This window comes from Armigeres subalbatus, chromosome 2 (assembly GCF_024139115.2).
Source record: "Armigeres subalbatus isolate Guangzhou_Male chromosome 2, GZ_Asu_2, whole genome shotgun sequence".
In the NCBI taxonomy this organism is placed as follows: Eukaryota; Metazoa; Arthropoda; class Insecta; order Diptera; family Culicidae; genus Armigeres; species Armigeres subalbatus.
In genome coordinates, this window is record NC_085140.1 from 208,240,174 (window position 1) to 208,812,788 (window position 572,615).

At 39.6% G+C, this 572,615-nt stretch overlaps 16 protein-coding genes and 1 pseudogene across 27 annotated transcripts; 6 read left to right on the forward strand and 11 right to left on the reverse strand.

Annotated features, from left to right (window-relative positions):
* Window positions 1-60,058: 60,058 nt before the first annotated feature.
* LOC134211559 (BMP-binding endothelial regulator protein) lies at window positions 60,059-312,416 on the reverse strand. 9 transcript variants are annotated; one of them, XM_062688541.1, is made up of 8 exons: window positions 312,311-312,416; window positions 303,774-304,144; window positions 225,288-225,500; window positions 202,555-202,634; window positions 127,562-127,661; window positions 115,965-116,141; window positions 64,285-64,724; window positions 60,059-64,022 (listed from the first exon to the last, which is right to left on the reverse strand). In XM_062688541.1, the coding sequence occupies exons 3-8, from the start codon at window positions 225,382-225,384 to the stop codon at window positions 62,850-62,852; spliced, it is 2,067 nt and encodes a 688-aa protein (XP_062544525.1). In that variant the 5' UTR covers window positions 225,385-225,500; window positions 303,774-304,144; window positions 312,311-312,416; the 3' UTR covers window positions 60,059-62,849. The 9 variants fall into 9 exon arrangements, with proteins under 9 accessions (XP_062544525.1, XP_062544523.1, XP_062544522.1 ...); XM_062688539.1 differs by having other exon boundaries at window positions 312,207-312,416; XM_062688538.1 differs by having other exon boundaries at window positions 312,099-312,416.
* Window positions 312,417-332,968: 20,552 nt separating this feature from the next.
* Window positions 332,969-335,791, reverse strand: LOC134209523 (uncharacterized). The gene has a single exon (XM_062685504.1). It carries the CDS (start codon window positions 335,789-335,791, stop codon window positions 332,969-332,971), a length of 2,823 nt encoding a protein of 940 aa, XP_062541488.1.
* Window positions 335,792-336,609: 818 nt separating this feature from the next.
* On the reverse strand, window positions 336,610-337,287 carry LOC134209524 (uncharacterized). The gene has a single exon (XM_062685505.1). The coding sequence runs from the start codon at window positions 337,285-337,287 to the stop codon at window positions 336,610-336,612; it is 678 nt and encodes a 225-aa protein (XP_062541489.1).
* A 62,781-nt stretch (window positions 337,288-400,068) lies between these two features.
* Window positions 400,069-415,649, forward strand: LOC134215822 (protein PTHB1). The gene is made up of 8 exons (XM_062694933.1): window positions 400,069-400,432; window positions 400,495-400,592; window positions 404,158-404,533; window positions 404,596-404,729; window positions 404,792-405,680; window positions 405,738-405,918; window positions 414,878-415,053; window positions 415,111-415,649. The coding sequence occupies exons 1-8, from the start codon at window positions 400,134-400,136 to the stop codon at window positions 415,535-415,537; spliced, it is 2,580 nt and encodes an 859-aa protein (XP_062550917.1). The 5' UTR covers window positions 400,069-400,133; the 3' UTR covers window positions 415,538-415,649.
* Window positions 415,650-421,218: 5,569 nt separating this feature from the next.
* Window positions 421,219-422,454, forward strand: LOC134209525 (uncharacterized). The gene has a single exon (XM_062685506.1). The coding sequence runs from the start codon at window positions 421,219-421,221 to the stop codon at window positions 422,452-422,454; it is 1,236 nt and encodes a 411-aa protein (XP_062541490.1).
* A 1,808-nt stretch (window positions 422,455-424,262) lies between these two features.
* LOC134209526 (uncharacterized) lies at window positions 424,263-425,036 on the forward strand. Its single transcript, XM_062685507.1, has one exon. It carries the CDS (start codon window positions 424,263-424,265, stop codon window positions 425,034-425,036), a length of 774 nt encoding a protein of 257 aa, XP_062541491.1.
* Window positions 425,037-429,801: 4,765 nt separating this feature from the next.
* LOC134215823 (uncharacterized) lies at window positions 429,802-431,159 on the reverse strand. Its single transcript, XM_062694934.1, has 2 exons — window positions 430,311-431,159; window positions 429,802-430,229 (listed from the first exon to the last, which is right to left on the reverse strand). The coding sequence occupies exons 1-2, from the start codon at window positions 431,152-431,154 to the stop codon at window positions 429,976-429,978; spliced, it is 1,098 nt and encodes a 365-aa protein (XP_062550918.1). The 5' UTR covers window positions 431,155-431,159; the 3' UTR covers window positions 429,802-429,975.
* Window positions 431,160-431,735: 576 nt separating this feature from the next.
* On the reverse strand, window positions 431,736-435,354 carry LOC134209528 (uncharacterized). The gene is made up of 2 exons (XM_062685508.1): window positions 431,836-435,354; window positions 431,736-431,759 (listed from the first exon to the last, which is right to left on the reverse strand). The coding sequence occupies exons 1-2, from the start codon at window positions 435,352-435,354 to the stop codon at window positions 431,736-431,738; spliced, it is 3,543 nt and encodes a 1,180-aa protein (XP_062541492.1).
* A 1,816-nt stretch (window positions 435,355-437,170) lies between these two features.
* On the reverse strand, window positions 437,171-483,427 carry LOC134211560 (helicase domino). 3 transcript variants are annotated; one of them, XM_062688545.1, is made up of 18 exons: window positions 483,241-483,427; window positions 481,686-482,478; window positions 473,914-474,085; window positions 473,699-473,849; window positions 471,310-472,334; window positions 471,013-471,159; window positions 470,112-470,947; window positions 469,714-469,900; window positions 467,925-468,061; window positions 467,677-467,863; window positions 466,359-467,615; window positions 465,103-465,996; window positions 464,641-464,862; window positions 461,192-461,227; window positions 442,128-443,159; window positions 438,712-440,445; window positions 438,183-438,644; window positions 437,171-437,865 (listed from the first exon to the last, which is right to left on the reverse strand). In XM_062688545.1, exons 2-18 carry the CDS (start codon window positions 482,465-482,467, stop codon window positions 437,857-437,859), a joined length of 9,270 nt encoding a protein of 3,089 aa, XP_062544529.1. In that variant the 5' UTR covers window positions 482,468-482,478; window positions 483,241-483,427; the 3' UTR covers window positions 437,171-437,856. The 3 variants fall into 3 exon arrangements, with proteins under 3 accessions (XP_062544529.1, XP_062544527.1, XP_062544528.1); XM_062688543.1 differs by having other exon boundaries at window positions 437,171-438,644; XM_062688544.1 differs by having other exon boundaries at window positions 437,171-438,644; window positions 483,151-483,427.
* A 4,786-nt stretch (window positions 483,428-488,213) lies between these two features.
* Window positions 488,214-489,605, forward strand: LOC134211562 (DNA repair protein RAD51 homolog 4-like). Its single transcript, XM_062688546.1, has one exon. The coding sequence runs from the start codon at window positions 488,375-488,377 to the stop codon at window positions 489,368-489,370; it is 996 nt and encodes a 331-aa protein (XP_062544530.1). The 5' UTR covers window positions 488,214-488,374; the 3' UTR covers window positions 489,371-489,605.
* A 389-nt stretch (window positions 489,606-489,994) lies between these two features.
* LOC134211563 (uncharacterized) lies at window positions 489,995-491,867 on the reverse strand. The gene is made up of 3 exons (XM_062688548.1): window positions 491,598-491,867; window positions 491,385-491,523; window positions 489,995-490,983 (listed from the first exon to the last, which is right to left on the reverse strand). The coding sequence occupies exons 1-3, from the start codon at window positions 491,711-491,713 to the stop codon at window positions 490,669-490,671; spliced, it is 570 nt and encodes a 189-aa protein (XP_062544532.1). The 5' UTR covers window positions 491,714-491,867; the 3' UTR covers window positions 489,995-490,668.
* A 7,468-nt stretch (window positions 491,868-499,335) lies between these two features.
* LOC134209529 (uncharacterized) lies at window positions 499,336-500,403 on the reverse strand (annotated as a pseudogene).
* A 114-nt stretch (window positions 500,404-500,517) lies between these two features.
* LOC134209530 (uncharacterized) lies at window positions 500,518-501,693 on the reverse strand. Its single transcript, XM_062685509.1, has one exon. The coding sequence runs from the start codon at window positions 501,691-501,693 to the stop codon at window positions 500,518-500,520; it is 1,176 nt and encodes a 391-aa protein (XP_062541493.1).
* A 5,995-nt stretch (window positions 501,694-507,688) lies between these two features.
* Window positions 507,689-508,671, forward strand: LOC134211566 (protein SGT1 homolog). The gene is made up of 2 exons (XM_062688551.1): window positions 507,689-508,197; window positions 508,363-508,671. Exons 1-2 carry the CDS (start codon window positions 507,823-507,825, stop codon window positions 508,549-508,551), a joined length of 564 nt encoding a protein of 187 aa, XP_062544535.1. The 5' UTR covers window positions 507,689-507,822; the 3' UTR covers window positions 508,552-508,671.
* Window positions 508,672-508,826: 155 nt separating this feature from the next.
* Window positions 508,827-511,781, reverse strand: LOC134211564 (deoxyribonuclease TATDN1). Of its 2 annotated transcripts, XM_062688549.1 has the most exons (4): window positions 510,049-510,209; window positions 509,811-509,990; window positions 509,090-509,687; window positions 508,827-509,026 (listed from the first exon to the last, which is right to left on the reverse strand). In XM_062688549.1, the coding sequence occupies exons 1-4, from the start codon at window positions 510,095-510,097 to the stop codon at window positions 508,924-508,926; spliced, it is 930 nt and encodes a 309-aa protein (XP_062544533.1). In that variant the 5' UTR covers window positions 510,098-510,209; the 3' UTR covers window positions 508,827-508,923. The 2 variants fall into 2 exon arrangements, 1 of the variants encoding a protein (XP_062544533.1); XR_009979040.1 differs by lacking the exons at window positions 508,827-509,026; window positions 509,090-509,687 and having other exon boundaries at window positions 509,821-509,955; window positions 510,049-511,781.
* An 8,929-nt stretch (window positions 511,782-520,710) lies between these two features.
* On the reverse strand, window positions 520,711-522,734 carry LOC134209531 (uncharacterized). Its single transcript, XM_062685510.1, has 4 exons — window positions 521,935-522,734; window positions 521,713-521,828; window positions 520,870-521,667; window positions 520,711-520,784 (listed from the first exon to the last, which is right to left on the reverse strand). Exons 1-4 carry the CDS (start codon window positions 522,732-522,734, stop codon window positions 520,711-520,713), a joined length of 1,788 nt encoding a protein of 595 aa, XP_062541494.1.
* Window positions 522,735-528,913: 6,179 nt separating this feature from the next.
* On the forward strand, window positions 528,914-564,553 carry LOC134211565 (uncharacterized). The gene is made up of 5 exons (XM_062688550.1): window positions 528,914-529,707; window positions 546,222-546,349; window positions 546,423-546,710; window positions 546,778-546,901; window positions 563,857-564,553. The coding sequence occupies exons 1-5, from the start codon at window positions 529,665-529,667 to the stop codon at window positions 564,000-564,002; spliced, it is 729 nt and encodes a 242-aa protein (XP_062544534.1). The 5' UTR covers window positions 528,914-529,664; the 3' UTR covers window positions 564,003-564,553.
* The last annotated feature ends 8,062 nt before the right edge of the window (window positions 564,554-572,615 follow it).

Consider the following 572,615-nt stretch of genomic DNA (forward strand, 5'->3'; position numbering starts at 1 on the left):
TAACGCGTTTTACACGGTCATGGAATAGCTAATTTAGTTTTTCAAATAAGGATTCAGATTTTCAAGATTTAAGAAGGGTGATTCACCTATGACAGATGCTGTGTACAGTTTTTGTAGGTGTAACTGTAGCCCTTCAATATATAATTGTTTTCCAATCTGTCAAAAATTTGTGCATGTTTATGTTACGGTAAATTATTTGTTAAAATATTTTATATTAGCATTCAATATTTTAGGTTTCCCGCATTATTATAATCAGAATTTGGCGAAAACATGCAACATCTTACAGAGGCACGAAACTTTAACTTTCTGGCCAGGAACTGCTTACTTCCTTAAGGAAGTTGTTCCAAACCTGCTGGACTAGTCATGGCTAGGATGACCAATTTTTAGAAAGGCATACCATTTACCCAAATCGAGACAAAAAAGGAGGACATTTGGTAGGAAAAGGAGGACATAGAAACCAAGATATCTGTTTATTAGAATTTTGCACACTAAAAAATCAGAAGGGTTGTATACAAGACACGGCCACCCGATGTAAACTACGCAAAAACCTTTTGGTGCAATTATAATTCTAGTAGCATGTAAATATAAGGTTGTTAAGCGCTACGGACCCTATACATGCGAATAAAGGACGCATGATTGTGTTTCCGTTATTTGCGCCAATTTTCTATCGTCGCCAAGCGATTATGTTTTGTACTATGAGGAAAATTCGTCTCGGATTAACTTTCTTATGTATAAAATTTCGTTTAATATGCATGTTCAATTACTAAGAGCATCAAAAACCTAAGTCAGAATCTTGCGAGCCAATTTCACTTATCGCGGACAAAGACTAGATTGATAAATACGCTATCATTTTCAATACGAACCGATACTAACGCCAATCTGTTTTCTTCAATCACCATGTGACTAAATTTATTGTGCCGTCTCGCTCCGATGCGCGCCAAGTGATTATTGTTTGTACTTTGAAAAGTTCGCTCGGATTAATAAAAGGACCGATTAATTTTCAATACACATTTTAAATCGCTAACATCACCGAACAAACTCAGAACCTTGCGAGAAAGTTTTACAGGCCTTTAATTTGCTATAGTTACAATACAGCTCCTTAGCCTAGCGGTAAGACGCGCGACTACAAAGCAAAACCATGCTGAGGGTGGCTGGGTTCGATTCCCGGTGCCAGTCTAGACAATTTTCAGATTGGAAATTGTCTCGATTTCTCTGGGCATAAAAGTATTTTCGTGTTAGCCTCATGATATACGAATGCAGAAATGGTAACTTGGCTTAGGAAGCTCACAGTTAATAACTGTTTTACCTTCTTTCCAAATATAATTATGGTCCTGAAAAGAACCGATTTATTTTAAATTATGCGCCTCAGTAACAGCAACCACTTAACCGCGCGATCCGCGCCAGATCCGCCGACGATCACCTCCGATGCTGATTGGTACACGGACGTGAATGACGCGCTGCTGCTGGCGTGACCGCTACCGTAGCGAAAAAATTTCTGCTGCACACCACCACCTGCGACAGCCGTTGTCGCTGGGACCGCTTCTGAACGCCCCCTAGTCCACTCTCCGTGAAATCCAGAATGAAAATGACGCGAGCACTCTACGAACTGCTTCATCTCTTTGGCTACCGCTTCTCACCTCTTCTCATCGCTTCCACTATGCCAGGTATAAGCGATTTCCATACATTGCTCATTGAAGTAGCTTGCACGCAGACGCTTCGCTTCTCTCTCAACTCTTCTAATCGCCCCTCTTCTCTCCCAGTATGGCATCAGCCTTAGACGTAGTTTATGTCAAAACGACTGGTAAAATAATTTGTAAGTCGTGGCAAATACGAAATCACCTTCTTGACATCATGTCTCCTACTGGGAAATTGCCGATTCGCAGCTTGGTAATTATTAAACACTTTTACAATTATAAGCTGCGAGCACCATCTTTATATTGAGAAGATGTTGTTTAAAGAATCCTAAATATAATGTTTGAATGTAAAAAAAGAAGGAATCATCGAATACAATTCTGAACATTAAGAAAAGGAAATATGACTGAACATTACAGAAGATGGTCAGTAGACCTGCGAAGATTGTAACGTTGTTACAGAAAAACAAGGCCATAGTTTCATATATAAGGAAATCCTTTACTCCAAGTTATTTTAGACATTTACGGTGGGCATGCAAGTGTTATTTAAGTTTTCTATCATTGAACGAGTACCTCTAGTGGAGGGAGATGAAACCACTATTTTGAATTCTTTCGTATGGCAACATTCTCGCTTAAGGTTTCGGACCTAAGTAACATTTTTTTCATTAATTAATTTGAATACTGCAATCAATAGCTTTCATGTTGTTCCGTTGATTGAGCTATTCAAATTAATTCATGAAAAAAATGTTACTTAGGTCCTTTTGAAAAGTTAAGCGAGCATTCTTGTTTACTTTTCATCAAACGATAAAGTATCAGTTGAGTAACAACGGATGAACAAAAAACAAAAGGTTCAGGTTGGAATATCGCGTCGGATAATTTATACTTGGTCAAACTCGAGTCATCCTTTAATCGGCCAGGTGATAGTTGTGATACAGTGGAGAAATAATAGAGAAGAAAACCTATACCTTATTTTTGAAGATTATAAGAAAACAAAAGCTAGTTTATTATCAAACGCTCATTCAGGCCCTTGAGCGATAGTGTGGTTCCATAAAAAAACTAAATGAACTATTGTGAACATACACTACAAATCGGAGCTGAAAATTCAGTTCGAGTAATATTCCATCGCAGCCAAAGGACACCGTATTCCTTCAATTTGAAGCTGTCAGAGTGTAGGGGATAACGACTCGTCTAGTTATTCCTAGGGAAGGTTCCGAAGCTCGGCGGCTTGTAGGCCTGTCCTCGTCGTCGAGCCAACATCCGACCCTCGCGCACTCTAGGGCCAAACGAAGAAGGCTTCACTCCTCTCTACTGGCTGTGAAGGGAACTACGTGGGGGACAAACCAGCAGACACGCACGGTAGCTAAGCACGCCACGAGAATCGTTACAAGATGTTTCCTTCAAGGCAAGCGAATGAGAATGACATCATTAACTGTAAGACCACGATGTTCTCAAATGTTGTCTGGAGAAATACAAAAAAAGTTTAGATTGGTTTTAGATAGCTATTTCTGATTCATTTTGGAATAGACGTTAGGGGCCGTACACTTATTACGTAAGCATTTTTTTTTGAGTTTTTCGACCCCCCCTCCCCACATGTAAGATTTTTTCCAAACAATTTTTTTTATTTATATGGCGCGTAAGATATTGACCGACCCCCCCTCCCCCCATAAGTGCTTACGTAATATGTGTACGGCCCCTTATCACAAGATTTGAAGTATTCCAAAGATGGCAGAAATGGCGGCTGCTCTCTGCTTCACTTATTCTAGGGAACGTACCGTGCGCTGCGTTCAATATGCAATTTGCAGCAAATCATTCAAAATATTTTGAATATTTCTCTTCTTCTAGTCCATTTCTCACAATTCCGTTTCTTTCTATCGTTTCGATACCACTGTATTACTGTAATTCACGTATTACATGTTCGTTATACACAATGCTTTTCCTTAAACACTCAATGGAAAATGTACCATGTAGGAAAGCAAAAACACAAACGTGTCCAACTGTACACTTTAGTTGCGAATGGATCTCTGTGTATTTTTTATTAAACTAAAATTCCTTCAAGAATGGTTGTCAACATACAATTATTTTCTCAAAATATTCGAAAAGGCGGACATTCGATTTTCATTGAAAAAGTAGGACATTGCCTGCTTTAAGATATGGTCACTAGAGTGATTCAAATTTTGACTTTTTTGCTCCCCGATGCTTAAACGATTGCATTTGCCTTTTTATGAACCGACCTAAATTTTTAGCTAATTTGGATGTAAATTGAGTGAGCACGCGCGGTTTGAAGTTTGTATGAAAATTGCTATGAAAACAGTAACTTTCATGGAAAACCGTTCCCCAACGCTTCCCTTTAAGCTCTAACAACATATGAGTACATCGGCAACATAAGAAATTTTACAAGGAAACAGATCGTCTTTGTTGCGAAACGATTTGATGCTTGCAAGAAAAATTATTAAGGAAATACTGAATCGTGGGAAATTCAATTTAACACGTAAAAGAATAACATCAATATCAATAATGAGCATTTTTGTTTTCTTCATAACTTTGCTTCCAAACGAGAAATCGCTTCGCAACAACAACTGCCTTTCAGCTTGAGAAGTAATCTATGTAGGCAATGTGTTGATTATATTTAAGTAGTTCATGGGCCACCTCACGGAACGGTTTTCCACATGAGGGTCAGTTTTCACAGAAATTTCCATACAAACTTCAAATGACGTGTGCACTGTCAAATTACATCCAAAATTGCTAAAAATTTAGGAGGATTATTTAAATGGCAAATGCAATCGTTTAAGCATCGGGGGGCAAAAAAGTCAAAATTTGAATCACTCTAATGGTCACCCTAATCATGGCAGCACTTGGCGTGGAAATGGTGTTATGCACTTTGAGCCCCGGAAGGCTCATGGAAATGGTTGTTTTTTTTTTATTGCGCAGATTCCGCCTTATTAGACCCCTGCGCGCAAATTATTTGCGTGAATATTTTCCCCGTGTCACAATCAAAAATGAATTGACACTGTTTGCTGTTTGTTTAAGTAAACAAAAATGCGTGTGTCCGATAAATAACAACATAATAAAACAATTACAAAGATACTTTGAATGTATTGGTGTGCACGCTAAAAATTCAAAGCAAAACGAAGTTGCGCCAGAGTCTTAAAATTGATGCAACGGGCAATACAAGGAGGAATGCATTATGCACTGAAATGCGTGTGTGATCGAGTGAAAGCACTTAGCCCTCTAACGCTGTCAATTATTTTTTGTAATTATCAATTGTTCAGATTTCGATTAGTTTCTAATGATGATCAATGCAGGTTCAAATGTGGTTAAAAGATAATTTCTAGACCAACATTTGAAAAGGGTGTAACATTTATTCTTTCCTACTCTGTGCAGTGTTGGGAAATGTACATTAAAACACTCTGATTATGAGAATATTTACATTTTATCCAGTCAAATTTCATGCACCAAAAAAGCCGAAACAGTTTTTCAAAAAAATGTACGCGACATCGTGTCATTGTTTTGCCGATGAGGTAAACGGTTTGTTTGCTGCTACGTTAGCGGCGTGCCGGCGTGCGGTCAGCATTTGCATGAGATTGTTTGTTTCGGCTCGTGCGCTGCGCAGCCGTGGTTTTGATTTCTGGTTCTTGCATGGAAGAATGAATGATAAAAAGAAATGTCAACCATTCCGTCCCTGACTACAAACATTGCTATATGCATAGACAAAAAAACAGAAAGCATAAATTTTGGCTGTTACACCCTTTTCTAATGTTGGTCTAGATTTTCAAAATACTACACATTTATAAAACAGATTGAAAATTGAGCAATATTTTGTGCCTCCGTTTTTTTGCATGTATACCTTTGAAGAGTGAAATACTTCTAGCTTAGTATTCTTCCACAACTAACCTTATTCGATAGAAAGCTATAGTGGTGAATTCACTATAAAATATTTATCCAACTTTTTTCACGGAAAACAAAAATGGCCCTGAGTATTTAAAAATTGCAATAAGTTAGCATTGAATAAGAATTTTCAAATTCTTTCAACATAATTGCAATGGGAGTTCGACTGACCAACTGTAAAATTGAAATTTTTTTCAAGTGCTAAAACTATAAGGGGCCCACAAAAACTAGAATAACAAATTTAACTTTGAACCCTACGGAGATTAATACTGATGTACACCACAAACTTGACACTTACAATTTTTTGTTCAACCAAAACCAAACGAAAAACGATAACACTGACTTTCCCCTGAAGAAGACCCGAAGAGTGGTCGAAACGTTGGGATAAATTCAAAATTATCGTTTGATTACCAAGACTGCATAGCCGAAACGTAGCATAATCTTTCAACATATTTGAAAAACAAGAAAAAGATGAATGAATTCAAGAAATTATTTATTGGTTAAAAAACTCGATAAATAAAATTCCAAAAAAAAAATGCGAAAATGATGAAATCGCGAATTGAAAATTTTTACTGCCCGAAACGTGTTTAGATCGATTTTAGAAAGCAAAATAGTGATTATGAGCGAAAACAAAAATTTGAGTTGTAGAGCGTTTTGTGGGTGTTGTTCTGATACAAGGTTTCCAAATTGAATTCAATAAAGGGCGCACCGAATTGTGGTAAGCGCCGGAGACTGCGTTGATGTCTTATCGTAAGATGAATGATTCCCCTTGTCGCTGATTTACACATTTCGCATTATTCATTAAGATATGATGCTATTATTCTATTGTTCAATATATTCAATATTATACCCACCACATTGGTTACTCTCGGATTCGTAAGATCCGAAAGAGTCGATCCCTTTTCAGTTTTTGAATTTTGCATGAAAATCAAACGTTTTCCATATTCTGTTGTAGATCAACGCTCAAACACTTTTGGGAATTATTTTGCATAAAATCGCTCGGAGTTCTGAGGGTTTCAGTATTGCAGAGAATCATATAAAGACATATCATAAATATAATGGTTCAGTTAGGAAAGATTTCCGACACTAGTGGCAATTTTGTGTTAGACGAGCGTTTTAAAATTTACTGCAAGTATCGGAAGCTTAATGCCCTTAAACTGTGTTTAAATTAGCTCTTCATTGCCCCAGAAGAGTGCCCCGTGCATCCTCTCAAATTCCTTTGGAAACCTGGAAGTAAAATCTCAGGTACTTCTTCAAAAGGACGTATGTGACGTATGTAAACAAAGATTCAAACGTTGATTTCTCCGAACTGATAAATAGCTCTCCCACGCAAACAATCACCACAGACAGGTATTGGTTTGCGTGGAAGTGCCATCAGATTGAACCAATCGACGTATGGATCTTTGTTTACAAAATCACATACGTCCTTTTGAATAAGTACTTGAGAAATAAAGAGATATATTTCATGAGAAAATAGTTAATTCGTGGAAATATTGAACCGCTCAGAAGCTTTCAGGAACATTATTAAATTGCTAGTAAAACTATGACAGATTTATATTTTCATTGAAAATTTCGACAAATCCAGGTTGCTAAGATTTATCTATAAAAAAAATTATAGTGGAAGCAACATGTGTAAAGGGGGGTTATACAAAGCATTATGGCACCTTTGCGTAAAAAGTTGGATATATTTGATAGTTCTGTATCAAATCTATAAAATCTATCATGGAAATATATGTACATCTGAATTTAAAAAACAGCATTTACATTTCCATAACATGGTTTAATCAGAACTTGGAAATAATAATTGCGTGTAGAGTTTTCAAGTAAATGAGAAAAAAAATCACTTGTAATAAACAATGCCAACAAAAGCCGTCTATCGAGTTGAACAATGTTCTATCAAACAATATTAACCAAATATACGTATACATTGGTTCGATCGATATAACATCATTCAAAATAGAATTGAATGGAAACGATTAGTCAATACTACTTGCCACGAAGAAAATCTTCCATAAAGAGAAATCCCTCTTGGTTGTCTTTTCTCAGAATCAGCTAAATATAGTTCTGGGAGTTGCAGACCAGTCTTTGCGTGCCCAACCACATGAGGAACTTGTAATGAATGAAATTGCTTTCCTGATTATGCAGGGAGTTTGGTAGAAGTTTTTCTTACGAATGAATTGGTGGCTACAAAAGACCAAATTGGGTTTGACTACATTGTCTAATATTCTTTTCCGCTTTCGTCGGCAATTAAAACAGCTTAGTCTCGTGCGTAGAATTATAAAATGGCGAAGGTTGATAAGAAAACAAAAATAAAGGTACGTTTTCTCTCCATAGGCTCTAATAAGGAGGATTAAACCAAACCCTAGTACTGATGAGCTTGTAATGGTCGGCTAACAATCGCTTTTAGCTAACATCACTGCGATAATTCAGTGATGTGTTGAATAATTTATGCACCGGCTATGTTTGTGGCAGTTTTTGTTAAAGGAACTTCCTAAAATGTTATAAGGCTATCACCATGGGACTAGCATTCAGCATCTTCAATATAACACAATGGGTTTCCGGGTCTCCTACAAAAATCTCTTTTTTGGAGTGAGCATAATATAACACTTTGGTGTACGAGAAAGGCAAACATGTTTTGATAACATCTCTGCATCGCAATAGCCATTCTAGATCCATTTGAATCGGATCCCCTGTTGAATAGAAATTGTTGCTAGCAAATAAGAGAAAACGAATGCCTAAAAGGAAGAGGCACTTAAAATCTCCGGATCTTCAATTCAAATTTCGTTTCCAAAGTTACCAGAAGGCCCGCACTGAAAAATGTCCTACGAAACGTACAGCATTTCACTTATTTTGTCCCGTGAAATGCTGAAATACAGAAATGTCAATTCATGACGATACAAAGATGGAAAGCAACGCGTTTTCTTCTTCTTCTTCTTCTTATTGGCATTACATCCCCACACTGGGACAGAGCCGCCTCGCAGCTTAGTGTTCATTAAGCACTTCCACAGTTATTAACTGCGAGGTTTCTAAGCCAAGTTTACCATTTTTGCATTCGTATATCATGAGGCTAACACGATGATACTTTTATGCCCAGGGAAGTCGAGACAATTTCCAATCCGAAAATTGCCTAGACCGGGGCCGGGAATCGAACCCAGCACGGTTAAGGAGGGCCCGAATGATAAGCAAAAGTTTTTGTTCCCTTTCATTTTTTAAATTAAATTTTTTCCGCGTATCGCGTAACGCGTATCTAACGTATTTTCCCGAAGACTGATTCGATATCTTAACTACTTCGCGACGACTAAAATACGCACTGTACTTACATGCTCAATGGCTACTGCAAAGTGCAAACTACTTAAGATCGCGCCTGTTTCGACCGGAATTCTATATTTCTTTTCGTTTTAATTTTAAAAGTGTGTTATGTATTGCACTCTTAAAATATTAAATGAGCCAATCTGAAACTATGTGAATTACGTCATTTCAAAGATTTGAATAAGCTGATGGTTATGAAGTTTCAAGTATCCATCAAACCTTCCACAGAATCACCTTCAATTCAATTGTTCGTCACTCTGTCACCCGTCAGACCGATTTTTCCAAGCTAACATTTTGAAAAAACAATATGGTCAACTGACCCAGAAAACATAAGCTGAACATGAATTGCAAAATAGCATTTTTATTTAATGTGAATAACTCCATGTTAAAAAAAAACTTCAATTCAACAACCTTGTTGCCACAGCAGACAACGATGCACGAGTCTATCATCAGGTGCCCGTTTGCCATTTACTGTTGCTGCTATTGTTTGCGTTTTACACCCGGATTAACCTTTAAATCAGTCGATGATAAAAATTTATGTCCATCCAAGCCGCTGCAAGAGAAACAGAACGTGCTCCGGTGGTTATCGTTGGACCGTGGCCAATCTTGCTCACCTCGACCCACACGGCCAGCTGCCGAACGTCCTCCGGCTATAGGGACGTTTGCACGACGGAGCACGAAATAACGACCTGACTGATGAGGAGCACTTCCATTTCCGGGACAAAACAATATCGACCCACTGTGCACGGGAATTTGAACCCGGAGGATAGCCGGTGGAGTGAGAATTGCCGAAAACAGGTGGCATGCTTTCAACAACCGAGTGGAAGCGTTTCCAATGTCGAAGTAATTATCGAGATTATGTTCAGCAATGGCGCTAGTCATCCGTTTTCAGTTCGTTGTTGCTGGTGGAGAATAGGAGCTAGGTGAACTTGAAGGGTTATTTTAGGCCATATGCTGGCAGTGCACACAGCAAAAGGGATGGAGTTCATAGTGAAACTCCCAGTGTGTCCCAATTTTGGGGATATAAATTTTTCGTTGCCTTTTATGGGATAACGTTGTCATCGGCATTATGTTTACAATATTATTTATTACCATTGTGAGCTCGAGTATCCCGAAGGACTCGTTGATCACTATCATCTAACATTGTCTGATTGATTTAGTGCTTCGATGATACAAAGCCAAATGTGTCAGTGTAAGAGAATTTCTTGCTTTTAAACCTTGAATGTTATTTCAATAATGCAGCTTTGAAAGCAAAATATAGAATTGCTTTGAGGCTTTTGTTTTGTATCACCGTATCAAATGAACCGATGCCAGGGAAAGTGGTACACAAACTCATTTTGTCGATTTTGTATTTTTTACACCAACGGCTTCTGTTCGCAAAGATCTATTAAGGGAGTAACGAAAAGTGATTTTTGACTACCAAATCTTGAGATATGCACTTTTTAATTTCTGGTATTTATCACAATGGCAATTTTGTTGCCAGAAAAAGTGGTACATGTACAGTTCTACACACTAAAACCAGCTTATTGAAATGAAAATATGACAACATAGATGTTTCCGCAACAGATTTTAACCATATTTATAATTTCAAGTTGGCTTACTGCAGTTTGAAATAATTTTATAAATGTACTTGTACCACTTTTACTGGCAACGATTTTCGGTCTCTGTTGCATTTTGTTCCCATTAGTAGTAATAGGGGAAACTGGGGTAATATGTACCCCCGGGCGAAAGGACCCTTTGACATTTTTGAGAACAGTTTTTCGATAGTATTTACTACAGAGCTTGTAGTTCGGATCTCGAACTACCAACTCAGTGTTGAACATTCTTGAAAATATTCCTGGAACACCACTAAAAAAGCCAAAAGATCGTTTTGCCCTGGGGGTGCATATTACCCCAGTTTACCCTACATGTGCATTTTGTTCCAACAAACTTGAAATTTGTCAAGGAACTCTGAATATTTCTCATTACTACCATCAGTCATAACACGTTGGCAGTGTTGTCCTACACTCAAGGCAAAAAATTCTGCTCTTTGATTTTACTCCATCTAAACGATTTTATAGTCTCAACTAAGTAAGTTCAACTAATAGAAGGATATTTGGATTTTCTAAATGTCATGGCAAACTGTCAAAAAAATGCACCCCAGAGCCACAGGAGCGCGCGCGCTGAAAATACACTCCAGTGAAAACACTCCAGTGTAATTTCCGTGCGCGCGCTCCTGTGGCTCTGGAGTGCATTTTTTTGACAGTTTGCCATGACATTTAGAAAATTCAAATATCCTTCTATTAGTTGAACTTACTTAGTTGAGACTATAAAATCGTTTAGATGGAGTAAAATCAAAGAGCAGAATTTTTTGCCCTGAGTGTAGGACAACACTGCACGTTGGTACAGTAGAGTTGCAGAAAATTGCAAATTTGAATTTTGTTTTCAAAGCTTTTGGAAAAATGCGTCCCTTGTCAAATTTACTCAATGTCACATGTACCACTTTCGCTGGCACCGCTGCGCTGGCAATAATGTTTGAAATTTGTTCTAAAGCAATGGTGTAATCTAGTATCCGCTGATTAGATGAACCATAAATACAAATCGTCATCATTTGAGGAACCGGAAATGCAAAACACTGTGCACTAGATAATGCGATTGGCAGTGTTTTTAAACTTTTAATTGAATTTATTTGTCTCGACTAAACACATAGATTGTGTCTCCAGTTAGCCGCACGAGCAAAGGCTTATGATTGCCAATTCGGAGATGAAGAGTTCGATTCACGGTCCGGTCTCGGGTATAGTGTATCCATTGTACTTGCCAAGTTCTAGTTTGAAGTAGAAGAAAATGAAGAAGACTGCACATGCAGTCCTAAACCTGTTTGTGAACGAGACAGCAACTCAAGCTGATTGTATTTGCTCGATTGTAATAATTAACTTCATTCATATTCAAGAAGCAGCACGCTACAAGTTAATTTTTAGCAGCTGATGACCATTGTTGATCAAAGATAGAGAATGACACAATCTTGTGGGAATGTAGTGTCCAAAAATAAAATATAAAACAAGAAAAGGCAGTAGGCGGCGGAACTGCAGACCTCGCTGGTAAGCCTTTCCTCTTCACTTTATCGCCTATCGATTCGGCTCATTCGGCAACGGTCGATGATTTTTTCATCGGTTGCTTCCATTTATTCGGGGTAGCTTGTTTCGTTTTTATGTGTTCCTGATGAGCGCAGAACCCATCTCGAGAACTCGTCCATCCGTACGCGCTTCTGCGGTGCGTTCCGAAAGCGTGGAAGGAAATGTGAAAAATATTCATAAAACTTTCTCTGCACCACTTGCAAAGCGTTGCGTTGGTTGAATAGTGCGGTGGAGCTTGCGAAGGAAGGGGTGGTGCTTGGAGAGATTGAATTCTTGTGTTCTGTTCTGCGAGGTCGCACACAACGCCCAATGGGTGTGGGTTTGCTTTGCATTATTGTGTCTACAGAAGGTTAGCTGGGAAAGGTTATGTTGGGCGAGCATTAATGGTGCCACTTTTTATAGCAGCATAGTTTTAGTGGGGGGTTTCAGCTTTGTTGCGCTGAAACGCAGAACACGAGCAAGCTGGGAATGATGAATATAAAAGGAACGATGTTGTACCGAAGAGCACGAGCTTTTGAAACGAATTGTCATGGTAGCGAAACTTTATGCAAATCCTTCGCATTTCACAGCGAAAAAAGATTTGTTTTAAAAAACATCACTTCCAACATAAGAAGAAAACAATCTGAGCTAGTTTGGACTGGCCCAGATACTTAACACAGGTTCAGTGTCGCTCGATGGAAACAGGCAGGTAATTATCTTACTTATTTAGAGAAAATTATTAAGCTCTTTTAGTGGAACCTTCACTTGTCATAAAGCGAGTTTAGTACTATTTCATTTAATTACCACTTTACAGAGACGTATTTCGACCTCAACTGTAAGGCCGTCTTCAGTGTCTCGTACAAGTCGAGTCAAGTACGAGGCACTGAAGACGGCCGTCTTACAGTTGGGGTTTAAATACGTATCTGTGAAGATTACAACGGGGTGGAATTAAATGTAATAGTACTAAACTCGTCTTATGACAGGTTTATGCTGCTGTTTACGCATATATGAAAGCGTTTGAATACTGGCTGCGGCGGATAGGAAACAACACTGTTGGTCATATTTGAACATGATGCAGTAGCGTTCCGTACATGTTTTTCAATAGCTCTTTCGCCCATTAGGCATCACTGAGCTGATCATATCTTTCACTACAGTTCTAATTCGATTAGAACAGCGTCATGTTTATTTCCATTATTAACATGTAGGGGAAGAGGCCCCAAAACGCAGTTGCTCCGCTGTCGTAGTCAGGTTGTCCATCAAGAGTAGTCCGTATGTGTCCGTATGTACCATTGTTCGATTCTTTTTTAGATAAATATACATCTGAGGAAGGTCAAATGTCGCAGTTACTGGTTGACGGTCGAACGTCCCCCATAACACCATCCGCTAAACACGTTTTCCAGTGACTGGACGAAGGTTGGTGAGGGGGCTGGGAATCGAACCCATGACCGTCCGCTTTTAAGGCGAACGTGTAGTCAACTACGCTACGGGACCCCTAGCGTACCGTAACCAAAACTAAATACACTCGAGTTTTCAAAGGCACCCCATTCGAAACGGGAGCCACGCACAACTGTCATTTTTATTATTCCAGCTTTGCTGCGTCGCAGCATGTGTGGAATAAGAAAAAATGACAGTTGTGCGTAGCTTTCGCTTTGAATGGTGTGTTCTTGAAAACTCGAGTGCATTTAGTTTGGGGTCTCGTTGTTTCTCGAAAGTGCCAAACAGCCCACTTTGGTTGATATGGCACATTTTGTATAACATTGAAATATGGTTCAGAAAATGATGCAGTTCCCATCCCACGAAAAGTATGTATTTATTCGATTTTATTATTTATTATTTTATTTATTCATTAAGATTTGACGCTTAAGGGCAAAATTATTTTCACCATAGCGTATGATAACACAATGAAATAATAATCGATACGTGAAAATAAATTTTCCGCTTAGTTTGATATACATAATATCAAATTGCTATATTGAATTACATTGAATGTTTCATTCAACAATCTGATTGAACGTATTTTACTCGAGTATCTTATTAAATATAATATATGACTTTGTGTTGTTTGGGTAGGAAATATATTCTTATCTTACTTTTCTTGTAAATTGGTTTCTTTATTTAACGATAAACAGTGCTTACATCTTTTAAAGTTGTTTTTGACATATTATTCAATTGCTTTATTACAAATGTAAAGACGATTTATTTGACGCTATTATTTCCAACATATGTACCCAGATAAATTGTACTGCATATTTCAACAAGTAAGCCAATCTTCCATTTCCATCCATACGATGACGAAAAAGAACCCAAAAAAGCAGAAAATATAAGTTTACTGTACGCTAAATGTAGTGCTCAAGCAGCGCGGTACCACTTGCCTACATAAGCGAAGAGCCTCATAATTCAGAGGAAATCTATTTTCGAGACGTCATGTTTTCCTTCTCGGTGTATTTACATTAAATAAGCATTAGCGAAATGGTTTATTTTATTTCGTCGTTCCGTACACAGCTTCAGGCAAATTTCGACAGGCAAACGAGCGAAAATCGCATAAAATTGATAAGTCGAACGAGAGCGAACGGGGGGAACGGGCAAGCGTGTCAAGTAAGTGTCGTGCGATGAGTGCCACGTACGGATATAAAACGAAATCAAAGCGCGAATTAAATTCGAATAAATCTTTGATTGAGTGCCGGAAGAGAAAGCAAGAAACGACACACCGATGAGGCAAAATCAAACGAAAGTGAGTGAAAACATCAACCAACTAAAAAGCAATACAGAAGGAGAGTTTTGTTTATTATGTTCAATCTTGTCACGTGGAAAGTACATCCATACGGATAGGCACTTTCGAGTACAGATTAGAGTTATTTTATTACGAGATCGAAATTTGAGATAATTGAAGAGAATGTAGGGTAAGCAATCTTCACCTAAAATTGATTTAATCTTCCTTTGAAACTTGAATATGACAAAAATGTGAAAAATAAGGTGAAAGTATTAGAAGAAAAGATCATTATCAATATCACTCATTCGTAGGAATAAGAAAACCATAAATCGGATACATATCATGCATGTGAAACTTGAAATGTGATCAAATATTACTATTAAGGAACGAAGAGAAGTAGGATAATATCATCTTTGACTCGGTAAGTAGTCGTTCTCAACGATTGTACAACTTTCATCAACAAATGTGGTAGAATAAATATATCTGAAATACTCAGCAATCTCAATCTGCAGCAATCATTTCCCCGTTGTTCAAGTTGCTGTGAAACTAATCGCAATCAAAAGGAATAAGAATTGAAGTCAACCAAAGAATGATTATCATTATACAGTTGTTTGATAATAATAATACAATTATATTGTGCAGCCCTATGTTCTGTCAGGATGCATTCCAGTGGGAAGATTTGAATTTAAATTTTTTACACGTGATATCTTTGTCTCCCACTATGCAATCACAGAAAACTCGTTGATAACATTACAAAAAACTAATTTGTGAGCTTTCCCTAGTCTCTGTTTAGCACTATCTTCAACACACTCGCAGTTACAAAATGTCAGTAGTGTGCAAACATTCTATCTACGCAGTTATCTTCGGCCTCAGCCAAGTCAAGAAGTCCCACACCGCTGCTTAGGGAATACTGAACGATCGACACGTGTCGACTCCAACTAAAACTGATCACCGTTGCTAACACGACTGAGTCGTTTTTGTAAGTAAACATTACATCGGTTATCCACACGAAATAACACACTTCTAGGTGAATTACTTGAATAATAGGGATAGTTCTCATTTGGTAGGACTAATTATCTCTTGATTGGTTAGACAAATGACATTGCTATAGCTACTTATAAGTAGCTTATCTACGACTGAAGTGGATATGAACTCTCTACACTTCTGGCGATGCAAAGGGCTGACTGGAAAGATCTTCATCCTGAGGGATGTCCAGCTTTCGCTTTAACCTGTTTGCAGAGATGCATCTGAACACGAGAACGCGTGTTCGTGTTCAAAACGTTCTGAACACTGCACACTGTTCAAGAGCACTAACCTAACTTAGCAACTTGTATCCTAGAAAAACAAATTCAAGCGACGAAATGCTACACATTTTTCGGTAGGCAATGTAACACGTGGCCATCTAACGTATAGAAATCAAGCATGCTCGTATGTTTTTGCATAGTTCTAAATCTAAGGAATCTTAGTTACCATGATCGTTTTGCTTGCGTACCAACCCAGTGCACAGTGAACTGTGTTCAGAGTTCAAAACTAAGAAAACCAAGGCACGCTCTTGGCTCATGTTCTGTTCAGGATGCATCTCTGCCTGTTGCCATGTTAGATTTCGGTCAACTTCTTTTATTTCGCCGCCGTGAGCCTTTCAATCTTCCTCTGCTGCGATGTCCCGCTAGGTTCCAGTATAATGCTTGCTTACAGATTTCGTTTCCGCCTCTACGTAAGGTCTGGCCGACCCAACCACACTTTCAATCCCGAATTTCTGTTGCTATTGGCCTTTGGTGGCAACGACGACCACCAGGCACGAATTATGCACCACAGGCATCTATTGATGTGGTCTCCACTGATACACACCATGTTACGTTAGCTTATAACAAGCCGATAGTTTTTGACTATTGTATCTCTATACTACCCTTGACAGAGTGGATAGGGTTACGGATTTAGGAGCCACTCTGGATCAACACATGATATTGCAGCCGCACTATAACGACATCATCGCAAAAGCTAATCGGCAACTCGGATTCATTTTCAAACTATCTGAAGACTTCCGGGACCCTCATTGACTAAAGGTACTCATCGGTACTCATCTTTAGTTCGTTCTATATTTGAACTTTGTGCTGTAGTCTGGAGCCCTTGTGTGAATGAGTTCACTTATGTGCCGTTTTTTTTTCAGATATTTCTTATACACGCAAAATCAGCTATTGATTTTTTAATCCATGCGCCTATGTCGATCTTGATACTGCCGTCTGACGCCATTTGGCTACCAAGATTTCAACATACTCCACTTAGTAGTTGGGCACTATGAAACTGCAAGGGGTTGTCGTGAAGAGGTTGCCAGCGATTTGGTTTTGTTGACGTTGCCGAAGAGGAGCGCTCGGCAAGGTCGTTGAGCTTACTATGCATATCAGAGAATCGTTGAACAAGGAGTGCAACATCATCAGCTCATCCGAAGTTGTTTAGGTGGTCCATGGTTATAGGCTGCCATAATAGCCCGCGGTTTGGTTCACGGTCAATCGCCCTTCGATGAGAAGCAGTGTAGCGGTTATAAAATATATTCTTGACTCAAACCAGCTACGACCCGTATAGGATAGAACAAGACCCCATAGTTCAGCATTCTACACGAGAAGGCCTTGTACCGTGCCTCGATAAGATAGATTATTTTTCTCAGAGACCCCTTGCGTCTCAGGGCCTCCACATGGTCTCGTGATTGAGACGGTTGAAAGTTCGCAGTCAATAAATACTAAGTCAAGGGACTCTTGGAATTCGTTGACCTGATCCAGAAGGATACGGAGCGTGACAATATGGTCCACGCAGGATCTTCCGGGACAGAATCCGGCCTGCTACTCCCGAAGAGTCGCATCAATCTTCTCCTGAATCCGGGCTAGGTTAACTTTGCATAGAACTTTAAGAATGATACACAGCAACATAATGCCTCGCCAGTTATCGTATACAGTCAAATCACCCTTTTTGGGAAACTTCACTAAGATACCCTGCACCCAGTCGACCGGGAAAGTTGCGGTGTCCCAGATATTACGAAATAAACTATGCAGTTTGTTGAGCGAATGCCATGGGGTCAGCTTTGAGTAGCTCGGCTGATATGCGATCGACCCCTGAGGATTTGTTCGATTTCATGCTTTGGATGGCTGTTTGAATCTTTAGCAGTGTTGGAGCTTCGCTATTGATGCGTATTATACGTTGGATCATAGGCAGATCATGCCGAGGTGGTGGTGGCTTGGCTAGCACTTAGTTGTTCAAAGTACTCGAACCAGCGTTGGGTCGGTCAATAACTAAACATTCGCTTTTTCCACAGGCATGATTGCATTTATCTTCGCCCAACTTAAGCGTAGAGAAGGCGAATATCCCCCTTTGTCCAACTATCTCCGCCAGCCGAAGAATTCGCACAATGTGCAGGCGTATTTCGCCGATGAGGAGGTGAAGATCAGACGCGAGATCGGCACTATGTTTATTCCGTTCATCAAGAAGGCTCCGTTTCCATTTTCGACTGACGCAGATGTGGTCGATTAGATTTGTAATTACCACAGAATTCTGCGAACAGCTCTCCGTTTTCGTTCATTTCTCCGAGACCATGGCAAGTCCATAATGCGCTCATGGTTCGAGCGGTCGGATACGATCTTCGCAATGAAGACGCCCTGCAACATGGCCCACGCACCTGTGGATGTGCGCAATCTAACGATTGGGTGATGGTTCGCCCTCGTGCCTCTTATAGTCGTCGGCCTGAGGGTATGGCAACAATGTCTTCCTCGGTGGGGCTTTGGGGTCTAGGACGTTATGCATAAGTACAATAGGCATGAGAACATTAGGCATAATGGCTAATTGGAGGATAAGAGATGAGCCCTAAACTTTGTTGTGCTTACAAAAGCGTTCGTAAAGAGTTTTAGTCCCGACCAGACGATGGACCTCAGATGTTTTTGTTCTGGGGGGTGTGTTAAGAATCAGATCACAGGGAGGATGATGCACTTGTAGACACCAAGCTTATTTTTCAGGGATAATGATTACCATCGATTGATCACCGGGAACAGTATTTTCAGCAAAACATTACACTTCGTCACTGTTTTGTCAAACTGTTGTCTGGAAATAAGCTTGCTGTTTAGGATCAAGCCAAGCTAGTCGGCCTCATTGGCCTATTCCACTATCTTCCCCGCGTTGATAGAGATTTCCCAACTAGTGTGGTACCGTCATCTAGGTCTCGTTGGAGTTCTAGCGCTTTGATCGCTTTACCTTTGTAGACGAGATAGGTATCATCTGCGAACAGAGACAGCGTGATGCCTTCTGGAGGCTCTCGAATATCGGAGGTAAACAGGTTGAACAACAGGGGCCCGGGAATACAGTCCTTGGGGACACCTGCGATGATTTCGTGCGCATCTGAAATCGCTCCGCTGATTGAGACACGGAATGTCCTCGCCAACAGATAGTTGTGGATCATTTTCACCAGGTAGCTGGGAAGTTTGTTGCGATGTAGTTAGTTGACCAGATCATCATGTCAAACATTGGTGAATGCTCTTTGAACATTGAGTAATGCCATGGCGGAGATTTTGAAGACAAACTTGTTCCGCCTGATGACGTTGGTAACTCAAGTCAGTTCAACCGCGTAAAAACCAAACTGGTTTTCGACCAAAAAGAAGTCGTCAAGAGTCAGATGGATTTTGTATGTATACTCGCTAACAATTGCTCCATGTGGACTGATGACGTTCTATCCAAGATTGTGTGCGCTGGCGAAAGAACGATCTATTTCCACGGTCGTTTGGGAAAGCGTGAATCTTATAGAAGAAATTATTACTTCTGAGGAACAACATTCCGGCCTTGATATTTTTTGTCATGCCACTGAGACGTTGTAATACGTTGGTACTGCCTGCGAGTTATATTTTGTAGACGAATCATATCTTTGGTGAGTGTATCAAAGGTTAGGGTATTACTTAACTCACCGAAGTCCCAACTTTGGCTACCATCGGATAGTGGTCCAAGCTGAGTTCATGGTGGTCGAAAAATGTGGTCGTCGCATTAAGCTACGTTGAACGTGGTGATGCCACTCTAACGGCTTCGATGAGATTAAGCTTGAAGCTCGGCAGCAGGCGACGTTGATGCGTAAAGCGATCGCTAAAACCCAACCGCAAGTTGGCAGCTGCTCCAGCGTGAAGAGGAGTGCGAAATCCTTCGGAGGTAAAAGCCGCTTTTTCTGTTGCATCCAGGAGGAGGAGGTAGTGGCTTTTTAACTGATGGATAAACCACTTGACTGGCATGACTAGTGACTTCGGATGGAATTGAGGCTGCGGAAGTTGCCAATCTTTTCTGTGGTTGCAAATGGTGGAAGGACCAGAATCGGCCACCAGAGTGCGGAATTGCCCAAGCGGTGGAGAAGTGATTTGGTTTGGATGGTTTTTGATAGAGGCTTCCCAGTCCCCGGCGGGATTCGAACAAACTGGCAGTCACTCACTCACTCATGTATCCTGAGCACCCCTAGGGGTACATCGAGCCAACGTAAAAGATCTCCATCCTGGGCGACTGTGGCTGGGTGTTTTTTGTCGACTTCCTTTAGTTCCTTGTTGAAGCCTCGCCACCTCGAGCCCCTGGATCTGCCTCTGCTGCGATGTCCTGCTGGATTTCAGTCCAGCGCTTGCTGGCTGATTTCGTCTCTGCTCTTTCGTAATGTGTGGCCGACCCACCTCAATTTACGCTCTCGAATGGCATCGTCGATTGAGCTTAGCATTCGAGATCCAATTGTGAGGCCACCAGATCCGAATTATAAAACGTAGACATCAGTTGATAAATACTTGCAGTGTCTGCGTAATTTCTTTTGATACGCACCAAGTCTCACTGGCGTGTAACAACACAGATTTCACGTTTGAATTGAATATTCGAAATTTGGTGCGTTAACTAATCTGATTGAACCTCCATACATTTCGTAAACTCGCAAAAGCAGCCCTAGCCTTCTTGATCCGTACTCCTATGTCGATCTTGGTTCCACCGTCCAACGCTAACTGGCTGCCAAGATATTGAAAGTTTTCGACCTTCTCCACTGCTTGCCCGGCTACCGTAAAGTTGGAGGGGTTGTTTGTGTTTACATCCAACGATTTGGTCTTGTTGACGTTGATGGTGAAACCCGCCGTTGAGGAGTGTTCGGCCAGGTCGTTCAGCTTACTCTGCATATCAGAGTGCCGTTGCGCTCGTAGAGCAATATCATCAGCCAAATCGAAGTCGTTTAGATGCTCCATAATAATAGGCTGCCAGAGCAGCCCACGGTTTGGTACACGGTCAATTGCCCCCATGATCTCGTCGATTACGATGAGAAATAGTAGTAGAGATAGAATACATCCTTGCCTTACTCCAGCGACTACCCGGATGGGGTCAGACAAAGCTCCGTTATGTAGGACTCTGCACGTAAAAGCTTCGTACTACGCTTCGACGATTTTATCCGGAACTCCCTTGCGTCTAAGAGCGCCCCACAGATTTTCGTGGTTCAGACGATTGAATGCTTTTTCATAGTCAATGAATACCAGGTGGAGTACTCTTGGAATTCGTTGACTTGCTCCACAATGATTCGTAGCGTGACTATATGGTCCTCAAATGATCTTCATGGAGGGCGGAATTCCGCCTGCTGTCGTCGGAGAGTCGAATCTATTTTCTCCTGTATCCGATTTAGGATAACTTTGCACAGAACTTTGAGAACAATGCACAGTAACACGTCAATTGTCACACACAGCCACATCCTCTTTTTTGGGACCTTCACTAAGACGCCCTGCATTCAGTCAGCCGGAAAAGTTGCGGTTTCCCAGGTATTGCAGAATAGTTGATGCAACATTTGCGCAGATAGCACAGGGTTAGCTTTGAGCGACTCTACTGAAATGCGATCGACCACGCGAGCTTTGTTGGATTTCATGCTTTGGATGGCGGCTATGTCGATCATGGCTCATGCCGAGATGTTGATGGTTGGTCGGGCGTCGGGCTCCACTCAGGCGTCGTGCTTGTGAGATATCGTAGAGCAGGCGAATATCGCTAGTTGTTACAGATTTCTTCCCTTCGTCGGCCAGGGAGTCCACCCACGCTCGCTTGTCTCGTAGTGGCTCACAGCGGCGTTTAACTTCCTTCTCTAGAGCCGAATACCTTTGACGGGACTCATACTTGGCTGCTCTGGTTCTTGACCGCTCTATCACGGCATTTGTTTCTCTACGCTCCTCGACTTTTCACCAGGTTCCATCCGTAATCCCCTTTCTTCTGCTGAGTGGGCAGCTCACTCAGGTTTTTTTCGCTTGTTTCAAAAAAGGCATTCTTGATGGCCGCCACCTTCAGGAGCATCCGCTACCAGAGATCCAAGTTCTTCAACGAAAGATCTCTTCACAGCTGGATCTTCTAGTCGGTGCGTGTTGAATCGCCGTCCGAGTCTCTCCTCCCGCCGCTGAATCCGAGCAATGCGTAATCGGATCTCACCAATTAGATCTTCGCATTGCATTGAAGTCACCCATGTAGATCTTGATGTCACCTTTCGAAACTTTATCCATGTTAGTTCACTGTAGGAATTCTCCTTGTCCTGTAACTCGGCAACATCGGTCGGCGCATAACATTGGATTATCGTGAAGTTCCTTACCCGTATTCTGAATCTGGCAATGATTGTTCTCTCATTATTTGGTTCCCACTTGATGAGCGCCGCCTATGTATGGGCGCTAAGCAGGAAACCAACTCCACGGTGCCGGGTAACGTTGTTTCCTTGAATACCGAAATATAACAATACCTGTCTCGATGGTAGTTTGTGTTCTCCAAGTTTGTCCAACGGACTTCACTCAGTCCCAGGATACCGAGCTTCATGCACCGTGCCTCGCTGGCGAGTTGTGCCAGCTTACCTTGCTTAAAACATTCCATATTCCAATTCGTGTGCTTTGTCTCATTCCAAAAGTCGTCGCCGTTATATCAGGGGTGGCATTGTGCAGCTCAACTCGAAACGAGCAAATCATGCAAACTGTCATACGAAAGAGCTATCGAAAGCAGATGCGCAATAAGGCTCCAGTTCTCGACTTTCTTCGTTGGTTTCTCGAACGGTTTGTTAAATTTCGGGAGCAGTAGGTTGTTTGCCTAAGATCCATATCCACCGCGAAACATTTTCAAACAAGTTTCCCGGAGAAAGCTATTCTCCTCCATGATCTTCCATACCTCTATACTATCGTAATCCACCTTGCATTTGATAAACAGATGGTGCGTTGGGACCTCATACCTATCTGTTACCTGGTTATGCACCTATGCATGGCGTATTGTAGAGCTTCATAATCGTCGGTCTTGGGCGATGTTCCTCCAGGCTCCCCGAACGTTCAGGTCCCCAGGTCCGGTTCCACCGCGTGCAGCCAGCGTGTTCGTGGCCTTCCACTAAGTCGCCGGCCTCTATCTGGTTCTCTGTTGAATATTGTTTTCGCTATTCTTTCTTCCGAGCCCACTGAAGTCTGTCGAATTTTATGCGATTCACAATATTGTCTTCTTTGTACACTTGATACAGCTCATGATTCATGCATCTGTGCCACACACCATTTTCTAGTTTCCCTCCGACTATTGTACGCAGCACTTTTCGCTCGAAAACCCCGTAAGCTCTCCAGTCCGCCTCTTTTAACGTCCATGCTTCACGTCCATAAAGGGTCACTGGTAGAATCAGAGTTTTGTATAGAGCAAATTTCGTTTCCGTCTGCATGTTGCGAGACCTAAGCTGGTTACGTAATCCGTAGAATGCCCTATTCGTAATACGCCTTTTCACTTCAAGGGAAACGTCATTGTCACATGTCACAACCGTTCCAAGGTAAATAAATTCTCCAACGACTTCAAACACATCCCCATCAAGCACTACCTCAGTACCAACAGTACTAAGTCTTCCTCTATCTCTTCCTCCCACCATGTACTTTGTCTTGGTAGAATTAATGGTTAAGCCTATCCTCGTCGTCTCCCTCTTCAGTGGGACAAAGGCCACCACTACTGCTCTGCGATCGATTCCAATAAGGTCGATGTCGTCCGCAAACCCCAGGAGCAAATGTGACCGTGTGATGATAATGCCGTTCCTTTGCACGCCAGATCTCCTAATAGCGCCTTCGAGTGCAATGTTGAACAATAAATTCGAAAGTGCATTCCCCTGATTCAATCCGTCTAAGGTCACAAACGAGGTTGACACTTCGTCTGCAATCCGAATACTTGATTTCGAGCCATCCAGCGTTGCACGTATCAGTCTAATCAGTTTCGCCGGAAAACCATGTTCGGTTCGGACATTATCTGCCACAGCTCATCTCTTTTACTGAATCGTACGCTGCTTTGAAATCAATGAACAGATGGTGGGTCTGCAAGTTGTACTCCCGGAATTCATCAAGGATCATCCGTAGGCTAAACATCTGATCCGTCGTTGATCGGCCCTCACGAAAACCTGCCTGATATTCGAAAACCTGCCGACGAAGGACTCCTCAAGCGGTCTCAGTCTGTTAAATAGAATACGCGACAGGATTTTGTACGCCGAGTTCAGAAGGGTGATCCCTCTGTAATTGACACACTAGTCTGTGCCCTTTCTTATAGATTGGGCATATGAGGCCCTCATATTCGTGGCATTTTTGAAGGATTTGCCATACAGTAAAGATCTGGTCCGTTGTCGAGCGGCCACCAAAAATGCTGACTTGATAACTTCCCACGAACCCATTCATTATTGGTGACATATGGTGGAAGATGATCTGAGATATTAGTTTGTAGGCGGCGTTTGGCATGGTGATCGCTCGAAATTTCGAACACTACAACCTATCGTCCTGTCCTCTGATCTAAGATCCCTTACTTCCGGACCTATTTTGATGAGTTCGACGGCGGGTTTGAGGATAGATTTAATAATAATTAACCAATATTTATAATCTTCTTCATTTTATTATATTTATGGTACATTGGAAATGTAACAGCCTTGTATTCGTTTTGATGTTAAACTCGTCGTCCATCACGACGAAACAAACAAACCAGACAGAAACATCTGCTTTTCTCGCCGCATCCTTCGTGGCCATCAACTGTCTTCGGTTTTCTGCCGCTGGCTGACTGACCCTCTAGGGATCATTTGAGTCTTTTCGTACACTGAGAAAATTCTTCATATTGAATATATTTGTCGCAAACATTTTTTTTTGCAATTTGAGGACCCGAATATATGCAATTTGTATCCACACATAAATTCAATAGAGAGATGGCGAGTTCGATTCTCGGTCCGGTCTAGGATGTTTTCGGGTTGGAAATATTCTCTTCGACACCCTGAGCCTTGGGTATCCATTGTACTTGCCAGAAAAGCTTTCAATGAATTATTGGCAGTGGCTGATTTTCTACCCGCCGCTGTCACATCCAGGCGCTATAGTATATGCGCAAAATAGCCAGCAAGAGTTAACCGCCAGAAATTTGTATGGCGAAAGTCATCTAACGCGGGTTTTCTCAAAATAAGAAACTTTTCATGAAAAACTATTTGGTACCGGTTATGTAGTAAGGTGTCCGCTACTACGCCTACCAAATATATTTTCGATGAAGTTGCTTAATTTTGAGAAATCGAACCTTAGATGCCTTTCGCCATACTGATTTCAGAAAGTTAACTCCTAGTGTGCCGCTGTAAGCACGCTCAAAGCAGGCGATTAATTAATAACTGAGGAAATGCTTATAAAATAAGTTGAAAAGCAGGCCAAGTTCCAGTTGGAATGTAGAGCCATAGAAGAAGATGAAGATGATGATTTCCACTCGTCGAATAATGGATTCTCAGGAATTCCCCAACACGCAGCCGGGTTTTCTTAGACGGTGCACATTTTTTGGCGAATCTGCTTCTGCTACGATGCTATCTCAATTAATTTGTGACAGATATCAGACACTGCACTTTAGATTGCATCAGTAAATACTTCAACAGCTTTACCCAATTATGTACTTACAAGTATTGATTAGCTTTTAAATGAGTAAGTAATCCAAAAGCATTAAATATCGACTTTTGATGGCTCACTAAAAAAGAAAGCCGTTACCTTTTGTGTTTGGGTAAATGTTTTAAAATCTTTTTTTTTTTCAATATATGATGATTAAATTGTCTAACATTTTAAAATTACGGGTGTACTGAAATTATCGTGATTCGTAATCTGGAATGTGTACTTTTTTGTTCAGCGACAGCAAAACCACTGTATGATCATTCTCAAACAGATCACATGACTTCCTTGGAAGCTCAATCGTTGAAAACAGAATATTTATCAAATCATAGATACAAGCCAGAAATTGGAAAATGAACATATCATGACATACATATCAGCGCCAAGGAGAAAAAAGAAACGGCGTACGAAACTAACGAATAAGTCTTACATTTAAATGTTAAATGTACATATTGAGCCAGATTAGGTCACATCAGCCAAGTGGTTGGACGTGGCAAAGTAAGTAAACCAACTGTATATTTGCTTTCCAGAGTGTACGATGACGATTAGGCTTATACTTCAAAGTTTTAGAGAATCGTTGAGTTAGTTCCTTAAGATGTGGTTATGTTTTATATAAAAATTAATTAGTAATCGTGCAATGGTTGTTGTTATTACAAAGTTTAAAAACGTTCTGGATTTAAGTTTATGAAGATTGTTAATTTATTTTAAAGAACAAGAAAAAAAATGTTATGTTATCGCGTTGATTTTTAAAATTCTAAAAATATCAAAAATAATTGTAAACTAACATAATTGCAATCAGTTTTGCGTAGATTAGAATCTTAAGTTGAAAAACGCAGGTCCATCCAAGTGGTTACGCTAATATCATATAACACTATTAGATGATTTTGTACTCACTTTTTGATCAAACTAAACAAAAAACCCTGCTGCTATCAAACATATCATACCAAAACCAAATACTCTTTCGAAGAAAAAAACTACTATTTTTGATGTTGTACTTATTCCAAACAGTAAAAGGTAAATAGACTAGGCACATTAAAAAATCCAAAACTGCAATTTACTAGTCAGAATAAAAATCGAGAGAAACTCAAACATATCACGTTCTGTAATAACCGACAGAATTCAACAACTTCTAGTATTAACAAATCTAAAGAAAAAGTGATAAAGGTGATTCAAACACATATCAATCATACAAAACGAGATATAGCAAGAATGTTTTATACTATTTTTGATCGACGAATGGGTTCTTCATTAACTTTGTTTGGATTTCATTGAGTATGGTAGCGAATCTCGTGATAACCTGTCAGAAACTTTAGCGTAGTGAGGTATGTGTGGAGCTAAATAAATTAAAATTTTAACCGATCTCCGAGAACTAGCAGTGCGTAAGATTTTGTGTGACATAAGGACTTTTGGAAACTGAAAACTAAAATTAAAATCTGATCGACCGAGTCATCACATAAAGAAAACATTCAAGCGACGACTGTATACAGCTGTATATAGCATTAGGCATAGAATAAGGGACATAAACTGTAAGTGTTCGAGAACGCGGAAGTATTTATGGCGTTATTTTTCGACGTGGCAGAACAAGCTGAGAGATTTATCAGGATTATTTACTGTAAACTATTTAAATTTAAGATTAATCACGATAAGTGCGGGCGCATGCGTGTCGAAATCGGAATTTTAGCAACTTTAAGTCATCTTAGCGGTTAAGGTTAAGTGCGTGTAATTTCGATCATTCATTCATATTGAATAGAGAGAAGGGAATCTCATTGCATAAGAAAACAAACAGGAAGATTTTAGCGAACTAAAACGCGTTGCAGCAGCAAGCGAAGCCACAGAGAGATGATATTTGTGTTACGTTTTTAAACAATTTTATTAGGAGAAAACAATGTCGCTTGGAAGTCGAGCCCGAGATGTGCACCGTTCGATGAAAGATAAATGTTGAAAGATATCCGCAAATATTTGCAGCTTGCGTATCTTAGACTTAATTAACTGATGTCCTTTAGTGTTGCAAAATTTAGGTTAGTCATTCAGTTGGAAAAAAAAATCAGTTATTATTTGACATATAGAGTCTTTTTGTTAGATGAAAATGGGATTAATAACTATTTGTAATAATTCAGAAACCTTATACTAAAAGCTGCCACAAACTAAATGTGGTCATTCATCTTGATATCTTCCTTATTCAATCAATCGCAATGTAAATTTTACATGGCCCAAAAAACAAAAAAATGCAAGAAGTTATCTTTCATCGAACAGTGAAGTTGTGCGTAAAAAATATAGACCAAAAGGTAGTTGCAATGCATACACGCCCCGGAGACACAAAGCAACCCATTCAGTTAACAATTTTGTTCCCGAGAGCTATTTAGAGCAATTGACCCAATAATTAGTGATAGTCGCCAAAGAACAAAACAAAAAAACAAATACCGCAATTGATGCAAGCAAAGTTAATATAACCAAACAACGATCATTTTTTATACGTTGAGCGAGAGAGAGATGAGGAGCGCGATTTAATTCTAGTATTTAGAAATCGAGACGATCGGGTGTTCGCATATGATTTGTTAAAAAGGTTCAAGCTTTACTAAACTTACCCCCGGAATGCTTTTCTCGGATCCAGCAACAGTGTTGGGGATGCATGATTTCGTTCCAAATCTATTACTTGTTGATAATCTAGAAAAAGAATGCCAATTGTTAAGAATTACACAATTATATTCAAGGTTATCGCGATAGCTTTGGTACAGCTTGAGTTAAACCAAAGGACGATCGTTAACTTGCAATGGTACAGGAAAATTGAACTAAAAACAAGTTTCGCGCCAAAGTTTTAGTTGCACTGAAACCAATAGAACTGATAATTATATTTACAATAACTCGACATATTATTTACCATGGGTTAAGACTATAGCAAACTTTAGTCCATTATCTCTCTCTGTCCCAAAATAACAAGGTAAATGTGAAAAAAAGAACTCAAAATTATACTCCCAAATCTCTTCTCACAATCTAAATGGTTTGTAAAATTTTATCATTGTTATTGTGCAGTTCTCTGTCCCTTTTCATCGGAAATTCACTCCAAAAATTCGCATTGTTCCGTAGAAGACTAATTTTGGAAGGATCCAAAAACATCTAAATTGTCTGCTATATGTACTGTCAAGTAAATAGACGATCTACATGAACTCAATTTATCAAAGTATGAGAATGGAGAAAACATATCAAGAAACAAATCTAAATGAAGCAAAATCATATTTTAAAAATCTTTTATGACTTCAAATTTATCTATACATACGATTATGATGAGTTATTGTACCTCAAAGATTGGGAAAAGGAGGGTGAAGAAAACCAAAAGATGTTAAATAAAAAGTGAATGTATTTTAAAGCGCAAACAATGTTTCTATGTTTCTGCAAACCATATCACACACCATGCACCTCCACCATTCAGCTACAAAAGTTTAAAATTGATTGTCTGAAGAGCGATTGGAAGCTTTTGCTATAAAACACAATATTTCAGTCCAGCCGCATGATCCGATGATGTGCTTTGACGAGCTTTTGGTTCAGCCATCTGGTGGTGAGCATCAGAAATAATGTATAAGCTTTTATTTTGCATTGGGAAAAATAAACGCAGGACTTGCGTTTTGCTCTATAGCGGAAAGCTCATGGTAAGGCTTAGTTGGAAAAGGAAACGTATGGCAAGCACAAGGAATAAACTTTTTTAGGACATACGGAAACCTTAACTCAAAATGAATTTAGTCGCTGGTTTCATTAATATACCTAGATGCCAAAAACGAAGTTGGGGCTGGCACATTTAAATTTATCGAGATTAAACAGTTGTTAGGATCAATCAAAGTTTATGACAGCAAAATTAAATTTTTATGAAGAATTAGAAATTTTCCATAAAAAATTAAGAAATTGGCAATAAAGAAATCAAGATTTGAGCAAACAATAAATATAAAATTTGCACAACTAATACAAAATTTCCATAAACAATTGAGAATTTTCCACAAAACAAAAATAAATTAGTACTTTTAAAAGCACAAATCGCAGTTAGGGTATCTGTTCCATTATTAATAACATGCTCCTATATCAATAACATTCGCAAAACAGGCAATTCAGGCTCAATTTGTGTCGTGTTTTGTTGTTTTCCGACGTGCTCACTGCTGAAAAAAATCACAAAAATGAGAAACAAAACAAATAGCGCACCAATTCTTTGTTTTCGAATGGTATTGATTTGGGTACCTGGTATGAATTCAAGGAACAGTTCCCCTATAAAGAATGATTTTCCATAAAGAAATCAAAATGTTCCACGAAAAGAACATAAAATTTCTATAAATAAATCAATATCAATAATAAACAATCACAAAATTTTCCCAAAATAGTTTTTTTTTTCATGGAAAATAAAAAAATCCACATAATCTTCTATATCAGCGGTTCTCAACCTGGGGTACATGTACCCCTGGGGGTACCTCGGACAAAAGTGCGCAATGGCGGAAGTATTACAATAAATATTCAATCTTATTTATAAAGTATTGCAATTGGGTATTTTTTTTATTTAAAAACTTTGTGTGGTACATAATATGTATGGCGATTAGTAAATAAAAGCCAATCGAATCCTGCCCTTCACAACCAGCACAGTGTATGAAGGGCTGTGGGACAAAAGATCAACATGATAAAACATCGAATGAACAAATTTTAAAAATCTTCTACTTGATCGAAACGAAATAATTAATGATATGTTGAGCATGTTCTTCTGAACTAAAATCTAGAGTCTAGAGCAGGGCTGCCCAACGTACGGCCCGCGGGCAGAATGCGGCCCTTGGCTCCATTTTTTGTGGCTCGTGGCGTGTAAGAAAAAATACTTCATATGCGGCCCGAAAGCCTTTCTATCTGACTCGAAAAGCTCCTTCCGTAGGTTATTACTAATTATAAGAATTAAATCTGGGCCAGTTTTGCTGTTAATGAGATTTTAACAAAACTGTTGAGAGCTTTCCAAGACAGAGAATCATCTTTAGATTACAAAGGAATTAGCAGTCTTGATCTTAATAACGGTAACAACTACTTCAGGTATATACCTGAGGAAAGCTGTTAAAACCCGTATGAAGGAGCTTCAACTCTTCTTGGAAAACTTGAAGCCTAAACACATATGAGGCACCGGCGATGACGGGAAAGAACACAGGCGTTGTTACACTTGAAAATTAAAACAATTTGTTTTTTTGTTATACGGTTGTTAATAAGAAACAAAAGTTATTCTGTGATAAATCTTTGCACATTGCATTTTTTTACCAAAAAATTTCTATGTGCAAAAACTATCAATATTCGTGATGCAGCGACGCTAGTTATTAGAAAAATCAACTTTACCTATGCGAGGAAACTTAACCACCACTAATTCCAAATTATGTTGAGGGAAATGGAAGTGATTTGCTGTGATATTGTGAAGTTCGTTGGCTATCCTATGGTACCTAGCTTGAGAGATTTTATTCTCTTCGAAAGGAAATTACACCATTTTTACAAGATAAAGCAAATCCAATGCCCAAGCTGCATGATCCTGAATGAATGAATTACTGAGATTTATAGTAGATGTCACCAATGATCTCAATAACATGAACATAAAGCTGCAAATCAAGGATCAACACATCGAACCTTTATTATCGAAAACAATCGAAACCTACGAACAGAAATTTTCAAACCTATTCGCTTATTTTTGAGAACACAGTTCCACAACACCGTTCACTGGTTTGAATAACGTACTTAGAATGTTTCAAATGGAAATAATTGACCTCCAATGCAGCAACGTGCTCAAATCTAAATTTCAGAAAGACATATCTTTCGTAAGATATTTTCTCTCTCCAGAAATCATGTCTGTGTGAACAACTCTTATCAAGAATGAAAGCAGTAAAAAGTAATTGTTGATCTCCATTATCTCGCTTGCGAAAATCGATCACCGATTCGAAATCAATATGCGTCGAGTATTGGAAAGAAGCCAACAATTCCATATAAAAAGAGAAACAAAATAAGCACACATAAAAAAATGTTCAAACAAGATTTAATTCATGCTTAGTTTATCTTTTAGACAATTTTAACCATTCTGTAAAACTAAACGCCATTCGGGAAAAATATATTTTATTTTGGTCATTTTGAAAATGTATAAAAAATGTACCGAATATTGTCTGGCCCGCACGCAAGTGGCCATTTTGAAAATTGGCCCGTTGCTTGAAAAGGTTGGGCAGGCCTGGTCTAAGGGGAAGACTCGGATACAGGGTGACAAATGAAAATTTCCAAATTCGAGACCGTCACGAAATTAGGATAGATTTCAAACGCTAATAGCTCCTTTATCTTTCGATGGATTTTCGAGATTTTATTATCAATCGAATCGGAAACTCTCCAGAATTTTTTTATATTCATTGGAACTATTGATTATCAACGTAAAAACATTGAAAATTCCAATTCTTCACAAACCCAGTAAAATTTCAGAGTTTCGTTACGGCCGCCATCTGGTGCGGTGATTCGCACAAAAACTAGAACAAAAGAGCCAAAGCCAAGAAGCAAAAGAGTAATGTTTAAGAAAAAGTGCTTTAGGTGCTGGACATGTTCGTGTAAGCAACGCCCTTGCTAATAATTCTTTACAGCCTACACTGATGGACATAATTAAACGTGAAATTTTCATTGTAATCCCTCTAAATGCATGAACAGGTTTATGTTTGAAGGCAATCTTAGACTTACATTATAAAGCCAATTTTGATGTAAACTGCGTCTAATGCAACGTACACACCAGTCAAGCAGTTTGACGAACATTGACTCCACCCCAAGAAAACGCTTTGGTGCTGCTTTGTTTGAACGTGTGTGAAGTTGTTCGAATAACCATTTGACAGTTGGCGGCTCGTTTGGTAAAAAAAAATAAAAGGGTTTGATTTTGTTTTAAGTTGTCGGGGGCGGAGTCAAGGTTCCGAACATGTTCGAGCATTTGTAGTGAAGTTGCACAAACCCCCATATATTTTTTGATGGTTGGTGCTCAAGTTGGCGCTTCGATCGTTCGTGTGTGATATTGTTGGTTGAATAAATTGATTGTTTGTGCTGACAGCTAACCAACAGCTAAAACTTGATGGATGTTTAAATAAACGAGAGGTGGAGTCAATGTTGGTCAAACTGCTTGACCGTGCTTGACCAAATGTAGAAGGCTGGGATACAATTTGTACAATATTTCAAAATTGAGGACCGTCATGAAATCATGTAAGATTTTTAACGTTAATAGCGCCTTTATTTTTTAATGAGTTTTTAAGATTTATTTATCAATAGACTCGAAAACTCGCCACCAGTTTACAAGTTTTATTAAAATTGATTATCAACTTTAAACAAGGTTATCTTACCATTTGAGCAGCACCCCTTAAAATAACACTTCAAAGAATTTAATAGCTATTTATTAGGGTAATGTGACCAATAGTGGACCCCCAACCAATAGTGGACCCTCCAGCCATTTTTGCATTAATACAGCACAATGTCAACATGTTGCTATGAAATTCTATCGGGAGAACCTACCTTACAGTCCTATGATTTGATTACATGCATTGGAAATGCTATGGAAAGTAAAATTAGATGATTTTTTACAATTTTATAAAAAATAAACACCAGAGTGTCCATTATAGGAATATTTTACGGGGTCCATAATAGGGAAGAAGAACATCCCAAAACGGGACACGAAAATCAAATGAAGTGTCGACTATCCAGTATTTTGCGCTCGGTAATGGTGGCGTGAGTGCCATACCGTTTGACGTTCAAGAGGTAGAAAACATTGGAACTCATCTAGTTTGCCATGGATAAGAAAAAAAAATCAGAGAGCAACAAACGTCAACCACACGAACGAAAACACGGATTCCCGTTTGGATTTGATTTTAGCTGAATGACTTTTATAATTTACCTACATTTCTTTCCATTTCAGGCATAAAATAGGACAATCAAGAACCTCTTTATGAGCGACCCCCGATATTTCACCCGAGATTTTTTTTTCTCGAACCACCAGTGGGTTTGAATACTTCTCATTTTTGTGTTAATTCAATATTAGTCTCTTCTAACGGAATTTCGTATCTTATCGTAACGAAATGTTTTTGTTTTGTTATTTTAAATTCCTGCCTTCTATGGAATATAGGCATATTGTGCATAATTTGTACTACTCTATCTCTACGGGTTTCGAATAAAGTGTGAATTATCATACCTCACGTTTGAATTACACGGTCGTCACACGCGGGGAAGTCGAGAATTCTCGAGTTACCCGAGACTATAATAAACACAATATGTACACTGTATTCTATGTGAAAACCGGAATGATCGTCTTTTCGAAAGTGGATTGTAGTGTAAAATACCACTGCGCTATTCATCATCGTTCATATATTTGGAATCCTGTACATATAAAGGCAAGAACAGAGAGAAAGCAAATAATTGTAATTCTGTGAATTGTCTTCTTTTGAGACTTGAAGATGTACATAAGGATATTCTAATTATAGAGCTCTATCATAATAAGATGCAGGGGTAATCGCATGTCTAGAACCTCTCACTATTTTACCCACAATATGTATATATTTCATATGGGTCATTCATAAAGCGGTCCTTGATTGTCCTATTTATTGCCTGAAATGAAAAGAAATGTAGGTAATTATAAAAGTCATTTATCTAAAATCAAATCCATGCGGGAATCCTTGTTGTTATTCATGTTGGTTGATGTTTGTTGTTCTCTGATTTTTTTTATTATCCAGAGCAAACTAGATGAGTTCCAATGTTTTCTACCTTTTGAACGTCAAACTGTATGGCACTCACGCCGCCATTACCGAGCGCAAAATACTGGGGGTCTATTATAGGGCGAATTCAGTTAGACTTTAAAATGTTAAATTCAACGAATAACGTTGTGTATTTGGATGTTTAATGTATGTATCGTGAAGAGGGGATGCAGAGCTTGTTGTTAGATATCAAGCAGAATTAATATGATGAAAATTTCTACTCCTTATGACAAAACTTCGCTACTAGGGGGTACACTATTGGGCATTTTACTCTAGGCAATTACCTTTGAGATACATTATACTAATGACACACTGGTGGTATAAGTACCATGGTACAAGAATCTTGAAATGAGTACCATACCAATTATTGTCTTTATTAAAGATAGTCTTGGAATAATTTTCTTGTCCTCTTGTACCATGGTACAAGTACCACAGGTGTGTCCTTAATATTAACCACTCTAAGTCGAATAATAGTCGGAGAAAGGCATCATCACCACTGGGGAATGAATTTGGGTTTTTTTGAGTGAAATTTTTAAATTGTCGCATCCAATTATTTTCATATTTTGAGTTACGTCAATTTTGTTCGAAATCAGTAACATAAATAATGAAAGAATTGAAATGCGATCGAACATGATTTAGATGTGCAGAACAGTCTCAAGACTCGCTTTATTTTGTTCTGCTGTGTTCGGTCGAAATAGTAGTTTGTGCAACAAGTTGCAAAAAGATGATTTTTTCAGCACGAGTCGTACGTTTATCGAACGAGGCTTGCAGAGTTGGATAAATACTAGGAGTGCTGAAAAAATCGAGTTTTGCAACGAGCTTTTTTTGCAATGACGAAAAATAGACTTTAATATGACAAATCTGTACCAAAATTATACTTGTACTTGTCTAATTCCTTCCAGAGAATACACTATTTGAACACCCTGAATATTATGCAACCGTTGATATGGAAAAGTAGGCCGTTTGGCGTATAGCGAACTGTAAACCAGATATTATGATCTGGAATTGCAAAAAGTTAATTACAGTCGCCTTTCCACATCTCGATATTGAAGGGACCATCGAGATAAGTAAAGATCAAGGAATGGAAAGAGCGGACCGCATCGTGCTGTGCGGTTCTTTCTCTCTTTGCGGAAGGAAGTTTTTAATACTACCCGAAGCTATTTCTTAGCGCTATTTGTACCCACTGATCCCGTTACGATCTTTGCAAGGACCCGTGCCTTCGTTTTACGTTGGACCCGTTTGCGGAAGTAAAATTCCGACAAGCGGTGGTAATCCTGCAGGGACACCGTTCTGGGAAAAAACCTCTTAGAAGGTCACGTCTCCACGCTCAGAGCATTAATAAAAACAAGAGGAAGGGGGAGTCTCTGAATTCTCCACTTCCTTCAAAGAAACAAGGTTTCAAGACCATCCTGCCAAGGCGCGGAAAAATAGAAGGAAGCTGGAGACTTCAGATATTCCTTCTAACTCTAATATCGGAAATAATTCTTCTCCAATCGAACTGAGCAATCAGTTCGATTTGATTAATGATGAAATTGAGCAAATCGAATATACCTCTAGCCCAGGTGATTCGATTCATGCGAAAAAGCAAAGGATTCCGCCAATTGTGGTATCTGTTGCCGAGTTTTCTGGCTTCCGGAATGAGATTTTGAGTAACCTTCAGGGGATCAAGGTTTCATTTCAGATTGCTTGGAAGGGTGACTGCCGCGTTTTGCCGGGATCCTTTGACGATCGCAAACGTCTTCTTCAGTATTTAACTGAGAAACGCCATAAATTCTTCACATATGACGAAAAAACTGAGCGATTGTTCAAAGTCGTCTTGAAAGGTCTCCCCAGTGATGATAAATCACTGGATGAGATTAAAATTGAAATTTCTCAATTACTTGGATTTTCACCAGTCCAAGTAATTAAGATGAAAAAGAAATCCCACTCTAGTACTTCCCAGAGGGGCATTTCTCAAGAATTTTATTTAGTTCATTTTAACAAAAGTGAACTAAATAATATGAAAAGTTTGGAAAAGGCCTGTATTATGTCTCATGTCCGTGTTACATGGGAACATTTCCGCAGGCCTGGGGGAAATTTCCAAAACCCCACCCAGTGCCGTAAGTGCCAAAAGTGGGGTCATGGAACCAAACATTGTCACATGGATGCTAAATGCATGAATTGTGGTGGAACCTCTCACGCCAAGGACGCATGCCCTGTGAGAGAAGTTTCCAATAAATTTAAATGTGCAAATTGTGGGGGCAATCATAAATCCAATTTCTGGGAATGCCCTTCAAATTGTGGGGGCAATCATAAATCCAATTTCTGGGAATGCCCTTCACGCAAAAAAGTTTTGAATTCCTGTGCAAAAATTGAGGATCCCAGATTCGACGGGTAGAAATTTTTCAAACGCTCAAATTTCGAAACCAGTTACCGGTCTAGCAATTCATACCCACCACAATTCACAAACAAATTTTGCCGCTCGTCAACGGGTAGCAAGAACAAGTAGCAAGAAATTCCAATTTTTCGAATGTACCTACGTATGCAAACATCGCTGCTGGTAGACAAAATTTCTCTTCTCAAAATGAGGTTTATACCCATGTCCCAACGGAAAATAATGGTCATGTTGCCGATTCAGGTAGCATGACTGCTTCCGACTTTGATTTTTTAACTGAACAATTGCATCACATGATTGATGCAATGTTCAAAGCAAATACCATACCAGAAGCTGTTCAGGTTGGTATAAAGTACACACAAAAAATTGTTATCGGACTCCGTTTTAATGGATCTAAATAATTGTGTGAAAGTTCTAAATTGGAATGCCCGCTCTCTAAAGGGTAAGGAAGATGAATTATTCAACTTCCTAACAGTTCATAATGTGCATATTGCCATTATAACAGAAACTTATTTAAAGCCCGGACTCTCCATTAAAAGAGATCCAAATTATTTTATCTACAGAAATGATCGTCTTGACAGCGCCTGTGGTGGGGTCGCCATTGTCATTAATAGACGTATCAAACATAAATTATTTTCTTCGTTTGAAACCAAAGTTTTTGAAACCTTGGGAGTTTCTGTTGAAACAAATTTTGGACAATTTTCCTTCATTGCAGCCTATTTGCCTTTTCAATGCAATGGGCAGCAAAAGAATTTGTTGAAAGCTGATCTTCAAATTCTGACTCGCAACAAATCAAAATTCTTCGTAATTGGTGACTTCAATGCCAAACACCGTTCATGGAATAATGCTCAAAGCAATTCCAACGGCAACATTTTATTTGAAGATTGTTCTGCGGGATATTATACTATTCAATATCCCAACGGCCCAACTTGTTTTTCATCCACTCGAAATCCTTCGACAATTAATTTGGTTTTAACGGATTCAAGTCAACTGTGTGGCCAAATGGTAACTCATGCTGACTTTGACTCTGATCACCTTCCTGTGACATTTGAAATCTCACAAGAAGCCATTTATAATCCAATCAGCTCTACTTTCAATTATCATAGGGCTGATTGGGATTTATATAAAACGTATATCGATGGGAATTTTGATATTGATATTCCTCTCGATACCAAAAGTGATATTGATAATGCTCTCGTATCTTTGACAAATTTAATTGTCGAAGCCAGAGGCATTGCAATTCCTAAATGTGAAATTAAATTCAACTCCATTATTATTGACGACGATCTTCAGCTACTGATCCGTCTTAAAAATGTGAGGCGAACGCAATACCAAAGAACTCGCGATCCCGCGTTGAAAGTTATTTGGCGAAATTTGCAAAATGAAATTAAAAAACGTTTCGCTATTCTGAAAATACCAATTTTGAGAATAATGTCTCGAAGTTGGATCCCAGTTCGAAACACTTTTGGAAATTAACGAAATATCTTTTAAAAAAATCTCAAAAGCCAATTCCAGCGCTTAAAGAGGGAAATAAAATTTTATTAACAAATGGCGAAAAGGCTCAAAAACTTGCTCAGCAGTTCGAGAGTGCCCATAATTTTAGTCTAGGTCTCACTAGTCCAATTGAGGATCAGGTTACACGAAGCTTCGAAGCCATTCTCAACCAAGATAATGTTTTTGACCCTTCGTTGGGAACTAATTTGGATGAAGTGAGATCTATTACTAGAAAATTTAAAAATATGAAAGCCCCGGGTGATGATGGTATTTTCTACATACTTATCAAAAAACTGAGAGCTCTTTATCCTTTCTGGTTAATTTATTTAACAAATGTTTTCAATTGGCATACTTCCCAGATAAATGAAAAAACGCCAAAGTTGTTCCAATTTTGAAGCCGGACAAAAATCCAGCTGAGGCTTCTAGTTATCGCCCAATCAGTTTGCTTTTTTCAATAAGCAAACTGTTTGAAAAGATTATTTTAAATAGAATGATGGTTCATATTAATGACAATTCTATTTTTGCTGATGAGCAATTTGGTTTTCGCCATGGGCATTCAACCACTCATCAGTTATTAAGAGTTACGAACTTAATTCGGCTCAACAAATCTGAAGGATATTCGACTGGAGTTGCTCTTCTTGATATAGAGAAAGCATTTGACAGTGTTTGGCATGAAGGTTTAATTGTAAAATTGATGAATTTTAATTTTCCTCTGTACATTATTAAACTGATCCAAAATTATTTATCAGATCGCTCACTGCAGGTAAACTATCAGAATTCTAAATCTGATAGATTACCTGTAAGGGCTGGTGTCCCCAAGGCAGCATACTGGGGCCCATTTTGTATAACATTTTTACTTCTGACTTACCTGATTTACCACCAGGGTGTCAAAAATCTTTGTTTGCAGATGACACAGGTCTCTCAGCCAAAGGGCGTAGCCTTCGTGTCATTTGTAGTAGATTGCAAAAATGTTTGGATATTTTCTCCACTTACTTGCAAAAATGGAAAATTTCCCCGAATGCTTCCAAAACTCAGCTTATAATTTTCCCACATAAGCCGAGAGCTTCTTATTTGAAACCTTCTAGCAGACATATTGTCAGTATGAATGGTGTTCCAATTAATTGGTCTAGCGAAGCTAAATATTTAGGACTTCTGCTAGATCAAAAATTAGCTTTTAAAAATCACATTGAAGGCCTTCAAGCCAAATGTAACAAATATATTAAGTGTCTATATCCACTTATAAACAGAAAATCAAAACTTTGTCTTAAGAACAAACTTTTGATTTACAAACAAATTTTTAGACCTGCCATGTTGTATGCTGTGCCAATATGGACTAGTTGCTGCAATACCAGAAAGAAGGCACTTCAGAGGATTCAAAATAAAATACTGAAAATGATTCTGAAGTTGCCTCCGTGGTAGTTCATTGGTACGAACTTCATAGAATTTCTAATATTGAGACATTGCAACAAATGTCCAACAAAATAATTTCCAATTTTAGACAAAAATCGTTGCAATCTTCTATTGCAACGATTAACTCCTTGTACCCTTAGTATAAAATAGGTTAAGATTAGTTTAAGTTGAAAACATTGTTATTCCTACATGGTTCAATTCAACCAGAGGAAAAATTCTAACTGCCAGAGGCAATTGAAATGTATTAATAATAACTAAAACTATAACATAGCAAATAAGGATGATAGTGTTAAGAAAACACAGACACCTAGTCTAAGAGATGAATGCATGTATTAGATAATTAGCAAATAAAATTAGTTAAAAAAAAAAATGGAATGAAAAGAAAATTGAAATGGGTAGTAGATGGAAAAAAGCTCGTTGCTTTGAAAAACGAAAAAAAAAACAAATGTTATTTCTTGTGTTTGATGTGTTTATTATTGCCCCAAGGTTGTCTAGTAGCCTAGAAACTTGAATATATCGACATAGAGAGAGAGTGAATTCTGAACAAAACATGATCAGAACACATCGAGATAGAGATACTGAGATAGGGAGGTTATCGAGATGCAGAAAGCAAAAATGTATGTAGTTCGTTTGGGACATAGTGTGATATATCGAGATATAGAATATCGAGATGTAGAGTGTAGACGGTAATTGGTGCGCGATCGGTGCAGAACATACTCACAAAATACTGAATCGTGGGAAAATCAATTAAACACGTAAAAGAATTACATAAATATCAATAATGAGCAACAACCCGATCGCTTCGGAACAATAACTGTCTTACATACATATTAATTAGGAAATATTCTATAAAGTCTTCGGGTTTTCTATATTTATATAGTTAATGGCCCACGGCCCGCCTCACAAAACGATCTTACACATAAGGGGCGATTTCTATAGTAAAACTGCTCGTGCTCAGTCAAATTACAACCTGTTCAGTTAAAAATTTATGAGCTTCATTAAAATAGCAAATGTTATCGTTCGATAGGGGAGCGAAAAAGTCAAAATTTGAAGCACTCTAAACTCATGCTCAAACCAGTGACATAGGCAATCAAATAAATTATCTTATAATCTGTTTTACGTAGTTTACGTCGGGCGGTCGTATCTTGTATATAACCCTTCTGATTTTTACATCTATGGGGGTCCCGTAGCGTAGTTGACTACACGTTCGCCTTATAAGCGAATGGTCATGGGTTCGATTCCCAGCCCCTCCACCAAACCCTCGTAAGTCGCCGGATCCGCAGCCCATACTGTGGCGTTTTGGGGTACGCGCCTTACCGCCACGGCTGCCTGATGACGACTGACAAACTTGTTCTTCTCGGAGGCATTCCTCCAACGTTACCCGGATTAAAAATGGCAACCGAACAAAGCAACGATCATTGGATACACTACATGGACAAACGGACACAATAGACTCACGACAAAGATGAACTGGCAACGACAACAATAACGTATGATGGATATCTAAAAATAGATTATGTGTGGATTCCATATACAGCAGAATACCACAGTAGATCACTTCACAGTAGCGGTTAAGAACACAGAATGCCTACCAAATAAATATATGAATAAATTTTGTTGACGTAGAACTACGTCTGTCTTTTCTATATTGGGGTACACTTTGCGATTGCAAAAAGAATGAAAAACGTCACGAAAATATGATAGACGTCGATCGTTAATTTTCTTGGACCATTCGATCAAGGAAGAGTCAACGCTTCATACTTGATGTACACTGAAGTCGTTTGTTACGCGTTTATTTTTTACAGGAATCGTTTTTTACGCGATTTTTTTTTCACGCGAATTTCTGGATTTCCGCGGTTTATTCAGACATATTTTGGGATTTACGCGGTTTTTACGTTGTTTCAATTTACGCGGCCCATATCCTCCGCGTAAAAACCGACTCTAGTGTGTTACAATATCTGTGTATGACAATATTTACCATTAAAAACTTGCTAACAGTTTAGCACTCGGTTTCTGTGAATCAGTCAATCTCGTAAGTGCATTGCAAGCTTCTTCTTCCATAGCACTACATTCCAACTAGAACTTGGCCTGCTTTTCAACTTGGTAATCTATTAGCATTTCTTTAGTTATTAATTGAAAGTTTTTTATGTCTGCCATTGCAGGGCTTTTAGCTGGTGCAGTTTGTTTATGCTAACTTAAATGTGCGTTTTCCTTCGAAAGCTTGGGGGCGTTTGACGGTAGCTTCTTGCTTACGTCGTTGATGCCAGTAGAGGGGCTCGGAATCTTCTTCGCTGCTGCAGTGAATACGTTCTGGTAAACTTTCTTTGGCTCGGTTTTGCTGATTCGTAGGTTTCTGCCGGAGTAAACGCTAAGTCCGACGCAATTCACGTGAAGTAATAATAAGTATTATCAATAACGACATTGACAGCCCAGCTTTCGCAATGGGTTTTTCTGTAATGAGCCACCAGGGGTTTAGACTGACTTAGTGACGGGTAGTTAGCTAGGGTTGTGTTTTTCAAATTTTGTAATCGATTATCATTTAAATGTAAACCTAACTAATACCAATTCAATGTCAACAATGAAGTTCAATCGAATGTTTGGCATTGTGTGTTGGTGTTATGTGGGAAAATAACTTAAAAAGTAGCATTTTCCAATGCTTCGAATCGAGATACAATTATTGAACGATTCTTACTCTCTAGCGAGTATTTATCAATTGGTAATTTGGATATGTGAACGCTTGAGAGTGTTTTTCATCCTCGATTATTTGAAAATTTTATTTTTGTCTTCCTTTTCAAATGTTGGTCCAAAAATTATTTACATCACCAGTTTTCGTAATGCTCACTCAATCTCAGTAGCATAGGATAAACAACGAAAGCAGATACAGCTACGTAGTTCAATGTCACCTTTGCGTACAACCCGATTGGACTGCACCTTTGAGTTTTTTTGTACGCGCGTGTATAATTTAAAACCAATTCAATAAAAATTCGGCGTAAAATTAAATTTTGTTTCGTTTCGCAAAATTTCGAATTAAATGGACCTTGATTTCGTATCGTTTCGAAGTTTCGAATCGAAATCTATATTTCGTTTCGTTTCGAATCAACATAAACATTTAAAATTTCGTTTCGTTAGTAAAAAGTGTGTTATCGCATACCCTTACTATCAACACGCCCGAAGCCAACATTTTGCGCTCCCGCAGGTGCAGATTCGCTATACCAGTAAACAGATCAGTCACAAAGCATGAAAAAATAGTTTATTTTGGGATCATTCAAGAAATGTCAACTAATAGAATGACGATGACAGAAGTAAATAGTAAATCTATTAGGTTCCAAACCCGATGTTTCAAAAGGGAGATACAGAAGTAGAAGTAGTAGTTATTAGTAGAATAGATAGTTTTCAAGCAACAGTGGTAATAACAGGTACCGGAATAGAGGCGAATCTGAAAAACCTTCATCTGTTTTTTTATTTTTGTAAGAAAAAAGAAAACACAAGAATACTGCTATCGGTTGAGCAGGAAAAGTCCTTAAAGAGGAAGATATAGCGAGAAGATTCAGTTTCAGATATATCTGATATTTTGAAGCAGTTGAAAAAAGATCTTGATTCGGACACATGACGTTCTGTCATCTAACCAACAAACGAAACGTGTTACGTAGATGTCAATATTGAAGGGCAGCTATTGACAATGGAAGTGAACTTTGTGGACAACTTTGATTAAAAAGTACACTGGATGATGTACGTGCGTTACTATCTGTGGGATACACAAAGTGTCTCTTGATGTAAGATGAATGTTTAGTTGTGATTGGTGTTATAAGCGTAACGCGAACACTCTGTAAATGTTATTGGGAGCACTACATACACACTCCATCGACAAGTCAAGCAGGCAGCAGTTGACGTTTCTGCCTCTTTCTCTATCGGGAGGTCGTCCAGTGAGGTTGTGTGTCAGTAAAGCCTGTGGAGCGGTTCTTCCCTGTAGAATACTAGTTTCACATAATGGCGATCCTGCCAGTCTTTTCTTTGAAACCAAATCAAGGAAAAGATTAATTACCTGGCTGTTTTTGCTTTGCGGAAGAACCGCTCCATTTTCCATACCCAACAAACCAGTGTGTTTTGTACCATCGAAGTGAGTGAGTAGGTTGTCCAGAAAGGGTTTTCCAAAATGCAATCAAGGTTGCACTCCAACCAAAAATGTGTAGAATCCAACAGGTAAATTTATTGATATTGGCATTAATCAATTTTTACGATGTTGTTGTTTTGCCGACGGGCGGCTTCTGAGCCGCTGCGCAAATGTCTAATCGTAAAAGAAAGGGAAACAGTGCAGATTGGTTTGACGGGAAACAGGAAGCAGTGCAGATTGATTTGCAAGAGCAAATGGCGCACTGACGGATTCCCTGATCGTTGTTGGGTGTTTTGCTGTCGTGCGGCTTTTGAGCCGCTGCGCAAATGTCACAGCGGATAAGAAAGGGAAACAGTGCAGATTGTTTTGCTAGAGCAAATGGCGCACTGACGGATTCCCTGATCGCTGTTGGGTGTTTTGCTGTCGTGCGGCTTTTGAGCCGCTGCGCAAATGTCACAGCGGATAAGAAAGGGAAACAGTGAAGATTGTTTTGCTAGAGCAAATGGCGCACTGACGGATTCCCTGATCGATGTTGTTGTTTTGTCGACGTGCGACTTTTGAGCCGCTGCGCAAATGTCACATCGGATAAGAAAGGGAAGCAGTGCAGATTGTTTTGCTAGAAAAAATGGTGCACTGAAGGATTGTCGCCTGATCGTTGTTGGGTGTTTTGCTGTCGTGCGGCTTTTGAGCCGCTGCGCAAATATCACATCGGAAAAGAAAGGGAAGCAATGCAGATTGTTTTGCTAGAGCAAATGGCGCAATGACGAATTCCATGATCGTTGTTGGGTGTTTTACTGACGTGCGGTTTTTGAGCCGTTACGCAAATGTCACATCGGAAAAGAAAGGGAAGCAGTGCAGATTTTATGGCTAGAGCAAATGGCGCACTGACGGATTCCCTGATCGTTGTTGGGTGTTTTGCTGTAGTGCGGCTCTTGAGCCGCTGCGCAAATATCACATCGGATAACAGTGCAGATTGTTTTGCTAGAGCAAATGTCGCACTCACTGTCCAATGCCGTTGATTTGCTGACAAGCGGCTTTTAAATCGGCACATCGAAAAAGAAAGGGAATCAATGCTACATGTTATACTAGATAATTTTAAACACTCGCAAATTCCTTGGTCGATTGTGTTTTTGCTGATGTGCGACTTTCACGATGGCACAGGTTAAATGGTAAAAAGAACTAGTAAGAACTAGTAGCGATAACTGAATTAGCGACAGTTTTCTGTACACTTGAAAAGGGATTGGCACCCGGTCCGATGATTGTCGCCTGGTTCGATTATTTTCAAAATGAGCTGTGTGTATATGTAACTAAAAAATGACATGAATGATGAAATAACTGTTCAAAATCAATGCAAAAAAACTGGCGAATAGTTAATCCTTAAAGGCGCAAGGCATTATTTTTAGAAATCGAAAATATGTTTAACGTAAATAACCATTGAACCATTGGGGCCCTCCTTAGCCGTGCGGTAAGACGCGCGGCTACAAAGCAAGACCATGCTGAGGGTGGCTGGGTTCGATTCCCGGTACCGGTCTAGACAATTTTCGGATTGGAAATTGTCTCGACTTCCCTGGGCATAAAAGTATCGTCGTGCTAGCCTCATGATATACGAATGCAAAAATGGTAACCTGGCTTAGAAACCTCGCAGTCAATAACTGTGGAAGTGCTTAATGAACACTAAGCTGCGAGGCGGCTCTGTCCCAGTGAGGGGATGTAATGCCAATAAGAAGAAGAAGAAGAAGAAGAAGAACCATTGAAATCATTAACATTAACCGCATTTTCAGTTTGTTGGTTTTAAACAACATTGTGCATTTAAGGGTTAGGAATGCACACATATTGTGAGCGTGGTGCTGCAATATTTAACATTTGAAATGCAAAAGCATCCCAAGAAAAGCATGGTTTTAATTGTTAGTAGTTTAAAAACGAAAACAGTGTAGGATGCTCTGTTAAGACAGAGGCACACTATTTTTTCTATAAGTTTAGTATTGGTTCGTTAACGTGCCTTTTGTGAGTCGATTCCTAAATACCACATTTTGATAAAATCTATATTTTTTCTCGGAGTAAAGGGAGGATGTGGGATACACAAAGTGTCTCTTGATGTAAGATGAATGTTTAGTTGTGATTGGTGTTATAAGCGTAACGCGAGCACTCTGTAAATGTTATTGGGAGCACTGCATACACACTCCATCGACAAGTCAAGCAGGCAGCAGTTGACGTTTCTGCCTCTTTCTCTATCGGGAGGTCGTCCAGTGAGGTTGTGTGTCAGTAAAGCCTGTGGAGCGGTTCTTCCCTGTAGAATACTAGTTTCACACTATCCTAGACAAGTGAAATCTGTGATATGATGAGAAGAATATGTGATATTACTTCAAAACCAAACACAATTATTTCGCATCATAAATACTATTCGTTTTCTTTTATTTACTGCTCATCAATTAAATATTGTTTCAAAGATTTTGTTCTTTTATATCCGCATACATATTCATGTTCTTCTCACATCAAATACATCCATCGTATAAGAGTTATCCACTTATCGCTTCTTTTTGATTTCTCATTACCCTTCAAATTACAACATAGGAACAATGCAATCGCTTAAATATTATATCGTACAAGTTTTAACCGCTGCAATTAAGTATGTAATAATAGAGTTTCCTCGATTTGTGTTGATGTTTACCACTTGGTTCTTCCTTTCCATATGACAATTCACAATTATAACACAGATGATGCAGTTATTTTGAAATACCTTGACATTTCTCTTCGATTATTACAAATAGACCGTCGGAAAACAGTTTGCAAGTGTTTTCCACATTCATATATATTCTTACTTAGCTACAGTGTCCTATTTAAGATATAACATTGTTTTATATCAAGAGATCATTTTTCCGTTGCTCGAATCAACAATAAAACCACTTAGTAGAACGAAATTCAGTTATAAAAATAAGTTTCTGGTGGCCATTTCACAACATTTTTTGTTTAGATAATAAAGTTGAATTGTGCCCTATTTTCCGGAAGTACCGGAATCATATAAACAAAAACTAAATTTGGTAAGCAACTACTGGCAATTTACGTCGTTTGAGTTTTCTTTTTTCTACGTTGCATTCTTATGTTAAGCCTAATAGTTTTCTGAACCTGTCTAATTAATAGCTGTTTTGCCTATTGGGTTTCGCTTAGCAAGCGCACTGGTAATCTCCTGTTCAGGTTGATCTGATTCGTTGTCATACAGAATGAATGCATAATGGACTCGTCGAGTAAGAGCTCACTGGGATGACATGGGGAGTTTCGTATGGTGATTAGTGACAATTATTGTGCTATTTTGAGTCTTTGTATTCTGTTACTTGTTTGTGTTTTGTTCTATTTATTGTCCGAACGTTGAATGAGTTTTCCTTTTTCCTTGTTTAATCCACTCGGAAATTTTGCTATTCTAAATTTTTTAAATACATATATGATTGGTTGCATTAAAATTGAAATGGAATGTAAATGTTGCTTACGTGTTGAAAAATTTGCTAGAAAATAGAGCATCATGTTAGACTGGTTTTAAAATGCAAAGCGATTTAATGAGAGAACAGTGCCTGTTGTATTGAATCATGTAATACTTGTTGTAGTGTAATGACTGGGATTTGATGCAAAAAAGTTTAGTGTCAAATACATTTTTTGAGAGAGCTAGGGTTTTTATTCATAATTCGGTTTGTGGCAATCTTGGTTTGCTTCGTTTCCTAATGTATACCGTTCTGTTATGATGGTTATATGAGAAGTATTAGTTTCTACGTAATGTCTGAACTTGAAGGAAGTAAAATTTGTGCTATTTTACTTATATCTTAAAACTAACATAATACTTTTTGTATATGACTTCCACACTAGTGTAAGTGATTTTTGTTTTGTATTTAGAGAAGCTGCGTTCAGGAAACACTATCATTATTGATTGTATGCACTTGATTATGTTAATTAAACTGTGCATAAGCGCGTCAAAACGATTAGGCATAGTTGATTCCGTGTGATGCCGTCAATAACCCATAATAAAAACAAAAACTGTACATTGACTGTCTACGAAACGTTAATACGACCCTCATGAACAAAATCATGCATAATTTTCTTTGAAATCTTTCATCTGATTTAAAACATTGGATGAATTACTTTTTATTTGGATCTCCGCAATATATTGTCAAAAAGCAATGCAAACACTGAAATTGAAAATTTGATTCAGCGGCAATAGAATTGATTTGTAATGTTCAAGTTGCAATGCACACATTCAAGTGGCTTTCAGTTCCATAATTTGTTAGTTGGGTTGAGGTCGTTGCCCACCCAGTGAACACGACTGTACACATGTATTGCATTTCATAGTCAATTCAAATAAATATTATTTACCGTATTTAATTAATCCCTGCCACCTACGTCAATAAAGCAATGGTTTATTGTTGCTATTGTGGCAATGGTAGAAATATGCTGTGCATGTCTGATTATGCTCAACATTTCGGGGCTGTTAAAAAAGGAGAGTTATTTGAGTTAAAATATTAAATGTTTTCCATTTCAGTAAAGCTGGTGATTTCTTCGTCACTTCGACGGTGTGAATCAAAGAGCATAGAAATAGGCGGGCACAAATTAGAAACAATATATGATTACTACTCTTGCTCGTTATCTCGTTCGACATTCATCCTGTCGAAAACGAAGAAACTAAAACAGATGGACTTGTTTCAATTTTTTGTAATTTTTTACAGAAGTGAGTACCAAATAGAAACGATCAAATTGATGCTTTGTTTTTATCTTTTGTGTTTCGAGCACGAATTTAATTCTGTTAATGACGTGCTTAATAAATTAGGTAGCTGATGCAGTACTTTCGGCAATCCGAAGGTTAAACTTGAGGTTTGTATACATAATACAATGTTTCAGTTGTTTCTCTTCAAATATTCGTCAATATCTACCCCACGGTCCAGACTAAACAATCTGGTATCTGGTCTGGCTGCGTTGGATATCATCCGTCTGTTTCTAACCGGACCAGACGAGATTGTTTAGAAAATAATGTACTATCACTCGAACACCAGCTGTAAGTGAGCAAACTAGCGGGAAGCTACCCCACCTCGTCACAATCGCACACTGCAAAGCAGCACGAAAGAACCGATCAAAAACACCTGTTTATTGGACACGGCTTCGACTGAGTGATGCCGAACTTCACTAAACAGCCAAATCAGTCAAATGTTAACCTTTCAGGACTCGCACCGTTGTAAAAAGTGCAACACATTCGAAAACAAAGCACGCTTGTCATTCACAACAGTAGCGGGACCGCGTGAGTGATCCAGGACCATCCGAGTCCCTGAAGGTTAAACAGGTATTGCACTTGATTTCGCGAAACACGTGCCACCCAACGCCAATTAGCAGGGAATAAACATACACACCATGCATTGCGCGTCAGCTTCCTGAGTCATCATTGTTTATGAGGAGAATCGATTACCTACAGGCAAGTTTTCCGTACCGGGCGAGGTGTAAATAGACGAATTGGTTTGCTGCCAGGAATCGCCTCACTTGAACTCACCGCGCAGATGACGGTGCTTAACGCCACTAATGAGTGATCCGGTTCGAGCCAGAGTGATGCAACTGAAATTGAACTGTTTAAGGTAAACAGCCTGGACTGGGAGCCAGTTGGTAATTTTCGCCAGCTCCCGCATAAATTGTAGGTGTACAAAAAATACATTGTGCGAGAAACGAAGGCTTTATTTCCGTGTACGAATTAAAAATTCATCGTAATACAAGATCCTTCTGGTGGATCAAAATCCTTCACTGTTATGGGGTGTCTCTTTACTACATTACATACCTACCCTTTGTGACACCGCGTTCCTACTGTGTTGTCCGTAAAGTGTAAAAAAAGGCATGTTCCATTAATAAAAATCACTCAAAAGTTCTATTGGAAATTCGAATTTCCTTATGAATGCTTGGCGTTTTCGGTGGTAAACACTAAATGTTCTTCTATGGTTCATATTACTCACACCAGAACGTGTCCGTTTTACATCACCATGATCTATCTTCTTAAAAAAATATCACAAAAAATCTAATTTAGTGATGAACCATTAATTTAAAACATACACAATCTTTGAAGAGACTAAGTTTGAGATCTTCAAGGATCATTATTTGTTTTAGTTTAGTATTAATTTTGCCGATTTTTGTTTTAAAAGATTAAATATTGCACATCAAAAATTACATCACCATGGCATTTTAGCCATAGTTAACATTAAATCATGTAAGGCGAGTTTAGTACTCTCTAATTAATTTCACTACGTTTTGTTATCTTTGCAGATACGTATTTCGACAGCAACTGTGTCGTCTTCAGTGTCTCGTTCTTGACTCGACGACAAGCTTAAAATATTTTTTCTGATTAAATCACGAATAAACAGAATAGTTTCCATTATTTGAATGTAGTAAAATGTGGCGAACTCATAATTTAAAACATTTGTAACGATTTTACTAAATCGGGACCCCTGTTCGTTTTACCCCCACCTCCCCTAAATAGGCAAATCAAGATAAAATTTTCAAAACGACTTATCTGCTTTTGTAAACAAAGATTCAAATGTCGATTTGACGAATCTGATAGCACTTCGACGCAAACCAACGTCGCCAACAGGTAGCCGAAACCTATTGTAGCAGGTGCCTATTGTAAGTGTTGGTTTGCGTGGGAGTGTTATCAGATTCGTCAAATCGACGTTAGAATCTTTGTTTACAAAAACAGATAAGTTGTTTTGGAAATTTTGTCTTGAAATAAAAGTATTGCCAGCTTTCCAATATTAGTTTAAGGATTATTTGACCAAGGTGAATACATAATATATTTTATATAGGTGACTCAATATATAGGTGACAATTACTTCAACTTAGGGATCCTATATTAAGAGATGTGCGAATACTTTTCCAGACGATTTAGCAACGCTGTTACTTTCGTAAACAAACGCTGCCAGCACTTGCCGCAGTGAAAAATGTTTAGGCTTGCACATGACTTTACATTCGAAGACACTTTTTAATTATTTTGTCTATCCTCTAGCAGTGCATTTTCGCTAAAATTAAAGAGCAATACGAATGAACACGATATAAGGCATAAACTAGACTACTTTTACTCACGAAAGCAAAACAATTTGTTTATTCTATAAAACTTTTCATAAAATCTATTTCACCAAAATCGCAATACCTTTCGATCTGCAAATATAACGATGTTCATTTGGCTCAGATTTTGACAGTTCTCAATGCTCGATTGGCTCAAGATGGCCGCTTTCGCATATCTCTGAATGTAGGATCCCTACTTCAAACTCAGCCATCTTGGATTTTTGTATGGAATAAAAGCTTGTTTGTTTACGTTTTACACACTTAGCGTTTCACTCTCGCGTTGGTTAATCCCATCTACTAACGTAAAGAGGCTGCACTCATAACAAAGAGATGAAGTGTCAAAATTGGAACAGCGCATCCAACCGAGCACAAGGTTGTTAAAGGTAGGAGTATTGCGTCTCTTTGTTTTTAATCCAGGTTCGTTATACTAACGAAGTCATTCGACCTCACATATATAAAGATCTTGGATCTGACATGGTTTTCTAGGATTAGATTTGTTCAATATCAAACTAAAAATTCAATTCTAGCCGTGACGAACTTATATATAAAGATAAAAATCAAGTTGATAAATCAATAAAAAAAATCAATACTGAGTTAATCCAAAAACAATTTTTTTCGTCTGGACATATAATAAAACAAATCCTCCAAAATCTAAAGGCTAGTTTACCAGCCTTAAGGCTGATTCACAGTTCGGAAAACGATGTTGTGGGATTTGAATAAGTTTCCGTCAGCGTGTGATTATATCTAGACTAACATTTGAAAAGAGCGTCACAGCCAACATTTATTCCTTCTGATTCTTCGTCTACATATATGGCTTAACTAAATTTTGGTTGTTACGCCCTTTTCAAATGTTGGTCTAGATATATTATCGCCTCAGCGGGTCAATCGGTAAGCAGCAAACCATGACTCTTCCTTGTTGTTTTGAAAATAGAAAAGCGCGTCGGAACCAGTCGGGACGACCGCTTTAAAATGGATTGTGGTTTGAAAAACACAAAGCGCGTCTGGAAGACCACTGGAAAGTGGTTTGGAAAATCACAAAGCGCGTCGGGACGACCGCTGGAAAATGGATTGTGGTTTGGAAAACACAAAGCGCGTCTGGACGACCGCTGGAAAGTGGTTTGGAAAATCACAAAGCGCGTCTGTAAGACCGCTGGAAATGGATTGCGGTTTGATAAATCACAAAGCACGTCGGGACGACCGCTGGAAAATGCAATTGTGGTTTGGAAAATCACAAAGCGCGTCGAAAAGACCACTGGGAAATTGGTTGTGGTTTGGAAATTCATAAAGTCTAAGAGACTGACGAAAAAACTTTTGTCGATCTAGAAAATCCCAGGGTGCTGAGTCCTGGAGGCACAGATTTTGGTTAAAATAAATTTAGTTATGTACAATTAACAGACCACAAGTTAAGCTTATTCTTACGAAATCTGAGAGATATGGAGAACTACCATATGCCACAAAGTTGTTAAGTAGGCAAAATAGATTATCTTGAAGTTTGTTTTGGGATTCACTAACGTAGTTGGATCAGATATCCGAAATTCAAGAATCGAAAAAAATTAGTTTGGAGTTGTTGGCTAATAGTACTATTGAACATAAGTCTAAAATTTAGGTATGATACCTCTATCTGTTTTAAGTAAATATCATTTTCTATGCGTTTTCTCGGAAGTTTAACATCGACATGTCCTAGGACAGCTTGGTGGTGTTACTATATACGAGGCTGATAGTTGAATTAATGGGGCAGTATAAGTTACTTAGATAATTGCTGCAATTTATAATGCGTCTCGAGGGGTCAATAACACTAGGTATAGATTAACATTTAAACGATACATTCTATTACCTTGGAGCAGTCGTTAGCCTAGCGGTAAGACGCGCGGCTATAAAGCAAGACCATGCTGAGGGTGGCTGGTTTCTATTCCCGGTGCCGGTTCTACTATACTTTTTTACAGGAAAATCTTCTTAAAAGAAATTCAAAGAAATTCAACAAAAAAACCCGGTGGAGTTTTAATTAAAGACTTACTTGAAAATTCAGAGGAAACTTGTTACATATTTTCTCTAAATTATTTCTTGGATTCCTCCGGTAATTCTTCTAGAAATATCTTTGGACATTCTTCCAGGATTTTCTCTAAGAATTCCTTTATGAATTTCCCCAAAAAATGTTCCTGAAGTTCCTCCAGGAATTTTTCCGGAAGTTTCAAGGATTTCTTCGAAAAATCCTCCAGGAATTCCTTTGGAATTCCCTCCCTCGTCCAGAAATTCCTGCGAAAATGCTCCTCCAGGGATTCCTCTGGAAGTTCCTTCATGAAATTCATCGGAAGTTTATTCAGTAATTGCTCTCCAATAATACATTTGGAAGCATACACTGGATTTTTTTTTTGATATTCACTCAGGTTTTCGAAAATTTCTGCAGTAATATCTCAAGAAGTTCTTTCAAGAATTAATCCAGAACTTCCTCTAAGAATTCCTCCGAGAGTTTCTTCAGAAATTTCTAAAGGAATTCTACCGGAAATTCCTTCAGTAATTCTTCAGGAATATCCTTCAGGAATTCATCGGAAAAATCCTTAAGGTGTTCTTCCAAAAAAATCCTCCGGAGTTCATCCTGAAGTTTCTACAGGAATTCCTTCTCAAGTTTATCTAGGAATTCCTCCTGAAATTTCTCAAGACATTCCTCCTGAAATTCCCCCGGAAGCTCTTTCAGAAATTTCTCCGGAACATGAACGTCTAAGTTTGAAGATATTATTAGCATTTCCATCAGTTATTTGGTGAAGTCCACCTTTCATCACGTGTTAGCTCACTTCCAGACACATTCATAGTTGGCTCTGGACTGTCAATATTCGGTTGAACTGTTGGTTGAACCTTGGTAATTGACTATTTGAGTGCATTCTACAAATTGATAAATTAATTCAAATCTAAACACATTTTAAATGAGTAAAGTAATGTATCACTTAGAACTGAGAGCGAGGCTCATTATGTTTTTTTGACACATAGTAAGCACTCTCAGTGACAGTCGAATGAATGAGTCGATGGAGTAGTATGTCATTTTACGTTTCGAATAATCGTACCGAAGTAGCTACATGAAGTTGAATATTTTAAGCTCTGGCCCCTATGCTAGACTTGCTTATGACCTGACGATAGGCTCAGCTTACATAAATTCAATTGAATTTTTAATTCTGAATTCGAGTCTGTCGGTTCCCCGAAACTAACATTATGGTATAAGAATGATGAAAAATTGTATTAAAAACATGGTTTCAGCTCCGTAACGCTGCACGGCAGATGAGCCTTCCATATAAACGATAGATTAAAAAAAATCGATTCTTACGAGAATTTCTAATCGATTGGTAGATTAGAAAAAAATGAAACTCGGTTGAAAAATTAACGACTTATTACCCGACTAGAAGAGAATAACAAGAATTGAACACAATTTTAACTTATTGTGATGTTTATAACTTATTTTTATTGAATTTTGTTATTAGTTGCCATTATCAAATTTTGTAACAGTCATAATATGATTTAAAAGATGTCACTGAATCGTCCAGAAGTGGTCAATAAATTGGATTTAGCAGTCCCCAGTCATACAAATCACGTTGATACAATAAGTAAAGGTAACGGTTCTATTTTTTTTTTTTGAAAAATAGTTTTGTTCGGACAAAAACAAATATTTCTTATTGTTGGAGACCTATCACGACCTGTAAAAATGTCCAACTGCACAGAAAAGCTTCGCTTTCTACTTGCGAAGTAAATGCGAGCATTGCACATTGGGCCACGGAGCGGAGCTAGCCCGACAAAATACCTTGGAGCTTAGGGGATGCGTAATTTTGAGTTGGTGTCTTCGGAAGAGTGTCGTGTTTTGAAAAAATATGAAGGCCAGCGTCGAGCATTAGTTCAAATTTTCGCCGCATAGGTGGCGCTGCAATACAAACTTTTTTGTTTTACGGTTTAGAGCTTTGGTGTCTTCGGTAAAGTTGTAGAACGTGGAAAAATAATTGTAGTTGCCGAAGACACCTAAGCTGTATACCTTCTATTTGCAAAGATATAGTAAAATTGTAAAGTTTCATCTTTTTTTCGATTTTCTTGGACTATTTACGAAAAATGTAAAAAATAACATATTAAAACCTAGTAGTCTGTCACAGTCGATAGTGCTCATGCTTTATGCAAGAGTTTTCGATATTTCATCAAGTTGAAAGAGAAATATTAACCTGAATATTGAAACATATCATGTTTTTTTGGTATCAAATATATTAAATAGTTTTAAAGTTTAGTATAAAAGTAACATTAGTGGGTCAAAGCAAACAATTCATGGCTAACCAAGAAAACGAGTTTGCAAACACAATACACTTCAGTTGCCTTCTATTATTTTTCCCAGACTTCAACTTTCATTGGACAACGTGACATATGAAGGAAAAATAATAAAAATGACTAATCTACAAACAATTATGAAAACGCTTTTATTTGCTCACTTCAATAGTCTGATTCTGGGAAGAAATCTCTGGCCGTTTGAGGAAACTGTTTTCTCGACAATTGTTCGTATGGTGATACTGGATACTGATATACTATTTAATGTATGATATGAATAAACTGATTAAAATAACTTACCTTGAGCCATATCAATTATCGGATAAAAGCAACAAAGAAACACATTCGCTATAATGTTTAACAAGAAATGAAGATGAAATGTTTTGATTTTGAAATCTCACCTGCATAACCCTCGGTAAATATGTATACTAAGATCAACAGCATACGCTTTGCCTACTACGATTCCTAATCGATATGTTGTGGCAAAGATTTGCAGAACACGTTACCGTGCATCGATTATTAACTGAATTTATCGCAAACAAATATATATGACTAAAAATGTCAATCATATTATGCGTTTAGATTGCATTAACTCATTAAAATCGACCTTTATCCGATGATTTGTACTGTGTGTTACTCGATAAAAATATGGACTACTCTGATCGGTTCCTTTATCTTAATATGATAGTTTAATGTTTCGAATTCAATAACTTCCCTAACTCTATGATACTTGTATACCAAGTTATAGTAAAAACAACTCAAGCATGGACCATAACCATAATCAGTTGTGTAAATCAGTTAGTTCTGTCGCGATTAGTTTTTTTTTCAATTTTGGGTAAAATAGTTCGAGAAATATAAAAATCAATGAAATTTTACATTTTTAACTATATCTCAGCAATTTGAAGATATAGAGCTTAGGTGTCCTCGGCGACTACAGTTATTTTTTTACGTTCTACAACTTTGCCGAAGACACCAAAGCTCTAAAACGTAAAACAAAAAAGTTTGCATCGCAGCGCCACCTATGCGGCGAAAAATTGAGCTAATGCTCGACACTGAGCTTCATATTTTTTCAAAACACGACATTCTTTCGAAGACACCAACTCAAAATTACGCATCCCCTAAGCTTCAAGGTATTTTGTCGGGCTTGCTCCGCCCCGTGGCCCAGTGTGCATTGGAAGGTGTCCGGATTGCATTAGTTTATGATGCAAAAAAAAAATATATCTAGAAGACCACTTGCGTCGGTTTTGGCTTGAGAAGTAGAATATACTATGAAAGGGCATCACAGATTGCTTTGGCTTGAGGTGCAAGAAAAGAGTGTTTCGAAGACCAGATGCAAGATGTAGAATCCGATTATGAAACGAAAGTATCAGATGGTGAAGATGAAGAAAGTAAATTGAAGAGACATTTTTCATTGAATTGTTTATAATTCAGGAAAAAATGTAAGCTGATTCCGCTTTTAGAAATCAAATATTCTCCAATAAAACTACAAATAAAATACGTTTTTAGTTTGTAATGTTGAAAACACTACAATCTGATACAATACATCTGACCTGCAGGCAAAAATGCGCGTTATGAACTCCCCATGCGAAATTCCCATATAAATCTTAATTTTAGTTTTTCACGAATAACTCAACTTTACTAATATTTTTCTCATGAGGAAATATCATATAAACCCGTCGGAAACTATAACGAACACATCTGCTCATTGGCGTAAATAAAGGGGGGCTAGGGGGGGCTTAGCCCTCCCTAGAAAAAAATTAGCCCCCCCTAGGATTTGACAAATAGTTAGCAGTGATATCAGTTTTCAACATGTAGCATAGCGAATTATTGAAAAAGTTTGAAGACAAATGAGTTATCTCGCATATTCACCCTGTCATAATGAAATGAGTGGCAGACAAATGAGTTTTTTTCTCATTTCTGAGAAAGATTCCTGTGTGGCACTAAAATTGCACTTGGTGTTATTTATGTAAAGGCAATTGGCGAATAAAGGTTTCATGAAGAAGAAGAAGAAGAAGCCGAAAGATGATATTTGAAAAAAAATGCATGGAAGCAGACGGATATTTTTGCAAAATCCTCAAAAAATCTAGGAGCATTATATTTGAAAACGGTTGCAGTACGGGGTTGAACTTTTTTTATATTGTATAAAAACACATCATTTCGATTTTGAATTTTATTTTGTGATATTGCACTTTATACATAGTATAAGAAGAGTCCAACCCCGTACCGCTAATCGTTTTTAATTAAATTGCTCCTAGAATTTTTGAGAGTTTTAAAATAATTTCCGTATGCTCTACGGCGCATTTTTTTTAAATATCATCCTTCGACTTTTTCTTCTTCATGCAACCTTTTTTCGCCAATATCTAATTGATTTGAAAGCATCAAAGCAAGCTTGATATGAACAACAATGGAGAGCTACCAAAATATCAATCAAAGCAATCGTGTTAGCAGTCAAAGATATGTGGTCAACCATCACGGACTAGAGTAAAAGATTTTCAGCAGACCTCCGCTTGCCTAGCAGCATGATAATCTCCACAATTCCCATATGCATCCGAGAAGTATTCTCATCAGAATCCGAGAGGAATTCCCATCAGAATCCGAGAAGAATTCTCATTGGAGCTTCTGAAGAATTCCTTTCAGAATCATCGAATTATTCCATCCGGAATACAGAAGAACTCACACTGGATTCCTTTCGGTATCGTTGATACCCTTGGGAATCTGTGGCGGATACCCTTCAAAATTCCTAAAGGATTCTCTTCAGAATCTCTAGTTAATTGCCTCGGTATTCCTTCAGAGTCGTTCGAATATTTGTTTCGTTTGGAGATTTGCTTCGGAATTCCTTGACGATTTGTTTCAGAATACGTCGACGATTTTCTACAGAATCCCTAGAATATTTAATTCGAAGTCTCTCGACATTTTGCCTCGGAATCCCTTAATGAATTGCTTCGGAAACCATCGCCGATCGGAATCCCTCTGACGATTTGCTTTGAAATCCCTCGAGGAATAGCTTCGCAATCATTCGACGATTCGCTTCAGAATACATCGACGGTTTGCTTCGGAATTCTTCGAAGATTTAGTTTGGACTACCTCGACGATTTACTTCAGAATCCCTCGATGAATTGCTTCGGAATCATTCGATGATTTGCTTCGAAATCCCTCGACGATTTGCTTCAACATCCCTTCGCAATCGCTGGAGAATTCTTTACGGAATCCCTAGAGGATTAATTTACTGTCCCTCGACGATGTTCTTCTACATCCCTGAAACATTTGCTACGAAAACACTGAACATTCACGTTGGAATTCCTGGAGGATTTCAGACGGAATCTCTGAAACATTTCCGTTGAAGCTCCTGGAACATTTCCATCGGAATTCCTGGAATATTCGCGTCGGAATTCCTGGAGAACTCCAATCAGAATCTCATCGGGATCCCTGAAACGTTTGAATATGACAGCGATCCGTCACAGTGTGCGGGACCAAGCCGAGCGCTACAACACTTAGTCGCAATAGCAATAGCTATCAATTTGAGTCGTTGTAGTAATCATCGGCTGGTAAACAAATGCTCTTCGACACTGTGGGCTACAACAGAAAAAAACATGCCTCCTGAGCCGACGTTCTGATATTCATCACATTACCACTAAGATAGAATGAGGTTTTAAATTGTTTGAGCATTTTTGAAAAGAAGCTCAAAATAGAGTCAATAGATGAAGGGGCTATAGCCCCCCCTGGGCATCGGGGCTAGTTACGCCAATGCATCTGCTGAAGGAATGAAGAAAATCCCTCCAGCCGTTTTCGAGTTATGCGGATACGAACACAAACCATTTCATTTTTATTATATAGAAGATATGGTCTTGGTGGACTTCAAGTTAAATTGATTAATATTTTCATGATGACGTAAAGACATAGGAGAAGAGGCCCCAAAACGCCCCCCCGATGCAAAACGCCTTTTGTGGTTTCCCTCATATTTACCGTCATTAAGATGTCCGTAACAAAACTAGATCTAAAATTATGTAGGATAGGCGAAGAAAGTTTCAAAATAGTGCATGGGAAGGTCGGAAAAACCAAAAATTTCCACATTTTGAAGAAACATCTAACATTTTGGCGAGGCAAAACGCCCTAGTGGCAATAACCTACAAAGTACTTGCGTCTCCACGGACTATCCATAGTAGAATACTGATTCGCCGACGCGTGGTACTTTGTTCCCTAGAAGCTGCCAGCTAAAAGGCGTTTTGCCTCATGAGTTTTCCGGCAACAGAATATAACCACTTTTTTGAAATGTGAATATTATCAATATGATTGAGATTTTAGACAATTTTTGAATGGCATCAACTAGCTATCTTGTTTAACTGATGCATAATGTAAAAATACCTATGAATAGCGTTACAAATAAGACAATAGAGCAGTGTTTGCTTAGCTAGGGCATATTGCCCCCCCTTCCCCTACACCAAACATAAGGCACAGGTTTACCACACAAGTTCAATGCAAGAGACGCAGGCTCATGCCGAACAAAGAAAAATGTTCATGTTAAAACGATTATAACAATTCCGTAAGGCATATGCTGAATTCGACTGTCAATTTAGGAAAATCAAACAGATATGATGTAAGCTGAAAGTATTGGTGAACATTTTTTAAATAAACCCTAGAAATGAAAATTTTGTCCGTTAAATTTATTTTGTGAGTAAGAAAATTCTATCTGTAAACTATTGAATTTTCATGTAGAGAACTACAGGGTTACAGATTTTTTTTCAATTTCTTTTATTACGAGCAGAAGGGGAATGTGTGGTGTATATTGGTAGATAACGTTGAGCGTGAAAATTTTAGATGTTCACCCCTTTGTTAGTTGCCAGATGAATGCTTATGCATTCATACCACTCACATGCATCTCAGCATGCCTTGACTTCCAGCTTCCATCTCGATAATCCTTTCTCTAAAGACGAATGCACCTCGCAGACAACCGCTCCTGCAGGACGTATCTAAACAGTGTTGACGACGAGTGCGTTCCGTCAAAACAAGAAATTTTGTAAACCTCCAACAGAAAATATTTACTTGTCTACATCAGGAGATCTGTGAGTATAATTATTTGCGAAAAATGCACGTGTTTTCAATTGAGGTTTTGCAAAGCATTGTTCAATCGAAAACCACATGTTATCGTTGTTATCATACATATCTTCCAGGCTTTTTGGACATGAATTTAACTTTATATGTATTTGCCAGATAAACAGCAAGACCATGCTGAAGGTGGTTGGGTTCAATTCTCAGTCCACCCTAAGAAATTTTCAAGTTGGAAATTTTCCCAACTTACCTTGGCTTAAAAGTATCATCGTGTTAGCCTCATTGTACATACCAAAGCAAAAAAGGGTAACCTGGCAGTTAATAACTGTGGAAGTGCTGAATGAACACTAAGTTTTCAGGCGGCAATGACTCAGTGGGGGATATAATGCCAATATGAAGAAGAAGAAGATGTGTTTGTTCTACTGCCCTTTGTTCATTAGGATGAAATACTTATTAATGGGAATATTTAGAGTATGTATACTACCGCGAATCGCATATCTTTCCAATTTTTGCTGGGTTTCCTATTCATATGGGACAAAAATACGATTCACGACAGTATGTACATCGGAACAATAACGTGGTTATCAAATGGTTACACAATTGAGAAATGGTAAACATAATATCATTTCGGTTTGTGATCACAACCATGGTAATAACCCAATGAGTTCATGAGATTAAAATGAAAAACAATCTCACGCGACGGGGCAGCAGAAGACTCACGAGGACATGCTAAACTCATTCGCAATGCAACAGCAGAGTTTTCGGGTCAGGTAAAAAAACTTTTGTCAACCGAAGCTCAACGCAAATCGATTAAAAGAATTCTTGCTCATCTAGCAATGAGACAAGTCAGATAGAGAACAGAATCATTGGGAGAGTTTTTTGTGCCGGAGCAATATACCAACCCAAGCAACCAGAAGTTCAGATTTTACTTAAATTTACTCTTAACCGAACTAATTGGTTCACAATGGTTCACATCAAGTTCCAAGCATCCTTAACGGAACTTTAAAGTTCACTTAAAGTTCCGTTACATACAAAAAATTACTTAAAATGAGAGCTGATTAAGCCAAAATAGCCCTTCTTATCCGAACTTCTGGTTGCTTGGGAAGACGCTCGGAGGATATCAATTCTTTTTACAGATGTCAGAATGCTATCATCATGGGTAGCGTTCTAAAATTTTAGACACATAAAGGTTTGAGTATTAATGTTTAGATTTATATGATTTTAATATAAATCTTTGTAAAAATTTGTCTTTTACATGACACCCTCCGCCAATCTGAAGGTACTACACCCAACCAGCAGATAGCAAATTCTAAAACAGTTCGTCCATAAAACCTTGCAAAATTTGTATATAATTTTGCCACATACAAATTTGGGAGACTTTAGTACAATAATTATCTTCTATGTTGTCGTAATGGATGTTTTAAAGGCGGCTTATTGGGCCGTCGCGTCAGGTCTGATTAGCGTCCTACCTAACACCAGGACGTGGGCTACAAAACGCTTATTAGACCGGTAGTCCTCTAGGGACACGAGACCTGGACGATGCTCGTGGAGGACCAACGCGCATTTCGAGTTTTCGAAAGGTAAGTGCTGCGTACCATCTATGGTGGGGTGCAGATGGCGGAGTTGCATCAGCTGTTGGGAGAAGCATCCATCGTTCACACCGCGAAAATCGGAAGACTACGGTGGGCCGGGCACGTAGCCAGAATGTTGGACAGTAATCCAGAAAAATGATTCAAAATGGAACAAAAAGGCGAGGTGCACAGCGAGCAAGGTGGATCGATCAGGTGGTTTTATACAGAATTGTAAGATTTATTTATTTATCTGATATACAATCACGACGACATCGGCACTGCGATAACTAGGTGAAAAATAATTAGTTAGATGGTTTCTCAAGAAAGTTTCTGAGATATCTAAAATGTAAACAAATGGCATTTGCAAATAATTAAAATTGGTTTACCCATTTGAACAGGTGCAAGAGCACTTAATTAAAAAAGTGGAAAAAATTTTACTGTTCGATAGTGCTTCCTTTACGCTTCATACCTTCTTTCTGTAATTAAAACGTAATTTAATTTAACCTACCTGTTGTTCGGTGAAAAGTAAAATAAATACTGATGAAATTCGATGAAACCCTAACTAAAACTATCTGTACACAAAAGTAGGTCATATTTACCGCACTAGCAATTAAAAAACAAATGTACAAAAAAGTAAAACAAAACTAATCCTTTCAAACAGGATGAGATACGTTTCCCTAACAAGCTAAAACATATTTACAATCTCTAGTAGAGCAATACGCTAACGCGCTAATGAGTTTCGTTCGTAGCGACTGTTTCCGTACCCTGCTGCATTCTGTCGCTGATTTTGGCATTCTGGTGTCAGAAAATATCGTTAAATATTTCACAACGGTTCTCTAGGCTAAGTTACAATAGAAAGCAATAAGTTACAATCAGGGAGGATAATTAAATAAAAAATCCTACGTTTGAGTTCTAAATTAAAACATTCACCTATACACACATATCTCTCATTAATCACATTCACTCGATATCACTCTAATCTTACTAATTTTACTCTCGTTCATGGTACGATGTCTGATCCGAAATGCAACCCTATTTTTAGTTGCTCTAGAAAATTCGGAAGTCGATATCATTTTCGATTCAAATGGCTCTTTTTCGAATCATAAACAGATTCCTTAAACTTCATCGACTAACATTTAAAAAAACATCGACTTTCCTGTTTCAAGAACATGCATATTCAAGTTACATCCTAGCTTCGTCCCGTTGTCGTTCTTAAGTGGATCTAGGAATATAATGGCGGTGGCGCTCGTCGCGAGCTGGTTTCTAACACAGGCCTAGGTGGTGGCTGCAGTCGATGCTTTTTCCGATGGCTGGGCGGAGCATTCCCTACTGCATTTTTCTGTTGCCTTTGAATCGGTTGATGGTGTCGTTTCCTCGACGGCCCAACGGGTTGCTGCATCAACAGATGATGGTGATGAGATGCGAAAAAGTTGGTAGCATTGGGGTAGCAGTTCGTATCGCGCCTCCAGTTTGGTAACCGAATTCCCTGTCGTTCACATTCGTGGGCATACGCCGCTAAACTGTCACAGTAGCACTGCTTATGAGGACACTCACACATGTCAATCTTGCAGGATTCGAAGTAGTTTTCCGGATTCAGTTGAGAGTTACATTCGCCAAAGACGTCCGTTTTCAGTATCTTACAGAACGTGAAAAATTTCTTTGGCCTGCATTGGGAATTTTTCGCTGCAAGCTCCTTCTTTCTTGGTCGAGTGCATGCTTTCTCGCCACCAACCGCCCAAGACTGAGCAAATTTCCACACATTATCGGTCATGTTAACCCCAGCCCTGGAGAAAAGATCATCTCGGAAAACGTTGTTGTAGTTCCCACATAGACCGCATAGTTTGTTTTTGTACATAACAGGAACCTCTACCTGAATAAAATTATTTCCGTCCCAAGTCAATTTAATCCCAAGAACGGTGCTCACGATCACCTCCGTACCGTCATCACTTTTGACAACTTCTAATACCCCATCTAACTTATAAGGGGGATCCACCCTACTGCCATTGATTTTAACCCTCATTTTCTGCCCTAGATTCACTTTCAGATTCCCGAGCTTCAGCGTCACCGTTTTGGTCCAGGATGATGACTTGGTTAACCGCGCATCGTTGGTCACTCGTATCGAAAAGGTGTGATCCTTACAGTCGGCCGTCAACTGATACTTACACGACCCCTGGAAGCTGTAGAAATAGCCATCGAACGTTTTGTAGTGAGGATCGCCAAACACTGTGCACACCCCCGGACTTTCAACGCACTTCGAGCAGCATTCGTTTTTGAGTTTGATGACGGTTTCGTTGGGTTTGCACTTCGTTGGGGGGCATTGACTTCTCGCGCACCTAACCTCACCTGATCGGCACTCGCAGGATGTGCAAGCGTTCAGACTCCAAGTTTGGCCATTCTGAAATGGAAGAAAAGGTTCTTTTCTTGAGGAGGGGACTGAATTTCACATTACAAATGTTTTATAATTCGAAATATATTATAAATTGCTGCAAAGCATTAAAATGAATGACAAATATGATAAAAATTATGCAATCTATTCTGGCCTCACTCATGTCTTTTTTTCACCAAACTTAAAGATAAACGAAAAAGGCGCCATCATGGCTAGGTGATTTTTTTCTTTGACATCACAAACAATTCGGAAAACTATCCCATCAACCTACCTCATACACCTGGCCCTGGTGCGTACACGTAGACTTGAACTCCGCCGGTATTGGGCACGACGGGCAGCAATCATTCAGTCCTTGAACCTGATCCTCGACGGCGCACTCCAGCACTGGGCAGGTGTTTTTCTTGCAAAACGTCGTTCCGTTGCGGCAATCGCACAACGCACACTGATCGGCTTTGTACGAGGCTCCGTGGAAGTGAACCGCCTTGCCAATCACACAATGTTTCTGCAGGCCTAGTTTGAACTCCTCGCGACGCTCCATGCAGCGGGCGCAGCACTCCCCTGGGTTTCGAGTCTGCTTAGTGGCCGGACATTGCAGCACCGGGCAAGAGTTTTTCGTGCAGGTCAGTTTGCGCCCATCACAGGTGCACTTGACGCACGGGTCCTCACTCAGAGTTGCCTCGTTCGTTACCTTCTGCCCGTTCAGTTGGCATCCTGAAATTGTATGAGAAAACCGAGACAAGGATTCAGTACAACATTATTTGCTGTGAAAGCACAACACGTTGCGTGAGATGAATAATATTGAAACCCGATACTGATTGCCAATTGCTACAATGCAATGACATAAATACAAGGCAAACAAAATCAGGAATCATGGAGACATGACATCTCATATCAAGCTTCATTTGATATGATATTTTTAGATAGCACTGGAAACGAACAAAAACAAACACAAAATAACAAACATATTGCGAAAAGGGATGAACCAACAACTCATATGACAAAGACTAAGCTAAATTCGAGCACATATCTAATTTCAGGAATCGGAATCGAACGAAACCAACAAGGCAAGATTAATCACGAAGACAGTTCTTATTGTGGGTGTTTCAAATTGGTTTCGTGCCAAAAACGATAGATTCGTACACACGGACATTGTAGATGCGCTTTGTGTGCCATTTATTGCCGCAAAACACACTATTCCAGTTTTAAACAAGGCTTCATATATCCAGCTATGTATGATGGTAGAACAATGCGGCAACTGATTTGTTTTAAATCGGAACAGTGATTCGTGGGTGGTTTGAAGGATAACAGGACTGACCTCTAGTCGTAGGACAGCATCCAATCAATCATCTTGAAATGTTCGATCGATATTAGACAACTTTACGAAATTGTTGGCACCGACCCGCCGGTCGGCATCTGTGGTGGCCAAGGTTGGATTTAATTGGATTATTGTTGTGTGGCATATTGTTTTAATGCAAGAAAGTATGTTTTCTTAAAATTGAGTATTATAATAGGCTAAGATGGCTGAAGTCCATCTAGTACGAAAATGCATACAATTATTGATTTATCATTAAATTTGCAAATTTTTGTTCATTTTTCGTTAGACAAGTTAGTACCTCTTTGTGATCTGATATGTATTTTGACATCAACAATAAGGCCGTCTTCAGTGTCTCCCTCTTGACTCGACTGATGTTAGTTTTTAGATTTTTGTTGTAATTAATCAATGAATTAATGATCTTATCATATTAATATGTTTGATGCAGCGCCTCCAGACTGTTGAAATGACTAGAAATTGAACGGTTGAAAACCTTTCTCCTGCTCGGGAAGGACAAAAACTCTCATCGAAGCTGTGGACCCATCAGCCTTATCTAATCTTTGCCATTGCCACAATTTGCAACTCAAGTTGCAGTTCAATCAAATATGACTAAAAAAAATCCAATAAAACTGTTATACCTCTTTTTATTTTCCAAGTTTTCAAGTCGCAATAGCCACCAAACGGCGTATTTAAATTTTATCAAAAACTTTTTAGAACATGCAAAAAACGTAGAAATGAAAATGAAAAAGATATGCTGAAAAAACATTTTTTAAGGGATTGTCAGCATAAAAAGTAAAAAATCAATCTCATACGCACAACAAAATACAAGTAATGAACTTTAAATTTAAACCTGAATTGTAGAGTTGTAAGCGAATTTAAGGATTGTTTCATTAAAAACAATTTCCTACTATGCAAAGCAAAAACCAATCTCCCATCACAAGGAGTTGAGGAAGCAATGCACCATGCGTCTCCATATGACCAGAGCTAGCCAATCACCCTCATTCTTGTTTACGTTCGTATCGGATACGTTAGAACGTATCAACAGTTCGCATTCTCGTTTTCGTTCGAACCAATTCTAACCATTCGATTTTGACACGAAACGATTCATTACGATTCTGTTTCAACTTTTCCATGTCGGTTGAAATGGTTCAAATGGATGTTCCTGGCGACGAAATTTATCATAAAATTTCACTACCTAATTGCAACTTTACAGATACACATTATGACCTCAACAATAAGGGCGTTTTCAGAGTCATTTTGAGTGAATTTGAATGATGCGTTTGAATTTTTTGAATGATTTTTTTATGAACTTTTGAATGCTGCATAAATGAATTGAAATTTTGAATGCTGCAATGAATTTGTAAAGCAGCATAAATGATTAAACATTATTTTTTTTAGAAATTCCCGAGCGAATTTCTAAAGTAATACTTTAGCGATTTTCTCAGGAATTCCTAGAGTAACTTCTGGAGGAATTCCCGGAAGAACTTCCGACGAAATTCCTGGATGAACTTCCGGGGATATTATGTAGGACCTTCCGAAAAAAATCCTGAAGAATTTTCCAAATAAGTTCCTGAAGGAACTTCCGGAAAAAAATCCTGGTGGAACTTCAGGAGAAATCCCTCGAGGAATTTCGGGAGAAACTTCCGAAAGAATTCCTAAAAGATCTTCAAAAGGAATTCTTGGAAGAGCTACCGGAGGAATTTCGGTGGTGAAACTTCCGGAGGAATTAATTAGAAAACTACCGGAAGAATTCCTTTAGGAAATTTCCCGGACGAATTCCTGGAGGCACTTCTAATGGAACTCCTGGAGGATCTACCGATATAATTCCTGGAGGATTGTACGATGAAATTCCTGAAGAAACTTCCGATGGAATTTCTAGTATGAGTTGTGACTTCCAGAGGAATTGCTGGAGAAACTCTTGGACGAATTCCTGGAGGAGCTTTCAATGGAAGTTCTGCAGACATTTCTTGAGGAATTTCCGGAGGTATCCCTGGAGGATTTTTTAGAAGAATTCCTGGAGGAATTTTTCTTCCATGAGTTCCTCCTAAAATTTGTATACCCAACAAACAACGACAAGCTACAAACAAGCATCTAGGTTGAATTATTGTTTATTTGTGATCTTTGTAGCTGAATAAAATGGATGCTGAATAATTTGCTAGACAGATTTCATTTCAGTATTTAATCTAACTAATATTCGACATGGCATATTTATTTGTTTACTACCTTTATTTGAAGTCGAACTTACGTTTTCGTTTAATCACATTTCAGCACATTGGGGAAGTTTAACAATATACTGAACTAATGATTTTTAAAGTTCTCTGTGCGACTATGATGTGATGCTCTGAAAGGGTGGTCGAATTGAGTTTGAATAGTAAGTTAATAAGCAGGCATTAGACATCCTTCTTTACCTTTGTCCTTCTTAACCATTGGATTTCACATTTATCTGATTTATCGCACAGTGGGAAAAAACACGCTTTTTCAGTTTGAGAGAAAATCTGGATTCTAGATCTTTCAATTTATAGAAAAATAATAATTTATTTTCAAGACATGCTTTTCATTTTCGTGATTTATTAAACTGTCGGAGATTATAACGAACGAAACTGCTGGAGCAATAAAAAAAATCATGCATTCATGCGAAACTAAATTTACTAAAAGCCGGACATAACGCCGTTGAATAACATCGGAAAATTATTGAATCTTTGATGTGTGGAATCCCAATATTATCGCATGGATTTTGATCTTTATTGCTGCGAAATTGGAATAATCTTAGCATTTGACAATCATATCGCAACCGATTATCAAGAGATTCTGAGGAAGGCCGAATATACATTGATTTTATTTTCATAAATCCGTAAATAGCATTAGGGACGGATTTTATTTTACCGTTTATCGACATTATTTTTACGTATTTTTCCTAGTGTGCGATGGTTATGACTGGCTGATCGACTTATTGAATAAGAGTCCAATTATGATTCATATTCAGCAATAAGATTATTTATGTTATGCACTGAGTGAGCCATATATAACAAATCAAGGATGGCGCGGATGACAACGTTACCGGCGCATGATCAAATGACAGCAGTTCGAGACCCGATTTAGGAAAATTTTAAAATGATTACATATATGAAAATAGCAAATGCTTCAAAATACGTTCATTGGAGATCTTACTGATGTTGCCTTCTATGCGTTATTATTTTCGAAGAATTCATATGTAGCTGAATTGAGGCTTAGTAAAATGCTTATTAAAGGTTTAACGAATTAGTTAATAAAGTTGTTTTCCAAAATGAGATGTTGTAGTTGTATAACTTCGCCAAAATTGTGTGAACAAAGCTTGAACAGAAGTTGTGATAAGAAATAGTACAGACATTATTCAACATAGCGCTGAATTAAATCATCACACTGATGTTAGTTCAACTAGTGAATGTTTGTTAGGTAGGATTTACTCCAGGAATTTCTTTAGGAATTCATGTGAACATTCATCCAGGAATTTCCATGAATTCCTCCTAAAATTTGTATAGTATTTACTCCCGAAATTTCTTTAGAAATTTATGTGGACATTCATCCAGGAATTTCCCCGGAAATTCCTACAAAAACTCCTCCAGAAATTCCTCAGAAAATTCCTCCGGAAATTTATGTAGAAATTCCTTCGGAAATTTCTTCAGAAATTACTCCGGAAATACATCCAGAAATTCCTTCCGAAATTCTTCCGGGAATTCCTCAAGCAATTCCTCCAAGAACTCCTCCAGGAATTCTTTCGGACTTTCTTCAAAGAATTCTCCCGAGAATTCCTTAAGAAATTCCTCCTAAAATTTCTTCAGGAATTCGTCCTTGAGTTCCTCAAGCGATTCGTACTTGAGTTAGTACTGGAATTTCTCCTGAAGTTCCTTCAGGAAATTTTACTAGAGTTCCTCCTGGAAGCAAATCTGTGATTTTTTAACATAATTTTAAGTTCATCACTAATTAATGCAAGAAGTTCCTCCAGGAATTCCTCCGGAAGTTTTTCTTTTTTCTTCAGGAATTTCCCACGGAAGTTCCTTTAGGAATTCCTCCGGAAGTTCCTTCAGAAATTCCTTCGGAAAATCCTTCAGGAATTCCTCCGGTAGTTCCTTCAGGAACTCCTCCAGAAGCTCTTTCAGTAATGCCTTCGATTTCTCACGGAAGTTCCTTTGGGAATTCCTCCGAAAGTTCCTTCAGAAATTCCTTCGGAAGTTCCTTCAGGAATTCCTCCGGAAGTTTCTTCAGGAATTCCTCCGGAAGTTCCTTCAGTAATGCCTTCGAAAGTTCTTTCAGGATTTCCTCCGGAAGTTTTTAAAGAATTCCTCCAAAAATTCTTCAAGGAATTCCTCCAGTAGTTTCTCAAGGAATTCCTCCAGAAATTGCTCCGGATGTTCCTTCAGGAATTTCTCCGTATGTTCCTTCAGGAATTCCTCAGGATGTTGCTTCAGGAATTGTTCCGGAAGTTCCTTAAAAAATCCTCCGAAGGTGCATTCAGGAATTCCCCCGGAAGTTCTTTAAAATATTCCCTCGAAAGCTCTTTCAGAATATCCTTCAGGAGTTTCTCCAGAAATTCCTCAAGGCATTCCTCCGGATGTTCCCCAAGAAATTCCTCCGTAAGTTACTCAAGGAATTCTTCCGGAAGTTTTTCATGGGATTCCTCGGGAAGTTTTTCATGGGATTCCTCCAGAAGTTCTTCAGGGAATTGCTCCGGAAGTTCCTCAAGGAAATCCTCCGGAAGTTCCTCAAAGAAATCCTACGGAAGTTTCTCAAGGAATTCCTCCGGAGGTTCCTCAAGGAATTCCTCAGGAAGTTCCTCAAGGAATTCCTCCGGAAGTTCCTCAAGGAATTACTCCGGAAGTTCCTCAAAGAATTCCTCCGGAAGTTACTCAAGGAATTCCTCAATAGTTTGCTCCAGATGTTCCTTCAGGAATTCCTTCCGCATGTTCCTTCAGGAACCCCTCCGGATGCTCCTTCAGGAATTGCTCCGGAAGTTTGTTAAAAAATCCTCCGAAGGTCCATTCAGTTCCCTCAAGAAAATCTTCAGGGAATTCTTCCGGAAAGTCTTCCAGGAAATCCTTCGGAAGTTCCTCCGAAAGTTCTTTAAAAAAAATCCCCCAAAAGTTCCTCCAGGAATTCCTGGAAGTTCTTTAAAATATTATCCCGAAAGCTCTTTCCCCAAAGAATTCTTCCGGAAGTTCCTCAAGGAAATCCTCCGGAAGTTCCTCAAAGGAATCCTCCGGGAGTTACTCAAAGAAATCCTCCGGAAGTTCCTCCGGGAATTCTTTAAGGAATTCCTCCAGAAGTTCCTCAAGAAATTCATTCGGAAGTTCCTCAAGGAATTCCTTCGGAAGTTCCTCAAGAAATTCCTCCGGAAGTTCCACAAGAAATTCCTCCGGAAATTCCCCAAACATTTCCTCCGGAAGTTCCTAGAGGAATTCCTCCGGAAGTTGCTCAAGGAATTCCTCCGGAAGTTAATCAAGGAATTCCTCCGGAAGTTCCTCAAGGAATTCCACAGCCATGACATTAAAAAAATTATTTTCGTGCGCTTGAGTTGCCGAATAATAATAGAAGAATTTGTTCCCGCTATTTGTCAATAAATGGCTAGTAGTTAGTAAGTGTTAGTGGATTATAACTGATCCAAAACATGATGAACCAAGCACAAACATATGGGAAGCGACCCGCATTAACAATTTAGTGATTTTGTTTTCACGTTTTACAGTAAGGAAAGTGTAGGGGAGATACGTATGAAATGCGCCGTTTGGGTAAAATGCGCCACCACGTTTTCTTGATTATTAACCCAAATTGTGTTTCAAAATCATGAGCGGCTGAAGGCAAAAAACATTCGCAAGCTGCTACACAAAAAAAAAATTAGTTAAAAACTCGGTGTTTAAATTTTTAGAAATAAAATGTTTTTGGCTCTTTCCGATGCAATTTCGGTGTTAACGTCAACAATGCTTTTTCTTCATATACAAAACATATTCTCTCCTTTTTTAATTAGACCAAAATATTGACTACCTCAACGTATAAGACTGACACTAATCTTTTGCAAAAGAGTGTGACTATTTCAGTGAAAAATATTGGAATATTTAAATTATCATTTTTAGGTGGCGCATATTACATATATACGAAGGTGCTGTCCTAAGTGAAACAACATGCTTTGGAAGCTTTCAGTAGCGATTTTGCCATTTACGATCGTTCACGTGACGAAAGGCCAAAAACCTCAAAGGCCAAAAGACTCATGCTAAACACAATATGAGTTTGCTGTAGCATTGGGATCATAATATGAAGCCAAAAGACATTAAACGTCGTTTTTTTGTCAGTGAACAATGCCTTCAGTGTGAAAGGTTTTCTACACCATATCGTAATGGATGATGGAAAAATGGATTCATTACTCAAAAATGACTCAAAAATCATGAGGATTATGAGGAATGCCAGTCAAAAGAAAGTGATTCTACAGTATGACAACCCTCAGTATCACGTAGCCCTACATATATAGAAATGGTTGAACGGGAGGTTCTACCCCATCCGCCATGTTCCACAGATAGTGCACCTTCCGAATATAACTTGTTCCGTTCGATGACACATGATATGGATCATCAGCAGATCAAAGATGAATACCGTCATTGTAATCATTGCTCTACCAGAAAAGACGGGAAAAAAGCAGCGATGGCTAATACTTTAGTTGTGCACCTATTAAAATTTATAATATTGAATATGGTCTTCATGATTTTATTCATTTTAATTATGTAAAGCTTAATATCTATTGAAATTAAGAACAAAATTCCGCGGAATTCCATTTAATATCGTTAAAACGTTGTTTTTGCTGGCGAAATTTTTAGAATTTAACGTAACGAAACGAAATCAGGAAACCAAATTTCGTCCAGCTCCAATTTCGCGGAATTTCGTTTCGAATCGTCTGAAACGAAAGTTTTCGAAATACTGCATATCCTTTTTAATTTATTTCTTTACTACAGGAAATCGTAACATAAGGCTAAAAGCCTTTTAAATTTGTACCATAGACGATAGTGCATATCCTTAGTTTCGAGTGCGAGATTCATCGTATGCCTTAGGTATAAATGTTAAATGACCTTTAATGAGGCGTTGACACGATTTAGGGTACGCTGTCGAAATTCAGAGTATTAGATAAAACGCGATTGTTAGCTCGATCGGCCATTATATTCCAAAGTTATTAAAAAAACAATTCAAAGGTCCCCAATGAAAAAAAAAATCAAAATCGAAAAAAAAATCCGGAAATTGCTGCAATGCATTCAAATGACAGTAAATAGAGATAAATTGAAGGAAAAAGTAAAATTTATCCGCCTAAAGTGCGAATTTTACCTCTCTTATACGTTTTTATCATTTTTATAATGCACGAGAAGGCAACCACCAACGCTAGGTGGATTAATGTAGGTTTTTTTTCATATGATTTTAGATTAGCATGGTTCGAATTTCTCACTCATTCACGTTCCAACAGATTTCTCTCCGACACCGACACCTGCGATGGTGCAAAAATGTGTTATCCTTCTTCCCATGTTTCACAAAAAGCATATCCCGCTTAGTTTGTAAGTTTTTCTTTTAGCCTTCAATTAGTTCGTCTGGTGGTGTGGTTATGGTGGGTGCTCTGAACATTTTGAAATTGTTTTTGGTTCGAATCCCAGAATATCCCTAATCCCAAAAGAAATTTGTAAATATGCTTGTAAAAATTATCACCTATTATGTGAAAATATTTGCACTGTACTGTATTTGGATCAATCCTGGGTTTTTATTCATATGAGTGAGAGTTCCGAATCTTGTAGATTAGGTTATGTTAGTTAGCTAGGATTTTTTATCTATCAAAAAACAAATAAAAAAAGAAAAGAAAAGTAAAGTATGAACACGAACATATGAATGTGAGGCATTCAACACATTTTTTCTCAGCGCAAATAATAAAACAATCGTTGCACGCCGATGTAGATTAATTTATTAACAAAACGTGCCTATCTTTTTTTCTTTCTTTTGTTGACTTAAATTCTGTGTACAGCATTTTTTCGAGCAAATAAGTAATCATGCAAATTAGTACCTATATATAAGAAGCCAATGCTCGAATCAGAACTAAGTCCAGACCTTATATCATAATTCTTAAGTACAATTGACTCACGCATTCGCATTGATGTACGCAATACGCAACAAATGGAACAGTTCGATCAAAGGGAACTAGAAATATAATTTGTAGCATACATCCTGCCTGACAGACAACTCCATTATTACTTTTGATCTGAAACAACCAATCGAGCTGCATAGCTTGATTGAATTAATTTAAATTGCTTTGGCTCAATTCAATTCCAGTAGGAAGTGGGTCTGGACAATGTCAAAATCGATGCGAAGGTTACCGGCTAAATGTAGTTATTCATATTGTATGACTCGAGACTGTTTGTTCACGAGCCTCACTTGGCTTAGTATCAAGTAGAGTACGGACTCTTGATGGGGCGGCAATGTAGATGAGAGTATCGGTAACCCTACGCTTTGGGAACGCTTTTTTTTTTGCTATTTTTCATATATTCATTGCTCACTCTAAACGGCAATATAATGCTAATGAATTGAAGCAAATAAAGATGTAAATCATATTAGCCGCCCACAGCTGAAATTAGACAGACCAAGCCTATGAGCCGACTGCGTTTACGAGTGGTCTTCAGGCCCACGGCTGGAAGTTTGCGTATGAGCGGATCAATCGTCGTCGAAGGTTGACAAGAAACCTAAACCGTTTTTGTTGATTCACGTCGTCAGCTAGTTGTTGCCCTGTCGCTATTGGATGGATGTGAACTGTCATTGTACAAGGAAGTAATTTGTCTACGGTGGATTGATTAACGTAATACGGGAGCAGATTTGTTGCTGTATAGCAATTTTGCTTAACTTTCTTTCTTTTTGTTTTCTAACCTTACCGGTGTACTTCCACTTCTAATGACTGCGAATTTATTATTAATTATTTATGCATTAGAGTACCTTGTATGTAACACGACATACAAACACTTAATAGGGGTAAACTGTAGGGATCGCGTTTTAGGTCACCATGAACAGATAACGTGAGGCACAGCTAAAAATATGTTTGAACTTTATGGATCGTAACTGAGATGAGGTAAGGATGTATTAAATCAACAATACTGTTTTTCATCTCGATGGTCACCTTCAGCTGGCGTTCAGGTATGACGGTTATGTCTAGCCCTAGTTTGCAGAAATTCACTGGGTAGGACACATCGTACGTTACGATGGACTCCTATTCTGCAAACAAGCAACAGATTGAAACCCTGCAAGACGTCGCAACTGAAGCTTATAATGGCGTATAACAGCAATTGATGAGGCTTTGACAGATAAAAGCAATTGCAAAAGATAGACATCTTTCAAGTTGGCTCTTCCCATCATTTGGGCTGCGCAAATCCCGTTATGTAAGTTTCAATTAAACACCTGATAATACACAAACAAAAGTAGTCGAGAATGTTTTCTTAAACTACACCAAAATTATTCAAAAATCCAGTCGCTTTCGAGATGATCACACAGGTTCTTTTTTTTTAAATGTGTGCCTATTAAAGCATTAAGCCCATAATTAGACATTATAAAATGCAAAAAAATGTCTAATGTTTGCACGCGCCTGTCAAATTGGCTTCCATAAAATTAGTATACAACACCCAAACATTCCATTCTAATACTGACTCTCAAATATGCTCACATGTCGTTATGGGAGATCCTAAATAAATTAGAGAACCGCGCACATATCGATAAAGTCATATCGACTGTTAGTTTTAAATCTTTCATTTGATCACGAAAAGACCCATAAATACCATGTCTGCCAAAACCTTGGATCGCCGCCGTCGTGAAATGTCCGCAGGGGGAAGCCGTTCGATTATCATCGCTTGAATTATGTTATTCCGAGGCAACGTGACACAATGGGCCCGCTGCTAACGACAAAGGGGAGAGGAATTTTCTATCATTTAATTTGCTAATGATAAAGCAATAAATAACGCGGAATCTTGTTTTCAAGAAATAGATTGCTCTCCGGAGGGTTCCAACGCGTGCTGGAGCCATCGTCTAAGTATGCAAGCAATTCGGATGTCTACGTCTGGGAGTTCGCAGCGATAAAGGAAGGCGAGCCATGTGTTTTGGAGATTAATCGAACACCTATATCAGCATAAGTTACCTCATAAATTCACTCCACCTGTACCGCGCTACCTTGGAGCTTCTTTCTGGTGCGATCACTACTCTCCGAAACCGCCCAAATCTAAACAATGATGGATAAATTTCAGCTCATAAATTAAGCGCGATTCTGTTTTTTTTTTTCGTCGGATTCGTTGTTTCCGTTATCAATGCACCGCAGTTGGCAGCGGACATGGTCTGTCTCCTGGTTGGCTGATAATATTTTAACACTAACGAGTTGTGAAAATGATGCCATTGAAATATTTTAAGATAATCAACTGCTGCTGCCAACTTGGGTTGCTGTCCCACTTATTTTGATATATATTGATAATATTGGTCGTCAATGAAATATTTTCAGGCTGATAATAAACGATTCGGTTGCCAGCTATATTGCTAGACGTACAATACTTCTCGTGCTTCGAGATAAGGCTATTTTAAATAGGGTAAACTGGGGTAAAATGCACCCTCAAAGCAAAACTACATTTATGTATTTTTGGTGGTGTTTAAGATCTGTTTTCAAGAACGTTTACTCCAGGATTGGTTGTTTGAGATCCGAACTACATACGCTGTAGTAATAACTCTGGAAAAACTGTCGAAAATGGCATCAAAAATACAAAAAGGTCGTTTTGCCCTGGGAGTGCATATTACCCCAGTTTCCCCTATTACTTAACAAATTACGCCAAATTTGGGCCTCTCAACCGAATGATGGCTGTTTACAATCAACACTGCGAAACTATTGACTTAACAATGTCTCGGCATAACATTAGACAGTATTTTCAAAGAACAAACATTACAAATACAGCAATATAAAATCAAAATCAAAATTATACATCACTTTACTAAAAAAAACCTATTATTTAATTATACTATAGCATTACAAAAACAAACATGTATATGTATATGTACTAGTCTACGTTGGTTGACGAAATAAAATAAATAAATAAATAAAATGAGTTCTACTGCTTTTCAAGTAGTCAGAATAAAAAAGAATAAGAAAAGAAAAACCGTTTGGATTTTATGTAGAATGTTTTCCAAATTCGTGCAATTATTTTATATTTATCATTAATACTATTTCAAAAATAATTTGTTTTTAGAGGAAAAGGTTTAAATAGAACTTTACAAAATTAATCTCTTTGGGCTATCACATAAACATGTTCACCATCGTTGAAGTCTCTTATAAAAGCAATACAAGTAGAATCGGTAATAATATTCTTCTTCTTCTTAATGGATCTACATTCAAACTAGAACTTGACTGGCTTTTCAACTTAGATACCCACTTCGAATTATAAGGATCATAACCTTCATATGTTTATAACATATTTTAATATCTTCCGGTTATCTCCAGATATTTATCCCAAGTTATTTATTGAAGCACCACTGTATAACGACGGAGGAAGCAATGATATGTATAATGTGAACTAGAACGGAACGGAAGCTGTTTGTAGCGGTTAAGGCACCATAATTAATTATTTGGGCAATAGATTGCATACACTATTTTCTCAATGAATTGTAAAACAAGATGTTATAATTAATTTCAATTTAATTAGTCGTGACCAGAATGCTTCTTTACGATTTACTCCAAGAGCTTCAGGGAAGATCCATTAATTTTTTATTTTTTTTATTCTTTATTTAGGTGTTTTTTTTAATTCTAGATTAAGTTCAACACCAAGATCCATTAATCACGTAACGCTAAAATTGGGCCACTTCCCTTCCCCCTATGTCACACTTTTTGTATGGAACAGCAGAAAATTTTGTATGGATCGTGCAAACCCCCCTCCCCTCTAAGCGTTACGTAATTTGTGGACGCAAGCTTATTGCAAAATGATAAAACGAAATTAGTGCTGAAAATAGTAAGATTGTTATCAGTTTTCAAGATGTTGGTTTTCATAGCACTGTCAGGTAAATGCGATAGTGGAAATATATCCTACATTTGTGTAGGGAGTGAGTGCTAGTAAATGGACCCCGTGCGTATAATGGACTCCCTGAACAAAAAACAAAAGTTAACGCTAGAATCAACGATTTCCTTCAAATTTCCATTGGATAAAGTTGCTTTACATATCAGGGTAGTTGTTCCATGCATTTGTTTTGCTTGGGATACTAAAATTAAGTTATATTAACGAATTTGTAAAAGTAAATACGTTAGAGGGTCCATCACTACTAGCACACAAAGGGGGCCCATAATAGGCAACAGGAACATGTGGAAATGAAACATGTAAATCAAATGGAGGGGGTGGCAATGATAGGCAATCTTGCTACATTATTTTAAAATACTTATTTTAGTAGTAAAAATGAATGTTTTAGCATGTTTTATGTACGAAACGCATTGCTGATAACTGTTACTTGTCATCTGGTGCTACAGAATGGCAATATGTCATGAGTTTGACTCTAGCGAAGCGATTGAAGTAAATTTCCGTTCTTAATGGGTCCATTACTAGCACTCACTCCCTAGAATCCAAATGAGTATTACAATAAACATAATGCAATTTGTTTGGGGGTAGTATCATAATTAAAGATGCATTTTAAAATGTATTTTTTAGAGAAAAATGATATGAAAAAAATGAAAAAAAAAAAAAAAAATAGGGTGACCCATTACAAAAATGATTTTTTTTAAATTCTTTACTTGAAAAAACTTCCTCTGTAGCTCTTAAATTAGCTGATTTAGAGCAATTTACCTACTTAGGTTTGGGTGTCTCTAAAAACAGTATTTTTGATCTACTTTTTTTGTTTTCGATTTTTCGGAAAAGTCGTCTTCGGGTTTATCAATTTGTTTTAAAAAATATGAGATTAGTGGAATTGATAAAACTTGAGATAAAAAAATTGTATATCTCCAATTTTTTGACATAATAAAGAATATGAATTGCTCTTTCAAATGCCGTTTTAACAAATTGTTTTGGTCTGCCATGACCGGTAATCATCAAACTTAAGAGCTACAGAAAAAGATTTTTCAGCAATATATATATATATATATATATATATATATATATATATATATATATATAAATATTTATTTATTACTTGTCAGTATTCCGTGAAATAAAAAAAAACAAACATTTATTAAATTTATTTATAGGCAGGTCTAGAAATTGATAGTCGAGAAATTCTGCTACTTGCTTATGCCGTCGGAGGGGAAGGGTTCCAAGAAATGACATCCGGTGATATTGACGAACTCCTAGCTGACACTATTATTGACATTGATAATTGTTCAATAACGTGTCAATATGTTTGAGAAGAAGAAGATGACAATGATGATCCCGAAACGGAAATATGCTTCGAGCGGGTGCAAGAAGGTTTCGAAATGAGAGTCTAGCAGCATTTTTTGTGTAGTATGATTCTCACTTGGAAAGGGCCACAACATTCAAGAACGATTTGATGTTTTGCGTAGCTCGGTATAAAGAGGTGGTCAAAGAGCTTTCAAAGCGTACCAACAAAGTAACGATCAAACCTTCTTTGGATTCTGAAGATGATGAGCAATCTTTGCAAGTGTCTACACAGCCTACGTCTGATAATCATCAGAATATATCAACATCAGATTAGCTTAATGGCTCTGATCACGAAAAGGGAAAGTTTAACATTTAAACGCAATCGGTCACGTGTGATTTATGATTCCGAAGATGACGAGAATGTGGCCGAAAACTCATCATCGACCAAGCGATCACGTGTCTTCTTCGATGACAGCGAATAGCTAAGATGATTTTGAGAAAATATTAATAGGGACACGGCAGGTATTTCCGTCCATCGTCGTAGGGGCTAAAACCAACGAAAGCAACGTACATTTGCTAGAACTCCACTATAGCAGAACGTTTCTCCTGAGCCTATGATTTGGTACGTATGAGTTTTACAAAAAAGCATCTCTTTTATTGGTTTTCGAGACTATGACGAACAGACGAAAATACCTGCCGTGTCCCTACTTCACTTTCACCCTGTTCAATCGTTAACAGTTGAATTTCAATAACGATCAGATATGATAAGCTTTTAAATAATAGCTCCCATCATACATATTTTGAATTAATTGTTTTGTTTTTATTCAATTAAATAAAAAATAATTGTTTTCTTTTATTATTATATAATGTTGTATACTGGGTTTGTTATGATTTTATGAATTACCAATCTTCCTACCAAGAACGTTGCTACGAACACATTCTATCCCATACATCACTAAGTGCATATACCGCATTGAAAACAGTTCAATTGACCTTTGGTGACGCGTGTAGGCTTGAAGACCTTACTTCAGAAATTTCTAGGATGATTAACATCCTGGGCTGATAACACATTCTATTCTATGTGTCGTACCATATTTAAAGCAGTCTATTTTATTTTTGGTTACGCGTGTCGATTTAAAGCCCTTACTGTACGGATTTCTTTGATGACAAAGAACTTTGAACACAATCTATTCTATGAACCACACAGAGCATGTACCATATTTCAAACAGGCTGATAAATCTTTGGTTACGCATGTAGATCTAAAGACCTTACTGTGGAAGTTTTTTGGATGACCATGATTTGATTACAATCTATTCTGTGAGCCACAAAGAGCATGTACCATATTTTAAACAGGCTGAATGATCTTTGGTTACGCGTGTAGATCTAAAGGCCTTACTTCAAGAGTTTTTTGGATGACCAAGAAGTTATACTTTGAACACAATCTATTCTATGAGTCAAATAGAGCAAGTAACATTTTTGAAACAGGCCGCTAGATTTTTGGTTAGGCGTGTAGATTCAAAGACCTTATTTCATGGATCTCTTGGATTACCAAAAACTTATGCTATGATAACAATCTATTCTATGAGCCACAAATAGCATGTACCATTTTTGAAACAGGCCGCTAGATCTTTGGTAACGCTTGAAGATCTAAAGGCCTTATTTAATGGATCTCTTGGATGACCAAAAACTTATGCTATGATAACAATCTACTCTTTGAACCACACAGAGCATGTACCATATTTGAAACAGGCTGATGGATCTTTGTTTACGCGTGTATATCTCAAGGCCAAGGCCTTACTTCAGGAAATTTTTGGATGAGTTTGAGCATAGATCGGAACACATTCCTGGTTTCATATCACAAAGACCATGTACCATATCACGATCCATACTAGCGTACTATCACCTACGAACAACACCTAGCGCAAGATTTTTTTATGTAAGGTACACTGGGGGAAGTGGAAAAGGAAAAATCGATAGTGCATGTTTGAATTAGTGTAAAACCAGTTTAAATGATTTAAATGCGTTCAATCAAAATGGGCTATCAAAACAGTCAATTTTGCACCAACTGTGCGGTATTTCATACCATTTTTGTCGCTTGAAATTTATGGAAATAGATTTTAAAATTAGGAGTTGTTTTTCCACTTTCCCTAGTGGGATGGGGTAAGTGGAAAACCCATGTTGCATTGACCTTCAATAGTTATGAGTAGTTACATATAACTAAAATCAATACGATAATTACTCTGAGTATCTTTTGTGGAATAATTTCATTACCTTAACGGAATAGATCCTCAAGGAATTCTCGTAATAGCTAGGGGAGGGCTGGTTTTGCCTTCTCGGACACTAAGTGCACGTAAAGTCTATATGTTCGCCCCAAAGATGAACATTTTAAAGGAACAATGGGACTTACAGGGTTATAGACTAATCAACTTAGTTTAACGAATTGAGATGATGTCTGCATGTGCGTATTTGTATGTATGTGTGTTCGCATAAGCACGTACAAAATTATCAGCTATTCTTAAGCACTTGTCCTTAACCGATTTGTTCGCAAAAAATTGCATTCAACGGCGAAACTTGTTAGGAATAAAAATTAATGTGAATTATACAATATATTTAGCTATCAGTGCTATTTTTAACTTTCTTATATATTTTTTTCATATGGAAAACATGTGAAAGGCATCAGTACCGATAGGTGGATTAATCAGGCATTTTCTCATTTATATGAGTCCAATCACCACTGGAATCACCATGATAACAAAGAAGGAACATATTAAGATTCACAGCTATCGAAATAAACCCTGGAAGGAAGAAAAAAATTGCGTAATTAGAACATTATCCACTTCCCCCGCAGTGTTTGATACCTGGGATAAGTGTAAAATCTTTGAATTATTTGCTTTCTTGGTACAAACCACTACCAATTGAATGGGATTAGATTAATTGTATTGTAATGGTCACCTGTGATATAAATTCACTTGAAAAAAGAACAATTGGTGCAAATAAGAATTAATTTTATGTATGCAAATATCAATTTTTCGCGAAATCTAAAATTACAGTTCAAGCGTTAACCGTGTTAGTGTATGTGTTATACAAATTTCAACATAGTATTAGTGTGAGCATCAAAGTATAACATTGGATGATGCTATGATGCGGTAAAAACTGTAAAGTATGTACAATTCCAATTTTTCGATTCGATTTTTACACTTACCCCCTTTTTCCACTTCCCCCAGTGTACCTTATACAGGTTATCCGACTTGTCAATATCCCCAACTCAGCCATCTTGGATTTTTGTATGGAATTTATGCTCGTTTGTTTACGTTTTGCACTGAAAATGTATGTTTCCCCCCCGCGCTGGTTATTCCCATCTACTGACGAAGTCGGATAACCTGTACATGAAAAAAATCTTGACCTAGCGAACAAACAGGTAGAAGCCCCGTACATTATAACTACTAATTTCAAATTCGCTAAGTTTCCAGGAAGCACCAACACATGAAAATTTTTAAGGAGCAAGCCACAGTAAACGTGACGTACGATGCGACGCGACGCGACAGTGCAATTGTTGATAATGATTGATAATGATTGTTATTCTTGTTGATAATGATTGTTATTCTTTTACGTGGGTCGCGTCGCGTCGCATCGCTCGTCGCGTTTATTCTGGCTTGCCCCTAAGTCCCGCAATAGGTTTTTTTATGTAATTTTTTTAAATAGCCCGGTTTTTTTTACGTCGTTTTTTAATAACGCGGTTTTTTTTACGCGGTACAAGGAGCGACGTAAAAAAAAATTTAGTGTAATTCAGTGGCGTAGCCAGAAAATTGGTGTTGGTGGGGTTTTCTGAACATTTTTTTCTCGGAAAAAAAAAATTCTTCCCAAAACTTTATTTCTTGGGGGAGGGGGGGGGGGGTTTGCACCCAAAACCATCCCCGTGGCTACGCCACTGCACAGAGAAAAAAATAAATTGTGTTTCTGAAAACTTACTACTTTCATTTTAAAACTATTGCAATATTGGTGAATTTAAATAATGAAACTCCTAAAATGAGAAAAAAACTTTTAATTTAATAAATTATTTATAAATGAAACACTGTTATTTTAAGAGTTGAAGTTTTTCTTTTGAAAAATTTCGAATGAGCTTGTTACTTTTTTAAAATTTGGCAACGCTGTCTGTAAAAATGTTTGGCAACTGTCTGCGATCTGTCATTATTTTTGTGTGTTGTTATTGTTGTCGGCGGGAAAAAAAGCTACCTCTGAGAGCTCCGGAATGAGCTGATCAAATCAAATTACTAAGGTGGGTATTGTAAAATGCATTTCATTTATAGCATTTATCTATTGAATGATTCTTTTTACTACATTTTAGCATACGACACTTGATACCGTTCCCGTTGCCTGGAATCAATGTGAGAAATTCTGCCGATGTGCTGTCAGCATCACCCATCTTCGACTTCAACGAGTTTTTGATATACGCAAACACTGGATGAGATCGCCACCTCGATAATATGGACCATACTTTCATCAAGGAAATCTGTGGAATCCGCAACATTATTTACGATTTCGATTGCTCCGATTACAGCGGCGATATAAACGGAGATCGATATAAAAGCTTGTGAAAGATCACGAACAAAAGTGCCTTTGTTATCACTCACGCCCACAAGTGGGAGCACTTGCTGGATGAAGAGTCGGTGCGAGCTCTTCTGCTGGAATCGTCAATCAAAACGAACGTCGCCGAATACCAGGGGCAGGGTTGTAAATATTCGGCAGCACTGGATGAAGGTGATGTTTTTTTATTTCTTTTTTTTATTTTCTTCCTGCTTTGAAATCAACCTCACATTCCCGGAGAGGCAGAAAAGTAAACAACAGAACTCACATCACCCACTGCGCCGCGAAGATGAAATTTACCACAGCAAAATGTACACATTCACCCAGCAAATTGAAAAAAATCACCACGCGTTTAAATGGGCCACTCACAGTCATACGGTAAGGCGCGAACTGAGCAACATGTCAGAGCGACTTGTGAGTGGCTGAATGCGAAATTGAATGGTCGGTGTTGGAAATGATTATTCGGCTGCACCCAGTCGCACTCACCACGGCGGCGAGGAAGGCGACTGCAGATTATACTGAGATCCATGTTTTTCACTGCATTGACTGTGAAATATTTCTACCCTGACCAGGGGTTTTCACCGAAAGGATTTTACATCCTGACGATATTCCGTGCCGCTGGCGATATGGGAACTTCAAGGCTTCCAGTACGGTCGGTACGAAACCGCATCAGTGCCAATGGACGTGGCGGCGGTGGCAACTTTCGTATGTATGATAACTGGAACGGTGGTGAACCGCATCTCCACCAGCAACATTATCGGGGGAATGGTACGTCAGCGGTGTTGTAGGTGTAGCAACAAGATTTGGTTTCATACAAAAATTTGTAATTTGTTTATTTGCTTGTAAATATATATAATATTATGTGGATAAATATATTATAATATTAATATGAATGATAAATGAAATGGGAACGGGATAATCAATTCTGAAAACGTGTATTTTAATTCTGACATACTAGACTCAAATTGAAAGCGCCCACCAATTGTTGTTTTGAAAGCATAACTGTTGATTCTAAAGCAAAAACCACATTTAGTTTTGAAAGGAAAATGTCGTTTTGAAAAGTCGGCTCTTGTCAAAGTTCTTCTCGAAGTGACATTCTTGCACTTGTAGATTTAACAGTCTCATACTTTCTACTGAAAATCACTAACTAATTTTCTTAACTTTACCAACGTTTTATTAATTTTACCAACGATTTTTTTTTGTGTATGATGTAATTTAATTTAGTTTACTTTCAGATGTCTTGCACAATTTTAAAAGACCAGTTGCATGTACCCAGTGTTGTGAACTACTCAAGATCTCAAAACTCATGCACGAGTCAAATCTCACTGAATTTATTGATAAAAAAAATCGTTCACGATTTGACTCATCTAATTGATGATTGCTATGTGTTTTCCATCGAAAAATAGTGAGTTGATATTCTTCGTAAGTAAGCAATGAATGGAATCTCAACAAATTAAAAGCTGAAGTGATTTTTGGCAAAGAAGTGAAACAATGCGGTTTTATGAAACATTCGAATGCGACGCCTTCCTGCGGAAACGCAAGCGAGAAGGCTCTCTCATGATCCTTGATTGAGACATGAGTATGATTATTTATATTTCATTAATACACGTCGGACTCAACTCTCAAAAAATCATGCTCGATCCGAATTATCCATTTGAACCATTGCAGATTTGTGTGTGTTTTCCATTGTAAAGTGAGACGATTGAAATTTGAGATTGATTTAATTTACTTCTTCTTCTTCTTATTGGCATTGATTTAATTTAATTGATAATTAATAACCTACTTAAATTTCAAATTCCCACCCACGCCATGTGCAGAAACTCGACTGAAAAATGAGAAGTTCAACCGATAGATGGATTTCATTCAATCATGGTACGCTTCATAAAAGTATAGCGTATCCATCATTAAAATTGAAATACCGAAATTTGTGAGAGGAATGAGATATCCGTGAAAGAATAAATTTATGGACCCTAAATTTTTTTGATCAGGGCCCTTCGATGCCTCAAATTCAAATTGTTGACTAATTCGTTGGTTTAGTATTCTGTATTAACTTTATGGCCCGGCTGTCACTTCTTAAACTTAATTGAAATATCAACGAAAGATCAGATATCAAATGTTTACAAAACTGCTCCGAAACAAACACAGCACCGGTTATTAGCCGACGATACAAATTCATGTTCCATCTCACTGCTGGCTGGGAGTAGATTCCGATTACTATTCCACGCTGCGTGATACCAATTGGCTGTGCAGAAGACCCGGAATGTGAATTTATAATTCATGTGCTTTTAATAAGGTTGAACGACTGATTTTATTTGCTGTCGATAAAGAGCGTGAGCAGACCATAAACATCATCACCAGAGGGAGCTCCGCGGGACAGCCGTCATTCAGTCCCGGTACGGTTCCAAACAGCTAGTCCCAGTTGATAAAATGGTGATGACAATAAACCGGGATTGGAATTTTTGGCAGAAAAATATTTCGCTGGAAGATGCATACTGGACATGATTTCTTCTCATTGCTCAGAATGGGTTCCTTGATTTTAGGAGAGAGAAAATTTTAATAAGTGATTCCTGCTATAAAAATTCCAACCTGAAGGAGTCAGAAGACAAGGGTGTGTCTTTTGCCAAACTACGTCATATAAAGCTCCGCTCTCCATTTGCTACGATGTAGATTATGATGATGAAGGTGAATATTTTCTCTTTACAGTTCAAGCGATTCAGAAAGGCCGCAGTGTCAACTGTCACACTAGCAGCACACTTATTAGGGTGGGTTTTAAATACCAAATTTAATCAATCTATGATTTATTTAATCTTTATCACGGATTCATTTAAGTAACCATAAAATTCCACTCTAATGATATACCATGGAAAATTCTATAAAATGTTGAATACACTTCAAAACTTTAAAAAATGTGGTTTTCAATATATTTTTTGGCTTTGCTCACTTTTTGGGAGAAATAAATATTGGAAGTAAATCGTTGTAAGTTTGTCAATAAGGAATTCAACTCAGATATCAGTGTAATTTTGTAACGTAGCAATAGAACAGAACTTTAGATTTTGAACTATTTCGTAGAATTCTGGTGATGGGCCACCGCAATGTCAATGCTGGCTCGCGCAGCTCCTCTTACCGGTTTGTAAATAAACAAGCAAAGTTTAATGGCATCGATAAAAATCCAAATGTCCAAAGATCTTGAATGTCAGAGGTACACATTCTCTGCATCCAGAAAGCTGACGCCTTGTTGAAAGGATTAATTCCGACGGAGCAGCAACAGCGAGGAGGCTTTGACCGACTTTGCACTCGACGGGAGGACCATCAACGAGCGGCCAGCCAGCCAGCCGGCATCATGTGTGAAAATGGCAAGATTGTTTACGGTGTCATATTTAGTTTGTGTTGTGTGTTATGAATACAATCTATTCTATGCCGAGTCTACTGGTCAACAGTTCTGGCTCAGAACGACGACGATTAGACGAAGGCTTGTTTTCACATGTACTATGGACAAAGGAACGTGCCTAAATTGCGCCACGCTTTGGAAGGGGGGTGGGAGTGAGGTCGCCAAGCGTGACCATGCGCAGCCAAAAGAGAGGTGGCGGTAAATGGTTAATTTCGAAGTGACGTAAATAATGGATCTTCCCCAAGGGGATTATATTTTGCGCAATTCATTGACCTACGACAATAAGCTTCTGTAAGGGAAGGGTCATCAAACGAAAAGATTAACGATGGGTCGTTGTGCTCTGTTTTAGAAACATGAGCACAGATCAAGCTTTGCTAAACAAACACGGTTGTTGGTTTGTTGCTAAACAACAAACGATTTGTCGTAGTCTTCATATTTTCATCATAATTTTAAGAGCTGTTTACCATTGTTCAACGTTTTGTTAACACCTAAATTGATTGACTGCTTTATTTGCTCAATTATCCTTATTTTATTTTTATTCTTTTAATTTATCGGCAACTGAACCTTAGCCTAGCGGTAAAATGCGCGGCAACAAAACAAGACCATGCTAAACGAAATCACTGATTCGATTCAGATTTTGTAGGAAATTTTTAGTAACATTGTTTGTTTGAGGGTGAATATTGAATCACTATATTTGTAGTAGCATATATTTTTGCTTCTTTACAGCCATAGAAATGTAAATTTAAATTTATGTTGATGCACATAATTGAAGGATTAAAATAAACGCAAAATTAAACAAACGTGCTGTGATTTTGAATCGAGAAACTTAAAGCAGATTTTATCAATTGTTCAGTAGATCCAACTACACAGGCGCCGAGAGTTGTTGAAATTTACATGAAACCCAGATTAATCCACCTAGCGGTGATGATGCCTTTCTCGTGCGGTTAAAAAATAAGTATTTTGGGCATTACTTCTAAGCCCATCGTCCGTTTGGGCCAATTTTCAATAGGAAATAATGAGACAAGATTCTGCGTCTAATGCAACCTGTTGCGAGGAAATCGGTTCAGGGTAAGTGCATTAAAAGTGAGCTAGATTTTTTCACGCGCTTTTTTCTGAGAAAAAGTATTTTGGCCATAACTACCAAGCCCATTGTCCGATCCGTCCAATTTTCAATAGGAAACAATGGGGCAGTATACTGCGTCGAATGCAGCCTGTTGTGAGGGAATCCGTTTAGGGTAAGTGCATTAAAAATGAGCTAGACTTTTTCACGCGCTTTTTTATGAGAAAAAGTATTTTGGCCATAACTACCAAGCCCATTGTCCGATCCGTCCAATTTTCAATAGGAAACAATGGAGCAAGATACTGCGTCGAACGCAGCCTGTTGTGAGGGAATCCGTTTAGGGTAAGTGCATATAAAGTGAGCTAGACTTTTTTACGCGCTTTTTTATGAGGAAAAGTATTTTGGCCATAACTTCTAAGCCCATAGTCCGAATCGGCCAATTTTCAATAGGAAATAATGGGGCAGTATACTGCGTCGAATGCAACCTGTTGTGAGTAATTTGGTTGAGGGTAAGTGCAAAAACAGTGAGCTAAAATTTTTGCTCTTTTGGTGCCTTTACACACACACACACACACACACACACACGCACACACACACAGACATCACCTCAATTCGTCGAGCTGAGTCGATTGGTATACAACACTATGGGTCTCCGAGCCTTCTATAAAAAGTTTGTTTTTGGAGTGAACATATAGCCTTTACGTATACTTAGTATACGAGAAAGGCAAAAACAATGCAAGTGAATGCTAAAACAGTGTAATGTCAAACAATGTATCGAATAAACGTATGTACTTTATATCGCACTTTGACACTTTGTCATAATTCTTCGACCATCACCCATAGGTTTTAACAAGAATGGATAAAACTAGACTGCAGTGTGGTGGATCTCACTTGAGCGAAATGAACGACTTATCAGTTAATTTTGATACTAGTATTCAGAAACAACTTCGTCTCACTGTAGTTAAGCGAGTATGGTATGGTGTCAATTAAAGTTAACGGACTAATATTGTGATTCCTTATACTTTTTTCACAAACAATCCTGAGAGGAGGGGAAATGTGTTTACTATATGAGGCAAATATTCAATTGCTTCAAAATCATCGACGTAGGCCTAATACAAACCGCAACTGATAGCCACACTATAGCAATCAAAGTAATCGGGGTAAGGTCTACCACGGTTACATTGCCAGCTACAGGCAAATCCTGACCCAACGATTACCTTCCTCATTATCCAACTCCGTGGTACTTATGAGGGTGTCGCTAAGTCGGTGGCCTCTCGTTAAGTAAGTACTACATCAACACTTCCTTCCTCTCCCTAGTTACGGTGAAGATGGGCGTGGCCAGGAGCAGTAATCCTCATGCTTTTGTTAATTTTGTTTAAGACTGGAATCAAGGACCACTCCCCTTCTTGACTTCTGATAGCATTCTAGATAAGGATCTCAAAAGTAAAACATGAGTATCACTAGTGTCTAATCTACGAATTACACCGTAACAATGCTAATGCTAAAATGTGTCGACAAGCACATATAGTTAAGAATCTTAACAATCAGTGACATGAGATGTCCCAAATGGCTCCCGCTTGCCAACAGACAGAATACACTCCACAGAATCCAATGCTCAACTCTAAATTGATATCTGTGCTGCTGTACGCTAGCGAGACGTGGTGAGTATAAACATAGACTACGCAGAAGCTGCCAGTATTCGTCAACCGATGTCTACTGCTGAAGGTTGCGATTCCCTGTCCTGTCCAGGAAATTTTCGGGTAGAAAATCCCCTGAGCATAAACGTATTCTCGTGTTAGCCTCATGATACAGGACTGTGAAAATGGTAACATAGCTTAGAAACCTCGCAGTTATTAACTGTGGAAACCCTGGATGAACACTAAACTAGTGAATTTAAGGCTGTAATATGATAAATCTGTACCGAAAGTGTACAGTCCAATTTACTTCACATGATTATTTTTTGTCAATAAATGATGTTGTGGCAGAATACAGTCAGATTCAATGTTATCGTGCCACATAGCATAGCTCTACAAGCCGTGAAGCGATAGATGAACTTGTCTTTGGCAGATTTTGATTACGTAATGCAGAGAATGCACCATTTGAACACATTCCCAAGCTAATTCAGCAAAATGTAGTCATTTAGGGTCCCTCCTTAGCCATGCGGTAAGACGCACGGCTTCAAAGATAGACCATGCTGAGGGTGGCTGGGTGCGATTCCCGGTGCCGGTCTAGACAATTTTCGGATTGGAAATTGTCTGGACTTCCCTGGGCATAAAAGTATCATCGTGTTAGCCTCATGATATACGAATGCAAAAATGGTAACTTGGCTTAGAAACCTCGCAGTTAATCACTGTGGAAGTGCTTAATGAACGAACACTAAGCTGCGAGCCGGCTCTGTCCCAGTGTGGGGATGTGATGCCAATAAGGAGAAGAAAAAGAAGTTATTTAACATTTCGTTGGAATGAAAAAGTAGTTTTATCACTTTAAAGATGAACTGTCAACCAGGTTTTATAATCAGGAATGGCAAAAAATAGGTTAAGATTACTACTTTAAGTTACAGCTCGTGCGACAATTATATGTTGAAGTGGGCGTATAAATAAATAAATAAGCAGCGAAGTGGCAATTTCCCAATAGAGGTTGTAATGCTATTGAGAAAAAGAAGCAGATAACAGATTCGTCGAGTTTCAGCTACGTAAAGTCACTTTAACAGATTTTCGGCAACGATTTGCTGAGAGCTCTACTGTGCGAATCTAGGTGAATGTTCCCAAAATTGCTAATATCTCGGTAAAAAATTAGATTGTAGCTTAACATTGCATCCCGAGACCCTACTAGGCAACGATTTTTCAACGCCGTGAAGGCATTGAGTAGGTACAATATTTTACATCGCTTCCCATTATGTCCTGGAACAATCAGATGCCTCGACATATTTTTTGCGTGACTTCAAAGCGCCAAATCGCATCCTTTTGGGGGGTCTCACCGGTCGAAAGCTGTCCACCTTCTCGGAGTTGTTTTGAGAGAAAACAATAGGATTCCTTTTTTTCTGGAATTCCAGATAAAAAAGGCGATCATTCTAACCGTGTGCGGTCTTGCCGCCGGTGGGTCATCGCTTGTGAGCCCCATCTGGCTCCGATGGATGAATGGATTAGTGCTCTGTGCTGGGGGAAAAATGTTAAGTGAAAAGAATTTTATGCTGGGCCAGCGATAACTTCGTGTCGAGCGGAGAACATGCAATTAAGATATAAATAAAGAAAGAGTCTAAAGAATGAAGAAGAGATTAAAGGCAACAATAAGATAAAATTTGAAACAAAACGCTCTGGGAAGAGCGGATTTACCGACTTCTGAACCCGGAGGAGAGGATTGCAATAATCAGGGCCGCGTGTAGCTTTCCAGCCTTGTCTGACTGTCCAACGGGACAGGATCGGAGATTGATAGCAGAGAATGACCTGCACGAGCTTGGGAATTTTACTCACTGTCGGTGGTCCTGAACGATTGCTAATGTTTTGTTCTTTGTGCTGCAGCCCCCGGTTGGCGGTGGGCAATCGGCCAGCTACCGACGGTGAGCGTACACTTTTTCAGTTCGCATCGTATGCCGACATAACGACCGCGATCCAACGTTTGCGGTCTTGCATGTCTTTATTCACATTCATACTATTGTCTCGGAAAGTCAATAAAATAAAACCCAACAAGGCGTCTCCGGATCGGGATTCAGATAAATATAGTTTTCTTCTTTATCAAGGTTTGAAGTTTGGGTTAACCCTCTAAGACCCGGGACGAACGGATTTTTTTCAAATGGCTCGCATTCAGCACCTGATCGTCGGAATTCCTCGCGGTTTCGTTTGTGCTCAATGGGAATAGCTATATTTTTGCTCTAATACATTTTCAAATAAAAATTTTTGTTCAAGTCCGAGTTATTGCTAAAAATAAGTGTGCGCGGGGGTGTTTTTTCTATAATTCAAACATCTCTTAAATATTCTGGACGTGTTCATGCCCAAAATTTATCAAATCACCCATCAAACCAACCCAAAAAGATATTTGTTAAGATTTTTAGTCGATTCCGATGTTTTCACCATTTGAGTAGGGCAGGATTGACTGAATTCAGGGCCGCATTCAGGAGTTACAATGGTAGAGTATGGGCTAAAAATTCAATTACAATGAAATTTGCATGAGCATGCGGCTGCACAAATTTTACAAATCAGGAGTTTTATATATTTAATTTTCAATTAAAATTGACCTTCTGAAATTCTTATCAGGGCCGGATTTAGGGTCGAAACAGGGGTGACCAGGGCCATATCACCAATTGCAATGAAACTGGGCATGGGACTGCTCAAACTTCATGAAAACACATCAGGAGCTCAAAGAACTCTGTTTGAATTTGAAATTGACCTTCTGTAATTTTGACCAGGGCCGGCTTCAGGGGTCTAAATGGGGAGAGCAAGGGCCATATCACCAATTGCAATGAAACTGGGCATGCGACTGCTCAAACTTCATGAAAACACATCAGGAGCACAAATAACTCTGTTTGAATTTGAAATTGATCTTCTGAAATTTCAACCAGGGCCGGATTTAGGAGTGAAAATGGAAAGGGCAGAGGCCATATCACCAATTGCAATGAAACAGGGCATGCGATTGCTCAAACTTCATGAAAACACATCAGGAGCTCAAAGAACTCTGTTTGAATTTGAAATTGACCTTCTGAAATTTCAACCAGGGCCGGATTTAGGAGTGAAAATGGGGAGAGCAAGGGCCATATTCCCAATTGCAATGAAACTGGGCATGCGACTGCTCAAACTTCATGAAAACACATCAGGAGCACAAAGAACTCTGTTTGAATTTGAAATTGACCTTCTGAAATTTTGACCAGGGCCGGATTTAGGAGTGAAAATGGGGAGAGCAAGGGCCATATTCCCAATTGCAATGAAACTGGGCATGCGACTGCTCAAACTTCATGAAAACACATCAGGAGCACAAAGAACTCTGTTTGAATTTGAAATTGACCTTCTGAAATTTTGACCAGGGCCGGATTTAGGAGTGAAAATGGGGAGAGCAAGGGCCATATTCCCAATTGCAATGAAACTGGGCATGCGACTGCTCAAACTTCATGAAAACACATCAGGAGCACAAAGAACTCTGTTTGAATTTGAAATTGACCTTCTGAAATTTTGACCAGGGCCGGCTTCAGGGGTCCAAAAGGGAAGAGCAAGGGCCACGTCACCAAAAGCAATGAAACTGGGCATGCGACTGCTCAAACACCATGGAAACACATCAGGAGCTCAATGAAATCTGTTTCAAATGGAAATTGATCTTCTGAAATTTCAACCATGGCCGGATTTAGGAGCGAAAATGGGGAGGGCAGGGGCCATATCACCAATTGCAATGAAACAGGGCATGTGACTGCTCAAACTTCATGAAAACACATCAGGAGCTCAAAGAACTCTGTTTGAATTTGAAATTGACCTTCTGAAATTTCAACCAGGGCCGGATTTAGGAGTGAAAATGGGGAGAGCAAGGGCCATATTCCCAATTTCAATGAAACTGGGCATGCGACTGCTCAAACTTCATGAAATCACATCAGGAGCACAAAGAACTCTGTTTGAATTTGAAATTGACCTTCTGTAATTTTGACCAGGGCCGGCTTCAGGGGTCCAAATGGGGAGGGCAGGGGCCATATCACCAATTGCAATGAAACTGGGCAGTGGGCATGCGACTGCTCAAACTTCATGAAAACACATCAGGAGCACAAAGAACTCTGTTTGAATTTGAAATTGACTTTCTGAAATTTCAACCAGGGCCGGATTCAGGGGTGAAAACATGGAGAGCGGGCTGCTCAAACATCATGAAAACACATCAGGAGCTCAAAGTATTCTGATTGAACTTAAAACTGCTCTGATAAAAAATTTCAGGAATTTCTCAGGAAAATACTCCAGGAATTCCTCTAGAAGTTCCTCCGGGAATTCCTCCAGGAATTTCTCCGGAAGTTCCTCCAAGAATTCCTCAGGAAGTTCCTCCAGGAATTCCTCCGGAAGTTCCTCCAGGAATTCCCCCGGAAGTTCCTCCAGGAATTCCTCCGGAAGTTCCTCCAGGAATTCCTACGGAAGTGCCTCCAGCAATTCCTCCGGAAGTTCTTTCAGGAAATGCTCCGGAAAAATCTCCAAGAATTTCTGCCGAAGTTCCTACGGAAGTTCCTTCAGGAGTTCCTTTGGAAATTCCTCCAGCAATTCATTCGGAAATTCCTCCAGGAATTCATTCGGAAGTTCCTCCAGGAAATCCTATAGAAGTTCCTCCAGGAATTCATCCGGAAATTCTTCCAGGAAACCCTACGTGAGTTTCTCCAGGAATTTCTCCATGAATTCCTCCGGAAGTTCCTCCATGAATTCCTCCGGAAGTTCCTTCATAAATCCCTTGGGAAGTTCCGCCATGAATTCTTCCGGAAGTTCCTCCAGGAATTCATCCGGAAGTTCCTACAAGAATTTTCCTCGAAGTTCCTCCAGGAATTTCCCGGAAGTTCTTCGGAAGTTCCTCCATAAATTCTTCCGGAAGTTCCTCCATAAATACTTCCGAAAGTTCCTCCAGGAATTCTCCGGAAGTTCCTCCAGGAATTCCTCCGAAAGTTCCTCCGGAAGTTCCTCCAGGAGGTTCCTCCAGGAATTCCTCCGGAAGTTCCTCCAGGAATTCGTCCGGAAGTTCCTTCGGAAATTCCTCCAGAAATTTCTTCGGAAGTTCTTTCAAGAATTTTTCCAGAAGGTGCTCCAGGAAGTTCCACCAGGAATTCCTTCCTAAGAACCACCAGGAATTCTTCCGGAAGTTCCTCCAAGAAGTTCCTCCTGGAATTCCTCCGGAAGTTCCTCCAGGAATTCGTCCGGAAGTTCCACCAGGAATTCCTTCGGAAGTTCCACCAGGAATTCCTTCGGAAGTTCCACCAGGAATTCCTTCGGAAGTCAAAAATTCCTGGAGGATCTCTGAAAGTTCCGAAAGAATTCCTGAATTCACGAAGTAACTTCTGCAGAAATTCCTGCATGAACTTCTGGAGGAATTCCAGGAGAAACTTCCGAAGGAATTCCTGGTGGAACTTCCAGAAGAATTACTGGTAGAACTTCCGAAGGAATTCCTGGTGGAACTTAGGAAGGAATTCCTGGTGGAACTTCCGAAAGAATTCCTGGTGGAATTTCCGAAGGAATTCCTGGTGGAACTTAGGAAGGAATTCCTGGTGGAACTTCCTGGAGCACCTTCTGGAAAAATTCTTGAAAGAACTTCCGAAGAAATTCCTGGAGGAATTTCCGAAGGAATTCCTGAAGGAACTTCCGATGGAATTCCTGGAGGAACTTCCTATGGAATTCCTGGAGGAACTTCCAATGGAATTCCTGGAGGAACTCCCGGAGAAATTCCTGGTGGAACTTCCGGAGGAATTCCTGGAGGAACTTCCGGAGGAATTCCTGGAGCAACTTCCAGAGGAATTTCTGGAGGAACTTCCGGAGAAATTCCTGGAGGAACTTCCGGAGGAATCCCTGGAGGAACTTCCGGAGGAATTCCTGGAGGAGTTTCCGGAGGAATTCCTGGAGGAACCTCCTGGAGGAACTTCTGGAGGAATTCCTGGAGGAACTTCCGGAGAATTCCTGGAGGAACTTTCGGAAGTATTTATGGAGGAACTTCTGGAGGAATTTATGGAGGAACTTCCGGAGGAATTCTTGGAGAAACTTCCGAAGGAATTCCTGAAGCAACTTCCGGGAAATTCCTGGAGGAACTTCGAGGGAAATTCTTGTAGGAACATCCGGATGAATTCCTGGAGGAACTTCCGGAAGAATTCATGGCGGAACTTCCCGAGGGATTTATGAAGGAACTTCCGTAGGGTTTCCTGGAAGAACTTTCGGATGAATTCCTGGAGGAATTTCCGAATGAATTGTTGGAGGAATTTCCGAAGGAATTTCTGAAGGAACTTCCGGAGGAACTTCGGCAGAAATTTTTGGAGGATTTTCCGGAGGATTTTCTGAAAGATCTTCAGGAGGAATTCCTGGAGGAACTTCCGTAGGAATTCCCGGAGGAACTTCTATAAGATTTCCTAGAGGAACTTCCGAATGAATTCCTGGAGGAATTTCCGAATGAATTCCTGGAGGGATTTCCGATGGAATTTCTGAAGGAACTTCCGGAGGAACTTCGGCAGAAGTTCTTGGAGGATTTTCCGGAGCATTTTCTGAAAGAACTTCCGGAGGAATTGCTGGAGGAACTTCCGGAGGAATTCCTGGAGGAACTTCCGGAGGAATTCCTGGAGGAACTTCTGGAGGAATTCCTGTAGGAACTTCCGGAGGAATTCCTGGAGGAACTTCCGGAGAAATTCTTGGAGGAATTCCCGGAGGAACTTCTAGAGGAATTCCTGGAGTATTTTCCGGAGAAATTCCTGAAATTTGTATCAGAGCAGTTTCAAATTCAATCAGAATACATTGAGCTCCTGATGTGTTTTCATGATGTTTGAGCAGCCCGCTCTCCTGGTTGAAATTTTAGAAAGTCAATTTCAAATTCAAACAGAGTTCTTTGAGCTCCTGATGTGTTTTCATGAAGTTTGAGCAGTCGCATGCCCTGTTTCATTGCAATTGGGTGTATGGCCCCTGCCTTCCCCATTTTCACTCCTAAATCCGGCCCTGGTTGAAATTTCACAAGATCAATTTCCATTTGAAACAGATTTCTTTGAGATCCTGATGTGTTTCCATGGTGTTTGAGCAGTCGCATGCCCAGTTTCATTGCTTTTGGTGACATGGCCCTTGCTCTTCCCTTTTGGACCCCTGAAGCCGGCCCTGGTCAAAATTTCAGAAGGTCAATTTCAAATTCAAACAGAGTTCTTTGTGCTCCTGATGTGTTTTCATGAAGTTTGAGCAGTCGCATGCCCAGTTTCATTGCAATTGGGAATATGGCCCTTGCTCTCCCCATTTTCACTCCTAAATCCGGCCCTGGTTGAAATTTCAGAAGGTCAATTTCAAATTCAAACAGAGTTCTTTGAGCTCCTGATGTGTTTTCATGAAGTTTGAGCAGTCGCATGCCCTGTTTCATTGCAATTGGTGATATGGCCCCTGCCCTCCCCATTTTCACTCCTAAATCTGGCCCTGGTTGAAATTTCAGAAGATCAATTTCCATTTGAAACAGATTTCTTTGAGCTCCTGATGTATTTCCATGGTGTTTGAGCAGTCGCATGCCCAGTTCCATTGCTTTTGGTGATATGACCCTTGCTCTCCCCATTTGGACCCCTGAAGCCGGCTCCTGATTTGTAAAATTTGTGCAGCCGCATGCTCATGCAAATTTCATTGTAATTAAATTTTTAGCCCATACTCTACCATTGTAACCCCTGAATGCGGCCCTGAATTCAGTCAATCCTGCCCTACTCAAATGGTGAAAACATCGGAATCGACTAAAAATCTTTACAAATATCTTTTTGGGTTGGTTTGATGGGTGATTTGATAAATTTTGGGCATGAACACGTCCAGAATATTTAAGAGATGTTTGAATTATAGAAAAAACACCCCCGCGCATACTTATTTTTAGCAATAACTCGGACTTGAACAAAAAATTTTATTTGAAAATGTATTAGAGCAAAAATACAGCTATTCCCATTGAGCACAAACGAAACCGCGAGGATTTCCGACCATCAGGTGCTGAATGCGAGCCATTTGAAAAAAATCCGTTCGTCCCGGGTCTTAGAGGGTTAAATCAAGGATTGACTACTGTTCGTAGCCCATGCAAGACCATGCGCTTAGCGGTGGTCATAGTTCGACAAAAAAATCGTTCCGAATGTAAAGAGACAAGACTAACATGGCTTAAATCAAAATACATCTTTAAAACAAATTGCTTGCCTCCAAAACTATGCGCAATCACACTATATAAGGCAATCACGGCAAATTTACTTCTCTAATTGCGACAATATCGGAAACTTTAAGAAATCGTTATTATTTTTAGCATAATTCTAGAATTTATCACAATTCCTGAATACTTTTACTAATGCCAGAAAACAGACTTTTGTATGGAAATAATTACAAATCATTGAATAAGTTTAAGATATGTGAACGATGTGTATGTCCTTACGTAATAATTTAAACACCTCATAGATAATTGAATAACAAATAATACATTCAGATCAAATGGCAATTCGATCCACCATGGGAAGACTCCTGACCGACCAACAGTCTCGCTTATTACTACTCAATCATTTTCCCAAACGAATTAACAACTATAATGGTCGAATTATTTCGGACAATGAGAACAAGCCGGAGTGCCTTTTCTCTTAGTTTGAGGTCCGAAGAGGAAACAGTAATAAAATCATCAAATTTGATTATACCCCCGGACGATGACTGTGCGCATGTGCTGCCGGGTGGGGTGGGAAGGCTAGCCTGGTTCCTCGGATGGACGAAGTAAAAAAAATGAATCAAAGCTAAAGTACCGCGGGACCAACCGCCGACTCGGACGCGGGACTTCAACTTCTTAGCGGTGGCATGCTACAGGAAAAACAAATATGAGACCCCAAATAATAACGTGGTGCTTCGGTTGGGTGAAGGGCAGAACAAGAAAAAAAACGAAATCACTTACTATAATGATGAGTGTTTTGAAATTTCCCATTCAATCAACACAATGGCATCAAAAGAATCTGAGCGAGAAGAAAGGCTGAATGCGAGGATGATGAAGCTCTGAGCTGAAAATCATACATTCTACCGATGACCAGCAGTTATTTGGGAGCTTGGACCAGATGTGTTGTGTGATGCGAGCTGGCAGATGGGATTATAATCGTGAATCAACATGTTTCAAAGAATAATGCAAACCAATTAGGCACTGGAAGAGACAGGCTGATGACTGACTGCTGATGTCCACTTAAGGCGGTCTCTGCGGGCCTGATGAAGTGACCAAACCACTCTCAGGTGGAAGGGCCCGCGATATATTCGGTGATTCATGGCCCCCGCAAAAATTCCAAGTCCGGTACGCTCCCAACTTTGCCCGGATTAACATCAATAATGGCTTTATCCACTGAGGCGAAAGCAATGACACAAATTAGATGGTAAATAATCTGTAGTTTGGTTGGAGGGAAAAAGCAGCAAGTTCACTCACTTCTGAAATCAACGGCACTGACTTTTACAGAGCAGTGGGTTGTGTCATAAAACTAAATGGGGAATCAGAGGTGCATCGAACGTGTTTTCGTGTTTAATCCCAATTGATTAAAATGATATTATTTATTCCGGTAATCCTTGTTTATGCTAACGGAGTAAACTCAATTTGGTAAAATTATTTATAAAATCGTTGTTTTATGTGCTATTATTAAGCATTCACTGTTCAATTTAGACGTGCAATAACTATGTGACTGATTGAGTTGTTACTTAACTTCTCTTGACTTCTATGATTCAGTTCTTAAACAAGTCTACAACGATATAAATTTGAAAAATAAAAATATTTAAAATAGCTAACTTTACAGCTCATTTAATATTTAGAACTTAGGAGCTTCCCAAACCTTTGGGTATGCGACCCACCTAGCAAAATTCTATATGACTCGCGACCCACCTATGAAAAAATGCATTTTACCAAGCAATATTAAGCATAAATTGAATCAGAATGTCATCTGTTTCGGCTTCTTCCACATAAAAAATATTTACGTTACCTTACATGTACAAATGCAAAAAATGACGAACATGGTATTGTTTGTTAAAAAATTAGCGTTTTTATTTTAGTTTATTAAGGGACAGCTTTTAGGCATAAATGTTTAAATAAAATAGCATGGTGATGGATATTTAAAATAAAATGCGGTTTGAACTTGAAATAATGTTCCTGAAAAAAATTATCAAAAGGTTCGGCATTCGAGCTGCAATTAATATTTGTTCTGCGCGACCCACCAACAATCCGCTCGCGACCCCCTGGGGGATTGTACATAAAGATACTTTCTCTTTCATAGAATTTTAAAATAAATTGATTTTCACCCTTTTTTCCTCGCGTTTTTTAAGCGGATTCTTAGAAACCCCCGGGACACATGAAACCCGTGAATGTTTGATTTCCGATGAAGTCGTTTTTACGCACATTTTGGAATTTGAGATTTATGCAATTTTATATTGTTTTGAAATACGTGGTACGTAACATCCGCGTAAAATACGACTTCAGTGCATTGAAATTAGATTGATTTGCTGTTGTTCAAAAGATGCAGGTTTCTATCATAGCCGTAAATAAGAAAGGATGAAAATTCAAATGTCAGATGGTTATTATTTTGGTTTTAAAACAAAGTACATCGAAGTAATAAAACAGGTTGAAATCGGTAGATTTTCATAGAGAAAATTGCAATTCTAAGGTTCTGGTTCGAAATTTCACACAAGACACCATTTGAAGCAGGGATGCGGATGGTTTTTAGAGGACATTCGCAATTCTGGAACCAGAAACTAATTAAATGAAACTAAAATCTGGTATTAGGGGAAAAATAAGAAACTTTGTGTACATGACACAACCGCAAAGTATAATTTGGAAAACATAAGACCATCATTTTGATGAAAGTTTTGCCGTCGCCAAACGATTGTGTTTTGTACTTTGAAGAAAAATCGTATCTGTTCAACTTTATCTTGTATAAAATGGTGGCCCTATTTTTATACAATAATGTGCATTTCTAAACATCAAAAGCAACATAACCAAAGTCAGAATCTCGTGAGAAGATTCTATTCTGAATTTTCTAGCGGTTGTAATTTGAAAATAGTTTTCACAAATCAAATTTCTTCCAATGGTGGTTCTGAATAGAAACGATTTAGTTCCAATCACTAGCAACAACCACTTAACAGTTTTAATCTTGAAAATTGGGACTTGAAAGCTGCTTCCATTGATGACGGTCACCCTATGGTTCTGCAGACGCCATCATCATTGCGAAAAATGTCCTCCATTTTGTGAACGACTGCGCGACTGCTTCACTGTGACACCGCGACTGCTTCACTGCTACAGACGCCACTATAGCGAAAAAAAATCCCTGTAGCAACCCCTATCGCTATTGCCACGGCAGCGATTGCCGCTAGGGCCGATAACGGACGCGATCGTTTGCTCCCCGTAAAATCTCGAATAGAATAACGCTCGCATGAAACACGTAGGGACACGGCAGGTATTTCCGTTCATCGTCGTAGGGGCTTAAACCAACGAAAGCAACGTACATTTGCTAGAACTCCACTATAGCAGAACGTTTCTCCTGAGCTTACGATTTGGTACGTATGAGTTTTACAAAAAAGCGTCTCTTTTATTGGTTTTCGAGACTATGACGAAAATACCTGCCGTGTCCCTATTTTATGCACAAAGGAAATGAAGCAGTGAATCAAGAGGCCCGTAACTTACATCAATCTGATGTACATTGTACATGTTGGGGATGCACGAACGGGTTTGGTTGATTCTGGGTTTAGAAAAAATTGAAATTTACTACACCCAACCGGTGATTGTTAGATTTTCTAACAATTCTGTATAAGAACTTATCAAAACCTGTATAAGAACTGGGCATTTGCGAAAATGCTAGATTTTTATACAAATATTGTATGAAACCTTACAATTTTGCTAGCTTTTCTTACAATATTTGTTTGAGAGCTTACATTTTTTGTATAGGAATCAAACAATTTTGCATATGCCCAGTTCTTATACAGGTTTTGGTACGTTCTTTTATAGAATTGTTAAAAAATCTAACAGTCGCTGGTTGGGCGTATAGTTTCTCGTAAATAATCAAAAGTTTCAACGATAATAGCAAAATGGTGGAGAGTTTCTGAGTCGATTGATATTTAAATCTCTTAACTCTATCGAAAGGCGCTATTTACGTTTAAAATTCTTCATAATTTCGTGATGATTGCAAATTTTATATTCTGATCCAGTTTCTTATATCGATTTCTTGGAAATTCTAAATACTTCAAAAGTTACAAAAGATTTTTATTATTTGTCCACCATCACGGACTGTGGTTATCACAAGATCATTAATTCGTTTGGTTTTTGATCTTTCAGCCGACGGAAATGTGAGGGGGGTTCAAAATAAGAGCCATGTTTGGAATTTGAGAATATTGTATTGATGAATTCGGAATATTGTGTATATCTTCCAGGTAAACTTCCTTACAAACGTCTTATATAAAGCATTTCATCCAGAGAATGTTATCAGCAAGACCTGTAGAAATTTCGAATTCATGACAAAAGGTCGAAAGACAAAATGTCTAAAGCAGCGGTTCTCAACTTTTTTCTTGAGAGGTATCCCTTGAAGCTTATGCTTCCTCTGAGGTACCCCTATTTTATTTTCGCTGTAAATAAAAATAAGCGTATTTCATAAGATATGTTAAAAACAAACCACAAAACTAACAGGATATATGGCTCTCTAAAAAATTGTCTGAAGTTTTCGTTATTCCGTGAAACTTTTTAATTCATATTGACTTTATACGTCAAGCTTCCCACAAGACTTTTTGAGGCTTCCGAGCCTCTTGGAAGGAAGTTTCCAAGCCTACTGAAACTAGGATTACGACTTACGAGCCTTTTGTTAGGGAGTTTCCGAGTCTCCGATGGATCATTGAGGCTTCCGTGCGTCTTGAAAGGAGGCTTCCGAGCCTCTGGAAAGGAGGCTTCCGAGCCTCTTGAAAGGAGGCTTCCGAGCCTCTTGAAAGGAGGCTTCCGAGCCTCTTGAAAAAAGGCTTCCGAGCCTTTTGAAATGAGGCTTCCGAGCCAAGATGGGTGTATTCCAAAGGAATTTGTGAAATGCATTCAATTTCAAGCACAATTACTACATGTAGTGCATTCATCTCATTAATCAAAGTTAAAGAATAAGCCATTTTCAAAAAAGGAGTAATTACTTCGAAACAATGTTATCAATATCTAGATAGATCTGTTGGAAGTAAAAAAATATTGTTAATTTGAGAAATGAATAATTCGTTAATAAAGACATAATAATAATAAAAAAGAAATGAATAAAACTTGTATTGTGCGAGATTGATTCTCTCCGTTTCAGTTTCTTGTCTATTTAGACCTTGTATTCTTTTCGACTTTTAGTCTCTTTCGACCTTTTGTCCCGTTCGACGATTTGTCCATTCGAACTTTTGTCCTTTTGGACTATTTGTTCCTTCGCCCTTTAGTTTATAGACCTTTCATTTTTTGACCTTTTGTCCTGAACCCAGAAATTCCATCTCATGTTTCTTTTAAAAAAATGTTCAAAATGCTTTGTGGTAGAGCATCTGGCGGCTAGGCTAAGGTTCCATGGTTTCTATTGATTTCATATCAGAATTGGGCAAAACTTCATTCGGCTCAGTTGACATTTGACTTTGCTGGCGATTTCGGGGAAGCATATACTTAATGTTCTTCTTTCTGCTTTAATATCACAACTTTTTCAAACCTTAACCGATCGTAACAAACGTTTTATCACTGAAAGAAGAGAGCTTTCCAATAATTTTGTTGTAAAAACAATCAGAAACGGGCCACCAAAAGCGCTGTAGAAAACAAGAATGCTTGTGGAGGCCAACGCCGGTTAGGTCTGTTATAGTTCTGGCAGACACGTCATTGACAATGTTTTTGGATATTGTTATATTGTGAAAGCGCGGTAGGCAGCATTCTACTCCCTTAGTGAATTCGGGTGACACAGGCTCGAAACGGATGGCGGGCTAATGATCAGGCTGTTTTCCATCCCATAAGACCATGGCCAGTTATGCATATTGAGTAGAAGTAGGTTCAGACGAAACTATTTGATTCATGCTGATCTGGCTCTGAACACGCAAGTGACAACCATGAAATCATGAAGGAGACTTTTGCAGTAGAAGCCGCAAGGGCAACCAACTAATTTTATTGAAATTCATTGCAATTAATTTTGTCTCCCAATTCTAGTGTTACAAACGTCAAGCGCAACGGCAAACCGCTTTGCAAGGAGGGGTTTCATAAGGTTTCCATCCAATAGGGTGAAAGTGGAGTGAAGGTAATTTCTAGTGATCCCGACGCCTCCTCAACAGCGAAATTTGATAGCTAGGCTAGTAAACTTTTCAAGGCAGCAGATTGTTTGTTTTTTTTTTTCATAAGAAGTCCAGACTTTTTATTTCAAACAAGACGAGATGCCTGCAAAATCCTGGTTGAATATTTTGAGGGATGTAATACACTAAATAATTTGAAACACATTTTATATTTCTTTTGTGTCCCCGTTTGACATGAAGAAGTCGGCATTGTCATCGCCCCGCCCTGGGTTAGTCATGCGTTGATCACACATTACTTAGTTATAGACTCGATGCATCCCATCAAGATGAAATCTTGTTTTTTTTTTCTCCTATTCACTCAATGGAGTTTGACCGATGGAGTGCCAAGCTTCTTATTCACTTTGCAGTGAAAGTGGAATGGGTCCCCCATTGACCAATGAATTTAGTCCATGGACCAAAATGATCAACCCTTCATTCAAGGTCGACAAGTGATTGGTGGCTTCCGAAATTGATTAACTTTTAAAGTCAATATTTTTTTAACAGGACGTTTCTCTAATGCTAACTGCTGCGACCGACGATAACGTCGTATAAAAAAAGAAGATCAGAAGAAAAACAAATCGTTATCTCCTCGATGAGATCTTGATTATACGACTAATCTATAATTAACAGACATTCCTTGTATATTGATCGACACTCAGAAAGGGAAACGAGTCGAGATTAAATGTGCAACAATAACTTGACGAAGCTGTTTCCTCATGGATATTGGTCGACGAGGTATTATAATTATATACATAGATTTGTAAGATGAAAAAGCATATATAGGTACAAATATAAATCCATCTCGCAATTCTTGCTGTTTTACATTGATATTGAAGTCTTGGAATACGTTGTTCATATTCAATAAACAACATTTGACATTTATAAGAGGATTACACATTTATTTTCAGATAGTAAAACGAAGTTGGCTTTTACACAGTCAAAATGTAAATGAAACGATTTCAACTGAATCAAATTATTTATACTGCAATACGTTTAACTTGACACGGCATCCTGATTCATGCTGCGTAAAATACAACGAACAAACGATCACATATTAGCAAACTGATGAGCCAATTGATTTTTCATTCAAAAACTATTAGATAAAAATCATTTTTAATTAATTATTATCATATGACATTGTTATGAAACATGAATGACAATAACTTAATTATTATTCCCAACCTCAATATCTATCGTTCTAATGCGATTAGCGCATTTCCTATTAAACATGCCAAATGTCCATAAGATCGTCTAAATGAAATACATTATTAGTTGCTTTTCGCATCCCGCCAAATACATTTCGCTCAATTCATCAAAATCCACCATTCACTTTATTCCATTCACTGATTGATTACTGTCAAGAACCCGAGACCAATGATGAATAACTCATCGTGAAATTCAATAAATTTTCAAACGCACAAGCTGCTGCTGTGTCGAATTTCTATACCGCCTCAAATACGCTCCGACCGTTTCTCTCTGCTTGATGCACACACAATAATGATTCAGTATGGGCTCGGAACAACCAACGATACGGAGGGCGGTCTGTTATGAGATCCGGTTGGCAACAAAGAAAATCACCTGGGCCATCGCATCGGATCAGCTATTAAGGATAGATGCAGTAGCCATCCTCGCCGCGGTTTGGATCGCTTCAATCTCTCAACTTCAGAGAATGGCTCTGGAGCGCGGAAGGGCACTTAGTCAAACAAAACGTCGCCCGTCGTTGCCTCAATCACGAAACAGATCCCGGGATTTGTTCGACTGGCCTCCCGGGTTGACCGGCGCGCGCGGTTCGTTTGTGATCTTCTCTGCTTGTCCGCCAACAAAAATGTTCAGGTCCCGAAAGGGGAAGCAAATTATGTCTTGAAAGGTTGAGAACATAAAAATGTTAATAACTAAATGATGATGTAGAATATAATAATGCCCCGTCCACTGGTAATGATGGATGAACAAACAGAACGCATCATCAGGGATTGAGATTTTGAGATGGGTAACCTGACGGTCGGCGGTAGAGACCGTTGCGGGGTGCGTGCCCTGATGGAAGGCCCCACTCGCGCACAGGAGGAATTCAAAGCCGCCACACAGCGAAGGTCACTCGCCGTGTGTCGTATCCATCAGCGTCAGTGGTTGATGATGCTGATGTTTTTTTAACTTGGCGTTATCGATGGCTTCACGGGCGGTAGAAAATCCAAAACAAATAAAATTACACACGTCATGTGAAGCTCAACATCGTTTGACGGCAAATCGAGAATTTCGATGAGCTTCCATAGATAACGTGGATATGCTTATGGATGTTCGAGTTAGTTAACTAATTAGCATAATGCATATTTAAAATTAAGGCACATTTCTTCTCTTAGATAAAACTGAATGTTTGCATGTTTTTATGAACGCTGCAGCATAACTTCTGAATCCCTGGACCGATTTCAACAAAATTTGGAACACATAATCTCTATCCTAAGGAGATGTTTGTAGAGGGGATGTGTAGAAGCTTATTGTTGCGACGAGTCCGTCATTTGATGCGCCCAACAACGCGTTCTAGTGCGCGAAATTGGACGCAGTTACAGTGCGTTGGAACTAACTTGCCTGTGTTCACAGAAAGTGTCACCACACCCCGCTAGTTCCCCGATTGGACGCATTAGTAGTTCAGGCTTACGGAGAGCACAAATGGCGCGAAATCTACAAATGCTGGATGACGATGGTAGACTGAAAAGGAAAGAAGATGAAAAGGCTGCAGCTGGAGAAAATACTCGTTGAAAAGGCGATGAATGAGAAGCTGGAACGAGAAAAGGAGTACCATGCAAACTGTCATACGAAAGAGCTATCGAAAGGAGATACGCAATGAGGCCCTGGTTCGATCTCTAATGTGTAAAACCTAGAAATCTACCAGTGAAACGATCAAAGTCAGACGGATTAGTCGAGTCAAGTACGAGACACTGAAGACGACCTTACAGTTGAGGTCGATACACGTATCTGTCAAAGGTAAAATAAAGTAGTGGGATTAAATGGAATAGTGCAGACTCGTCTTGACAAGTAAATACATTCCACTAAAAGCTTAAAACGATTTTTATGTCAGACGGATTGTCAAGTCCAAAGGATTTTTTTTCTTTATTTTTGCGAAATTTGAAATGACGTCAGTTCTTCACTTGTCATGATATTGCCAGCGCTAAGGGAGCAACTGACAAGGGTGGGCGCTGAAAGCAGCGACCCTCAGATCCAACCTAGGAACCTTCCGCAAACAGAGAGTACAATACATAATAATAAACAAAAAAAATTAATAAAACGTTAAAAATTTGGTTGGTTCATAAAATTAAGCTGGTCGACAAAACAGGACATCAATCACGGTCTTAATCGGTGGAAGTCTCCATGGATAAACTTTGGCCGTGCGGACAACTGTGACTGTACGGATGTCCAAGGATCCAATTATTGAGTCACGCTGTTCTCCGGAGTTCAATCGCTGCAGCCAGATAGGAAACCCAACCTTAGCGCATAACATCGATCCATATAACAGATCGAAAAGGGGAAACTTTTCAGAACGAAGGACTTCCGCAAAAAACTGTCCGGATTCAGATCGCATTTGAAAACAATAGAGAAAAAAATCGCAGAAAACGTGTCTCACTCTGAGAGCGATAGCTTTCGTATTCCTGCTACACAGGATTTGGTCGGTTGGTATCAAGATGAGGAGACGATGTTAGAGAAGTTGGGGAGGAAACGCAGCCATGATAATTGTGGGGACTGTGGGGAGCGTGAGGACTTACAGCCCTGGAAAGACCTGGGAGGCTCGCACACCTCCGTGAATGGGACTTATACCCGAGTGTGGCTGCTCGGAAAGTTCAAGCTGGATCTAGATCTGGTGGTACAGGCTTCCATTTTTGAGGAATCAGATGAGGACAGACAGGTTAGCGGTATCGTCAACTAAGGCATCTCGTATGTTTGTCGGAAGCAGACCATCCTGGCTGACGATCTTTTTGATCCAGGCTTTAACGTCAGCCGTGGGAATCGATGTTGTGAAACGCCGACCTTGGTGATCGACTCCAGCCAGAATGTCCGCAGTGACGTTCCCTGGCAACCCACAGTGCCCGGGATTTCAGGCGAAAGTTGTCGACTTTTGATCGCTAGCGAGGATGGCCTGAATGCATGGGTGTTTCTGGTGGTCACTTCGTAGCGCAGCGATTTGTTTTAACTTTATTTAAGTGACTAGCGCAACGATGGCACAGGCACAGGCGGAATCAGTCAGAACTAGGACCGGTTTGTCGGAGGGGGTAGTAGCGGCAATCAACAGAGCTGCCGAGAAGACGATGCATTGTGCAGGAAGGCTGTTCGAGACCGTTAGGTTGCTCCCAGTAACGCCTAAGCCGAACCCTTTTCTCGAAAGGGAACCGTCATTATATCGATGCTCAAGGTCCCCAAACTCGGTGTTTAGCAACTCAGCGACGGATCTTCGAAGAGCTTCCGTGTTATCCCGTCTATAAAAACGCCTCGCAATAGAGCTGTTTATGTTGGCTGTAGAGGAGTGCCTGCTCCTCGTTCCATGCCCGTAGACCCTAGCCACCGGGGGACATTGACGCCGGCCATTGTGTGCATGATTCGATCCCCTTGAACAAGAAGAGGGTTCCTATGGTTCCTATGATGTAACGGAAACGTATGCGACGGCTTTTAGGAAAACAGCCGCTTGCACACGATGGCGAAATGGGAGGACGCAGGCAGCCTCAGTCCGGAAGCTATGCGGAGGTAATGGTTGAAGATTGGGAGAGTATGTTGACAAGCTCACAACGTGCTACACAAGTCAGTTCCATTCCGTACAGCAGTCTGCTGTCAGTGTTGTCAATCAGCGTTTAGCTGATACGATACCGAATCGTCCTGTTGTTCGCCCCTTGCGGTCTTGATAAAGTTTTAACAAGGTTGATCCTTTATTTGCAGCCGATTTTGACCGCTTGGAAATGAGGGACGAAGGTCAGTTCTCGGTCGATGCAGACCCCGAGGACATCGACGAGATTTCGGTTTGGGATCGGCTGCCCATTAATCTTGAGACTAGGGCCGGAGAAACAATGCCGTTCATTGCACACATGTCCGCAGACACTTTTTCCGGTCGACATGGTGAAGCCGATCGACGAGGACCATCGATTAACTCCACTAACCGCTACTTGGGTTTGGATACGCGTTCGCGCCGGAGTGTCTCCGACTACCACCACAAGCAGGATGTCGTCCGCGTAGACGAAGATGTAGATGTTCTTGGGACCATAGAAGACCCCATTTATGGCAACCAGAAACAGGGTTACTGCCAGAACAGATCCCAGTTTCCTATGGGAAGGTTCTTGAGGCGAAATTTACGATAAAGACCCGGAAGGACCCCGGCTGTGCTCGGAGGGCTTTCCTTCTGGCTTTATCAGCTCGACACGTGATGTCCGACCAACAACAAAGGGCTCTGCGTCCTGGCCGAGAACTGGTCTGGATATGGATAGACCAGCGGCGTCGAGAACGATCTTGGAGAAGTCAGGAAGCGCAAGCGGGGTAGTGTGCTCAACGCGCGTCGAATGCTGCTATCAAAGGACTCCCAGTCCAAAGGAAATCAGCAAAGTCATCGAAGTTGCAAGAAATACCCAGCATCAACAGAGATGGTAGCTCGCTAGTCTTTTCATCAGGGAATGTTCAGGAACGATATTGAAGTAAATCAACGCCGGTCAACATCAGTAATCCGCGACGACGCAAGCTAATCTTCATAAGCTACCGCTGGTGGACATCCAATTATTCTTTGAATTTCTTGACAAAACTATTCCGCCCAATTCCTATATCGCCCTGATTTCCAACACTTTGAATGCAAGTGCATTACCAAACCACGTTCCTAAGCTGATAGGTAATTCTCGATCTTATGCGCTGTGGCAATGTGAAACAAACGAGGTGCTGAGGAAGCATTTCAGTGCGCAACGACATTCAGAAAAGCTACTCCAATGCGATAAGAAGGTGCTCGTGTGGATTTGTCCGAAAACGACCTCGATGCTCACTGACGTGAGTTTTTCTCAGTGGAGAGCCTTGGAGTTTCCGGGGCTCCGAAATTTGAAGGAAGCGAGATTCAACAAGTACGCCATACTCTCGAAGAAACGACAGTTCAAACGAAAGATGGAAAGTATGAAACCGGGCTTCTTTGGTGGTTGAGATGTTATTTTAGTTTGACCGGCGACGAATCTGGTACCTACCATTGGACGGCGTTTCGCTAAATTCAAAGTTCCTTAAAGGTGCCAATCTGTTGACCTTGCAGCTGGCTGTTATATTTATGGACATGAAGCATTGACCTTAAAAGAGGCAGACCGGGAAGCTTTCGGGGTTTTCTAGCAAAAAGTGCTGCGTACAATAGTTGGAGGGCTGTATCAAGTATTTGTATATTTTTTAGAAGAAAATATTGTGAATCGTAGAAAATACGGCAGACTTCAGTTGGCTGGTCACTTAATGTGAATGTCGGAAGAACGAATAGCGAACACAATAGACACCAGATAAAGGACGACGACTTCGTGCAAGGTCACGAACACGCTGGCTGCACGCGGTGGAATCGAACCTGGGGACCCTAAACGTTCGGGGAATCTGAAGGAACATCGCGCAAGACCGACGATTATGGAGCTCTACAATACGCCAGGCATAGGTGTATCGACGCTGTAGCCAACCAGGTATCCAGGTAGGTAGATGCGTAAGACAATATTGGATGGCTATTCTATTCAGATCAAACACACGTACTTTCGAAGCGATTCGAGTACTGCTATGTCGTGGATCAAATCAGATTCCCGTCGATACAGAAGCTTTCGTTGTAGTCGTAGACGTAGACCTTTAGAGTTAACGAGATCTTGAACGTTTAAAAAAATAGATGAGTGGGTTGAGAACAAGAGTAAACGTCGCCGACGAAGCCTCAAAATGAAGAAAAGGTCCGAACTACAAACCTGATAGCTTATGGATGAGTGGTCCAGCTTTCCTGTATGGTGCGAAGAATGACTGGCTGAGAAACGAGTTCAAGGAAACCGATGGAAACGAAGAAGAACTCTGACCAGCGTAGATTTGTAGTCATTTCCTGACAGTTCCGCTAACTGTTATGTCGCAATTTTCCATATACGAGCGGATGCTGCGGAGCATAGCGTATGTCTGCATGAAACTGCTGCAACGAGGCAAATGAGCGTCCTAAAAATTAGCTCGGAGTCTCTGCCTCTGGTGGATCACCCAATCGGACTGTTACCCGGAGGAGTTGGCTCCGCTGAAACACAACGTGCTCTCCGGCGTCGGCGCCAGGGAACCAACAAGTACTTACTCGAAATAGTCCGTTAGTAAAGAGCAGGGAACTAGAGATCGAGCTCCGTAACATCAGTTGCGACGTTAGAAATACGTTCACGGACGCTAACACTGAATAGGTTCGAGTTTTGCAATACTACACCAAGCGCCTTTTGACTGACCTGTAATATCTTGCTCGTAGAAGGAAAAGAGAATTTTATTTATAACAATTCATGGGTACTTTTGTTGTTGGATATCCTCAGGTATAGGCTTGAGCAAGAAGAAGGGTTAAGGACAAAATTTCGAAAGCCAAAAAGTCGCAAGGACAAAAGGTCGAAAGGACAAAAGGTCGAAAGGACAAAAGGTTGAAAGGACAAATAGTAGAAAAGGACAAAAGGTCGAAAAGGACAAAAGGTCGAAAGAGACAAAAGGTCGGAAGGACAAAACGTCGAACGGGAAAAAAAGGAAGAAATAGACAAGAAACTGACAAGGAAAGAATCAATCTCGCACAATACCAGTTTTATTCATTTCTTAAATCAACAATCTCTAACAGAACTTTCTATATATTCATGATATTGTTTTATAGTAATTACTTCTTCTTTAAAAAAATACTCATTCTTTTCTTTCTTATTCTTCTGTGTATTATTTCTGCTTGAAGTTTAATGCATTTCACAAATTCCTTTTGAATACACCCAAATTATTATCAACTTGTACTTGATCGACCTTTTGTTTTTTGACCTTTTGTCATAGATTCGTTAGTATTGGTAGCTGACGGAAAGATTCGAAATCAGTGGATACGTGGCCGGGTAAACCGAACATTTTTTTGGTTTAGCGACAATAACATGGGTTCACTGGGGTGGAAAGCACGCCCACTCAATCACCGGCGCCAAATAGATAAGTTTATTTTTAAATTTGTTTGTTCATCAAAAATAGAAAAAAAATGTTGGCGTTGTATACAAGACACGACCGCTCGACGTAAACTACGTAAAACCAAATATAGTACACTAAACCAATTATTCCGCTATACATAGAAGAGAAGGAACTATCCAGCAGCATCTCCAACTCTGTGAGGGAGTAGGGACCTCACTGTCTAGCAGTTTGGCCACCCCATGTTCAACAATTGATAATATCCTAAAAGTAGGCAATTACCAAGGATTGGAACGCGTTGCATAGGAGATGCATAATGCATGAAAGAACTGAAATTTTAAATAGTTTAGCGATGATAATAAAAAGTTTCAATAGTACTGGCAAATTGGTGGAGAGTTTATGAATCGATTGATATATAAATCTTTAAAATCCATTGAAAGATAAAGGACCTATTAATGTTACAAATCTTACATGATTTCGTGACGGTCCCCAATTTTGAAATTTTCATTTTACACCCTGTATCCGAGTCTTCCCCTTAGACGTAGTTTACGTCAAAAATAAAACAAATATACATCTCGCGCTTAGTTTCATGGGGGCGTAACTGCATTGATCGATTCCTCTTAATCGATTTTATATTTTGGTAACAATCAACAAACAAATCGAAACATTCGAGTTTCAAAAGCTACAACCGTAATTATAGATTCTCATGCAAGATACAATCATCCTTTATCACACCAAAGCATTAAATCATCGACAAACACGTGCAATTCGGTACAATAATAAAAAGAAAACATCGACGAAGAGAAATCGATCTATACAGTTACGCCCCTATGAAACTAAGCGCGAGACATTATATAAATGAAAAAAAAAAAAACAAAGAGTTTGGACGCCTTATAAAAAGTATCATGAAAATTATTTTGATTCGGATAGATGAGTGCTACTCAATTGATCCCAGTGCAATTGAAATGCGATGCGACACAGAATAAATCGGGAGATAAAAAATTAATCGACTTTGAGGTTTAACTACACTGCATGGACGCAAAATTTACAAAAATGTCACCACGTGGCTTCTGAATGAGCTCCAATGCATTCTAAGGACTGTTTATTTTTCACTGCAAGCACCAACAAAAAAAAAGAACAATACCGTCTTGCTTCAGAACGGCATTCTCATCAGAAAAAAAGAAAAAGATCCGGCTGATTTCCGCGATAATTTTATATTTTTACGATGACGCGGTTCGTTTTTGCGATTGATACCATAAAAATGTCATATTATCATATATGATGTATTTATATACATAACCATCGGCCGCAGATAACACAGGAAAAAGCTCAATAGGCATCTTCTCGTATCGGCGATGTTCCTAAGAGAGCTTCCAACCTAATGCATGTATATTTGGCGCTGGTTTGCGGCCTCGGTGGTCGGTTAGTCAGAGCCGGCGACGACCATCATGACCAACTGAGAAGCGAAGCGACGAATGGAGCCTTCATCGGATCAATGGAAAGTGTCAAAATGATAATTCGTTAGCAGATTTGGAAGCTTTATAGTATTGAAATCTGTTATTCAAAGCGAGAGCGAGGCGGTCGGCTTCTTGGAGGTCCAGATTTCTGCGCATGTTTTCCCTTTCGGCCGTTGAATTATGTCGAGGTCGTTGGTGTGAGGCTGACCACCACAAATAGAATTGTTTTTTTTTCGATTAACTTATGAAATTGAATATGGAGATTGGTGAGATATTAGCGGTGTTTTTCAGGGGATGAATATCGTGACAAGCTTGACGGGATGCGCGCATTTGTGTCGATAAACATGATTATAAAAAATAGCTTAGCTTTGAAATTGGAAGTAATAGGTATTTTGTTTGGGATTTATGGTGCCAGTTGAATATTTTCATTTTAAGTTTAAATATTTACGAAGGTTGTTATACAACTTTAGGAATAGTGTATTTCCATGTCGAACGGAGTATGTAGATTTTCAAACATTGAACAACAATTCGTGCATATTCATAGTCGGGTTATCTTGAAACATCTTCTCGATTATTAAAACGAGACATTTGTACCGCTATCTACTTTGACTACTATTAAAGCACAAGAATTAAATTGAATTATGTGATTCAGAATTATCTTGAAGAAACACCAGGATACAAACAATTTTTGTGTATACCTTCTTCAATGTTTGATAAATTGCACAAATGTCCTAAAATTCAAATTAATGGAACATATAAATTAGCAAAACCATTTTTAATTGATATAGTCATCCACATTTTTTTCCATACATTTAATACCAAAGAGAAAAGTGCCAAATAGACCCCAACTTAGTTGAAATATGTTTTGAAGCAGTGGAATTTAATCATACAGAAAAGTAACACAGCTTTGATGTGCAAAGCAGTAACGCTCATAAATCGTTTATTAGTCTTTTCTAATAATTCTAAAAAAACAATAAATGTAACAACATGTGGTTTTCTTAATAAGGTAGTACCTTATTAATTGCAGAACTTTCTGATGGTGGTCTTTTTCATGGAATGCATGATAACATGAACGAATAATTACCAAAATCAATAGCCGCAAGCCACCAGTTCGCAAACATCGCCACTTTTGAGCACCGTCGTGTTTCGCGCACCGCATTGTGGTCTGTTTCTGACCACCCAACAAGCAGTAAATCAGAAAAATTATCAACATAAAAACACATGTGTATTAATGAGATACCGACCGATGAGCCCGCATGGTTCATCACCATGGTCGGTGGGAGCCACTAACGTCGGAGCTTTTGGATCAACAAGGTGCGAAAAACAGAAAGATGAACCCCGTCCGCGCATACAAGCGTTAGCCACATATTACAAATTTAATGGTTTGGTCCAACAGCACCAGCTCAAACGACTGTTGGCAAAACTATGAGTAAAAAGGACGGGCTAACGTCATCTTTGGAGGCACCGCTGTCTGGAAAGCCTTCGTAATCATCAGTGCGCGGCGACATCAATCTCCGCCAAACGAGCCAAGACCCTCTTCGCGTTCCATTACGGGTCGAACCCAACCAAATTATGTGATTATGCTCGAAAAATTTCTATATTTGCATCCGGGGAGGAGCCTCCAGCATTGAGGTCTCCTCCGTTGACCAGTAAAACAATTTCAGAAGTTCGGTAAAGGTTAATCGAATCGGGTTCACCTAATTTATGGCGCTGGTCGGAAGACAGTTTTATGATTTGGAATCGAGAAGAACGTCGTCGTCACACACACGTATTTGCACAATATAAATGGCCAAAATTAAATGTTTTTACTTTTATTTATTTATTTATTTGATGATTGTTCTGTATATAATTTCTTAGATTGGTAGGTATACTTTGAGAGTCTGGTATATCATACCAAATTTGAATGGGGACAAAGTTTGTATATTTGTGACAGATGTACTTCAATAAACAAGACAAACATTAACAGAGTGTAAGAGAGGTAGGGTGTGACAGTTCCGCAAGCCGTCTACAAAAAAATCTGTTACTGGATACTGTCTTTTTAGTTGAAACACTCGCGACCAAAAAAAGTCAGCAAATTCCGGAAATACCCCACTGTGTGTCATCGTCTGACACTTGAAGTGGAGAGACCCCGGATCTCCCACGTAGCCACCGGTGGATGCTGACGAAGATGTTGCTGTGTACCCTCCGAGAGCTTATGCCTAATATTGTTCCATAAATCATCGGTGAGGAACGAGATGAACACAACAAAACAGCACAGCGCCAGCGGCATTCTCACAAGAATTCCACCCGAAGAACTCGAGCATAACCATACACGAAAGCACAAAGAAGGATGAAAGATGATCATGTAATTATCGGACTTTTTCAATCGATATTCAACTGACATGACTGGCATGGGGAGACCAGCAACATTAGGATAACGTAAAGCGTGAGAGCGGGTGAAGTGGAGTTAGAAGAAAACAAGAGCACACGATCCGAAGTCCGAAGTGGATTCCCGCGTGCCCCTTCTCGGGAGATCTTCTTTTTATTGGAAGCTAATTTGATTATAATGAGTTGGTTAATCGATTCGTTAAAGAATCGATAATGCCTACTTAAATTTAGATGCTCGAGATTGGACTGGGCTAATCAAGATGAAGGTGGGTGGCCTGGGCTGAGCTGTAGAGTTGTCTGAATTGGAATGCAAGACGATGTTAAGAAAAAAAAAACATATTTTCCCGAGTTTGCGTGAGGAAACAAATTGCCTTACTCACCTAGACATATTGGACAGCACTGGCCATTCTTCAAAGGGAGCGGATCCGAGCAGGGGGTGTAGCATTTGATGTGCGACTGCGTTATCACACCGGAAACGCATTTATAGTGTTCGCATGGGTCATCGGGATTGGTCCACTCAGTGCCGCTTTCAATCATACGGCCTTCATATAAGCACCCTGAAAAAAATATAAGAGATTATTTTTTATGCTTCTCCATGCTTCACTTATGATCTGTTTGAAAAACAACAATATAAAATTTTTATTTCCTACAACAGTGTGTGATAGGGGAGAAGCCAGAAGTTTCCATTTCTATCTCAGCTCGTAAATTTCTTTGAACTAAGTTGATAAAAATTTCAACAGGTTCAAATGACTGTATTTTGAAAAAAAAAAATGGAAAACAAAAAATATTCCATACAGGTTGCAATCCTGCACCTGCTTACTAAAATGTTTTTTTTTAATTGTTGATTGTAATACATCATCCATCTCGTATAGAATAGCAAAGAATATTAAAATTACTTTAAAACAGTTCTTCAATCTACAGTCAACCCTGCACAAGCCGATATCGAAGGACCATCGTCTCATGGAAATATCGAGACGAGTAACAGGAATTATGTAAGAAGCTGTTCGAAAACATAGGAATCCTCAATATCCTTCGGAACATTTAACACGTTCTGCTACTGTTTTCAGTGAGCGCTTTTATCTGCAACGGCAACGTTTGTCATACTTTTGGTCGGCGACGGCTTGACGATTTTTTTTATTACGTTCGTAACGTAAAGTTTTTTTTCAGGATATTTTAAGACATTAACGGGAGAATCCTTTTAATATCCCCGGAAAAATCTAATGAGCTGTCCCAGGAGATTCTTCCAAGTTTTTCGAATTTTCAACAGGAAGTGTTCTAAAGTTTTCACGGGATTTTTTTTGAAATTTTCACGGGAAATTGTTTAGGAGTTTGCCTATGCCACCGGGCATGCATGCTTCGAATTAAACAGAATTTCCTTGTGATTTTTTTAAAGGTTCACAAAAACTGTTTCCCACGGAATTTCAACTGGATTTTTTACGGAATTCCTTTGGATTCCTACGTGAAATTCCATTTGTTGTCTATTAGTGGTTTTTCGGAAATTATACGAGAAAATTTTCAAGAGACGAAGGGTCGTTTGGTTGATAGTCATTTGACCGAATACCACATGGCCGAATAATACGTTAAGCCGAAAACTTTCTAGCTGATCGGATTATACGGCGAAAAACATCGACCCGTTCAACCAAACGCCACTTTCGGACAAATGAGCTGTCGGAGCAAACGTCTTTTTCAGCCAAATTATCAGTTCGGCCGTATGACCTTCACCCGTACGTCGCAAACCGTTTTCGACCTTATGTCAACTCGTCCGGCCAAGCAGCATTTTCGGTCAATCAATTTTTTTTCGTCAGCTCGGGCAAACAACACAATATGTTCATTTCGGCCAAATGGCCCTTTTCTATCAAACGATCATCTAGGCCTTTTTGGCTAAATGACCTATTCGATTAGACGACTTTTCAGTCAAACGACCTGATCGGCCGAACGACATTATCGGCCATAAGTCTATTTCTGCCAAATGATTTTATGCCAGTCGAGTTTCGGATTAACGCCATATTCGGCCAGACAACAAACGGCCCTTCCCCGTCAAAACATTTGATTTCAACATGAAATTCTGAGGATTTCAACAAGATAATTCTTCGAGATTCCCAAAAGAAATTCTTCATAATTTACCCGGAAATGTTCTGGGATTTGCATTATTAGGGGCGTTAGTCATCTAAGCGTATTTGCAAGCCATAGAGTGTGAGTTTGATTCCCGCCCTAGTAAGGAGAAAACATTTCGTTAAGCGGAAAACGCTCCACTTGTTCACTAGGTGCTGTGTGAATGTCCTGTCCGTTGTCTAATGCTAAGTGTTAAGTATTCAGTCTATGCGTTCTCTGGTCAAACATGGTGATCCTGTCTTTCTTTCTTTTAAATTCTACAAATAGATCTTTCTAATTTTGAAGGAAATTTACTCAGAATTTCAATGGTAGTGTCTTAGAGATTTCGAAGGATATTCTTCAGAATTTACATTACAAGTTTTAACGAAAAGCTTTTTCGATTTTTGAGCGAAAAAAAGTAAGGAATTTTCAAGAAAAATAGCCTTTTCACGAGAAATCCTCTGGAGTTTCAACGGGATTGCTATGAACTGTCGGCGGCGATGGCGCACACCTCTAACCATTGTGTGGTCCTGCGGGAAATCTGGAGGATCCCCAAAAATGAAAACCTCTAAATTTTATTGTTAAGCACCAAGATTTTTGTGATGCATTTGTTTTTTTGTATTATGAGTATGCACTTAATGTTGTGGATTATACATGCTGTGGCCATCCGAAAATTCCGGATATTACGGAAGACCATTTGGTAGCATAAGTCACAATGTCAATGCTGTACTCAAAGTGTACATACGAATGCTTAAAAAATATCGGTGCTTTGAATTGAAATTCATATGGTCATAAATTCATAAATTGGTCATTTTTATGAATGTTCTTGATTTCCGTTCCCTTAGGCTTTCACAAAATTCGTAACGCTGAATTTGATAATTCAGATACTCCATTGTCCCTCTCGCAACCATTTTTAATGGAAGGTTTAATTTTTTTGTACGGACCATAACGCTTGGTCTGACTTCCTCCATCCCCCTAAAGCGTTACGTAATTTGTGAACAGTCCTTAGGAAAGCGAGAAAGGTACTATCATTACTAGGTGTCTTGCACATATAGGATACGTTACGGGTACACACTGATAATACATATTTCTATTTTTGTAAGATGGGTAAAAATATTAATCCGGATAATCGAGCCATTTTCTCCGGATAATCGAGCCCCGGATAATCGAGCCTCCGGTTAATCGAGCCTCCGGATAATCGAGTCCGGCCTGTATTGGTAACCCAACTTGGCATTCTGAATAGCCTTATCTCCCAAAAATTATCCGAACCGATTTTTTTCATTGGCCGGCCATAGTTGAATTTGATACAATTAGTTCCAAGGTTGCTCTCAGGCCGTAACGAAAATACCTCCGGAGAACAGCGCATTTATAGAATTATTGAGAGTATCCTGATTAAGTCTCCGATTGGACAACCTGGCTAAGATCCTGGAACTGGAGCAACTTATTGTTCTCAACGATTACCTCACTGTGATTTCTGCATTTCGTCAAAATTCTTCATACAGCATTTTATTCCAAAACTATATTTTTAAGTGATTTGAATTGGATTCAGTGAGTATTGTTCTTAAGGACTGAGTTTCATAGTTTTTAATAATGAATAACGTCATCTTGAGCCAAAACACTGAATATTGACGTCTCTCCATACGTTTTAAAATGAAATCCATTGTTGGTATTTTAAATGTATTTTCATGCACATATTTGGAGCATATAAATAAACGCAACATTCAATCGATCTCATTGTACTTTGAGAGAGAGAGAGAAGACCATTTTCTTTTCCTCCCAGAGAATGTTTTCGCGCGATTTTGACGTTGGACAACGTCTTATCCGAAGGTACTGGGCGTCAAATCAGAATCTAAAATTGAGGACCGTCACGAAATCATGTAAGATTTTGAACGTTAATAGAGCCTTTATCTTTCGATGGATTTTCGAGATTTATATATCAATCGACTCGGAAACTCTCCAGCCATTTGTCAATTTCATTTGAACTTTTGATTATCTACGATAAACTATTTAAAATTTTAATTCTTGTCCTAATCAGTAAAAATATCAGAACCAACCAATCCCGTTCATGCATTCCCAACACGTACATCAGAATGATGTAAGTTACGGGCCCTGTGACCCACCGTTTCTTGTTCTCCAGGTATGATTCGCGCTCTCGCATCATTGCTTTACGATGATCCACGGTGAGTGGTCACGTAGAGTAGGAACGGGCAGAACCATGGCGTTGGTAGCGGTCCTAGCATCGATGGCAGTGGTTTTTGCATCTGTAACGCTTTAGCGGCAAACTATCGAGTGACTATCGTCGGCGTCAGCGGTACTCCAGGGTAAATTTCTTACATGGTTCTGGATCTGGTTTTGTAGCTGGATTGCTTTTTTTGGTTCTTTTAAGGACCACCATTTTATACAGTGATGTGAAGAATATTGTTCAATTATTATTGAATAATTGAAAATCAATCGGTTCTTTTAAGTATCACAATCAGTATTGCAAAAGGTCGTGATCGTCATAAGACGGAAAGCAATGCATCTTTTTCTACCTTGGTCGACCAAATGAAAGTATCATGGGTTCTTCGTTCTATTTCGCATGGAAAGCAGTCATAAAAGAATTTTGTGCTTTGTTTTAAAATTAAAATTTCTAAATTATTTTAATAGATATATGCAAAGAATATTGACAAGTCGATAAATTAATTATATTCCTTTAACCTTCCTAGTGCACCATTTCGACCCAAGCACAGCAAAAACACCGATGTAACTTTGTAACGCAACGAGAGAGAAATTTGAAAAATTCTGACTTTTCCCAACGTTTGGAAACTAAGATTCCCTGTGAAAATCAGCTTCCAGAGGCGCCACAAAAAAGTGACACATTGTGCATTGCGGTTCATTTGGACCCAAGATTTCATCACGATCATAAAAACTTAAATTTCAACCGATTTTCGATCTTTAGGCACCAAACGAAAGCTGTAAGTTCCAATATCAAGGTGATTCATCCAAATTGACCACTCTAGTCCCCGGGGAACCTGTACTAAAAAAGGTACTGTTTGAGCTTCTCTATTTGGCACCAAATTTTCGAGTTTCGTGTTCTGAAACATAAAATTGCTTGCAAATATGTGCTCTGATGATCTCAACTGTATTTGCTATATTGTATATGCCATTTCTGGGCAAATTTATCCCTAGACCGGTCATCGGAAAGCAATCTGGAAGATCCGGAACTTCCGCAAAATTGGCCAATTCTAAAAGTTAATCCCAGAGATTCGCGATTTTTTGATAACCATTCATTCTGGCAAATTGTGGGTGCAATCAATAGTTAAAGCCTTCTGTGACCCCCAAATGTCCCAGAAACGGTCCTCCGGAAGATCCGGAACATCCGTAAAATGGCCAATTCTAGAAGTAAATCCCAGAGCTCCGCGATTTTTTCATAACCATTCATTCTGGCAAATTGTGGCTCCAATCAACAGTTAAAGCCTTCTGTGACCTACAAATGTCCCAGAAATGGTCCTCCAGAAGTTCCGGAATATCCGTAAAATGGCCAATTCCAAAAGTTCATCCCAGCACTTCGCGATTTTTTGGTAACTATTCAATCTGGCAAATTGTGGTTGCAATCAATAGCTAAAGCCTTCTGTGACCTACAAATGTCTCAAAAGCGGTCCTTCGGAAGATCCGGAACATCCGTAAAATGGCCAATTCCAAAAGTTCATCCTAGAGCTCCGCGATTTTTTGAAAACCATTCATTCTGGCAAATTGTGGGTGCAATCAATAGTTAAAGTCTTCTGTGACTCCCAAATGTCCCAGAAACGGTCCTCCGGAAGATCCGGAACTTCCATAAAATGGCCAATTCTAAAAGTTCATCCCAGAGCTTCACGATTTTTTCGTAAGCATCCATTCTGACAAATTGTACGTGCAATCAATAGTAAATGTCTTCTGTGACCTCCAAATGCCCCAGAAATATTTTTTCGGAAGATCCGGAACATCCGTAAAATGGCCAATTTCAAAAGTTCATCCCAGAGCTTCACGATTTTTTCGTAAGCATCCATTCTGACAAATTGTACGTGCAATCAATAGTGAAAGTCTTCTGTGACCCCTAAATGTCCCAAAAACGGTCTTTCGATAGAACTGGAACATTCGTAAAAATGGCCAATTCTAAAAGAATCATGGAGGAGCTTCCGGATTCATAATTCCTTGAGAATTTCTGATGGAATTTCCAGAGGAACTTCCGGAAGAAGTTCGGGGGAGTTAAGAAAATTATTTTGAGCTTTTAGTGGAATGTCTTCACTTGTCATAAATGTATCTGTCAAGGTACAATTAAGTGGTGGAATTAAATGGGATTGTACAAACTCGTCTTCGGGGGAGTTCCCAGCTCCCCGAGGAATTACTTGATGAACTTATTTTGAGGAACTCTCAGAATTCTCAGAAGAACTTCTAGAGGAATGCCCTTAGGAACTTTTCGAGGGATTACTTGATGAACTTCCTAATGAATTACCGGAGGAACTTGTGGATGAAGTTCTTGAAGAACTTCCAGAGGAGCTTCCGGAGAAGATTCGGAGGAATTCAAGGAGGAACGCCGCCACGCCGCCGTCGTTGGCTAATGATGATCTGTTATTCTAACTGTTGGATTCGGGCTCTTTTACGGATGTTCCGGATTATACGAAGGAATTTTTATTATTGATAAGAAAATTATTTTGAGCTATCAGTGGAATGTCTTTACTTGTCATCAGACGAGTTTGTACAATTCCATTTAATTCCACCACTTGATTGTACCTTTGACAGATACGTATTTCGACCTTAACAATAAGGTTGTCTTCAGTGTCTCGTACTTGACTCGACTTTTATTATTGTCATTGCATATCACGGAAGATTTTCGCTATTGATTGCATACATAATTCACCCAGATGAATGAAAGCGAAAATTAGCAAAGCTGTGGGATGAACTTTTGAAATAGATTATTTTCATTGCTTTCCTGATCTCCCGGAGAACGGTTTTGTGGACATTCAGTCGTCATAGAAAATTCCAACTATCGATTGCACAATCACTTCCCCGCTATGGATGTCTTCGAAATAAAATGCGGAGCTCTGGGATAAACTTCTGGAACTAATAATTTTAGCCGATGTCCCAAATTTCCCGGAGAACTGGAGCCGTTAACAATGTTTTCTAAAAAATCGAATGTGATTCAGCGTTACTACGTGAATTCTAACAAAAATGCTCAGCTCTGGGAACAACTTTTAGGATTAACCTATTTTACCTACCCGAAAACATCCTAGAATGGGCCGAGAATCGAACTTTTTTTTCATCACATTACTGAAACGCTGCTAAATTCGGTTGTGGGCACCTTTATTGGTTCGGTTATGGGCACCTTCTTTTTATTGACAAATCGTTCAATATTACTGAGGTTATCAACAAACATATCAGCAAACTTATTTCAATGCCGATTTTATCCATTTTCTTCGAATTATTTAGATTATTGGAATAATAAATTTATTATTTTTGTTTTGTTTTTTTAGGCGTATCTAACCATTATATATGAACTTTTTGGAACTACGCGTTGACCGATTCGCACGAAACCAGTTGCATTCGACGGGATTTCCTTTAAAAATTGGACCTTTTAGACATTGCCTTCCCAAGTTGTTGACAAATTACCGTTTATTTTCATAGAGATGTATATAAATGAATGCAATATATGTAAATTGGTGGAAAAAAATAAATCCAACTACCTAAAGTGCTATTTTGGATCTTTCTTAAGCAGGGTTCGTACTTTTCGTTTCGATGAAACGAAAACATGCGATTTTCGGGTCGAAGGAGTATCGTTTTTCGGAGTTTGTAGTGAAAAACATCTTTCTGCCAGCCCTATTTTATCTAGATCAAATCTAGATGATAAGCGAAAATCGTGCCTACTTGATGAATTTCTTTTTTCGTTTCATCACTTTTACGCCTCACTCACTTTTCGCGAAAATTTTCGGTAAGCAATTATAAAAAAAACTATGACCGCAACGGGAATCGAACCTAAAAAAATGTCCAAAAAATGCCCATAGCCCATATCCCATAGCCATGCGGTCACTGTAGCCATACTACCACATCGACTGCATGTATGGATTAGGTTGTTTGTTCCATAAAGGCTACACTTTTTGCAATTGGTGATGGCACGAAAAGGAAGAAAGGAGGGAGAAAACGAGCAAATCAACTTTTCGCGTCACTGGCAGTGCACTATGGGGGATCCCCATACAAGCGAGCGGTCAAAAATAAAATTGGACTTTTAAAGTGATTTTCCACTTAGTTTTAGCTGTGTATGGTCGAAATAGCATGAATATACAATTTCCAACCCCCCTTTGGGGATCGTCTATGAATTACGTAATTATTTTTTCATAGGTTCGATTAACGTGACAAAGCAAACCTATTTGGGAAGTTGAAATTTCGTGCGTTTTCTTAAGGAGAAGGAAGGGGCTGTACAAAAACTAAGTTCAGCAATTTATGGACATTATGGCGGCGATCATGTTAAATGACATTAATTTCATGACATTCCGTGATATTTTTTGTTCTCACTCTCATGCCTCACAATTTGTATTTAGAACAATTTGTTTGACAAAGTACTAGGATCTGAAGGATCATAAAGCATTAAATGTTAATCAAATAATCAGAATTGAAAATAACTTTTGAAAAAGGGTATTAGCAAATTAGAAATCGCAATCCCATGACATTTTACGTGTACAAGTTATTCAAAAATGAGATTAATATATTCTCAAAAATGTGGACATTCATTGTGGAATGTAAGAATGCTCCATTCTTCCGAAAAGCAAAATTCTTTTAATTTAAATAACAACACTATTTGAATTACTTTTGATTTGTTTTCATGATTTCTACAAGTTATATACAGCATCATTCTTTTTCTGTGTCAAGGTTTAAGTCTTCAATGATATTTTCTTCAATTCCATCAACGATGGAAGATGAGATAAATTCATCTAAAGTATTAGAAGATAAAGAACTTTTGAAAATCTTCAAATATTACAAAATTACGCATGGCATAAGAATAACTAAGTGAAAAAAATTTTTCCAACGTCTCCTCGTTATCCAAATCGAGCTTAAAATGGATCTGATTCATGTAAGGCACGAAGGAAAATGTCAACATTTGCCTCTCTTGATCATTTTCTTGCATTATGAGTTCTAAATTTCTTCAACTGTTTATATTGACTTTCCGCTGGTTGTTCAGCCAGTGAACCTCAAAGTGTAGATGAGTGAATAAATATTTCCCTACCATTAGCCAGACATTCATGAACACTAGCAGGAATTTCATACGCTCCGTTCTAACTAAGATATTGTTCGTCTTTACTTTTGCAATAAACATGTCGGGAATTATTGATTCCAGGAGATTTATAAATATTTACATATTATGAAATCTCATATTTAGTTCTCCATCAGTAGCTAATGAATAGCTCAGAAAATTAGGTTTAGAGAATGACTCAAACCACTCAAGCCCCAAACGCATTTCAGCGGAATGGCGACGGAAACGGTAAAATTTGACAGGAAATATATGAGCGAACTGTTAAATCCTTCCGTTACCGTTGTGCTGCATTGCATTGGGGTTTTATTCATTTACTCCTTTGAAAAGTTAATTAAATGAGCTCAAATGGTTATAAATAAAGTCGAAGTTATTACCAATAAATGTATTTTGACCATACCCTTTGAGCGCATAGTTCAGTCTGACCCATTTTCAATAGGAAACGATGGGACTAGATTTCCCGTCGAATGAAACTTGTTGCGAGAAAATCGGACACAAATAAGTGTCTAAATGGCGATTGCGTTCTTTTGCGCACATACATACAGACGCGCATGCACACACATACAGACATCACCTCAATTCTTCGCGCTGAGTTAGTTGATATATACCACTAGGGGTCTCCGGGCCTTCTATCAAACATTCGTTTTTGGAATGAGCATTAACCTTGGAGTACGAGAGAGGCAAAACACGGTAAAAAACAAATGAAAAAAAATCAGAGTGACTTAACTCTGTTAATTGCAAATACTGGCAAGAAATTCTTTCGGGACATTTTAGTCGAAGCTTTGTCCTTGATGTGTATCATAAAAGAACCCGGGGATTCCTGAGGAAAAAAAGTTCTTCACTATCAAAGTTGAAAATAGCGTCGTTTTTGGAAAAAATATTGCTTCCGCATTTTTTCAATTTTTTTCACAGTGTAACCATTAGTTTTTGCACACCATTTAAAAGCTTATACAATAACCTTTGTAATGATGTATTAACATTGAAGAAAAACATTTAAAAATATTTCAATAAATAGTTGAAAATAAAATATTTTTAAGAAAATTTGCTAACTTTTTTACCCATTTCTGACTTTGCCACCTTATATCTTTGGAACTAGTGCACCTAGAGACTTCAAATTCAGAATTTCTCTTAATTAGAGTATTGACAATGGAGAGAAAATATTTTAAAATAATTCGGAAGACATGACATTTTCGATTAATGACCGCCCGAAATCCTATAGTGCAGTGAGGGAGAAATGGTTATCTCTCATCAAATCCTTTTTCTTTTCCCGCAAAACGATTTCTCGGTGAAAATTAGGGTGAGGGAGAATTCTTTGCTCGTGAGAATGAGTGAGAAATACGATCCCTGTTCTTAAGTGATTGATTCCGCTACCTTCTTCAATGCATGAGAAAAGCATCATCACTGCTAGGGGGATTAATCTAGGCTTAATATTGTTTCATGACAATTAAAACTAATAAAATACTCTTTTTCTTTGAAACTGGGTGGATTCCATTCGTTATTCTTCATTATTAGCCGGATTTTTAAGGGTGCCCTCAATCGAACCAAAAAACTGAAATGTCCCAAATGTTATTACCTGTGAAGTTTCTAAGCCATGTTACCTTTTCTGCATTTGTTTATCATGAGGCTATATCACGATGATAATTTTATGCCCAGGGAAGTCGAGACAATTTCCAGAACGAAAATTTCCTAGACCGGACCGAGAATCTAACCCAGCCACCTTCAGCATGGTCCTGCTTTGTAGCCACGCATCTTACCGCACGGCTAAGGAAGACCCTTACCATGCCCCAGGTAAGGAAACCTGTAAAATGCGAGCTGAAAATCAAATGCTTTATTTCGAACCGTTTAATGTTAATCATTTCTTCATTCATTTAATCATCTTACGCAAGATTTTCGAATTTTCACAACTTTACGTGAGTTGATAAGAGGAAGACGTGTGAAAAACGATCATGAAGCTATTTTCTCTGTATATAATTTTTGAACATATCGGGAAAGAATAATTGTAACTGGTAAGTGACTTTACACCCGCAAAAATATTCTCAAATCGATTGTTACTATAAATTGTTCCTTTTTTCAATCATCTCTCTATCAAAGATATCAAACTGATATGGTTATAAATTCGCAATATTATATCAGCAATGATCTAGGAATGGGATCACTGACGGTATGTAGGTCGGATAACAACACCGTTCTAAAAGATCTCGTTACCGTTATTAGATTTCTTGCCCTTAAATCATAAGGGTAAAAGATTTTCATCTCACATCCTAGACCTTTGAAGAAACAAAATATACTCAGTAGATCGAGGTTTGTTTTCACCACAGACAATCATACATCGCTACCCAATTTTTTAGTGTTGGATAAAATACATATATGTAATATTTGCTCCTACCATAAGCGTTGTGAATTCAAATATTTTAAATATTCTAATAAGGCTAAGCTAATAATGCCTGAAAGGCAAGCTGTCAGTTATAATTGCCAAATATTCTCCAGATTTTTATAAATTTCGCAGAATCTCATCAACATCATACAACATTTGAATATTTTTTTGGCTTTTGACAGGCAGATGTTTCCAATTCTGTAACATGATTTCGTTTTATTTCGTTTCATATTAATAAAATAAATTCAACTCACCTACGCATTTATCACAGCATCTCCCAGGAGCCTTCTTATTGTATAGATAGCAATCGTCAACCGCTGGACAGCTTTCTGGTTCACATTCCACGAATCCATTCTGAAAAGAATAAATATGCGTAATATGTAGTAAGACACTTGGGTCCAGATAATTTGAATTTAAAAATGCTATGAAGTTTGTGATCAAAATTTTTAAATTTAACAACTGAAAAATCTTTGTAATTTCCTACAACAGATGTGTTTATTCGCTTCGCATTCCTGTATCTAATTTTTCCTCTGATATCCACCGTAAAATTCATTCATAAAAATTCCAACAGATATCTTATCTATAACACACAGATTCATTCACACTGTACTACAGCGGCATCGCATTCATGTAACCGGAACCGCGCTGCTCTTATCAGCCGCCGTCGCCTAACGATGATGATGGGCGGCAGGCAGTATACGCGAACTGTTATCCGAGGAGATAAATCTCCACATCCATTGAGTTGTTCTACGGTCAAGTTTAGAGCGCGCTGCCACTACCGCACCCGCACCACTGCGACAGTAGCAACAGCGATTGAAGCATAAGCATAAAATTTTACTACCCCCCTCATTCGCTGTTAGTTTTACGATTGCCGAAAGGACATTTTATCGTTGGGAGTAGTAAACGTTAATTTTCGCAGCAACCATTCCAGTCCGAGGGATATATGCCGGCCGAGCGACGCTAAGTGATCGCATCCAATCAGCCTGCAGCAGTGGCCGGGGAGATCAGCGCACAATCAATATTCACAGCCAATGGCGAAAGCTTAATGGGACGTGATTGATTTTCGCAATTGCTTGCACTAAATTTTGATTTATTTCAGTGCACTTAAGTGCCGTTCGGAGATGGGGCATTGGTTCTTTCTTTTCCAGCAAATTGGTTGCGAAGTTTTAAATTATTCATAAACTACAATTTTGGTAATATAAAAATACAGTAAAAATACATCTGGTGATAATTGTGTTTGTCTTTTCAGTACAACTAGGCCCAATGAGTCGATAATATTTCCCACTTCGACAGCATAATTTTATTCGATCAAAATATTATTTAGAACTTTTTAGTGGAAAGCCTTCATTGCTCATAAGACGAGTTAGTACTGTTCCATTTCATTCCTTGATTGTAGTTTTACAGATACATATTATGACCTAAATAGTACGGCCGTCTTAAGTGTCTCGTACTTTTCTCTTTGTCGAGTTAAGTAAAGTTTGCTTAAATTGAGTCTTGCTTGTTTCGTTTTTATTCTTTTGAGGGCCGCCACGAATATCGGATTTGGCATAGTTGATGGGGCACATAATGTGGAATCCAGTTGTTTGACCACCGGGTCAGAGTTGTTAAAAGTAAACATCGGTTGATGAAAACTTGCAATTTCTACGTGATCTTTGCAGACACCCACCAAGTCTCACTGGCGTACAACAACATAGGTTTCACGTTATAGTTGCATCCATCCTTGCCTAACTCCAGCGGCTATCCGTATTAAAACTGACAGGAATCCATTGTACAGGACTCTACAGAACGTGGAAGATTCGTACTGTGCCTCGGTGAGACCGACGAATTTGTTCTAAACTCCCATGCATCTAGGGGCACGCCACAGATTTTTGTGATTCAGACGGTCGGAGGCTTTTTCGTGGTCAAGGAGGGACTCTTGGAGTTTGTTGTACTGCTCCAGGACGATGCGCAGCGTGATAATACAGTCCTCATATAATCTCCTGCATAGTCGTCGGAGAATCGTGTCTATCTTCTTCTGTATCCGAATTAGTAAAACTTTGCACAGAACTTTAGGAACAATGTACAGTAACATGATGTTCCGCCAGTTGTCGCACCCAGTCAGACTCCCTTTTTTGGAGCCTCCACTGAGATGGCTTGTATCCTGCCGACCGGAAAAGTCGTGGTATTCAAGATATTGCAGAACGGTTGATGCAGCATTTAGTCTGCATATCTGCTGATTAAGGTGGACCACTCTTGTAAGGAAAAATTAAATTTTTTTTTTCAAGACGTATACCCCTGAAAATAAAGTTTTTTGGTCCTAGAAGCAACTGTAAAAATTTCAGCCAGATTCATCAGGTCTAAGTGGATGCTCAACTTAAGTTTATATGGAAAAGATCGACTAAATGTATCGAAAAATACATACTTTTCACATTTTTACCTCTAGTCTAGGCGCTGTAGTCATTCAATTCCGCACATTAATGACATTTACACTCTTTACATCATCACAAAGAAGCTCCCAAAACCCTCGAGTGATTTTGTCAAAAAAAACCCAGATTAATCCACCTACAGTGAGATTTTGACCCTTCCTTAGTTATAAGGAAATTTTTTCCAGGCTTTAGTATTTAAAACGAGATAAAACTACTCAGCTTCCCACGGCGATTTACCGTGAAAGTAACAAAATAATTGCCTACCCAAAGGCGGATGTCATGGGTTGAGTGACAACTCAACGAATGATAACGTACTGTACTTCATGCTGCCTATCTATAAGGCGCTCGTCGGATTGAATAACTATTGTGACATGGTTAGTAACTATCGTAACGCTGGTTGCATATAATGTACTCGTAATTTCCAGAGACCTTCATATTAATTAATCCAGAACTAACTAAATCAGTCATTGATCTGAACGAAACTCAATAGCGTTCAATAATAACATATATTTCGCCTTATGGATGTCTAACTTGATAAAACTAAACTTGTTCAATACCTTAAAATGAGCTAGATTTTTATGGTAGTAAATTTCAGAATTTGCACACATACGCACACACGCACACACGCACACAAGTGATCTAATAGTGTCTCAAAACATGCTCAGATTTGCTATCTAGCTTCCACTGAAGAAATTTTTGAAATCCCTTTCAATTTTTATGTTTTTGCTTTTCTGAGAAGATTTTTTTGTACATGCTTCTATATGTTCCTCAATTAAAATCATTTGCTTCTTTGAAACAAATCAGAAAAATAGGCATAATTCCATATCATATCATTTGTTATAATTATATTTTCAATATCAAAGTTAATTTGTTTCAAATACCATACATTTTATTTAATAATTCACGAGATATCTTGATAGATTAATACGTAACACACCTGCGTAACGCATACAAAGTGAAATTATAGACACTTCCGAAGGAAGGGTCAAAAATGTGTACATTAAATGTCGGTTTTTCAGTTGTTCAAAGTACTCGAGCATACGTTTCTGGCTAATCAGCTGGATCGGTGAGTGACTGACATGTCGTGACTTTCAATAACATCCACGGATCTGTCCTTCATCCCCATCAGACGTCATTAGGTACCGTGGAGAAGGCTTTCCCCATAATATGCAGGAGAGTTCACTCATGCCTGCTTATCCGGTTTTTCGTATGACTTACTTCTCTAGAGCTGCATTCAGTTGGTGGGACTAAAATTTGGCTGCTCTGGTTCCTGCTTACTATATGGAGATAGAAATTTAGCCAGAAAAAGAGACGAATTCTCTTACATGTAAGAGATAACATAGCGCTGACATCGCTTCTAATTGACACGATTCGACTACACATTGATTGGATTCTAAGGCGGGTGACAAGGCTTGGGCGGTGAACAATCCGACTTGAATATGCAGCTGTCAATAAATCGTTCATTGAAGAACTTGTAACTCGGGCAGTGGACAGCGGGCAGTGGGCAGTGGACAATCCATCAAGAATGGTTTTATCAAAACCAGCGAAAACAGCTTGGATGAGCTGCACACTTAGCAAAAAGTTTTGGTTACTGATGCAACCCGACATTAGATTGAGGAACTTGGGGAAGCATTCATTTATTTAGTCTACATCTAAACAGATAACACTGAATCAACAATTTGACGCCACAATACACGGTTCGAGGCCGCATCTCTCCATCCTCGGATACGCCCCACACTCGCCAAGTCGTTCTGCACCTGGTCTGCCCATCTCGCTCGCTGCGCTCCACGTCGTCTCGTACCTGCCGGATCGGAGGCGAACACCATTTTTGCAGGGTTGCTGTCCGGCATTCTTGCAACATGCCCTGCCCATCGTACCCGTCCGGATTTAGCTACCTTCTGGATACTGGGTTCGCCGTAGAGCTGGGCGAGCTCGTGGTTCATTCTTCGCCGCCACACACCGTCTTCTTGCACACCGCCAAAGATGGTCCTAAGCACCCGTCTCTCGAATACTCCGAGTGCTTGCGGTCCTCCTCGAGCATTGTCCATGTTTCATGTCCGTAGAGGACAACCGGTCTTATAAGCGTCTTGTACATGACACATTTGGTGCGATGGCGAATCTTTTTCGACCGCAGTTTCTTCTGGAGCCCGTAATAGGCCCGACTTCCACAGATGATGCGCCTTCGTATTTCACGACTAACGTTGTTGTCAGCCGTTAGCAAGGATTCGAGGTAGACGAATTCCTCGACCACCTCGAAGGTATCCCCGTCTATCGTAACACTGCTTCCCAGGCGGGCCCTGCTTCACGTTTCAGGCGGGTGTACAGTTCTGCCACCTTTGCAAATGTTCGGCCGACAATGTCCATGTCATCCGCGAAGCAAATAAATTGACTGGATCTGTTGAAAATCGTACCCGGCTGTTACACCCGGCTCTCCGCATGACACCTTCTAGCGCATTGTTGAACAACAGGCACGAAAGTCCATCACCTTGTCTTAGTCCCCGACGCGATTCGAACGAACTGGAGTGTTCGCCCGAAATCTTTACACAGTTTTGCACACCATCCACCGTTGCTTTGATCAGTCTGGTAAGCTTCCCAGGGAAGCTGTTCTCGTCCATAATTTTCCATAGCTCTACGCGGTCTATACTGTCGTATGCCGCCTTGAAATCAACGAACAGATGGTGCGTTGGGACCTGGTATTCACGGCATTTTTGAAGGATTTGCCGTACAGTAAAGATCTGGTCCGTTGTCGAGCGGCCGTCAACGAAGCCGGCTTGATAACTTCCCACGAACTCGTTCACTAATGGTGACAGACGACGGAAGATGATCTGGGATATCACTTTGTAGGCGGCATTAAGGATGGTGATCGCTCGAAAGTTCTCACACTCCAGTTTGTCGCCTTTCTTGTAGATGGGGCATATAACCCCTTCCTTCCACTCCTCCGGTAGCTGTTCGGTTTCCCAGATTCTGACTATCAGTTTGTGCAGGCAAGTGGCCAGCTTTTCCGGGGGATCCAGGATTCTCTACCGAGGACGAATAGTAGGCATCGTTAAAAACGCAAGCATTTTTTCTCGCGTGTGACATTTTGTCTTGTTTAAATTTTGAAAATTGTTGGTGTACAAATATTAACTTCCGCGGGTAAGAATGGCCGAACCCCAATTTAACCTACACCCCCGAGGGAGACCATACGGTCCTGACGGCGTCCGTTAGCCGATCGTGCTTTCTTCGGGTCAATGACGTTCATCGCAATCGCTGACAATAGTGCTAAAGTCAAACATGATACCACTGGTCGGTGGGAAACATAACCAGTGTCGCCGGCATTGCTGGAGATCTTTCATATCAGGGGGGAAGGGGAATTTAATTTCTTTTTGCTCTTTTTTCGTTTCAGAGAGCGAGCAAAGGCGCTTAAGCCTAGGCTATTAGCCAGGGCAAGGCTAATACCTTCGCCCCATCCGAGGAAAATCATCGGCAAGGATAATGGAGTGACATAAATTTCTTAGCAAAGTCACTCCCAACGTATTTCCACAAATTTTCTATCATTTGCTTATAATGATACTCCTAAACCACATACCCTACCCATACCATCCTTACCAGATGCTTTATTGGTCTGTTGAATGGCATCCTTAACTTCCCTCAAGCTGGGGGCTGGTTGGCTTCCAACGTTCGCTGAACTGACGTAGTCATCTCCTCCGCTGTCTTGACTTTCACTGCCTGTACTCTCAGCGCCATTCAGATGTAGTGCTGCTTCCACCTTTCGATCACCACACGTTCGTCCGTCAAGATGCTCCCATCCTTATCCCGGCACATTTCGGCTCGCGGCACGAAGCCTTTGCGGGATGCGTTGAGCTTCTGATAGAACTTGCGTGTATCTTGAGAACGGTACAGCTATTCCATCTCCTCGCACTCCGCTTCTTCCAGGCGGCGTTTCTTCTCCTTCTCTTCTGTCTCCGCTTCCGTCTATAACGTTCCACGTTCTGCCGGATACCTTGCTGCAGCGCGACCGCCCGCGCGGATAGTTTTGGGCGCAGTTTAACCATCACCAGATAGTGGTCAGAGTCGATGTTAGCGCCACGATATGTCCTGACGTCGATAATGTCGGATAAGTGCCGTCCATCAATCAGAACGTGGTCGATTTGTGATTCTGTCTGCAGTGGTGATCTCCAGGTGTACCGATACGGGAGGCTGTGTTGGAAGTAGGTGCTGCGAATGGCCATATTCTTGGAGGCGGCGAAATCAATTAGTCGTAGGCCGACTTGGGGAAGCAAAGGCTGCGATATTACGGGAAGAACCAGAACAGTAAAATACGAGTTCCGTCATCGGTACTTATCTCTGTAAGGATGAGTCGGACGCTGCTGATTTTCGATTAGGCCACAGCAACTGGAGATTATTTGCGGTGTCTTACGAAATGCCACCTGGGTGTAGTGGACATATCAGTTACTCACTGACTTGGACATCTGAAATGTTGGTTCAAGTACTTCGTACGGTTTCTCCCAGTTTCAGCCAGTATTGTTTAAGAAGCAGCAATCCAATGCGTGAGGTCTAATCGGGCCCGGAGGTCGATCGGGCTGTAGTTGAAGGTCCTCAGGGCTGGCCCTATGCTGTTTGTGCAAATCTATTCTGCTATATATTGTCCCGCTTCGCATCATTCTGGAGCAGGTTAACAAGTTGGAAGTGTCCTTTTATTTGCCATTTATTGACTAGAATTTTCTGTTGTCTGAATCACGAAGATCTTTTGCCCTCTTGATCATTTTAAACCAGCTGTTGCTTCTCAGCATAATCAATAAGATCAGATCATGGTGGGTGCGATTGACAATGTACCATACCTTGCTCTGACAGTTTATTGCTGTGGAGGGAACATCTAGACGACTCCAATTTGACTAATGATGATGACGATGATACGCTATTTAAGAACAGCGACGCACTTTCATCCAGGTCGTGAATAAACAGAAGCAGGTTGTTGTGTATCAACGGGAATAGCCCCTCCAATTTTTCGGTAGCCGATCGGATGGGGGGGAGGGTAGATGGCAATGTCTTGACAACCATATATCGTCGGATGGTGAAATTGGGATCGACATGGCAGCCCGAGTCTAGATGGCTGATGGGACTGCCTTCGCGAGTATGCGAATTATTTGAAGATGCCGGATTGATCCACGCGCCAAAGATCCAATGTTCAACTCTATCGTGACAAAGTGACAAACACTGTTGAATTCTATCCTAAATGAATTTCAAACTAATCAAAATTAAGTTCAATGCGCTTAATTTGAACCGTTGGTGGGAAGGCCAATTTTGAGTTGGTATAACGATATAACGGGTGGCAACTAAAAAACTGGAATAAAAAGAATGGCTCGGGGAAAAACCTACAAAGAAGTACAGTTCAAACTGATATATGTTATACAAAGAGTTGTCCTTAGTTTTTTCAAACTTAGACTAATGAATATTAGCATATGGTCCGTGGATCGCCGTGTGGCGCAGCTTAGTCTTGCTGGTATGACATGACCGCTGTACGGATCTGCCACATCAATTTTCGGAATGCTGCTTCTGATCCTGCTTATAAGTTGATTCGTGTTTGAATACAATGATCGAAGAGTGCCGTGCTTGCGGGTGAATGTGGTTTCTTTTCGTCACGTCATTTTTTTATTGTTTTGGCTGGTCAATGAAATAAGTAGCCGGAGATTTGTGTGTCAGGATTTCCATGTATATTATTTTTATGTGCTTTTTGGAAATATGCATTGCGAGATTGTAATCTGGAAGAGAACTGTGCTGGAGAAAAAGGACGTCTCCTAGAAGCTGTTCCAACGGGGTCAACAATGTGTTACGCTCAAAATGAAAGCAGTTCGGTTTTCGTTTGATAAAGTTCGTCTATGGTTGAAGTTCGTTTTGACGCGTGTTTTTTTTTTATTCTGAGTGCAATTTGGAATTAACCACAGGTCAGATGCAGCGTTGATGACTGAGGATTGCGATGGAAAGTGAATTCACGTGTTGGCGCTTCTTCTATGGCACTACGAAGCCGATTTCCACATAGTTGCTGATGCTACAGATTTGGTAAGATTGTTTCAATTGGCACTCTAATCTCATAATCAATTGGACAATCCGGAAGTAGCATAAACAGGCGAGGCTTATTGTAAGCAAAGGTGACCTCGGACTGGTCATAAAATATCAGGCAGTCTGAAATGGGTCAGTGGAGCTGCAATTGAGCTAGCACTCACGGATTAAATCTGACTGCTTAAACAGAAAGCTTCCTTCCATAACATCACTGCCAGATGGGAAAGGGTTATTTGGCCGAATGCCACTAGGCCGAACAAACCAATAGGCCGAAACCCATCTGGCCGAAAGTCATTTGACCGAACGGGTCATTTGGCCGAAATGGCCATTCGGCCGAAAGCAGGGTTGTAAATATTATCATTTTTTTATTTTCTTCCTGCTTTGAAATCAACCTCACATTCTCGGAGAGGCAGAAAAATAATCAACAGAACTCACATCACCCACTGTGCCGCGAAGATGAAATTTACCACAGCAAAATGTACGCATTCACCCAGCAAATTGAAAAAAATCACCACGCGTTTAAATGGGCCACTCACAGTCATACGGTAAGAAGCGAACTGAGCAGCTTGTCAGAGCGACTTGTGAGTGGCTGAATGCGAAATTGAAAGGTCGGTGTTGGAAATGATTTTTCGGCTGCACTCAGTCGCACTCACCACAGCGGAGATGAAGGCGACTGCAGATTATACTGAGATCCATGTTTTTCACTGCATTGACTGTGAAATATTTCTACCCTGGCCGAAAGGGTCATTAGGCCGAAAGGGTCATTTGGCCGAAAGGGTCATTTGGCCGAAAGGATCATTTGGCCGAAAGGGTCATTTGAAATGTTTCTCATTCCTCATTTCTCACTTCTCACTATAAAAAATTAGTAGCGCGAAGTGAGTAGTGAGACGTCACACTTCTCACTCTTCATTTCTCACTTCTCACTGTAAAAAAGGAGTACTTGAAATCACTAGATAAAGTTTTCCTTCAAAACACTGCATGCGCTAGATTATGATAAAATATCAGATCATTTTCACTGGACAAACTTTTCTAAAAACCTTCAGTGTACGACGTCAGTTGACGTCGGATTTGTGACTTTGTTAGGTAAATAGTTTTAATTCATTAAATATACGTACTTTTTGATATTGCGAGTACTGGCAAACCAAAGAAGCTCATTAGACGTCGAATAAATCAAGGCTACAGCAACTCATGTAAGGTATTATGTGTTACATAACTGATTTTTCATATGCGCATACGTTGATCGGACAAAAAATTTGTCTGTCACAGTTTAAATAATGCTCATGGGAAAAGAAGTTCGGTGTTTTGTAAGTGATGATTACTCAACTGTAAAGCGTAGAAATGATTCAATGCTTTCTGTCATCCTAAAAAAGTCCTGACATTCCTACAAATATGTCTTGCTATGAGATGAAGAATTTCTTTGGTCTTTTATGCACACCTCATTTTCCAAGGTAATTATTTTATGATTTTTGTTAGGTTTCCCCGAATTTCTTGAACGTCTGCGAACATTTAACTGGCATGTACTTTTAGTGTATGAGAAAGCATAAAAAGAAAGGAAGAAGGAAAAGAAAACATTTAAAAGAACCGTACCAAACAAAACGAAACATGTACTAAGGGCGGATTCCAGTTCGAAGATAAATGCAAACATTCCTGCGACTTTCATATCCATTGTTGTCAATGGCCATCGGTTGCTATGGAAGACTTTACTATTGCAATTTCCCGTCCATGTAACATACTGCCCTGGCAGTTCCTTCCCGCAGTATGATTTTATTTCCAAAGTTCGCCATATATCTTCACAATGCGTTACAACGTGCACACAAACAACATAACGTAAGAGCAGAGCGGAAAAAAATCCAAATGACACTAAAAGCATCTGTCATTGTCGATGAAACATGGCAATAAACGAAGAGCTTTATAACTCGTGCACACAAGTTGATGATGTAAAGCCACAGTGGTTCTTAGAGATACGTCCCCGCGCCGGATTTGATCGGCTGCCAAGAGTTGTTTTCCCACGGAAGCTTTGGCCGGGTACGTACGTACACATCACCGGGCAGGATACAACTGCACCCCAGGATGCCGGTTGGATGCATTGCCGTACTGCAGCACACCAGGTTGGCTGGGTTTTTCCTTGTCACATCGGCATCATCGTTTACTGAGGATTTAGTGAAGCTGCAAAAATGTATTTTTAAAGGTTTGCTTCAAACAAATACAAACAATTTTCCTCGATATTTCCATTACCAACAGCACTTTGATTAACACTTTTTTTTAGATTCTATGTAAATTGTTCCAGAATTATATCATCGCATGTAGTAAACAGTTAGGTAAATTGCAATAAAATATAATTTTTTAAGGGAGACGTCGACTGGAATATTTGTTCTGGATTTTTTTGGCTTTCTCAGACTGACTGACTAAGACTGAGAAAGCCAGAAAAAATCCTGAATAAATTATAATCTATCAAATGATTTGCATCACTCGATGTTAACTGAAATCTATTTGAATGCCTTTGAATCCAAGGGGCTGAACATAAAATAGTTATATAATTTCTATGTTAATAAAAGTTGATATGATAATTCGCAATTTCTTGAGCTTCTACACAGTTTGTATAAATTAATGGAAAACTATGCAGCTTCTTTCTTGAAATCGAAACTAAGTTCATGTTCATGTACTTTGCTACAAACCCCTTCATTTTAGGTTCTTCGATAACATTCACTGTTCAACCGGAGTTGCAATCCAGTGTGCTTATGTTATTGCGTTCAGATATTCCTATATCGGCCACATGTGAAGCTAAGTTTTCAATTCGGTATACTCTAACGATGCGAAGAAACTGAATGTTGCCTAAAGCGTCGCAACAAACATTCAATTTACACGACACACGTTCAAGCGAGGAGGCGCCATCACAACGGAGCAAGTGATTTTCTGATCGTTTGGCGCCATCTTGGAAATCCGCATATCAGTGGATATAATGATTCGATACAGTGGAACAAATAACACACTCTTAGCTTGCTATGGCTAAATGATTGACATAGCACACAGCTTATAAAATATGTTAATTGATCAACGATCACGAAGAAGGGGAGGGGTAAAATTATAGACTACACTCACGTAACACCATTGCTAGGCGTAGCAATTTGCTCCTATATATTTAGTCGCGTCTATAGGCTCCGACTCTCAGCCTCAAGCACAATCCAAACGGAAGTAAGTCATTCGATGGTTTTGGTCCGCAAACGCAATATTTTTGCACCATTAGTTGATTCTCAAAGTGCTCCTGACTGGGAATAATCACCACCGATTGGAGAAACTATGGACATACGGCGTTCGCAACCGCCAGATTAAGTCTCATATCTTATTCCAAGGGCTGGGCAAAACGACTTGACATAAATCCTTTCAAAATGTTTTATAGTTTATATAGGGCCATTGAAGCCACCAGCAGCCATGGATGTCATATATTTTAATTTCCATTCAGACACTTTCGACTTTTCCTTCATGGGAAAATCCTTCCAACCATAAATATATTTAATATCAAGATAAATTTCCTTTGGGGAAATTCAGAATCACCCTGCCCCGCAACAGCCCAACGCATTCTATAATTGATTGTTGCCATGGCTTTGGAATGAGATAGAGCGTTCTTCTACGAATACAAAACTGTTACAAGTTTCTTCCTCATACAGTTGTCCACTTCCTAGGAATGGGGCTTTCTGTCGCATCCCCTAAACCGATGCTTAATGCAGTGCAACTTTCCAGCGAAGCTCCCGCATCATTCATCTCATCTCGCTGCCGTTTTACGCTTTCTCTGCAGTCATCCTCTTATAGTTTCGTCACAGGCCAGTAGCTTCCGACGAAGAGCACTTAGCTCTATCGTGTACAGCATTGGAGTAGAAGGAAAAAACCTCCATCGACGACATGGAATGCCACTCTCAGCTTCGGCTCGGCCACATGAATATATATGGAAAGGGATTGTAGTATGCAGCTGCGCCTGGGCAGATTCGGCCGAATATTGAAAATAAAAAGTTCTATCCAGCCAATGCGATGGGGTTTTCTTTGAGACCAGAACGACAAATGCTCCATTGAGCATTGACCTAAATAAAAGAGATGTATGATTTATTGGTTTTGCGGATGCCGCTACATGCAGCACTTGTACATTTTTAGTGATTGGTGTTTTAAGCTGAGTTGGTTTTTGGATAGGTTCGAAATTATGATTACAAAATCACGTTGACATTGTTTATTGCGAATAGGACTATATCTGCATTTCCTGTTAAGAGTTGGTCTGAGAAATCACGCTACGCTTGGTTAGTTATCAAAACGACAAATGCCTCGTGTTCACATGATAGAGATGCATGAAACAGTGAAATTAAAAGAATTTTGCGAGCTCCTCTATTAGATTAACAAGAATGAAAACAAAGATTTAAAAAAATATAGCAATGGGTAATGCATGAAGCGTAGCTACGAAGTGAACGTGGGACTTGAAAATCGCCATATCTTCGAGATTTCATGAAAAAAATTATCGAAAAAAGTGAATCCAAGTAGTAGGATCTCCCTTCATCCACATTTATCACGCATATTAATTTGCAATTTCGTCATTTATCTGCCCATCAACAAAACAGGTTCTTTTGTCTAACTCCTGTTGGTTTCTAGAGTTTGAATGTTTTTTATATGCGGAAATATTCAATTTCTCTTCCTAGCGTCATTTGTGTTTGGAGAGTCTATTTCCCGGCACTTTTCTTGTCCCGGGATTCGGAACAGAAAATGTCTCGGGATTTCGGGATCCGTTCCGGGATTTTTCCATAATATTAAAATAAATCCTAATTGAGATGCTACTCAAAAGCCAAAAATCTGAGACTGAAATCAAATCAGAAAATACATTCTTAACAGCAGTTTATTGCTGGCATTGAAATTGATCAATTTGTTCAAGCCTTAATCAGAGAGACGTAATGAAGTAACTCTAGGAGTTATTGTTACAATTGACACATTGTTACTACAACAGCTTAATAGATACTGCTCTTTAATGGTCTTTAATTGGAGGGAAATATCTAGCTTTATTATTATTTTTTATTTATTTGTATACTTTGAGGATTTTTTATTGCTTTTGAATGAAGTAAATCTAGATATGTAGAATTAAGAACGCTAAAAAATCCAGTTTGTTGTTCAGCGCGTAGACAACGAATTCCAGAATTTGTAAAACTCGAAAAGGACAACTCAATACCAAATTTTCAAAACGACTTATCTGCTTTTGTAACCAAAGATTCAAACGTCGATTAGTCGAATCTGATAGCACTTCCACGCAAAACAACAACATCAGTACGAAGGAGAAGGCTTCTGCTACCGGTTGATGGTGTGGTTAGCATGGGAGTGCTATTAGATTCGACAAATCGACGTTTAAATCTTAGTTTACAAAAGCAGAAAATTCGCTTTGAAAATTTTGTTTTGAACTGCTTTCGCAAAATGTTTAAGAACAAGCCTCCCGGTATCCAGATTTAAACCTACTCGCGTTCTCAAGTGAAACAGCACTAAAACCGGAAGAAACGAACAACTGTAATTTTTCTTATTTCAGCTTTACTGCGTCGCAGTATGCGTGAAATAATAAAAATGACAGTTGTGCGTTACTTCCGTATAGACCAATGCAAACTCTAACTTAACCTCACTTATTTTGACAGTTCACAGAGCTTGTTTACAAGGTGTTAGAAGAATAATCGATTAAGGGAAAATTAAATTTCATATTTTTAGTTTAAAAGTGCTGTGACTCTTATATTTCAGTGATATTCTTTGGATTCAGCATGAAATCAATCGCAGAAGACATCTACATGCGAATAAAATGACGAATTAATTTTATCGGGAGCTTCACCGGAGGCTAAGTCCTGGTGAAATAGCTCTGTGAACTGTCAACCTACGTCATCATGCACTGGTCAATTGAGTGATGTGCCCTTGAAACCCGTGCGAATTTGGTTTTTGATTTCGAGAGGTTTGTCCTTAAGCAAACATGAAAAGAGCTATTTGGTTTTTAAAGTGATTTGACGTTTTTAAACTTGTCCCGGGTAGCTCGGAATTTTCAGGATTTCAAAAAACATTTTTCGGAACCTATGAAAAATATCATGATTTTTTTCAATCTGTATTCCTAACAGTTAAGTAAAGTAACATTAGTGAGAATATTACACAACAGTTGTCTTCTATAATTTTTCCTAGATTTCAACTTTTATCGGACAACTTAAAAAACGTAAAAAAAACGATAAAAATGAGTACTCTACAAACTATTATATAAATGCGTTATATTTAGTTACTTCAGAAGTTCTAGAGAAACACTTCGACAATTTTTCGTACGGAGATTCTAGATGCTGGTGTACTAATTAATGAATAATATGTAAAGGGAGATCCCCTAGTGATGCACATCTAAGCCATTTAACGCAAAACTCCTAAACTATCGGGGTTCGTTTGACTGGCACACCGTAAATGCAAAATTTGATTGTTTATCATTCATACGAACCATATTTGAGCATTTGACAATGTTACTCGACGATGAATTTTGATTTTAAATTGTGGTGCAAATTTTTACGGATCATAAAAGTAAACCCTTAAGCCGGACACTTTTCCGGTATGCAGGCTTCGGAACTCTCACTCATATGAATAAAAACCTGCGATTAATCTATTAAGCGGAGTGTGATTTTTCATGGTCCCCCTGTGAGGAAATATTCTCACACAAAATTTTTATCCGGATAGAATGGCGGGTGATAAATTCGTGAGGGCCGGATCGCCACAATCGTTAATCCAAAAAAATTTCCCTCTCGTCGCCTCACCAGATAAATTTTACAAGTATATTGACAAAAATTTAGGACCTCAACGGTATTCGAACCCAAAACAACTTCAAAATGTTCAGAGCGCCCATTAAAACCACACCACCACATGAATTGATTGAAAGCGAGGGGAAAAACGTGGCACATCGACAGATTCAATCAGCTTGGAGAGGCAAAATAAGCAGCATTTGATTTTTGCGAAACATGGGAAGAAGGATAACAATTTTTCGCACCATCGCTTGTGCCGGAGTTTATCGCACTGTAATTTATCTGGATCAAATGCATGGTGGAGTGATCTGTTGTCGCGTGAGTTAGTGAGAAATCCGAACCCTGCCGGTATGCTTAAATATAATCAAATCCCTAATACTTTAGTAAATAAATCATTCAGAGTAGTAATATGATGTACTTGCAACGAGCTGTGGCCGTTAAAACGTATTTGTTAAGGTTATTGGGCTCTCCAGATAAATTGCATACAGTCGACCTAAAATTCCCACCTTTTTCAATGTACACCCTAATTTTCAATTTTCATTTTTCTATTTTTCAGTGACTTTTTGATACTTCAGCAAAAAAAAAACAATTAAATCAGTGTAAATTGAACAATACTGCTGATAAAAATTACTGTTTGCTCAACGGAAAAATGTTACTCTAAGACAGCTCTTATGATACAGAAATTGGTTTCAGACTGTATTCACATAAGATATCCAACTTATCATGATCGTTGTCCAACATATGACTAAGATTCTAAGGTTCTAATCGAGTTTGATATTGTTATGCCAACCTTCTAAAAATAGCTGAAACAGTAAAATTTTGGAATTTTTTTTTCAATCTCGAATTTTGATCAAAGCTTAACGATATCCCTATGCCGATGGTTTTCACGACCACTTCAATCTACAAACATTTGAGCTTACTAGATCTCGATAGCCTCCCTCTGTCGATAACTCTGTATCTCTGTTCTGGTCATATTTTGTCCAGGATTCTCTCTCCTTATTTCTATATTCAAATTTCTAGCCTACTAGACTATCTTTGGACAATAACAAACACATCAAAAACATGAGATGCCATTTTTTTGTCGTCGATGTAGTAGGTACCCATTTCATTTTTCCTTCCCATTCTTGATCTCTTCTTATCTCGATATTCAATATCGAGATGTAGAGAGGCGACTGTAGCTTCTTTTCGTACTACATAAGACGTTGGAAAAACTTCTAGAAGTGTCGGTTCGAGAAGTGTTCGGCATTGTGAGGTGTCTGGCGCTGGGGGATCACCCCCTATAATTTAAATATAATAACATACCTTGAGCAAGTGGAGCCATATCCGTTATAGAATGAAAACAAAAAACCAGATTAATCCACCAAGCGGTGATGGAGCCTTTCTCGTGTGTTATAAAAATAGTATTTTGGTCAAAGCTTTTGAGCCCTTTGAGTCCGATATGGCCAATTTTCAATAGGAAACAATGTAACAAGACTCTGCGTCGAATGGAACTTGTTGCGGGATTAAGGATTAGTGCCTGAAAAATGATTGAGAATTTTGTTTGTATAAAACTATATTTTGGCCATAGCTCCGAATCCCATAGTTCGATTCGACCAATTTTCAATACGAAACAATTTGACAGGATTCCGCGTCGAATGCAATCTCATAATTTAACCATATCCTACAATTTAAAGTTATGTATTCGGTAATTATTACAGTAATTTTTCCACGATCTACAACTTTGCCGAAGACACTCAAATCTCTAAAACTTAAAATTAAAAAAAAAAAACAATTGTATCACAGCGTCACCTATGCGGCAACAATTTGATCTCGACGCTGAGCTTCATATTTTTCTAAAACATGACACTCTTCCGAAGACACCAACTTAAAATAACGCACCCCTAGGCTCTAAAATATTTTGTCTGGCTAGCTCAGCCCCATGGTGCAGTGAGCAATGGTCAATCGTCAGTTTTGTCAGCAAATTTAAGTGGTCGATAATTACAAAAAATGATAAAAAGCAAATCACAACGACAGTCACATGGCAGGGGAAGGTGAGGAGACTTAATCCCATGGAAGACTTGATCCTCCTGTTTTACCGAGAACCAAAGTAGTTTTGTTCTAGCATATGTTTTAATATAGATCCTCTGAACAAATGATCGTTGTGTGGTGAGTTATATTTTGTATTGATTCTGTAGGACGATTTGTTTGTTTTAAAATTCTAAGATGCGCTGCCGAAAATAATTCAGAATTCGCAATCTGCATATTTTGGAGGAAAATATTTGAAAAATCAGGGAGCACCTTTCTACTTTTATCAAAGCAAGTTCTTGGAGAGGGATCTATTTCACCTACACCAACCCACTCATCCCCTTCCCCGCAAACCCAAATATTTTTGAATTGTATATTGTATTGCACTCCAAAAAATCAAAAAAACTCCTAAATTAATAACAACAACAATTTACAGATTTTCACACATCAGTGATAACTGAAAAAACAAAGTAGGTTGAAACGTAATAAAAAATCAAAAGTGAGTTTTTATTTCACCGAGAAAAAACAATTCAAGTTCGAAAGATCAAGTAAGCGGTGATCGAAACCTGTTGAAGAACATCAGTAAAGTTAAATTACATATTTCTTAGAGTGAAATCAGTAGTGATTCAGTTTGGTTGCAAATTTTCGAATACTATTCTAGTTTGAATATGAGATAAAATAGAACAAACTCACAGGCTTCCCCAGCAGTGTTCTATTCATGATTGATTTTTTTTCCATTACATGAAATGATTATGTTGCTGCTGAGGAAGGCGCGGTAAATGCAAAGTGGATTGATCCGTACATAAAATGACGCATTCATGCACCAAAACAATTGAAAAATATTTGAATCGTGATTCATTCGTGGTCCAAATCTTCAGAAAATAGAACTGAGCGGTATAACAGTTTTAAGCTTTTGAATATAGACTGTTATAAAAAATGAATCTTGAGCCACTGCTGGGAAAGTTCGTGATTCAGATTCATATTCAAACTGACAGCCACGAACGATTTGAATCACTGCTGATTTAACTCTTAGAGAGTCTATGCGAAAACCGCGAAAGTTTGTTCATGTTTGTCTGTGATACATCGCAAATAAGAAAAGGGAATCAAGTCTCCCCAGCCTCCTCTACTCCAGGCAATTTTCTCTTTAAAAAATAATGGAAACAGTAATCTCACAACATATGATTAATTCATGACAGGAAATGTTTATTTCACTATAAATCAGTACCATTGTCCATTAAAATTATGTGCTGTTTGCACTGAGCACGTGCCAAAATCCATGCAAACACTGTGGTATAAGATTCCCTGTGGCACGAGATTCCCGCACAACAATAAACAAATAATCTGGGGCCCGTTAAAAAGCCTCGGTAATTTTACGAACTGTCTTAGTTTTTTCGTTGCAAGAAATTTAAATAACAATGGTCACCAGTTCATTATTACTTAACAATGAACTAAATGTAACCTTACTTCGGAATTACACATGATTGAGCTAATAGGCCCTCGATCGAACAACCGAACTGTTGAACAATCCAAAGGTGTCCCGAGTTATTTACTGAAAATTGCACCCTTCTGCAAAATCATTAGCACCTAGAGGCGACCGTCGGTCGGCCGTCCTCGCCGTCGTCAGAGTCACCAGCAGCTTACTTTCAAACCGCGTCGGCGGCGTCGCAACTTGTCGCTGAATGTTTGTCTGTCTGGCTGGCTGGCTGGCTGGCTGGCTGGGATGAAGCCGGTTGAATTAAATTGTACAGGCACACACCGAACTGACATTTAGCCGGTGGATTTTACGCGGTAGCTACCCCTACCCCCCAGCGTGGCAGCCGATAGGCATTATTGTCGATGACAACGACCACCACCACGACCGACGTAATTCCAACGATCTCGACCAATTGCTGCTGGTTTTACGCTTTTTGCACTATGAAGGGTGCGATAATGGCTTGAAAATTTTGATAGATGAGTAGTAAAAATGATAAGAGAAATGGATTGATATTGCACTCAATTATCACCTAATATTCACAAAAAAAAAACAAATCTTACAATTATTGTATTATTACTTGACATATACTATTCTGCATGGTGTAAATACAAACAATGTGAGCTTATAATACAGGTACTGAATTAATAATACAAGATTGTAAGATTTCTACACAATGATTGTATTAAAATCTTCCGAAATTGTATATGCCGAAATGTTATACAATTCTGTAAGGTTCCTGTACAGAACTGTATTAAAATTTGCCATCCACTCGTTGCCAACTGACAATAGTCATTCTCGTCGTATGAAGAAAGTGAAAAAAATATAGTCTTCATCATAACAATGCACGACGCGACACCTATTCGGTTTCTTCGCGCCGCATGCTTACCACGAAGATAGTCGCGCAGCCAAAAGTTATGACGATTTCCATAGTCACTTCTTCACATAATTGATTGCACGTTTTTATAGACGGAGTGGTTGAAAACATAATGGCGTCTAAAATAAACAAATAGTACGAACTTTGGTAACATAAATGGCTCGAAAATATTTAACATGTTCATACGTTACTTCAAAATCATTATTACAAAGAATTAATAAAAATCTTCGTATGGCAGCTGCCGCTTGAAGAATAATGATATGAAGACTTCGTTCTTCGATGTCGTCATAACGATGTGGTTGCACGACGAAAGCTAAAGTCGTGCGCGTCATTGATGATGCTTCGAGTAGCAATGAAGACATAACACGTCGCTTCTGTGGCTTTTCTTGCTGCGACGATGACTATTGTATTGGGTATTTCTATGCTTAACTTTAGTGTGGCTCCAGCACTGATCTTTCGATAGAAGGTCATGAGATCCACAGTATTATATACAGGGCCGGCATAATAAATTATCCAACAGCTGTTTTTAATACAAAATAGTTATAACTATGAAGATCTAGATTTCAGTTGCCCGTGAATTAATTTTGCAGAAAATGTAATTAGAGTTCAGATATAACTTGAGTATGTACATTACCAAACAAAACGTTTTTTTCTCGCAAGAATTTTTTTTTAAATAACTTGAAAACTACAGCTTTTGGAGCAGAGGTACCTATAGCAAACTTTCTTGTTTTGCCAAAATATACAATTTTGCTGAAATGCAAACCCACCAAATTCGAAATACCTACTCAAAAAATATGGTTTTGCGAAAAAAAAAATATCGCTATATTTTTTCACCCCGTAAATCAAAATGGTTGAAACTAAGAAAAGGTTTTTTTTTCTGTGTCTTTATTAGGGAGACTTCGACTAAGAAAAGGTATATTGGGGAAAGTGGGAAAAGGTTATCGTATAGTTTTTTTTTTTCCAAGTTCGTTTATTTGGTAGGCTCAGGCGTGTATAACACTTTACGGAGCCATGGTTCTTTGTGATATATACAATCAATATCATTTTATTATACAGTTAATAAGAGAGGGGAAGGAGCCAGCGTACTCGTGGTGACTCGAGGTTAGTTTACAATGTTTAAGGATGGACGGGGCTTAGGATTTGGGATAAGGAAATTTCAGCTTCTCATCCGGGCATTTAGCGTCAGTGACGATGTGGCGTGTCGTCATGCTCGAGGAATGGTTCGACTGGGAGCATCTTCCGGATGGCAAGAGCTATGGAGTTCTACGGAACAAAAGGCAGAGACTAAACAAAAAAAAACTTTGAAGAAAGAAGAAAAAAAAACAAAATATTAAATTTTGATGTCAGAAGCACAAAGAAAACTATAAATGGCCTGCATATAGACAACATCACGATCTCCCAAAACACCTCGAACTTCCCTGAAGGGTTGTTTACCTCGGGACACATGGGTATCCAATAATTGCTTTCTGGAGGCGTCATTTTCCGAGCAGGACCAAACTACGTGATCGATGTCATCATAACCGGCTCCGCACCTACATAAGTTGCTATCGACAAGGTTTATTCTGTACAGATGTGCGTTTAGTGAATAGTGATTGGACATAAGTCTCGACATCACGCGAATAAAGCCTCGACTTAAGTCCTCACCTCTGAACCACGCTCGCCCAGAAACTTTTGGAACTATGGAAAATAGCCACCGTCCGAGTTCATTGTGTGTCCAATTCCTTTGCCAACTTTGAAGAGTACTCTGACGGACTAATGGGAAAAACTCGTTACTCGAGAGTTGTCTATCATAAACCTCACCTTCCTGTGCGCCCACCTTTGCCAGCGAGTCTGCCTTCTCAATGCCGTAGATTGAGCAGTGAGATGGGACCCAAACAAAGGTAATCTTGAATGATCTTTCGACCAAAACACGCATCTGCTCTCTTATGTTTGAAAGAAAGTAAGATGCGTGCTTAACAGGTTTCATCGACCGGAGTGCCTCGATAGAACTAAAACTATCCGAGAAGATGAAATAATGGTCTACGGGCTGATTGGAAATTATCCCCAAAGCGAAGTTAATTGCTGCCAGCTCAGCAACATAAACCGAACACGGTTCCTGAAGTTTTTGGAAGGTGGTTGAAGTTACATTGAAAACACCGAAGCCAGTGGATCCGTTGATGCGAGAACCATCAGGGAAATATCTGTTGTTGCAATTGACATGTTCATATTTTTCAGAAAAAAGTGAGGGAATAGATATTTGTCGAAGATGATCTGGTATTCCTTGAATAGCGTGTTTCATGGACAGATCGTATACAATTGAGGAACTGTCGTTGGTGAAGTCAACTCGAGGGGGATTATAATACGGAAGACAAAGATCTGACGATATGTAGTTGAGATAAACTCTCAGGAATCTTGAACGACAAGTTGGTTCAAGCATATTATCGAAGTTATCTAGAACAAGTGTGTTACTTGTTCCACATTTGATGAGGGAGTGAGAGCTCCCAGTAACGGTGCTTTAAAGGAGTGATTCCAGCAAGCACCTCCAGGCTCATGTTATGCGTTGAATGCATGCAGCCAAGGGCAATACGCAAACAACGATACTGAATTCGTTCCAATTTGATCAGGTGGCAATCAGCTGCTGAGAGGAAGCAGAAGGAGCCATACTCTAAAACAGAGAGAATAGTCGTTCTATAGAGTTTGATGAGGTCTTCCGGGTGAGCACCCCACCATGTTCCGGAGATAGAACATAGAAAATGGATCCTTTTCCGGCATTTTTGTATCAAATACTCAATGTGGAGTTTCCAGGTGCATTTGGAATCAAACACGACCCCAAGGTATTTAGAAGATAAAGATTGGTTGATGTCATCATTCAACAGCTTGAGTTTCAGTTGAGCAGGATACCGCTTCTTAGTAAACACAACCAACTGAGTTTTTTGCGGTGAAAACTCGGTCCCCAAATGTCTGGCCCAAACAGTCAGATTATCTAGGGTACTTTGCAATGGTCCCTGCAAGACAGCTGCACATGGACCTCTTAGAGAGACCACGGCATCATCTGCAAGTTGTCTGAGCGTGCATTGTCCTTCCAAACAATTGTCAATATCTTTAACATAGAAATTATAAAGCAAGGGACTTAAACACGAACACTGCGGAAGGCCCATGTAGCTATTTCTGGAAGTTGTCAGAGTGCCGAGTGTGAAGTTCATTTGTTTTTCTGACAACAAATTGTACAAGAAATTATTCAAAATAACGGGTAATCCACTACTGTGCAGATTGCCTGACAGTACTTCTATGGAAACTGAATCAAAAGCGCCCTTAATGTCCAAGAATACTGAAGCCAATTGCTCCTTGTGCGCAAAGGCCAGTTGTATATCTGAAGAAAGCAACGCTAGACAATCCTTTGTTCCTTTCCCTTTTCTAAATCCAAACTGAGTATTTGAAAGCAATGCATTTTCTTCGACCCAATGGTCGACTCTTGAAAGGATCATTTTCTCCAATAATTTTCTCATGCATGATAGCATGGCAATCGGTCGGTATGAATTGTGATTAGACGCTGGTTTTCCAGGCTTTTGAATAGCTATTACTTTGACCTGTCGCCATTCTGGTGGTACGATGTTGTACTCCATGAAACAGTTGTACAGGTCAAGTAATCGTCTTTTTGCGATATCTGGGAGGTTTTTAAGAAGATTGAATTTGATGTTATCGCATCCCGGAGCAGAGTTATTCGATGAAAGAAGAGACATAGAAAGTTCCAGCATTGAGAATGTTCCACCCAAAGAACCGGGATCAGTGACTGATTCTCGAAATAGCGGTTCTGCTGGTACGGAATCTGGACAGACCTTTTTTGCGAAGTTGAATATCCATCGATTGGAGTATTCTTCACTCTCGTTGGTGGAAATGCGGTTCCGCATGTTGCGGGCCGTTTTCCAAAGTGTTGTCATTGAGGTTTCTCGTGATAGTCCCTCGACAAAACGTCGCCAGTAGCTACGTTTTTTGCCTTGAGAAGATTTTTGAGCTTTCTTTCGAGCCTCAAATACTCTTCAAAAAGCTCGGACCTTCCGTGTTTACGGAAGGCCTTGAAGGCATCAGATTTCTCAGAATACAACTTAGTACATTCATCATCCCATCCAGGAGTGGCTGGTCTTCTTATGACAGATGTACTTGGAACGCGTCGTTTCTGAGCTTCTTGTGCGCTTTTTTGAATCAACTCAGTAAGGAATCGATATTCATCCAAAGGTGGAAGAGTATCAGTTGATTCAATACCAATTTTTACCGCCGATGCAAATTTTGGCCAGTCAATGTTTTTCGTGAGGTCGAAAGGAACATGAACTGGCTCAGATTGTTGATAGCTACTTTTAATTGTGGTAACTATCGGCATATGATCACTACCATGGGGATCTTGAATTATCTTCCACGTGCAATCTAATGATAGTGAATTTGAACATAAAGACAGATCAATACGGCTTTGTTGACCATTTGGTCCTATTCGAGTTACTTCACCAGTGTTCAAAATATTCAAATTGAAATCGTCACACAAATCATAGAAAATAGGCGCTCTATAATCGTCATACGTTTCGCCCCATCCAATACCATGTGCGTTCATATCACCCAATATCAATACTGGAGATGATAAGAGGGAGACTGCGCTCCAAAAATGTCGACGATTAATAGAGGCATTTGGAGGAATGTACACTGAAGCTATGCAAAGATCTTTATTCTTCACATTTACTTGGCATGCGACGATTTCTAAGCCGGGAACAGTCGGAATGGGAATTCTGTAGAAGGAGTAGCATTTTTGATCCCCAAAAGAACGCCACCATAATGATCATCCCGATCTTGGCGAATAATGTTAAAATCGTGGAAGTTGATTTCATCTTCAGAAGAAAGCCATGTTTCACAGAGTGCAAATATATCGCAATCGGAATTGCGAATCAAAAACTTGAACACGTCTAATTTATTTTTCAGACTGTGACAGTTCCACTGCAGCACAGTGATTGTATCTTCGGTGTTGGCCGTATTATCCATCGAAAGATACAATTTCTGCAAGAAGGGCCATGAAACAGTCAATTGCTTCAGATAACTTTCAACGGTTGGAATAAAGAGGTCAATGATTGGCCTCAATGAATTCGGAATATTGAACAAGTTCAAAAACGGTCCACAAGGTCCTTAAAGGAGATCAATCCTCGCTTGGACGGAATACTTTTACTAGAAGTGCGAATTTGTTTTTCTTTCGTTGATTCTCCTAGCCGGATGTTTCTTCGAAACATCGGATTTAGGCAATGGCAGGAATGTCTTACTGCAACTAGGATCAAAAGAAGCAGTAGGGACAGATTGCTTCAGGATTTTAAATAAACCCCATTACCTTCAGATTTTGGCAAGCTTTTATGGATGACTTTTGTTCTCTTACGGCGCGATCCCGGGGAAGACGGTTGCTTCCTCTTTTCGGGCACGTGAACCTCCGCAGAATCATCCATGTCGGCTGCGTCAGAGTCCAATTCGTCAATTGATATGGAATCATAATAATCACTTACACGAACGGTGGCTGAAATAGCAGTCGATGCAGTGGCTGTGGCGGATGTGTCTTGCGACCTAACCATTTCCACATACGACTGCTTGGAGCGCTGTACCAACGAGCGCTTCACTTTTTGGGTGCGCTTTTTGTACACCGGGCATTCTTGCAAACCATGAAGATCGTAGGGGACCATCCAGAAACCACGTGGTCATATTTTTGAAGATTTTCACCCCCCCCCTCCCCCCATGTGGTCTATCGTGGTCATTTGGCAGACCCCCCCTCCCCCCCCCTTTGACCACGTGGTTTTTTTTCAAGCACAAAAATTTAAAAAAAACCTATGTAACTAAAACATATGGTTAATCCGATCAATTTTGAAGATGGACAATTTCAACTGATTCAAAATCAAACTAAAACCCAGCATGGAAATTATAAATTTTCATTATTTCGAAGATTTTTATGATGTTATCATGTTGTAATGTGTATCAGGTATTAGGTTATCTAGAACTCGCATACCTTCGATGCATCAGGAGGATACCAAAAATGCGGACTCATGAATAGGTTATAAAAATTTCGAGAAAAATTTGTAATGGTTTAGAAATTTTACAAAATATCCCTATATTTTTTAATTTCTTTATTGGTGATTTTTTAAATACATAATTGCAATTTTTGCTTTTACAAGTGCTAATTTATTATTGTTTTGTGGAAAATTTTCAACTGTTTATGGAAATTTTGCATTATTTGCAGTAATTCTATATTTATTTAATACTCATACCCTGATTTCTTTATTGGCAATTTCCAATTCTATTATGGAAAATTTCTATTTTTCTCTGATAAATAATCTAGAGCTGGCTCATCTCTCAAAAATTCTTCATTGAAATTTTATTTTGATATTGCCTCGTGGAATCCAATGATGCCATACTAAACATATTTTCTCGGTCACTCTGATGTCTTTCGAATAATTTCCCAAGGAACTTCTATTCCATATCTCGAATATGCTTCAGTCAATGGTCTTTTCATAAGCGACTCATAAAAGAATGAATTTATTATAGATCAATTATCATTTTGGAGTTCGGATCATTCGATTTATCCAATTAACCAAATTATGAATGATGTATGATATAATATCCCATTAGGTCCATTGGGTTGATATGACAATTGTTATTTGTACAAGCTACTACACTGCCGTTCTACGCATAATTGTCCCATGTACATAGGAAATCCCAGCAAACATGGGACAAATATGCGTATGACGGCAGTACAGACTTTTTAGTTAAAAAAATTATGTTGAGCTTTTTAATGGAATGTCTTTACTTGTCATAAGACGAGTTTGTACCTTCCCATTTAATTCCACCACTTGATTGTACCTTGACAGATACGTATTTCGACCTCAACAGTAAGGTCGTCTTCAGTGTTTCGTACTTGACTCGACTTAGGTTATACAAAACTTTTAGGTTTTAAAAAACGTCCTGGAAGTCGTATTGTTTGAACTACTTAATCATCCAAGTCCGTGAACCCAGTGCTTCTAAGGCCCTACAAAAAAGGCATAGTCATTGTGCAGCTTGATGTTGACTCAAGATAATTTTGGGTACCTTGTCTCTTAGATCTCATGTTAATGGAAATTAGGATCATATGCTTCAGAAAAATATATTAAGCTCTTTTAGTGGAATGTATTAAGCCGTCTAAGACGAATTAAGTACTGTCCATTTAATGGTGGAATTAAATGGACAGTACTTAATTCGTCTTAGACGGCATCATATGCTTATTTCATCGGATTGGGTACATACCGATGATGAGGACATTACAAATGTCATGATTGATCACCCGAGAAGTCGTGGGCTGAACTTGAGAGCAATCACTGGCTTAACGTTCAGGATGACCCATCTTATCTGAGCGTTCAGAATGATTCAATCATTTCAACTTCATTTGCATGCTCTTAGAATCGAAATCTTCCCAAAGTTTCGGATAACTGAGTTTTCAGGGTCAGTCAAATTTGAGCTCCCATATTTTTTTCTGTAAAACCAATATCTAGATGAACAATTTTACTGAAGAAAATGGTGGTCTAGCTCTCTTTTGTGATTTAATAGACAATCTAAAACGCTGGGCATATATGACCCATCCGTCCTGAAAGGGTTGAGATTTGTTTTGGAATTCAATTTAAATCGTTTTTATAACACTATTTATTACCTAGATTGTTTTAGGAATTGGAGTGTTTTTTCTGGAACACTGCCACTTTTTTTCATATCGCCGGACTCTTCTTAGTTCTAAGACCCTTTTATGAATTTAAAAAGCATTTTATTTAGAATTTCATGTTGATTTTTTAAATGCAAACTTCTCTATGTCATAACCTTTTTCATACGCACTACTAGAATTTTGTGCATTATTGATCGAAAAATTTTAAAATGCATCTAAATGTTCAATTAGATTAAGGTGCATTATTAAATTTTTCGATCAATTAGCCTAATTATTCAATATCATAAGAACTAGGCTTCTTAATCCTAAATAATTGCCTACATGTATTGCTTGGATGAATTTTAAATTCCAAGATCTTCCTAATTTTCAAGAATAATTATTCTGGAGTTGCAAGGAAAACCCTTCAGAATAGTTAGAAGAAATTCTTCGGAGTCTCCACGGAAAAATCTTCAGTATTTCAACGATTTTTTTTCGAAATTCTGTGGAAAAGTTCCTAAAAAAGGTTCGGTATAAATTTTGAAGAACTAGAAGAATCCGTAGAAGGATCTTAAATGCATATTTACGATGAAAATTCCAATAAACATCAAATTCCGAAGAACTTCCGGTATAAATTAGAAAAAAAATCCAGCTTACTTTTTTTACAGAATATCTAAAGATTTTTTCAAAATCTTGGGCAAATTTAATGAATCTTCAAAGGAAATTCTTCTAAATTTCCAATGGAAATTTTTGTTTTTCAAAAATAATCTTAGAAATTTTCAGCAGTTTTTAATTTCCAAAAGAAATTATTTGGAATATACCAAAATATTTCGGATGGAAATTCCTAAGATTTTCAGTAGAAAATCGATGAAAAGTTCATCTAAAACACCAATAATGAATTTCCGAGGATATTTCGATGTTTTTACAAGTGGAAATAACGAAAAAAATTGCACCTTTGTAGAACTTGTGAAGGTTGTACTTTAGAAGCAATTCCAATAGGAATTCCTTAGAAAATTAAATCAAAATTTTAAAGATTTTCTGATGTGAAAATTCCTTAAAATTTTTAAATCATTTCTTGTGCTTTTTTGCATGGTAAAGATTTAAAGCAATGTTTAGCTGAACCTACAAAGAAATCAAAATGACTTTCCGAAGAAGAATGAATTTCCCATGAAATTTTGGAAGAAATTATGGTGCAAATTAAAAAAAACACGAACCTTGTGAATTCTAAAGATTTATTCTTTGAAAATCCAAAGAATTTTTTGAAAAAATCCATTAACTCTTCCGTGGAAATTCTAAATAATGCCTCGAATAATAAAATTCTTGGAAAATTTTGAAAAATGTGATAGAATTCACAAAGAGCGTAAAAAATTTCATTTCAAAATTCCAAATTTGAAAACAAAAATCCAAAAACAAAAAATCAACGGTAATATCAAAGTGTTTCATGTGGCATTGGCTATTTAATTTCTCATGAAAATTCAGAAGATTTTTTCTTGAAAAATTTAGAAGTCTTCTTCTTCTTCTATGGCTCCATATTCCAACTGGAATTTGGTCTGCTTTTCAACTTAGTTTATTCTTTTAGCATTTCCTCAGTTATAAATTGAAAGTTTTAAATGAATATTTTTTCATTTTTCTTCCCCCCCCCCCCCCCTCCCCCCCTATATGACCACGTGGTTTCTGGACGGCCCCTAGTATGTTGTGACTGAAAGCAGACGCGAAAATATTTGTCCCGTCAAATTTTTCAATTTTTCCTGGGAGCTGTAGAAGATTTTCAAGTTGACGCCTGAAGGATTGTTGCATTTTTCTGCCCAATTACTCGTGTGGAATTCTATTGTTTGCACCGAAGATTAAAATTTGGCTGAAACTATGGCTAGTGCGAGCATCAAAACAGGTTCCCTAAGAAAGCAGATCACCAATACCAAGAGGATACATGGCCAGCAGTTCAAGAATCGGGTGAACAATCTGCATCCAAAACGTTAACCGGCTAAAGTGAGGTATTCTACAGGAAAGTGTTGCCATCGAATTCCAGAGAGGACAAGGTATTTTTGTGGTATTTTTTACGAACGGACAAGTTATCAGAGGTATTCTGCGGTCCAGGTATGTTGGTTTTTGATTTGCTTACTGAACACAGATGTCTGCAATAAGTTTTTTCTTCATTTTGCTGTCAGAAACATACTTTCAGTAATCCTTCCCCATACATAGCTTTATTTATTCAATATTAACTATTACGCCCTTTTCATTTACACTATTAAATTGTGTATTTTTAATTATTATTATTATTAGAACAGTAAAGACAACAAGTACATACGGGGTGCATCGGTTTATCGCCACTGTCCTCTCGGTTATAGAGCAAATGCAAATCAATAGTGATTATGTTTCCAACACAGAACAACGACTTACAATAGCATCTAAGATCCAGGGCTGAACATCAGTTTATGTAGGTATATAGGTATATGTTAATGTGTATGCTTCTGCCTGTCGTATTGAGGCGGGTTTGCTTCTGCTACGACAATAGAGGCTTGTTTGCAGCCGTTTGATCATTTATTCATCCACTTGGAATTCATTTGTTGATCAAAATCATTATCATATCAGGGGGAAGGGGAATTTAATATCCTTTTGCTCTTTTTTCGTTTCAGAGAGCGAGCAAAGGCGCTTAAACCTAGGCTATTAGCCAGGGCAAGGCTAATACCTTCGCCCCATCCGAGGAAAATCATCGGCAAGGATAATGGAATGACATAAATTTCTTAGCAAAGTCACTCCCAACGTATTTCCACAAATTTTCTATCATTTGCTTATAATGATACTCCTAAACCACATACCCTACCCACCATCCAATTCCTTGACATCTATGAGGGCGTCGGTGAGTCGCTGGCCTCTCGTTAAGTAGATGTCATATCATCATTTCCTTTCCTTTCCTAGTAACGAAGAAGATGGGCGTGGCCGGCAATGATAGCTTTCATGTTTTATCATTTTGGACCCCCAATTGGATTTCCATTTAATCCCAAATAGAAATCCATAAGCAATTGGGGTAAGAAAGGTAAAGAATTTACATGACAACTATCAGTATGCAATCTACGAAATACTCCGTTACAACGCAACGCAACGCAACGCAACGCAACCGGGCATTCTTGCAAACCATGGGGAGGGTTCAAACCACAATAAGCACATTTTGTTGCTTGTTGCTGGCAGAACTCCTCCCGATGTCTTTCTGAGCATTTGCCACAACGTGGTTTGTTGTCACAAAACTCGGCAGTGTGACCAAGTTGTTTGCAGTTGGTACAATTAAATACCCTTGGCACAAAAAGACGCACCGGAAACAATATATTTTCTATATCGACATATTTTGGAAGCATCGAACCGGCGAATGTAACCCGAAGCGAGCCTGACTTGGAATAAACCTTTTTGCCATCTACCGTGGCTGCTGAATGCAATTCCTTGCAGTCCAGAATATCCACGGTAGATTGCAGGGCGTTCTTTAGGCGACCTTTCCCTGCAAGCACATCCTTGCAAGTCAAGCTCGCTGCGTTGATTACGCCTTCTATCTCGACCTCCCGCGTGGGCACATAAACTAAATATTCAACATTGTACGCCCTGTCGCCAGCAATTTCATTCGCCACCTGGTATGTAGGTGCGGTGATGCGTAGTTTGTTCCTGTTGATTTGGCTGAATTCAAGCTTCGTAAAACGACGCGTCAAATCTCGCTTATGCCCAGAAAATCTAGGCTCTTCACTTTCTGCCGAAAGTAAACAACCCAAGGCCCAGGCGAAGCCGCATGGTACAATCGTGTGCGCCCTGCATCTTTTGGAGGCCCATTGCCTTCCACAGTCTCTGTCTCCATTCTCACCCCGCAAGGTGGAAGGATGATTTTGCTTATGTTAACTTAAGACTAATAGCTAATCAGAAAAAAAAACTTAAAAAAACTAATTTTATTTATTCTATCAGTCCCACTCCGAATCAAGCAGATGGGAGAACAATAAAAACGTTTCTACTTATCTGCCCCTGCTGCTGTAGGTAGCAGCAGTAACAATAGCCTACTTCACTGGCGTCGCCAGAAGCAGCTACTTCACTCGCCAACAGCGATCGCCTTGGATCCGTAGGTAGGCACCACACAATAGACTCGCACTACCGAACACAATCCGCGATGAGACACAGCACACACGTCTGGCTCGTTCGAACTATCGGCACGGAATGAGTATCGTATAGTTAATGTTCAACAGGTAATAAAAGTCGAATATAATATTGAACATGTTCAAGTTTATGACACAACAAATCATCTATACAATCTTCATATGAAAAATACTTTTTGAATAAAAATATTAATTGTAAAACCCAAAAATCTGTTTGAATTTTTCACTTGCCCCACTTGTGGGGTATGTGTGAAAATAATTTTTGAAAAGGATTTTTCAGTACAAGAACACATTTACGGTTCACATATTTCATGCAGACGGTAATAATATTGAATATAGCAAAATTGTGACCTGTCGTGATGCTTATTGATATTTCATGGGCACCTGGAGTGCCTCCATTAAATGATTTTTATTTTTATTTATTTTTTTTTTTGGTTTTTTCAACTTATTTTTTTTTATAACTGTGTTTCCTTGAAATATTCATCAACCCTAAAATCATCAGGGATGTGCTTAATTAATAATCCAATATTGATTTCAGTAGAAGAGCCTACATAAACAATTGGCTAAATCATCTCAATTTTTACTAAATAAATCATTGTTGCTGATATATTAAAGCAGTGATTATTGTATTTATGTTCCATAAAAACTATGTTTTTACGAATTATTATTTAAACATGCTACCTAATACTTTGACATACTTTGAATTTTTGTTTCTCAATTTAGTATTCCTGTAATATTCAAAAGCCTCCGAATGAGTTGAAATTGTATTATTTGTTCATTCACGATCAAAAGATTTTTTTTGCAATTCCTGATCATAATACCTGGTTTACAGTTCCTTTTTGAGTGATAAAACGGCCTACTTTTCCATACCAACGGAGAGGGTGCTTTGATGATCATTATGCAACTCAAATGGGTTGCATAAATTGATTGTTCTCTGTAGATAAGTTTTTACCGTTTTGCTACAGACTTATCATGTTAGCCCATTTTTCGTCTTTACAAAGTTGAAAATCATCCTTTTGCAACTAGTTACACAAACTACTAATTTGTGTTTGAAAAAAAATAAAGAAATGCATTCAGAGACGAGAGTATTTCAAGTGGTAAAAATCAGACAGTCTTAAAATATTTTTGACGTTAGACGTCGAATCCGAATCCAAAATTGATTACCGTCACAGTGTAAGATTTTGAACGTTAATAGAGCCCTTATCTTTCGATGGATTTTGGAGATTTATATATCAAACGACTCGGAAACTCTTCAGCAAATTGTCAATTGCGTTGAAACTTTTGATTTTTTACGATAAACTATTATTGAAAATTTCAATTCTTGCCCTACTCAGAAAATATATCAGAATCAACCAGTCCCGTTCATGCATTCCCAACACGAACATCAGAGTGATGTAAGTTACGAGCCTTTTGACCCGCCGTTTCATTTTCTGTGGGAATAAAAAGATCCGTGTTTCGCGCTCGCGCGTCATTTCTGTGCGAGGCTCCACGGTGAGTGATCAAGAAGAGCGGACACGAGATCGGGCACGGAGAACGGACAGAACGTCCCAACATCGAAGGCAGTGATAACTGCATTTGTCGGCAAACTTTCGAATGGCTATCGTTGGTATCAGTGGCATTCCAGTTTAGGATCTGGTTTTACTGCAGTTCATTGGGAAGGCGCATTATTGGAAATAAATCGGTTTTTTTTCAGAACCTCAATTTTATAATAGAAAAGGTTTATCCGAAACTGGGGTCTCCACTAATCCAGAGATGACGAGTTCGATTCTCAGTCCGGTCTAGGATGTTTTCGGGTGGAAAACATTCTCTACTGCCTGGACATAGTGTATCCATTGTACTTGCCACACAAGCTACATACAGGGGTTAGACAAAAAGGTTGAGATAGGTAAAAATAAGTCGAAATTCAAATCAGCATAACTTTGCGTATAATAATCCGATTTTGATAAAACCAGGACCATTAGAAGCGGGCACTCTTCTAGTATACTGTTCTTCTGCAAAACCATAGATTGGTCCTTGGCCACCGGAGATGTTCCGGGTTTTCCGAGGGTATGTTCAAGATGCATTTTTTCCACTGCTTGTCATTTTATGTGACGTTTACTTTCGTCATATTTTATGATTTCTCCAAAAACTAGAACTAATATGCCGACCAACGGTGGCTGCAGATCGAGAATCTATTAAAACTACGCTGAGATATGGTCATTTCCGTAAAAACGGTTCCGTTAACATGGTGAAATGATAACAGATCGGAATAATGCAAATATGAGTATCTGACTTCATGGATTTGCAAGACGATGATTACAGAAACATTTCCAGAATGATAGTGTGCACTGCCACCCTTATAGCAGGTTCTATGGGCCTTCCAGGAGGGGCCGGTTTTGGCACCATCTGGAACCATGCATATATGGGTGTCAAAATTCAAGTTTTCCCAAGACGATGAATATAGGATCTTTATTAGAGATATATTTTGAGGACTGTGAGACTCTTTGTCCAATTTGTAACAGGTTCCGGAAGTTCTGCGAAAGTGACATTTGTTCAGGGTGTATGGCCAATCCCGCATCGTTTTCACGAAAATGGCCATATCTCTGCGTATGCCTATCGGATTTTCGATCTACAGCCAGCATTGGTCAGCATATTAGTTCTAGTTTCTGGGGAAAACATAAAACATGATGGCAGTAAACGTCATATAAAATGACAAGCAGCTGAAAAAATGCATTTTTAACATACCCTCGGAAAATCCGGAACACCACCGGTGGCCAAGGGCCAATTAGAGGTTTTGCATAGGGCCAGTATACTAGAAGAGTTTCCGCGTCCGATGGTCCCAGTTTGATCAAAATCGGATCATTCTACGCAAAGTTATGCTGATTTGAACTTCGACAATTTTTTGCCTATCTCAACCTTTTTGTCTAACCCCTGTACTCATGCAATGGTGAGCATATAGAAAAGCTTTTAATTAATACATGAGGAAATGCTAACAGAATACTAAGTTGAAAAGTAAACCAAGTTCCAGTAGGTTTGTAGAGCCATTGAAGAAGAAGAAGAAGAAGAAGAAAAATAAGAAGAAGAAGAAGAAGAAGAAGAAGAAGAAGAAGAAGAAGAAATAGAAGATCCGAAACAAATGTTCATCAAAGGGCAAATCATCATCGCTTGATAACAGCAGAAATTTGATTCGGCAGTTTTTTTCGGAATCGGAATCAGTTGCTGTTAGTGATTTAATATTTGTATTGAATATTGATCCTCAGAAAAACCACTAAGTATCCAATAATGCGTCTTTTGAATCCCTAACAACAACTACTAGATAGTTTGGATTTATAAGAAAATTGTGGTTTGAGAGCAGCTTTCACTGATGATTGCCAATCGATGGTACTTTAGACGCCACCGTTGCAGAAATGTACCGCGCTGCTGCCACGACCGCCACAGACGCCATCGTATCGAAACAAGTAACCGATAGTCAGAATGTTGCGAGAAAGTTTCACTTGAGAGCTGCGACGACACGACCACGCCGCCGATGGGAATAAAATGTCCTTCCTTTCCTATGCAGGGGCCGCTCTACGCTTTCCACGACGTCTCGAACGAAATGGCTCTTTGTTAAACGGTACGGGGCAGAGGGGCGGGGCTACAGGGCTTACTTCAAGAAAGATGCTGTCCCGCGGGCGATCCATTTTATTCGAGCTATCGCGGTGACCGGAGTGCAGTCCCAGCATCGGCGGAGTTTCTGAAGGCGATGGTGATAAACATCGGCGGCGTAAGGGTCATGTGACCATCGTCGTCAGTATCAGCAGCACTCAAATGAAATTCTCTCGCAACTTTCGGAAAATCGGTTGCCGGAAGGTTGAGCCGAGACGAGTTTTGTTCAAAAAAAGTTTCCATCGGTAGCAGAATCTGACGGAGAGGAGACGCTACAAAAATTAATTCGCATTGATGGCAGCAGTAGCAGTCAAGTGAAACCTTTTCCCAAGATTCTTATTTGGTTTAGCTGCTGTTTAAGATTAGGCAGACGCATTATTGAAAATAAATCGGTTCTTTTCAAGACCATTTCTTCACAAAAGAAAGCTGATCCGAGAAGAAATTTCTTCAATGTACAAAACACAATCGCTTAGCTACGGCAGAAACATCGCAACGTTGTCATTACGTTGTCCAACGTCAACCTTGTAGTCGTGTCTTGTATACAGCCCTTCTGATTTTTGTAAGATTTTTGTAGTTTTGGAAACCAACATAAAAAATATTCCTATTAATTGATAGGGGAAGAGGCCCCAAAACGCCCCCCCGATGCAAAACGCCTTTTGTGGTTTCCCTCATATATACCATCATTAATATGTCCGTAACAAAACTAGATCTAAAATTATGTAGGATAGGCGAAGAAAGTTTCAAAATAGCGCATGGGAAGGTCGGAAAAACCGAAAATTTCCACATTTTGAAGAAACATCTAACATTTCGGCGAGGCAAAACGCCCTAGTGGCAATAACCTACAAAGTACTTGCGTCTCCACGGACTATCCATACTAGAATGCTGATTCGTCGACGCGTGGTACTTTGTTCCCTAGGAGCCGCCAGCTGAAAGGCGTTTTGCCTCATGAGTTTTCCGGCAACAAAATATCATCACTTTTTTGAAATGTGAATATTATCAATATGATTGAGATTTTTGACAATTTTTGAATGGCATCAACTAGCTATCTTATTTAACTGATGCATAATGTAAAAATACCCATGAATAGCGTTACAAATAAGACAATAGAGCAGTAAACCGTCTAAGACGAATTAAGTACAGTCCATTTAATTCCACCAGTTAATTTTCGTTATCTTTGCAGATACGTATTTCGACCACAACTGTGTGGTCGTCTTCAGTGTCTTGTACTTGACTCGACTGAAGACACTGAAGACGACCACACAGTTGTGGTCGAAATACGTATCTGCAAAGATAACGAAAATTAACTGGTGGAATTAAATGGACTGTACTTAATTCGTCTTAGACGGTTTAATACATTCCACTAAACGAGCTTAATATATTTTTCTGAATAGAGCAGTGTTTGCTTAGCTAGGGCATATTGCCCCCCCTTCCCTTACGCAAAACAAATTGTGCAAAATATAAACTGCAAATATAAAAAATAAACAAAATATAAACGAAAATTGCCTAGACCGGCACCGGGAATCGAACCCAGTCACCCTCAGCATGGTCTTGTTTTGTAGCCGCGTGTCTTACCGCACAGCTAACGTGGGCCCATGCTTTATCATCGAAATAATTGCTTTTTTTCACTAACCTCATTTACCCACTTACCCGTCTGTACCTTATGGTAAATATATCTGAGCTGTGGTCAAATTTTCAGCAGAATCGGTTCACGGACAACCAAGATCTTGACCATTTTGTATGAAAAATCGCATCTGGGCACTTCCACATGCCGACCACTGTACCATTGACTTATCTCTACAAATTGATGTGGAGTCTAAATATATTAAGTATTTAGATTATCCGAATTGCTCGCAATATGTTGTATTAAACGGAATGGAGCAATTTAGCTATTGAAGGTTCCGGCGTTCCGGAGCTATTGACATTCTTCCCAGAGACCAAAGAAAAAAAATTCAAAATAGATTTTAAAAAATGAGAAATTATCACAATGCATCAAAATGAATATAAAATGTGAACCGATTAAAATATTAAGATCTATCTTCCTAAAGAGCCCTTTTAGCCTCTCTTTTTTGTTTCATTGCGTTTAATAACACACAAGTAAGGCACTACCATCGCTGGTTGGATTAATCTGGGTTTTTCTCTATAATCCGCTAATAGACAAACAACGTAATCGCCCGGCCCTGTGTGTATATGTCTGTTTGCTGAGAGATCGAATCAAGCAGCCCCCTTCTGCAGCATTCCCCTCGTGGGGGGGCACGAGAAAAGCGTGAAGCTATGCCTGTGTGTGCCCGTGAATAAAGATAATAATTCAAGCTCTTGCTGCGGTGGATAAACGGTATTAGGTCGTTTCCAGCCACATTTGTGCAGTAATTACTGACGCCTTAATTACGTTTCTTTATTCTATTTATATATCATTAGGAAAAACAAAACGAACCGCGCGATAACCCACTGCCACACTGCCGTGAAGAGAAAAAGGGTTCGCTAGCGCGATAGATCCGGATCGATGTGATGCTGAAAAAATGCGAATAATTATTGGTTAACTGGGGGGCAAATTGACTAATAAGTACGCCAAGCATCGTTTGTCGAAGATCATTGGTGACAATTACAACTATTGTAAGCACTAACAACAAACTTCATGATATCTTCAATCCAGTTTTCCTTTAAATTAAGTATGTGAGCACTTTATGACGCTCAATATTTTGATTTTGAAGTAAAGAAGTGTGTGGAAGAAACTTGTGTGTTTATTAACCTTCTGTCTGTGCTCAAAAAAACTTACGTTGTCTGTGATCTGGGGTCAAATTGACCCCAAATTGAAATTGCTATAACTTTTTTAATGTTTGGCCAATTTTGGATTTATGGGGCTGTTTCAAAAGATAATTTAATCATTTTTCAGGTCGTTACCAAAGATTGACTATTGGTGGGCGGATACATCGCGGGGAGGGGTTTTAGTGAACATAGGTATAAAACCAGTGATTTTTCATGATTATTTTACTTATATCCGAAAATCCTACCCATTTTAAACTGCACTTTTTTTAAAAAGATTATGCAGGAAGGCATGTGCTCTGGCATGAGGCGTTGATAAGTTTAGAACCCGGCCGCCAGGTGGTGGTATATTTGAATTCATTATTTTTGACTACTTAAGATATTCCGCAATATATATAATTCTCCTCAGTGTAAATATTCTTATCGCACAAATTCAAAAATTGGAAGACGTACTCATTATATTGAGCACCGCTTTGTAGTGCTAGACATCCTGAACAATGTTGCCGAATACAACTTGAGTTTAGGTATGAGGGATCTCAATCTAAAGCAATATTTCATATATGCAAGAATATTGCAAGTACGCTAGCGCCGCCTATTTGTAAATTTCCTAATTATTGTGACATGACAGTCCATTCCCACCAGACGAACATTATTAAAGACGTCATCTTTACAAATTTCAAATTTGTGCGATAAGAATATTTACAATGAGGAAAATTCCATATATCGGAATTACTTGAGTAGTCTAAATTAATGAATTCAAAATATACCGCCACCTAGCGACCAAGCTCTAAACTAATCAATGCCTCATATCAAAGCACACGCCTTCCTGCATAATCTTTTTGAAAAGGTGCAGTTCAAAATGGGTAGGATTTTCAGATATAAGTAAAATAAGCATGAAAAATCACTGTTTTGTACCCTTTTACGAAAACCCTCCTCGCAATGTACCCGCCCACCTATAGTCAATCTTTGGTAACGACCTGAAAGATGATTAAATTATCTTTCGAAACAGCCCCAAACAATCCAAAATTGGCCAAGCATAAAAAAGTTATAGCAATTTCAATTTGGGGTCAATTTGACCCCAGAGCACAGACAACGTAAGTTTTTGAAAAAAGTACTCTGTAGCGCATATTTTCAAGATTTTTAAGTGAATTTGCACATAGGAGTTAGATCTCGGCGAGTTTTACCAAACTACCAAAAATTAGGAGAATCGGTTGAAAACTAAAAAAATGGCAGCCACTCAAAGTGGCCTGGGGTCATATTGACCCCAGAGCACAGACAAAAGGTTAAATACTACTACTGTAATAGATGGGTAGGTATTTGATAAAAAAAATCTTTATAATAGATTGTCCATAATTTAAAATTCAACCGATTTTATAGACGCAAGAATACCATACGCATACGTCTCGGTTTACTAAATTACAAATAAATGTCAAATCTCGTACTTTTACACAGTACTCAGTACGGCGAAACACTTTTTTCTGGAAAGGCTCATGATCATGAAACATACGTAATGCATATTAAATGCATACGGGAAATTTATCTACCCATTGTGAACCACGAAGGAGCTATTTTTAGACAAATTTCTCTAAACCAGTTTTGTTCGTCTATCTCCTAGGGATACCTTTCGTACTTTCCTCTACCCATTTTCTACATTTCACGAAAAGATTGATGCTTGATGTTGGGGTTGAAGTGCAAGTTACGTTCCTACTCAGGAAAGGTGAAACAAGCGGCTGTTGCTATTTTGCTCGGCCTCGCGGTTTGATTCGATACAGCTCTCGGCCGGCGATGGTAATAATAATAACAAAACATCACAAAACGTCAGCAAGGCAGCAAGTCAGTGGCAGTGGAGACCCGCATAAATGATTGGCTTTTATGCTTGGCACTCACTCATTCACTTACTCACTGGCGAGGCATGTTTGCCTTGAGCTGCCTTCCGAGCCTAATGGATTTTCACGCGTATTGAACGCCACGCTATCGTTATCCGTCAATGCACGTGGACCAACACAACAAATGCATCGAACGAGAAGTCGATACTGGAATTACTCAGAACTGTGTTTGTTATGCTGAGTATGATTGTTTTAATACCATAAACTCATGTTCGATTACTACACGTACCTCGTTAATAATAGTCTATCAATATCTTATTGGTATATAATTTGGAGCATATAAATAAATAGGAAAATGTACTTTACTGCTGTTAGAAATAGATTTATATCCACTGAATTCTTTTCAACCAGCAATAAGAAATATTCTGCAAATCCAATTCCTTTCAAAAGAAGATCCATCATTAATCCACATTTTCATGAGACAAAATGTTATTCCGAAGCACTGAAATAACGCTGAATAGTTATCTTACTCTTCTACATTCTTGATAGGACGAGAAATAGTTTGAAACCCTGACAAGTTCTCAAATACCTGTTTATAAAGTTAAGCAGTTTAAAAAGGTCGTAATTTACGAACCTTTGTACCTTTCCCGGGTGAATACATTATTATCATCCTTGTTATCCTCGTGTCAAGTGGCTTCCAACATTATATTCGTTATGCACAATCACCTTGCCAAACACTATTCGTGAATGGAAAGGTGACTTCGGATCATGTCAGTCCTTACCTGCCACAGTGCCTCTACGCACACCTTCCTAACAATGATGGCACAAGTCTGTGGGAAAGGAAACCGAAGCAACAAATAGAGAGAAGACATCCAATATCGTAGAAAAGTCGACTTTTGGCGCCAGGGCTTAATGAAGTTGGAAAACGTTTTCGGGTCTGTTCCTGCCGGTTGCGACCAGCAGCAGCCTGCTGCACGCAAAGCCATCCAGGGCGGAAAAAGATTCATTGATGTTGTTTGCTGCTGGTTTATCGCTACCTGTGGAGGGTCCCATTCCTACGTGAGAATTGCCCCCGCTGGGAAGTAAGCGGGGCAGTTTGTTGATCTTGCCCGTTCATTTATTCCGTCCCTTGTTGGACGTTTCACTTTTGGAAATTCCTTTCTTCCCGAACGGATCCTTTTATTTTATGAAGTGGTTTTCAACCCAGTTTTTTTTAACGAACTGAAGAAATAAATTACGAAGGGATTCTTCCCTTTGAGATAACGTTTGTATTGAAAAAAAGAGACTTTTCTGGATTGATAGCATGTGTATAGTTTACACTCCGTTTGTTGGAGGTGATTGAGTTGGTTATTGAACAGCCATAAAAAAAACCTGTAGAATACTGTCATGCGATACAAGAAGAAATATAAACTGCAGAGGGATAAAATAGTCATGGGTAAGTATTTTGACAGGACAAACGATCATCTAAAAATGTATTTCAGACTGAACAATTAGAACGCGGCTTTGATAAATACACTAATCAACACTAGGGGAAAATGGGGAGTATTGATCCCTTGGGACACTTGATCCCTCCTTGTTTTACGGAGAAACAGAGTAGTTTTGTTCTAGCATGTTTTTTTTAGTAAAGCTCATCTAGACAAATAATCGTTTTGTGGAGAGTTATATTTTGGATTGAAAACCGTGATGATTCCACAGTACGGTTTGTTTGTTTTGACCCTCCCAAAGATTTTTTTAGTGGCTACGCAAAATTGAACAACTTCTCCTAACAATAACTAAATGATAAAAAAATTTCACAGCACAAAGCCATAAATATGCCAAATGATCTGTACTGGTCAAAATCTCAACATTCCATCAAAACTTTAGCATATTTGAAATTCAACTTGTTGCGTCAATATGGGGACACTTGATCCTCCATATACAAAAATTCGGAGAAAAAATTCAATAAATATCAATTTGTCCCATTGTCGAGTAGATTTGACAGATTTGATGGGGGGGTTCGAAAAAAAATATTGAAAAATCATAGAAAGGGGATCAAGTCTCCCCAAATTCTAAGATTGTATGCGCTGTCAAATTCCATATCAAAAATTAATATGCACAGCAAATCAGAAAATCAGCGTATTTTGGAGGAAAAATATTTAAGAAATCAGAGAGCTCCTTTTAACTTTTATAAAAGCAAGTTCTTGGAGAGGGATCGATTTCCCGAATACTTTTAAATTCGATTTTTGACAACGCTAAAAAAACTAGATTATGTATCAATAGCAACACAAATTTCCAGATTGTCAGACATCAGTAAAGTGAAATTATAAATTTCTTAGAGATTCTGTGCGAAAACCGAGTAAGTTTATTCATTTTTGGCTGTGATACATCGCAAATGAGAAAAGGGGATCAAGATTCAAGTCTCCTCTATTTATTAAGATAACTGCGTAGGTAAGACACATTAAATTTCAAACTGACAGATACAGGTCGAAATTAATAGGGGTTACTGGGATAACGTGCACCCCCGGTGCAAAACGGCCTTTTGGCATTTTTGGCGGAGTTCCTGGAATATTTTCAAGAATATTTACTACTGGATTGGTAGTTTAAGTTCCGAACATTTATCTGAAAGATTCCATTATTAGTGCATAAATAAACGAATTTCAACAGATTAATGACATCAGAATTGTCCAACAATAAAATAACGTTGAAAATTTGCATTTTAGTCTATTTAAGACCATCTTTGGAATTTGAATCAAAGTGTTCGGAATTTGAAACAATTTTTACTATGCTTGTTCGGCATTTGAGACAAAGTTTGACAGAATAAAATCAATGATGGAATGATGGCTACAATCAATAAAGTATGATTATTAAGCACTTATATGAAAGTTCTATTCTTGCACTACACAATGGAAACAATTGATCTATAAACATATTTTTATTCATGTGCCACCAAGACCTCCGAAGTGAAAAATGTGCTTAAGTGTTCGGAATATAGAATTTACTAGTTGACCCGGCAGACGTTGTCCTGCAAAGTAGGCGAAAATGCGCGTTCTGAACTGCATATGCGAAGTTCAGATACGATTCTTAATTTTAGGTTTTCAGGATTTACTCAACTTAACCCGTGATTTTCGCATGAGAAAATATCATATAAACCCGTCGGAAACAATAACGGACATATTTGCTGAAGGAATGGAGAAAATCCATCCAGCCGTTTTCGAGTTATGCGGATACGAACACAGACCATTTCATTTTTATTATATAGAAGATGTGTCAGATAATCTTCTTTTTATCACAGTAGCCCATTTGTTCATACTTAAGAACAATCAAACCAAAACAATACACTTTACATTCAAGGTACCAATCCATCTCTTTTTTCGAAATCCGGGCTACTATGGTTGAATCATGTTTATCACAATAGATGTATGAGATAACAGCGCCTCTAGCTACTTAATACTTCTGCTTCTACTGTTCAAACAGTCTCAGTCTGCAAGTTTCAGTGACTCAAGCTTTCAAATAATCGATAACAGTACCAGCCACTTCCATGTTGACAACAGAAAGATGAAAGAAATATTATTAGGTGTTTTTGCTGTTTGAAGACTGTCTCCAAAAAAACACAGGGACGAATATTAGTTAGTTGGTAGGCATCTTTGGGTCTGGATTCACTCTGATAAGTAATGCAATCGTGCAAGTTTTATCTACAAAATGATTCTAACGACGGGAAAGCAAAAACCAGCATAAGTTTTGCAATCGATTGATCGAGACTGTCGTACATCGTGATGGCTGAATCTTTGTCTTTGAATCAAATATCAATCGGAAAAAGTATTGATTGAATCGCTACCGAAGAATGTCAAGCCTCGAAAGTTCTGCTACGCTAATGGGAAAACAATGGAAATGTGTGTGATGGCAGCGGTTTAGAATATTCACTAGGTCGGAGTTTTTGACCTCCCAACGAAGATTTCGGATGATGAGCCGCTACTGGTTTTTAACCAATATGGATAGTTTCCTCTCAAATCTAGGCTTGGATTGCGTTTTATTGGAGTCATGGGAGTAAATATGGATGTTACGTCGTCGATGAGGCAGTCCCACAGTCGATTTTTGTCAGAAACCGAAATGCGAAAGTGTTCTACGATGGTTTAGAGGGCAAATGTTTTTCTGTGTCGAGCTCTTGCCCCACCAGGGAAAACAGAAACAAAACCAAGATAGCGGATACAGTACATAATTTATTGGAGATCATCGTCATACTGATGAGTAAGAGGCACAGGTGAGCATGAGCATGAGCATGATTGACCGCCCACGGTTGCTACTCCGTTATTGCCAGGTCAGCTGTAATTACACAGAGAACCAACAGATGAAGTTTGGGACTAACATCATCTTCAATGTGTAAGAACTGGTGACCCAAAAATAAGCAATACCAGCGCCGGCCGTGTCCGAATGCAGGTCAATTGAGGAATGGGTAGGAAAATGTTGACATGATACTCGCTTTGATAGAAGCCGACGAGTCATCTGCACTTCCACGAGAAATCACTGGGATGTTGGATATATGGGGTAGGTATTGTGGCAGGGTTCGTTTTGGTAAACGGTATGCCGTGTATAGCGTGTAGTTTGATCAATTCAAAACATATTCGAACGAACACTATTTTTTTTAATTACCAACCGCACTAAGCAGAACAAAATAGTCGATGACCAGCCGATCTCTCTGCTAACCGCACAAAGCAGAACAATATTTTCGATGACCGGCCGATCGTTCTGCTTACAGACGCGAACTGCATCTTCACTTTCTAATTAATTTACTCACCCGCACAAAGCAGAACAACATTTCGATGATCGGGCGATCGTTCTGCTAACCGCACAAAGCAGAACAAATTATGTCATGACCGGCCGATCGTTCTGCCTACTAAATAAATCACGACTGTACGTGACCTCTGAATGCTGAACATTTGTCTTTCAAGTAACAAACAAACATGATCTACTTTTTTCACTTAATTCCGACACAAAATTTGATACTCCTAAACAAACGTCTCTGAGGCATGTTTCCAAGTACAGCATTGCGATTAATAAAATCTATTCACATACCTATTGACCGCACAAGTAGATCAAAAGCTTCTGATTCTCGCGAACAATCTGCATATCTTAGCTTAGCTTAGACTGACTGTAACTGTAACCGGCCAAGTCCCTACAGTCAGTTGGGAAAGGAAGGGAAAGTAGTGTGTGGTAATTGTTGCTACTAGAGACCGAGAATACCTCTGCATCTACATAATTACCATGGGAAGGAAGTTTTGTTAGTTGGGTAGGGTATTCAGAGGTCGGGATGCACCATGGAAAGTGATGTGACCTATGCAACTTCTATTCTACTAATTAGCTCGGATATTTTGAATATTTGCATATAGTTACCTTGTTAAACTATTTATCCTTCGCGAGGATAAACAATCAATCGTTCAAAGTGATCGATTGTGTATTTGAGTTTTGATTCGAGCGCGCACAACTAAATTTCTTCAACGCGACGAAAGTAGAAAAAGAACGAGCATGGAATTGCAAATTAGGAGAAAATCGCGGTTGTTTAACCACATTTGTTATTATCGGAAAGCCAATGTCAATCAGCAACTCCTATTGAACCTCAACTTGAGGTTAAATAAGAATGTACAGCCAGACATATTTTGACAATTTACTTTTTTTTGTTTATTTATCATGTCGTTTATATGTTTTTGTGTGTGGGTTTGAAGTATGTTTTTTATCTAGTTTTTTTAAACATGTATACCCTTCATGGATTGTATTAATGCATTTGTAATTAATTGTCCAGAACAATGAGCACCATTTATTGCCGTTATAAAAGTAGAAATGTATTTGAATAAAAACAAAGCAACAGAAAGTTTCTATCACAATAGTAGTTAAACTAAGACTGTACTTTCGGCGAAATTTAACAGGTTCGGGGGTTTAGAGAAAGTAATTGAAATTTAATACGAGAAGTATTCAAGACATGACCCGAGCAGGAGCGACGACCTTGATAACAGAAATTGGTATGATCTAGCCCTGCATAAGAGGTAGAACACCAAAAAACAATACCAAAAACCCATATGCAGAATACCTGAGGCATAACATGCTTAGGTATTTAAATACCAAACGAATAATACTTGGTTATGCATTTGGTATTGGTATTTGTGCATACTAGCCTTTGGCATTATTCCCTCGGTATTCCACCTCCCATGCAGGGCCAGTTCACAACAGAGTATGGTATCAATAACAGAATTAGGTATTATTGAGCCAATTTCTCCTGCTCGGGGATTGCCACACCCTACAAATTTTAATCATTAAATGAATCAATTTACCGTATCAAAATCCACGTACTGCAAAACTGAATTCCGAAGTGTATTAATATTATACCTAATCGTTTACTATGCAAAAATAATCCCCAATAAAACTACGTTCAGATTTAAGAATTTGCACACATCAAAATTGTAGTAGAAAAATAAGTCCGTTTCTCCGAGGAGGTCCATCCTACATCTAACAGGACTGTAATATTTTTTGGTAGTATGTCTTGAAAATGGAATACAGTCGATAATATGAAGAATATGATAAGTGTAAAATTGTAATAAATGTAATGAATATAATATCTCAAATAGCTGTGCCATCAGCGTAAAGTTGTCAATTCAGAGATTCAGTTTGTAGTTTTATTTATGCAGTATGATAAAAAGAAGCGAGAAAATTTGTGAGAGCATCATCTTTACTGGAATTCAACTTCCGTCATTGCGAAAAAAATAAAATCAAACAAAATAAAAACAAGAAAAGAATACTCATCGGAATCCAAAATCGTAACACCGTAACAATTGAAATGTTAACTTCATCTGCAAGGGTTTTTGTGTATGCCGCATAAAGGGACGCTTTCTAAAACTTGAGCTGTCTAAGACCAGTCTAGCAGCACCCCCACTCAACCCCACCACGTTCTACTATCCATATAGACACGCATCTCGGCCACAACCGCCGTTGAGTCAAGTACGAGACACCGAAGACAGCCCCACAACTGAGGCCGAAACACGTATCCGCATAGCCAACAAAACGTAGCGGAATCAAATGAAAAAAACTAAACTCGTCAATCCGTTTTGTTTGAGTAAGAATTTGATTATCGGAGACATTTATCTGAAGGATAAACATTTTAAATAGCGTGCTTTGTCAAAATCTCTCTTAGGTAGCATTCCTTTTAATTCATAGATTTGGTTTCAAATACCTAGCTGCACCATGTGTTCCTGAATAAACAAAACAGTCAACGACGAAATACCAGCAAACGGCTCCACTCTTTGAGGAATGCCTGTTGCTACCCTAGTGTAACACTTCAACTGGACGTTAGCCCTCATTCTTGTGATGTATCTACAATGCGACGTATCGAGAGGTTACTGATGATCAAATCGGCACATTTTATTCGCGTACTGCTAAAAAACACCGTATGTAATAATTTGGGTGTATCAAGACGAGTATAAGCAGTTGTACAATGTGGCAGCAAACTTTAATTGAATTTTAATGACAATTTTCATTCCTTGGGATGTGCGGATCGCACCGTATGATGCGTTCAACGCGGCAGCGATATTTTGCTTTAGATCACGTTCACGTCATATTTCAACCGTGTTAATCACTAATTTGTGAATGTCACTCGTATCATACATAAAACATAATACACCTACCTTGCGGGGCAATACCTTTAGCCGGTTGGAGTCCCCATGGAGTCCCCTACAACTTACAATACATCTTCATCATCCTCACTGATGCAACTTTTCGTAATGAGATCCTCCTTGTTGATGGTTGCGTGATTACGATTGATGAAGCCGCATATCGAGACACTTATTCACGACTATCATCTGGAACCGTTCTTGAAAAACTTGATATGCCTGATGATCGAACTGTATTTGAATTTTCCTGGTCCTCATTTTCCTTGGCAATGGCACACATTTTTTCGAAGATTTCATCCAAATTAAAAAAAAAAAAAAAAAAAAATCCTGATGAGCAAGAGGCACAGGTGGAGCAAAAACTGGAAGGTTCGGAGAAACGGGAGCTCAAGATTGATGATTTCACCCGGCGGATCAACAGAATTCCAGGCTGCTCACAGCTGGTGAATGATTACAAAGACGTGATGAAAGAAAAGACACGGAAGATAGAACAATCGAATTCGGCACCGTAAAGTTTTCAGAAAACGTCTGAGGCTTAATAAACAAGTAAGTAAAAAAGCAGTGCGCTGAAAGGGAACCTGCCATGGACTGAACGTTCAAACCTTAGAAGTAAGCATATGTTATCCTAAAGCTACTGTGACTGACATGAACTGGGAACAACTTCCATTGTGATGGGCGAATATAGAGAAACGCGTGATCGAGTAGTTGACGATCAACGAGAAAATATGCAGATTGTGGATCAAAGTTCGTTTTTTCAATGCTCATAGCATACTTTCCAAAAACACTTCTTGCTCAACGGGCGGCGCTCTGATATGCAGAGCAAGCTCAACGATCTGGCCGAATGCTTTTGATCGGTCAGGTGTAAACCTTTAGTCGTTTAGTCGTTTACGTCAACAAAAACAAATAATTGTTGATGTTCACACGCGACCCCTTCCAGCTTACAGTAGGCGTAATCGGTGGAGAATGTTGATACCATATGATATCTTGGCTGCTAAATGACGTCAGACTGCGATACCAAGATCGACATAGGTTGCGGACTTGCGGATCAAGCAGGCTTGCCTTTGTGAGTTTAAGAAACATTCGGAAGCACAGGCAGATTAGCCAACGCACAAAAACCTGATTTTTTTTATTCAAACGTGAAATCTGTGCTGCTATACGCCAGTGACGCATGGTGGATATCAGCGGAGAACACTCGGCCGAAGGTCAAGGCAGCGAAGGAGATGACTATGACAATTCAATGGACAACGGAAATCAGTCAGCCCCCACTTTATTCCAATGATCAGACCCCACTTCGAAGGAAGGTGGGAATGCAATTCAACAACTCAGCAACAATTCTAGAGGGCTTTGAGAACAGGCTGTATGTGCTTAAACTCTCTTTCTTTAATAAATAGGCTAGATTTGCATTTTTAGCCACATTCACTTTAACACGCTATCGCTTTTATATATCTGCCAAGAAATCCGATGTAAACTATATTATAGTTTCGTAATAATCGGAAGAGAAAGGAATCAGAGACAAACATCTGGTATGTGAAACGAAGTCGACGAAACGATTGCCCGACTAAGAGTGTAGACAGATTGTGGAACGGCTGTAGCAAGAGACCCGGCAGAACGTGGAACGCTAAAGATTTGTATCCAGAAGGTTAAAAAAGCTGAAACGATACGAAGGGCAGGGCATGCTGAAAGAATGTCTGACAAGTCCCAGCAAAGATGGTGTTCGCTTCCGAACCGGCTGGTACAAGAAGACGGGGAACACAGGTGGGCGGACCCAGCTTAAAATTATTTGACGAGCGTTGGGCGCAACTGAAGATGGAGAGATGTGACCTTAAACCGTGTAGTGTGTAAGGATATGCGATAACACACTTTTTCCTAACGAAACGAAACGAAACGAAACGAAATTTAAAATGTCTATGTTGATTCGAAACGAAACGAAATATAGATTTACTTTCGAGTCTTCGAAACGATACGAAATCAGGGTCCATTTAATTCGAAATTTTTCGAAACGAAACGAAATTTTATTTTTTTTCCGCGGAATTTTTGTTAAATTGGTTTTATATTATGTACGGAGTTTCGATTTCACTTTTCAAAGTCAAATAACTGTTTTGCGATAAACAGAGTTATAATAAGAGAAGTAGTAGTATGTGATAAATCGCCTCATTCCCGTTTATATACCATTGCCAATAAGGCAATACCCCAGCATTTGTGCCGCTTTGAAAGCAATACATCGTGGAGCGTGTGCCCCCGAATCTGATCAATATTTCACCTGAATTTTCTTTAATTTTTTGTGAATTTTTTCATAGGATTAACTCATAGTTTCATTGACGCCAAAGGTCGTAATCGAGTAAAAACCAACCATGTATAAAAAGAACTGGGTGTAAACTACTCTGGATAAAAAAAAAGTTATTCACTTGCTTCGGACTTCAAAAGGGCCCTTGGAATCCACGACACGACTTTCCATCTTTGACAAAGTTATAGTGAACTGATTCATATCTGGTTACACACCAAAAAAATTTGACTTTTACTGGTAATGTAATCAATGAAACTAATGTAAATACAGATCATGTAATCGTTTTCTCAATGTAATTATGCGTCAAAAATCATGCACATAAACAGAGCATGAATTAAACCGTATAATAACATCACCTTTCCATTATTACTACATTCTATTGAAAACAATACTTTATTCACCCTGAAAATTAATTTATAAACCATTAAGTTTACATGATATTATGAGAACCGAAACTAAAGATGGCCACGGTTGCGACGATCACGGTAGAATGTAAACAAAACATTCATTTCCATCAAGGCGGCTGCAAATGCAGCGGGAAACCTTCGTTTTCGACCACCATCGTACTAAAGTGAAGTTTTTCATTACTACTACAAAGCAGCATCCATGATGCTGATGTATTTCATCGGTGTACTTTATAAGGCGTTTTCTTAAATCGATGGAAAAACTTCAAATTCTTGCACTTCATCCAGTCAGATATTTCCCCTTGACGATACGCATGCGTTTACTCAGAGCATGTAAATTTATATTACCTAGCCAGAATACGATCACGACGGGTTCGATAATGTATGATTAAATCACCAGAACTCAGAGCTTGTTACTCTTTGGGCAACTTTGGTTTCAAGAAGTGAAGATGGTAGAGTGGTATCAGAACGGGCTATCACTCTGCGGACCTTAGTTCGATTCTCATGTTAACCGTTTTTTTATTTATATAGCATAAAATAGAACATGTAAATTTAAAACAACACATAAATTTGAGATGATAAGTGATGCAAAGATAAAATAAAATGTAAATTTCTATCGTTTATCATGCTCCAATTATGTGCATTATATTTGATGTAAATGTACATGATTTGTTCGAACAGTGTACATTTACATTTATAATAGTTAAAGATACTTTTCGTTTTCTGTTAGATATTTCTAACAAAATACTGAGGATGCTTTATAGAAGAAAACTAAATACGTATTTGTCGACTCAGAACGGGGCTATGTAGTAAGCATCTCAAATAGCTATGCGAGCAAAGGCGTAGGATTGCCAATCAGGAGATGGCGAGCTCGATTCTCGGTCTGGTCAAAGATGTCTTGCCACACAAGATAAGTGTTGGTAAAATCATTCATGAAACTCAATCATTGAGCGCTCCCGCGCGAACTTATTCGTTTGTTACTTTATAGGAATGCATCACGTCTGAGTTTTTCATGCTAAAACGGCTCATATTACTCATTTCCCAAAAAAAATCATTTCGCTCCTAAAAGTGTTTAAAATCAATTTGGGCGCAATTTATTGTTTACACACGCAAAAGTATCCATATCTATGTGTTGAACGTTAATTTTCTGTTAATTTACGAAGGAGAACAAAAGAAAACCTACGATGATTCAAATGAATGATTCAACTCAGCCATGATTTATATAGGTGCTGAGTTGGATGCGGAAACTCACGTTTGATTTGAATCATTCTTGAGTTTTGAGATTTTGAGTTTTTCCCAACACTGCACAAGATACATTCGTTACGTTCTGGAGCCCTGGTCAAACGAGTAGTTCAAACTGGAGGGTAGATGATGGCTACACTCACAGCGATCACCTGGCGGTTCGCTACAGTATCTACTATACGACCAGCATTCAGCGGACGGAGGAAGGGGCGAGGCCTAGCCCTCGTATGTGGAAGACATCGTACTTCGACAACGAGGTGTTTAAAAAGCGCTCCGCCGCGAGCACAATACTCTCGGTCTGAGCGGCGAGCAGCTGGTAACAGTACTCTCGCGTGCATGCGATGCCACCATGCCTAGGAAAGTCCACCCTAGGAATGGGAGGCCACCGGCTTACTGGTGGACTCAAGCAATTGCGAACCTGCACCGCGCCTACCTACGGACACGGAGGCGGATGCAGCGAGCACACACAGAAGAGGAGCGTGTTGAACGACGGGTGACTTTCGTGGCTGCTAGAGCCGCTCTGAAGACTGAGATAAGATCAAGCAAAAAACCTGCTTCGAGGGCCTGTGTCAAAGTGCCAACGCGAATCCATGGGGTGACGCCTATAGGGTCGTAATGGCCAAGACACGTGGGGCGATGGCCCCTACAGAGCGGTCTCCAGAGATGCTGAGAGGATCATCGCGGGGCTTTTCCCACGTCATAACCCAAGTCCCTGGCCTAACTTTGTGGAGCTGCCAGAGGCCAGGGTGGCCGACGAGGGAAGAGTAACGGTGGCGGAACTTGCGGGGATTGCACAGTCCCTTAGTGTAGGTAGGGCGCCAGGACCGGATGGTATTCCGAACCTGGCCATCAAAGCGGCCATTGCTGAGGCTCCCGAGATGTTCAGATTTGTCATGCAGAGATTCATGGACGAGGGAGTCTTCCCTACAGCATTGAGAAGGCAGAGCTTGGTCCTATTGCCAAAAGCGGAAAAACCACCGGGGGATCCATCGGCATATAGACCAATATGCGAGGCATATAGACCAAGAGGAGTGGATGAGTTCCAGGAAGTTAGAACTGGCTCTTCACAAGACTGAGGTGGTTGTTGTTAACAACCGAAAGTCGGAGCAACGAGCGGTGATAAGGTCAGCCAACTGCGCGGTCAGCTCTGAACGCTCCACCAAACTCTTGGGGATAATGATCGACGATAAGCTCACCTTTGGTAGCCACGTTAATTACGCCTGCAAGCGTGGACTCGAGGAATGGCTAGTTCAGGCGCAAATAAGAGGTGGTCCAAGGGCTCGGAGTCGGCTTAATGGGTCCTACCGGCCCTGTGGTCAAACAAGTGGCCGCGCGAAGAACAACATGGTATCGTCACTTTCGCGGCGGCGGTCAACCGGGCGGGTTCCGAGCCCGAGGACGGAAAAGGGTCCTCGTCAAGGCTCGGGCAGGCGCAGGCACCACGTCGGTAAGTCCCTCTGTGTGTTGACGTATTGGCCATATCGCAGAGAGGTCAATTTGGGGTGCACGCGGCATCATCTTTCTTGATACCAGCCGTGCAGATGGAAGCAGGCGTGAAGTCGATCCTTGCCACCTTCCTAGGACATAGGGCGTGGTAAGGCCACCTGGAAAGCCGGCAACGCACTGGCACGATACCATGGTCTTCTTCTAAAAAAGCGAGTCACGATGTTTGGTGCTGCAAGTACATGCAGCCAACCTCGAGGGTGCGTTGTGCACTGGCCCCCCTTTGAAGCATTACTTTCTGGTTGTACCGAAGGGACGATGGGCTTGGCTGCAATGGAAACGGTTTAGCGAGTCGGGGATTTAGTCCTGCCTCTCTCGTTTGCTGATGGTCACTAACCCCGCACTCCCTGGACGTCCAACCCAGGATGTCTGTTGAGCAGATTCCCCCTCCATTGCTTAGGAAGTAAAAAACAAGATACCTACTCATGCAATGGTGGACATAGAAAAGTTTTCAATTAATAACTGAGGAAGTACTAATAGAATACTAAGTTGAAAAGCAGATCAAGTTCCAGTTGGGATGTAGAACCATTGAAGAAGAAGAAGTGAGCGTTAATAGAAAAAATTGTATAACAAAAGTTTTGAAAATAGCTTTATGGTTTAGTTCAGCGGCGCAGCCAAAATTTTTGATAATATAAAGTATGGTTTAAGTTTAAATTTGTTTCGAAATTCCGCGAAATTCCGTTAAATTTCGTTAGAAGCTGGTTTTTTCTAGCGAAATTTTTGTAATTTTACGAAACGAAACGAAATGAAGAAATCAGATTTCGCCATACTCAAATTCCGCGAAATTTCGCGGAATTTCGTTTCGAACCACCTGAAACGAAATTTTTCGAAATACCGCATATGCTTAGTAGTGTGGTGTCAAACTGTTGGTCCTTTACAGACACGAAACTTGGTTCAAGTTTGAGAAAGACTTGCAAGCACTTGGAGTATTCGAGTGTCACGTGCTTGCGTTGATTCGATATTATCTGATTTATTGTTAATTAAATAACTGAAATGAAAATTATTCTACAGTTTTTGCAGTGTGCAAGGAGTCGACTGTGATTGAGGTTATCTAGACAGTTCTCGGCTTTTACTCTTAATAGGATCATAAACGGATTTCCGTTCTAAACCTTCTTAGAACCAGGTTTAGGACGGATATCCGTTTATGATCTTATTAAGACTGAAAGCCGAGAAAAGTTTTTGCAGTAGAATGTCCAATTCTGTCATTACAACTTACAGATACGTAATTCCTCCTCAACAGTAGAGGCTGTAATATGTATCTTTAAATCGAATGGTGGAAATAACTACACTAGCTCGCATACAATAGGGTCACAGGTGTGACATTCACAGTAGTTGTTGATTTTGTGTCATAAAAATAAAAACAATGGAAACACAAATAGAAAAACTATTACATGGAACAATACAATATCTCTACTAATATTTTATAATAATAATGTTTCCAAATTCCATGAAGGAAGAAAACATATATAATTTTTAAATAAATAAAATCAAATTCAACCGTCTAAGACGAGTTAAGTACTCTCCATTTAATTCCACCAATTATGGTGGTATTGATTATAATTGGTGAAATTAATTGGAGAGTACTTAACTCGTCTTAGACGGTCAAATACATTCCACTAAAAGAGCTTAAAATATTTTTTCTGAAAATCAAATTACTCATCAAAGTTAAAAAAATCAAATCAAATTTGATTAATTTTCAGAACATGCTTATTAAAAGCATATTCTGAAAATAATTCAAATTTGAATTGATTGTGTTTAAACTCAAAATAGAGAGAGGCATCATCTACACAAAACATTAAATTTGTAGATCTGCAGAACGTGTATCAGGAACGTGAGAAACTTTTTTTTTAATTTTTAGTGAATATGGCAGGTTGATGGATCAGATCCAAATATGATAAAAGAAATGTTTTTTTATTCCACAAAAAAAGTTAAAGCCTTTGTTACATATGCCGCAGAAAAGCTTGTGCAAACGAGCTGATTTTCTGCTTTACAAGTGCATAGACGCGTCCCACTTTAATATGCCAACAGCAAAATATTTTTGACACGACATATGACTATTTAAATTTTTGACATTTCATGACACTTTTTTGTGCACTCAGGTATCTCCTGATCACGTCATTCGATGATAAAGTGGTGACCGGAGTAGTTCAGTTCTGCCGTGCAGTGATTAAAATAAATTAATTGAGTGTGAAAGTGATATAGTGCCGCATGAAAAAGATTTTCTTTGCGCGCCCATTAGTGCAGTGTAACGAAATAATCAAAAGACAAGTTTCGTCTGCTGGTTATTTTCGTTCAATTTTGGTTTTTACAGCCCCAGCCGCTGCTGGCGGCAGGTAACATTTTGAGCGTTTTTATTGTTTCTTTGTGTTTAGTGCTGTCTGCATGGTACCGTTTGTTTGCTGCGTAAGGCACAAGCGAGATGGTTGAGTGTAGTGAGTGTGGTATGGGGGTTCTGCCCAGTGATTTACCAATGAGTTGTTCTGGTTGTGGTTGCGCTAAAGTGTACCACTACAAGTGCACGTCCATAACCAAATCATTGGCGAAGCTGGTCACAGAGAACGTGAATGTTGTTTTCAAGTGTGATCATTGTTTGTCAAGCCAGTGTTGTGGCGAGCAGAATGTTTTGCTCTCGAATGTCCATAACCTCGAAGAAGAGATGAAGAAAATATCTTCGCTTTCCGATTCGATCAGTGGCATTCGAGATCACATTACTGCTCAGATGAACATCGCGTTGAAAGACGGGATGGATCAATTGGGGAAAAGGGTACAAAACGCCCTCGATGATGCAATTGGTGGATTTCGGGATTTAATTGGAAGTGAGTTGGAAAATATGAAAGGTTCATTTTTTCAATTTAATGCGAACAATAAATTAGCTGCAATTAATGTTATGCAAGGTTCATCAAGCTCGACTTCGGAGTCGACAAAAAATCCCAGAGGCAAGAAGCGTAAAGTTCAGGAATATGCCGACGAGGCATCTGATGATGTAATTGAAGAAAAAATTAGTTTCGCGGAGGTTTTGAAGAAAAACACTGGGAATAGAAACAAAAATAGTAAGATCAGAAAAGAAAGTACAACCAATAATGAAGTAAAGGTTGCTCGTAAGACTCGCCCTGTCATAGTGATTAAGCCGAAAGAGTCCAATCAGGATAGCGATGTTACTCGCAGCTTTTGAATTCTAAACTGGATCCTAAAACACACAAAATCAGTAACTTTAGGAACGGGAAAGACGGCTCTATAATTGCTGAGTGTGCAACAGGCTACAATATTGAAGTTGTGAAAATGACATTCAAAGCAAGTTGGGAGAAAGCTATAATGCTGTTGTTCCATCATCGGTGCCTAGATTGAAAGTGATGGGTATGAGTGATAAATTTTCTTCGGATGACTTCATTCAGATCTTGAAAGATCAGAATGAAGACATCGCTATTAATGATGTCAAGGTCGTTAGGATGTATGAAAATCCACGTTTCAAGTACAACAAGTACAACGTGATAATTGAAGTCGATAAAGAGACTCACAGTTGTTTGTTGACCGCGAAAACGGTAAATATAAGGTTTGATCGGTGCCTTGTAGTTCCGGAAATTAGTATCTTGAGATGTTTTCAATGTGGAGAATTTGGGCACATGAGCACGGATTGCAAAAATAGCACTGCGTGCTCCAAGTGCAGCGAAAGTCACAGAACGTCCGATTGCACGTCAACTGTATTGAAATGTATTAATTGTGTAAAAATAAATAAAGAACGTAAAACTAACTTGGACGTTAACCATGGTGCATTTAGTACTGATTGTAAAGTTTTCAAACGGTTATTTGATCGAAAAAAGCCTACGTTTCAATGAATAGCAACCAAGTTCCAGTAGCAATGTGAACCAATTCGATAGTTTGTACTTGAATATTGCTGGGTTATCCACAAACTACGTTGCTTTACGTAAGATTGTGGAAGATAAACGTCCATTTCTAGTATTCTTATCTGAAACGCATATTGTTGACATGGAAGCTTTTGATCAGTATAGTATTCCGGGATACAGTGTGGCTGCTTGCTTATCACATTCGAGACACACTGGCGGTGTTGCTATTTATGTCAAAGAATCAGTTCAGTTTCAGCTTCAATTAAACGAAGTCTGTGACGGAAACTGGTTCTTGGGCATTACAGTTGTTCGTGGCATGAAGACTGGTAATTATGCTGTTTTATACCATTCTCCCAGTTCAAGTGACCAGCGTTTTGTTGAAATTTTAGAGAACTGGTTGGAGATGTTCATTGACCCTAGTAAATTAAATAGACTCGCTGGTGATTTTAATATCAATTGGTGTGACATCCATGATTCGAATCATTTGAAACGATTAGCAGATTTTTTCAATTTAAAGCAAAAAGTTGTTGAACATACGCGTATTTCCCGGCACAGTAGGACATTAATTGACCATGTTTATTCTAACTTTGATTCTATTAGTATAGAAAAAAATTGTGAATTGAAAATAACCGATCATGAAACACTAGTGATTAACGTTGATGACAATAGTAGTAATTATAGTAATGTAATAAAATTAAAGTGCTGGAGGAAATATTCGAAACAAGCTGTTTCGGGCCTTGTCGAAAGAAGCGTGGATTTTCATTCAAATGCCGGTTCTTTAGATCAGAAATCAGCCGTTCTTACTGATGTTTTAAAAACCTGTACCAATCAATTAGTTAAACACAAGTATGTATCTTTAAATAACTCGAACAGCTGGTACAATTTAAATCTATTGCGTCTGAGGCGTAAAAGAGATAAATTGTACAAAAAGTTTTGTAGAAGTAATAGTGATAATCATTGGAATAGGTATCAGGTGGCGCGGAACAAATATTCGCAAACTTTGAAAAGCACACGTTGCGAATCCCTAGCAGCACATATGTTCCAACTATGTTACTGCAACTTATATGTGATCTGATTCAGTCACAATCAAGTTGCTTCAACCATTTTTGTCTGACTTGTGCTGCTCGGGATACATTCAGAGGAAAATTGATCAACATCAAAACAACAGCAAAGAGTTATGGAAAATTTTAAAATCTTTAATGAAACCTAGTTCTTGTAAACCGCGGTCCATAACCTTTAATGGCACATTAGAGCAATCAGAAGACGTAATTGCAGATAGTTTTAATAAATATTTCGTAGAAAGTGTTTCATCAATTAACCAATCTATCGCATTAGTTGATGAACCCGACGAAATAAAGCAGCCGATTAATGTTAATTGCAGATTTGAAGGCTTTCACCCAATAACAATGGAAGAACTTAGGGAAATTTGTTTTAATATGGGAAAAACGGCTGGAGTAGATAATGTAAACGCAAATGTTATACAAGATTGCTTTGAAGTCATCGGACACAACTTGCTGGACCTTATTAATGAATCATTGCAAACTGGGCACGTGCCACAAGTTTGGAAGGAATCTCTTGTGATTCCTATACACAAAGTTGCTGGAAAGATTAAAGCCGAAGAGTTTCGTCCCATCAACATGTTGCACACATTAGAGAAAATTTTAGAACTAGTTGTTAAAGGCCAGCTATTAACTTATTTGAATACCAATAGCTTGCTGATACCGGAACAATCGGGATATCGAGAAGGTCATTCTTGTGAAACCGCATTGAATTTGGTATTGGCAAAATGGAAAGAACAAATGGAGCGTAAAGATACGATTGTTGCTGTGTTTTGGATCTGAAACGCGCTTTTGAGACAATTTCTCGGCCCTTGTTGTTGAAAACAATCAAGCGCTTTGGAATTTCGGGTTCTGCATACAAATGGTTTGAAAGCTATTTGGCTGACAGAACTCAACGGACTGCCTTTAATGATTTTGTTTCGAGTCCCGTGGAGAACACTCTCGGCGTGCCACAGGGAAGTGTATTAGGGCCCATTTTATTTATTATGTACATCAATGACATGCGGCGAGTTTTACGATTTTGTGACATAAATCTGTTTGCTGATGATACCGTTATATTCATTGCAGCTAAGAATTTAGATGACGCCGTCCAACACTTGAATGAAGATTTACGTTCTCTAAGTAGATGGTTGAAATACAAACAGTTGAAATTAAATATTAGTAAAACCAAGTTCATGGTAATTTCACGGAATCGATTAAATGCAGACGTCTCTGTTGTAATGGATGATGATACGATTGATCGCGTGCGGGAAATTAAATATCTTGGCGTGATTATTGATGACAAGCTAAAATTTGGTACCCATATTGACAATGTCATCAAGAAAATTGCCAAGAAGTACGGAATATTATGCCGATTGAAAAAAAGATTTAACGATTGCTAGTAAAATATATTTGTATAAATCAATCATCTCCCCTCATCTCGACTTTTGCCCTTCCATCCTTTTTCTGGCTAGTGAAACACAAATATCGAGATTACAGCGTTTGCAAAATAAAATAATGCGCTTGATTTTGAGATGCAATAGGCTCACTCCCTTAATACTTTTGTTGGATGCCTTGCAGTGGCTGTCAGTGAAGCAAAGAATTGTATATTTAACTATGGTGTTCATTTTTAAAGTAATTAATGGTTTGCTGCCTCGATATTTGTGTGATCGAATTGAAAGAGGAAGTGACATACATAGGTATAATACAAGACACGCGGATGAAGTAAGAACGCCTTTCTTTTTACATGGTGCTTCACAAAATTCATTGTTTTTCAAGGGTATAAATGTATTCAATTCGATGCCTACACAGATCAAACGTGCAGCAACACTAACACAGTTTAAGAGACAATGTATTTCACACATCAAAGCTGCTGTTTGAACGGCTGCTCGACAAGTTTTTATAATTGACTAACTTTAAATCTTGACAAAGTTGTGACCAACGGATATTTAGGTGTAATCTGAATTATTTCTTATTTATTGAGGCATTAATTGACTACAACGATCGCCTCGATGATGATGATGGATTTTATATTGTTGACGTAATTTTAAATTGAATCTTTTTTTGTGTAGTCTACAAAAGTTTGAGCCTCGCGCGCGCAATACAGATATAAGTTGTTTATAATTTATTCCAATCATTGACATTTTTGAGCTGTTTGCGTGATGGATGAAAGTGAATTTTGAATGACTAGTAATGAGTGGAAATAGATGATTGGCCTTGGCTACCTGGTAGATTGTCTTTGTACGCGATAGAAGACGAACTTTTGATATCGACGGAGAGGTATCACAAGTTTAGGCGTTTTGTTGTCGAAAATCAAAATAAATGCTGAAAGATACTTCCGAGATGTAGAACGCGGTTTTGTTGATAAGACGTAAAGCGGTTCCTGGCGAAGCTTTTGAAATCTGTGCGAGAGGTATCACAAGTTTTGCATTTCTGTAGACCTCGAGGTATCACTACCATGTTTGCTAAGTGATGAATCAAAACTGCAGTTCATTTTTTTTTTAAATTTAGTTTTTTGCTGTATAGCGATGGACAGTATTAGAATTTATATCTGTAAAGTAATCGGATCGTTTTTTTTTGTTATTGGCAAATCTGATTAAATTGATCTTAATTAATTATCTAAAAGATAACTCGTCTAGCTCAAACCTTTGTAGGGGTATGTGGCGGGACCATCATCATCATCATCATCATCTCCGCTCAGTAATCTCCTGTAGAAAAATGGCACACAAAATAGGGGGAAATATCACATAATTCTTCTTTCGGAATGCATCTAAGAAGGAACCTTGTTTCGTTAATAGTCCAACTATGTTAAGATCGTGGCAAGATATGGACTGCTACTGGCCACACGCCTTTGGTCAGAGTTTTCTCAAGTATGTGCATGCACTTGTGTCCTCTACTTACTCTTCTTCATCATCAGGCATGATAGTTGAAGGGTACAGAGAAATATTTCTCATTTATAAAGATTCATTCACTTCAAATACCGTCATTCCACGCTTTGCCTAGCTACAACGAATAGTACAGGGCTAGACTGGTCCAATTACTCATTAGATACTTCGGTCGTTGTCTAGTCTACAAAAGTCAATTTTAAAATTTATTGACTTCACAAAATTAACTTTGAAGTAAAATATTATTAATTTTTCTTTAAAAAAAAGGATTGATCGTGTAATTCATGATATTGAGAGCTGAGGACTGCACCACTGTCTCTCAAGTGTTATACTATTTACATTAAACACGAAGTTGAGCCAGTCCATCTAGCAACATACTAGGGTGAGTCTCCTTGAATCAACAGACAATCTATTACCTCGAACGTAGCCTAATAAAAATTAATCTAATTGTGAGAAATATGTCAACACTAAATCCCGAAATTTCCGTCAATTTACCAACCACCCTAGTTACCAGAAAGCACTACTGGATCTCGGCATGTCACATGCTAGGCATTTACCGGCGGGCAGCGATTGGGATCCCCGCTGCTGCAAGTCTCCGCTCGAATATCTGGTTGGCATCAACGGCATTTACATACATTCGTGTATCCATCTGCCAGTCCCGTCATACCGTACGCCGTCTCTCACCTGACCGGGCCAACGACGCCGTGCTGCGATCGACCAAGTGTTGTTATACAATGAACAAGGTCGATAAAGGCCGTTCGTTCGTTCGGTCGGACGTTCGCGTACCACTTGTTTCGTATTTTTTTTTGCCTTCTTTATTCGAATGTTTTTGTATAGTCAAACTCTTACACTCCTCGCTGGACCACTACCCGGATAAAAGTGTACCATAGGCTCAACAGTGTAAACAATTGAATTACCATACGCTCTACGGTATACAATGGGATATATAGTTTCTTGATGGTTGTCCATATTGTATCAACACCGTGGATATAATACGTCAACATAGTTCTCTAATGTAACATTGCTTCCAATTGTTTTTAGAACATTTAGTGCATAAGTTTATAATCATTGATAACTTCTGAAAATTTTGTTCAAATTGTATATAAGCAATATAATAATATTTATCCCACTGCCGCAAATATGCATTATTTTTCTTAAAATTTCATTGTTGAACGGTAAAGTCGTCATAATTAAGAAATCCAATATCGTATTGTTTTACTATAAAAATACAATTCAATCTATTGTAATTTGAACGGTTTTCTTCGGATATTTCAACAATATATTTACGATACACTCTATTGTTTGACAAAAAAAAGTGTATGAAAAAATCTCAGATTTTGTATAGTTACGATACTTAACAACCCGTACGTTCTAATGCGAAAACTTCATTTACAATTTAATGAATGGTTCATAACAATGCATTCTAATGTATTTCTATTATTTCATATACAATAAAATCTATTGTAAATTTATTGTGTTTTATAGTGATGTTACAATAAATTGTATTGTTTTTCTATAATATTTTTTATTCGGGTATCTGGCGGTTGTTCCGCGCGAAAATAGTATGCCAACTTGCTTTCTCTTTTCCTTGCTCCCGTCGCCTTTTGAAGCCACAGTTTATCCAGATTTTTATGATTTTAGAGCTTGTGTACTATTAAAGTTTATGAGACACAAAGTGTTTCAATTAATAGTCATATTAATATTTTTTAAACATTTAGTTGTCCACGTTAAATATCGCACGCAGTGTTGTTTGATTTTGTACCCAACTTAAAACAATTTCGATCAAACAATTTGTATTTGATGATGCAATTTAACGGGTGGCAACTAAAAAATTGGAATAAAAAGAATGGCTCGGGATAAAAAATACAAAGAAGTACAGTTCAATCTGATATATGTTATACAAAGAGTTGTCCTTAGTCTTCAAACTTAGACTAATGAATATTGGCATATGGTCCGTGGTTCGCCATGCGGCACAGCTTAGTCTTGTTGGGATAGAAAAGTATTGAAGTCATTGCCGATTGACACCTCAGATTGATACACACTCATACTGCTAAAAAAAATAAGAATCCCATTATAAAAATATATCAAAAAAGTGTGAATGCATTTAAAACCTTTAAAGTGCCATCTCAATGCAATTCGTCGGAAAATGAATTTTAGATGTTTGTAACAAACAACTCGGGCATAAATTTATTGTGTATATTCACGGTTGCATATTTTATCAATGATAATGAACTTGCACAATGAATAAATATTAGAAAATGGCAACCATTTTCACAACCCATGTTTCATTGACGCAGATATTTCATTGATCAATAAAGGCTCCGCATTTTACGTCATCAAACGTTACCATCAATTACCATTAATGGTAAAAAGAGACTGAACACACAAATTTGAAACAAAAACAGCCAAAAGCCAACCATAACATTTTTCGACAATCGAATCATTGAGCCCAGACCATCGCGGATAAAGCAAAACAATCTCATCAGTCCGAAGCAGCAAGTATCAATTTATTATCATTTCATATCCATGAAAATCAGACCTAATAATAGTAGCTGACTGCTGAATCCGCACAAACAGCAGTAGAAGGTACGCCCACGACACGGCCATATAATTTCCCGCGTTTTTTGTTAGCAGCCTTAAATTGATGGATTCCAAAAACCATTCTGAAATTACTACGCAATAAAAAAGGACACAGACCAGCCGAACTATTGGTCCATCATCATTTGGGGGAGCCTGACGCTCTTGTTGATTGAGCAATCTGTTCTGATCAAGGACGGTCGCTACATGGAGACTAACGTTGTGATTGTTGCCATACAAACAACAGGTTACATTCAGAATGACGGACCATGAAAGGCTTTCAGACCCATTGACTATCCGCAGATAAGCATCTTCAATAGACGGACCAGGAAGGTTACAATGCTAGTCATCTCGTTCGTCATGACGGTCCGAGGTGAAGCCTAATGATATGATAGCAATTATGGATAATGCTTATTATTAACACTAGCAAATTACATCCACTGGCATTCGTGATGTTATCTTCGACAATCTTTTTATGACATTTAATCATGATTGCTGTCACCACCGGCCAACCAACTCTTCGCCGGAGGAAAAAAGACCATCGAAAACCGGAACTATCTCCGCCGCGTCTAGCTCGCCGTTCGGTTGTGTAGCCTGCCGTCGCAGCTGTCTGCTTTTCGCAATTCATCATGTTTTCTTGGTATCACTCATTTCACCCAACACTCTCGGAAAGGGGGGAAATGGCCTGGCGCCATCTAATATTTTCCTTCAGTCAACCGAGCAACGAATGTCCAACGAACAAGCCGAACAACCATCATCCATCCATCGGTCATTCCCTCAGCATTAACCGGCATTCTTCGGTCGAAGTGGCCGAAGGCGATGAAATCTATACCCTTGGACCTCGACACCGATTTGCCTTGAGTGGTTGGAATGGATATATACCTCATCATCAGACCTGAACCTGAATCTGATTAATTGCCGCCAGATTTGGCCCCTGCAGTTGATTTCGCTCCGGATATCAGTGCGGCCGGTCACATTAACACCTCGTAAGGCCAAGAGCAATAAATTCTTTCGTTTTTTAATTCATTTTGCGGTTATGTCGTATTTTGAGTTGATTGGTTTTAAAGTTGTAAAAATATGTGTACTGTATAATACTGCGCCACACTTCTACTACTCTTTAACCATCACCTATGAAATATTTTTCAACATGACAGTGAAATCAGTACACTGGTAATTATGATGCAGATCACGTGTAAGCAAGAAAAATGGATGGTGGTTTCCCTTCTCTAAAACATAGATGATTAATAATATTTTACGTAGCTGCCGAATAATAGGGGACAGTTCGACACTTCATCTCATAGCTCTTATGTTCATTCCATCAAAAACAAAGCAATGTAAAGGAATTTGTTTTGTTTTCTATTTTCCGTTTTTTTAAGCAGTGAGCAGAAAAACAAGAAGCGACAAGATTGGTGCTGTAATTCTTTGTTTTGCAATGAAATGAATCTATGTTCTATGTTCTAATCTATGGAAACAAAACATTTCCCCTATTTAATTTATAGCTTTTTATATGACAGAATATTGAAGCGTTCCTTAAAAGCTTCTTATAACTCGAAAATAATTGAGATCACTATCTCGTTACAGTTCACTTATATTCATTAAAGATTCAGTTCAGTGCAAACATCAGGACAAAAATATTCCTTATGATTGTTTGTTATAAGACATAAAACTGAGCTCATTTGTTGAAAACTATAAATCAGATGACGATTACGATGTTTACCTGTACTGCTTCTGGGTGGTTATATATCCCAGGTTGCATAACTTCATCAATTTATTCCACATCCATAGCACGTATTTTTTCATCCTTGATGGCTTGAATTCAACTTAAACATTTTTGAAGAGCTTAACACATACAACGGTCCTAAAAGGGTTAATACACTTCTACCGATCCTCTAATAAGACCTCACGAAGCACATCGATTGGGGCAAACACGCGGAGATCGATAGCAGCTCTTCCTTCGCGGGAAGAGTACCAGTGCACATCCCAGTTAATTCCTGTCCTGGAAGCGCTCTTCAAGTACAATTCAAGCTGACGCAAAAACTTCGTTTAGCAGGAAACTACACAGTTCGTGGTGAGATAACGAGTATACACAGCTTAAGAAGAATCCGCCGTGATTAGAGAATTTAGAAAACATGGATCGATTATGCTTCACAAACTCATAAGAAAGGTCAACAAAGAACTTTAGAAGAATAGATCGCGGGCCCTCCTTAGCCGTGCGGTAAGACGCGCGGCTACAAAGCAAGACCATGCTGAGGGTGGCTGGGTTCGATTCCCGGTGCCGGTCTAGGCAATTTTCGGATTGGAAATTGTCTCGGCTCTGTCCCAGTGTGGGGATGTAATGCCAGTAAGAAGAAGAAGAAGATCGCATGTTTTGCATCATTTTGTGTTTTTTGGCATAAATTAATACGCATTGCCATCACCCTTAAAAAAAATCGATTTTTTTTTCAAGGAGATAAAATAATGATTTTTCAATAAATCGGGTAATTCTAAGTTCCAAAAATGAACTGACTCGATGGGTCTCCGGGCCTTCTATCAAAAGTTGCTTTTTGGAGTAATCCTTTAGCCTTTCGGTACAACTTTGTTGTACGAGAAAGGCAAAAACAAGTCAAAGTGAAGAAACGCATTTTTTGTTGAAGGTTTGTCGCGCGAGACTTCGCTCTCTTTGGATCGTTGGAAGAAAAAGGCGAAAAGCATCATCTGTTAACGAAGATCGTGAAAGTTCATCGCGGTAGAGTAGACACTCGACTTTGCAAAGATAATAATGCTGTCCAATGAGCAGCTCGAAGTAGCTCGGAGTTATAGCCATCCCTTTCATGCTCATTTGTTGACAAAAAAGAACGAGCAGGACGGGAGCAACTTCGAGCTACTTAGAGCTGCTCATTGGACAGCACTAATTTGTTCAAATTCGATACCAGTGCAAGTGTCACGTGATACTTTTGATGGCAAGGAAGATATGTCGCTTACTCTTCTTTCATGTAACGAATCTTCTCCAGGAATTAGCATTAGCATTGTTACGGTGTAATTCGTACATTGGACACTAGTGATACTTATGTTTTACTTTTGAGATCCTAGAATGCTATCAGAAATCAAGAAGGGGAGTTGTCCTTGATTCCAGTCATAGAGAAAAATAACATAATCATGAGGATTACTACTCCTGGCCACGCCCATCTTCACCGTAACTAGGGAGAGGAAGGAAGTGTTGATGTGGTACATATTTAACGAGAGGCCATCGACTTAGCGACACCCTCATAAGTATCATGGAGTTGGATATTGGGGAAGGCATTCGTTGGGTAAGGATGTGCCTGTAGCTGGCAATGTAACCTTGGTAGATCTTACCCCGTCTTCTGGATGGGTTTTTTTTTTTTTTCTTCCTAAACAATGGAGGGGGAATCTGCTCAACAGACATCCTGGGTTGACCAGGAAGTGCTGGGTTAGGGGCCACCTCCAATGAGGGAGGCAGGACTGCATCCCCGACCAGCTAAACCGTTTCCATTGCCGCCAAGCCCATCGTCCCTTCGGTACAACCAGAAAGTAATGCTTCAAAGGCCAGTGCATAACGCACCCTCGAGGTTAGCTGCGTGTCCTTGCAGCATCGAACATCGTGACTCGCTTTTTTAGAAGAACACCATGGTATCGTGCCAGCGCATTGCCGGCTTTCCAGGTGGCCTTACCACGCCCTATGTCCTCGGAAGGTGGGCAGGGTCGTATTCGCGCCTGCTTCCCTCTGCACGACTGGTATCAAGAATGATGATGCCGCGTGCACCCCAAATTGACCTTTCTGCGATAGGGCCTATTCGCCAGCACACAGAGGGACTTGCCGACGCGGTGCCTACGCCTGCCCCAGCCTTGACGAGGACCCCTTTCCGTCCTCGGACTCGGAACCCGCCCGGTTGACCGACGCCGCGAAAGCGACGGTACCATGTTGTTTTTCACGCGGCCACTTGTTCGATAAAAGGATCGAGTTCGACCACAGGGCACCGGTATGACCCATGAAGCCGACTCCGAACCCTTGGACCACCTCTTATTTGCGCCTGAACTAGCCATCCCTCGAGTCCACGCGCCACCTTCTGTGTAGCTCCGAGACGATTTGGACGATAGCCGATAAAACGGCGTTCCAGCCAACTTCATCTTTACACATCCTCCGAACTAGGTTGTCCGGGGTAGTGTCCAGACCACATGTGGCAAGCATGTGGTCACGCATTGTGCGAAAACGCGGGCACACGAACAACACGTGTTCCGCCGTTTCCTCTAAACCAACGCACACCGGACACTCGGGCGAGGCCGAGTGTCCGAACCGGTGTAGGTACTGTCTGAAGCAACCATGGCCTGTAAGGACCTGGGTCAGGTGGAAAGTGATTTCCCCATGGCGCCTCTTGACCCACGTACCTATCTCCGGTATCAACCTATGTGTCCATCTACCCTTAGTGGAACTGCCCCACGCACGCTGCCATTTGACCATTGAGGCCAACCTGACAGTCCTGCGGATGCCTCTCGTGCCGCGCATTTCAAAGCACTCTATGTCTTCACCGATAACGATGTCAATAGGTATCATACCGGTGATGACGCAGAGTGCATCGTGCGACACGGTACGGTACGCGCTCGCAACTCTTAGGCACATGAGCCTATACGTACTTTCTAACTTCGTTCTGTAGCAGTTAATACGCAGGGCCGTGCCCCAAGCTGGCCCCCATACCTCAGTATGGACAGAGCAACGCTAGCCAGAAGCTTGCGCTTGCTGGCATAAACCGCAGAGCTATTGGACATCATCCGGGACAATGCCACTATAGCTGTGGAGGCACGCTTGCAGGCGTAATTGACGTGGCTACCAAAGGTGAGCTTATCGTCGATTATTACCCCCAAGAGTTCGATTGAGCGTTCAGAGGTGATCGTGCAGTTGCCTGCCCTTATCACCGCTTGCTGCTCCGACTTTCGGTTGTTAACAACAACCACATCAGTCTTGTGGTGAGCCAGTTCTAACTTCCTGGAACTCATCCACTCCTCCACAATTGCGATCGAGTGGGCTGCAGTCAACTCCACCTCTTCGATCGATTCGCCGTAGACCTCCAGCGTAATATCGTCAGCGAAGCCAACGATTACCACGCCCACCGGGAACTTCAACCTCAAGACACCGTCGTACATGACGTTCCATAACACCGGACCCAGGATGGAACCTTGCGGAACCCATGAGGGTATGTCAACGCACTTCCGACCCGCCTCCGTCTCGTATACCAGTACTCGATTCTGGAAGTAGCTTCCGAGAATCTTGTACAGGTACTCGGGAATTCCAAGACGCAGGAGCGCATCTGCAATAGCTGCCCAACTGGCACTATTGAAAGCATTCCTCACGTCGAGAGTCACTACTGCACAATAGCGAACTCCCTTCCTCTTACGCTGGATAGCTATCTCCGCGGATTTGGTAACCGACAAGATAGCGTCTACGGTCGACTTACCCTTTCGGAAGCCAAACTGGTTACTCGATAGACCATCCGCACCCTCCGTGCGTATCAACAACCTGTTGAGGATGATCTTCTCGAGCACCTTCCCCGCCATATCAAGCAGGCATATTGGTCTATATGCCGACGGATCCCCCGGTGGTTTTCCCGCCTTTGGCAATAGGACCAAGCTCTGCCTTTTCCATGCTTCAGGGAAGACTCACTCGTCCAGGCATCTCTGCATGACAGACCTGATCATCTCGGGAGCCTCGGCGGTGCGTTAAGACCATCACTCACATCATGTCTACTAAATACCTCGGCCAGAAACGAATGAACTTTATGGAACATGGGTTGCATTCCCCAAAGATGATATAGCGATGTATCGAACAATCATTCTATTGGTTCTCGAATATGGTACATGCTGCATCCAGTCCGCGGTTAAGACACACATTATGAAGTTTCGACGGTTTCAGTACCGCTGCCTCCGTATCGCGATAGATAGAATTCGACCCATACTATGAGTCTGGAAGTACTTGCGACAGTACTGCCTCTGACAGATCATTTCGCGGAATTTTTGCTCAGTTCCTCATTCGCTGTGAGAATCTCAATTCAAAGGTTATTGAAAACTACGAAAAGCTACACGAGCAAAACTATCAATCACGAATCATGAGTATTTATTAGGGTGGTTCAAAAAATCGATTTTGCTCCACAGTGCTCATCTGATTCTTTACCATGTTCTGAGTGTCCTCTGAAAATTTGAGCTCATTTGGATTAAAACTGATTTAGCACAAGTCGTTTTAAGTTTGCATGCAAATTAGTATGGGGATATTATTTTTTTCATTATACTGTTAATGGCGCTTCCCCATTAAGCGCAGGTTAAAAGAAAACCTACATAGCTAAAAGGAATACTCAACAGCTTTCACTCAACGAAAATCGCATGTTGATTAATCACCCCAATAATTAGTAATCGAATTTAATCTATACCGTGGTTTTCTGGAGCTAATTGCATAACTCATCAACAGGCAACATTGCTGCTCGTGGCGCGAAAGATAGCACACACAAATTCAGGCTACTATGTTGCACTGCACATTTCAGTGATGCCCTCAAAGAAGTTTAACGATCATGACTAAAGATTCGCAACCTGTCTTAAAATCGATTACTAATTATTGGGGTGATTAATCAACATGCGATTTTCGTTGGGTGAAAGCTGTTGAGTATTCCTTTTAGGTATGTAGGTTTTCTTTTAACCTGCGCTTAATGGGGGAACGTCATTAACAGTATAATGAAAAAATAAATTTCCCCATACTAATTTGCATGCAAACTTGAAACGGCTTGTGCTAAATCAATTTTAATCCAAATGAGCTCAAATTTTCAGAGGACACTCAGAACATGGTAAAGAATCAGATGAGCACTGTGGAGCAAAATCGATTTTTTGAACCACCCTAGTGTTTATGTTGGCAGAGCACTTGTAGAGGGAAAATAATTATTTAAACGTGTCATCAAAATCCCTACAGAGAGGTTTTTCCTGACCTACAAGCTAAACCTACAGCTTACGCTGAATAGAGTAAAGTTCATGATGAATACTCAAAGTTGAAGCCCATTAAACGTCTTTAGTTAATGAGGAACCGAAAAATTAATGCTGTGTGCACTGTCACACTAAGATGTTATGCAACGTTCAAGGCTGCTATGGTAAGCATCGTGTCTTACTTCCAAACGCTGATAAATCAGAGGCAGTAAAATCCATGGTGCACCAAAGAATCATCCGTGGTATTCCTAGTCGTTCCGGTAACCCTCACTAATTGAATTCGAAGGTCAGTCATCTTTATGCAGAGGTTCTTCCAATACATTATGGGTGAAAAGCGTGGCCATTAAACTGGAGTCGAAAGAAGCTATCATTAGATCGAACATGGACTTCGGTAATACTAAAAAATCATTTTGGTATTACCGCAATATTAATTTACCGGAGATTCAGGGATTACGATTTAAACACGTATGAACGATCAGCGGACCAGTAGCATTGATCAAAATAACTTTTCCGAATCCCGTGGAATCCGTTGAAGACAAGAGAACTCGTGCTATCACGGAGCTAATCACAAAAAGTAAACGGACTCGAATCGAAGCTGGCTCGTTGTGACGGACCGACGAGGTGTCTCTTCCAAACAGCTATTCGATAGCATACCGGCACATGCAGAACTTGGAGCAACGCTTCAGAAAGGAACCTGAGTTATAAGATAAGATAGCTTGTGCTTTACAATATGTGGTCCTTCGGGTTGCCTTCGGGGGAATCTGTGGTTTATCACCAAAACCAGTTAATAGACAGCCTTCATTTATGGTTCTTCACAGGAGATTCATAAACCTGAGTGATGGTTTAGGGCACCAATTGCGTGGCAATCGGTCAGCTAAATCATAGCTGTAAAAATAAAATCCACATAAAATGACTACGAATAATTTCTCGATGATCAGGTGAATTTTAAAAATATTATCTCAATCAAATATGTATATGCATTTATTTATTTCCATTTTTGTCAGATTTTATCAGAGTCTTTAACATAAATGCGGTCAGAGTCAACAAGGGTCTATTTTATATTTAAGATTCGTTTCTTGTTGGAAAATCATAAAGAAGAGCCAATTAAACTGAATCCGAAGGTCCTGGAATGGTTAAAGCCGCCACTGGTCCATTTCATGGAGCATTTAGCAAGTTCTTGAAGCGTTCAGAGCCTTTTTTCATAATTCTTTTGACCATAAGGGGCTGTCCATAAACCACGTAGACTCTTGAGGGGGGGGGAGGGGTTTCGAAAAAGTCTACGATAGTCTACGAAGGGGGACGGGGGGATATACCAAAAGTCTACGTAGACTTTTTTATTTTATTTTTTTGAAAACGATTTATACAGCAGCTTTGTGCGGAGTTCACTAGTTTAATTTTTTAGGATTATCCGGTTTTTTTTGCATGACTTTACAAAAATAATCTCTTGCATTTCTCCATAAAAATGTTATGAATTTCACTGAAGTAAAAGTCTGAACTACGGCTTAAGACAATCATGAATTTCACCAGGAAATTCTTCTCTGTTGAGCAGGAAAATTTTCCAAAGTATTCTATAAAAACTTTCGAAAGTTTTTCAAAATCTTCACTTGGATTTTATTGCAGATTCTATTAGAATTTCTTTTGATTTTCGGCAGGAACTTTTTTGCAAACTATGGAAATTATGTCGTACTTCAACGGACTTTTTTGAAATTTACATAGGAAGCATTTTGGAATATCCAAGAAAAAGTCTTTGGAATGCCCAAAAGATATTCTTTGGAACTTGTAAAGGGAATTCTCCGAAATTTCCGCGAGAAACCCTTCAGAATATTCACTGGAGATTTTCTGGGAAGTCCCCAATTTTTTTTTTCTTAATTTCGGAAATTCTTCGGATTTTTCGCGAGGAATTCTTTGGACATCAAAATTATTCGAAATGCCCGTGGAAAATTCTTCGTAAATTCCTTCGGCAGTTCTAATGCAAATTCTTTGGAATTATCGATGGAAAATTTTCCGAATTTCAAAATAAATTGTTAAAACCTACTACGAGAAATTGTTTCAATTTCCCACCAAAAACAGTTTGAGTTGCCACAAATAAAAATTGCAATTTTTGTAAAATTTCTAATTTTCATGGAAATTTTTTCGATTTTTTTACGAGAAGTTCACAAAAATTTCAACTAAAAATTCTTCATAACTTCCACCGAAAATTATTCAGAAAATTGTTTGCAATGCCCATAAGATTTATTTAAATTTCCTCAAGAAATGGCTCCAAATTTGCAAGAGAAATTACAAAAAACATCGTAGGAAACCATTCTAAATTTCCACGGGAAATATTTCAGAATGTCCGTTTAAACTTAAAATTACCTCGGGAAATAATTCTAAATTTTCACAGAAAATTACTCGTGGTTTTTTAACGGGGAAACTTTTGGAATTTAGAAGAAAAATCTTGGGATGTCAACAGATGATTATTCAGCGGGATATTGCATGAAATTTCCAAGAAAATCAACGGAATTATCACGAAGAGTTCATTGTAGTATTACCTGGGAGCTTTCAACCCTAGTAACATTTTGATTTTATGCTGGTTTTATAATACTCTTGATTTACTCCATGGTCTTCAAGAGCGTTATAAAATATAAAATATTACCGCCATCGGGGGTGACAATGGGTCTGGGGGGTGAGAATGGGTCATCGCTCTTACCAGCAGCCTGGAGGTCGGATTACAAAATCGTTTAAAAAGGTCTCTTATATTTTAGTCTTCTTGCCCTCTGATACATTCAATCTATTCTACAATCATTCTAAGTACTTGGAACAGTGATCCATTCTAACCCCCATTTGACCCATTGTCACCCCCAACGACGGTACTTGGGAAGGTTATCAAATGGGAAATTTTACGATTTTTTCTCGCAAAACTTATTGGAATGTAGACTTGACATTCTCGGAATTTCAACTCGAAATTTTTCGAAATTCTGAAAATTCTCCGGTTTTCACAATTTTGAACCGACGTTGAGAATTATAGGTCAGATGCGTGACAGATTTTATCAGTGGCGTGCCGATGCAAAAGTGTCGGCGATGGTGGCGCACACCTCTATGAAGAATTGAATTTAAAGGTAATTAAATTAATTGGCTTTGAGATTTGATTTCAGGAGTTATGGAGAGAGGATCAAATATGACTTCTTTTCAATTTGATTTCTGTTTTGTTGGATTTTGTTCAGTTTGATTTTGTTATGTTTGAAATTCGAGTTTTGTTGTAATGTTTACATGGAAATGGAATTGAATAGCTAAATTTATTAAAACGCGGTTTATTTCCATATTTTTCCAATCACATATGATGATTTGTAAAATTTGGAAAAGTCTAAGTAGACTTCATGGGGAGGGGGGAGGGGTTTCGGAAAAGTCTACGAAAGTCTACTAGGGGGGACGGGGGGGGTTTGAAAAATTGAAATTTCGGTCTACGTGGTTTGTGGACAGCCCCTAACACGAAAATGCTCCCTTCTAAAGGTTACCCTAAAGCAATCCGAAGATCCTGGTAACAGCCAGAGTCGTCGAATGGTTTTATTTTGTATTCATAATTCCTCGTCGAAAAAGTGGTCGAAAGATTGGTTTTGTCGCTAAAACTGAAATTGCAGAGTAATCAATGCTATTATAGATTGGGTTCCTGATCTAAACCATGATTTGTTTTCTAATCTAAAACTACGATAAAAGAATCGTCGAATGATAGGTTTCGACGTTAAAACGGAAATATCCCTTCCTACAGGATTCCATAAAGCAAACCGAAAGTCCTAAAAGCAATCAGAGTCATCAATAATTTTTTTTTTGTTGGGGCGTAGAACCACTGCGTCCATTGAGTTGAATTTTTGTGGTAGTCATCAATAATTAATATCGCTCCTGTTGGAAAACCATAACTGGTTTTGGCGCTAAATTATAAATGTCCCATTCTACAGGTTCCCCTGGGACAATCCAAAAGTCCTGGAAGCGGTCAGAATCAGATACAGATACAGAAGACAGCAGGACCAGTGCTTACAAAACTTTTTGTTTTGACAAGATAATCGACCATTTCGGTCAAACTTTCTATTCTGCCAATCGATTTTTTCGGCCAAAGAACCAGTTTGCCTTTCGGCTGGGTCGTTCAGATTGGCCGAATGACATTTTCGGCTGTATGCCTATTTCGGCCAAATGACATGTTCGGTCAGATGGATCTCGGCTAAATGATTTCTTCTAGTCGAATTCCATTTGACCGAGACGATTATTAGATCGAAAATGGTTCGTTCGAAAATGACATTTGGCCGAAAGTAACATAGGGTCGAAAAGGAAATGTGATCAAATTGGTCGTTTTCAGAAAATGTCATTTGTTGAACAGGTTATAGCCGACTAATTGACATCATCGGCCGAATGTTCCTTTCTGCCAAACGACCGTTTTGGCCAAATTACCAAATCGGCCAAACGACTATGTATAATTGATCTAAATAAGATCTAAATAATCATCTCAGCCAACTGGAATTCGACTAGAAGAAACCATTAGCCCGAGATTCTTCTGACCGAACATGTCATTTGGCCGAAATAGGCATACAGCCGAAAATGTCATTCGGCCAAACTGAACGACCCAGCCGAAAGGCAAACTGGTTCTTTGGTCGAAAAAATTATGGTCAAATGACATTTTTGACCAAATGGTTCTTTCTGCCAACCGACAATTTTGGCCAAATTACCAATTCAACCAAACGATTATTTCGGCAAAATGACATGTTCAGCCATATTGCATTTTGGACAAATGACATTTAGGCCAAATGTTTGACTTTCTGTCAATCGACCTATTCATCCAAACGACTTTTCGGCTAAACGAATCGTTCGGCCGAACAATAGTTTCGGCCAGATGGGTTTCGGCCTAATGGTTTGTTCGGTCAAATAACATATTCGGCAAAAAAATTCGTCCTTGTGGTCTTCGACCAAACGGCGTTCGGTCAAACGACCCTCCCTCGTTCAAAAATTTGATTTCATCGAGAAGTTCTTTAGAGTTTGCACAATAAGTTGTTCGAAATTTGAACTGTTTTTTATTTTTGTGAGAAATTCCTAGCAAACGGTTCAAGGCATATGAGCCCCTAAATAAAAATAAAAAGCTGTTTTTCACTGGAGTTTAAATTAAATATAATAAAATAAATCCACATTGCATTCTAGAAATCATAAACTCGGTCCTCTTTATATGCTTACCTAAAAAATATTACAAAAAGCAACTCAATTGCAATATTATCAAATGAATCGTTCTCGACAAGCGCTCAGCGCTTATTTCAGCATATTTAATCGGCCAAGCCTTTCCAAACTATGCTTTAACCGACACTAATAGATAATCATCCTTACCTTGCAGATGCATTTGTAGCACGCCGTCATGTCGATTTTGACCTCTTCACCTTCGTTCGCGCAAGGCTCTCTAATGCCGACTGTAAAGAGACGGGAACAACAACACAAAGTTAAAGGAAAATCTTGACGAGATGATGGTGATTATGATTATGTAGAGAATAAATGGCAACTAGGTACCACTTCTCGCAGTATACACACGATGGATGGCATTGCGAAAAAAAAAACAGTTGCGACTTCGGCGAAGGCTGACGAATATCTCGCGAGCGCACACAATGATGTCTATTCCGCCGACATAGCGCGGCGCTTGACTAACAGTTATCAATAGACTTCGACGATGAACAGAGCGTTTAGATCAAATCTATCTCCGTTCCACGAGCCACGAGCCAACCAGACAGATGGATAGACAGTTCGGATTGGTTTTCTTAGCGTTTTACCGAGATGGCTGACATGATTTTAAAAGGGAAAAAATATGACGGAGAAGGAAAAATGGCAACAACAACAAATACTCGGGGCTCATGTTTCATTTAAGTAGGACAGGGTCAAATGTATCATTATGGAGGGTTTTATTATTTATCTATAAAAAATATGCTTCTGGTCGATTTGCCTCGCGACAGTAGGGTATTGGCGCAGAGTTTGATTGGAGAGGAGGAGGTAGCTACAGGAAACAACAATGAGACACTTGTCTAGTGAGATACAGTGTTGTCCTGTTTTTAAACAGGTGAAATGATACATTTTCAATTTTCCCGCCATTCTAATATAATTTAATTTAGGCCGCCTCCTTACGTTTATCTAGGAAGAGATTGTAAGTTAGACATGCGATGTCACTTAAGTATGTAAGACAACAGTACAAAAAAATAGATTTTAGAAAATTTATTAATTGTTATAGACATGATTGAGCTCAAATGTGGCATCTTTATATTGTATGCCTATTTGGCTCGACAAAATTATATTATTTCGATGATTATTTCTCAAAACATCTCTTATAAATTTCAAGATTTTGCACATATAGCATATGTCAGTACATATAGCATATAGTCAGAATGTATGCGAATGCAGAATTTATATAAACACGTTTCTCAACTTCTGTGTAATAGTTCTGTAGCACCAACAATAATAATTCTTAGCTGCCCCAGAAACGAAAAGACACTGTTTCCAAAATGAGATTCATTCGAATCGAGGCAAGTCATTATGTTATTTTTTATTGGAGCTGTGACTTCGTGTATTTACAGATGAGAACACGCGCCGAAGACTAGGAAGCGATTCTAAGAAACTTGCCGTACCACCTACGGAATATATTGCACTGTGAATGACGTACGCCCAAAGAAGTCGTTCGCAATTGATTTCCTATAGAAGGAGACATCGAATCCCTCAATATTGAATCACAACAAGTCAAAAATTCAATTTCTATGGGCGGCATTAGTCACGCAGGCCAAAAATAAAGCATGTCAAAATAAATAAATCACTGATGTTTATTTTTAAATCCTGTTCCAGTGTATTTTTAGGCACATGATACACTTCACGCCCGAAACACCGGCCACAAATCCGTGTTCGTGCAGAAGAAAGCGGTTAGCGAATTTGGCAAAAGACTGCCTCCTCCACTGTGCGCACTCAGGCTCGATCGGTCGGATGCTATAACAAGAGAGCTATGACCCCACCGCGCTTTGATGACGACGGAGAACAAGTTGTAGCAGATCACTGACTTGCTGCAGCCGGCGCGGCCGCGGCAGCACTTCTGATACCGAGAATGGCGCACAGTTGAAATCTTAAACATTGTGCGTTTCCAAAGCTGTGTTTACGCTCCACAGTAGCACTTCTAGTACTTTTTAAGACAAAGTTGATTTTAAATGGGGCAGATGAAAAGAGGTGAGCTAAGGTCAGTAGGTTACGAATACAGTTTCCTCAGTATTCAGGAAAACGCATGTTGCGATGTTTGCGGATCTTGAAATCTGAGAGAAGAGAAGAGCGCTCCATGTGTGATTGCGATTTGTGCAAAGAATTATTTTCTGTAGATTACAGTTTATTTACTGTTTACTTATTTATCAAATTTGACAAATTTAGTTCGTTAGGTAATTAAACAGGAAGATTACAAAGCCATCAGACAACATAGATCGATTTGACATGGTGTAAACCACAAAGCAATAAAACATAAAGCGTTAATTAAATAAAAACTAATCCAGCTTCCTTTCCGGATGTTTGTTCTGGCAAGTTACCGGTTGATCTCTCTGGGTTCCCGACGCGGCCTGAGAATTACTTCATCCGCCAGCCGCCTAATCTTGGTTGCACGTATTTGGATGGAACAAACAAACGCAAGAACACAACGACACAGCACAGAAGGTGACAACTTCCCCCAGTCAGTAAGTGAAGTGATCGCGATGGGTGTTGCTTTTCTTTCAACGATCGCGACACGTTAAATTAACAATGAGAAATGTTGATGATGAAAATCTACACGCGAGGCTATCAACTAAATAAACCTTTCTGAAAGCTACGGCGAGGTGTGGAAGCATAACATTGCCCATCAGCATCTCCACGAATGCTTGTTGTTGCTGCATCGGTTTTGTTTATGGGAAAGTACATATCTCGGTGTCTGCATCTGCAGAGTCCTGAAAATCGAGATGTAGCGTAGAGATCTTGTGGGCGAGATACGGATTACGAACACGTTCTGCGCGATGTCTGCTAGCTGGCTTTGGATGGTCAGTATGTGGTGGGAATCCGTCCCTTCTCTTAATCCGAGTGGGCTCGATGGTGCGCATCTTATTTAGGTCTGGTGACGGAAAGTCCTAACAAAGTAAAGTGTCACGGTGTATGCAAGGCTCCTTCTTGTACAGTTGTCTTGTTTCTGTAGAATGTTACTTGAAATGTTTATCCGGCGAAGTACTCTCCCTTTGTCCTAGGGTTAGTTTACTAGGCAATCAAAGGGTGATTGATCAAATCACGATGGAAACCACTTCCTTCAAATATTCCTACGAAATTGATAAACTAGTCGTTTCACTGTTCGAGATTGAGGCGCCATTCATCAGTAGCTAGGTGAGAGGATGTCAATATTTGCAGTTTCCTTGACGAGTCTCTGCTTGCCTGTTACTCATTGTTCAAACAAAATATAACTTAGAAAGGGTTACGGATGGTATTCCCGGTACAGTCTCATTCCCGGCACAGGCTTAAAAGCCAAAGATAGAAAAAATGTTTTGCAAAAACTCCTCTTTAATCGTGTGTGCTTGCAAACTCGAGAATCTATGATATAATAAAGTAAATTCGAACTTTAAGATGCAATTACACGGCTTTAGAGGGGAGTGCTGAAGTGCAATAGTCTGCCGAAATCCTATTCACTTGTTCTGTACACACTTAAAATAAATCACAGATTTCTGTGAAATTGAAATTTCACAGAAATCTAAACAGCAGAACTGTTCGGTAAATAATTTTACAGATTTTCGGTGGTTTTGACAGTTGAACACAGGCAAAAATCACAGTGCATCGAAGAAATAATTACAGAACAATCCTGCTGTTGTGAATTCGGTAAATTTCACCTAAATTCACCGAAACCTGTGCAATGATTCGAGTGTGTATGTCAGAAGAGGATGGTGCAAAATACCTCCTTTAAGCTTTTTCGATGTTTTGACCTGGAAGTTTTAACCAACATAAATCAAAATATCAAAGCATTTCACGTTCAGACACAAAATTTACAAGACTATAGCTTCTTCTTCAATGGCTTTACATTCCAACTGGAACTTGACCTGATTTTCAGGTTAGTATTCTATCAGCATTTTCTCAGTTGTTAATTGAAAGCTTTTCTATGCCCGGCATTGTATGAGTATGTATCTTGTATTGCAAGGACAATGGATACACTATGTCCATGGAGCCGAGAATGTTACCAACTCGAAAACATCCTAGACCGGACCAAGAATCGAACTCGCTATCTCTGGATTGGCCTTTGCTCGCAAGGCTACTGGAGACCCCTAACTACAGGTGCCTATAATCTCCTACTCAAAACAACTAGGTTTTCGTGACTTTCTAACGCATTTAAAAAACTTTATTTTACTTATAAAGGCACCGACTTTTATTTGTAAATTACACAGCTTAACTGTTAGTCTGAATACCATTTGAAAAAAACGGTTAAAAATTATTGAAGACAAAAAACCAAAACAATTTATTGAACCGTGATTGAAGCAGCATAAATCAAATGAGTTATTTCGCCCGTCATTGCTAAGGTGGCAACCGGGTCCATAGTAGTCGTAGTAATCAACAAACGATGTTGCACGTTATGACGTCAAAATAAACATCGCATCACTCGACGATCTGCCAATGGATGCAAGTCATTCAAAGCAAAACAGTTTGGATATGAGTTGGTTGGGTCGTTCAGCGATAAGTGGCACAAAACGTAACTGATGAAGCTGTACTCTCATCGATACGGTCAATGTGAACTGAGTTATATGGTGCTTAGATTTGTACTCAATACTCAAGTATGTTGAGACTCAAATACAGCCATTTTGGGAGCATGAATATTATCAACCTGCGTTACGTCGTAAGAATCCTAGCATTGCGTTACCCTTGGCGATAGAAACATGTTCAGTAAAACGAGGCTTACTGTTGAGAACGATTCTAAGATCTTTGATCCATGTAACCCTCTAAAACGCTGTGTGATTTAGACAAAAAATGTAAATAACAGAATATAACAACGAGTGGATGTTATAGATTTGCATTGATTCAAATACATCTGTTTACTAATGATCTCACACCAATTTGAAACATATTCAATGTTAGTTTGCAGGGCACAACAGTCTGCAAGTGATTTTACGACACGGAAAATTTTCATATATTGCGTAAAATTTGGTTTTCCTAAGTTCTAGTTAGGAAAATTAAACCAGAAGAACGGATCTAGATGTCTGTTTTTCAATACTTCAAAAAGAGGGAATGACATATACATCCAGTATTTGAATTCAAAAGAGAATTACAAGGTCTCTCACTGATAGTCTCTGTATACATATACGATATGTAACATACGGCGAGGGACTTTTTTCGCAAGCTGCCATGATAAAGAACTGATTCGGGAGACTATACCTCATGATAAATTTCTTTTAAAAAGCTCCAAACGCGGGGAGCATTTCGTCTTGTTCTACACAGCTATTCGGTCCGCAACACAAAATGAGCGAAAATCATCACTTCTGTGTGGGGGCTGCCTATCCGATTCTGTTATCTTGCACTTATATACAAATTTGATAAATTTGTTATAATGGCTTGTTATGATTCGCAACAGTTTTTGCCATTCGTTTTATCGTTCTTCGTTATCTATTGAGTAAGCATATGCGGTATTTCGAAAAAAAAACATTTCAGGTGGTTCGAAACGAAATTCAGCGAAATTTCGCGGAATTAGAGTATGACAAAAACTGAATTCTTGATTTCGTTTCGTTTCGAAAAATTAAAGCCTGTCCACGTTAAATTTCGGACACCTCTCTTCCAATGCGATTTTTAACATTTTCACAAAGCACTGAGACGATCAATTTACATGACAAATAAATCTCTCCGCTTTATGTGTTGCTTTCAGCATGTTTTCATTCTCGTTCAAATTGATAAAATGGCTACAAATAAATTGAACATTATCTCAGTGTCCGAAATTTAACGTGGACAGGCTTTACAAAAATTTTATTGGAAAAAACAAGCTTTTAACAAAATTGTACGGAATTCCGCGGAATTTCGAAACAAATTCAAACTCAAACCATACTGCCCCGTACGGTCTTGTATTTTCAAAAATTTTGGCTGCGCCGCTGAACAAAATCATAAATCTGTTTTCAAAACTTAATGTTACACAAATTTTTCTTTTCTTTCTTTCTTGATTTAAAACACGATTTTCGTCTTCGAGTTTTCAAAATAACTTTGTTTACGATAAATATTTAGTAGCTTACCTAGGTGGTTTCAATTGAATTCTTCTTCTACTTCTATGGCTCTACATTCCAATTGGAACTTGCTTTTCAACTCAGTATTCTATTAGCATTTCCTCAGTTATTAATTGAAAGCTTTCTATGTCCGCCATTGCATCAGTATGTATATTGTGTAGCAAGTACAATGGATACACTATTCCCAGGGTGTCGAGAATGCCATCTCCGGATTTGCAATCGTACGCCTTTGCTCGCAAGGCTACTGGAGACCCCAATGACGATGCTATCCTTTTGAAAAACCGTGGCCTACTTATAAAAACATTTCTTGTCATAAGAAGTAAAGCCGATTGCAGACAACTTTGAGAACTTTTGGATCATTTTGTGCACTGGTGTGGACACAACTTTCTCCAACTAAGCGTTTCAAAATTTCCTGTTGTTTCTATTCACCGTTGTAAAATGCCTATAACTCACAACTACGCTATTGATGGGATATGATCTAGTGAGAGACTTTGAATTACTACTTGATATACGAATGGCATTTAAGATGTACTATTCGTCAATAGTTGATAAAGCTAATCGACAGCTTGGTTTCATTTTAACATTTGCAACGACTTCAACGATCCGCTCTGCTTACGCGCACTGTACTGCTCGCTGGATTGATCGATACAAGAATCTTGATTTAACAAATAAATAGACAAATAAATTCCAGCCGTTAATTTGACAACACAAACAAAAAAAAGACAAATAGACAAAAGAGCAATAAACGGCGAACGCATGGTTGTTTGTACGTCTTAGCGAGTAAGTTGAAAGAACCACGAATAAAGCGTTTAATTTCGGTAAACAATCATTTTTCGGCTTTTTTCGTAGACGTGATCGGCCGGCCGTGGCATAGCTTCCTTGGGCAGCCGAGAGGGGAATTCCTCCTTGACTGTTAGGACCTCCGGCCCGAGGATGATGACAAGGTCCTTGACGTATTAGGGGCCCCATACACGCTCCGACATGTTGTACAACTTTGACTGCGCCCCCAGGGAATTTGGTTCGGTCGGAGTAAAGTCGGACCGTCTGTTGGCAAGTTGTACTGTCCAACAGTTGTACAACTTGCCCACAGACGGTCCGACTTTACTCCGACCGAACCAAATTTCCTGGTGACGAGGTCAAAGTTGTACAACATGTCGGAGCGTGTATGGGGCCCCTTAGGCGCGGAAGCCTACGGCTTTGCGGGCCGAACCGTCTGCTGGACGGAAAAGCAATTGAAAACGAGGTTGATCATGTGAATATGTACATTATTTGGAAGATTTTGATTTTACAAATGTATTGGAGGTAACCACTTTCCCTTCGATGGGACTCGAATCCACGTCCCTCAGTACTCAGTGATGCTTTAACCAACTAACCTACGAAAGACCTCCGTCGGCCTTTTCGCAACTTATCACTCACAAGGATTTTTACTTTAAAGACATATTTTTCAATGAAATACAAATTGATTTGCGAATACTTATTCCAGTATTATTTTATAGCTGTCCGAAGTTTGAATCAAGTGAAAATACCGAAATAAGAATACGGTACTTGAACCGAACATTAAATCATGAAGAGGCCTCAATTTTCCTTTGATTGATATCATTTAAAAATTCAAAAACATCGTATTAGGCCGCCAATAATGATCTGCTAAGGAATTAGAAATAATTGTATCTCATTAGAGCCTTTAGTGTCCGAAATATAAATTTACTCAGTTCAAAGAGGCCGAAATTGAACAACGGCTACCCTGATATACAAAAAAAATCCACTTTAATTTCCCGGTTTTTGACGTAGGACTACGTCTGTCTTTTCTATATTGGGGTACACTTTACGATTGCGAAAATCGGGGACCGTAACGAAAATATGATAGACTTTAAACTTTAATATCTCAGCCGTTTCTCGATGGATTTTCAATTTTTTTGGACCATTCGATCAAGGATGAGTCAACGCTTCCTTGTATTCATATGAAAATACTATTTTTTAACTTTTAATTATCGATAATTGATAAAATGTTTAGCGATAGGTAAACTAACCAATCACGTACATGCATCACTAACACAGACATCAAAAATCAATCACTTGCAGGTTTGGATCTAATCCTCAGTTTGAACAAGATGTCACGCACAGCGGACGCACCAAAGTGATCGCAGCGGAGCGGACACAGCATAACGGAGGCGCTGGTAATATTTTCAACGGAAATCTATCGCATTGGTGGTGGTGCTCGATGTGTTGCTGCAGATCACTCAACCTCAACAAACCAGCATTTCGTATGAAGACAGGGTTGACCATAAAAATAGCACTGTGGCGATCCCCCACCGACAGTGCCGTTGCTGAAAATTTATTACAAATTGTGGTGTCAGTTGGAAAGGAGCATTGGGAAAATAAAATTGGTTCTTCTCAGGACCAACATTTTATGGAAAGAAAGAGTTAATTGCGAAAATGGACTGTTTCGGTGGCATCGGGTTTGGCGTGGTAGCTTGGTTGCTGTTAGTGATCCCATCTATTCAAATTTATTGCATCATCTCCCTCCGACGCGCTATCAAATTCGCTATTCACGATTGAGTTTTGCACTTTGAAGAAAGTTTATTTAGAATAGTCGGATCAACCTTCTTTTGTATAAAATGGTGGCTTTTGTATAAAACCAATGAAGACGCCCCCTCAGTGGAAACTATCTACAGCAACCACCCATCGGTGAACGTCGCTCGGACAGACAGATGCCGAAAGCTAATGTTTTGTAATATGAAGAAACTTCGTCTTGAGTCAAATTTCTGTTGTTATTCCTCGCATCAATACGCATCTTAGATAACCAACATATCATAACCAAATTCAAAATCTTGCAAGAAAATTTCATAGGATTCTTAGAATTTGTCATTCTTCGAACGGTCCGTTGTCTGCTGCGGAATCTCGATCAAAATGGCTAGTGCGCCAAAAAGCAACTTTCTTATATCTAATGAAGAAATTCCATTAGCCCCGCCCCTTCATTAATCGTTATGAGTGAACATTATATTTACACTCATACAGATCACAAAGGGGCGGGGCTAACGGGCTTAATTTATTGAATACAAGAAAGCTGCTTTCCGGCGCACGCGAGCCATTTTGATCGGGATTCCGCGGAAAGAGCGGAAGGAGCGGTTCGACACAATTTGGTTCAGCGGAGCGGACACAGCAGCACGAAGGCGTGGGTAGCACTGGCAATGCTGAAAATGTATTCCAAGTAGTGGAGGCTTAGCGAAAAATCATCAAGTGGCGGTCGGACAATTTCAACGCAAGGTGCCAACAAGCATTTGGATGCAGTTATTTATTGGAAAGACGCATTGGGAAAAGAAAATTGGTTCTTCTCAGGACAAGAATTTTATGGAAAGAAAGAGTTAATTGCGAAAATGGATTGTTTCGGCGGCATCGAGTTTAGCGTGGTAGCTTGGTTGCTGTTAGTGTTTCCATCTATTCAAATTAATTGGATCGTCTCCCTAGTTACGATTGGGTTTTGCACTTTGAAGAAAATTCATATCGGATTGTCGGAACCTTCTTTTGTATAAAGACTTTTTTGGAGGACACCATCCTCAAAAAATGCCCGAAATAAAGGAGAAAGAAGCAGAATCAGAAGTGGCGTGAAACCAAACGCAAATATATTTATTTGGTTTTCGCCCGCGATGTAAGCGTACGTGGCAAAGTAAGGATTGTGATGTCCCCGACTGAAAGCCAGTCGAGTGGCTTCAGCGGCCGATGAGTCATGTTAATTCCACAGTTAGAGACTCAGAGTCCATCCAACTGGGAACAACTATTCGACTTCTTGATTCAGTTGGCCTCCGAGCAGTTTGCTCAATGTTAATGAAACGACACAAATTATTATGGCAAATACCATCAATTTCGAATAACTACATAGTCCTACGTCACCTTTGCGTACAACCCGTTTGGATTGCACCTTTGAGTTTTTTTTTTTTCAAAACGCGAAATGCAAAAATCTTGCAAGAAGTTTGCAACTAAAATGCAAGTAGCGAGCTGGCAACTTTTTGATGTCAAATCCAAAGTATCCTTCCTATAGGCTTGAAAGAGAAGGATGATTAGACCAGACGTCAGCTGAAACCTGTTCATTTGTTCTTATCAATTTTTTTCTGAAAATCAAATTAATTTTCATGTGTTCTCATTGAAATATTAGGTTTCAAATATTAGAAACAACGCGGATTTTATATCAATATAAAAACGAAACAAAGGAAAAAATAAACAGTACCAGTAGATATTAAATTACTCGAACTTAAGAGTCAAACTCGAAGTCGCTTGAATAGCAACCACATGTTGGCATGGCTAACTGACCCACAAAAATATATTATTTAATGGAAAATAAAGCTATAAATAATTAATTATGTAAATGTCATTATGTCTTTGTCTTTTATGTTAATTTAATGAAAATGAAGCAAATAAAACATGAATCCAATCCGTAGGGAGACATTATCTGTTGTTAGATGAGGCCCTTTGAAAAACCTCATCACATTGAATTCGTGACACAGCCTCACCATCATCGGTAAACGACGATGGTACCTACCAACAGAGGTAATACAGTGAGCTGCCTCGTGGAAGATGATCGGCGCAGATGTTGTATATTTTAAATACTGGTAGCTGTGTAAATTTCATAGATGTTTATCAAACATGAATCTGCTGTCCTTTCTGTTTTATGCTGCCGTTGTTGCTTCACAGATGATTGAACTCCCGTAGCTCATATTGCCGTCTGTGGACACGTTTTCGTCGTGACGGTCCGGATTTCAGATATAACCTTCGCGAAAGCGATTACGATGAACTTTGAATACTATATGAGGTATGACAATTTTCAATGTTCTACACTGAAAACTTAAATAATAATATTGTAAATCAAAATTTGTGAATTTACAAAACGTAAAGAGTTTTCCTTTAAATTTTATTTTGTATTTTGATAACGTAAATGTAAGCCTTTCTAAAAGTACGCTTGGTAGTACAGTTTTAGCACATAGATCGTTCGCGAGATCCAGCCATTTTAGTTCTGCTGTGAACGGAGCTATGCAAATAAATTATGAATGAAAATTGATTAATTGATGAAGCATTCATCATTGAAATAGTAGAATTTGTGGAGTCGCCATTGAACAATTTTAAGGGCATCCGCCGGTCTATACGTAACACATCGAAATGAAAATGTATTTCAATGGCGGCTAAAGAACCGAGAAAGGGATATAGTCTCTAAAAAAATAAAAACAAGTTGAGTAAAATTCACGAATCAAGCATTCACTGGTTAATCGTATTTACCATCATTGATATTCACTAAGTCACTGCGTGTAAAGACACATTTATGTTTGATGCTTTCCTGCTGGTAACGATTATTTTGATTCAAGAATTTTTAACGAAAATTTTAACACCACTGACTTGGAGCAATCAAATTATCCTCATTTGGAAAAGTGACATACTGCATCTAATACTGTTCAACCATACGGCTTCAAGACAGGACGACGTACCCAACCTGTAGAACCAGTATGTCAAACGTCACACTCTAAGGTCTCTGGTTACTGCAATTCATTGCACCAAGTCTCAACATCATAGTTCTCCAAAGCGCTTGTGAAGGTCAAAAAGCGGTTCTATAATAACTGCATAGCCACAATGTTGCGAATCTGCAAACATTGTTGTATCTATGCTGCAGCGCCCGTTCACTCTAGTTCACCTGTCAAAATAAACATCTTATCTAACAGCTTTATGTCCATAACTATTATGAAATTTGTCACCCTGCATCGACGACCGATTGCCACTATAGCAGTCTTACGGACGACAACCCCATCTGTTTGGCAGACACCCTAGACATAACAGTTTCCAACTGCCCCGGGACCTGTGTCTGGTAAGAGTTTATTTTTTTATTGATGCTCTATCGATGTTTGATTGGCTTTGGCTGTTAATTAAGACAGTAAAAAGTGCCATTTCAGCACGGTAGCTCGCTCGTTTGTTGCATTTTCGGCCTCGGCGTTGCACAGTGGCAGTTTGTCGATAATATTTGTCACTTCCGGCTGGGAACCGGTTCGGTACGGTGGTTAACAACGCGTGAACAGGTTCACTTTTGCGAATTTTTAATGTAGGTTATCCTGTTTATTGCAGTCAAGCGAGCGAGCGCACGCGAGCACTGCACACAATTTACAATGCAATTCAAATTTTTGATTAAATGTGCTTTTTTTTTCTTTCGGACCCGTTAAGCACGCTCCATGACTCGATGATGAAAGTTCAGTTTATGTTTTCTTACTATCTTTGTAAATCTAGATAGAACGAAAGGTGTTGTAATATCAACAAGCAAAAACAAGACTCTAAAGGAATCAATTAATATTCAAGTTAAGAGGTGAGCGAGCCTAGGGCTGAAAGCCTCTAAAATAAAGACAATAATAATAATAATAATAATATACAAGTCAAAGGGAAGAAATTTCAAAAGAGTGTCAAATGTGAACAATGAATAACCCATTATATTCCACCGTCCTATAAACAGGTCAGCACTCTGAAAGATCTCTTCAAAAAAATCTGCGAAAATTTTTTTAAAAAAATCTGTTCATCAGAAATCTTTTGGAATTTTGCATCTCTCAAAAAGCGGATATTTCTGATGAAAATTTCCATCGAAATACTTTTTAACGACACTTCTCACTACAAATAATTCCGGAATCCAGAATTAATATTCAATTACAGGCCTAGTAGCGGGTCACTTTTTAGTGACTTGGTCACTTTTTTTCGGGCAAGTCAAAAAAAGTCTCTTTTTTCGACCTCAAGTCACTTTTTCTCGAAAAAAGTCACTATTTTCAACTATTTTGAAACTATTGACTAAGATTTTTTTCCAATAATTATCCGTTGGATGCTTTGTTCATGGCGGAAATGAAATTACGGATCTAGGAAAAATACTCACTCTAAAACTTCGCTGGCCATTTAACTCGCTGCTCTTATTGGCATTTCACCAATAGCTAATTAAAGGTGTTTGTCACAAATTATAAATTTGTATACAGTCATGCACGTAGGAGACCTGCCGTATTCGATTTTTTAAACTCAAACTTTATGCAGTAGGGAAAGGTGGGGAGACTTGATTCCTTGGGAGAGAGACTTGATTCTCCCCTGTTTTGAAGAGAACTAAAGTAGTATTACTTGTCATAAGATGAGTTTTTACTATTCCATTTAATTCCACTTCTAAATAAAGTAGTGGAATTAAATGGAATTGTACAATCTCGTCTTATGACAAGTAAATACATTCCACTAAAAGCTTAACCTTCCGGGACTCGCGCCGTTGTAAAAAGTACAACACCTTCGAAAAAAGCTCGCTTGTCGTTCCCAAGACGAGTGGGACTGCATGAGTGATCCAGGATCATGCGAGTCCCGGAAGGTTAAAATAATTTTCCTATATAAAGTAGTATTGTTATAGCGTATTTTTATAATAGATCCTCTAGACAAATAAATGCTTGATTGACAACCTTATTTACTCTATTATTTACTGTGTTTTGTCCCTCCTTCTTCTTCTTCTTATTGGCATTACATCCCCCACACTGGGACAGAGCCGCCTCGCAGCTTAGTGTTCATTAAGCACTTCCACAGTTATTAACTGCGAGGTTTCTAAGCCAGGTTACCATTTTTGCATTCGTATATCATGAGGCTAACACGATGATACTTTTATGCCCAGGGAAGTCAAGACAATTTCCAATTCGAAAATTGCCTAGACCGGCACCGGGAATCGAACCCAGCCACCCTCAGCATGGTCTTACTTTGTAGCCGCGCGTCTTACCGCACGGCTAAGGAGGGTCCACCAATTTGTCCCTCCTAGAGATGTTTTTAGTGACCACGCAAAATTTGAACAACTTCTCCCAATAATGACCAAATGTTATCATTTTTTCTCAGCACAATGCCATAAATATGCTAAATGGCCGGGGTTCTGCCAAATCGCACCAAATTGCCAAAAAAAAAACATTTTTCTGCCCGATTCCCCACTACCCCATAACTATGGATATCCTACAACAAATGTGTGGATGAATTGATATGAAATGATTTCGTTTTACTTTTACGATCAAAATATCACAAGTCAGTCAATAAGCCGTTTGGTGCGTGTTGGCAGAACCCCGACCAAATCATCTTCACTGATAAAAATGCCAACATTCCACCACAATTTCAGGGTAATTGGATTTTGCGTTGTTGCCCCAATATGAGGATACTTGATCCCTCATTAGACATCCATACCAAAACTTGGCGAAAAAATTCAAGAAAATATAAATTGTTCTGAAGCGGCTTATTTTTTGTAGATTTGACAAATGTAATGAAGGGTTTGCTCTAAAAAAATATTTATTGAGTAGAACTTTCTAGGAGAGATCGACTATGATGGTGATATTTGAGGTTATGGCTTTCAGTCTTCTTATGCTCAAAAACGGGTTTTACGTTTTTATCCGACGTTTCGGTTACATATATTGTACCTTTATCAAGGAGTTAACTAAGTCCCGTTTTATTGTTACATTGTCTTAGCATAGAACGTTTTGGCACAACTTTATGTTAAATCGCCCCCTCTATTTTTCGGTAGGGGCGGCGAAATTTGAATTCGACAGCATCCTGAATCTCGAGCTCAAACACATGAGTGCTCCGTTCTTCGAGCACCTCTCACTGATCTTTAATCAGTGTCTCCGGCTCAGCTACTTCCCATCGTCCTGGAAGTCAGCGAAAGTCATCCCCATCCGGAAGCCTGGGAAGGATCCTTCCTCTCCCAAAAGTTATCGACCCATCAGCCTTCTCTCAGGGTTATCCAAGCTATTCGAAAAAGCTATTCATCATCGGTTACTTGAGTCTGCCGAAAATCTCAACATCTTGCTCGAGAAACAGTTTGGTTTCCGACGCGGTCGGTCAACTGTACACCAACTGACCCGAGTTACCAACGTCCTCAGACGGAACAAGTTTGTCTCGAAAACATCCGCCATGGCCTTACTCGATGTCGAGAAGGCATTTGACAATGTATGGCATGATGGCCTGGTGTACAAACTACAACGCTACAATCTTCCCAGCTACCTGGTGAAAATCATCAACAATTACCTGTCGGCAAGGACATTCCGGGTCTCAATCAGCGGTGCGAGTTCCAATGCGCACAACATCGTCGCAGGCGTCCCCCAGGGCAGCATCCTCGGGCCCCTGCTTTTCAATCTGTTCACCTCCGACATGCCAGAACCTCCAGAAGGCGGCATTCTGTCTCTGTTCGCAGATGACACATCCATCGTCTACAACGGTAGAGTGATCAGAGCGCTGGTGGCAAAACTCCAACGAGGCCTGGATGCCCTGACAGAGTACCTCACCAGCTGGAAGATCTGTATCAACGCGGCGAAGACCCAGGTCATCATTTTCCCCCACTCCAAATCCCCTAAACTTGTTCCGCATGGGGACTGTAAAATCATCCTCAATGGCACGACTGTGGAATGGGCCAATGAGGCCGACTACCTTGGCTTGACCCTCGACAGTAAGCTTATTTTCAGGCAACAGGTTGACAAAACGGTGACAAAGTGTAACGTCTTGTTGAAACTACTGTACCCTTTGATCAACCGCCGGTCGTCATTGTCCCTGAAAAATAAGCTTGCTGTCTACAAGCAAATCATCCTCCCTGTGATCAAATATAGCATGCCGGTCTGGGAGAGCTGCGCTAAAACCCACCACCTCAAACTTCAACGGATTCAAAACAAATTCCTGAGGATGATCCTCAACACCCCTCCCAGGACAAGAACATCCGAGGTCCACCGTCTGGCCGAAATAAAAACCTTACATGAACGCTTTGGTGAGTGTAAAAAAAAAGTTTAGGGTCCGTTCCTTGCACTCGGACCAACAAGCGCTTAGGGCGCTAGTTCCAATCTAGGTTATCAAATTTTTATTGTAAATATTAGTGTACATAGTAGTTAGGTTATCAAATTTAAAAAAAAACACTAGCGCCTCCTGAAGGCCGTCATGATACATTATATTTAAAAAATTAAGTAACAACATAATAATAATAATAATAATAATAGGTGGGAAGGTGAAATACTCTGGGCGTCCATGAAAAACCACCATTTCGAGTAGGTGGGAGCCCAATGAAGGCCCAATTCCTAAGCACCAATGAAAAACTACCCTCGAGCGAGCACTGGTGCTTGAACCTAGCTATTTAGCACTGTAAAGAATTAAATAACTTTACAGAACCCGTAGCTTCCGGGAATGAAAGCACACCCAAATATGGAGTTACGCTCAAGAAGAATACCACCCATGCGATTGCCCGAGAAGGGAGCCCCTACTGGAGCTGGTCCTGGAACGGAGGAAAGAGCGAGCGGCCAGCGGCTAGAGGAAGGAGAGGTGCAACAGCGACCCTCTAGTCATCGGGCTCAGCCCGTTCCGACAAGGCAAAACAGAAACGGCAGCAGAAGAAATCACCAAGGCAATGCTGCACCTGCTGATGTTGCTGTGATTGATCGACGTCAATCACTCACGTTAGCGGGCCGCCGACAGCAACGGATCATGTGGACAAGGGAGATGAATCAGTACGTGATCCGTTGCTACTACGTTTGCACCAGGATGGAGACGGATATGTCCGGCAGACCGGCGATGCTGGAGATGTTCAATGAGAGGTTCCCTCGGTTTGCACCCCAGCTTGACCAGAACAAGTTGTACACACGCCAGAGAGCTATTATGTCACATAATATGCTGACTCCAGAAGACGTGGAGTACATCAAGCGGGAAGTGCAGAGGGAATTGGGAGAGGAGGAGGAGGCAAGATCGAGCGATACGTCGAGAAGGAGTTCTGTTGGGTTGGATGCATCAATCGCAAGTAACCGTCGCGATTCGATTGCACCCGCCGCTCCAGGACCAACAGTGGAATTGCAACGACAGCAATTGAAGGACGAACTAGCTAATCATATGGGCACAGCAGTTACACAGTTCGGTGGGACAGACCCCATGTCCCGACACCGAATACCCAAGTTGCAGTACTCCTACCGGTTGACGAGTACAGTAAGCATCCTTAACCAGGATATTTTGCCACAGTACTTGGAAACCGTGGAGAACCTTGAGGAGCTGCAATTTATCGTGTATTCGGCTGCAGTGGCTGTTGTAAGAACGTTGGGATTGCGAACGCGCACACAAGGTGAGAGTGTTGGACGCGCACGCCCCAAAGCACGAAAACCCGCGTGGATGCGACGTCTGGAGTCCCGCATCGCCACACTGCGGTCAAAATTTGGTCTATTAACACAGTACAAGCAGGGGAATCGATCAACCAGGCAAGTTCGGAATGTTGCTGAAATTGTGAAACCCACAGAACTCCGTGATCTCACCGAGGCGAACATAACTGAGATCCTCGACACCCATGTACAGCGGTTGAGTGCTCTTGCTAAACGACTGCGACGTTATGGAGAATGTTCGAAGAGGAAGGAGCAAAATCGAATGTTCAACATCAACGAAAGGGAGTTCTACAACCACATCCGAAACGACAAAGCCGACTTTGGCGAGGGCCTTCCGGAGATTGGAGAAGTCACGCAGTTTTGGTCCAATCTATGGGAGAGCTCCGTCATAAACAACGGCGATGGGGTGTGGATGGCAGAAGAAGAGCAATATTGTGGTGGAATTGGAGACATGACCGCTATCAACGTGACCGCCCAAGACATACGTGAGGCTACTCGGTATATCAGGAATTGGGCTGCACCAGGACCCGATTTTGTGCATAATTTCTGGTATAAAAAACTCACAACAGTCCACGGGCGGATGGCGGAATGCTTCAACACGGTACTAGATAACCCTTGGCAGCTACCGGAATTCATCACTAGGGGTGTCACTTATCTTCTGCCGAAGGATCGGAACACTTTGAACCCAGCCAAGTACAGACCAATAACGTGCCTTTCGAGTCTGTACAAAGTGCTGTCATCGGTAATAGCGAGGAGGGTGCAGAACCATTGCGACGTCAACAACCTGATGACCGAGGAACAAAAAGGTTGTCGACGTAACATACGAGGCTGCAAGGATCAGGTCATCATTGATGCAGTCGTAGTTGGGCAGGCCACCCACAAGCAAAGAAACCTGAGCATGGCGTATATCGACTATAAAAAGGCATACGACTCAGTACCTCACTCGTACCTTCTTAAGGTACTGCAATTGTATAAGATAGACGGTAACGTCATCAGGCTAATGCAGCACGCTAGGGGGATGTGGAGCACATCCCTACACATTACCGACGGAGAAAAGGTGTTACGGTCTAGGACTCTCAGCATCAGGAGGGGCATATTCCAAGACGATACCTTTAGTCCTCTATGGTTTTGCCTTGCCATGAACCCTCTTAGCAGAGCACTCAACCAACACAACTATGGCTATCATTTGAAGAGTGGGGAAAGGAGTACAAACATTACCCACACCTTCTTTATGGACGACTTGAAGCTGTTTGCGGAATCTATGGAGAAGCTGCACCAATTTCTGCGGCTTGTAACAGTATTCAGCAACGACATCCGGATGGAGTTTGGTATCGATAAATGTCGATCCTTACATCTACACCGGGGTCACCTGGTGGATGCCGACAGTTTCCGCGTCAACGAACAGGAGGAGATTCGAAACATGGTTGAAGGCGAAACGTACAAGTTCCCAGGTTTCTTGCAACTGAAAGGAATTCGCCATACGACGATCAAGAAAGAGCTGCAGGAAAAGTTCTTGCATCGTGTCAACGATATTTTGAAGAGCCTCTTGTCGGCCGGCAACAAGGTGAAGGCGATAAACACGTTTGCTGTGCCCTTGTTGACATACAGTTTCAGGGTGGTGAAGTGGACCAAGACTGACTTGGAGGCGTTAGAACGAGCAGTACGAGTGGCGTTCACTAAGCATCCCATGCGCCATCCAAAATCGTACATTGAGAGAGTCACCCTGCCCCGTACAGTAGGAGGAAGAGGCGTCACCGATATACAAACACTATGTGTTTCCCAGATCCAGCAGTTGCTGGATTCGTGGAAAGCCAGAACCGCCACGAAATCTATCGCGCTGTGTGTGAAGCTGACCACGGATTCAGTGCCCTGCATCTGGCGCAGGAGGACTATCAGCTGAATTGCGACATCAAATCTGTCGACGAGATGATCGCATCGTGGAAGCAGAAGGAGTTGCATGGGACGCACCCCCATCAACTGGAGCTGGAATATATCGACAAAGCGGCGTCGAATACGTGGCTGGTGCGGGGTGAACTCTTCTCGGAAACAGAAGGATTCATGGTAGCCATCCAGGACCGGGTAATTGCGACGAAGAACTATCGGCACTATATATTGCACGAAAACGTGGAGGACCGCTGCAGGAAGTGCAATTCAGTAGGAGAGACGATCGAACATATCGTATCCGGGTGTTCAGCCTTAGCTGACTCAGCCTGACGACCGACGTCATAACGAAGTAGCCAAGATTGTGCACCAACAGCTTGCTTTAAAGCACAACTTGGTTAACCAGTTTGTCGCCTACTACAAATATGTGCCTGTCCCGGTTCTGGAAAATAGTTTCGTGAAGCTGTACTGGGATCGCGAGATCATAACGGATGTCCTCATTCGTGCCAATCGGCCCGATATTGTGGTCTATGACAAAAGGATGAAGCGGGTAACCCTCATCGACATTGCTGTACCGCTAGACCATAATGTCCAAACAACATTCTCCAACAAGATAACGAAGTACCACGACTTGGCGGAGGAGTTGAAGCAGATGTGGCACCTGGAGGACGTGCGTATAATTCCGGTTGTTATCTCAGCAACCGGAATCGTCCCGAAATCTCTTCTGAGATCCTTAGGAGAGCTGGAACTATCTCATAACCTCCATAGCATCCAAAAGACTGTGGTTCTTGGAACTTGCAGCATCGTAAGAAGATTCCTGAACCACCATAACTAATACATCCGGTGCAAACGTTTATTATAGCATTTTAAGTCAACCGGCGAATGAGATCCACAGGCTTAATCCCCTTTGGCATTCAGATTGCCTGGGGTAGGTGAAAATTCCCAGCACGCTTGCCGAGGAAGTGCCAAAACTCTATAATAATAATAATTAAAATCGAAGTTGGGGGGGGGCAAGCCGGCCGATCACTATACATAAATAATTAAATTAAATTTAAATTAAAAATTAAAAATAATTGTAGAACAAAAAATGTTTAAATAAAGAAGAATTTTACTACTACTACTGCGTTCCCTTTATGTGTATTACTTTTCGTGTAAATTTCAACAACTTTTTTTATCTGTGTAATGTAATATTGGAAAAGGACCAAGTACGCCAAGAATAGTTTAATTTTCCGCGTCTTAAATTTTTACGCGCTGATTAGCTTTTATTTTTTCTGTGTATCTAAAACAAATGGCAAACCTCAGAAACTATGGAATTACAAAAAATCCATCAAAACCTTTAAACCCCCAAGCAATTTTAACGAGTCGTATAACATATTCAGAAGAATACTGATATACCTTCGTATACGAAGATATTTACCTCCAGTAGATGATTTAATCGCATATACTTTTCCTTCTCGACACAAGTGCTTTTATGCAAGTGCAGCTGGATGCTGTACGGCGTGCAGCATTCTTCTCCGATCCATCTGGTCGGTTCAACCTTCGACGAGTCGGACGAGTTTGCGTCTAGAGAGAGGGGGGACAACAAATACTCCTCGGGAAGGAATTTGGATGTTTTATAGACAGTTTATAAACCAGTCACGAAAAAAGATCGCAAATGCTTGCAAATTGACGTTCGCCGTCAAGTCGCGCCGTCAGTTCGGTGAATGTGTCTTTTGAGGGTTTCATGCAGAGAACCGGTCACCAACTTTTCGCTCTTCGGCTATGATGGAGACTATTATCAGAAAGCGCACTATAGCCGGGAGCTTTATTTTTCGAGCCTCGCAGTTACCTTTACCTCTCTCACACTCACTTTCCGTTCGCGTTCGAATAACATATTGACATACATACGGATATTGTGGAGGGGCTGCAAAGCGCGATGATGAGCGCTATCAAACCAAAATTTATAGGTTTGCCCAGCCAGCGACGACGACGACGACGTGCCAGATGACTCTCAGGAGATGAAGCCCACCAAATAGATCCGACGATGAAAAGAGGCTGTCGAAAACTCATCAATCGTAACCTCAGGTCGTAAACAACTATTGGGCGGAGAGGTGATTGGAAAAGGTGACGCAAAAGAGATGGTGCTATTTGTTCGATCGGACTCTTTGGCCATAGACGTAATGAGTGAATTTTGATTTGTAGGATATGTGCGAACAATTGTATAGCCTTCATTTAGAGAATCTAATTTTCAATTTCTTTATATGCTCACGATAGGATCGTATCGCGACAGATTGCCTACAAAAGTAAAAATTGATTTGTAGGCGCTCCTGAATTGTAACCGAAGCTAAAAGTAATAAGCAACAAAAGGTAAATGGGTGTACGCGGTTTTGTAGGGGCGAGGAGTCCTAATAAAGCTGATTGGAATGGTAATAACCCCATTCCTTCTCATATCACTACGCTCATGCTTTCAACCATGCCGTTAACCTGTAGACACAACAACTATAACGAGCCGGGGACATGCGACAGCGACAACAGGTTTGCCAATGGGACACCCCGGTGAAGAAGAAAAAATCGCACACAAGAACGCGGATCTTCACTGAATGTGGAAATTAATAATGTACACACCGGCATACCAGCTAGCAGCCAACGCCAGGGAGTGCCGGCGTCATCGGAAAGATTTTTCGGGTATTTCATGCCGAATAAGCAGTGTATCGAAATGGGGTTGCAATGTCCGAAACAGTAACAAAAATTCAAAATTAATCTATCTATCGTAACATCTCATCCTAAAGTAAGATGGGGCATGACTCTGAAGATAAGATCCTAATGGTTGCCCATAAAAAAGACAGAATTGAATTCCTGCTTGTTTGGCAAAAAACAAACGGCTGTTCAACATTCACAACATTTCCATTTCAGTCATCAATTCTACCAAACTATTCCTTACTATTTTCAAATAATACATCAGCATCATATATGAACGTATAAAAAGACAAATATCGATGTTTTTTCTGAAATACTTTGAACATAGAATGATCGGTGTTTGTTTATTTTCAAATCTCACAGAATTCTATAAATATGTGATTTATTAATCAAAGGTCTACCCCTCTCGCCCTACCCCATTTTACTCTACATCGTTCGAAATCAAAATACAATTCCGAACTCGATCGCTGTAGCTATGCGCGAGTCGAGGTGATGATGATGATGCTAATAAGACATTAGGAACCGCAGAATACAGATCTTTTGCATAATCAAGCCACGGTTTAAGAGCAAGCGTGCGCACACGGCCGGCAAGTGGTGAATTTTCGGCTGGAATTTTTGGCGACACATTACCCATTGGTATTTTGTGAAGTGGTGCCTCGTGGCCATTTTTTTAAGTGCAAACATTTCAGCCGTGTATCAGCTCACATGACTATGCAGTGGAATGTTTGTGCTGTGTTTTGGGAAATTTCTGTTGCAGCGAATTTGTTTACATTATGAATCGGAATAAAGTTGTATTTGGATACAACGTTGATAATTCTTGAATTTTCAAGACGGTTAGATTTAAAACTTAGACGGTTAGAACTAAAACTATTACCAGGCCCAGGAGGAACGTTGAACTTGAAAGCAGCCCTTTCTTTTACTTCAATAAAAAGCACCCCTAAATGTACATAAAACAAATGAATTATGCTGGCTTCCAAAGTAGATAGGAATTGCTAAAGAGTTTATTAAAAGTGAGTCGTTTTCCATTCAGCCATAGGAGTTCAATGAAAAAAGCACGTTGATGAAACTAGAAGTAACTCAAACAAGTTGGAGCAACTTTGGGTAAGTTTGAGCTGCCTCATTAAACAGCAGTCAGCACCATTATTATGTTATTACTCACCTAACGCAGCATCAGCATTGACAGCAACCATTAAACACGAACAGATGAGCGCACTTAATAACGCTAAGCTTAAAGACATTTTTAAACTGCACGCCATTTGAATTTGGCGTTACACAGATCCACTGGTTAATGATTTTCACTATTGCACAAAACCTGCATAGCTTTGATGGAACCGAAAGCACCAACGAGAATGAACGATCTTCACTAAAAGCCCTGAAAGGAAAAACAGAGAAAGAATACATTAGTCACCATACAATGGGCAGCCGTCATATCGAAAGGATTTTCCTAATTGGCTTAACAAAATTCTTCCCATGAAACTTGACTCTGCCCAAGGGATTACCTGCTGATTGCCCAGCAAAAACCAGACTCAGCCTCCCTGGCGCCTCTACGCGGAACTAATTAAAACGTGTGAAACTTCGTTTCTCTAAAGCCGCTGCTGCGGCGGTTGCTACTGCTGCTGATCATGATGATGTTGACTATGGCACGACTATTGGAAAGCCCTCGTGAGTATTTGGATACGCACGCAAATAGTGCTTTGCCTTACTACTGTGCGTTTTATCATCGCGCAAAAAGCCCCCTCGCACCACGGTACGGCTGGCGGACACACTCCGGTTCAGAAGTGTTGGGGAGAGTTGATGGAAAAGAAGGAGCTGTTTCTTCATGGTATAAATTGGGAGATATCAGTATTCAGCATGTTTCATGATTTTGTTCTAATATTCTTCAAATCATCCAGGACAGTACTAACGCAAGTTTTCTCCTTGAATACTCATGTGTGACATTGAATACTGTTACACTGAATACTGATGTTCATATTTTGGACTATAGACAAGACCCAATAGCTCCAGGCAAGTACTTCTGTATGTTTCTCAGGGGGAAACGTAGGAACTAAAAATGAACTAAACCCTCCCGTGTTCTAGCAGTATGCCTTGAATCATAAATGACCGTTTTTTTTTAAAGATTAAAAAGTAATTACATTTTATCCCATGAACTGAACACTGAACATCCTACTAGCTTACCCATTACGTTACTATTAATTTTTAGATTTTTAAACAATTAAATTTCAAAAATTTTAGATTTTTAGATTTTTAGATTTTTATATTTTACGATTTTAGATTTTTAGATTTTTAGATTTTCAGATTTTTAGATTCTTAAATTTTTAGATTTTTAGATTTTTAGATTTTTAGATTTTTAGATTTTTAGATTTTTAGATTTTTAGATTTTTAGGTTTTTAGATTTTTAGACTTTTAGATTTTTAGATTTTTAGAATTTTGGATATTTAGATTTTTAAATTTTTAGATTTTTTGATTTTTAGATTTTTGGATTTTTAGATTTTTAGATATTTAGATTTTTAGATTTATAGATCTTTAGATTTTTAGATTTTTAGATTTTAAGATTTTTAGATTTTTAGATTTTTAGATTTTTAGATTTTTAGATTTCTAGATTTTTAGAATATTAAATTTTTAGATTTTTAGATTTTTAGATTTTACGATTTTTAGATTTTACGATTTTTAGATTTTAGATTTTTCGATTTTCAGATTCCTAAATTTTTAGATTTTTAGATTTTTAGATTTCTAGGTTTTTAGATTTTAAGACTTTTAGATTTCTAGATTTTTAGATTTTTTGAATTTTGAATTTTTAGATTTTTAGATTTTTAAATTTTTAGATTTTTAGATTTTTAGATTTTTAGATTTTTAGATTTTTAGATTTTTAGATTTTTAGATTTTTAGATTTTTAGATTTTTAGATTTTTAGATTTTTAGATTTTTAGATTTTTAGATTTTTAGATTTTTAGATTTTAGATTTTTAGATTTTTAGAATTTTAGATTTTTAGATTTTTAGATTTTTAGATTTTTAGATTTTTAGATTTTTAGATTTTTAAAATTTTTATTTTTTTAGATTTTTAGATATTTTGATTTTATGATTCTTAGATTTTTAGATTTTTAGAGTTTTAGATTTTTAGATTTTTAGAGTTTTAGATTTTTAGATTTTTAGATTTTTAGATTTTTAGATTTTTAGATTTTGAGATTCCTAAATTTTTAGATTTTTAGATTAGTAGGTTTTTAGATTTTTAGACTTTTAGATTTCTAGATTTTTAGATTTTTAGATTTTTTGAATTTTGGATTTTTAGATTTTTAGAATTTAAGATTTTTAGATTTTTAGATTTTTAGATTTTTAGATTTTTACATTTTTACATTTTTAGATTTTTAGATTTTTAGATTTTTAGATTTTTTAATTTTTAGATTTTTAGATTTTTAGTTTTTAGATTTTTAGATTTTTAGATTTTTAGATATTTAGATTTTTAAATTTTTAAATTTTTAGATTTTCAGATTTTTAGATTTTTAGATTTTTAGATTTTTAGATTTTTAGGTTTTTATATTTTAAGATTTTTAGATTCTTAGATTTAGATTTTTAGATTATAAGATTTTTAAATTTATAGATTTTTTGATTTTTAGATTTTTGATTTTTTGATTTAAGATTTTTAGATTTTTAGTTTTTTTAGATTTTTAGATTTTTAGATTTTTAGATTTTTAGATTTTTTGATTTTTAGATTTTAAGATTTTTAGATTTTTAGATTTTTAGATTTTTAGATTTTTAGATTTTTGTGTTTTAGATTTCTAGATTTTTTAAATTTTTAGATTTTTAGATTTTTAGATTTTTAGATTTTTAGATTTTTAGATTTTTAGATTTTTAGATTTTTAGATTTTTAGATTTTTAGATTTTTAGATTTTTAGATTTTTAGATTTTCAGATTTTAGATTTTTAGATTTTGAGATTTTCAGATTCCTAAACTTTTAGATTTTTAGGTTTTTAGGTTTTTAGAATTTTAGACTTTTAGATTTCTAGATTTTGGAATGGATTTTGGAATTTTGAATTTTGGATTTTTAGATTTTTAGATTTTTAGATTTTTAGATTTTTAGATTTTTAGATTTTTAGATTTTTAGATTTTTAGATTTTTAGATTTTTAGATTTTTAGATTTTTAGATTTTAAGATTTTAAGATTTTTAGATTTTTAGATTTTTAAATTTTTAGTTTTATAGATTTGTAAAGTATTAGATTTTTAGATTTTAAGATTTTTAAGTTTTTAGATTTTTAAGTTTTTAGATTTTTAGATTTTTAGATTTTTAGATTTTTAGATTTTTAGATTTTCAGATTTTCAGATTTTTAGATTTTTAGATTTTTAGATTTTTAGATTTTTAGATTTTTAGATTTTTAGATTTTTAGATTTTTAGATTTTTAGATTTTTAGATTTTTAGATTTTTAGATTTTTAGATTTTTAGATTTTTAGATTTTTAGATTTTTAGATTTTTAGATTTTTTGATTTTTAGATTTTAAGATTTTTAGATTTTTAGATTTTTAGATTTTTAGATTTTTAGATTTTTAGATTTTAGATTTTTAGATTTTAAATTTTTTAAATTTCTAGTTTTTTGATTTTTAGATTTTTAGATTTTAGATTTCTAGATTTTTAAATTTTTAGATTTTTAGACTTCAAATTTCTAGATTTTTAGATTTTTAGATTTTTAGATTTTTAGATATTTAATTTTTTAGATTTTTAGATGTTGAAATTTTTAGATTTTTAGATTTTTAGATTTTTAGATTTTTAGATTTTTAGATTTTTAGATTTTCAGATTTTTAGATTTTTAGATTTTTAGATTTTTAGATCTTTAGATTTTTAGATTTTTAAATTTTTAGATTTTTAAATTTTTAGATTTTTAGATTTTGAGTTTTTTTTTAATTTTTAGATTTTAGATTCTTAGAATTTAAGATTTTAGGATTTTTAGATTTTTAGATTTTTAAGATTTTAGATTTTTAGATTTTTAGATTTTTAGATTTTTAGATTTTTAGATTTTAGATTTTTAGATTTTTAGATTTTTAGATTTTTAGATTTTTAGATTTTTAGATTTTTAGATTTTAAGATTTTTAGATTTTTAGATTTTTAGATTTTTAGATTTTTAGATTTTTAGATTTTTAGATTTTAGGATTTTCAGATTTTTAGATTTTTAGATTTTTAAATTTTTAGATTTTTAGATTTTTAGATTTTTAGATTTTTAGATTTTTAGATTTTTAGATTTTTAGATTTTTAGATTTGGGGCCATCCACAAAGTACGTCACGCTTCTAGGGAGGAGGGGGGTTCCGAACAGCGTGACGAGTCATACAAAAATTTTAGAGGTTTAATACAAAAAGTGTGACGAAGAGGGGAGGGGGGGTTGAAAATAGCCAAATTTTGCGTGACATACTTTATGGATCTTCCCTTTTTAGATTTTTAGATTTTTAGATTTTTAGATTTTTAGATTTTTAGATTTTTAGATTTTTAGATTTTTAGATTTTTAGATTTTTAGATTTTTAGATTTTTAGATTTTTAGATTTTTAGACTTTTAGACTTTTAGATTTTTAGATTTTTAGACTTTTTGAATTTTGAAATTTTTGGATTTTTAGATTTTTAGATTTTTCAATTTTTAGTTTTATAGATTTGTAAAGTTTTAGATTTTTAGATTTTAAGATTTTTAAGTTTTTAGATTTTTAGATTTTTAGATTTTTAGATTTTTAAATTTTTAGATTTTTAGATTTTTAGATTTTTAGATTTCTAGATTTTTAGATTTTCAGATTTTTAGATTTTTAGATTTTTAGATTTTTAGATTTTTAGATTTTTAGATTTTTAGATTCTTAGATTTTTAGATTTTTAGATTTTTAGATTTTTAGATTTTTAGATTTTAGATTTTTAGATTTTTAGATTTTTAGATTTTAGATTTTTAGATTTTTAGATTTTTAGATTTTTAGATTTTTAGATTTTTAGATTTTTAGATTTTTAGATTTTTAGATTTTTAGATTTTTAGATTTTTAGATTTTTAGACTTTTAGATTTTTAGATTTTTAGACTTTTTGAATTTTGAAATTTTTGGATTTTTAGATTTTTAGATTTTTAGATTTTTAGATTTTTAGATTTTTAAATTTTTAGTTTTATAGATTTGTAAAGTTTTAGATTTTAAGATTTTAAGATTTTTAAGTTTTTAGATTTTTAGATTTTTAGATTTTTAGATTTTTAAATTTTTAGATTTTTAGATTTTTAGATTTTTAGATTTCTAGATTTTTAGATTTTCAGATTTTTAGATTTTTAGATTTTTAGATTTTTAGATTTTTAGATTTTTAGATTTTTAGATTTTTAGATTTTTAGATTTTTAGATTTTTAGATTTTAGATTTTTAGATTTTTAGATTCTTAGATTTTTAGATTTTTAGATTTTTAGATTTTTAGATTTTTAGATTTTTAGATTTTTAGATTTTTAGATTTTTAGATTTTTAGATTTTTAGATTTTTAGATTTTTAGATTTTTAGATTTATAGATTTTTAGATTTTTAGATTTTTAGATTTTTAGATTTTTAGATTTTTAGATTTTTAGATTTTTAGATTTTTAGATTTTTAGATTTTTAGATTTTTAGATTTTTAGATTTTTAGATTTTTAAATTTTTAGATTTTCAGATTTTTAGAATTTTAGATTTTAGATTTTTAGATTTTTAGATTTTTAGATTTTTAAACATCCAAAGTTTAAAATTTTTAGACTTTTGGATTTTAAATTTCTTATGTTTAATTTTTTTGTAATTTCAAGCTTTAGATTTTTGATTTTTTAATTTTTATATGTTTCAATCTTCAGATTTAAATTTTTTGGATTTTTGTCAATTTATTTTATTTTGTTTGTTTGTTCTCAAACATTCAAACGATAGTGCACGCGTGACGTTAGTGAAACACCCGAATAGGCTACCAAAAGGAAGAGACGAAAGAGCCGTTTCAATTGAATCCCACCGAAGTGCCCACTTCATCCTACCTAAAGAGGCTTTGTGGGGCTCTCCTCGCAGCCATGAAATCCTACAACAAGACAAATCAACAATAGCCACAGCGATCTCAAGAATGCAAGAAACTGGCTCTGCCCGGTGCCGCACGTAGTCCATCAAGAAATACCCCCCGGACTATGAATTACGGCAACGGGATAATGACGAGGATGCAAGGCGAGCGTGCGGTGGAACTCACTCTAACGCCATTAAGTGAAGAGCAAACAAATTGACGAAAAAATCCGAAAAATTGGTATCCATAATTCAAAGCAAAAACAAACAAGTGCTCAAACAATTGAGTAAATCGCACTTTTCATCGCGCCAGATGATCACCATAGCTTGGTGTACGGTAGGTCAATTAGGAATAAAAAAAACATTAGCTTCAATCAATCTAATTCCAGAGTACTTTGTTAAAGGGGCTTATGTCCATCATCGGTGAAAACGAGTTGCTGTTACCAATAGAACTAGTTTATCTCAATCATACTTCTTTAATCATACTCCAATGTTAAGCAGTCGCTAGTTGTTCATTGAACAGATCAAAATGACCCAAATTACATATATAATATTGTCAATCTGCAATGCCTTCGAAAAACGTGTTTCCTGTTTCAAGTCTAAATCATTATCGAGTAGCGTATGTGACACAACAATTCTCATTATTAATAAATACCACGAGACAAAGTCATGTACCTCAAAATAAAAGTCGAATATGATCACATTTGGTCATTTGGGTCAGTCCAACGCACAACTAGCGCCTTTGACTACCTCACTGCCGAGATTCCTGTGAAATTCCATCGGCAAAATTAGGCAAATAAGAAAATCACATCACCATAAAGGTAAACAGTAGCGCTGGCGCCCGTCCGAAATCCAAACATCCATCGCCCGATTCGCATCTTGCGCTTTGCGATAGAGCAACCGGCGGTGTCGTCATGCACCATCGCGACCTCGTCGATCAAAACAGGTGGCTCCTAGGATCGTCTCACCAATTCGATCGTGATGTCACTGGAATTTGGCACCTTGATCCCACGCTCATCCGGCTGTCTCTTTCTATCCTACGCGCAACAGCTTTGCTAATTTTAAAGTGAGCAACATTCTTGCAGAAATTAAATCCATATATACCTATCTATATAAATATAAAAAAAATCGCAACCGGATTAACCGATTGAAGTCGTGATGCTCAAATCCAGCTGTTTTCCCGCACACGACTCGATCTTGGTCGAATACAAAGGTGTTGTTTATTCTTTGCCGCCAGCAAAAGTACGTTGACGTCGATTAACGTTTTGGATTTTCTAGTTAATCGTCGTCTGGTTGGTGCGCATGGTGCAATAATGGTTTTATTTGCCAGAGTTTATGGATTGGTGTGTTTACCATGTGCAATTATTGCTCACAATAGTAGTAAATGTATAAATGTGACGTAAAAGAGTAGAAGAATTTCTAAAGATGGAAGACTAACGAGTTAAAGTTAAAATGATTAAAAGTTACTTGGTAACAAGTACGTTTTCTAATTTTCGTGATTTTCAGAAGTGATCAAGCATGTTGGCAAACAGAACCAACGGAATTGATACCCTATTCTTTTCTCAGATTAGATGATTTTGTTATAGTGAAAATGAGAAAAAAAAACAATTTATTGGGAAACGAAGACGTGGTGTGAACAAAATTATTTCTAAATATGAGAATTTTTTGGAAACTTGCAAAGAACACGTGTTTCATCGCTACAGCTCGCCCACATACTCAATTAATTTTATTCCTTGTACAGACGTTTTGCTATTAGATGCACGTTGGTTCCACCAAATGCAAATAATTTCATAGCAGTAAACAATTTTCTTTATTTTACTAGTTCGAAAGGTCATACATACTGGTAATGAGCTCCTATGAAGTGAATGATTGCTCATCCTCGTTTCCAATTTGAAATATGCAATGGACAAAATTTCTGTGAATCATCATGATTCGGTGATTCAACGATATTTTATTTCGAAATTGTTTTCACTCGAAATGCTCATCCCTGCTCACATTGCACGAGCCATTTCCATCTGTGCTGCTGGTGTACATCAGCGAGAGCTGTTCCCGTGCTTGTGACTCATGTTTTATGTATGATAAATGTGCGACAGTGAACTTCTACCGAAGAAGCGTTAAACTATTCCAATGAATGTAATCACACAAAGAGTCGAGACGAGCAATATATCGAATGAAATATGCAAGCTGGTTATCCATTCGTATTGTATGTTCTTGTATCACGCGCGTACATATCTTCCTAATTATGAAACCAATCGTGCTCGCAACATATTTTCGCATTCGTATCCGCTACAACATCGAGTCTGCATGCTGCCAACTACTGCAGCTCACTTGAGCAGCTTCTCTCGAGGTTTTCGATTTCTATCAGTTTGAATCGCTGATTAACCGCTGAAACCACCGGCTGCCGTTTGTTCTAACCGCAATTTGTAACAACAAACCGGTGGTTACTTTTTTAAATATTATGGTGATTGTGCTTCTACTTTTTGCCTTTCTCGTACAACTAAGTTGTACCGAAAGGCTATCATTTCACTCCAAATTCGAACTTTTGATAGAATTCCCGGAGACCCATAGTGTTATATACCATTCGACTCAGCTCGATGAGCTGAACAAATGTCTGTCTGTCCGTGTGTGCGTGTGTGTGTGTGTGTGTGTGTGTGTGTGTGTGTGCACAAAATGCCATAAATATATTAGCCAAATTTTCACATACAAACTCTTAACCTATTTTCTTGCAACAAGTTGCATCCGACAGAGACTAAAACGCTGTTGATCACTATTGAATTTCATTATAATTGCGAATTGCAAAAAATAGATAATATCAAAATACTGATGAGACATAGTCACATAGAACAATAATGTGTTATGAAAATGCCTTGCATCTATGAATATTTTTAATGTTTATCCATGGCTTGCTCCCATTACGAGTTTCATCGTACTATAAAGATGCTCGTGTTGCGCGCATTTAGGCGTAAGTATGCTCTTCGTTCAGTTTCATAGTACAATGAAATTGTCCGAAAGTCAAAATTCGAACATAGGAAATTCGAGAAACTTTTGGCAGCGCCACCTGTCGTCTACTAGTGTAAATTTTCTATCATAACATTAGACGGTGTAGCTGTTTTGCCTTTCTTGTATCATCGAGGTGTAGGCGTAAAGGCTACATTTATTACCTTTTTTAGCGAGAAAGGCACCATCACCGCTAGGTGGATTGATCTGGGTTTTTTTGTTTAGAATCCTCGAAGATTAATAACAAACCGTGCGACAACATGACTTGTTAAATAAAACGTGCAACAATTGCAATCACACTTGGCTTTTTAAATATTACCAACTGTTTTCAAGTTTTTTACTATATTTTCTTGGTTATGTATAGTCTATCTTGTATACTCTTTCATTGTGTTGAGTTTCGCAGATTTTGTGGAAGATAAGGCATGTTTTAGGATTTTTCACTTCAAGTGTTTGCTCAACATATCAACAATCAATATCCACACTAAATCCACTAGGGGGCATTCACAAAGCACACTAGGAGGGGATATCAATAAGAATTTGTATTTAAGGGTCGTACACTAATTACTTAAGCACTTATGGGGGCAGGGGGGTTCTGCCATTTTCTTACACTCCATATAAATAAAAAAATATTTGTATGGGGAAAATCTTACATGGGGGAAAGGGGGTTCAGAAAAATTGCTTACGTAATTAGTGTACGGCCTCTTATCAAGATAATCTTTGCACTATTTTGGGGGTTTCTGGACATTGCAGCATATTTGCAATCTCTTTCCAATAACAAGATTTACATATCTATACATCTATCATGCGAATTCAACTGATATATTAGCTGTATGTTCTCCTGTATGTTGATCCATGTGTGCAAACGAAATTATCTGATCAAAAATTGAAGCTCAATATTTAATTTGCTTAGGAATATACGAAAAAATACATCACATTATAAGGCTGACCGGGAATCAAACCCAGCCACCTGCTGCCCGGCTGGAAGATGCCACGGTGTAAAGGTCCTTTGTTGAAGAACTGGAGAATCATGCAACAGATATCCCAGAAGGTGGCAACATGGAAGGCCAATTGCCTACCATTAAAACTGCCTTCATCGCCACCAGCCAAAATGATCTGGGCGAGCTACGCACTCAAAAAAAAAACATTGAATCACTTATGAAGATAGAAAAGCAAAGAGAAGCCAAAGCCGCGATATAGCGAGGAAAACAGAGGAGCCAGAGTCTTTGTATACGCCAACGATATTCGGCTCGACAAAATGAAGTGAAGCGCAGGCGGACTCTCTTACCGAAGAAGGAGAATAGACCATAGCAACCGTGGTCCGTGGACGTTCGGCTCTTAAACGTAATCTCACGACGGTTAAGCGGGACAAAGATGAATGCAACGATGCTTGTGAAAGACGTGACTGATTAGGTACTGACCGACCCAACTGACCAGCTGAAGCGCTGGTTTCGAGCACTTTGAACAACTTCTCTATACCATACCAGCCAGCACACCAGCCCGCCAGTATAACACGCGACAATACCGAAGCTCCATCACTCCTAGAGATCCAAACGGCCATTCACACAATGAAATCGTATCAAACCCACAGCTTATCTATCGCATATCAGATCAAACCTGATCCCATGACATCTGCTCAACTTTTACAACGTTTATTTCGTAATATCTGGAGCACCGAAACTTCCCGGTCAAATCTGGTTGGCCGAAAGGGCTTTTGGGAAAACGTTCTGAGGCGCATTTAAGGCTCATTATAATGATTTGGGTGGGGTATTAGATCGCCCATGTACGGATTTATTTTCAGGTATTTTAGTGTTTCCGGTTTGCTCAGGACCACGTTTTTTTGCTATTTTGGTGCTAGTGAGTAAATTTATGTTAAGGTAATGTCATATTTGTAACACGAATCAATATTCATCAGATTTCTAAAAACGTGGTACGCTTGAGAGGGTAATAAAAATCCTCAGCCCTTAAAATTGGGCCGTTCAATTTTAAGGGCTGAGTATTTTTAAGCGAAAACTTGTCTGATATTCGCCGACGAAGGATTGTTCAAGCGGTCTTAATCTGTTGAACAAAATATTATTCCTGGTTAATTGGCGCAATCCAATTTGTGCCCTTTTTAAAGAGTGGGCAAATGAGGCTTTCCATTGCCCACCCAGCTAGCAGGCAATTCTTCGTCTTCCCATATTTTCGACATAATATGGTGCTGGACTCCATAAAGCTGCTCACTGCCATGTTCAATAAGTTCAGCCGGGAGCTGGTCCTTTCCCACAGCCTTATTGTTATTCAGCCTCGTCATGGATTTCAAACCTTATCTCATCTCATCTAGGCGGCTCCACAGCTTGTTCACCATCGCTAATGTTTATTGTGTTCAACGTCACTTCCATCCTTCAACAAAGTCTCGAAGTGTTGCTTCCACCTGGCAACTACTTCGGTCTTATCTGTCAGCAAATTCCCTTCTTGGTTATTCCACATGGCGGGAGAAGGCGCTGTCTTTCGTCGCACGCTATTGACAGTCTCATAAAACCTTCGCATATCGTACTGCTCCATTCTTTCCTGTGCCTCACTAATCACTTGTTCTTCATACTGTTTTTTTTTTCTGCCTGTGGTGGGTTCGTTTTTCGGCTGTTCTTGCGTGACATAGGAACTTGTAGGGACCAGAGCTCTAGTGGACGCTCCATCCTTGATGTCGAACCACCATTTTGCAGCAACTACGTCGTATCTATAGTTAATATATAGAAGAACCTTGGTTTGGAAAGCATTAAACACAATTCCACGTAGGCAATACAGTCCGTCTTAAGCAACACATGATTTCTGTCTCCATTGAATTCTTACAAAATCACAACTTTTTTTTTTACTAATACATTTTGGGCAATCTTTGGGGTTCCCGTTTGGTATACAAAAATATAAATGTGGTTCGGTTGTTGCTACTTTCTGGATACTGGGTTCGCCGTACAGCTGGGTGAGCTCGTGGTTTATTCTTCGCCACCAAACACCGTTTTCTTGCACACCGCCAAAGATGGTTCTAAGCACCCGTCTATCGCTCCGAGTGCTTGCAAGTCCTCCTCGAGCATTGTCCATGTTTCATGTCCGTAGAGGACTACCGGTCTTATCAGCGTCTTGTACATGACACATTTGGTGCGGTGGTGAATCTTTCTTCACAGTTTCTTCTGGAGCCCGTAGTAGGCCCGACTTCCACAGATGATGCGCCTTCTTATTTCACGACTAACATTGCTATCAGCCATTAGCAAGGATCCGAGGTAGAGGAATTCCTCGACCACCTCGAAGGTATCCCCGTCTATCGTAACACTGCTTCCCAGGCGGGCCCTGTCGCGCTCGGTTCCGCCCACAAGCATGAACTTTGTCTTTGACGTATTCACCACCAGTCCAACTTTTGCTGCTACACGTTTCAGGCGGGTGTACAGTTCTGCCACCTTTGCAAATGTTCGGCCGACAATGTCCATGTCATCCGCGAAACAAATAAATTGACTGGATCTGTTGAAAATCGTACCCCGGCTGTTACACCCGGCTCTCCGCATGACACCTTCTAGCGCAACAACAGGCACGAAAGTCCATCACCTTGTCTTAGCCCCCGGCGCGATTCGAACGAACTGGAGTGTTCGCCCGAAATCTTCACACAGTTAAGCTGGTAAGCTTCCCAGGGAAGCTGTTCTCGTCCATAATTTTCCATAGCTCTACGCGGTCTATACTGTCGTATGCCGCCTTGAAATCAACGAACAGATGATGCGTTGGAATCTGGTATTCACGGCATTTTTGAAGGATTTGCCGTACAGTAAAGATCTGGTCCGTTGTCAAGCGGCCGTCAACGAAGCCGGCTTGATAGCTTCCCACGAACTCATTCACCAATGGTGACAGACAACGGAAGATGATCTGGGATATCACTTTGTAGGCGGTATTAAGGATGGTGATCGCTCGAAAGTTCTCACACTCCAGCTTGTCGCCTTTCTTGTAGATGGGGCATATAACCCCTTCCTTCCACTCCTCCGGTAGCTGTTCAGTTTCCCAGATTCTGACTATCAATTTGTGCAGGCAAGTGGCTAGCTTTTCCGGGCCCATCTTGATGAGCTCAGCTCCGATACCATCAGGGGCGACTCGTCCATACGTTCTACCTGTTCATGGAACAGGTAACCATTTTTAGGTCAGAAGTAGGAAATTAATGTCTTGGCAATTAATTATTAGGGCAAATAATTTACTTAGTAAATTTTTTAAACAAAGTTTCGCGTAATATTTCCAATGATTTTAACATCTAAATATCTAAAGAAACAAAATATTTCGTAGGCAGATCAAGTTAACGCCACATGCTTGGCGTACAGTCAAATTGCAGATAAATGTGTGTTTCCCCGACACACCACACCCCATCACATAGAAAGCTTTTGCCAGTCGTACGATCCATAATGAAGAACCAACAGCAGCGCTGCCAGAAGTCAAATTTAAAGTTTTGCGCCATGACAAATGATTTGAAATAATTTCCTTCTTGGTATGCTCACTCGTTCTCCGCGCGCAGAGAACCAGCGTGTGCGTTGCCAGCTTTCTCCGTTTCCTCATATCATCCTCTTTCGCATGCGAAGCAAGCACGTTTAGATGCAAGTTCTGCTATGCGCGCAGCAGGAGTCAAACCCGTTCGACGCGCTGCGAGAACAATCAACGACGCGATGCACCTTCGGTTAGACTCGATCGTAGTGTCGGGCTGTGCTTTGCCGAAAGGCGCACCGCGCATGCATTCTCCTGATGAATATGCAATGCATCAAGAACAATATTAAACTAATGTTTGCGTTTTCAAAAGAGACATTAAATAATGCTTTTTTACGAATACTCAAAATCAATCAACATAGAGAAAAAGGTATAGTTTTCACTAAATTTGAAGAATTAAATAACTGGAACATATTTCAACTTCTAAATGTGACTCACTGGTCGTCACAATCTGGGGTCGCATCAAACAATAATTGTATAATTTACAATGTTGTGAAAACTCATATGTGAATATGTACGTTCAGTACGCTAGGCTATTCACATATGATTTTTCACAACATTGTAAATTAATGTCCAAGTCGGGTGGTTTAATCCCCGGAAATAGGCAATTAACTTTTATTGAACTGAATAATTGTATAATTATATACTATTATTATTATACTAATAATGGTTAATAACATTTCTTTCATAGCAACAAAATATGTGAGAGTTTAAATATTAGCGGCGATGGGACCCGTGTACCCCGAATGGTGGAATGAGCCGATTTGAAAGATCTCTATTCTGAGCAATATCCAGTTATTGCCAACTGTTATCAAGTTAGATTTCAGACGATTTGCGAGAGTCTAGAATTTCAAGTGCATCTAAATTTAAAACATTTTTGTAACAAAAGAGATTGATAAACTATTTATTGTATTGTAAATCCTTTCTATTTAAATTGTTTTTTTTTCTAATATTGTGCATATAGTTGTACAAGAAAAGGTTGTAATATTAGATTAAATGCACAACTTTCATTCGAAACCACTCAGCTTGATGAATATTTTTTTATCAGCATGGTAGAACAGGTGTAGCAAAAGTCCACGAGACGCCCCTGGATACCATCCTTACCAGCTGATTTATTGGTCTTTAGCTGTTGGATGGCAGGTGTACCGATACGGAAGGCTGTGTTGGAAGTAGGTGCTGCGAATGGCCATATTCTTAGAGGCGGCGAAATCAATTAGTCGTAGGCCGTTTTCGTTCGTCAGCCGGTGAGCGCTGAACTTTCCAATAGTCGGTCTAAACTCCTCCTCTTGGCCAACCTGAGCGTTCAAATCTCCTATGATGATTTTGACGTCGTGGCTTGGGCTGCTGTCGTACTCACGTTCCAGCTGCGCGTAAAATGCGTCCTTATCATCATCAGTGCTTCCGGAGTGTGGGCTATGGACGTTGATTATGCTGAAGTTGAAGAACCGGCCTTTGATCCTTAACCTGCACATTCTCTCGTTGATCGGCCACCACCCGATCACGCGCCTTTGCATATCGCCCATCACTATGAAAGCTGTTCCCAGCTCATGTGTGTTGCCGCAGCTCTGGTAGATGGTATGATTACCTCTAAACGTTCGCACCATTGATCACTTCCAACAAACTTCCTGCAGCGCTACGATGCCGAATCCACGGTCCTTGAGCACATCGGCGAGTATGCGTGTGCTCCCGATGAAGTTGAGAGATTTGCAGTTCCACGAACCGAGTTTCTAATCGCTAGTCTCTTTTCGTCGCATACTCGCCGATGTGCTCAAGGACCGTGGATTCGGCATCGTAGCGCTGCAGGAGGTTTGTTGGAAGGGATCAATGGTGCGAACGTTTAGAGGTAATCATTCCATCTACCAGAGCTGCGGCAGCACACACGAGCTGGGAACAGCTTTCATAGTGATGGGTGACATGCAAAGGCGCGTGATCGGGTGGTGGCCGATCAACGAGAGAATGTGCAGGTTGAGGATCAAAGGCCGGTTCTTCAACTTCAGCATAATCAACGTCCATAGCCCACACTCCGGAAGCACTGATGATGATAAGGACGCATTCTACGCGCAGCTGGAACGTGAGTACGACAGCTGCCCAAGCCACGACGTCAAAATCATCATAGGAGATTTGAACGCTCAGGTTGGCCAAGAGGAGGAGTTTAGACCGACTATTGGAAAGTTCAGCGCTCACCGGCTGACGAACGAAAACGGCCTACGACTAATTGATTTCGCCGCCTCCAAGAATATGGCCATTCGCAGCACCTACTTTCAACACAGCCTCCCGTATCGGTACACCTGGAGATCGCCACTGCAGACAGAATCACAAATCGACCACGTTCTGATTGATGGACGGCACTTCTCCGACATTATCGACGTCAGGACATATCGTGGCGCTAACATCGACTCTGACCACTATCTGGTGATGGTTAAACTGCGCCCAAAACTATCCGTCATCAACAATGTTCGGTACCGACGACCGCCGCGGTACGACCTAGAGCGACTGAAGCAACCTGATGTCGCCACTGCATACGCGCAGCATCTCGAGGCAGCGTTGCCGGAAGAGGGTGAGCTCGATGGGGCCCCTCTTGAGGACTGCTGGAATACAGTCAAAGCAGCCATTAACGACGCAGCGGAGAACAACGTCGGGTATATGGGTCGAAGTCGACGGAACGATTGGTTCGACGAAGAGTGCAGACAGATTCTGGAGGAGAAGGACGCAGCGCGGGCGGTCGCGCTGCAGCAAGGTACCCGGCAGAACGTGGAACGTTATAGACGGAAGCGGAGACAGCAGACCCGCCTTTTTCAGGAGAAGAAACGCCGCCTGGAAGAAGCGGAGTGCGAGGAGATGGAACAGCTGTGCCGTTCTCAAGATACACGCAAGTTCTATCAGAAGCTCAACGCATCCCGCAAAGGCTTCGTGCCGCGAGCCGAAATGTGCCGGGATAAGGATGGGAGCATCTTGACGGACGAACGTGTGGTGATCGAAAGGTGGAAGCAGCACTACGAGGAACATCTGAATGGCGCTGAGAGTACAGGCAATGAAAGTCAAGGCAGCGGAGGAGATGACTACGTCAGTTCAGCGGACGATGGAAGCCAACCAGCCCCCACCTTGAGGGAAGTTAAGGATGTCATTCAACAGCTAAAGACCAATAAAGCAGCTGGTAAGGATGGTATCGGAGCTGAGCTCATCAAGATGGGCCCGGAAAAGCTGGCCACTTGCCTGCACAAACTGATAGTCAGAATCTGGGAAAACGAATAGCTACCGGAGGAGTGGAAGGAAGGGGTTATATGCCCCATCTACAAGAAAGGCGACAAACTGGAGTGTGAGAACTTTCGAGCGATCACCATCCTTAATGCCGCCTACAAAGTGATATCCCAGATCATCTTCCGTCGTCTGTCACCATTAGTGAACGAGTTCGTGGGAAGTTATCAAGCCGGCTTCGTTGACGGCCGCTCGACAACGGACCAGATCTTTACTGTACGGCAAATCCTTCAAAAATGCCGTGAATACCAGGTCCCAACGCACCATCTGTTCGTTGATTTCAAGGCGGCATACGACAGTATAGACCGCGTAGAGCTATGGAAAATTATGGACGAGAACAGCTTCCCTGGAAAGCTTACCAGACTGATCAAAGCAACGGTGGATGGTGTGCAAAACTGTGTGAAGATCTCGGGCGAACACTCCAGTTCGTTCGAATCGCGCCGGGGACTAAGACAAGGTGATGGACTTTCGTGCCTGTTGTTCAACATTGCGCTAGAAGGTGTCATGCGGAGAGCCGGGTGTAACAGCCGGGGTACGATTTTCAACAGATCCAGTCAATTTATTTGCTTCGCGGATGACATGGACATTGTCGGCCGAACATTTGCAAAGGTGGCAGAACTGTACACCCGCCTGAAACGTGAAGCAACAAAAGTTGGACTGGTGGTGAATGCGTCAAAGACAAAGTACATGCTTGTGGGTGGAACCGAGCGCGACAGGGTCCGCCTGGGAAGCAGTGTTACGATAGACGGGGATACCTTCGAGGTGGTCGAGGAATTCGTCTACCTCGGATCCTTGCTAACGGCTGACAACAACGTTAGTCGTGAAATACGAAGGCGCATCATCTGTGGAAGTCGGGCCTACTACGGGCTCCAGAAGAAACTGCGGTCGAAAGATTCGCCACCGCACCAAATGTGTCATGTACAAGACGTTAATAAGACCGGTAGTCCTCTACGGACATGAAACATGGACAATGCTCGAGGAGGACTTGCAAGCACTCGGAGTATTCGAGAGACGGGTGCTTAGGACCATCTTTGGCGGTGTACAAGAAGACGGTGTGTGGCGGCGAAGAATGAACCATGAGCTCGCCCAGCTCTACGGCGAACCCAGTATCCAGAAGGTAGCTAAAGCCGGAAGGGTACGATGGGCAGGGCATGTTGCAAGAATGCCGGACAGCAACCCTGCAAAGATGGTGTTCGCTTCCGATCCGGCAGGTACGAGACGACGTGGAGCACAGCGAGCGAGATGGGCAGACCAGGTGCAGAACGACTTGGCGAGCGTGGGGCGTATTCGAGGATGGAGAGATGCGGCCTCGAACCGTGTATTGTGGCGTCAAATTGTTGATTCAGTGTTATCTGTATAGATGTAGACTAAATAAATGAAATGAAAATGAAAAATGAATGTCTCTTTTCGTCGCAGTGGTCTTCGCCGATGGTTCCGGTCCGTACTCTCTTGTTGATTGTTCGTTGCATGAGTTTTTTTTTTGGCTGGCTTGCAGGGCCTGACACCAAACCCCCTAAATTAACGGAGGACCATTCCTCCTTATTTCCGGTGAACCATGGTGCACAGTTTCACTTAGAGTCCCTCGCTGGCACTCGGACGATGATCAGCCGCCCCTAACATGGAGAACAGACGCTCAATAAAATTTGCACCTCCGGAGAGGAGCAAACCCCTCCTTCCCTGTCAGCATAAGACCATAGTTCCCACCGGGGTTGGTTACCCGATTTTCCCTAAGGTTGCTCGTATCCCGGCCAGCACCACGAGGAGATAGGAATAGGAGTTGCTGGGTAAGAGGCCAAGGACCGCGAGATGAGGTCTATTTTATTCCTTCAGGTACGCGAAGTACCAATGATACGCTTTACCCAGTATTTGCCGTGCCAATGATGGCCTTACTATTTCGAACAATTTTGTAGAACTACAGTTTTTTCTAAAAAAATATAGTTTTGGCGTAAAATGCATCTTTTGCGTAAATCTGTATCCTGGGCCACAGTGCATTGACTGTTCACATTCTTCCTAGCAGTGAAAACTGAAAATGGTTACCAGCAACAATCAAAGATAAAGTAAACAAAATACATCCAGTTCATTAGCTGGTGGCTGAAAGTGACGGCGCTATATAAATGCATGGGTAAATACTATCACTTGAAAGAAAAATACAGGAAATTTGTGATCATCACCTTCAGCCCGCTGTTGGCAAACCGAGTTGGCTAAGCGATTCCTGCATTGTCTTTCTGACTGAAAGGTATCATCATTAGCAAAGACGAGCAGAGAAAAATACAAAACAAAAGAATCGCACTAAGCACTGCCGTAATCTGGAAAAGTATACGCCATTTTCCAAAAAATGTGTTAACGAGTAGTAGTCATCGAGTTCAAAACATGCATGGTGTAATTTGGCGCATTCGTCACCTTTTCAGATAACGGCAGAGCAGACATTGTTGATAAACTGCACCATTGATTTGGAATTTGCAAGATCCAGGGGTCTGCGAAGCGGCCATGTTTTTGATGCCAGCATCAAAATCATCGATTAATCTAATAGTGTGGAAAAGCGGGCATCGAGCGGCTACCTTCTACCAAAGCTGTGGCGCCACCAACGAGCTGGGAACCGGCTTCATAGTGCTGGGAAAGATGCGCCAACGCATGATTGGGTGGCAGCCAATCAACGCAAGGATGTGCAAGCTGAGGATAAAAGGCCGTTTCTTCAACTATAGCATCATCAACGTGCACTGCCCACACGAAGGGAGATCCGACGACGAGAAAGAAGCGTTCTATGCGCAGCTGGAGCAGACATACGATGGATGCCCACTGCGGGACGTCAAAATCGTCATCGGTGACATGAACGCTCAGGTAGGAAGGGAGGAAATGTATAGACCGGTCATCGGACCGGATAGTCTGCATACAGTATCGAACGACAACGGCCAACGATGCATAAACTTTGCAGCCTCCCGCAGAATGGTAGTTCGAAGCACTTTCTTCCCCCGCAAGAATATCCACAAGGCCACATGGAAATCACCTAATCAAGTAACGGAAAACCAAATCGACCACGTTCTAATCGACGGTAAATTCTTCTCCGACATCACGAACGTCCGCACTTACCGCAGTGCGAATATTGAATCCGACCACTACCTCGTCGCAATATGTCTGCGCTCAAAACTCTCGACGGTGATCAACACGCGTCGGGGTCGTCCGCCGCGGCTTAACATTGGGCGGCTACAGGACGGTAGACTAGCCCAAGACTACGCGCAGCAGCTGGACTAGTCTACCAACGGAAGAGCAGCTAGGCGCAGCATCTCTTAAAGATGGCTGGAGAGATATTCGATCCGCCATTGGAAGCACCGCAACCGCTGCACTAGGCAGGGTGGCTTCGGATCAGAGAAACGACTGGTATGACGGCGAATGTGAGCAGTTAGTTGAGGAGAAGAATGCAGCATGGGCGAGATTGCTGCAACACCGCACGAGGGCGAACGAGGCACGATACAAACGGGCGCGGAACAGACAAAACTCGATTTTCCGGAGGAAAAAGCGCCAGCAGGAAGATCGAGACCGTGAAGAGACGGAGGAACTGTACCACGCTAATAACGCACGAAAGTTCTATGAGGAGTTGAACCGTTCACGTAAGGGCCACGTGCCACAGCCCGATATGTGTAAGGACATAAACGGGAACCTTCTCACGAACGAGCGTGAGGTGATCCAAAGGTGGCGGCAGCACTACGAAGAACACCTGAATGGCGATATGGCAGACAACGGTGGCGGTATGGTAATGAACCTAGGAGCACGCGCGCAGGACATGCGACTTCCGGCTCCGAATCTCCAGGAAATCCAGGAGGAGATCGGCCGGCTGAAAAACAACAAAGCCCCTGGAGTTGACCAACTACCATGAGAGCTGTTTAAACACGGTGGTGAAGCACTGGCTAGAGCGCTGCACTGGGTGATTACCAAGGTTTGGGAGGATGAGGTTCTGCCGCAGGAGTAGATGGAAGGTGTCGTGTGTCCCATCTACAAAAAGGGCGATAAGCTGGATTGTAGCAACTACCGCGCAATCACATTGTGAACGCCGCCTACAAGGTACTCTCCCAAATTTTATGCCGTCGACTAACACCAATTTCAAGAGAGTTCGTGGGGCAGTACCAGGCGGGATTTATGGGTGAACACTCTACCACAGACCAGATGTTCGCCATACGTCAGGTATTGCAGAAATGCCGCGAATACAACGTGCCCACACATCATCTATTTATCGACTTCAAAGCCGCATATGATACAATCGATCGGGATCAGCTATGGCAGCTAATGCACGAAAACGGATTTCCGGATAAACTGATACGGTTGATCAAGGCGACGATGGATTGGGTGATGTGCGTAGTTCGAGTTTCAGGGACATTCTCGAGTCCCTTCGAAACGCGTATAGGGTTACAGCAAGGTGATGGTCTTTCGTGTCTGCTATTCAACATCGCTTTGGAGGGAGTAATACGAAGGGCAGGGATTGACACGAGTGGTACGATTTTCACGAAGTCCGTCCAGTTATTTGGTTTCGCCGACGACATTGATATCATGGCACGTAACTTTGAGAGGATGGAGGAAGCCTACATCAGACTGAAAAGCGAAGCTAAACGTATTGGACTAGTCATCAACACGTCGAAGACGAAGTACATGATAGGAAGAGGCTCAAGAGAGCCCACCACGAGTTTCTATCGGTGGTGACGAAATCGAGGTGGTTGAAGAATTCGTGTACTTGGGCTCACTGGTGACCGCCGATAACGATACCAGCAGAGAAATTCGGAGACGCAAAGTGGCTGGAAATCGTACGTACTTTGGACTCCGCAAGACGCTCCGATCGAATAGAGTTCGCCGCCGTACCAAACTGACTATCTACAAAACGCTTATAAGACCGGTAGTTCTCTACGGACACGAGACCTGGACGATGCTCGTGGAGGACCAACGCGCACTGGGAGTTTTCGAAAGGAAAGTGTTGCGTACCATCTATGGTGGGGTGCAGATGGCGGACGGTACGTGAAGGAGGCGAATGAACCACGAGTTGCATCAGCTGTTGGGAGAACCATCCATCGTTCACACCGCGAAAATCGGAAGACTGCGGTGGGCCGGGCACGTAGCCAGAATGTCGGACAGTAATCCGGTGAAAATGGTTCTCGACAACGATCCGACGGGAACAAGAAGGCGAGGTGCCCAGCGGGCAAGGTGGATCGATCAGGTGGAGGACGACTTGCGGACCCTCCGCAGACTGCGTGGTTGGCGAAGTGCAGCCATGGACCGAGCTGAATGGAGAAGTCTTTTATGTGCAGCACAGGCAACTCCGGCCTTAGTCTGATGATAAATAAATAATCTAATAGCCTATTCAGATTACGCCATTATTGACATAATAATTGGCGTTTCAGGGTAAATACGCTTTATGATGTCATTATTTACGTAATATTCCATACATTTTGCGCTGCCAAAAGATACCCGCTAAAAAGAGTCATAAAGAATTTATTACGAACAATTATTACGAGAGAGCTTTCGTTCTAACTGGGATGCAGGGAGAAATTCAACAAAACTGACAAGCGTCACGCTCTCTTTGCCAGAGAGAAAATTCTCTCTGTTTTCATTCCGTTAAGTAGTTAACAGTCATGCTTTTTCTGTCGCAGCAGGGTCGAATGCATGTTAGATGGAAATCTTCTGAGCGCTGAAGAATAACTCGAATTGTGATTGTTTTGTGGAAAGCATTTTATATGATGAAAAATAATGATGATAATTATTTATTCTCCACTTATTCAACATGAATTGTTTAAAAAACAGATGCTCTCTAGAACAAATCGAATAAATTTTCAAAGTTCAAGGGCCAATGCGGAAGACAATTTAAAACGTAGGAATGGTTGTAAAACGAATATATTTGATGAATAAACATGATTTCATTAATTGTTTCAATTCTGCTCCTTGAATGGCTTAATATAATTTGGATTTCAACATTTTTCACGTGGGACAACTGTACGATTTGAACGGGATGTATATATAAAGTAAAATAACCTTAAATAAAACATGGATTGGTAATGCATTAATTCATCCAAAATCCAGTTTAAATTATATCACATTCAAACGATTCGATTTTGTTAGAAGCTGTATCATTGATTGTTTTGGTTCAGTTGCAATGGTTCAGTTTCCATTTTTGAAAAAAATTAAATTGCTGAGTTGCCTTTCATACATGGAGATACTGGTGGAAATACATTATAGTTCGATAATATTTCTTGAAAATTGGTCCTTTTTTTTATTTATTTGTGAGAATTCCCAAAAGTATCTAAATTTTTCTATCAAATCTCCGTTGATTTCGCAAATTAAATTTTAAAACTCTCCTTGAATTCAACCCTGTATTAGTGTGCAAATGAGGAAACATGGAAACGTCAAGATATATTATCTTGCTGCAGTCTGAACACCTCGTAATAATTGGATACCCTCTCACTTGACAAAGTCATAAATAGCCCAATCTGAATAGGCTATAACACGAAGACGTAATCATAGTCATCGAAAACCTCCCATTGAAAATATGTTTCAAATATCGTGATATTTTGGCGAAGTAGAGTGCTTGGTGCCGATCGAAATATGAAAATTTATTAAAGGCATCAAAATTCTTGTTCAAACACACCTTGCATTCATACTTTCGCACAAGTTCTCGAAAAATTGTGAAAAATATTTACGTCCATTTGGAAAAAATCAGTTCGGAATAATGGTTTGTATACAAAATAGAATTGTCAGTGGGAAACCCATTTTCAATAGAACAATGAGAAACTCAAAGATGTTGGCTATTGTCAAACGTAGTGGGTAGGATTTGGGGTGCCAGATACCTGGCAAGATCTGACTATCGGCTTACAAGTTATGCCCAAAATACTATTTCTTGCGTGCAAAGCACTCTTAAAAAACTTACAGTATTTTTTTTTTTTGGTATATCTAATGCGGTGATTAATCATGTTTTTATGAGATACTAAATTAGTTATAAAAAAATACTCTTAGTTCATCCATACTGATGCCCTTCAATCCCCGTCTTTTTAGATAAAAGAAGGAAACTTCGAACATAGCCAATCCCCGTTGGGGTTTTGCTTCTATTAATACCAAAAATTCCCATAAAAATGCGAGCTCATCGCTCTAATGCTTCCCATAGTCACGACTCGAAAACAGAGCTCACTACACAACAGTGAGTACGTGAGACTACAAAATTTATGCCACACGAGCAGGAATACGCAAACACCTGATCGTGCGAATCATCGCGTCGAAATGGTTCCCTGAATTATGAGGAAGTAAATATTTATACACCTGTTAATTATTCCATCTCCGAAAAATTAAGCCGCTCCTCTCTGGCGTTCGGCCGCGGCCAGGCGACGCGGCGTTGAGCAAATGTGCTCAGCAGTAGACTCCGTATTGGCGGTTGTTCGGTCTATCGGCTGTTCGTCGGCTGATGAAGCGACACACCGCATATATGCGACTTCCCGGCTACCCAGCGAAAGACCAGTTTGGAAATATGGGAGGATGGTCCAAAAAGTCCACGTCTGTTTCAGGCCTCGTTAAGTTTGATATTACAGTTACTACCAAAGTTCGATTGAAGCGGTATTTGTTTAGGCAAAAAAGGGAGAAAATTCACTCGTTACTGTTTTCCCTATCGATTGATGTGTGAACTTTTTGCGATGAACAAAAGCCCCATAATTTTATTTGTACAAACAAGGCCTATATCCCCTCTACCCATGTGTGGAGCGAAAACATTTTACGCATCATCACACCATAGAGCGCAGCGCCCGACAGAAGCGCTACATGGTTTAGAGTTCATTCTTGTGTTGAACTCAGCGTAAAGTATTATCAATTCGACTTATCTGCTCAAATTTCGGCGCTGATGAAAATATGCGTTTGTTCATCTAAACCCAAACACTAACATAGGCAACAACAGACATTTTCAAATGAGATATAGACAGACTGATTATGTTTACTTATCGTCAGTAACTTGATGTTGCCCATGGAGTTCGGAAAATTCAAACAGTTTCGCTATTGCGATGCATTATCGATCGCCTTCTCAATTGGAGGTCTCTTCAGTTTTAACTATTAGATCATTATTTTGACTTATTAGGTCGTCATAAGAGTGCTGAACTAAATGATCTCCAAACCTCTCTCGATTTTTTTAAATTGAAAAACGGATTTCACGTGCCACTAAATTGATGTTATAACATGTCACGGTATAGTCACGGACATTTTAAAACGCGATTGTTAAACTAAACTTTGTTGTTATTGATCGAATAATACATAAATTATTGGCGTTTTATCGAAAAAACAATCAAAAGTCATAAACAACCAAATAGATTTTAGAATCATTCAAATTAAAAAATTCACAAGCCTTCTACAGAGACGATTCTCAATCGATAAATGATAGTAGTTTATTGTCTTTTATAGGATGGTGCTAAATTTCAACGCACTTCAGTAAACGTTTCCTAGCGCTTGAGTTATATAATATTATAAAAAAACTCACGCAATCTGTTGAATCCATATGAATTGGTTTATTAGTTTATTATTCTTGGGTGGGAACAGCAAGTGGCCCTTGAATCAATTAGCGGGACCAATAAATCTAGCAAGCTTTTGTCAGATAGTCCCATATATCATCCGGTAGACGACACAGAAAAGTAGTGCTCCAAAGGAGAAGAATGCTACAATCAGCACTTTTGAAAGTGGGTGGCCATCAGGTTCATTGTTGGATTGAAATGGATGATGTTGTCTGAATATAGTGTGCTTGTAAATTGCATACATCGCAAGTCAAACGTGCATGACAATTGTCCTGAGTTACGATTTCAATCAACGAGAACAAGTTACGACTTGTTAATGAATTGTAGAATAATTAACGCAACTGTGAATGAAGTTATGGTTTATGGCTTTAATGGTTGGAGTCGAGAATATGTGGGGTCCCTTCACTGCGCTAAGAATCTCAAACACATAAAATGATTTCCTATGTGTACATACCTACCTTGTTGATGTTTGACAACTAACTTTACTACAGATGAGAGCAATTGCAACCTGTCCATTATTGTTGCAAACAATACTCGTTGCAAACTCGTTGTGAAAGTCAATTATTTTAGCACTTGTGTTCATTGAACTCGATGAACGTACAACTCGTGCTGAATAAATCTTCTTTTTACAACTTGTCATATAATTAACTATCGTATTCTAAATACAAATGAACATCCACACATCATGATGTAGTAGATGTTTTGTTCTGATAATGAACGTTGTTTAAGCGTTGTAATACAAATAGTAGCAACAACTTTAGCGATCTTATACTTGTTTATCGACTGGCCGAACAAACACCGTGCAAAGATTTTTTTATAGGTTGCTAAAAGAGTGAATAATTTTACAGTCATGTATAATAGCTACAACTAATGACCCAACTAATCCTGCAATAAAATATAATGAAAATTTAATTATATCATCATTGGATATTCATAAAGAAGTTAAATAAGATCATGAACAAAATTTAATGGTTATCCCATTTTTATGATCTTCCGCAAGCAATTCGCTAATTGGTCGAAACATGTAGACAACACTTGTACCTATGTATGTACGTACATTAAGTAGTTTATGAGAGCGAATAATGGCAATCGTTCATCTGTGTGATTCACACAGTCAATTCTGGGGAAAACGAGTGTTATTCTGGCATCAACTTGTTGCTTTAACGTTTATGGCAGTTGACAGTGGATGAATGAGTCAGTTTAGACTCTGATTATAGAAAGCAGTAACTTGCTTCCAGATATAAACAAATAATAAAACACGTCATAATCATCATTGGCAATAAATTTCCCTCACACAAGACAGAAATGAAACCCAATCACTAGGATTCCGAATCTATCGCCCCTTGGCTTTCTTACGATATAATTCTTCAACACTATTCTCGGCACTAGGTATGGAAGTTGAGGCGACACGGGGAACACCGAGGAGATACAATCAGCAGAATCATATTTCCACGACAAATGCGATTCAAAGCCACAAAACTCGGTTGGCGCCAATATTCATGATGTAGTGATGAATTGAAGAAAAAAAATATACCAGCTAATAAAAACAGCCCCAAGACCCTCGGCCCGCACTCGGATCAATACACATCCCAGGTCTCACAATAGACAAAAACAAATCGCGTTGGCGCGTGGGGACGAATGATGTCACGTTTCAATAATTCCCACATTTTCAATCACATGGCACAGAACGAGCTCAGCGGCCGGCCTATTAAAACAATAATGTTGCAAAATGGTTTCGAATTTTCTTCTCTGGTCTCGTACAACACCTCTTCCTCTTACTACCGGCTGGTTAGACCGCCGCCAACGACAATGACGGTTGGCGCGGCGACAACAACAATGACCTTCCGGCGAGACTCATCCACTACAGCAGCCATGTTAGCAGCAGCGGATCAGCAAACCCAACACTTTCCCTTCAGCGCAGCGCAGCGAGGCAGTAGGTCGCCCCTCCGCTCTTTCTTTCTCTCTCTGGTTGTGGTTTCGTGACATTTGAAACTGGAAGCAATCGGTTTTAGCGCCAGCCAGACAGTTCCTGGTTTCTCGGGCAAGTTGTGCTGATTATTGTATCCAATACTGCTCATTAGGATCGGTTTCACATGAATTCCGTCGCAAAGTACGTTTTTGCTTTGTAGAAGTTGGACACAAAGTTGTTGAAACAAACAGTAATGTGATGTTTATGTTTCTATTTCAGAGACGGTTTGGCACTTTGGAACTATTAAATTCCTTTGTTGTGTAAAACGGAATTTAATTCACAAAAGTACGTATTTTCATAAAAATTTGGCTTGTCTACTCTGCAAAGCTGAATTTCAGCTCCTCACTTTGAGAATAAAGTTTAAATTTTGTAGAATGAGTCTTCTGGAATGCATGTGGGTTGTTGATTTTTTTTGGCACGCTCATTTGTTGTGAAAAACGGAATTTAGTTCACAAAAGTACGTATTTTCACAGAAATTTGGTTTATCTACTCAGCAAAGCTGAATTTCGGCTCCTCACTTTGAGAATAAAGTTTTATTTTTTCGCCTTCCTCTCATTGTTGTCTCCCAAAAAAATATTATTGTATTCCCTGACCTCGACTAAACTGCGAGTCTATCGGTTCCCCAAAACTAACATTAGGTATAAGATTTAAGAAATGAATTGTTAAACTTGATTTCGGCTCCGTAACGCTTCACGGCAATTGTGCCTCCAAAATAAAAGAAAGTTAAAAAAAATATTTTGTAAAATAGGCCTTGTATAATGCTTGTGGGTTATTGGATTTTATTTGGCTCGTACATTTGTTGTGAAAAACGAAATTAAAGTCACAAAAGTACGTATTTTCATACAAACTTGGTTTCTCTGCTCTGCAAAACAGTATATCGGCTCCTTACTTTGAAAATAAAGTTCAAATTTTGTAGAATGAGCCTTGTAGAGTGCATGTGGGGTGTTGGATTTTTTTGGTACGTTCATTTGTTGCGAAAACAGAATTTTATTCACAAAAGTACGTATTTTCATTTTATTTCTACGTGTACGTGTACGAAATTTTATTTCTCTGCTCAGCAAAGCTGAATTTCTCCTCATTTTGAGAATAAAGTTTTAATTTTGTAAAACAGGCCTTATATAAGGCTTGTGGGTTGTTGGATTTTAATTGACACTTTCATTTGTTGTGAAAAACGGAATTTAATTCTTTACAGCTCGTATATTCATAGAAATTTTGAATTTTCTAGAACGAGTCTTGAAGAATGCATGTGGATTGTTAGATTTCATTTGGCACGTTCATTTGTTTTAATAAACGGAATCGAATCAACAAAAGTACGTATTTTCATAGAAATTTGGTTTCTCTGCTCGGCAAAGCTGAATTTCGGCTTCTCACCATGAAAATAAAGTTTGCATTTCATAGAATGGGCCTTGTAGAAGGCATATGGGCTGTTGGATTTTCTTTGGAACGTACATTTGTTGTGAAAAACGTGTGTTCTGCCTTTTCTACGATATTCAAACTTTATCCTCAAAGTGAGAAGCCAAAATTCAGCGAAACCAAATTTCTATGAAAATACGTACTTTTGTGAATAAAATTTCGTTTTTACCAACACATGGACATGCCAAAAAAATCCAACAAATCAGATGCATTCTGCTGCAAATCCGTTGTTCACAACAAATGAATTTGTCAAATAAAATTCAACAGAGTATGTACGATTTTTTCTATATAATTCAAACCTCATTCTCAAAGTTAGAAGCCAAAAACCAGCTTACAGAACAGAGAAACTAAATTTCTATGAGAATTCGTAGTTTTGTGAAATTGAACCCGTCAAAAACTGGCCATGATGGTGCGGTGATGGTGCCTTTCTCGTGCATTATAAAAATAGTATTTTGGCCATTACTCTTGAGCCCATAGTCTGATCTAGCCAATTTTCAATAGGAATCAATGGTAGAGTATTCTGCGTCGAATGCAACTTGTTGCGAGTAAATCGGTTAAGGATAAGTACCTGAAAATGAGTGACATTTTTTTTTTGGGTGGGTGCGCACAGACATACACACATACACACACACACACACACACAGACATCACCTCAATTCGTCGAGCTGAGTCGATCGGTATATAACACTATGGGTCTCCGTGCCTTCTATAACAAGTTTGTTTTTGGAGCGATCATATAGTCTTTACGTATACTTAGTATACGAGAAAGGCAGAAACTGAACACATGACTGAATTCAGCGAAGAAAAATCTCCTAAGTACTCAGAAAATGGTTGAAGGGAGTTAACCACTGTTGACTGATCATTTGAACGTTTGAGTCACTGGAACTTGAACACTAAGCATGTTTGACCAGCCGTTCAGTTGAATCTTTCTGCAATTTTTACTTATTCTGGTCAACCACGGAGTAACATACAACATACAATCTTGAATTAATTCCACATACAGTTTACCATAAGTTGCGACAAATGCACAGATTGCATTAAGTTAACGATTGGTTCTTGCATAAGATCTCCGGTCACGAGAAAATAAGAACTGGTTAAGTGTTTGTTTCTACATTAACCCTCTAATGCCCAAGACCACCTTAAGACGGGACATTTTGATTATTTTATGTAATTTATGTAATTTTATGTAATTCCGAAAAGTTTTTGATGTTCATCAATAATATCCAGGTAACCAATAAGCATTAAAGTAAGCACTATAGTAGCATTATACTGGCATTGCATGTGCTCGAAAACCTGCATTTCGAAAACCTGGCTGTTCTAAATTAGCATTCTCAAAGCAATCACGAGGGGCATAGTCTTATAATAGCATTTTGAATGCACAATGTTGTTTTTCGTTAAGTGCAATGGAACAGCTACATTAGTGCCACTTTAAGGCCTGTAGTGTTCATACGTCAAACGTTTTCCAATATGGAACCATATAGCGGGGACTATTTGTCCAATGAACTTACATTTGAGAATAGAAATCGGTACGTGCAGAATGTTTTTTTTTTTCATTCCGACCATTGACAGGAGTACTTGCGTTAACCTAACCCTATCACTAATTACATAGTTTAGCTACATTTTATTATTCCATTGCACTATTTTCGATGGATGCATTAAAGCAGCACTACTGTAGCTGTTTCATTGCAACTGGGTATGACGTTTGTGACGGTGGCATTTTGAGATGAATTAGATTAAGTTTCAGTGTTCCTGAAAGGGGGTTTTGTTTATTTTGGGCAAAATTATTCCCACTACCATCTCTCTCTTATGGGCCAGCTGGTAAGGGCGATGACAACTACAGCATCGGGTGGCAAGAGCGCGAGTTCAAATCCCGCTCGAAGAAAGAAAAAAATTATGTTCCATTTCAAATATGGAAATACAATAACGATATAATATGACAAAAGGACTATGTAAAAAAATTAGAAAAAATGCCATTAAAAAACTTTTTTTCTTATTTTTTAAATTAAGCATTTATTCAGCATTTCGGATGCTGAATAAATGCTACTTAGCAAAATCTCTACTTTATCGATAAAGTAGGATTGAGCACTTAAGCAGCCATATATTGGGCCAAAACCTGCATTAAAATAGCATTAAAGGCGACTATAGGGCTTATTGGCATTTAATGTTTTGCAGTAAAAGCGCATATAATGCCACTTAAATGCTTTATATAATGCTTACTGGTTACCTGGGTATAAACTTTAATGGTCGTTTAAACGAGGTTTGAAGTCAATGAATCGCCCACTTTGAGCGTGCACAGCACACTAGGACTTAACTTTCTGAAATCAGTATGACGAAAGGTTCGATTTGTCAAAATTAAGCACCTTTTATCGAAAAATATTTTGTAGTAGCGGACACCTTCTTACATAACTGGTACCAACTAGTTTTTCATGAAAAGTTCATACTTTTGAGAAAACCCACGTTAGATGTCGCCATACAAATTTCTGGCGGTTCACTCATGCTGGCTATTCGCGCATATACGATAGCATCTGGATGCTGGCAGCGGCGGGCAGAAAACCATTTCATTTTCAAAATTCTACACATTTGTAAAAAAATATTGGAAATTGAGTAATATTTTGTTCCTCCGTGTTTTTGCTCGTATACCTACCTTTGAAGAATGAAATATTTGTAGTTTAGTATTTTTTTACAACTAACCTCATTCTATAAAGGATTATAGTAATGAATGTTACACTCCAAAATATTTATCCAACGAACACGTAACGAACACGGAAAATTAAAAAAAATACACTGAAAATTGAAAGTTTGCAATGAGTCAGGAATGTTCAAACTCTAAATATGTTGAAAAATAAAAAAATATTAAGGAAATTTTTACTTTTTTGAAACTTGAAAAACAAAAATCTAAAAAATCAAAGTGCGAAATTGATAAAATCACGAATCGAAATTGTTAATCAGGATGATTGTGTGGGACAAAGCTAAATCTCTGTACACGATTCATTTACAGTGCCTGTGTTGAGGTGGCTATTGTCATTTATTGACAAATCAAACATAAATAATTAATTTGAAAATTTCCTACTTAGCCACCAACCTTTCGAGGCGCTGGGATGCAAAATAATTCGGTAAAAACTGATTTTCAAATTCTTACTAGCAACAAACCTATTTTTTTTATAATTGGTGACCTTAATGCTCAAATAAATTCCAACAGGAAGAATATTTGAGGACGGTTGCGTGATATAATCGGTTCCGATAATAATAAATACACTTTGTTTATTGAATAATTCCAATTTTTTCAAGTAATCTACTATTTTATGGTTACATACGGCCCAAAATTATATTTGCTTTCATATAGCATCGAGTATTCGAGAATGTTTCGAATATTTGTCATGTTCTATGAATTTTTACTTCCCATTGTTTTAAGGATTTTGCACAAAATGCTTTTCAGCTGTTACTCAAAAATAAATTGTCATAATTATCACTTACTTCATACGATCTGTTTTGGCACTCATTTAACATTTAACAATGTGTTTGGAAAATTAAATAATTGCAATCGGACGAGAATTAGAGCAATTTTAAATTAACAGCCGCGGAGATGAGCCAGCCTCGGGCTGAAAGTCTCCTAAATAAAGACAAAAAAAAATTAACAGCCACTAGCCTTAAAAAACATTAAAAATAATTTCGAGCTCTCTTTTTAACTAATGCAATTAATTTTCTACTTTTTGGAGCAATATGATCTGTGTCATTAGTGTCCAGATCAATCCCCAAGATATACCGTACCTGAAAATTGTCTGATTCTAAGGACGGATATGACTCATGAGGATTATTCCATTTTCGAAATATTTTTAAAGGTTTTTTTGGAATTTTCAGGTCATTGAAATCATTTTTCAATCAGACATTTTTATGTATTTGTATTGCAAATTATATTGATATAACAGTTATACGTTTTTTTCTAGGTAATTTACCAAAAAACACAGTCCATAAATAACTCACCTCGCGCAAAAAAAAATTGGTAGAAAATAAAACCTTCATTTTTTCTTAATTTTTAGCTTAACATTCGGAACTAATATATCACGTGAAAGAGTAGGATGTAATCTATGAGAGGAATCGACATTTTCATGAAATATCAAGCGCCATTTCTATTTCTTAATGTATTTATAATTATCGGAACGGTCTATATTTTACGATTTAATATCGACAATTGATTTGGTTTAAACTTATCCAAGACAGTTTTGATTCTGTCTACTTTCTTGTTTTTGATCTACCACTACATTGTAATTAGATTACTACACTCAACCGGCGGTTGTTAGATTTTCCAACAATTATGTAAAGGAATCTACCAAAACCTGTATAAAACTTGGGCATATGCGAAATTGCTAGATTCTTATACAAATATTGTATAAGAATCTAACAATGTTGTAAGCTTTTCTTACATTTTTTGTATAAGAATCTAACAATTTCGCATATGCCCAGTTCTTATACATGTTTTGGTAAATTCTTATACAGAATTGTTAGAAAATCTAACAATTGCCGGTTGGGTGTAAAGATAGAGTTAAGGTAGAGCGTATTGTGTATGTTACTCTCCAGCATATCACATCCCCAGGAGCTGAAATCGAAAAGCCATTCATTATTCAATCCACTCAATTTTAATTCTCAATGAGCTTATTATGATTATGATGATGACATTGACAAATCTCTTATCTTCAATTTTTAATTGTTGAATCCAGAGGCATTGCGATTCCTACATGTGAAATCAAATTTAACTCCTACATGTGAAATAAAAATTTAACTTTAACACTGATGATGATGTTCAACAAGTGATCCATCATAAAAATATGAAGTAATAAAAAGGAATTCGCGATTCCGCTTTGAAAGTTGTACGACGAAACTTTCAAAATGAAATTAAAAGAACGTTTCGCTATTTTAAGAAATACCAATAATTAAAATAATACCTTAATACATTATTCAACAAACAACCGCCGCTTAAGAAGGTTAACGACAAGACTCCGGAATCCAAAACTAATTTCACTCACATTTTTGAGGGCACCCCACTCAATGCGGAAGCAACGCACCTGTTATTATCAACGCAACTGTTATTATCATTATTTCAGCTTTGCTGCATCGTGAAATAATAAAAATGACAGTTTGACTTTGCATTCCTATCTTAGTTCTTTTTGTGTTTCACGTTCTACCAAGACGATTCCTACTGTTATAACCTTCCACACTAAGAATCCCGAAACCTTCCGTGGTACCTATGGTAGGTCGCAAAGTTATCTACATCTTTCTTAAGTAGCTCAACTACAGATCTCGACTATTGGAGAGTGCATTGCTTCCTGCTAAGAGACAGTCCCAAGTAACAATTTTTATGTTTCTTGGATTTATTTAATTCTTATAGCAGATTTATAATAGCAATCACCATAGCTAGTTGCTTATTGTCGCTCTTATTGCTATCAATGAACCTTGCATAAACATAGTGAAAAAGCTTCAAATGTCAAACGCCTATTGACCTTATGAGCTGCTTCACAATTGTGATGAAGACCGTAATAAAGCCCATTTGCAAAACTCGTAAAAATCCACATTTTCTGGTCGTAATATGGTCAAATGAATAACTCCAATAAGAATATTTGCATTGCAAAAAGTTTATAACGGTGTTTGATAAGAGCAAGATTTTTATGATCAAAATTTATGATGGCCATATTGGAAACGAAAAAGCTTTTTCATATCAATGAAAATTATCACTAAAAACTATGATTAGACGATGTTTTTGCAAAGCAAAATACTTTTTTTTGCAATTTATTTGCATAACAAATATATTGGTGTGGAATATCGATAGAATCAGAGAAGATTTACGAGAATTCCGTAATAATTATTTAAAATTTATTGTCCAAAACTACGTTATTTTGAGGGCGCGTGCTGTTCAATGTTATTTTTTCACTAACTTTCACCATGAAATCGATCGCGCTCCTCATTTCAATGGAAGTAAAATGAAAAAAAAAACAATCTTGAAAAAAATATTATTTTTCATCAACAGTTTATTTTGTTATATTATCATGATTTTCATCAACAGTTTATTTTGTTATTATTTTATTTCTGTTTTGTTTGCTCTTTTTTCATTGCTACATTTTTTGACAGCTGCCGCAGCCAAATTCCCTTTTTGCGGGTGGTTTAAAAAGGGTGTCTAAATACTCTTATAATAGGTTTATAGTGGTTATTCAGAGAGGGCCACTTGGCCATATCTTACTCTTATAGTGGTCATTAGAAGGTTGTCGTGTGATAGTGGGTTTTATTGTTAGATCCTAAAATTTGATCTTGAGAACCGTTTCTAGAGCGGAATAAAACTTGAAATGTTACTTGGGAGTGATTAGTCCCAGGTTTCTTCGAAGTGACGCTTTGGGATCCGGCCCAAAAATTGCCAGTTCAATATTTTCGCTATATATTAGCAAAATGGGTATCAAACTTCAGCGATCTTTGTAAGACAAGGGAATCTGGATATGATTCTGAGATATTGGCCACCCTGAAGGCAGTTCCAAGGCCCTTTTTGATAGATCACAAACTATGGTCAATTGCCAATTGTGTCAATCTTCAGCATTTTGGAAGGAAAGTTGGATTATGACATCCGGATATGATTCTGGGAATATTGGCCACCCTCAAGTCAAGTCAATACGTATTTGGAGGAGCATCCAGAGGCATCAAACTTCAGCATTTTGCAACACAAGTGTAATTGTGACATCCAAATATGATTCTGGGGATATAGGCCACCCAGACGACAGTCCCAAAACCCTTAGAGAAGCCTCGAAGGCATCAAAATTGAATGTAGTAATTTTTCGTGTCTTACGAAATGCTGAAATTTGTGTTATTTTGAAAATGGGTGATTTTGATGCATCCGGAGGCTTCCTCAAAGGCCTCTGAACTGACTCCAGGGTGGCCAAAAATCAAAATCATAATAGAATGTCATAGTTCTACTTGTTTTTGTACCATTTTTCCTTAATTTGTGATATTTTGAAAATGGCCGGTTTTGTTAACTCCGGAAACATTAAGACAAACAAGCATTCTCGGATGCTTATTATAACAGCAATAAACATTTTAAAAATCATGTCTATCCGTGTTATCCTGCGCTTCAGCTATTAAACTTTCTCCTTGCTGCCTTTTCTATCTACCTGGCAACATTTTCTCGTCCGTCACTCGCTGGAACTCCTCATCAAATCAACCCTTTCGTTGACGTCGCTGTGCAGTGCCCAACACTTCCTTGCGCTGTTGTAGTTGTAGGACATTTTTCCACAATCTGTTGACGTCGGTCACCAGATCCGTTGACATCTCCTATCCGCTCATCTAGCTTCCTGTGGTACTGTCCAGCATATGCCAAGCGTAGGATTTTGAAGCGACTCGGAAAACCCGGATAAGGACAGAACACTAGAAGAGTGTCTGCGTCTGATGATCCCAGTTTTATCGGATTATTCTTTTTTAAGTTATGCTAATTTGAATTTCGGCATTAAAAGAAGTGACAGATCTGTTACTCGCCGAAACAATCGATCAGCTGAAACGATCAACTTTGAACAAATTATTCAAGTTTCGATGTCCAACCAACCACGAACATCGCGGTATGAGGTGTCAACTAAAGCATGGAATCCAACAAAGCTCCCGGAGACGATCCTAAAAGTTATCCTAAAGCGGATATAGGTGAAGATAGACAAAACCCTCCAGCGACAACAGGTACGATTCTACTCAAGAAGACCATATTGTACCGCTCACTAGCATCCTTTAGCAGGCCAACGCATTCCAAGAGTCACTCTATTTTGTGTATTGACAAACATTTATGGGTCTTTAACGATGTTGTGTGTTGTCTATGAAACGACCGTTGTTTTTTGATATGTAGGTAAATCACTACTTCGGCCTATGGACCCCATTCCCGGCTCACTGCACAGAAAAGTAATGATTTATACTGTTTGGTAGCCGTAGGTTTATGATTGATAATTGTAAAAAAAAAAAGTCTCCTATTTATCGCGCACAATACGCAACCATTTATTTTACTCCTAATCGATCCAATTATAGAAAATAAAAATGTAGATTTCAAACTTTTGCTCTTCGTTGCAACACCACTGAGCCGGAGTGATTCTTTCCACTTTTACAAAACGGTATCATCAAATAAACAGCTGCCAAAAGGCCACGGGTCTTATTTTAGTATGAAGATAATCTTTTTAGCATTAGCATTGTTACGGTGTAATTCGTAGATTGGACACTAGTGATACTCATGTTTTACTTTTGAGATCCTTATCTAGAATGCTATCAGAAATCAAGAAAAGGAGTGGTCCTTGATTCCAGTCTTAAACAAAAATAACAAAAGCATGAGGATTACTACTCCTGGCCACGCCCATCTTCACCGTAACTAGGGAGAGGAAGGAAGTGTTGATGTAGTACTTACTTAACGAGAGGCCACCGACTTAGCGACACTCTCATAAGTACCACGGAGTTGGATAATGAGGAAGGTATTCGTTGGGTCAGGATTTGCCTGTAGCTGGCAATGTAACCGTGGTAGATCTTACCCCGTAACACACCACGTAAAGGTGTCTACCCAGCATTACGGGTTTATTTTAGTATGAAGATAATCTTTCATCGTTAATAGGAAAACTGTCTAAAACGTTGACGCTTTTATGTTATTTATAATAATCTCAATTTCAAATTTTAGTCTTTGATAGTATTTGTATAGTATACAATATTTTTTCAAGTATTTGGAAGGAATTTGGATGAGTGCATATATCTTCTCAACCAAATTAAAATTATTGTGAATAATACCATCTGGCATCACGTTATCGTGGTACGTACATATTTTTGTTTACGTCGCATTTTCTACCGTCCCGAGAGAGAGAATGAGAGTAAGATGTTGAAAGATTGAGTAAAATATTATGTATGCCGAAGAGACTTGGGGTATGCCGGATAAGCAATCGCCTATGACTGAAATGAGTGCTGCACCATGTTAATTTAAATCAAATAAAAGCTTTTTCGAGCGGTTTTTAGCAAGAATTACTATTTTTTAAGCAGAGGTGAACCCCATCGCAATATTACACGGCCCACAAAATTCAGGAAAAGTAGCTCCTAGTCATAAATATCAATTAAATAAAGCAGTCGTACGCATGTTAGGCCGGGAATGGGGTAAGAAACCCTATTCGAGAATTTAAGAGAAACAAAGTAAATTTAACAAATTCAATAAGAACTTATAACAAAACCAAGGTTTCAATTACTTTACTACGAAAAAGCATACCCATCAGCTCATCGGATGAACTGCCTACTGGAAAAGTGACATAACAAACTGGAAGGCAAACGGTACGATCATACGTTTTTCAAGACCAGTATGAACTGGAAATTAATCCGGTATGGAGCGTGAAAAGCGAATGATAGACATACATATTACGATTGAAGGCTTAAAGAGACCCACATGTTTGCTTTCTGGGATTGTATAGATATGGATTGGCTATGGTAGATATTTAAAATTGTATATAAATTAGTATAAAAACATTCAACGTCTTGTTTCAGAATCTGTTAAGCACGAACTGTTTCAAAACGCTCTTCCAGATTTGTAAAAATTTTCACAAAATTTAGAAAGTACTTATTGGTCCAAATACCCATTATCAGCATACGAAATCATCAACACTCGCAAAAATTTCCATCCACTCGAGTTTTTAGTGCAGCAAACAAATAAATGAACAACTTTGCAAGGGCACCATTCTCGAGATTGAGAAAAATAAAAACTGCTGTTTATCTTCTCCTTGCCAAGAACTGTTTTGCTCCATCCAAACTTCTTCCATTGTATTTTTGCTTGAAATTATGAATGAAGGAGAATGGGGAAAGGGGCAAATTATGCCAGCGCTGATATTCGGCACTCACTTGAATTTGGCTTATCTTTTCATTTCTGACGTTCTACACTTAAGGCTCAAGACTCCATCACAATATTTTGAAAATTAATGACTGTATCGCTTGTTTGTAATAGTGAGGCAATTGGTACGGAAAAGTGCAGCAGCAATAGATAAATTTTGTTTACAACTGGGGTGGGTGGAAATGGGGTGTTAAAATATGCCAGCTGATGCATAATGTTGCCAGACTTGACGAAATGTTTATTCTATATCATAACACATGTTCGCGATGTATCAGTTATATGGGTATTTATCGGTTTAAAAACATTTATGCACCACTTGGAATGCAACAGAAGCTTACATAACATGTTTAAATATTTATTTCTGGTATATTTGTTCAGTCCGACAAACAACAATGACTTTTTTCAATAAATAAATCTGGCAACGGAGAGGAGATGATTATTTTCTTTTGTATGCACACCTTTGTTTGCGTGCTGGCTGGCGTATACGTTGTATTGTTCGGATTGAATGAAGTTGCATCGCGTAGATTTTGTTCTCACCATTTCACTTATTGCGCTAGTGAATTTGAGTCTTCCGCATTTTATTGCATTTACAATACGGTCGTCAAAGTGTCTCTCACTTCGATTTTCGGAAAGCAGTTTTTGACAGTTTTTGGACGTGAAGTAAATTAATCGGTAGTCAAGATTGAATAAAAAGATGAAACTCAGTTAGTGAATATGTTTTAGGAGTGATTAAATCAAGGAAACAGTGGAAAAAGATCAAGTGAAAAATCAAGTGCGTGTGTATGTGTTTGCTCCGAACGTTCGGAGTTAGTATGCGTTCGAAAAAATACGAATGCCGGCCCAGGAAAAAAGGCAGTTTTCAGCGTTTTTTCAGCAATTCCTCAGTAATTGATAATTTAGATAAGTGAAAAATTAATATGAAAATGCAATGAATATGCTATGATGGAGGTAAGTCGGCAAATAGCCCCAAAATATTGAATTTAGTTCAAAACTTTATTAGTATTAGTGCGGATTCGAATAAAATCATCGTCATTATCGAATTGATTACGGTTTATAGAGCCTTAAAACAAACTTCAGATCGACTGAACAGAAGTATAGATGCGAGAAAAAAAAGGTCCATAGTCCATTGCTCAGCTACAAGTTTGAAATTAAAAATCGTAAAAGGGGTTTCCTGAATGTCATCGTCGCCGCACACCAACAGCATACCTACAGCAGAACATATTGCCCGTGTTAGGAAAGTTTTCTGCAAAGTTTTGCTTCCTGCTGAGATTCATGTGGGGAAAACTCTGTCTGTTGCCATTTGCTCTCGTGAATCGCGCGATATCCATACATCTGACTGGTTATTGTTCGGTGGTGATGGTGCATAATAGATATGTTACCGTCGTTGAGAGTAAATTTACAAAATATTCATTTTCCTTTTTCCCATTTCCTGAAGCTACCTAAAAACACTCAAAAATACCCTTAGCGCTAGAAAGTTCAAATACTTGGAATCTGGAGGATCTGGAAGATTAACCAAAGCAGCTCCTGTCAACGGTTATCCCCCATAAACGCGAGCTTGAGAATACCGACTCAATGCCGCCTTCCAGCAAACGAATTGGAGTTTCGTTTTCCATTTGCATAATGTAAATGTTTAGATAGATGAAAATTAGCTAATTCATTCTCGAAAGATAGCCCTAGGTTCATGCCGGCCGCCGCACGAGCGTGGCTGGACAAATCGAATCGAAAAAGACAACTACTGCGACGTCCGACCGACGTTCGGTCGATGGGAAAAACGATTCGCAACCAAATGGCAAGGCAATTCGAATCAAACCAGTAGCCAAGATTCACGCACTTGCTGCGATAATGATGTTCGGCCTAGGGTGGTTCTTCCGCTGCTAACGGAGTCTTAAAATCTGCTCCCGGATGCAGGTTAGGCGAATTGGCAGGGCTAGACTAGCGTGCGCATAGTGTGGAGAAAATTCATGAAGTGTTTGAATTGCCTGCCAGACTAATATTAAACGTTTATCGATGCAAGCAAGTGATTTGGCGCGTTCTGCGGAGGAGAACACCAGACAGACAAACACAGTTTGATCAAGCATAAACAACCGGACTGCGTCAGAGATCTTTTCATTTGTGTCGAAGGCAAGATGAATTCGCGAGAGAGCAGCAATAAAAGAATTGTATTGGATTTATGACAAATTTTGAAGAATTTTGATCTGGTCAACACCTGCCAACGCAACGTCGGATTTCTGGTTTATGACTGAAAGACTATGTTGGATCAAATCGACGACGCGACGTTTGTTTGTATCCCACGCACACGGGTCGCATCATCCGTCGACTCGTTGCCCGTTTACGATAGTATCCACAACCAATTTAATTGAGTAAACAAACGATTAAAAGTGATTTAACAAAGTGAGTCCATGATGTAAATGGAAGGAGGCGCATATAAACATGGTCGTATTCGTATCGTTTGTATACATGGATGATATCACTATAAAAGCGAGTGCCGCTCGCTACGAAGAAAAGTGAATTTATGCAATTAACGAAAGACACGGACACGTAGGAGGTGTATTCCGGCGAAATCAGTGATTTAGTCTAATTTCGAATAAATGAGGTAAAATTAGAACGGCGAATAAGAGAAGGCGAAAACAATTGGCGATTTGGCATTGCATAAAAAAAACAGTTATAGCTATACTCCAAAAAGTTGGCACGTGAACAGATAGGCAAATATTTTTTAAAATACAAGATCAATTAGCAGCACGGGATTGGACGCGCATAAGAACAGTCCAACGCCGTACAGCAAGCAGTTCTTATTTGGCGAATGAATGTTGCATGAAGAAGAAGAAGTCAAAAAATTACATTGACACGGGAAAGCATACGGACATGTTTTTGAAAATTCTTCTGGAATATTCCTATGAAATTTAATTAAAAACGTTTAGCAGTACGGGGTTGTTCTTTTCTTATACTATGTATAAGGTACAATATCACAAAATAAAATTCAAATCCAATATAAGAAAAGTCCAATCCCGTACAGCTAACCGTTTTTTTTTCGAATATATATCATTCTTCATCTTCTTCTTTGTGCAATCTTTATTCGCTAATTAAATAGATTTTCAAATATTTCTTCGAATGCTGTTCCGTGTAAAATTATAAAACTGTCCTTATTTTTTTCTACTTATTTTTGCTTTCCTTTATCTTCTTCTTCTTCTTCTACTTGTAATGAAGTAACGCCGATAGATCCTCTTGCTATTACAATGTTTAGTGAAAAATCATTTACTCAAGAAGATTGGTTTCATGTACATCAATTGACGCAATGCAAACAAATCTTATCAAATTTAGAATCCGAAAAACATCGAAACGTGTTCAAAATCTGAACGCCTACAGAAATCATTATTTTTCTACGTCCTTGTTAAAATCTTTCTAAAAAACGAACAAACAGTGTTATACATTCGTTGCTGAATGCATAATTCTTCAGAGTGGGCGGTTAGTAATAAACGTTTCATAACCACTACCCTAATCACTTACAACTTAGCGCTCCTCAATCGATCATAAATTCTGCAAAGCAACGTGAATCTCGGTGGATGAAGCAATCAACAGCCTTTTCAGGATTGCCGCTCTGATTGAACTCGAAGCCCTTTAGGCCATAAATTACCCTTGCGCGCACCGCCAAACACCGTATATGTATAATAGACGCTTAAGTACCCACACGGAAAAATCACTGGTGGCCGTACGTGACTGAAGATCGCATTCCTAGATCGCACTTCGATAATAATCAGCGGTAGATCTGTAATCAGCAGTACCCAGCAGCGAGCACTGCGATGACCAAAGTTAGCCACACATTCGTGCATCAATTTTCGCGCTTTAGGAACTAATTCCTCACGTGTGCCTTTTTCGCTGGCATTGCCTTCTCTCGCCACCCACTCCTCAGTCGATCATAAAACTCGACAGGTGGTGCTATACCTGCGCGGAATTGTCGCACAGATAGATCTACGTATGTACGGTTTGCGTTGGCTTTCAGGGGTTCCACCGGCCGACGAGGTTGCGCAGTCCAGTCACGTACCGGGCGTAGTTTAGAGCGTTTTTGCAGCAGGTGACAAAAACACAATGAGCTCATAAAACAAAAATAATGACGTGTGCTGCGTGATTAGAGCCGGTTTGCCCTAAGTAACAGTCGGACTTCGCAATAGTTCCATCGCGGCACAGCACACAGGTTCCATTTCAGTATGATGGAGGAGCAGATTAAAATCGCCAGCGCCGCACTGCTTCTGCTCTCTTTATAGCGCTGCTGCTGTACAACACCAGCGATACCGATCTACTGGACGGATCGGACTTGTTCTAATGCGATGTCTACTCGTAATGGCGGCGAAAAAGCAATTACTATCCTGGCGTGTCGACAAGCCGACCAGAGGAATGTGATCTGGTTAACAGAGTGGGTGGTGAATTATTCCGAGTGTAGGAAAGCGGCCGCGGCGACATTGAGTGCCAAAAACTGATGGATCAAAATCCACGTCGACTAGGTGTCGTCAATAACTGCCATGAAAGGAACTTAAATCTGCTCAAGTTACCAAACGTGTCGTATAATATATTAACATGCCAGCAGAAAAAAGTGCAAACCTCAAAAAATCGACGCACGCATTGGAATTTGATTTCCGAAATTCGCCCGTCGCTCTAAACTTTGTCGTCGGCTACACATGTGGCCGGATACTGATTCAGTCGATCGTTTCCATTATGTAATTGTAAGTGGAGCCGCCGACTGCTGGGGGAGCTAAGAACGTGATCGGCATTGCGCCACTACTGACTGGATGGCGACGGGTCTCGTTTGTTTCCTGAATCCAAAGTCCAAATAGGAAGTGTATCGAGGGGATCAATTTTCGCCCGTATAAGCATACTCGTTTGACAATGCCGAGTAGCGTCAAATGATGCCGAATTGCAAATAATCTGCATGGAAGCAAAAAAAGGAAAAACATTCGTTTACGTTGCATTGAAAAGGAAAAGTTATGGACAGTCAAACACCAAGGGTTAAGGTGTAATTAAGAGGATACATAGATAAATGCTTAAACGTTAGTTAGTATGAAAAGTCCTTACACTCATAATTTTTATTTCGAATCCTATTAAAAACAAAACAATGAAAAGCAAATGAACTTGATATTTTTTTTATCATTTTTTCCAGAACCGATAAAATCAGTATTTTGCTCTCCAGTTAGAATAATCAATAGTTGATTTCAATTCATGCAATATTTTAAGTAATTTTATATAAATAGTGTGAAGAACAGTAGAGCTGGAATTACACTACAATAAAAAAAAATCGTGCTTTGAATAGTAATCTAAAGATATGCATCGTGAGTTTTGGCAACACTGCATAAATAAGTAAGTAAAGTGACTTGGGACAAAAGGTCGAAAGGACAAATGGTCAAAAAGGACAAAACGTCGAACGGGACAAAAGGTCGAAAGAAACAAAAGAAATAGACAAGAAACTAAAACGGCGAGAATCAATCTCGCAACAGAGTAGCCCTATACAATTGGCAAAAACTCTGCACTTTTGTTTTTCACAATTTTTAACAATTAAATAAAATTCATTTAATGAGATGGATGTTTGAGTTTTCCAAATGTCACTTCGATCTGTCGAAATGGTGCACGCCGCTCATCAAATCCACCGGCGTGTATTATACGCCGGTGTATTTTCAATGCGTGCGCTTGCGTGGCTGCGGCTATTTTGACAGAGCGAACTGACATTCATAAAACTTAGATATTCATGTATTATTTGCACTCATTGAATGAATTTTATTTAATTGTTAAAAATTGTGAAAAACAAAAGGCAGATTTTACTGTATAGGCCAACTGTCTCGCGAAATACATGTTTTATTTATTTCCTATCAACAAGCTTTTTTATCTCTACCATAACTATCTAGATATTCATAATATTGTTTTATAGTAATTACTCCTTCTTTGAAAATTTCTCATTCTTTAACTTTGATTAACAAGCAATGCTATTTCTGCTATAAGTTAAATGCATTTCATAAATTCTTCTGGAATACACCCAACTTGTTACCAATTTATTGTTGATGTACCTTTTGTCCCTCTCGACCTTTTGTCCCTTTCGACCTTTTGTCCTTTTTGACCTTTTGTCCCGTTCGACCTTCTGTGCCTTTCGACATTTTGTCCTTTCGACCTTCTGTCTCTTTCGACATTTTGTATTTTCGACCTTTTGTCCCTTCGACCTTTTGTCACAGATTCATTAGACTTCTCAGGGAACAGATAGACAATATTATGTTCACAATTTAAGGTGAATCGCGTTGGAATCCAATTTTAAAACTAAATGGCGCTTTCATAACTCTAAAAGCAAACGACAGGTAACAACGAAATGCAGTTTTTCAGCTTTGCTCACTTGCAGAATACACGAAATAATGGTTTTCGGATGTGCTATTCGCCCACAAATTGAAATTTGTGTGAGGAAAACCGTGAGGTGTGGCAACCATTTCTGGACTGTGTCTTGATTGTCCTTCAATGTATTATTGTGTTTTTAGTATGGACTTTAGATCATGAAAGATTATTTTGATTATACATGACTCAGCTATTCTTATACCGAATTTAATCGAAATAATATATGGAGACTAGCAACCCTATAACCAGAGACCGGCGGAGTGAAAAACTGCCGAAATGGCAGCGTACACACTTAGAATAAATCGCCGAATTCGGTAAAATTTTACCGAAATCTCAACAGCAGAACTGTTCGGTAAATAATTTTACTGATTTTCGGCGATTTTGACAGTTGAACAATGGAAAAAATTACAAAACATCTGTAAAATAATTACGAACAGATCTGCTGTTGAGATTTCGGTAAAAATGACCGAATACTCAAAATATAAAATGAGTTAAGTGTGTATGAAAATGCATGAAATCGTGAAAATAATACTGGCAGCACTTGAACTTTTTGCTTGCTTCTTATGGATGCAAAAAGTAAACAAATCGAAATGGAACCGCTTTTGACGGTTCGATTGAAAACAAGATGGAGTCTTCGCCGATCTCTTATTCTAGTATTTCTAATGGAGACCAGATATATTTTTTTAGATGATCTACTTTCCAACCAACACACTCAGTTTCACTTTCTGCAGCTCGAAGAAATCTCATTTCCTGCTCACTACTCAGTTAAATAGAATTTGGCAGGATTGACGTTTTCAGATTGAATCAAACAAAAATATCGATCACGGTGTGGATCGTGGTGTCGAAAAAAATGCACGATTTTCGCTCTACTCTATGGAGATTCTAAAAAATCCCTTTAAAAACACTGGATTTCCTACAAATTTCAAGAACTTTAAATTTAAATGAATTGTATGCGCTGTGAATCACTTTCTCATGCATACCGAAAAAGTATATAAGAAGAATGAAAAATAACAGCAGATGGATTCAAAGTTTTGCCTTTATCATGCATTGCAAGATTGACGACTATCATCTTGCTGCACCAGCATTTTTCGACTGATCGAATAGGCTGCAGTCAAATCGACACATCTGTGGTGCGGACCATTTGTGATGGTAGCGCTAGCCAAGTCTCTCTGTCTCGTAGATCAGTAGGGTCGGTGTACCAATTGACGCTATACATAAGAGCAACTATTTTTTAAAAAAAATAGTAAAAGGCATGTGGGTGGACTTTATATATCAAGCGAAAGGTTTTACTTCCTGCTCCTTAGAACAGCTGTGAGAACCACATTAAAATTTGTTATAATCATCAAAATTGATTAATTCATAATAGGAACGCATGCACCAGTTGAGGCACTATTCTTAATTTTGGTTCCTTATTTGGCCCATTGTTTTCTTATGGGACTGGCCAAATAGGGACCACTAGTGCGACAACTGGTGCAAAGGACGTCAAAAATTAAGCAAAATCAATTTTTACAATTATGCTTTGCTTGTTTTGGAGGAGATCGAAGGTTTTATCGTATCATATGAACATGCTTTATCGATATGAACTAGGTTTGTGGTGATTTGATTGGCCATTTGGCATATAAAGTACTAGTGCGACAACTGGTGCTATAGCCACAACTGGTATACCTAGCCTACTCGATTCTGGAAGTAGCTTCCCAGAACCTTTTTAAGGACACTCCTTACGGAATTCAAAAGTATTCGCGTTTTCAAGGGTACACCACTTGATACGTAAGTAACGCACAACTGTTATGTTTATTATTTCACGCACTTGGCGACGCAGCAAAGCTGAAATAATAAAAATGATTTCTGAAAATAATGAAAAATGAATTCCGCATTAAGTGGTGTGCCCTTGAAAACTGTAACGTTTTACGTTTTTGCAATCAATTTGTGATTAAGTCAAAATAAGAATTTATGACGTTTTTCTCTTTTTAAGTAAAATCATAAATTAAAGTTATTTGGAATTAATCAAATAGTGAAACATTACATTACGTAAATAATTTGCAAACCGGACGAAAAGAAATTTGAATTTTTATTTGTATGTCGATTACGAGGTTTGTGTCTTGACTAAATTATTATCCAAATAGAAATTGACCATGTACTGTTGTAGTGTTCTCATTTGCTCGTTTTTTATCGACTCACCGAAGGCGCGCACTCTTTGTCGCCATTTCAAATTTATTTGGCACAAATTTAAAATAATTGACGACTTTTCAAAAGGATAAGTTTCTTTATAAAATTCAGACAAGAACTCGATCATTTCGCTAAGTGAACGGCTGGTAATCAGAAGTGTTTTCGAGTAGGCTACGAAGTTTTTCGGTATTTTAAGTTGAGTTTGGCTAGTTTGACTAATAGGTAAAGTGTGATTGGAGTGAATTATTCTGTGTCTATTTTAATCAAGTTTCTAAAATTAACAGTTAACGTAGCAGACGTCATTAGGACGTGTTTTTTGAATTCCGCGAACACCGAATTAGTTTAGTGAAACGTACAAAAAGGTAAAACGAATTTAAATGTTCAATGTAAAGTTTTTGTTAATGAAACGAATTCGCGTTGGACTTTCCAGCGCATTGCGCTTTTCGGTACGGGCTGGATTTCGTGTATTCGACCGGAGTCGGGTACGGGAATACGTGTGGCGTCTACAGGGCCCGCCATTTCGTCCAACGGACATCGAGAGCTCGAGCGTGCGTTAAGGCCCGCCTGTAAAGGTAGTTAAACGGAGGAGTAGTGAAGTCGCTCGTCTAAAAGCGAAAACTCGGCGGTCGCCAATCAACCGTCAAAGGTAAGATCCCCAGAGTGCGGTCCCCGTACGTCGTCAATAATCGTACGCTGGGCCGAACCCGAACCGACGGTTAGTAGTCTTCTTTTTAGTCCTCGCTCGATAAACTGGAAAGGTACGCGAAGCCGGGTCATTAGGGAAAGGAAGCTACTAGCTTGAGGGAACGGTTATTCCGGACCACTCTCGATTCCGAAATCGGAAGCCTTCCGTCCAGCCACCACTTCCACTGCATCTTTAGTTTCGGCCATATCGCTCGAGCTCGACCTCCATCGCTGCGCGCCAATCTGCAGCATCTGCGGCAAAGCCAATCGGCCGCCATCGCCACAACCTGGTCGGAGGACATCGTCGCCATCTTCCCGGCGGAGTATTCACATCAGTGCATCGTGAAGCAAAATCCTGCGCAGGTATGTGAGCTTGTATTTTCATGGCCATGATTAGCTCTCTTTTTCCATTCCGTACCGATACGTCCAACCCGAATAGTAGAATAAATGCCGTTAAGTAATTTCAAGAAGTTAGCTTGAGTTTTAGTTGTATTGCGTTTCACGGGGCTGGGAAAATTCACTCCCATTGCGTTTGCCGTGGCTACAGTTTAAAGTTGTCTTCGAAAGTTGCTTTCCGTTCTTTTTCAGTGGGTTGAGCGAGTTCAGGTAGGTGGGAAGTGGGGAAAGAATATTAAGCGTAAGTAATTTTGGAGCCAGCGACCGTTCGAGAGTCCCCAGAGGTAAAGGGTCTGTAAAAGTCGGGCAAATAGGGAACACGACCGGTGGTCTCTCTTCGAGAGTGGCGCTTGAGCCATCGTGTTTAAAATCACCTCGAAACCATTCGCGAACGGTTACAAAACGTGATTTGGATTCCACGAGGAGTGTACTGTACTACCGGTACTGTTGAACGCATTCCGCACTTCGGGTGTTATTACTGCGTAGTAACGGATAAAGCGCCGCTTGCATTCAATGGTGACCTTCAGTGTCAACCACCTCTCCGAAAGCCAACTTGCCTCCACCACGTACGGCGACAGCTTATTCAGGATTAATTTCTCCAGTAGCTTGCATACCGCATTTATTATACAGATTGGTTTATACGCTGGGGGTCTCCTGGTGGCGTTTTAGGTCTCAGTAACAGAACCAAACGCTGTCTCTTCGGGGGGTGGGTTCAAGCTTACGTCCTGGTCAGTCTGCCGAACGAGGCTTTCTTGTTCTCTAGAAATTCCTTGTTAAGGGCTATCTTCACCGCTTTGAAAACCTCGATGCATTCCTCCCTCATTTTCGCCGAACATGCCCTTTGCAGTCTTCTTCTAGCCCTCAGGTTGCTCGAAGGACTGCAATTTGCTCGCTCCATCAGTATGCTTGTGGCCTGCAATTCTGCTGTTGCGCCTTCCTCGGCATGATAGCGTAAAATGCTCGTGACAGAACCGTCACCGCACCGCCCAGACTTTCCGTGTTTTCATCCAGACCCTTAGCATCACTGATAGTCCCACTGTCCAAGTGGATGACCTTTCACGCTCTGGTTGTAGGAGTAACTCTCCATCAGCTTTCTCTCCTTGCCTCGCTGCTTATTGTTACCCTCCACTGCAGATTACCAGCCAGATTCAGACTACAGAATGTTACGTCTATTATCGATTCCACTCCGTTTTACTGGAAGGTACCCCGGGAGCCGTCATTGCGCAGCACGTTTGCTTACTCCAGATAGTAGATTGAAGTCTCTTGCAACAACTACTGGCTTGCGACCCACTAGATCTGATGTCAGTCGATCGACCATCTGAGTAAATTGTTCTATCGGCCACCTTAGTGGAGCATATCCAGGGCCGGATTTAGGGAGGGGGTGGGGGCGTGGCCCCGGGCCATTTATAAACATACAAAAAAATGAAGATACAAAAAAATCTTATGTATCGTCGTTCGGGGCGACATTGGGCCTAGGGGGTAAGATTGGGCCAAAAACGAAAAATGTTTCAACTCCTAATATCTCAGAAACTGTTACGAATTTTGATGAAAACTTCAAACGGTTCGAAATTATATTAAAATTCACGTCTAGGAAATCACAAAACAAATTCCAAGAACTAATTGTTCTCGTACGATGATGTTTGGAATTTGAATGTAAAACTATTGAGCGAATGAACCCGTATTAAAATAGTGTCAGTAATGCCCCACCAGAGCCGTAGCGTGGACTCTCAGCGCCCTTGGCGAAACCTTTTTGGGCGCCCCTTTCTTACTAAGTAAAAAGAGATTTATAATTCCCAATGTTTAAGTAAACGGAAAGCTCTTGGAGCTCACAAAAAGAGCTCATTGCGTATTTACTGGCCTTACAGCCGGATACTGCCCGAGTAGATATCATTTGAAAAATATTGGCCAGGTTCAGAATGATATATTTCGTTTCTGTAACATGGGACGTGGAGCCTTCGAACATTTTTTTATTTTTATCTTTTTTAAAGAGATTTTCAGCCCTAGGCTGGCTCATCTCTGCCTCCGAACATCTATTCTGCTAAATTTCTAAAAAAAAAATGGCTTCATGCAATCAGAAGAAATTTCGACTGACCGGAGACGAGCCAGCCTCGGGCTGAAAGTCTCCTTAATAAAGACACAAAAAAAAACCCTAGGATTAGTTAGCAGTGATATCAATTTTCAAGATATAGCATAATAAATTACTGAAAAAAATTGAAGACAAAAGAGTTATCTCCCATATTCACCCTATCATAATGAAATGAGTGAAAACAAATGAGCTTGTTTCTCATTTCTAAGAAAGATTCCTGTGTGGCAGGGAAATTGCACTTGGCGTTAATTATTAAAAGTCAATATCTAATTGATTTGATAGCATCAAAGCAAGCTTGATATGAACAACAACGGAGAGCCACCAATATATCAATCAAAGCAATCGTGGTACTTTTCCAGCAGTCAAAGATATGTGGTCAACTATCACGCACTGGAGTGACAGTTTTCTAGCAGACTTCCGCTTGCCTAGCAGATTGATAATCTCCACAATTGCCATCAGCATCCGAGAAAATTTCTTTTTGAAATTTCTAAAGAATTCCTTTCAGAATCATCGAAGTATTCCAACCGGAATCCAGATGAACTCAGACTGGATTTCTTTCGGTATCATTGAGGGATACCCTTGAGAATCTGTGGGGATACCCTCCATAATCCATGGAGGATTTGCCTTAGAATCTCTCGTTAATTTGCTTCGAAATTCCTCCGGAGTCGTTCGAAAATTTATTCTGAAATCGTTGAGAGATTTGCTTCGGAATTCCTTGACGATTTGTTTCAGAGTACTTCAACGATTTGGTTCAGAACCCCTTGAATATTCATTTCGGAGTCTCTCGACGTTTTGCTTCGAAATCTCTCGACGAATTGCTTCGGAATCATTCGACAATTCACTTCGGAAATACACCGACGGTTTGCTTCGGAATTCCTCGAAGATTTAGTTCGGACCCCCTCGACGATTTACTTTGGGATCCCTTGATGAATTGCTTTGGAATCATCCGACGATTCGCTTCGAAATCCTTCAATGATTTGCTTCGGGATCCCTCGAAGATTTGCTTCAACATCCCCTGAGGATTTCCTTCGGAATGGCTGGATGATTCTTCAAGGAATATCTGAAGGATTGGTTTGGAGTTCCTCGACGATTTGCATCGGGATCCCTCGCCAGATTGCTCAGGAATCCTTCAATGATTTGCTTCTACATCCCTGGAGCATTTCCTACGAAATCCTTGAACATCAACGTTGGAGTTCCTGGAGGATTCTATGCGGAAGCTCTCGAAGATTCTCATTAGAATTCCTGAAACATTCCCATCGGATTATCTGGTACATTCTGGTACATTCCCAATCTAAATAACTTTAAACTAGTAAATGGATGACTCTCAGTGACCGGAAAAGCCATTTGACATGTTGATATATAAAATATTTTCTAATTAATATTTTTACCACTTAGGTTTTGTAGTCGGTTTGTTATTGATTGCCCCTTAACTTATAATTCTGATCTATTCCTCAAAGCTGAAATCTTGATTTCAGCGCCCCCTGACGCCTGGCGCCCTTGGCGGGGGCCAACCTGGCCAACCTCACGCTACGGCGCTGTGCCCCACAAATCTATTACATAACTAGTTTTTAGATTGATGGATACCTGGTTATCATGTTACGATAATTTGTTGTTGTTTTATCGAATTTTATTAATATTTATATAACGGTTCTGGTTTTTCATAGCAACGAGCAATGCACGCAAAAAAGGGGTGAGATTGGGCCAAGCCTTCAGTTGATTTGCCTTACATAGTTGGTAAGAGCCGTAATGTAGGCAATTATTTTGAATGAACGATTGAATCGTTTCATCGTCACCGCTGAACTATTTCATTTGGCCCAATGTCACCCCCTGTGAGGGGTGAGAATGGGCCAATTTTGAACAACATATAACTTTGAAGAATTTCCATAATTCATTATTTTTTCCCCAGACAGCGGTAAATTTGTAATTCAAGCTTGTACCAAACTAATTAAAACTTGATTCCAATGTTAACTACTAGAGCTTTGTAACATTTACTTGGAGCATACCACATTTTGGCCCAATGACACCCCCGTTGGCGGTATTAAAACCAATCTTTTTTGTACATTTTGGGGCCCTCACAAGCTGTCGGCCCCGACCCGAGTAGCACACTTGTTACATATCAGTCACTGTGACTCATATGCGACCAAATCCAGTCACATTGGAGTTGCTGCAACCAAATCGATGTAAACTGTGCTACTAGGGGAGGCTCCCTTGAGGCTAAATCCAGCCCTGAGCATAGCAGCTGCAACAGTACACTCCTTTCATCCTCGCTATAACTGCACTCTCCGCTCTTGTGATCGCCACTTCCTGAATTCGTCCACTACCTAGTTCCTGTCAACCCTGAGAATGTGTTGTACGGTTTCGTCAAGATAACAACGTCCGTACTCGCTTCTGTTACCGATTTGTGCCCGCTTTTAGGTAGAGGAAGCACTTGTCGACTACTAGTGATGTACTGACCAGCCAACTGTCAGGTTATCAACTTTGATCACCTTGTTGCCGTGACTTACTTCTACACCTACACCCTTGCCAAGGACTTCTGTCTAGTGCTCCATATGAGATACTCTCGTCTGTGAGCCCTGGCTAAGAACACCGATCATCTCGCCCGGTTTCGTCCGCCAGCGAGGCCTGGCTGCGAGGTCCGCCAGCTTCTCAGCGCTGCCTTGAGCACTTCGGAGTAGAACTTTTTGGTTGTTTTATAAGCAGAAGGGGAGCTTTCTCCTTCTTCGATCTTCTGGCTACCGTTTGCCAGGGACCGTTCGACCGCTGGTTCTCTTGGTTCGGCTTCCTACCACAGATGACTGACTGGCTTGTTTTGTCCTTGTTCTTTTTTTACGCACTTCGCCCTTGCTTACGACTTTCGTCAGCCTGTCCTCCTGGTCTGCGCTTTCTCGACGCCTTTTTGCGTTCTGTGGGTAGCGCTTATTGCCGCGCGACTCCCTGATGCGCTTGTCTGTCCTGGTGTGGATACCCTTTCCGAACCTCTCCTTGCCAAAAAGTTCACTTCCGGTGCTTTGTTGGATGGTTTAGTTTTTTCATGATTGTTGAGTCCCACTCAGGACTCAGCCGGATCCCATGGTTATCTTTGCTGATGCAACTACCCGAGCAGCTCACAAGTTGAATAGAGGTTTCTGCTACCTATATACAACTAAATTTGGTCACATTTGAGTTGCAGCAACAAAATCGGTCCAAATTGTGCTGCTAGGGTATAATATGACTTTTAACTGACAATTAGTAAGTTTTTGTCCAAACTAGTTCAAAGTTTTAGAGGACTCTCGAAATACAGACTAGATTGACAGCATCACGATAGATTCGATTTTTTTAACAATAAAAATTGAAATCCATCTTGCTCTTGCACGACATTTGAATCCTGCATAACAGGTCACATTACACTAGCTCAGATAGTCAAACTTCCATACTTCAGGTTAAAATTGACTACGTAAAATTGAGAAACAAACTGCCTATGTGCATACATACAGCGAACACCGGAATGAATAATTCGTTTCATTGGAACCGAGAGCGTTTGCCATGTGGCCAACCAACCGCTCCGTCAATTTGGACTTTGTACGTCTTTCGGCGAGCTCCCATGCGACTAGCTAACTTGCATCAGCAGTTCGCTTCCAATAGAACCAACACGGCGCAGCGTGCGCAAATATACGCGCCCTAATCGTGCAACAGTGGGATACCTTGTTTAATTACCAACACACTTCGCAACCTGTACCTTCTCAAAGTGCACATTATGCGTTGCCGACGACCGACTGAAAAGGAAATTCAATTGAACCACAGGCGGCCAATAAGTTCTGGAAACTCAGCCGACCTGCTAACCGACCCGAAATCGGAAACGTATAAACACACATCCGCCTCACCCCTACTGGCAGGTACCTCCATTCCCACCCGAAACAGCTAATAAAACAAACTGTTTTCACTCGTATTATTGTTGAAGATAAATTAGTAACTAGACTAGAACAAATAAATATCAACAAGGCGGGTTTTGTTGTATTTGCGGCCGCAGCCTCCGATCTTGGGCTGTGTGCGCGGTGGCTCAAAAACTAGTTTCATACAGTGGAAAGACAATTAATTCCGTTTTTCTAATTTCCTTTTCTAACTTTACTGTATTCAAAACGAATCGTTACGCAAGAAAACGGCAAACTAATGCCAAAGCTGATCATGATACTGATCAACATTTCAAAAAGGGATAAGATACAATAATTCTCAACTTTCAAATCTATCGAACTACTGTGCGCAGCGGGTAAACTGCGGTCTCATGATAGAAGTTTCACACTCGACACAAAGTCAGATACTTTCCTCTTTCTCATCAACCGTATATCAACTCTAATGTTATGAGGATCATAAACATGCGCTCCTCCATGGGCGGCTATAGCTGCTGGCACTGAAGTTTAATACCCTCGTTCCGTGTCTCTCTCGAATTCGTTGACCAGCTGGTTTATATGAACTTAGAAGCACGTAAATTAATGCGGTACAACAACACCAGTCAGTCAGTCAGCCCTGCAGCAGTCCGCGATCCCATATTTCTATCGCACTCATGTTGGCGCGGCGGCGGTATCATTAGCTGGTGACCATCAATACTCCCCTAACCAGCCACACCACACTCACTACAGTTGTTGAGATCATTTTTATTTCATGAGAGGTTAAGTACATTAGAGTGATGGGTATTGCAAGTTGATTGGAATGCCGTTGGGAGCAGTTGCAAAACATATTCCGACAGATTGAAGGCTTACACGGTGGTTGAATCTGATACACGGGAGTCACTATACTTTGTGCAGCATGTGTTTTTATTACTATTTTTTAATAACAAACAATTTCGGCACCAAAATGTTACGCAAGAACTGGGTCTAAAACCCAGATTGAGCGAATGAGTAATTGGTTATTATCAAAAGGTGTTTCATTATTAGATTTTCTTACCCAGACAAATACAAACAAAATTGAATAAACATTAAAACTTATACCAAACCTGTTAAATTTCATCTCAATCAAATCACTATGAATCGAGATTTCGCCTCTGTGTTTCCAAATCTGTAAGGCTTCTCATTTTTCGAATTAGAATCTTTAAGCTACCCATATGCCGTAATGTTTTACAACCGTGGGTTTTTTTTTAAATGCTTCAGTTCTATCTGAAGAGTTATGTACATAAACGCGTAATAACTTAATCAATTCAATGAACAGTAATACCGTAATACAATTCTGCATAAGAATATTATAAAATAAGTTATAAATCATGACAAAACTCAATTATGACTTAACAATATTTATGTGATTAAAGGTGTCAACCGTCATTTGGCACATTTGCGTGCTATGTTCAAATCTTGCCCGATTTCATTCCCACATGATAGTAAGTGCATGCGAGTCAAATTTCGCACCTCCTTCTAGAAAAAAAAACATAAATCCGAAATTAATTCAGCCAACGAATTTCTCATTTATCACACGAAACCTTCTATTGTTTCGTATGTTGCACGTTACTTTGACTTTCAATCAGTCAAATAGTTTCTTCTTAGCCAATCTTACATCACCATTCATGACGGCCGATCTTAGCCACTACGTATATCTTAATACTAATAGCCGTTCTACAGCACGTTTTCGTCGTCTGCAATTTTCTCCCACTGACTGTCGTCGGCACTGAAAATCAATTAGCTTAACGGAAATAACCGTCATTCACAAGAACCAATCCAATTGGTCCCATATCGTATCGATCCGAATCACGCGTCCAATATGCCATGCAAAGTCAGAGACCTAAATACAGCAAAAGCACTTCGTACTCTCACGCACGTACACAAATCGAACTAGCCCGCACCTCCCAATCATAAGAGCCACTACGTATTCGATACAGATGTGCTCAATTTGTTTTTTTTTTTTCATTTTTGCATTCAACCAGAAGTCTCTAGTGGGACGAGAAAACCCCGTGACTCGGTGGCGGCTAGTGAGTAGTTGGCTACTTTCAAACTCATCTCACGTGCTTTGCCGAAACACGCCACACTTATTCTAATGGAGCGAATTATGCCCCAACCCAGGCACGGCCATCCGATCAAAATATGAGCAAACCACCCCACAGTACAGAATGCTGTTTGGTTGGAGACAAGCCATGCTAAAAAGAACGACACAAAAACTTTGTTGCTTTGCTAATGCGCTTGGTCAATTTTGTCATTCGCTCCATGGTGCGATACGTCTGCTTCAGTTTTTCAATGCCCTGTAGACTGTGCTTCGGTGATTGGCTTCTTTTTTGCATATTAGTCCGAGATTAAAGGGCGAAACAAACAAAAAAAATCGTGTAACGCAGGACCATACACTGGTGGAAATAAGTATAAAGACAAGCTCGGTTTCCATACAAAATGGCCATCTTTGGAAGTCAATATCTCGATTCTTAGCGATTCGATTGGGCTGATTTTTTGCCAGCAAGCCTAAAATGACTTGAATTTTTATTCAATGATAGCTACATTTATGCATATATTCTGGTTATACGCGTTTCTGTTGGAAATAATTATAAAGACAGTTCCGTTGTATGGAGCTCCATATAAAAAAGTGGTGTCTTTATAATTATTTCCAGATTTTGAGGTCAAAATCAACAGAGGTGTATACAATTTACTCAAAGATCGAAAGTTCAAGTTAAAAACAGGTGCCTAGTAAAATTTCAGCCAAATCGAATCGCTACGAATCGAGATATCGATCCTCAATCATGATGAAAATGTATGAAAATCATGCTTGTCTTTATACTTATTTCCGGCGGTATAGTCCCTTAAGCACTTTGTAACCATTTCTCGGAATCGGAGACAGCTCAGTTAAGTTATGAAGTTTTTTATTCATCAAACCAATGAATGCATTGGAGTGAGGAGAGCTGAAATGCACTCATTCATGATCAGCAAGCACATCTCCTTCTATTTTGTGGCCGTCAATTTAATGCAGGTAGATCATTATTTTACTTTGCCTTTAATTTAAATCATTCTATTTGTTTGGGCCATTTCTGCCGTAGTTAGTTCTTTGACTATTGATATAAAATAGACTTCTTTATTACCATTTTCAACGGTTATCAATTGAAGGCATGATATATCTGTACGTGCTCTCACCAAATAGTCGAGTATATGTTCCTTTAATCAAAAGAGCCTTGAAGTCGCCATATTCGGATTGACAATCCCACGACCTTGTTTGCAAAGCTAGCTCGAGATTCTAGCATACACATTATCAGGATGATAATAAATTGTGCAAGAACAAGTCTAGCGCATCTTAGATATAGTTCCTTGTGGTTTATTTGCTGTTTCATGAGTATTTGACATTCACATATTACACTAGACAGTACATTTAATACCACTTCCTCGGTTTAAGTCAGCGGAATCACAGTGCATGTTAACGATGTTGATGTCATCATCGATAACGTCACGAAATCGTCTCGTTAGGATTGAAATGTGAACGTCTGACATGATCGACTGCTAGCAGATGTCGTGTATGTATATTAGGACGGCCCAAATTCTGACAAACTTTGAAGCGTAAAGCTATTTCATACGATGATCCACTCGACTCGTTTGTAAAGAGTCCATCCCGGGATTAACTTCATTTCGGGATTTCCCAAAACCTAGGATTTTTTTTGAAACCCGTAAATCCTGGGATACCCTGGGATTTCTACATGAATCCAAATACCTTTTTCATGTTTGCTTAAAAGTGTTTCGAGTGTCACGAAATATACGCTGAAATCTAGAAATTATTGCCAACGCTCTAATCAATCAAATCAACTTCTATCGACAGCGATGTTACTTCTTGGTTCCTACCAACATCTACTCTAAGAAGCAAACGTTGTTTTCCGATTACAGCATCAAGAGAATTTGAAGGTTTGTTGTGGAAGGTTACAACATTTTCGCATGAAATCCGCAAGAACCAAAGCCGCATCATTTCCGCGCAACTTTAATTATAAACCGCGTGTAATGTGAACCTGTGCGACCTTAAACTTAATCTGCAGTAAATAAGCATTATACGCAAAAGTAAGAAAATTTCAATATATTGTATTCATGTACATATGTTGCAGAGAAAAACACTGGTTTACAATATGATTGCAAATCTGCGTTAAACGAATTGTTTCAAGAAAGGAACATTTTCAAAAGTCAAAATATTCAAATTGTTGATCTATAACAGTCAATAAGAATGCTAATAATCAGATATTTGCGCTTATTATACTAGTAGAGTAACGAGAGATTGTTCTTCAAAGTTGTTAGAGGAAAAGTTTATCGCTTATTGAAAAAATATCAATTAAATGATGCACAGTGTCGCACGGTTTGTTACGTATGTTGCCGAGATCCTACAAGTGGTGAAAATCCAGTTTTGCAACTAACTAAATCACATTATTTTTGTAGGGGAACGGTTCGCCACTTCATCTCATAGATCCTATTTCCATCCCATCAAAAACAAAGCAATGGAAAGGAATTTGGTTTGTTTATTATTTTTGTCATTTTTTTCAGCGTTTGATTTTATCATTATCATTATTTTATCATTAGGGGGATTCACTTAACGTCGTAGGTTGCTGTGTATCTGTTTATAGAAATGTTTCATAGGTGATTTGAAATATGTCCCTTGTGATTGAGTGTGAAACATTTCTATAATCAGATACGCAGCAACTTACGCCGTTAAGTGTATACCCCTATTATTTTTTTCTACGTAAAATTTGGATTTAATTTGTCTATTCGGTTCTGCGATGACTATGTCTAATTTGTTTCTTTTGAGCGATCTTACCAAGAAATCAAGTTAGCGTTAAGAGGTGAGCCAGCCTTGGTCTGAAAACCTCCTTGATAAAGACAATCAATCAATCAAGTTAGCGTTGAGAAAACATCTTACCCCATTCATGCGTATAGCTGCATCAATTTATTGACAATCATTACAAACAGCAGTTCAATATGAACGGTTGAAGTCGTGAAATATTTCGATGGAGCTAACATTTGTTCGATAAATTGTATTCCTTGCTGGTTGCTACACATTGTTAAAAAATGCTTAGTACCGTGAGGGACCGAAATACGTCCACTTCAAGAGATGTCAATAAATTATAGGGGATTTAAAGTAATTAATTTACAAATAAGGCTATTGAAATAGAAAGTAGGCTTTGAAATTAAAACAACATACAACAGACACAAGTTGCCACCCACCAAACGTATAGTTTCTGGCGCCATTTTTATGCGCGTGGAACATAATTGCATCTAAATTACTTGCGGTTTAATTGCAAATTACGATTAATAAAGTAAGATAAGCCGAATACAAATCAAAGGCATCGCTTCTCAAGGTACGCATTAAACTATTTCTAGTGGTAGTTCAGTCAATTGGTCTGTTTCAATTTAAATATTTAGTTGTAAAATAGCTGTACGGATTTTAATCCTTTGATTCGAAATCCATCCTCGGTGGACGGATTTCGGTTCAAGAGGTGTTGCTTAAATTCATTATTTTATCATATTTTTTTTATATTTTTTTTAATAACTTTGAAAATAGAGGCTTTCGTGCTCATGTATCAACAATAAATGTTTCATTTGCATTTGTTTTCAATATTCTAGCCTTTTTTTTACATACTGAAATGCTTAAGTGTACGGATTTTGATGCCCCACGGTAAGCACTTTTCCGCGATTACTTTTCCGGCATACTTCAAATCATATGGACATATCCTTATTCCTCATTCTCAGAACGGTAAAAACGAGACAAGAACTAAATAATAAACATACCACGGAAACGTAATGCAGGATAATGTTTTTATGATAAATACAGTTCTAGCTTTCAAATTCCTATAAAACATTTCAAAAACGTTTTGAAAATGGTTAAAATTAGAAATAATAAAAGAGCGTCAGCGTATTTGCTGTTTTTTCTGATTTCGTTGAAGATTTTCGTTGAAAAAGCTACACACAAATCTGGTAACACGATACGGCTAAAAATGAAGAAGTTCTAGTGGTTAAAGTGAATAGTTAGTGAATAGGTTAAAGTGAATAGAAAAGTGAAATAGGTTAAAGTGAATAGAAAAGTTTTGAAGCGTTAGAATTAAACTGATTGTGTGTAGTATCATTCATCATTGAATGAAGAAATATAATGTTGATCCGAGAATACCGTTTTAGAGACGTGAAGAAATTTTCCCCGGCACAGTCATTTTAGGGCGAAGTGAAAAAAATTGAATTTTTAATTGCATAATTATATGAATAAGGAGTAGAATAAACAGATGATCAATATTCAGGATTGTGCAAGACAATTGAGAGACTCCTCTCCCACCCATGGTGTCGTGTCTGTAGAGCTCCATCAAATGTTGCACCTTCTATCCTAAAACAACAAAAATCCATAAATTGCACATCTTTATGCTTCCATTAGACTGTAAATATAATCAATTTTAACTCCAAATAGTTGAACTATTGAAAACAATCTATTGCGTACTCTTTTGAGATGGAAACCCATACTACCTTCATAGATGTCCCGGGAAAAAAAATTGTGTTAGTGGGTAAGAAAAATAATAGCGAACTCTATTCGAGAATATAGAGCGCTTGTCAATAATAGCATATGCTGAAACAATATTTAAAATGTATTCCAAAGCAAAACAATGTAACCCGGATTTTGAAAATGTTTCGCATCATATACAAAACACGTTCAATGGCACACGTTAAAAACAGAACCACAAACTCGGATTTCATGAATGTTCCGCGTCCTACCTAAACACGTCCGATCGCGCACCAATTATTTACTCACTCGACCGCGTGAACTATCTGCTTACTGAGCAGAAACACGACAAAACAGTCATTGATAGATCCTTATTTTGCACAGAAACACGACAAAATAGGCACTGATTGGTTCAAATGAATAAATAAATAAACAAGAGAATCGACCCGCGCGAACTATCTGCACAGAAAAAAATAATGAAAAATAAACAACGCGTAAAACTTGACATGCGATAATTTACGCTATTCTACGCTGAAATGGTCCTCTTGCCAACGAGATTGCTTACAACTTGTACTCAATATTGACGATTCACGTCGAATATTATATAGGGTAAAATGCCCAATAGTGGACCCCCTAGTAGCGGAATTTAGCTCTTCCTGTCATACGGAGTAGAAATTTCCAACATATCAATTCTGCTTGATATCTAATAACAAGTTCTGCATCTCTTCTTCACGATACATACATAAAACACTCAAATACACGACGTTGTTCATTGAAATTAACATTTTAAAGTTTGACTGAATTCGCCCTATAGTAGACCCCCTAGGGGTCCATAATAGGAAATTGCTTTCCTATAATCGACACTTCATTTGATTTTCATGTTTCGTTTCGGGACGTTCTTCTTCCCTATAATGGACCCCCCAAATAATTCCTATAATGGACACTTTCGTGTTTATTTTCAAAAGAATTGTAAAAAATCATCCAATTTTGCTTTCCATAGCATTTCCAATGCATGTAATCAAATCATAGGACTGTAAAGTAGGTTCTCCCGATGGAATTTCATAGCAAAATATTTACATTGTGCTGTAATAATGCAAAAATAGCTGGAGGGTCCACTATTGGTTGGGGGTCCACTATTGGGCACTTTACCCTACATTCAGGCTATATCCCGTATGGAATTACGCTAATAATGGCGTTCGATTTATGTGCATGATTTTTAGCGTAAATTTCAGTGGATTTTTCTATCTGTGTGCTTACTTAGCCGAAACACGACAAAACAGGCACTGATTGATTTTCATTTCGGCGTAAATAAGGGGGGGCCAGGGGGGGCCTGGCCCTCCCCAGACACACTTGTGGCCCCCCCCAGAAAATTTGAAAATCGATTTCCAAAATAGTCAATTTTTATATAGGTACCACAAACATATTTTCTCATTCCTCATTGTATCATACGTCTTCTTCGATCAATTGTTTGGCACAGTATCGACCTGTGCAAAATGATAAGTCCAAGTAGATTTTTCAGATTTTTAATGCCAATCACTTTCATTGCCATTAATTAATCAAGTAATTGCAAAGCGTGCTAACATTCTGGATTATTGATTATACCACGTTAAAAAACAAGTTTGTTTGAAAAAACATACATTCTTGTTCTGACATCCAACGACGGTTAGATTCAAACGAAGCGGGAACATTTTTGGACCATAATTTAATAATTAATAGTCGTGACTGTCTACTATGGTGGCTTAAATTAATATTGAAAAAAAAACCTTTTTTCAATTTTATTGATGGGCCGCTATCGTATTCGGTACTATTTATTCCCTGATCTGCCCCTAACCGCAAGTCGAGCACATCTGTATATGGGATCCATATACATATGTGCTCGACTTGCAATTAGCGGCAGTGATGCTCTGGACAAAATTTCAGCCAAATCGGTCAACATTTGGGCGGTGATAAACTTGTTGGAACTTCATATGAAAAAACATCCAAACACAGTGATTTGCAGTTAGACGGCACATTTTACGATGAATAACTATGATACTCATTCAGATCTACAAGGATTTTAAACAGAATGCTGAAAACCGCAAGAAGATTAGAGTTTATTAAGCAACGATATTAGCATCAAATAGAATAAAAGATATTTTAGTTACCAGATAAAGATTGTCGCCTCTGTTCCCTTTGTTCTGCTGTCCGAAACATGTGTGGTACCTAACTGTCAAATCGTATGTGTTTTTGACATTTAGATCCCGTATCCTCGCCAGCAAAAGATGTTCCGGACAGCGACGACAGCGACAATCTTTATCTGGTAACTAAAATATCTTTTAATAGAATTGTATAAGAGGGCGGCCCATCAAAACATCTGAAAAAGTTTTTTTTGGGTCACTTTACTGTATACACATATTATTGGCCTTCATACTTGTATGCTCCAAAATCCAGCCATTGCGAGTTAAAACCATAATTCTTTTTTAAACCTTTTGTAAATAGATATTAGAGATTATCAAAAATAGTTGAATGATTCTGAAAATGGGAGAAAATTCGATTGTCACCATTTGTTATTCACGAAATCTCATTAAAATCCGGTTTTCAGGTGCCCTTCATTCAATACTTCTACAACACCTTCTCAATATTTTTTTTAAATCCTTAAAATATTTCCAGAATTATAAAACAAAGGAAAAATTTACAATAATCTAACAACATCTAAAAAATTTGTGCAAATATCAGGATTTGTTTAACTAGCTTTTTTATTTGGTAGGCTCAGTCGTATATGGCGCTTTGAGGAGCCGCAATTCTTTGGTATGAAAATATTAGGATTATTATACTTTCACAATATGATGTAGATTGTATTTAGTTTTTTATGGACCCCACAATATCAACAAATCATCTTCGTTTTTACCTTTATTAAGTGAGGGATTTTCCTGAGCTTTTCAACTCACCGTTTTTCATTCAAAATATGTTTTTTTAATTATATGGAGCGTGAGAAAATAATCGACCCCATCCTTTTCCCGTTAGCCCTTACGTAATTAGTGCACGGGCCTCGCAACCTTTAAAATGCTCTGAAAAATTCGGAACATCTTCATTATTAAAAATTGTAAAATTGTGAAGAAAGTACGGTCCCTCAAAGATTTCCGCATATCATCTTCTTCTTTTTCTTTTTATTGGCATTACATCCCCACACTGGGACAGAGCCGCCTCGCAGCTTAGTGTTCATTAAGCACTTCCACAGTTATTAACTGCGAGGTTTCTAAGCCAGGTTACCATTTTTGCATTCGTATATCATGAGGCTAGCACGATGATACTTTTATGCCCAGGGAAGTCGAGACAATTTCCAATTCGAAAATTCCCTAGCCTTGCTTTGTAGCCGCGCGTCTTACCGCATATCATACAAGCAGTAATGAAGAGATCCAAAAACTGTAATACAGATTTAGACAACCTTGTGCATAATTCATGAAAATACAATGAAATACTCTCAAACCAGATACGATTGATGTTAACAACCAGACAAATAAACGGCAAAGGCATTAAAAACACTTGGCAGTCTATGCATGCAGTGTTCTATACCCCCTTAAAATATTGTCCCCCATCAGCTGGGGCCATGGCCACCCCTAGACTGGGACTCTAGTTACGCCTATGATTACGGCCGCACAGAACAACAAAATCAGCCCACGCGAACTATCTGCTTACTTAGCAGAAACACGACCACATTCCGCGGAATGTATTTTTTTTACCGAAATTCATTCCCCGGAATGCCATTTGGCGGAATTCAGTTAGAATAATTATCATTAAAATATTTACTGAATCCTGCTTTTTGTTCGGGATGAACCACTGCGTCCGTTTCATTGAACTTTTTTAGTACACCTGTGTCATTTGTTTAGTGCATGTCTTTCTGCCCGGGGCCCTCCTTAGCCATGCCTCTTTAGACGCGCGGCTACAAAGCAAGACCATGCTGAGGTTGGCTGGGTTCGATTCCCGGTGCTGGTCTAGGCAATTTTCGGATTGGAAATTGTCTCGACTTCCCTGGGCATAAAAGTATCATCGTGTTAGCGTCATGATATACGAATACAGAAATGCTAACTTGGCTCAGAAACCTCGCAGTTAATAACTGTGGAAGTGCTTAATGAACACTAAGCTGCGAGGCGGCTCTGTCCCAGTGAGGGGATGTAATGCCAATAAGAAGAAGAAGATGTCTTTCTGCTGCATTTCTAATAAGAAGACAAGAAGTAGTCGTTTTTTATTCAGATATTTTTCAAACTTAATGTAAGGCCTCTTTAGATTAAGGTACTGCTATTTATACCCTTCGAGAAATGGCTTATACCAACTCTCTAAGGCGCGCCCCTCAATCAGTTTCGGCTCAACAATAAGTGGGATAATACTGATTTTGACTATGCATCGGTACAGTAATTCAAACATATTTTTGCTTCTTCTTATGGGTTCCGAATTCGTTTTTGTACAGAGATCTGATTTCATTGCGTTTGGCATTTCTGAATCTCACCTTTACACAGAGCTCTAATCAGTCAGAGGGTTCAGCAGATCTACCAAATTCGTATCCGCTTCTTTCCTAATTAATCAGCGCTCTGGAGCTGGGAGATTCATGTCGTCGGCTTAAAAACCAGCCCAAGATTGAGTTACGTTGTTATAATTTACTCCATTGACATCATCCAAAAGAGGCAAAAGATGGGTTACTTACAGTACGGTACGGTCTAAATTCTTTTGGATTGTGATTCAAAGCAATGAAGGAAGCTAATGCTTTTTTGATTAACCGCATCCGGTCGGTATAAGCCAAAGTGAGGAAGTAATGCCTTCTTGAAATGGACACGTTTGCTCGGTATAAAGAAAAGAAAGGAGGTGGTCCCTTCTATGAATTAATGCTTATGCCCGGTATACAGCAAAGGAGAAAGATAATGCCTTCTGTCACTAAATGCGTCTGCCCTGTATAAGGCGAAAGGAGTTGATAATGCCTTAATTAAAAGAACGTGTCTGGCCGGTATAAGGCGAAGGGAGGGGAAACGCCTTCTTTAAATGAATGCGTCTGCCTGGTATAAGGCGAAAGGAGTTAATAAAGCCTTCTTTCAATGGATGCGTCTGCCCGGTATAAGGTACAGATGGTAGATTCATACTCAAATCTCAATCATCGAGGTTTCATGCACGAGCTAACTCGCTTGCAATTCTGTAGGGGGAGGATCGCGTTTGAATTTTTCGGACAGAATCACATCGTTTCGCTCACTCAGCAAAAAATGATTCCGCTCTAACAAGCGTCAAAACGCAAAAGAGGCGTATGTTTTGTTTATAAATGGATTTATTGGTCACTGTTTTAAGCGAAAAAAGTTAATTCAATGCATTTAACAATAAAGAACACGTAAAAATCATACAATGATGCAAATCGCGGAGAACATGATATTTTACCAACACTGAACGGTGAAAGGAGTTGATAATGCCTTATTTTAAAGAACGCGTCTGCCCGGTAAAAGGCGAAGGAAGGGGTAACGCCTTCTTTAAATGGATGCGTCTGCCCGGTATAAGGTGCAGTGTTGGTAGATTCACACTCAAATCTCAATCATCACGTGATATGAAAGAGGAGGACACTTCTTCAATACTGAATCACTGTCCTTGCGGGGAATGAATATTTTTACGCAGCATACCCGATTTTTTCAATTCAACACGATAGATCCCTTTGACGTAGTGTGTTTGAGGTGTAAGATCTACCAAACAGAACCCCATTTTTCGAGCTAGGGCAATAAGTTGTGGAAATTAAGGATTCATCGTATCTAATCCTCGCTACCAACAAAAGTGTTTGAAGTATAAAAACATTACCTTTACCCTGCAGATAGTTGAAAGACTGTGGGCTTCGTGGCCGTGCGGTTAGCGACGTCAATCGTCTAAACGCATGTGCTGTGGAGTGTGGGTTCGATTCCCGCCCCGGTAAGGAGAAAACCTTTCGTAAAGCGAAAAGTTCTCCACTGGTCCACTGGGTGTTGTGTAAATGTCCTTGTCCGTTGTCTCATGCTAGATGTTAAGTGTTCAGTCTGTGCGACCTCTGGTCGAAGACGGTGATCCTGTCTTTATAAAAAAAAAAAGACTCGAATTTCCACCGTTTGATGTTAAACTGTATGCAGTGGAAGCAACTTTCCAACAGTTGAAAATAAAATAGGTGCCAATCCTAGGCTGCTTAATGCGTACCAACTCTTCATGAACTGTTTACAATGGTAGTGAGAGAAACACACGGAAATTCTTGTTACTGAACAAATTCTTTAGCTTAACTGGTGATATTCTAGAAGCAAGACAAGGATGTGGCTAAGGCTCTGATGCATGGCCAAATAACAGTATTACTGTTCTGTTTTCTCAAGAAAAGATCGCTAGTAACATTTTGGTTTTCTGCTGGTTTTATAACACTCTTTTAGAGTAAATTATGGTCTTCAAGAGTATTATAAAACTTACAATGCTACCGCCCGTCAATGTTATCTATGAAGGGTCTAAAAATCTAAATTAAAAAATTAACAAACCATCGCACTCATGTCAGTACGTATTATTGGAAATACGTGGAAAGAAGGCCTGTATCATTCAAAAGGGAACTGTAAATGCAGGTACTATGGTCCAGAATTACAAAAAATCAATTTAAATTGCATCGTCAATAGCAGCAGTGCAGTGCCCTCTCCAATGGCGAATTGAAGCACTTTTTGAAAGATTCATCAATAAGCCTCTCACATGACCACGATACACTCTCTGCCGTGAATGAATACAGAGAGAGTTTTTTCTTCATAACTCTGATAACAGTTGATTTGTCATAAAACAATTAATCGAATTACGGCATTAAACGCAGTCACCCGATTAGGTACTGTGGTTACAGCAATTATTTCTCCTTTCTAATGAAGTTTTTATGGTCGATGGTAATGTCAATATGATATCCACTCATAAGAAATTCCACAATAAAAGCTTGTCTGCTTTGTTTCGTTCGTCATATGAATCATCATATAAATGCTTTTAAGCTAATATAATCGTACATGACTAATTTATTGAACTGAATGCAACCACTTTTGTTCATTATTATGCCGATGGATCGAGGCTGCGGGAATCAGCCTCAGGCAGTGAGCAGATCCTAAGCTCCAAATGCTGCTGGTGCTGTATTTCTATGTAATTGAACCTAGGCGATGATCGCCCCTTCATCGAAAACTAGTTGCTTGCAGGTGACTGCAGAAAGAATGCGAAAAAGGAAACAGGTTTCCCGAGAACAATAAACAACCGTCAACCGGGTAACCTCTGAAATAGACAGCGAAACAAATGCCACTCAAGGAAGAAGACAAAAAAAATCCCGCCCACACGATAGTCATGCTATACTCCTCCCACTGTTTTCTGTGTTCGGTTTCTGTGTGTCTCACCCACAAATCTCGACCGCTCCGTTTGTTTGCGATGTTACGCTCCTCCACTTCATTCGTGAGGCGTAGCTGGCTACGACGGATGGATGAGTTCGCGTTCCACCTTCTCGTAAGGAGTTGTTAGTTTGTCTCTTTTATTCGAGTTCGAGTGGCTTCTTTTGTCCATACTGTGGTTAAGCCCCATTTTGGGCTTTACCTTTTCCGCTCTGATTTGGTGTTAATTTTTTGAGTACTCGAGTCATGGGCAAAAGTTAATTTGTAGCCGACAGCGAAGAAGACACACATGAAAACTCATTTGATCCTTCGATCACTGGCAGTTGTGGACAGGTGTAAATACAGGAGCTAAATGGATGTTCAAAATGTTCCTCTAAACCGTAATTCAAAATATATTGAATTGCGTGAAGCATTTTATTTTTTCAACAATCTAAGAATAACTTTTACCTATCCTAATCCTTTTCCTCTTATAGTACTAGAGAATCTTAATTTTTACGATCCGAAGTTTTCAAATTTTCATTTTAAAATAAATTCGAATCCATGAACTATTTACAAAAAGATTTAAAAAATTTAAATGCTACACAAATTTTATTATGCTATGATATAGAGTAAGGTGGGGAGACTTGATCACCCCCTGTTTTATCGAGAACTAAAGTAGTTTTGTTCTAACGTATTTTTTAGTATAGATCCTTTAGACAAATGACCTTTATGTGGTTATTTTTTGGATTGACAATCTTATTTATTCTGCAGGGCGGTTTTTATGTTTTGAGCTTCCTAAAGATTTTTATTGGTCACGCAAAATTTGAACAACTTTCATAACAATGACCTAATGCTTTTGTTTTTTTTCACAGCACAAAGCCATAAATATGCTTAATGATCTGTACTGATTAAAATGTCAACATTCCATCAAAGTTTTAGGATATTTGTATTTGAAGTTATTGCCTCAATATGGGGACGCTTGATCCCCCATCCATACAAAAATTTGACGAAAGAGATCAAAAAACATAAATCTGTTCTCAGGCTGTTAATTTTTTGTAGATTTGACAAATTTGATGAAGGGTTGCAAGAAAAATTATTTATTGCGTAGATATCATAGAAAGGGGATCAAGTCTCCCCAAATTTCAAAACTGCCTGTGCTGTCGAATTCATAACAAAAATCGTTCATGTATAAGCACAGCAATTCGAAAATTCCACGTATTTTGAAGGAAAAATATTTAGAAAATCTGAGGGCGCTTTTCTAATTTAATCAAAGCAATTTCTTGGAGAGGGATCAATTTCCCCCGAATATGTTGAAAGTCGATTTTTGACAGCACTCCAAAAAATCGATTGTGTATCAATAACAACAATAATTTAAGGACTGCCATACATCAGTAAATTTATATACTATATTTTTTGAAGATCTGTTTGGAAATCCCATATGTTTATTTATTTTTGGCTGTGATACATCGGAAATCAGAAAAAGGGATCAAGTCCCCTTAGTCTCCCCTAACGTTCTGAAAAAGATTAAAGCAGATATTTCCGTCTGTGGTTTAATCATCGTCATAGACTCACTATTTAATCCTGACTTTTAAATCGATTTTCCTCATAAGTAACGTTATTTGCTTTAAAGAATTTCACGCTGCCAAGTACACTGTCAACATGCAACTCAGGAACACCCTGAACCCCCCGGGGCTCACGAAATATCATTCATAAATGCCGACCTAGCAGAAGATAGCTTCCCACTTTCGGCACGCTTTTGAGTAAGCTATCTACTGAAATCGGGTCATTCCTATATGTCGATCATTCTAGAACACGTCGGACTTCCCCAAGTCGTAGAAACATTTCCACGAAAAAAAAGAACATATTTTTTGCGCTTCACGACAGGGCTTTCCTCATGGTTATTTTCGCTTTGTTTGTTGCGACAAATGTTCTTATCACAATCCGCGCTGTTCGAAGGAACATGGTCAAGAGAACACATATATTTAATACAACATACAATGCCAAGAACAAGGAACGGCAAATCTGACGTCTGGTAGAACGCACCGCCCGGAACTAGAACGGGATGCAGTTCACAGCTGTTTGCTTATCGTGTTTCGCGACAACGCGCGCACGAGCGGGTTATTCGGATCTCGCGGTTGACAAGCGATTGAACCGATTCCGGAATACATAATTGTGTGGTAATTGTACGAGAGAAGCTTTCATTGAATGGCTTTCGCTATCAGCAAGCAAAAGCAATGCTGTGAGCGGAATCGCCTTCTCGTATGTTTGGATGATATTTATAGATTTCATAATTATTATAGATTTAAAATGATTTGTTTAGCAATTTCAGGCTTTGTGCAACTGTCTATAATCCTGTGGTGATGATAGACCTCATTTGCATTAACAAGAAAATGTATGGTTGATTAGGTCGAAAAATCATTTCTTTCCTAGCTGAAAATAAGGTATATTATCAGCCCCTTTTGAGTGTAACACGAATTACTAGTCACCCTGTAAAAAACTGCAACCATATTTTCTACCTTCGGAGAATCCTTCAGGTGATCAATCGGCACTAAAACCGCTTTATCAGTTGAGAAGCCGCAGGGATTCGATTAAAGGTTCGACTAAATGTGATAGAATAAAAAGCTCAGGATGATTTTGAAAGATTGGTCAATTTATTGATTTTTATTATGCAACATCTCAGACAATTCATTGCAAGAAAGAAAACTATGGCTTAATATTGGCTCATAAACGTCAGATGTTCCACCCCCATGTGCTGGGAGCACCACACCGACATGTTTGTATCTTTTGTAACAATGATGTTAAAAATCATTGACGTTTGTATGTAATATTTTGTAATTTCTAATTTCTCACGTCAAATAAAATTTGTTTACCTAATTCAATACCGTATTATTACAACTTCTGATCACAGTACAGAACATTTTTCCTAGAGATTCTGGAGATTTTTCTTTGAAGAATCAGAAGATTTTACAAAACATTAAAAACATTTCCCATGAAAATACAAAATAATTTCCATAGAAAATCAGATAAATATCCACTGAGCAACGGAAGAGTTTTGCAAGAAGATTTGGAACAATTACCCATGGAAATTAGAAATACGGATGAAAATTCGGAAAAAAAGAACGCCTATTTTTATAATTTAAAACAAAAAACGAAAAATCCTGCAATATCATTTTGGTCTAACAGTCGCCCGATTTTGGACCAACGTCAGGCCAGCTCACAAGTGCAGGACGTTTTCTATTTTTTGTTTTAGATTTTTAATATATTCAGCGGTTTAAAAAAAATATGGATTCTTTGGAAAAGTTGACTTTGAATAACTCAAAGAATTAACTGAGATAATAAAACGAGATGAAATTTTTGACGGGAAAAGTAAATTCCCTACGAAAATTTGAAAGAATTTTTCACCAAAATTCGGAATAAAAAATCCCAAGGAAAATGGAAAAAACTTCCCTTGGAAATTGGGAAGCATTTTCCATGAAGTTCAAACAAATTTCCCACAAATTTCAAATGGAATTTCAGAAGAACCTTCCATGGCCACGGGCCACGGCTGCCGAGAAAAAATAGGAAAACGTCATCTCACAGCTTTAGTCGGGACCAACGACTTTAGTACTTGCTATCCGATGGAAGGCGTGACCAAATTTCCGGTCTTGTCTTAGAAAATGCCAACGACGTCAACTGGGGTCAAAACCAGACCCACAGAGGTGATAGGTATCCCCTATATTATCGACAAAAAAAATGAAATACTGTTTTATGAATATTTTCTGAATATAATTCGAACTGTTGTACTTTTTACTCTCATATTCCTACGAAGTGCTAGTCCTTGTGTTATGAAAACTAATGTCAGTCCCAGAAGGTTAAACTTGGAAGTAATTGCAGCAGAGATTACCACTTCAGTAGATTGAATCCTCATTATTATCAATGGATGTTGGAGTCTCAGTCATCTATAATGAGGAAAAATATGAAAAAATAATCGGTGTACTGTCTTTTACTAGAGCCAATACATATTTTCAAATTATGCATTGTTTGATCAAAAATATCAATTCGAGGGACAATGAACTTCCCAAACGTTTCTTAACAATAAGAGACGATTTTTTATTATTATTTTTATGGCCTTATTTGAAAATGCTGAAAGCATATATGAGCGTTATAAAACTTAAAATGTTACTTGTGAGTTGTGATAGCATGTCCACGTTGCTTTTCTGTTCTGAAAATAAATTGAAAACAACTCTTCCATTGAATGCCTGAGATGATTTCTGGATAGTTTCTGAATTTCTGAGTTGATATGAATTTAGAAATAAAACGCTCATAATTTTGACGAATGTTGCATGATTTTTTAATATTTCAAAGGACAATGCTCAGCTTCCGAGGGAGAGTAAGTGAATTCAAAACCCCACGCTTGGACGAAGAATCTTATTTATTGAATTACTTATTTTTTGGTGTTTGTCTTCGTTGCACAGACCGCTGTAACTTAATTTGATTTGAATCCAATACCCACCTAATTTCAGTTTTGAACTAACAATAAAATCAAAATCGGTTATGTTTTAAGCAAGTTGAAACATCTTTCTGAATAAAGGCTCTAACCGAAAACAGACGAGTGTCTTGAAGCCTAAAAAGCTTCGGTTGGTGGGAATGGCGAACAAGACCATATACTGATATGCTGTATCAGCTTAGGGCAGACCAGGCGGTGGTTCCGCTGATGAAAAGCGAACATCCTCTACGAATGTACACATCTTTGGCAGAGAGTTATTTTACCAGATTTCGGCAGAATTGATTTTTTACCAAGATTCGTTGAAATTATTGCCGACATCTGGATTCTCGGCTATCGTAAAATTGGAATTTCAAGAATGTATGGTCTGATTAAAAAATACCTTAGATTGAACATTTGCGAAAGTTTCAGGAAAGCATGCCGTTTTTGCACAAATTCCGAACATGATTCATATTCCGAACATTCGCTTTTAAACGGCCATTTTGGCTTAATTCGTTTAATTTTCTCCACATGAACTCGAATTCATTTGTAATCTTGATCCTCAGTACGCAAAACCGATGAAAGTTTTAGTTTTAGGGTGCTAAAACGCCAGTGTTTGGAATATGAGTCATGTTCGGGATTTGAGTCAAAACGGTATAAGCGTAAAACTAAAAGAAAATTTTCAGGAGCATAATTCGGGATCGTAATATCTGGCTTCACAGTTCGTTTTGGAGAAATTTTCGTCCTACTTTTCCATATTTACCCAAATGACTTGCATAAAAAATTATTTGTGCAACTAGTAGCAAAAAGTTTTTTTTTCAGTTTGAGTTGTACGTTTATTTGTTTATATTTCATCGATTTGTTTTCGTAGCACTTATGACATTGAAAAAATGTGACATGGATTACAGAAAAAACTTACTTAAAACAAATGACAGACATCATCATTTTGAACGGAATCGTTGTCTTAAGGTCTCGGTTAAATTACAATTAAAATCAAACTGGTCGAAAACTATGTTCAAATAAGAGCACTGAAACCACTTGTGATTGAGGGTCAACGTTCGTTGACAACAGTATTGACACAAGTACAGCTTTATCTGGAAAGGTACAGACTTTTTGATGAATCTTGGTACGGTATAAAAGTTTTTAACTAAAAGTACCGATTTTCGACAAACCAAGTCTTGGAAAAGAAAATTTGCATTTTAATTTTGTTCGAAAAGTAGCTTCTGTTAATCATTCTCAGACGAAAATGACTACAATTTTCATTTGAGATTTTTTTTCCACCGTCGATAATTTCTCAGATTTTGGAATCAAACGATAATAAACACAACATTATAATTCGAATATAAACCTTATTAATACCAACTAAATGTCAACAGTAACATTAAATATTGTTTAGCGTAATGGTTCCACGGTAGGAAGAAAAATGAGCTCAAAAAGTAACGTTAAATGCTACTTATTAAGGTACGAGTTATGAACAATTTTTATTTCAAAGATCACTTATCGGCCTCGATTTAAAAAAAATACTTTTCCCATTCCTGCTGTGTTATAAATTTTTCAAATCGCATGAAACTTTCGTTAGCTAAAAAGTATCAAGACGAATGTCAACTTATCCTTAGTAACATTGACGTATTTTATGGTTTTATAGCATTTTTCCTTGCAGAGTATTTTAATTATTAACCATTTGCTAGATCTAGATGCCATTGGCGTATTTTTTGGTTTTATAGCATACTTGCAGACTACATCGTTGTCTCATAGAGCATTATAAATCATAATTGTTGCTTGGGATCGCAGGAAAAAATATTGAAAATCAACTAAATGTAAAATAGTATCTAATGTTGAAAATTTCTACACATATAAAAATGAGTTTGCGTTTCTTTGAGGCAATATAACTCACGAACACACGTACCGATCTGCAAGATACTCATACCAATCTATTCGTCTTGAGGTCAACTGTGATTATGTACACAAAAAGTTTGCAAAATTCACGGGGAAAGCTAAAAAAGTTTTGAAATACAATATTAGGGCGAGTTGAGAGAAAACCCAATGCGGTCGCACAGAAAATGATCTAGAGTGCGGCGCTGCAATGCACTCATCTATGGGGCACAGCACGGGCGAATCTCTTTCTCTTCCATTTTTTTTATGAAAGTTAGAAAACAACATGCCCAGTAAATGTCAATTTTGACATTAAAAAGACAGAATCACCGTCTTCGACCAGAGGAGTAGATGCATAAGTATTAGATTGCTAATGTCGCTCCTGTTCTCGTGACTAACATCTAGGTCATTTTTATCTGGCAGCCAAAGTACCGGTACTACAAGTGTCAAACCAAAGTTGGTAATGAAACATAACATGCACTACAACATAATGCATAACAAACCGACAAATAAGGCTTGTGGAAGCATATTTTGACAAAATACTTTTAATGACTACAGCGCCACTAGCGTTCTAGTATTTATGCTTCTACTACCAGAGGTCGCACAGACTGAACACTTAACATCAAGCATGAGACAACGGACAATAAATTCACCCAGTGGAGAACTTTTCACTTTACGAAAAGTTTTCTCTTTACCGGGGTGGAAATCGAACTCACACTCCACAGCACATGCGCCTAGACGATTGACGTCGCTAACCGCACGGTCACGAAGCCCACAGCCTTGTTGTTTTCTAATTTCTTTGCAGTGAAAAAGAAATAAAGCAGTCCGTGCAGTGCCCTATTGACAGTTAGAATACAAAATAATACAACCCCGAGAAAGGTCGGGTACGGTCAACTAATATGAAATAAGCTTGGGAGTTACTTTTTGGATGTTAACCAACAATATTTTAAATACAACTTATTTCGTTATTTTTCCATAAATTAATTTAAATCACTAAAATTCGAAAAAATAATGCATTTCCACGAATAAATTGCATCGCATAATTGAATTATTATTTTTAGATATTTACTAATAAATTTTCGATGCTGTCTGCTACAGATTTTGGTACAGAGTTTTGAAAATTTCAGTACAGATGAAGCAGATTTATGATGCCATTATATAGATAAACATGTGGTAACACTGGTTGACATCGCTCCCCATGAGACAGCAGATTAGAAGGGCAATGTCACGGGAGAAAGCAAAAAGCACGCCTTACGAATTTCTTCTGTTTTGCTTCAATTCTGGCTTCAATTAGGGTGAAAAGAACATCAGGCTACAAAACTTGACTTCAAACTGAACGCACCAGTGAGCAGTACAGAAAACCTCGACATGTGGATCATAGCCATCACATCGCAATAATGTGCTCGGTATGTTGGCCCACTGGCACTGTTCAGATTAAGTTCGAAGTCTTGTACTTGGTTTATCCCTTGTAGTTCATTGTTCATTCAAAAGGAACAATCAATCATTTTCTGGAGCTCTAAGTAATCTAGTAAATATTTAAGGATCATGTAGGGTTTGACATCATCCGCGTAGAACAAACGGCATTCAGGTGGCAATGTTCTGTCCATATTGTTGATGAATAGCACGAATAGTAGAGGCCCCTGATTGCTTCCTTGGTGTGTGGCAGTGGAACAGCACGGGCCGTTTACAATTAAAAAGCAACTATTCAATTGCTTCGAAACCATCGAAGTAGGCCTAATGCGAACTACAGCTGATAGTCACATTATTAGCAATCAAAGCAATAGGGCAATGTGTCGACAATTACATGTAGTGAACAAACAGTGACATAAAGTGTTCCAAGTGGCTCCCGCTTGCCAACATTCAGAATAAACTCCACACTTGGGGCACAATGGGCCAATTTTCCGTCTTTGAAAGAAAATAGTGAAAGCAACTCGTTGCAAAACTCGATTTTTGCAACACACGTTGAAGGCAAGCCTCGTTTGATAAATGTTCAACTCGCATTGAAAAAATCATCTTTTTGCAACTATGCACAAATTATTATTTACACGACATATATATGTTTTTTCCGGATTACCAATAAAAATAATTATGCAAACTCAATATTAAAAGAAATTATTAAGCCTTACCGCAGACTTGTAACCGATGACGAAATCATTCGAAAAACTGTACAGAGTTTTTGTTCTGTTTAGACAATTATTACTAAACCATTCCGCGGGTTCGCGTAAGTGTCTCTGCTAACGAGTCCGCCTTTTGGCCCTTCATACAGCTGTATATTGAAATCAGAATAGGAATACAACTCGACCATGCGGTTGGGTGGAGCCGCATGCAGAGCAAGACTCAAGCTAGGATGGTGGCTACCTACACACATACATACATACATACAATTATTACTAAACCAAGCTAGATAGTTAATAAATGGTTGAAAAGAAAACTGCATTAATGTTCAAATGGTTGAGATTATTAGGCAACATTTTTTTTATTTGTGTTGCTCAAAATCTTGGCAAATTACTATAAGTTTGTAGACATATTTGCTTTCAGTAACTATTATATACAACACATTATTCTTAATTTTAGTTTTTTACGATTTACTCAACTTTAGTCGTGATTTTCTGCATTAGAAAATATCATTTTAACCCGTCGGAAACTTTAACCAACATATCTGCTAAAGGAATGAAGCAATACCATCCGGTCGTTTTCAAGTTATGCGGATACGAACACTGACAGTTTTATTTTTATTTATAGAATAAGAAGTAAAGTGTCTTCCTTTGTACAAAATCCATATAACCACCCTACTTAACCAGAATAGATTGCGCTAGAGATGCGTAAACTTTATACAACTAAAGCAAGGTAATTTTGAATATTTAGTTTGAATATGAATCAGAAAGCTTTTATTCCATGAATATAATGTGCAATAGAGAGCAATTGTTTAATTTAATGAGACATAAGCATGTAAAGTGAGAAAAATATGGCTATTGGCGCAAAACATAAATTAAAAGCAATTGGAAAATTTAATAGCATCGAAACAAAAATAAAAATTATCGCAGTGACGAAACCAGAAAATAAACGCGTTTATACCCTTCTGTCCTAATAATAATAAGTAAAAATCCCCCAATTCATCCCAACCCATCTTGACAATTCTGAAAACTACATCGCAGCACAGAGATACACTAACCACTCGAGCACATCTTTTTTTTGCGCGTCGCAAACTATTTTATCTTTTTGACTGCTCGTAAAATTCGTTTTATTGTTTCTCAAGTTAAATAAAATTAGGCACGCATCACTTGGCATCTGGTTAGTTGGTTTAGATGGCCAGCCTGTCGGTACTGCACTGGCAACCCCGCGCGGGACGAACCGGAATAAATTTCCACTGAGCGTCCAGCTGCGAAGTACTTACAGAATAACGCGGCGCGGCACTTCAACAATTGCCTATTTGGAAATTTATGGCGACATTTGCGGGTTTTAAGGGCAATGACATGTATTTAAATTGGCTCGAACGTGTTTTTTTTTCGGTGCGTGGAGATTTGATAGCGAAAAGATGCCCACTTCCATGTTAATTGATAGAATGTGACTTGTTGGTTACACCTACTTTCTAAATTTTACTGCCTTGTGACGCACGTGGATAAATTCATTGCATGAATTGAAATCACGTATATTGACCGTTAAGCCTACAGAAACTACAACTCATTTTAGTTGTAAACAAGCCTACACCGCATGTATGTTTATCACCTTCTTAGACGGTTTCTTTGGTGCATATCAAACATTCATCATACGGATGTTTACAGCCGGACACTTATCAAAATATCTTCTATCGTATTTTAGGTTACTATTCAAGAAAATAATTAATACGATTGGTTTACTTAAATATGATTGGTTTACATAAATATTCATAATCAAACTAACGCTATATATTTTTTTTAATTTTAATTTATTTTTTAGTGAAATGGAGTAAAAGCTGATGGAATGAAGATTTGCTCGTGTTAGGATTTCTATGTGGAAACAGCTTACAAAACTATCGTCAAAAAAGGGGAAAGTAATTGACCCATTCTCTTGACCTATTTCCATTGTCTGAAATGTACGTCTTGCAACACGCCGAATTTTCTCTATCAGTATCATCTACTTGTTTGTTGTTTCCAAAAATACCTTCGTTGTATGGCATTTGCTTCCTAGAACAAGCCACGTGTAAACGAAAGGAATATTGACTTGAATTATTTCCCAAAATTTATCGTAAGGAAAATTTACCCGAAAAAGTAATTGAATAAGCAATTCAGTGTCCAGACAGACACTGTAATGGAAGTTGATTGCAACTAGATGCGATTTTACGAAACTAACTGCTATGTTTGACGTACTACATCTATATCTTTATCACTCCATTAGTAACGAAATTCTATAGCTAATAAACGAACATTTCAATGTGCAACTTACCCAATAGCGATGATAATTGGCTGCTACTCAATCTGCCATCAGCTGTCACACAGTAGCAGTTCTCCACTCAACAGGAATCGATCTCTGGCTTCAATTCGTTTGGATCGCTGGATTGCGCGTGTCCTTTTTTCTACACACAACCTCGATCGTCGTTAGTCGTATTTTTAGAGCGAATAGCTCTCATGCAGAATAGCAGAAGGAACAGTCGGTCAGGAACGCACGTACTTGAACCGCATGACAAAAATCCGGAGCCGAGGAGCGTTTAGAAATCAATCAAAATTATAGAAATATGTTTCAGTTGTCAATAAACGTCACTCTTCATTATAGCAATCACATGCACGATCACTCACACCGGAGACGATCACCGATCTCTGTGAGGAAAAAGTGAGAAAAAAAACCACTAAGCATACGAAACCGTCTCTTTCGTTCACGGTCCGCGGTCATCGCCGGCGATGCGGACTACGACAAAATCGCGCAATCGATCGAATGTCGTTGGTAGGTAGGTCCCTGCCCACCAATCGACCCAAACAACCGCTGGTTGTTGATGATCATGGGAAAGGTTGTGCAGTAGAAGAGCTTATAAATACTAGAGGAGTCAATTGGGAGGGACGACGACCAAGGAGAGACACGGCCGGCGCGATGGCACAGACATCAGACGACTTCGCCATCAGCCAGCCATAGCCAGCCATCGACGACGATCGATGAACCACTTTCGCGTATCGTATTCATATACCCCGCGGTCGCGTGTACCACTTAAACTAGTTTGAGAGGTCGGGTGAGAGCCAACCGTGGTGCCAGCCCGATGCGTGGTGGAAATTCTGAGCAAACAGTTCTTTAGCAGTAGAAGAATTTACAAGATACAAAGAATGTCATGTTAAATCATAGTTTTGTGTAGGGCCTCAAATAGATTGCCATTGCTGGCGAAAATTAATCAGACTCCGTATTTCATTACAGCAATTCTGAAATGAAAAGATTTACAATCTCTTCTAGTATTTACTAGGATCGATCACTATAAAAACTATTAAAGCTCAAGAGTTTACATGAAAAAAATCTATGCAAATTGTCAAGTTACCATTATATACGTAAATATAAGTTTATTATAAATGGATGTGCTTGACTGAATAATTTTCCACTTTGGATTTATCGAAATATCGGGATTTTAGTAAAGAATTGTACATTATAAAATCGCGATATGCGACCACAACAAACCACAATATGTTTCCTATGAAAGCAAACAAACTCCTTCAATATTTTCAGCTAAAAGAGCTTATAAACTATAGAAAAATGTAGAGTCGGTTCCTTTAGATCTTGAACATGTTGGGTAGAAGATAACTGATGGAACATATGGAGTTTTTTTTAATGTTTGAGAGATTTTCTCACCGTTAGATTCTAGTTTGAATTTTTCATGAGCTCAACGTAGAACTAACACGAACTAAGTTCAAAGTTAAAGGCAATGAACGATAGTTTCTATTGAGGATAAGGTGAAACTATACAAAAAAACACCGGAGAGCAGAGTTAATTGAGATCCGCTGGATCTCGCTCCTGCACTGCCCTTGCCAGCAAAAGATGTGACGAAGCAATAATCAATTCTCTGTGGTTTACAACTGTTTTTCTTCAAATTTATAGTAAGTAGTATTTTAAAACTTTTTGCTCACCTCAAATTCATGTTTTTTTCCTTTGCTTGGTTAAGAATTTCTCGTTTCTCCACTAAAATAAATATTTCATAAAATTAATCTGATTTTTTCATGAATCAATCCCTTCATAGGTTTTACTGGTATTACAAACTGCTCAGAGAGAATTGATCAGATTTTATTGATACATATTTATCAAAATTATTTTGATTTATTTTGAAATTTTAATTTTAATCAGCTATGTCTATGAAAAGATCTTCTAGAAATGTTTAATAATAGAAAAGTCTCCTTATTAATTTACTCTGTAGATCATCTATGGATCCAGAAATTCTACCATTCTTCCAAAAACATGGAAACACTGAACAAGCTTCTGAAAATCGTGTATTAGTGTACAACCAATTTTTCAGAATCCATACATTTTTGGATTGTACAATAAATTCCATCAGATGTTTCTCTTAAAGCTTTTTCTTCAGTGTTTTTTCACTAAAGATATCTAAAAATTCCGGTTTTCTACTTACATGGTAAATTGTTTTAGAGTTTGTGAGAAATCTCATTGAATTCATACCCACAAGAATATCTCATGGTCGTCGATTTGTCTACAGAATCCCCACCCGGTGGTAGTTACTCTTTTCTACTTAATTGTAGGTTGCGAGCTACTGGAGGTGGTTGTCGACTGTAATTGACTCGGAATATTGCTTATCGGCTATGCAGTTTGATAACCAGCTAAAACGTAAATATTGGGTTTTAGCTGGTCATCAGACTGCAAAGCCGACAGGGAATGTAAAACATCAACATTGTCCTCTGTTGTAAATGTTGGGACAATTTAGGATAAACAATACTCCGTTGTGAGTTACGTTATAGAATCTGCGGCTCTCTTTTTTTAAACTTTGTTCAAGTAATTTTTCAAATACAATTATGGATCAGTGCCTTTCGTAACGTGCAAAATAAGATTAGACAGATGTTATCAAACTTCACTTGCTTTTTTTACGGTAAAAAAGCGGCAAAATGGTGTTTTTGAAATAATGTCTTGATCTCATAGAACAAAAGACATGAGCTACAGGACCATTGTAACACCTAAAAGATCTGGAGTAGCACGGTAGAGTAATGATTAAGATTCTATATTGAGGACAAAGAAGGTCTGTAGTTGCTTGTAAAGCTCAAACATGAAATATCAACTCAATTGATATGATGTTATATTAAGCGTTTCTCGGATAGATCATGCAGAACTTAAATGATCAGGAAGTTCAAATATTGCGAATGGGATGCTCGGGTACCGTCGTCGGGGGACGCAATGGGTAAAATAGGGGTGAGAATTAGTCACTGTCCTAACTACATAGCATGTTTGTAGAATAGATTTCATGTATCTGAAGGCAAGAAAACTAAATTATAAAGGACCCTTTTGAACGATTTTGTTATCCGACTTCCATACTGTCGGTAAGGGCGCTGACCCATTCTCAGCCCCGATGAATGTGGTTCATATATTACGAGTTTCGACGTTTCTGAGAACCAAACAGGACTGTAGTACAGTCGACCCTCCATGAGTCGATATTGAAGGGACCATTAACTCAATAACTCAAAGATGTATCACGAGGAATTATTTGGAAAACTGTTTAAAAGGGGCTACAGTAATTGAGAAAATATTTTTTAATTCGTCAAAGGGGGTCCGGAGGGTTCACTGTGACTTGTGAAAGAGATAAATGAAAACTTCTCAGCCCAATGAACCAGCTGGGATATTTAGCGATGCACGAAAACATCATTGGTTGATCGGGTGGTTGGAATGTTCTGAACCCCAGAACGTTTCGAAAAATCTAAAAGCCTGTAGAAATCGGAAAAAGTTAAGAATGAAAACTTATCTGCTCAATGAACCAGCTGATATTAGTGATGAACATTATTTGGGGCTTGGTTCATCCGATTGGTCGCATGTTCTAAACTCTAGGACGTTTTGGAGAGTCAAATGGTCTGTAGTAACTTTTAAAATTTTTGAGTGTATTCGTATCAACTCGATGCTGGAATAATTCACTATGTGCGGATACATCATCCACGACTTGGTTGATTAGATTAAAGATATTGAAAAATTAAATATTTTTAATTCCAGGTCGTTTTGGAGAAACTAAGATATTTAACGTTCATTCATTTCCGGGTAGGAAATTCTCGACTTCCGTGGGCATAAAAGTATTATCGTGTTAGCAAAAAATGTAGCTTGACTTAGAATCTTCGCACGTAATAACTGTGGAAATGCTGAATGAATAAGCAAATCATTCAACTAATAGACATTAATGAGATTATGGTTTATAAACCAAAACCATGATTTCTTATTTTCTAGCACAAACGATTGTTTTGTAAATGATTCTTCATGCTAGGTAAAACTTCGTTCTTGATATTACACATTTATTGTTAATTTAAGTAAACGTCTCCCGAATCATTTGCACCACAGTGGTTTTTAAATCCTTTGTTTGGCGCCCTTAACTGCCATTCGGAGAGTTTTGCTTTGGTTTTTAGACCGTTCACTTTATATTGTTTATTTAGAAAATCTGCTTTCAAATAATAACAAAATGTATATTCTTAATAGGTTTTCCATTTAACGCATAGCAGAACTGCTCTGGCTAATAAATGTAAACAAATCCGAAGATGTTACAAGCTTTAAGCAAACGGCTTAAGGTCACTCCTGACAGAATCCAAGTTTCAAAGTGCTCGCGTTTTCGGGGGCACACCACTCGAAACGGAAGCAACACACAACTTTCATTTTTATTTTTCAACGTATGCTACGACGCAGCAAAGCTGAATCAACAAAAATGACAGTTGTCCACCGCCTCCGTATCGAGTGGTGTGCCCCCTAAAACGCGAGCACTTTGAAACTTGGATTCTGTCAGGAGTGACCTTAAAAGCCAGACGTGGTACCGGTAATGGTAGCAAACGGCGTGTTTTAGATGAAATTTTGTAGATTTCGAATGGTGTCAAAATCAAAATTTGCTGTTATGCTATAACCATTTACACCTGTGTTCAGAATAATAGCAGCGGAAGCCGTTTTTCATACAAAATGGTGTCAAAGTTGACTTTGTACCCCGATGACCGATTGAGCTGAAATTTTGGCAGTGAACTACAAATATGATGAAATTCACACATACTACGTATCATTTTTTTCGAATGACGCGTTCAAAAATTAAGCATTAGGTCAAATTGTTAAAAAAAATAGCAGGTGTACGTATCTCATTGACATGTTTTTGGCAATGAAAATAGTTTCTACTTCAATCAATGAATTATAGAAAACATGAACCTCATTTTTCTTGGCTTTTTTGCCCTAATCATATGTTGCTAGAAAATTGATCTATGTGTCATTTCCACATAACACAAGTGGCAGCCCTTTTTAAAGCAACTTGTTTTGAATAAAATAATTTAAATATTTTCATAATTTTATTTTTACAATGTTCCAGCGGAATGCTAATCTCCTTGATATTTTGTTATTTACTATGTGGTGCCTTCATTATATTTACCAAAAATGCGTTCAAAATAAATATATAATTCGGCGAGCTTCAAAAGAGATTTACTCGAATTGGCGGTGGAATTTTACATCAATAGTGCTGTATGAGATCAGATGCTTTGCTTTTGTATGAACCACATACCTAATTCGACTTATAACTTTATGTGGTCCAACTGAAATAATTCCGTCTTACAGCTTAATATTCATGGACCACATCTGAGAGAAGCACACAGATCGCTCTTGAATTCTATGTTAGCTTGGGAAATAGAAGTTTTGAATAATTATATCCTTAGGTTCTTCTTCTTCTTACTTCTTCTTATTGGCATTACATCCCCACCCTGGGAAAGAGCCGCCTCGCAGCTTAGTGTTCATTAAGCACTTCCACAGTTATTAACTGCGAGGTTTCTAAGCCAGGTTACCATTTTTGCATTCGTATATCATGAGGCTAACACGATGATACTTTTATGCCCAGGGAAGTCGAGACAATTTCCAATCCGAAAATTGTCTAGACCGGCACCGGAAATCGAACCCAGCCACCCTCAGCATGGTCTTGCTTTGTAGCCGCGCGTCTTACCTTAGGTTATATCCTTTGAATACCAGTGGAAAAATGAAAATTACCATTATGTAATATAGAGTTATTCATATTTTTCACCTGTAATTTCAAGCGATGTCAAATGAATATATGTCAATTGAGATATTTTTTCTATCAATTGAGAATCGACCCATTCGATTGATAGGAGATCGAAAAAATTAGAAAATGAAAGCAAAACATATTTTTTGTTTCCGATTTAATATGTATTACTGTATGTTAGTTCGAAAACTTGCCACTAAACAGATTTTGGCCACAATTGGCACAAATATCAATTCGACATGAATTGATATTTGTGCCAATTGTGGCCAAAATCTGTTTAGCGGCAAGATTTCGAACTAACACATATGTACTTAATAGTCAATCGAATAAAAGCTGATATCAGTTGGATAACCTGGGGCTATTTAATAGACATCTCAGTATTCAATTGAGACTTATGTAAGCTAAGCTCGTATTCGAGTCAAAAAGCTTATTCAACTTTGAGATTTTACGACACTGCTTCAGACTTCTATAACTGATAAATGACTTTGGCAACGTTGTTTATAAATACCCATATTCTTGTTTACGTACGAATGCTCTTTCGAACGAAAGCTAATGCATTTACGTCAGAAAAATCAAAATCAAAAACACGAAAAAGGATGATAGTCTTTGTGGGTTTTCAGAAGTTATGATAAAAATTTGAACTAAATTTTATAATGTCATTGGTAATTGTGGAACACTATATTAAATATTTTACACCTCCAAATGAAAGTTACTATGTACTGAATTATTAAAAAGTGAATTAACAGTAATAATTTAAATACAATTTTAAACATAAAAAATAGGAGGAATAACCCATTTTTTAATTCTAAAATTTTTCTTTTTATTTTGTTTTTAGTTTTGTTTAGTATTGTGGAAAAATAGGCAACTATTTGTTGCTACTTTAATTTCTTGTAGAAAATTTGTGCACACCTATTTTTCGTTTGGAAAATTTGATTTTTTTTCCATGAAATCAAAGAAAATATTAGCAATCTTGACTGTAATAATTGATAATTTCTTTGATGTTTTTGGGAAACTCTGATAGTTTGAGAAAATTGTATACCATTCATATACCATTTTTTTTCATCATCTGAAATTTCTTGGAAAATTTATAATTCTTTGTGAAAAAGTAACTTTTTCTGCAAACTAGCATTCCGAAAACGGTTCCTTTTCTTCTTTCTTTATTATTGAAGTTTTTGATTAATAAACCTACAACACTAAAAAAGAGCGTTTTAATCGATAATTCCAAAACTCTGGCACAAACAGGATTTGAAACAAAATTGACATTTTATAAGATTCAAAAAGAAATATCTCCTGCTCCAGGCAGCATCGTAATTACTTAAGCACCCTAAATTCTGTTCCTTTTTTACTGTATGACTGTGTTCCCCAAAACTAATATTATTATATTAGAATCATCAAAAACTGTATTGAAAAAAAATTATTTTAGCTCCGTATCGTTTCACGACAACTGAGCCCCTAAATAAACGACAGATTCTTACAAAAAATTCCTGCTTCTCACCTTGTGGCAACAATCGCATCGAACAAACGACAACCGAGAATTTCCACACTAGCAACACTGTCCAGCTGCGACCTCCGAAGGAATCACACTTTTTGCCATCCTCCGATAGATACCTAGATAACCGACACAAGAGATCAATTGCCGGAGTCGCGGTCGCTGGCTGGTTGCCTGACTGCGGCGGTATATCACACTGATAGGCTTCCCAATACGCACCACCACGCGTCAAGTGATACGTCGCCGATGCCGGTCTGTGCTGTCTGCTCTCTACAGCGCACCATGCGTGTGCACCACCCCCGTCTCGTTCTTGCACGCGATCTGCCTCCCTTGCTCCCACAAACTGTTCACAGTGTTCGTTTAGTATGTTTGCTCTACCGCACATCGTTTCTCACATCATCTCTAAATGGTTATTATTATTTAATTAATTAAGAGATTGTTGGCACAACAATAAGTAGCAAATGTTATGATCTGAAACGACAATGGTTGTACTTGGGTTGATGGTTTTCCTTATGTTTTGCTTTTAATACAGACATAAAAAATCTTCCCTAATGCTGAATGCTGCAGAATCTGTCTATTCAAAAGCAGTTTGCCTTTTCTAATAGCACAAACCACATTCTTCTTCACGCACGACAGCATTCCAGAATCACACTCTTCCACCAACCCCCTGAACCAGGGCGCACCAATCGCAGAGAAACTAATTCCTTAGATATTCGCGACAATAAACGCAATTCACTCACGATTAAATCAATCATAAGCATGACAAGCTACAAACAGCGAGGTTACTCCACCTCAGTGCACCCCGTCCGCGCTTTATATCATTGATGTTTCTTTTCCTTTACTCAAATCTTTATCTCCGCGCGCGCAGCTTCTGCTTTTAATTGATTTAACATACTCAGCTGTCGTTTGACGAATTTAGAAAATCACACCTCTTCAAACATAACACACTACGGTTGAACTAACGCGACGATCTGAGACGGCGACACACACCGCTCGGAAATGCTGCAAAACAGGAAAACAGCCAACTGTCCACTTACTATCAGATCCACTCTCTTAACTAGTGGTCACGGCCAGGAGAATCAAACAAAAATCTTACACATGTTGTACCAACGAAAACACACAGGTCGGGTTCTTCTAAATACAAACGATTCTCGCATCCACGCGAGAGCTGATGGAGATATTAATTTGATGTATAAATCGATACCCGCGCACTGTTCAGAAAACCAACCGACGGGGACCGCTGAAGCGCAAACTACTATCCAACAAACGTTCCCGAACACTGATCTTCCTCTCACACTGCACACTAACTAAATAACTCCCGGGATCCGGCGTCTACACAGCTCGAAGGCGCCGTTCTGTTTGGCACGCTGTGGCAAAGCAAACTAACTCGAAGGGACGAAATGCCACCATTGAGTAAAACAAACCATAACCGAGAGCCAAGAGCGCCGAATGAATACTGCCGCTATTAGGATGCCGATCGCCGAGTAGCTACCCGAAGGCAATGAACGGGCTGCCTAGTCTTCTACCCGCTGAAATGGCCCCAAACATGTCTCCTGCAGAGGGAAAAAGACACAACGAAAACATCAAATGAATTTCCGCCAAACCCAAATCAGTGAAGGTGAGACAACTATAGAAAATGTGAAATAGTTATACCCCTCCATTGCGCATGAACACTCCTGGGGAGCATTCGAACGAAGTCGCGAACGTCGAGATAAGAATTAAATTTCATGTGGATTACCAATGCTGTATCACCGTCACCGATCAAGAAGGTACTTGTGGGCACTTGCTGCTGAGAGAAAGGAATTTCATAATGTTGGGCAGTCGCTGTAGCGTAGAGCTAAAAAATAAAATAAAAGCAGACAGGTAGCATGATTCGATCTAACAGGTGAGTGTTCATTCGTTGTTATGTTGCCAACACCGTTGCAGTCCGTTCATGTCGTGTTGGGAAAGGTTATGGCTCAGGCAAAGAAATGAACATATAATATGCTAATGCTGACATTTTAGCTTTGATCAATTCAATGCATCACACGGCTAATGCAACGTACACACCAGTCAAGCAGTTTGACGAACATTGACTCCACCCCCAAGAAAATGCTTCGGTTGCTGCTTTGTTGGAACGTGTGTGAAGTTGTTCGAACAACCATTTGACAGTTGGCGGCTCGGTTGGAAAAAATTTAAACGTTTTGATTTTGGTTTGAGTTGTTGGGGGTGGAGTCAAGGTTCGCCGAACAAGTTTGAGCATTTGTAGTGAAGTTGCACAAACCCCCATATATTTTTTGATGGTTGGTGCTCAAGTTGGCGCTTCGGTCGTTCGTGTGTGATATTGTTGGTCGAATAAATTGATTGTTCATGCTGCTGTTGGTAAAACTTGATGGATGTTTGAATAAACGAGAGGTGGAGTCAATGTTGGTCAAACTGCTTGACCGTGTGTACGTTCCATAAGGGCTCAGATTTGCACAACAGAAGTAACACAAAAGACCAGAAAGCATTATATAAAAAAAACTTCAATTGATCCACGTATTATAAAAAATAATAGGAAAGCACAACAGAAATGTTAGAAATAGTATTTTAAGGATTCAAGATCCATTATTCCCTTCAAATTAATTTTTTTGCATTAATTTATATACATCCCCAATTTCTTTTAGAACGAAAAATCATTAATTTATTTTGTTTAAATATCTTGGCCGTGCATATGCATGAGAAGAACATATTTCAAAATGAACAAATAACTTTCAATTTTGCCGAAAAATAATTGACGCATGTTTATGTACGCAGTTTACAAACCCAAAATATTTATTTCCAAAATTATTATGCATATTATTGATTTTCTTTTTATAGTTTTTTTTTCTGAACTTGTTTTCTTTCAAATTTGTTTGAAGCTGCAACTAGCTGATTACCATAGATTTGATTTAATTTTGCTTTTTTGCCTTACGCCAAGGTATAACGAATGGGTGATATATTTACATCAAAAACGAATTAATAGAAGCCCCGAAGACACCTATAGGTAACACTATAGTGTTACATACTTGTCGACTCGACGATCGAAGAGTTGAAGTGACATCTGTTTCTGTATGTATGTGCGTTTGTGCGCAAATAAACTCACATATATACACTTATTTTATACACTTATCCTGAACCGATTTTCAAGCTACAAGTTGCATTCGATAGGGAATCCTATCCCATCGTTTTCTATTGAAAATTGGCCCGATCGGACTATAGGCTTAAAAGTAAGGGCCAAAATACATTTTTTATAATGTACAAGAAAGGCACGCTCGATTACCGCTAGGTGGATTAATCAGGGTTGTTTTTAAATAAATCAACAGTAATCAACATCACGTTCCGACACACCGTCCCGTGCGGTGGTATAGTGCGCGCTCTCGAAATAAACAAGGTCATTATTCCTCGTTTTCGGCGGCCGCGACGTTCGAAACGTAATTCGATCAGCGTAACAAGTGCTAAAGCAAGATTGTACAGTGAAGGTTTGGTGGAAATCGCCCGAAAAACAGCTAAAAAAAGCTAAACAGTTTATTCGCCACGTGCTTTGTTCGGTGAAAACAGACAGCCATCGCCCGGCTGCCGGACTGGTTTGATTCAACCATCGATGGTGTGGGTCACGCTGTATCTGAAGGAAGAGAAATCGAATAAAAAAAGTGCAGAAAAGTTTGAAATTCTTTTAAAAATTCGAAAATTTGACTAGTGTCCGATCGTTATTTCTGGAGTACTACAGTGACTTCCAAAAGTGTGTGAACACAGTGGCATGTAGAATTTCACGTAAACCTACAAACAACATACGTTGAAAAGATAAAAAAGGTAAGATCGTTTTTTGTACCTTGCTTCCGTTCTTTTGGGGTAGGTAACGGGTGACCGTTGCCACTAGTGAGTCCAACGTAAGCCAACATGGCGGCCGCTAGTAGCGGCGACCCAGGAGGGTCCGTGAAACGCAGGCTACCAACTTTTATGGATCCCACAAATAAATTCGGAGAATTGACGTTTTTGCAGTTGACCGGCAAAGATGAAGCTCCGCTACCAAAAAACCCGTTTATCATCGGAAAGTCCGTAGAGGCATGTTCTGGTCCGATCGAAAATGCCAAAACCGAAGCACAAGGAACCAAGTACACCCTGAGTGTCCGTGACCCGTCCCAGGTTTCTAAACTGCTAAAGTTGACGAAGTTAATCGACGGTACCGAAGTAGAGGTTACCCAACATCCAAATCTTGAACATTAGCCGGTGCGTCATCTCTTGCTACGATTTGATCCACATGGAGGAGAAAGATATACTGATGGAGCTAACCAAGGACAAAGTCATCCGAGTCCAGCGGATCACTAAGAACGAGAACGGCAAGAGAGTGAACACGCCAGCTCTTATTCTTACGTTCAGTAAAACAACCTACCCGGAGCATATTAAAGTAGGTCTTCTACGAGTTGCTACTCGTCCGTATTTTCCAAACCCGATGCTCTGTTATGGATGTTTTAGCTACGGTCACACGCGCGTTCGATGCCCTGGACCGCAACGCTGCTTTAACTGTTCGGGCAATTTTCACGAAGAAGAAGAGTGCCGAGAGGCTCCATTCTGCCGAAATTGTAGGGGAAATCATCGACCGACCAACCGCCAGTGTCCGATTTACAAAAAGGAAATGGAGGTCATCAAACTAAAAGTGCGTGATAACCTGAGTTTCCCGGAGGCTAGGAAACGAGCCGAACAGCAAGCAGGAGGTAGCTATGCACAGGCAGCAGCGCAATCGAATGCCTTCGAGAAAAGGCTAAAGGAACTCGAAGTGGGCATGGCACGGAAAGACGAGGAAATCACCAAACTGCGGGAAGAAATTAAACAGAAGAATGAGCGGATTAACCAAATGATGACCTTCATCAAACAAACGAAACAGCAACCCAGTCAAATAAAGCAGAGCCATACTAGCGAAACCGTCAGCCAGGAAAAACCGCATCATAGCGGTGAGCATCGACCAGTCTACACGACGGCAGGCCCTATCACTCGATCCAGGAATAACTCCCCAGCCATTCAGGATACAAAGCGTGGACGATCTTCGAAAAACACATTTGCTAAACTGGCCACTTCACCAGATCCAAGTCTGCCGCCGAAAAAAAAACCGCCGTCATCCATGATCTCACGGAAATGGACTTGGAAATGGACTCTAGTGAGAAGTCAGAGATGTAGGAGACAAACCCTAATCAAGGTCTTCAATAGATTTACTCCTCAACAACGCATAGACTGCAATGACGACCAAAGCACGAACACGGACAACGAGCCAAATCGGTTCGGAAGCAGGGAAAGTGTAGTACCTTTTCTGACGCAAGTACGGCAGGATGAAGGAGTCATCCGGAACGACTTAACCCAACACGTTGATGATGAATTTGCCACCGTTGCCGATGGAAACATTAATCACACCACTACCCCGCAACATGGGCTAGACGGCAAAGGGAAGGGAAAGCCCTTCTTTGCCCTGGCCGCCGCCCTTCACAAACGAATACTCCCACGATAGCTAGATCCCGGGATAGACGGCAGGGGGGAGGGGTAGCCCTCTCATGCCCTGGCCGCCGCCCTACACCACCAAGCATGAAGCATCCAATACCTACACCCGATGTCAAAGGCAATAGCGGAGCAGTCGACAAAACTACACAAAGCCTTTCCCCAGTGCCGGCTGTTGCCGGTGTATCTGGAAACAATGGTGTAGTAGTTTCGGCAACGGCTGGCACTGTGGGGCAAGGCGTCCCACAGGTCAGTCCTCAATGTTCCTTTCCGAAAACAGATACTGTCTCGCATAACTTTACAGGTCAACACAACATCACAGCAATTCTCTCACCTGGAGAAGGCCCATCCCGCCGAAGAAATATTACACAAAAAGCATCCCCAGTGCCGGCTGTTGTCGGTATTGGCAAAACTAGTGTAATGGTTTCGACAGCGGCTGGCACTGTGGGGCAAAACGCTCCACAGGCAAGTTCAAGTATAGTACCAACACCTGCAGATATTACCGCGGCAAATTTCTCCCCTACAGCCGACCCACCGAGGCGTAGGGCATCCACATCGTCGTCCATTACACGATCATCCACGGACAGTCGCTCTAGAGATGTTTTCGCACTACAATGGAACCTGCGTGGCCTCAGGGGCAATATCAGCGAGCTGAAGCTCCTGATCTCCGAGCTCGAGCCTTGCATCGTTGCACTACAGGAGACCAAGGTAAATCAAACCGTTGTCACTCCAGGTTTCCTCGGCAGGCACTATACGTTGCTCCTGGAGTCGAACAGCGTAAACTACTGGCAACACGGGGTTGGTCTAGCTATTCGAGAAGGCATACCGTTTGAGCGTGTACAAATCCACCACCCTGCAACTTATCGTGGTGCGCATCCACGCACCGATCCAGGTAACAGTGGTATCTATTTACATCCCGCCGAGTTCTACGCAATGTCAGGATGCACTAGGTGAGCTATTCGAGCAGCTAGAGGGACCGATGTTGCTTCTTGGGGACTTCAATGCGCACCACCTCGCGTGGGGGTCTCACCAAGCGAACCCGCTTGGTCGCTTCATCGCTGAGACGACATTGGCTCATCAGTTGGTGATCTTGAACGACGGCTCACACACCCGCATCGATCCGGCTACGGGCAACACTTCGGCAATTGATGTTACCATCTGTTCCGAAAATCTAGCTCCTAAGTTTACTTGGCGAACCCTATCGGACACGCATAATAGCGACCACCTCCCAATCATCTTGTCCATCCCCGGATGGACGAACCATCGAACGACACGACAAAAGTGGCTCTACGATCAAGCTGACTGGTCGTTATACGAGCGGCTTACTGCCGAAACCATCCGGCCAGATGCCGAGTGGAACGTTAACAGTTTCACCGAGAAGATACTGGCAGCAGCAACAAAATCCATCCCACGAACCAGCGGCCGAATCGGACCGAAAGCAGCACCATGGTGGTGCCCCGAAGCGAAAGCCGCAATCCGATACCGGCGAAAATGTCGCCGATACCTCCGACGTCTACAGCAGCAGGTGATCCGGGCCACCCGAGGCGTTGGCTAAATTTCAGGAAGCGCGAGCAGCGGCACGAAAAGCGATCAGTAAGGCAAAGGAGCAGTCATGGGAAAATTTCGTGGCGAAAATATCACCCAGTAGCACAACAACCGAGCTGTGGCGAACGGTGAATACTCTGCGAGGTAATCGGCAACAGCGCCCTGTAGTTCTCAAGCGAGCGGACGGATTCACGGACGACCCTAAAGAAGCAGCAGAAGAACTGGCGAAAGTATATTGCGAGAGATCGGCGACTTCTAGCTACCCTACATCGTTCCAGATGGCGAAAGCTTCAGCTGAACGACGGCCCATTGATCTTTCGCCCCACAATGATGATGTTTAAAACATCAATATTCCCTTGAACGAATTTCTGTGGGCCATCGACAGAGGGTGAAGTGCCTCAACAGGTCCAGATTCGATCTGGTACCTCCTGCTGCATCATCTTCTGCTATCCTAAAAAATGACGCTTCTCGAGCTGTTGAACAATATCTGGCGCAGTGGCGAGTTTCCCACTAGCTGGCGAAATGCCATCGTCGTCCCTATCCCGAAACCGAACTGCCACGATTCAGGATCAAATGCCTTCCGGCCAATCTCGCTCACCAGTTGCATGGCGAAGCTACTCGAGCGTATTATTAATCGGCGACTGATTACTGAACTCGAATCAAGTGGACGGCTCGACAAGCGACAGCACGCTTTTCGTGCAGGACGTGGCACCGATACGTACTTTGCTGAACTTGAAAGGTCGCTGCCTACTACCGACGAGCACTGCCTGATAGCATCTCTGGATATATCGAAAGCGTACGACACCACCTGGCGACACGGTATCTTGCGAACTCTAAAGTCTTGGCGAATACGTGGTCGGATGCTGAATCTATTGCAAAGTTTCCTGTCGGAACGCACTTTCCAGGTGTCCATAGGAGCACATATGTCTCAACAGTACCTTTTGGAGAACGGAGTACCTCAGGGGTCTGTCCTATCCGTGACGCTGTTTCTCATCGCGATGCAGCCCATTTTCCGCATACTGCCCGCTGGAGTCGAAATCCTTTTGTACGCAGATGACATCCTCTTGGTGGTGCGTAGAGCAAAAGGGGAAGGTTTACACCGCAGATTGCAGACCGCCGTCAAAGCTGTGGATAAATGGGCGAAGAGCGTGGGGTTCTCCATATCTGCGACCAAATCGCAGACGTTCTACTGTAGTCCCAACGCACGCCGAGAACCGGCGAAAGAGATCACCATCGATCGAACCCCTGTTCCGAAAACCAACCGTCTAAGGATCTTAGGTATCACTCTGGACCGAACGCTTACGTTTAAGCCGCACTGTAAAGTGGTGAAAAAATCGTGCGACTCACGATTGCGAATCCTCCAAATGATTGGAGTAAAGCTTCCACGTGGCAACCGAGCAACCCTGCTGCAAGTAGGCTCGGCGCTAGTCACTGCGAAGTTGATGTATGGAGTTGGACTAGTGAGCCGAGGAGGACCGGAGACCATACAGACCCTCGCCCCAGCATACAACAAAATGGTACGGTACGCTTCCGGAGCGTTTGTGACCAGTCCGATTAATTCCATCATGGCCGAAGCCGGCATTCTCCCATTTGGATTACTTGCCACACAGTCGATAGCGCGTACGGCCATCCGAATTATGGCTAAAAGTCGCAATAACAGCACCCTTCCGTTGATTCGCCGGGCATCAGACCGTCTTTACGAATATACGGGTACAGTACTTCCCCTGTCGACCAGCAAGCAAGGCAAAGTGATCGTGTCTGGCACGCACGAAGACCATCGATAGTGTGGGATGTGAAAAACTGCGTTCGAGCCGGTGCCCCGCCGGAAAGAGCTATACCAGTCGTCCAACAATTGCTCTCGACAAGATTTCGTAGGTCGACTGTGATCTACACTGATGGCTCAAAATCTGATGACGCTGTAGGAGCCGCATTTCACATGACGGGCCTTGCGGATTCCTTCAGCCTTCCGCAAGCATGCAGTGTCTTCTCTGCGGAGGCGTATGCAATCAAGAGAGCGGTTACGACCCCGAATATCAGTGGTGAGATGGTGATCCTTACAGATTCGGCCAGCTGCCTGATGGCATTAGAGTCCGGGACATCAAAACACCCGTGGATACAGGAGATAGAAAATCTGGTGTGCAACAAACTCGTCCAATTTTGCTGGATACCGGGACACGCCGGCATTAGTGGAAATACCAAGGCCGACCGACTAGCAAACGAGGCTCGGAGACAGCCCGCAATCGATGTACCCATTCCTGGCGAAGACGCTCTAAGAGCGGTGAAGCAGGCGATACGATGGTGCTGGAACCATCAGTGGCACGATTCTCGAGACGTGAAACTGAGAGAAATTAAGGACGATACGCTCAGGTGGAAAGATCAGATTAGTCCAGCAGACCAGCGTGCGTTGACCCGACTTAGAATTGGCCATACGAGGCTGACTCATACGTTCTTACTGAAGAAGGATCCCCGCCAATTTGCGAGTGCTGCGGAACCATCATCAATGTGCGACATGTTATCCTCCATTGTCGAAAGTATGAGCAGCAGCGACGGGACAACGACATCAACACGACTAGTCTCAGAGCTGCCCTGGGTAATGCCGACGAAACGACAAAGAAACTGTTGCTGTTCCTGCAACAAACAAACCTATCCAAACAGCTATAAACGGTCGATCGAACTACACAAAGCCTTTCCCCAGTGCCGGCTGTTGCCGGTGTATCTGGAAACAATGGTGTAGTAGTTTCGGCAACGGCTGGCACTGTGGGGCACTGGCGTCCCACAGGTCAGTACTCGGTCTATTCATCTGCATACATATACTGCTTGTGAATATTACAGGTCACCAACTGCAACCTTATTCTCACCTGGAGAAGGACTGTTACCGAAACAATATTACACAAAGCGCATCCACAGTGCTGGCTGTTGTCGGTATTGGCAAACTAGTGTAATGGTTTCGACAGCAGCTGGTACTGTGGGGCAATGCGCCCCACAGGCAAGTACCAGTGTATTTATACATTTGTAGAGTTTACCGCTGCACCTTCTTCCCAACAGTGATCCACGGAGACGGTATGACTGTTGCTTCACAGCTGTTTTCCAACCAGAAAGGAAGCCTTCGGTTGGTACCACCGGAAAATGTCTGTCACCTGACCAACACGGACCATAGGATAGAGCTCCGACTCGGTCGCCAGAATAGACACCAGTAGAAAAGATAAAGAAGAAAGAGAGAACAAGATAAAGAGATGAGAAGATAAAAAAGATGAGGAGAGAGAGAGAGAAATTTTAGGAGAAGAGTAGAAGATGAGGAAAAATAATAACAATGTAAAGAATTCGAAATTGTATGCCAAAAACCGCTCCCCGACACAAATGCACCCTTCTGGTGTAACGTGTCGTAAATACACAAACAAACAAAACAACAGTAATCAAAGAAAATATTTAAATATTTAAATAGGTATTTTTTTATCTATTGCGTTTATTTGACAGGCTCAGGCGTGTATAACACTTAACGGAGCCGAGACTTTATGATATTTACAATCGATATCATCTTATTATCAACAGTTAGTAAAGGGAAAGGGTATAGACCAAGATACTCGTGGCGACTCAAGGTTAGATTGCGTAATTTCAGGACGGACTAGGTTGGGATTTAGGTTTGAGGTATTACAGCTGCTCATCCGGGTATTTGACGTCATTAACGGTATAGCGTAGCGTCGGGCTCGAGCTGTGGTTCGTCAGGGAGCATCTTCCGGATGGCCATAGCTTCGTATTACACAGAACAATAAGACAAAACAAAACAAAAACGAGAAAGAAAAAAAATAGGGAATTAGACTTTCATGTCAGACGAGCAAAGAAAGGCATAGATGGCCTGCATATAAACCACATCGCGATCCCCAAAACACCTCTTACTTCCCTGTAGGGTTGTTTACCTCGGGCCATAAGGGTATCCAATAGTTGCTCTCTGGAGGCGTCGTTTTCCGAGCAATACCAAACTACGTGATCGATGTCATCGTAACCGGCTCCACACCTACATAGGTTGCTATCGACCAGGTTTATTCTATAGAGGTGTGCGTTTAGTGAATAGTGATTGGACATAAGTCTCGACATCGTGCGAATGAAGCCTCGGCTTAAGTCCTCACCTCTGAACCACGCTCGCGCAGAAACTTTGGGAACTATGGAAAACAGCCACCGTCCAAGTTCATTGTGTGACCAAATCATTTGCCAATTTTGAAGAGTACTCTGACGGACTAATGGAAAAAACTCGTTGTTCGAGATTTGTCTATCATAGCGAGTCCGCCTTCTCATTGCCATAGATTAGGCAATGGGATGGGACCCATACAAAGGTAATCTTGAATGATCTTTCGACCAAATCACGCATCTGCTCTCTTACAGTTGTAAGAAAGTAAGATGCGTGCTTAACAGGTTTCATCGACCGGAGTGCCTCGATAGAACTAAGACTATCCGAGAAGATGAAATAATGGTCTACGGGCTGATCGGAAATTATCCCCAAAGCGAAATTAATTGCTGCCAGCTCAGCAACATAAACCGAACAAGGTTCTTGAAGTTTTCGGAAGGTGGTTGAATTTACATTGAAAACACCGAAGCCAGTGGATCCGTTGATGTGAGAACCATCAGTGAAGTATCTGTTATTGCAATTCACATGTTCATATTTTTCGGAAAAAATGGAAGGGATAGATATTTGTCGAAGATGATCTGGTATTCCTTGAATAGCGTGTTTCATGGACAGATCGTATTCAATTGAGGAACTGTCATTGACGAAGTGAACTCGAGGTGGATTATAACATGGAAGACATAGATCTGACGATATGTAGTTGAGATAGACTCGCAGGTATCTTGAACGATGAGCCAGTTCAAGCATATTATCGAAGTTTTCTAATACAAGTGTGTTACTTGTTCCACATTTGATCAGTATTCTAAGTGAGAGTTCCCAGTAACGGTGCTTTAAAGGAGTGACTCCAGCAAGCACCTCCAGGCTCATGTTATGCGTTGAATGCATACAGCCAAGAGCAATACGCAAACAACGATACTGAATTCGTTCCAATTTGATTAGGTGGCAATCAGCTGCTGAGAGGAAGCAGAAAGAGCCATACTCTAAAACAGAGAGAATAGTCGTTTTATATAGTTTGATGAGGAGATAGAACGGAGAAAATGGATCCTTTTTCGGCATTTCTCTAACAAATAATCAATATGGGTTTTCCAGGTACACTTGGAATCAAACCAGACCCCAAGGTATTTAGAAGATAAAGATTGGTTTATGTCATCTTTCAACAGCTTTAGTTTCAGTTGAGCTGGGTACCGCTTCTTAGTAAACACTACCAATTGAGTTTTTTGCGGAGAGAACTCGATCCCTAAATGTCTGGCCCAAACAGTCAGGTTATCTAGGAATTTTGCAATGGTCTTTGCAGGACATTTGCACATGAACCTCTTAGGGAGATCACGGCATCATCTGCAAGTTGTCTAAGCGTGCATTGTCCTTCCAAACAATTGTCAATATCTTTAACATAGAAATTGTAAAGCAAGGGACTTAAACATGAACCTTGGGGAAGGCCCATGTAGCTATTTCTGGAAGTTGTCAGAGTGCCGAGAGTAAAGTTCATGTGTTTTACTGACAACAAATTGTACAAGAAATTATTCAAAATAACGGGTAATCCACTACTGTGCAGATTGTCTGACAGTATTTCTATGGAAACTGAATCAAAAGCGCCCTTAATATCCAAAAAAACTGAAGCCAGTTGCTCCTTGTGCGCATAGGCCAGCTGTATATCTGAAGAGAGCAACGCTAGACAATCATTTGTTCCTTTACCTTTTCGAAAACCGAATTGAGTATTTGACAGTAATGCATTTTGCTCGACCCAATGGTCAATTCTTGAAAGGATCATTTTCTCCAATAATTTCCTCATGCACGATAGCATGGCAATCGGTCGGTATGAATTGTGATCAGACACTGGTTTCCCAGGCTTTTGAATAGCTATTACTTTGACCTGTCGCCATTCTGGGGGCACAATGTTGTACTCCATGAAACAGTTGTACAGGTCAAGTAATCGTCTTTTAGCGATATCTGGGAGGTTTTTTAGAAGATTGAATTTGATATTATCGCATCCCGGAGAAGAATTGTTTGATGAAAGAAGGGACATAGATAGTTCCAGCATTGAGAATGGTCCACCCAAAGAACCGGGATCATTGACTGATTCTCGAAATAGCGGTTCTGCTGGTACGGAATCTGGACAGACCTTTTTTGCGAAGTTGAATATCCATCGATTGGAGTATTCTTCACTCTCGTTGGTGGAAATGCGGTTCCGCATGTTGCGGGCCGTTTTCCAAAGTGTTGTCATTGAGGTTTCTCGTGATAGTCCCTCGACAAAACGTCGCCAGTAGCTACGTTTTTTAGCCTTGAGAAGATTTTTGAGCTTTCTTTCAAGCCTCAAATACTCTTCGAAAAGCTCAGACCTTCCGTGTTTACGAAAAGCCTTAAAGGCATCAGATTTCTCAGAATACAACTTAGTACATTCATCATCCCATCCAGGAGTGGCTGGTCTTCTTATGACAGATGTACTTGGAACGCGTCGTTTCTGAGCTTCTAGTGCGCTTTTATGAATCAATTCGGTAAGGAATCGATACTCATCCAGTGGAGGAAGAATATCAGTTGATTCAATACCAATGTTTACCGCCGATGCAAATTTTGCCAGTCAATGTTTTTCGTGAGGTCGAAAGAAACATTAACTGGCACTGATCGTTGATAGCCGCTTTTGATTGTGGTGACTATCGGCATGTGGTCACTACCATGGGGATCTTGGATTACCTTCCACGTGCAATCTAATGATAGTGAATTAGAGCATAATGACAGATCTATTCGACTTTCCTGACCTTGAGGTCCTATTCGAGTTACTTCGCCTGTGTTCAAAATATTCAAGTTGAAATCGTCGCACAAATCATAGAAAATAGGCGCTCTGTTATCGTCTCTAGTTTCGCCCCATGCAATACCATGTGCATTCATATCACCCAGTATTAAAACTGGGGATGATAAAAGAGAGACTGCGCTCCAAAGATGCCGACGATTAAGTGAGGCATTTGGGGGAATATACACTGAAGCTATGCAAAGGTCTTTATTCTTTACATTTACTTGGCAAGCGACGATTTCTAAACCATTAACAGTCGGAATGGGAATTCTGTAGAAAGTGTGACATTTTTTGATTCCCAAAAGAACGCCACCATAATGATCATTCCGATCTTGGCGAATAATATTAAAATCGTGGAAGTTGATTTCATCTTCAGAAGAAAGCCATGTTTCACAGAGTGCAAATATATCGCAATCGGAGTTGCGAATTAAAAACTTAAACACGTCCAATTTATGTTTCAGACTATGACAGTTCCACTGCAGCACAGTGATTGTATCTTGTATGGCCGTATTATCCATCGAAAGATACAAGTCCTGCAAGAAGGGCCATGAAACAGTCAATTGCTTCAGATAACTTTCAACTGTTGGAATAAAGAGGTCAATGATTGGCCTCAATGAATTCGGAATATTGAATAAGTTCAAAATACGATCCACAAGGTCCTTAAAGGATATCAATCCTCGCTTGGACGAGATTCTTTTCTTGGAAGTGGGAGTAGCAGTTTTCTGCTCAGAGATATTCCTTGACTGATGTTTCTTTGTAACATCAGTTTTAGGCAATGGCGGGAATGTCTTACTGCAACATGGGTCAAAAGGAGCAGTATAGACAGGTTGCTTCGGAATTTTAAATAATCCCCCATTACCATCAGATTTAGGCAAGCTTCTAGGGATGATTTTTGTTTTCTTACGGCGCAATCCCGGGGTTTCTTCCTCTTTTCGGGTACGTGTACCTCCGCAGAATCATCCATATCGGCTACGTCAGAGTCCGATTCGTCTATGGAAATGACATCATAAAAATCACTTACTTGAACGGCAGCTGAAATAGCAGCCGTTGCGTTGGCAGTTGCGGATGTGTCTTGCGACTTCACCATTTCTGCATACGACTGCTTAGAGCGCTGTACTAATGAACGCTTAACTTTTTGGGTGCGCTTTTTGTACACCGGACATTCTTGCAAACCATGGAGAGGGTCCATGCCACAATAAGCGCACTTTGTAACTTGTTGTTGGCAGGACTCCTCCTATGTTTTTCAAAACATTTGCCACAACAGGGCTTGTTGTCGCAAAACTCGGCAGTGTGCCCCAACTGTTTGCAGTTGGTACAATTGAAAACTCTGGGTACAAAAATACGCACCGGGAACAACAGATCTTCGGGATCTACATATTGTGGGAGTATGGAACCGGCAAACGTTACCCGGAGCGAACCGGACTTCGAATATACTTGTATGGGCATCTACCATGGCTGCTGAATGCAATTCCTTGCAGTCCAGAATGTCCACGGTAGATTGCAGGGCATTCTTTAAACGGCCTTTTCCTGCAAGTACATCCTTGCAAGTCAGGCTCGCTGCGTTAATTACGCCTTCAACCTCGACCTCCCGCGAGGGCACATAAACCAAATATTCCACATTATAGTTCTGGTCTTTTGCGATAGCATTTGCATCCTGGTATGTAGGTGCGGTTACACGTAGTTTGTTCCGATTGATCTGATGAAAATCAGTTTTCGGAAAACGACGCGTCAAATCACGTTTGATTCCTAGGAAATCAATACTTTTCGCTTTCTGCCGAAAGTAAACAACCCACGGCCCAGGAGAAGATGCTTGGTAGAAACGCGTGCGGACAACGTTATCTTTTGGAGGCGTTTCGCCTCCGTTTTCTACGTCCATCAAACTCTGATTGAATCAATAATAAATGTAAAAAAAATGTGAAAGATAGAGTGAAAAAACTTAAAACTAAACTAATTCAATACTTTAGTGTAAGACAAAACCAAAAAAAAAATATAAGAAAAAAAATAAATTCAGCGCAAAAAAAAATTAAAAAAAAAAACGATCACCCTGTTTTTGTCGCACTCTAAGCCAGCCGACAGTAACTGGCGGGAGACAAACAACAGTTCAACCACTGCTGTGTGGTGAGCACAAAAGGGATGATGAAATAATAGCAAACTGATTTGGGTATACTTATACACGGCCCCGTTCAGTAGGTAGCCGTCGTTGTCGATGTTGTCGATCCTCTTCTCGATGGATAGATGGATGATTTCGGATGGTGGTTAATCACAGATTAATCACTATATTTAATGCACGCACAACCCTTGTCGTACGTGCAGCTTCTTCGCGATCGCGAATCGCCTACGGCAACCACTATATATCCGCAGTGGGATAGCGCGGGATATAAAAAAACTCACTGATTTGAGAAAAAAACTCACTGGGAATAAAGTAATTGCCTGCGATGAGACACGGTCCTTCACAACCGGCTGCTTCAAGCGATCGGCAAAGAATGATTAAATAGGTATTATGCAACGTTAATGAAGTGGTCTCAGATTTAAGACGTTCTCCAAGCCATTGTTTCGAAATGTCAACCTAAACGTAAGCTTCCATGGAGTACTTCAAAACTACAGGGGTTGGACAAAACGAATGAGATTGAGAATGGGAAAATTTGTCAAAATTCGAATCAGCATAACTTCGCGAAGAATTGTCCGGATTTGCAGATCGGTCCTCGGGCACTGAAGATGTTCCGGGTTTCCTGAGGATATGCTCAAAATGCATTGTTTCTACTGCTTGTCATTTTATGTGACGTTAACTTTCATCAAGTTGTATGCTTTCTCCATAAACTAGAACTAATGCTGGCTGTAGATCGAGAATCCATGAAAAATACGCAGAGATATGGCCCAGAACATCTCAACCTTTTTTTAATAATCCCTGCATGTGGCCATGTAAACGATGACGCGTCTCCATCAGTTTGCTCTAGCTATCGTTTCTAGTTGTGAAACACAGGAGTCCTAAGATGAATCGCAATACAAACCAATTTCGAAAACTACTTTTTCATCTTTGCCCCATATATTCAGGGCTGACACTAGTCTTTCTCGTCGTATGAAGAAAGCGAGAAAAATAAAGTCATCGTCATAGCATTGCACGACGTAACACCTATTCGGTTTCTTCGCACCGCATGCCTACCACGAAGATAGTAGCACATAAACAAATAGTAGGAATTTTGGTAACATAAATCAATAACATTTATACCGCCTTCAAACGTTACTTCAAATTCATTCCTAAAACGTTTATATATTCTTAATTCATTAAGTGCAACTAATAGAGGGATATTTGAATATTAAAAATGTCATATCAATCTGTCAATAAAAAAGCACGTCAGAGCCGCTGGAGCGCATACATTGAAATATCCCTCTATTGAAATCTTCCAGGCCTCTTGAAAGTAGCTATTCTTCGCTTCTTAAAAAAACGTAGCTTCTTAAAAAAAAGAGGCGTAGCTCTTAAAAAAGGCGGTTTCGAGTAAGGAGGCTTCCGAGCCTCTTGAAAGGAGGCTTCATGGCATCTTGAAAGGAGGCTTCCGGGCCTCTTGAAAGGAGGCTTCCGGGCCTCTTGAAAGGACGCTTCCGGGCCTCTTGAAAGGAGGCTTCCGGGCTTCTTGAAAGGAGGCTTCCGGGCCTCTTGAAAGGAGGCTTCCGGGCCTCTTGAAAGGAGGCTTCCGGGCCTCTTGAAAGGAGGCTTCCGGGCCTCTTGAAAGGAGGCTTCTGGGCCTCTTGAAAGGAGGCTTCCGGGCCTCTTGAAAGGAGGCTTCAGGCCTCTTGAAAGGAGGCTTCCGGGCCTCTTGAAAGGAGGCTTCCGGGCCTCTTGAAAGGAGGCTTCCGGGCCTCTTGAAAGGAGGCTTCGGGCCTCTTGAAAGGAGGCTTCCGGGCCTCTTGAAAGGAGGCTTCCGGGCCTCTTGAAAGGAGGCTTCCGGGCCTCTTGAAAGGAGGCTTCCGGGCCTCTTAAATGGAGACTTCGGGCCTCTTGAAAGGAGGCTTCGGGCCTCTTGAAAGGAGGCTTCGGGCCTCTTGAACGGAGTCTTCCGGGCCTCTTGAAAGAGGCTTCCGGGCCTCTTGAAAGGAGGCTTCCGGGCCTCTTGAAAGGAGGCTTCCGGGCCTCTTGAAAGGAGGCTTCCGGGCCTCTTGAAAGGAGGCTTCCGGGCCTCTTGAAAGGAGGCTTCCGGGCCTCTTGAAAGGAGGCTTCCGGGCCTCTTGAAAGGAGGCTTCCGGGCCTCTTGAAAGGAGGCTTCCAGGCCTCTTGAAAGGAGGCTTCCGGGCCTCTTGAAAGGAGGCTTCCGGGCCTCTTGAAAGGAGGCTTCGGGCCTCTTGAAAGGAGGCTTCCGGGCCTCTTGAAAGGAGGCTTCGGGCCTCTTGAAAGGAGGCTTCCGGGCCTCTTGAAAGGAGGCTTCAGGCCTCTTGAAAGGAGGCTTCCGGGCCTCTTGAAAGGAGGCTTCCGGGCCTCTTGAAAGGAGGCTTCCGGGCCTCTTGAAAGGAGGCTTCCGGGCCTCTTGAAAGGAGGCTTCCGGGCCTCTTGAAAGGAGGCTTCCGGGCCTCTTGAAAGGAGGCTTCCGGGCCTCTTGAAAGGAGGCTTCCGGGCGCACGGTGTGTTTGTCCGAAGAGGCTTATTTTCAAAAAATCAGTATCTCTGAAACACTCACTACACGAAAGTATAGGTTTTCCTCTTTTACGTAGGTGCATTTTTAAAATGTTCTATCGGGGGTCATTTTTTCATACATTTTGGGGCGGGTTAAATCGGCTATCATTTGAGATTTCTATGAAGTTTGCACCAAAAATAGTGAAAAAAATAAAAATTGTTCTAGATCCCCCGATAGAACATTTTAGTTTACCTACCATATGAAAGAGGAGAGCATATACTTTCACGTGGCGGGTGTTTCAGAGATACTGATTTTTGAAAAATAATATTTCCCCATAGACACACCGTGGGGCCTCTTGAAAGGAGGCATCCGGGCCTCTTGAAAGGAGGCATCCGGGCCTCTTAAAAGGAGGCATCCGGGCCTCTTGAAAGGAGGCATCCGGGCCTCTTGAAAGGAGGCTTCCGGGCCTCTTGAAAGGAGGCTTCCGGGCCTCTTGAAAGGAGGCTTCCGGGCCTCTTGAAAGGAGGCTTCCGGGCCTCTTGAAAGGAGGATTCCCAGCCTCTTGAAAGGAGGCTTGCTGGCCTATTGAAATAAGGCTTGCAGGCCACTTGAAAGGAGGCTTCCGGGCCTCTTGAAAGGAGGCTTCCGGGCCTCTTGAAAGGAGGCTTCCGGGCCTCTTGAAAGGAGGCTTCCGGGCCTCTTGAAAGGAGGCTTCCGGGCCTCTTGAAAGGAGGCTTCCGGGCCTCTTGAAAGGAGGCTTACAGGCCTCTTGAAAGGAGGCTTACAGGCCTCTTGAAAGGAGGCTTCCCGGCCTCTTGAAAGGAGGCTTCGGTTCCTCTTGAAAGGAGGCTTCCGGGCCTCTTGAAAGGAGGCTTCCAGGCCTCTTGAAAGGAGGCTTCCGGGCCTCTTGAAAGGAGGCTTCCGGGCCTCTTGAAAGGAGGCTTCCGGGCCTCTTGAAAGGAGGCTTCCGGGCCTCTTGAAAGGAGGCTTCCGGGCCTCTTGAAAGGAGGCTTCCGGGCCTCTTGAAAGGAGGCTTCCGGGCCTCTTGAAAGGAGGCTTCCAGGCCTCTTGAAAGGAGGCTTCCGGGCCTCTTGAAAGGAGGCTTCCGGGCCTCTTGAAAGGAGGCTTCCGGGCCTCTTGAAAGGAGGCTTCAGGGCCTTTTGAAAGGAGGCTTCCGGGCCTCTTGAAAGGAGGCTTCCGGGCCTCTTGAAAGGAGGCTTCCGGGCCTCTTGAAAGGAGGCTTCCGGGCCTCTTGAAAGGAGGCTTCCGGGCCTCTTGAAAGGAGGCTTCCGGGCCTCTTGAAAGGAGGCTTCCGGGCCTCTTGAAAGGAGGCTTCCAAGCCTCTTGAAAGGAGGCTTCCAAGCCTCTTGAAAGGAGGCTTCCAAGCCTCTTGAAAGGAGGCTTCCAAGCCTCTTGAAAGGAGGCTTCCAAGCCTCTTGAAAGGAGGCTTCCAAGCCTCTTGAAAGGAGGCTTCCAAGCCTCTTGAAAGGAGGCTTCCGGGCCTCTTGAAAGGAGGCTTCCGGGCCTCTTGAAAGGAGGCTTCCGGGCCTCTTGAAAGGAGGCTTCCGGGCCTCTTGAAAGGAGGCTTCCGGGCCTCTTGAAAGGAGGCTTCCAGGCCTCTTGAAAGGAGGCTTCCGGGCCTCTTGAAAGGAGGCTTCCGGGCCTCTTGAAAGAAGGCTTCCGGGCCTCTTGAAAGGAGGCTTCCGGGCCTCTTGAAAGGAGGCTTCCGGGCCTCTTGAAAGGAGGCTTCCGGGCCTCTTGAAAGGAGGCTTCCGGGCCTCTTGAAAGGAGGCTTCCTGGCCTCTTGAAAGGAGGCTTCCGGGCCTCTTGAAAGGAGGCTTCCGGGCCTCTTGAAAGGAGGCTTCCGGGCCTCTTGAAAGGAGGCTTCCGGGCCTCTTGAAAGGAGGCTTCCGGGCCTCTTGAAAGGAGGCTTCCGGGCCTCTTGAAAGGAGGCTTCCGGGCCTCTTGAAAGGAGGCTTCCGGGCCTCTTGAAAGGAGGCTTCCGGGCCTCTTGAAAGGTAAAAATAATACAAATCTTTCCGATTTCAATACAACAATTGTATTGAACCCTTCCGGAATTGTATATGCCAAATTATTATACAGTTTCTGTAAGGTTTCTTTGAAGAACTGTATTAAAATCTTACATCCGCTGATTGGGTGTAGGAGCCTTCCGACCCTCTTGAAAAGACCCTTCCGAAGCTTTTAAAAGAAGGAGAAAAAAAAGATTAAAGAAAAAGCCTAAAAGAAAGCCTCCGGACCTATTGAAAGGAGGCTTTCAGGCTGTTCGCGCGCGCCACTTTTCAGACGGTTTTCGGACACTTAAAGAAAGTCGCGACGTTTGAGAAAACACTGCCTTTATTACGCGAACAGAAAAAAAACTTAGCTTTATTTTCACTACTAAGTATGAACGAGTGTATCTTCTCGCGACGATGGTTTATTCTGAACTGACTTATGCCTAATTCTATATACAAAAATCAGCTGTGGAACGATCGAGAGGTGATCGTTGCACCTACTACCACACTATCACATGTAAAAACGACCAGCAAAACACTGGAAGTGAAACAGGCCAAGAGTTTTTGGCAAATGAAAAAGGATAGCTAGTGATAACGATAGTGTGGAACATGAGTGGTGATTCACTTACTATTCACTTCTGTTTCCGTGTCCATTTCGTTCGATTGTGGAGATTGGACAAGTACAGCTTTGACCACTTTCTCCACAATTGCTGAGTGAACTCTCGCACCCTGTCCCAAGCCGAAAGTCTGTTCTCCGGAACACCAACAAGATCTGGTTCTGGTATGGCTATCAGTGGCCTCTGAATCAAGAAATGCCCTGGCGTGAGGGCTTCGAAATCGTCTGGATCGTTACTGATTGGAGTCAGTGGCCTAGAATTCAGGATTGCTTCTGTCTGGGTCAGAACCGTTTGCATCTTGTCGTACTCCAGGGCACGTGTGCCAATAGTCCGCTTGAAGAGAATTTTGAAAGACTTTACCGCTGATTCTCACAGCCTTCCAAAGTTTGCAGATCGGGCTGGAATGAATAGAAATTTGATTCGTTCTTCTGCTGCTTGGCGTAATTCCGCATCTGAGAATTGCTGGCTAGCGAACAGGTGGGCAAGCTCATCCAGCATTCGCCTGGCGCCAACGAAGTTTGTCGCGTTATCGCACATTATGAGCGACGGCTTGCCACGACGTGCCGAAAATCGGTGCAATGTCGCAAGGAAGGCCTGTGTCGTCAAATCTGCAGCTAGTTCCACATGTACTGCCTTGGTAACTAGGCACACATACACTGCCACGAAGCACTTGATTGGTCGTGCTCGACGTTGTGGATATAATACGTAGAATGGACCACAGTAGTCGACTCCGACCCATTGAAAGGGGGAACATGGCCGCACTCGCTCCGGAGGTAAACCCGCCATCAGTTGGTCCTGAATTTTAGGCTTCGCACGGAAGCATTGCACACCCATGGACCACTTGCCTTGCAAGATTTCTGACACTCGTTAGCCAGAACTGTTCCCGAACTGCAGATACTATCTGTTGTTGACCGGCGTGGAAGTATTTGCGATGGTAGTACTCTACAACAATTCTTGTGAAGGGATGTCGGTGGTCGAGGATGTACGGATGTTTCCGACTATCTGATAAGGCTGCATTATTCAACCGGCCGCCAACGCACAATATACCGTCGACAAGTCGTGGATTTAATCCAGAGATTCTGGAACAATCTTGCACCTGGCCGTCTCTGGCGATGTCTGCTAACTCCTGTGAAAAACTTTCTCTCTGCGATTGTTTCACCAGCCCTTTGAGAGCGTCGTCGTACTCTTGAGAAGTGATGTTGCCGACCTTTTTGTTAGACCGATTTGCAAGCGACGCATTCCACTTAAACCGATAGATGTGTACTGTCAACCGTACTAGATCTACTAGCGATGAACGAAGGCCGAATATCTCGCTTGGTGAAATGGCTGGAAGGACAGCGACGACAACCTTTTCTTCCAAATCCATCTTGTCGATGTGTCTTTCGTCGATCCGCTTGGAATCAGGCCAGTATTGTCGGTCCAGTATCAGCCAATTCGGTCCATGGAACCAGCGCGATTCGTACTGCAGTTGTGTCGGCGACATGCCTCGGGAAATGATGTCCGCAGGGTTATCTTCTCCAGCAATATGGTTCCAGTCACTCCCTTTCGTAAAGTGCTGGATTTCGGAGACGCGATTTGCTACGAACTGCTTCCATCTGGATGGCGACGATGACAGCCAACACACCACGATAGTAGAATCGGTCCAGAAATAACATTTGGAGTCTACGTGAATATTTTTGACGACTTTCTCGTACAGGTGTGTCAGAAGCAGTGCTGATGACAGCTCTAGCCGAGGAATGGATAGAGACTTCTTATTTTTCTTCAAATTCTCGAGCGGAGCTACACGAGATTTGGAGGTCAGTAGGTGTACTTGAACGCTTCCGTCTGCTTCAACCGTGCGGATGTAGGTACAGGCACCGTAAGCCTTAATTGAAGCGTCGCAGAAGCCATGGAGCTCTACCAATTCGTTGTTGCAACTAGTTCCCACCCACCGTGGGACAGCGATGTCTACTAGACCTACCAAATTCCGCCAGTTCTCACGCCACTGCTCTTGTAATTGTGAGTTCAGTGGATCGTCCCACCAGCAGTCTTGTTTCCACAGCTCTTGTAGGAAAATTTTCGCCTGGACGATGACTGGGCCCACTAGCCCTATCGGATCGAATAGTCGAGAGGCATCTGATAGAGCACATCGCTTCGTTATTATTGCAGACTCATCCCAGCTTGGGGAACTGAAACGGAAGCAGTTGGTGCCGGGCTCCCAGGTCAAACCTAAAGTTTTCACAGCAGCGGATGACGAGTCCAAATCCAAGATCGTTCGTTCGTCTCTCAATCCCTCCGGTACCACTGACAGCAATTCTTTGCTGTTTGAATTCCACTTTCGTAAGGAGAATCCCGCAGATTGCAGCAGTACTATGATCTGGCCTATGAGCAACTTTCCTTCTTCGATATCGTCCACACCAGACAGCATGTCATCTACATAGAAGTCCTTCCTGATGATCTTGGCAGCTCTGGGATACGCATCTAGGCCTTCATCTGACAGACGCTGAAGACACTTCGTTGCCAAGTATGGAGCTGCTGCCGTACCATACGTAACCGTAGAGAGAGCGAATGTTCGGATCGGTTCCGCAGCACTATCTCTCCAAACGATCCTCTGCAGCTGCTGATCATCTGGATTCAGCAGTATCATGCGATACATTTTGGCGACGTCCCCTACGAGAGCGAATCGGTGTGTCCGGAAGCGAAGCGCAATGTCCACAATCATGTCCTGAACGACAGGTCCCACCATCAGAGCATCGTTCAGGGAAATGCCGCTGGATGTCCGGCATGACGCATCGAAAACGACTCGCAACTTTGTCGTTGTGCTGTCCGGCTTCATAACAGCATGATGAGGCAAGTAATACGACGACGGGCTCGTTTCTTCCTCGGAAATCTCTCGCATGTGGCCCATGGCCAGATATTCGTTCATAAACTCCGCGTATTGCACCTTCAACTCCGGATTGATTGCAAACCTCCGCTCCATCCCTATGAAGCGCTTGACTGCTGTAGATCTTGACTCGCCTAATTGCTGAATCACTCCTTCTTTCTTCGGCAGCGTAACTACGTACCTTCCTTCTTCGTTCCTGAACGTTGTTCTGTCGAAGATTTCTTCACAGGTCGACTCTTCGACCGAAAATGTAGTGGCTGAATGACAAGCTTCCACTTCCCAGAACCTTGAAAGCTGTTCTTGTATCTCCGCCGTTGAACACACGTGAACTACCGAGTACGATGCACTAACAGGAACTTCAGGAACACGACCGGAAATAATCCATCCAAATACGGTGTCTTGCACCGTCGGACCATCATCCGTAGCTTTCCGTCTTTCCTCCTTCAGCAGTTCCATGTAATATTCAGCTCCGATTATAAGATCGATCGGTCCTGTCTCGTAGAACCTGGGATCCGCAAGAAGCGCCGAATCTGGGAGATTCCACGTTGTAACAGAGAAGCTTGCCGTAGGCAGTGACACGGTGAGCTTCGGCAGCACATGGAACTGCATTTCTTCGGCAAACGATGAAATATTTACCGATCTTGGACTAACTACGGCGGTAACCAGCCTGGTGGAAGCAATTTGAGTCGATCCAATGCCTTGAATCGCCAAATAGACTGGCATTTCGTCTAGCTTGAGTTTGCTAGCGAAACTTGATGTCATTAGACAGTGCTGCGAACACTAATCCAGCAGCGCTCGTGCCAGCACGGATCTGCCATAGCGGTCTCTAATGCTGACCAAGGCGGTGGATAAAGCTATGTTTTGTGTCGGTGTTATGGGGAGGGCTACATGTGTTTGGCTTGTGGTGGCGTGTTCTGTGGCTGGCTGTGTGTGTGAGTCTTGTGTATTGGCAGTGTTAGCAGTCCGAGTATGTTGGTTCGGTGGTGTAAATCGCTGTTGTGGCTGTCTGTGTTGTTGGTTGACTGTCGGAGGTCTTGACTGCGTGGGTGGATCGGAGGATCTAGACTGTTCAGTGTGCAGCAGTGTGTGATGCTTCTGACGACACTGACGACACGTTCCCTTCTCGCACGTTCTGGCAAAATGGCCCGGATATAAACAATTCCGACAGAGTTTGTTTCTGTTGGCAGCCTCAATTCTGTCCGACACACTCATACGCTAGAATCTGACACACTGGAACACGGAATGGCGCGGTTCGTTGCAAAACCAGCATTTCACCGTCGATTTAACCATTGTATTGCAAATTGCAGGACGTGACGATCGTTGCTTGTTGGAACTGACGGTATCGACTGGCACCACAGATTGCAATACGGAACAGTGGCTCTTCAGGAAGTCCATCAAGTCTTTGTACTTCGCCACTTCCTTGCTGTTGTGGTGGGTTTCCCACTGCCGTAAAGTCGCCAAGTCCAATCTGGTACACACCATGTAAGCCAGCATGGTGCTCCAATCCGACGACTTCTCTCCGATCTGCTCAAGCATCTGTAGGTTCTTCTAGAAGTCGACTATTAGTTGGTTGAGTCCCCCTAGCTCTCCTTCTTAAGACTCTCCACCGCAAAGAGAGCATCAAGATGCGCCTTGACAATGAGCTTCTTGTTTTCGTAGCGACTCTCGAGCGATTTCCATGCTACCGCATAATTGGCCGCAGACAAGTCAATGGAACTTACTTCCTGCAGAGCATCGCCAGCTAAAGAAGAACGGAGATAGGTAAAACGATCGACATCTGAAAGCAGGACATTATCGTGGATGAGGCTTCGGAAACTGTCACGGTATGGCACCCAGTCGTGAATCTTTCCACTAAACGATGGCAGCTTTATCTCCGGGAGTTTCACCTTTGCAAACTGGGATGCTGGCTGCTGACTTGTAGAACCCGCCGATACACTTGAGCCCACCGTTTTGAAGGCCAGCAGGTCTGCCTTCAGGGAATAAAAGCTGTTTTCAAACTCCTGCCTCACTTTATCGTTGGCCACTGTCAACGCTTCTTCCTCTTGGACATCACCCTTCTCGACTGCGTCTTCTAAAAACAGCTCAATCTGCATACGGATTTCGACGAACTGGTCATATACCCTATCTAATGCCTCCAGACGTACACAGACCTGTCGCGCATCTCTGCTTGCTTGATAACTTGCGACGAACTGCTGAATTCCTTCAAGCGACTTCCGGAGCTGATGCTCCTTTTTACTCAGCGTTCTGAGATCTGGCATTTTCCACTTCACTAGCACTTGGAACAATGCTTGGGAAACACTGTTCTCATATCAAATGCACTCCACTGCACTGGCAAAGCAAAGTTCACAAGACTGCACTTTCTTATCTTACTTTGCACAACGATCGACTCGACGAACCACCCAACGCGACCACGGAATGACAGAACTGGCCACCCTAGTTGACAGCAGCAGAGGGAATCAACCTTGTAATCAACGAAATCATGAAAAAACAGCGAAAACCGAGACCAAACAAACTTGAACGGGCGGACACAAGGGCTACTGCTCAAAAAAAGAAGATGGACTCACATGCAATCAATCAATTTATTTGCCTCATAGCCACAGAGTTTTATTCATGCAAATATCGCCACTACACATGCACTCAACTCCCTTTTTCTTGCTCGCTCCGTCACTCGGATGTCCGTCTTGGCCTCAATCAATGTCGATATTTCCAAAAGTCAATATCCCTCGTCCGATGGCCGCTCACAATACCCGGTACATCCAGAACAGCTCCACAAAAATGCCGAAGACGGCACGAAAAAGTATCGGTGATGGCGCAAATCGTGTCGAAAATGGTGTCACTTTTCGATAATCGTCCACTATTCACCATGACAAAAGTGCAAATTGTCCGTCATAGGTGCGAATTGTCCGCAAACACCTTTCACTTTTCCTCCAAAACGCAGGCTGTCCGAAAACCTTTACCAGGAATGATCATCCGACTCAAAGGTCCAAATGTTCGCGCGCCACTTCAAGACGGTTTTCGGACACTTAAAGAAAGTCGCGATGTTTGAGAAAACACTGCCTTTATTACGCGAACAGAAAAAAAAACTTAGCTTTATTTTCACTACTAAGTATGAACGAGTGTATCTTCTCGCGACGGTGGTTTATTCTGAACTGACTTATGCCTAATTCTATATACAAAAATCAGCTGTGGAACGATCGAGAGGTGATCGTTGCACCTACTACCACACTATCACATGTAAAAACGACCAGCAAAACACTGGAAGTGAAACAGGCCAAGAGTTTTTGGCAAATGAAAAAGGATAGCTAGTGATAACGATAGTGTGGAACATGAGTGGTGATTCACTTACTATTCACTTCTGTCTCGCTTGACCACAGGCTTTCCGAGTCTTTTAAAAGCAGGCTTTGAAGACTGTTGAAAGGAGCCTTTGGAGCCTCTTGAAAAGAGCTTCCCGGGGGTTTTAAAAGAAGGAGAAAAGAAAAAAAAAGTTAAAAGAAAAAGCTTGAAAGAAGGCTTTCGGGCCTCTTGGAAGAAAGTTTCCGAACCTCTTAAAATAAGGATTTCGGGTCACTTGAAAGGAGCCTTCCAGGTTTTGATTAAAATTGTAATTCATCCGCCATCACGCATTTTCGTCCGAGGTACCCCCAGGGGTACATGTACCCCAGGTTGAGAACCGCTGGCTTATAGTAATGCTAGGTCTTCAATCGATATTTAATAATGTTTAATCGCCTTTTTTTTTCAAATTCATCATTAGCAACATTACTGCTTCTACAATAAATATTCTGATAAAATTGCGAAGATTCCATATTTTCAGGATCTTTTATGAAGTCTATTGGAATATTTGAATACCTTGGGAGCTTCCTGCAATTTACGCAGATATCCAGGTACCAGTTTATGGTTGCTTGTCGTTTAATACTGCAGTTTGATGCATTTTTTGACACACTAAACTGTTCAACCAAGGGGGGTCCCGTAGCGTAGTTGGCTACACGTTCGCCTTATAAGCGAATGGTCATGGGTTCGATTCCCAGCCCCTCCACCAAACCCTTGTCAGTTGCCAGAAGCGCAGTCCGTACGGTGGCGTTTTGGGGAACGCGCCTCACCGAAACGGCTGCCTGATGACGACTGACAAAACTGTTCTTCTCGGAGGCATTCCTCCAACGTTCTACGATTAATGGCAACCGAACAAAGCAACGATCACTGGATTCACCACATGGACAAATGAACACAATGGACTCACGATGATATGGACTGGCAACGACAACAATAACGAATTATGGACATCTTAAAATAGATTATGTGTGGACTCTGTACAGCAGAGTACCACAGTAGTTCACGGCACAGTAGCGGTTAAGAACACAGAGTGCCTACTAAATAAATATACGAATAAAAAAAAATAAACTGTTCAACCTTCCAACCTTTATTTCATAATCTTTTTGAAATTAAATAATGGACAGTTCAGTTAAGAAGGTACGCACACGAAAGATTTACCAAAGGTACTGCAAAAATATAAGATCTACCAAGTGCAGTACAGTAGTGGACCCTTTTTAGAAGATAGGTTACTGAAAACAAAAAAATACAGCAAAAGACTGTTAGATCGTTAGTTCCAATGCGAGAAAGTAGAGAAAACATTAGACATATGAACTGAACATTCCTTAGGTAATTTTTTTTAATGGCTCAACAATGAACCATTTTGTATTTTTTTAAGTATTTTTCCCTCTCTCAACGGTTTCGTGCAATACAGACAAAACTCGAAAATCTGAAAATGTTCAGAAACAAAGTTAAAAAAATTTCAATCAAAAAAACCTTTAATGTTTTTGTAAATATTTCGAATTTCATGGATATTTTTGCATGTGTTGATACATTAGGATTACTTTTATGTGTTTCAATAAAAAAAACTTGAAAAAATCAATAAATTCGAGGTACCGCCATCCCCCCGATGTCAATGGGTCTGGGGGTGAGAATGGGTCATCGCTCTCACCGGCAGCCTGGAGATCGTAGAGTAAAATCGTTCAAAAAGGTCTCTTATAATTTAGTCTTCTTGCACTCAGATACATTCAATCTATTCTGCAAGCCTTCTTAGTGGTTGAAACAGTGACCCATTCTCACCCCCATTTGACCCATTGTCACCCCCGACGACGGTATACAAATTTTTCGAAAAAAAAATTGTCAAATTTTAAAATAAGCATAACTTTTGATGCATTATGAATTTTGACCTGGGTCTTTGTCAAGTGTTACTTTATAATGTTTTCTTTGCTTTGCAATCAAATGTCAAAAATGAGTTGTGCCAGTATTTCACGAAACTGTCGATATGTGCGCTTTTAATTATTTTCCTGCTACATCGCTTCTAGAGTGCAAACAATATCTCAAAAGCTTTTCGGACTAAACAGCAGTTAGAACTTGTAATGTTTTACAGCGAGTCATGAGTCTGTTAAAATGTTAGAATTCAATGCTTATTATCAAATAACTGAATTATAACTTGAACATAATGTTGTACATTTTATATACCAAGAAACTATTCTCTTTGTTCAAATAAAATACATTGATTTACATCATCAAAACCCTCTTAGGCACTTTTAAAAATTTCCAAGAAAAGCCTACCGGGAAAACCGGGAAAAACCCGGGAATTTATTTTGTCGACCAGAGTGGTCACCCTGATTCCCTGTATCGTGTAATAAATGAAATAAATTGATGGACATGACATCAAAATTTTTCAATGGCAGGTTTATATATCGCTTTAGAGGATCTCCAGTAGCCTTACGAGCAAAGGCGTGAGATTGCCAATCCGGAGATGGCGAGTTCGATTCTCGGTCCAGCCAGGATGTTTTCGGGTTGGAAACAGTTATGCTGATCTCGGCAAGCCTCGTTGAATAAACGTACAACTCGTGCTGAAGAGATCATTTTTTTTCCAACTGTTTGCGCAAACTACTATTTTCGATGTCGATTGCCTATAAACTGTCGATTGCTTTTGTGCTCAATCTTATGACTTTTGTCTAATTGCGTGACCACAATAAACCATATGGGAGGTGCTGCGAACCATTTTTTTTTTTCATTTTTTTTACACCCGGTCAGTAATGTAATAGTGCAAAAAGTACATACATATTATTTATTCAATAAATGGGGTACTTCGAAACTACAGGGGTGAGACAGAAAGAATAAGATAGGCAAAAATTTGTCGAAATTCAAATCAGCGTCATTTTGCGTAGAATTATCCGATTTTGATAGAACTGGAATCATCAGAAGCGAACACTCTTCTAGTATTCTGTTCCCTTCCTCTAGTATTTAAATCGGTCCTCGGGCACCAGAGATGTTCCAGGTTTTCCGAGGATATTCTTAAAATGCATTTTTTCTACTGCTTGTCATTTTATGTGACGTTTACTTTCATCATATTGTATGGTGGCCAAGGGTCAATTTGATGTATTAGATGGGCATAAATCAATACTAGATTACGGTTTCATCGAGATAGAATTATTCTACGAAAAGTTATGCTGATTTGAATCTCAACCTTTTTGTATAATCCTTCTGACCATTTAAACGATCACGCGTCTCCATCAGTTTGTTCTAGCTATCGTTTCTAGTTAGTTGCCGTGACCTTTTTACGAAATCTACACACACTAATGTCAGGAAACAGCGAAACCCGTTTCTCATCTTTGCTCCATGCTCAATTTTTTTTTTGCAATTCCTAATCATGATACCTGGTTTACAGTTAGTGTTTGAGTTATAAAACGACCTGCTTTCCCATACCAATGAAATGGGTGTTTTAATGAATTCAAATCGGCAAGCCTCGTTGGATAAACGTACAACTCCTGCTGAAAAAAAAACATTTTTTTACTACAAGTTGCACAAACTACTATTTTCGATGTGCTGATTGCTTATATGCATAATCCTAGGACTTTTGTCAAATTGCGTGGCCACAATAAACCATATGGGATGGTGGTTCAATAATGTAATAGTGCGAAATATAATATTATTCAATCAATAAACGACGGAAGATTCTCAAGAGAATATTGATGACAGGTAGGGGATCTGTTCCATTATACATTTTGGGGTAACAAATTCATTTGATGATGGCGATAATGATGGTCCTCCTACATACTTCTACAAAGTTTTGAGCTGGAAGAGTTGAATAATTGAGACCAATTTAATCAAATTTACAGACAAATAAAACACGATCCTGTGATATCTTTCGCACTGATTTCAAAAGATTCACCAAGAATCGTATTCATATAATTTTCGAGGTCCATCGTCTTTCAGGAATGAAACCACTGAACGAGCGCTTCGGTGAGTGTAAAGATAGGTTTAGCGATCGTTGCTTGGCATCCGACTAGCTCGTGATCCGGGAGCTAGTCCAACCCTAGGTTATCCAATTCTGTAGTGTATATAGTAGCTAGGTTATCAAATTACTAGATTTAAGTTATATCTTAAATCGAACTAATGCCGAAGAAGGTTATACCGTAGAATATTGCAATGCAATTGTTAGGACTAGAATCTTAAATTATAACAAATGAAACAAAAATAAAGGACCTTATGGTCAAACACTTGACTTGTATATATAAAAAAACGTAAAATAAAAAAAATTGAAAAAAAAACAGCGCGATTATAATCGATTTATCGCCTGTTCCTATTTCATTTCACTATAACAAACCCCTTCACATATCGAAAGAAAGAAAGAAAGAAATAAAGCGGCATTTCCACCTCTGCCTGGATACACCAGTAGAAGCATAAGTACTAGTACGCTAGTGGCGCTGTAGTCATTTAAATTATTTTGCTAAATAATGCTTCAACAAGCTTCAATTGGCATTAATTTATGCATCATGTTGTAGTGCATGTTTAATTTCATCACTAACATCGGTTTGACACTTGTAGTACCGGTACTTTAGCTGCCAGATCGAAGTAACCTAGATGTTAGTCACGCGAACAGGAACGACATTAACAATAATCTAATACTTTTGAATCAACTGATACACCCATACAACGTTTTGACTTTCTCTTTATACTGTTAAAAGGTTGTATGCGTTATTACCATTTTTTAGAAAACAGCACCGCTTTCTCAGATAACGGCAGACCATGCGTCCGCTTTCCTGTTTTATGGTACATATATGCGTCGAATACTTTTTCACCAAAATAACATTTGTATAGACCTATAGTTTTGTTTGTTAGATAGATGTCTAAACCAGGATAAATGTGAGAGAATACCGTGAGAGAATCCTCGGGAAATAGGAAGGAGGATGAGGCATAATATTTCCTTCTCCTCTACAATCATTCGTTATAATGATAATAATGAACATCTTTGCTTTTCATGCAGATTTTAATAGCTGACATTTAGACTAACGCTTGAGTATATTTCAACATAGGCCTTCTTCTACTTCTTCTTTCTTTTCATGGGCTTCGTGGCAGTGCGGTTAGCGAAGTCAATCGTCTAGACGCAAGTGTTGTGGAGTGTGGGTTCGATTCCCGCCTCGGTAAGGAGAAAACTATTCGTAAAGCAAAAAGTTCTCCTCTGGTCCACTGGGTGTTGTGTGAATGTCCTGTCCGTTGTCTCATGCTAGATGTTAAGTGTTCAGTCTGTGCGACCTGTGGTCGAAGACGGTGATTCTGTCTTTTTTTTTATTAATATTTTTTTTTGTCTTTATTATCTAGACTTAAGTTTATTAATATTCTTCTTCTGCTAATAAAATTCTCCAATTGCGAAATTCATTAGGCACTTCATTAGTTATCATTCATAGGTAGGGAGACGGCAGGTATTTTCGTCTGATCGTCATAGTCTCGAAAACCAATAAAAGAGTATAAGTATAATCATTTGATTCCCACATAAGAAAAAGATATCTCCGATAGTAATTTTCATCTTAATTGCCTGCCAGTGTGGTGTGCGTAGAAGAAAGACACTTCCATTCAGACTTCATTCATACTGACGGCATCACGAGGCAACGTAGTTGTTGGTGATTCATGAAAATGTTTTGCTTTTCAATGAGCAGTGTTCGCGTTCCAAATCACATTGCTAAAAAAAATGCCACTACACTGCCTTCGAGACAAGATAATACATGATCAGTACGGTTGACGATATTGTTGATATGATTCATATTTGTAGATTCTGGGGGTTATTTAGTGACTATGTTTAATTTTGGACTGTTTTAAGGATTTACTTTTTACAGATTTGTCTGTTAATCTGCGAAGATGTGATGGTGTACGACATATTTACATTTTGTCAGTACTTCTACTTTGCCTATTAGACTTAACATGTGAGTGTTAAAATAAGTGTTCCTTATTCAATAAAGGCTTTATTTTTTATCATTGCCTGATTTTGTGTGTTGTGTTTACTAGTTTTTTCTAACGATCTTTGCACTGCTGTCTTTCACTTTTCTGAGTGAAATGTCTCATAATCTCATTATTACGGCGGTAATATCAAATATAATGAATGCATAATAAAAAGTATCAACGAATACAAAAGAAAACAGCAAACACGTCCCAAATGGTCGTCATCGCGCGCTCTAATGAACTTTTGTAATCTTCTTCCATTCAACAGCGTACACTGGAGCCGGATTGCTTTTTCCATAGCCGAAATCTGGTAGGTATAGGGTTCTTAAATAATATTAAAGAACTATAATGCAGTGGGGCTAAAAAATGAAGAAACCCGTTTTTTAAATATTTTTCTTTGATGACAATATACCACCAAAACCACTCAGCAATCAAGCGTCAAAGAACAATTTTCAGTTAATTTTCTTAAAGTATTCGGGTCAATATGACCCGAATAGCACTTTCAAATTGTAATAACTTTTTAACGCAAAAAATAAATATCTGAAACTTCTTGAAGTTCCCAGTTTCGTGTAATAACTATGTTCCTAAACGTTGACCTACTGTGTACGACCTGGCAAGCTATATATCTAGACGAGGAACTGAAAAGAACTGGAAAAAGAACACGTTTACACAATACACATTTTTATATTATCTATATTATAGGTATCTTTATTGCTTGGAAGCGTTTGGTACGGGATATGTTTAAAAAAATATATTTCTTTTTTTTTATAATTTTGTTTATTTTCTAGGCTCAGACGTGTGTAACACTTTACAGAGCCATCAGCAAATGTTTGTACTTAATTACAAAAAAAAACCTAAATTCTAGTTCCAACTAAAATTAAAACTAGTCATGGTAAACTTCAATTTCTTCAACTGCAAAATTAAATGCTTTCCCAATCCTCGCCTTGTCATCTTTGATCATTGTTCGGATGGATGTCGTTGCTTCAATCGTTGTCGTTGTCGTTGCCACACTGGGACCTACATTAAGCACTTCCACAGTTATTAACTGCCATTAGAAAGCCAGGTTAAAATTTTTGCATTCGTATGTCATGAGGCTAACACGATGATACTTTTATGCCCAGGGCAGGGTTGCCAAAAATATAGATTAATCTGTACTTATACAGATTTTTTACTAGTTTTAGAACACAGAATCTGTAATACAGATATACAGATTTTTTCAATCACGCTGTATATACAGATATTTTAAAATGTACCAGATCCGTATAATATCCAAAATAATTTTTAAATGTTCCATAAACGTGATTACATATTTTATCTTTTTCTTGCACAGTCTGACGGTTCCTTAATTTTAATGTGGTGAACTGAAAAGGCGGCCTCGTTTCGTACACATTATGACAAATAGCAATAGCACAGACAAAAAGACACTTGTGAATTTTTCATCGTTTACTGATTTACTGGTCAATTTAAATAATCATTAGTTAACCAATCGATCACTCATGGCGCCTGCATCGGTTTTGCTGGAGTCTGAGGTTTGCTCACTACCGCCACTTATTGAAAACAACAGATGTTGTTAGTGTTCGTACGACGATGAATTTTATGAGTAAATGTTAAATGTATTATGTCTGTTGGATGTGGCAATAGGTTTTTGCAATAACAGTGAAGAGATGCATCATCTGCGAATGCGAAAGACAACGGTATGTCGGGTGATTGAATATTTTGTAACGGTGGTGTAATGGATAATGGTTTCGTAATTTCCTAAACTTGAAAAAGATGTACTACACACCAGTTGTTATTTTATTTTGCAAGCAAGTCCATTTTTTAAGATTTGAAATGTTGCAAGTAAAAATCACTTTGCTATTAGAAATATTCTCAAAGTACATAAAGCTAAAGGGGGAGGGAGGGGTTCAGACGTAGCGTCAATTTTACGTCATATAATCTGTAATAGCTTCTAAGGGTTATTTTAACATCTCTTTACATGTCTTGTGACTTCCAGTAATATTTATGTGATGGTTATGATTTTTTTTCCAAATTTAGTCATTCATCACATTGTTACATTTCACAGGTGAATGTTGATAAAAGCGCCATAATATAATATTTTAAATGTTATTTTCAATTGATTGATAGACGTAAAAAATGGCGGTAATAACATATCGATACAGATTTTTGGAATACGAAATACAGATGAAAAGATTTTTTTGATGAAAAATACAGATTTTCATTTGGCAACCCTGGCCCAGGGAAGTCGAGACAATTTCCGATCCGAAAATTGCCGAAAAGCAGGACCCCAGGAGGGTCTTTTTTCATCGGACAAGATATTTTCTTGTGAGTATCCGACATACATGCAAAACATTTTGTCTTTATTCCATCGCACTGGCGGAGATAGAGGTGGGGCACCACACGATGCAATCACACCATTGTTCTTAACGGCTATTATTCTTGCACCAAGCGGTGCCCCACCAAATAACAATAGCTGGCTCCGCCAGTGTTCCATCGTAATGGTAGGATACGATGATTGAATGTAGATTCTCGATGTCCATGTAGATTCCACGGACTCCAGTAAACATGTCCAGCTGGAATTCGGCTGGGAATATTTCGCGTATGGTTCGTTTGACTTTACCAAACTTAGACAGCACCGATGATAGTTCGGAATCTGAAATCTCCGGCGGAAGTTCGTAGACTCAAACGAGAATATTGTCCCACTACGGACATGCGAACCATCACTTGCTTGCCGTTGGTATACAAGAAAGCAAGCATTTTTTCCATTGTTCTCTAATGAAAACGTCATAGCGGGTTCGGTCTTGAAGCGTATAAATACTGACTTTCCGTCAGAAATTTTGTACGCTGACTCCATCTCAGAATGGTCTCCCCTAATCGTGTCCGCAAAGCGGGCCATATCCGCCAGTGATAGCTGTGCGGTATTCTCCAGGAGAAGAAATGCCAAAGTACTTTTTACGCACGAGTGAACCAATACGTCTATCTACATTGATCGTGATCGTGTGATCGTCCACTGAAAATTATATTTCATGAAGGAAGCAAAGTAGCTTTCTTATTAAAATTTTGTTTTTTTTTAGAGATCCAAAAAAATACTAAATTATTTTTTTTAACTTGGTGCTAGGTCGTTTGAAAACGTACGATCGATTCAGTACAAGACACTCACTACTAAACCTTTACTGCCGTAATCTGGAAATGTGACGTAACAGCCATTTTACAACATGCATGTTTTCCATTTTTCTGTTAAAGAGCTCGATGAGTAGTACTCGTTAACACCATTTTTGGAAAATGGCGTATACATCACTTTTTCAGATTACGGCAGTTTAGATTAGATAGGAATTAAATCAGCTTTCAGAGCGACACCTAGTCAAAACTGCCTAAAAACTCATGGACAGTTCCCACTAGCGTCGACTCAAGCGTTAAAATTGGGAGACAACCTCGACCAACTGGCTTCAACGTGGATCTATCACAAACGCCTGAATGACATAAACCCGAATTCCATTCACTTGAATAGACCAGATGTCCGAAAAGACCATTTGCCCGAATGGACCATTGACCCGAATGTATCGAAGGCCTGAGTTGAGTTGTTTTTAGATTGCTATTGCTATAATTACTTATTCCATCTTAATTCGCATTTGTCCGGAATAGAGCACATGGGATTTTGGTTCCTCTTTAATAGCACGCACATACCTAGAAAATGTGAGAAGAGTGTAATCTGTAATGCCTTTTTTCAAATATTTTTATCATAATCGTTTTCCGCTTAGTATAAAATCATAATGCAGAAGAAGTCATTTACTCTTCGCATTTCGAGACTATACAGTTGTTGTTTTAGAAAGAGAATTTATGGTGTACGTCATTAGACATTTTAGACGTCACTTATGAACAGACTAAGCCAATCGGTGGTCCGCGACCCCCTGGAGGACCGAGAGACCGTACTAAGAGGGCCGTGCAACCTTTGCAAAGAATTATTTTTTTTCGTAGTTTAACTATCATGCAAGTGTTTTATGGTATAATTATATTGATTCATGTGTACAAATATCAATTCATTAGTTGTACTCAGAATCAGGAGATTTGAAAAAAAAATCTTTTCTGTGGTGATTTGAAAACAACACAAAACGCGACTACATACAGTAGGTAAATACATTCTTTGAATCTGATGGTTTGCAGTAGGAAAAAAATAGGTAAGTTTGTACTGATGGTGCACAAGCCATGCGTGGAGTAAAATCAGGATTCCAGAGAAGAATAAAATAGCTTGCCGCACATGCCAAATTCATTTCTCCGATATGCCCTTACTTGTAGGATCTAGTTGTATGAATCGTGAACTATGTCAAATCTGGAGATCTCAACACCCCAACAAACATCGGAAGCTAAAGAAGAGCTTGTTTCGTGGCAAATAAGCTTCTTCAGCTAAAAAACTAGCTTGTTCAGCTGCAATTGTTTGTTGGGACCCGTTTGAACTCTGCAAAGAAAATCATACAGAGGTTCAAATTTCAAAGAAATGCATGCACGAGGTCCTTGCTACACTGTTATACTTTAGTTATCAAATGGCAATGCTCTGAACCGCATTTTAAATTGAGGGATGAAATTTAAATTTTCTTGAAAACTCAAGGTAAGAATAATTGGCTTGCCAACCTCAATGAAAAGAGATGACAGAAATGTCTCATTTTGGCCCAACCAAACTTACAAGCAGACCATTATGATTGAATCCAGAGACAAGCCTTTACGGCAACAATGGAACAACGCAAGTATCGGAAATATTACAATGTTTGATATACTGTGCAGCTTAATTGAGGAAGGATCAACTAAATTAGATGCAAATCTCAAATTGGAACCCATGACTCATCTCTTGACTCACAGAAACAACAGTTAGATATTTTCCTGAGCTGGCGCAAGGAGATTAGTTCTTAGTCCATTAGTTCTCCTAGAATTTTCTGGGAAGCTCAATACTTTATTTATTTTTTCAATAAAATTTTGAATTAACCCTCAAATAATAACATAAAGTCACAAAAAATAGAGGGGGGTGGTGATAAAAGAAGAATATTTGTTAATAATAATATTTATCCCGGCCTTATTCGGTGAAAAAACAAATGTGAGCCACTTTTGGTGCGCATTATACAAAGTTTATATCAAAGCCGCTGTCTAAGCTTTGCAGATTCTAATACCGCTTACTTCTACTTAACTATGCAAGAGTTAAAAGCATTTCCCCTAAGACGCTCTAAAATAATTAATCATTATGCAAGAGTGGATTTTCAACACATCTTCAGATAAGCACCAGAGCAAGGAACAGATTTAACATAGAGGACGATTTGAGATTGGCTTTTCAGACATGCAACCTTGTATATAGAAACTGGTATCACAAATGCAAGTACAAAAATTGCACTTAATGAATTACTGCTGAAGAATGTATTATTAGAATGATAAAATATATTGGAATAAAACAATTTAAGAATATATGTTTGTTCTTGATTTCAGCATGACATATTCAAAGCGTCGCGAGTCATTTGACTTATCATAAATTGATAAGTAGAGCGCAAGAACCAACCGCACCAGACAGCGGTCGAAACGAGACTCTGAAAATGTTACTGAGTTTGTAAAGAATTAGAATTTTCAATGGTTTAACAGTTTCCGAATCGATTGATAAGAATATCTCGGAAATCCAACAAAAGATAAAGAAGTTATTAGTATTTGAAATCTCTCCTAATTTCATGACTGTTTAGAATTTGAACATTTTTGCTTTACACCCTGTATGAAGGCTCATCACCTTAGACGTAATTTACGTCTAAGTTCGGCTGTATTTCCTATCCGGGCGTGTGGTCCATTCGGACAATGGTCCATGGTCTTTTCGAGCGTTTGGTCTTTTCGGGCGAATGGAATTCGGGCATGTATTTCATTCGGGTGTTTGTCATTCGGACGAATGGAACTTAGTTCTATGACATTCGGGCGTTTGTGATAGAATCTTGAACATTAACTATACCAAGGATACCACTAGGTGGCCACTAAAAGCACAATTGGCAGTACGTTAAAATGGCATGCTAAGTGTAGGCAGTTACACTACTAAAAGTATTTTGTGAATCCACCGAGTGATATCGACACTATCGAATAAATCAACTGCTGCCGTTATACAGAATCAGAGTTTTATACAGAAGAAATTACGTTTCCATTTGCATGTTATTGCACCTAAGCTGGTTTTATAATCGGTTGAAAGCCATGTTCACAGCAGCAATACGTCTTCTCACTTCACAGGAAACGTCATTGTACATGTCAGATGTCACAACCGTTCCAAGGTCAAACAATTCTTCAATAAATTCAAACATATCCCCATCAAGCACTACGCCACTAGGTCTATCTCTATCTCTACTCTCAACCATGTACTTTGTCTTGGTAGAGGTAATGGTTAAGCATATCCATGCCGTCTCCCTCTTCAGTGGGACAAAAGCCTCCACTACAGCCTTGCGATCGATTCCAGCGAGGTCAATGTCGTCCGCAACATAAATTCAAAACTGCATCACCCAGTTTCAATCCATCTAAAGTCACAAACGAGGTTGACACTTCGTCTGCAATCCAAATACTTGATTTCAAGTCATTAAACGTTGCACGTATTAGCTTAATCAGTTCATCAGTAACGATGTTCAGACATTTTCGGCCACAGCTAATTTCTTTTCACTGAATCGTACGCTGATTCACCGATGGTGAGTCTGTAGGTTGTACTCACGGAATTTATGAAGGATCATCCGCAAGCTAAACATCTGATCAGTCGTTGATCGGCCCCCACGAAGTCCTGCCTGGTATTCGCCGAAGAAGGACTCCTCAGGCGGTTTCAGTCTGTTAAACAGAAGACGTAACAGAATTGTGTACGCCAAGCTCAAAAGAGTGATCCTTCTGTAATTGGCACACTGTACTCGGACACACTCATTTAGGTTTCTACACTGTTGAAAATGATTTTTTTTTTTTTTGAAAAAGTGTTTTTTCAAGGGTGTGGCAAAATAATTACAAAACTAAAGTTTGACTATTTAAGGAATGTTTCCACACTGGAAATTAAAAGGAGGCGAAGAGATGTACATTGCTAATGATATTTATTCGTTTACTGTTATACATAACTCAGCTTTATTAAAACAGCAAACTGCTTCGTTCGCCCCCAGTGTGCAATGAAGGATGAGAGGAATTTCTCCGCTAATCATAAGCATTCGCTGAAGTAAGGTATCACCGCAGACCATTTCTTTTACTCGCACTGCATCATGCTATCTGTGCGATGGTTAACGACATTCCTTCGACAATCGCTATTGTAAGCCGCGAGCTGACATTATGTGTGATTCGCTGATAATGAATAAATAAAATTATTTTAATGTTCCGCGAAGAGCAAACATTTGATTTTACAATCTGTCAGCGTGGTGCAATGTCCCACCAATCCACATTCCATGAGCAAAGCCATACAACAATCGGCAGTTCGTAATGAGCAATGAAAGTGATTCGAACGAGGCACTTACTGTGGCTTGTGGGTTGAACTGGAAGTTTGTGAGGGTACGCATAAACGAATCAGCATCGTTGGAGCTAAGAATCGGTAGATAATTTGAATACTAGCAGTTGGAACTCAGTGCTCGGCGCAAGTGATGTTTGAAACAGTTATATTATTGACGAATTATATTAATTTATTCAAGATTGCGAGTTCATATGCGGTGCATAGTATCGACCCACGAATTGAAATCGCCATTTGTTTATGCATGCGCTTCGCAATATTTATGGCAACACAGATTTTAGCTGCATTCGACTTCGCTAGAATTGTTGTTGTCCAAATAAGTAAGAAAGCAAATTACTCAAATGAAAAAAAAATACTTACTTACTTACTTACTTACTTACTTACTTACTTACTTACTTACTTACTTACTTACCCACTTACTTACTTACTTACTTACTTACTTACTTACTTACTTACTTACCCACTTACTTACTTACATACTTACTTACTTCCTTACTTTTTTACTTTCTTACTAACTTAGTTATTTACTTACTTACTTACTTACTTTCTAACTAACTTATCTACTTACTTACCTACTTACTTACCTACTCACTTACTTACTAACTTACTATAATATAGGACTAATAATATAGGAATAACTCTACCTGTTCGAAGAAAGTAGATAAAAACTACAGACGCCACTTAGGGTTATGCCATATTTGTTCAATGGAATTGTTCTCTGTGTTCGCCGCGATTATACAAAAACCCCTCCCGGAGGACTCCTCTCCGTTACATGTCTGCGACTAATTCACTCCATGGCGCTTCAAAGACCATAAACGCCTTCGTACCGCCGTCGGTACACAAGTCAACACTCGTGCGCTTGAACATGGACTTTTTGGATGCCTCACGTAGTCGAGATTGAGTCGTGTATTTATAGAGTAGAGAATATGAACATATGGGGCCTTTCGTTGCTTAGCAGTATAAGGTGTGGCTACAATACAGACTAGTTGCTGAGTTCGAATCCCGACCCGATTCAGGAAATTTTTAAAGTCTTCATGCAAATGCGTAATAATAGATTGTCTCAGAGATCTTTAATTAATAAAAACGAACACTAAGCTGCGAGGCGACAGCGCCTCTGTTGTGGGATACTATGTCTGTGAAGAAGAAGACAATAATATGAACAGCCAAAGTGGCGTACATACGCAATCTGCAAGAACTTATGGCATGATGCTGTCTGGCGGAACCGTTGCGAAGATGCAAAGATGGAGAGCAAAAACTGGAATTGCCATACTTTTCTACTGCCAGGAATGCCAATACGACCACTTGATTTACAATTCCAGCGCACACACTTTTGTCATCAAATATCGACACGTTATTTGTTAAGCGAAAATGTTCAGCATTTTTTTGCGACCAGACTGCGTCTTGTGCATTTCAATCAATTAACCTTTTATAGGGAGTACAATGATAATTTCGTGCCGGCGCACGCAGCATTAGTGGGCCAACTGGCAGATTGGTTTCCTTAAAAGCGCAACTGTTCGCCTACCAGCGAGGTGATAGTAGGCAGATAGCATGTCTGCCCCGGGTAGTTCCAACAATAGCCGACACAAGTAACTTAGATCACGAAGGACGGCAAAACTTTGCCATAGTTTTGAATGGTCTAATAGATTGCAAAAAAAATATCAAATGACCGTTACACAAAACTTAGTTTGGAAAAAATGCATTGCAAAGTAGGTATTAGAGTAATTTTTGTTTTATGACAGAAGTTCAAAACATCACTAAATATTTATGCAAATGTTAATTTTAATTAAGAATTTCAGAGTAAAAATCGCTGCATATATGCCATATTCTACTAAAGTACTAATAATAACAGTTTATTACCTGCCTGCGTTTAGATTCACTTGAATAAAGATCAAAAGCCATGCAAAGTGAGTTTACTGAAAAATGTTTTTTTAAATAGAGGGATGTTTTTCATATATTCAAGCACATGTTGAAAGTGCTAGAAAGAAATCCTAAAATTTTGTTCAGATTTTTTCGCGAACACACATAATTTGTGTTCTACCATGTGAAACGAGCAGCTAGCCTTTCTTGTAGTGCTAGCAAAACCGAACAATGTCGCGAATGCATGGTATTAGATATCGTGTCCTAAGCCGAAACCGAATGGGCAACAACGCCACTTGCTCCAATAGATCCATATTAATTGTACCATAATTTGCTACCATTCAGATTATCTCGAGGTGTGGTGGAACCGGTGCCATTAGGTGTAAACATTATGATCTGTCACCATATCGCACTAATAAATTGTTCTGATCTGATTGCATTTTTCAATAGAAGGATTACGAATTTCTGCGACTAAGAAGGATTGGGAAGGCTCAAGAACGAACACCATCGGCGATGAGAAAGAAAACTGAGTCGTGGTGATCAAAAAGGTAAATATAGGTGTTATATAACACCTTCAACTTTTAGAGGTGATACTCCAATATTGTGTAGAATATTATTCTTAGATCTCTATAAAGCCTTTCCACGTTAAATTTCAGACACTGAGAAAATGTCCAAATGATTTTTTGCCATTTTATAAATTTGAACGAGAAAGAAAACATGTTGAATGTATCACATAAAGTGGAGAAATTTAGCTGTGTGTAAATTGACCTTCTCAGTAATTTTTGAAAATTTTAAAAAATCGGTTTGGAAGATGGTTGTCCGAAATTTAACGTGGACAGGAACGATATGTTTCATGAAAATTTAATTTTTACCCTATATTATTTCCCACAGATTACCTTGGCCTGGAGTGATCATGTTTTCGTGATGTTTATCTTAGATTAAACATAAGGAATACACATCCCCTGGATTGATAAAAGGAAGTTGGACAGTATCATTAGCGTCCAATCTATGAATACTAACATTAATGCTCTTCATAATTATCTACAAATTATTTTTAGCTTTATTTATACTACTTTTTGCACAACCGCTTGTTTGCCACACTTATCATGAAATAATATCAAAAATTTGTGCTGCTTAAAAAATCCATTAGTTCAAACAATTGCAATCCACCATATTAATGCACATATCGCCACCGATGCAAATGCAACTGTGTCATATTTAATTTACTGCTTTGTCAACATGCACGCAAAATAAATCATTTTAATTACGTGTTTGGTGACCAAACACACCCGAATTCTTAAATCAATAGTATTCCCAGCTACTTCGTAAATGAGAAAATCAAACACAGAACCCTATCAATAGCACTGTGAATCCGTACACCAGAAATTATAATTTATTGTTCACGCACCCGTATTCAAAGGGTTGATGAAAAAGCTATTAAATTTATGACCGACTAGTGTGACTTTGGATGGTAGGCAGCGCACACAGGTGTACGTACACGGCCGAACAATGCAACAAATATTGATTGAGTATTTCAGCGAAACCTTTTTTATTTGATGTTGTTTTCCAGTCTGGGTCCGCGCACATTCTACAATTATTATTCGCGTGAGTATTACCACCAAGTGGAAGAACAACAAATTCAAGCACGCCATAAATTCTTCATTCTGCGAGAAAGCCCGCGTAAGCATCCATTCACTATCAACCATATCTACGCAAAAATGCAGAGGTTCCCCTCAATATTATTAGATGCCGGGATACTACGAACGAAAGTTTATCCAAATCGGTCAACGTTTGAGGGGCACTAAAATTTTTAGGAGGTTATATCGAGAAACTTTGACGCTAGTTCTAAATAAATCATTCGAAAATTAGGATAACAGCCAAAATAGATTTTTTTTCCAGGTTTCCGGCCACAAAAATAGTTATACGCATAGATGAGGAACCGGAATGATTACATTTTTCTCTACTGCCTTTTTCGAATGTTGGTATATGGTGTTACCTGGGTTGGTTAACACCGAAACAGATATAATTAAAATCACCAATGTTACTTCCATCCATCTTTAATTGCGTCCAGATTCAGTTTCTTGTGGAGTCCATAGTAGACCCGAGTTCCACGAATGGCCTTCGCATTTTACCACTAATGTTAGTGACAGCTGTCAGCAACTATTAATGGTAGACGAATTAATTAACTGCATTCTATCGTAACACTTCTTCCTATCATCCACAAAATAAACAAGTCTTTGCAGGACGCGTTGAGTTTCTGGTAGAACTGGCTTGTTTATTACGAACGATACAGCTGCAGCTCTGTCTTCTTGAAGCTATCGTAGAGCTGGAATACAATAAAGCTGCGGGGAAGGACCTGCTCCCGGATGAGAAGTTTTATGAAGTTCGCCGAAAATATCTGGTTGGACATTTGTTCCTTCTTTAAGAAAGAACACAGATTGGAATGTGCCAAATACCGAACAAATAATTTCATTATTATAGAGTTTTGGCACTTCCTCGGCAAACATGCTGGGAATTTTCACCTACTCCGGGCAATCTGAATGCCAAAGGGTATTAGGCTCTGTGGATCTCATTCGTCGGTTGACTTACTTACTTGATACTTGATGGGCTACAGCTCTTCGATGAACCTACGCCGAATGGAGTATCCTTCTCCACTGGACTCGATCCTGGGCCAATCGCTTCCAGTCGCCCTGAACATTGAGCGCCCTCAGATCCTCTTCAACTGCAAAAAGCCATCGTGTACGCGACCTTCCAATAATCCTGCGGCCTCTTCCGGGTTCTCTACTAAATATTATTTTCGCTTGACGTTCTTCCGGCATACGAACAACGTGATCAGCCTACCGTAGTCTGCCGTGTTGTATAAGCTTAATAATATCCAGCCCTTCATACACCTGGTACAATTTGTGATTCATGCGACGCCGCCAGATATCGTTCTCCTGTTTATCGCCGAGTATTGTCCGCAGCACCTTACGCTCAAACACTCCGAAAGCTCTCCGATCAGCCTCCTTTAACGTACATGTCTCATGGCCGTATAAAGCCACCGGAAGAATCAGAGTAGTATACAACGCGAGTTTGCAGACTACGGGACTTAAGCTGGTTACGAAGTCCGTAATAAGCCCTATTTGCAGCTGCAATACGCCTTTTCCCCTTGCGGGTAACATCATTATCGCACGTCACTAATCCCAGCCAACACAAAATCGCATATGCTAGCGAATAAGTGTACAAGGTGGAGGCGATATAGGCGCATTCCTCCATTTGACTGCGTGCAAAATGCACGTATATGGCCTCCACTTTGTACACTTATTCGCTATGATATACGATCATGTGTTTGCTGGGATGTTCCAAGATACACAAATTCTTCTACCACTTCAAATTTTTCACCATCCAGCACCATTTCGCTACCACCACCACTAATAAACCCACGTTGATTGCCAGCGACCATGTACTTCGTTTTGCTGGTATTAATCGTGAGTCCAATCCTCGCTGTCTCCATCTTAAAAGGCACAAAATCCTCTTCCACGGCACGGCGATCAATTCCGATAATATCGATATCGTCCGCAAATTGAACAGTAGATTCGAGAGTGCATCACCCTGCTTTAATCCATCTAAGGTAACAAATGACGTCGATATTTCATCCGCAACCCTTACACTTGATTTCGATCCGTCCAACGTTATACGAATCAGCCGTATCAGTTTCGCCGGAAAACCATGTTCAAGCATAATTTGCCATAATTCATTCCGTTTCACTGAATCGTACGCCGCCTTGAAATCAATAAACATATGATGTGTCTGCAAGTTGTACTCCCGGAATTTATCAAGGATTTGTCTCAGGGTAAACATTTGATCCGTCGTTGATCGGCCCTCACAAAAACCTGCTTGGTATTCACTGACGAAGGACTCTTCAAGCGGTCTCAATCTGTTGAACAGAATACGGGACATAATTTTGTACGCCGAATTAAGGAGGGTTATTCCTCGATAATTGGCGCACTCCAGTCTGTGTCCTTTCTTAAAGAGAGGGCAAATGAGGCCGTCCAACCAGCTAGCAGGCATTTCCTCGTCTTCCCATATTTTCGACATAATATGGTGCAGAACTTTATAAAGCTGCTCACTGCCGTGTTTGAGAAGTTCAGCCGGGAGCTGGTCCTTCCCCGCAGCCTTATTGTTTTTCAGCTCTTTAACAGCTTTTTTAACCTCATCTAGTGTAGGCGACTCCACACTCCACAGCTTGTCCATCGTCGCTAATATTTATTCTGTTCACCGATGCACCGTCACTTCCTCCATTCAACAAAGTCTCGAAGTGTTGCTTCCACCTGGCAGCCACTTCAGTTTTATCTGTCAGCAAATTCCCTTGTTGGTCGTTGCACATGACGGGAGATGGCGCTCCTATTGACAGATTCATAAAACCTCCGCATATCGTTCTGCTACATTTTTCCCTGCGCCTCACTAATAACTTGTTCTTCGTACACTTTTTTCTTCCTGCGGTGGGTTCGTTTTTCGGCTGCTCTTGCTTCCTTGTACCAATCTCTATTCGATCGGGTACCCGACACCAACATCCGGCTTCTGGCAACGTTCTTCTCGTCTGTCACTCTCTGACACTCCACATCGAACCAACCCGTCCTGGGTCGCCTCTGTGCAGTGCCTACCACTTCTCGTGCTGTTGTGCTCACCGCTCCATGGATTGACTCCCCATCAACGATCGTTGATGTTGTCGCTAACGTTGATTGCACTTATCCGTTCGTCGAGCTTCTGGCGGTACTCAGCCGATACTCCTTCTGCCGACAATCGCTGGATATTTTAACGCATCGTTCGCTGTGATTTTTCGTTCGATACAGTTGACAACCGTGATCGAATTTTACTTACAACGAGGTAGTGATCAGAGTCAATGTTCGGACCTCTGAATGTCCGCACATCGATAACACCCGAGAAATGGCGCCCATCCACCAGAACATGGTCTATCTGGTTGCAAGTTTCACCATTTGGGTGTCTCCAGGTGAGCTTTCGGAAGTTATTTCGTGCAAAGTAGGTGCTACTGATGACCATCGCTCTGGCAACAGCAAAATTTACTAGCCGTAGGCCGTTGTCATTGGTAGCGGAGTGAATGCTCTCCCTACCGATTATGGGACGGAAAAAGTCCTCTCTACCGACCTGAACGTTAGCGTCTCCGATAACAATTTTCACGTCATGCTTTGGGCACTCTCCATAGGCTTTATCAAGACATTCATAAAACGTATCCTTCGCGTCGTCGGATTTATCGTTTGTCGGTGCGTAAACGTTGATTAGGCTGTAATTGAAGAATGTGCCCCGTATCCTCAACACACAGATTCGTTCGCTAATGGGTTTCCACCGCATCACTCGCTTCATCTGCTTGCCCATCACTACGAAACCAACTCCATGCTCTTCACTCCAACCTTCTGCAGTTCGCGAGCCAGAAGGCTCACTTGTCCAGGTTCATTTAGGGTCCTGACATTCCAGGTACCGAGTTTCCAATCATAGTCCTTATTTCGTTGCCGGGTCGGTTGCCAAAAATAACGTTCTCTTTTTCTTCTATCTCCATTTTTCGTGGTATTTGAGAGGCTTCAGTAAGCTACCTTACCGGGGTCGCGTTACCTACATCGCGATGATGGGGCTGCCACCTTAGGTATAGCTGACGCGATACAGCATTTCGTTAATCAGCCGCTGGGTACCAGGCAGACGCTGTTTGAGCCGCACCTCCTGGTGAACAGACGCTCGAGGCGTACCTTCTCACTCTAGCTGATGTCAGAAGGACAACAGTGCCCAGGCTGCACTACCTGCTAAGTACACAACCCTTAGCAGGCTGTCTTTTGTCATAGGACGACCCGTGGAAGCGTGAGATAGGATCTTGTGGGGACCAAAGCTCTGTTCGACGCTCCTTCCTTGATGTCAACCCACCCAAACTTCTTACAATACTGCAAGTTCCAAGAACCACTGTCTTTTGGATGCTATGGAGGTTATGAGATAGTTCCAGCTCTCATAAAGATCTCAGAAGAGATTTCGGGACGATTCGGAATGCTGAAATAACAACCGGAATTATCACTTGTCCTAAGACGAGTTTATACCATCCCATTGAATTCCACCACTTAATTGTATCTTGACAGATACGTATTTCGACCTCAACAGTAAGGCCGTCTTCAGTGTCTCGTACTTGACTCGACTCGACCGGAATTATACCCACATCCTCCAGGGGCCACATCTGCTTCAACTCCTCTGCCAAGTCATGGTACTTCGTTATCTTGTTGGAGAATGTTGTTTGGACATTATGGTCTAGCGGTACAGCAATGTCGATAAGGGTTACCCGCATTATTCTTTTGTCGTAGACCACACTATCGGGCCGATTGGCACGAATGAGGACATCCGTAATGATCTTGCGATCCTAGTACAGCTTCACGAAACTATTTTCCAGAACCGGGACAGGCACATATTTGTAGTAGGTGACAAACTGGTCAACCAAGTTTTGCTTTGAAGCAAGCTGTTGGTGCACATCTTGGCTAATTCGTTTTGGCGACCGAGATAGATAGGAATCAGCTAAGGCTGAGCACCTGGACACGATATGCTCGATCGTCTCTCCTACTGAATTGCACTTCCTGCAGCAGTCCTCCACGTTTTCGTGCAATATATAGTGTCGATAATTCTTCGTCCCAATTACCCGGTCCTGGATGGCTACCATGAATCCTTCTGTTTCTGAGAATAGTTCACTCCGCACCAGCCATGTATTCGACACATACGCCATGCTCAGGTTTTTTTGCTTGTGGGTGGCCTGCCAAACAACGACTGCATCAATGATGACTTGATCCTTGCAGCCTCGAGTATTGCGTTGACAACCTTTTTGTTCCTCAGGTTGTTGATTATCTATCTAGTACTTATCTAGTACCGTGTTGAAGCATTCCGCCATCCGCCCGTGGACCTTTGTGAGTTTTTTATACCAGAAGTTATACACAAAATCGGGTCCTGGTGCAGCCCAATTCCTGGTATACCGGGTAGCCTCACGTATGTCTTGGACGGTCACGTTGATAGCGGTCATGTCTCCAATTCCACCACAATATCGCTCTTCTTCTGCCATCCACACCCCATCGCCGTTGTGTATGACGGGGTTCTCCCACATATTGGACCAAAACTGCGTGACATCTCTAATCTCCGGAAGGCCTTCGCCAAAGTCGGCTTTGAGGATTCGGATGTGGTTGTAGAACTCCCTTTCGTTGATGTTGAACATTCGGTTTTGCTCCCGCCTCTTCGAACATTCTCCATAACGTTGCATTCGTTTAGCAAGAGCACTCAACCGATGTACATGGGTGTCAAGGATCTCAGTTATGTTCACCTCGGTGAGATCACGGAGTTCTGTGGGTTTCAGGCGTCGCATCCACACGGGTTTTTGTACTTTGGGGCGTCCGCGTCCACCATTCTCCCCTTGTGTTCGCAATCCCAACGTACTTACCACAGCCACTGCAGCTGAATACACGATAAATTACAACTTCTCAAGCTTCACCACGGTTTCCAAGAACTGTGGCAAAATATCCTGGTTAAGGATGCTTACTATACTCGTCAACCGATAGGAGTACTGTAACATGGGTATCCGGTGTCCGGACATCGGGTCTGTCCCACGGAACTGTGTAACTGCGGTGCTCATTTGATTGGCTAGTTCGTCCTTTAATTACTGTCGTTGCAATTCCACTGTTGGATCTGAAGTGGCGGGTGCGATGGAATCGCGACGGTCATTTGCGATTTATGGATCTAACCCAACAGAACTCCTTCTCAACGTATCGCTCAATTTTGCTTCCTCCTCCTCTCCTAGTTTCCTCTGCACCTCTTTCACCTGAGCTCCAAACTACCTATTATTATTATTATCTTTATTAAAAAGATTTCATGTACCTAGGAATAACCCTCCTGAATTCGGCGTACAAAATCATGTCCCGCATTCTGTTCAATATATTGAGACCGCTTAAGGAATCCTTCGTCAACGAATACCAGACAAATTTCCGTAAGAGCCGATCAACGACGGATCAAATGTTTAGCCTGAGACAAATCCATGATAAGTTCTGCAAGCACAACTTGAATTTTGGCAAATTATGCTAGAACATGGTTTTCCGGCTGATTCGTGTTACTGTTCCTGTTCAATATGACGCTCGATACAGCGCACAGTGTGCAAATTCGAGCCAAAAAACGGACGCAATTCAACCACGGTATGTACATATCTGGAGATGGTGCCGACCCCTTTGCCGTTAGAATACTGGAAGCGTCCTATTTTGTCCAATTTCCCCTACAAATAGAGGATTTTGGTAATGCATATGTTCACATCAATCGAAAAGACAGGGAAAACCTTGACTTGTGTTATGGAAATATCATAATAGGCCTCCCATATATTTTTGAACACGGATAAGTGTCTCATTTCGTCTAATACCCCCTATAAAATGCTTCAGATGATACACATTTAAGATTCGAGGAGATCATCAAATGAGTTACTGTCAGTTATGGAATTCAGGGCGATGAAATAGTGTTATCCTCGGACAATTCACTGGGAACTGTTTAATGTCTGTTTTTGTCTGATGCCCCCTATAATTTAAAAATATTTTCAAAAGTATAACATCAAATCAATTTTCATTTTAGGAAAATGTACTGAGATCCTTGGAGACTATTGTAGACATATTAAAAGGCTATTCCTTTTTTGCAGGGTCCCTTCAGTGTCTCATTTTGTCCAATATCCCTTATACGTTGAACCTTTTTTTTACAATTTATAAGAAGACACAAATTGAAAGCTCGAGAAAATTTTGTGAAAATCGGCGAATTATCTGGACAAAGAAATGTGACTTTTCCTAGGGGTTGAATAGTGTCTGATTTTGCCAAATATCCCCTATAGTTGAATGAAATTTTAAAATCAGATAGAGCAAATCAATTAATAACTATGAAAATTATATTGGTATCCTTGTTTACTTAGTGGACATATTAAAGAGAGGTTCTTCTTTTCTTTTTAGAGCGCATTGTCCAGTGTCTCATTCTGTGTAATACCCCCTATACATTGAAATTCTTTGAATGCACAAAAACATCAATTAAAGTTCGAGAGAATTTTGTGAATTGTGCTAACTATAGCAAATCACTTGATTAATAAAATAAAGCCTCAGCCTCGGCCTTAGCTAATTAACAGGGAGCTGGGTAATGTCTGATTTTGGTCAATATCGCCTATATTTAAATGATGTTCCAATATATAGTAGAGCAAATCAATAAATAACTTAGAAAACTATATCAAGTTCCTTGCGTATTATAGTGGACATATTAAAGAAAGGTTGTTTTTCTTAAGTGCACCGTTCAGTGTCCCATTCCGACAAATATCCTTCTAGGAAATATTTTAATGCATACGAACACACAAATCAAAATAACTAAAGAATTTTGTGAAAATCAGCGAATCATCTGGACAATAAAATATTCTTATTCGTGTTTCTGATGAGAGTTCTGATGAGAGATATGAGAGCAATAAAAAGGAATAAAATGTGGTTCTTCTCATTAATTTGTTTAGCAGTTTTGTGGCTGGTTTTGTCAAATACTTTTTTTATATTTTAATGTAATAAACTAAACATATCAGATCACTATGAATTTGAGTTATTTCCACTTGCTTATTGTTATATTGTTATATGTCTAGTTACTGGGAGCTCTCATTAAGAATACTAATCAAATGTGGAAAAAGTAACACACTTGTCTTACATAACTTCGATAATATGCTTGAACTGGTTTATCGGTCAAGATTCCTAAGAGTTTATCTCAACTACATGTCGTCAGATCTTTGTCTTCCATGTTATACTCCCCCTCGAGTTGACTTGTTTCTCAATTGAATACGATCTGTCCATGAAACATGCTATTCAAGGAATACCAGATCATCTTCAAAATCTTTCTATTCCCTCCATTTTTTTCTGAAAAATATGAACATGTCAATTGCAACAACAGATATTTCACTGATGGTTCTCGCATCAACGGATCCACTGGCTTCGATGTTTTCAATGTAACTTCCACCACCTTCCGAAAACTTCAGGAACTGTGTTCGGTTTATGTTGCTGAGCTGGCAGCAATTAACTTCGCTTTGGGAATTTCAAATCAGCCCGTAGACCATTATTTCATCTTCTCGGATAGTCTTAGTTCTATCGAGGCACTCCGGTCGATGAAACCTGTTAAGCACGCATCTTAATTTCTTACAAGCATAAGAGAGCAGATGCGTGTTTTGGTCGAAACATCATTCAAGATTACCTTTGTATGGGTTCCATCTCACTGCTCAATCTACGGCAATGAGAAGGCAGACTCGCTGGCAAAGGTGGCCGCACAGGAAGGTGAAGTTTATGATAGAGTACTCTTCAAAGTTGGCAAAGAAATTGGACACACAACGAACTTGGACGGTGGCTTTTTTTATTGGCTTTATTAAGGAAACTTTCAGCCCGAGGCTGGCTCGTCTCCGGGGTGGACGGTGGCTATTTTCCATAATTCCAAAAGTTTCTGGGCGAGCGTGGTTCAGAGGTGAGGACTTAAGTCGAGGCTTCATGCGCGTGATGTCGAGACTTATGTCTAATCACTATTCACTAAACGCACATCTGTACAGAATAAACCTTGTCGATAGCAACTTATGTAGGTGCGGAGCCGGTTATGATGACATCGATCACGTAGTTTGGTTCTGCTCGGAAAACGACGTCTCCAGAGAGAAATTATTGGATACCCTAGTGGCCCGAGGTAGACAACCCTTCCAGGAGATAAGAGATGTTTTGGGAGACCGTTATGTGGTCTATATGCAAGCCATTTATAGTTTTCTTTGTACCTCTGACATAAAAGTCTAATACTTTTGTTTTTTTCTTTTACTTCAAAGTTTTTTTTTGTTTGTCTCTGTCTTTCTGTCCCGTAGAGCACCGCAGCTCTGGCAATCCGGAAGATGCTCCCATTTGAACCATTCATTCCAAGCACGACGACACACCACATCGTCCCCGGCGCCAAATGACCGGATGAGCTGCTGAAATTCCTTGATTATGATGATTCCCTGATTCCCTGATTCCCGAATCCTAATCCCCGTCCATCCTTTAACATTGTAAACCTAACCTCGAGTCACCACGAGTACGTTGGCTTATTTCCCTCTCTTACTAATTTAATAATAAGATTATGTCGATTGTACATATCACAAAGAAACGTGGCTCCGTAAAGTGTTATACACGCCTGAGCCTACCAAATAAATGAACCTGGAAAAAAATCTTATCGAGCGTCTGTTTTCCACGTTCCAAGCGGCTGATCATCATCCACGTGCCAGACTCTAAGCAAAATTGTGCACCATGGTCCACCGGAAAATTAGGCGGAATGATCCTCAGCTTCAAAAAACAGCAACAAATAATTAGCGAGAGAATATGTACCAGAACAATCGGCAAAGACCACTTGAAAGAAAAAGGCAGGAAATTTGGGGCGAGTGATAAGCAGCTTCTCCAGTCTCCAGTAGCCTTGCGAGCAAAGGCGTAAGATTGCCAATCTGGAGATGGCGAGTTCGATTCTCGGTCCGGTCTAGGATGCTTTCGGGTTGGAAACTTTCTCGACACCCTGGGCATAGTGTATCCATTGTACTTGCCATACAAGATGCCCCCAAACACACGTGATGCGACAATCGCGACGCGATTCTATCACTTGGCGACTGCGATTCTGCCACTGTTGATATGGAAGCGTAAGTGGAACATTGCTTGCAGCGACCCAACGATACAATCTCGGCGACTAGCTGTCGTCGCGGCGATGAAATCGGTTAGGTCTGGGAGAGCCTTAAATTGCAACACTGGTATACACGGACGATTTTTTTCGTTTCTTATGAAATTTGACATTTAGTGGCGTTGTTGTTTTCTAATTTCTTTATAGTGACAGAGAGACAAAGAATAGTCCATGGAGTGCCCTACGGACAGTGCGTGTGGAGACGCGTGATACATCACAGTTAAGAATTGCTGGAGCGCTTTGCCATGCAAATCGTTATATGTTTCATCCCAATTTATACAAAATTGCAGAGTTTCACACTTTACTGTCTGTTATTCCAATAGTTTTTTCACTTAGCCCCTAAATTTATATTTGCATCTTTCTCGTTAAATATAAAAACACCGCAAAAGCGTTATGCCTCGGAGTACTTTAGAGTCTCTTTCTTTGTATTTATTTCAAAGTAATGTACATTTATGATTCAAAAATAAATGTTATTTAAAAGACCTTGGGACTTTTTGTTTGTATATTTTATATATAGACCTTTTGTTTGTATATGGAAGTAGTAAACTGTTTTTTAAACTACATTTGCTAAGAAATGCTCTTAAAGTGCAATTGAGGTGTGATTCACAGCAAAACTAACTAACAAAACTAACTTAAGCTACGGAAGGTCCCGAACATGGATAATAACGCTTGAACAAAACCGTATCTTTGTAGGGGTATGTGGCGGGACCATCATCATCATCATCATCATCATCATCATCATCATCATCATCATCATCAATTTAAGTCGTGTAAAGCTAAGGTGCAAGTAGATAAGTACTAGATTGAGAATCACTCGCCTAATAAATGCCCTGGGGTTGCCCTTAAATGAACAATGCTATTTGAAACGCCGAACGACATTGAAATGCACAATTCATAAAGCTAATTAATTATAAATGTAATTCGATAGGCAGGCACCGCGAGCGCCTGTGCTGAAGTAAAAATAGCCAGACCCAAACCAAAGCAGTGCGAGAAGGCCTTCAAACCTGCCAGACAAGAAGTATCATGCACTCCTCCGTCGCGGTATACATGGAATAATTCCGATATCGGTCCGAAACGGGCGGACGAACGACGACGACGGTGCGAAAAAGATCGATATTATTAGTATTCAATCAATGGCACTTGGCCAGTGATTAGTATACGTCTTTATATTCAAATCAATCAAATTTACGACATTAAAAAATAAATAATTCCAGTATTGCTCTATCACGATCCTAAGGTACTCCCGGACGTTCAACGTTGCTTCCACCTGACATCAACAGCCAACCGACGCGACAAGTGGCTTGCTGAATTTGAATTAACCTTTCGGCGATGGTTTACATTCTACAATAAAAAAAAATCAACTTCACGCTCAAACTTTGCATTATTTCTATTGTTTTCACGTTTCATATAAATTGCCTCAATTTGATAAATAATTCTTAGATTGTAGTATCGATGGATGGATAAGGGTGTACATTGGTTGGGCTTGTTTAAATTAAGAATGCTTTTATGATTGATTTTTCAAACTATCGCAAATCCTCGTTTATCAAAGAGTGATTACATTTTGACTATAAGTTATATCTGATTGTGAAACTACAGGTGCCTAGACGTTGAAGGCACGTTATTACCCAGTCCAGGATGGCAAGTTAGAAACCCGGTTCAATCGAGGGGATGCTTTCAGGTTGAAAATTATCTCGACATTGCCTTACATTATAATTTATTTACAAAGGAATTCAAGAATTGCAAACATCAAAAGCACTCGACATAATAACTTTGGTATTGGAACTCAACTCTTTTGCTCTATTCATACTCGTTGCAGAACTCGTTTCGAGGTTTCCGAATCTAACCTCAAAAACTATTACAAACAGCGTAATCTATACGTGTATATTATAGATGAAACGTGTATGTTATGGAGGTGTGGAAGGTTCCGTCGGTAATGATATGTACTCATGATCCAAAGCTTTCGCATGTTGACGATGGAAACAAAACGTCAAGCGTACATCAGTTTATTCTCTGTGCAACTCTAACTGATTTGCCAACATCCGAATTTACAGTCAAGCTCACAGATGTTCTACTCAGTTGCAGTGATAATATAATACGAAAGTAAACTAGTTTTGAACAAATATTGCTCGGGGATCTTCGGGAATCGGGAATTTTCGGCTAAGTTAGTGATAGATTAACAATACATTTTTTTGTTATTGACCACTACTTTCATGAATCATGTATTGACTGACTATATGCCGAAGTTCATATAAGGGAAAAACAAAAAACAACATGACACCGCACAGTTGTACACACTTAAATTTTTCCACCGATCTCGGCTGTGCAAATCTCGGTTTAAGTTCGTTTGCTGGATTATCGGCTGAATGAACATATGTTTACGGTGGCTTCTTTGAGTGCCGCAGTAAACAAATTATTTTTTCAGCTGAGATATCAGCAGAAAGTCACAAACCGAGCGCTCGGCTGTGCGGATCTCGGCAAAAGAATCAAAATATGCCGAGCTGAACTGAGTGTGTAGGCCTCCATAAAGATGGCGGGCAAAACCTAAAAAAGTAATTGTTCTGGAAATCGTTGAACCCATGTTTGATATTAAAATTGTGATCCGGTTATTCAAGTTCAGGCATTTTAACTTACCCGAGCAAAAGAAATTACCTCAATAACACCTCGTTCTACTGAAAATACTAAAAATTAATATGCACAATAGTTCAGGCATAACATGCTCTATTATTACAATTAGTGTTGGTAAAATCGTTCATAAAACTCAATCATTTAGCGCTCCCGTGCGAACTTATTCGTTTGCGAGTTTAAAGCAGCGGTTCTAAATCTTTTTCTTGAGAGGTACCCCTTCGTGTTTTGTATTCTTTGAGGGGTACCTATAATAAGTGTAACTCATAAAATTATCTTGAAAGAGTGCTTTCGAACCTATTGAAAAGAAATTTTTGTGCATCTTGAAATGACGTTTCTGAACCTTTTGAAAAAAGGCTTTCAAGCCTCTTGAAAGAATAATTTCGAGCCACTCGAAAAGAATTTTCCGAGGCTTTCAAAGGTAGGCTTCCAAGCCACATGAAAGAAGTCTTTCGAGCCTTTTGAAAGGAGACCTTGAGGATCTTGAAATGACGTTGCTGAGCGGTTTGAAAGTAGACTTCTAAGCTCCTTGAATGAAGAATTCTGAGCCACTCGAAAGGAAGATTCCGAGACACTTGAAAGAGGGCTTCCGAGCCACTCGTGATGGTTGGCTAAAAGAATTCCGAGCCCCACGAACGAGGATTTTGAGCCTCTTAAAAGGAGGCTTCAGAGCCTCATGAAAAAGGGTCTTTCCAGCCTCTTGGCATGAGGCTTTGGGCATCTTGAAATGACATTTCTGAGCCTTTTGAAAGTAGGCTCCTAAGCTTCACGAAGGAAGAATTCCGAGCCGCTTCAAAGGAAGTTTTCGAGCCACTTGAAATGGGGCTTCCGAGCCTCTTAAGAGTGAGCTTCTGATTCTCTTGAAAGGGGGCTTCCGACCCTTTCAAAAAGAGGCTTCCGAACTACTTGAAAGGGGGCTGGCTGAAAGAAGAATTCCGAGCCCCTTCGAAAGGTGATTTCCGAGCCTGATGAAAGAGGTCTTTCGAGCCTCTTGAAAGGAGGCAATAACCATCTTAAAATAACTTTTCAGAACCCTTTGAAAATAGGCTTCCAAGCTTTTTGAACGAAGAATTCCGAGCCGATTTCGATTGGGATTGGGTTTTGCGAGCCACTTGAAAGTGGTTTTCCGACCCTCTTGAAATGGGGCTTCCGGGCTTCAATTCATCTGGAAAAGGAGCTTGTGGCCCTCTTGAAAAGGTGCATCTGAGCCTCTTGAATGAGGGCTTGCTATCTGTTCTGAAAGGAGGCTTCCGAAAAGAGGCTTCCGTACCAAATCAAATGGGGATGACTGAAAGAAGAATTCTGAGCCCCCCGAAAGGAGGTTTCCGAGCCTCTTAAAAAGGTGCTTCCGAGCCGCATGAAAGGGGCTCTCGAGCCTCTTGAAAGGAGGAATTGAGCATCTTGCAATTACGTTGCTGAGTGTTTTAAAAATAGGCTACCAAACTTCTCCAAGGAAGAATTCCGAGCCCCTCGAAAGGAAGTTTCTGAGTCACTTGAAGGGGCGTTTACAAGTCACTTGAAAGTGGGCTTCCGAGCCTCTTGAGAAGGGAGCTTCCGAGCCTCCTGAAACTGAGTTTCCAACCCTTTTGAAAATAGACTTCCGAACTACTTGTGCGGGTTGGCTAAAAGAATTCGGAGCCCCTTGAAAGGAGATTTCCGAAGCTCTTAAAAGGAGACTTTCGATCCTCATGAATAGGAACTTTCGAACCTCTTGAAATGACGTAGATAAGCCTAAGGCTTTTGAAAAGAGGGCTTCCGAGTCCCCTGAAAAGGTGCTTATTACCCTTTCGAAAAGAGGCTTCTGAATCACTTAAAAAGGGGCTGGCTAAAAGAAGAATTCTGCGGAAGTTTCCAAGTCTCTCGAAGGGGTCTTGGAAGGAGGCTTTTGAACCGCGTAGAAGAAGGCTCCCAACAGTTTTTTTTTAAAAGGTCCTTTATCCTAGAAGCCTCCCAAAGGTTTTTTTAAGCCTTTATGAACCTTCAAATTTAATTTGATTTGATGTGATTAAAGGCACCAGGACAAAATGAGGCACGATGGGTCAGCTGAATGGAGTGAGTGTGAGTGGTTGTAAAAAAAAGTGCTTGTCACAAAAACCGCTTGGAAAAAATAAATAAAATGGATAAGAATTAAGTGGAAACAAGTTCTCACCAAACGAAGCGGACCACGATTATTAGTGAAATTTGTTTAATGAACTGGAACCGCAGACGCAATACTTGAAGATCGAATATTTTCCATTACGAAACATACTACCTATACAATAGTGCTATTCCCCTGGAAAATTACCGATACTCTTATCCTGGCGAAGTATTGATGTTTCAAGATTAGTGACAGTTGAATATCATTGGAAGGTGCGAACATAGGTTACAATTGTCTACACCGAAAGAGACATGGAATGTCCGGAGCCTGTATTAAAGAATTCCGTGGACAATTACTCCGGTGAGATCCAACCATATCATTTTATACCTTGACGAACTATATGAAATAAGTATGTATATGTGTGTGTATAACTTTATGTGAATACTTTCCTTAAAAAGTTTAAGTTTTATAAGGAGACATGAAATCATTTAATGTTATCTTTAGCATAGCTCCATCCCTACAGCACATGATGCTATTTTTCCTTATCGTTATTACCATGTCCAGCAGTATTTGGCTCGGGAACTACAATGTTTTGTGCGACGTGTTTGTTGGACCCGATTTTAATAGTGGGGAGCTGTATAGCGCTTCATTATTATTATATAAAAATTGCGCCCGATTTTCAAGATTTGATTGATAGGGATACGGCAGGTATTTTCCGCTACGTTTTAATTTCCGTCATAGTTTCAGAAACCAATGAAAGAGACACTTTTTTGCTATAACTCATTTGTATCAAAACATAGGTTTAGTAGAAATGTTATGCTATAATGAAGTTACAGCAAATGGACGTTGCTTTCATTGCTTCTAGCGCATATGACGGGAATTAGACCATAGACGGAAATACCTGCCCCTAGTTGTACGGATTGTGAGAGTAATTCTACTTCGATGATCAGCCGTTTTTTGTCTGAATGTATGAATCAAATAAAAAGTCTGAATGTATAGGAGTCAAATATTATTGGGCTAAATTTTGAAATAATAATTCTGTAAGTAGTTGACAATGCTTGTTGTTGTGATTGGTTTATGTAATTTTTTTGTTTGCATGAAGCAAACAATGACAACTCACAACCCAGATTGGGTTTTATACACTATCGTAATTGTGAACGGCCCTAATTGCACTAATTGTACTCTCTGACTTGTTTACCTAACTCCATACTTCGTCGATATAAGTAACAGAAGCTCACTGTAATTTTGTCATAATAATCAGAAATTAAATTCATCTTCTTTCATTTACTTCCTCTAAGGTAGTAGGCATTACAGCGAATAGTGATAAAGTAATGACATATACTCTAAGAACAGGTTCCCTTCTCGAAACAAGTTCAAAACCAATAAAAATTATGTTATTTTGCCCAAACTTCTCCGTAGTACTTTGTGCTTTGAGAATTAAGTAATCGCGCTTTTATTTATAATTATCTCCCAATTCAAGCCTGCACGGTGGGCCTGAACGTTTTAATATTTGTCTCATATTCATGAAATGCTGCATTTTTACTCTGATATTCTGTATCTGGTAAGATATCTTCCTAGTCATTTGCTACGATGAAACATTGGGTAGTATGTTCAATGTGCGTCAGAAAACTGCTTTTACATTTTTAGATTACATAAACTGCTTTGGGAAATTACATAAAAAGCCGACAAAATAGTTTAACATTTTCAATTAAAAATTTGTAACAAAAAATTGTATTTTCCCCCTGTCATAAAATATCCGCAAGCTTTTTAATGATTAAACATAATTTTTATAACGGAGAATCTTTAGTTCTATTCTTTATTAAAGATGCTTGTAGCCATGGGCTGGCTCGCTTCTGATGGAGAATTTTCTAATTTTGTATTATTTTCATAATTATATTATAATATTTCAAATATTGATCATACATATATCTGAAGCTGGTTTTAAGGATATTTAATCCGTTCAATCTTCATGGGTTAAAATATGGGTATCTCTGATATGACTAGTCTATGATATCGAGCCGCACTTATCTGAAATACCGTTGTTGAGAAGTATGTACGTTAAAATTTTTTTAAAAATTAATTACTTTAGATCCGGTTGTTGTTGTACCGCGGATTGAATTCGGAGCTTCCACGGCAAGGTAGCCGCTCCATAATGTACCGTACAGTATTTTTCTACCCGATTATGGACGATACCAATATGATGAAAACATACACAGGAAACTTGGTGACAATTTAACATTTACATTCGAATCTATTCTTGCAATATCCTCTATCTGTTATCTGTTCGTGGTTTGTTTGTATATAATATTCAATGTAGGTAGGTTTATATTCTTTTCTACTAGCTACTTCTCAAGAGCAAGATCAATTGTGATTATAAATTGGTTTATGTCTGTGGCCCGGATCGGATAGAGATACACACAATAGTTACACAATTTTCAAATAATTCTAATCTATCTAGGAAATTAAAATTAAAAAAAGGATTCAGAGATGATGCCAACTAGCTTTCAGAATCCATTACTTCTATAAATTTCATTCAAATTTGTTCTATTCGGAATCTTGCCATGTTAAATTACGATCTATTAATGACAAATATTCAAATTTTACCAATATTGACAAAAAATAAATCCTATAGCCTTTACGTATACTTAGAATACGCGAAAGGCAGAAAGCTACAGGTGTATTCAGAAATAAATCATTGCTCTCTGTTAAAATGTAGGATTCTTTTTGAGCTGTAATGAGGAATCAAGATATATTCAGGTTTTTCACCAATCTCTTCTAATTTTTGGACATTACAAGAAAAAATAAGGTTACATATTCATTTTAATCGAAACACTCATGTTATTATGTATGATACTGCCATCCGTCTTTTTGTTTCATCTTTTCAGAAATCAAGAAGTCTATTTTTCAATCTGTGAACCAAAAGGATGAATATTCCCTGATTTAAACCAGGACATTTTATGACGAACTATTGGTATCTCTGAAGACAGCATTAATCAAAAACTAGCTGGTGTTGAAGAAAGGTTCTCCCTCACCCAGGACATGCGAATTGAAACTTGGTGAGAGAATTCCATTATATACATATTATATTGAATATTTTTATATTACAAATTATATTGAAACTATATGATTATATACCATAAAAAAATAACCATCAGGGCACCCGATTGAAGCGATTTGGATAGGAAGAGTGGAATCGCCAACTTCCTGTTGTTAACATCTCGTGGATAAAGGGCGGGCTCTTCTCCCCATCTATTGGGTCAATCTGGGAAACGAGGGCTAGATAATATTATTGTATGTACGAACTTTCTTCTGGAAGGAGATTCTCTATTCATCCCGTGGATTCGCATAAGTGTCTCTGCTTATGGAACCACCCCACCCATTTTGGCCCTTCATACAGGAGTTTGATGAAATACAAACAATAATATAATCATGATCAAATCGTTTGTCAGATATGGCCAGTGCTATCGGCAGGTGCCTTGCTACAATAGATGGTAGTATCATCATCATCATCATCATCATTTATGAACCTTCAAATTTAATATTTTAGCTAAAAAGTATATTCTTAACATATTCCATAATTTTGTTTCAATTAAGTAGATTGTTTTGATTTTTTGATCTTTTGTCCCACAGCCCTTCATACATGATTCGATTTTTTTATGTACTAATTGCTATGCATATTATGTCCAATACAAAGTCTTGGAATATAAATTTTAACAATTATTAAAACTTCACCAATAGTTTTTTTATTGGAATTGAGAAACGTCCGCCATTACGCAGTTTCGTCTGAGTGGTCTTTCCCTGTGGTCAGCGAAGGTACCCCCGGGGGTACATGTACCCCAGGTTGAGAACCGCTAGCTTAAAGGAGTTTTTCATGGATCATTTCACTCATTTCCCAAAAAATCATTTTAATTTACGAAGGAGAACTAAAGAAACCCTACGATGATTCAAATAGATGATTCAACTCATCCATAAATTTTTAGGTGCTGAGTTGGGTGCGTTTCAACTCACGTTTGATTTGAATCGTTCATGAGTTTTGAGGTTTTGAATTTTTCCCAACACTGATTACAATACCAAACGTATCACAAATTATTATTCGTTTGGTATTGAAATACCTAAGACTGTTATGCCTAAAGTATTTTGGATATAATTTTTTGGTATTTTACCTCTTATGCAAGGCTAGTTCATAACAGAGTATGATATCGAGGTCGTCGCTCCTGCTCGGGTATAGCTGTAATCATATATTTGTTATACTGTGTTTAGGACTGTGCATATCCATGGATATCTGTTATTATAAGTTCAAAGTAATTTTGAGTACCGTCAACTGGGGGGAAGATGATCATTGAGGTGAAGATGATCATTTGATGTGTCAGTCGAAAGTGTCAATTTTTTATGAAACGGTAGTCAACAATATTTTCCGTTCAAGTAATGTTGCCGCTAGGTAGAAATCCGAGTTTTTCGATTATAATCATGAAAATGTATTTTGTGGAAGAAAGAGAGAGATAGTCATAAATGACGCTATTTTCGTTTCAAATATTGACTTCTTAGACTTCTTTACGTAGTAAATTCAACATTCATACAGATAACCTAGTGTATTTTGACTACTAGGTCATAATGGTTTTAGTCGAGCTGTCTTGATCAACTTCACCCCAAACCAGATTATTAAAAAAATGTGTGATAATTTATTTTATTTTAATAAATGCGAACGCATTGCAGAAAACTAAAGTTGTTGATTATTGCAACGTATAGCAGTACATGTTTTAAAAATATTTGTTTCGATTTGAAATGTAAACACACATTGTAATTGCATGTTTTGTCTTAAAAATGATCATCTTCCCCCCAGTTGACGGTAATTATATATTAGACTGGCCCAGCTTAGTATGGGGAGAAAAAAATGTTGTCGAATTCCACGGGGCACCCCCCAGAATTGTGTCTTTGGGTGAGAAAATCAATCTCTGAAAATTTCAGCTCAATCGCTTGTTGCATAAGCTGGCGCATTTGAATTGAAGTTTGTATGGGGATTTCAGCCAAAATGTATAGGAAAATACACCTCCGTCACTCATTCGATCTGGAAATTGGTTCTGATTGCTCGATTGACCTCAGAATTGCAAAAACGGCAGTTGGTATGCTACAGAATAATTTCACAGAACATTGTAAGATGATTAAAAGAACTTTTATATAGTTTTCGGCTGATTTATTAGGAGCTGAATTGTGTATTTTTTGATTTATTGATCGAATCGTATCAGCCGAAACCTATATAAAAGTTCATTTAATCATCATACAATGTTCTGTGAAATTGTTCTGTAGCATACCAACTGCCGTTTTGCAATTCTGAGGTCAATCGAGCAATCAGAACCAATTTCCAGATAGAATGAGTGACGGAGGTGTATTTTTCTATACATTTTGGCTGAAATCCCCATACAAACTTTAATTCAAATGCGCCAGCTTATGCAACAAGCGATTGAGCTGAAATTTTCAGAGATTGATTTCCTCACCAAAAGACACAATCCTGGGGGGTGCCCCGTGGAATTAGACAACTTTTTGTTTCATGGGCCAGTCTATTATATATCCATGACGATTCGTTATATTTATCCAGATATATCTACATCTGTGTTCATTCATGTGTCGACAGCTTACAACCACTATACATGTATCCATGGAGGTTAGGGTGGACCACACTTATATGAACAAATTCAAAATCATTTTTTCGAGACGTGTACCCCCTGAAAATAAAGTTTTTTGCTCCCAGAAGCTACAGTAAAAAATCAGCCAGATCCGTCAAATCTAAGTGGATGCTCAACGAGCGTGAAGTTTATATGGGAAAAATCGACTAAATGCATACTTTCCACTTTTTCATCTCTAGGTGGCGCTGTAGTTATTCAATCCTGCTCATTTGTGACATTCACAATCTTTACCTTATTGCGAAGAGGCTCCCGAAAATCTCGAGTGATTTTATCAAAAAAAAAGTCTGCGTAAAGTCTATGAGCTCAAAATGAACAGTATAACAGTTATTCGGCTTTTTTGACCAGGCTATACATATCCACATGGCACGCCAAATTCTGGGTAATGCGTACCTTTGGTACTACACGTACCTTAAGTAATAAAATAGACCCCAATTCACGGTCCTTAGCCTTTTAACCAGCAACTTCTATCCCTGCCTCCCGAAATGTCGGCCAGGATACAAGCAAGCTCCGGGAAGATCGGGTAACCAACCTTGGTGGGAGCTATAATCATATGCTGACAAGGAAGGACGGAGGTGCATATTTGATTAAGCGTTTGTTTTGTATGTTGGGAGCGACTTACAACAGCATCTGTTACCCGTGTTAGGGGCAGCTGATCATCGTTCGAGTGCCAACCAGGGACTCTAAGCAAAATTGTGCACCATGGTCCACCGGAAATTTGGGCGGATTGGTCCTCTAGAAATTTAGGGGGTTGGTCGCCAGCCTTTAAAAAAAACAAGCTACGAACAATCAACAAGGGAATATGGACCGCAACAATCGGCGAAGAAAACAACAACGTAACGGGAATAGCGATTGGAAGCTCGGTTCGTGGGACTGCAAATCTCTTAACTTCATCGGGAGCGCGTGCATACTCGCCGATGTGCTCGAGGACTGTGGATTCGGCGTCGTAGTCCTGTAGAAGGTTTGTTGGAAAGGATCAATGCTGCGAGCGTTTAGAAGTAATCATATCATCCACCAGAACTGCGACAACATACAAGAGTTGGCCGATCAACGAGAGAATGGACAGGTTGAGGATCAAAGGCAGGTTCTTCAACTTAGCATGATCTACGGCCATAGCCCACACTCTGGTAGCACTGATGATGATAAGGACGCATTTTACACGCAACTAGAACGTGAGTACGACAGCTACCCAAGCCACGACATCAAAACCATCATAGGAGTGGTTATTCGCAACACATACTGCCAACACAGCCTTCCGTATAGCTACACCTGGAAATCACCACTGCAAACAGAACCACAAATCGACCATGTTCTGAATGATGGACGACACTTCTCCGACATAATCGACGTCAGGACATATCGTCAACATCGATTTTGACCACTATCAAGTGATGGTTGAACTGCGCCAAAAACTATCCATCATAAACAATGTACGGTACCGATGGCCGTCCCGGTATGACCTAGAGAGAGAGAAATTGGTTCGACGAATAGACAACAGACAACTTCTGGGGCAGAAGGACGTAGCGCAGGCGGTCGTGCTGCAGTAAGGGACCTGGCAGAACGTGGAACGCTATAGCGGAGGCAGTACACGCGCCTGTTTTCAGAAACGCCACCTGGAAGAATCAGAATGCGATGAGAAGCTGCTAAGGATGGTATTGTGGCAGAGCTCATCTAGGTCGGCCCGGAACAGCTTGCCTGTCTTAACTGATAGTCACAATCTGGGAAGCTGACCAGCTATCGGAGGAGTGGAAGGCTACAAGCTGAAGTGCGAGGACTTTCGTGCAATCATCATCCTTCATGCCACAAAGTGATATTCCAGATCATCGTCTGTCACCAATAGTTGACGGCCGCTTGATAATGGACCAAATCTTTACTGTGAGGCAAATCCTTCAAATGTGCGGTGAATACCAGGTCCCAACGCACCATCTATTTGTCGATTTCCACTTAGAGCTATGAAGAATTATGGATGAGAACAGATTCCCGGGGCAGCTTACCAAACAGAATAAACCAAAAACGGTGAATGGTGTGCAAAACTATGTGAAGATTTCGGGCGAACACTCCAGTTCGTTCGAGCCGCGCCAGGGACTAAGACAAGGTGATGTTGTTCAATGCCTGTTGTTCAACATTGCGCTAGATGATGTCATGCGTAGAGCCGGATGTAACAGCCGGGGAATGATTATCAACAGATCCAGTCAATTTGTTTATTTCGCGGATGACAGACAATATCGGCCGAACATTTGCAAAGGTGGCAGAACTGTACACCAGCCTGAAACGTGAGGCAACAAAGGACAAAGAGAAGCGTCTTAGAAGCAGTGTTATGATAGACGGGATAATTTCGAGACGTTCGATTAATTCGTCTACCTCGGGTCCTTGCTAACGGCTGATTATTATGTTAGTCGTGAAATACGACATGAAACTTGTACCATGGGGGGAGTTGCTTGCAAGCACTCGGAGTTTCGCGAGACAGATAAATAGGACCAGTGATGAAAAATGCCAAAAAATGTCATGGGATTGTAATTACTAATTTGCTAATAACTTTTTCCACAAGTTATTTACAATTAAATTTTTTGGACTAACATGTAATGCTTAAAGGATCCAAGAACTTTGTCAAACAAATCATTGCTCTAAATACAAAGTGTCAGTCATGAGAGCAAAATTGAAAAAATGTCACGGAGTGTCATGACATTAATGTCATTTGACATTAATTCGGCTCTCACGCCGCCAATATCAGAGAAATCACCTATTAAAAAAAGTCATAGAGTCCTCTAAGAGCTACATGTTTAAACAACAAACACAATTGTAAATAGCTTGTGAAAAAAGTTATTAGCAAATTAGTCCCATGACTTCGAAATGACATTTTCCGGTACTGAATAGGACCATCTTTGGCGGTGTGCAAGAAGACGATGTGTGGCGATGAAGGATGAACTACGAGCTCGCCCAACTCTACGGTGAACCCAGTATCTAGAAGGTAGCTAAAGCCGGAGGGGTATGATGGGCATGACATGTTGCAAGAATACCGGACAGCAACCTTGCAAAGATGGTGCTCACTTCTGACCCGGCAGAACAAGTTGGGCTGATCAGGTACAGAGTGACTTGGCCAGCGTGGAGCGCAATTGAGGATGTAGCCTCGAACCGTGGCGTTAAATTGTTGATTCAGTGTTATCTGTTTAGACCTAAGGCAGTTGAAGGTGCTGCTGAACATTACCGCCAGAAGCAGAAAAATTCAGGGGGATCCCGTAACGTAGTAGGCTACACGTTCGCCTTACAAGCGGATGGTTCGATTCCAAACCCCAATCGGTGAATAATAGGTGTGCGATTGAACGTGTTTTGTATATAATGCGAAACATTTGTAAGATCCGGATTACTTTGTTCTGATTTGGACAGTTCGTAAATAAATTAATGAATATATTTTAATAATTTTTCAGCATATACTGTTATTGACAAACGCTCTATATTGTCGAATAGAGCTCCCTATTATTCACCTTACTCACTAACACAAATTTTCCTTCCTGAGCCATCTATGAATGTAGTATGGGTTCCCTGCATCTTCAATAGTAGATGTTGAACTAACGTTCCTTCCCTTCCTTCCGTGATTATAAGGACGTGACCAGGTATACAACTGCTACTGTATAGGAAAAGGTACTAATCCCAAGTACCAATTTGCGACAATATACAGTAGATTGCTAAATTGAGCATTGTATAGCCACCCACGATTTGTACAATCACATATGCTATGCTATGCTATGCTATATGGGTCATTCCATATGAAGTGACCGAGAAAAAATGCAAACATGCAATCGACTTTCTTAAAATTAAATGAAATTTTGACCAATTGTTTATGTATGGGTTATACCCCAAAATCCAAAATTTCGTAGTGATTGGGCAAATGTATGATGTATGATACGCATAATTTTGTTTTTTTTTTATTAGCTCTGAAACTGTAAGGTCTATAATGAATCTAAGGTAACCATTCGAAAGAAGATTTTGTTGCCAAATGAACATTTTTTAAGTGTTTGTTTGAAAAATGGATTTTTTACCCAATGAGTATATTTTTATTTAAAAAATAACATCACCAACGTGTTCTTTGGCCATTTTTACATTGGAAACGCTTGAAACCCCGAGGTACTATGTTCCGATCTTCAGATACAGGACTTTAAAAATGAAAAGTTCTTTTTTCACTGTGAACATTGAATATTTTCACTAATTTCCGAACATACACACACATTCGCATTGACACATACACACATACACAGCTCGATTGGTTGCTACCTCACTTTCCGCATCCCGTTTGAAATTTATATGAAGATTTGTATGGATTTTTTGTATTTTTGCTCCTAGCGGCTTTATTTTATCGTTAATTCAATCATCTGTCTCAATACGTTAACATATAGTCTGAAATATGCCGAAAGAGTTTGCTGAAGAATAAGCATTACTAGAAATATTACAACGCTTTGAAGATTGATTGTTGAAATCATATGCAAGAAATCAATGTTTCTGCCAGCACTATCTGGTGACCTGTGGTTGTTAGACGACAAAACCATTTCTCTTTCCGGAATTTTCCTTAAAAATTATTCCGAATAACTACAATTTGATCCTCAGCCCTAAAAGATTAACTTATAATAAACTTCTTTTGCAAAGTTTTCCGGCATCCTTAGGGTCAACCTTCAACGCAATATGTCACATGGTTTAAGAAAATCTGAATTCTCTAGGAGTTAAAAATGCAAAAAATACTAAAAAATTGGATAGCAAATATTATCCATTTATTTTCAAAATACAGAAAATAAAATCATCTCAAAGAAAACTATTTTTATGATGTTTGTTTTTGGTCTACTATTTTCATATTTTGATAATATTCATACACAGTTGACAATTTTCGATTCCTTGGTGAGTGACTGAGAGCTCATGGCTGTCGTCAAATCACATTTGCGTGCTGTGAAGTGTGGGTTTAATTCCCGTGGTAGTAAGATAAAAACTTTTCGTGGATAATTCTCCTCTGGTCGACTAGTATTGACATTAAGGTTTTCTTCTGCCTTGTGTATAATTACAAAATTCGTTTGAAAATTTAATCCAACGTTTTTTTGCCATTTTCAACCCTCTTACCTCCCACTTGTCACAAATAGTCGCAAATCACTTACCCTCTCCTTCTGTACGTACAAGTGTCATTTACATAATGATTTGCCTTTTACATACACTATTTTTCCTCGATAACATAGTGAAAGGCTACTTCCTTATGAGCTACTTTATTTTTCCCTTTCTCATACACTAAGCGTACCGAAAGGCTATATGTTCGCTCCGAAAACAAACTTTTTATAGAAGGCCCGGAGACCCATAGTGTTGTATGCCAATCGACTCAGCACGAAAAATTGAGATGATGTCTGTGTGTGTGTGTGCAGAATAGTTTCATCCACTTTTTAGGCACTTGCCCTTAACCGATTTGCTCACAACATGTTGCATTTTACGGGAAATCCTGTCCCATTGTTTCCTATTTAAATTTGACTGGTTCGGACTATGGGCTCGAAGCATATGGTCAAATACTATTTCCAAAATGCACGAGAAATGCATTATTACCGCAAGGTAAATTAATCAGGGTTTTTTAGATAAACATATCGTTTCTTCTGTCGTAATTGCCTCTCGTATGTCTTTCTTTGGGGCCCTCCTTAGCCGTGCGGTAAGACGCGCGGCTACAAAGCAAGACCATGCTGAGGGTGGCTGGGTTCGATTCCCGGTGCCGGTCTAGGCAATTTTCGGATTGGAAATTGTATCGACTTTCCTGGGCATACAAGTATCATCGTGTTAGCCTCATGATATACGAATGCAAAAATGGTAACCTGGCTAAGAAACCTCGCAGTTAATAACTGTGGAAGTGCTTAATGAACACTAAGCTGCGATGCGGCTCTGTCCCAGTGTGGGGATGTAATGCCAATAAGAAGAAGAAGAAGATGTCTTTCTTTTGCTGTTTTTAAGAAAATGTTTGTTTAACGTTGATGAAGTTGTTTCATTTCTATGTCCCGTTACACAAATGCAACAAAAACTTCATCAATGTTTTCATCATCGTCATAAATTTAGTATTCTTCGTTCCCTTCCTTCCTTCTGTGATACTGTATTCCTCAATTCAGATTAAAACACGAATCTTTCGGTTCACTTAATCTAACGTTGTTTTGTAAGAATAAAATAGTATAAAAAAGATTTCGGCTCCGTAACGCTTAACAGCATACGAGCCGAAAGCTTTTGAAATTAATTATTTTTAAAATTAGAAAAAATCTTTCCATAGCAGGTGAAATACTATAGTACCTATGTGAATAATAGTTTAATGGCACGCTTTACAACAATACAGAAAAGCTATTTCTTCCAAATGACTACGTTGCCAAGTACATTATTTTGGTGTTGAACTTAATCTAGAATTAAAAAAACACCTAAATAAAGAATAATAAAAAAAGTACATTATTTTCTATTCAAAGTTATATGTTTTACAATTAAGAAAAGAATAAGAAAACAATATCTTTGAATTCTTGGCAATTCCATAAGAACACTCTAGCAAAAAGGGTTAAGGTTAGGTATGCATAACAAAATCTTATGTGATTGGTAAGTTCCATATGAATCATATAATGTTCAGAACTTCATAACTCGAGAACGGCTCATAGTACCTTGGGGTTTTGAGTGTCTCTTATGCAAAATTCTCTTGAGAACACGGTGCTGGTGTTATTTTTCAAATAAAAATATACTCATTGGCAGAAAAATACAATTTTATACTTAAAACGCAAAAACAAAACAGATGGCAACACTTCTACTAAAAATCCATATTTTTCTTAAAAAGTTTCTCTTCAAAATGCATAAAAAGAAGTTATTTATAGCTTTAAAACTGTCCGAGTTATGAGTCGTTCAAAAATATGGGTTTTACAAATTGTCAAAAAACGGGGTTGCTCGCATTTGCCGAAGGGTTGTCCAATCATCAAATAAATTTGAATTTTTACATATAATCGGTAGATAAACAAATCCACGAAATTTGATAAAAATCGGTGTAAGTCGATTACAAGTGGTTCGGAAAATCAATTTCCAGCTTTGGCGCCATTCACCCCACACACTTAACGAAGCACAGTGAAAATGCCGAAATTTGAGGTTTCGTCCGAGTTTCCGCCACTGTGCGCCGCGCGCCGCATTGTGTTGTTACTCAGTGCTGGGCCCTCGAAGGAATTCAACGGGCTGACTCGTCCGTCGGCTACGAGCGACACGCGACAACGAGGGGCTTCAAATCGCCAGGAGCCACCAATAAAAACTGGATCATCAACTGGCGCGCACGAGTTCGCTGTTCGACGTTTTGATCGCTGTGCGAGATGAAACGTGTGCTTGCATTCTGATGCCCGATTGTACTTATATGGCATTTGATCGGTTTATATCAGCGTGTACTGATTGTTAATGAACGAGGCCCAGCTGCTGGCGTGCACTTTTTCTTCGGAATGGTTTTAGCCCATTTCTCCGTCATCACTCATCGGTATTACGATCCATACGGAATTAAACCTGTCTTTCGTTCGAGTAACTAGTTGAATCATTTGTTTGAGAAACTGAACATATCCATTTAACACAATTTCGAGAAAACATTTAAAAAAACTGTTTTTGAACAAATTAGCACAGAATCTTTCGATTTCTTAGATACAGATCATAAGTTTTTGGCAAAACTCAACACCTTGGAGCACTTCCAGTGCGAAAACTGTAAGCAGTACTCCATAATTGCTCTTCAAAGTACGTGCACATATGTATGTAGTTTGTCAAACAAACGAAAAAAAATCATACATTCACGAAAAAAAATTGAATTTTTTGCCAGAATACGTATTTTGGACGAGGCTTCGGAATATATAAAAATATCATTTTGACCAAAAATGTTACAAATGCATTTGATCGAATAAACGGTTCATAAACGGTGGTTTAAAATCTAAATACTTCGTTTTGACGATTCATAGTTCACTATTGATGTACAACGTCTAATCTCTAACGATTTTAGAGCAACATATTGTTGCCAAAATATTGTAATAATGGATCAATTGACAAAAAATAAAGTAGCCAAAACATGTTTTATGAAGTGTATTTATTTATTTTTTTAAATTATACTGCTGCACATATCATCACATTGAACACACCTCGCTTTTATTACTAAGTTCCATCGATCTCCGCATGGAAAACAACCACCGACGGTTCAATTCTCCATCATACGACGAGCAGGTAAAAGATAGACAGATAGACGTGTGTTTACAGGAGAAGCCCTGTTCTGTTATCAACCCGTGGAGGCTAGTCACGCTTCAAGAATTTATCGCCATCTGTTAACATATCAGATACGTTGTGAGAGTCACGAGTCTTCTAATCATTTTATAAGACGTCATACAAGTCAAAGTTGGTTGCCGCTTATCGGCACGCAATGAATAGCATACATTGTTGACCTGTAATCAGACATCATCATCGCTGCATTTTTGATGTGGCCGCATACATATGTTCTAAGAATGAGAGCACTCCCGCCCAAATGACGTGCTGAAACCTTTTCTTATGGTTTTGCGTCATCATCTTGCTGTATGTAATTATTAGTTCAGCTAATAAATTTTGGAAACTATTGCATTGAATCAGATATTAGCTTTTTATTACTTTCCATCATTTTGTTATCTTGATGAATACATGTTAGCAAATAAATGTGATAATTCTGAGCTTACCATAGACACTCACTAGAAAAGTTTAAACTAAAGTTAATTTTCGCCGAAATTATTAGACAGTAATAAGATGTTCATGACTGGCTCAAGAAAATCTGGCCACTTTATTCTAATCTCTACAATGCGCAACAAATAATGAAATGAATATTTGCCATTAAAAATAGTCATACGTTGTGAAACTGTTGTATGAAAACATTAATTGTGGAGAAAGATAATATTTATTCTAGAAACCTAGAATGATTTATTAAAATCTGAGGAACCACACAAAATCTTCTTGTATGAAGTCTATAGACTCTCGTAAGGGTGTCTGGACGTGCAAAGAGATTATTTGATAACCATATGATTTACTACGAATCGCTACGATCCATAAAGTTATAAAAAGTCCTACCACTTAGTAATACGTTATTGAAAACCATTAAAGATTTAGATATTTTTTTAGGATCCGCGACCTCTGCTAATAGGGGGATGTAATGGCAATAAGAAGAAGATATTTGCCTTGAAAATCGAAGAAAAATTCTCAAATTATGTGAGAATATGGCCACAAAGATATTTTCAAGTCATGATTGTTTTTATAATTGATTATTTTTCAATCGCAAGTATATTGACATGGATTTCATATCGGTTTGGGACGGTTATGCTTACATTGGCAGTATAGGTAGAATGTGCATCGACTACTCAACACCAGAACGTGCCAGAACTGTTGCCCAAATCGGCATTTGCTCCTATTTGTCCTACCTACAACTCGGAACATGGAGGCGCCTCTGGTTGCGCACATACACACTGACATACACCACCTCATTTTGTCGAGCTGAGTCGATTGATATGTAACATTTCGGACCTTCTATCAAATATTCGTTTATAGAATTAACATATAGGGGGTGATTCAAATATGACGTCCACTACTTTTTGAGATTTCTCACATTTCGTCACGTTTTTCGTATACCTAGTATGTAGTCACAAAATCTAAGACCCCCTCTCCCAATACATATGACACCATTATTGAACGACCCTTAGTCTTCTCATTACACCGTGGTGTACGAGAAAACCAAACATAATGATTATAATAATTCCTAAATCGAATGTTGCCAAAAATATACATATCGAATGTGATTTAAAGATGGCTCTAACCGATCAAAGTTTTAACATTTGTGTTCCTGGAAATTGGAAAAATCGATTCGTTTCGATGGCAAATGCATGAAACATCATAAACTGATTTTTCGATTTGTGTTGAGGGAATAGATATATAATTAAAAAATGGATGATATTCTTAGTTATTGTAAATGATTCAACGCTAATTTATCAGTACAAAAACGACGTTGTGAAATGACTTCAAACTAGTAGTGATTATACTGTGTTAATGGTACTTCCCATTAACACAGTATAAAACTATTACTAATAACTGATGATCTGTTAAACTGTTTTAATTGAACGGAACATTTGCATGCTTGCGTGTTAATTGGAAAATCTTGCATTCATTTTCGTTCGATCTGTTCACAACGGTAGCACGTGAACCTGTTAGCACCCACAGTGGGAGAGCGTAATTGTGAAATTTAAATGAAGACATTATCGTTAAGTAACGTTAAGATAACTATAAATCATAACCTGCAGTAATTGAGTTCGTCAGATGCAGTTGAGATAAAAGACAGCATTCCTAGGTTTAATGTTTCGACTTGAAGATGGATATTAGGAAGAATAGAATAATTGTTTTAGGCCAACTGTTGCAGCAAAATGCATACGACACTGATTTGGTTGTAAATTCTCGTAGGATAGAATAATTTACGTCCTCGTTTTCATAACCAGTTGGAATTGTGGGGTGTAAATTGAGGATTGTTTTCAATCTAGCTTGTAATCTTATTAGTAAGGTGCAAAGTGTCAGCTTATGATACGGTTTTTTACATGCGTCGTAGTCAATTTGACTCACAGCATTGGAATAGAAACTGAAAAATGTTTTTGTTTATAGAATTTTGTAATAGGTATTTTCGTTTATATCACCGTTCAATTCTAATTCTGCCACATACTGTCCTAAAGTAGATTTCGTGTTCCATGCGCATTATTGGAAATGGAAATGTTCTTCGTCGAAGTGTAGTCACTTTTTGAATAATTTGTAGTCACATTTTGAATAATTTCAAAATTTAAGCTCAAAATAAATATACTTTTGAAATTAGAATTAAACCTTAATCTGATTAGATAAAAGGCTCCTCTTGTATCCGAATGATTCATGATTGTTTTCTTACGGGACTCGCAACTATTGGTACACAGGCGAAAATTTTAGTAAGATATTTTCTAAATATTTTCCAGTTTTTGAAGATAATCATTGCTGTTTTCACTTGCTTCGTTTGATTCGTACATTAAACACACACTGTACTACCGCAACTATAGGAGCACCCACGACTATCGGATCGATTGCCCATTAAGTAAGTTCTACTTCTGCATCTTGTGTTCGAGCTTATGCACCAATATGCTACCACGTCTTTTCGTTGTCTTTTGTAGTCTAGTAATGTTAAAGGGTGAAGCCGTCAGCACTGGTAGCTAAATAAAATTTCCATAATAATAGAAATTTTCCATAAAAAATGGGAAATTGTCAATAAAGTAACCAGAGTATAAGCAATAAATTAATATAAAATTTTCCCAAATAATGCCAAATTTCCAGAAAAAATCTGAACTTTCTACAAAACAAAAATAAATTAGCACTTTTGCTAATTTGCTAAACGGTGGCTTTAGCGCCAGTCTCAAAGAGAGACCACCGGTCGTGTTCGATTTGCCCGACTTTTGGAGACCTTTTCGCTCAGGGAAATTCTCGAACGGTTCGCGGAATACTCGTAATCAATTTCGTAACGCATGCACTAACTATGACTCTTTATTCGTACGAATTTTAGGGAAGGCATAAGGAATGTTCACTCATTCGAGTAAGGGAACGAAACTGGAACTTAATTTGATTAGCGAGTATGCTTTATTTGCCAACTTTATTAGCGTTAAACGTAACGTAATTCAACCAATTAAAGAATTCAATCAAAACACTATATTTTAGATCATTCATTCGCATTGGACGCGTATTTAACGTACGGAATGGAAAAGAGCAAACATGGCCATGTAATAAAAAGCTCTTCACGTACCTGCGCAGGATTTTGATGACTCGGTGCTGGCGGGAACGATGAGGCTATCGTTGTCTCGATGATGGCGACGATTACTTCGAAGATGGCGGTAACACGATGGCGGTCACCAGCGGGTCCGTACTGCGATTTGGCCCGCAGCGATGGAGATGACCCGTGTGCGATATGGCCGATCTAAAGGTGCGGTTTCGCGTACCTTTCCGGTTCACCGTGTGGGGAGTGGTGTGTCCTCTATCCTTTGGTTAGGATCGAGGTTCGTGGCGTGCAATTTACGACACGCAGAAAGACGAACCTACACTCTCTAAACATTGGTCCAAAAATGTAACGGAATGGACCTTTCCGTCGGCAGTTAACGACCGACGTGGAAAATTCGCTACGATTGACTTGCGACCTCACTCACCTCCGTTTGGCTACCTACTTGACCCTAGCAGCACACATGTCCCACATAGGTTACTGCAACTCTTATGTGACCAGATTTAGTCACAACCAAGTTGCTGCAACCATTTTTGTCAGACTTGTGCTGCTCGGGGAGGCGGGCCTTCGCTGGGCACACGGTCGGACGGTCCTCGGACAGTCAACGGACAAAGTCGTGGTAGAATACCATGAACAAAATCTCGATGAGACGATGAATGCCGCCGATTAGCGACAGAAAATCCAGCCGTACGAAAAAAGTGCAGGGCGCTGCGTGTCCAACACGAAATCACATTATTTTAAGAATTGCTCAGCTTAATTAAATTTAATTACCTTTTTTCGTATTAATTCACTTTAATAAAATTATCTGAGCAGAAAACGCAATCGATTGGACCTCGGTCCACTAAACTAGGAAGAAAAACACAGAACATTTAACACCACTTATTTTTTTAAAACTCACTCACTAATTTTACCTTCAAATTAAACTAAAATTACTCAAGCAAAATCTTAAACTTTCAAGAACTGAACGTAAGTATTTAATTCGCGCACTTCTTCTCTTCAGCCGATTCGTAGACGAAATGAGCGAGTCTGAGTCGTACTTGCGCCAAGAAATTTTGAATCTTTTGAAATCATTTTACTATTCAACTATTCAAATCTGAGCTATCATTCAATTTGATTGTAAAGCATATTCAAATAAAATTGCGCCAACCGATTGGCATGGCGATCGGAGGCATGGCGCCTGTTTGCCGCCTATTTGCAGCTCACATGCGTGCTATAATGAGTTGAGCTTTTATAACAAATACTATAAATTAGAAATTGATACAGGAACGAACAGATTTTATGAACGCAAACGAAACACGACACACGATCATAAATTTAAAAAAAAAAAATATATTTTTGATTTATCGGTAAAAATCGAATATTTTTATTTATATTTGTATCGAAATAAACGTAAAACGTTACAAATCAATATTAGCAATAAACAATTAGGGGAACTGTTCCGTTTTCCATCTCAGTAAACATTTATTCATCTCACAAAACGATCAACAAGAAGATCTTCGATGTCCCCACTATTTTTATGCGTTGAAATAGCTTCATGGGACTTCGTTACACCATTACAGACACACTACAGAATTTGATTGATAACTACAACACTCCAAACTGTCTTAATATTTAACTCGATCAGCATGAAGATCTTCGATGTCTCAACGACTTTTATGAGTTGTAATAACTCCACGGGATTTCATTATACCATTGTAGATACATCACAGAATACGTTCGACATATACGACACTACAAACTGTATTTGAGCGTAGATCCTAATATTCAAAAAGATCAACACGAAGATCTTCGATGTCTCAACTATTATAATGAGTTGGAATAGCTCTACGGGATTTCGTTACACCATTATAGACAAATTACAGAATTCATTGAACTTCTACGATACTCTGTCTGTACGATACTGTCTTTGAGCTCAGATCCTAATATTCAAATCGATTAACAAGAAGATTTTCGATGAACCGTGTCATTTGTTTAGCGCATGTCTTTCTGCTCCATTTCTATTGAGAAGAAATGAAGTAGTCGTTTTTTATTCAGATATTTCTCAAACTTAATGTAAGGCTTCTTTTGATTGAGGTACCGCTATTTATACCCTTCGAGAAATGGCTTAAACCAACTCAACTCTCAAAGGCGCGCTCCTCAATCAGTTTCGGCTCAACAATAAGTGGGATAATACTGATTTTGACCATGCATCGGTACTTAAGTTCAAACATATTTTTGCTTCTTCTTATGAGTTCCGAATTTGGTTTTTTACAGAGATCTGATTTCATTGCGTTTGGCATTTCTGAATCTTGCATTCATTATTTTTATTTAATCAGACTAAGGCCGAAGTGGCCTGTGCGGTATATAAGAGTCTTCTCCATTCGGCTCGGTCCATGGCTACACGTCGCCAACCACGCAGTCTACGGAGGGTCCGCAAGTCATCTTCCACCTGATCGATCCACCTTGCCCGCTGCGCACCTCGCCTTCTTGTGCCCGTCGGATCGTTGTCGAGAACCATTTTCACCGGGTTACTGTCCGACATTCTGGCTACGTGCCCGGCCCATCGCAGTCGTCCGATTTTCGCGGTGTGAACGATGGATGGTTCTCCCAACAGCTGATGCAATTCGTGGTTCATTCGCCTCCTCCACGTACCGTCCGCCATCTGCACCCCACCATAGATGGTACGCAGCACTTTCCTTTCGAAAACTCCAAGTGCGCGTTGGTCCTCCACGAGCATCGTCCAGGTCTCGTGTCCGTAGAGGACTACCGGTCTAATTAGCGTTTTGTAGATTGTCAGTTTGGTACGGCGGCGAACTCTATTCGATCGGAGCGTCTTGCGGAGTCCAAAGTACGTACGATTTCCAGCCATGATGCGTCTCCGAATTTCTCTGCTGGTGTCATTTTCGGCAGTCACCAGTGAGCCCAAGTACACAAATTCTTCTACCACCTCGATTTCGTCACCACCGATGCAAACTCGCGGTGGGTGGCTCACATTGTCTTCTCTTGAACCTCTTCCTATCATGTACTTCGTCTTCGACGTGTTGATGACTAGTTCGATCCGCTTAGCTTCCCTCTTCAGTCTGATGTAGGCTTCCTCCATCTTCTCAAAGTTACGTGCCATAATATCTATGTCGTCGGTGAAACCAAATAGCTGGACGGATCTTGCATTCATACATAGCTCTAATTAGTCAGAGGGTTCAGCAGATCCACCAAATTCGTATCCGCTTCTTTCCTGATCAATCAGCGCTCTGGAGGTTGAAGATTCATGTCGTCGGCTTCGAAACCAGCCTAAGATTGAGTTACGTTTTTATAATTCACTCCGTTGACTTCATCCAAAGGGAGCAAAAGGTGGGTCATTTGAAAGCAAATTATGGTTCTTCCATACTCTTCCGACCATCACTCATAAGTATTAACAAGAATTGTAAGAACTAGAGCACAGTGTTGTAGATCTTACTCCGTAATGCACCACGAAAAGGTGTCTACCCAGCATTTTAGGCTCCGTAAAGTGCCTGGTGGATGAGCGCCATTTCTCGGATGTTATCGATGTGCGTACATTCAGAGGTCCGAACATTGACTCTGATCACTACCTCGTTATCAGTAAAATTCGATCACGGTTGTCAACTGTATCGAACGAAAGATCACAGCGAACGATGCGTTACAATATCCAGCGATTGCCGGCGGAAGGAAGAGCTGAAAAACAATAAGGCTGCGGGGAAGGACCAGCTCCTGGCTGAACTTCTCAAACATGGCAGTGAGCAGCTTTATGAAGTTCTGCACCATATTGTGTCCAAAATATGGAAAGACGAGGAAATGCCTGCTAGCTGTTTGGAAGGCCTCATTTGTCCTCTCTTTAAGAAGGGGCACAGCCTGGAGTGCGCCAATTACCGAGGAATAACCCTCCTTAATTCGGCGTACAAAATTATGTCCCGTATTCTGTTCAACATATTGAGACCGCTTGAAGAATCCTTCGTCGGCGAATACCAAGCAGGTTTTCGTGAGGGTCGATCAACGACGGATCAGATGTTTACCCTGAGACAAATCCTTGATAAATACCGGGAGTACAACTTGCAGACACATCATCTGTTTATTGATTTCAAGGCAGCGTACGATTAAGTGAAACGGAATTAATTATAGCAAATTATGGTTGAACATGGTTTTCCGGCGAAACTGATACGACTGATTCGTATAACGTTGGACGGATCGAAATCAAGTGTAAGGGTTGCGGATGAAGTATCGACGTGATTTGTTACCATAGATGGTGTGAGGGTGAGAGCGTCGGATTGAATGATTTGCATATCGGTTTCGACTTGTGATGTCGAAGACGCTCTGGAAGAGCGTCGGATTGAATGATTTGCACATCGGTTTTGACTTGTGATGTCGAAGACGCTATGGAATAGTGTCGGATTGATAAATTTGCTCATCGGTTTCGACTTGTGATGTCGAAGACGCTATGGAAGAGCGTCGGATTGATAAATTTGCTCATCGGTTTCGACTTGTAGTGTCGAAGACGCTCTGGAAGAGCGTCGGATTAAATTATTTGCACATCGGTTTCGACCTGTGATGTCGAAGACGCTCTGGAAGAGCGTCGGATTGAATGATTTGCATATCGGTTTCGACTTGTGATGTAGAAAACGCTCTGGAAAAGCGTCGGATTGAATGATTTGCATATCGGTTTCGACTTGTGATGACGAAGACGCTATGGAAGAGCGTCGGATTGATAAATTTGCTTATCGGTTTCGACTTGTAGTGTTAAAGACGCTCTGGAAGAGCGTTGGATTAAATGATTTGCACATCGGTTTTGGCTTGTGATGCTGAAGACGCTCTGGAAGAGCGTTGGATTGATACATTTGCTCATCGGTGTCGACTTGTAGTGTCGAAGACGCTCTGTGAAAGCGGCGGATTGAATGTTTTGTCTATTGGATTTGACTTGTGATGTCGAAGACGCTGTGGGAAACGTCGGAATGAATAATTTGCTCATCGGTTTGGACTTGTAGTGTCGAAGACGCTCTGGAAGAGCGTCGGATAAAATGATTTGCACATCGGTTTCGATTTCTGATGTCGAAGACGCTGGATTGACAAATGTGTTGTTTCTCAACGGTGTTTTACTTTAAAAAAGTTGAAGGCGCTCTGGAAGACCGCCAGCATAAATGATTTGTTTTCTCATCGGTTTCGACATGTGATGTCGAAGTCGCTGTGGTAGAGCACTGGATTGAATATTTTGGCTTGTGACGTCGCAGACGCTCTGGAAAAACGTCGAAAAAAAAAAAAGTTATTTGTTTTCTCATTGGTTTGACTTATGTCGTTTTCGGTTTTAGACCTGGGTCAGGTCCGACCCCGACTCTGAATAACCGAACGAAAAACGAATCGAGATCGAGTCAGTATGATGGTGTTAGTGAGATCTCAAGCCCTATCATCTGTTTTGTTTTCAGTTCGCACTTTTATCAGCTGGCAGAAATATAAATATTTTATCAGATTTTATCTTTTGAATTTTGTTATTAGTGTTATTTTGTTTCTTATTATATAAATTGAATGGGGAAGTCAGATTTTTCTTCTGTTAATTGTTTATTTTAAAAATGACAGTTAATCCATCAATAAATTTATGTGATTAGAAGCTTGGTATGAATGGCGACGGCAATGTGGATTGCCGTGAAGGAATTTTTTGCGCTCTGGAACACTTCCGGTAATTATGCCAATCCGTGTTTCCCAATAAACTGTTATACTGGTTCTGAGTGGCGTTCTGGATAACAGTGATTGTGTTACATTTGAATTATCAATTATGCCATTCAAATGCAATAGAACAAGAAAATATGGACACACTTTGTAAAAAATCCAATAGAAAATTTATTGAGATTTGGGGCCTTTTATTTTAAAACAAAGAATCAAATCGCACAAGAGTTGACTAACATTTTTGTATTATCCTCCCAAGAGGGGAACCTTTGGGATAAACCGAGGGATAAACCGCGATTTCGCCAAAACTGCAAAAACCAAATATACAAGAAAGGCAAATAATTTTTCTCTACATAATTTTCCACTACATAACAGGAGATTCAACATAATAAATATCAACGGGGTAAAATATGTCTTTGTCGGTTTTTTAACGAATTACAACTAAAAATCCTTCTTCCACTCTAAAATTATGCTCAATCCGTATAAAACTGTTCCTAAATTTACATTTGAATTTATTTTCTGGCCAAGTATCATCTGGAGTGTTACTAGGTAGCAAATATACGTATACCCTCTGCAAGGTGAATAATTAATAAAACTATTCTATTTAAATAATCAGAAAAACGTATCATTTGTTGATGGCAATATAGTTATCACTGCCTTATTTAGGGGGTAATACATTATGTTTATATTCTTCAAATCCGTAACCTTAAACAAATTATTCACAGAGCTGCAATAACGAATAAAATAATGGTATGAACATTTTGGTATAAATAATAATCCGATGCTCCGGTACGCTATTTTCCCATTGAGAGAGCAATTATACCTAAAGCATATCATCGAATACACAACGTAATAGTGAATAAGTAGAAGCTACAGCTACCTTCTTGTCACTGCATTTATCAATCACATTTTAATCAAAATTTTTAACCATCATTTTGTTTATAACGGAGCTACCGTCTGAAGTAATCAGCAAAAAATATGTCGGTATCTGAATCCATTTCACCATCAGAGAAACTTGAAGACAACACACAATTAAAATAATCCATTTTTACGTGGAAGACAGCAACGAAATTGATAAATTCAACAAATGAAACAAAAACGATTAAAAGTCAAATACCCATCCGTGTCTTTCATGTTTTCATTTTCCTTTAGCGTAAACATAAACACCTGTTTGACAGTTTGTGTTCAAATGTATTGGTGAACCTAGGTTCGATCTCGATAAATCGGCAGAGCGAACCTCATTCGTTTTGGATCGGATCTGGTCAGATCGCGATCCAACCTGAACGAATAACCGAACGTTTTGACAGCTGTTAGAGCGGATCCGGGACAGAACTAGGTTCGACCCAGCAATAACCGAAAACGACATTAAACGAGTTAAAATGTCGAAAGAATTCTGGAGTAGCGCCGAAGCAAATGATTCGTTTTCTCATCGGTTCCCTAATAAAAAAGTCCAATAGAATTACAATAGAAATTGTTGTAACAATTCGATAAATTTAATTGTAATTACAATAAACTCTATTGTTGCTCACAATAGAATAACAATTAAGAATATTGTTTTCCACCACAAATCCTATTGTAAATGGCTGTTTTACAATAGAAAATAGGGGTTGTTAGTTACCGTAACAATAAAAAAAATCGTTTTTTTCTCGAACAAATTTTTGCCATTACAATAGAATTTATTGTAATTCTATTGTCAACATTTTTCTGTCAATAGATTTTATTGTTTGTTTATTGGAACAACAATAAGGCAATATAATTGGTACAATAGAAAAACAATAGAATTGATTGTTCATCAATAAAATGTATTGTAATTTTATGATATTTTAATGTAATTCTATTGTATTTTCTATTCGGGTTTCCACTTGTAATACCGAAGGTGCCAGATTGAATGATTTGTTGTTCTTATCGGTTTCGACTTGTTTATTGTCGTCAATCATGTTTGTAGACCGTTTGATACAGATTTAGTCTTATAATATAGTTCTCCGTTACTTAAAATTACTAAACACTTTTATCCGATATGAAAATTATACACACCAAGCATTTACTGAGTACGCAAGTATTGTTTCAATTTAGTCTTAGATGTATTGAAATCAATAGCATTCCATGAAACATGATTTTTTTTTTCGGAATAAATAATTTGTTTTCCCATCGATTTTCTTCTTGTGTTGTCGAAGGTGCTCTGGAAAAGTATCGGATTGTTGCAGCTTTTGATGGTGAAGGTTGTATAAAAGAGGGGCGGATTGTTCGCGTCAAAGCAACGTTAATGCGGATCAGCAGAGCACAACTATTCAAATTTGAATTTCGAAGGTGTTGTGTGAGAGTACCAGACTTATTGGCTTGAGCTTGAAGGGCATAGTATGTTTGGCGAACCACCGATATTGTTTTGATTTTCCCATTGGAAGGCCATCAAATTGTATTGGATATGGACTGCCGGATCGAATTCTATTGGTTTTGGATTGCAATGCTGGAAATATTTGCAAAAAAAAATAGAAGAATACAGCTGGAGGATCATGAATCTGAAATAGTTGACATTTTCAGAATGTTAAAAAAGGCTGGATCAATTTGCTTAGTAAATATGTATTTGCGTATTTGAATGTGGACTTTAAATTGAAATATTGAACTTGATATTGGTATTGGTTTTCAATGAAACATTTGATTTTTGATATTAGATTTGAAAATTGAAATTGGCTTGGTTGCAAATATTTAATATTATTTTAGAATCCACTTTTGGTTAAAAGCTAGAGATTGTATTTGAAAAATGGAGTTGGATTAGAATATTAATTGTGAAAATTGGATGGACAAAATACATAACCATGCAATGGCAGTCATAAATAAAACTTTCAATTAATTACTGTGGAAATGCTAAAGAACACATAAATAGTAAACCGAGAACTAGTTGTAATGCAGAGCCAAGGAAGATGAGGAGAATGAAAAAAAAACTTGATCATTTTATATGAATGTTTGATTTTAGTATTCCATTATAAAAACGTTCCAATGTTGGTCTGGGAATAGAACTTTGCTCATGGAATAGGAATATTGGAGTTGCTTTTCGAGTTCATACATTGGATTTGAGTATCAGATTGGAAAATCATATTGAAATATTCGAATTCCAATTTGAATTAGGATGATTTTGTCTATAGGAATTGAGTACCCAGTATCCAATATCCATACTGGATTGTAAAATTAGAAAAAAAAAATGCGATGTAAATAGTTGTTTATGAAAATCCTAACTCAATGGTTTTTTTTCTCTTTTTTAGTGAGAGAAGAAGGGGAATGTGAGGGTGAGATATATTAGGAGTTGGGCAATCCACTTTTAGAGTGCATTGATGACAGAAATGCAAATATCGTATAACGGTTTGGTTGCCAACACTAACTAGTAAACAGCAGGACATGACTTTGGCTCTTTTCCTCGTGGGAACACAAACGGAGTCACACGCACGATTAGACAGCACACCCCGTGATAGCTCGTTCGGCAGAACAAGGCCGCACAGATGGATTAATGCAGGGTGATGCACTCTCGAATCTACTGTTCAATATAGCTCTCGAGGGAGCGATTAGGAGAGCTGGTGTGCAAAGAAGCGGTACCATTATCATAAGATCGCATATGCTCCTGGGATTTTCGGACGATATCGATATTATCGGGATTGATCGCCGTGCCTTTTGTGCCTTTTAAGAGGGAGACAGCGAGGATTGGACTCACGATCAATGCCAGCAAAACGAAGTACATGGTCGCTGGCAATCAACGTGGGTTCATTAGTGGTGGTGGTAGCGAAATGGTGCTAGATGGTGACAAATTTGGAGTTGTAGAAGAATTTGTGTATCTTGGAACATTAGTGACGTGCAATAATGATGTTACCCGCGAGGTGAAAAGGCGTATTGCAGCTGCAAATCGGGCTTATTACGGACTTCGTAACCAGCTTAAGTCCCGTAGTCTGCATACGAAAACAAGACTCGCGCTGTATACTACTCTGATTCTTCCGGTGGCTTTATACGGCCATGAAACATGGACGTTAAAGGAGTCTGATCGGAAAGATTTCGGAGTGTTTGAGCTGCGAACAATACTCGGCGGTAAACAGGAGAACGGTATCTGACGGCGTCGCATGAATCACGAGTTGTACCAGGTGTATAAAGGGCTGGATATTATTAGGCTTATTCAACACGACAGACTACGGTGGGCTGGTCACGTTGTTTGTGTGCCGGAAGAACGTCAAGCGACGAAAAAAAATCTGTCTTGAGTCGGTTGAAGAAGGTATCTTCTAGGGAAAATGCTCAGTTTTATTGTTTTTTTTTATATTTCTTCATTAACATTTTCATATTTTTTATTGCTCTTTATTGATTCTTTTTGTGGAAAGTTATTGATTTGAATTGATGTGGAAAAAATATATATTTTGTGGATTTTTTTAAATTATTTTTTGCTAATATTGATTTGTTTATGGATTTTTCAACGGAAAAAAATGATTTATTTATGGAAAGTTCTTCTATAAAAATTGCATTTTTTTACTTTTAAAAGTGCTTTTTTTGTGAAAAATTCTTAGGGTCATTAGCCAAATGTTGAACGGCTAATTTCTTCGTCTATTGTTGAATGCACGTGCATTTCTTATGGGAGTTCAACAATTGGCGACAAAATTAATTAATTCATCATTTGGCGGTTTCCCCTAATTGTTTATGAAAAATTGGCATCATTTAGGTAAATTTTATAATTGTTTATTGCCTATACATACCCTGATTTCTTTATTGGCAATTTCCTTTTTTTATGGAAATTTTCTATATTTTAGGGGAAGTTTTCATTTTAGTCGTCAGCACCGGACAAAAGGTTGTTCTTTAAACGATAATATTCTAAATGAATATTATTACGCAGGTGTCGAATGTTAAAATGGACAAATATTTCGTATAACATGAACGTTGTTGAACGTCTAAAGCCTTTGCCTATTGTTAAACCTGCCGTGTACTCAACATCAAGCAGGTCAACACTTTACGTTTTGCTCTCCTATGTGTACCAGTCCGCATAGCCCAGACTGTTTGAGAGCCTATGTAGGTGCTCGGTACACTCCCCAGTTAAATTATTGCTCCCGAGCAGCAACCCTGCTGAGTTATGATCTTGTAGTATCAGACAGCCCAGAGGTTTGCATTTGCAACCGGTGGCAATATGGAACTTCCATTATATCTATTCAATTATACTACAGGAGTGGAATATCAATTAAATAAAACAAAATCATGAACATAATAAATTAGATATTCTCATGTTGATTATGCATTCAAATGTCAATTAAACGCTATTACATTGCCAAGTGGATTTGTGTTCTCTGCTAGTCAAGTGCGGCTGTATAATTTATGGGAAATATAACTAAATCTATGATATAATGGTAAGTCGATTCGGTTTAGTTGAGTGTAGAACTGATAAGTAGTGCACAAAATTCCGTTTTGACGCGATATTTTTTTCAGTCGTATTTTTCATCATTTGATTCCAAACTTCTGTAAAATTGTATGCACCATTTAAAAAAAACGTGAGGTTAAATTGTTTTTTTTTTTACTTTAATTAATAGAATTATCAAAAAAGATCTTTCTCCTATCAACTTACAACATTCAGTATGATGCTAGCTACTCGATTTCATATAAACATTTTTTTTTCATATCCTTCCGATTCAGATCATTGCCTCTTCGGAATATCTTCAGATATTATTGATTCCATAAATCATACAAATTCTTAATGTTTCCACACTTATCAGATTATTTAAATGCTTTAGATTATTTAAATGCTTTCAGACTGCGTTATCCATGTTCAACTTTTGATGATCCTTTAGAATGCCCAAATTCTGTATTTCCTACGTAAATTGTCTAGATTCTCAAAATCATTCAAACCTTCATTCTCATCCGAGGTCAATAGACTCTCTAGAGTACCCAGGTTCTCCTTTTTTTTCAGCTTATTCGGATTTTTTCCCATTTCCTACGGATTCCCCAAATTCTCCAGACTTTATAGATTCATCACGCCTGGAAATATGGGACAAGTAGGCTGAATCCGAGACTGTCCCGTACGATCCGAGACGTCAGGTCATTTTAGATTAGAACTAACTAATCAGCACCTGTGGCTAGCACTGTTTCAAAGCTGTGCGCCTCGATTCCATAGTAGCATTTTGGTTTTATACTGGTTTTATAACACTCTTGTAGAGTAAATTGTGGTATTCAAGAGTGTTGTAAAACTTATAATGTTACTTGGTCTGTCCTGTATGCGCTGTGCGAGAGCCGTAAAAGGATAGTTCATGCCAAGGTTCATGCAAATGTTTTTTGGTCGGACGACACGAGACTCCCACGCATCAGCAAACAAATAGTCTGCGGGCAAAGTAAAAAATGTCAATATGACGCCGTACTTTTTTTTGTAAACTGTTTTGGTATATGTGGTGCACAAATTTTGACCGAATAAAATATAATTATTCAGAGAAGTGTTTTTTTACCAACACTGTTCTTCACACGTTCTTACCATAATCATGGGTAGAACAATGCTTTGACTGTCCCAACCAGGAAAATGCATGTGTATGACATGTCCTGTTTGTCCCACCCACTCCCGGCACCACTGTGCGCAACAGAAAACTCATTCATCATTTAACCACCTATTCTTAACCGATTTGCTCGCCATAAGCTGCATAAACCGAGGAATCCTGTTTGAAAAAAGCAAATTGATTCGTTCTTTATTTTCTGTGACGTATCCTAAATGTTTATATTGTAAATAGCCTAAGAAATTATCTAAATCACGGAATGCTGTAGAATCATGTGGTAGGTGGAAGCTTTCGTGAATACGCATGTGCTGCAACAGGTGTCCTCAGCACATAAACAATACTCAACATGTAGGTGATACTTGAACAAATCTACCAGAGGGACACTTCAAACTTCGTTACCAAGGCAACATATAATGCCAAACATTTCACCTTTCTGAACAACGCATTAAATAGCAATTTCAATCATTGGAATTCCATTTTTCTCAGTAGATATTAACCATCGATATCCACTGGTTTTAAAACATGTCGCTATTCAAAATCTGTAATTGGTGGAAAACACAATGTCCCGACGTTGAATCCAACTACGACTCGTTTTCCATCCACTGCACGCGGCTCTGCTTGGAAGAAGGCGAGAAGGATAGCATTATTGTAGGTTCCCATTCGGGTCATCTAGCGATTTACCAGCCATCGAATAATACTTCAACAGACGGTGAATCGGAGGAAAACCATCACTTTGAAAATGTTTTCCAACATTCAGATGTTATACTGGAAACGAAACTAACGCTTCCGGTGATTGGAATAACAAGCGGAAAATTCACCACGTAATTGAATTCTTTGTAACTTAAGTATCATACTACATATGTAATCAAATCATATCTTACAGAGCGGCAAAAACAGACACCAAATTGCATATAGCGGTTCTTCATCCAATGAAGGTGTGCATTTATCAAATATTAACTTTAGATGGAATTGCAGATCATGGTGAGTTCTTCATAGTTCAATTGATGACTTTTTTTGCACCCAACCAGCGGATGGCAGATTTTAATATAGTTCTCCATAAGAACGTTACAGAAACTGTATAATAATTTGGCATACACAATTTAGATAAATTTTAATACAATTGTTGTATTGAAATCTTACAGATTTGTATTATTTTAATACAATTTCGAATGAAGTGACAATTGTCGATACCTCCCATTTAAATTACACGGTCGTCTCAAATGAGACGTGTCGAATTCGACTATTCTCGAGTCATTCGAGACGCAGAATAAGTACAAATATCTCTTTAAAAAGCTTACAGAATTGTATATGACAAGATTTTATACAATAAATGTCAGATTTGTTTTTTGGGTGTGCAAATTCATCTTTTTTAAATCTCATTTGCTTATTTGTCGTTACAAAGACTGATACTTTTTTACAATGTTTGTAATTGTTTCTTACAACTATAGTTAGCTTGGGTAATCGACGTACTTGCAGCTGACTCAAGTTTAGGGATTACAAATACACAATAGGAAAACAAATTGATCTTGAATGTCAAACTTTTATCTCGTTTTGTCTTAACTCGAGTAAAATACCGACCCTTGTATCCGAATATTCACAAAACAAAATGTTTCAGTTTTAAACTGATTTAGACTATTTTTGCTGTTTGGAAAACTTCGATTCATGTTGTTTCCTGAAAATTCACAGCATCCGTATAAATTGGTGCATTTTATGCAAAGCAGCACAACTTTTTATCGATTTGTTGTATGGCTAAAACGCTGAAAACTAGACAATGTTGATACAGGTTCCAGATAATTCGGATTAACGGGATACTCGGGATACTGACTCCAGTTGGCCTTGTGAGTAAAGACGTAGGTTTGATAAACCAGAAAAGACGAGTCGGTCCAATCTAAGATGATTTTGGGTGGGAAATTTGGGGCACATTGCATCACTTATGCTTGTCACACATGATTCATTTGCATGAGATGACAGACACAAAAAAGCTAATAACTATGCGAATACTAGTAGAACAGTAAGTTGTAAAGCAGGTCAAGTTCCAATCAAATATTTATTTTATTTATTATCAGACTAAGGCTGGAGTGGCCTGTGCTATACATAAAAGTCTTCTCCATTCAGCTCGATCCATGGCTGCACGTCGCCAACCACGCAGTCTGCGGAGGGTCCGCAATTCGTCCTCCACCTGATCGATATACCTTGCCCGCTGTGAACCTCGCCTTCTTGTTCCCGTCGGAGAACCGTTGTCGAGAACCATTTTCACTGAATTACTGTCCAACATCCTGGCTACGTGCCCGGCCCACCGCAGTCGTCCGGGTCCGGGTCGTCGCTCGGGTCGAAACAAGCGCGATCTTAATAGTTTGCAGTAGCCATCGAGCAAGTAAGTACAGTGCGTGTTTTAGTCGTCGCGAAGTACATAGTTAAGATGTAAGATGGATATGGCGTCGTTCAAAAGAAATGATTAGTCGCTTACCAAGGCGATTTCCAATAGATTTCCTTTTCAACTAACATACTATTTCTTTCCAGTGCGTTCATGGGGATGCAGAGGATTCCTCGGTCTCTTGCAGCAATGAGTACCGAACTAATTTTCCTCCCCTTATACTAATTAACTCTGAGGACGTGGCCGGCATCGTTATCGGTCTGTCCCGAGAAAACTATTCAATTAGTTCTTTATACCGTTATATGTTTTGGCGTGTAGCTGCTATGAGCATGCGACCTCTGGCCAAGTTTTTCTTATCTGTAGCTCTTTGGCACGCACTCCACATCAAACCAGCTTTTTTCGCTGAATCCCTTGTGTAGTATCAAGTATCTCTGTGGATGTTGTATTGATCGCCTCGTGGACTTGATGCCACATGAATGCATTCAAATGTTCTCTATTGAGTGTCGATCGATTCATTCGTCGAGCTTATGAGCAAGTTGCATCGCTCCCTGGCCCTAGCTTTATCAATTAGCTGTTCTTCAAGTTGTTGAGGATGGGCACCGCGCATTTCTTTGGCTTTCTATGCCGCAAACTTCTCCTCCACAGTCTGTAAGTTCCAGTGGATGCTGAGTCCTCCTGTGCAAGATGCAGAGCGCTGTATCCTCTGTGTCTGGGTGTCTAGTATTGCAGTCTCCCTTCTTTTTGTGGTATGCTGATTGAGGAAGCCGCATACCGCCTTCTCGAAACGCTTTCGTCAACCTCCTCTCAAGGTCTTTTAGGTCCGTTTTGCGCCATTAAACAAATGTAAAACTGTAGGTCAACCGATGAATGGGAAACGTGTTCACTGACCGGGCCATGTTTTTTAATTCATTTATTTATAAGGTTCAGTCGTGTCTAACACATTGCGGAGCCGCAAAACAACAATGTATTAATAAATTTGTGGGATATATGATTGATATACAAAGGAAAACAAATAAGCAAGTAAATAATATCAAAATTTGAGTTTTACTCATTATGTAAAATATTATTAGCAGTGTAAATGAAACCATATTATTTTTCTTGTCGAAATTAGATGCCATCCAGCATTCCATAATATTATCTAGTACACAAACCAACCAAATAAATTATAGCTATTATAGCATATTTGAATTTCAATATTTCAAATGCAATCATAGCAACCATGGAAGTTGGCACAAAGTACAACGTGGAGGTTTTCCGACATTCAGTGTTACATATTTGTTGCGGATGGTTTATTCGGAAGAGCCCAAAGCGAAGATGGAATCCAAGCGTCACCACAAAATTAATTATTTGTCTATGTAAAATTCGATCTAATCAGCTTTAAAATTCATTAACGAGGACCTAGACCGCTAGGCACAGTGGTCTAAGCAGGCACTGGACACAGAGTGTGGCAAGTAGTGAGGAAAGTAAAACAGCTGGTGGGTTGGCTGGTCTGCAAGTTTGAGTACGGTTTTCTCCCCCTCTTCGATTTTCATGCTAGATTGCTAGATTGCAAAGCATGCTAGATTTTTGCATCAAAATGAACTGGCCATCTCTCATAACATGACGGTTTGGCTTGTTTGGCAAATCAAATCACCTTCATTCAAGACACCTTGTTAATAACATTTGCTACCGTCGTCGGGGCAATGGGTCTAATCCGGGTGAAAATGGGTCACTGTTTCAACTACATAGAATGTGTAGCATATGCATAACACATGTCATCATACCCCTTAATAATTTCTCATACTTTCGATCGATGTACAACGAACGCTCAAAGCCATTTGTTGACAACAATGAAGTCTCAGCAATTCTAGGCCGAGACCTCAAATTGCAATGCACACATTTTGCCACTTACTTACTAAGTTGTGCTGGCTCCTATGGCCTTCTCTAATTACACTGTATTTGAGAATCGCTAATAAAATCATTATTGTTCTAACAGTTCATTCATCAACACTTTAATAATTATTCTTGGTGACACGGGGTCCCAAAGTACTACTACATGGCGACACCATTTATCAAAAATTAACCGTCAATCTCAGCTTCAATGATTTAATAATAACAAATGCATTAATTCATGGAAGACTTTAAACGCTATATTCTCAATCCTAAATGTTCTACTCTAATTCTCCTACACAGGTGACCACACAAAACTATTGCTACTATACGAACATCCTCTTGGCAAGGCCGCTTTCTCCATGTGTCATGGCAGTTTTGGCGGAGTGAAAGGACGTGACTTTCTCTGCATTCAGCACTTAGATGGATCATTGAAGTTTTTCGAGCAAGATGGGATATCATTAGATTGTGACTTACCCGGAGAAAGAAACATTCCTTCGCCAATTCTGTATGTATCCAGAACCGATTGCTTCGTTACGGTTTCACCTGGCTGGGAACTGGAGTGCTACAGATATCAGGATCTTTCGGAAACAAATGTATCGCTTCGAAGAACTGATCCGATATGGTCGATATGTATTGGAGAATATGGGTTGGATTTGAACGTTCTTCAAGTTTCGAAGTACATAAATGTGAGATACAAGACTTTATCGAACTATTAACTAATGCTTGAATATATTACAGCGTTGAATCAGTGATCGTAGTATTGGGCGAAAACAATCTGTTTTGTATCACTGATACTGGAAAATTGAAATTCATCAAGAAGCTTGATTACTCTCCTATTTGTTTTCACTCATTTATCATCGGGTGGTACTGGGGTAAGTATCACACGTATTTTACCCACATTTTAATTTATCAATCCTTCAATTCTCCTTTTCAGAACCAGATGCACGACTTATGATAGCGGTCGTGTCTGAAAGTGGATCCTTGCTTCTGTACGAAGATTCGCAAATAGTATGGTCTGCCGAATTGCCGGAAATACCAGTTGCAATAGCAAGAGCCAACGTTTCTGGTTTGCCTGGGGCATTAGTAACGTTGGACAACTGTGGTATACTAAGCGTTGGATATCTGGGCTCCGAACCGCATCTCTTCAAAGTACCTCCATTGAACCTCGTCCCATTCGAGGTAGACAAATGCCAAAAAGAAATGATGGAGCTAGAGAAGGAAATACGAGCTGGCGTTGATTTCAGTGAGATCGCCCTTATCAATGCTGCCACTGAACGTGATGTAGCTTTACATATCCTGGTTGATCCGAAACTTGAACGTTGTGCACATCCAACTAATATCACCACCGGTGAAGTAAACATGTGTCAAATTGTAATCACGACAACAACCCGCGTGAATTTGGAACTTATGCAAATATGTATTTCGTCAGACACCGCCCTTAAATGTAGTAGAGAGGTTTTCATGATCCGCGATACGGCAGCCGAAAGTGTACAGAAGGTGGAATCCTGGATCTACCCTTTTCAACCGGCAGTTCCCGCTGATCTTACCATTCTCATATCATGCTCCTACACCAACAAGCAGGGCATAACCAGAGTGCTTCAGAAAACTGCTTGCTTACCCTTAGCAATGTTTGTGAAACCAACGCAAGCTTCTAAAGAAGCCAGCCATAAAGTTACACTGACAAGTAACGATTATGATGAAGGCCTTGTCAATCTATTTCCGGAATTTATCAGTGAAGGTAGTCCACACGCTTTGGGGTTATTGTCATTAATTTCAGGATCTAAAATCACTATCGTAGCAGCTAAGAATACCAACCGTTACAGGTAGGAGTACTTGGTAATAATTTTAATAAGAATACTAGAGCAACAACTTATTTCCAGAGTACAATCAGAAGACCTACTCGGAATACCGTTGATAGTATTATCCCTTATCGAACGTATCAATCGACGCAGCGCAAAAAAATCCAATAGGGTTTACATTTCATCGAGCCCTCCGGTTGAAGGATTACTGGAGGAGATTGATAGGCATTACAATCTTAGACTGCAACATACTAGAATTGCGGTAAGTGCTCGACTTGTAAGGTTACATAGTTCAAACTTTTTCAAACATGTTTTGCAACACTAGAACTACATAAAGGGTGCCCACAGTTAAATGTACTCAATTTGAACTACTCGCCAAAAATAAGTCTGTCCAATCGATTGTTATGGAATTTGCAGGGTGTCCTACGAAAGGTTGAAAGTCTCACAAGGTTGAAAGTGTCGAAAGGTTGTAAAGTATCCGAAGGCTGAAATGTATGGGAAGATTGAAATTGGTGGGATGCAATGAATCCCAACCGTACGATGGAGTCCGAGTTGAGTTCTAGAGTAGCGAATGATGAATAAAGAATGCAAAATAAACAATTTAGAATAATGAATAAAAATTAGGAATAAAGAACAAAGAATAAAACCCTGTTCATTCCACCTAGCGGTGATGGTGCCTTTCTCGTTCGATCAAAAAGGTTATGGAATATATAAGAAAAGTCTAAAATAGCACTAAAAAGTGGATAGATCATATTTTTTTATATTTGTTTATATGTATTTTAAAATTTCTCGCCGAACGCAACTTGTTGCACGCAAATCGTATTACCATAAGTGTCAAAAAAGAGATTTTGTATTGTGGTTTTGAAATTAGTGTTTTGCCCATAATTTCTGATCCCAGCCCGATCCGGGCAATTTTCAATAGGAAACAATGAGATAGGATTCTCCGTCGAATGCAATGCGTTGCGAATCGAGCTAGATTTTGGCCTCAATGTTTAAGCCCATAGTCCGATCCGGCCAATTTTCAATAGGAAACAATGGGATAAGTATCACCGTCGAATGCAACTTGTTGCGAGTAAATCGGTTAAGAGTAAGTACGAAAAACATGAGCTAGAATTCTTGCGCACACACCCGAGGGTTACTACCCCGAACAAGGGTAGTGGGGCTGGGAAGCTGAACCCCGGTCAGGTACCTCCAAAACCGGGGGAGGAAGAACCTGGAAAGGTCCGTCCACCCAGGAAAGACGGTAGTAAGGGGTTACGGCAGGCTGAGAGCTCGCAGCTGCACCAGACCAGTGAAATAGAGGGGGATGATGCCAATGCCACCTTGGTCAAGAACAAGAGAAAACCGAAGATGTCAAGGGCCGAAAAGAAGGCCCAGGTGAATTAGGGTAGCAACAAATCTAGGGTAGGCGCCAATCGCACCAGGGGCGATGCCCTAGTCATCAAAACGGACGAGGCTAAGTACTCGGACGTATTGAAGGCGATGAGGAGTGACGTCAAGCTCGGTGAACTCGGCGTCGACGTACGTCGAATAAGACGTACCCGGATGGGCGAGATGATCCTTGAGCTGAAGCGGGGCGTCTCGCAAAAGGGCGCCGCCCACAAGAAGTTGGCGGAGAAAGTCCTAGGCGAGACGTTCAAGGTGAGGGCACTCACGACGGAGGTGAATCTAAGGGTTAAAGACCTGGACGAGATCACCGAAGTCGAAGAGCTCGTCACGGCACTGCGGCGACAGTGTGAAGTGGAGACGCCCACCGTAGCCGTTCGCCTCCAAGGTAGTCAAGTTAGGGAGCGTCAAGGTGGGATGGTCGGTGTGCCCTGTGGGCATGTACGAGCAACCCGAAGTTTGCTTCAAGTGCCAGGAACCGGTGCACAAGCAATGGGACTGCAAAGGCCCTGACAGAAGCAATCTCTGCCGACGCTGCGTGACCACATGCTTGCCACATGTGGTCTGGACACTACCCCGGACAACCTAGTTCGGAGTATGTGTAAAGATGAAGTTGGCTGGAACGCCGTTTTATCGGCTATCGTCCAAATCGTCTCGGAGCTACACAGAAGGTGGCGCGTGGACTCGAGGAATGGCTAGTTCAGGCACAAATAAGAGGTGGTCCAAGGGTTCGGAGTCGGCTTCATGGGTCATACCGGCGGTCATGCCCTGTGGTCGAACTCGATTCTTTTATCGAACAAGTGGCCGCACGAAGAAGAACATGGTATCGTCGCTTTCGCGGCGTCGGTCAACCAGGCGGAGCCCGAAGACGGAAAGGGGTCCTCGTCAAGGCTGGGGCAGGCGTAGGCACCGCGTCGGCAAGTCCCTTTGTGTGTTGGCGAATAGACCCTATCGCAGAGAGGTCAATTTGGGGTGCACGCGACATCATCATTCTTGATACCAGTCGTGCAGAGGGAAGCAGGCGCGAAGTCGACCCTTCCCACCTTCCGAGGACATAGGGCGTGGTAAGGCCACCTGGAAAGCCGGCAATGCGCTGGCACGATACCATGGTGTTCTTATAAAAAAGCGAGTCACGATGTTCGATGCTGCAAGGACACGCAGCTAACCTCGAGGGTGCGTTGTGCACTGGCTCGCCTTTGAAGCATTACTTTCTGGTTGTACCGAAGGGACGATGGGCTTGGCGGCAATGGAAACGGTTTAGCGGGTCGGGGATGTAGTCCTGCCTCCCTCGTTTGCTGTTGGAGGTGGTCCCTAACCCCGCACTTCATGGACAACCCAGGATGTCTGTTGAGCAGATTCCCCCTCCATTGCTTAGGAAGAAAAAAACACACGTACATCACCTCAATTTGTCGAACTGAGTCGTTTGGTATATATCCAAGCCTTTATAAAAAGTTTGTTTTTGGAGTGAACATATAGCCTTTATGTATACTCTGTATACGAGGCAAAAAGAAATAAGAACAAAGAAATTAGAAAGAAGAAATTAGGAAAACGAATGAAGGAAGGAGAAAAAAATAAGGAGGAAATGAAGAAGAAATCAGAAGAAGAAGAAGGAAAAACCCTGATCAATCCACCTCGCGGTAGTAATGCTTTTCTCGTGCATTATGTAGCATTCTGTATTTTGGCCATAACTTTTGAGCCCACAATCCAATCTAGCCCATTTTCAATAGAAAATGATCAGCCCGAATTTTCCTTCGAATGCAACCTGTTGCAAGCAAATCAGATAACTGCTTAAAAAGTGAGCTAAGCTTTTTTACTCATTTTTAGTATAAAAAGTGATATTTTGGCCATTACTTCTGAGTCCATAGTCCGATCCGGGCAATTTTCAAAAAAAAAACAATGAGACAGGATTTTCCGTCGAATGCAACCTGTTGCGAGTAAATCGGTTAGGAACAAGTTTTTTTTTAAAACGATCAAGACTTTTCATACTCAAAAATGATATTTTGGCCATAACTTATGAGGGCATAGTCCTATCTGGCCAAATAGGAAACAATAAGACAGGATTCCCCTTCGAATAAATTTGATAAGGGTAAATGCAAAAAATGGGCAAATGCACACACAGACATCATCTCAATTTGTCGAGCTGCGTCGATTGGTATGTGACACTATGGGTCTCCGGGCCTTTTATAAGAACGCATAGAGAAAACAGAACTTTGCAATAAAAATCCTATTCGATTAGATGTTGATGTCATATTAGAAATTTAGAGACAGTAGAGTAGAGTGGGGCAAGAGTGCGCGTGGGGTAAGAGTACGTTTTCGATTTTTTGAAGTAATAAAAAAAGATAAACTAGCAGCACTGCATCAGTATGACAGGTATTGGTACAGGTATTATAATTGTAAACGATTTGAATAAACAACCAGGGAGATATGGAGTTAGATAACTTTTTGATCATTTTGCTAAAAATAATTGGATTTCCGCAACTAGTATTTCATTACCATATATACGTTCAATCAGGTGAACATTATACCATTTCGATAACCTATTGTATAAAGTACTTTATGGTACAGAACACCAATCCGGTTGGTTTTCCAAGAAGTCAAAACCATTACTTGAATAATTTTTGGGACTGTGGGGTAAAAGTACGCAGGAACCTGTGGGGCAAGAGTACGCATATGAATCTTCAAGTTATGATGTCAAACCCGTATCTCTGGTCGAAATAAGAATTCTTCCAAAGCGTAAAGATCCACAACTAAGAAAAAAGGGACAGAATTTGAAATTATCACAAGTTTTTAAAATAAGTTGAAGTAATTCGGTGTTAGAAAGGACATAGCGAACAAAGCACTGAAGCGAAATAATGAAATTGTATTAGGACTTGTTTTACAACAAAACATAGTACGAAAACACAATTTCATCTAAATAATAATTTCATTTAATCAAAAGAAACATTCATAAATTACGCAACGTTTAGCTGGGAGGGGTTGCGAGATGTGTGAGGATCCATATAATTTTTAGAGGATTCATACAAATAGTGTTAGATAGGGGGGAGGGGTGGTGAAATAGCCAAATTTTACGTTACGTGATTGGTGGACTTTCTTTAAGGAAAATGCCTTTGTATATGCCACGCGTAACCTGATATATATTTTTACCTCTGTAGTTTTTTGTATATATAAAAAAAACAATGGTTTTTCGTATGAAAGTGCACATTTTTAGGACCCCTCCCCCTTTAAGAGTTACGTAATCTTTAAACATTCTCTAATATATGCTCATTAAACATCAATTAAATGTTATTAACTCTTATTTGTGTCACTATATACTTAAAGCACATGATTGGATAAATGCGTACTCTTACCCCACCCGATGCGCACTTTTACCCCACCGGTGGGGTAAGAGTGCGTTTTTCACTTGTTTTGCAATAAGAGTTCTACTAAAACGAATCTCAATAATTTCAATATTTTTTTCCACTGGGTAACATGAAGGAAGAGTATGTGAATTATCGACACTGATTTGATATACAGAAGCTTGCTTCATAAGGGCCACATGATCGATTAAAAACTAAGTGCGTACTCTTGCCCCACTCTACTCTACTCGTCGATAGAATCCCTTCCGTACGCGATGGTATATGAGCAAATCAAACCATTTTTCTTTTTCCTGTGGAGATCAACTGATACTCTACCTCTCCTTTCATACGGGAGTTTGGCAGAAAGGAGTTCTTGAGATTTATACCATCACAAATATTGCCCTCCGCTCGCTTTCAAATACACTTCTATAGAACATTCTTCATGCCTGCCGTATCCTAACGAAACTATCCAATCTAGACTTTCGCCTCTAGAGGAAAAAAGGAACAAGGAAAAAGAAAAGGAAATAGGGTAGAAGAAGGAAAAAAGTAGGAAGAGAGAAAAAGGAAGAGGGAAAAAGAAAAAAGGAAGAAGGAAGACGGAAGAAGAAAAAAGGAAGAAGAAATAAAGAAGCAAGAAGGACGATAGGAGAAGGGAAAAGAAAGAAAAATGGAAGAAAGTATAGGTAAGAAAGAAGTAAGAAGAAACGGAAGAAGGAAAAAAATATGGAAGAAGGAAAATAGCCGGCAGAAGGAAAAAAGAAGGAAGAAGGTGTATGGAAAACGTTAGAAGGAAGACGAAAGTTGGAAGAAGAAATAAGAAGGTAGATGAAAGACGGAAGAAGGAAAAAGAAAGATGGAAAAATGAAGAAGGAACAAGGAAGAAAGAAAAACAAAAAGGTAGACATAATGTAGAAAAAAGAGAAGGAAAAAGAAAACAGGAACATGGAACAAGGAAAGACGAAGAATAATGAAGAAAGAAGGGTGTCCAGGGTGGGACGACCCTACGTTGTGTACTTTTAAAGTGGTGATTCTCCGGGCAACGAATAAGGAAACTACTGCTTGACTTGACGGTTGATTTTGTTTCGCCTGGCCGAATGATGCGCTCCGGCTGGGCAGATGCGGCGCGACGGCCTTCCAAATTGGGAATCGAACCGGATGATGCGCTCCGGTTCGCATGGCGACGCATTGGTCCTGAGTGGCGCTGCGGCCCAATGGGATGACGATCCCTGGAGACGGATGATACGCTCCGTTCCGAATACAGCCCTGTGGCTCGAGCACAGCGACTTGTCGATTTCCTCTTCTTCGGCTTCTTTGGAATTGGCGGTCCGGCTGGAACGGCGAGCTGATCGCTTGGGATGCTCGGGATCCGACTTGGTAGCACGGGTTCGCTGAGACGTTATCCAAAACGGTGCAGAAGAAAAAGCTTGATCGTCCATCTGTTGCAGCAGCTCCCTCTCTCGCCGTCGGAAGGTGGATTCCAGGCACCATCCTGGTCACGGCACCAATGTTTCGTTCAGGGTGGGACGACCCTACGTTGTGTTGTTTTTTTGTGGTGGACTCTCCGAGCGACGATTAAGGAAAACTTCTTATGTTAACTGGACTTCTATTTTATTGCCTCCGAGAGGCAGCGTGCCTGCTCGGAGGTTACTATGGACACTGTACAAGACATTCAATTCAGAGTCGCCTTTTATAGGCGACGCTTAGTACGGAAACATTATACAAATTATTGGGAACGTGCGCACAAACATTCAAATTTAAGTCTAATAAGATTAACTACGCGCCAAATTGCCAACCGAACGCTGCAACGCGTTCGGGCTATTGGCGCGAAGCACACAAAACTAATCAAACGAATGAATAGAAGCTACGCACGCTGCTCTTCTTTGCACTGTCCTCTCACTGCAAGCAAGCAGCAGAAACGGCGACGATGACGATGAGTTGTGCGAACAGTAAGAAATAATAAAAAAGAAAGAAAAAAGGAGGAACAAAAAAGGAAGAAGGTAGAAAGAAGAAGGAAGAGGGAAAAGGATAGAAAAAAGAATGAAGGATGAAGAAAAGAAGGAAGAGAGGAAAAGGATGAAGAAAAGAAGGAAGAGAGGAAAAGGAACAACGAACAAGGAAGAAAGAAGAAGGAAGACAGAAAAAATGAAAGAGAAACGAAGGAAGAAAAAAGAAAGAAGTGTAAAGAAAGGATAGAAGAAGGAACAAGAAAGTAGGAAGATAGAAGAGGGAAGAACAAAGAAGGAAAAAAAGACGGGCGAGGAAAGAATCAAAAAGAAGGAAGAAAGAAAAAGGAAAAAGAAGCAAGTAAGAATAAAGAAAAAAAATATAAAAGTTTTTTTGGCAAAAATCAAAAACCAAGTGCAATTTCGATTCATTTCCGTTAATGTCTCCATTTACGTCAAATGTGAATTATTCCATTGAAATCTGTTTCTCGCAATTTTTCAGCCTTTCGAGTTTCAGCCTTATGTAAGATTTTTACTTGTACAGCCTTATGCGATTCAGCTTTATGTGAAAGTCCCAAAATGCAATATGTAATCTTAGCTTACGTGTAACTACTTCACTTTAAATGTTCAACACAACCAAAAGCTTTTTTTGCTTACTACCTTTCTCAACGAAAAATTTAACTCATTTTATTTTCTTAGTTAATTATTTGGCTTAAATAATGTCAACTTTCCCAAATAACCTATATTTTTTGACACCACTAACTATTTCGAAGGGTCTCCAGTTACCCTCGCAAGCAAAGGCGTAGGATTGCAAATCCGGGGGTGGCGAGTTCGATTATCGGTCCGATCTAGGATGCTTTCGGGTTGGAAATTTTCTTGATACCCTGGGCATAGTGCATCCATTTTAATTGCTTACCACACAAGATACTTACTCATGCAATGGCTGGCATAGAAAAGCTTTTAATCAATAACTCAGGAATGAAGTGGGAATAAAGAACCATTGAAGAAGAAGAATTATTTCGAAATAGAACACAAAAAATCAAAATATTGTGCTACAATATGAATCAGCCTGAAAAATAAGCTTGACGTTGGTCTTAAATCTGACGACTATCAGTTCAAAAGGGAAGATCCATTAATTACGTAACGCGAGAATTGGTCATTTTCAACCCCTCCCCCTATATCACATTTTTTGTATGGAGCAGCTGAAAATTTTGTATCGATTGTCACACTTCAGGCAACCCCTCCCCCTCTAAGCGTAACGCAACTTATGGCGTAGTTCCACAGCACAGTTTCTGTTCCGTCCAGTAGTTCTATACTAACATTCAAAAAGGGTGTAACAGTTGGTCTAGATTTGTTAAGCAGCGCTACCACATCGTTCCTATTGCAATCGGGGAATGTTTCATGCTTGACCTTCGGGTAGGTTCATGCTACCCTAAAATATCTATTAAATGTGTCTTATTCTATTTTATAAGTGGTAAATGAGTTCAGTGCCTGTTGGCTCTTGTTTCGGACGGCCGTACGATCGCGCGATTTGCCGAAATTTTGTGTTTTGCATTGCGCGGCCGGTAATAAAGCTAATTAGTTCAGTGCGTGTTGGCTCTTGTTTCGGACGGCCGAACGATCGCGCGATTTGCCGAGATTTTGTGTTTTGCATTGCGCGGCCGGTAGTAAAGTTAATTAGTTCAGTGCGTGTTGGCTCTTGTTTCGGACGGCCGTACGATCGCGCGATTTGCCGAAATTTTGAGATTTGCATTGCGCGGCCGGTAATAAAGCTAATTAGTTCAGTGCGTGTTGGCTCTTGTTTCGGACGGCCGAGCGATCGCGCGATTTGCCGAAATTTTGTGTTTTGCATTGCGCGGCCGGTAGTAAAGTTAATTAGTTCAGTGCGTGTTGGCTCTTGTTTCGAGTCAGCGGATCGACCGGTCGTCAAAGTTTAGTTTTGCTTTGTGCGGGTGAGTAAATAAATCAGAAAGTGTAAGTTTGTTTCTTATCCGGTCGTGTTTCTCCAGTAAACGGATCGGCCGGTCGTCGAAGTTTAGTTTTGCTTTGTGCGGAAGGCAAAACGATCGGCCGGTCGTCGTAATTTTGTTCTGCTTTGCGCGGGTGAGTGAATAAATCAGAAAGTGAAAGTTTCAGACAGCGAGAGTGTTATTTCCCATCCCATAGATCGCATCACTTACCGAAGTGAATCCAGATAAATTATCCTTTGTAACTAAAACGATATCCTATCCCAAGACAATCGTGGAGATGCAGAGGTGTTCTCGGTCTCTAGTAGCAACGAGAGTCGGACTAACAATCCTCCCCTTCCTATATGACCGTAAGGACGTGGCCGGCGCCGTTATTGACTTTAGACATTTGAGCTCCCGAAACGTGTACATTGAGAATGGGTAGCTAGTCCCAAGCCCCATTTATTGTGTTCTCTGTACAATTTCGCAAGTTCTAGTCAATCACGGACTAGCAACTACGAATTGTGCGGTCATAATGCTCATGCTCATGCTTATTCTATTTTATAAGTGGTAAAAATTGCAACGCTTGATTAAATTATCATATATTATAGGAGGAATTGGAAGTTCGCACAGGCCAAATGCGATTATTCGAACGAAGATTCGTCGTGAAGCTTCAGGAACGGTCGCTGCGTGCTTTGGACGGAATCGTCATGCTTCTGAAAAGAAACCACACTGGAATTGCTAAAACATGCAGTGAACTGAAAGAGGTCCAACTACAACTACGTTTGTAAGTTCTTGCCATTCCAACTGCAAAGCACCATTCCCAATTTTTATACCATTTTAGATCGCAAATCCGTCTCTCCGCACTGTTTAATCTATTCGAGGCCTGTTTCGTTTACTCGGATATTCCAACAAAGTATCTGGATACAGTGCGTCATATCTTCATCGCCCCAGTTTTCGACTGTTCTGAGCACTGTTGGGAAGAATTGGTACACCCGATGGTTCAGTGGCTATCGCAGAATGGGCCACTGCGTTCCACACCGGGAATATCGTCGTTTGATGAAAAATACATTTTTGCCACAGATGAAAAGTTTCATTTCGAGCAGTTCAAGAAGCAACTAGCAGCACTGATCGATCGCATCGGTGAGAAACGCTCAAAAACAGGAAGAACTAGCGTCGATTTCGAAGAGGAGTTGGAAGAACTTGTCAACGAACAGGAAGCCAGTAGCGAATGGGTTAGCTACGAGAAGCAAAGCGATATGCCATTGTGAGGTATAAAAATCGGAAAATACAATCTTTTGTAGTGAATTTAAATAATAAACCAATTCCTATATATTTATCTTAGGACATTTGAATAAGTTGAGCGGATAAAAATAAAAGATAGTCTTTAATACCTATTACACCCTATTATGTATGTTTAAAAATTGTACATGACATTCCTTCTCACCATTGAATGGTGCTATTTTGAATATATAATATACAGTACCCTCACAGGCCTCACAAGCATTAGTCAGACACATTTATTAGACACTAGTCGACCCGGCAGACGTTGTCCTGCATAGTAGGCGAGAATGTGCATTCCGAACTGCCCATGCAAAGTTCGCGTAGGAATTACAATTTTAGTTATTCACGGTTTGCTCAACTTTACTCGTAATTTTCACATTAGGAAATATCATATAAACCCGTCGGAAACTATAACGAATGTTTCTGCTGAAGAAATGAAAAAAATCCATCCAGCCGTTTTCGAGTTATGCGGATACGAACACAGACCATTTCATTTTTATATATAAGATTAAATAAAGAGCTGTAGCTGAACCCGTTACGCTGGGATCCGCTGGGTAAATCCGGTCATATCGCCAGGCTCGATACAACACTGAAGTTGACAATATGACGTCCCTAACCCCGAATCCCACGGTATCACGGGACCCGTGCTGAGGGGATTAATGGCCTGGGGGTGAAACAATTAGCCAGGCAGTTAACGAAGCCTGTAATGCTGGGTAGACACTCTCCGTGTTGCATTACGGAGTAAGATCTACCACACTGTGCTCTAGTTCTTACTATTATTGTTAATATTCATGAGTGATGGTCGGAACAGTATGAAACGACTATAATTTGCTTTTAGATGACCCATTTTTGCGCCTTTTGGATGGAGTCAATGGAGTAAATTGTTGAAACGTAACTCAATCTTAGGCTTGTTTTCGAAGCCGACGACATGAATCTCCAAGCTCCAGAGCGTTGATTAATAATTAATTATTATTATAAAAAATTATTATAAAAAATAAAAATCCTAATTATTAGGAAAGAAGCGGATACGAATTTGTGGGGCCCTCCTTAGCCGTGCGGTAAAATGCGCGGCTACAAAGCAAGACCATGCTGAGGGTAGCTGGGTTCTGGGGATATACAAATGCAAAAATGATATACAAATGCCTCATGATATACAAATGCAAAAATGGTAACTTGGCTTAGAAACCTCGCAGTTAATAACTGTGGAAGTGCTTAATGAACACTAAGCTGTGAGGCGGCTCTGTCCCAGTGTGGAGATGTAATGCCAATAAGAAGAAGAAGAAGAAGAAGAAGGATATGAATTTGGTGGATCTGCTGAACCCTTTGACTGATTAGAGCTCTGTGTAAAGGTGAGATTCGGAAATTCCAAACGCAATGAAATCAGATCTCTTTACAAAAACGAATTCGTAACTCATAAGAAGAAGCAAAAATATGTTTGAACTTCAGTACCGATGCATGGTCAAAATCAGTATTAGTCCACTTATTGTTGAGTCGAAACTGATTGAGGGGCGCGCCTTTGAGAGTTGGTATAAGCCATTTTTCGAAGGGTACCGGTACTTTAATCTAAAGAGGTCTTACATTAAGCTTGAGAAATATATGAATAAAAAATGACTACTTCATTTCTTCTCAATAGAAATGGAGCAGAAAGACATGCACTAAACAAATGACACGGGTATACTACAAAATTTCAATTAAGTGGACGCAGTGGTTCATCCCGAACAAAAAGCTGTAGCTGGCAAATAGTTTAATATAAATATATAGTATATTTGCATTTACAAGAGCATTCACAAGAGTGTCAAAGCCAAAAAATATAAAACGTGAGACTAACCCCAGACAGGGGTGTCCTACGAAAGGCTGAAACACATAAGGCTGAATACTCATAAGGCTGAACTCAAAAGGCTTAAATCCCGAAAGGCTGAAAGTCTCAAAAGGCTGAAAGTATCAGAAGGCTGAAATGTATCGAAAGGCTGAAATTGATGGGATGAAATGAATTACAACCATATGATATGTTGCACCAACTATGTTGAGTGGTTGGATAGTGAATAATGAATAAAGAATAGAGAATGATGAATAAAGAATAAAGAATAAATAATAAAAAATACAAAACAAAGAATAAAGAATATGGAATAACGATTAAAGAATAAAGAATAAAAATAAAGAATAAAGAATAAAATATAAAGAATGAAAATTGCACAGAAAAAAAGGAAGGAGGAAAGAAGAAGGAAGAAGAAAGAAAGAAGATGGGAGAATAGAGAGGGAAAAAATTGAAGATTGAAGAAAGAACATAGAAGAAAGAAGGAGGAAAAAGTAAGATAAAGATGGAAGAAGGGATAATGATGAAGCAAGAAGAAACAAGGACAAATGAAAAAGGAGGGAGATAATGAAAAAAGGCAGAGAGAAGACGGAAGAAGGAAAATGAAAGAAATATTGAAGAAAAACCATAGAAGAAAGAAGAAGGAAAAAGTAAAATAAAGATGGAAGAAGGAATAATGATGAAGCAAGAAAAAACAAGGGAGGATAAAGATGGAAGGAAGGATAAAGATGAAGAAGGAAGAAAGAAGAAGGAACAAGAATAAAGAAAAAGGAAAAGGGAGAAGGTAAAAAAAAGAAAAAAGGGGAAAAGAAGGGAAATAAAGGAAGAAAACAGAACGAAAGAAGAAAGAAAGAAAGATGAAGAAACAAGGAACAAGGAAAGAAAAAAAGAAAGAAGAAGTATGGACGAAATGACGACAGAAGGAAAATGAAAGAAGAAGAAAGAAGGTAGAATGAAGAATGAATTGAGAAAAAGAAATAAAGAAAAAGGAAGAAGAAACTTGGAAAAAGAAGAAAGTAGAGGAAAGAAGACAGAAAGGGAGGAAGAACATGGTAATGAAGAAGGAAGAAGGAAGACAAAGAAAAAACAAGGAAAAGGAAGAAGGAAGAAATAAGAAATCAAAAAGAATGTTTGAAGAAGGAAGAAGAAGAACAAAGAAAAATGAAGACAGAAGAAACTTAGAAAAAAGGAAGAAGCAAGATGGAACAAGGAAGGCAGAAGAAGGAAATAGGAACAAGGAAGGAGGAATTAAGAAGGAAGAACTATGGAGGAAGAACTAAGAAGAAAGTTAGAACGAAGAAGCAAGAATGAAACAGAAAGAAGGAACTTAGAAGGGTTAAAGAAGAAAGAAAAAAAAAATGAAAAAAAAATAAATAAAAAAGTAAGAAGAAGAAAGAAGGAAGAATACAAAAGCAAAAGGAAGAAGGGAGAATAAAAAATAAGAAAGTAATTTTAGCAAGAATCAAAAACCAAATACAAGAAATAAGAACAATAAAGTCTTGTTCTTCTTATGTTACCTCAACATTTTTTGAGCTGTGTAGACTAAAAAATAAGAATTCCGTATAAAAATTGAAAGACAACAAGAAGTTGCAAGAAGGTTGCGGATCATTTTAGTTTGTGCCCCTATTAACGTCAAATGTGAATCCTTCCACAAAAATTAGTTTCTCACGATTTTTCAGCCTTTCGAGTTTCAGCCTTTTGTTATTTCAGCCTTATGTGAGATTTTTACTTTTTCAGCCTTTCGTGTTCAGCCTTATGAGTCTTCTGCCTTATGTGATTCAGCCTTTCGTGGAAGACCCCCAGACAGTTACCGGAATTCATCACGAGGGTAGTTACTCATCTTATGCCGAAGTAAACTGCAGCGAGAAAGGTGCAAGAACATTGCGACGTCAACAAAGAAACAGAGAGCACACTTAGAATAAATCGCCGAATTCGGTAAAATTTTACCGAAATCTCAACAGCAGAACTGTTCGGTAAATAATTTTACTGATTTTCGGTGATTTTGACAGTTGAACAGTGGAAAAAATTACAAAAAATCTGTAAAATAATTACCGAACAGATCTGCTGTTGAGATTTCGGTAAAATTTACCGAATACTGTAAAATGAGTTAAGTGTGAGGTCAACGCAGACATACGACGGATGCCCACTGCGGAACGTCAAAATTGTCATCGACGACATGAACGCATATATAGGAAGAGGGGAAATGTATAGACCGGTCATCGGACCAGATAGTCTGTGTTCAGGTGTAAACGGTCATTTGGAATGTATATCCTTAAATTGGTAACCCTATACTTTATTGTTTTTTAATTATTATTTTTTTGACGGTGTACTGAATGAGTTTGTGGACCGACGCGAAGAATAAAACACGTTTCGAATCTTTTTTAATATACAGTCCGTTTTTATTCCCAGAAAACTGAAGAATAACCCGTACATTTTGGTCCATTCGATCACGGATGTGTCGTACTGGTTCTCGCGCGCGGTTAAATGCCAATTTCAACTAGGAGAGCATCGAAAATTCCTGCTCTAGTGCCGGTTGCGCAGCAGAAGGCAGCCAAAGCAGAACGTGAACGCAAAAAGAAGATGGCGGAAACATTAGCAGCTTTACAGCGACAACGAACTTTCATAACCTCAAAAGTTGCTCGCATCAAATCGAGTCTTCAAAACGCGGATGACGAACAGGTTCCGGTGGACGAGTTTGTGCTGGAAACATACATAAGGACGATTGATGCGGCATATCACGAAATGAATGATTGTCAAACCAAGCTGTGCGCGGCTGATCCTACAAAGCAGGAGGAGGAGGAACAAGATTACGTCGAATTCGAGAACCTTTTCACCGAGGTAAGGGCTGTGGTGTGCAGGCTTCTGAAGGAGCAGAAAAATGTACAACACTCTACTGCCTTACAAACTATATCCGGTGTTCCTCAACCGATCCGAGTACAGCAATCGATTCTGCCTCATACCCCTTCCAACGTTTGACGGAAAGCCTGAACACTGGTTTAGGTTCAAGCCCATGTTTACGGACATCATTAATAAATGTGCCACGGAAGACGATGCTACGAAATTATATCATCTGGATAAGTGTCTCGTTGGAGAAGCAGCTGGTGCCATAAATCAACAATTCATCATCGATAACAACTACGACTTGGGACTTTTTAGTGCAGCGACATTAAGACAAGCGAAAGGTGATGGAAATTCACGCGAGTTGGTTGTTGCAGGTGAAACCCACCAACACAGGAGAGCGGAAGACAATTAAGGGAGTTGATCGAGGAGTGTAAAAGACACGTTGAATCGCTCAGATACCACGGGTACGATGTACTAGGCCTCTCAGACGTCGTATTGGTGAATGTTCTTGCATCTAAGCTAGACTACGAGACGAAGAAACTGTGGGAAGCTAGCAATAGACACGGTGTCATTCCGACATACAAGAAGACAATTGAGTTCCTGGAGAAGCACGCAACAGTTCTAGAACGAGTGGAGGCTTCTGGCCAATACAAGGCAAAGCAGAAGACCATACCTACTCTATCATCCAAGACGCCATTTTCGAAATCTTTTCCATGCGCTTTAACGATCTCCGAAACCAAGTGCGTGTTTTGCGGGAAAGAACATCCCAATCACCAATGCGACGAATTCCTGAAGCTTTCACCCAGTGAAAGAAACGCCAGAGCCAAGAAAGCTGGTGTTTGTTATAACTGTCTGAGAAAAGGGCACCTCACGGTAAAATGTTCGTCTAAGCATTCTTGCCGTGAGTGTAACAAGCGGCATCATACAGTTCTCCATATCGATTCGACAAAACCGAATGATAACACTGGTACAGATACAGTGAAACCTGTCGAAAACGATAATGTTGTGCCAACAATGAGCAACGTGGTAACCCTTAATTGCGAAACTGCTACGAAAGGATACAAAGATGTGCTGTTGTCTACTGCGGTTGTGAATATTCTTGACGAACATGGCAACGCAAGGCTGTGTCGTATTCTACTTGACTCCGGTTCACAACTCCATCTTATTACAGAAGCAATGGCAGCACTCCTTGGGATTCAACGCGAGAAGTGTGCAACCAGCTTAGTCGGAGTCAACGGCAAGGAGACCCAAATCAAGCACCAAGTGACGGTGGTGCTTCAATCTAGATCTACAAGTTACCGTACCACCATCGAATGCTTAGTTGTGCCGAGGATCACAGGCATACTTCCGGCTCAGAAACTCAACACTTCGGAAATAGCGATTCCCGATCACATTCGTCTGGCAGATCCGGAATTCTATAAGCCTCAACGAATCGATCTTTTGATTGGTTCCGAGCTTTTCTACAGTATCATAATGACCAACCGTGTCGAACTGGGGCCCGGGCGTCCAATCCTCCAGGAAACATTTTTTGGATGGGTTGTTGCTGGACCAATCAATGGTCGCTCGTCATGTATGCAACCACAACATTGCAACACGGTTTCAATCGCAACGGAAAGTCGACTGGACGAGCTGGTTCAACGGTTTTGGTCTCTTGAGGAAGTACCAATGGCTGCTAAGTTGTCACCTGAGGAGGAATTGTGTGAGCAGCATTATGCTCAGACTACAACAAGAGATTCATCTGGAAAGTATGTGGTCAGACTCCCGTTTCGTGAAAACGTAAGCAAGCTTGGTGAAACGAGACAACATGCGCTACATCGATTCCAGCAGTTAGAAAAGCGGTTGAACAGTAACGAAAGATTGAAAGGCGAATACGATTGTTTCATCGACGAGTACATTGGACTCAATCATTGCCGAGAGATATTTGAACCAGAGGCAAGCAGTAAACCAAACTGCTTCTTGCCGCACCATGCGGTTTTCAAGCCGACGTCATCATCAACGAAGTTACGCACAGTGTTTGATGCGTCAGCGAAATCTTCTTCGGGACTCTCACTGAACGACGTGTTGATGACAGGTCCGATCGTTCAGGATTCGCTATTAGACATCACGATGCGATTCCGGATTCACCAGTACGTGTTTACTTGTGATATCCCTAAGATGTACAGGCAAATTACAATGTCAGCAGATGATACTAAATTTTTGCGGGTTTTTATCGTCAGCAATCAACAGAGCCGGTTCGCACATTTGAATTGACCACAGTAACATACGGAACGGCATCTGCCCTTTGCAGCAACTCGAACGCTAAAGCAACTCGTACAGGATGAAGGCAATCAGTTTCCCATAGCCGCCGAAATTATTCTGCATGATTTCTACATTGACGATACATTGACCGGTGGTGACACGATAGACTTTATCAAAACGGCAGCGGATCAGCTAGTGCATCTACTGAAGCGTGGTGGATTCCATCTACATAAATGGTGTTCCAACTCTGAGGAGTTTTTGCAAGCGATTCCGGATGAACTACAAGAAAAACGAACGTCATTAGAAATCTGTGGAGCAAACGATGTAATCAAGACACTGGGATTATTATGGAATCCTCAAACAGATGAATTCTGTTTCCGGATTAACCCTGTTGTGGAGCAGGCTGTAATTACAAAACGCCATATTCTTTCCGAAGTTTCGAAAACTTTTGATCCACTGGGTCTGTTGGCACCATCTATCGTACTTTGCAAACTGTTAATTCGTGATTTGTAGAGGTTGGGAGTTGCTTGGGACGAAGAAGTTCCTCCCGACCAAATCAATTCCTGGATGAAGTATTTGGCCAGTTTGAAAAGATCAGAGGGACTGAAAATTAGCCGATGCGTTCTCTCAGCAAACCGTGTTAGTATCGAGCTGCATGCCTTTTCGGATGCATCTTTCTCTGCATACGGGGCGTGTGTATATATAAGGTCAATTCTCCCTGATGGTAACGCCGAACTTCACCTGCTGACAAGCAAATCAAGAGTTGCTCCGAAGCAAACGATCCCACGTCTCGAGTTATGCGGATTTTTGTTGATGACTCGATTGATTACTGTTGTTATTTCGGCGCTGAAGCTGAATTTCGACAAGGTGGTTTTATGGACGGATTCCACCATCGTATTATGCTGGCTACACAAATCCCCCCACGACCTTAACACTTTTGTGTCTAATCGTGTTGCGGAAATCAACCGGTCAACCACGGAATTTGAACGCAAGTACGTCGAATCAAAATCGAATCCGGCTGATATGCTGTCGCGCGGTGTTTACCCTGAAGATTTGAAGAATAGTGACGTTTGGTGGCATGGGCCTACTTTTCTAAGAAATTCACCATACATCGAATTTGAAACGACAGAAGTGATTGAAATTCCAGATATAAAGAAGCTTGTTTGTGTCACATACGAAAGGCCTCAGGAGCTACATGTTCTTACAAGGTTTAGTTCATTCAATCGTTTGTGACGAGTCATGGCGTTTGTAGCTCGATTCATCAGAAAGACAAGGAAAATCGCATTGCAAAACGATCATCAACCGTTCCCTGCTGTTGAAGAATATCAGGTGAGTTTGGATTTGAAGAAGAAATAAACCAAATCGAGAAATTTCATCTAACCGGCGAACCTAAACATAAATACGTCGGTAAGCTGCGGAATCTCAACCCTACATTGGAATCCGGTATCCTGAGAGTTGGAGGGCGGATCAAACACGCTAATCTTACATTTGAACAACGCCATCCTGCTATTCTACCTTCAAATCACCACGTGACGAGAATGATCATTGACGACCTACATCATAGGTATCTGCACATTGGTGCAAATGGGTTGTTATCTCTTCTTCGCCAAAGATTTTGGATACTTGATGGTCGGAATCGAGTACAACAACACTTGAGGAAATGCGTACGTTGCTTCAGGGCTAATCCTTCCAAGCTTTCACGATTCATGGGCGATCTTCCTTCTTATCGCGTTACTCGAGCTGATGTTTTTTCACGAGTCGGAGTTGACTATGCAGGACCATTCTGTATCAAGACTGGCAATCCACGTAAGCCGACCATCATGAAGGGATACATAGCACTGTTTGTGTGTTTATCATCTAAGGCTATTCATATGGAGTTGGCGGTTGATCTCTCCAGTCAAGCATTCATCAACGTCCTGAAGCGTTTCGTTTCAAGAAGAGGAGTACCCACCACAATTCTGTCAGACAATGGTACTAACTTTATAGGTGCCAATTCTGAGCTTCACAAACTGTATCAGTTGTTCCGGAATGAAGCTACAATCGAGGCGGTCAGAAACTATTGCCTGCCGCTGGAAATTAATTGGAAATTCATTCCTGCTCGTTCCCCTGAATTCGGCGGCGTATGGGAAGCAGGAGTAAAGTCTGCGAAACACCACATCAGACGAGTAGTTGGCGAATCGAAGTACACATACGACCAATGGAACACTATCATAATTCAGATTGAAGCCATCTTAAACTCAAGGCCACTCGTACCAATGTCGTCTGATCCCAGCGATCTCAAGGCTATCAGTCCAGCTCATCTTCTGATAGGTCGTGATTTGACTGCAATTCCGGAGCCGTCGCTGGAGCATCTAAAACTAAATACATTGTCGAAGTATCAGGAAATTCAACGGATAAGAGATACCTTCTGGAAAAGATGGTCATCCGACTATCTGCAAGAGTTACAGCAACGTCCGAAGCATAATCGTCATCATAAGGAGTTAAAGATCGGAGATCTGGTCGTATTACGGAGGATAATCTCCCGCCTCTGCAGTAGAAGTTGGGTAGAGAGGACCAGACGCATATTGGAGCAGATAAGGTTACCAGAGTGGTAACTGTACGGACGTCGAGCGGTTCTTTCAAGAGGACAACTGCCAAACTGTCGTTGCTTCCAATCGAGGATTGAGTTTCTACGGAAACTGCAAGGCGAGGGAGAATGTTCAGGTGTAAACGGTCATTTGGAATGTATATCCTTAAATTGGTAACCCTATACTTTATTGTTTTTTAATTATTATTTTTTTGACGGTGTACTGAATGAGTTTGTGGACCGACGCGAAGAATAAAACACGTTTCGAATCTTTTTTAATATACAGTCCGTTTTTATTCCCAGAAAACTGAAGAATAACCCGTACAGTCTGCACACCGTATCGAATGATAACGGCCAACGATGCATACACTTTGCAGCCTCCCGCGGAATGATAGCCGAAGCACCTTCTTTCTCCGCAAAAATATCCACAAGGCATGAGGCCTCACCTAATTAGGAAACGGAAAACCAAATCAACCACGTTTTAATCGACGGTAAATTCTTCTCCGACATCACGAACGAAGGCACTTACCGCAGAGCGAATATTGAATCCGTTGCAGTATGCCTGCTCTCAAAACTCTCGACGGTGTACAACATGCGTTGAAGTCGAACGCCGCGGCCTCAAAACGGTAGACTGGAAGTGGCACTTCCAACGGAAGAGCAGCTAGGCGCAGCAGAATGTGAGCAGTTAGTGGAAGAGAAGAATGCAGCATGGGCGAGATTGCTGCAACGCCGCACGAGGGCAAACAGGCGCGGAACAAACAAAAATCATTTTACGGAGGAAAAAGCACCAGCTGGGATTGACCAACTTCCAGGAGAACTATTTAAACATGATGGTGAGGCACTGTCTAGAGCCCTGTCCTGGGTCATTACTAAGATTTGGGAGGAGGAAGTTTTGCCGCAGGAGTGGATGGAAGGTGTCGTGTGTCCCAACTACAAAAAAGGCGATATGCTTGATTGTAGCAACTACCGCGCAATCACATTGCTGAACGCCGCCTACACATAGGGGCACTCGGGGAAATATGAACATACGGGGCAATATGAGCCACCCTCATTTTGAGCTTATTGACAAGTTTTATCATGTAAAAGTTATATGATCTTTAAGAGGATGCTCCACATATGCATCAACGTGAAAACCGCATTAAAATTCAATTCAAACATGAAAATACACTTGAAAATGTAAATTTTTGCTGCATAGGCAAAATTATTATAAGATTTGAAGTTTATAAATAAGGTTTTGACACAAAACTGATTAAAATATAGGTCAAAAATACACCACAATCAAAAGATATATTAAAATTGAATATTGTGCACACATGTTTGTATTGATACAAATCTGAATTTATCATAAAACTGTTTTTTCCCAAAACCGGTCTCTATGGGGCAATATGGGCATACCTGCACAGAGCAAGATATCAGGCCTTAAAATGCGAACAAGTTTAAATTTCAGTAGTCAAATACAAGAATATTATCATATATGTAAGATTCATTACGAAAAAATTACAACAGCGCATTACTGCGATTGAAACAGAAAAAATGATCATTGACCAATTGAAATGTGGCTGTTCAAACGGTGAAGAGTGACAAATAGGTTCAATTCGCTGTTGTGCGGTTTTTTAATTTTATTTGGTATGGAATACTCACAACTGTTGTAGGAATATCATATTCTTCCATATTACGATACTTTTTTTGCCTAAATAAAGGTTTTGGATGGGTGGCCCATACTGCCCCAAATGGTGGCTCATATTGCCCCGTATAGTCGGGAACACACATTGAAATCAATACATTTTCAAAAGTGCATTCCAACAATTTCCAAACGCATTTTTCGTCATTCATCGACGTAATATGAAAGGTAACATTCTCTAGTATAAGTCAACTACATTTAAACGATGTTCTTTTGAGTTTTTCGGCGCTTTTCAGAACGATTTCCTTAGGTGGCCCATATTGCCCCGATCACCCCTAATCTATTCATCGACTTCAAAGCCGCATATGATACAATCGATCGGGACCAGCTATGGCAGCTAAAGCACGAACACCGATTTCAGGATAAACTGACACAGTTGATCAAGGCGACGATGGATCGGGTATTGTGCGTAGTTCGAGTTCCAGGAGCATTCTCGAGTCCCTTTGAAACGCCCAGAGGGTTACATCGCTTTGGAAGAGCAGGGATTGACACGAGTGGTACAATTTTCAATAAATCCGTCCAGCCATTTGGCTTCGCCGATATTATGGCACGTATCTTTGAAAAGATGGAGGAAGCCTATATCAGATTAAAGAGGGAAGCTAAGCGGATCGGACTAGTCATCAACACGTCGAAGACAAAGTACATGATACGAAGAGGTTCAAGAGAAGACAGGAATGAACTCTTCGGGTTCTTTTCAGTGTAAAACTATCCTGTATAATGCATATATAATTGCTTTTTTTTATTAAAATGTTGCAAATGAAACTACGCAACAACAATAAACGAAATTATTATTTATTTATTCAGACTAAGGCCGAAGTGGCCTGTGCGGTATATAAGAGTCTTCTCCATTCGGCTCGGTCCATGGCTACACGTCGCCAACCACGCAGTCTACGGAGGTTCCGCAAGTCATCTTCCACCTGATCGATCCACCTTGCCCGCTGCGCACCTCGCCTTCTTGTGCCCGTCGGATCGTTGTCGAGAATCATTTTCACCGGGTTACTGTCCGACATTCTGGCTACGTGCCCGGCCCATCGCAGTCGTCCGATTTTCGCGGTGTGTACGATGGATGGTTCTCCCAACAGCTGATGCAATTCGTGGTTCATTCGCCTCCTCCACGTACCGTCCGCCATCTGCACCCCACCATAGATGGTACGCAGCACTTTCCTTTCGAAAACTCCAAGTGCGCGTTGGTCCTCCACGAGCATCGTCCAGGTCTCGTGTCCGTAGAGGACTACCGGTCTAATTAGCGTTTTGTAGATTGTCAGTTTGGTACGGCGGCGAACTCTATTCGATCGGAGCGTCTTGCGGAGTCCAAAGTACGTACGATTTCCAGCCACTATGCGTCTCCGAATTTCTCTGCTGGTGTCATTTTCGGCAGTCACTAGTGAGCCCAAGTACACAAATTCTTCTACCACCTCGATTTCGTCACCACCGATGCAAACTCGCGGTGGGTGGCTCACATTGTCTTCTCTTGAATCTCTGCCTATCATGTACTTCGTCTTCGACGTGTTGATGACTAGTCCGATCCGCTTAGCTTCCCTCTTCAGTCTGATGTAGGCTTCCTCCATCTTCTCAAAGTTACGTGCCATAATATCTATGTCGTCGGCGAAACCAAATAGCTGGACGGACTTATTGAAAATTGTACCACTCGTGTTAATCCCTGCTCTTCGTATTACCCCTTCCAAAGCGATGTTGAATAGCAAACACGAAAGACCATCACCTTGCCGTAACCCTCTGCGGGTTTCGAAGGGACTCGAGACTGCCCCTGAAACTCGAACTACGCACATCACCCGATCCATCGTCGCTTTGATCAACCGTGTCAGTTTATCCGGAAAACCGTGTTCGTGCATTAGCTGCCATAGCTGATCCCGATCGATTGTATCATATGCGGCATTGAAGTCGATGAATAGATGATGTGTGGGCACGTTGTATTCGCGGCATTTCTGCAGTACTTGGCGAATGGCGAACACCTGGTCCGTGGTGGAGCGTTCGCCCATAAAACCCGCCTGGTACTGCCCCACGAACTCCCTTGCAGTTGGTGCTAGTCGACGGCATAAAATTTGGGAGAGTACCTTGTAGGCGGCGTTCAGCAATGTTATTGCGCGGTAGTTGCTACAATCCAGCTTATCGCCCTTTTTGTAAATGGGACACACGACACCTTCCATCCACTCCTGCGGCAAAACTTCCTTCTCCCAAATCTTGGTAATGACCCAGTGCAGCGCTCTAGCCAGTGCCTCACCACCGTGTTTAAATAGCTCTCCTGGTAGTTGGTCAACCCCAGGGGCTTTGTTGTTCTTCAGCCGGCCAATCTCCTCCTGGATTTCCTGGAGATCCGGAGCCGGTAGAATTATGTCCTGCGCGCGTTCTCCCAGGTCCATCACCATACCGCCATCTTCGTCTGCCACATCGCCATTCAGGTGTTCTTCGTAGTGCTGCCGCCACCTTTGGATCACCTCACGCTCGTTCGTAAGAAGGTTCCCGTTTATGTCCTTACACATATCAGGCTGTGGCACGTGGCCCTTACGTGAACGGTTTAACTTCTCATAGAACTTTCGTGTGTTATTAGCGCGGTACAGTTGCTCCGTTTCTTCACGGTCTCAATCTTCCTGCTGGCGCTTTTTCACCGGAAAAATCGAGTTTTGTCTGTTCCGCGCCTGTTTATATCGTTCCTCGTTCGCCCTCGTGCGGTGTTGCAGCAATCTCGCCCATGCTGCATTCTTCTCTTCCACTAACTGCTCACATTCGCCGTCATACCAGTCGTTTCTCTGATCCGGGGGCACCGTGCCTAGTGCAGCGGTTGCGGTGCTACCAATGGCGGATCGAATATCTCTCCAGTCATCTTCAAGAGACGCTGCGCCTAGCTGCTCTTCCGTTGGAAGTGCCACTTCCAGCTGCTGCGCGTATTCTTGGGCTAGTCTACCGTCTTGTAGCCGCCCAATGTTAAGCCGCGGCGTCCGACTTCGACGCGTGTTGTACACCGTCGAGAGTTTTGAGCGCAGGCATACTGCAACGAGGTAGTGTGTTCCTCCGAATAGCTCACTTGGGACAACTTGGATGATCTAAGACGGGAACCAAAGAAAATTTCTTGCGTCCGTACGGGTTGAAAGCTTACTTTATTCTAACATAAAAATTGTTCTTACAAAAATGGTGTATATAATGTGTATGTGTTTGTGTGTGAGGGTGACTACAAATGTCTGTATGGGTGGACTGTATACTCGAAGTGGAGTAATGTTTTGATTGGACGTAACATCTTCCCGGGGCCTTGAAATTACTTGATTTCTAAACATCAATCGTCACCAATATCTTCACCATCCAAAGGAAGCAGACAAATCTTTTTAACTGCTCGCTTAGTGATCCCGTCTTTCGTCCTCAGGGTCACCACACGCGTGAGACCATCGGTTCCTGGATGCATGTCAATGATCCGTGCCAATGACCACTGAAGAGGAGGGTGATTCTCGTCGACAATTAACACGAGAGCATCAGGCTTGAATAGGGTGATCTTGTAGTCCTTTTGTCGGCGTTGAAGTTCTTGCAAATAATCTGTCATCCATATTTTCCAAAATTTTTGTTTCAGGTCCTGTAGAAATTGCATTCGTGACAAACGTCCAAGTGGGATATTACCATATGATGGCTCGAGAATGGCCTGAAACTCGCGTCCGATGATAAAATGTGCAGGAGTAATTGCCGTGATATCGTTCGGATCATCCGATGACGGAACTAAAGGTCTTGAATTCAAGATAGCTTCAATTTGGGAGAGTACCGTGGCATATTCCTCGAACGTCAATCTGTGCTCGGCTAAAATCAGCTTAAGATGTGACTTAACCGACTTTACACCTGCCTCCCAAATTCCACCAATATGAGGACTTCTAGGCGGAATAAAAGACCATTCAATACTTCGTTGAGTACAAAACTGATCTAGTTTTTTCTGAAACTGTTCTTCCTTGAAAAGTGCCGATAGGCGCTCAAGCTCATTACACGCTCCTTCAAAGTTGGTGGCGTTATCAGATATCATCTTACTAGGCAAACCGCGACGGCTCACGAATCGTTGTTGCGCCGCCAAGAATGCTTCACTCGTCAGGTTCGATACTGGTTCTAGATGCAACGCACGTGTACTCATACATACAAAAACGCAAATATACCCCTTGGTGTACATGGGTTTCCTTGCCTGCGTCAATGATTTGAAAAGGAATGGACCAGCGAAATCGACTCCGGTTGTAGAAAAAATCGGCGCTGGTTGGACCCTATAGTCCGGAAGATTCCCCATAAGCTGAGTAGCTCGTGATGGTCGCATTCTAAAACACGGAATGCAATGGTGAATGATCTTCTTGATAACGTTCTTTGCTCGTAAAGGCCAGAAGCGCTGCCGTACAACAGCTAACAATCCACGCTGGCCGAGATGATGATTGCGCTTGTGGAGATGCCGTATAAGGGTAACAGTTAGTGGATGTCTCTCCGGTAGTAACATCTGGTGCTTACTATCATACGGAATGATTGCATGTTTATTTCTGCCGCCCACTCGGAGAATTCCATCGTTGATATCAATGAAGGGGTTCAGACAACGGAGTGGGTGTCTAGAAGTGTGATCCTTTTTCAGCAGTTGAATTTCGGATTGGAAAACTTCAACCTGCACTAATCGAACGATCAAAAGTGTGGCCCGTTTGAGTTCGTTCACAGTAAGCGACCCTTTCGTCAATTGACTTCGACGACTTCGAATGTAATCAGTAAATCTGACCACATAAGCCATTGCTCGTTCAATAATTGAATACTGACTGACACGATCGAATATTTCTAATCTGGAAGTTGCAGTTTTAGTTGCTACTAAAGATGTGTGCTTCAACTCTGGCAATTCATCGTCCGTCAGAAGTTGAAGTGATTCGATGATGCACAAAATTGGTGGCCCAGTCCACCAAAGTTTGTGATCGATTATTTGCTTCGGTGTGATACCTCTTGAAATGAGGTCAGCTGGATTTGATGATGAAGGTATGTACTGCCAATCAGTCTCACTGGTGATATTTCTGATTTTCCTCACTCGGTTTGCTACGTAAACTAGTAGTTGCTCTGGTTTTCTGGCTATCCAAGCAAGTACGATTTGTGAGTCACTCCATAAAGTCGTTGAAGCAAAAGTATAATCAAGCACTGAAGTTACCTTCTTGAGCAAATTGGCAAGCAACAATGCAGCTTCTAATTCAGCGCGTGGGGTGGATATCGTTTTAGGCTTTCCCTTCTTCTTCTTCGGCAAAATTTTTGACTTACTGCACATCAACACCAGTTGTGATGTTCCATCGTGTAAAATTGACCTCGCGTAGACACAAGCGCCACACGCTTGATCGGATGCATCCGAAAACCCATGAAGCTCAATTCTCACAGCACCGTCCACGATAAAACGCCTAGGTAAATCCATGTCATGAAGTGAATTTAATTCTTCACGGAATGAACTCCAGCGTGCTGCAATGTTTGGTGGTACCGGATCGTCCCATTTTGATTCAATTAACTCCCGCATCAAAAGTTTTGCTGTAGTCAAAACTGGCCCAAGAAATCCAAGAGGATCAAAAATTTTAGCGATTTCACTGAGGATACTTCGTTTAGTTAGCCTATCGTTAGTCTGCGTTGGAATACTTATTCTGAAGATATCGTTGTGTGATTGCCATGCGATTCCCAGAGTTTTAATTGGAATATTGATGGTTTTGTCTGTGATATCCAGACTATTTTCACGCTGATGTTCCGGAGTCGCTTCCAGTAGTTCAATGGAGTTTGAGCAGATCTTATGGAGGCTGAATCCTCCCTTGGCCAATAGATCGTCCATTTGCTCTTTCAAATCAAATAGTTCGGGGATGCTTTCAGCGCCTGAAAGCATATCGTCAATGTAACATGACCTACTGATAGCGTGCGCTGCCAGGGGAAACGCTTGACCCTCATCTTCTACTAGTTGTAGTAAAGACATAGTTGCTAAAAATGGTGACGACTTCAAACCGTACGTCACTGTTGTCAACTGTAGCACCTTCAATGGCTGATCACTATTCTCTCTCCAAAGTATCCGTTGGTATGGTTGATCGTCAGGATGTATCGCCACCTGGCGATACATTTTAGGAATGTCGGCGCTAATAGCGTAACGGTACGATCGGAAGTTGAGCAAAATGGAAATAAGGTCATTTTGTACCGTGGGACCGGCACGCTGTGCTTGATTGATGGAAACACCAGTACTGCTCTCCGCTGATCCGTCGAAGACAACCCGTAGCTTGGTGGTGCTACTCGATGGCTTCAAGATGCAATGGTGAGGCAGGTAGAAGGCACTGCCTGCATCCTCACTGATCGATGGTGTCATCTCGCGTAAATGATTCAAGTGCTCATACTCACAAATAAATGCCTTATACTGCTCCTTCAACAAAGGGTCTCGATCTAACCGCCTCTCGAGTGATAAGAAACGTTTTTCCGCCATAATCCGGGAATCACCCAGCTTCAATTTTAAATCGTTGAATGGAATCCTCACAATGTAGCGACCTGCCAAATTCCGCTGGTAAGTCGCTTTGAAATGAGCCAAGCAGGACTCTTCTTCCTTTCCGTTGATCGATGTTTCCGTGCATGTTTCCACCTCGTAAAATTTGGAGAGAATTCTGTTCAAATTGTCTTCTTCAACCACATTGGTTAAACTGTTTCTTACAGTGTGGAATCCGATAGGAACTAGTCCGCTTACAATCCAACCGAATTGTGTTTCTTGAAGAAAAGGATGATGATCCCCGAATTCATGTTGACCCGATTTCAGAAGCTTGAAGAAAACTTCGGAACCAATCAATAGATCAACTCTGTCTGGCAAATTGAATGCTGGATCTGCCAGAACAACGCCAGTCGGAATGTGTACAATCTTCGCGTCGAATTTAGTCAAGGGAAGGTCTCCAGTTATTTTTGGAACTATTAGCAGCTCTAATGGATTCGTAGAAAACTCGCTAATTCTCGATTCCACCTTCGTATGAAGTTTGAACTTGATGTTAACTTGCTGTCCATTGATTCCAGAGATGACACAGCATGCAGGCTTTCGTTTCAAACCAATCAAAGTGGCAAACTGTTCCGTAACAAAGTGTGAGTGGGAAGCTGAGTCCAGCACCGCTCGACAAGCAAATTTCGAGTGGCCTTTTCCATGAACGTACACCACGGCCGTCGCAATTAGACTCTGTGTCTGTTCTGTTTTACCCACGGTGCAAAGCGTGGTGGTTGTACTTCCATTTAATGGTGTGGAACTGGATTCTACATCGTCCTTTTGCTGATTTTCCTTTGTGGGGGGTGTGGTTGATTTCGGTTCTCCCTGGTGAAGCAACGTGTGATGTCTCTGGGTACACTTCTTACACGTATGTGTTGATTTACAATCGATTGCTGTATGTCCTCTTTGTAGACAATTGAAGCATGATCCTGACTTGATTAGGCTGGATTTTTGCGTAATAAAATCAGCCTTCTTGAATGCATCACATTTCCAAATTGGATGCGGTTTTTTGCAATGAACGCACTGTCCTTCCGCAGTGATGAGCGCATGACCTTTCAACTCTGTCTTTACTGCCGATCGATTTAGCTTCGCCGGCTCAGTGAACGTCTTTGCTGTTGTTTGAATTTTCTCCAAAGCTTTGCATCTGTCATTCAGGAAGTCCAACGTATTTGTGTACTTGGGAAGCTCACCCGGTTTTTGCACAAGTTCCCAAGCCTTCCGTGTCTCGTAATCCATTTTTGATGTTAGGATATTCAAGATAACCATCTCACCCAACCCAACGACTGGCAGGTTTAGATTGGTGAGTGCATCGACATTTTTGTTGCAAATATCGATCATTCTTCGTAGATCAACAGCACTTTCCTTAGTAATTTTTGGAAGGTTTAGAATAGCTTCAATGTGCTTGTTGACAATGAGCCGTTTATCCTCGAATCTATTTCGAAGCGTTTTCCAGGCTGCGGCATAATCATTGTTATTGATGATATCCTGGTCTATTATACCTGCTGCTTTTCCTACCAACGCGTTTCGAAGGTGGTAGAGCTTAATAGCCGGCGATTCTGCGTTGTAACGGGCCATAATATTCTCAAACATACTGCGAAAGGCGTACCAATTCTCATATGAACCGTCGAAAGTAGGCAATGGTACCTTCAACGGCGGAAGATTCGATTGCATTACCTGATTCTGTGGCTGTGGTCGAGAGGGGGCTAGTTGTAGATCAGCTTTCATCGTATCTTCGATCATCTGTGTCAGCTGAACAATCAAGTCGCTATAAACCTGCTCGAATTCGATATATACCATTTCTTCTTGCGTTTGGCGCTCTTCGCTAAGAGGAAAGTCGTAGATTTCGTTTTGGAAGTCATTGAATTCTACGTAACATCGTTTCAGCATTTCCACTTGCATCTGGAGATAGTGTTTGTTCTTGTTATTGGCACTATCTGGATCCAACACCGCCACAAAAACCCTTTGCATCTTTCTTCTTACTATTTCACGCTTCTTCACCAATGTTTGAATCTTCGCTTCCATTTTCTTCTTCTCTTCTCCTTCTTTGTGCTGTTTTTTCTGATTGCTCACGGAGAGCGGATTCGAATCCGATCTTTCTTCCGCGTTGCCTTCTTCGTTACGGTTTTGACTGTCACCGTTCTGATTTGTGTCGTCACTTTGCTTTTTTCGTATGAGCACTGGCGTTCGCTTCATGCTACTGCTCAGTAGCGTTCACAAAACTCGGCGTCCGCGAGTACACGCCGTTTTACGTGTGCAATCAATCGATTCGCCAAGATATGGCGTCTACAGATAAAGTCAAATCGCGTTACCAAATATTCGAATCGCCAAAATGGCGTCTACGAGGAACACGCCGAAACGCGCCGATACTGAATCGCCAAATTAGCGCGTCCACAAAGAAAACGCCGGTGCGTTTTATCGTTCACGAACATTCGAATCGCCAATATGGCGTCCACAAAGAGCACGCCGGTGCGTTTTATCGTTCACGAACATTCGAATCGCCAATATGGCGTCCACAAAGAGCACGCCGAAACGCGTCGTTTATCGCTTGTGCGTAGCACACGCGTCGTAGTTTTTGCTTTCCACGGCTATTTCCGCATCCCGTCAACGGCAACCGATCACCATCGAAGTGTCCACTAATCCGGTCGATGGGACCAAATGTTCCTCCGAATAGCTCACTTGGGACAACTTGGATGATCTAAGACGGGAACCAAAGAAAATTTCTTGCGTCCGTACGGGTTGAAAGCTTACTTTATTCTAACATAAAAATTGTTCTTACAAAAATGGTGTATATAATGTGTGTGTGTTTGTGTGTGAGGGTGACTACAAATGTCTGTATGGGTGGACTGTATACTCGAAGTGGAGTAATGTTTTGATTGGACGTAACATAGTGGTCGGATTCAATATTCGCACTGCGGTAAGTGCGGACATTCGTGATGTCGGAGAAGAATTTACCGTTGATTAGAACGTGATCGATTTGGTTTTCCGTTTCTTGGTTAGGTGATCTCCATGTGGCCTTGTGGATATTTTTGCGGGGAAAGAAGGTGCTTCGGACTACCATTCCGAAATCAACGATTTTATAAACGAAATTAGGCACCCTAATTACTCTCATGTGCCTAATTTCGCGCACAAAGCGAAAGTCTAAATAAACACAAAATTAAAATTTCCCACTTTTCAATAGTAATGACGAATAAACATATCCAACAGAGCATAATGGATACAAATATTTCCAAAAAGTAGTCAGTTTTGTACAGTAAAATCATTTGTTAACTTGGGTCATTTTCTTCGTCTCTGTGCTAAGTAAATGTGGCGGTCGATGGGAGGACCAAATTGAAATAATTTTATTTGGTGTACTAAGCCAAGTTTGTTTTTTAAATTCTTTCGTGAAAAACATTCAACAACAATGATATTTTGTAATCCTCCAGATTTTTCAATTTTGACTGGTACCTAAAATTGAAAAAAAAATAAATGATTTTATAATGCGCGAAGTTAGGGCGCGCCCGAAATTAGGGCACATCACGGTACTTCATACTAGGCACATCACGGTACTAGGATACAATGATAGGACCAGTAGCTTTGCGTGCAAAGGCATAGGATTGCCAACCCGGAGATGGCGAGTTCGATTCTCGTTACGGTCTACGATGTTTTTGGTATAAAAACATTCTCGACACCCTGGGCATAGTGTATCCATTATGCTTGCCACATAAGATACTTACTCATGCAATGGCGGGCATAGAAAAGCTTTCAATATTGATAACCGAGGAAATGCTAATAGAACACTAAGTTGAAAGGCGAAGTTCTTCCAGCTGAAATGTAGAACCATTGAAGAAGAATAAGAAAAAACCTTCCTTAGCCTAACGGTAACCTCGTACCTTTTCTTCACCACTAATGGCTCAAGATGTGTTGTTTTCCAAGTGCAACGGTCGTGTAATTCAAAAATGGGAGGTACCTACCGACAATTTGACGTAGATTTAGAATTTCGGAATGTTTCAAAAAAAGATAACAGCGGTAATTTATTCAGTAGATTTTAACTTATATTTCAAGTGAATATTTTCTAATAATACTTTCATATATTACACAAGTCGGAGATTAAATATTTAAATAAACCATTTACAAGAGCAACGATATCGCTATGAATGTACCTGAAGCTCACTTCTAACCCTAATTTATTTAAAACTAGTACCCATGTATGGAAGCTTCGCAAAAAGAAACATTAGTTCGATTATTTATAACGCAGTGAGTAAACTGCCTTCAATAATATAACAGTCTATTTATGTTTTTCATTTCAGGACTATCCTGATCTAGAATCTGATGCCACAATTTTAGATTTTATTCCAATGGTTAAGGGTGAGATTCAGTGACCAAAAGCAATTATGTTAAATTTGGGTTTGTTTTTCAATCCTACGTAGGAATGACATGGATTTATAATTTTTTTTTTTTAATATGATAAGGATATCATGCAAATAAGAAAAAATCATAGCCTTTATTTAACAAATTTAATTTCATTGTTCTACTTTGCATGAATCCTTCGGATTTATGTTCTTAACATAAAACCAACACGAGTGATAAACTAGCTTCAGTTATTACATAAAACCAACAACTTTCATTGAAGTGAATAGCATTTGAATGTGAGTACATATGTGTAAAATTGCGACCGTTGGTTAGAAGTACGTTATCCATCAATGACTGAGAGACGTTTTACTTAGGCTAGAAAGAAAGTATCAAACCAAGATACGGCATTAGGTTCATTGAGGAGCAAGTTTAAAACTTACACAAGATTACATTTTTATCCTGGTGTTGAGGAACTCTTCAAAAAATTTTGCTGATTTCATTTAATTCCAATTGGTTTCAAGAACTTTTGAACATTACACTCATAATGATGAACCAGATAGAATAGTATCACATCTACAAGTTCCTCAATACAAAAACATACACTTTTAGTCACGAACAATGCACACAAAAATCGAACATTTACCTCTCCCCTACTTCCCACTGGGAGATTGTTTTTTCTTAATCATACTCACCTGCTGCTGAACAGTAACAGAAGATTGCGCTTGTTGCACTTGTACTTGTTGCGCTTGCACAACGCCTACATTTGATCCGTCACCAGTTGCAGTCGTAATTATCTGTTGCGGCTGAGCTTGGATTTGCAGTACTTGAGTGGCGGTTTGCGTTTGTTGCGTCTGAGATGTGCCAGCTGAAACAACCTGTTGCGTCTGTTGCTGCAGCTCGGCTGCACTAGTAGCGGATGCCATCGCTTGAGGTTGCTGAACCGTTACGGCCACTAATGATCCACTAGACGTTTGCAATCGCACTGGACTTGCGTTTTGGCGCTGCTGATTCTGCAATGCAGTCAGAATAGCCTGCTGCTGTTGAGCTGGAGTAGCTCCGGCGGCCACCTTAATGGTCCCGATGTTCTGAGTGGGAACATGGGCTCGGATGTTGCCAGCTGCAATTGCTTGGGCAGCCGAAGTTGCGGTCACAACCTGAAATAGTTGATGGTAAATGTATGTGTTCTTAATGTCTATGACTTAACCGTAATCAATAACTCACTTGAATGGTCTGCCGTTGGTTGGCCTGTTGTGACACTGACACCGGAATGACCCGTCCGACACTGTTTTTACCCAGCACGATTTGTCCACCAGCGGCAAGAGATGCAGGCTGCGCATGTCGGATAACTTGCTGTATCTGTTGAACAGTAACAGTTCCTGCAGGTAGATTCTTAGGACCTTGCACGAAAAGCTGCGTTGGTTGACCACTTTTTCCGGCCACCTGCGTGATCTGAGTCATTTTTCCAGTTTTACGCTGGGCAGCAATGATTTGCTGTTGAAGATGAATTTGTCGAACCTGACTTGGATTGCTTATTGTTTTCAGCTGGCCAGGTTTCACCTGAGACAACGTCATTCCAGTAGCTGCTACCGTTCCCGAAGAAGTTTTAACAAGTGTTGCAATTTGCTGGCCGGAAGTTCCAGCCTGCTGGACTTGCAAATTGGCAGGAGCAAAAATCTGTGTTTGGGGCATAAGTTGCTGCTTGTGCTGTTGACTGATAATTTGTCGTTTCATCATCATTTGCATCTCACCTTCAGTAACCGGCCGAGTTATCATCTGCTTCGTTCCAACCTGCTTAATGAACTGAGTTCTTTGTTGCCCAGGGGCAACCTGGACTGTGGCTATTGTTCCTGCATGTGTTGTAGTAACAGCCGCTGCGGAACTAGTACTAACCGTGGCGACTGACACTTTCTGTCCGGCTGATTGTACTTGTACTGCTTGCCCTACCGTACCTGTTTGGATGATATTGCCCTGAATTATGGCAGGACTTACCAAAGTCGGTTGACCTCCAGCCTGTTGAAGAACCGTTGTTCCTCCTTGTGCTGCGCTCGGATGCAAAACCTTCAGCTGTTGTCTAATGGGTTGCTGTCGGTAGAATTGTATTTGGGATGTGTTGATCGGTTTTCCCGCACTCGTAACGGTTCCCACGGAAATGCCCTTGGCAACGACTCCAGAGACTTGCTGACCAGCCATCGACAAACGAAGTTGTGCCGTCTGCAGCTGAGCTTGCGTTAGGCCTTGCCCCAAGCCACTGACACTGACAACCGTGGGGCTCTGAGATCCAGATCGCTGATGAAGGACCACTTCTTGTAGAGTTCCAGGCGGCGCAACAATTCTCTGGGCTCGCAAAGCAGATGTTGTTAATGTCGCAACCTGAGATTGTTGTAATGAACTTCCCGTTGTCATGACTGTACCGACAGTTGCCAGCTGGGCAACAGACACAACCTGGGGTAACGATTGAGTGGCCAAAGTCTGAACAATAGAATTTGTAGCTTGCGTCACAGCGGGACTACTTTGAATGATCTGTGGAGAGGACTGATGGATTGACACAATTTGTGGCTGGGAAAGTTGAACCTGGTTAGCCGACATGGTCGTTACAGGGGTAGTGAGCACTACCGAAACTTGCTGCTGTGGATTACTTTGCGCAACGGCTATCTGCTGAGTGATAATGTTCTGATTTGAAGGGCTGGCGACTATTGCCTTCACAATTTGCTGCTGATTCGGGCTGGGGCATATATTCACCACAGGTTGAGCGCGTCCGGCCTGTATTGATGGGGATTGCACAAGTGTTGCCACGGTCGGAGTGGCACTGGTTCCCACAGCACAAACGACGATCGTTGCTTGCTGAACTTGACCACCGGTCCCTGCCGTTGCAATATGCTGTTGAGCGTGTGGTTGGATTTGAATTTGTTGCGATACTTGCTGCTGGATGACATGTGCCTGTGATTGGACAACTTGCTGCATAAAATAAAACGAAAACGTTTTCATTGTGGAGAAAATTTTAAGAGTGCCTTGAACATGTTTCCATTTTTGTTTTCAGTTGAAATCTACTTCAGAAATTTCATCAGGAGCGCTTGCGTTTCTTGGTCAGTTTATGTAGCTTGAAGTTCATCATAACATAATGGGTACTCCGTTATGGGCATTGCTAAAATCAGCTGTTATCTGAAGATCACTGGGATTTGAGAATATATTTTGAATTTGATAGAGGTATGCTTCAGACATCCGTAATTCGCTATATTAATGTTTCCCGTAGAGTCAACAATACTGACCTTGCATATAATACTAGGGTATCTGTTCCTATATCAATAACAATAAGGCAATGGGCATATGAAATGCATTGATTTCTCACCCAATAATCAAGAAACATGAGAATAATTATGCTCGGCTGACGTAATTTTTGATTGAAAACAATATGGTAACTAAAAAAATGAAATTATTATCACATTATAGAAGTATTTAGCTAAAAAACATCATCACCGCCATGTACCTATTTCAATAACACTCAAAAACAGTTAATCCTATGCTTGTACCTATAACAATAATACTGTTTCCAACACAAAATACGCACACTATTACTTGTGTGTATACGTAACGATATTATTGCAGTGATGCCGAATTCTTCAATGTTTTGTATTTGAATTGCAATATAATTACAAAATTGCAGTTTTTGTTGTAGTTTTTCAACTTATCAGCTTAATTTTATGTTTGTCATAGATTATCTTTTCGATTTACCTTATTTTACAAACATAAGAGTTGAATTTCACAATGAAAGTTCATTCAAGCATTTTTGAAATAAAAATCTAGGTCGGCAACCCTTGAGAGTACTGCAAGCCATGTAAACAGTTTGGAATACGGACAAGGATAATTTGGACGTTGTTCGAAATAAACCTATATCAAACTATAGGAAATCGCGTTGGTTTTTCAAATATAATTATATTTATAGTGAAAATGTGATGTGCTTTATATGTTGTGAAGTGAATTTTGAAAGGATTCATTTGTGTTAGCTTGAAATTGAGTGGAAAACAACGGCGTGAAAACAGATGAATCTGCTAGTAGCAATCGAGCAGTGCATCAAATCAACAGTTCAGAGATAGGAAAATGAAAATAAAAGTGCTTTATAATTTTATCTTTTAACAATTTGATTCTTGTGCATTGAAACATACTCAAACAAAATCTCGAATAATATTCCAAACATTCGAGAATGTGTTCCATCCATTATTGTGTACATACGATGTGTGAAAGTGTAATTAAATTGATTTTTTATTTGGTTTATCGACGGTTGCGATTGATATACGGGCCGTTATTAATATGGGAACAGATACCCTACTACGAGGAAAATATAACACAAATATCACAAATATCAGAATACTAAATTGACAAACAAGACAAGTTTCTTTGAATACTTTTTTATCACAAAAGAACAAGAGTAATAAGTGGGCATATCTGCCGCTAACCGCAAGTCAGACTTATCTGTATATGGGCGCCATATACAGATAAGTCTGACTTGCGGTTAGCGGCAGATATCGTCCCTTCAAATTTCTTTGACCACACATACATGTGTATTGCTCTACTGATCTGATACCGTCAGAAAAATAAGTGGAAAAAATTGTTCAAGGCAATGCTTTATAGATATACCAAACCTGAACTTGTTGAACTGCTTGTACTTGGCTTTGGTGCTGTTGCTGTATTTGTTGTTGCTGCTGCTGTTGTTGCTGTGCGAGCTGCTGCTGTTGTTGTTCCTGACCTTGCATCATCACGGCACTCTTCTGCTTCTCCTTGGATATCCTCTCGGCTCGGCGCGTTGCAATCTCCACCGGTGTCAGTGGTGTATCATAAGCAGTGATGCCATATTCCGCCAACACTGCTGCGTGTTTCGGATTTTTCATTTGCGGGTTGGCCGTCACCTGTTTTGCATGCGGAGCTTTCTTACTGAACGCCAGTTTGATGTTTTCAAACTTAACGTTTGATAGCTTGATGAATGAGTTATTGCCATCGCCCGTGAAAAGTTGAGCAGTTCGCATTGCGCGCATTCCTTTCGGAGGAGTCGATTTCAGTGGATTCTTATTCTTCTTCTGCTTCTTCGGACTTTCGAGTAACTTTCCTTCCTCCCGAGGGATGATAACTGCTTCGTATCGGTAACGACACTGCTTCGGAAGCCTATAGGTTCGTGAACTTTGATTCACAATGTCTGCAACCAAATCCCAATTGGGTGTATGACCAGGAGAAACTAGCATCAGATTCAACGGCAGCCCTTGTAGGTTCTGAATAACGTTGAGCATGGCCATGTCTTCATGAATCATCCATTCCGGCATACCTTCCGGTTCAATTTGTTGCTTGACGACCGGCGTCTGCTTCAAACCGACCATTGGGAAGGGCTTAATAATACCTTTGTATCTTTGTAGCTTGTAATCTTTGCGTAGTTTTGCCTGATGCGGTGAAGGACGATCGAAGAGGGACCGTGGTGCATAGTAGGTATCCTCTTTCCGAATCTTGACCGGACGACGACCATCGGAGAAGAAACCAGCTTCAGATCGGCTTCGTTTGTATTCCTTCTTCACGTAAACCGATGGCAGTTGGGATTCCGGAATAATTTCCGTTTCGTACAGAAACCCAAGAGCATGATCCACATAAATATCGTTATCATCTTGCGGCGGCGTTGGTGGGCACCACATCTACGGTTATTACATGAAGAGGATATTGAGAAGAAAAAAATCATTACACTTTGTGTTTTAACTACTTTCTGCTTTGAAATCTATGTCGTCCAGAAATAAAGGAAAGGGAAACAATTAAAAAAACATTTAGGTACACAAAAACAAATAAACATTGAAAGGAAAATTCCTTTTAACGCAGACGGTATGTATCCGGCAGAATAAACTTTCCTATATCCGATAAGGGTAGCAGTTTTGGGAAGAGTGCTTGCTTCATACGGAATCCATAAAACAATGTTTTTTACAAAATAAGGTATGCTCAAATCGCAAAGCGGCTCCGAGTTTTGCTTTTATGTTCAGTGCTGTTTTATGTTGATTTTGTTGGATATATACATTTTGACGTGCTATGATAATAAAATTGTAGCAATTGTAGCCTTTTTATTCGAATTTATTGGGTACCATACGAGATGCGCAAAGCACATGAGGTAGAATTCGAAAGGCGGAATCACTAAAGGCAGAGGCCGGTCGTTTGATCTGCTGGGTTTAAAATGTCCGTCAATTACTCTTTCTCTATAATAAGTTATCCTCTTGCCTTCGACCGACCAGACCTACAAGCTTCGTTGCTTTATATATGCCAAAAGGCCTTCCGTAACTCAGCGATAAGACGTATGACGAAGAGAAAGATAGCTTCTTGGAGAAATTTTAAGAAAAAATAGGAATTTATTCCCAGAAAAAATAAATTGCGCTCGGGCGAACCGGTGTGCGTCAATTCTCATTGTCGCTAGCCCTTTACTGTAAATACTTCAATGTTAAAATAATACTGCTCTACAGAAGGAAGTTAAACGCTGCTGCTACGATATTCGCCTCCTCGACTATATCTCACGATGCATGTATTGAGTAAGGATAAACCTGATGCCAGTAAAAGACGCAACAGGGAAGTTACTTATCGAACCAAAACAAATGAGCTAAAACATCGGTCTGGGCACTTCGAGCAGCTTTTCCAAATTGGATGTCCCACTAACCATCAACATCACGGCATAAGCCAACTCCGAAGTCATCCGAAGCATGAAAGATGAAATCCATCAAGACCCCCGGGATCAATCGAGTCTGATATCTGCGCAAATTATGCATCAACTATTCTGCAATATCGTGGCCGCATCGTAACCTTTCTAAGCTTTTGGATGCAGTACGTCTTAGTGAAGGTCCAGAGAAAATTGTATGAATATACACGGTTGTCCGACATTTCGCGGTAAAACATTCCGCGGTAAACCATTTCGCGGTCTGCATCATTTGGCGGTAATCTGTTTCGCGGTTCATACAATTTGGCGGTAATCCGTTTCGCGGTATATATTATTTCTAAATATCATGTGCTGTCTTCTTCAAATGTTCGCATTTTCCCGGTATAAGACAATATGTGTTGTTTCGTCTTCTTTAAATGTTCTCATTTGCCCGGTATAAGGCAAATTGTGATGTTTTGCCTTCTTTAAATATTTGCATTTGCCCAGTATAAAGCAAAGTGTGTTGTTTTGCTTTCTTCAAATGTTTGTATTTGCCCGGTATAAGGCAAAGTGTGTTGTTTCGCAATCTTTACATACCGTCATCGGGGGTAACAATGGGTCAAATGAGGGTGAGAATGGGTCACTGTTTCAATGCTTGTAGATTGGATTAAATGCATCTGAGGGCAAGTAGATTAAAATATAAGAGACCTTTTTAGACGATTTTGCTCTTCGACCTCCTGACTGCCGGTGAAAGCGATGACCCATTCTCACCCCCAGACCCATTGTCACCCCCGATGCGGTGGCGGTAGTCGTATTTAAAAGTATGTTTTGCTTCAAAACATTTTTTTGTTGGGATTTGAATTTATATGAGTCTGGTGTAAACTCAATGATTATTCGCTTTATATAGTAATTAGGTGAATTTTGCGGCTTTACACAGCTAAAGAACACATTATTGAACTACTTGTAACATCAGTAAAATTAAACCTGCAAATTGGTATTGACCGCGGAATAGTACTAACCGCGGAATGGTATACCGCCAAATAATATAAACCGCGAAATGTTATACCGCGATATGATACTAAACGCAAAGTGGTAGACCGCGAACTGGTACACCGCGAAATGGTTAACCGCGGAATGTTTTACCGCGAAATGTTGTACAATCTACGTCTCACTTTGAACAAAATGCAATCAAAATCATCGTCAGGGAAAAAATTAACACCCATTGCTAAAATCACTGTATGTGGCCAAGCGCCTACCAGATGGCGGTAGTGCGCAAACGTCAAACACAAGCAAAATCGATGGAAGCGACATCGGTGGCCGATTGACCACCTACAACAAATTGAATCAACCGTTAAAAACCAGATTAATCCACCTAGCGGTGATGATGCCTTTCTCGTGCGGTAAAAAAAATAGTATTTTGGGCATTACTTCTAAGCCCATCGTCCGTTTGGGCCAATTTTCAATAGGAAATAATGAGACAAGATTCTGCGTCTAATGCAACCTGTTGCGAGGAAATCGGTTCAGGGTAAGTGCATTAAAAGTGAGCTAGACTTTTTCACGCGCTTTTTTATGAGAAAAAGTATTTTGGCCATAACTACCAAGCCCATTGTCCGATCCGTCCAATTTTCAATAGGAAACAATGGAGCAAGATACTGCGTCGAACGCAGCCTGTTGTGAGGGAATCCGTTTAGGGTAAGTGCATTAAAAGTGAGCTAGACTTTTTTACGCGCTTTTTTATGAGGAAAAGTATTTTGGCCATAACTTCTAAGCCCATAGTCCGAATCGGCCAATTTTCAATAGGAAATAATGGGGCAGTATACTGCGTCGAATGCTTGTTGCGAGTAAATTGGTTGAGGGTAAGTGCAAAAAAGTGAGCTAAACTTTTTGCTCTTTTGGTGCGCACATTCACACACACATACACACACACACACACGCACACACACACACACAGACATCGCCTCAATTCGTCGAGCTGAGTCGATTGGTATATAACACTATGGGTCTCCGAGCCTTCTATAAAAAGTTTGTTTTTGGAGTGAACATATAGCCTTTACGTATACTTAGTATACGAGAAAGGCAAAAGGTGAACAATGGAACATGTGTTAAATGAGACGTCTGTTTCTCTGTGGCAGAACGGTTCGGTGAATAATTTTACAGATTTTCGATGGTTTTGACAGTTAAACAAAGGAAAAATCGCAGAAAATTTGGTGAAATATTTACCGAACAATTCTGCTGTTGTATGTAGTTGCCCGGAATAAGGCAAATAGTATATGACCCCTTTTTCAAAAGTACGCAATTGTTCGAAGTTGGGCTAAGTGTTTGATTTCCTTAAAATAATAGATAATTCTTTATTTAAAACTTGAAAAGTATGTATTTGTCCGAAATAAGGCAAAAGAGTAGATGACCCCTTCTGTAGAAGTACGCTTTTTTCCCGGAATAAGGCATAAAACAGACGACTTTTTGTTTAAAAATACGCATTTGCCCAGAGTATGGCAAAATACTAGATTACCCATTTTTTTAAGTACGCATTTACCCGGAATAAGGCAAAAGAGAGAATGACCACTTAGTTAAAAGTATTTTTTTTTATGTCTTTATTAGGGAGACTTTCAGCCCGAGGCTGGCTCATCTCCATATAGTTAAAAAAAGATATTTTAGTTACTAGATAAAGATTGTCGCTTCGGTTCCCTTTGTTCTGCTGTCCGGAACATGTTGGGTACCAAGCTGTCAAATCGTATGGATTTTCCTTCTTTGACATTTAGCTCCCCTATCCTCGCCAGCAAAAGATGTTCCGGACAGCGACAATCTTTATCTAGTAACTAAAATATCTTTTAGTTAAAAGTATACACAGAGATGTCCTACACAGTTGGTAAAAATCCGCCTTTTTTATTTTTCACAATTTTCAACAATCAAATAAAATTCATTCAGTGAGCGCAACTAATAGATGGATATTTGAGTATTCTAAGTGTCACTTCGATATGTCAAAATAATACACGCCGGAGCAACAAAAGAGCGCGCACAGCAAATACACCGGCGTGTCACAGTCTTCAAAAAATCTCACTCTAGGAGCTGCTGGGATTCAAAAAATGATATCGAAACTAATCTTACTCCCGTAATTGATCCCAATCCTGTCAAGCATTGCTTTTCTATAAATCACAAGGGATGATTGAATCCTCAGATTCAATCCTTGTCCTCTAGCCTTATCTGTGGGAAATGTAGTCTTCCGAGTGATTTCAACGTCATTGTTGTTCTACCTATGACCTTGTAAAAAAGATAGTTTGATAGTTTTCTTCCACTTCATCTAATATTCATTAACTTTAAATTTTGTTTTTCCTTTCAAAATAAGGACAAGCCGCATCCACGTGCTCCCAAATATTTAAGGTATTAGTCCTGGTCTGATACAGTGTTATAACTCATTTTGTGCTGTACAATTTTTAGACTTAATTATTGGTTATTGGTTTGAGCGTTATACAGAACAATCACAAATCTCCAGCCAGTCAAAAACTAGCCCTCAAGCGAGTGCAGTTCTCAAAACAGTAATGTCATGGAACAGTTTGGCTATACAGTGTTGACCCGATTTTGTCACTCCCCGATTTTGTCTACCCCCGATTTTATCACGTTTTCGACCCGATTTTATCACGTCCCGATTTTGTCACGTTTTCGACCCGATTTTGTCACCCCAAAAAATTTTGTCATTCTTTTTATTTTCGTAAATAATACCAAAAACAACATTTATTTTCATGAAATAAATTTCACCACCTGTAGTTTATTACGAACGACTTCTGAGTACCTGGGAAATATTCTGTAAGCAATTTCGATAAGAAATAACGGGTACCGTTCATGCATTTGACCTCTCCAGGGCATAAAATTATTCATATTTGTGGAATGAATTAAAAAAAATGAAAATATTTTTTTTCCAATTTTGTCACATACCCTGTTTTATCACCCCAAAATTCACCAGGGGGTGATAAAATCAGGATATTACTGTAGATCTCCCTGCACCAAAAAACAACTGGAAGCATTAACAACAAGATCCCATTATTTTTTTCAAAATACTCTGAAATTGTCTATCTAAAATCTTTCCCATTGCTATTCCTCATGATTTCATAATATCAAATAAATTAAATTTATTAATAAATCTAAATATACGAGAAAGCCGAAATAGAACAAACGTTTCATATATTCTGTGTTCTTCAATAATCAGATTGCCAGTCCTTTGCTGATTCACTTGAACGTTTTCTATTATTGAGACAAATGAAAGACTTCATAAACCTATTTAAATGTTGGAAGTTAAAACCTTAAATTGGCGAATTTCTGTAGATCTATAACCAAATTCAACGCATCCTTCTTAAATTATTATTGGAATGTTGATTAGAACAAGCGAATGCAACCTCTGTGTTGTTGATCAGGCGTTATCTAATTTTATCCAGCGATTAAAGGTTGAGAAGCACTTAGATTGACAGTTACCAGAATCCCAGAATAAATCTTGCATGCTGAGATTTATAAAAATTGAGATTTGTAAAAATCCCTAAAATAAGGATGAAACCAATGCATTCTGTTTTAAATCTGAGAGTAAATTGATGCTCTTGAAACACTGGCAACACACACGGCGGTGTATTCGCTTGTGAAAAATAAAAGAGCATATTTTCTGCCAACTGTGTAGGACATCTCTGAGTATGCATTCGCCCGGAAAAAAAGCATAGAGTAGAGTGGGGCAAGAGTGCGCGTGGGGTAAGAGTACGTTTTCAATTTTTTGAAGTAATAAAAAAAGGTAAACTAGCAGCACTGCATCAGTTTGACAGATATTCTGGCCAACTATTATCATGTGTAATTGTAAACGATTTGAATAAACAACAAGGTAGATATGGAGTTAGATAACTTTTTGGTCATTTTGCTAAAAATAATTGGATTTCCGCAACTATTATTTCATTACCATATATACGTTCAATCAGGTGAACATTATACCGTTTCGATAACCTATTGTATAGAGTACTTTATGGTACGGAACACCAATCCGGTTGGTTTTCCAAGAAGTCAAAACCATTACTTGAATAATATTTGGGACTGTGGGGTAAAAGTACGCAGGAACCGGTGGGGCAAGAGTACGCATATGAATCTTCAAGTTATGATGTCAAACCCGTATCTCTGGCCGAAATAAGACTTCTTCCAAAGCGTAAAGATCCACAACTAAGAAAAACGGGACAGAATTTGAAATTATCACAAGTTTTTAGGATAAGTTGAAGTAATTCGGTGTTAGAAAGGACTTAGCGAACAAAGCACTGAAGCGAAATAATGAAATTGCATTAGGACGTGTTGTACAACAAAACATAGTACGAAAACACAATTTCATCTAAATGATAATTTTATTTAATCAAAAGAAACATTCATAAATTACGCAACGTTTAGCTGGGAGGGGTTGCGAGATGTATGAAAATCCATATAATTTTTAGAGGATTCATACAAATAGTGTAAGATAGGGGTAGGGGTGATGAAATATCCAAATTTTACGTTACGTGATTGGTGGACTTTCTTTAAGGAAAATGCCTTTGTATACGCCACGCGTAACCTGATATATATTTTCACCTCTGTAGTTTTTTGTATATATAAAAAAACAATGGTTTTTCGTATGAAAGTGAACATTTTTTGGATCCCCTCCCCCTTTAAGAGCTACGTAATCTTTAAACATTCCCTAATATATGCTCATTAAACATCAATTAAATGTTACTAACTCTTATTTGTGTCAATATATACTTAAAGCACATGATTGGATAAATGCGTACTCTTACCCCACCCGATGCGCACTTTTACCCCACCGGTGGGGTAAGAGTGCGTTTTTCACTTGTCTTGCAATAAGGGTTCTACTAAAACGAATCTCAATAATTTCAATATTTTTTACACTGGGTAACATAAAGGAAGAGTATATGAATAATCGACACTGATTTGATATGCAGAAGCTTGCTTCATAAGGGCCACATGATCGATTGAAAACTAAGTGCGTACTCTTGCCCCACTCTACTCTAAGGATAGATGACCCCTTCTTCAAAAGTACAGATTTTCCTGAAAGATAATAAAAGGAGTTGATGACTCGACTCGATTTGATTATTCAAAAAAACGCAATCGCCCGGAAAAAAATTAAGCAAAGGTATATGATTTCTTTTCAACGCGTTCGATCGAAATAATAAAAGAGAAGGGGATTCCATCTTGTAAAACACAATTTCTTCTTATAACGCAAAAGAACGTTCGCATTCGCTTGGAAGAATTCTAATAAGTAGATTATGCCTCCATTTGGAGCACGCATTTGCCCGTCAAATGACAAGAGTAAATGACTACTTCTTTAGAAATCACATTTGTCAGGAATAAGGCAAATTAGTAAATTTTTTCTTCATTTAAATTACGAACTTACCCGGAATTAAGCGAAAAAGTAAATTACTCCTTAAAAACACAAATATGCCCAGGATAAGACAGATGGCTCTGATACAGCACGCGTCTGCCTAGTGATTATCTTCTTCTTATTGGCATTACATTCCCCCACTGGGACAGAGCCGCCTCGCAGCTTAATGTTCATTTTGCACTTCCACAGTTATTAACTGTGAGGTTTCTAAGCCAGGTTACCATTTTTTAATTCGAATATCATGAGGCTAACACGATGATACTTTTATGCCCAGGGAAGTCGAAACAATTTCCAATCCAAAAATTGCCTAGACCGGCACTGGGAATCAAAACCAGCCACCCTCAGCATGGTCTTGCTTTGTAGCCGCGCGTCTTACCGCACGGTTAAGGAGGGCCCCAAAGTGATTATAATTCTTTTAATTTTTGTGCCAAATGGTCATTTTGCCAAATCGCGCTAAAATCATTATATTTTATTATTATGTTTATGTTTATGTTTATTGTATAGATTCATCTGACATTTAGTGGTCTTAATGAATATAGTAAATTTTAAACAAGTATACATTAAACGATTACAATCTTCTTAAAAAGGTGGTCAATGGTAAGTTAAAATCAAATAGCCTATAAATGCTGTTAAAAGCAGCCGCAGCAGCACGGAAAGGTTCATTAATGCCATACATTCGATTACGTGGAGAAAGGTGCAGGAAATCTCGTTGACGCATTGTTCGTTCCGGAGCATAAATATTTAATCTCATCAGAAGTTCCGGAGAGTCAATTTCACCAGTCGCGATTCTGGCCACGAAGGCAACCTGCGATCTATTCCTTCTCATTTGAAGAGTGTCAATACCAAGTAGTCTACATCGATCCTCATATGCGGGAAGATGAGCGGGATTCCTCCATGGTAGGTGCCGGAGTGCATAACGCACGAATCTACGCTGCACGGTTTCTAGCCTTGAGATCCATATGCTATGATAAGGGCTCCAAACTACAGCACAAAATTCAAGGATAGAACGAACTAGAGAGCAGTACAGAGATTTTAGGCATTGAGGGTCCCGGAAGTCTTCAGATAGTTTGAAAATGAATCCGAGTTGCCTATTAGCTTTTGCGATGATGTCGTTATAGTGCGGCTTGAATGTCATGTCTTGATCCAGTGTGACTCCTAAATCCTTAATCTTATTTACTCTCTCAAGGGTAGTACCAGAGATACAATAATCAAAAACTATCGGCTTGTGTTTCCGGTAAAAGGAAATAGCATTACATTTTGAATACTGAGCGCCAGGAGATTAGCAGTGCACCAGTTCGCCATTCTATCCACACGCGACTGCAGTTCTTCACAATCCTCGATGCTGTTGATAATCATAAACATTTTAACATCATCTGCATAAAACAAACGACAACCAGGAGGTAGCAGTCGAGAGAGTTCGTTGATGAACAGCGTGAACAAGAGAGGTCCCAGATTACTTCCTTGTGGTACACCAGAAGTATTGGAGAAGTATTCAGACTGTGAAGAACCGATTTTCACAGAAAGCAAACGGTTAGACAGATATGATTTGAACCAGCACACTAGATGACGACTAACTCCAAGTTGTTCTAACTTTGCAAGCAATATTCCATGGTCGACGCGGTCGAACGCTGCTTTAAATCCGTATAAACTGCATCAACTTGGCCACCGGAGTCCATGGTACGAACACAAAGCGAAACAAACTCTATTAAATTCGTTTCTACAGAGCGCTTTGGATAGAAGCCGTGCTGTGCTGTAGATATGTACGCTTTACTGGCACTGAATAAAACGTCGTTCATGATTATTTCGAATACCTTGGAGCAAGAACATAAGGATGTGATGCCTCGGTAATTTTGTACATTCCTTTTGTCGCCTTTTTTGTAAACGGGAAACATGTGCGACATCTTCCATTCATCAGGAAACTTTCCCTCCTGGAGCGACAGTGTGAAAATCCTGGCTAAGTGGGTAGCCAGCGAATTCGAACAATTCTTGAGCACAGAAGACGGAATACCATCCGGGCCGGCAGTGTACGAGCTTTTCAATTTTCTGATGGCTGACAGAACGGTCTGCTCATCGATTATAAACGCATGTAAATCCAAAACATTTCTCGGCGTGAACTGATTTGCAACAGCTATTTGATCGGCGGTGGCCCTGGTGGCATTGAAGGTACTCAGGAAATGTTGAACGAACAAGTTACACTTTTCCAGCTCTGAACTGGCGGTTTCTTCTCCCAGATGCAAGCACGAAGGCAGACCTACTTCCTTTCGTTTGGAGTTAACAAACGACCAAAAACTTTTGGGATTTCTTCGGAGTGATGTTTGCGTTCGAAGCACGTAACGACGATAAAGGAATCGATTGTATACACGATATGCAGTACTGGAACGGTTGAACTCCTGCTTCGTAATCAGCGTGCGATTCTTGCAGTACTGTCGCAATGCTTTTGCCCTACTTCGCTTTAGCCGACGCAGACGACTGTTTGACCAGGGAGGCTTAGGCTTTGGACGACACAGGGGCACGTGCTCCGCAATTATACGACGAATTTGGCGAGTGAAATAATTAACAGCATCATCTACACAGAGGTCAAGCTCGATGGGTGACCAGTCAATACATGAGATAGCATCACAAATACTATCATAATCAGCTCGGCGGTAGTCGTACATTTGGTGAACGTCAGAAGCATCGTCGAACGTAAACAGGCCCGGAAGGTTGACGACTATGTCCAGAGCAGGATGGTCAGCATCAAGGGAGATGAGGGGTTCGATGGTGCTAGTAGATTTAGCTGCATCGTTGGCGAGGACGAGATCCAGAAACCGTCCATTTCTGTTAGAAACTCCATTGAGTCAAGCCATTAAACGAAAACCCATCGGCCAATGCGGAGCTACTGGTGGACAAAACAGATTGGGGGTTCACATGCATAAACCCGTCTTCCGATGCAACCCATTCCAAGTTCGGTTGATTATAGTCTCCTAGTTGCAAGACGAAGTCATTGAAGTCAAGGTTGGAACTAATAGAGCTTAAAGAGTTCATGTGATCCCGAATGCAATTTATGTCGCTACGCCGGTCTGGAGGTAGATATAATACTCCTATGCTAACCAATCGATCTGTCGTAGAAATTCTAATCCATAACTGCTCCAATGCTATGCTTGTCAATGTAGAGTCAACGTAGCTATTCCAGCGTGTTGAGACTGCTATCAAAACTCCTCCTCCGCGAGACTTAGTGCTGTTAGCTGAACTACGATCTGTACGGTAAACAGCAAACTTAGGACCGAATAGCTGTAAGCCGAGGATTTGTTCGTTTAGCCAAGTTTCCGTCAAAACAATTACGTCGTAGTCACATTCACTAGCAGCCAGAAAGAAAGAGTCCACCTTAGTACGGAGCCCGCGCACATTCTGATAGTAGATGCGCAATGCATGAGCAGGTAATTCACTAGGCGAAATTGATCCTCTGACCGGTAGGCTATCGTTAGAAACGTTGAATGATATAGCAGGCTGCTCGGGGTTGGAATCAGCGTCAACTGGATGGATACTGGAAGTAACAGACGTTACCGGAAGAGAATTGTTCGGGACGATATTGTACTTGCCTGCAATAACGGTTTGGAAGCCCTCCGTGCCAGACTCAATTACAGGACCGGGATGACTGCGGAGCGCTGGCAGGATTGGCTCGACTGCAATGAGCGGATTGAGGGCTTCCATTGAGCTAGCAGGCGTGCATCCCGGTGAACGGTCGATTATTGGCATCCTAGACGTGTTATTAATCGGCAGTTCCGACGGGAGAATGGATTCAGCCATGTTTTCACTAAAAACCGGAGAACTTTCAGACAGAAAAGCGTTCATTGATGGTTGATACTTGCCGAAGAGAGGAGTGCGGAAGCCCCCGTCTCCAATCCCAAACACAGGACCAGGACGGCTGATGAACGTAGGCAGGAAGGGCGCGACTGTGTTGAGTGGATTAGGGGCTTCCTCTGTGCTTGTGGCACTTATGCGTCCTGGTGACAAGCTGCAGGCATTGGCGAAGGAAATTTCCTCAGTACGGTTAGCATAAGTTTGTTTCGAAACCCGGTGAGTAGATGTATGCGGCAGACTGAAAGCGATGAATGAATCAGGAGACGAAGTGCTTGGAAGATTACGATACTTGCCTGTAACGGGGGCTCGGAAGATCCCGTCTCCCAACTCAAACGTAGGGCCGGGATGACTGAAGATCGCTGGCTGGGGAGGCTCGACTACGATGAGAGAGATAGGGATTTCCTTACGGCTTGTGGCAGGTATGCATCCCGGGAAGTGATGCCGGTATTGAAGACAATTTACTCCATCAGCAAAACTTCCTCCGATGAAATATCCAGCGGGTCGTTGAAATTTTCTTCAACTCTGTCGTCAACGAACTCTCTGAATAACACTCCTCTAGGCCATGTAGATGAGGACAGGGCTTTCGCTTTCAGTTCGAAATCCATTCCGATTTTGAAGGAAACAAACGATAGTGTACTGATGTCCTTTCCTTTGGCAACTAGTCGAGTAACTTTCACATCTTCAGTCCCAAGACGCTTTTTAGCTAAAACGCCTACCTGTTCGACAGACACATCCCTTGCGATTCGTGACAGGTACAACCAAAACTTAGGCCTAGCCGTTGGAACGGTAGCGATTTCCATCGACGGAGAGGGAGTGCTTCCGGTTCCTAGAACTAGAGGACGCTTACGTTTGGCATTTTCATCATCGATCGTGGTGAAAAGTCTCCGACTTCTGGTGAATCCCGGATTGATATCGGCTTGCTTGGAGGACTTAGGAGTAAACGAGTTGGAGTTGATCAGCCTTGCAAAATTTGTTTTTATTTCTGATTTTAGCTCGTCCATTATTTCCAGCTTAAGGTTTTGCAAGATGTCACTGTGAGAATTTAGAGCGTGTACTTTTCCAATTTCATAGGCAGCACGGGTGGTATTACGAAAACGGGCATCATCCATAAGTTTAGTGCACGAGTTGCACATCCAAAATAGTTGTTTATTTTTCACGACTTCTTCGAAAATATCCGCTGCTATGCCACAGCATCGGGGGTGAAAGATAGCTTTACAAAAGCCTTGGCACTCCACTTGTATTTCTCCGATATCACTGGCACATGAACTGCAAACTAATGACATTCTGCTTTCCGATTTCAAATGAAGAGTCGAGACGACTGCGTATCGAATAATCACACAGACCGAACACTGTTTCAGAAGCAGACTACTTGTGGTTGTAGGTACGGTTGCCGAGTGAAGTGCTATTAGCGGACAGTGACGAGTTTAAACACTTTTTCTCGCGCCGCGGACTGCGATAAACAATTATGTTTACGGGTTTTATCGCGGTAATTAACGTTAAAACAATGAAAACTTTAATTCGATGCGGTACACAGTGATGAAATGATCAGTACGATGCGAAATTCAACGTTAAACAATACACTTTACGCGGTGAAAAATGAAAAACAAATTCAGTGCGTGGACGAAACAACAAACAACAACAAACCAAACGGTCTATGCCAAACGGTCGTTATGCCAAATGGTCTTTTTGCTAAATGGCCCTGACTATTCAATTCGCTATGCCAAATTACATTACACCAAACGGCATTATGCCATTTGGTAGCCCCGATCTGCCCCTACGGCATCCTGCGAATGAGACAGAAGAGGCATTCCACGGGGGCATGTCAGTCGATCCTGAGCGACCATTTCGAAAATATTTGAAACTCTGCACAGTTTTTCAATTTCATCTAAATCGTCATTTTTCGATATCAAATCTTCATATTGAGTCACGACTAACTTTTCAAAAGGGTGTATGTGAAAATGGTTCAAAAATATTTAAAAAGCTGCACAGCAAAAACGGAATGTTTGATTGTTATGATTTTTTCAGCAAAGTTAGACAACTAAATGGTGATTCTTAAGAAAATGTGCACAGTAAAAAAAATTTTTTGCCTTTAAAATATCATTTTGTCACAAAAACTCAAATATCTCAAAACCCTATCTTTTTTCGAACGTAATTTTTTTAGGGAAAACGGTCCATTATATCAGCTATCTACCATAAAAATTTGGTGATGGTAAACTAATAAACAAAAAAGTTATGACATTTCAAACATTTCACAATTTTCACATTTAGAATTTTTTTTCTGTGTAAGTTATTTCGAGAATTGCAGTTTGATGCAGATTTTATTGTTAAGGGACGTGATTTAAACAAGTTGTTTTCATGATATTTTGATTTAATTATTCATAGCATCTATAAGAAACTTAGACACGATCCAGTGTTGTGATCAAAAGTATTGATAGTGTCATAATTTTCATTGCACGTGACTGGCGAAAAATTCTTTTAATAGTGTTGAAACCTGTTGATAATAACGTTGATAGAAACATATCAGAAATGTTATTTTTAAGACAAAAGCTGCAAAATCAAAGATTTATATACACGTGTACGTCTATAGTTTACCTGCAAAAATATACCTCTTAGAGAATAGACTTTATGATCGGGAGGAAACGGGTATCTTCAACAACAACAAATGCATGATAGGTACATACCATGACAATGCTCACGAAAAAGCAAAAATTACTACTACTAAGGATGGTAAAGAGCGTATAGTAATTGTTTACTTCAGTCAAGCAAATGACACCAAACTAGTCAGTAAAAACTTAAAAGTGATTTTGTTTATTGAAATATTACGAACAACATGAGTAGCCGCTTTCTCAACTGTTGTAGGCCGTTTGATGGAAAAAAGTGTTCAAAAGAGTTACGAAATCTCACCGAAAGCACCATAGATAAACTGAAAGCGACTGGTTATGCTCCAATGTCCACATTGAATACAAATTTACGCATTTGCACGTCCTGCCGTCTAAACGTTGACAAAAGAGCAATCTGTATATCATCGGTTGAGCAGAGCGCAGGAAGTTCGAAAACGACAGCAACTGAGGAATTGCCAGATGTATCGACAACAACTGAGGAATTACCAGAAGTATTAAGTGCTGAGAGCCTTGCCACCGTACCATCAGCGAAATCTGTTTCAACAAATCAATCGGAAGATGAGTGTATCCAAAAGGTCAACATCGAACGCTTTAACGAGGGCATAGCTGGGATAAAAGTGACTCCGATTAAATGGAGTAAGATGGACTACGTTTATTACCCGGAGAAAAAATACCGTGAAATAAACGAAGCTGTACGAAGAAACCTCTTCAAATTAGGACCTGATGATGTGGAAAATACAGACTACGATGAGGTAATTATAAATATGAAGGAAAGGTTCTCGAATGCCGTGGCGGCAAGGAAAGAAAAATTATTGATTTTGTCGATGCTGCCAAGTTCGTGGTCTATTCAGGATGCCATTGATGAGTTCAAAACCAATAGAAATACAGTAAAAGAGGCAAAACAATTGAAGAATAACTGTCTTTCAACCAAAAATACTAGGTCTAGTACTGCATTAACAGATGAGACAAAAGAAATAGTAGTTCAATATTTTGAAGATGATGAAGTAAGTCGAGCTATGACTGGTCAAAAAGATTATGTATCAGTAAAAAAAGATGGAAAGCGTCAAGCAATCCAAAAACGATTAATGATGACGACTTTGAAAGAAGCGTACACACGCTTCAAGGAAATTCACGATAATATTAAAATAGGTTTTTCCTCATTTGCAAGCCTTCGGCCAAGGCAATGTAAGCTTCTTTCCAATTCAGGAACACATAATGTGTGTGTGCACAACCCATGAGAATATTAATCTTATTTTACATAGTTTGAAAAGAATCAATTTAACAAAGGATATTAAAATGTTAACTGGTAGTCTTTTGTGTGAAAATACAACATCAAATTGCTATCTACGATCTTGTTCGGATTGTCCAGATTCTTCATCATTGGAAAATACTTTATTCGCTGAGTTTGAAGAAAAATATATTGATCAGTTATCATTTGAGCAATGGGTGACCACGGATAGGTGTGACATAGAAACTATTGTAAAACCTGTAGATGAGTTTGTGTCATATTTTTGCTTGAAATTAGAAAGTTTAATCCCTCACGATTTCATTAAAACAGAACAATCCAGCTTTTTAAAAAATACGAAAAATACATTACAAAATGTGATTTTTCTGAAAATTACAGCTTTGTATTGCAAGATGAAGTGCAGTCCCATCACTGGAACGTACAACAAGCTACAATTCATCCATTCGTTATTTATTTTAATGGAAGTACGCAAATTGAACACTTAAGTTTTATTATAATTTCCGAAGATTTAAGACACGATTCAGTATCCGTAAACTTGTTCATTGAAAAAATGATTAACTTTTTACGCGTTGATAAGCATAAAGAAGTCAAAAAGATATATTTCATGTCTGATGGAGCAGCGTCGCAGTACAAAAATCGTAAGAATTTTTCAAGCCTATGTCAATTTAAATCAATGTACGGAATTGATGCAGAATGGCATTTTTTTGCTACATCACATGGCAAAGGTCCTTGTGATGCGCATGGCCACAAGAGCAAGTTTAGCCAAAGAACGTGAGCATCCAATTAAAACTGCGAAAGAACTTTTTGATTGGGCAAATCGTAGAAAAGAAAAAGATTTAACCAAATTATCATTTTGTTTTACTACTACTGAAGAGTACGAAATAAAGGCTTCAGAGCTCAGCGAGCAATTTAATAACGCGAAAACGATCCAAGGAACCCAAAAATTTCACTGTTTCATTCCATTGTCGGAAAATAAAATTAAAGCAAAACTATACTCAAACTGTGCTGATAATAATTCAAAAGTGTTCGATATTTTAAAAATTTGAATAAAAATAAATAAAAAATAAGTATTAATAAACTGTTTTCATGATATCATAACCCATACCAAAATTCAAACCCAAAACTCTTAGAGTTTCTATAACAACATTGTGTAACTGCCACATTTAATTTAATACTTAGGATAATATTAATTCATTTTTATTTATTTATACATATAATATTTATACATATAATATACATAATATCGATGAATACATAAATATGGAATATCATACAAACAACTTGTTTAACTCACGCAAGGCCCTTAACAATAAAATCAGCATCAAACTGCGATTCTTGAAAAAAATACACGGAAATTTTTTTTGTTTACTATATGTGAAAATTGTGAAATGTTTGAAATGTCATAACTTTTTGTTTATTAGTTTACCATCACCAAATTTTTATGGTAGATAGCTAATATAATGGACCGTTTTCCTAAAAAATTACGTTCGAAAAAGATAGGGTTTTGAGATATTTGAGTTTTTGTGACAAAATGATATTTTAAAGGCAAAAAAAATTTTTTTACTGTGCACATTTTCTTAAGAATCACCATTTAGTTGTCTAACTTTGCTGAAAAAATCATAACAATCGAACATTCCGTTTTTGCTGTGCAGCTTTTTAAATATTTTTGAACCATTTTCACATACACCCTTTTGAAAAGTTAGTCGTGACTCAATATGAAGATTTGATATCGAAAAATGACGATTTAGATGAAATTGAAAAACTGTGCAAAGTTTCAACTCAATAGAAAATCATGAATTAAAAATTTTCTTAAATTTTGATGCTGTTGCTTGGAATCGCTCAGAAATGGTAGCTACATATATGACCACCAAACTCGTCATAATTTATGGGTGATCTCATGGAAGAACTTATGGAACAAGTACTAGAGGAACTTGATGAGACATTCCTGATGCAAGATCTTCCAAAAAGAGTCGTGAATCAATACAATTGAAGTGAAGATATCGGCCCTAATTTTTTTTGCCGTCTGTTTTTAAGACGGTTTTATTTTGGCAAAAATATTTTACTTAGGGGAAAAGACGGCTTTGGCAGGTTTTGTTCTATTATTGGCAGGGGGTTTTTGTCGACCGAATTTTATGAAATTTGGCCACAATATTCTTTGATATGCAAAGAATGTTTAGGCCAAATTTGAGCATAATCAGTCATAAAAACCCCCCTGACAATAATAGAACAAAACCTGCCAAAGCCGTCATTCCCCCTACCACATTTCAAATCAGGGAGCTATACACGCAGAGAAAATCTGCCTTTTTGAACTAAAAAATAAAATTATTGAAATATTTTTTAAACTTAAATATTTTATTTTTTAAATCAAAACTAAAATATATTTAATTCGAAAATTTTTATTGTTGTTTCTACTGCAATCCAGTATAAATTAATACAGTATATTAGATACTAGTTTGTGAAGTAAATATTTGAAAAAAAATACAAATATAATTATTGTGATTATATTTTTCACATGAAGCCTAACCAAAAATAAAACAATTGATAATCACAAGAAATTTTATATAACATTTAAAATAAATTTTTGAATTTAAGAAAAAATATTGTTAAAAGCGAAAACTTTCCTTTTTGATTTAAAAATATTGTTTGTACAAACAAAAAAATATATTGTAAATTCAACAATTTTTATTTTGAGTGCTGTTTTGGAACATTGTAGAAACAACAATATTTTTTGTCTAATCAAATCTGATTTATTGTTGAATTCAACAAATAAAATTATTAGCCGTGGAACAAAAATTATTTTTGTTGTTTTTATACATAATATCATTGAGTTTAAAAAATATTTCTCTGCGTGATAATTTAAAATTGAGAAAACAAAATAGGAAAGGAAGGGAAGAAAGGAGTGACGACTATCACAATTCTACGATTACGTAACAATGCAAATTATATTATTGGCATCTACTTACCGGCATTTTCTCCATGGTGTTATCCGATATCCAAATCTAAAATAGAACAAGAGAAAAGGGCTTTGATAACTATATTTTGTTAATTTTCATCGAGCATGTTTTAAATTTTATCAATCGACCTTTTTGGTGACTATCTGATGCCGATTCGTTAAGCCGAGATCATCGTTTCAGAACGGGCATCAGAGACAACAGAAAAATTAACAAAATAAATTATCGCCTTGCTGTTGTTTTGTGGCTCTGCTAATTTGCGACCCTCTTGCAAAACTGTCTACTAGGCTCCGTCCGGCAGCAGCTTCAATTTAGCGAACATTTCCGAGGCAATTCGGAATGGCAAGGCTCTGTGTGCGTGTACGTGTTCGTTCCGAGATGGAACTCGTCAATTGCGCCGAAACGCTCCTATAGAATATTTTGGTGCCAACAAGAAAAGTCGTCGTTGTCCTTAGGCTTCTAGGAGATGAATAATAGGACCTCTGCCATTGCCAGACCGAGCACTGCTTTTCAGTTTTCAAATTCGGTACAAATTAGCATTCTACGAATAACAGCGCTCTCCTTTTCTCTTTTTCTCTAGAATATAGATGCATTTCTATTGTTTCAGCTTTAGATTTGGATATCGTTTTTTTTTTGTTTTGTTTTATTGACAATCTTATCTGCTTTTCTTTGAATGACACCAAAACACCGACATACAGACCTTACCGACCAAAACATCGCCATGGACGATAAATTGAGGCCGCGCTATTTGACAGATTGACCGTTGAAATTGAAAGTCCATTTGACTATTTTTCGTACTTTTCAGCAAGGAATTGTTTATTCTATCAATTTTTCATGTTCATTTGTTCTAGCGTTCTTTTTAGTCAGATAAAGTTTAACACAATGCATATGATGTATGAGAAGGCTAGATTAATCTTTTAGATTTTGATCGATATTCAACGTTGGAATTGTAGGTATTTGAAAGCATTTTTTTTCCTATATATTTTCTATTGGTGGTTCATACTTTGTAAATATGCAATATCCCTTCGTTCACATCGAATAATGTTCATACTTCGAGAATGTGCTTTGCTACTTTTCCCATAAATCGCTTGTACTCAGTCGTGGAAATAGAGTTAAATTATGTGCTCATAACAAACGTTGCAAGGTTTGCAAATAATCGATACATTGGCCAAACGATTTCCTGTAGTTTTGTGAAAATGTGAATGTCTGAACTTGATTTCTTGAATTGGAATCGACCTAAATTATGTTACATGGTGTGACGAATGAGTAACACAACATTGAAACTTTACACTATTTTATATATGTTAGTAACGGATATATTTTTTTCTCAATTTTAATAAACAGATGGCTTTTAATTTTTACTAACCAGTTCGACACCTGCGCGAATACCATTTTAGTACGCAAAAACAAATGAAAATAAAATATCAAAAAGCGGTTTTTATCCAATGCTTGTCTTCCAAACTCTCCATGAAGTGCAATATTTTAAATCCTTCTATTTAGTACACATCACGCATTATATTTTCACATATCGACATTCGAAGAAGCGAAATATGGGAAACACTAGCACAACCTAAACAATGTATGCAGAGACCGAAAGTAAAATGCAGTATCAATTATTATTTTAACAAAACAAACTATATTTTGATTCTTAACAGTCCAAAACAATTTGTTATCTATCTTCCATCAGACGAAAATAACACGTCTGGTAGTCTTTTGGTTCAAAATGCTAAGTGCTTAAAATTTTTGAGGACTTTTGTTTGTGATTTCCTAAGCATAAGAATTTGATGAGATTAATTCAACAACAAAATAATAAATATAAGAAATACCTAGAAACAAAAGCTCTCATTTAGATATGTGGCACTACAGCAGAAGAGGAAAAAACAGTTTAATAAACTAAGGAGAATTTAACTTTTGGATGAAACTGAACATTCTGCGAACATAATTATATACAATGTAGAATGAACAAAATGATGTGCTTCTTAAAAACTTACTATGAACAATTACATAAACTGTGAATGACTGTGGATTTTTATAATTGCAAATAAATAATTAGATGATGTGTCAGTGTGTGAATCAATGCTGCATTGTCGATTGTTTCTGATTGGTTAAACCGAACGAAGACTATCACTATTTACACTCGCTACCGTTCCCGCATAACACAACCCTGACCCTGTCATAGATGTATATGCAGTTTACGTTTCTCCATTTTCGTGTGGCAGTGCCGAACCGTCTAACTTGATTGATGCCCGAGTGGTTCGACCACTGTGGGCTGGAATTGTCGAATCGGAATTTTCACTATGGTTCATGGCAGATTTTGGCGTTTTGCATACCCAACTGTCAAGGGTTCGATGGTTCGTCGATTTTGACATGAACTTTCGAAGCTTCCTCGCCTTTGGTGACGGTGTTCTCTGCGGAGTGGCAAAACCATCCAACACCTTGGCATGTTTCATTTGTTTGACATCAGTTACAAGAATTTTCAGTTCCTTTATTGTTTCCGACACCTCAGGATCTACAACTAATGCATCGGTTGCCAATGGGTCTACATCTGATGCTTCCGGAGCGAATGAATTCTCATCTGCCGTTACCAAAGTGTCATTATTAACCGTGACTGAAGTGTCATTATTGATCTCATCTTCCACAGCCGATGACTCGTCATAAGATTGGGCATCGCTTTTACTATCCCGTTGCTCCCCAGACGTGTTTTTTCTGCCTTTAAAACTATCACTGGTTCTAGGCCTTTTGACGGCAAGTATGGGACTATCGTCCAACGTCCATAGGTTAATTTTGACTGAACCACGGGATCTAGTACGAGGGGTACTGTTCACGCCATCACCCGTAACACCATCAGTTTGCTTAGATTCATCCATCGTCTTGTGATCGTCCTGACTTTGGCTGCCAGACTCATCGTCTTGTGATGAATAATAATTATTCATTTGATTTGAATCAGAATCAGGGGCATCGTTCGAGTCTATCATCACATCTAAACTACATTCACTATCGAATTCTTCTGGTGGCCTAACTTCCTTTGGATCTTCCTTCTTATCCGATTCATTGTCACCATCTTTATCTTCTCTATTTTCGTTTGTTCCTGTAGCTCTCTTGTTTGGGCTTTTCCTCAATCGTTTCTTGCGCAAATTGTTTGGTTTAGTATTGATGTTTCTAACACTATCCCTTCTAGTCCGAATCACAGTGTCTGTCGACATTGAATCACTCTGTCGCACTAGTTTCATTTTTTTCGCTTTCCTACCGGTTAATGCAACCATAGCTGGCCTGCCCTTAGCCCTACCTACACCTTCTTCCCCAGATATTGATCCCTTACGTTTACCTAGGATTCCCTTGTGCGAGTTTTTAACAATCGCGACCCTCCGGTGAATCAATTTCTTGCTATCTCTGCTACTAATATTATTATTGTTCATTTTGATTCCGCTAGAACTACGATTAGAGCTAGATTTATTAACCACCTGATTGCTTGCATCCTCCCGAGAGAACGTGAGAAGGTCGTTCTCCTCTGCTTCCAGCTGCCGCGCAGCTTCCTCTTCTCGCTTCAGCTGGGCTAACCGATTCGCCTCCCAATCTCGCTTCTGCTGCTCGATTTCAGCCTCGACAGCCTTCAGCTGCATCGCCGTCCAAGTGCCTTCCGTATCTTCGACAAATCGCATCGCGTAACGTTCGATAGGGCTCAACTAAAAAGTAGAGATTAATGATTAAAGACATTCAATTAAAACTAAAATAAAGTAGCAAAGATAGTGTCTGAGAACTTTGATAGCTTTTAGATATACCGATGGCAAACAAAAAGCGGTCTGGATCGTCAGAAGTTGATATTACCCCAATTATCACGACAGTGTTTACGCTATTGAAATTCAGTGCAACCATATGTATTTGGTGGGGTTGTTTTTACTTTTAGAAATATTTGAAACACCCACCTGTTTGATGAGATTTTGAACCTCCTTTTCGGCCTTGCTCATTTCTGGCTCCTTTTCCTTGGGTTCTTGATCAATTGGAATATTTTCATCAAATTCTTCCAAATCAGCTGACGCCTCAGCCTTAGCAAACTTGGCCGCCTGCACATCTTGGTCATCTTCAGCAGCTGCCAGAGCTGATTCGAAAACATTTATTGCAGATTTAGACTCTTCTTGCGCTCCACTTGAACTCGGTACAGCAACGACGGTAGAACTCGTTCCTGCCGCCATGCTCTGATTCAGTCGTTCTTTACGCTCTCGATCTCGATCGATAACCTCCGCCAAACGTGTTGTTGCATCTTCCTCCACGACATCCACCGTAAACAGATCTTGAATAGTGGAGCTTTTGAAGAATGCCGTAGTGAAGTTTCCTCCCTCGATGGCTAAATCTCCGAGCATTCTCTTCTGATTGGCTTTCTTAAGAATATTTTCTTCGATGGTCTTTTCACTAACCAATCGGTAAATGTGGACGTCTCTGGTCTGTCCAATCCTATGACACCGATCTTGCGCCTGAGCATCCATAGTGGGGTTCCAATCGGAGTCGTAGAATATCACAGTATCAGCACCGGTAAGATTGATGCCAACTCCGCCAGATCGCGTGGAAAGGATAAAGACGAAAACTCGCCTGTCTCCGTTGAACCGCTCCATCAGCAGTTGCCGTTGCTCGACTTTGGTAGTACCGTCCAACCGCAAGTATATGTGACCATGATAGTTTAGAAATGCTTCCAACACATCCAGCATGCGGGTCATTTGCGTGAATATCAACACTCGATGGCTGCCTGACTTGAGCTGCTTCAACAGTCGGTCCAACGTTTGTAGCTTCCCACAGTCATACTGAATGAGACGAGGGTCTGGAAACTGTAACAACGGTAAACAAAGGATAAGATAGTGGAAGTGATGAGGATTATACAATTTGTTGCATCACGACAAAAACTATTTCAAATGGCAATTAAGAATATAGTCACTGATATGATGCAGAAAATTAAGTGTAGCAAGGTTCTAGAGGCCAACTGCGATAAACGACAGTGTCCGCTGGATGGTCAATGCTGAGTGATTTAATCTGGCTCCATTGCAAAAATCGTAACAAAGATGCACTTTGAAACAATCGATTTTAAGAGCAGTTACATGTCCACAAAAGAAAACCAAATGTAGGGAAACTAACACGTTCTCCAAGTAATGTTACGAAAGCTACTAAAACCCAAATAAAGATACTAACTCACCTGAGTGCTCATCGCTGATATTATCGGATGCAATATCCTTAAAACTGGCTTAAACATTTCCTGAATCGTCTCATCTTTGTCTTGTTCTTCGTTCGTTCGGGAAGGATACGGATGCGACACGTGAATACTTGGTGCCGGAGCACATACTGCAGGTACATAAATGACAAAATTATTCAGCACCGAGCGAAACTCTTCCGTTCGTTGCTCGATGGATTTGATGGCATTCGCCAGACTTGAACTGACGCTCTGACAAGCTCGTTGGCAGTAGTAAGGTCCTAGCGAGATCATTGGAACCGCATCAACGTCCAAGAAACTTTCATCGAGCGCCTGTGCAACAGATTCGCACAAATCGCTTCCATAGATCGGAACTACGTCGCACCGTTTCTGATTCATTCTACCCAGCAGCTCTAGGATTTGGCTTCTCCGCTCTTTGCGCGACTCTTCCACACTAGCCAGGTAAAACTCGGTACGGATTTTCTGTTCCAACTCTTCGGGAGTTAGGCTGGTGGCAGCACATGAGTAGGAATGATGCCTTAATTGTTGCACTATCGAAGTTGCTAACGTCGATGAAATCGGACTTGCAGCAGAAGGAACATTTTGGGCGCCCGTTGTCTGAGATTGAGTTATGCTACTGACAACATTGGACGTAGAGGGGGGAGTACTTATTCTATTGACCACTGTTAGACGTTGTCCACTAGGTGTCATAAGCGTAGATGAAGTGCTACTACTCGGCGTTAAAATTAACTGCCTTCCAGAGGAAGTTTGCACAATTTGCGCTACGTGCCCAGCACTGAATCTATTACTATGAGTACTAATATTACTAACACTACTGCTGATACCACTATTCATATCACATCGTTTACGTAGATTTACATTCGACAACTGTGGGTCGTCGATTGGAATCGCTCCCGACGCTGCAGCCGGTTGCGAGCTGATCACTTCGATCAAAGGTTTCCTATCTACTAGCGAAGAATTTACAAGCGGAACATAACGCGTTCCTTCAGTCTTCATGGCTGGACTGGTTCCAACTCGGACTCCAGTGCTGTTGCTGATCGTTTCCTGAACTCGCAAATTTGGCACACGAACGTGCAGTCGAAGTCTGCCCGTCGGACATCGTGGTGGCGGTTCTGGTGTTGAATCTATCTCCTCGATCAACCGCTTTGGCATGCATAACCGTTGGGATCGGTAGGCCACATAGGCAGACAACACCAGTTCCAACTTGATCAACACGAGATTTAGGGAAGACAGGTCAATTTGCTGCGGAAGCAAAGAAGTTTAGCTATTTTAAAATTACTATTCGAACTACACGCTAACATACCGTGAAGGGATCATAATTCAACATATTGTAAACCAAGGAAGCAGTCCGGAAGTTAATCCCTTCCATTCGGAATGGTGAAATTGTGGGTCGCTCCTCGAACATGTTGGGGTGATTGCAAACCTTTCGGAGCTGCATCAGCACATTGATCACGCTTAAAAGGTTGCCCGAAGCAAGCGTTTCTCTGGTTCTGAATTGAGAAAAAGTTGGTTAGTTATGAAGGAATTGAAGATGCTTGTCTAAGAACATACTTCGCTCGACTCATGAAGTCGTCGTACAGAAACCTCTGCCTCTTGGACAACCGACACATGACCACGTGTTCATATTTCTTTGGCATTTGTTTTTCCACTTCGGATTTCAACCGGCGCAGTAGAAATGGGCGTAATACCTGAAAGTGAAAACAATTAATTTATTAAGGGTTTTTTGTACCGAATTTTCTAAATTATGATTATTGATCCAATGATTGAATACAGGAAAATAATGAATCGGAACGTACGTATTCTGCTTGGCTGAGAAAAAGAGGTTATCTATCGATGAAAAAAGCTTCAACTACTTTTGATGATATTAGGGGCTGTCCATATACCACGTGGACATTTTAGGGGGGAGGGGAGTATGACGAATGTCCACGGTTCATACAAATTTTTGAAATATTATATGAACAATTGTCCACGCTGGGGGAGGGGGGTATCTGGAACTGACCAAAACCTGTCCACGTGGTATATGGACAGCCCCTTACAAGAAAACTAAACTAACAAAACATTATCTTAAACAATTCAGATTTTTTACGATTTTCTCTCAAATTATTTGTTAAGCCTACAATTAATTGCAATTAATAAGGCCGATACAAATATTTAAAAACAATAATGTCTCCCCCCCCCCCTCGGATTTTTTTTGCTCAAAAATAATATTTTGAGGGGGTAACAAAAAAATTCGGATAATTTTAAGGATTTTCAAAATATTCTTTAACAAATCCAAGAAATCATTTTAATGTTTATTTTTTATTATCGACCACCCCCCCTCCCCCTTGACCCTTCGGAGACCAGTAGGACATAATTTGAATTAAATATTTGTAACGGCCTAACCAGTCAAAAATAAGCATAGGCAATTAAAGACTTTTTTTTGGCGAAATTTTTCATGATGAACAAGAGCCGATTAAGGGCCGATGCCCACGTAACGTCTTTTCAACGCAGCGTGCACACAGCGATAAAATAACGCAGGTGAGGTGACGCTGCGTTAACGCTTTTTTTCGATACACACCTGCGTTTTTTTTTAACTCCGTGTGCACGCCGAGTTGAAAAGACGCTACGTGGGCATCGACCCTAAGGCTTAGCTTGAGAGTAGAGGGTTCCGTGAGTGCGATTATGATATACCTTCTATTGCCGAGCAGAATATGAAAACGAACATAAAATGACTGGATGAATAACAAACACACACATACAAACAAAAACCTTTCAGAAATAAATTACGGTATTATCAGGCTCATCAATTCTATATTATATCTATGCAATTTATATAATTTATTTTTTTCAACGATTGATATTAATAAATAAAGTCACAGGATAATGCAAAGTAATTTGATTTGATATTAACATTTTGTTATCGAGATTAAATAAGACCGGAACAAATATTATTTTCTTCTTCTGTCACCGTCCCTCGATTTTTTAGTGGTTTTATTTTATTATTTGAGAGGGGAATTCAAAATTGGATTGGAAAAAATAAATAAAATATTGAGCTCGAACATTCGAGAGGTAAACGACAGATAAAAGCGAAAAGTAGTTTGCCACCTCACTTGCAATATACACGAAAAAATGACTCTCTATGTTATCCAAAGACCAACATGACAAAAGAAGGAATTCATATTTGTTCCGTCCTAAATTTGTTTCAGTAAAATGAAAATGGAAGTTTTTCTTCTTCTTGATTTTTTTTCTAGAATTGACATAACAAAAATCCATGATGATAGCGTAGTTTGCTAACCCCACATAACACTAATTGAACGTGGAAATAATAATCATAATACTACATTACGTACAGGTTACAGACCTTATGAAGGCGCTTGATTATGTTCTCGTTGTACTCCGAGTTGCCTTCAATCATCCCCGTCATCGGGTTCGAGAACCACTCCTTGAACTCTCGATGGGATTGGAAAACGTGTGGCATCAGGAAGTGCATCAGCGACCACAGCTCCATCAGGTTGTTTTGGAGAGGCGTTCCCGTTAGTAGGAGCCGTCTGTATGAAATGCATAATTATTTAGATTTCCACTCTATTTTGATAAGGAAGCTATTCGTGATATTGACTGTCAGACAAATGCCTCGATTGTCATCTGTAGAACAGTTTCGAAACTCTAGAACAGACTTTCAAAACTGATCAGCAGTTTTAGTGAAAGTATCATCATTGAAAAGTAGAGGTAAACAATTTTAGTATTCATGCCATTACTCACTGTTCCGTCTGGAAGTTCAAAAGCAGTTGCCACCGCTGTGACTTGAAGTTTTTGATGTTTTGTGCCTCGTCCAGGATAAGATATTTCCACTTTTTTCGCCGGAAGCTTTGGTGGTCCTGGATAACCAACTTGTACGATGTTATACAGACGTGGAACGCATTCACTTTGGTCCAGCCTGTTCTCTTAAGCTTGCGTTCCTTTTGCGAACCATAGTAAGTCAGAATCTTGAACCCAGGACACCATTTTTTGAACTCCATCTCCCAGTTTAGCATCACCGAAGAAGGTACAATAATCAAATGGGGGCCCCAATTACCCTTTACGCATGCCAAGTGAGCCAACAGCGAAATAGTCTGAATCGTTTTACCCAGACCCATTTCGTCAGCCAAAATTCCATTGAGTTTCCGATCGTGCATCGTCACCAACCAATCCAAACCGATGTGCTGATACTCACGGAGAGTGTGTTTCAGCAGAAAAGGAATTGGCGTTACAACACTGGTCGATGACAGGGTATTTCCCTTCGGTTGAATGCTCTCGGCGATCGCAGCCGCATCGTTCAGGATTTCATCCTTTTCGCTCTGACTTTTACCGGCCATTTCGTCGTCCAGCAGATTCTTTAAACCGATTTCCTCGTCATCGTTATCCTTCAGCTCTTCGTTCATGTCCTCATCCGATGAAGACAACTGTTCGTCATCGTCATCGGCTTGGGACGAATCAGACTCTTCTTCCGAGTCACTTTTGTCGTCGTCCGAGTCGACTTCCATCTTCTCGACCGATCGCCCAGGTGGTGGCCGATTATATTTCGCCATCAACTCTTCTATACTCATTTCATTTTCCGCCTGTAAACGCATTAAAATTCGAAAGTGAAATTGAATGATTCTGTTACGAATAATTGAATAGTTACGTTTAGTTCATCAATTTCTTTCTTGTGGTCCTGATTGCGTTCTTGCTTCTCTTGCTCCATGATAGTATTCTCGTCGTCAGTACTATTCTCGGCTGCGGAGAAATCTTTGTCATTGGATTCGCTCTCTTTTTCACTTTCTTCCGGATCCTGTTTGATTAAATACAATATGGAATTAATATTAGAAGGACAATCACAACGGAACACTAGCAGTGTTTTTGCTTATACAGTCACTTTACGATACAATCGTTGCATGATTAAATGCTTAAACCCGCTCAACACAATTCCATAAATACTTACAGAAAGAACGATTTTATCCCTGTTCTCCAAATAGTCTTTCGGCAGGTTCTTGAGGAAGTCATCCAGATCCATTTCGGATTCCTTCTGCAGGGCTGCAACTTCTTCGTTGGTTCCAGTTGCTTCCGCTTCAGCTTTGGCAATCGTCTCCTCGTCGTCGTCAGATATCTCACTGTCTGGACGAAATTCATCATCGGAAGCATTCTTAGGCTGAGGCGAGGGCACGCGACTAGAGCTCAAACTATTAGCTTTGCTGGTATTACGATCCTGAATCGCTTTGGGTTTGTTCATACCTTCCACCAGCTGTTGAGAGTATTTTTCGGTCTGATCCACGATAAAGCTGAGCTGCTGGTCAAGAGCCACTTTTCGTTTTTCATCCAGTTTGGTTTGCTGTTTGTATTCGACTAGTTTCTCGACATTACCCCAGAATATTTTTATTTCCTTCGCAACAAATGCCGCTATACGCTTTAATTGTTGCTCCTGAGCCTTTTCAGCACGTTGTGCTGCCATGGCTTTGTCAAGAAAATGCTTCTGGACCATCCGAGCACACTTTTTGGCAGCCGCTTTCTTCCATTTTCGTTCCTGAGCGAAATCGGCTGCTAACCAAACCATTTCCTCCAAAAGGTAATCCCAATGCGCCTTTGGCCTTTGAGGTTCTTGCAGCTTGGGTAGCCGCCTTTCGCTCCATAGTCCCTCCTTTTGGAGTTCCTGTATCCGTTGCATCACGTATACTTCTTGTTTGGCTTTGTTGGTGTACTGATCTTGGCCATTGCCACCGGCCGTACCATTCGAAGAGGTTCCATTATGCTGTGCATTGGAGGTTCCACTGTTGCCACTTCCGGATGCCGAACCACCGCTTTCCACCGGCACCAGACCGCTTCCACTGGCCGATGCAGAGGTGTAGGCTAAGATTCCCAAAGACGATGAAGCCGCCGCAGATGCAATAGAAACCGTTTGCACGTGCTTCCGCTTCTCGATGGTCGGCGTTGCTCCTATTCCGATTGGGTCCGGAATGATGGGGGTGCCGCCTTGAGATGAAATGAAAGATTGAGAAAAATGTCGGAAATTAACCAAATGGCATAACAGCCGATATACACTAAATTGAGAATACTAAAATATATCAGACAAATGCCTCGATAGTCATCCTTAATATAAGCTTCTTTTGTCTCAGAACGAGACAAACGAAGCAATCAGTATTTAAGTCATCATGGTGAGTAACTACTTTGCACAGTTAAGCGAACTAAAGCATCATGAAATGAATTCTGCAGATGTAGGTATATGATTATGTTCTAACAAACTATGGCATGCTTTAAGAAAAGATTCCATATATCATCAGCTGCAGGTAAGTTAATACTACTATTGAGTAACTGTTAAATGCAAGACATAAAAACATACCCTGCTTGAGTAATATCAAATAATCAGATTATGGAAGTTCAATTTTTGCAATAAGCATTTCTGATACATATATGAAATCATTCTATTGGTCAAAAACCTAAATGCTGAAGTGATGGACAACCAGGTAAAATTATTCATGAAAATCAATATGGAAGACATTAGAAAAAATACAGGAAAGGAAAAAAACGCTAGAAATCAGAAGTACCATCATTCGCTCGAAACATTCATTATAAAAAAAGGGTAAGAAAATAAATCGCGTTTCCCAAAGAAAACCAAATAAGTTCTAGTAGAGCAAATAGTGAAACTGAGAAAGGAAACAACGAAAGCCAGCCAAAAGATGCTCTTGACTTGTTTTGAGATAATGTGAGTGGAACGGTGCGAACCTGGCACCAGAGGTACAGAGGGGTTTCCTACCACAGGTGGTACGCTAATCTGACCAAAGACCATCCCGTGGCGACCTCCCTGAGGCCTTCCGGGTATGTGACCTACAAGTACACAAAAAGGGAGAAAAGAGACAGAAGCCAAGAGAAACAAGAATAAAGATGCAGAAAGAACAAAGATAAATGTGGTCCCGGTATTTGGTTGAATATAAGTAGGTATTGGTTATCCACAATCAAAACTAGCAAAGAAAATTCCTGGAGTCTTTTGCATTTTTACTGAAAAGAAAAGGAAGAGTCGTCGAATCGTGATTTTATGACACAATTGTTTATCATGTAGATTCAAATTCAAATCACCAGGGCCTCTTGATTCGTTGCGTTAAAAAGGCATGATAGTGATGAGAATACCGTTTGTATGTAACTATTTACAGGATAAACACGTGAAACGATGAAAAGATCAATAAACTCAAAACAGACAATGTCAATGTAGTGGTCGTGTGCAAACCAAAGAGTAGTGAATGATAGATATGGGTTGGAAATCAAGGGTTATCACCAGTGAAACAAACAAAATCAGAAAGCGTTGTGTAAACGAACAAAATGATTAAACGGAGTAACATTACCCTGCTGACTCAGCTGAGCCACTGCGGCCGGTAGTTGTGTCGACACGGCTACGGGCGTCGCTCCTACACCTGGAATTTTAATTTCTGCTCCTTGCGGTAAGTTTGACGAATTGGTACTCGCTACCGACGACGATAGCGATCGACTTGATTGCTGGAAGATAAACATTTTAGATACTTCAATAATGATCGAAAGCGCCTTAACATTTGAGACGAACCTGTTTAAGTATTTCTCCTGCTTCTTCCAGATTGGACGATAAGGGTTCTAACTTGTACGTTCTCATAAAGTTCAAAAAAGCTGGCGTATGTGGTTTCTTTCTCCATGCAGGATATTCCATCATAGTACCACCGGACTGAAGAAAAAACAGTTCCGCTACATGTTCAGAGTACCTGCAAAAAAGATAGTGACAGGAATAATGATTAGCTATTGTGTTGTATAAACTAACAATATAAAAAATATATTTATAGATGCGTTTAACTTCTATCAGACAAATGCCTCGATTGTCATCCGATAAAAACTAATCTCTTCCAGAATGGAATTGATCAATTTTCAGATTATTGTAGTTGAGTCATCATGAGAAATGAACGCATATGTAAAAATGAGGACCTAAAAAAAGTAAAAACGTAGCTACAATCGTATAGCTTAGCTTAGACTGATGTCAATGGGGTTCTATACTATTTCCCAGGAAACCATATTCCAGAATTCCATTTCTCAGAATGTACCGTTCCCAGAAAAAAAAGAAAATTATTTAATTTTTTTCAGGTCAATTAAAGTTAATTGCCTATTTTTTGGGTATTGAACCACCCGACATTCTCGACATTCAATGTTCTGAAAGCTCAGATGTGAATATGAACATTATGTGGAAGATTATGATTTGAAAAATGTATTGGATGTAAATACTTTCCTTCGATGGGACTCGAACCCTCGACCCGCAGTACGCTAGACTGGTGCTTCAACCAACTAAGCTACGAAGGACCTCCGTCGGCTTTCGCAACTTAGCGGCTACTGAATGAATCTAAAAAATTAGATGCATAGGCCAAACCACTCGCAATCCATTTATAAAAAAAATTAAAAGCTCAGGTTTGACATGACTACACAAATCTATGGTTACTACCCCCTGATTGACCAGAATTAATAAAATAGCACAAAGAATCAACTAAAATACAGTGGGGCAAGTGGGTAAAGGAAATCGTATAGTTCATGTTCATCAAGTCATAAAAGTTCAATATAATATTGAAATTGATCATATTTATGGCATAACGAATCATCTATCCAATCTTTAAATGCCTGCAAACAAGATCTTTGGAAAATAGTTTTAGGATACAAAAGATTCGGAAAATCAAAAAATCTGTTTGGATTTTTCACTTGCCCTGCCCCACTCGTAAAGTCCCATAATTTTAAAGGAGATTTTTTCAATATAAGAACACATTTTCTGTTCATATATTTCTCGCAAACGATAGTTATACTTAAGAGAGCATAACTGTGATCAGTTGTGATGCTTGTTGTACTTCATGAAAGTCAAAGGGCACTGGAGTGCCTCCATTAAATGATTTTATTTTTTTTTGTTTTCTTTACTTGAGCTATTGGAAATATAACATTTCATCTCTATTTGTGACTAACATTACTTCCTAATTCCAGCTGTGCCGTTCTCAAGAAACACGCAAGTTCTATCAGAAGCTCAAAGCATCCCGCAAAGGCTTCGTGCCGCGAGCCGAAATGTGCCCGGATAAGGATGGGAGTATCTTGACGGACGAACGTGTGGTGATCGAAAGGCGGAAGCAGCAGTACGAGGAATATTTGAATGGCGCTGAGAGTACAGACAGTGAAAGTCAAGTCAGCGGAGGAGATAACTACGTCAGTTCAGCGGACGATGGAAGCCAACCAGCCCCCACCTCGAGGGAAGTTAAGGATGCCATGATGTCATCCAACAGCCAAAGACTAATAAAGCAGCTGGTAAGGATGGTATCCGAGCGGAGCTCATCAAGATGAACCCGGAAAAGCTAGCACGCCTGCACAAATTGATAGTCAGAATCTATGAAACTAAACAGCTACCGGAGGAGTGGAAGGAAGGGGTTATATGCCCCATCTACAAGAAAGGCGACAAGCTGGAGTGTGAGAACTTTCGAGCCATCCTTAATGCCGCGTACAAAGTGATATCCCAGATCATCTTCCGTCGTCTGTCACCATTAGTGAATGAGTTCGTGGGAAGTTATTAAGCCGACTTCGTTGACGGCCGCTCGACAATGGACCCGAACTTTACTGTACGGCAAATCCTTCAAAAATGCCGTGAATACCAGGTCCCAACGCACCATCTGTTCGTTGATTTCAAGGCGGCATACGACAGTATAGACCGCGTAGAGCTATCGAAAATCATGGACAAGAACAGCTTCCCTGGGAAGCTTACCAGACTGATCTAAGCAACGGTGGATGGTGTGCAAAACTGTGTGAAGATTTCGGGCGAACACTCCAGTTCGTTCGAATCGCGCCGAGGACTAAGACAAGGTGAGGGACTTTCGTGCCTGTTGTTCAACATTGCGCTAGAAGGTGTCATGCGGAGAGCCGGGTGTAACAGCCAGGGTACGATTTTCAACAGATCCAGTCAATTTATTTGTTTCGCGGATGACATGGACATTGTCGACCGAACATTTGCAAAGGTACACCCGCATTTGAACTGTACACCCGCCTGAAACGTGAAGCAACACAAGTTGGACTGGTGGTGAATGCGTCAAAGACAAAGTACATGCTTGTGGGCGGAACCGAGCGCAACAGGGCCCGCCTGGGAAGCAGTGTTACGTTAGACGGGGGTTTCTCGAGGTAGTCGAGGGATTCGTCTACCTTGGATCCTTGCTAACGGCTGATTAACAATGTTAGTGGTGAAATACGAAGGCGCATCATCTATGGAAGTCGGGCCTACTACGGGCTCCAGAAGAAACTGCGGTCAAAAAAAGATTCGCCAGTATCATGTACATGACGCTAATAAGACCGATTGTCCTCTACGGACATGAAACATGGACAACGCTCGAGGAGGACTTGCAAGTACTCGGAGTATTCGAGAGACGGGTACTTAGGGACCATCTTTGGCGGAGTGCAAAAAGACGGTGTGTGGCGGCGAAGAAAGAACCACGAGCTCGCTCAGCTCTACGGCGAACCAAGTATCCAGAAGCAGGGTTGGTTCGCTCTGAGGAGTATTCAAGAGAAGGTGTAAAAACTTCTCTTTTCTCGATCTGTTATCCGAGTGTATTGTGCAGAAATACACTTTATCTTTGTTTGAAGGAGCGTGCGTAGTATCCACTCTTCGTCGCACAAGTCCACAAGTGTAAAGTACAGGAAAATGGTAATTTGCTGTTTACCAAAATGCATACATTTAGGCTATATTCTAAATCTTCCATGTAAATACGTTGTTGTGAGCGCCTAAACATAGACCATTTTGTACACAATATCAAAACACACGCGACCGAAAATATTATTACTCTTTATCGATCATATTTCTCTTGGCTTCAATCACACGTACGTGTGAACGCTCTCGAGTGTGAATCAATACACTTCTCTTTATTTGTAAAATCTCTACACATTTCAAGACGAAGTGTGAGAAATGACCAACCCTGCAGAAGGTAGCTTAAGCCGGAAGGGTACGATGGGCAGGGCATGTTGCAAGAATGCCGGAAGCAACCCTGCAAAGATGGTGTTCGCTTCCGATCCGGCAGGGACGAGACGACGTGGAGCGCAGCGAGCAAGATGGGCAGACCAGGTGCAAAACCAACGACTTGGCGAGCGTGGGGCGCATTCGAAGCTCTCCAGCCATGCGGCCTCGAACCGTGTATTGTGGCGTCAAATCAAAATGATTCAGTGTTATCTGTTTAGATGTAAACTAAATGAATGAAATGAAGTATAAAATATCTATTCTAGATTTCAAATTCCAAGGGTGGACTACTTTTTGATTGATTTAACAGCTGAAATGACAGCAATTTTTAAGAAAGAAACTAGTTTCATCGTCTCTGAACAAATCTGAAAAAAAAATCGACTTCTTCAGTAATTTTGGCTTGTTGTGTTTTTGCGATAACTCCGAAGCGCAATGGCCGAATGACAGCATTCCAGATATAATGATAAAGACATCATTCTGCATCAAATGGATTTCAACGCATCAAGCGCATCAACAACGCGAAGAGGTCTCCTTTGTAACGCTGCGGGCAGTCACTAACTTATTTTGCATCCATTTAAAACAAAAAAAAAAAGGAATATATTCCAAACCATGTAGTAGTTACCTAATGTCATGGAGCTTTCACTAAAAGTTCACGAAACCAGTACGTAGAAACCACGTTAGGTTCACCTGATCAAACATGTACTATTTTTAAGCTTCACGTCATTAGTACTGAAAAATCCAGTCAGATTCACCTGATAAATCACGTAAATCAACGAAGACAAATTTTGTTAAGGTTACATGCCATTCAGGACACTCATACGTGAAAAGTATGGTGGATGAGAACCATATTTGTTTTCAGGTAAATATGACATGAAGGTTTTTTAGAGTAAAAATGCCATTTGGCATAACGAGTTGAATAGCCAGGGGCCATTTGGCATAACGACCGTTTGGCATAATAAAGAAAAATAGTCAATTATTTTAAGGCTATTTGGCATACCATAGCACAGATTCTTCTGGTGGCTTTATACGGCCATGAAACATGGACGTTAAAGGAGGCTGATCGGAGAGCTTTCGGAGTGTTTAAGCGTAAGGTACTCGGCGGTAAACAGGAGAACGGTATCTGGCGGCGTAGCATGAATCACGAATTGTACCAGGTGTATAAAGGGCTGGATATTATTAAGCTTATTCAATACGGCAGACTACGGTGGGCTGGTCACGTTGTTAGTATGCCGGAAGAACGTCAAGCGAAGATAATATTTAGTAGAGAACCCGGAAGAGGCCGCAGGCTTCGTGGAAGGCCGCGTACACGATGGCTTTTTGCAGTTGAAGAGGACCTGGCGCTCAATGTTCAGGGCGACTGGAAGCGATTGGCCCAAGATCGAGTCCAGTGGAGAAGGATACTCCATTCGGCGTAGGTTCATCGAAGAGCTGTAGCCCATCAAGTATCAAGTAAGCACAGTTCGTTGTGAATCAAGAGGTCTATTTCTCGATCTTTGAACCAGAATGAAGCATATTCCCCGATCTAAACCAGAATATCTTTTGAAGAGCTATTGGTTTTTGATCTCTGAAGGCATTAATCTAAAATCAGCTGGCGTTGAAGAAAGGTCCTTTCTCGGCCAGGACATGGAATTGAAACTTGGTGAGAGAATTCCATTATATTATTTATTTACCAAATTATATATTGAAACTATATGATTATATACCAAAAAAACATCAGGGCACCCGATTGAAGTGATTTGGACAGGAAGAGTGGAATCGCCAACTTCCTATTGTAAACATCTCGTGGATAAAGGGCGGGCTATTCTCCCCATCTATTGGGTCAATCTGGGAAACGAGGGCTAGATTATAATATTGTATGTACGAACTTTCAGGAGGAAGGAAGGAGATTCTCTATTCATCCCGCATCCCGTGGATTCGCATAAGTGTCTCTGCTTATGGTACCACCCCACCCATTTTTGACCCTTCATACAGGAGTCTGATGAAAAATGATTTAGTTCTTTAACCGCTTCCGGTAAAATTCTCCAAAGTTAATAATTGTCTTTTTGGGCCGGGGTAAACCAGTTATATACTAATCAAATTCAAGCATAATTTTTCATAACGACGTATGTAACAAAAGTAAACAAAACGGGGTTTTTAATACAACGTGACAATCACACGCGGCTTTATATAATACGCATCGATTTTACTGATTTCAGATCTTAAAATTATTTAATTCGATCTTTTTGCGAATCGACGTATGTAAAAAATTCTATTTTTGAAGTCTCACTGTTACATACGCCGCTTTAACATATGGGAACTGAGAGCGACATATGTAACAAAAAAAGCAAAACAAAACTGCAGTTGCGTCAATCGTGCACTATGGAAAACCGACCAATGTACACCGACGTACGTGTAGCATACCGGTGTATGTATAATTTTATCGTTTTTCACAGTAAATTTGAATGAACTGAGCTTTGCTGTGAAGCACGCTTATTACGTGTCATGTAATGATGCATGCCAGCGGAAAAAAGTATTGAAAAAAGATTTAGTTTTAAAACAGTTTTAGAAAAAGTTTTGTCAACTTTCTGCAAAGGATTTCTCGAATCCTCATAATTGTTACATACGTCGTTATGAAAAATTATGCTTGAATTGTTAAAAGTTTGAAGTCCAAAGCGAAATACTTGTTATAGCTACCAAATTATCATGACTAGACTTTATGACAAAATATTTATTGGTAAATGTGATTTGCACTTTTTTGGTTTATCGGAATCGATATATTCCTCTTTCACATCCGCTTAGAATTCTCGCTTAACTTTTCAAAAGGACCTAAATAACATTTTTTTCATGAATTAATTTGAGTACTGCAAAGCTTTCATGTTGTTCTGTAGATTGCGCTATTCAAATAAATTCATGTAAAAAATGTTGCTTAGGTCCTTTTTGAAAAGTAAAGCGAGATATTCATGACTCTTAAGAATCGGTGAACTGTATTTCTGAACATTATTGAAAAGACCTAGAGGAACTGCTTCTGGAATTCATCTCATGGCTCCGATATTCATCCCATCAAAAGCAAAACATTGAAAACCAGTTTGATTCGTTTCTTATTTTTGTGATTTTTTCAGCAGTAAGCACGCATGTTGACAAAAAGAAGCGACAAAATTGGTGCTATATTTCGTTGTTTTGCGATGAGATGAATATTATGTTCAGTGAGATGGAGATCGAGACAGTTCCCCTATGTACAATTTTGTTTCATTTGGATTTTATTGTTACATTGGACGTTTTGTATGCTCTATGGATCGAATATCCAAAGTAACAATCAAATTTGATTTTATTAATTTTGTACATCGGTCATTTCTTTGTATTTTAATTTTATCTGGCCTTAGATATAACATAAGCACGAGTGTTCATGTAGCATGTAGATTAGTATGAAAGTTATTATTTGCAACACTTAACTCGTTTTTTCCTAAAATGTTACTTAGGTCCTTTTGAAAAGTTAAGCGAAATTGTTCCTGTTTGATATTTAAAAAGGGCCTACAAATGAATCATTTGTTTGAGAAACTGCATAAGTCCATTTTACACTATTTCGAGAAAACAACAAAAAACTATTTTTGAACAAATTTGCATCGATTCTTTCGATTTCTCCGATACAGATCAATAGTTTTTGTCAAAACTCAACACCCTGGGGCACTTTCAGTGCAAAAAATGTAAGCAGTACTCCACAATTGCTCTTCAAAGTACGTGGACATATGTAGTTTCTCAAACAAACTAAATTTTTTTCATACATTCCAGAACAAAAAAATTTTTTTCGTAATTTTTGCCAGAATATGTATTTTTGGACGAGGATTCAGAAAATCTCATTTTGGCAAAAATGTTACATATGCAGTTTCTCAAACAAACAGTTCAAATGAGATCCGACTTTGTAACTATTCGATAGGAATAGGAATTAAAATTCTGATGCTAATTGTTTGAACGTTTTGGATATACGAAATATCATGCGATATTCTACAGATCTCGCGTAACATATGATTACGGCTTATAAACCAAAACCATGATTTTTGATTTTCTAGCATAAACGATTCCTTTGTTAATGGTTCTTCATGCTAGGTAAAACTCCGTTTTTTATATCTCTTAAGAAACACGTTCATTACTATTTTGAGTGAACGTCTCATGAACCATTTGCACCATTGTGGTTTTGAAGTCCTTTGTTTGGCGCCCTTAACTACCATGCGGAGTGTTGCTTTGGTTTTCAGGCCGTTCACTTTATATGGTTTATTTAGATATTCTAGCGTCAAGTTCTTTTAAAATGATTTTAATATACCGCATAGTACGTATTGCATTAACATATTTTTACCAACATTACAAAATATACTTACTTTTCCTTAATGCTCCTTAATCTCATATACTTGTGCTCCAAAATTAGTTTCTTGAGAGCAGAAATATCATGTTCCACCTCGAACACAACAGGAATTGGTTCTAGCTTCAGTCTCTTCCGGGCAGTAGGCGAAACGGGAACCGAAGACCCGATAGGCCCTACTACTGGGCCTGCACTCGCTAACGCTGGCACTAAAACACTTGGCGCTTGTTGGTGAACGAACGTATTACCCCCACCAGAGTTTATACCACCGACTTGATGAACTTGATTGGCTGATATTAATCCACTTGCACTTGTTGCGTTATTGTTATTTCCACTTCCTATGATTCCACTGCTAGCCAATTGTGCGCCGATAACGACAGAATTGTTTGTTTCATTACCAGTATTGCTGACACTACTTAGTAAAACGTTAGAAGCACTGTTCGTTGATGTCACTAAGAATTGCTGCTGCTGTTTGAAGTTCAAAGCCCCACCAGCACCGATAACAGTGCCGGCTGGAATTAAACTGACCGTATTGTTTGTGAACTGTTGCTGCTGCTGTTGAATGAGAGGCTTGCCCAAATGTCCTGACACAGGGGAAGTGCTCTGCATTTGCTGTTGAATCTGCTGAAAGTTGTGCTGTCTTTCGTCGGCAGGCGAACGGGACATTGGTGATGCGGCAACCTCAGGCCCTAGTACGGGCAACTGGCCTGCACTACTTATGCTTGATATTATGCGGTCAGTCCCAGCAGGAAGGGCTAGGTTACGACCTCTTTGCCCTCCCGCTGAATCACCTTCATTCATTTTTTAATCATCTAGAATGGAAAAAGGACCATCGTCAGAGGTGCTTGACAAAGCAAAGAGAAACTTTCAACATTATTCGAAATAAATCAGACAAATGCCTCGATTGTAATCTGGAGATACTCTGCTGCTCAAGAATAGAGGAACAAAATATTCATTTTAGAATTGTACAATGTTTTCATCATTATAAAACATGAATTTGGCGACTGCTGCATAAATGTATAAAATACAATACAAATTGTAATTGTTTATTTTTAACGGTAACTAGTTAGTATATACATATTTTATATCCGGTCAAGGAAGCAAATGTCTTGAAATATAATTACATTTGGATAAACATAAAAATATTATCTACCATCAAATTAAATGATCGCATTTCAATTTTTAACTATTTTTCAATTATTCTGCTGATGAACTGAAAAAAATGAGTTTATTTTTTTAATATTGGATACCTGATTCCTTGCAATAAAGTTCTACTTTTACTGAATTACACAAGAATTTTCTCTTGACCTGCTTTATATCACTAACAAAAGAATTACTTGGCCGACGGGAGAATGCATTCAAATCACAAAATTGAAATTATACTTTTACAAACATTAAGCTAATTTTTTTTTTATTTTACAACAAATTTAAATTTTGACAGCTTCGAAACTAATTTCGGTCGCCAACTTGAACGCCAGACCCACCGTACAGAGCAGCCGCCGCCATCTTGAAAATCGCAACACAAGCAATCCGTAGCTGCTGTGGACTCGCCCAGAGAAAAAACTCAAAATTACCTCAGCTGGCCAGCGAATTTGACCGTAGCTCGGAACTAGAAACATTCATTCCACACTTGCAGTCGAAATGCACTCGGTCTAAACGTTCCGAAATGGAAAATCAGCAAGATTTTCGGCACTAATTCACTATTTTTCGACACGAACGACAAAAATGCTTCCTACTCGGTTACTGCCGGAAAAGAGAATGATAAGTTTGTAGGAGCGGCGAACGTGCCCCACTTTCAGATAATGGCTACCAACCGAAATGAGTGTAATTTCCGCCGATAGACGCCTAGTTTCAACATCAACAGGATGGTCCGTGAAATTTGAAATGACGGGTATTGGCGATTAAACGTTGCATCGTTGCATCACAGAGAACAGACATACAAGTCCGTTCTCAATCGTGTGTAAGGTTTTTAACAGACGTTTTGAAATGCAACACAAGTGGCAATCTCGTGGAGGCGCTGGCATCGCATAATTTCTCTTATCAAGAAGCTGTCAAAATTTTAGGCGCCACCACCCACCATGGACATAAACAACAGATCCTCCTCCTCACTCTGGTTTCAATTCCATATATGATGTTTCTTTCTCACACTAACGCACGCGATTTCTCTGCCATCAAGGAGCACATGGTTTGTTTTGTCCATCCATCCATTAATTACGTTACACCTGAACGATCATGTATGATCCCTCCTCTCCACAGTTACACTTTTTGTATAAATTATGTAGAATTTTGGTACTGATTTTCACACCTCAGGCAGTCCCCTCACTCCTCTAAGCGTTATGTAATTTATGGATGTTCCCTGAGATGTTTCGTTTGGTGAACAGCAGCTACCACCTCTGCCTGCATTTTCAATTCTTTTGAATCTTTACCATTCTTTCCATTAGCCACAGTCATCGTCACAGCCAGTAGCGAAGCACTAAAATGATGAAAAGGCCATAATTTGTGCTCAAGTATATTAATGTATGATTTTTCTATCATTCATTTTTTTTTCTTTTTTCTTTCCTTTATTAAAGTGTTTTTTTAATTTTAAAATTAAGTTCAACACATTGCTGAAAGGGAACTTGAGGAGTTCCCTTTGCCGGCCAACCTCTTCTATCATTCATGTTTAAGTGATGAACTTCTTATTCTTTCGAAAAAATCACTATAATAAAGAAATAAAAAAATAATATCATTCATGTCCCTTTTAGTATTTCAATTCGGGTTATGTATAGAAATCTAACTAGCGTTTCCGGCAGTGAATAATTGTCTCTCTTCGGTCTCACCAATATGGGAAGTGACTATAGCAGAAACTCTACTTGGTAATACAATCAAATTGCTTGAAAGTACGAAAATACGTTTTGCTGAATTTGTTTTTTAACCTTATTGGTTCCATAGTACATGAAAAATAAACATCAACAGTTAGCATGTGCTCGAAGAAGCGGCAAGCTTGGTATCATTTTGGCGCGCAATGTTTGTTTGGTGGAATGTGACAGCTAGTACGCACGACGTCATGAAAGACACCTAGCGCCACCAAACGACGTATTGCCACAGTCCGTATTCTAAAATACTTTGATTTACACAGCTTTTTGAGTAAAATTTGTTCTAGCCTGGATGTCTGTTATCTGTGGTTGCATGAAGATGAAGAAGCAAAAAGATGATATTGCGAGAAGATTGAAAAATTCGAACCGGGGTCCGACGGTCGACTGTCGGAAAGCTGTTCCGCAAACGTCAAATCACTTGTTGCATGGTAAAAATTGTTGGTTTATTTTATCGGTATTAATGTTGATTATTAAATTGATGACGAGCTCGGTGGTCTAGTGGCTACCGCTTCTGCCTTATAAGCAGGAGGTCGTGGGTTCAATTCCAGGCTCGTCCCTTTCCTACTTTGTATTTCTATCATAGTTCTTTCTGTGTTTCACGTTCTACCAACACGATTCCTACTGTTATAACCTTCCACACTAGCAATTCCAAAACCTCCCGTGGCACCTATGAGAGGTCGTAGAGTTCTCTGCATCTTTCTTAAGTAGGTGTCCGACTAACCATCCTACCCCTTCCCCAGCATTCGCAAGGACGTGGCCAGGACAGATCTGGACTATTGGAGAGTGCATTGCTTCCATCTAAGAGATAGTGATTAGTCCCAAATCAATATCTGTGGTAACGGATGAAAGTGATGCTACTCTCATACAATAATCCAGGCTTGTACCACCTACGAATTTGTGCGAATTGCTCAATGCTAATGCTAATGCTAATTAATGTTGATTATTAAATTGATGACTTGGACTTGGATTCCGCGTTGGTAGTGTTTGTTTGCGTGGGAGTGTTATCAGATTCGTCTAATCGACGTTCGAATCTTTGTTTACAAAAGCAGATAAGTCGTTTTGAAAATTTTGGCTTGACTTACTCTCGGCCGATTTGCTCGCAACATTCGACGCAGAATCATGTCCCATTGTTTCCTATTAAAAATTGGCCGGATCGGACTATTGGCTCAGAAGTTATGGTCAAAATACTTTTTTTCATACCAAAAGTGCGAAGAAATTACTCCCTCGCAAGAAACGAGAAAGGCACTATCACCGCTAGGTGGATTAATCTGGGTTTTTGAATTTGAACTAGAAATCATTTCAAAATTTCATCGGGAATTCATTCTTCTTCGGGATGTCATTTTGATTTCTTTGTAGGTTCAGCTAAACATTGCTTTAAATCTTTACCATGCAAAGATGCACAGGAAATGATTTAGAAAGTTTAAGGAATTTTCACATCAGCAAATCTTTAAAATTTTGATTAAATGGATGGGAAGGAAATGATGATACAGTTACTCGCCCATTGCAAGCCGAGAGAACCTCTGCACTTGCACACAAGTTTATGCGGAATTTTTATTGGAATTTGGAGGTTAGGTTCTATGGCAGGTTGCCAACATCATAGATCCAATTCTTTGTCCCATCGTTTCGTTGATTTCCAACACTAACAGAATGCTAGAATAGTTCAAGGTATTATTTAGAAGATGGTAACGGTATAAGAATCCATTTCCAATTATGGCGATTGCTAGAACATGAGAAGTATACAGAAATATACAAAGTAGGAGAATGGAACGCGAAACTTCGATATTTGATGCCGTAGTGCAATAATTGGATGTCCTAAGTGACAAGGGGAATTTTTGAAAAAATTGAAATTTTGATGATTTTACTGTCCTTGGGGATGCAAATCTCCCCGTATAGGGATACATCAAATTTCGAAAAAACACGAATTTTTGTTTTTGGTCCCAAATGTCCTTCAGATGCATGAAACTTCGATATTTGATGCCGTAGTGCAATAATTGGATGTCCTAAGTGACAAGGGGAATTTTTGACAAAATTGAAATTTTGATGATTTTAGTGTCCTGGGGATGCAAATCTCGCCGTAGGGATACATCAAATTTCGAAAAAAATCGCTATATTTTTTAAACAAGTTTTATGATACTTTGAAGGCATTTTGTCATATATTTATGTGATTTTGAAACATTTTAGATTTCTTGAGTGATTATTTTTGTATTTTCTTTTCCTTTGATCTTGTGAGAGACAACCTTGGAGACAACAACATATATGAAAACCGTGTTGAAAATATGATGATTGTCATATTCAAGAATTATTGATTTTTATAAGATTCCCTTATGAATTCCTCTATGGGCTCATAAGTTTCATAAGACAAACTTATGAATATCATTCTCAGTCTGATAGCACACAGTTCATAAGAAAATCGGATGAATTTTATAAGTAATTCTTATAGCAAAAAAACATAAGATATTCGCATGATTATCACTAGTTTTCTTAGTTGAGTGTGGTTATGTTTTTTTTAAGAGCATATCTAACCTACCTAACCAGCATCTAACATCTCACAAATTGTTTTCTGGGTAATGCTTCTCATGTGGTAATGCTAATATTGATGCCAAATTTGTCTGTGCTACAGTGCATTAGAGATGCTAGTATAAGACATGTACGCTTCATGATTGCTATTATCAAGCTTTTATGCAGCTCAAATGTCAATATAAGGCCATTAGTATGCAGTGGAATAATGCTTACGGTTACTTGGGAATTTTGGGATTTATGCGCAATATCCGAAAAAACTGTACCGGGAAGCATAACGGGAATGCCAGAGTTAAGGAAATTCCGCGAACCAAATTCCCGAGGTGTGAGGCTACCAGAGGCTACCTTAAAGGCTGCCTTGCACCTCGGGAAAATTTTCCGCCGGAATTTGATCCCCGTGCATTTTATTGCGAGAACAGAGAAACTTCTAATTTTGCGGAACAACCGCTAATGTTACGAATATCAACAACAAATTGAAATTGTTCTGGTGTTGAATAGAAATTTTTCAGAATTTAGAAGGTAATTTCCAGGGGGGTAATATGCGGTGCATCGCGCCTCCTCTGCATGTAGTATGAAGCAAATGTAAATAAACAATCCCACATTTTTTTCGTTAGTCAGCAGTAGTGTAGGTTAACCAATATCCTACAAGATTCCAGTTAGAAAAATGTTACACTTGCCAAGCGGGGTGGCCCAGTGTGGCCCGCCTTTCCCAAGCGGCGAGGCCCGGATAATACATCTTAGGTAGGCTTGATTTGTTCGTGGATGACAGGCTTACCCCCCCCCCCCCTGGTAATTTCTATTCTACAGGAAAGTCTTCTAAAAATAAATTCGGAGAAATTTCATAAACAAATCCACTATCATTAACTCGATCATTAAGACTCATTAAAGAAAATTCAAAGGAAATTCGATATACTTCTTTCCAGATTTCATCCTGAAGTTTCTACAGGGATTTCCGCTGCAACTCTTCCGGAAGTTCCATTAGTATTTCCTCGTCATGATTTTGATATTAAATAAATATATTTATAAATTTTATTGAAGACATTTGAAGACATTTTATCTCGACTGTGAAGATATTATATTACCTGGCATCCCTTTAATTCCGATGATGCCCGACGCCAAGTTTCGTTGTTGATTTCCAAACTTGGCGATTTTTGAAAACAAAACAAAACCAACAAACGACGATTTTCGGATGATCGCATCACAGTCGTCCTCGTCGAAGTTCGGATAGTTTGATGTTTAATCCCCGAAACCTTGCACGTTGAAAGTTGGTCTTATCATTTATTGGTAACGTGTATTTTAATGGAGTGTAATAATAAATTAAGTAATTTTAGTGAAAATGACGTCCACATTGTTGTGTACCGATATACATCCAATACTAACAGAATATGTTATTAAGCTACTTGCCAAGAACCGGATCCGCACAATTTACGACTTTTCCAAATCGGAAGATGATCGTTTAATGCGGATCACCAACTTGTCGTACGAAGATGTCGGTGTTATCAAGAAAGATATAATTTCAAGGTTTTCCGGAAACAGCATTCAGGTAGTGGAATATTTCCGATATCTCGAAGAATTGGTTGAACCGCTCAAAACGGGCATTAGAGGACTTGATTTACTCCTGGAGGGCGGATTGTTGCCTGGTCATGTGATGGAGATTTTCGGTGATTCAGCCTCTGGTAAGACACAAATTTGTACAACAATATCGGCAAATATTGCCCATAAACAAAAACTGGATGTCTTCTACGTTGACACTAAATGCGACTTTTCTGCACAAAGAGTTCACCGGATCGTGGAACTAAACAAGTGCTCCTTGCAAGAGATTCACGAAGCCATGGCTAGGATAAAGGTTGAACGTATATTTTCCCCAGAAAACTTGATACGTCTGATAGAAGACCTTCTCGCCCGGGTGGATGAATTAGAAAATTTCAAAGTGCTAATAATAGATTCATTACCTCCGTTATGGTATCAATACCAGAACACCAAGAGCAGATGCCACCCTTTCGGAATGCTGACCCAGTTGATTGGTCTGCTGCGGAAGTTGGCTTCGGAAAATTTAATATCGGTAGTGCTGGTGAATCTTAAAATAACTAGTTCGGACTCGTTTGCCGCCGGCGTCGGATCGACGAGAAAATCGACAAATCCCCACAAGGATGTCAATGAATATCCGGCGCTGGGTCGCTTCTGGGAAGCAACTCCTACGACGAGAATCCTGGTGAGTAAAATTGAGGGAAACGAGACTGGACATGAGCGGATGCTGACGATTTGGAAGTGCAGCTATTTCCGATCAGGCGATCGACAGGTTGTGGTGTTGAGCGATAAAGGTGTTGTGTAGGGATTTGAATTGTAGAAACTATAATTTTATGGAAAAGGATAGTCTGAGTGGTCTAACATAGACCGTAACAGGTAAGCTAATTACCCAAAAACGTACCTACGTATACGAATCGCTAATAAGCAGCCAGGTTGACGCATTTATTTCAGCCGCATATTTTTTTAGGAGGTTTGCATATGTTTGAAATGAGAATATAAAAAATAAATGACGAGTTGGAATAGGTTTTCCATAATTGAACAACAAATGTATACTCATTCCAAAGATAATCTCACTTGTCATTATATTAATGTTGACTGCAATCTCGCATCGTGAAACCATGTTTGTAGAAAAATCTTTGAAATTATGATGCATGGCATTTACTATGAACGCATAAACACCATCATTCAACTAAAAGGAATTGGAAGAGGATTTGAACACATTGGAGATTTGAATTAAACTAAGTTGGCATTTTTTATTTTCCTTATTCAAGAGAATTTCAGCCCTTGACTGGTTCTTCTCTGAAAGGAAGAGGACATTTTAAGCCCCCCTGGGCAGTACTAACTAAGTTGGTAATTAACTTGTCCAATATATGCTAAGCAGTACCGTACCATGGGCATGTGATGTAAATAGATCTGAAAACATTTAAAATAGGTTTAACTTGTTTATTTGTACTATGCATGTAGGTTCTGTTACTGCTCAAATCGTTGCAAGTGTGGATCACACCAAAACTCGTGTCTGTTTGCGTTTGGAATTATTTTTTACTTAGCAGGGTCTGTTACTAAACCATATACACCAGTTCTCAGATAGAAATCTCTTATCGATTACCAAAATAAAATAATATAATATTTATTAACCGTGCCTTATATTTTATGTTCATTTCGTGTTAAAACAGTGAATTGGTCCGTTCACTTGATCGTGTAAAAAATTCCATTCAACCCAACTTTAATTGAAATTGATTTTGTTCAACTTTTGTCTAGTAGGGGAAATGACGGCTTTGGCAGGTTCTGTTCCATTATAGGCAGGGGGGTTTTCTATAACCAATAATACTCAAATTTGGCCTAAACATTCTTTGCATATCATAGAATATTGTGGCCGAATTTCATAAAATTTGGTCAACAAAAATCCCACTGACAATAATAGAACAAAACCTGAGAAAGCCGTCATTTCCCTAAATTGAATTCAATTGCCCAATCAAAACCAAATGGATCGATTTTCATCTGAAAGAACCTACACGTAGATTGAGGACCTTTTACAACCTAATACTGGGTTAACTTTGAAGAAGAATTGTCATACATAATTGCGGTTGTTGATTGGATAATAATTTACTGCTTTCCACTGTACTTATCTCGTTGGTACATTTTCAACACCTTTTTGGGCGGTACCAATTCCCGACTCAAACCCGGTCGTTTCTTCTTGTTGGCTTGTTGTTTGCGTCCCATTGCAACTGTCTCCTGCTGTACCTCGGGATCTGGAATGGATTCTGTTTCCTCTATCGCGTTAGCGCCGTGCACTTCCTTCTTCAGTATGAGATCGGAGTCATGGGCAAAGTTGCACTTGCTTCCAAATCTGCAACGACCCTTCCGGTAGCTCCAGCAGATTTTACGCTTTTGTTCACTAATTTCATGTTCCGGATCAACCTAGAATCGTTCAAGAGCGCTATATTTTGTGATAAACTATACGATCGGGCCATCGGTTTCGGTAATATGAGCTAATAAAGGGTTGCAGTTCTAAATTCTCACGGAAAAGGAAACATTCAAAAATATATTGAAATAGGAAAATCTTCGTGCCTTGTATCTTGAAATCTTCATTTAATTCATTAAACAAACATTGTTCAGGTCAAGAAAATTGATTGTTTCATAGCTTTTGTTAGTGATTAATCAACTGTGTATACATACATGATAAGTGAGAAATTTTCTCATTCTCCTTTGAATTCAAACCCTGATCCTAAACATTTACGCCAAAATTACAAAGAGCTACAACCCTAGCAAATACCAAAGAATTTCAAGTCACATTATCAAACCTTCATGAACTACATTACCATTTTGACGTGCTTTTCCAGACTTGCCATTTTGGCATCCTCCGCTTCTTTGAAAGGATTGCTGAAGACACCTCCGGGAATAGACTTTTTCTCGTTAGCTAACATCAAGCTTGCACTGGGAAGAGCTGGTGGAGCGGAACTGTGGACAAAGTAAATAGAAGAAATAGAATCTTCCTAACGTAATCGTAATCATTCTCGTCGTGCTCGCTTCACCTTTGTGTTGTGTTGTTCGCTGCAATGGTGTCACAATCGGATGCTTCGTCATTACTGGATTCGCTTGACGAACCCTCGTCGTCACTATTTCCATAGTCTGCTACCAAAGAAAACATGCTTCGTTATTGATTTTGGTTTCACTATTTTCACTATAAAACACGGTTTTAAATGACTTGCGGTAAGTTAAAGCCCTTAAAACAGCTTGAAACAAAAAAAAAATGGGTGACAATGTTTCGAGCGACTGTTCTGTTTACAAACATATAAATACTCAGGGTCTGTCTCATTTGGACTTTGGAGAATAGAGATGAGTGACGTTTAACGCTCGCACACTGATGTGCAATTCGGCTTGTGTAAAAACATGTTTGTTTTCCTTCTGCTCATAACCTCAAAATTGATCGAGTCATCACGATGGTTGCGAAGGAGTCAAAAAATATATGGAAATATACTCATTTTTACCCAAACTTTGCTGAGTAGCATCATCTAGGAGTGTTTGTTTTCCTTTTATCGCCACTCACACATTCGGACGTGAGAATCTCAATTAAACTTAAAAGTGACAATTCGAAAATTAAAAAATCACCCCGTTATAAGAATGGCTGGTGCTACCCAGCAATTCCAATAGGACATCGATGGAAAATGATTCTATATCTGTCAAAAGTAATCTTGCTCTGCGAGCAGGGTTATTTGATAATTCTCGGGTACTTATTCAAAAGGACGTATGTGATTTTGTAAACAAAGATTCAAACGTCGATTTGTCCAATCTGAAGGCACTCCCACGCAAACCATCACCACAGACAGGAAGGGGAAGCCTTCGGCTACCTGTTGGCGATGTTGGTTTGCGTGGGAGTGCCATCAGATTGGACAAATCGACGTTTGAATCTTTGTTTACAAAATCACATACGTCCTTTTGAATAAGTACCCGAGAATTATTGAAATGTCACTTTTAAGTTTAATTTCATTTTAGGGTCTGTCTCAATTGGAAAATTAAACTGAAATTAAACTTAAAAGTGACATTTCAATAATTATCGAATAACCCTGCTCGCAGAGCAAGATTACTTTTGACAGATATCGAATCATTTGCCATCGATGTCCTATTGGAATTGCTGGGTAGCACCAGCCATTCTTATAACGGGGTGATTTTTTAATTTTTGAACTGTCACTTTTAAGTTTAATTCTCCAAATGAGACAGACCCTTAATCTATTTTAATTATCCAATAGACGAATCCAAGTAAAAATAAGAAGAAGTCACACGACGGTGTTAACTTTGACAGATCCTACAGCTCAGCATAGGGAGATCATTTTAAAATGCTTATAATAAATTCTAGACAAAATGTAATTAAAATCTAATTGAAGTATGATACGGAAAAAGTTCCGAACTGTATGATAGGTACGTTTTTGGAAAAAAATCAAAAAATTGAGATAAGCTTCCAGATATGTAATTCGGAACTTTTTCCGTACCGTACATCAATCAGATTTTAATTACAATTTGTCTAGAATTTATTATAAGCATTTTAAAATGATCTCCCTATGCTGAGCTGTAGGATCTGTCAAAGTTAACACCGTCGTGTGTCTTCTTCTTATTTTTACTTGGATTCGTCTATTGAGACAGACCCTCAGACCCGTGTTGCCTTTTTTTATTCCTTTTCTATCTTTTTTTTTTTTTGCTTGTTTGTCTGGCTAAGACCAGTGTTGGTCCATCTTGCCGCTGCTATCTGTTCTGTGTTTGCTTGGTTGCTTCTTGGTTTTGCCGGTTTTTATTTCTGTGGTCGTCCGGAAAGCCGTTATATTTCCGTTTTGGTTTTCTTTAGGAATTCTGTTATTGCTTTGAGTTCTGCTTCTTTTCCGTCTTTGAGTATATCGGCTAACGGTTTGTATGATTCCAGTATGCTATATTGTGGCCTGATGACAGCCCACTTGATGCAATGGTACAGGATATGGTCTAACGTTTCTTCTTCTTGGCATAGGTCACAGTTGGTGTCTGCAATCCATCCCCAGCTTCCTTTTCTGTCCTTTGTCATACAGTGGTTTGAACGAATTCTATTCAATGTTATCTTCTCGTCGGTTGTTAGTGCCATGTTTTTGAACCAGATTTTTCGTCCCGGTACCTTCGCAAATTCAAAATGTAGTTTTCCTTTTGTCTCCGATATCAGTGTGTACTGTTCACTCCACTCCTTCCAAATAGTGTATTCTGCTAATCTTATCGTGTCTTCCATCGTCAGTTTTTCAAAGTTGGTTTGTTGTCCTTCTGTTGCTTTCACTGCTAGTTGGTCTACTGCCTCATTCCAGCGTATTCCTACGTGGCTAGGTACCCATTGTACAAAAATCTGTTGCTTCGTGTTTTCTGCCTGGACTATGTCGTTGCTGATCTCTCTGACTATGTGATTCGTTTCTGTGTACTTCTTAGCTTGCAGCATTTTGCATGCACTTCTGGAGTCTGTGACTATTACGGTGTTTTTGTAGTTATTCCTTCTGCATATTTTTACTGCTTCTCTTATTGCTATCAGTTCTGCGTTGGTTATGCTTGTATTTGGGTTGATTTTCTCTGTCAAGTGTTCTGCTTTTTCCGTGTCTAGCACTGCAATTGCTGTTCCTTCTTTATTCTTCGCTGCGTCTGTGTAGATCTTTTTCGAATTACAGTATCTCGTGTTCATCAACTCTCTTACTGCCTGCTGCCATTTGTGCTGGTTGACGTCCGTCTTCTTGTCATTTATGCCCGGAATTGAATCGAGTACTGCGTCCTTTTTTCGTTTCCAGGTTGTCGTTTTTGTCGTGCATTGCTCTGTTCTGTTTGCTAGTTGTGCTATGATGTCCTCGTGTTCTACTATTAGTTGTGTAATATATGTTCCGTTGCTTTTCTTTTCCTGTATTGCCTTCTCCAGAAAACTTTTGTTCGGGTTTCTACTTTGTAGCGTTTTGATGACATCCTTCAGGGTTAGCCACTTCACGCTGTTTGCCATTGGGGACAGTCCGCTGTCCGCCAACATCACATTAACGGGTGTGCTCCTTATGTACCTCATTGCTACTCTGACGTATGCGTTCAGTGTTGTTTCTAATTTCTTCCTATGGGTCTGCGCCGCATTTCCGAATATTTGTGCTCCGTATTCTAGCTTTGATCTGACTACTGCATTTCCGATTTTTATGAGCGTTTCTGGGTCCGATGGACTTGTTTTGTTGGCAAGCATTTTCAACATATTTATACTTTTCGTCGCATTGGTTCTTATGTCTTCTATGTGTTTCCTATGTGTTAAACTTCTGTCTATGGTGTATCCCAAGTGTTTGTGCGTATTTTGTAGTTCGATGTGTTCTCCCTTCACTGTTAGTTTGATTCGGTCATCTGGGATCTTGCTGAAGTTGATTACCGCGCATTTTCTTGAGTTTATCATCAACCCCTTTTCTTCCATTTTGGTTGCTAGCTTTTGTAGAAATCGGTTTGCCTTGCCTATAACTTCAAACCCTTCTCCTAATACTGCGATTGTGAAGTCGTCGGCGTATTGGTTAAGTATTACCCCCTCCTCTTCTATCTGGTGCAAGTCTGCCGTGTACAGGTTAAACAGTAGTGGTGATAAGGGGCAGCCCTGCGGCACACCTCTGTTAACGGTTGCTTCAACTAACTTTTCTTCAGCCGTGATAACGATTCGTCTTCTTTTCAGGTACTCGAATATCCATCTTCTGCAATCCTCTTGCTTGTCCTATAACGTCTAGCAGCTTTTGCCCGTCTACTTGGTCGAATGCTTTGCTTATGTCCAAAAATATCACTATGCAATTCTGTTTGTTTCCTTTCGCTTCCTTTATCGTATTTATTAAGTAGTTGACATCACTAATCGCTGAGTGTCCTTTTCGGAAACCAAATGACCGCGTGGGAAGCAGGTTGTTGTTTTCTATCCAGTTGTATAGCCGGTCTTTAACAAACGTATTAATTATTTTTAGGAACACGTTCATCAGGGCGATTCCTCGTTTTGAGTCTATGTCGTCTGGGTCTTTATTTGGTTTTTGGATTAATACCAATTTGCTTGTCCTCTATTTTTCGGGTATCTTTTTCGTTCTCCAAACGGTGTTGAGCTGATTACATACTTCGCTGAGTATGTCTATCCGTAGGTTTTTAAGCATTTTATACGATATATTATCCGCACCGGGCGCCGAATGTTCCTTCTTCTTTTTCAGTATATCCATGAACTCCTCCCATCCTAGGCTTTCTTGTGCTTCCTGATTGTTTTCTCTGCACACCGCTGGCCGCCATATCAGGTCCTTGGTTATTTCCGTATAGTTAACCGCAGTGCTGCAAAGTGTCACCGTACAAGTCACGCAAAGCGTGACAATAACAAAATCCAGGTCATGTGTCAAGTACTCAATTGTGATGCTCAATGTGGATCTCACATGCTTGGTGTAACGATCACCATGAAAGTGACATTTTAGCAACTAGCGCTTGGTCACTCACCATGTCTTCACTTCTTCTGCCTGTGATCACCAGCATGAATGATAGGAAAACTTTCCTGATGTTGTGGTTGTCATATCCATGTCATCTTGACTATCGTGATGATCACTTGACCTATGCGGTGTTTGGTTCGAAATCAACGCTCGACAGCAATGGAATAATCCACTTAGCGGAATTAATGGATTTTTGCTGTGATAAAAATGCATGAAGCCAAAATAGAATTTTTGGGAACATTTAAGTGTTCTTATTGTTTATATTGACTTTTTGTGCAATATTTTAAGGCTGTGAACCATTCCACCGATTCGTTTAACTTTTAGTTAAAATTTGACAGTTCGATGGTTATTTCGCCGTGGTTAAAAATAACCCTGCTCCGGAGCATGGTTAGATTTGACAGTTCGATAGTTAAACTTTGTTCGCGAGAAAATTGGCGCCAAATCCATTTCGTTCCAAATAACTATCAATCTGTCAAAACTCAAATGGGTCGGCTTCGGAGTAAAATTTTAACCACGATGAGAAAATAACCATCGGAATGTCAAATTTTAACTAAAAGTTAAACGAATCGGTGGAATGGTTCACAGCCTAAGAGGTGCTATTAAAAGAAAAGTACATACATAGTTTTTCCAAATTTGATCCAGACTATCTTTTGAAAAAGGCCAAATTTTTTTTATTGATTTTTTCAAATGGATACAATTAAAAAACGACCCATCCTACAAAAAAATGTTGTATGGGTGACTATCGCAAAATCAGTCAAAGTTTCTAATAAAGATATCGGAAACAATTCAAATTGAGCCCTACACTGAAAAAAAATCAGTTTCAACAGTTTCAAAAATTAAAACTCGATTTGCGAAAAAACGCTTTTTTGATTTGTATGAAATTGTGTCTCAAGATAGGTGATTATGTTCCCTACCAACCGTCCATACATCACAAGCTTGACACTTTTAAGGGAAACAAGTTTTTCTAACAAAAATTTTTTCTTGTCGGAATTGATTTTTTTTCTCAGTGTCAAGGAGTGCCAGTGGATTTAACATATACATACATATATTTAAATATTCCTGTACAGTCAAGCAGAGTACAATATTTAGGTCGTAACTAATCGCAACGGATAAAAATACACTGAAAATAATTTCGACAAGAAAAAGTTTTTGTTAGAAAAACTTTTTTTCCTTCAAAGTGCCCAGCTTGCGATGTATGGACGGTTGGTAGGGAACATAATCACCTATCTTGAGACACAATTTCATACAAATCAGAAAAAGCGTTTTTTCGCAAATCGAGTTTTAATTTTTGAAACTGTTGAAACTGATTTTTTTTCAGTGTAGGGCTCAATTTGAATTGTTTCCGATATCTTTATTAGACGATCCCCACCGATGTGTATCCAAATGAGTGTCTAGTATAGGGACGAAATGCGTTCATATTTTATTTATGCACTTGTCCTCGCACCGGTTGTTTCTATCAAGGTTGTTGAAGTGCAATCATGCTTCGCACCGGTGGTGAATATCCGGTTGCTATTGAGGCAAACACGGAAATAAATAAAATCAGGAAAAAATATTATTTATTTTCAAATCTTTCAGAACGCGCTCCAACTTTTGTAATATAAATATGTGCGTAATGCATTTTGTGATTATCAGATTAGCTAGACACACATCTGCTAGGTGGCGCTAGCTTATATGCAATAATTTAGTGAGGTGGATATCTCGAGATCTATAAGACTTAGAAAGATTTTGACTTCTACAAAGTTGTTCGGATAGCCATAGCATTTATGATGGAGACTAGTTTAGTTTGGAAATTATACGCATAGCGGCGCTAATGCATGAGAAATAACCTGTTAGGTTAAATATTTCTAAATCCGCTAGAGTTAGAAAGTGGCCATCTTCTACAAAGTTATCCGAATTATCTTTTAGGTTGGTTATTATGTAAGATTTAAAAGGGTAGTCAAAACCAGAAGTTTAGTTTGAAACCGCAATAAATACTCATTGGCGCTCGAGTTGAGTCGAATCGAGTCAAGTACGAGACACTGAAGATGGTCTTACTGTAGTATCTGTCAAAGGTACAACCAAGTGGTGGAATTAAATGGAATTGTACGAACTCGTCTTATGGCAAGTTACTTTGTAGAATACGGCAATATTCTGAAAATTCCAGATTTTGAGATATTGAACCTATCAGTTTATTTCTTATACACTAGCGCCGCTAAGCGATTGTGTTTAAAACTAAACTTGCTTGCATCATGACGGTTTTCACCACCCGAACAACTTTTTGGAATACGGCAATATTCTAAAAATTTCAGTTTTCGAAATATCTAACCTAGCAGGTTATTTCTTATACACTAGCCCCACCAAGCGGTTATATCTTAATCTAAACCTGCGTTGATCATAAATGGTTTGGACCACCGAACAACTTTGTAGAAGACGCCAATATTCTAAAAATTCCAGATTTCGAGATATCTAACCTATCAGGTTATTTCATATGCACTAGCGCCGCCAATCAGTTGAAATCCAAACTAAACTGACCTCCATCACAATGGTTTTGATGATGAGTACCCGAACAATTTTTCAGCAGACGCAGATTTTTTATTTATGGGTTACTTTATATTTCCGTGTGATGGTTTGGCAACGGTTGGAGCGGGTCGCCAAATTTGCCAACTCGCTATTCACCGAAGGTTGCGTTTACATTTCCCAAACCCGTTTACCAACGACCGGTGCGAGTTCGCGTCATGATAGAGGTTGCTATTTTGGCTTTATTTACGCACTGGTGGGGATCGTCTTAGAAACTTTGACTGATTTTGCGATAGTCACCCATATAACATTTTTTTGTAGGATGCGTCGTTTTTTGATTGTATCCATTTGAAAAAATCAATAAAAAAAATTTGGCCTTTTTCAAAAGATAGTCTGGATCAAATTGGTAAAAACTTAGTTAGAGCCATTCACAAATACGGCCCATACAAATTTCAGAACCCTCCCATACAAAATACGTTACGAGAGGGTGGGTGGGGGCTTTCAGCCCCCAGGTCCATTTTAGCGTTATGTAATTTGTGATTTAGCGATTTATCCAATTTATCAATTAAAAACGACGTCAGTCCAATCAAACGACAACAAAATCAATCAATAACGGTGCTCACCTGCACTTTTGACAGCTGACCGACCTGATGCTCTTTATGGCTCTCAGCTTGTGGTTGTCAATCTGGGTGTCACGCTTACCGAAGGTACTCACGTGTCAGCTTCTACATGTCACGATGCGCTTGCAGTGATTGTCAGTAAAGAACATCGTTTAAAAGCGTGGTGGTTTTTGTTTTCATATCTGATCATCTGGTGATGGTCACGACATTTTGCAAGACTGGTTAACCGCAACAAACTCCTCTGCAATTTGTTGCTTTGGGTTGTGGTCAGCTCCTTTCTTTTTCCCCGTTAGTGCTACGTCTATTCCTCGTATTATGTTCCATATTTGTTTTGGTGGTGTCTGTTCATCAATCTTTTCCTTCAGCTCTCGTTCGTATTTCCTTTTCTCTCTTCTTACCATTCTTTTAAATTCAGCTCTGGCTTTCTGTAGTTCCATTTGATTGTTCAGCGAATTGTTTTTATTGAAGATCCTTAGTTTCCCCCTTTTGATGTTGTATGCTGCCTGAATTGTGTCTGTCCACCATTTTTTAGGAAGTTGGCTTTGCGATTTCTTATTACATAGCTGGCCTCTTCAATTTTTCTTCGAAAACTTCCTGCATCTCCTCAGGGATGTAGAGAAACTGTGGTTGTGTCGAGTTTAAGCCTTCTATCGCTTTCGTTACGTTTATTTTTTTTTTTGTCGTCCTTTTTATCATCGGCATCGTAGTTTGTATTTCCATAACAATGCACATGTGGGCGCTACCAAACTCTTCCTTGACTACTGCCCACTCCAACTTCGCTGCGATTCCTTGTGTGGCAAACGATAAGTCTATTGCTGTCGGTGAACTATTAATTCTTGGAATTGTTGTTGCTTGTCCCTGGTTTAGTAGTATGAGTGTTGATGCGTCTAGTTCTGTTGCTATTGTTTTTCCTCTGTCACATGGTCGTGCATTTCTTTCCCATAATGGGTGTCTAGCGTTGAAGTCGCCAGTTAATATTATCTCTCCTGCCAAGTTTTCTATGACTCCGAATAGTTCTTTGATCCCGTCTACTGTCCTCTTTGTATATTCCCTATCCGGTCTTACGTATACTTACTATCGTGAAATTTATATCTAGATTTTTTGTTTTAACTGCCAGTACTTCTAGGGGCTCCCGGTTATATAATTGGATTTCGTCGTATGTTACTCCTTCCTTAAGTAGCAGTCCCACTCCTCCAAAGCCTTCGTCTCTGCATTTTGTGAGCAAGTTATATCCTTTGATTTTATACTTTTCCTTTGGCTTCAGCCATGTTTCTTGTAAGCTGGCTACTGTTATATTTTCTCTGTTTAGAAACACAGAAAGTTCTTCCCTTGTTTCCGTTGGTCTTATTGACTGTATGTTGTTTTGTAGTATTCTTATTTTTTTATTCTCCATTGTCTTGGCTGTCCTCTTCTGTTGACTTCCTGCTATTTTCTTCGTCTGTAGCCATGTTGTTTACAAATTCTGTGATGATATCTTCAATTACTGTGCTCGTTCTTATTATTAGTTCTTCGTAGCTCCTGTCTGATTGCTTGTTATATACATCTTCCCTTATAGCGTCCTGCAACTTCTTCAGCTTCCCTACCAAACCTACGTTCCTCCAGAAAGCCCTAATATCCCGCATGAAATTTTCCCGCTTCGTTGATTTGCACGGGTTTTCTTCCAGTCCGCTCCGTTCCGTCCTGCTTTGTCCTTCTGCCTCCTTGCTTGATTTTGGTTTGTTGTTGTTTCGTCTGTTTGTTTGATCTCGTTTAGGTCTCCATGCTCGTCTTGTCGTGGTGCTCGTCTCTGCTACCGACCTATTGTCTTCCGCCTGCAGTCCCGGAAATTCCTCCAGTAATTGGAACCTATTCTGCAAGAAGCTGCTTCTTGCCTCCTTGTAGGACACCTTTTCCCGCTGCATTTTCTGTGCGATCAGTCTCTGCTTGTGCCTTTCGGGACAATCTTTACTGTTTGCCGCGTGGTTCCCGCGACAGTTTATGCATTTTGTACGGCATTGTTCTTCGCTGGTGTCGTGCTGGATACCACACAAGTTGCATTTCTTTGTCCTTTTACAGTTACTAGCTTTGTGGCCGTATCCCCAACAGTTTTGGCACTGTTTAATAGGGAACAGGTAGAGCTCCACTTCGAATCTGTATCCGTAGATTGCAACAGTTTTTGGCAATTCCTTCCCCTTGAATGTTAGTCTTACGTTCTTTGTCTTGGTCAAATTTTTTTCGCTGTCCATTTTTAAAACCCTTTCTACTTTGATGATGGGTACTTCTGCTTCGAGCTCCTCCAATAGTTCCCTGTCCTCGTATTTAAATGGCACTCCTTTGATCAGTCCCACCGTTTGTTTCAGCATCACCGGCACATAGCACTTCAGGTTGTGGTTCTGTAACGATATCTCTGCGAGTTTCCTGGCTTCCTGGTCTGACGGGAATGTCACTCTATACCGGAATTTCCCGATCGCTTGTATGTCTTGGTACCCAGTGACGTTGTTCTGCTTCAGACATTTTCCAACATCCACCGGGTGCTGCTGAGTCGGCTGGTCGAAGTCCACCGGTTCCAGATATACCATGTTTCCAGTCCAATTCTCCGCCTCCCTGGTTGTCTTTTGTCTCCACCGCTCGTTGACTGTTTGTGGTTTTTCTGCTAGCTTTGGGTTTAGTTCCTGTCGTCTTTTCGTTTGTCTTCATATATTGTTTGCGTGTTTGAATTTGTGTATTCATTTTCGCGGTTTTATTGTCTATAACTTATCTCACTAAAACTTTTCTCTCCGTATTTCTATGTACTACACTACACTATTCTAGGTGGCGCCACTCGTGGCCTCTCTGCTCTATTTACAAACTGCCGTTTCTGTTGTGCCTGCTACTGACTTTCTTGTTTTGCTGCTAATTTCCTGCTTTTCCTCTGAATTTCTCTACTCTATATATTGCCGTCCACTTCTATTCATCCAAAATCTAAATGGATCGAAGCACTTTCCACTAAATTCACGGAAAAATCACTCGAGAAAACTCTGCGCGCACTTGACGATGGCGTAGCGTCGGTCGGTGTTGTTCCTCGACGCGATTTTTAACGCTATATCGCAAATTTAGCTCAGTTTCTTGATTACAGGAAGAATACGTGTCAGCACTCCCGCAGTTTTTTTTTTCGATCTTATGAGGAATTTTGAAGCAAAATATGCAATTATTTGGCACGAAGGAAAATTACTTTTTTACACAGATTTGTCGGACTGCATCCAACAAAATAATTTTTTGACAATTTTTTGTTTTCAGCTTTACGCCTTTTCTATCTTCAACCGAGATGTCGTAAAATCCCGAATAATCGATTACTCGATCGATAATAATCGATTACTCTCGATTTTTGTTGATTTATTTATTCGATTAATCGTTGGGAAGCGGGCTTGGTAGTCATACGGCTACTGCTTCTGCCTCATACGCAGGAGGTCGTGGGTTCAATCCCAGGTCCGTTCCATTATCCTACTTTGTATCTTTCTCTATATTTCTCATGTTCTAGCAATCGCTAGAACTGGAAATGGACTTCCATGCCGTTTCCATTTCTATTCCTATACCTTCAACTTGAATATTCTAGCAGTAATCTGCTAGAATTGGAAATGAACTATAAAGCTCGTTTCCTACATCCAATTAGAAATTCCATCAGTTGCTTTCTCCTATCTATCACATTGGCAGCTCGTTAACCAAGACGGCCCTCTGCCTCTCGAACCTAACCCAAAAATTCCAACAAATTCCGCATGAACTCGTGGCAAGTGCAGAGGTATATTCGGCTTGTAGTGGGCGAGTGATTGCATCACCATTTCCTTCCCCTTCCCTACATTGACTTGCATTCTGACGTGGCAGGCGCCAGTATGACCTAGCAAATGAGATCACCAGTACTTGTACATTGAAGATGTGTGCTAGTCCCAAGCAAACATCTGTTGGTTCCCTGTGCAAGAACAGCTGATCTGGTCATAATGGAGTAGCAACTACGGAGCAGTCAATCAAGCTCAAGCTCAAGCTCAAGCTTTATTTATTCGATTAATCGTTGGGCAGTTGTAATCAATTCAAAATTAATCGATTATCAATACGAAGAGTCGATTAATACACGGTTAGATGACTTTACCCATTAACAGTGGTGGAAATCTGCGAATCTTACTCACAAAACAAGAAGTAGGCAATGCAAAAGACTCGCGAACATTTGTTTTGCCCTTTTCTTGCCTACCTACTACTCGCAGAGAAAACAAAAAAACGAACCCCGAAAAATGTTCGTGAAGCTTCGCGAGTCATTCGGGTTAATTTGTTAAAAGTCATAAAACAACCTCGGAACTTATTTCTCACTGATGTTCGAGCAAGATCACAATTGTTTATTGTTATTGTCTTTATGTTAAGTCAAATCTATCCATTGTATTCGAAGTAATCACAAAAACTCGCGACCGTGTTTTTACTCCTGAACAAAATACAGCCAGGCTTTTTGTTTTTGCTCTGCCCGTACTCGCGAACAAAGCAAGCGCCAGAAAAATGCAGGCAGTAGGTTCGCGCGAGTATGGCATTTTTGGTAGGCCCAATTACACTCTTTTCTTACTCGTGAAGCGAGTATTTCCACCACTGCCCATTAATGGGTAAAGTCATCTAACCGTGTATAGAAGTAATCGATAGACTTATGCAGAGGTTCATCGAATTCACTCACCCGATGGATTTTGACATTTGAGCGGGTCGTCTTCTCGAACAAAAGTTCATTTTGCGTTCATTATGCGACCCGCTCAAACGTCGTAATTTCTTGGGGGAGTTCATTTTGCGTTAGTCTATTAATTTACCTTAAAGTGCCTTAAGGCAGGAACTAAGGCTCTGTCTCATTTGGAGAATTAAACTGAAATTAAACTTAAAAGTGACATTTCAATAATTATCAAATATTGTTAGATTTTCTGGATATGATACACTGCGCGGCGTTTGTAGTGTTCCCAAATGGGTACTTGCACAAAACTTCACGCGGCGAATGGCTGTCGAAAGGTACGGACGCGCCAAACGATACACTGCAATGCTATTCACCCATAAGAATCAAGTAAACGGGGTGCAGAAAGCGCGGCGGTACCTTTCATGAAGGGTTCGCCGCGTGCAATTTTGAGAAAATCAGACAATAACCCTGCTCGCAGAGCAAGATTACTTTTGACAGATATCGAATCATTTTGCCTCGATGTCTTATTGGAATTGCTGGGTAGCACCAGCCATTTTTATGACTGGGTTATGGGCTAATTTTCGAACTGTCACTTTTAAGTTTAATTCTCCAAATGAGACAGTGCCTAATAACCGGGATCAGACACTCGGAATTTTTCGGTGTTGCGCTTGAAGTCTCCATCGGTGTGTAGAGTTCTAGGTATACAACTGAAAAGACACTAAGCCAGTCGCTGTCAGTAAGCAGTTTTGTGAGTTTTTCCGTGCATCTATCTGTCAGTTGATTTTTTGTTTCCTCATGTCAACATTCGTAAACATTAATGCTGTCCAATGAGCAACTCGAAGTAGCTCGAAGTTGTTCCCGTCCTGCTCGTTCTTTTTTGTCAACAAATGGGCATGAGCAGGACGAGGAGAAACTTCGAGCTACTTCAAGCTCTCATTGGACAGCACTATTATCTTCAACCTCTTCCTTGCGTATCGTACTCTGTGTGTTTTGTATGTATAAACTGAAATTATTACTTAGACCCCGAGTTTGATTGGTAAGTCTTATTTGAAATAATCTGCTGATATTCAAAATGTAGTTTTGTAGTTGTTGCAGATCCAGTTTGCAGATCAGCTCAAATCTTTCCTGTATCACCCCTTACCCGCCTAGTATTGAACAGGTCGGAACGACGCATGAAAAGCATCGACTAGATAAATTTCGTCATTTTTGTTGCATATGTCCGGAAGTTGGTTGTTCAGCAATAGCATCTCTGGCAGTAATAAGAAATTCTCAGAGAAACTTCCCGGTAATCTTCGATGGGTGTGCATGACAGTTTATCGCTATCGAACATTGTACTCTCGAAGCAGAAAAGCGTTTTCAACAGCGAATATAGCACTGAGGAAATAAGTTCTGTGGATCAGTTAATGGTTGCGGGTGAGCTTCCTTCACGAAGTAAACATGCGCGACGGAGTGAAAAGGGGTCGTTCAAAAATTACGTCCAAGGTTTGAGGGGGGGAGGGGGTCCGAATTTTGTGACAATTTGTGACAGGGGGAGGGAGGGGGATCGTCTTTTGTGACGTCCACCCTAAAAAAAAATTGAAAGTATTTTAGGGACAATTTGCATTTTAAAAACCCGCATAATAAAAAACAACATGTTATATGGTCAGAATCATTATTACAATGTAAGATATAGCTTCACAGTTTACGTTGCGGTTATCGAATACTTTTCGATCGATTCAACCATAACTGCTCGACAACATCACTAAATGTCAACATATAACATGCTGTCTCTAAAATGTTCTTTATTTCCTGCATTATATGTCAACATTTTATCATACTGTTGAGCGAAAATTTTGCACGCGAAAACAGACGATTTTTTATGGTGACATAACTTAACAACCCATTCAACATATTGTTATTTGTCAAATAACCGTACCACAAACTGTTAAAACTTTATATGAGATTGTTCATTTACAGTTGTCAACAGTAAACGATACTGTTGTCGACCGCACGGAAAAATATCCATGTACAGTTTGTAATTATGCGGGAACATACATTCAAATTGTTAGTAAGGGACATAACTCACTATGCTATTGTAAAAGTAGTGTAGGAAAATGAAAAACTTAAATAATCACCAAAATAAAAACTGACACATGTACGTACAGGGGGAGGGGGGTTCATTAATTTGTGACAGTTTGTGACATGAGGGGGGGAGGGGGGTTGAAAATTCCGAAAAACGATGGACGTAATTTTTGAACGATCCCAAAACACAAAACCGGGACAACGGCAGATCCCATTTCCGCATCAAGGTAACCGATTCGTTCACTTTCGAACTGTTGCACATTCGTTTCGACTTGTTCGCATTGCCTTTTACTGATGTGGGAAAAGTGAAGGTGCCTTCTTACGCTGATGCGGGAATCCAGATAAAGTTTAAAGATAGGTATGTGATTCTGTGGGCCACGATCGGCTAATCTATGCTGGGTGATTGCAATAAAAAAACATTAGAGACCTCTTCAACGTAACTATGCCAACGTTGCATCACTTTCACGCCCTTTTACTGAATGGCATATACTAAAGGTTGGTATCGTGTTCAAAAGAAATTTCTTTTTCTATCTCAATCCCATGTTAAATTCCGTTCACTGAATCGGAAAAGTAAAGAATCGAAAGAAAATTCTTACAACAGTATCCACATGAAAAGAACAAAAAACAAAATTGGCATTTGTAAGGTTCCCACACAAAGTAATGGGAGCTGTCACTTTACTTTCGGAAAAATATTCTGCTCGATTATTCCGTAAGTAAAAGTGACAATTTGCTCCATGCAGATCAGTTGTCAAAATTCCTCTTGGTAATATTGAACAAAATTCCGTAACCTCTCTACTTTTTAAGTCGATACTGGCCTTAATGGAGGAATGAAACAGGAATATATACATTGACTATAACACAATAATATGTCAATTGAAAAATAAGGCAACGACCAGGTGTAGATGTATACGGTGGTGACTACGTAACTACGAATCATATCATGTTGCGAATAGTTTTATTCATAAACATGTTTGATCAATGTCAACGGCACATCTGCCAGCTCCCTACAAGCTGAATGACACCCAAGATATCGACCAAATTTGAGCCTAGTCAGTCATAAAAAACCCTCCTGCCAATAATAGAACAAAACCTGCCAATGCCGTCATTCCCCCTGTTTTCGTAAAAATGCTCTCAATGCTCTACAGTTATTCTTCCACGATATTCGATTGATTTAAGTGAAATGAACTTAATTTTGAGTTGTTTGAACTTCATTTTGGGTTGTCTGATCTAACCGTGTAGGTAGACGGTTTGACAGTTCAGGGTCTGTCTCAATTGGATAATTAAACTGAAATTAAACTTAAAAGTGACATTTCAATAATTATCAAATAACCCTGCTCGCAGAGCAAGATTACTTTTGACAGATATCGAATCATTTTCCATCGATGTTCTATTGGAATTGCTGGGTAGCACCAGCCATTCATATAATGGGGTGATTTTTTAATCTTCGAACTGTCACTTTTAAGTTTAATTCTCCAAATGAGACAGACCCTCAATAGGTAGATATGGCTTCACTCTTTGCGTAACTCTATATATAATAGACTCTGGATCTGTTGAAGTTAACACCGTCGTGTGTCCTCTTCTTATTTTTACTTGGATTCGTCTATTAATATTCATGAAACGTTATCAGATTTTTGATAAAGTACGATCTCAAGGTTATGATATATTTTGACAACGAATTTTACTGTTGAACATCACTTTTTAGTTCATCGATTTAAATAACTGCCATTGATGTTTTATGTTTGTATTTGCGTAAATAATAAAATAAATTTGTCGGATTAGAGAAGCTACACTGTATTTCTTTTTATACCGTGTATGCTGTCAGCTTATAAATAAAAAAAAAGTAGCAATGCTGTCAGAATAGATCTAGAAAGTTTCAGTCGTTTCAGTGATCATCTTTGTAATAATATTTAATTAAAATTATTCGTGCTCTCAAACAGTGATTTTATTTCACAAAATCATCAGATATTGAAACATTACAATGACAAGCACAATAAAGTACGACTGGTACCAAACGGATAGGGCGGTCACAGTAACCGTTTTGCTAAAAAATGCTGCTGAAAAAAACTATTCCGTAGCGCTCGAGCAAAACCAAATTGTGCTCAATGCCGACGGAATCGAAACAATCACGATCCATCTCTGGGACGCCATCAATGTCGAGCAAAGTTCGCACAAAGCCTTCCCCAGCAAGGTCGAGATTAAGCTGTCCAAACTGGTCGGCCACCGTTGGGAAGCTCTGGAAAAACCCGAAGCAGTAAAATCGGCAGCAGCCGAGTCGACAACTGCGAAGAAAAATCACGATTGGGACAAAATTTCGAAGGACATCGAAAAGCAGGAAGCGGAAGATAAACCTGAGGTATGTCGTACACTGCGAAGCTTCTTTTTATATTTAGAACAAGGGCATTTCTTCAGCCACCGAAAGAATAATAATAATCAGTATATTGAGATTGAGATTGAGAGATTTTGAAATTTTGGAACCTCAACAATCAACATGTATATCTTTTTTTAAATCCTATTTCAGGGAGAAGCAGCTGTCCAGGATCTATTCCGAAAGATCTATGCTGACGCCAATGAAGACACCAAAAAGGCCATGATGAAATCATTCTACGAATCCGGTGGTACTGTTCTGAGCACAAATTGGGCCGAAGTGGGTGCCAAGACCGTCGATGTGAAGCCGCCCGATGGCTGTGAGTTCAAAAAATGGGATTAGAGCGGATATGATTCGACCAGTAAGTTATTCAGAATGCGTTTGAGTTTATCTAATTTTAATATGCGATTGCTTCTTTTGAAAAACGTTCCAATCAAAATTAAATATTGAGAACAAAACAAATGCATTTCAAGTCTTTGCAAAAATAAGACGTAAGTCGCATCGATTTTTTCTTTGTTGGATAAGGCTTGTTGTCCATATAGCAAGCTTTCAACGTTACGAATTATGCAGGGTACTTGCTACTGTGGGCATCGAATCTAAGAATAAAAATGAGGTGATTCATTTTGGGCAAACCCGCTGCATGTCACTTTTATTAAGAAAATTCCGTTGAACAGAACTTGCGACTTACGTCCTTTTTCCTTCCTTGATTTTTATTTATTTTAACGGAAAGAAAACCTTCATAGTATTATTATAATATTGTTCTGCAAGCTGTTCCATAGGTTTGTTCTTGATCCCGGCCAAAACTTCAAGCACTTGACTGTAATATAATTTGGATGATTACTAAATGCGCATTTGCAGAATACAAACGAATCATACTTACGTTATCATGACAGGTTCACAACGCCCAGCAATAAGCATGTCTTTGTCCCATTTTTCTTTCTTTTTCACTGCGGGAAATTTAGTCTTTATAAACTTAGATCCCGCGTGAGAAGGACGAATTTCACACCAAGGACTATCGGTTTCGACCATTATTCGGTCATCGGGGATATCAGCCGCTACTTTCAAATTATCCTCCGTTTTTAGCGAACAACCATTGAGGCCTAGGTAGAAGCCAAGTTCTATCAATTTTTGGGCATTTTCAAGTGATCCGTCAAAGGTATGAACCACTCCTCGTTTAGGTATTCGGTCCAAGTTATTCATTAGAATGTCGAAAAAGTCATCGTGCGCATTTCGGCAGTGTAGAAACAGCGGAAGTTGGTACTTTTCAGCCAATTTCAACTGTTGTTCAAAGTACTTCTTTTGAGTATCCTTCTCGCAGAAATTTAATCTATCGTAATCTAAACCACACTCCCCTATCGCCACTACTTTGTCCCTATGTTGATCTATTTGATTGCACAGTGACGTCATATATCCATCAGGATCGGCTTCAAACTCGCCACATCTGGTGGGATGACACCCAACTGTTGCATATAACTTCTCTGTAATGAAGAAGACGTTTTTATCTAAATAAATATCTGAATATTATCGAATTTCATATGATAAATCTCTCAATCATGCAGAACTTGTTAAGGAAGGAACCAATAGAAACTAATTTCACCTACCATGTGTATTGGCAATTTGAAATGCTTGTTCGCAGTCGAAAATCGTGCCACAGGTGATGATCACTTTCTGTAAGCCGGCACTCCAGCCTCGTTCTAGGACATTGTTCAAATCGGCTTGATGCTTTGCGGATCCATTGTAGACACCCTGGAACATTGGGTCTGTTAGATTAGCACCGATATCTGCAAATAGTTCAACTGAATCTGCTCTTAAATCAATGTGAAAATATGGCATATTTACCTATTATTTTTATCATACTGCGTACTTTTATGAAAGAACTTGTAATCATCAGAGAGAACCATTAAAAGAATAACAGACAAATATTAATTTATTTAATAGATTTTTCAAATAATCGGTAACTTTTTCTGATGCTCTTTTTTTTTTTTTTCTTTGAGTTTGTCTGTCGACTGGCTAAGACCAAACGTATAGGTCCATCTCGCCCACTGTTGTGACTGTTGTGTTTATATTTTGATTTCCTTTTCCGTGTGCTTTTTTCCCATATAGTTTTCTTCGGGTCTGTTGTCTTGTTTCAGATTTGTAGTTTTGCTTCTTTCACAAAGTTTATCACTTGCTTTAAATCACTTTCACAGTTTTCTTCGAGTATCAGCTCTAGTGGTTTCATGTATTCTAGCACTCCGTATTTTATTCTGATTTCGTTGTGTCGAGGGCAGTCATATAGACTGTGATTTAGGTCTTCTATCACTTCGCACCATTCACAAAGTTCGTCGATCTCCCACCCCCAGGTGGCCCGTCTATCTTTCGTCAATGTGTGACCGCTCCTTATTCTGCTGATGACCCTTATTTCGGCTGTGTTAAGTTGTAGATCCTTGAACCAGATCTTTCTTCCAGGGCTATTCATAATGCGTGCGTGTTGTCGTCCCTTTTCGCGTGACTGCTCTTTGTAGTTTCTTACCCAATCTTCCCACACTTCACGATTGCTTAAGATAACTGCATCGTTCAGTGTGATACCGTTGAAGAAGGTTTGTTTGTGATTACTTTTTTCCACCGCTAATTGATCCACTTGTTCGTTTCCCACTATTCCGACGTGGCTTGGAATCCATTGAATTTTAATGTTGGTATTCCAGGCTTCTTGAAGTTCTTTATATATTTCTCCGACAATATAGTTCGTCTCCAAACTGTCTTCATTAAGCAGCATCTCGCACGCACTACGCGAGTCGGTGAGAATAACTGTTTTTCTGTAGTCGTTCGTTTTGACTAGCTCAACAGCTTTCAAGATGGCAAGCAATTCCACGTTTGTTATGGTGAAATTACTGTTTATGTTCTCCGCTATAGAGTTCCCGTTCGTTTCGTCTAGCACTGCAAAGGCCGTTCCTGTTGCCGTCTTTGATCCGTCAGTGAAAATTCGGTTGAACCCCTTGTAGGTGGTGTGTATTTTCTCCTGGTAAAGTGTTTGCCATCCATTTCGACTCATGTTTCCCTTTTTGTATTTTGGTTCTCCTAATGTCGTGCGTACTATTTGAGTGAAATCAAGTGTTTGTACGTACCGTGGTATTTTATGTCGGACTAGATCCTTATCTGATGGATGTACTTGATAAAGGATATCCATATGTTTGTCAGCTGTCTCGGTTAGAAAGGAACCGTTTCCCATTTCTTTGTTTAATGTTTCTGATATGAACTTGTACAGAGGTGTTTTGAAGTATATAGCACGAACCAGCTCTCTTTTCGCTAAGGCTTCAACTCGATGTTGCATGGGCATTTGGCCTGCTTCTGCCAACATCACATGGACTGGTGTACTGGGAAGATACCCAATTGCTTGCCTGATGACTGTATTCTGCATAGTTTGGAGTTTTTGAAGGTTGGTCCTGGCTGCGTTCCCGTAAATAGCTGCTCCGTATTCTAATCGGCTCCTAACAATAGCGTTACCTATTTTGATTAGGGTTTCGGGGTTGGCTCCTCCCGACTTTCTTGACAACAACTTCATTAAGCCCATTTTCTTTCCTGCCTTTTCCCGAATGTCCTCTATGTGTTTGCGGTGTCTTAGTTCTCTGTCCAGCGTGTACCCTAGGTATTGGTGCGTATTGACTACGTCTATCTTCTCATTATGGATTTTCACCTTGATGTGGTCTGTTTTTTTCCGGGAGAAAGGGATCACTGCCGATTTTCGGGGGCAAATTTTAAGGTTAAGCGCACTAAGTTTTTCATAAAGTGAGCGTAGTAGCCTCGATGAAATTTCTGCTGCTAACTCCAGTGTCGCAGCTGCTACAATTAACGAAAAATCGTCTGCAAATTGGACTAACTCTCCGTTTTCTTCTGAGATTTCGTGAAGCGAAGCCGTGTACAAGTTAAAGAGGATTGGGGAAAGGGGGCATCCTTGGGGAAGTCCTTCGGATACTTCTACGTTGATGTTTTCTTCTTGTGTCTCCATTGTCATTTTTCGGCTTCTCAGATATTGATACAGCCATGAAACAATTTTTTGGGGCACTCCCATATCTGCTAGGATCCTTAAGAGTTTCGTTGTGTCTACTGAATCATACGCCATTTTGATATCGATGAATGTGACCATTACTTCCAGATATTGTTCCTGGGCTTCGTGGATTTTGTTCACAATGTATGCAATACAGGTGGATGCCGACCTATGCTTTCTGAACCCAAATGACTGGTTCGGGATCAGCTATTTATTTCAGCTATTTCTATTAGCATGTTTTTTATAATACCGTTTATAAGTTGTATTTCTACATTTAGGAGGCCTATTGGCCTCTTGTCGCTTGGCTGCTGGTAGTTCCTACTCTTCTTCGGGATTGGGCGAACTTCTGTTTTCCGCCACTCCTCCGGAATATCCTCGGTGACGAAAATTTTGCTAAGCATCTCCCATATTTTGTCCTGCATTCCTCCATTGAGCTGTTTGATGATGTCGTATGAGATACCACTCACTCCCGGTGCGGAGTAACTCTTTTTCCTCTTTAAGACTTTAAAAAATTCCTCACTTTTGATGCCCATCTCGTAGCCTTCCAGTAACTCTTCGGTAGTACACTGTGGAAGGGACACCTGCTTCAATTTGTCCTTGAAATAATAGTCCATGAACTGCTTCCCTTCGTCTAGCGATACTTCCAGTCTTTTTTGGTGTTTTCCTGTTAAAGCTGTGTCGATTCCTTTAACCATGTTCCACAGTTGTCTTGACGGTGTAGATTCGTCGACCTTCTCCATCAGACTCTGTACGTACTTCCTTTTGGTTTTCCGGACTTCTTTTTTGAATAGAGCTCTTTCTCTCTGTAGCTTGAGATAGTTTGTCCTGGTTTTGTTCACGTTGTAGTTCCTTAGGGCTCCTCGTTTGATTTCGTACAATTCCGCAATTTCTTCAGTCCACCAGGTTTTCAGAAAATTAGCCTTCTTATTTCTGACGCTGAACGATGCTCTTGACACTGCTTCTTGAAACACTTCAACCATTTCTTCTGGTGAATAAATGAATTGAGGCCTAATGCTGTTCAAGTATTCTGCTACCTTTTTTTTGTTGATTCTCCTTACAGTCTTCTTTACCACCGGGATCTCGCTGCTTATCTCTACCTTAATGGACATATGTATGCTTCCAAAATCCTCCTCTACTACTTCCCATGATGTTTTCCTTGCCACGCCAGACGTTACAAAAGTTAGATCTATGGCCGATTCTCTGGCTTCAGGTGCCGTTATAACCGTCGGGGTTCCGTCGTTTAGAACCACCAGTTTCGATGTTTCCACCAATTCGTTTACAATTTTTCCTCGACTGCATGAGGCGAATTTTGGACTCCACGATACGTGGTGCGCATTTAGATCCGCTCCCACTATTGTCTCCCCTTCCAGATCCTCTAGGAAATTGAAGAAGTTTGTTATGTCTTGTCGGAAATGTCCGATACTGCTGGGTGGATAGTAGGCTGATACGATGTTTAAATGTTCGAAACCTTTGGTGATCCTCAGTCCTACAACCTCTAATTTGAGGAAGTTTGGCATCGATAATTCTTCGAATTCGATATCTTCATGCACAAGCACTGCTACTCCTCCGTACCCCTCGGCTCTTCGTGTGGAAACCATTCGATGCGCTTTGAAAATGAAGCTTTCATTGGCTTTTAGCCATATCTCCTGAAGGATGGCGATTTGGAAGTTGTTTGAAGTCATGCACGTATATAGTTCTTCTCGTTTTTCCGTTTGTCTGATGCTTTGTATATTATTTTGGAGAATTTTTAGGGTCTTATAATCCATTGGTCGTTCCTGTGTTGGCATTGTTTTGACTCTGATTCTCGATTTCCCATTCATTGTTGAGAATGGTCTCAATATCCATGCTGACTTCAATTAGTAGTTCGTCTGTTTCGATTTCTGTTCTCTGTTGTTGAATTCTTGTTCTCAATTTGTCCCGCAAGACTACGAGAGACCTCAACCGCTCCTTTGCGTTGCAAAAACGGATGAATTCCTTCCTTAGGTCTGTGATGAACGCTTCGAAATCCGTTGGCTTGAACGGGTTCCCTGTTATCGCTGGCTCGCTATTCTCTGCACTGCGTCTCCTTCTTGTGATGTTCCTCCGGTTTTCTGCCACCTGTTCATGGTGATTTGGTTGATTTTGTTGCCATATTCGGTTTCGCTTCGGGCCGGTTCCAGAGTAAGTCCCAAGATTGGACTCTGTTTCGCAGAAGTCTGGAAAATCTCCCTCATCGGCGAGAACAGCAAAGCTGTTATGGTTTCTTGAAAAATCTTTTTCCGCCTCCGCAAAAGGTACTCGCTTCTTTCGCATGTTATCCAGAATTTTCATCCTTCGGTTCCTTTCTGGACATCCTCTGTTATTGGCTTCATGTTCTTGCTTGCAGTTTATGCATCGAGGTCCCCGTTGACAAGATTCATCGTCCGCTTCATGTCCTTGTCCACATTTTCCGCAGATGGTTCTCCCGTGGCATTTTGTCTTTGTGTGACCAAATTTCCAACAATTTCCACATTGTTTTACTGGGAAGATGTATAGGTACACTCGGAAGGGTACTCCATAAATTTTGATCAAACGGGGGACCTCTCGTCCTTGGACCGTGACCTTTAGGCTGTTGGTGTTTACCAGTTCCTGGTCCCGATTTCTCTTCTTCATCCTTTCCACTTTAATCACCGGAACTTCAGCTACCACATTAAGTTGTGTCTCTCCCTCTTCGAAACTTTCTGGTACCCCGGGGACAAAGCATATCGTTTGATTCTGAATTTTCGGTGTGTAGATTTTTAGATTCCTTTCTGACAGATTCACTTTCTTCACCGCTTCGTAATCGTGGGTCGATAGTAGATCGACCTTGAATCTGAATCGTCCTATTTTCGTGATTTCTTTGTAGTTCCTAAAACCAGATTGGTGAAGGAACTTTCCTACCTCCACTGGATGTTTCGGTATATCTTCATCGAAGATTAGAGGTTCCAGGTAAACCGTGCTACAGTTCCTGTCGTCTGTTCCTTGTGAATTCGCTTCATTCATTCCCGTTGTGTTGCCGTTCGATTCTTGCACCTTCGTTCCTTTAGTTTTTGGAGCCGTTGTTCGACTTTTTTTTTGTTCCAGGATGCGTCGTCCTTGAGCCCCCTGGCTGTTCTGCGATCTGGTCTGTGCAGCCACCGCTGTCGATGTCCTCGTTTCCTTCGCAGTCTTCGACATTCTGCCTTATTTATTTATGAAAAACACTTAAAATTACGCTTTTTCTCTTCTTCTTAAATTTTTAATTGAATCTTAAAACTAATCTTCTTTTCACACTAGCACTAATTTTCTTCTCTTCTTTATTCTCTGCTATTTCTCTTTAGATTTTCAAACGTAACTTTAATTTATTCTTCTCTTTTTCTCATTTAACACTAATTTTTCTTCTTTTTAGGTTATGGCACCGAGAATTGCCACAGCGTTCTTCTCACACGGGTCCCAATCTGTTGGACCGCACTTCACCGGCTCCTTGCCGGCCTCCAAGCTTCCTGACACGGTGGTCCTTTTTCCGTCCACCAAAAGGAACCTTCAAAAGCACTCTTATATCTAAAAAAATATTTTTATCGCTGGCACTTATCCGATTAAAAATCCGTCGATCGAACCGCTAGCACGTTTTTTTTCAAGCTCACTTTTTCTGATGCTCGAACAAAAGAGGTTATAAACAACACAGCGGCAGAACATATGTTAGCTTTTTGTTTATTGGTAGACATCAGGTCTCAAGTAGACATCATTAGAGATGTCGCAAATTAATCGATTACTTCGATTAATCGATTCATCGTTGTGATAATCGATTAATTTTGAACCGATTATTACCCAACGATTAATCGATTCAATAATCGAGATGAATCGTGAGTAATCGATTAGTTACTAATCGATTAATCAGAATTTTACGACATCATAAGGATGTCGAAAATTAATTGATTATTTCGATTAATCGATTCATCGTTGTGATAATCGATTAATTTTGAATCGATTACTATACAATGATTAATCGATTCAATAATCGACAAGAATCAAGAGTAATCGATTCAATAATCGACAAGAATCAAGAGTAATCGATTAGTAACTAATCGATTAATCGGGATTTTACGACATCTCTAGACATCATCAGGATTCTGTTCTGTCACGGGGAGACCTCGTCAGTGTCACATGCAAAGGATCAGGGATGCCAGATGATATTTTCAAATGTCTTCACAGTCGTTTAAAAATGCGATGTCAAATAATGAATCGAAAATAACGTCGATTGTCAAATAATGAATCGAAAATAACGTGAGTGAAAATAATTCATAAAAATACAAATATTGCACAAAAATACACATATTGCACAAAAATACAAAAAAATGCATAAGAATACGTCATTACACGAAAAATTCGAAAAATCATATTTAATGCACATAATGCAAAAAAAAATCTTCAAATAAATCGAAATGCAAGTAAAATGGTCATTACGCGAATTCAAAGTCTTTTCGTAATTTAATACAATATTCACTGTACACGCACACATCAAAGAAAACAAAACGGCATTACTATAGCTTTGCCCACTGAGTGGAAGAATTCCCTCCCCTATTTTATTCATTCCATTTGAAACTTATTTCAACAACCAGGTCAACAGCAGATGCTAAAATGTTTACAAAATCATGCAATATGGCTGGCGGATTTTCACCGAGACGTGTTTACAAATATCGTTGCGCCGCATGCCAATACATATTTACCATATTGATTCGTTGATTGCGAGTGATTGTAACATAATTAGGAATTAGATAATCGTTCGAAAATGATGAAAATGTTTTAAGCAAATAAAAAATAATCACATTTTTAGACGATCCCCACCAGTGCGTAAATAAAGCCAAAATAGCAACCTCTATCATGACGCGAACTCGCACCGGTCGTTGGTAAACGGGTTTGGGAAATGTAAACGCAACCTTCGGTGAATAGCGAGTTGGCAAATTTGGCGACCCGCTCCAACCGTTGCCAAACCATCACACGGAAATATAAAGTAACCCATAAATAAAAAATCTGCGTCTGCTGAAAAATTGTTCGGGTACTCATCATCAAAACCATTGTGATGGAGGTCAGTTTAGTTTGGATTTCAACTGATTGGCGGCGCTAGTGCATATGAAATAACCTGATAGGTTAGATATCTCGAAATCTGGAATTTTTAGAATATTGGCGTCTTCTACAAAGTTGTTCGGTGGTCCAAACCATTTATGATCAACGCAGGTTTAGATTAAGATATAACCGCTTGGTGGGGCTAGTGTATAAGAAATAACCTGCTAGGTTAGATATTTCGAAAACTGAAATTTTTAGAATATTGCCGTATTCCAAAAAGTTGTTCGGGTGGTGAAAACCGTCATGATGCAAGCAAGTTTAGTTTTAAACACAATCGCTTAGCGGCGCTAGTGTATAAGAAATAAACTGATAGGTTCAATATCTCAAAATCTGGAATTTTCAGAATATTGCCGTATTCTACAAAGTAACTTGCCATAAGACGAGTTCGTACAATTCCATTTAATTCCACCACTTGGTTGTACCTTTGACAGATACTACAGTAAGACCATCTTCAGTGTCTCGTACTTGACTCGATTCGACTCAACTCGAGCGCCAATGAGTATTTATTGCGGTTTCAAACTAAACTTCTGGTTTTGACTACCCTTTTAAATCTTACATAATAACCAACCTAAAAGATAACAGGTTATTTCTCATGCATTAGCGCCGCTATGCGTATAATTTCCAAACTAAACTAGTCTCCATCATAAATGCTATGGCTATCCGAACAACTTTGTAGAAGTCAAAATCTTTCTAAGTCTTATAGATCTCGAGATATCCACCTCACTAAATTATTGCATATAAGCTAGCGCCACCTAGCAGATGTGTGTCTAGCTAATCTGATAATCACAAAATGCATTACGCACATATTTATATTACAAAAGTTGGAGCGCGTTCTGAAAGATTTGAAAATAAATAATATTTTTTCCTGATTTTATTTATTTCCGTGTTTGCCTCAATAGCAACCGGATATTCACCACCGGTGCGAAGCATGATTGCACTTCAACAACCTTGATAGAAACAACCGGTGCGAGGACAAGTGCATAAATAAAATATGAACGCATTTCGTCCCTATACTAGACACTCATTTGGATACACATCGGTGGGGATCGTCTAAGACACATCATGGATTACTTTTGATTACTAACTAAAACAGCTGTTTTGATCTGTCTCATAAAATGCTTTATAATCGAGCAGACTATTTTCAGTAAACGGAATTTAACATGGGGTTTGGGTAGAAAAAGGAATTTCTTTTGAACACGATACAAACTTTTACAAGGAAAATGATAGAAATGTAACGTCTGAACAGGTACAGTGATTAGCAACGAATGAGTTTATTAATGTACAAAAATACAAAGCTCACTATGATAACATCTCCCCTTGAGTTGGTATTTGTATAACACCTAAAATCTTCCGGTCTTCATTCAGTTTCGGTCCAGGTAACGCTTTCGTCAGGATATCTGCTACTTGCAGATTGGAAGCCACATGTTCTAGTTTTATCGCCTTCGATTCAATTTGTTCACGAACGAAATGGTGTCTGATATCGATGTGCTTTGTTCTCGCCGAATAACCCATCTCTTTCTCAGCCAAACAGATCGAGCTTTTGTTATCACACTTTATGACCAAGGCATCGTCGATGTTGTACAGCTCACGAAGAAATCCTCTCCACCAGACGGCTTCTTGAGTAATTGTTGAAAGAGCCATGTACTCTGCTTCAGTGGTCGATAGAGCCACCGTGGCTTGTCTCTTGGAACTCCATGAAACAGCTCCGCCACTCTGGAGAAACACATATCCGCTTACCGACCGTCTCGTTTCTGGATCGTTTGCCCAATCAGCATCGCTGTATCCGAAAAACGTCGAATCTGCCTCCCGTCTGTACGTTAGCTTGCACTGTTTGGTACCTCGTCAGCTCACGAAATGGTATCTGCTTCATCTTCTCTCTCTCCCTCATTTCGAGGGCTCATCGTCTTCAGTAATCGCTGGTTCACATCCAGCGGAGTCGATACCGGGTTGCAATCACTCATATTAAACTTCTCGAGTAGCTCATCGATGTATCGTTCTTGAACGATCGAAATTGTGCAATTTACCATGGTGACTCGCAACCCCAGAATCTGCTTTGCTGGCCCTAAGTCCTTCATCTGGAATTCGGCACACAACTGACGCTTCATATCGTCGACCAACCCTTGGTCGTTGGAGAACAAAAGAAAGTCGTCGACGTATACTGCTATGATGATGATTTTATTGTTGATCACCTTGTGGTATACACACGTATCGAACTTTGAACGCTTCATTCCCATTTGCTTCAGTTTCTTATCCAGTTTGATATTCCAAACTCTGCTTGCCTGCTTAAGCCCGTACAAAGCTTTCTTCAATCGGCAAACTTTCTTTGACGCCGTCTTGCACTGGAATCCCTCAGGTTGTTCCATGAATATCTCCTCGTCGTCCAGATCGCCTTGGAGAAATGCTGTCACAGCGTCCATTTGGTAAACGATGAGGTTCAATTGCGCGGCCAGCGCAAGCAGATGACGAATCGTGGCAAAACGAACAACAGGCGAGTAAGTTTCGCTGTAGTCCACTCCTTTCACCTGTGAGTAACCCTTTATCACCAGTCTTGCCTTGTATCGGTCGATAGTGCCGTCCGGGTTGGTTTTGATCTTGAATACCCATTTATTTTTCAAAGACTTCCGTCCCTTTGGAAGATCCACAAGACACCATGTCTCGTTAGCACACAATGCGTGGTATTCGGATTCCATTGCTTCAATCCATCGATCACGATCCTCTCGTTCTAACGCTTCTTTCACTGTTTCAGGGTCCTTGGTTATCTGTGGAATAAATTCCGGCGAGAGATAGTTCACGATATCGATGGATCGATTCATCTTGCCTTGGATTGGGCGCTCCCAATCACTGTGCCCATTATCATGTTGCATTTCAACAGCTACTTCTTTTGAATGTGACGGGAGCGCGGTGCTATCCAAGCTCTCGAACAACAAATTACGTCCCCCATGGCTGCGTTGGCACTGTGAAATTGCGAAAACTTGAGGCAAGATACTGTATGTAACTTTAAAATCATCATACTTGCCTGGAAATCTGCGCTCCCTCCCGCTGCGCCTCATCGTAGGTTGTTGAGAAAAAATGCGAGGGGAGCGCAAGCGGCTGTTGCGAGTCTAGTGACTCTTCTAGTACACTACCCGCCGGCGAACAGTAATTCTCCCTTTCAGTGCGGCTTGCACCTTTATCGTAGTCGACTCCTCCATGGTGATCACCATCCATGATTTCTGGCTGATCAGTTTCCCAGAAAATCATTGGTTTATCGGTTTCTTCCGCAATCGATACCTTCGATCGCGAGCGCTCATCAAGAATCACCACATCACGGCTCTCAAAAACTTGCTTACTTTCATGGTTGTACATTCGATAGGCCTTAGAACACTCCGAATAGCCTATCAGAATGCATGGTATTGACTTGGGGTCCCACTTCGCACGCTTAACCTTCGGAACATATGACATTGCTCTTGCTCTAAAGACACGTAGATTTGATAAGTCCGGTTTTCTTAACGTAAATTTCTCAAAGGGGGTCATCGGGATGCCCTTCGTGGGCGAACGATTGATGAGGTAGACAGCTGTCGATGCTGCTTCTGCCCAAAACCGTTTGTCCATCTTTCCTTCGAACAGTAGACATCTAGCTCGCTCCTGAATCGTCCGGTTCATGCGTTCAGCTAGCCCGTTTTGCTCCGGATTGTGAGGCACTGTTGTCTCGTGACGAATGCCATGCGTTTTGAGAAACTCGACAACATGTTTACCAACATACTCTCCGCCGTTGTCAGTCCGTAGGCACTTCAATTTTCTTCCGGTCTGGGTTTCGGAATAGGTCTTGAACTCCTTGAACGCTTCAAACACGTCCTTCTTGGATTTCAGAAAATAGACGAAGGTCATTCGGCTGGCATCATCGATAAAGGTGACGAAATACTTGTTCCCGCCAAGCGAAGGCTTCTCCATTGCTCCGCACACGTCCGAGTGAATCACCTCGAGGACCTCTCTTGCTTTTGAGCCGCTGGACTTGAATGGTGACCGTTGATGCTTCCCTTCGACACATGGAACACAAGTTGACATCTTTCCATTCGGAGTTTCCATTCCTGTCACCATGGCAGGTAATCGCTTCACGCTGTCTACGTTTAAGTGGCCCAACCGTCGATGCCAAAGCTCCAGATTGGTGGCAGGACGTGCCACACATGCACTTGATTGACCAACCTGATTCAGTTGATATAAGCCATCCTTCTCACGCTCCGTAGCGATAACTTCTCCCGTAGACTCGTGTTTGACTTCACACGCATCTTTGGTGAAATTGATGCAATAGCCTTTCTGACAGATGCGACTTACAGATAGAAGGTTCACTGCAAGGTCTGGAACACATAAAACGTTAGTGACATCTAGGCTACAGCACTCACCATCCACTTCAGCGTTTAGTTCGACATTGCCTACGGCCACAACCGCTATCTCGGATGCGTCTGCCACGTAGATAGACTGCGACACCTGCTTTGCGCCTACAAGAGCAGCCTTGTCCCTACACATATGGTTTCCCTACACATATGGCGCCTCGGAAATTCTTTTCGTTCTTGAAACTCGGTTTCTGTGGGCATTCCGACGCGTAGTGCCCAAGTTTCTCGCACTTGAAACATTTCATGTTTGATTTGTCCTTTTTCTTGACCACTTGTTTCGGACACGACGTTGCCAGTGCTCCACTTGATCCGCCAGCCCTAGAACCAGACTCGATCGACACGTCCTGCAGAATCTTCGATTTTACCCAATCTGCCGTCCACTTGACTCCTGACGCGTCCATGCCCATGACCATTGGCTCATATCTTTTCGGTAGTCCCATCATGAGAATCAACGACATCCACTCGTCGTCGAGCGGGAAACCAATTTCTTGAAGTTTCTGGCTCGTTGTCAAAATTTCGTCCACATACTCTTCAACGGATGAACAGTCTTCAAGCTCCAATCTCATCAGCTTCCGCAGCAGGCTAATCTTCCTATACTTCCCGCTGTCCTGGAACGCCGTTCGGAGACTTGTCCAAGCTTGTTTGGCTGTTCGAGCGTTCTGAACCAGACTGTAATTGTACCTTTCGATACTCAGGCAAATCGTCGCTAAGGCACGGTCCGAGAGGTCGTCACTGATCTGAACGTTGTCCGGAGAATTAATGGCACGCCAGGTTCCTTCCTTTATCATTACCATCCGCATTCCGAACGCCCACGCCGCATAGTCGTCACGGCCTTTCAGCTTCTCCAGAGATTGATGGGACACGCTGTTGTTTGGAACTCTCTGCTCGCACACTCTTGCTTGCTGACTTCCTCCACCGTCCACATTCCTCTGGCTGCCAGAACCGTTGACTTGAGCAGAATCACGAACATTTTCAATCGCAACGTCGTCTTGAGGTGGTAATACTCCATCTCCCGTTCTTCTTACGGACATGTTTCAGAAAAAAAAACTTCTTGATAAAAATTTTCACTTTCGGCTTGTTATCGGCCGGTTGCTAGGAGCTATCCTGGGCTCATAATCTGATAGAAATGTAACGTCTGAACAGGTACAGTGATTAGCAACGAATGAGTTTATTAATGTACAAAAATACAAAGCTCACTATGATAACAGAAAATTCTTCTAAATTTTCACTGAAAATTCTTTCAAAAATCCACGGGAAATTCAAAGAGTTTCACATAATATATGCCCATTCTCGACGTGTATTTAGAGGAATGTCACATGGAAATGTCGAAAAGATCAGATGAATTCTGGATAATATCTGGATCTTGCTAAATGGTTGATAAGTCTAAGCGTATTGAATGTCTTCAAGTATCTTCAAATAAGTAGATTAGTCTTCAAATACTTTGAAAAGCTCACGAAATAAATGTCTTCACAGAGATTCAAATGTCTTTAAATTTAAAATGTCTTCAAAATGTCTTCAAATCTGGCATCTCTATGGATGCCCGAATAAAAAATACTGTAGAATAACAATACAATTTATTGTAACATTACTATTAATAACATTAAATTGGCAATAGATTATATTGTAAATGAAACCATAGAAATACATTATAATGTATTGTTATGAACCATTTACTCAAATGTAAATGAAGTTTTCACAATCCAGTTTTCCGCGATCGGTAATGGCCGCCAGCTTGCCTGCGGGTTAGTCTCTGATTTGACGTTTCTGGAGGTCAACTGCACCCACCATTCGAGCATTTTGATCAATGTGGTATATAAGAAGGATTGAATTCACTGAATCAGCACCTTCTTATATGCCACATTGGTCAAAATGCTCAGAGCGGTGGGTGCAGTTGTATTGTATTGTTATTTATTGTCAACAGGTGAAATGGTCACCCCAATGACCGTTTACTTAAAACTAAATACATTAGTATTGTCAAGATTAACATAAAACACGTCTGAAATTGCACTTATTAGTTTCTCGTGACACATTAAAATTAAACACAGAATAACATCTATTGAATAGGCGAGACATGCTTCGTATGGGCTCGTGTAGCCCATAGTTAGTTCTGGATGCAGGAAGATTGAAGAACGAGTGCGTTCGGAGGTTACGGCGGCGTGTGTTGATGTCCAGCATGCTAAGAAGCATTTGGCAGTCGTGGTCCTTGAATGTCATTTTCGTATCGACCAAAACACCTAGGTCTTTGACTGTTGATTCTCGTTGAAGCTTTTTATCTGCCAAAGCGTATTCATGCTGGAGAAGAGAGTGTTTGCGTCCAAAAGATATGACCGAGCATTTAGCAACATTGAGCGTCATTCGGTTGATACGGCACCATTCTGCAAAGGATTCAAACTGTTGTTGCAGAAACATTGCGTCTTGAGTTTGCTTGATACAATAATACAGTTTCAAGTCGTCGGCGTACGATAACTTTAGACATTTCAAAATAAAGTTGACGTCATTCATATAAAGCAGAAACAGAAACGGTCCAAGATGACTACCCTGTGGAACGCCGGAACGGACTACAAACGGTGAGGTAATGTGGTCTCCAATTTTCACCGCCATACTGCGACCTGATAAATAGGATTGAAGCCAGCTGAGCAGAGCGTTATTTATGCCTAATTTGTCAAATTTTGCTACGGCAATCTGGTGATTCATTTTGTCGAATGCAGCAGAAAGATCTGTATAGATTGCATCCACCTGATGGCCATTCTCTATTTGTCTTATTACAAAGGAAGTGAAGCACGCTAGGTTAGTGGTCGTTGAACGTTTGGGCATAAACCCGTGTTGGTCGTTTGAAATGTAATGGGCGTAGCTTGAAGTCAATTCGCCAAGAACAATCAACTCAAATAGCTTGGAAACGGCGCACAGCGCAGCTATTCCCCTGTAGTTTGATACGGTCCTCTTGCAGCCCTTTTTGAAAACTGGAAATACATATGACTGCTTCCAGCACACCGGAAACACCCCGGAAGTCAGCGAGAGGTTGAATACTGCAGTAAGAGGTCTGACAAGCGACTCTGCGCAACGTTTAATAACAACCGATGGGATACCGTCTGGGCCGTATCCCGTGGAGGATTTCAACTTCTTACTGGCAGCTATTATTGAATCGTTTGTGATGACCAATGGCTGTCTAGCGGCAGGAAGACTGGGAACATTCCTAGTGGCAATAACTACATCTTGCGGGTCGAGATACTCATTAGTAAATACACTACTGAATTGAGTACGGAACAAATTAGCAATGTCGTTGGTAGTTTGGGCTTCAGATGAACCGTCAGTCATCGTTGAGGGCAATCCAGATTCCTTCCGTTGTTCGTTGACGTACCGCCAAAAGCTTTTGGGATTATTCCTGAGACGACTTTGCAAACGATTTTGAAAGGCGTTATAGAGGTGATCGTTGAGTTGCTGATATTCGGAGTTGGCCTTGATATAGCTAGCTTTTGTAGAGTCCGTACGATACTTGCAGTGTTGTCTGAGGGCCGCGCGTTTGACTCTTTTCAGATTTTTGAGATGAGCGTTAGACCAGGCTGGTTTGACCGGTTCTGGTGTGGATCTCACGGGAACAAACTGGTCGATGGCGTAAAGTAGTATGTTTGACATGGTCGAAGCAGCTAGGTTGACGTCAGAATCTCGAAGAGCCGTATCCCAGTCAACTTGAGCAAGAAAGGCATTCATCCCGTTAAAATTGGCCTTGTAAAAGTCATATGAAATGCTTTCAGACGGCTCGTGGAAGTTATGGAGCGGTTTTATCTTGAGTTGCATCTGGACGGGAGGATGATGTCTGACAATCTTGACGAGCGGTGATGGGGCCTGCATAACCGAACAGCTCCCGTGGAGTTCGTTGCTGATGAAAAGCAGGTCAAGTATTCGGTTGTTTTCATTTTCCACATCATTCATCTGGTTCAGTCCAGCTGTGCTGTACGCGTCAAGCAGCAAACGAGACGTCTGGCCGATCAGGGATCTCGATTGTTGACCTCCAGAAATGTCAAATCAGAGACTAACCCGCAGGCAAGCTGGCGGCCATTACCGCTCGCGGAAAACTGGATAGAATGTACGGGTTGTTAAGTATCGTAACTATACAAAATCTGAGATTTTTCCATACATTTTTTTCGTCACACAATAGAGTGTATGGTTAATATATTGTTGAAATATGCAAACAAAACTGTTCAAAATACAATAGATTATATTGTATTTGTATAGTAAAACAATACGATTTTTGATTTCTCAGTAGTGACAGCTTTACTGTTCAACAATGCAATTTAAAGGGAAAAAATGCATATTTGGCGCTATGAGGCAAATATTGTTATATAGTTTATATGCAATGTAAAAAAACGTTTCAAAAGTTATCAATGTATGAATCTAATGTAATGTTCTGATAGGCTCTCAGTAGTCAATCTTTTTTACTGAGTTTTCTTCAATAACTGATGACAGCTGAAACATTTTTCTCAGCGCGTGTTTTTGTTCATCGTAATGGCATCATGCTGCACATTTTTTTAACGTTGCCGCTGCCGAAACTAACAAATTTGGTCGGTCTGGACTTAATGCCTCTTCAACAAAACCTGACTGGTGAACCTTGTGATAATTGTGTGCAAACAAATTGCTTCCTAAAGATGTACACACTTATTCTCAATTTTCTTGTTCGGTAATTTTTTTACGGTTCTGCGCCGCAAACCATAAAAATTACCGAGATAATCAGCAATTCTATTAGAAATTACTGAATTCCAGCAATTATTTTCATAAATAACCGTCTACAATAATTTTGATTGCTGAGTTTTCGGTAATTCTTGATGTTTACTCTCTTTGCACCAAAAGTCAGTAAAATTAATTACTGAGTTTTCAGCATACACAATGTTTTACTGAGTTTTCTTCAAAAAAGAATGACAGCTTAAATCAAATCACTTTCAGCGCGATTTCAAGTTTTTGACGCGGCATCACGACGCATACTTTACCCAACGCTACTGGAACAAGCAAATTGACCCGATTTGGGAATTTTCATCTGCTTCTCATTGTTTGACCACGTTTGCCCACAAAGCTGAAAATGTTAGTTGCCTGGAAGAACTGGAAAATTGCCTCGAAGAACTTTTTTTTGGAGAAAAGTTGTTCATTATCCCGGGACTCCAGATTGGGGCCCAGAACTTGAAACTAGTTTACGTCGGTACCATCAATGGCCAATTGACAAAAATGATAAGTGTGGCGACAACATTTTTTTAAACAGGAAAGAAACAAGATTTTTTTTTTTGATCAATTAAGGCCAGTATCGACTTAAAAAGTAGAGAGGTTACGGAATTTTGTTTCGATTCCTTACTTTTCCGATTCAGTGAACGGAATTTAACATGTGATTGAGATAGAAAAAGAAATTTCTTTTGAACACGATACCAACCTTTATACGTAATAATCTAGAATTTTGAAATGTAAAATTTTGGAAGCTCAAAAGAAAACGAATTGAATCGCAATTATTTAATATTATTCTTGGAAAGAAACAATTATTTCGTTACGTTGCCCGAGGCTTCGCCCAATCCGCAACCATATAGGTATTGCGCATAAACCCCAAAATTTTATTCCCACCTTTGGGTTTCCGCGCCGAGCACTCAGCGCAAGACTCGGCGGCAAGGGGAAAGTTTTAAAGTTGGTAACCCTGATTTTTGACAATTAATGTCGATTGTTTGTGTGAGTGCACCGATGTCAAAAATAGAGCTTTTAGCTGAATTTTTCATTGTCAAATGCAAGTTTTGACAGTATTATTCATGTATGAGTGAAATACATGTATAAAAGGTCTATCGGGGAAGCAGTCGCTGGAGACAAATGTCATTGTCTTCAACGACGAAACGAAAAATTTCAATGCAAAAAGCAATAGGGAACTGTACCGGTTTTGGCCATGTTCCTAATTTGGCCAATTTTGCGAATAACTCCAAAAATAAACCAATTCGCAAGGGTTTTATTAGTTCCAACAAGAGATATATCCCTCACGCTTCAACGCTGCTTTGAACTGATCGATTATTTTGAAAAAATATGTATTTTTCAGGGTTGGCCAAATTAGGCACTAAGTTGGCCAAAACCGGTACACTTCCCCTATACGTACCCGGATAAAAATGTACTATTGGTTCAATAGTGTAAACAATTGAATTACCATAAAATGTACGGTATACAATAGGATACATTGTTTCTTGATGGTTGCAAAGATTGTATCAACACTGAGGATACAATACATCAACATATTTCTCTAATGTAACTATACTTGCAATTGTTTTTGGAACGTTTTCGTACATAAGTTTCATACATTGATAACTTTTGAAACGTTTCTTAACATTGCATATAAACTATATAACAATATTTGCCTCATAGCGCTAAATATGCATTTTTTCCCTTTAAATTGCATTGTTGAACAGTAAAGCTGTCACAACTGAGAAATTAAAAATCGTATTGTTTTACTATACAAATACAATACAATCCATTGTATTTTGAACAGTTTTGTTCGGATATTTCAACAATATATTAACCGTACACTCTATTGTGTGACGAAAAAAATGTATGGAAAAATCTCAGATTTTGTATAGTTACGATACTTAACAACCCGTACATTCTATTGCGAAAACTTCATTTACATTTGAGTAAATGGTTCATAACAATGCATTCTAATGTATTTCTATGGTTTCATTTACAATATAATCTATTGCCAATTTAATGTTATTAACAGTAGTGTTACAATAAATTGTATTGTTATTCTACTGTATTTTTTATTCGGGTATCCCTATAAGATTTTCCATAGATTTCAATTTTTGGATAATTTCGGATCATAAAATTGAAAATATTTATCACTGAAAACCCAGCAAACAAAAAGTAAACAAAAATTTTACCGAACAACTCAGTAATAACAAGTACTGACTTTGTTCGGTACTTTTTGACAATCCATGAGCATTTTGGATTACCAAGTTTTCAGTAATTATGAAAACTACCGACTTTAGTCAGCTGTTCAAAAACTCAGTAAAATTTTACTGAGTTCGGTAATCGAAAGTTACTGTGTAGTACATTTTTATCCGGGTGGGCATGTCGGCAGGCCTGCTGTAGCTGTATGAACCTTGTCTCTTATGCACTTTGATTCAATTTGACAGTATTTGACAGCATTTTTGTTTATTATTATTATTTTCTTAGTTCGATTTTGTTGCTTTTGTGTTTTCAGTTTTAGGCAGTGGCAGGTTCACCAGAAAGCAGCAAGCTAGCAAACAGAGCGGTTTTCAAGAAAATTAGAGATAAGTTTGTGACTTCTGGAGTGAAAAATTTGTAATTATTATTAGCAGAAGTGTGATGGTGCTTTATTTTTATTCGTGATTGCTTTTGACTACGTCGGATATTACGGACAAAAAAATTGACGACAACAGAAACAATGAATGGTCGCGGTGCACTGTAGGGTGGTCCTAATTAAATTCAGTGCAAAACAATTGGAGCACGACCACCAGGGAGATAGCATTCGAATGGGTTTCCCCGATACTTTCTCGAATGTGTTTCTTTTACGATATGAAAAAGGAGTATATCAGAAGCGGATACAACTGCTAGGTCTGGAATGATCAAGTGAAGAGAATTAATTTTGCATTTGTTCGTGGTACATCGCGATACTAAATTGTTTTAGTGGCGTAAAAGTAGTTTTAATTTATCAGAACTGTCCAGCGGACTAGTTTTCATCTTCCAAGAAGGATTAGGCAGTTATCGGAGCGTAGCGAGTGGTGGCATCAATTCACAACTCAATTTCGATTACTAAGCAAAACTTGCAGCTTGAAGTCAGTGAGAGAGAGTGCTCAAGCAACAACGCTAAGAAAGAAACGCGAAAAAAAAAATCATTCGAAACTGGAGAGGCACCAGCAGTGTTAAAAGTGATTGTAGAGGACACAGGAGGAAGTATCAAGGGAAACAGCACCAAGGCAGTCTAGCCAAACATGAAAGCCATCGAGGCGAAAATCGTCGTTTTGGGTTCTCAAGGTAAGAGTTGTTTGTAGCAATTTGCAGGATATTTGTTGAATTTGATCGCACTTATTTTATTGACATGTTCCATTACTGTATTCCTTTGTGTTTGAGGTTTAAATATGTTTCTTCTAGATCATTATTAGTATAGGCTAATTTACATGTTTCTGCAAACTGTACATTTCTTTCAGATCTTATCTAACGTTCAAAAATTGTATTAATGAGTTGAAGTATTAATAATATATAGTACTGTGTTTCGAACTAATTTATGCAGTAATTTATTGCTCAAAATAATCACTTGAACCAGTATTTACTGATATCTTATTTGTTTAGTTCTCTATTTTATCCGACCAAAACGTGGAGTATCTAAATCTGGCTCCCTGTTATCTTTCAGCTGGATGGATTAAATGTTATCAGTATACGTTTGCCATATTTATATCTACCCGACAACAGCAATTCGAACACGCGACCGGCACGCAAATTGTTGCATGTTTTGTGCCAACCGACTGTCATCTATCAAGCAATGCAACAGTCCATGAATTTGCTCTGTGATTCGTCGTTATTTTATTTATATATCTTTGGGAAATGTTTAATAGTCGTGTCGTATTGGTTTATGTAAACTAAAGTTTTCAACAACTTTCATTTGTGTTGCAGAAAATACGCACTTCAATATGTCTCGAAAGGTCGCATTGGATCAGTTTATGTCACAGGGATCGCCAGGAATCCGTCACACTAGTCCAAGCCAGTCAAAGTTGATGGAATCACCAGTTGCTAAGCATGGGTTCATCACTAACAATTACTTTATTGATAGGAACTATATATATGGCATACAGAAACAACACTATTGATACGCACGTGAACATTAAATTTCGTTGTAAACAAATTACGCCACTGCTATCTCTGCACGGGACAAAGTAAGCCAACGATCTGTGCGTTCATCTGGCCTTCGTTTGCGCTCGTTCATAAAACGATAGCAATTACGTCACTCTTGAACTGTCATTTTCAATACGAGCCTACCTTGATTGCGTGGATAGCAACTAGATTTTTTAAACTAAAAAACGAACAGTGGGTAATGTCTGTGACATAACCGCTAAGTGGACGTAGGACTTGACTTGACCATGCCGCTAAGATACATAATATGTCCAAATTTCTCACATCAACTATTTTGGATAAATAATCGGCGTTGCATACCATTCCTTGGCAAAATCTTCTCATCAAACCGGCCCAGAAATCAAATCTACCTCGAACAAGAATCATCAAAAACAATTCAGGTAGTATCTGTCCGGTCACGGAATATTAGCCTCGACAGTGGCAACCTTCCCACTGAAGGACTGTCTGAAATAAGTCACAAGTTGGCCCAGCAGGGGATGTAGGGCCTCCTAATCCGTGCGATAGCGACTGAAGAAGAACATTATTTTTAACTCTTAGAGCCTTGAAAAAGGCTGTTTACTTCGGCTAAGTCCAAAAAGTAAGAAAACGATCTTTTCAAAAAACCGCGAATTTTTAGTGGTGGTATAAAAAAGACTGAATGCTCTGCCAGCGAATGCACTTTTCTTTTATACATTATTTTGAATCTTCTCTGCTTCCCAATTGGTGGGCCAATCAGCCAGTGTCTTGTATCCCGCTTCTTTGTCAGCCAAAGCGTCATCATCATCAACGCGTTCGAGAAGGGCTTCTTCTTTTTTACGCTTGTTGCTCGCTGCTGGCGTCTATTTCCTAACGGGATTTTTCGCTTGATACAGGCCAATAAGCCGGGCAAGCGAGCTAAGAATTGCAGTTCAGGTGAGAAGTACGTGTTCTTTTCTGAGACAACATTGTTAGTAGTAGATGGAAGGAAACACCCGGACATGGGATTTCGGGTGATACGATTTAGAATTGGTAACATGGGACGATCATTCAGTCACGTTCGCTTTGTGTGCGGTCAGTATCAAACAATGTTTATCTAGATATTTCTTGATCAATGCCAAAAAATCCAACATTTGATGAAAAATCGATTGATAGTTTATTAATGTTTGAGCCACAGAGAACAGACATGGATGCTCGAACAAAATTTCGTTAAAAACGTGTGTAAAGATTTAAATCTCACCTCAGCGCCGCCAACGCAGGCTGCCCGACTTAAAAAGTCAATTCCACTAAGTGATGGCGTTGGCATACACTTCATAAACAATGTAGTGCTGCCACCTAGGAGCGAGCCTAGGAGCAATTCGGAATGAACACTAGCGCTAAAAAGTAAAACACGGCAAATTTTAACCATATTTATCAGCACACTAGCACCGCGTAACGGGGGCATAACGACATACTTTAAAATGTCCAGCACAAACTTTTACACAAGCACGCGAATGAAGATGAACGTCTGTTCTCTGTGATCAAGCGAAGTCCTTCGTCCACTTCGCGGTTAAATCAGAAAAATTATCCACTGTTAGTTTTGACGCTATTTATGAAAACCACGCATAAAATTTTATCACTAGAATATTGGATTTGGCACCCAAGTACAATTTCTATCCCGAAGGGTATTGAAAGCTTTGATATTGATCTCTATTATTGGCTCTCTGAAGAACCGTTTGTTTTTTGGACATACATGCTGCATCATGTGGCTTTTCTTCAGCCTGTCTCGGCTCATCACCGATGCCGGCCGGTCTCGGCTCATCACCGATGACGGCCGGTCTCGGCTCATCACCGATGACGACCGGTCTTGGCTCGACTCTGCTGCTGCTGCCGGTATCTGCTCAGCATTGCTGCTTTGTCGGGTCTGTAGGGTGGACTGCTGCTGTACTGGCTAGGTTTCGGCTGATGATGGTGGCTTCGATGGTGTCGAGCCGAAAAAGCGGTCGGTGCAGACTTCATTCCCTGCTAAGGTGTGAGTGCTGTTCAATCGATGATACGGTTGCTTCGCTTGTCCCGGTTAGAATGAAAGGAAAAAATCGCGTTGCGCTATTTTATGGCTTCTCGGCAGACCCAGCGGCTGCTCATTCGCTGGTGTCTGCACCAATGAGCACGTGGTAATGGGATGATTCAAGAATTATGCGGTACCCAATTTATAGGTTTCCTTGATCTCAATGTTTTTCATTGAAAACAGTTTCATGCCTATTGAAACAACGTCCAACAGATTATGGACCTGTGTTTTAATAGATAGTTAGAAAAGATGGAGAGAACGGGTATTGTCAAGTTATCCAATGGAAATTATGACACTGGATGTAGAATTTCTACTTATCCGGGAAGGCTAATGGTAGTATGTTGTTCCTGGCGAGGTTCCTGGTGCAAAGCCTGTGTTGGCTGCTGATCGATCGAATCCCGCTAATGTTGCCGCTTGGGATGACGGCGATCAAACCGCTCGTGCGACGATTGGGTTACTGCTAATGCAACGTACACACCAGTCAAGCAGTTTGACGAACATTGACTCCGCCCCCAAGAAAACGCTTCGGTTGCTGCTTTGTTTGAACGTGTGTGAAGTTGTTCGAACAACCATTTGACAGTTGGCGACTCGGTTGGAAAAAATTAAAACGGTTTGATTTTGGTTTGAGTTGTCGGGGGTGGAGTCAAGGTTCGCCGAACATGTTTGAGCATTTGTAGTGAAGTTGTATAAACCCCCATATATTTTTTGATGGTTGGGGCTCAAGTTGGCGCTTCGGTCGTTCGTGTGTGATGTTGTTGGTCGAATCAATTGATTGTTCGTGCCGCTGTTGGTGAAACTTGATGGATGTTTGAATAAACGAGAGGTGGAATCAATGTTGGTCAAACTGCTTGACCGTGTGTACGTTCCATAAGTCGGAACCAACGTGGTCACACTTCAACTGCCAAAGCCGTGTGGGATAATCTCAAGAAGCAGCACGTTAACTTCAAAAGTGCTTCTTTTCAAACGAATTTGTGATTTCAATTAGCATGAGCTTTTAATAAAGTATAGACCACATGCATATTTGCATGCTGGTACGAAACTAGATGCAAATTTACAAGTGGTCGTTCAGCCAAATCGCACCAACGAAAAATTACTGATTTTTCTGCCAAAAGTTTCGTTTAACATTTAATGATTTGGTTTTGTTGACGTTGATGACTAAACCTGCCGAAAAGGAGTGCTTGGCAAGGTCGTTGAGCGTACTATGCATGTCAGAGCGCCGTTGAGCGAGAAGTGCAACGTCATCAGCTAATTCGAAGTCGTTTAGGTGCTCCATGGTTATAGGCTGCCATAACAGCCCGCGGTTTGGTTCACGGCTACTCGCATCTACCAGAATCTCGTCGATTACGATGAGGAACAGTAACGGTGATAAAACATATCCCTGCCTCACACCAGCTACGACCCGGATAGGGTCGGACAAGTCCCCATTGTGCAGCACTCTACACGAGAAGGCCTCGTACTGTGCCTCGATGAGGCCGATGATTTTCTCAAGAACCCTCTTGTATATCAGGGCGCTCCACATATTCTCGTGATTGAGACGGTCGAAAGCTTTTTCGTAGTCAATACCAAGTAAAGGGACTCTTGGAATTCGTTGACCTGCTCCAGAAGGATACGGAGCGTAACCATATGGTCCAAACAGGATCTTCCGGCACGGAATCCGGCCTGCTGCCGCCGGATAATCGCATCGATCTTCTCCTGAATCCGGGCTACGATAACTTTGCATAGAACTTTGAGAATGGTACACAGCAACATAATGCCCCGCCAGTTATCGCATACAGTCAGGTCAGTGGCGTAGCCAGAAAATTGGTCTGGGGGGGGGGGGGGGGTTTCTGAACAGTTTTTTTTAGAAAAAAAAAATTTCTTCTAAAAATTTTGTCTTGGGGGGGGGGGGATTTGTGTGCAAAACCACCCCCGTGGCTACGCCACTGAGTCAGGTCACCCTTTTGGGGCACCTTCACTAAGATACCTTGCATCCAGTCGACCGGAAAAGTTGCGGTGTCCCAGATATTACGAAATAACCGATACAGTAGTTGAGCGGATGTCATGGGGTCAGCTTTGAGCATCTCGGCTGATATGCGATCGACCCCTGGGGCTTTATTCGATTCCATGCTTTGGATGGCTTTTAGAATCTCTAGCCACAGACAAACAGACATAACACATTGAACATTCACTCACAAAATTCATCGTCATTTGAACACTAGCGTCATCTGTTGATTTCAGTTAGTTGGACAAATCACGAACCAGATGGCGGTAGTGAGCAAATGTCAAACTCGAGCAAATCCGATGCGCGCGCCACTATTAGCCAACTAATGATTATATAAATTGACCAGTAAATCAGTGAACGATGGAAATTTGACGAGTGTTATGTCTGTTTGTCTGTGCTCTAGCAGTAATTGTGCTTCGGTATTGACGCGTGTTATACGTCGGATCCTAGGCAAATCATGCCGAGGTGGTGGTGGCCTGGCTGGCGCTTGAAAAAGTTTCAGCTGGTCAGTTGAGTCGGTCAATAACTGATCATTCGCGTCTTTAACAGGCATCGTTGCATTCATATTCGCCCCGCTTAAGCGTCGTGAGATATCGTAGAGGGGACGATTGTCCCCGGTTGCTGCGGCTCTCTCTCCTAGTGTATTGGCCATAAGAAATTCTTGGGAAATTCCATTGGCTGAAAGCAAAATATGGCCGAATTGGTAATTTGGCCGATAAAGTCGTTTTCCCTAACAGGTCGTTTGATCAAAACGGTTCTTGGTCATCAGCCCGAAAATTCCGTTTGGCCGAAATGATCGTTTGACAGAATGGGCAATTTGACCGAAAATGCCGTTTGGCGGAAAGAGCCATTTTGTCCGAAAATGTCTGTTTTGCAAAACAATCCTTTCAGCCGAACAGCATTTTCTGCCAAATGACCTATTCGGCTAAACGACTTTTTGGCAAAATGATCAATTCAGTCGAACGACACTTTTCGCACAAACTGCCATTTGGTCAAAATGATTGTTTTGCAGAAAGGACATTTTTGGACGCCATTTGGTCTTTCTGCCAAATGACCATTCTTACCAAATTGCATTTTTGGTGAAATGATCTGTTCGGTCAAACGACTTTTTCGGCCGAACGGCATTTTCAGTCAAATTACCTGTAGGGCAAACAACTGTTTCGGTCAAATTACCAGTTCGGCCGAATGTTCCTTTCGGCTGTATGTCGTTTTCAGCCAAACTTCATTTTTGATTAAACCAGTTTCGATGATAATTTTACCACTTTATTCTGTACGTCAAACTAGACCGAAAATGTCGAGGAGGCATTTTCCATCTGCTTTTCAATTTCAAATTAAACAATGTTCCTTTTAGTCGAAAAAACCCCTGACGCATTTTAAATCGTATTTTGAAAGAATATTGAATATCTGTTCTTCATTTTAGGACCCAAATAATCTAGATTAAGAAAGAAAACGTTAAAGCACCTCTTCTACCAGTTACAAGCTCCTACAATTATAAAGGATTTTCGGTGTAAATTTCGATGAATACTCAATAGAAACTCAACAAGAACTTTCAGAGGATATTCCGAATATTTTCCTGTAGAGATTTGAAAATTCTGAAGAGATTCTCATGTAAAATCAAACAAATTTTCTGCTGAAATTCAAAACAATTTTCCTTGGGAAATTCAAAGAGCTCTTGGTAATTTCTAAGAATTCTCGAAACTTCAAAGGAGTTCTCGTGGAAAATCTGAAGCAAATTTCCAAATGAATATTCTGGAATAACTTGAAGAATTTTCTGGGGAAGTTGGTCTGATTTCCAGGCGAAATTCAAAAGATTCTCCCGTTACCGTCTTGAAAATATCCCAAATGACCAATTCAGCGGAACGAAACTTTCGGCCAAATGGCGCTTTCTGAAGAATGACCATTTCGACCAAAGGACATATTCGGCCAATTGAGCTATTCGAACAATCGATTTGTTCAGCCAAAGAAACTGTTCGACCAAATAACATTTCGGCCAAATAACTTTAGGCTAGATAGTAGAGTGGGCGCAGTTATATGAAAAAACGCAAACTTCATCCAATTAAGTAAAATCAAGGTTTTTCTGAATCGTTTTGGGACCCCAATAGACTGTGCAAAGGATGGGCTCGATTGGTTGCGTCCCCGCTCTCCGCATCGCGTTTGAAATTTATATGGGAAAACGTTCTTTTTTGCGTTTCTGCTCCAAACGGCTTCAATTTATCGTCAATCACGTGACTCAGCACGTTAGCATGATGAGCTCGGTGGTCTAGTGGCTACCGCTTCTGCCTTATAAGCAGGAGGTCGTGGGTTCAATTCCAGGCTCGTCCCTTTCCTACTTTGTATTTCTATCTTAGTTCTTTCTGTGTTTCGCGTTATGCCAAAACGATTCCTACTGTTATAACCTTCCACACAATCCCAAAACCTCCCGTGGCACCTATGAGAGGTCGTAGAGTTCTCTGCATCTTTCTTAAGTAGGTGTCCAACAAACCATCCTTCCCCTTCCTCAGCATTCGCAAGGACGTGGCCAGGACAGATCTCGACTATTGGAGAGTACATTGCTTCCATCTAAGAGTTAGTGATTAGTCCCAAATCAATATCTGTGGTAACGGATGAAAGTGATGCTACTCTCATACAATAGTCTTGGCTTGTACCACCTACGAATTTGTGCGAACTGCTAAATGCTAATGCTAATGCTAATGCTAATCACGTGACTCAGCACGTTAGCATATAGGCTGGAAGATTCCAGAAGCTGAATTTCTAAAGGAGTTGTATGGTGGACTTCAAAATTCCTATCAAGTTACTGCAACTAGCGCTATAACTCCGTTATTAGTTGAATTCTAGCTACGAACCGTTAAACAGAGTTGTAGAAAAACCTTCGCACTAGAAGTCCACCATACAACACATTTTGAAATTCAGCTTGTGGAATAATTTATTGACAAAGTACTAAATGATCGACAACATCTTTGGTTCGAACCATATGAAAGAAATCAATGTTTCTGTCAGCACCACCGGGCATACGGTTGCTTATGAGCTAAACCCTTCTTCCTTCTTGTCCCGATTCTTACGTTGAAAATTGACTGAATCGGACCTGAGACATCGGACTATGGACTCAAACGTTATGGCAAAAATACTATTTTTCAATAATACACCAGAGTCACCAATACCACTAGGTGGATTAATCAGGGGTTTTCCTTAGTAATTTCTGACTACACCACTTCAAATAAAAAACATTAGTTTATCATTATTTAATTGCAGATTTGATTTTTTTCTGGTGATTCGATTATCCGGAGGAGTGAAAAAAAATCGATACCCCGGATAATCGAGTCCGACTTGTACTAAAAACAGAGGGAAAAGCAAAGGGTATCGTATTTATGTCATTATTGTCAGAAAGTAGGACACATGAAAAAGAACTGCAAGGTTTGGCGAAAGGAACAAGACAGAAGTGATAGGAGGCAGAAACTGAGTCGTACCAATGAAGCTGAAAAAATATTAGGCAACAACCTAAAGCAAGAACTGTGAAGTCCGAAGAAGTGACATTTGCGTTCACCGTGAAAGAAACTGCTGCGATAAATCGGATTGTGGACTCAGCATGAGCATGGTAATGACGTTAAGAAGTTTCTCCGTGGCAAAGGGATACTGCTGCAGCAGTTCACTGTGGCTTATACGCCACAACAAAATGGCGTTGCTGAGAGGAGAAATCGGTCTCTGGTGGAAATGGCCCGTTGCATGATTTTGGATAGTGGGTGAAGGCTATAAATACTGCCAATTACTTATAGAATATACTACCTGGAAAACGGTAATCATTCCATTTATTTGTTGTAGGGTATCCGGTATGCGATTCATTATCAATTAAATCTGCTCAACAAAAACTTGGGTAGTTAATTGAGTATTTTTTTGTTGGTGCTTGGTGCGATTTGGTCGAACCCCGACCATATGAAGTTTGGTATGATGTCAAACTAGATTTTGAGCGAGGGAGAATTTTCGGATCGCATGCTGCATGCATACGTTTTTATACCGCAACGGAAACGAAGAAAACTGGAACCAAAATCTATCAAAATGACTTTTGCTGGATATTTACTTCAGAATAAGGCTTGACATTTCATCGATATAGCAACGAACAAAATAGTATTCAGCAGAGATGCTAAGTTTTTATCTTTCAGACCAGTCGCAGGAGGCGAGTATCCAGCTAAAGAAATCTCGCTTAACTTTTCAAAAGGACCTAAGTAAATTTTTTTTAATGAATTAATTTGAATAGTGCAATCAAAAGCTTTCATATTGGTTTGTTGATTGCGCTACTCAAATTAATTCATGAAAAAAATGTTACTTAGGATCTTTTGAAAAGTTAAGCGAGAAATCCAGGCAAACGATATCGTAGAGCTTCCGTTTTTACCAATGACAACAGTAGAAAAGGATGAACGTATGTTAATGACGAAACCGAAAATAATGAATTCAACGATAGTATTATGATTCCAGTTGAAAATCGAATTTCGAACTCGCGAAAACCGATTTTATTCGCGTTCAATTTATAGCGCATCATTGCGCAACTACTGCACATTGTTCGCAACCAAATGCGCTATACAGCGCACCAGATGCGCAGTAGTGAAACTAGCGACTTATAGGAGAAAAATTGATTGTCGTGAGTTCAAAAATTCGTGTTTGAGCTGCACACATAATAGCGTGTTTGAAGATGTGAGTGATCAGTAAGACGAATCGATAGAAGAGGGGAGTGAGGACCAGGCACAGGAGGAGCATTCCAGAAGTACTTTATTGCTTTACGAGAAACTGAAATAAATCCATATATCGGCATCGGAAATGCCAAAAAAGTAAAAAAAAAAGAAATAAGAAGATCTAAAAAATGCTGAGAGGTAGGTGATAGGTCTAAAAGATATGAAGTTCGAGAAGGCAGGCTGGTAAGACAAATTTTCGAACGACGTACGAAACAAATCCTTTCGTTTTTCCGTTCCCGATAAAAATCGCAAATTACCCAAAGATAAGACTAGCGTGCTTTAGCAGCGACGTTTATTTCTGGACCGCTTTCTTGATAATGTTCCAACCCAAAGCAGGCCGGTACGAATATATGTATACTTATAAAATACTTTCATGCTGAGTTTAAAAGTCGTCGAATTTGGCGCGAATGTGTCCTGTATGTCACGCTTTGCCCTTCTGCCTTTCCCCAACGAAAGGCAGCAATGTCATTGTCGATTAGAAGATGCGCTTTCATGCCATAAATTTAAAATCTATCATCTACTGAATTATTTTTTCAATCAACAAGCTACAAGTGGCCCAAATGATTTATTTCGCATTTCCTATATTGTAATAATCTCCTTTGACGTCCGTACGCCTGCGGAGTGGACGTCCTTCCCAAGTAACCAAAAGTTCCTGTAAAGAGTACGTTTTTCGCTTAATCAGCTTCACTGAGCTGCTTTTGGTTACTTGGGTCGGCACGACACCCGCTTGGGGGAACACACGATACATAAATCTTGCAGAAGCGGGCTCGACCAGAAAGTCAACGGACTGGCATGCTACTTAGGGCTGAGAGGTTAATTTAATTTTTTTTAAATATTTTACTTTGTTTATTGTGGGTTCATTTTGATAGGGTTAGTTTTGGGAAGGATTAAAATTCGGTGCGGCCGTTTACTGACGCTGGGTACCTGATGGAGTATTCATGCGATTAAAGAGATCCGCTGATGACATACCTTGTGTGGAGTTCCACGGGTTCATACGTCCGGAACGGAGGAATGGGTTCGACGAGTTGGCGTGGCGTCGCTTGGCTGGTCGTCGGAAGCGTTCGTAGAGTTGGCTGTCTTCAACTTGACTATTCTAGCAGTAACTGCTAGAATTGGAAATGAACTAAAAAGCTCGCATCTAATTAGAAATTCCATCAGTGGCAGCTCGTTAACCAAGACGAACCTCTGCCTCTCTGATCTAACCCAAAAATTCCAATAAATTACGTTTACGTACGTTTTACGTACGTAAAACTCGTGACAAGTGCAGAGGTATATTCGGATTGTAGTGGGCGAGTGATTACATTATCATTTCCTCTCCCTTGCCTATATTGACTTGCATTCTGACGTGGCAGGCGCCAGTATGACCCAACAAATGAGATCACCAGTACTTGTACCACCCACCCACCGAGGAGAAGAAGAAGTCTCCAGCTGGATGGGGGAAGTATTTTTGTACTAACTAGTACATCTACACTACATCATTCAATAGCGAAGACATAATTATATCCGGTGGATGCTTCATTTGGTTGTCAACTGCCTTTTGCAACATTTTTTCCCAAGAGGGGAAATCGACGATTTACTCTCACGCTCTCTTGTATAAAACAAAAATACTTCCCCCATCCAGCTGGAGACTGCTTTTTCTCCTCGGTGGGTGGTTTTATTACGGGGGGTGGTACGAGCACGTGGCTGTCTTTCCCGTCAATGACTGAATGACGATAATTTGAACCTTAAGTGGTCTTGTTGTGTTGGGGTTATCACGCCAATCTAGAGAGTAGGAGGTTGAGGGTTCGAGTCCCTACAAGACACGTGGATTCTTATTCGCAAATTTTGTATCAATTTGTCCATTACGAAACATGTGCTGTGCATATGTACAGCCAAGATATTTAAAAAAATAGAATATGGAATTTTGCTGGAGAAACCGCATTTATTATAAATCATTTTCACTCTTTTTCATTGAATGCACCCAAATATTTCTCGCTTAACTTTTTAAAAGGACCTAAGTAACATTTTTTCATGAATTTATTTGTATACTGCAATCAAAAACTTTCATGTTTTTCTTTCTGTTGATTGCGCTGTTCAAATTAATTCATGAAAAAAATAAGAAAATTATTTTGAGCTTTTTAGGGTCTGTCTCAATTGGATAATTAAACTGAAATTAAACTTAAAAGTGACATTTCAATAATTATCAAATAACCCTGCTCGCAGAGCAAGATTACTTTTGACAGATATCGAATCATTTTCCATCGATGTCCTATTGGAATTGCTGGGTAGCACCAGCCATTCTTATAACGGGGTGATTTTTTAATTTTCGAACTGTCACTTTTAAGTTTAATTCTCCAAATGAGACAGACCCTTAGTGGAATGTCTTCACTTGTCATAAGACGAGTTTGTACAATCCCATTGAATTCCACCACTTAATTGTATCTAGACAGATACGTATTTCGACCTCAATAGTAAGGCCGTCTTCAGTGTCTCGTACTTGACTCGACTTGAAGAAAATGATCGCAGCTTACACTATTTATACTATGCGTAGGTATAATAATTTATCTAGGTACTTATCTAGTTATATTTACTACGGTGCTTACTTCTACTCGCTTGTTGCGCTTAATGCTTAGGTATAAACTTGAAGAGCCAGGAGCTACCATTTCCTTGGTACATGGTACAATTAAGTGGTGGAATTCAATGGGATTGTATTAACTCGTCTTATGACAAATGAAAAAAATGTTACTTAGGTTCTTTTGAAAAGTTAAGCGAGATTTGGAAGGCGGATGGAAATTTTGAACGATGATCCATGATTGCTAAGATCAAGTTCAGTTTTTTTAGAACGAACAGGCGATTCTAAGCACGCGTTTAGCTCAAAATGCAACACTGCTGGAGATCCAATCAAAGTGGTCGTGTCATACTGTCATATCTTGGCTTTCAAAACCGCCAAGTTTTTAGGAGTACATGCATTGTGCCTTGCAACAAAATGACAACTTTGGTGATCATTTTCCACATCTCTCATAGATGTGAAAAATTTCTCCGCAGTACAAATAGCACGTGCTATCCAAGCATTCACCGCCAGAATGCACCACGTGGCGGTTAAATAAAAAAAAAACATCGAAGTAGCTTTTTTTTCTGGAGGTGTATTTTTCTTGGGCGCGTATTTTTCGTTGCGTCCAAAAATGAGCGGAAGGGTAGATTTTTTTATGAGCGTTTATCATTTTTTATATAAGACTTGAAGCATACATTGTACTATAAAACCGTTTCTTCAGAACTGGAGCGCTTATCAGGTTTCAAGGACTGCAATAAAACTGGGTCAACTGGCCGTGACATGGTTGTATAGCCGTTTACAAGAGGGAGGCGTGGGAAGTTTTGAGAATAGGTTGTAAAATACGCTATATAACTGTGAGAACCTCGATTGTTACTTGGGAAGCGTCATGTCAGGGAGATGTGTTAGAAAATTTCCGGAAAAGCTGATCGTTGGACTCAATTCCTGAACTCTAGGAATGCGATGAAAATTGTCAAGATTCTTGGTCCTAGAATCAATAGTCTGTTAGTCTTTTTCTTTTCTTTTTTTAGTCAATGTTAGTCTTTTTTACTCAATTGTAATTTAAATTTACAATGAATAAATATGGTAGAAATCAAATACAACGTTAACAACTAAACATAAACAAACCAAATTTTGACAGATACAATTTGTAATAAATACTTACTTGATACTTCATGGGCTACAGCGTCGGCGAATACCAAGCAGGTTTTCGTGAGGGCCGATCAACGACGGATCAAATGTTTACCCTGAGACAAATCCTTGATAAATTCCGGGAGTACAACTTGCAGACACACCATCTGTTTATTGATTTCAAGGCGTTCAATATAGCGCTCGAGGGAACGATTAGGAGAGCTGGGTGCAAAGAAGCGGTGGTACCATTATCACAAGATCGCATATGCTCCTGGGATTTGCGGACGATATCGACATTATCGGGATTGATCGCCGTGCCGTGGAAGAGGCTTTTGTGCCTTTTAAGAAGGAGACATAGAAGATTGGACTTACGATCAATACCAGCAAAACGAAGTACATGGTCGCTGGCAATCAACGTGGGTTCATTAGTGGTGGTGGTAGCGAAATGGTGCTAGATGGTGACAAATTTGAAGTGGTAGAAGAATTATTGTATCTTGGAACATTAGTGACGTGCGATAATGATGTTACCCGCGAGGTGAAAAAACGTATTGCAGCTGCAAATAGGGCTTATTACGGACTTCGTAACCAGCTTAAGTCCCGTAGTCTGCATACAAAGACAAAACTCACGCTGTATACTATTCTGATTCTTCCGGTGGTTTTATACGGCCATGAAACATGGACGTTAAAGGAGGCTGATCGGAGAGCTTTCGGAGTGTTTGAGCGTAAGGTGCTGCGGACAATACTCGGCGGTAAACAGGAGAACGGTATCTGGCGGCGTCGCATAAATCACGAGTTGTACCAGGTGTATAAAGGGCTGGATATTATAAAGCTTATTCAACACGGCAGACTACAGTGGGCTGGTCACGTTGTTCGTATGCCGGAAGAACGTCAAGCGAAGATAATATTTAGTAGAGAACCCGGAAGAGGCCGCAGGCTTCGTGGAAGGCCGCGTACACGATGGCTTTCTGTAGTTGAAGAGAACTGAATCCGAATTTCATCTGCGAGGCACTTTCAACGGTAAACATCAACATAAACAATGCTAATTATGTTTTTTTCTGCACATAGTAAACGCCAGAGTGTAAAATAATTGAATTTTTTGATGAAGTCCACCTTTCTCCACTTCCAAACACATTCATAGACGGCTCTGGACTGTAAATATTCGATTGAATGTTAGTCATTGAGTATTTATGAGCATTCTACAAATTGATAAATTATCTGAAATCTGAACACGTTTTAAATGAGTAAAATAATTTATCACATAGAACTAAACCCTATTTTTATCCGCGAGGCACATTCAACGGTAAACATCGATGAAAACAATGCTAATTATATGTTTTTCTGCACATAGTGACCACACTCAGTGACAGTTGAATGAATGAGTTTGTGGAGTAGTCGTCTGACTATGTCATTCTATGTTTTGAATATTCATGCGATGTTTGTCAAAATTCGGACTGAAGTTGCTTCATGAAGATGAATATATCAAGCTCTGGTAAACGCACTCAGTGACAGTCGAATGAATGAGTTCGTGGAGTAGTCGTCTGGCTGTCATTCTATGTTTTGAATATTCATGCGATGTTTGTCAAAATTCGGACCGAAGTTGCTTCATGACGATGAATATTTTAAGCTCTGCTCATAAGGGCCATTGACTTATTGTGATTGCTATAGGAACAGATACCTTGTGTAGAATGTATCGGTTGGCAACCAATGCTTAATGTTTGCTGCAATTGTGCAAAGCTTCCTTTCCTCGTTAAAATGGTCTTGTTTACTTGTTTACAAGTTTACTTATTCCCATTAGCAGAGCACATTGCGTTTGTCACCAATCACAAAGAATAGTTTATCAATACTGTTGTCTGGTTCTTCGATGTTAATATTTGTGCATTGTTATTTCTGAAGTAATGTTTCTGGTGTGATTCACCGCTATATATATTTATCAATGCATTCATCAAAGGGTACTATAGAGAGTGAGGGCAATGGATGATTTTTATTTGATCATGACACTTTTGAATGTCCTGACTTTTTAGAGAAGAATAAGAATAGAGAAATAATTAATTAATTGAGCATACACACTCGATTGTTATTTATTTATTATCAAACTAGAAATTTGGAAGAAAAAAAATACTTTTTTTACCGATGTTCTCTTAAAATCTATCACGAAAATCACGTGATATTTGAAGGGTAAGTTCTATGGTAGAGGTTAGTCATATTGAACGGATTGTAAAGTGATAGAGAAGCCACTGAGGAATGCTCTGGACAAAAGATATTTTAGTTACCAGATAAAGATTGCTGTTGTCGCTATCCGGAACATTTTTTGCTGGCGAGGGAGGATAGAGGACCTTAATGTCAATGAAGGAAAAATACATACAATTTGACAGTTTAGTACCACACATGTTTCGGACAGCAGAACAAAGGGAACCGAAGCGACAATCTTTATCTGGTAACTAAAATATCTTTTCTCTGGACTCACAAGTCAGTGAGTGTGAATAAACATATCAGTCAACAAACTGCAAACATAATTTGATTAAATGGTCAAGATTCTTTCTTTAATATTCACAAGAATGCATATGACATTTATGCGATCAAACAAACATTTTGTGAAACGTTCGTTTACATAACACAGCGAGAAAAAATCTGACTAGGGTAACCGTACCCTTAGTGGAGGTAGCACCAATAGTGAAGGTAGTGAGGTTTTAATTAGTTTTATGGTTTTATCATAAATATACCATTTACGATGGTTTCAGTTGATGCGTCGTGCTTTAAATATCATGTTAAATGCAACATCCTAAAATTTCGCTTTGAAAACTATTGAAAACAATGGTTTTCCTTAATAAAATTGACACCCTTGAACCTATAGTGGTGCAACTGTGGCAATAGTGGCGAGTCCCATAAGAAATCAATGGATAGCACCACTAGACCTTAAAAAAAAATTTTTTTTTGAAGATTATAATTATGGGAAATTTTCAACTTTAATATCTTAGCCAATAGATAAACTAATAAATTAGTTAATAAAAATGAGATTGATGTCATTTAACATCAAAAACAACCCATTAGTGGTGCTAGCACTTAATGAAGTAAAAAACTAAACCAATCTAAATTACAAAAATATTCTTATATGAAATAGGAAAAGGCATTGTCCTTGAAGGTGCCTTACATTTAGAAAGTAAGTTAATTTTGGTGTTTATTTTTGCCCCAACGTTAAAACATAGGGAAATACTAATATATACGCGTAATTTATCATTATTAGTGGCAGGTGGATTGATCTTTACTATTTTTCTGTTACAGGTGTCGGAAAGACGAGCCTGGTTGTGAGGTATGTTTCAAGCGTGTATACAAAAGAAATTTCACCGACGATAGGTGCGTCATTTTTCACATGCAAAGTTAATCTAGAAGATTTCAAAGTCAAAATGCAGGTAAGAAACAAGGCTCATCTTCAAATTACCACAATGAGTTATTAACCTTTATATTTTCTCATCTTCATCGTAGGTTTGGGATACCGCCGGGCAGGAACGGTTCAAAGCCATGGCACCACTGTACTATAGGAATGCAAATGCCGCGTTGTTGGTGTTTGATCTAACGCAGTATAATTCGTTTGTCGAAATCAAATCGTGGGTTCAGGAACTCCAACGGAATGTACAGGAACCGATGGTGCTCTCGCTGGTGGGGAATAAGCTCGACCTGGAAGAGCGACGAGCAGTTTCCAGGGAAGAAGCTGCACTATACGCCACCTCGATCGGTGGCAACTATTTCGAAACTTCTGCGCTACAAGATCAGGTGAGTTGTTTTCGATACGTTAATGCTGTAGACGTTCTGTGATATTTACCATTGCGTGATGTTTCAGGGAATCGAGCAAGTATTTATATCAATAGCTGTTGGATTAATCAAACTCTCTGGAGAACAGATTTGTCCCTCGTTGAAACGGTACGAATCGTCTGACTCGTTAGTGCTCTCAGGATATGCCAGTGGTGAGTTGTTATTCCTGTTATACTCGTTATACTTAACGCATCCCCGGGTCGTGGCCAACCTACGTTGTATGACACCACGCAATACGTTTACACTGCTGGCTTCAATTTTCAACGTGACGATTACTATATAGAACTCATGAAATCAATGTGCACTCGACTCGTGGAAAACTTATTCCAGGTTATACGAGGCTTGTGATAGACCCTTTATCATAACGGACCTTTCCATCCAATGACTGGTAGGCTCGAGCGTTCCGTCCTCTGCTTCAGACCCATAAGGGGTCCGAAACGGTTCAGTTTCTGAGTATTAAACTTTTGAGAGAATAGAAGATAGAGGAGGAGAATGTGGAGCGGCTTGTTGTCCGCTTCCGGCTCTAGCGACTGCTATGGAACCTATTTATTAGAGAATTGTTTGTAGAGATAGAAACGGTTGTGTTTATATACATGATAGATGTTCAGACAGTTCGGGATCGCTACGATAGAGTTCGTTATAGTTTAGAAACTTTTCAGATGATGTATACTTACGGTAGAAGGGAAATGGTTGAATCCGTTTTCTGGTGATTGTCAAAGAAGCTATGTAGATTGATATGATAGAGGTACGTGCAGTTTGGGATTAGTATAATCCTGTTGTTTTTAAATTGGAAAAAAATAAAATAGAATGGGGGCTGGCTGGAGAGGAGGTAATGAGTCCAGATTGAAGAATAGAGGAGGAAAGTGTGGAGCGGCTTGTTGTCTACTTCGGGCTCTAGTGACTGCTATCGAACCTATTTATTAGAGAGTAGTATACTGCCGTGAATCGCATATCTGTCCCATCTTTGCTGGGTTTCCTATTCATATGGGACAAATATGCAATTCACGGCAGTATATTGTAGAAAGAGAAACGGCTGTATTTATAGACATGATATATGGTCAGGTAGATTGGAATTGATATGATAGAGTCTATAATTGTTTTGAAACTTTTGATATGAGTTCGTGGTACGTGCAGTTTGGGATTAGTATGATCACGTTGGTTTAAGTTTGGAAACATAAAATAGAAAAGGAGGGTTGGGGGAACAAATACCTAACCATTTGACGCAGAAAAATAAAAATAATTAAACTGAATTGAAATAAATCAATTAAATTTTACACTTGTGGACCACTTGTTGTCGAACTTGAGTTAAAAATGTGTTCCAAGCGTGCCCACCGAATTAAGTAATATTACGAGTACTGATCTTTTAGGCTACTAAATAAAGATCGTGATTAAAAAAATGATTTTTTTTTTTAACTTTATTAAAGTGATTTTTCAAAATTAGAGTTCATCACTTTAAAAAAATGAAGGTTGGCATTGTTATTGCTCATCAAAATATAATATTATTCTAGATATTCTCTTAAGTATGAACACTCAATCCTAACTGTCCCGAAACTGCTTTCACCATACTGCCGCCCCGAGCACAGCCGCCACTGCCACTCATAGGCAATGTCCCTCCCACCGCCTTGACAGCCTTCAGAAGTATCTACCAAAAGATTTGAGAATTAGAATGAATTATTAACATGTCCAGTAGTATGGGACACCAAAATAAAGTTAAAAAAAAAAAAACTTTTTATGGGAAAAACTTTTTTCATTTTTTTGATGGGCCACCCTCTTATTCAGTTCTATTTGATGCCTTGATGCTCTGGACAAAATTTCAGTCAAATCGGTCAACGTCTGGGCTTGTTTATATATGTTTATATAGTTTATATACAAAAATGTATGCAGAAACATGCAAAAACAGTGATTTGCAGTTGGACGGCACAATTTACGATGAAGTACTATGATACTCATTCAGATCTTGAAGAATTTAATACAGAATGTTATACAGAAAACCGCGAGAAGATTAGAATTTGCCCGGCTAAGTTATTAGCATTTCTCTGAAGTGGGGTTTGAGCAAATTTCGTTTCTTTTACATTTGAAAAGAAATAAATTCACCCCACCCACATTCCAGTAAAATGCTAATATCTTTGCCTAACAAACTCAAATCTTCTCGCGGTTTTCAGCATAACATTCTGTATTAAATTCTTGAAGATCTGAATTAGTATCATAGTTCTTCATTGTAAATTGTGCCGTCCAACAGCAAATCACTGTTTTTGGATGTTTCTGCATACATTTTTCCATATAAACTCGTTGGAAGTTTAGCACTGCCTAAACGTTGACCGATTTGGCTGAAATTTTGTCCAGAGCATCAGGGCATCAAATAGAACCGAATAAAAGGGCGGCCCATTAAATAATTTGAAAAAGTGTTCTTTGAGCCACCCTAATGTCCAGCCTTTATATAAAATGATATGTTCAAGCAAAGGCGTCATAGACGACATCGCAATAAATGACACGGGACAACTATGCTCCACACGCCAGTGCAACAATGCACCGAATCGGGGACCTCCTAAACTGTTCTAACGCAGAATTTTTATCCTCTCTTGCATTAGGATGTGATGCTGAAAATAAGCTCCTAATCATTCGATGGCAAAAAATAAAAATAGAATAAAAACAATCAAACAAAATTAAGATATTTAAGCTGAATTTTACTATTTTAGTCGAGCATGGGTCAGCCGTCTGACACTCTCGTTGAAAAATGTGTTCCATACGTGCCCCCATTATAAAATAATAACATGTGCTAATCACTAATGATACTAAAAGATTTAAATGGAATTAGCTATTGTTCCCGCTTATCATTCTAGCACTTTTCTTTCCCTTTCCACAAACAATTACCATCATTTGTGATATTTCAACGGAATCTTATTGGGAATTCTGAAAAGGCAGACAATCAATGCAGTTAGATTGCCAGGTAATATTTGCACATTTAGCACAGGTGATGCATAATCTCAAAAAATATATCAATCATATGAGGAACAATATAATAAATTTGTTAAGTATAATAAATATAACAATATTGATCTCTGGGCCTAAAAAAATGTTTATGAAGTGATGCAGGTGACATTTTCTTGGATACAAAATGGGTTGTTCAGGAATAGCCGATTGGGACGAATAACTAAAAACCCTAGCTCAAAAAGTAGAGGATTGCTGCAGACAGGAAAGTAAAATTCAGTAGGAGAGACGATTGGGTATGCCGGTCGATTTAGTTGATCATCGAGAAAATCCAATCTAGGGGACAAAGTACTTAATTAACTGGTTCAGCCTATCTACAAGGTTGCTATAACAAAATGGCTAAGAATGTGCATTGACAGCTTGTGTTGAATCACAATTATATTGACAAATTTGTCTCCTACTCAAATATTTTCCCAATCCAGGTCTGGAAACAAGTGCCTATTCTAAAATATTAAAAATAACATAAGCGCTCAATATGTCGTAGGCAATTGATATAGTAAATGTTCGTGTTTCCAATAGCATAGTGAACAAATCCCAGGATTGTCTCCCATGTGTCTCTGAATGACTCCCATGTCCTGGCACGCATGCCCAAACCCCTCTACTCGCCCTCTAAAACAAGAATATATAAATACATACCCTGGAAGAGAACCGGTTTTTGTCTCTTATTTAAAACCAATTATGTAATGTGAAATAGTAGTGTACATGTACTTGTACAAGTACAGTAAAACGTGGTAAAACTGCAATAAAGAAACTATTCGACACATTTGATACATTGTACATCTATTAATTTCGAAACATTGAAAAGGAAGGGTATCAAATATATAATTTTATGGCTTCTTATAGATGCAAATCAATCTCATCTGTACAATATTTCAACATATTTTGCGAGCATTGGAACGCGGAGACGAGCCAGCCTCGGGCTGAAAGTAGGGAGACTTTAAATAAAGATCCTCGTTTGTCGGGTGAAGATCACTGCGTCCAGATTTTAGGACTATTGTGATATACCCTTTTGCTGTGAAATACGCAAGTTATCTCAGTAACATGTTTGTCACTGAGATACCTTGGTATCGACTGAACTCAAGACCATCTATTATTGATGAATAGAGATCCTGAGTTACAGTATGTGACTCCCCATTCTGGCGAGACTAGCTTTATGAAGCCAACCACGTCCTTGGGGGATAAGATCCATATGTCAGCAGGCCCTAGAAAGGGCTGCTGAGAACTTTGAACCTACGTTGAGTGAGTGCACTGCAATAGCAGAGGATGTGTTCTGATGTTTCTCTCTCCTCGTCACAGAAGCGGCAATTTGAGGTTTGGATTGCTCCGATCTTTTGTAGATGGTATCTGCAGGGGCAGTGTCCAGTTATTAGACCGGTGTAGATGTTGAGATCCCTTTTGTTGAGACCTAATAGTTGTTGGGTTTTCTTGGGGTTAATCGTTACGAGCCTTTTGGATTGGCTCGTATGGGGAAGTGCATTCCAGTTTGATGTGATTTGACTGACCATATATTTGTTCAGTTCCATTTTTACAGAGCAGTCTGAGATCCCGCAGAAGGGCTCAGGGCCAATGAACCTTTCATTAGATCCATTCCTGGCTAGCTCATCAGCAATCTCGTTTCCCTCTAGACCCGTATGTCCTGGGATCCAATATAGGTAGACTCGATTGCGTATGGATAAGTTTTTCAAAGCCAGAATGCATTCCCACACTAGCTTTGAGTTACAAGTGTAGTTATTAAGCGACTTAAGTGCCGCTTGGCTGTCAGAGAAAATACCTATTTTTGCAAATCTATACTTTCTCCTCAGGCATAATAACACGCATTCTAATATTGCATATATTTCCGCCTGAAATACTGTGGGCCACTGTCCTAAGTGGACAGAAATTTTCGTTGTAGGGCCATAGATTCCGGATCCTGTCAGATTATTCATTTTCGAACCATCTGTGAAGAAATTTATAGAGCCTGTTGGAACGCTGGGTCCACCTCCTTCCCACTCCTGGCGGGAAGGAATGAACACATCGTAAGGTAAGTCATAATTGACTACCGTTTCCATCCAGTCACTACAAATTCCTATTGCGGGATTTATGGCAAATTCATTTAATATGCTGAGGTGACCCGTAAGGTCTCCCGACAGCAGTGTTTTTGTTCTCTTTAACCTTAGAGCACTTTTTCCGCTTCCAGCTTTATGAATTGATCTAACCGGGGCAGGTGAAGCATTGCGTCTAGGGCCAAAGTGGGTGTACTACGAACTGCACCAGTGATGGCTATGCAAGCGGTGCGTTGGATTTTGTTAAGCTTAGCCCTTGCAGCAGCCTCATTAGTTTTAGGCCACCAGACAAGGGAAGCGTAAGTTTTCCTGGGACGGACAATGGTTTTATATATCCACATGATCATACTTGGTTTTAGGCCCCATCTTTTACCAAGGGTTTTTGAACAAACCCAAAGTGTATTGAGACCTTTCTGCACAACTGATTGGAGATAAGAGTTCCAATTAAGCTTTGCGTCGAGTATGACACCTAGATATTTTACTTCACTTGAATAGACTAATTGTGTTTGATTCAAGAAAAGGGGTTTCAGTTGTACCTTTCTCCGTTTGGTGAAAGGGATAATGGAAGTTTTTGTAGGATTTATGCCTAGTTGTTCTTTTTGACACCAGGAAAAAGTGTGATTTAGGGCAGATTGCATTCTTTCCACGATAACACTTTCGAATTTGCCTCGTACAATAATGACAACGTCATCAGCATATCCAACCACTTCGAAGCCTCTTCTCTCTAAGCTGTCTAGAAGCTCATCCACCACCAGTGACCACAACAAAGGAGAAAGCACTCCGCCTTGCGGACACCCCCTTGTTGCTTTAACAGTGATGTATGAACCGCTAAGCTCAGAGGAGATTTTCCGATTAGCTAGCATAGCATGTACCCAGGTAACAATGCATGGGTCGAATTTTCTCCTCAACATTGCTGACCCTATAGACGAATAAGAAGCGTTATCGAATGCGCCCTCAATATCAAGAAATGCTACAAGAGCAATTTCTTTTGCATTAAGTGTTTTTTCGATTTTTGAACTACCGTATGTAGTGCCGAGATCGTAGATTTTCCACTTTGATAAGCGAATTGGTTTTTTGACAAAGGCATTGCTTTCATAAATTTGTGATTTATGTACTCGCATAGTACCTTTTCCATAATTTTGAGCATTACAGAGGATAAATTTATCGGCCTGAATGCTTTGGGGTTGGTTTTATCTCTCTTGCCTGCCTTCGGAATGAAGACAGCCCGGATTTGACGCCAATCGTTAGGTATGTGCCCCAAAATCAGACTCGCCTTAAAAATCTCAACCAAGGGTGGAACCAGTGTTTTCTCCTCTTTTGGATCAACGCTGGGAATATTCCATCCATGCCAGGAGACTTAAATGGCTCGAAAGATCTCACAGCCCTCTCAACCCTGGCCCGAGTGAAAGCTTCCTTTGCAGCCCTTATTGCGTCTTTTTAGATCCAGAAACCCATGATTGGATCTCTTGTGGATCTGAGACAGCAATTCCAGTGCCTTGGTCGCCGATGCTCGACTCAGGGATTGAATCAGGGAAGTGGATCTTTAACAATTCGCTCAGTGTATCGCTAGGCTCTACAGTGAGCGAACCATCCGTCTTTCGGAGGCTACCCACACCATTGGAGTGGTCTTTTGAAAGAGTTTTTTTGAGTCTGGCCACTACGGGTGTATTCTCTATGCTTTCACACATTAGAATCCACGATTTCCGTTTGGCTGACCTTATAAAGATAATAGAGATATTAAATAAAGATAAAGACAATAAAAAAAGCATGGGATCAAAAATGTTAAATCTCCGAACATGAAGTAATGTACCTAAATGCATAATATGAAGGTAAAATATTCACTCTTATCAAGGCTTTCTTCAAGTCTGTTTAATTGGCTTAGCTAACGATAATAACATTATGGCACATAACTTTGAGAATATGGAGAGAGCTAACAACTACCAACAGTAGTTAGTAAATTTTGAAGTGAATATTATTTAAAATAATAAGGAGAAATCGGAACGTGCTAGTGGGGAATAAAGTGCGTCGGAAAAAAGCATTGTTATGGAATTCAGTTTAGCTCAGAGCTGGGTTCAGCAGTGGTGGAAATACTCGCTTCACGAGTAAGAAAAGAGTGTAATTGGGCCTACCAAAAATGCCACACTCGCGCGAACCTACTGCCTGCATTTTTCTGGCGCTTGCTTTGTTCGCGAGTACGGGCAGAGCAAAAACAAAAAGCCGGGCTGTATTTTGTTCGGGAGTAAAAACACGGTCGCGAGTTTTTGTGATTACTTCGAATGCAATGGATAGATTTGACTCGACATAAACACAATAACAATAAACAATTGTGTTCTTGCTCGAACATCAGTGAGAAATAAGTTCCGATGTTCAGACCGCATCGTGCTTTCGTGCTGTGCGGTTCTTTCTCTCGTTGCGGAAGGAAGTTTTTAATACTACCCGAAGCTATTTTAATTTCAACGGTGCTTCTTAGCGCTATTTGTACCCACTGATCCCGTTACGATCTTTGCAAGGACCCGTGCCTTCGTTTTACGTTGGACCCGTTTGCGGAAGTAAAATTCCGACAAGCGGTGGTAATCCTGCAGGGACACCGTTCTGGGAAAAAACCTCTTAGAAGGTCACGTCTCCACGCTCAGCAATGAGTATTAACAAAAACAAGAGGAAGAAGTCTCTGAATTCTCCACTTCCTTCAAAGAAACAAGGTTTCAAGACCGTCCTGCCAAAGCGCGGAAAAACAGAAGGAAGCTGGAGAATTCAGATATTCCTTCTAACTCTAATATCGGAAATAATTCTTCTCCAATCGAACTGAGCAATCAGTTCGGTTTGATTAATGATCAAATTGAGCAAATCGAATATACCTCTAGCCCAGGTGATTCGATTCATGCGAAAAAGCAAAGGATTCCGCCAATTGTGGTATCTGTTGCCGAGTTTTCTGGCTTCCGGAATGAGATTTTGAGTAACCTTCAGGGGATCAAAGTTTCATTTCAGATTGCTAGGAAGGGTGACTGCCGCGTTTTGCCGGGATCCTTTGACGATCGCAAACGTCTTCTTCACTATTTAACTGAGAAGCGCCATAAATTCTTCACATACGACGACAAAACTGAGCGATTGTTCAAAGTCGTCTTGAAAGGTCTCCCCAGTGATGACAAATCACTGGATGAGATTAAAATTGAAATTTCTCAATTACTTGGATTTTCACCAGTCCAAGTAATTAAGATGAAAAAGAAATCCCATTCTGGTACTTCCCAGAGGGGCATTTCTCAAGAATTTTATTTAGTTCATTTTAACAAAAGTGAACTAAATAATATGAAAAGTTTGGAAAAGGCCTGTATTATGTCTCATGTCCGTGTTACATGGGAACATTTCCGCAGGCCTGGGGGAAATTTCCAAAATCCTACCCAGTGCCGTAAGTGCCAAAAGTGGGGTCATGGAACCAAACATTGTCACATGGATGCTAAATGCATGATTTGTGGTGGAACCTCTCACGCCAAGGACGCATGTCCTGTGAGAGAAGATTCCAATAAATTTAAGTGCGCAAATTGTGGGGCAATCATAAATCCAATTTCTGGGAATGCCCTTCACGCAAAAAGTTTTGAATTCCCGTGCAAAATTGATGACGGAAATTCCAATCGGATCCCAGATTCGCCGGGTAGAAATTTTTCCAACGCTCAAATTTCGAAACCGGTTACCGGTCGAGCAATTCATACCCACCACAATTCACAAACAAATTTTGCCGCTCGTCAACGGGTAGCAAGCACTTCAGTAAATTCCAATTTTTCGAATGTACCTACGTATGCAAACATCGCTGCTGGTAGACAAAATTTCTCTTCTCAAAATGAGGTTTATACCCATGTCCCAACGGAAAACAACGGTCATGTTGCCGATTCAGGTAGCATGACTGCTTCCGACTTTGATTTTTTAACTGAACAATTGCATCACATGATTGATGCAATGTTCAAAGCAAATACCATTCCTGAAGCTGTTCAGGTTGGTATAAAGTACACACAAAAATTGTTATCGGACTCCGTTTCAATGGATCCAAATAATTGTGTGAAAGTTCTAAATTGGAATGCCCGCTCTTTAAAGGGTAAGGAAGATGAATTATTCAACTTCCTTTCAGTTCATAATGTGCATATTGCCATTATAACTGAAACGTATTTGAAACCAGGACTCTCCATTAAAAGAGATCCAAACTATTTTATCTACAGAAATGATCGTCTTGACAGCGCCTGTGGTGGGGTCGCCATTGTCATTAATAGACGTATCAAACATAAATTATTTTCTTCGTTTGAAACCAAAGTTTTTGAAACCTTGGGAGTTTCTGTTGAAACAAATTTTGGACAATTTTTCTTCATTGCAGCCTACTTGCCTTTTCAATGCAATGGGCAGCAAAATAATTTGTTGAAAGCTGATCTTCAAATTCTGACTCGCAACAAATCAAAATTCTTCGTAATTGGTGACTTCAATGCCAAACACCGTTCGTGGAATAATGCTCAAAGCAATTCCAATGGTAAAATTTTATTTGAAGATTGTTCTGCGGGATATTATACTATTCAATATCCCAATGGACCAACTTGTTTTCTTCCAGTCGAAATCCTTCTACAATTGATTTAGTTTTAACGGATTCAAGTCAGCTGTGTGGCCAATTGGTAACTCATGCTGACTTTGACTCTGATCACCTTCCTGTGACATTTGAAATCTCACAAGAAGCCATTTATAATCCAATCAGCTCTACTTTTAATTATCATAGAGCTGATTGGGATTTATCAAAACGTATATCGATAGGAATTTTGATGTTGATATTCCTCTCGATACCAAAAGTGATATTGATAATGCTCTCGTATCTTTGACAAATTTAATTGTCGAAGCCAGAGGGATTGCAATTCCGAAATGTGAAGTTAAATTCAACTCCATTATTATTGACGACGATCTTCAGCTACTGATCCGTCTTAAAAATGTGAGAAGAAGGCAATACCAAAGAACTCGCGATCCCGCGTTGAAAGTTATTTGGCGAAATTTGCAAAATGAAATTAAAAAACGTTTCGCTATTCTGAGAAATACCAACTTTGAGAATAATGTCTCGAAGTTGGATCCCAGTTCGAAACCCTTTTGGAAATTAACAAAAATTCTTAAAAAAACCTCAAAAGCCAATTCCAGCGCTTAAAGAGGGAAATAAAATTTTATTAACAAATGGCGAAAAGGCTCAAAAACTTGCTCAGCAGTTCGAGAGTGCCCATAATTTTAGTCTAGGTCTCACTAGTCCAATTGAGGATCAGGTTACACGGAGCTTCGAAGACATTCTCAACCAAGAGAATGTTTTTGACCCTTCGTTGGGAACTAATTTGGATGAAGTGAGATCTATTACTAGAAAATTTAAAAATATGAAAGCCCCGGGTGATGATGGTATTTTCTACATACTTATCAAAAAACTTCCTGAGAGCTCTTTATCCTTTTTGGTTAATTTATTTAACAAATGTTTTCAATTGGCATACTTCCCAGATAAATGGAAAAACGCCAAAGTTGTTCCAATTTTGAAGCCGGACAAAAATCCAGCTGAGGCTTCTAGTTATCGCCCAATCAGTTTGCTTTCTTCAATAAGCAAACTGTTTGAAAAGATTATTTTAAATAGAATGATGGTTCATATTAATGACAATTCTATTTTTGCTGATGAGCAATTTGGTTTTCGCCATGGGCATTCAACCACTCATCAGTTATTAAGAGTTACGAACTTAATTCGGCTCAACAAATCTGAAGGATATTCGACTGGAGTTGCTCTTCTTGATATAGAGAAAGCATTTGACAGTGTTTGGCATGAAGGTTTGATTGTAAAATTGATGAATTTTAATTTTCCTCTGTACATCATTAAACTGATCCAAAATTATTTATCAGATCGCTCACTGCAGGTAAACTATCAGAATACTAAATCTGATAGATTACCTGTAAGGGCTAGTGTCCCCAAGGCAGCATACTGGGGCCCATATTGTATAACATTTTTTACTTCTGACTTACCTGATTTACCATCAGGGTGTCAAAATCTTTGTTTGCAGATGACACAGGTCTCTCAGCCAAAGGGCGTAGCCTTCGTGTCATTTGTAGTAGATTGCAAAAGTTTGGATATTTTCTCCACTTACTTGCAAAATGGAAAATTTCCCCGAATGCTTCTAAAACTCAGCTTATAATTTTCCCACATAAGCCGAGAGCTTCTTATTTGAAACCTTCTAGCAGACATATTGTCACTATGAATGGGGTTCCAATTAATTGGTCTAGCGAAGCTAAATATTTAGGACTTCTGCTAGATCAAAAATTAACTTTTAAAAATCACATTGAAGGTCTTCAAGCCAAATGTAACAAATATATTAAGTGTCTATATCCACTTATAAACAGAAAATCAAAACTTTGTCTTAAGAACAAACTTTTGATTTACAAACAAATGTTTAGACCTGCCATGTTGTATGCTGTGCCAATATGGACTAGTTGCTGCAATACCAGAAAGAAGGCACTTCAGAGGATTCAAAATAAAATTCTGAAAATGATTCTAAAGTTGCCTCCGTGGTATAGTACCAATGAACTTCATAGAATTTCTAATATTGAGACATTGCAACAAATGTCCAACAAAATAATTTCCAATTTTAGACAAAAATCGTTGCAATCTTCTATTGCAACGATTAACTCCTTGTACCCTTAGTATAAAATAGGTTAAGATTAGTTTAAGTTGAAAACATTGTAATTCCTACATGGTTCAATTCAACCTGAGGAAAATCTAACTGCCAGAGGCAATTGAAATGTATTAATAATAACTAAAAATATAACATAGCAAATAAGGATGATAGTGTTAAGAAAACACGGAACACCTAGTCTAAGAGATGAATGCATGTATTAGATAATTAGCAAATAAAATTAGTTAAAAAAAAAAAAAAAAGTTCCGATGTTGTTTTATGACTTTTAGCAAATTAACCGAAATGACTCGCGAAGCTTCACGAACATTTTTCGGGGTTCGTTTTTTTGTTTTCTCTGCGAGTAGTAGGTAGGCAAGAAAAAGGCAAAACAAATGTTCGCGAGTCTTTTGCATTGCCTACTTCTTGTTTTGTGAGTAAGGTTCGCAGATTTCCACCACTGGTTCAGAGTTGAACCGGTATGGCGGTTATTGTGTTTAAGGAATTACCTGTTGGGTAAGATATTTCAACATTTTCAAGACATTGAAAAATGGATTAAAAGAGTTAAGGTGGCGCTTATTTACATTATATACGTCAAGTTGTTCTAGGCGCGTAGTTTTTATTCATGTACAATTTTCAAACCCTTTTTTGGGGAATGGTGGTACTGAGGTTAGAATGTTAACGAATATCTGATATGGCGGGCAAATCTTCTTCAAGAAATCTGATTTTGGGTAAAAAAAAAGTTTTTCTGTGCGAAAAGAAAGCTTTTGATGTTTATTATGGCAACCATCTACGGACACGATCTCGAGTTAACCCTCGATGATTTGATTATGAAGGATTGAATATGGATTGGATTTGGAACGGATTTGGATTGGATTTGGATTAAATATGGATTGATTTTGGATTGGATTTGGATTGGATTTGGATAGGATTTGGATAGGATTTGGATTTGGGATGGATTTGGATCGGATTTGAATTGGATTGGATATCCCAAGTAACATTTTAAGTTTTATTCCGCTCTAAGAATGGTTTTCAAGATCAATTTATAAGATCTAACAACAAAACCGAGTAATATACGGCAACCTTCTGATGACCACTATAAGAGTAAGATATTGCCAAGTGGCCATCTCCAGATAACCACTATAAACCTATTATAAGAGCATTTAGAAACCCTTTTTAAACCACCCGCAAAAAAGGGAATTTGGCTGCGGCAGCTGTCAAAATGTTGCATTAAAAAAAGAGAAACAAATCTTTGCAGGAAAATAATAACAAAATGGATTGTTGATGAAAATTATGATGACATATAATATTTTATTTCAGGTTGTTTTTTCGATTCAGTACCATTGAAAAGAAGTGCGCTTCCGATTTTATGGTCAAATGTTATGAAAAAAATAAGGTTGAACACCACGCGCCAGCCATATAACGTAGTTCAGGGAAATAAATCGAAATTATTGATTACCACAACATCTAGGATGTCCACTAAATCGATTAGTATTTTTGCCCAAACTATTAATTAATAAAATTATTTATCGGAAAAAGTATGATAAGCGGTGAAAATTTCGTTAAATCATACATTTCAGTGATATAATTCACTGACTGCGAAATGCTTTTCCGAATTCAATATGGCTATCATGGAATTTGATCAGAAAAAAATTGCATTTATAAAACACCGTCATAAACTCTTCGCAATACAAACATTCTTATGGGGGTAATTCAATTGACCACATTATGACCAAAAATTGAAGCTTTATTCGAGCGTTGAAAATTGGATTTGTTACGCTCTTCATCACTACCTTAGATCTGTTCATATGGTCAATAGGCATTTGACGTTTAAAGCATTTTTCAGCAGATTTATGGGAGGTTTATTGATAGCAATAAGAACGCCAATAAAACTGAGCAATCAACTTCGTGATTGCTGTCATAAGTCCGCAATAAGAATTAGTTAAATCCAAGAAGCATGGAAATTGTTACTTGGGATGGGTTGGATTGGATTTGGATTGCATTCGAATTGGATTTTGATTGGATTTGGATTTGAATTGGATTTGGATTGGATTTGAATTGGATTGGATTTGGATTTGGATTTTTGGATTTTAATTGGATTTGGATGGGATTTTGATTGGATTGAATTTTGATTGGATTTGTTAAGGATGTGGATTGGATTTGGGTTAGATTGGTTTTGTTAATGGTTTAGTAAATCAATGGTTTCAAACAGAATTATCTGAGCAGTTTCAGGACAGCGTCAATGCTTTAGAGCTACAAATAATAAATTCGCAAATGATATAAATATATTTGGATTTGGATTGGATTTCGTTTAGATTTGGATTGGATTTGGATCGGATTTGGATTGGATTTGGATCAGATTTGGATTTGGAGAGGATTGGGATGCGATTTGGATTGAATTTGGTTGGATTTGAATTGGATTTGTATTGAATTTGGAAAAGATTCAATTGGATTTGGATTGGATTTGCAATAGATTTGGATCGGGTTTGGATTGGATTTTAATTGGGTTTGGATGGGATTTTGATTGGATTGGATTTTGATTGGATTTGTTAAGGATGTGGATTGGATTTGGGCTAGATTGGTTTTGTTAATGGTTTGGTAAATCAATGGTTTCAAACAGAATTATCTGAGCAGTTTCAGGACAGCGTCAATGCTTTGGAGCTACAAATAATAAATTCGCAGCTGTTATTAATATTTAAACAACTGCGCCGGTATGTAATAAAGAATTCTAGTTTTCGTATTAACAACTCCAACTAATTTGCTTGTCGGAAAAAACAGTGAAAGAGTAGAGAAGGTGAATATTGTGGGGAATAAAGTGAGTCGGAAAAAAGCATTCGTATTTTTAGCTACATTGGATTCTCGATAAAAATAATGAAATAAACTTAACTATTTTAAAATGACAATAATGAAAAATGATAACGTATTTGAAATTCAATCGTAGTAGGCAGAGTGTAAAATAATCGAATTTTTTTGGTGAAGTCTACCTTTCTTCACTTGTCAGCTCACTTCCAAACACATTCATAGTCGGCTCTGGACTGTCAATATTCGATTGAATGTTATTCATTGAATATTTATGCACATTCTACAAACTGATAAATTATCTGAAATCTGAACACGTTTTAAATGAGTAAAATAATTTATCACATAGAACTAAACCCTATTTTTATCCGCGAGGCACATTCAACGGTAAACATCGATGAAAACAATGCTAATTATATGTTTTTCTGCACATAGTGACCACACTCAGTGACAGTTGAATGAATGAGTTTGTGGAGTAGTCGTCTGACTATGTCATTCTATGTTTTGAATATTCATTCGATGTTTGTCAAAATTCGGACTGAAGTTGCTTCATGAAGATGAATATTTCAAGCTCTGGTAGTAGGCATTTAAAATGCCAGCATACTAAGAAGCTAATGAGAAGAAATTTGAAATTCAATCTCAGTAGGCTGATGTCGAAATCTTCTGTTGCCATTGGTGGTCGCGGCGGTAAAGCATTCCGCTGTGACCTGTCTTCCATGATAATATAAAGAGTAGGCCCGTCCGACCTACTGTGGAGAGGGTAGGCCCGTCCGACCTATTGGGAAGAGAGTAGGCCCGTCCGACCTATTGGGAAGGGAGTAGGCCCGTCCGACCTATTGGGAAGAGAGTAGGCCCGTCCGACCTATTAGGAATAGAAGGCCCGCCCGACCCACTAGGAAGAGACAAGGCCCGTCCGACCTACTGGTGAGAGGGTAGGCCCGTCCGACCTACTGTCAACCAAAAGTATGACCGTCCGTCACGATGTTCAGCGTAAGAACCAGCCGAACTATTCCTCCAAACGGGGAGCCGTGGTGCAATTACCTTTTCCTCTTTTCCTCTGAAAGGGAGCCGTGCTCCAATTAAAGATTCAACCGTACCTTCTTCCTCCAAACAGAGCCGTGGTGCGAAGCACCACTGCTTTTATTCCTCTTCCTCCGAAAGGGGAAAGGTCCGTCCGACCTTCTGCCACTACCGTCTTCGGGGAAGCCAACCCAAGAGTGTGACCGTCCGTCACGACGTCCGATCACAGAATGAGCCGTAGTGCGAAGCACCTGGCTTTAATACCTTTTCCTCCGAAAGGGGTCCGTCCGACCTATTGCCGCTACCGTGTGTGGGAAAGCCAACCAGAAGTGTGACCGTCCGTCACGGCTTCCGATCAGTGAATGATCTGCGGTGCGAAGCACCTCCGCTTTTATACCTTTTTCCTCTGTAAGGGGAAGCAGAAGAGGAAGGTCCGTCCGACCTATTGCCGCTACCGTGTGTGGAAAGCCAACCAAAAGTGCGACCGTCCGTCACGGCTTCCGATCACTGAATGAGCTGCGGTGCGAAGCACCTTCGCTTTTATACCTTTTTTCTCTGTAAGGGGAAGCGAAAGGGGAAGATGCGTTCGACCTATTGCCGATACTGTGTGTGTGGAAAGGGAAAGCGGAAAGACCGTTCGACCTACTGTTGTCACCGAATTTATGCATGCCGGAGAATAGCATCGTTGTAAAAGAATGGTTTTCTCTTTTAACGGGGTTTTCATTAGATTAAATTTTGAATTGTTCAGTTTTGTTTATTTTATTCATGTATCTCATCCAATATCTACAGCTGACAGGGAATTCTAGATGAAAATAAACAATCATTGAGTGTTCATTTCTTGGAGCGTAAGAACGCTTTCCAATTTTTGGAGTTGAAGACAAATTTACCGCTGATTTAAGAGCGAGGATTTGTAAGGCTACGACAGTGCTCACCAATTATGTTTGTATCCCCGGTGTCCAGCATAAGAGCAGTTCCTTCCAGAACAATAGCTTGTCGGAATTATGTTTCGGAATTTAAAATTATTTACAATTTCTCAAAATCTATGAAACCGCCACATATGCGTTTGGAGCAGTCCGCAACCATCATCCGGAGTCATAAGCGCTAGAATGTATTATCAACAGCGGGTTTTAGATCATCTTTTGAAGATCCGCCAGTAACGATGCAATAAGCGATGAAAGGGAGCTAAAAACGCCGAGCGCAGGAGCAGCAATATATTCCACACAGCAATTTAACTTGATTGATAGATTACCTTTTAAGTTATCTTGCATTTTTATACGTTTTTTGTACATTTTTTATAATAACACAGCGCTTGGCAAATTTTTTGACCTGAAAAAAATTGGACTTTACTTTAGCATGACTTACTACGATCTCCAGCTACAAAACCACGTACATATGCATAAAGTATTTGATCCTGTAAAAAATACACGCATACCTACACTGCCGTTATAGGCATAACTGTCCCATGTATATAGGGAATCCCAGCAAACATGGGACAAATATGCATATAAAGGCAGTACATTGCATACACATTCTTCTCAATTCAGAACCTCGATTAATCAAATTCCGTACACGAATTTACACTATAGAATTTTCTTTTCTAATTCTCAGGGATGAATGGCGTCGTTCAGATGGGAATCCCAGTGGAATGCGATAACGTGTTGACCGATGGCACTGGACGTTTGGAGACACCCTCGTGGAGTAGGGATCACATAGCACACGCAGATGAACAACGCGCTGGTTGGTGTTGTCACTGAACTCGGTTCCGGTAGCAACCGATAGAATAGCTTGACAAAGAGACAAAAAGATGACAGGAAATTAGATTTTCACTTGTGATAAACTCAGCTATCTCCTGGACACATACATTAGTTATTATCGAGAAACCCATCCTTTATCCTGTAAGATCGCATAGTTTTTGTACATAACAGAAACCAAGTCTGCATGTAAGAAAAGTAATATAGCGTACTAGGAGTATTGGCTTAAAGTATTGGACGAATGATGAGTTTTGTCGATTTTTTTTGATAACTGCAGATAACTGAAGCTTCGTTTGCTGTATTTCTTTATATTTAAAAGCCAGTCTATGACGAAACTGATCTCCCTCAAAAACAAGCAAGAGCATGTTCTTTTACCTGAATCGATTTTGTAGAACAATTGCAAGTCAACTCATATCACAGCTTTGAGTAACTACTCATTCATATATTTATATATTCATATATTGTTATGAGGGTCAATTACGAGTCATAGCTAGCGATTTGTTATTAAGTTACTTTGGACGCTTATAATAAAATATTTCGAAATATTTTAATAATTGCTAGATTTTATTCTATTTTCCGAAATTTTTACAATGAGTCGTTCCCAATCTAATATTATTCTATGAATAGTTCCGGCGAAAATGATGTCAATGGTTGGTATTGATCCAAAAAAAGGAATTCTGATGTTGTTAGTGGAGATACCCATCTCGCGGTGTTTTTTTTCATATATAAAAGGTTACAGAAATTCTCGACCTCTGGGGGTTGCGAACCCAGATAGTATGCGGTTGGGATCACTCCTCCCGACACAATAAAACCAATTCCTTTCTCCAGCCATATTCTCCGGCCCGCAATTAAAAATACTTCTGAGTGATTATTGGGCATTACGCTACCACGGGACGTGCACTATGGCTCCCAATGCACACACTGTGCTTCAATACTCACCCACCTGTGCTACGTTGATAACAGCAAGGGAATTCACGAGGGAATTCCTGTAAGATAGAAGGTACCTTCAGTGTTGAACCGAGCCTGACAATGTGACCAGATTTACACCGTTACGAACTACTTCAGAGTATCTATATTCCAACGTAACGGGGTGTGTCGAGTTTGAATATGGTATTTAACTGAGAGAGATGAGCCAGCTCACTGACAGATCGTTTATTTACTATGTCTTCTTCTTCTTTATTTGTGTGGAAAACGTGGAAACTCAACAAATTAAAAACTTGTTCGAATTAGCTGATTTTAATGGTTATGAACTTCCTAACGTGGAACAAAACCGATTTCTCATAATCAGGATCATTCACATGGATAATTACGGGTTCAATTCACTGTAGGAGATATGAGAAAAGTTGCGAACATAAATTGCCAAATAAATAATTCTGGTTACGACCATTTGAAATTGCATCGCAGTGTTTACTTCGCAGTGACATTAGGATGAACGTAAATAAAGCGAGCTTTCTTCTCTCTCTCAGGTATTTAACAGCAAGAGCATTGTACTCTTTGGTTTTCGTGTACGCTCTGTGTGCGATGATTTTTTTTTAAATAATTTTATTTGCTAATTATCTAATACATGCATTCATCTCTAGGTGTTCCTTGCTTTTTTAACATTACAATCATACTTATTTGCTATGATATTTACATTTTTAGTTATTATTAATACATTTAAATTGCCTCGTACAGTTGGGATTTTTCCTCTGGTTGAATTAAAGCATGTAGGAATTACAATGTTTCAAACTTAAACTCAACTTAACCTAATTTATACTAAGGATATATCCAATTTAATATCTATTAAATAAATATTTTTTCGAGCCAATAATGCTTCATCAATTCTACACAAGAATAGCTGGTAGTATGCTACGTCAGAAAAGCGACGCGTTTTTTTTTGTCCCGTCAAATTTTCAATTTCCAATTTCAGTTTAAAACGCTCATCTTAAGAAAAGTTAGTAACTAATATGATTGTGCCAGTGCCGGAATCTCATCAATAAAGAAGCAGTGTGAAGACATTGACGGATCAAGAATATTCTGCTGGATCAAGTTTTTGAAGAGCGGTCATAGATGAGAGTCGTGTGGATCGGTGTTTCGATATTCCAATAATCGAAAGAACTCAACGACCAGCAACGTGGATATCCTCAAGAATCATATTCTTTGTTATAGATGCATCAGCGAGGATCTCTGAATATGTTGTAAGTTGCTGGGGTCCTAAGCGACATGGATGGTAAGGTATTGCCCGCAAGGTAGGTGGATATTTTTTTCCAGTTATGATACGAAAGTTCCATGCAAATGAATGACAACTTTTCTCTATAGAGTGGCGAATCCAATTGAAGCTCCAACTATTGTTCAATTTCCTTTATGAGTATTCCTTTTCTATTACCAAATTCATAGTTTTTTTTTATTTATTACTGTGATTTTTTATGATATTTTAAAATTTATCACTTAAATGCGGTATCTACTTGCTGTAGCGGTCTGTGATTGAAGTAGGTTGTTGGATTCTCAGTGAGCAGGCAGTGTGAGGACTCTATCGCATATATGGGGAATATCGTTTAGGTGAACTGTAACACTCGAGCAGCAACAGACATTCTTGACTTAAAGTTCACTTCTTTTATCAGTGAGGTGAGTTTTATCTAGTAATGTTGATGATATTAGCTCCGAATCGTATCAATTTCAGATTATGTTGATATTATTATGCTCAAAAATTATCTCAGTTATTTTTCAAACACATTTCAAAATATTTTCACAATTTTGCATTTTTTTTATACCAACTTAATTTCATTTTATCTGATCCTTATATTAATATATTCCAAACACTATTCCACACATTTGAGAAAACATCTAATGAATCATAGATTTCATTGTTTGCAAAGCATAAATGATTATGGAAAAATATGTCATTTTATCACTATTTTCATGTTCATTATATTTATTTGATTTTTCATCTCACTCACCATTTGTCATATTCATTCGTTAGATGCATTGCTACAAAATAGCAAATATATTGAAACTTTTCGATTAATTAAAGTTGATAGACACCTTGAAAATTTATTAGGTGTATCACTTTGCTATTAATTTGCTGGCTCCAGCAATTGAGAGGAGTGGAACCTAATCGAAACCAGAACGTAACGATTAGGGTTCCCAGTGAATGATTAAATACGATATGATTAAACTATTCATCCCTGATTGAGATAAAGATCATGATTACGATTGATTTATTTTCTGACAATGATTCTATTCTTCTTCTATGGCTTTATATTTCAACTATAACTTGACCTGCTTTCCTTAGGTACCTACCTACTATTCTAGGTATTTCATATTGAATATTCGATTATTTTATTATTAATTTTGAAATTGTGTTGCAAAATATGCTTCTCCAGATATAAAAAGTAGCAATATGTTGGATGTACAGTTTTTAACAAAAAGATAAATAATTTTTTAAATTAAAGAATACTACACACTTAACTCATTTCACAGTATTCGGTGGATTTTACCGAAATCTCAACAGCAGGTCTGTTCGGTGATTATTTTACAGATTTTTTGTAATTTTTTCCATTGATCAACTGTCAAAATCACCGAAAATCAGTAAAATTATTCACCGAACAGTTCTGCTTTTGAGATTTCGGTAAAATTTTGCCGAATTCGGCGATTTATTTTAAGTGTGTAGTTTTGATTTAATTATTCCTTATTTCTTATAAAATGAAAAGAAGGCAAAATTATTTAACGATTTTTTTTTTTTTTTTAACTAATTTTATTTGCTAATTATCTAATACATGCATTCATCTCTTAGACTAGGTGTTCCGTGTTTTCTTAACACTATCATCCTTATTTGCTATGTTACGCTTTTAGTTATTATTAATACATTTCAATTGCCTCTGGCAGTTAGAATTTTTCCTCTGGTTGAATTGAACCATGTAGGAATTACAATGTTTTCAACTTAAACTAAACTTAAACTTAACCTATTTTATACTAAGGGTACAAGGAGTTAATCGTTGCAATAGAAGATTGCAACGATTTTTGTCTAAAATTGGAAATCATTTTGTTGGACATTTGTTGCAATGTCTCAATATTAGAAATTCTATGAAGTTCATTGGTACTATACCACGGAGGCAACTTCAGAATCATTTTCAAAATTTTATTTTGAATCCTCTGGAGTGCCTTCTTTCTGGTATTGCAGCAACTAGCCCATATTGGCACAGCATACAACATGGCAGGTCTAAAATTTGTTTGTAAATCAAAAGTTTGTTCTTAAGACAAAGGTTTGATTTTCTGTTTATAAGTGGATATAGGCACTTAATATATTTGTTACATTTGGCTTGAAGGCCTTCAATGTGATTTTTAAAGTTAATTTTTGATCTAGCAGAAGTCCTAAATATTTAGCTTCGCTAGACCAATTAATTGGAACCCCATTCATAGTGACAATATGTCTGCTAGAAGGTTTCAAATAAGAAGCTCTCGGCTTATGTGGGAAAATTATAAGCTGAGTTTTAGAAGCATTCTGAAATTTTCCATTTTGCAAGTAAGTGGAGAAAATATCCAAACTTTTTGCAATCTACTACAAATGACACGAAGGCTTCGCCCTTTGGCTGAAAGGCCCGTGTCATCTGCAAACAAAGATTTTTGACACCCTGGTGGTAAATCAGGTAAGTCAGAAGTAAAATGTTATACAATATGGGCCCCAGTATGCTGCCTTGGGGACACCAGCCCTTACAGGTAATCTATCAGATTTAGTATTCTGATAGTTTACCTGCAGTGAGCGATCTGATAAATAATTTTGGATCAGTTTAATGATGTACAGAGGAAAATTAAAATTCATCAATTTTACAATCAAACCTTCATGCCAAACACTGTCAAATGCTTTCTCTATATCAAGAAGAGCAACTCCAGTCGAATATCCTTCAGATTTGTTGAGCCGAATTAAGTTCGTAACTCTTAATAACTGATGAGTGGTTGAATGCCCATGGCGAAAACCAAATTGCTCATCAGCAAAAATAGAATTGTCATTAATATGTACCATCATTCTATTTAAAATATATAATCTTTTCAAACAGTTTGCTTATTGATGAAAGCAAACTGATTGGGTGATAACTAGAAGGCTTTGCTGGATTTTTGTCCGGCTTCAAAATTGGAACAACTTTGGCGTTTTCCATTTATCTGGAAAGTATGCCAATTGAAAACATTTGTTAAATAAATTAACCAAAAAGGATAAAGAGCTCTCAGGAAGTTTTTATAAGTATGTAGAAAATACCATCATCACCTGGGGTTTTCATATTTTTAAATTTTCTAGTAATAGATCTCACTTCATCCAAATTGGTTCCCAACGAAGGGTCAAAAACATTCTCTTGATTGAGAATGTCTTCGAAGCTCCGTGTAACCTGATCCTCAATTGGACTAGTGAGACCTAGACTAAAATTATGGGCACTCTCGAACTGCTGAGCAAGTTTTTGAGCCTTTTCGCCATTTGTTAATAAAATTTTATTTCCCTCTTTAAGCGCTGGAATTGGCTTTTGAGGTTTTTAAGAATTTTGTTAATTTCAAAGGGTTTCGAACTGGGATCCAACTTCGAGACATTATTCTCAAAGTTGGTATTTCTCAGAATAGCGAAACGTTTTTTAATTTCATTTTGCAAATCTCGCCAAATAACTTTCAACGCGGGATCGCGAGTTCTTTGGTATTGCCTTCTTCTCACATTTTAAGACGGATCAGTAGCTGAAGATCGTCGTCAATAATAATGGAGTTGAATTTAACTTCACATTTCGGAATTGCAATGCCTCTGGCTTCGACAATTAAATTTGTCAAAGATACGAGAGCATTATCAATATCACTTTTGGTATCGAGAGGAATATCAACATCAAAATTCCTATCGATATACGTTTTGAGAGAATCCCAATCAGCTCTATGATAATTAAAAGTAGAGCTGATTGGATTATAAATGGCTTGTGAGATTTCAAACGTCACAGGAAGGTGATCAGAGTCAAAGTCAGCATGAGTTACCAATTGGCCACACAGCTGACTTGAATCCATTAAAACTAAATCAATTGTGGAAGGATTTCGACTGGAAGAAAAACAAGTTGGTCCATTGGGATATTGAATAGTATAATATCCCGCAGAACAATCTTCAAATAAAATTTTACCATTGGAATTGCTTTGAGCGTTATTCCATGAACGGTGTTTGGCATTGAAGTCACCAATTACGAAGAATTTTGATTTGTTGCGAGTCAGAATTTGAAGATCAGCTTTCAACAAATTCTTTTTGCTGCCCATTGCATTGAAAAGGCAAGTAGGCTGCAATGAAGGAAAATTGTCCAAAATTTGTTTCAACAGAAACTCCCAAGGTTTCAAAAACTTTGGTTTCAAACGAAGAAAATAATTTATGTTTGATACGTCTATTAATGACAATGGCGACCCCACCACAGGCGCTGTCAAGACGATCATTTCTGTAGATAAAATAGTTTGGATCTCTTTTAATGGAGAGTCCTGGTTTTAAATACGTTTCAGTTATAATGGCAATATGCACATTATGAACTGAAAGGAAGTTGAATAATTCATCTTCCTTACCCTTTAGAGAGCGGGCATTCCAATTTAGAACTTTCACACAATTATTTGGATCCATTGAAACGGAGTCCGATAACAATTTTTGTGTGTACTTTATACCAACCTGAACAGCTTCAGGAATGGTATTTGCTTTGAACATTGCATCAATCATGTGATGCAATTGTTCAGTTAAAAATCAAAATCGGAAGCAGTCATGCTACCTGAATCGGCAACATGACCGTTATTTTCCGTTGGGACATGGGTATAAACCTCATTTTGAGAAGAGAAATTTGGTCTACCAGCAGCGATGTTTGCATACGTAGGTACATTCGAAAAATTGGAATTTACTGAAGTGCTTGCTACCCGTTGACGAGCGGCAAAATTTGTTTGTGAATTGTGGTGGGTATGAATTGCTCGACCGGTAACCGGTTTCGAAATTTGAGCGTTTGAAAAATTTCTACCCGTCGAATCTGGGATCCGATTGGAATTTCCCGTCATCAATTTTGCACGGAATTCAAAACTTTTTGCGTGAAGGGCATTCCCAGAAATTGGATTTATGATTGCCCCCACAGTTTGCGCACTTAAATTTATTGGAATCTTCTCTCACAGGACATGCGTCCTTGGCGTGAGAGGTTCCACCACAAATCATGCATTTAGCATCCATGTGACAATGTTTGGTTCCATGACCCCACTTTTGGCACTTACGGCACTGGGTAGGGTTTTGAAATTTCCCCAGGCCTGCGGAAATGTTCCCATGTAACACGGACATGTGACATAATACAGGCCTTTTCCAAACTTTTCATATTATTTAGTTCACTTTTGTTAAAATGAACTAAATAAAATTCAAATGCCCCTCTGGGAAGTACCAGAATGGGATTTCTTTTTCATCTTAATTACTTGGACTGGTGAAAATCCAAGTAATTGAGAAATTTCAATTTTAATCTCATCCAGTGATTTGTCATCACTGGGGAGACCTTTCAAGACGACTTTGAACAATCGCTCAGTTTTGTCGTCGTATGTGAAGAATTTATGGCGCTTCTCAGTTAAATAGTGAAGAAGACGTTTGCGATCGTCAAAGGATCCCGGCAAAACGCGGCAGTCACCCTTCCTAGCAATCTGAAATGAAACCTTGATCCCCTGAAGGTTACTCAAAATCTCATTCCGGAAGCCAGAAAACTCGGCAACAGATACCACAATTGGCGGAATCCTTTGCTTTTTCGCATGAATCGAATCACCTGGGCTAGAGGTAGATTCTATTTGCTCAATTTGATCATTAATCAAATCGAACTGATTGCTCAGTTCGATTGGAGAAGAATTATTTCCGATATTAGAGTTAGAAGGAATATCTGAATTCTCCAGCTTCCTTCTATTTTTCCGCGCTTGGGCAGGACGGTCTTGAAACCTTGTTTCTTTGAAGGAAGTGGAGAATTCAGAGACTCCCCTTCCTCTTGTTTTTGTTAATACTCATTGCTGAGCGTGGAGACGTGACCTTCTAAGAGGTTTTTCCCAGAACGGTGTCCCTGCAGGATTACCACCGCTTGTCGGAATTTTACTTCCGCAAACGGGTCCAACGTAAAACGAAGGCACGGGTCCTTGCAAAGATCGTAACGGGATCAGTGGGTACAAATAGCGCTAAGAAGCACCGTTGAAATTAAAATAGCTTCGGGTAGTATTAAAACTTCCTTCCGCAAGGAGAAAAAGAACCGCACAGCACGAAAGCACGATGCGGTCTGAATTATTTAACCATAATTCATTATAAGCCAGATGTCCTCCCAGATTTAATTAAAATGATTTTGATAAAGGTTTTTATTTTCAATTACACAATGCTAACTTTGAATTTAACAGTTTTCCCTAAAAACAATGATTATGATTAATTAATTAATTAATTAAATAAGCGTTTTTGATATTTGGTTATTTGTTTGGTTCCATTTCACTTAATTTTTTTCTTTTCATTTTTTTCAATTGCTTGAATGATATAAACATTGAAAATTACTTTTCTTTACTAACTTTTTTTTACCATGGAAAGCATCTTATAATAACCAATTCAAATCTTGTAATGACCTAATTGTAGATTGAATATTATTTTCTCCAGAACTCCAT

Bases quoted from the DNA above. Each gene is read 5' to 3' on its own strand.
- LOC134209528 (XM_062685508.1), bottom strand. From the start codon at position 435,354: ATGAAGCGAACGCCAGTGCTCATACGAAAAAAGCAAAGTGACGACACA. The intron at 431,760-431,835 runs GTAACTTCAGTG...TTGCTTGGATAG, and splicing joins TTGCCAATTTGCTCAAGAAG to CCAGAAAACCAGAGCAACTA.
- LOC134215822 (XM_062694933.1), top strand. From the start codon at position 400,134: ATGTCGCTATTCAAAATCTGTAATTGGTGGAAAACACAATGTCCCGAC. The intron at 400,433-400,494 runs GTAATTGAATTC...CATATCTTACAG, and splicing joins ACAAGCGGAAAATTCACCAC to AGCGGCAAAAACAGACACCA. The intron at 404,730-404,791 runs GTAAGTATCACA...TCTCCTTTTCAG, and splicing joins TATCATCGGGTGGTACTGGG to AACCAGATGCACGACTTATG.
- LOC134211563 (XM_062688548.1), bottom strand. From the start codon at position 491,713: ATGTTTTCTTTGGTAGCAGACTATGGAAATAGTGACGACGAGGGTTCG. The intron at 491,524-491,597 runs GTGAAGCGAGCA...CTTTGTCCACAG, and splicing joins GCGAACAACACAACACAAAG to TTCCGCTCCACCAGCTCTTC. The intron at 490,984-491,384 runs GTAATGTAGTTC...GAACGATTCTAG, and splicing joins TGGAAAAGCACGTCAAAATG to GTTGATCCGGAACATGAAAT.
- LOC134209526 (XM_062685507.1), top strand. From the start codon at position 424,263: ATGAAGGGATACATAGCACTGTTTGTGTGTTTATCATCTAAGGCTATT.
- LOC134209531 (XM_062685510.1), bottom strand. From the start codon at position 522,734: ATGTCCGTAAGAAGAACGGGAGATGGAGTATTACCACCTCAAGACGAC. The intron at 521,829-521,934 runs GTGCGAGAAACT...CCATATGTGTAG, and splicing joins TCAAACATGAAATGTTTCAA to GGACAAGGCTGCTCTTGTAG. The intron at 520,785-520,869 runs GTTCGCCCACGA...ACGTGTCTTTAG, and splicing joins AGCTGTCTACCTCATCAATC to AGCAAGAGCAATGTCATATG.
- LOC134211566 (XM_062688551.1), top strand. From the start codon at position 507,823: ATGACAAGCACAATAAAGTACGACTGGTACCAAACGGATAGGGCGGTC. The intron at 508,198-508,362 runs GTATGTCGTACA...ATCCTATTTCAG, and splicing joins AAGCGGAAGATAAACCTGAG to GGAGAAGCAGCTGTCCAGGA.
- LOC134209523 (XM_062685504.1), bottom strand. From the start codon at position 335,791: ATGACATCAAGTTTCGCTAGCAAACTCAAGCTAGACGAAATGCCAGTC.
- LOC134215823 (XM_062694934.1), bottom strand. From the start codon at position 431,154: ATGTTACTACCGGAGAGACATCCACTAACTGTTACCCTTATACGGCAT. The intron at 430,230-430,310 runs GTAATATCCCAC...TATGGATGACAG, and splicing joins CATTCTCGAGCCATCATATG to ATTATTTGCAAGAACTTCAA.
- LOC134211565 (XM_062688550.1), top strand. From the start codon at position 529,665: ATGAAAGCCATCGAGGCGAAAATCGTCGTTTTGGGTTCTCAAG. The intron at 546,350-546,422 runs GTAAGAAACAAG...TCTTCATCGTAG, and splicing joins ATTTCAAAGTCAAAATGCAG to GTTTGGGATACCGCCGGGCA. The intron at 546,902-563,856 runs GTGAGTTGTTAT...TCTAATTCTCAG, and splicing joins GCTCTCAGGATATGCCAGTG to GGATGAATGGCGTCGTTCAG.
- LOC134209524 (XM_062685505.1), bottom strand. From the start codon at position 337,287: ATGCCAGATCTCAGAACGCTGAGTAAAAAGGAGCATCAGCTCCGGAAG.
- LOC134211562 (XM_062688546.1), top strand. From the start codon at position 488,375: ATGACGTCCACATTGTTGTGTACCGATATACATCCAATACTAACAGAA.
- LOC134209525 (XM_062685506.1), top strand. From the start codon at position 421,219: ATGAGCAACGTGGTAACCCTTAATTGCGAAACTGCTACGAAAGGATAC.
- LOC134211559 (XM_062688541.1), bottom strand. From the start codon at position 225,384: ATGGCGTGCAGTTTAAAAATGTCTTTAAGCTTAGCGTTATTAAGTGCG. The intron at 202,635-225,287 runs GTGAGTAATAAC...GTCTCTTTACAG, and splicing joins CAATGCTGATGCTGCGTTAG to TCGGCATTAGAGAGCCTTGC. The intron at 127,662-202,554 runs GTAAGGATGATT...TATTCTTTTCAG, and splicing joins GCTACAAATGCATCTGCAAG to AATGGATTCGTGGAATGTGA.
- LOC134209530 (XM_062685509.1), bottom strand. From the start codon at position 501,693: ATGGTATATCTGGAACCGGTGGACTTCGACCAGCCGACTCAGCAGCAC.
- LOC134211560 (XM_062688543.1), bottom strand. From the start codon at position 482,467: ATGAATGAAGGTGATTCAGCGGGAGGGCAAAGAGGTCGTAACCTAGCC. The intron at 471,160-471,309 runs GTAAGTATTTAT...TTAATCAAACAG, and splicing joins GGGATAAAATCGTTCTTTCT to GATCCGGAAGAAAGTGAAAA. The intron at 469,901-470,111 runs GTGAGTAATGGC...CATTTCATACAG, and splicing joins TTGAACTTCCAGACGGAACA to ACGGCTCCTACTAACGGGAA.
- LOC134211564 (XM_062688549.1), bottom strand. From the start codon at position 510,097: ATGATTACAAGTTCTTTCATAAAAGTACGCAGTATGATAAAAATAATA. The intron at 509,991-510,048 runs GTAAATATGCCA...AACTATTTGCAG, and splicing joins CAGTATGATAAAAATAATAG to ATATCGGTGCTAATCTAACA. The intron at 509,688-509,810 runs GTAGGTGAAATT...TCTTCATTACAG, and splicing joins TCAAATTGCCAATACACATG to AGAAGTTATATGCAACAGTT.